This window comes from Castor canadensis, chromosome 3, assembly GCF_047511655.1.
Source record: "Castor canadensis chromosome 3, mCasCan1.hap1v2, whole genome shotgun sequence".
Lineage (NCBI taxonomy): Eukaryota > Metazoa > Chordata > Mammalia > Rodentia > Castoridae > Castor > Castor canadensis.
Genome location: NC_133388.1, coordinates 34,808,359 through 35,385,074, shown reverse-complemented (window position 1 = coordinate 35,385,074; position 576,716 = coordinate 34,808,359). Strand labels below are relative to the sequence as shown.

Below are 576,716 nucleotides of genomic sequence, written 5' to 3'. Positions count from 1 at the left end.
TGCTGAGAATAATGTGTTTCTGCATTGTTTGGATGAAATATTCTGTAGACATCTGTTAAGTCCAATTGATCTGTATTGTAGTTTCACTCTGATATTTCTTTGTTGATTTTTGTCTGCATGACCTATCAATAATTAACTACAGTGGGATATTGAAGTCACCCACATTATTGTGTTGTTGCCTATGTGTCCTTTTACGCCCAGTAGTGTTTGTCTTATGAAATTGGGTGCACTGATAATTGTGAATATGTATTTGCAATTGTGATATCTTCTTGATTGAGTGTTAATTTTATTAATATGTAGGGACCTTCTTTGTTTCTTCTGGCTAATTTTGGCTTGAAGTCTACTTTGCTGGATATGAATAGAGCTACTCCTGCTTAATATTTTAATTCATTTGCTTGTAATATACTTTTCCAGCCTTTCACTTTCAGTCTGTGTATATCATTGCCAGTGAAGTAAGTTTTTTACACATTGTAAATTATTGGGTCTTGATTTTTCAAAATCCAGATTCTTCTAATCAGAGGATTGGCTACTTTCGTTCAACATAATGATTTTTAAATCCATCTATGTTGTTGAATGTCATCAGGAGTTTGTTCTTTTTTATTGCTCAGCAGAATTCCAATGTATTAATATACCATACATTGTGTATCCATTCTCTTATTGGTAGACATTTGGATTATTTCCATTTATTGGCTATTAGAAATAAAGTATCTGCAAGCAGTCTTATACAAGTCTTCTTATAGACATATATTTTTATCTTAGATTGATTCCTGGGAGTAAAAGTGCTATAACTTCTATATGCTATAGCACAAACATAAAATAGGTATATATTAACCTTAATTAGAAATTACCGTATTATTTTCCAAACATTCTCTCCAGCAACGTACAAAAATTCCTATTGTTCTATATCCTTGCCAACACTTGACATTGTCAATCCTTTTCTATTTTAGCCATTCAGTGCAATGGCAGGGAGCCACTGCAGTTGTAGAATTGTTATAGAAATTCAATCTTTACCATAGCACATAAAAGGCAGTGTGGAAAAAGGGAGGAATGTGATGTGCTTGAAGGTTCACAGTTGTGTTTGTTCCTGATGCAGCCTGACTACAAGCTTTGTGAGGAGACTTGGGTAGGCAGTACTCTTGAAGTCTCTAATACAGCAGATAGATGGAGTTGACAGCCCTCAGTACAAATACCACGTCTCACAAACCACTAGACTTTGACAAGTCTCCTATGTCCTGTGTCTAGTTCTCTCAATGAAAAAGGAAGATGAGATGACAATAGTGCCTGCCTCACTACCCCAAGGCTTTAATAATAGGGTGCCTATGGGGCACTTGACACACTGGGGCTGGCCTTCAATCATATAGCTGGGGTTCTAGGGTTGCTAGAACTCTTGCTTCTTGAGGATGAGCAAGGGGCCAAACTTCCAAGTGGACTTGGGTTGGAGAAGCCTCTGTCAACCAGCCCAGTACTGCATCCTTGGAACACACTTCTCTTTCCTTGGCAGTGCTGGGGATTGAACTCAAGGCCTTGTGCTCACTCAGCACTCTACTATCTGGACTGTGCTACCAGCCCAGAGACAGACCATTTAGGTGAATCTTATAGAAGTTCAAGGGGTGAGGGCTTGTGGGCTGGAAGTTGACCCAACAACAAAAGTAGTATCTAGAGGTTCTGATACAAGCGAGGTTGTGAATGACATGGCCAATACAGGTCCCCATTTTAGTTAGGTTGGTGGCAGGACCACCTCTGTGGATTAAGAGGAATTATCCATGAAGGAAGTCCAGGACTCAAAGTGTGCGACAACAAACAATTCACTAGGGTGGTCTGGTAATGATAGTTAAGGGAACACCATTCTTTCTGAAGATATGGGAAGAATCTAGATGTTCAGCACCAGGAATTTGGTTGGGTAAATAAATGGTGTGTGGGGTGTCTCTCTGTGTGTGTGTGTGTGTGTGTGTGTGTGTGTGTGTGTGATACTTTGAAGACATAAAAATGACATTGAAGGTGAGTATATATTGGGAAAGATGGTCATCATATTTTGCTAAAGAACAATGTAGTTGCTAAGGTGTGAAGGTGAATGTATATTTATTGTTGCGACACAAATATAAATAGCTATGAAAGGCTGAAATCATGTATTCCAGGGCTCCAGGGGCTATGTCTGTGTAATAAGACAATAAGTGATTTTACTTTTTTCTTTCTTCATGATGATCTGTATTTTCTAAATCCTAACATACATTAACTTTGTAATTAGAAATTGGAACTAGTACCTCACACCATGGGACACTTAGACCTGAACTTGGCATTTGCTGAAAGTCTCTTTGCTGACTTTGGCATCAATTCCCGCACCAGATTTATCCTGAGCTTCTTAAAGCAGGTGCAGGGCAGTGAGGCTGAGGCCTTAGTGATAGGTTCCTCTGGGCATGTTTACATGATTTCCAGGCTGCTGCAAGACAGACCCAGGCTGCCGACCAGCTAAAGATGAAAATCTCTGAAAGTGGAATGAAGAGAACAAATCTAAGCCCACTTGAGAAGACCACCCAGGGCCTGAGCCCTAGTGACAAACCTGTCCCATGCGGACCCCAGCATTGAAAGAGAATCTGGAAACCTTGAAGGAGTCTCTTCCCCTGCCCTCCAGGGGGTAACTTGTGAGACTGGTGCCATTTAGAATATCCCACAGTTTCCATCTATCCTTGATCTTAGATATAGCCCTATCATAGAAGCCCTCATCATCCCTCCTAAAAGAAAGTAGACTGTTTTCAAAGGAGAAGGAAGATGCAGTGCAGTGCCTTTCCTGATAGACAAGCATGTTTGCTGCTGCTGAGCAAAATGGCACTCCCTACAGACTGCAAAGAACACTGGTGAATTATCTGGAAGGATCCCAGACACCTTCTTCACAGGATACTGTCAGGCTGACGCTGAGCAAGACTTTCACTAGCCACAGACAAGGACCTCAGGGCCCTATGTGTCCTCCTCCAAGGAATGGTGACATCTTTGGTGTTTCTTGTCTTCTGTTCATCTGAAGATTCTGTGACTGGCAGGATGGAGTCAGTTCTCATACAGGGCACAGGAGAAGCCTGGGAAGGCTCAAAGCAGAAGATGGTGAGCAGAACACCCTCCCACATACTCCTGTGATCAAAAGCAACTTAACAGAATTCCAGAGCTGAAAATTTGGGCAATGGCTTGGTTTTGTTTTCATTTTCAATGAAGGCAAGAGATTTTGTATTCTCTGCATGCAAAAAGGTTATTTTTGATGAATAAATAAGAACATTTTTGCTAGATTGCTATCTGAGAGATGAAGGGTCATGGAACATTTGCACTGACAGGAACCTAGGAGAGCATCAAATCCAACATTCCCATTTTACAGAGGAATAAATGGAGGCTCAGAAACAATAAAAGATTTCTTGTTTTTTTTCTGTCAGTACCAGAGTTTGAACTCAGGGCTACAAGCTTGCTAGGCAAGCACTCTACTGCTTCAGCCACACCTCTAACCCTAAGAGATTTCTTAAGGTCATCACTAGTTGGTATTAGATGAAGGGTAGAATCTAAGCTATGAATTCAGGTCTTTCATTCTTCTTGCTTCCCCACTATCAATAGGAAGTGTGAAATAAAAACTGTGTTAATAAGAAGAGTGAGGTTACTTCCTGATAGCCCACAGGTAGGATGGTGGCTATGAAGTACTGTAAAGGAAGTTCAGTGAGCACAACAGGGGCCCCAGGTTCTGTCTACCTCCTCACTGTGCTTTGGCTTCATCCTAAGACTGGTGCTCTGCATGACCACAGTCACATTCTCTGGCTTTCCTTTTGATCTAACAGCCTGGATGTAGGCTGTGTGCACAGCTGGGACGCAAACAGCCCCCATGGAAGGCAAAGTTCCAATGGGCACCCAGTTGGTTCAGACCAATCAGTCCCACCTATCGAGCTGGGGCTGTGTCTGCAAGGGTGTACACAGCTGAACAAAATTGGAGTTTCAATAAGAACAGAAGAAATAAAATTTTACTTGAAGTACGAACCAGTGGGTAGTCGCTCATTTGTGAAGTTGAACTGGTATTTCAACTAAAGCTGGCTCTGTGATCATTGTGAATGTCAAGGTGAAGAACAGCCACATGAAATGTCAAGGGAGGTCCTGACAGTCACACATCCGCCATCAGCCCCTGGGTCTATTTTTTTTTTTGTTTTTTATTACCATATTGTTGTATTATTGTTGTACTGGGGGTACATTGTAACATTTACAAGAGTGCTTACAATATGTCTTAGTTAAATTCTCCCCTTCCATCATTCTCCTTTATCTCCCCTCCCTCCATTTTTAGAATTCTTAGGTCTCCATTTTTATATGAGTACCTTTCCTCGGGTTTGGTCTTGCCAGGCAACTGTTGATGCCAACAGATGACTCGACCTACTCAACCTAGAAGTTAATAGCCCTCCTTGCTCCTTGTTCTGTGCAGTCGTGTCTTAACGTTCCACTTAAATCAAGGCATCCCAGGACCAGGGAGCTGAGGTCACTGCCTCTTGGCATCTGCACACTCAATAAATACAATGATGCGACTCCATTTTCCAGTGGGAAGTAACTTTCATTCACGCAAACCTCCTCTAACCCCAATAGGAATATTCATCCTGTTCTTTTCACTTCCCATTATTGATTTTCCTAGGATGTTAATCTTTTCAAGTCCAACATTTTAAATGTCTGATGATACTCCATTGAGACGTAATAGTTTTCTACTCTTACAAAAGCATTTTTCCATTGCTGAACATTTACTAAGGGTGTTTCCACATTTTCCTTTTTGAAATAAATGCTGTCATGGATATTCTGAAATATATGTTTACTATATTCCTGACTACATCATGGGGCTGTATCTATAGAAATGTCTTTCTAGTTCAAAGGGCACAAGCATTTTGGTAAACATTAAGTTTCTGTCCATATTTTGCGGGCCTTAAGGAAGAGAATATGCTATTACACCACACACTTGTGAACATTGTTTTTTGATCATTGACATTTTTGTGGGTCCCGAAAGGTACCTTTATAGTGAAAGCTTCTGGCTCACACTTTTGGTTTTGTTATTGCCAATGACACTCTCAGAGGCCCACTCCTTTTATTTTTCTAACACCCTTGCCATTTGTCCTGGAAATATGCCCATGTAAGCTGGAGATGTTTAGCCCCCTGGAAACCTGTGCTCAGAGATCAGCCCAACACAGTTCCAGGGATCTGGGTTTTCTGAGAACAACATTTCTAACTGGCCAAGATGCACAAATCGTACATCCTCTTCCTTGGCCAAAGGGAGGTGTGGTTATCCAGCCAAATTGGGCCACGTTCAAGGAGGCCAGGCACCAGCGACTTTACACACACTGGAGGCAGGTAGGTGCCACTGAGACAAGCTGAAACAGACCAAGTCATGTGGGGATCTGGGAGACGCTTAATTTAATCAGCTGATGACAGAGACCAGGAAATGGAAGGCCAAAGGCAGGAAGATGGACTTGAATTAAAACAAAATGTTGCCACTACTCAACATGTTGCCAAGAATGGTGATGGTGACGGTGATGGTGCAATAGCCATGATTTCTTGAGTTTACTATTTCATGGAATTTTATGTCCATTATTCTTTTTAAATTCTCACAACAATTCCAGGGCATTTATGCATTTATTTTACAACAAATGTGACCTGGAGAGGTGAAATAGTATTCCTGATGTCAACCAGTGAGAAAGGGGCAGGAATTTTGAATCTCAGAGTCCCCTAGTGGGGAACTTCCAGAGATGCAGGGCAGTCCTGGGAGAAGGTGGCAGCTGAGAAAATAGAGAAGAGTGAGGTAATGGCAGGCAGAAAAAGATGGCGGACAAGCCTGTCAGCTCATCCGTAGCCTGAGGAGGGTATGAGGAAAGCCACAGGCTTTCATGGCCCCATGCAAAGCACTAAGGGGCCTTTTGTCGAGGCACCAGCTTCCATGGTAGTCTGGATCCAAGGGGTCCCTCTGTGGTTCCCAGCTGGGAGTGGTGCCTATTTAAGTTGTCATCTAAGAGGCTGTTGGCTCCTAATTTGAACTGGAAAGGCATTCCCAAGGGATCCCTGAGAGTCCACAGTCTCTTCTTTCTACAGTCTCTGCCACCTGCAGGTTACCAGGCTGCCTCTGCACTGGAACGATATGTTCCCGGCACATGGTTCTCACTAGACTGACAGCGGGTACTGTTATCAGGACTAGTCCTTCAGCTGCCAGACTGAGTTTTTTGAGGGGTTCTTTTTATTAAAAGTTAAGTGAATCAGTCTGGAGCAGCGCTGTCCAATAGAACTTTCTGTGATGATGGAAATGTTCTGTAACCCACTCTGTTCAATGTAGATATCCAACCATAGATGGATCCATTGAGAGACTGAAATCTTAACTTTCAGCTAACTTAAACAGCCAGATGTGGCTACTGTAGTGGACAGTGTGGGGCTTGGGGACCTTGGGATGCAATGAAGAATCACACAACTGTCAACACAGGAACAGTTCTTGAGTTTTGTGTGGCATTTACAGGACTCTGGCCACACAGAGCTAGAAAACCTTAGGCAGTTTGAAAATGGGCATGGAAACAAGTATTCCCATTAACAGGTGTGCTAGTGTGTGAGCCCTGCCTTCAGTTATCAGGAACAAGGAGAATCAGTCAACCTGGGTGTGAAAAGTACAGAATGGAAAGAATTTGTTCACTCCTAGATCTCTAATGAAAGCTTGCAAGATGTTTAATTGTTTTTTTATCATTGCCTTAAAGGCAGCTAGGTTTTTTTCTTTGATCACAGACCCATCACGTTTCATCAATTCAATACTAAACAAAAACTCCCCTTTCCATGGGGATAATAATACTCTCCACTGAGTGCCTGTGTAACACCTCCTTAACCTATGTTATCTTTAAACTCACATCCACACCCAAATTGGGTACCTCTGAGGTCATTTGCATTTGAGGTGACTGAAGCTAATCCAGGTTCTTTTATGAGAGGTAGAGTTCCAAAGACATGTTCTTTATGTACTGAGCCCATCTTTTGGAGCACAAGAAAGTGACACCCAGATACCCAAGGGTATGAACAACAACTTTCTCAGGACTTTTCTTGGTAATCTCTGGATTGCTGGATTGTGAGTTCTCAGAGCTGGACACTGGGGAGAACTCTGAGCAAATTAGCTTCCAGGGAAGGGGCAGTAGCAATTTGTGGTGAATTTGCCATTGAGTGATTTCTAGAACAGAGCCACAGTCACCCAGTTGCCTGTGCATGCATCTAACTCAGTGATGAGGACAAGCGCTGCAGCTGCCCCACTGCTCTCTTCACATCCCTCAAGGAAACTCCATGCCCTCCGGTCCTCCCAACTCTGTTCCTATTCTCTTTCTCCTCATTCTATCGGAACTTTATCACATAGGTTGACACGCTTTCTCCATAGACTCTTCCCTGCCTCTTAATTTATTTCTCTTGATACATCACAAAACCCAAAACCACTTTGTCTGGGCAGCTTCTTTTTTTTGAAGGACTGGGAGGCAGGAGAAGGGGAGGGAAGGAAAATTCTGTTGGGCAAAGCTGGCTTCCTCTGAGCCACTCAGGATATGGACAGAGCCTGGAATAGTCACATGATTTCTTTAGGAAATCATTTCCTTCTCTGTAGGAAATGCAGGTGTGATGCATGCTGAGGGAAGAGCTGGAAGTTAGCTGCACTTGTCTGGGCTTGGCATCCATCCCTTCAGTCCTTCCCCTGCTAATAAAACCCTGATTTGTTGTGGGTGGCAAAGTGTCCAGGGTCAGGTGATGAAGCACAATTAGTGTAAGCCAGTTCTGAGCAACTTCCCCTTTCACCAGCTCATGGGTGTACCCATCTTCCTTGCAGCTGACAATGGCCAGAGGGTCTAGTTTGACCAGGACACCATGGTAGACAAAATAATAGCCTTTCCCAAATGCTTGCATCCTATTCTTCCCAACCTGAGAATATGTTAGGTGACTTGGCAAAGGTGGGGAGGATTGCATGGAATAAAGTTGCTAATAGGCAGACAGTAAATGAGGAAGACCATCCTGGATTGTCTGGGTAGACCCAATGTCATCGTAAGAGTCCTTTAAGTACAGCAGAAGGAGGCAGAAGAGTCAGTGTCACTGTGATGGGAGTGTGAGAAAGACTTGACCAGCCATTTCTCGCTTTGTTGGTGGCACAAGCCATGAACCAAAAAAGGTAGAAGCCTCTAGAACCTGGAAAAGGAAAGGAGATGGAATCTCTCCACAGCCTCCACAAAGGACACAGTCCCTGACACCTTGATTTTAGTGCCATGAAACTCATTTCAGACAGAAAATAATAAATTTGTGTTGTTTCAAACCACTGTAGCAATTTGTTATAGCAGCAGTGGGAAATTAATGAGGGAAACTCTACTGGGGGCTTTTTCAAAAGCCTTTGCTCTTCTGATAAAAGGAGAAAATACGTCTGGTCCCTGTCTTTTCTATACTTTTACTGCCTTGAAAACAGGCATGGTAGCAGGGGCTGTGGCAGCCCTATAGTAACTATTAGGCCACAGACATAAGAATAGAAAGCCACGCGCCAAGGAAAGTTGAAAGTAAATAAGAACCGGGGATCTTCATTACATTGTTGAGTTACTAAAATAATACTGTAACTGTGAGAACAATATGTCCTGTGTGTTCAAACCCTGTTAGTTGGATCTTGTGTTACATCCATAATCCATCAGAGTTCTTATTTTGCACAAAATGGGCATGACTCCCCCTCTGCCAAAAAAAAAAGGCAAGAAAGAAAAGAAGAAAAACCCTGTGACCTAACTGGAAGAGGATTTGGAGGAAGGGGATCTGAGGCCTTCGGAAAGCCAGCCTGACCCTGGCCCTCAGCCTTGGGGTCTAGAGAGAAAGTGAGGATTCCAGCAACTCTCACTTTGCGGGCAACCAGCCCTCCCTCAGAAGGCACTAATGTGTGGACTCTGCCACCAGACCCCAACTTGAGGTTGTAGACTGAGTTATGAGGGGCCCTTGGCCCTCAAAAGTTTAGATGAACAGGACTAGTTTTCCCTAGTGGCTCCAAAATCTAGAGGGTAATGGGGTGAAGTCTTCCTCCCTCCACATGGGCAGGGAACTGGGGTTCTGGGCAGAGCCAAGTGATGACTTGAAAGGCTCCTCCACAGTCTCTATCCCACCCCTTGGACAGGGCCCAGGGGAATGTTCACATCTAATCTCTGGAGAGGCAGACAACTTCATGTTGTGTGCAGCCCGCAGCAACAAATTCATAGCAAAGCCAGAATTGTCCCTTCAGCCATGTTGCTGGCCGAGGACAGTAATAGTAAGCAAATCCAGCCCCAATGTCCTTCTCTGCAGCGGGGGTGGCGGGTTGGGGGGAGAGGGGGAGGCAGAGATTCTGCAACAAAGTGGACACGGAAGTTCACGTGCATGGTGCACGTACAGAGGGCCTATCGTGTGCCAGAAATGAGGGTGACAAAGACCAATGGAAAAGTACTGCCGTGGGTGGCTACATAGTCTCATGGGAAGGCACAAAGGTGTTTTGGGGTGGCACGAGTAAATTCATCAGGGACCTATGGGATCCTAAGACCACTCAACTGAGGAGCACCAGAAGGCATCATGGTGGAGATGCTGGGGGAGGGGGCCACAGAAATCATCACACAGACAGGAACTGCCACAAGGAGGAGACACGTGAGGAAGGAGGCAACAAGAGTACAGAGACTGGGGGTGTAACTGGAACAGAGGAAGGTTTTGGGAAATGTAACCTGGCTAAAGGGATTGAGGGAGAGACGTGGGATCCGCTTCATGAGAAGGCTCCTCTTGCCATACTCCACGTAGGTAAGGGGTGGGTGGGTGCAAACGCAAGCCAGGTGGGAGGCAGAGTGGAAAATGGCTCTGATGCCCACTCTCAGGCCCCTACCTGCCCTGCCACAGATTCTCAGATCTGAATGAGCAAGTAGGCTAGGCAATTAGCCAAAATCAGTATAGGTAGGACAGAAGGGCCCTGGAAAACTCCATTACGCCCTCCCTGTGACCTTACAGGATAGAAAGAAGCAAAAGCAGATGGATCAGAATGAGGACACTGCAAGAACTAGTAGGAATTTCAAACCCCCTTGGCTTAAAGGGCAAAACCAATCAAAACAGCAGAACATTGTGGGCACAGCCAATCAGAATGCCGCTTTCTGTACACCTAATTAGCATAGAGATTGAGCAACACTCTAGGGTAAATGGATAAAAATCTTGGACCAAGTCACTTCACTGGCAACCCACTCAGGACACCTCCCTGTCTCACCAGTCCTTTCTCTTAATAAACTTCTTCCCTATATGCTCACCACCGATTGTCCGTGGACTGCATTCTTTGTGTTCATGAGACAAAGAATTCCACGTGAATTGGGAACCCTCTGCTGCTGAGTTGATAAAGCTGTGACCGGGCCAGCACAGCAGACCCCGATCTCACAAGAAGATTTCAGTTTCACAAACACAACCTGAAGAGCTCATTTTGCTCTGCAGAAATACACATCTTTGTTCATCACCGAGCAGCACTTTGATAAAGCAAACCTAACTTTAATTATCTTGAAAGTTAAATGCTAAAGCCACACATAATATAAGAATAAAACATTTTGTCATTTAAAAAAACATATTTTAAACAAACCTGGCTCAATCTTCACTAGGATTAGAACATTGGATACAGGGTGTCCCCACTGTCTTTTATGAGTTTCAGAGGTGCATCAGGCTCCATCTTCAGATGGACAGAGGAACCTGGGAATACTCTCCTCCAATACTCTTGTGATGATCTGGTTGTTCCTGAAACTGGAGTCTTGGACCCAAAGCCCAAACTCCTGAGATTCCATATGACAGGTCCAGCCACCCGCCCCTAAACGCCAAATAAAGGTGAAGAGGCATGGTGAAGGCAGAGAAAGGAGGTTTATTACATGGTTCAGTACATGCCATGGGAAGAGGCAGAATAAGCACTCAGCCATCTTCGGGGTACGAGAACTGGGGGCAGGGGACAAAGGTATGCATAGTAAAATAGTCCCAGTCATAGGTGTGTTCTGGTTGACCATTATCTCAGTCTAAGAGTTCTGAGAGGGGTTCTGGAGATGTTATCGCTTGAGGAGAGCAATCTGGTTCCCATGAGATGATCGTTTCTGCTCTAGGGTGCAGCCTCATCATTATAGTAATTGTCCTCATTTGGAGGGATGGTTTGTCTTGCAAGGCTCCCCTGTTCCTTGCAAGAAATTTCAGTCCCTTGTCATAATGATGTTATCAGTATTGACCTTTCTGGAATCCAAGGTGATCACAATGTGACTACAAAGAGAATGGCTTAGAGCAAAAACAGATACATAATAGAGGTAGGGATGCCAAATTTCTCGAGTTTTTAGTTAGTTTGTGGGCCCAAGTAAGGAGCCAGTGCTTTTCAACAAAAACAGTTTAAGCACCTCTTACATTTCCTCCAAAACTCATGTGAAAATCTCCAGAGTCATATGTAATACCTTTGGGAGGTAATTAGGATTCAGTGGAGATGGGGTCCTCCTGATGGCATTGGTGACTTTATAAGAAGAGGAAGAGAGACCTGAGCTAGTATACTTGGTCAATCTTGCCACGTGATGTCCTGTGCCACCTTAGGACACTACAGAATTCCTACCAGCAAGAAGCCTCTCACCAGATACAGGCCATCAACCTTGGTATTCAGTCATAGCAACGGAAAATGGACTAAGACAGACCTAATGAGAGGAGCAGTGGTCCAGGGAAAATCTGCAGCACTCAGTTAACATCTCCATCTTCAGGATATCTCCAGCAGATGGCTCTGGCAGACTAACATAGCCCTTGTATGAGCCCTTGGAGCCTTTGCAGCTGTCTCTTGTAGATACTGCAGCACAGAGCTTGATTCGGTCTCTTAGGGATTTTGCAGGGCTCTTTCTCTCTCCAAGTAGTAATAAGAACATTATCTTCTAGGACTTCTCATGAGTTTCCTTTTCTAGCATGAATCTTAAATGCCATAGCTGTTTGATTCTAGGCTTCATCTGGCTTCTTTTAAACCTCTACCAGGGGTTCTAGGTTACCCATAAAGACATAAGAAACATGGCTGGTTGAGAGGGCCAGGTCTCTGGTGTTGATTTGAGAAAGAACCACTACAGAGAAGTGAAGCTAAATCTCCCAGAATAAGGTCACCCCAGAGAAGCCAAACACGAATATTGCTGAATCATTCCATTTATATGAAGTTCAGAAACAGACAAATCTGTACTGTAAGAAGTCGGGCAGTGGTTATTACTCTTGGGGCGGGGGAGTTGAAAGGGGGTGAGGACAGAGTGGGAGAAAATATTTGCCAACTATACATCAGACAAAGGACTGATAACCAGAATATATAGGGAACTTAAAAAACTAAATTCTCCCAAAACTAATGAACCAATAAAGAAATGGGCAAGTGAACTAAACAGAACTTTCTCAAAAGAAGAAAATCAAATGGCCAGAAAACACATGAAAAAATGCTCACCATCTCTAGCAATAAAGGAAATGCAAATTAAAACCATGCTAAGATTCCACCTCACCCCTGTTAGAATAGCCATCATCAGCAACACCACCAACAACAGGTGTTGGCGAGGATGCGGGGAAAAAGGAACCCTCTTACACTGTTGGTAGGAATGTAGACTAGTACAACCACTCTGGAAAAAAATCTGGAGGCTACTTAAAAAGCTGGACATCGATCTACCATTTGATCCAGCAATACCACTCTTGGGGATATACCCAAAAGACTGTTACTCCAGAGGCACCTGCACACCCATGTTTATTGCGGCACTATTCACAATAGCCAAGTTATGGAAACAGCCAAGATGCCCCACCACTGACGAATGGATTAAGAAAATGTGGTATCTATACACAATGGAATTTTATGCAGCCATGAAGAAGAACGAAATGTTATCATTCGCTGGTAAATGGATGGAATTGGAGAACATCATTCTGAGTGAGGTTAGCCTGGCCCAAAAGACCAAAAATCGTATGTTCTCCCTCATATGTGGACATTAGATCAAGGGCAAACACAACAAGGGGATTGGACTATGAGCACATGATAAAAGCAAGAGCACACAAGGGAGGGGTGAGGATAGGTAAGACACCTAAAAAACTAGCTAGCATTTGTTGCCCTTAACACAGAGAAACTAAAGCAGATACCTTAAAAGCAACTGAGGCCAATAGGAAAAGGGGAACAGGTACTAGAGAAAAGGTTAGATCAAAAAGAATTAACCTAGAAGGTAACACCCACACACAGGAAATCAATGTGAGTCAATGCCCTGTGTAGCTATCCTTATCTCAACCAGCAAAACCCCTTGTTCCTTCCTATTATTGCTTATAGTCTCTCTACAACAAAATTAGAAATAAGGGCAAAATAGTTTCTGCTGGGTATCGAGGGGCGGGGGGAGAGGGAGGGGGTGGAGTGGGTGGTAAGGGAGGGGGTGGGGGCAGGGGGGAGAAATGAACCAAGCCTTGTATGCACATATGAATAATAAAAGAAAAATGGAAAAAAAAAAAAAGAAAGGGAGTGAGGAGAATGGGGTGTTTCAAGGATAATGACATTCTGCCTCTTGATTTGGGTGACATGGATGTGTTTATTTTGTGAAAGTTCAACCAGCTGTATACTTGATGATGCAGACTTTTTGGTGTGCAGAAATTTCTCCCCTCTCCTCAAAAGTTTCAGGCTGGAAGGGCAATAGGTTGTGAATGCTACAAGGCCTCATGAACCCTTTGTGAGCCTCTCAAAGCAGTCCTTCCTCCCAGGCTCCTGGTTTAGTTTGCTTCACGGTTCTTAGCCCCTTATGACTCAGGGCACATGGGGCAGAGCTTTGGGAACTGACCTGGGGGGGTTAGAGAATCCTGGCCAAGGAGAGTGTCTCTCCATCTCACCCTCCTGCAAGACTGACATGGTGGCCCCCAGGCCCAGGCTGGATCCAGCCTTTAGTGCAGGGCCTCAGGGAGCTTTAGTAAGGAATTTAGAAAAGAGACCTGCAGAACTCCACATGACTGTGGAACCTTCCAAAGACTGCCTGCAGTCTGAAGGACAGCCAGCAGGGATGCTTTAGGCCTGGGTAGGAAATGGGGCTCCCACTGTTGGGCCCATGAACTCAACAAGGGGTCAGATTCTTGTGGTGCCCCTAGTGGGGCTCCACCATGCAGTGCCACCTGTCTGAGCCCATGAGAGGTGGTTGTGGAGGGAGCTGCTAATGTCCACATGGGCCATCTTCTCTCAGAGCTGCTAGCTCTGTATCAGAGACAGGCAAGGTTGGGGTCCCTTGCTGCTAAGATCAGCTCCCTTCACCTGGAGCCAGTTGGGGTTGTGCACTCCAGACAGATGCTGGATTTTCTCTGCAGTGAGTGTGCAGTGGAGGGGGTCTTGAGTGAGTGGGGTGCTCAGGAAACAGCAGCTTTGAGAACCAGCTTCAGGTGCATCTCGAATCTTCACTCATCACCCCTCTGGGTACTGTGTCTTTACATCCTATTAGAACTCTGGATAAAGGAGGGCAGGTGCCAAGTCAGGGGATGTAAAATACAAATGGGGACAAAGATCCACGTGGAGCTCCAGCACATGGGGCATGAGGATCCCAGCTGCCACCCTCAATCATCAAAGGTAGCTTGCAGGGGTGCCAAAAGTACCTGGGTCAGAGTCCTTCTTCCTTCTGCCTCTCTGGGTGGCCTTAGGCCTCCCTGGAGCTCATTGCTCATCTGTAGAATGGAGAGGAAGAGCAACCTCCTTTGCTACTTTCTAATTTGTACCTTCCTCAATATTTAAATTGTTTAACTATGTGTTGCTTTTGAAAAAAAAAAAAAACCCACAGGGGATATCGGTGTAGAAATACAGCTCCATATCATAGCTCTGCAGGCCTCCAGGTCTAGCAAATTTCCAACTTTAAGAGGCTCCCACATGGAACAAGCACCTGGACTTTAAGGGCTCTTCTCTAAACTCAAGTAGAAAAAGAAAGTGCAGAAATGTCCTTACAATTGTCTCCTGATATCCAACTCTTATTTTGGACAAAAAACCCCCTGTGTTTGAGCTGCCTAGGTCTTCTGTAACAGGGTGCTACAAAATGGGGAGGGGGTGCTTAAAACAATAGGAACTCATTTCTTCTAAGTTGTGGAGGTTTAAAAGTGTGACATCCAGGTATCAGCAGGACCATATACTCTCTGAAGATCCTAGGAGAGTCTTTTCTTGCCTCTTTCTAGCTTCTAATGGCTTCTGGCAATCTTTGACATTCCTTGCCTTGTAGCTGTGTCCTTCCAGCCTCTGTCTCTGTCATCACATGGCCTTCAACACTGTGTGCCTCTATGTCTCCAAATCTCTTTTTCTCTCTCCTTATTAGGATACCAGTCCTGGGATTAGGGTCCACCCTATCTAGTATGATTTGACCTCAACTTGATTATGGCTGCGAAGACTCTATTCCCAAATAAGGTCACATTCACAGGTTCATGTAGAAAAGAATTTTGGGGGGCACTATTCAATTCAGTTATTAAACATGTCCATGTGTGTTAAACCAGGCTAAGGTACTGGTCTGCAAGGATAAATTCAGGGAAAAATTATACATGTTTGTGGACTTCCATTTTGTATTTTAGAAAATATTCTATTTAAAAAAATAAGAAATGAAGTATCTACAACTGCCTATGTACTGTGCTAACTCTCTATTAGTAGGAAGTTTAAATTTTTGGCTACCCAAAATTTTTAGAAATCACATAGCCATGGTGTATTGTGAAATCTGAATGCCATGCCGGGCCTGTGGGCAACTTCTGAGTTTTCTTCTCTGTATGACTTTATAAGTAATTTTACTATGAAATGTTAGTGTCATTAATATGAACTCATTGAAAAAAGAATCTTCTTCCATTGCAAATGAGGTAAGTAGCAGATTAAACATTCCTTAGTCTACTTCAAAACACATTTTTTGGTCAGGAGTTTATATAGTTATATAAAAAATAGTCTTAAGCATTCACTGAGGTAGAGATGAACAATAAACATATAAAAATGCTGGTTCACTGGTTATCAAGAAAGTATAACTAGTAAGGGTTTTTGCTCATTGGATTGGAAAAAAAATTGATGATATCTGGTATTGGTTAGTGCGTGAACAAAACATCTACAATATGCATTTACCAAGATGACAATTGAGGAGAAAAGTTGGAGGAACTCTCTGAACAGCCACAAGAAGGGAACATATTTGAATGGTTAAATTGTGCTACATGCATGCTTTAATAATTCAGAACACCAGGCAGCATTGAAACAAATGCAGGTACTGAGGCAAAGAAAGCTGTAGGACATATTGTTAAGTGAAAAATGTCAGTCTGTAGCATACAGAGATATCTTACCTCTGTCATTAATATGTATCTGATACATATTTGTATCCTTCAAAATTTCTGGAATTATACCCATGAAACTAAACAATCAATGATTATACTTGGAGAGAGGATTTGGGGAGGGAGAATAAAACAAAATATTCCTTTTTAATTTTAAAATGATTACAAAATATTTGAGGTATATAAATTAGATGAGGTCTTTTATGCATCTACTTGGTCTAGAGCAGAATAGCACAGTGATCCAGAGCTGGCCCTACAGTCAGGCTACCCAGGGTTTAAATTGGCCTCATGCCAGCTGTGGATCTGGGGAAAGTTGCTCACCTCTGTATGGCAATTTTTTCATCCACAAAATGGAGCTAGTAATAGTACCAGCTTTGTAAAATTGTTAGAATTAAATGAGTTAATAGACACAAATTGCTTAGTGTGGTGTCTGGCACATAGCGAGTACTCAGTAAATGCTGTAGATTATCATTGCTTGATTTCACTTTTCAAAGAGAATATATCCAGATATAGTTTGAGCAATTTCTTCTTCTCTTCCTCTTCCTCCTTTTCCTTCTTCTTTCCCCCTTATCTCAAAGAGCAAGCTGGGTGTGGTAGTATAAGTCTGTCAATCCAGCTACACAGGAGGCAGAGGTAGGAGGATTGCTTTCCAGGGCTGGTCTTGATGAGGCCCTATCTGAAAAATAACTAAAGTAAAAAGGGTTGCGAGCATGTCTCAAGTGTAGACTTGCCTAGCAAGTTCAAAGGAAAGAAGGGAGGGAGGGAGGGAGAAGGGATGAAGGAAGGGAGGGAGGAAGGAAGGAAGCAAGGAAGGAAGGAAGCAAGGAAGCAAGGAAGGAAGGAAGTTAAAGAAAGAAATTAAAGAAAAACAAAACAAACAACCCTGGCTGGCCCGGGCAGGCAAGAGTGATGGAGTGAGGAGGACCATGGCTACTGGAGAGACACAGGCTCCATCTAAAAGTGCAGGTTCTGCATCCAGGTGACAATGTAAGCCTCATGATGGCAAATCTAAGTTTTTCAAAAGAAGTCAGAAATTTGGAACTGAATGTGAACTTCTCCAAATTTTTAATGGTGGAAGCCGTTTCAGACAGCTTTCCCCAGGAAAGGAATGGCCCCAAGCTCTCAGAGTCTACAGCCCTGGAGATCTTTCTGCTGCTCTTGCTCTACTGACCTGCAGGCCAACAGCAGCTCTGCTCCTGGCTCAGGATGGCTGAAGTCTGCTCTCGTGACTTCTTTATTCTGGCACTGGGTCTGAAGAGGCAGCCTGAGCTGTTCTTGTAGCAGAAGCAAAGTAGCAAGGACTGAACCACATGCTTGGAACCATGGGTGTCTGTGATTCCTCTGCTCTGGGTTGGCCAGAGCACAGCACCTAGCTGAATCTGAAGCCAACAGCGGGGGGCGCGTGTGCCTCTCACAGGGTGGGGCACCAAATAATTGGGGATAGCATCACTTCCCACAGAAGCCAATACATTAAAAAAATACGATGATCAAAGACAATGTATCTGCTTCCATCAGCACTGCTGGTGTGGAAGGTAGGACTTGGGATCATTAAGAACTAATTCAGATTCCAGCTCTGTCACCTACTAGCTCTGTGGAGCAGCAAGTTCAAGAACTCTCCAAGTCCTGGTGTCTCCCTACTTGTGAAATGGGGATGAGGTTCCTGCCTCTTGGAGGATGGACACAGAGCACTGGGCACAGCACCCAAGCTGCGCTGTGTCACAACAAGAAAGCTCCTCTTTGTTGTACATGTGGGCCGGAAGGCTGGGCTGGCATCCTCAAGTTCACCCAATGCAAGGAGCAGAGCCATGTGGAAGACAGTGTGACAGTGCCGGAAAAGGTAAGCACAGAATTATCGTATGACCCAGCAATTCCACTTCTGGTTGGGTGCACAAACCCTGCTAGAAGAGATTCTTTTTTTTTTTTTTTTTTTTCATTTTTCTTTTATTATTCATATGTGCATACAAGGCTTGGTTCATTTCTCCCCCCTGCCCCCACCCCCTCCCTTACCACCCACTCCACCCCCTCCCGCTCCCCCCCTCAATACCCAGCAGAAACTATTTTGCCCTTATCTTTAATTTTGTTGTAGAGAGAGTATAAGCAATAATAGGAAGGAACAAGGGGTTTTGCTGGTTGAGATAAGGATAGCTATACAGGGCATTGACTCACATTGATTTCCTGTGTGTGGGTGTTACCTTCTAGGTTAATTCTTTTTGATCTAACCTTTTCTCTAGTTCCTGGTCCCCTTTTCCTATTGGCCTCAGTTGCTTTAAGGTATCTGCTTTAGTTTCTCTGCGTTAAGGGCAACAAATGCTAGCTAGTTTTTGCACACACATGTTCATAAGAGGGGGGACCGAGCACACACTCTTCTGTGGGCGAATGCATAAACCAAACGGGGTACATCCACATAGTGGAATATTCCTCAGTCTTTAAAAGGAAGGACATCCTGACTTGTGCCACAACATAGATGTTCCTTGGGGACAATCACGAACAAATTCTGTATGATTCCACTGATATGAGGTACCTAAAGTAGTCAAATTTATATAGAGGCTGAAATTAGAAAGGAAGATGCCAGGGATAAAGGGGAGGAGAAGGGGGAGTTTAATGGGTGTGGAGTTTTAGTTTGGGATGATGAGAAAATTCTGGATGGTGGGTGGTTGCACATGTGAATGTACTCAATGCTACAGAAAAATACACTTTAAAAAGGCTTAATTGGTCAGTTTTATACTAAATGTATTATTGCCACAATAAAAAGAAAGTGCGAGCTGGGCACCAGTGGCTCACACCTGTAATCCTAGCTAGTTAGGAGCAGAGATCAGGAGGATCACAGTTTGAGGCCAGCCCAGGGCAAAGAGTTCATGAGACCCTATCTCAACGGTACCCAACACACAAAAAGAGGGGCTGGTGGAGTGGCTCAAGTGGTGGAGTGCGTGCTTAGCAAGCATGAAGCCCTGAGTTCAAATTCCAGTTCTATCCCCCTGCCCAAAATAAATGTAGAGTTGCACTTTTCTGACACAGGCTGGTCTCCAGGCAGAGTCCATTCACAGTTGTTCGATGCCCCAAGGCTTTTGGGAGTTTGTGGCTACATCTCTCCTGTGGAACCCTACAGGAAACTGGTACTTCCAGTAAACGTGGAAAGCCAAAGTAGAGAGGAGAGTTATAAATACAAAACAAATTTGCTCGGGCTGCTGTGTTGCAATTTGGATACAGGCATTCATTTCTCACCTACTGCATCTCAGCCCTCCATTTCTTTCTTGAATTTCTCTTGCACTTGTCGGTTCATTCACTCAACAGATGCTTGCTGAAGGTCTACACCCAGTGCCAGCTCTGTTCTGGGTGCTGTACATCAGTGAGCATAGCAGAATGGAAAAAATTCCCTCCCTTCACTGAGCTTTACATTGTAGTGGGAGAGAGAAACAAGAAACACAAGAGAACACGTTTCTCAAAATGTAAATGGTATAGTTTATTGGAAGATGTTAAGTGTTGTGGGAAAAAAAATAGAGCTGCTCACAGGATGGGAGATGAGGAAACCAGGTTGAGAGGTTGGGGCGGCCTCCCAAGGTGACATTTTATTTGGTAACAGCTTTGTTAAGATAGAATTCACAAACATGATGGTTAAGTTTATATTCAATTTGATCAGGCCAAGGGATGCCCAGACAGTGGGCAAACTATTATTTCTGGGTGTGTCTGTGAGTTTCTCTGATAGAGATTAGCCTTTGAATCTAAGAGGCTGAGAAAAGAAAATTGCCCTCACCAATGTCAAGGGCATCACACAATCTGCTGAGGAACTGAACGAAACAAAAAGGTGGAGGAAGGAAGACATTTTTCCTGTCTGAGCTGGGACATCTGTCTTCCCCTGTCCTTGGACATCAGAGCCTCTGGCTCTCAGGTTTCTGGCGTCAGATGGGGACTTCCACTAATGGCCCCAGATTCGCAGGCCTTCAGATTTAGACTGAATTATAACCTGACTTTCTTGGGTCTCCAGCCTGCAGACGGCAGGTGATGGGACTCTCAGCCTTCATAATCAAGGGAGCCAATGCCTGTAAGTCTCCTCGGGTGCATCCTGTTGGCTCTATTTCTCTTGAGAACTCTGACTAACACAATGATACAAAACATTGTACTGTTCAACCACTTACAATGCACAACTAAAGTCTTTAGTTCAATCACGGATTTATGCAACTATTGCCTCATTATCAATTTTAAAACATTTTCATCACCCCAAAAAGGAACTCAGTACTTTAGCTGTCAATCCAGATTCTTCCCTCCCTCCAGCCCCAGGTAACCACCAATCTACTTCTAGTGTCTGCAGATTTGTCTGTTTTGAACAGTTCATACAAGCAGAATCAGACAACATGGGGTCCTTTGAGACTAGCTTCTTTCACATGACGTAATGGCTTTGAGGTTCATCTGGGTTGTGACATGTATCGGCACTTCATTCCTTTTTGTGGCCAAGTACAATTTCGTTGGATGAATATACCACATTTTGTTTATCCATTCACCTGTTGATAGATTAGTTGGGCTGCTTCCACCTTTTGGCTATTGTGAATAATGCTGTAATGAATACTCATGTATACGATTTTGTGTGGACAAAACCAAGCAGGATCATATACAAACGTATATATAGAACGTGTTTGTAGTAGTGGAACTCAGGGAAGGGGCGAAAGAAGAAGGAAATGATAGGAGCATCAACAATGTCATAATGCATAACATCTGTGAAGGTAGAGGACACAAGGATATGTATTGAAAGCTGTTGACAAATGGGAGGTGGGAGGTAAGGGGGAAGGAGAGCAATGGAAGGGGTTGAACCGACCAAAGTAAAGTACATTCAAAGCAGGGATACATCAGGAAACCCCTTTAAACATCGACTTAGAAATTAATAATGAAAGACATGACTGTAAAATAGGTACAGTGTCGGGGAGTAGCCTGTGCAAAGAGGGGAGCGTGAATGAAGGAGATAAAGGTGAGGGAATATGGTTGATGGACTATGGTTGGGGAATATGGTTCATATATTTACATAAAATAGAATAAAGAAACTCCTTGCTATTGCTTAAAGTGGGGCAGGAAGGGATTGAGGGGGAAAGCCAGTGGGATTGATCTAACCAATGTACAATATAGGCTTATTTGGAATTGTCACAATGAGTCCCCTCTGTACAATGAATATATCCTAATTAAAAAAAAAAAAAAGATCTTGTGTGGAGAGGTGACTTTCAAGCAAAGACATGAAGAAGTTGAGGGAATCAACCACACACAGGAGTTGAAGTCAGAGCCTGGGTGGTGTGTTTGAGGAAATGTGAGGAAGCCTCTGTGCTGAAGTCTTAGGGGTGAGGTGGAGAATAAGGAAGAGGACAGACAGAAATGAGCATCTGGGTCTTGTAAGGCCTTGGAAGCTATCATGAGGATTTGAGCTTTTCCTTGAGTAACTTGAGAGCCACTGGGGGGTTTGGAACAGGGATATGACATGTTTTGACTCATGCCAACTCTTCTATTTCACCTCAGAATGTTTTAAGAGATAACAAGAAAGAGAAGAAGATATTGCCAGGATGAAACAAGAGAGGAGAGAAAAGTGTGATGAGGAACTAAGAGGCCAAGAGAGGGTGAGTCTGAGGGGCTGTGATGCCTGGAACTGTGAGGTGCAGACAGTTTGTGCCAAGAGGTGAGGGCAGGGGTGAGCTGGCCAGCCTCCCACTCCTGTCCCCAGCCCATGGGCATGCACATGTTTATCCAGTACTCTCTTCTAAGAAGCAAACCCTCTGACATCCCGTGGAGCCAGAGGTGGGCAGGTGCTGCTGCAGGCGCAGAGTGCCACACGCTGTCATCTGCTCTTCCTCCTTCCACTCCCACCCCACCCTCAGCTCTTGGTAAATTGGCTTTCACCCCAGTAACTACTGAAACAGCTGTTTTGATTACCAGAGATCTTCTAAACTGCCTAACTGCCTCCTCTTCAGCCTACCGAATCTCCCTGTTTATAAACCCTCAGAGCTTTGCTATGGAAATATGGTCCAGGCACCAGCAGCTTCCGCCTGGGCCAGGAGCAGGTTAGGATGCAGAGTCACAGGTCCAGCCCCATGGGCTGCACCTTTCAAGATGCTGGGGTTTGAGAGGTTCAGTTGTAACCGCCCATCTTTAGGGGGACAGTGCCACCTCCACTTTGACAAATTAAATGAGCTAGAGATTCTGTCTCTTACGTGACTTTGTCTCCCAGGCCCCAATGACTACTGAGCAATGGGACAATTAGAGTCTCAACTCTGAGTTTTCCCTCTCTGGTCCTGGAACTGCCAAGACCAGGTCCTAATTGGTGAGGAAGTCAGGATGGGAGAAAAAACCCAACTCCTAGAAGGTGGAAGTGTGTCTCCAGGGCTGGCTCTTGGTCAGGATTTCTTGGGTGTAGGCAGCATAGTTAGGTCTAGCCAAGGAGAGTTTATTTGAGGGAGATCAGATTTTTAAAGAGTTGGTGGAGTTGGAGCCAGGTTGGAAACAGGTGGTCATGTGGAAGAATGAGAATGGTGTCAGGGTGACATTTACTCAGGCAGAATGCTGGAGATGCAGGAGCTCTGCCCTCTGTTTATTTCAGTCCCTTAAAGATTCAGGTTGCAGGAAGGGGTTGTAGATGGGATCTGTGTCTGTGTGCTCTTAGGAAGGGGATTATATAGCCACAGAGCAACAAATGTCACTTCAGCCAACATTGCTACTCCACACTGTTTGATGACTGGGCCAACAAATTCACTTTATTTTGGTTAATTTAGGCTGGTTTTCACTCCTTTCCAATTAGAGGTCTGACCAATACATTCACCCTCTTTCTGAAGCTCCTCCCTAGACATCAAGACTATGCCATTCTTTCTCTTCCTACTTTCTGGGCACAACTTCCCTGCCTTCTTCATCAATCCCTCTTTGTTTTCTTTGAACTTGAATTTGTGCGTTTCATTCATGTACTTGCTTTCAAGTCCTTTCTTAGTTTACACCCTCTCCTTTTAAGAGTCTCATGCTTTACTGACTGAGCTAGTCATGCACCTGTGCTCCCTCTCCTTTGAAATCTCAGTAATCTCTGTGACTGGGGGATGGTGGGTGAGGCTGTCTCCAGACTACTCTGATTTATGGCAGGCCTGAATTTCCAAATATTTAATGGATAGCGGCACACAGATGATCCAACCCATGCCTCAATTTCAAAATATTTAAACCTGAATTCATCATCTTTCCTCATAAACTTCCTCTGGTTTCCATGTTCCCAGTCTGGAGTAGGATATTTACTCTGTGTCACCACCTTCCCCATCATAAGCATAAAACTTAGTCTCTGTAGGCTTTTTTCCTCTACCCTAGTTCCTGTATTCAGCCAATCACCAGGTATTATTGATTCTATCTTCACAATTTTTTTCAACTCTATTACTCTGTAGTACTTCTGTACTGGTTAAGGTCCCTATTACTTCTTAATCGGGGTCTTTTTGTCTTGAGTTTCCCCATACTCATGGCCAGAGTAATCAGCCATATTGATAAATAAGCTCTTATAACCAGCCAATGGCTCCCCATTGCCTTCAGGTAAGGCCAAAATTTTTTTTTGCTGTGCATAAAGTCCTGTCCTTTCTGGTTTCCCATGCTTGCTTCTCATTTTAACTTCCACCCTACCAAATGTACCCCCATCAGATGCCACAGAATTCCCTGAGTCTGTGGATTCTACTTTCCACCTCTGGGCTTGTTATCCTACTGGGATCTTGACCTCATTCCCACCCATCATCTCTGATCTCCATCTCCTGAACTCAATGTCTGTGCTGAACCTGGTCCTTCAGGTCAGTAGGATCATCCCGTGTGTCCTGTACCCAATAACCCATGAAACCCGGCAAAAATGCAGGCCAGGGGTCCATGGGTCATCCCGGAATCTTTGACTACTCTAAGGTATTTGTGGGTGGATCCACTCTGGGTTCTACACTCAGTCCCTGGCAGTCGCTCCCCCAGGTGAGGGATTTACCTTGGTCCTATGGGCCTCTATTTGTTCCATCCCCTTGACACCCTGCTTCCTCCCATGATCTTAAATAGGAACTCTCTGCCCTGGTTTGGCCCAGACAGATCTGGCACAATAAATGACATCTCTCCAGGTCACTGCAGACCTGAAGAGAAGCCTTCCTTGAAGCCTTCCCAGGCTCCCTCTGTGGTAATTGATCTCTTCCTGAGTATTCACTTAGCCACTGGAACAGGCTCTGTTACAGCACTTACTGTGCATGGCCTCATCCATTGCAGCCTGAGATCTTCCTGGGCAGGGTCTTTGCTCCCAACATGACACGAAGGGCCCTGCAAGAGTAATAGTGTGGTCCTAGAATCTCTAGAGTAATCTGGCAGATTCATTGGAGTGGCTAACCTCATCCCCAGCAGCCCAGCTGTATTTCACAAGTTTCACCCTTCTACTTAGAGACTCACACACACACACACACACATACACAAACACACACACACACACACACACACACACACACATACTGTGAGGCTGAGGTGTCTCTTTCTGTCTCTCTGTCTCTGTCTGTCTGTCTGTCTTTCTCCTTTTTGTGGGTTTTTTTTTTTTTTTTTAGATAGGGTCTCACTTTATGCTCTGGCCTGCCTGGACAGCAATCCTCCTATTTGTGCTTCCCCATGTAGCTGGAATGACAGGCATGTGCCACTGTACCCAGCAGTCATACTTCAAATTGGTTGAAATGAGGTCTCTCAGACTTTTTGCCTGGACTGGCCTTGAATTCAGATTCTCCCAATCTCTGACTCCTGAGTAGCTAGGATTATTACAGGCTTAGCCACCATGCCCAGTCTTTATATAGTAATATTTAAATAAGCCCATTTTTAGGACAGTAGGGAAATTCCTCATTACATTATCTTGCCTGGTACCTTTGTAGAGCATTTCATTCAGAAAAAGAATTTACCCCTTACATTTAAACTATCTCAAAGTGCTTTCATGTATGTCAGATCACAACCACATTCAAAGGAGATGGAGCAAGCAAATCTTATTCTCAGATGAGAGATGCCACAACCAAGGTTCAGAGAGGGTGTAGTGATTTCCCAGACCACACAACTGTTCATGACAAAGATAGGACAGGAAACCAGATCTAACTTCTATTTTTCATTTGTCTGGAAATACTTATCCCACTTTACTTAGGAGTAATCTTTCTCCTTTGGGACTGGCTTTTGCCAGATCTACACTGGGAGCCCGGAATTCCAATGCTAACCCTTTAACACATCCCCAGTGAGAGATCCTGAGATAAATGCAGCCTTCACAGAGGTGAGGGTTTCCCATCCCAACTCCGTCCTCCTAGTAGAAGTTGGGCTTGACAAACCTCTCTTATCTGTAAATGCGTTCTTAGTAACCAAGTCTTTGTTTTCTCTACTTCTGAGTATCTGCAAGAATGTTAGGATTTGCATCCATAAACTCCAGATTACAGCCTGGCTCTGTGTTTGCCTAAATGCTGATGGAGTAAGTACTGCCACCTAGGGTGGGAGGATGCAGCCTGGATTACTGAGCAGTCAGACACTGAAATCAGAGCATCGTACCTTTAAGAAAGATGAAGGCACATTCCTGTGGGTGGAGCCTGCTCCCAAACTCCAGGGCCTTGGAAATTACTAGGGCCTGCCTTGGTTGCAACCAGGCCTTGCCTTTCTGGTTTGCGGATCTGGCACCTGCTTTCCTCCTTCCTGCTGCCACACGACTAAGCATTGGCACCTCAAGAACATGACGGGCTCCGATCCCTCCTTCCACCCACCCACACACCCACGCTGTTTCTCTGCATTCTCTCCAACCTGGTGTTGACAGCTGTCATTTCCAACTCTTCCTCAAACCTTTCTTCTGCCTTTCAGGCTCAAGCTCTTCTGTTCTCTGTTTTCCCTTTCCTACCTGTCAGACTGTGCCAGAGGGAGCAGCTGAAAGTAAGGAAGGCCTCATCTTCACCTTCTTGGGTAAAGATAAGGCCAGGATTCAAGTGCTTTGAATGTGTGTGTGGGTGTGTGTGTGTCCCCTCCCCCTCCCTGAAGGCAGAGACATGGCCTCCAATGTCTCCAACATCCATCTAGTATTCCGTTTACACACGTAAGTATTCGACAGCCGTCGAGGATTATGAATACCAAGAATGGAAGGCGAACTGGCCTGAGAAATTAAGACACTTTGATTCTATCCTCAACTGTACCATAGCTTGTTTCACAAATCCTTTGGCCTCACCAGGCATCCAAAAACAATTCCAACCTCCCCAACTTTAGCTACCGTAAGACCAATTAGATAATGGATTAGACATGTTTTTCCAGAGATCATACATTAGAATGAGGTAAGTGGAAGTCAAGGAAGCAAACTTCAGATCAATATGCAGAAGACATTCCTGCTAGCTACAGTCCATTCTGCAGTCTTCCTAATCAGGCAGAAAGCCTTCTGCTCTGGGAGCCATTCCAGACAGACTGGCCACTCAAGCCAGGCTGATCACCTGACATGTGGTCCTGCATAAGAGGTACTGGCCCTAGACCATAGGTAGAGGTCTAGTGGGCGCAGAAGGGCTTTGAGAAGAACCTTGCCAGGCCTAGGGACAAGAGATGCCTTCTGAGGTCTAGGGAAGAGAAAAGTGATTGCCTGCATTCTATAGTCATAGAATGGCCTTGTCACTTCCAACAGCACCTTGAATCAGGAGCTTCTATGGCTGCAAAGTGTACTGATGGGATGCACAGGCCTTTCCTGCTTGGGTCCAAGTAGGTGCACTCCAATGGGAACCACTTCTCAGAACCAGCAGAGTCCAGGGCTCCTTTGCTGAGTTCCAATGGGAGCAGGGCAATGGCTGCTCCCAAACTGCACACACTCAGGCAGGGAAGTCTAATGCTTCAACCCTGAAATCTATCAGTGGTGCCTCCTCCACACCTTCCCTGGGAGATGAGCCAGCCCTGCCTAGCTGGTGATTCTTAGCCATGGACTTCGATCAAAGGAAACATTTCCTTATACACCTTCAAAGCCTATCCATCAGCTTCATGAGCGAGACTGGAGCCTTTCCTTCCACCCATGATAGTACTACCATTGTTCAAGTTGTTGTTTTTTTTTTTTTTTCTGCAGTACTGAGGTTTGAACTCAGGTCCTCATGCATGCTAAGCAGGCTCTGTACCACTGGAGCCAAATTCTCCAGCCCTTTTTTGTGTAGGGTATTTTTGAGATAGGGTCTCACCAACCATTTGCCCAGGCTGGCTTTGAACTGAGATCCTCCTGATCTCTGCCTCCTGAGTAGCTAGGATTACAGGTGTGAGCCACTGGCGCCTGTCTTTATTTCAAGTTTTGGTAGGATTCTGTTCCATTCTATGAGAATTTACTGAATGTGGCTATGTATCTTTGGCCAGCAGTAGCTGCTGCCCAGCTTATTCAAGCCCCCTGCTGCCTTTCTCCCCACACTCCCAACAGCATTTGCCTGCCCGGCCCTGTGCACAGAAGCTTTTCTTCTATAACTTAGGGAGGAGGAGGGATTTTTGATAAAGACCAGAAGAGATGAAAAGGAAACCTGATCTCTTTTTTTTGAGGAACCTAGTCATATGAACTGGTTTAGAGTCCAGCTGAGGGATGATGCTAAGGAGGAAAGGCAAGAGCTGAAGGAGACCATTCAAGGAACCTGGACACAAGTATAGCTGCTTTGGGGCTCAGGAGAAGACTTGAGGCTCAGGGTGAGGAGGCCTTCCTCTACCTCCCTACTTGGAAGGCAGCTCCCCTGTGGTACCCTGAAGATTACATGTGTTGGGACCATCTGAGACAGCCTCCAGATGCTGATGTGTCCATGATGGACACCATTAAGGATGAGTGGGAGGGTCCAGGACAGAGAAGGGAGAACTGAGACATGGACATCCTGGTGAGTGCAAGTGACAGTCAGGAAATCAGACAAATAAATATAAGACATCTCCTTAGAGACTCGGAGAGATCTGATGACATAGGGAGGAGAGCTGAAATTATGATGATATATGTGGAATATTTCATCCAGGAAACAGCCGAGTTCCACAAAAATATTTATTCTGGACTTGTAATGTCATATCAGTTATGAAGACAATATCCCAGGCCTAGAGTACAAAGCATGCAACAATAGTTCACATTCCTTGGGCTAGGATGCTAGGGACATTCTGAGTCCTTCTACAGACATAACATTAAATTTGTTAATTTACACACTAAATTTGTTATACGTCTAGTCAGGGTTCTGCAGAGAAACAAAACTGATAAAATGTGCATAAAGAGAAAGAGATTTGTTATAAGGAACGTTCTCACATAATTGTGGAGACTGGCAAGTCCTAAGATCTGCTGGGTGATTGAAAAGCTGGAGACACCCAAGCACTGAAGGTGCACATCAGTTCCTGTCGAAGTTTAAGTCCTGAGAACCAGGATACCTGATGGTGTAGTTCCAGTTTGAAGGAACTTGAGGCCCAGAAACAGCCACGTTTCCATTCAAGTCCAAAGGCAAGGAGAAAAATATTCCAATTCTAAGGCTGTCAGGAAGGAGGAAGAATTCTTTTACTTGGAGGGAGGTCACATTTTTTTATTCTATTCAGGCTTTCTGGGTAGAATAACCTTTCTGGATGAGGCCTACTTTAATTTACTCAGTACATTCATTTAAGTGTTAATCTCACCCAGAAACACCCTCACAGAAATACCCAAAATAGTATTTGACCAAATAACTGGATACCCCATGACCTGCTCAAGTTGTCACATAAAATTAATCATCACAAATTAGGTCTGGGGCAACTTCAGAGTCCAGGCAAAGAGCAGGGAGTGGTATCTTTTAGCTCAGAAGTTGGAGAGAGGTAAATTAGCATACAGTATCAAGTTAAAATGTCATGAAGAAGGTGGCACTGGAGCTGAATGTTGAGGAACCAGAAATATTTAGAGAGATGGACGGAAATAGGAGGAGATGGTGTGAGCCAAGAAATCCAGGGAGGAAAGGATGGGGGGGAGGCTCCTCTCATGCGGGTGGATGGGTGATATGCATAGTGTTCCAGGCCGTGTTCCTGAGAAGCTGACTCTGGGGTGGAGAGTGTTGTGTTTGAATTATGTTGGGAGTGTTCCCCAGATCACTGCTCAGGGAAGGGAAGGGGCAGGGTTGGGCAGAAAAAGAAGCTGGGCTGGAATGTGATCTCAACAAAGGCCTCAGGGAGCCCTGGGAAGCTTTGGTGCTGCAATGGTGCTTTAGAGATGTCCTGAGTTGGGCAAGACACTCCAGACTTTACACTCCCACCATGAGAACCATCAGATGCAGGCTGTTGGGGAAGAGCTGAGGCTGGGCAAGGTGAAGTTGCAGCTGAGACAATTCCAAAATGGGCTGATAGCCCACAGTGGCCTGTAAGTAGCACACCCATCAACTGGGGAAGTCAGTGTGGAGAAAGGGTCTGAGTGGGGCATCCCAGCATGCACTACAGGGAGCATAAAGAATGAAGGCTGCAAGATGTTTCAAACACAAACTTCAAAAGACCTCCTGGGCTCCAACACTGGAGGTCCCTGTGGGCCAGCATCGGGGACAGTAGATTTTCCCCTGAGAGAGACAGGGAACCTCTGACAACTGTTGAACAAGGAGATAATAGCTTGGGACAGTCATAGCTTATGGGGTTACTCTGGAAGACACATGTGCCCTGGATATGCATGAGGAGGTGCAGGGGAAGGTACAATGAGAAGCTCCAGGACAGACCACCAGTATTTAAAGGATGGGGGATAAGAATCAGGGAAAGAGATGGAGAAATAGTAAACACAGACAGGGAAAATGAGGGCCAAGGAAAAGGTACCATCAACAAGCACTGACAAGAAGCCAAGTGGAATGAGAACTGAGGGGGCATACGTAACAGGTTATTAGAGCACTCTCATTGGACTTGCAGGAACAATTTCAGAAAAGTAACAGGGAGATAATAGGCAGCATTGGATTAGAATAACGAAGTCCACCAGGTATTCAGCTGCTCCTCTGGACAGGCACTGTGCTGGGTGCTGTGCATTCAGAATTCCTTACAAAGAGAGAGTATCATTTTCCTTATTTATGGCTGAATAAATTGAGGTTCAGAGGGATTAAATAATTTGGCCATGCTTACCCCACTAACAAGTCATAGAAAGAGATTTGGACTCAATGGGAGATAAGAAAGGGGAACAAAATGTGTAGCTGATACAAAGCTTTTCAGGTAAGAAAAGAGACTGACCACAGCAGAACATGTGTTTGGTTTAGTTTTTCTTTTTTCTTTCTTTTTTCAACGTGGAAGCGACATAAATGTGTCTATAGACTGAGGAGGAGTAGAAGTAGAACAGTTAGAGAGTGGTGATAATTAATGAGGCAAAGACAGGCACGGAGGAGAGAAGGCATGAGGATGTAGTGGGATTTTCCTTAGCAGGTGGAGGGTCAAAGGCAGGAAGGAGCCAGAGGTTCACCCAGTGGCCTTTATTCCACCCAGGAAATAAATCTAAGGAGAAGGTCAAGAAAGAAGGTCACTCTCCGCCCCCTTTGGGGGTAGGGGTTTTGAGGAAGGGGAAGACTTGAGGTGGCCGCTGGGAACTAGGCATTAGGTTGTGATGGTGCTGCTTGGCCAGTGTGAGCCTCAGTTAGCAAGAGGTAGAGGGGAAGTGGGGAGTCTGGACATTCACCTGCCCTGGGGGCTGGTCTGAAAACCCGAGAGGCCGGTTCTGGCTCTCTTCCCAGCCTAGTAATGATAGGCTGTTGGGCAAACCTGGACATGCTTGGGATTTCCTCTCTCTGGTTGGTAGGGCCAATAGAAACCCATTAGTTTGGTTTAGGAGGTAGAACAACGTGGCTAAAGACACACCATTGCTCGTGGGAAACGCAGAGTACATCACTAACGGCACTACCCACTGCTACAGAGAGCAGATATTCATGGCAAAGCCCATTCTCCCAATGTCAGCTGAATTGCCTCCTAGGGAGGCAGTGTCCAGAGGCAAATGATTCAGGTGTGGGGCTCAGTACACCAGTAGCCCAGTCCAACTCTTGCCTCTGAGGCTGAGGGGCTTTAGTCAGGTGATCACCCCAGTTTTTCTCTCTTGGTTAGTAACAAAAGGGACACTTTTTCTCAGGGGTGTATTTCAAGACAGTTCGGATAGAGGATGGATCCTCCTCATCTAGTGACGGAGTTGGGCTTTTCCAAATAGGAGAGAAGAGTCAAGAATGACATTCTTGAAGCCAGGTGTGGTGTTGCACACTTGTAATCCAAGCACTCATGAGACTGAGGCAAGAAAATCAAGAGTTTGAGGTCAGACTGGGCTACATAGCAAGACTCTGGGAGACCCAGTCTTTAAAAAGAAAAAAAACCCAAAAACCCAACACTACAAAAAAAGAATGAGGTTCTGGTCTTTTCTTCCCACCTAACCAATAAGCACAAAGATCTTACAGATTTTAGGAGAGGGATCTGTGTAACCTGCTCAGCCTAGTGCCCAAGGCTTGGCCTAAGACGCTGAGGTGCAAGTGTGCTCTGTGCCCACAGTACTTTCATCAGACACAGCCTTCCATCTTCTTGTGCTCCAGTCCCTGGGCAAGCCTGTGGCACTGCTGCTCCCGACCCTGCTGCCCAGCCAACTCCATCCACAGCTTGAGGGCTCATTGCAGGGCGCATGCTTCATCAGAGTGGCAGAACCCAGGACGGACTGGAGCAGCCCAGCTCACTGGCTGCAGGCAGCTTGTTCTCTGCCCTCCCAGGGGATCTGGGATTTATTTAGCTGGTTTCCGTGGCAGCACTGGTGGCAGCAGCAGCAGCATCTGTTTACCCACGAGGCTGAATGAGTCATGGCCACCCACGCTAACCCTTGGCACAGCACAACCCTGATGGGGACCACTGATAATAAGTCAATGGGAAGATGCCATTTGCTTTGTGCTCTTACAGCTCTCTGTCCTGGGGCAGGCCCTGTAGAGACAGTGCACTTGTCAGTGTCCTGGGGAGGGCTTACGTATTCAGAAAGCTGGCAGTGTCTCCCAAGAGAGCAGACCTCTGTAGCTGACTTCACAGTGGCTCCTCTTGGTTACTGTCAGCAGTCACAAGGCCTCTTGGGAGACAACTACAGATTTTTGGACTCTAAATCCCGTGCTTTTTTTCTTTTTTTTACCATCCAATCATCAGCATGCAAGTCTGACTCTCCATGGCTGCCTCTGTACCCATATCAATCCCAGGTTCCTTGTGGCTTCATTCCAGGGCCTCCTTTATGATGCCCATCAGTCCCTCCTCTCTGGGCAACAGCCCTCAAACTGGATTCTTTCTCAGACCTTCCTCTCCCTGAAACTTACCGTCATCCTCCACACCTGGGTAATCTGAAAAAATTAGTTTATCCAGTATCATTACTGGCTAATAGCAGGTTACAGGACCAATCTCAGAGGTATTGCATTTACTCTTGACTTTGAAAGGCAGAACATCAATCGTAGGCAGTGTTTCCTCAAAACGTAGTCCTAGACCACTAGTAGCAACATCAGCTCTGGAAAGCTTGTTAGAAACACACATTCTCTGGCCCATTGCCAAATGAACAACATCTGTTGTGACAATCTGTTTGAATGAGTCCTCCAGGTAAGTCAGATACATGGCAGAGTTTATGAACCCCTGATCCAAGGAAACAGATCTGTAGCAGGGCATGCCCAGTCCTGTGGGGAATGAGGCATGGGGTCCATGCTTCTGTCTGGACTCGCAGACCAGCTGCAGGTGTCTCTGTTTTGTGCAAGCCTGGCTAAAGGCCCTGCTTGCTCCAACTCTGGGGCCTAGAGTTCTACGTCATTTCTCTGGATGATTTGAGTCACATGGAATGAAACTGGTATGTTTCTTCCTGTGTGGAAAAAGGCAGCAATACCTCACCTGCTACAGAGAGTGCCTTGGGGGTAAAAGGAAACTCACCCTTTGGAACTGAATAATCTGGACATTGTGTTCCCTGAGAGTGGAGGAATTCTGGTAGAGGGAAAAGACTGATAATATTGATTTATCCATTTCTTTTCTTGACATTTACAGATTGCCCCACGCTAACCCTAATAAGCACAGCCCTCAAAGAACTTAGAAGGGTAAGAACATTAGTCAGAATAGGTTAGGCTGTGCCATTGTAGCAAACAACCCCAAAATGTGAAGTGAAGTTCTCTGGAGAAGCCACACCTGTGTTGAAGATCCTACAGACTGACAGACTGACAAGAACTTCATGATTGTAGAGAGGTGGAATGCTACAGATGAAAAGCCAAAATTATCTCAGGCTATCATTAGTCCTCCTTGATAGCCACTTACCATCAACCTCTGTATCTGACCTAATATCTTTGTGACGATTAGGTAGAACTTTGGGAATGGATTGTCAAATATAGCAGACCATGAGCTTTCACCAGCTTCCACCAGCCCTAAAGCTAAGAATGTTCTAAGATAATATCTGAATCCTAGAGATTTCCCTGCTCTGCTGTAACCTGCCTACCTGGTGCCCTCACCAATGTATTTGCTAAATGTATCATTTATGTATTTTTTGTTGTTGTTCCGTGATGATGAAAGTTCATATAATCTTTTCCGCAGTGGGTCATGTCATTCAGGGTAACCTGAATCCATGTTCCTGGGTCATTTTCACTCTTATTTGACTCAGAATAAACTATCTCTTATTCCCATTGGAGCAAAAGCTACATTTGACATGAACAAAAGTCTCAGTGGCTTAACATAACAAAGGCTTTGCCTTACAAATGCCTTCCTACCCTATGAAGGTCTGCTCTGCTCCACAAAGTCATTCAGTGACTCAGGATGATGGAGAATCCATTGTCTTGTAGCTGCCTTGGTCACTGTAGCACAGGAAGAAATAGCTGGAGGGGGTGAGGCACCCACCAATCTCACTGGACAGAATTAGTCTCAAGGTCCTCCTACCTCCAGGGGCCAGAAGGTGTATGCCAAAGGAAAGAATGGATAGAGTTTGGATTTTAAAAGACTTCCTGACCCTAAGACCACTCATGTATTCATTCATGTGGTTTTTTTTGCTGTTGTGTTGTTTTGAGTTTTTTGGTTTTTGGTTTTTTGTTTTTTTTTTTTTAGCAGTACTAAGTTTTGAACTCAGGGCTTCATGTTCTACCACTTAGGCCACACCCCATTGCTTTAGTTTGTGTTTCAGATAGGGCCTCACCCTTTCACCAGGTCTGGACTTGGACTTTGATCCTCACACCTCCACTCCCCAAGTAGCTGGGATTACAGGCATGCATCAGGCCTTCATTTACAAGTTCTTTACTAAATAGTTACAGAATGCTTACCATGAATCAGGCATGGGGCCAGACCCTGGGGGTATAATATCACCAGGGCAGCTGTCTTTGCCTCACTCCAGGGGGTGTCATCAACATTGTGTTCAATGTGAATAGTGCCCTCTAGAGTTGTGCAACACAGGAGCCCTGCTGTCTTACTTTTCTTGTTTGTTTTCATTAATTTCTTTCCCTCCAGAAAGCAAACACAGAGCAGGAACATTACCTGAGTTGCTTATTGCTTATTCCTGGAATTTAACACAGTGCCCTCAGTAAATATTTAAGTGAATAATTGAAAATGAGTAATTGTTGACTGTGTTCCCCACCAATCCCTGCCTTCATGGAGTTTATAATCTACTGAGTCAAAAGTTGAAGAAATAATTGAAAAACATCTCATGCAGGTCAAGTAAAAATCTGGGTCCTAGAGAAGCAAAGGATTATTTTCACCATGGATGGGGTCACAGAAGCAATTATTATTTTGTAAATGACAAAAGAAGGTCCAAAGAAGTCAGTGGGCCTGTCAGCACAAGATGAGTGGCAAATGTGGGAAGGATGCTGCCTTATCTGTGGGTCCAGTGTTTTGGGTTTTTTTCTTCCTCCCACAAAATAACTATATATTTGCAGCATTTTACAGTTTTCCAGCTGCTTTCATATGTAACTGCAAATTCTCTTTAAGGCTTACAAACCCCCTCCAAGCGCCCCCGCCACCCCCAGCACCCAGCCTCAGAATTTGGTTTGCTCTTGCTGTTCTCTATGGTGAGAGATGTGGGATGTGTTTTGTTGTGAAGGGGGAACATCCAGTTCTTCCCACCAGGCCCCCACCTCCCAGAACTTTCCTCATGCCTGCTCCCCACCTGCTCAGGGATGCCTCATGGACAGGTAGTATTTCAGAAGAGCATTTGCAGAGCCACAGTAGGGCTCCATCTTAGCAGTGTGAACAGAGAAAGGTGGAGGATACTCAACCAGAACCTTCCCCTGCAGGCAGGAGCAGTCCTCATTACTTTCACTTGAGCTTGCAAATGAAAACAATTACATAAGCCTCCCATCTGGCTTCCAGGACATTTTTTAAACAATTCCATCCCAAGTCCATTAGTTTTATGGGGCCTCCAAAGACAGGGCAAAGTTAGACTTATCACCTGGAATCTCCATCATTTAGGCTTTGGCACTTTGTCCGTGTCCTTTGTTCCTTCCTGCTGCCTCACTCCTGCCTCTCTGTCCTTCCCTCTCTCACCTACTTTTCTTTCCTCTCTGAGAATCTCCCCACAACCAGGGTCCAGCCAAGGCTCCACTCAGTCTAACAAACGTCTCCCGAGTGTTCACTCTGTACCAGGCACTTGGTGGTGCTGAGATCAAGGATGGGCAAGACCAAGCCTGGCCATCAAGTGGCTCACTATAGAACTGGTAAGGCCCAGTCAGGACACCTTCCTAACATGCCCACTTCATCCTTGTCCACCTCTGCTCTCACAAAACACAAACTTCCATAACACATGAAATCCTTGCCTTCCTGTCTCTTCTGTGTGTCAAGCTATGAGGCAAGGCTTTGCAGGAATTTTGTCATGTAGTTTTTCACATCTGGCACTATCATTCTATCATGATACCCATTGACTGGACAAGGAGATTATGGCTCAAGGGTTTATGTAATTTGTCCAAGGTCACACAACTGGGGAAGGGCCCAGCTGGGATTCCTCCAGGATTGTCTGCCTCTAACACCTGTCTTCCTTCTGTGCCACATTGTCTCCATCAAAGCACAGCAAGTTGACTGTCTACCCTCATAATAAATGAAGATGCATATAGAACTTTAGCACTACCAACATCATTCTTTCTTTTTGAAAGCCATCTTTTTGTAATTGACAAGTAAATATTGTATATATTTGTAGTGTATAGCCTGTTTTAACATATGTGTACATTGAGGAATGGGTAATTAGCATATGCATTGCACCATACACTTTTGTGATGAGAACACCTAAAAATCTATCTTCAGCAATTTTCAAGTACATAATAGATTGTTATTAACTACAAGAGTTAATATTTTAAAAAGCTGAGTGATTCTTCCTAAAGGCCAAGAACTAGTGCACCTTGGAGATCATTATCTCTTCATGTTCGGAGAGTTTCAAAAACTGCATGTTCTGATTATTTCTCTCTACCTCACCTGACACCAATTCTATAGTATGTGGTTAGATGGTTGAGTTGTGACCTCTGTCACAGAGCCAACTCGTGGACCCAGGGGACCACCCAGAGGCTGGGTAATCTTTTTCACATCCTTGGAGGAGATTCCAGTGGTCTAAGAAATGGTTCACATTATCTGTCTACTTCCAAGCTCCACTGTGGCCCTCTTTCCCCACCATGATCCCCTGTAGAGGCAAAGACCCCCCAGGGAGGATTCTGAAGTGTCACATCCAGAGAAACATAAAGCACTGGCAAGCATCTGTCAGTTTTTATGTGGCATGCATGTCATATGTGGTTGTCAGGCATCTCAGACCAGCCCAATATCCAAGACAGGATCCACAGGAAGGTCTTGTTATTCTGCCTTTGAAGCTGTCAAGTCTGATTTTTCTTATTCCACCTTACCTACCCACTCCAGTTAGCTCAAATTCCCTATGCCAAAAATAGGGAGACATGAAGGAGGCAGGAAAAGTGTCAGAACTCTAGATGGTCTTCTGGGGTCACCAGCTCCCCCAGGCAACTTTGGTGCCAACTGACTGCAAGAAGATGATTGCGTGTGTCTTGCCATTTCCTCCCTCCATCAAGCCTCTGCAAAGCCTTCCCCTGGAGCTGGCCTTGGAGGAGAGCTCGTGAGCTGCCAACATATCTCAGGTAACTACAGCACCAAGGGCAGAACAGAGTCCTGGAAAAGCAGGATGTCCTGTGGTTAGCATCAGGGAGTCTAAGCAAATAGGGAAACTGAGTCACAGACACAGGCTCGGGAGGAACCCCAGTCTCCGAGGAGTCCAGTTCTAGGAGGACTGAATTCATGGGTCAGTTACAAAAGTGGAGAGTCATATGGAGCTGGGTTAAGAACAATATTCAGTTTCAACACTCTGGGGGGTTGGGGATTTGTTGCCTCATCCATGGCTCACTGTTTTTTTTGAACTGGGCTTAATGTCTGAGTTGTAGAAGCAATAAGAATAGCTCAATGCTGAATAACAGAAAATTAAAGCTGATCTACAGACATTTCTTCAGCTAATGTCAAGCATACTAGACACCCCTCTCCCAGGACTAGCTCATCCCCTCATCTCCAGTTAGAACATGCTTTTCGGTTATCTCCCCTTACCCTACCCCCACTGCACACACACACAGGCGTGGCACTTGGCTCTTTTATATAGTATAACCCTTCCTCATGACCCCAGTCCATTGAGCCAAGGTGACTTTAATCAAAAATGGGCCAATTGGAGCCCATGCCAGAGAAGCTTTAAGTTAGGATCAACATCTTTGAGACAGCTTCTCCATGGTGACTATAGCAGACATCATCAACGTTCAATATATCCTCTCATCATTACACCCGAGCATGACACACCCATCTGTTCTGACCTAATAGGAACAATTGCCTTTAGTGAATAGTCTTACACAGTCCTTTGATCAGCAGGTTCTACAAATGAGTAAGGTGCCATTGATAATCCAATGTTTCTGTTTCCATTTATATCTCACAATGTTAAAAGCCAAAAGATCAAGAGCTGTTTAGTAATTTTCTTCATGGGGTTTCATGAAATTTCTTTTTCAAGTATGTTAAATATAAAATGATTTAATCATCATTAGTTAAGGTGTACTGTTATATATTATATTGATTTTGTGTTAAAACTTGATATTAATAAAATCCAGCAAAACCAGTGGGCATTTTTCTTTTGCATATAGCACACCCAACTGCTAAGAGCCCAGATTCCAAATATGTATCCTATATAAGGAAAATCTCCTGTATGCCTGTCAAAAATTGCTTAACCCTTTGATGGAACAGGGAGGGCTCTCTGGCTAAGCAGAGATGGAATCTTCCCAAGGAAGTAGAGGCCATAATTTGAATGGCCAGGGAGTGCTCATTTAGTCTGGCATGGGCCAGGTTCAGTTAGAAACAACTAATGAAAGAGCCCCGCTCACTTTCCCCATCCAGGGATCATGAAGACCTATTTGGTCGTCCTTGCCATGTGGCAAGTCTGCCAGAATGGGACTGGGGTCAGAGCAACCCTGGGAGCCATGGACAGAACCAAAAACTAGAGGAGCAGTGGAGGTCCCCAAAGCCTGAGACCCAGGAATACTCTAGCCTCCCTACTTCTTGCCATGCGCAGACCCCACCTGTGGCAGGCTAGGTCTCCAGTGAGAAGTTCTCACATGGCCATCAGATTTTCTGTGTGGTAAGGGAAGGCAGCCAATGCTCAGAGGCACACAAGGACCAGGGACCAGAAATTCCACTCCTGTGAGTCCAGACAAGAGACAGCAGGGCCCAGGACAGAAGACAATTGTGCTGGGCATTTGTTTGCACCTTGACTTTACTTCCAGGCTGATGAGCTGGGAGAACAGCAAATACATATCTAGATGGGCACATAGGATTCTGGGCGGTTCCCTGGGAGCACAGAGGTGGAGAGAAGTCATCTGTTCCCCATGGCCTCAAGTCTCCCCAACCACATTCTATATGAAAACAGTTCCCACTGCTGAAGGATGCCTACTGTTCTGCCCATGCGTCAATCCACTCCATCCTCTTCTGGTAACAGCACCCTATCTTTCCTCCAGGAGCCCACCCTTCTCCCAATACTTGGTACCTCACACTCTTGCTCTAGAAGTGGACCTCCAGTGGGTCCCATCTCCCTGGCCACAGCATAGATTTAAGGGCTAAGCATGTGACCCAAGCCCCACTGCTCAGCCGAGGGAGACTGGACTAGAGAAAAAGGGCACATTTCCCACGGGTGATTCCAGAGATGTGGGGTGGGGGACGGGGAAAGAGGAGCACTGTCTGGGGAGTTGGTGCAAGAGAATGAAGCCTACCTGGGGGGAAGTCAAAGGAGGCAGCACAAGGTCAAGAAATTCTCTATTCTTACACTAGATTGAGTTGGCTTCTTAACACTTGCAACCAAGTAGCCTCCAGATGCACTCAACAGCTAATGGTTCCCCCCAGTTAAAAAAGGGGAAAAAAGGAGGGACTAGCTCTGTGCCATTAAGTCATATTACCACAGAGCTGAATCTGAAGGGTTCCCTTCTGTTTCCTTTCCTTTCTCCCCTCTGACAGCATTTAACACACAGGCAACAATCCCTTAAGGGGCTGCCTGCAAATCCCAACAGCCACAGGGAAAGCGCTGGGCTTTCCTTTCCACCTTCCACCCCCTTGCTCATTGTGTCTGCTGCTAGAGAGGTGGGTTTTTTGTGAGCACACTTAAATACCTTCAGAGCCATTTTTAGACTTTTTGTTCTATAGACCAGAAAATTGCTGAAATTAGGAGACATTTGAATGCTCCTCCTCAAGCCCAGAAAAGATTTCTGCTGTTGCTATATTTAAAAGCCCAGCAGCAAGTTGTTTTGGCTTATGTCTTGCTGTTATGTAATAAACATGATGTTAAGTTTTGGAAGCCCTGAGCTGGTTGCAAGGATGAAAACGGTGGCCTCACAATGTATGCCTTGGGGACACTTTGTAGAGGGCGGGGAGAAGATAGCGCAGTGCTCTCTAGGAGCATTCAAGGAGTGATATATGCAAAGCAGATTTGAATGACTGTAAATTCCCAAAGGAAACAGTAGAGGAAGAACAGAAAAAGCAGAAAGAAAGGAGGCTAAGGCATTAATGCTAGGGAAAAATGTCATCAGCAACCAAATAAAAACTGGTTTTAGTAAGACAAAGAGACCCAGGAGGTGTGGAGCAATCTATTGTCGAAAGGAGATTTTATTAGCTTTCTACGTTATGTAACAAATTACCATAATCTTAGCTGCTTAAAATAACACATGCTTATTATCACACAGTTCTATAGGTCAGAAGTGCAGGCATGGGATGACAGCTTTCTCTGTGCAGAGTGTCAGAAGGCTGAAACCAAGGTGCCAGCAGGGCCAGGGTCTCATCTGAGGTCCTCTTCCAGGCTCACAGTTTTGCCACTGGTTGTAGGACTGAGGTTCCCACTTTCTTGCTGCCTGTCACCCTTCCTTACTATGTGGCCTTCTCACAACACAGCTGTTGGCTCCTTTAAGACCTCAGGAAAACACCTCCCATGTGTCCAATTTCTTTGATTTTTTTTTTTTTTGATCTCTGACCGCTAGACCTGCTTTTGAAGATCCTGTCTAATTAGGTCAGGCCCACCCACTTAAAGGGTAGGGATTACACGGGTTAAGTACATCAGGAGTTCGGAAAGCTTAAAAGCCATCTTAGAATTCTTCTACCAGAGTGAATAAACTTTTGTGCAAAATCAGAGACCCAAAACAAGTTTTTTTTTTTTTTTTCTGTAGTACTGGGGTTTGAACTCAGAGCCTTGTGGTTTGCTGGGCAGGCTCTCTACCACTTGAGCCATGCCTCCATCCAAAAAAACATGCAATTTTAATGCACTTCATTACAAAGTAAATGTTTGTGCCCTTTCCCATAAAATCCTTCTGTCGAAGCCCTAGCCAGCAATGTGATGGCATGTGAAAGTGAGGCCTTCAAGAGGTAATGAAATTTAGATGAGGCCTCCAGGATGAGATTAGTGCCCTTATAAGAAGAGGAAGAGAGATCAGAGCTTTCTCTCTGTCATGAGAGGACACAATTCAAAGGTTGCCATCTGCAAACCTAAGTGGACTGCCATCAGCATCAAATCTGCCAGCACCCTGATCCTAGACTTCCCTACCTCCAAAATTACAGAAATTAATATCTGTTGCTTAAACTACCTGCCAAGCAAGACAAATACAATACAAAGGTTCCATTAATCTACCTCCGAATGAGCCTTCCATGAAACAGGCTGTGAAGCTATCCTATATCTAGAGTTTTCCAGTGTGTCCCTTCCTGAACACTTCATTTGTTTATCCCTTATTCATTCAACCTATGAGCTCCTCTTATCTTTCAGCTGGGCTTGTCCTGATGGCCATGGGCCGGTGGAGGCCACTGGGGCCACTGGGGCAGGCAGTGCACAGAATGTCCTTACAACTCTGGAGTGACAGCCACCTGTCGTGAGCTGCCTGATGTCAGGCACAGAGGAAAAAGATGTTTTTAAAGTCATTTTTTTCCTCAAAGTACACACAGTTTAAGTGGTCAAAAACAGAGCACATCCCTGGTTTTTGGAACCCCAGTTGCCAACTTCACAAGAGCACAAAATGTTCCCTAAGAAGTGCAGTTAAATATAATTATAAACTTACTTGACACTGAATGATTTAAAGGTCTACAGTCATTAATAACACTATTAAAATAAACCTTGACATTAATATAAACTGGACGCTACATTTCAGGGAATCATAACTCTGACAACATCTTCACCACCTGTTGTTCCATCAAAATGCTTATGTAGTTTTCTCACGTTTGGTGGATTCTGTGACGTCCATGTGTCCTGGGCATAGCTTCATGCCACAAGGTAACTGCCTCTTGTCTGTCACCAGCATTCTCTCTTGACTTGCATCTTAGCACCCCAGCTGGACCACTTGTTGAAAAAATTCCATGAATCTCTCCCATTCCTGGGATGGGCTGAGCCACTCTCCAGAGCGCGCTTTGCAATCCCAGAGACCCTCCATAATGGCTTTTCTCTGGCTAACAAGCCCATGGTTCTGTTCTGAGTGTCCCTTGGGTCTTGTTGATCATTGATGCAAAGGTCAACTGAACCCCACCCCCACCCAGACCTAATGCCAAGCCGAGGAAAGGAAACCACCTAAGGCCTCTAGCTCAGATCTATGGGGCTCTTTTGGTGAGACCTGCTCCACCCACTGTTCTCAGCTCACCTGACTGAGTGGGGAAATGAGCCCCATGAGAAAACAGTCTTGGGACCGGAGGCCCTGTCATACCTGCCCTGTTCATGTTAAACTCTCTCAGTATCCAAGAACAGACTTAACTTAGATCTCCTAGAATATTTCTGGGTGCTGAGTGCTTAACCAGGAAGAATGTTAACAGAGCAATGAGCTGATGCAGATAGGTATAACCAATTCCTCAGCCTTCACTACAGAGGGGACTAGGGACCTCAAGGTCCCAATGGTTGCTGGTGCCTAGATCTGCATCTTCTGGAATTCTTTGCACAACAGAAGACCTATTGAGAAGCCTTTCCTCACCCACTCCCAAGCCTCCAGCAAGTGAGAGCTTTGCTGCCAGTACTAGAAGAAGGAAGGGTACAGATATGGAAGGAATGTTAACCATAGCTAACCTAAGTCAGATTTCCCATCTGTTTCAGGAACCACTGGGCTCTGCTTCACCCTCTGGGACAATGTAAACAAGAAGCTGGATCTTCGTGTCCTGTTCTGAAGGTTAATGTTCTGATTCAAGGCTTAGTCATTCCCCTTCTGTGCCTCACAGCCCTTTGTTTCACTCTGATGCCACTAGTTATTCACTCCTTTACATACACGAGGTGACAACACAGACAACAAAAGCAACTTGGATTGAGCCCCGAACAGGGAGCTGTTAGAACTTAAATATTAACTCACTACTCTTGACCTCGAGTTGGTCATCTGAAAAAGGGGAGGTAATTATACCTGGCTTGAAGGTTGTTTTTGTTTTGTTCTGTGAATTAGAAATGCTCAGAAACTCCTGCCCTCTTAAGAAAGGGTTAGTTCTGCTGTTACTGTCACCTGTGCCTCTGTGTATGTGACTCCTCTACTAGGCTGTGATCTGTGAGCAAGGACAGTCTCTATTGTTAATGGCAATCACAGTGCCTGGCAGAAAGGATGCGCTCACGTGTTGACTAGGTGAATTTGAGTGAGGTGCAGCAATCACCTGCCGTGTGTCCTGAGTCAGTGGTTCTTAAGTTCTTTGTGTTCAGGACACATCTGGAGGGAACTGGCATGTTCAGGAATCAGCAATAATTGTGAGTTAATTCCCGACAAGAACAATGTCCCTCATGGCTACAAAAGCTACCACTGAGGTCCCACCGCTTACAGGGATGCCCTTGAGCGCTGTGGTTGGATGGGTAGAGTGTTACTGCCCTGATCCTTCTCCCGTGAACACACACAAGTAGAAGTCTCACATGTCCAATTAATCAGGATATTTCTTGGTCACTGGCCTGAAACATACCTTCTCCCTCCTGGAGGGCAGGTCTCAGGCAGGAATTTCAACTTTGCCCTTGAAGTTCCAGGCTTTGGCAGTGTCTGTATGTCAATAATCCTAGATGTCCATCACATATAATAATCTGTAATTTTTCTAAGATGCCAGTTTTTAAAATTAGTTTGTAAGTTCATACAGATTACAAATACACATGTAATAGAGAAATTCACAGAGGAAAACCTATTACATCTTCCTTTATTTGTATCAGTCAGGGCAGGCCAGATTGTACTACGGTAACCAAGATCCCCAGATCTCAGCGGCTTTAAATAACACGTGTTTATTTCTTATTTCCACTACATATTTTTTTCACAAGTCCAGAAATGGCCTGGCTTTAACCATCTTCACTCCAGAGCAAAACTAACGAGGAAACCTAACCTCTTGAACTTTGCTGGTCTCACCTCAGAAGGACAAAGACAAGGCAATGACTCCCCGACTTCTAAAATTCTGCACCAAAGTGACCGAAATCACTCATTTGGCTAAAGCAAGTCATATGGCCATTCCTGAAGGCAACATTGTGAGGATACATTCTCGGAAGAGAGAGGCGCTGAGGGCAAGAAAGTGGAATATTTGGTGAACAGGCAGACAGTCTCCCTCCATCTCCTCCGACAACTACTTGTCTCCCAGAGATAACTGCTCTCAGCAGTTCAGGGTCTAGCCTTTCAGTGCCCCTTCCTCTGTACTCACCTCCCCCCATCCACACACAGAGTCATACACATAAATATGGGCTGTTGTCACTCGTTGTTGTACAGTGTGCTCCATCACTATGCTGCGGAGACCTTCCCACCTCAGTATGTGTGAGACTCCCTTACCCTTTGTAACAACTGCACGGTATTTCATACCGTAGTATATTTAAACTCGGGAAGCATGTCATGATATTCCATTAGTATGTACAGTTTTCATGTTTTATGCATCTGTTTGAAAAAGTAAATAATAAATAAATTCTAGATCTTTTCAACACATTTTGCAATTACAGGCAATGCCATGCTATTTATCCATGTTCATGTGTGTGTTTCTGAACGATAGGTTTCCAGAAATAAATGGTTAAAGTAGAACAAGTGTACATTACAGCTTTTTATAGATCCTGCAATTCACTTGAAAAATGTCTTCATCGACACACACAGCCACCAGCAATGTAAAAGAGTGTCATTTTCCAATCCTCGACAACTCCTAATAGTGCCAATCTTTTTTCTCTTCTGCCACTCTGATGGATTCTTTTAAAAGTAATTCATTGTTTTTGTATTGACTGCATTTTATTGCTTACAGCGATGTATTTTTTTGTCTTTATTGGCTAATTTTACAATTATTTTCTTCTGATTATTTCCTTCTTCACCTGTTTCCTAGCAATTATCTTAGCTTTCCTGTATTTTGTCTTTTTCTTACAGATTTGAATGGTTTTTATATATTTTTGTAATATTAATCCTTTGTATATGTGGTTTTGAATTCAAGCATCTCTCTATTGTGTCAGGAAGCCATTCCTAAAACTAGACACTGAGTGAAAATACTGGCCAGGAGCCCCCTGTCAGCCCATCACTACCAGTCAATTCCTTAAAGCACAGAAAAATGTCAGTAGATGTAGCAAACTAATTAGTATGTAAGATGCTAATTGCTTCCTGACCACCAGACAGTTAATGTGACTTTTAACAGGTATTTGCATGTGTGTAGCCTCTGAGTACCACAAGCTTGGTGTTGGTAGCTGCCAGTATGGGCCAGGGGTCTCCTCACCAGGCACTGTCCTCCAGCCATCTAGCAGGCTTCCTTCTGTTCTTCAGAGCACTTGCACCACTGGAAACGCCCCCTCTGTGCTCCTGCCAGGGTTTCTCAACCTCTTCCTTCAAAGCCACCCCTAGGAACTGGAAGCTAAGCACCTCACTCTGGAGGGGACAATGTCACTCTAGGCAAATGGACTATTTCCTTGCTTTCTCCAGCTTTTTCTTTAAACCCAAAACAGAGTTTGTGTTCCATATTGTGTATCGTGCTTGTTTTGATATAAAACTGTGTTTTCGATTTCATACCTAACTCTCTCTCCTCCCTTTTGGGTCCCAAGGAAAAATTCAATACTGCCTTGTGTTCCAGACACTCATTACAATGTCATTAACTCATGTTTGTTCAATGGCTTATTTCGTGACTTTCTCACTACGCTGTGAATGCCAGGGAATCAGCAGCCATGCCTGCTAGCCTCCGCTACAACTCCAATGCTCCACAAAGCTGTCCCCCAGCCATGGCTTTCAGTCTTGGTGTTTGGAACCCTCTTAGAAATAAGGCTGACATGGGAATTTCAGTCTTAGTGCAGATCACATGACTGAGCTCCCTTCCACAAGCAAAAGGGGCCCAGCCCAAGGCCTCACAATGGAGATATTGTTCATAAAGGTTCTGGTGGGAGGCTCAATCCATCATTGCTGGGACCCGGCCCTATCACAACTCCTGGCACCTTCCCAATGACAGCAAGACAGTGACATCACCCAGAATCTATACAAAGAACACCCTATTCTTCCAAGCCCTCTAAGGAGCATTACTTTTTTAGCTCATTCTCACTGTACTAGGTGTATAATATCATAACTTAAAGTTCAAGATTGAGTTCAAGGGCATACATGCTTTGGGGAGTATTTGATTTGTAGATGTTTCCTCAAGTCAAAGAAGAAATAGAAGCATGTTTTGCTGAGAGAAAGAAAACAACTCAATTTAGGAAAAGAACTGATTTCTCAGGTAAGTAATTGTAAGTTATAGTGACCTACCTTCCCCTTTGGGTTTTGTTTTCTCATTTCCACAGATTCTCAATGACAACCCTTATCCTTACACTGCTCCAAAGATTTATTGGCTACCAAAGTGCCTATTCCTCAAAACAGCAAAATATGGTCTCTGAGTTTCAGTTAAAGCAAACTTTAGTTAGAGCGTTTGAAGACAATGCTAGAGAAAATGGTAAGAAATCTGAATTGGGACTGATTATTATTATAATTACACTTATTGAGCATTTGCAAGATATTAGGCTGAATACCTCACATGGATTAGCTCATTTAATCCTCACAGCAAACATTTGAGGTGGACGGAATTATTACACAGTCTCTTCAGAACTGAGGACAGCCATATTTGGAGAGGTCTTTAACTTACTCAAAGTTGCATGCCTCGTGGGGACTGAGCTAGGGCTCTGAGGCTGATTTATACCATCCTGTGGTCCAGGCTTTTATCATGGACCGTGAACAAGCAATGGATATTTGTATTTGAGAAATCAATAAACTTTGCTTACTTCAAAGACAAGTGATGGTCAGCTTGTGTTACTTGATTTAGGCCTTCCAGACTTGTTTGAATTAACAAATTCATAAAAACCCTTTGTGAGAGCCTTCTTTGTTGTCTTTTTTTCAGGTGACTGAAAATGTGCTGTTGTCTTAAAAATGTCAGGTGTTTTTCCTCTTTCATCCAACCCAGTAGAATCTGCTGTGGTCTGAGTATTTTGTGTCCTCCCAAAATTTCTATGTTGACATTTTAACCCCTGAGGTAAGGGTAGTAGGATGTAATGGGACTTTGGGAGGCAAGTAAGTCATAAGGTCAGAGTCTATGTTGTTCATAGGGTTAGTGACCTCATGAAAGAGACTCACAGTCTCCTTACTGTGGGAGCAAACAGGGTGAGAGAACCCCCACCAGACATCATATGTGCTAGCACCTTGACTTTGGACTTCCCAACCTCCAAAACTGTGAGAAATTCTTAATGTTTATAAGCTAACCTAGATCATGGTATTTTTTTATAGCAGGCAGACTAAGGCAGAATCTAAGAAATAAAATTTTCAAACCATAATGGGTTTGGTTCATTTCTAGATTCTGTCATGATCCAAATGTTTATTTGACTAGGCATCAAACAAAAAGTTGTGACTAACAGTACTCTTGAGACTGGCATGCTGACATTCAGTCATAGTCCTATTCAGGTTCATCTGATTGCAGTGGAACCAAGGTTTCCCTCAGTCACTTAAGCTGGTCAGAATATTGTGGATATATCATACTACATTAATGGAAAGCCTGTCTTCCAGCAGAGACTCACCTGGTGTGACCTCCCCCTGAAACCACTGGCCTTCCTGGCCTGACCTGGCCCACCACTATCAACACTTTGCAATGCCTATTCAATTCCCTTTGGTTCATGGTAAGAGGGGTGGATGACATGCTGTCCAATTGTACTACCATCTAACGCTGTGCTGCTCCAAGAATGAGAAGGAGACTTTATAGTAATATTAAGAGTTTACATTAATTAACTCTTCAATCCAGGCACTGTGCTAGTGGTTCTGCTGCATTATCTCACTTCATTCTCGCAGTTACTTTTTTTCAGAGGAGGAAACTGAGGCACCCAATGGAAAGTTAACCTTCCCTGACTACACAGCTAGCACACTGAGATCAGAGTTGATTGCAGTCTGGTCGACTTCACAATCTGTGCTCTTCACCTATTCTGTAGTATCTTCAGTGAGTGCTGAGAGCTGGAGATAGGGCTGAAGTGTTACCGGAAGTTTCCACAGGAAGTGGAAATTAAGCTAGAGTCTGAGCATTGTATTGGGGAGGGGTGAGGAGCAGAAAAAACAACAGAGCAGGCACCCGTGTTTTTGTTTTCTCCCTAGTGCAGTAGAAAAGGTGAATTAGACCATTTGTGGGTGGCATTGCCAATAAATGTTAAATGCAACACCTGCCTTGCCATTTGAGCTTAATCTTATTATACAGGCTCTCTTCACATTTCCTTTGTTTGTGCAGATTTTACAGGCAGGGATTTAAAGTCAATTAAAATCTGTGCTAAGAGAAATTATTTTCATGTGCAGTGAAATAATTGGCCCAATCTTCTGAATTCCCTGAACCAATAAGCAAAACCTATCTAATTCCTGTTATAAGGATGCAGACTGATGGATGCCCTGTAGGAAGAAAAGCATCCATCTACCTGCCCTCTTTTATTTCCAACACCCAGTACTATGGCCAGGAAAATGAATTTATACTGTGTGAAGGGAGAGCTGAGATCAGCACATCTAGCTTAAACTTAGCACTGAGACAGTGTCTTGGCTTATGGCTTAATGCACGGGATAAATGTGCAAGGTATTTCAATAGCACAGAGGTAGCACCTTGAGAAACAAATTTGAACTTAAATATGTCACATACAACGTCAGGCTCTACCACTCTCTTTTTTTATTCTACTTTGTGCCATCTCACTATGAAAGTGCCTTTCATAAACTATCGTTTCTGAGCTATCTGAACTTTGTTTCTTAGTCATTTAATTTTCCTCAAGGTGTTGAACTTGTGTCCTTGTCTTTAAATCATTTACCTTATTCACAGTTCCAATCCTCTTATCTTTTTTTACAGAAAGTAATTTTCCAAAGACACATTTCAAACTGTGTAAAAGGGAAATTGCTTCGCTTTTCTTTGGTATCTCCAAAGAACTTTTTTAATTTCGGACAAAGCAGAGGTCAAGTGATTTTTCTGTCTGTACACTGGGGAGACCCATCATGTCCATCCCTACATAGAAATGAGCATCGTTGTTGGAGGTCATGTAGTTTATGTGGGACCAGGCTTAGCTTCCACTCTAGCCCTGACTGGTGAAGGCCACATTGGGTCATTCAGCCCTTGAGGGTCAAAAGAGCTGATTCAGGGATGAGCCAATCAGCACAAAGCTTTGAGCTGCTGCTGGTTGACTGTGGGAAACCTTTTTTGCTGTGTAGAACAAGGGAGCAAATAGGCCTGATTGTAGCTGGTCCTACAACCACCAAAAATAAGCCCTGGGAGGAGCATTGTTATAAAAAACAAAACAACAACAACAAAAAAAACAGAGGTGGAAAGAAATCAAGCCCTTACATAAATGTAGTTCACCGCACCTGTAGATTCCAAGTAATCCAATAAACTCCTTATTGATCAGTTTCAATTGGGTGTTCTGCTAGTTACAGCTAAAACATTTTGTCTAACGCACACAACTACTGGGAGGTTTAGCTAAGTACATGGTCATACACTTCTAAATTCAGCTTTTCAGTCTAAAAAGCATCTAACAATAGCAAATTGAGCAATAATTTCATCCACTGACAGGATACTAGCTACTCTTACAACAACGGAAATTTTCTTTTCATAAGCTTACTTTTGCATAATGGTCTGAAGTAAGTGGTCCTGGTCAGCAGATAGTGCTCTTCCATATGGCTCTATTTTCAGAACCCCATGCTTTGTCTATCTTTTGATTCCCTTGGCCCCTTTGTCATCATCTTCATTGAGCTGGCAGAGGGCAAGGTGAGTGAAGGAGCACCCCTCCTTCTAAAAAACCTTGGCTCAGAAATGGTACAAACTAAAATCTAAAACTCAGTCAGCTGGCCACATCTAAGTGAGAAGAGCCCAGGAAGAAAGACCCAGCTCACAGTCTTAGCCACAGGCAGTAGATTAATGAATTACATAGGAAAGTGCTAACAGAGCAGCATGCATAATAGCAGCCCAAGTGTTCTAAAGGCCCCATAACTTTATATTCATGAGTTCTATCTCCTTCTGTTTCAGCCCCATGGCACAACTTGTTCTTGCTCTTCTCCAGCCTCGTTCCAGTTCTGGCACACTCGTGACATTCCCAGCAAGCAAACACATTCCACCATGCACTAGTGAGCAATAAAAATTTTACTGATGATCTTGTGTGATCATAAGAATGTAATCAAATTCTTCCATGGACATCTGTTCTTTCCTCCAAAGCTCTCTTCTCTTGCCAGCAATCACACCTCACCTGTTACTCTTCTCTGGCCAAGTGCCTCCCTTCCACCGTCAACAGTCCTTCAAAATTTCATTGCCTGAGCAGTTGGGCCATTAGCCTTTTGCCCACTCTGCAAAACAAAAACCTGGTAGCAAACCAAAAACCAATGATAATAGTTCTTCTTCCAGCATACCACTCAGGGAACTTAGCAAAAAACTCACTTAGCAGCAAGGTATCTTCTTGGGGAAGGGTTTGGTGGGGAGTTGCTACTAAGAAAATTAATTTTTGTAGGAAAATTTGTTTGCATCAGAAAAAAGACTGGAAGGATATCCCAAAATATTAATCATATTTATCTCTAGGAAACTGAATTAAAATTCTTTTTTCCTCCTGTATTTTCTTATAATTTTGCTTAATTTTTTTCAGTATTTTCCAAATGTCTATAGAACATGATCCATTCTTTAAAAATCTAAAACATATGTAGTAAAGAAATTTATCTTTTGCTCACACATTTCCCTAATCATTAGGGAAATACAAATCAAAACCACAGTGAGATACCACTTCACACCCATTAGGATGGCTATAATTAAAAAAAAAAAAAACAGAAAATAACAAGTGTTAGTGGGTGTGTTAGTTGTCCATTTTCTGTTACTATAACATAAATAGCTGACGTTGTATATTTTATAAAGAAAAGAGGCTTGTTCAGCTCACAATTTTGGAGGTTGAAATCTAAGATCAGGTGGCCCCATCAATCGGGTCTCTGGAACATGATGGCAGGAGGCATTATGGGTAGAATGCATGCAGTGGGAAGATCATATACCAAGACAGGAAGCCAGAGAGTACCCTGCTCTTTAACTTCATGTCAATCTTGTCATGAGAACTAACCAGGGTCTCAAGAGAAATACCATAATCTCTTCTGTGGCAGTGCTCCCAATAACCTAATAAACTGCCACTCAGCTCTGCTTTCTAAAGGTTCTACCACCTCCAACATCACCACACTGAGAACCAAGCTTCCAACAAACAAATCCTTGAGAGACACACTCAAACCATATCCAAACCATAGAAGCGAGAATGTGGAGAAGCAGAGCACTTGTTCATTGCTGGTGCAACCACCATGGAAAATAGTAGAGGTTCTTGCAAAAAGTAAACACAGAATTACTGTATGATTCAGCAATTCTGCTTCTGAATATGCATCCAAAAGAATTTCAGTTATTCCAATAACTAAAAGATGGAAATGACCCAGTATCTGTTGACAGATGAATGCATAAACCAAATGTGGTATACATATATAAGGGGGTATTACTTAGCCTTAAACAGAAAGGAAGTTTTGACATGTGCTGTACCGTGGGTGGAGCTTAAAGACATTATATAAGTGAAATAAGCTAGTTACGAAAGGACAAATATTGATTCATTTCATTTATATGAGCTACCTGGAGGGATGAAATCCACAGAGACAGATGGAAATATGGAGGTTGTCAAAGAGTGGGGAAGGAAAAAATAGGGAGCTATTATTTAATGGGTACAGAGTTTCTGTTTGGGATGATGAAAAAGTTCTGGAGATGGATGGTTGTGATGGTCATACAACAATGTGAAATTACTGCTGCAGATTGTACATTGTGAATGTTTAAAATGGTATATTTTATGTTATGTATATTTTACCACAATATTTTAAAAAGTGTATACTTATCAGAATTTTTTATTTTAGACAGCTTCTCTTGGTCTCTCTCTCTCTCTCTCTCTTTGGGGGAGTTTGATCTCAAGGTCTACACCTTGAGCCACTCCACCAGCCCTTTTTTGTGAATTTTTTTTTTTTTTGCAAGATAGGGTCTCATGAACTATTTGCCTGGGGCTGGCTTCAAACCACGATCCTCCTGATCTCTGCCTCCTGAGTAGGTAGGATTACAGGTGTGAGCCTCCAGCACCTGGTGATAGCTTATCTCTTGAAAACCAAATCTTTCCCTAATTTAGGCTTTATCTATATATGATTTATTTTTAAGTTAATTTTTAAATGACAGAAGGAAAAATATTTGTTATGCCTTCGCTTATACAAGGCTTAGGAAATTTATAAATATGGCTTCTTTTCTTTGGGATTTGCTGTCTAACGAGTAAAGAAGACACATAAGCAACACATTATAACCTATAATGAAATGAAACAATGGAACAGGTGTAGAGGGACAAGCAGGGACTTCTGCTTGGGTTTTAAGGAGGATTACTAGACAAAGTGTGTTTGAGCTAAGCCTTGAATAACACTTTGGAGTTTATTAGTGGAGAAGCATGGGCAAACATGGAGGTACATTAGAAAGTGGGGTAAGCTGTGTGCTTGTAGCTCACGTCTGTAATCCTAGCTACTTGTGAGGCTGAGATTGGGAGGCCAGTTCAGGCAAGCAGTTTGTGAGATCCCATCTCCAAAAAATAACCAGAGCAAAATGGACTGGAGGTATGGCTCAAGTGGTAGAACACCTGCTTTGCAAGTACAAAGCCCTGAGTTCAAACCCCACTTCTATGAAAGAAAGAAAGAGAAAAAGAGTGACTGGTATGTGAGGAAGCCAATCAAGCCACAAGTCCTATCCCCTGAGACTTCCACCTAGTCATAGGGCCCCATAGGACATTGAACATGCCATTTAAGGCCATAACGTGGTAATGTTGTCTTTACTGGGAAAGTGACCCAGAAAGTAGGCTGAACTCAGAAAGTCAAGCCAAAGTCAACTATGCATCAGGGCCAGAATTGAGACTTTGGCTGGCTTGGTGGTGTGATTCTAGATAAATACAAAGCATGACAGAGCTTCCTGTGCAAACAGAGAACTGACCCCTGCATGTTGGTGCCTGATGTGTGCAGATGTTGGTTTTGCAGTCTGACAAGGAAAGGAAGAGAAGCTTTTTCCATTAAATCCAGAAGCTTATGTAATGTTTCTTGTCAGCATCTTTGACTTGGCCAATCTGCAACACATGTCCTACCCCAATGTCCTACCCCAATACCCTCATGTGTAGACAGCTGTACAACCATTCCTCTGGCCCAGGTAGGGAGAGAACAGAATGAGCTTGTGAACAGCCAACCGTGGGTGCTGTATCAGTCATTCCGTGTTGTGAGATGAGGGGAGATCAGCTTATGAAAAGGAGACAGAGCCTGGAAGAGCTCAAGGTCAACTCATTCAGCAGCTTATTGTCAGTCATTGTAGGTCATTCTTGAGATGTAGTTGTTTCTGCTCTTTGGAGCTTCTGCCATGTACTATTCTCCTAGCTTCTTTGGGGGCACTTCTGCTCCAGGTACTTGGGGCCCCTCTCCACATCCCTGGGACCCTTAAGTAGACCTGCAACCCAACCCAGAAGCCACAGCAGTGTCTAGGATCCACAAGCACTATGGTTACCCCTCATCTGCCCATGGCTGGGTCAGAAAGTATAGGGATTGTGCGTGCAAAGAACCCCACAAAACACCCTTTCTTGTTTTCCAAGTCCCCAGGATCCAACCCCTTCCTGTGGGTCAGGCCCTTACATGCTCTTACTCACAAGGCAGAAACTTCTACCCCTTCCCTTCCTGGAAGCTGCCTTAATTCTCTCAGGTGGGCTTGATTCACAAAGAGCTGGAAGTTCCCTGACTGGGGTCAGGACACCCAGGTCTGGGAACACAAAGTCCTGGCTGCCTTTTCTGAAAGGCAAAGAGGGAAATTATCTATCCTTTGTTTTTGCTGGTAGACAAAAAAGAGAACCTACAATTAATTTCTCAATATCTCACATTGTGACACATGGATAGTCTCACAGCCTGATGCCTAGAGACAAGGGTTGATGACTTCTATCTGACACTATAATGTCAGCGGAAGCTATTGGCCCTATCACTTCTGGTCTTCTCATGGGTCTTTCTTGGCTCCCTTAGGGAGCTTTTGAGTGGGGCATAGATTGCTGCTTAATTCCCTTACAATTTTATCCAATACACCTCCTGGGTGGCAGCTCCCACCTCATCTCACTATTTCCTGCCCACTCCTAGATATTCTCCTGAATCCCCAGGGACAAAGCTCCGATGAGTATGGCCTGATTTTAGGGTAGAGACATAGTGACCCAGCGTGGCCTAGCCCTAGCAAAACAATGCCTAAAGTTTAGAAATGGGAGGTATAAGCCCTCCTTCCTTTCATATTATTCCAAAACTACTTTTGAACTAGGCACCCTGGCATGTCAGACCCAAAGGAGCACTGCCAATTGTGAAGAAGCCATCTGTCCCCAGACTCAGGTCAAGATACCTAGGATCTATCTGGTAGACTGCACTCAGCTACAAAATGCAAGGCCCTTGTGCTGTGCAAGTTATCAAGTGGCTTGATCTCTATTCACTAAAGGAAGAGCCTGCCTGTCGCCTTTTTCAGAGTGTTCTTTAAGGAGACTTCCAATCTGATAGGTTCTGTATATTCTATTTTCCATCCTGATATGGTTCAGAGTAAAGCTGAAACCAACTTCTTTCTGATGTCCAAACTCAGGGATGAGGATGTCTTGGCCAAGTTCTTTACAGTAGAAGACTCACAAGACTGGGGCTTCCTTTCCCAGCCCCTTCCTTCAGTCTCTGAGGCTGATTCCCATTCAGTCTCCTGTCTGGGATGTCTGTTGAAGGCTTTAAGACCTCTTTTGCATGTCAGTTCCTGCCCTCCTCACCCACCTGTCCCCAGATTAGAAGCCCCTGGTTGTAGCCGCTGAAGGGTTGGAGGGCAGGCATTTTGCCATGCCTGCTGCAGCCTATGTGCATGAACAGATATAGCATCTGATGATCTGATTTATGTTTTCCAGATTTATCACAACACTCTCAAACCCAGGCCGGTTGATATTTTAGGCTCGTGAATCAGAGTGTCTGGCATGGCATCCTCTACAGCAGAGCTCCGGCTGCAGGCATAATGAAGTTGGGAGGGGGAAGAGTTCAACTGATCAGGGAAGAAATTTGTGTCAGTAACAAGTCTGCCTGGCAACAGTACCAGGAAAGAGTGATACCAAGCCCCAATATCAGAGTCAAAACCTGCACACTGAGAGAGCAACACTCTCCATACTGGGCTGACTACTCACCTGTTTTTTTAAAAAAGGAAAGTAAGTGTTTCATGTATGCCTGGTCCAAAGGATATCCTCTAACCTACCATCAAACAGGGAGCTGTGATAAGCAGCGATGTCACCAAGCTGTGGGTGTCCATGAATGTATTATGAATAAAAAATTAGCCTCTACAATGAAATGAGGCAGAAAGAGAAGCTGCAAGGGGCAGGGCTTGTTGACCTGCTATGCATCAGTATAGGGCTGTGCTTGTAGAATGGGCTCAGGGCTAGGGAGATAGGGAGATAGTCCAATACTTTTTCCCTGTCTCTAAGCATGCACTGCTGAAATATAGTTTCCTGTTTCTCAAGGAATCCATTCAGAATGAGTAATGACAAAGAACAAGGACTACTCTGAACATTCCAACCCTTGTGGCTACCTCAAGAGCAGTGGTGGTTTGTTCTTTTTACCTCTAGATCTCAATGCACTGGGCAGTGATAGACACAGAGCTGACCTTAGTACAGGTGTGCTGGACAGAACCTGGCCCCAGTTCTGTTTTCACTGTGAGTGCCCTGGAGTTGCATTTTTTTACCCTCTTGGGTAACCTTTTTACCAACTGGACAATGAATCCATGATCTTGTAGAGGTCTTCCTGGGGCTGACATTCTGGGATTCCAAAGTCAAAGCTAGTTTACAATCCTAAGAAAGAAGGGAATTTTAAAAAGTTCCATAAGTGTTTGTATCTCTAGTGCTTGCCTTTGGGCTCTGCTTTATCAATCACAGCGTGCATACAAGTCTTCAGGCTTAAATGTTCCCAAGAACACATCAGTTGATGGTATCTGGGATTCATTTACATTTTTAGCATTGGTGTAATTCTATTTGGTTTTATGCCACAGGAAGTTCAAGCCTGATTCAATTAAGGAGTTTTATAAAATGAGTTTTTAAAAAGGAAAGACAATGCGTTGCACATGTTATACCATTGTACTTTACATTGTTATCCAATCGGGCAGGTTGGGGGCGGCTTGTGCTCTAGTCCAAGAATCTGTTAGCAATCTACACAGTTGACTATTTTACTGTCTTATTTGTAAGCATGGAATTTGAGAGCTGAAGGGACCCTTGAAGTAGGCAGGCATCTCTACGACAAGGCCAAGGAAATTTTGATGCATTTTTGCATACCCCTCAACTCCTAATCGAGTCTAAATATTGTGGGCCTGAAAATTGAGCAGAAAAATACCTATATTGCTAAACCTACAGATGAGAAGGTGGTCAGCAGCATGAAACAGAGTGGTGTCCAGTCTGAGAGCGCTTTTCTTTCCATTAAGAACATCCAGAGTGGGATCTAAATTCCTATGTATCTGAAAAGGGTAGGGACAACTGTGAACTGTGCAGAGAACTCTGAGGAGGAGAAACTCTTCCCAAGTAACAGCTGCAGCTGACTTTTTCCATAAAATCCATACTGCAGTGAAGCAATCCTTCTTAGAAACATAGTTGAGAAAAGTCAGTACTTAAAAGAGGGTAACTTTGAGCCATTGGAGACAGAGAAACGAAGGAGTCTCAGCAATTTGCCAAAACTTCTGCTTGGAGTACACAGACGTGGTGGTAACACAGATGTGGTGGTAATAAAGCCCATAAGAAAAACTCAAACAGAAAGTATTTTAAAGGCAAAGACTCTAGACGACCCAAACTTGAGTCAAAGAGAAAGAACTGAGCTACAGAATGGGAGGGAAATCCTAGGGACATTTGCCAACACCATGTGAAGGGAATATAGTGATAGGGAGACCTTGAGTCTTAACCCATGGGAAGTCCAAGCTGTTCTGGAGAAGGCAGTGCCCAGATCAACCCAGAGGAAGGTAAATACCAGAGAATGGAGAAAGCCGGTGAAACCTGGGAGAAGTGAGGGTCAGCAGGGATCATGGCTGCAGAGTCAGAACAAAAATATACTGACTCTGCAATGTCTAGAATCCATTTTATATAATTTGTGGCCATGGCTGGGTGACAATGTGAAGTATATCATGATCTGGAAAAAACAACAGAATAAGGGGATCCAAACTGGCTAGGACAGAATTATTTCCTTTAAACAATGTTCTAGGATATTAGAAGTGAATACAAGAACTGCAATCTACACTGTACTTGTGGTTCAGTGAAAGACCCAGTAGAAGAGTTTGAGCCACAGGAACCTGAATATATTATCCAAATAGCATAGGTATATGTGTTATCTCATAAACAAGACATCAGATGAGATAAGGAAGACAGGATTATTTAAGTCATGGGCCCAATGCTGAGAACAAGCACCAGATTCTTCCATCCATCCTTCCTTATAGGATGGTTCTCCTCATGGCTTTTGTAATTTTAGTCAACAATGCAGACAATAATATTTAAGACAGGAAAAATAGAAAGCCTCTCACTTGTGTAACTTCTTAGGGAGTAAGGAACCCCTTCCCAGGAGCATTTCCTACAACTCCCCTCACAAGTCAGAATTGCATTATGCACTCTCATGCCTAAAGCAGTCTGTTGGGGAGGGCAATGAGATCTACAGACTGAAGGAAACTGATAAAGATTCTTTGGTGGAGCCCTGCCCGAAGCTCAGAGCCACTCAGATGCAGGTGAACATGACTGGGATACACCTCACAGAAAAGGAGCAAGGACCCAAATTACACATGGAATTGCTGTGGTTAATGGCTATGGGGAAAGAAGGAATTAGGGCATCCCTGACTAGTCAGCTCAACCTTTCCATTGGCTCAATTATTTGGGGGTAACTATAACAGAGAAGTAACTGAAGTTGAGAGAAGTGAGGCGACGCCCAAGGCTTGACAGCTCTCAATCCTTGCTACCCCCAGTGTAATGCCCTTTCTACCAAACCATAGTCTCCTTTCCTGGTGACATTTTAAGTCAAGTCAGTTAAGGCTCAATGCAGGGCAAACATTTCCTGACAAAATTTGGAGATGTAGCCAACATAATGATAAGTGACTGTAGTCGTTTTGGGGGAAACAGCAAGGGGTTCGGAATCAGACAAATATGGCTTGGTTTTTGACTCCATTCTCTAACTGTGAGACAATGGATAACTGCTTAATTTCTGTAGGGCTGTCTCTACCACCCTTCCCTTGGCATGTGAGTCCCTTCAAGACAGGTGATATTGTGAAGGATGCCAGGTCAATAAATGAAGCATTCTGTAAGTTCAAGAAAAATGATACTAGCCTAGGGTCAATGGACAAAGAAGAAATGTGGTAACAAATACCCCTATTTTCTCTCCTTCCATTCTCTATTCCCCCACCTTGGTGAAACCCAAAAGGAAGCCAAAGAAAAAGAGAAAGGTGGAGAATGGATGGGGGAGGAGCAGGATGTACGAAGAACTATAAGACCAGCTGTCATACGTGCCTGGTTTATGTTAGATGTGAGTACAAATGGATTTTTTTTTTTTTTTTTGCCAGAATCCTAAAGTCAAGTTCAGGAGAAAAGAAAAGCCAAACTCCCCATAGATAAGAAACAAGTTTGGCACAGTAGATGTTGTGTGAGGGAACATGGCTCCTCTCCTCTCTCATCTTTCTGCCAGTACAAATGCACTATGGGCCTCCTCTCAGACTGTCTCTACAGGCCCAACGAGTTCCTTTGCTCTAACCAAACTGACTGTCAGTGCAGCAAACAAGTCTGACAGCGACTGTGGTAGTGATAATGCAAAAGGCCATCTGTCTTCTGCCATGATGGCAGCATTGATTGAGTGCAGGTCTTGAGTCATTCTTTCCTTGAGTGATGGTGAGTCCAGCTGAGTGTTCAATACAGCCACCCTCTTTTTTCCCTGGATTCATCAATGACCACCGAGTAATGATATTCTAAACTCAAGAGCCAAACTGCTGCAGTCCATTCAAGCTTCCCCTAGCTCAGAGATGAGTCAACGTGGAATAAGAGTAAACAAATTGCCAATAGGATCTGAGAAGTAGGGACGTGTACATGCATGCCCTCTCCCACCTTTCATTCTCACTGCCACCTGTTCTCTCCATTCCCTCCTATTGCCTCAAATATTTGCTCTCCTTATCTTCTCCTCACCACAGGGCCACAAACTCAGAGGCCCCCGCCTGTGGACTCAGGTAGAATAAATCAGCACTGAACACCTGGTATCCCAGCCCCTGTGGGGAGGAGCACACTTATTCATCCCAGAAGATAAAGTCTGAGCAGGCCAGTGTTCCTTACTCCTAATTTGCCTTGAGACAGTAACTGAATATGGCATCTTGTTTTGATCAAGACATTGGGTGTTGGTTCCTGGTTACTTATTCCACTATTACCCTCTGGTGATTTGATTCATCTGAAGTAAGCCTGATATTGACCAGGTCTGAGGGAACTGTTTATAAATTTTGTCCCTCACTCTATTTTTGAATGGACCAGAGAGAAAGTATTTTAATTCTTTATTTGATAAGATTTCACATCTTTCCTTAAAACACACCAAGGACTTTCCTACTGCTCTCCCAATTTGTAGCAAAACAAGCAACCAGGAATAAAAAAGGATGTGAGAGGAAAAGGATGGGGAAGGGGACTGTGCTCTACACAATAAGAACTATCTCAGCAACTACAAGCTAATTTAGAAATTTCTAGATAATTCTGAAAAGGGGGAAGATTTAGTACAAATCATGTTTCTTCAAAAAGCAGCACTTGCTTTTATTTAATGGGTATGTGGTAGAACTTTTTGTCATCTATACCTGAAGTTATTTACTTCAATTATCTTAGTGGATTTCAATTTTGCCTCTTCTTCCCTTGAAAAAGAGAACATTGTTTATTAAAAAGGCAATCTGAGCTCTTCTAGTGTAGCAGGTACCTGTATTGTCATTTTAAAAAGTGTTTGTAAACAGCCTCCCCTGTAGGAGGGGTGTAGGATCCTTGCTCAAATAAGATTATTGGGCACTAGCATAATACCCGAAGAGGCCCAAGTTTAAGTATCACACCATTAAAGAAGTGGCTCTCAATCAATTTGCACATTAAAATCACCTGGGTGATTGTCTATGCCTTGGGCCCCAACTGGAGAATCAGACTCAATTGGTCTGAGGTACAGTCCAAGCACTGGTAGGTTTTTAAATCTCTCTAATGATTCTTATGTGCATCAAGGTGGAAAAGTACCGCCTGAGAAGGTAGAGAAGTTTGCCAATGTCTGGCCTTGTTGCCCTGTGAGCTAGGCAACTTTCTTCTGAAATTCAAAAGGAGATTCTACAAGCTGTTTAGCTGTCTGCAGCCAATGACACAGAGCTCTGAAGGGAAAAGAAATGTAACCCCCAAAGCCTGTAAGGGTCACCATTCTTAGAAGGGTAAGGTTCTAAACTAAACATTGGATGAATTAGAAGATGGCGGCTAGAGGTAGGAAGCAGAAAGCGAGCCTCCTATAGTGAAATCTTGGAGAGACGCTGGAGACACACTTTGCAGGCATAATCACCAAGAAAAGGCATAACTTTGACCCCTCCACATCTCCAGCCGGCGCAGAGAATCTCCACTTCACGTTAAACGGAGAACCGAGGAGGCCCCCGGGGCCGCCAGTGGCCGGCGCCCATACGGCTTGGGAAGACGCGGACCAGCTTACTGTCGATTAGTACACTAACACTCCCTGTTTATACCTTTGAAACTCTCTTGTCTGATACCTTGTTCTGCTTTCTCCCTCTTGTCTGTATATTTGTTTTCCCCTTTTCTTTAACTTCTTGCTTTCCATCTCAGCTCACTCTTCCATTCTCAATATTACCATTGTTATTATTACAAGCTAGAAAATACTTAATTACACACAGTACAGGGACAGTAACAACACCAAGGACAATGACAGGAAGACAGAAAAAACAAGGAAACCAGTTTCCCCACAGCAAAAAATTAGTACAGGAACCAGAGGGGAATGAAGAGAACAGAAACTCAGAGCCAGACTCCAACAAAATGAAGATAAACTATGCCAAAGGACCCAATGAAGCCTACAAGAATAATTTAAAAGAAGACATACTACAAGTACTCAATGAGAATTTTATAGAGATGATACTGGATAGGGTCAACCAAAATGTACAGGAGACACTCAAGAAATTCCAAGACAATAAAAATAGAGAATTTGAAAAAGCAAAAGAAGAAATAAAGGAAACCATAGAAGCACTGTATAAACACCAAAATGAAAGAGAGAACACAATGAATAAATGGATAAATGAACTCAGGACAAAAATAGACAACAATAAAGAAGAAAACAGCCAGGATATGGAAAACCTCAGAAAAAAGAACGAAACAGAACTGCAAAACAAAACGGAAGGCCAATCCGGCAGAATAGAACAAACAGAAGACAGAATCTCAGAACTTGAAGATGAAATGGTAATTAAAGGAAAAACTGAAGAACTACTAATTAAACAACTCAAGACCTGTGAAAAGAAAATGCAAGAACTCACCGACTCCATCAAAAGACCAAACTTGAGAATCAGGGGCATCGAAGAAGGAGAAGAGGTGCAAGTGAAGGGAATGCGTAATATATTCAACAAAATAATAACGGAAATTTCCCAAATCTAGAGAAAGATATTCCCATACAAATGCAAGAGGCCTCCAGGACACCAAACAGACCAGATCAAAATAGAACTACTCCACGACATATCATCATTAAAACAACAAGTTCAGAAACTAAGGAAAGAATATTGAAGGCTGCAAGAGAGAAAAAACAAGTAACATACAAAGGTAAACCCATCAAAATCACAGCAGACTTCTCAACAGAAACATTAAAAGCAAGAAGAGCGTGGGGTGAGATCTTCGGGCACTGAATGAAAATAACTTCAACCCCAGGATACTCTACCCAGCAAAGCTATCATTCAAAATAGATGGAGCAATAAAAGTCTTCCATGATAAGCAGAAACTAAAACAATATGTGACCACAAAGCCACCATTACAAAAGATTCTGCAAGGGATCCTGCACACAGAAAGTGACACCCAACTTAACCATGAAAAGGCAGGCAGCACCAAACCACAGGATAAGAAAAAGCAAGACAGTAGAGAGTAACATCAAGTTAGGTACACACAATCAAACCTTCAAACAACTAAGATAACTAAATGGCAGGAATCACCACATACCTATCAGTACTAACACTTAATGTTAATGGACTTAATTCACCCATCAAAAGACACCGTTTGACAAAATGGATTAAAAAAGAAGATCCAACAATTTGTTGCTTACAGGAGACTCATCTCACCGACAGAAATAAGCATATGCTTAGGATGAAAGGCTGGAAGAAGATTTACCAAGCCAATGGCCCCCGAAAACAAGCAGGAGTAGCAATACTTATCTCTGACAAAGTAGACTTCAAACCTACATTGATCAAACGAGATAAAGAAGGACATTCCATACTAATAAAAGGGGAAATAGACCAAAAGGAAATAATAATCATCAATCTGTACGCACCCAATGTCAATGCACCCAATTTCATCAAACATACCCTGAAAGACCTAAAAGCATATATAAACGCCAACACAGTGGTTGTGGGAGACTTTAACACTCCATTATCATCAATAGATAGGTCATCCAAACAAAAACTCAATAAAGAAATCCAAGATCTAAAATATGCAATAGATCAAGTGGACCTAGTAGATGTCTACAGAACATTTCATCCAACCTCTACACAATATACATTCTTCTCAGCAGCCCATGGAACCTTCTCCAAAATAGATCATATCCTAGGGCACAAAGCAAGCCTCAGCAAATATAAGAAAATAGAAATAATACCATGCATACTATCTGACCACAATGCAGTAAAAGTAGAACTCAACAACAAAAGTAAAGACAAAAAACATGCAAACAGCTGGAAACTAAATAACTCATTACTTAATGAAGAATGGATCATCGATGCAATAAAAGAGGAAATTAAAAAGTTCCTAGAAGTCAATGAAAATGAAAACACAACCTACCAGAACCTATGGGACACAGCTAAGGCAGTCTTGAGAGGAAAGTTTATAGCCATGAGTGCATATATTAAAAAGATTGAAAGATCCCAAAGCAATGACCTAATGATACATCTCAAACTCCTAGAAAAAAAAGAACAAGCAAATCCCAAAACAAATAGAAGGAGAGAAATAATAAAAATAAGAGCTGAAATCAATGAAATAGAAACCAAAAAAACCATACAAAGAATTAATGAAACAAAAAGTTGGTTCTTTGAAAAAATAAACAAGATCGATAGACCCCTGGCAAACCTGACTAAAATGAGGAGAGAAAAAACCCAAATTAGTAGAATCAGGAATGCAAAAGGGGAGAGAACAACAAACACCATGGAAGTCCAGGAAATCATCAGAGACTACTTTGAGAACCTATATTCAAATAAATTTGAAAATCTTAAAGAAATGGACAGATTTCTAGATACATATGATCATCCAAAACTGAACCAAGAGGAAATTAATCACCTGAATAGACCTATAACACAAAATGAAATTGAAGCAGCAATCAAGAGTCTCCCCAAAAAAAAAAGTCCAGGACCTGATGGATTCTCTGCTGAATTCTATCAGACCTTTAAAGAAGAACTGATACCAACCCTCCTTAAACTGTTCCATGAAATAGAAAGGGAAGGAAAACTGCCAAACACATTTTATGAAGCCAGTATTACACTTATCCCAAAACCAGGCAAAGACACCTCCAAAAAGGAGAACTATAGGCCAATCTCCTTAATGAACATTGATGCAAAAATCCTCAACAAAATAATGGCAAATCGAATTCAGCAACACATCAAAAAGATTATTCACCACGACCAGGTAGGCTTCATCCCAGGGATGCAGGGGTGGTTCAACATACGAAAATCAATAAACGTAATAAACCACATTAACAGAAGCAAAGACAAAAACCACTTGATCATCTCAATAGATGCAGAAAAAGCCTTTGATAAGATCCAACATCATTTCATGATAAAAGCTCTAAGAAAACTAGGAATAGAAGGAAAGTTCCTCAACATTATAAAAGCTATATATGACAAACCTACAGCCAGCATTATACTTAACGGAGAAAAATTAAAACCATTCCCTCTAAAATCAGGAACCAGACAAGGATGCCCACTATCTCCACTCCTATTCAACATAGTACTGGAATTCCTAGCCAGAGCAATTAGTCAAGAAGAAGGAATAAAAGGAATACAAATAGGTAAAGAAACTGTCAAAATATCCCTATTTGCAGACGACATGATCCTATACCTTAAAGACCCAAAAAACTCTACTCAGAAGCTTCTAGACATCATCAATAGCTATAGCAAGGTAGCAGGATATAAAATCAACATAGAAAAATCGTTAGCATTTCTATACACTAACCATGAGCAAACGGAAAAAGAATGTATGAAAACAATTCCATTTACAATAGCCTCAAAAAAAATCAAATACCTAGGTGTAAACCTAACAAAAGATGTGAAAGACCTCTACAAGGAAAACTATACACTTCTGAAGAAAGAGATTGAGGAAGACTATAGAAAGTGGAGAGATCTCCCATGCTCATGGATTGGTAGAATCAACATAGTAAAAATGTCGATACTCCCAAAAGTAATCTACATGTTTAATGCAATTCCCATCAAAATTCCAATGACATTCATCAAAGAGATTGAAAAATCTACTGTTAAATTTATATGGAAACACAAGAGGCCACGAATAGCCAAGGCAATACTCAGTCAAAAGAACAATGCAGGAGGTATCACAATACCTGACTTCAAACTATATTACAAAGCAATAATAATAAAAACAGCATGGTACTGGCACAAAAACAGACATGAAGACCAGTGGAACAGAATAGAGGATCCAGATATGAAGCCACACAACTATAAGCAACTTATCTTTGACAAAGGAGCTAAAAATATACGATGGAGAAATAGCAGCCTCTTCAACAAAAACTGCTGGGAAAACTGGTTAGCAGTCTGCAAAAAACTGAAACTAGATCCATGTATATCACCCTATACCAAGATTAACTCAAAATGGATCAAAGATCTTAATATCAGACCCCAAACTCTTAAGTTGATACAAGAAAGAGTAGGAAATACTCTGGAGTTAGTAGGTATAGGCAAGAACTTTCTCAATGAAATCCCAGCAGCACAGCAACTAAGAGATAGCATAGATAAATGGGACCTCATAAAACTAAAAAGCTTCTGTTCATCAAAAGAAATGGTCTCTAAACTGAAGAGAACACCCACAGAGTGGGAGAAAATATTTGCCAACTATACATCAGACAAAGGACTGATAACCAGAATATACAGGGAACTTAAAAAACTAAATTCTCCCAAAACTAATGAACCAATAAAGAAATGGGCAGGTGAACTAAACAGAACTTTCTCAAAAGAAGAAATTCAAATGGCCAGAAAACACATGAAAAAATGCTCACCATCTCTAGCAATAAAGGAAATGCAAATTAAAACCACACTAAGATTCCACCTCACCCCTGTTAGAATAGCCATCATCAGCAACACCACCAACAACAGGTGTTGGCGAGGATGCGGGGAAAAAGGAACCCTCTTACACTGTTGGTGGGAATGTAGACTAGTACAACCACTCTGGAAAAAAATCTGGAGGCTACTTAAAAAGCTGGACATCGATCTACCATTTGATCCAGCAATACCACTCTTGGGGATATACCCAAAAGACTGTTACTCCAGAGGCACCTGCACATCCATGTTTATTGCGGCACTATTCACAATAGCCGAGTTATGGAAACAGCCAAGATGCCCCAGCACTGACGAATGGATTAAGAAAATGTGGTATCTATACACAATGGAATTTTATGCAGCCATGAAGAAGAACGAAATGTTATCATTCGCTGGTAAATGGATGGAATTGGAGAACATCATTCTGAGTGAGGTTAGCCTGGCCCAAAAGACCAAAAATCGTATGTTCTCCCTCATATGTGGACATTAGATCAAGGGCAAACACAACAAGGGGATTGGACTATGAGCACATGATAAAAGCGAGAGCACACAAGGGAGGGGTGAGGATAGGTAAGACACCTAAAAAACTAGCTAGCATTTGTTGCCCTTAATGCAGAGAAACTAAAGCAGATACCTTAAAGCAACTGAGGCCAATAGGAAAAGGAGACCAGGAACTAGAGAAAAGGTTAGATTAAAAAGAATTAACCTAGAAGGTAACACCCACGCACAGGAAATCAATGTGAGTCAACTCCCCGTATAGCTATCCTTATCTCAACCAGCAAAACCCCTTATTCCTTCCTATTATTGCTTATACTCTCTCTACAACAAAATTAGAGATAAGGGCAAAATAGTTTCTGCTGGGTATTGAGGGGGGGAGCGGGAGGGGGTGGAGTGGGTGGTAAGGGAGGGGGTGGGGTCAGGGGGGAGAAATAAACCAAGCCTTGTATGCACATATGAATAATAAAAGAAAAATGAAAAAAAAAAATTGGATGAATTGTAATGATGCTTTCTTCCCACCCCTACGTGAACACCCACTAATACTTTGTTCTCTCTCTCTCTCTCTCTAGCTCTCCACACAAACTCCTGCCTCAGAAGCACTAAAGTACCCGGTCTATTTGTCAAAATGTTCTTCCTGCTCTTACTGGGCTTCAGCTGGCTCCAATTTAACACACACAGGTTGTGTGTTAGTTTCTCATCACTGTAATAAATACCTGAGAAAACAACTGAAAAGGAGGAAGAATTTATTTGTATCTAGAAATAAACCCAAAGTAATAGGCCTTGAGACTAGGAGAAAACATCAGAGCAACAGGCATGTGTGGCTGTTTATCTCTTGGAGGCCAGGGAGAAGAGAAACAGAGAAAAGAAGTAGCCAGGGATAAGACACGTCTTTCTAGTGCATTCCCCCCATGACCTACTTCTCCAAGTAGTCCCCACCTCCTACATATATCACCCTCAATGATGCCACAATATTATGAATCCACAAGGGATCAACCCATTGATGAAGGCAGAGCCCTCAGCATCCAATCACTTCCCCAAAGCCCCACTTCTCACCTGTTTGCATGAGGGACAAAGCTTTAATACACAAGCCCTTTGAGGGGACACTTCATATCCAAATCATGGCAAGTTTTATTCCATCTTAAGTCTTTTGCTTGGAATTCCAGCACATGTTCCCATAGAAATGGTGTGCTCATGGTGATAAAATGCTGAGGTCAGCATAGCCTATTAACACGTAATACCATGGAACGGAAATACAGAAATACTCTACAGCAATGACTGAATTTAGAGCACTCGCTACATTGGTCCATTCCACTGGATTCCTATGACACTTTGGTATTCCATGGATGAGTAATGGCAGAGGCAGGAAGAGTCATATGTTTGTGATGCTATCATGGGAGGCAACGATATAGGGAAAGGTACAGATCAAGGTCAAAGGTGAGAACTGAGGCTTTGGAGCACAAAAGCTGAGTTTTAACGTAGGGAATATCGTGGGGAACTGTGAGTGAGGTGGTGTGAAATGTGGGCTGCCTTTTAAGTGAATCATTGACATTCACAGAGGGATATTGGGAGATTATAACAAATTTCCAGCAATAAACAGGGAACTTTCTATGTGGGGTCCTGGTTTTCTTCCAAATCACATATGCCCATGAAAAATTTTCCCAGATTTTTGTGCAGATCTTGTATCCTTTGGCCATGTTTTTAGTTTCAACAGAAAATTTGACCCCCGTTGTCATTTTTCACAAAGAGATAAAGTGTTTATTTGAAGGAAATAGTGAAGACCGAAGTCAAATAGCAGCAAAGATTCCATCTTGAAAGAGAACCACTGCTCAACTCCAGCCAGAGTTTGCCAGGATGCATTGCATGCCCAGTTCTCAGAAATAAATATTTTAATATGAAGTATCCTGATTTATCCTGGGAGTTCTAGATAATGCAATAAGCCAAGAAAAGGAAGTATAATTATACAAACAAAAGAATCTTTGTTTGCAAATTACATACTTGTACAATAATCAACAGTAATACCTTCCTGGAACTAATGATTAGAATAAAGCTTCCAGATACAAAGTTACATTTTAAAAAATCAATTGTTTATATACCACAAGTAAACAATTGGAATTTGAAAATGAAAACATAATACTATTTACATTAGTACCAAAAAATTAAATACTTAGACATACAACTCAGTATATAAGTAAAACTATATATAAGAGCTATATGAAAAATTCTACAAAATTCAGATGAAAAACTAAAGCTCTAGTAAAAGAAGTGTTCAGTATTCATACATAGGAAGACAATATGTTAAGATGCTGGTTCCTCCTAACATGATCTGTAGATTCAACACAATCCTAATAAGAACCCCAGCAGGTTATGTCAGACTCATCCTAAAATTTATATGAACAGGCAAATACCCAGAGTCTAATATAGAAGAACAAGCTAGGGGACAAATGCTACTCAAGTCAAGACTTACCAGGGAGCTACACTAATCAAGATGGTAGGATATGTGAAAGAGGAGCTAAATAGATCCATACAAACATAATCAACTAATCCTTGACAAAGCAACAAAGGCAATTCAATGGAGAAAGAATAGTCTATTTAACAAATGGTGCTGGAACAACTTGACTTGTTCATGCAAAGAATACCAAAACTAGACACAGACCTTATGCCTTTTGGACCACAGAACTAAATTTAAAATGCAAAACTATTTCTAGTTTTTAGTAGGTAACACATGAGAAATTTCTAGTAAATACCATACAAGACATTCTAGATGACTTTGAGCTTGGTGATTACTTTTTAGATACTGTACAATACCAAAAGCATAAAGAAAAATTGACAAGTTGTTCTTTTAGCTCTGTGAAAGACACAGAGAATGAGAAGGCAAACCACAGACTGGAGGAAAATAGTTGCAAAATACATATCTGATAAGAGATTTATAAAATATCCAAAGAACTCTTAAAACTCAATAAGAAAATAAATTACCTGATTTTTATTTTTTAATGGGCTAAAGGTCTAAACAGACACCTCACCTAAGATGGCATATGGACAAATGCTCAGCATTGTATGCTGTAAGGGAATTGCAAATTAAAACAACAGTGAAATACCTCTGCATGATTATTACAATGGTAAGATTAAAAACACTGACATCAAATGCTGCTGAGGATGTGGAACAGCAGGAACTTCCATTCATTGCTGGTGGAAATGAAAAATGACACAGTCATTTTGGAAGACAGTTTGACACTTTCTTAAAAAGCTAGCTGTTGATTTCCCATATGATCCAGCAAACAAAACCTAGATATTTTCCAAAGTGAAATAAAAAATATATGTCTAAACCTACTATAATCCTCCACACAAATGCTTATAATAGATTTATTTAATTACTGAAAACTAGAAGCAATCAAGATGTCTTTCAGTGATAAACTGCTAGTCAATCCAATGGACTATTACTCAATATTAAAAATGAAATAAGCTACTCAGCCACAAAAACAGACATGGAGGAAGTTTAAGTGCATATTGCTAAGTGAAAGAAGCCAATCTAAAAAGCCTACATACTTTATGACTCCAACTATGTAACTTTCTGGAAAAGGTAAAATTAAAGGACAATAAAAATATTAGTGGTTTCCAGGGTCCTAAGAGAGGGAGGAAGAGGTGAATAGGCAGAGCACAGAAGATTCTTGGTGGGACTGGGGTTTGAACTTAGTGCTTTACATTTATGAGGCAGGCAACTCTACCACTGAGCCAGCCACACCTCCTGTGAGCACAGAAGGTTCAATGTAACTATTCTATATGATAGTCTAATGGTGAATTCATGATACTACACATTTTTCAAAACCCATAGAATATACAAGAGTGTGAACCTTAAGGAAAACTATGGACTTGAATTAATAAAAATGTGATAATCAGTGTATTTTTCTAACTATGATATAAGCCAATAGCAGGCCAAACAAACAAACATAAAGGCCAGTTACCTGCATATAAGACTAGGTTTTCACTTCTATGAAACCAAGATTGTAAAGAGGGTAGCAAGCAACAATGCTGTGTTGAGATGTGGTAGGTGGTCCTCTAGGCCTGTCATTCCTGTAGAGCAAGTGGCTCTTACAAATGCATGTCCCAGGAAGATTATGAATAAGAGTTATCAGCCTCCTAGGCCACTTCTAAAGGGTTAAACCCTGGGTAAGAGCAACCTGCTGTGTTGGTACTATAGGTGAAATGCATGTTTGAAGGTGAAATGGGGGATGACCTATCCATGGGGCCAAGATGTGATTCAGTGAAGAAAACCACTTCAGTAAGGTACAAATCAGTTCACTGCTGATTTAATAAGCTAACTTTTGTTCACCTATCATATTCAATAAATATCTTGTACATTGATCTGCATGTTTGGGTCCTGCTCCTGGAAACTGGGAGAGACAGAAAGGTGAATGACATTTGCATTTGAATAAGAGGAGTCAAATACACAAGTAACTACATTTGAAGATAAATGTCACAAAAGAGAATTCTCTATAGAGAGAATCAGGTATCCATTGGAGGAAATAGAAGTCTTGAAGGAAGAAGGGCATTTTGGAAGAGCCTTGAAGGATTAGTAGGATTTTTATAGAAAGAGAACAGACAAGGTAACAGTCCAGGTCAAGTGGGTCTTGTGAACTGTGATCTAGATCAGCACAGACAAATACTAAGTGATGCAATTTGGCTGGAGAGGGGCATACACAGAAGAATAACAGAGGGGGTGGCTGACCAGTGAGATTTGAACATTGCATGAGGAATTTGGTTTTTTTTTGTTTATTGTTGTGCTGGGTGGGGGTACATTGTAGCATTTACAAAGGTTCTTACCGTCTATCAAATATATCGTAATTGAATTCACCCCCTCCACTGCTCTCCTTTATCCCCTCTCCCCTGATTTCTGGAGACATTTCAACAGGTATCATTTTTGCATTTACATTAACATGTGTGTACATTTTTTGCACCATATTCATCATCCTAGCCCCTTTCCCTGCCACCTCTTCCTTCTCACTGGTGCTAACCCCCTGCCCCCTGCAGAATCTGTTCCACCATCCACTCTCCAATTTTGTAGAAGAAAAAAGACAAAATGAAAAACCTGACATTTTTGCTTGTTTGAGATAAATATAACTACACAGGGAGTTTCCTTGTGATATTTCCATGTATGATTACAACCCCAACTGGTTCATCTACTCTAATCCTCTTCATTCCACCCTAGTCCCCTTCCCATGCTGGCCCCAGTCAGTTTAAGATTTCTATATTCATTCCTTTACAGACAGCACATCAACCACATTCAAGTTCTTAGCTTCCTTCCCTTGCCCTTCCCTCCCATGCATGACTTCCCCATAGTGTAACCAGTGTCCCATAATATTACTGCATTTGTTTTAGGTTTGTATTCCACGTAAGAGAGAGAACATGTGGCTTTGGCCTTCTGAGCCTGGCTAACTTCACTTAAGATGATGTTCTCCAGTTCTACCCATTTACCTGCGAATGACAAAATGTCATTCTTCTTTATGGTTGAGTAAAATTCCATTGTATATAAATACCACATTTTTAAAATCTGGCTATAATATGACTTTTTAAAAAATTATTCATTTATTCACATGTGCATACATTGTTTGGGTCATTTCTCCCCCCTTCCCCCTCCCCTACCCTCTTACCCCCTCACACCCCCCCCACTCAGTTCCAGGTAGGTCCTGTTCTGCCTTTATCACTAATTTTGTTGAAGAAAAGACACAAGCCTAATAAGGAAGACAAAGTGTTTTTGCTAGTTGAGTTAAGGATAGCTATACAGAAATATTCCTAGCATTGCTTTTGTGTAAAATACCACATTTTCTTAATCCATTTGTCAGTACAGGGGCATCTTGGCTGTTTCCATAACTTAGCTATTATGAATAGTGCTCAATAAACATGGGTGTGCAGGTGCCTGTGTTGTAACCTGATTCACATTCCTTCGGGAATATCCCTAGGAGTGGTATTGCTGGATCATATGGCAAATCTATTTTGACTTTTTTGAGGAGCCTCCATACTGTTTTCCATAGTGGTTGTACTAATTTACATTCCCACCAGCAGTGTATGAGGGTTCCTTTCTCCCCGGCATCCTCACCAATATTTGTTGCTGTTTCTGTTCCTGATGATAGATAGTCTAATAGGAGTGAGGTAGAATCTTAATGTGGTTTTGATTTGCATTTCCTTTTTGGCCAGGAATGGTGAGCATTTTTTTCATTTTTTTTTTTTTTTGCTATTTGGACTTCTTCTTTGAAAAGACTTTGTTCAGTTCATTTACCTATTTCTTCACTGGGTCATTGATTTTTTGGGAGTTTAGTTTTTTGAGCTCCCTGTATATTCTGGTTATCAGTCCCTTGTATGATGTATAGCTGGCAAAGATTTTTTCCCATTCTGTGTGTGGCCTCTTCAATTTAGGAACCATTTCTTTGGTTGTGCAGAAGCTTTTAAATTTCATGTAGTCTATTTGTTGATCCTTTCTCTCAGTTGCTGAGCCAACTGAATTCTTCTGAGGAAGTCCTTGCCTATACCTGTTGTTTCCAGTATATTCCCTGCTCTTTCCTATAATAGCTTCAAGGTTTCAGGTCTTATATTAAGGTCCTTAATCCACTTTGAGTTGATACTTGTACAGGGTGACAGGCATGAATCTAGTGTCAGTTTTCTGCAGGCAGAAACATTTCCCAGCAACATTTGTTGAAGAGGCTGTCTATTCTCCATCATATGTTTTTGGCAACTTTGTCAAAAATTAGGTGGGTGTAGCTGCGTGAATTCACATCCAGGTCTTCTATTCTGTTCCACTGGTCTTCATATCTGTTTTTGTGCCAGTACCATGCTGTTTTTATTGCTATGGCAATAAAATACCTCCAGCTTTGCTCTTTTTGCTCAATATTGTCTTAGCTATTTATGATCTTTTGTGCTTCCCTATGATTTCTCAATCTCAGTGATGAATGTTGTTAGGATTTTTATGGAATTGCATTGAACATATAGATTGCTTTTGGTAGTATTGCCATTTTTACTATGTTGAGTCTAACAATACATGAGCATGGGATATCTTTCCATCTTCTGTAGTGTTCTTTGATTTCTTTCTTCAATGGTTTGCAGTTTTCCTTGTAGAGATCTTTCACATCCTTTGTTAAGTTTATCCCTAGGTATTTGATTTTTTTGAGGCCATGATAAATGGAATTATTTTCCTATATTCTTTCTCAATCTGTTCATAGCTGGTGTATAGAAAGGCTACTGATTTTTGTAAATTGATTTTGTATCCTGCTACTTTGCTGAAGCTTTTTAAAGTGTGTAGGAGTTTTTTTATGATATTTTAGGTATAAGATCATGTCATCTGTGAATAGGGATGGTTTGACTTCTTCCTTACCTATTTGTATTCCTTTTATTTCTTCATTCTGTCTTATTGCTATGGTTAGGAATTCCAAGACTATGTTGAATAGGAGTGGGGAGAGTGGGCACCCTTGTCTCGTTCCTGGCCTTAGGGAAATGGTTTCAGTTTTTCCCCATTAAGTATGATGCTGGCTATGGGTTTATCATAGATAGCCTTTATTATGTTGAGGTACATTCCTTCTAGTTCTAGTTTCATCAGAGCTTTTCTCATGAAAAGATGCTGAATTTTATCAAAGGCTTTTTCTGCATCTATCGAGATTAGCAAGTTGTTTTTGTCTTTGCTTCTGTTAATATGCTATATTACATTTAATGATTTGCATATGTTGAACCATCCCTGCATCCTGGGGATGAAGTCAACTCGGTTATGGTGTATGATCTTTCTGATATGCTGTTGAATTTGGTTTGCCATTATTTTATTGAGGATTTTTGCATCTTTATTCACTAAAGATATTAGCCTGTAATTCTCTTTTTTCGTTGTTGTTGTTGTGTCCTTGTTTCGCTTTGGGATGAGTGTAGTACTGGCTTCATGGAATGAGTTTGGCAGTGTTCCTTCCCTTTCTATTTTATGGAAAAGTTTAGCAAGTGATGCTATTAGTTCTTCTTTAAAGGTCTGGTAGAATTCAGTGGAGAATCCATCAGGTCTTGGACTTTCGTTTTTTGGGAGACTCTTTATTGCTGCTTCAATTTCATTACATGTTATAAATCTGTTTAGGTGGTTAATATCCTCTTGGTTCACTTTTGGATAGTCATATGTGTCTAGAAATTTGTCCATTTCTTCTAGATTTTCCAATTTATTTGAATATAGGTTTTTGTTGTTATCACCCCCTTTTTGTTTCTGATTTTATTAATTTGGGTCTTTTCCCTCCTCATTTTAGTTAATTGCCAGGGGGTTGTCAATCTTGTTTACTTTTTCAAAGAACCAGTCTTTTATTTAGTTGATTCTTTGTATTGTTTTTTTGGATCTCTATTTTGTTGGTTTTGGCCCTTATTTTTATTATTTTTCTCCTTCTGCTTATTTTGGGTTTAGCTTGTTCTTGTTTTTCTTGGAGTCTGAGATGCAACATCAGATCATTTAATTGAGATCTTTCTGTGTTTTTAATATATGCACTTATGGCTATAATCTTTCCCCTTAAGACTGTTTTTTTGTGTCCCACAAGTTCTGATAGGTTGTGTTTTCATTTTCATTAAATTCTAGGAACTTTTTGATTTCCTATCTTATTTCTTCTATGACCCACTGATCATTGAGGAACATGTTCAGCCTCTAATTGTTTGAGTAATTTCTGCTGCTTCTTTTGTTGTTGCATTCTAGTTTTATTGCTTTGTGGTCAGATAGTATGCAGGGGTTATTTCAGTTTTCTTGTATTTCTTGAGACTTGCTTTGTGCCCTAGGATGTGATCTATTTTGGAGAAAGTTCCATGGGATGTTGAGAAGAACATATATTGTGCTATTACAGGATGGAATATTCTGTAGACATGTCAGGTCCATTAGATCTATAGTGCCTTTCAATTCTAGAATTTTTTTGGTTTTTTTGTTTTTTTGTCTAAATGACTTATCTGTTGGTGATAAAGGAGTATTAAAGTCTCCTACTACCATTGTATTGGGGTCTATCTGTGATTTTAAGGACACATATAAGTTAATTGTTATTTCCTATTGTTTTATTGCTCCTTTTACTAGTATTAAGTGTCCTTCTTTGTCTCTTCTGACTAATTTAGGTTTGAGTCCACTTTATCTGTTATAAATATGGCGATTCCTGCTTGTTTTGGGGGACCATTAGCTTGGTAAATCTTCTTCCACCCTTTCACCCTAAGGCACTATTTGTTTCTGTCAATAAGGTGGGTTTCTTGTAAACAACAGATTATCAGGTCTTCCTTTTTAATCCAGTTTGCCATGTGGTATCTTTTGATGGGGGAGTTGAATCCATTAACATTCAGTGTTAATATTGAGAGGTATGTGGTGAATCCTGCCATTTGGTTGTTTTTGTTGTTTAAGAACTTGTGTGTGTGTGTATGTGTGCAGCCAATTCTATGATACTCTGAGTAATTGTCTGTTCTTCTCTTGAGGTTTAATATTTCCCATCCTTTCATCATAATGTTTGTTTTCATATTCCTTTTAGAATATTCTGTAGTGGTGGTTTTGTGTTCACATATTGTTTTAGTTTCTGTTTATCATGGAAAGCTTTTATTCCTCCATCAATTTTGAATGATAGGTTTGCTGGGTAGAGTATCCAAGGACTGAAATTTTTTTCTCTCAGGGCTCAAAATACCTCACTCCATGCCCCTTCTTAATTTAAGGTTTCTGTTGAGAAATCTGCTGCTATTTTGATGGATTTACCTTTATATGTTATTTGATTTTCTCTCTTACAGACTTCAATATTCTTTCCTTGTTCTCTGTGCTAGTTGTTTTAATGATAATTTGCTGTGGAGAGGTTCTATTTTGATCATGTTTGTTAGGTGTCCTGGAGGCTTCCTATACTTGAGTGGGCATCTCTTTATCAAGATTTGGGAAATTTTCTGTTATTATTTTGTTGAAATAATGGCTTGCACCTCTTCTCCTTCTACAATACTCATTGATTTGCAGGTTTGGTCTTTTAATGGAACCCCTGAGTTCTTACATATTCTTTTTGCAGCTCATGAGCCTTTTGTCTAAGGATTCTTCTGTTTTCTCTTTAATATTTATTTTGTCTTTGAGCCCTGAAATTCTGTTTTCCACTTTTTCTAGTCTGCTAGAGTGGTTTTCAACTGTATTTTTTACTTGATTTAAGGAACTTTTTATTTCCAGGATTTCTGTTTCTTTTTTCTGAACTTTTCCATATCTTTGTTAAACTCCTCTTTCATGGCTTGAACTGTCTTTATTTCATTTATCTCTTTTCTCATAATCTCCTTAGTTTCATTTTGGAGTTTGTTGAAGTCCTCTTTGAGTTCATTTAGTTGTTCCTATGTCTTCTCAAGTTTTGTATTTGTGTTGTCTTGATAGTCTTTGAGTTGTTTTTGTATGTTCTCTTTAAGTTTCTCTTGAAGATCCTCCATGAGTATTTCTAGGAGCTCGTTTTTGAGATCTTCTTTGAGCATCTCTTTTCAGACCTCATTGGCTCATTAGAAATACTTATCTTCATTCTACTTGGTCAGCAACTAGGCGTTCATTTTCCACTGAATCCTCTATTAAATTATTAGTCTTTTGAAGAGTTGTATTCCCTTCTTCTCCCCATGTTTCTATGATGTGCCTTGCTCCTATGTTACCGATTGGCTACTTGGAGGTTTTAATCACCTGTTATCTTTCCCTTGACTTATTTACTATGCTGTGACTGGCTTAGTCATTAGCTAGGTTGATGTGCTGTTTCTGTTCCCTGACTTGGAGGTACAAATTAGCAGTAACAAATTTACCAACTCAATGCCAGACCAGTTATTTACATAATATATAGAGAGCCCCTTGGTTATATTATCTACAAGCAGTGGTAATTGGGGGGATAGAAGTTGTTTGGCTAGAGATAGATATTTAGGTATCTAAAAAGATAGTGCTAGAGGGGTGAAGGGGGAAGGGGTGTGAGGCATGGGGATTATAGGGTATTAAGTTCTTAATGTGTGTTAAGGTATCATTCTGTTGTTTTTGAGGGTGCTATTGTCAGGGATTGAGGAGGGATAGGAAGGATGGGGCATCATAAAAAGTTGTTATAGACTATTCAGTGGGTGGTGTTGAGGAAGTTGGGGTAGTAGGGGGAAAGGGAAGGAGGGGAGAGGAAGGTAAGGAGAAGAAAGGAAGGGCAATAAGATGAAAAGAGGAAAAATGGGTGAGAGAAAGGAAAGTGGAGCAATAGAGGACTGAACAAATTGGTATCTGGACAGAATGGAAGAGGGAGGTGGGTAATAGTAAAATGGAAGAAAAATGAAGAAAGACAAAAGAAAAAAATATATATAATATCAGTTCAATGAATGTTCTGAACTCTTTCCTCTAATTTCAAATTCAGGTGCTGACACTTTTTACACCTCTCTTCTAGACAAGGAACCATGGCTATAGCCTAATGTAATTTCATTTTTCTTGACCCTACTTTTAAGGGGATTTTTCTGGTATGTTTCCAATATCCTAACCTAAATAAGCCACCAAATAAACAGCTTTCTGATCTTTGGCTCTTTAAAATCATCCCTAAATCATCAAGTTAACAGTTCCAACAAGAGATGAAAAAGCTTTTGTCACATTGTTGAAATGATACACAGTGCTGGTAAGATCTAGAGGATAATAGTTAAAACAAATCTAGGCATGAAATACACCAGCCTGCCTTAGGCACAGCCCTCTCCCCAAAGCAAACAATCTCTCAGAAGGTAGGTCATTATCCCTGTTTTATTTATTCTGTAAGCATTTGTTGAGCATCTACTGTATCAATTACTGGTAGATTTGGGGGATGAACCTATAAAAGACAGTGGCTCTATGTAGCTTGTACTTTGGGATGGGGGAAAAACATTACAATAGTGGGATAAATAACATGATGATGTTTAGAACTGTGTTTCTCAAATTTAATGTGTACACAAAATCACCTGGTGATCTTATTAATTGTCTACTCTCATCCAGTAGGCTAAGGGTTTGGTTGGGTCTGCACCCTAACTAGGGTACTCAGGTGTTGTCTACTCTGCTGGTGCTAGACTAAAAGACAAAGGTCAAGAAAAGTTGCAAGGGACATAGTCACAGGTGAGTTTCCTTTTTATTTATTTATTTATTTATTTATTTTTTGATGCATACTCTCACAAATAGAATTGTTTAGGAAGGAGATGAGTAATATGAACCAAATATCAGAGGGATGAGATAAGTCTTCCACTTATTCCTTACTCCAGCCAGGCAGGTCCCCTTCTCAGAAGCCACATTAACCAATCCCTTTTCTACCCTTCTACAGATAATTTTTTTTATATATACAAGCATATATATATACCTTTAAAAAAAAATCAGTAGACCCAGTCTTTGCTGATACATACCTTATCAGTTAAAATATATATTTAGTGATAACTTAGATACATGTACAGATTGAATATACCTTCTCTGAAATGCTAAGGACTGGAAGTGTCTCAGATTTCACATTTTTTTTCAGATTTTAGAACACTTGCCTGTATGTAATTAAAATATCATGGGGACGGGACCCAAATCTAAACATGAAATTCATTTTTGTTTCATATATACCTTCTATTTCATATACACTGAAGGTAATTTTATATGTTTAGTGAGCCTATATTCTGACTGTGGCCCATCAACATAAGGTCAGATGTGGAATCTTCTATTTGTGGCATCATGTCAGTACTCAAGAGTTTTGGATTTCAGAACATTTCAGATTTTTGGATTAGGGATACTCAACTTATATGAATGGAGCAATGTTTATATTAACTTTTAAAATAAATGTGAATAGAAATTCTAATATTTTCTTTCCTTATTTCAATATATTGTTTCACATACCCTACTCTGAAGACTACTGGCACATGCTGTTTTTGATGCTGCTTCTTTTACTTAGCAATATATTTTGAAGTTCATTCAATAGAAGGGTGTACAAAGCTACTCCAGCCACTTTGATGACTATATGACATCTCCTTGCGTAAATATACTCCAGCTTATTCTATCAGTCCATCATTGATAAGAATTTAGGTTGTTCTGCTATCATACTCCTGCAGTGAATATCCTTGTTTATACTTGAATTCAGAAGATCTCCCCATAAATGAAAAGCTTCAAACATCTACATGTAACAATAAGAAATATGAATTCTAATGAGTCTTCACTAAAGGATTATTAAATATATTTTAAGAAGACAAGGGAAACACAAAGAAGGCTGGTGATAGCCAAAGCAATATGGAGACTAGAAAATGACCCAGTAGATTGGTAAACTACTGGCAAGAAAATAATTAACAGTTTTTATGATTTAAAGATTAAACCTGAATTATCTAAGCAACAATGAGCTGGAGAGGATACGCCAAGTATGAGGTTCTTATTTACTTTGGGAGAATAAAAATAGACAATGTTTAGCTTGTTGGAAAATTTTATACTTAGATATGAAGGTTAAAAATAATTTGGAGGTTGGGGATGTAGCTCAGTGGTATAGCACTTGCCTAGCTTGTGTAAGGCCCTGAGTTTAATCATCAGCATTATAAAAGAAATTATGAATTATGGTAAAGTCTAAAAGAGCTCTGCTTTTGATGATTGCCAGCAAACTAAAAAATTATTTAGACTGAATTACTTATTAGAATAAAACTCAACACCCTTTAAAGGAAGACTTCATAATCTAGACTCCTACAATAAATCATTCACATTGTCCATAATAAAGAAACAGGAAAATGTCACCTATAGCCAAAGTACAATCAATGAATTCCAACAGTGAACCAAATGTTGTAATCAGTAGATAAGATGCCAAAAAAATGTGTTTGTTTTTTGAGTCAGGGCCTTGCTATGTAGCCCAGGCTAACCTTAATCTCATGATACTCCTGTCTTGGCCTTCTAAGTGCTGGGATTACAGGTATGCAAAATCACACCCAGCTTTAAAAAAAACGAATTGTATTTAGTAGTCTTTTTACAGTTGCTTCTGCATTTCCTGTCATTGTATACAAAGAACTTTCCCAGCCAATATTATTTTTTAATCTCCAATCTTTGTTTTACTGTGATTTATGGAGCAAAGCAGGGATCTAACTCCCTTCCCCTGCCACTCCAGTCCTGAAGAGGCCACCAAAGGTGCTCTTTTTAGGGTTCTTGTGGTCATGGCCACAGAAGAAGAGGGTTCTATAAAGAGTACTGGCTAGGCTGTAGGGAAAAATGAGGACATATTCTTTAAAAGGCCATACCAAAGATTAAAAATATGTAGGAGTTAACCAAATAAATAAGGCTTGGAAAATTCAAATAATTTGTCCAGCTAAAGATTAGAATTGGAGCTGGGCACTGGTAGTGAACATCTGTAATCCTAGCTACTCAGAGATCCTTCAGAGATCAGAAGGATCACAATTAAGCCAACCTGGGGAAATAGTTTGTGAGACTCTATCTCAAAAATACTCAATCCAAAAAATGGCTGGTGGAGTGGTTCAAGTGGCAGAGTATCTGCCTAGCAAGCATGAGGCCCTGAATTTAAACCCCAGTCCTGCCTCCCAGGAAAAAAAAAAAAAAGAAAGAAATTAGAGTTGGAGGGAGGGAATGGTGAGAGAGAAGTCTCAGAGATGATCAGGGTAGCCTGGGATGCCATGGTAGAAATTGGAACTTTATTTAAAAATGGAGAGCACCTTTAATGGGAGAGAAGGTAGCACGCTCAGGTTTGCATCTTAGAGTGATTTCTTTCTGGCTGCAATGTGAAAAGCAGATTGCAATGGGGCAAACCCAAAGTTAGAAAAGCCCTTGTAAGTGAAAGCTGGTTCCTGGTAAGGATCTCCTGCCCCAGTCCTGCCCAGTAACTGCTTATACTGAAATCAAGTATCCTTAATTATTTCTCCCTAACTTACACAAAATCAGCAGAGAATGTTCCAGGAAAAGCTAAAATCTGTCAATGCTTGGTTTTAAGTGTGACTACTTTAAAGCTCAAATCTAGTGTACTTGAACTGAACTAAGCTCATCCGAAACCTGAGCTCACAGCAATCTCTAAGTCAGTTCAGCTATAGGATCTCATAGTTGGAAGGAAGCCCAGAGGTACCTCTTCCACCCAGAACAGGAATCCCTTCCCAAACACACCCAACAGGTGGCCTCAGTACTCCTGTTTGTCACTCTCCACCTTCAAAGGGAGTTTCTAAACATAGAAAGTTCTCATGTTCAGCCAAATTCTTCCTTCCTGAGACTGAGCCATCAGTCATCAATGTCTTCTCCTGAGTCCTCTTTCCTCAAGAAGAAACCATTAGCCTTAGAGACAGTAGACATTAGGAAATGTTATCAGAGGGCCACCATAAAAGTTATAAGGTTTGAAACACCCCAACTATGTAGATGTACTTAAAATCACTGAACACATAAAAATAGCTATGCATTGTTTAACACAGTTAAAAGCTTTTTTAAAAGACTTTCAAAGTGTGCAAGAAATAATACATTGTTAAAATAACATAACATGATGCTTTCAACTTGAAATGTGTGTGGCTCTTAGACTGACACTGAATTTTAATGTAACCTTCTTCTAATGCTCATCACATTTTCGTAGTTTATTCTCTTCCTTTCTGTCTTTCAGTCAGGGTCTCTGTTTACTTAGAGACCCAGGTTTTCCTCTGTTTGGTTCCTTCTAAACCTTGAATAACTGGATCATTTGAACTTTTTTTTTTAAGTCTAAATTAAGATCATTAAATCAGTCATTTCAGGGCAAAAATCATGGTGCTTGGAACCCAATAATCCCATGTTACTCTATAGCATAGAGAAAAGATTTTAAAAGGGTTTTCATTCCACAATGTGAAAATCTTAATCTTTTCAGGAAAAACTTCATTTTTAAAAGAGAAACCTGAGAGAACACTCAGAACTAAGGGAATCAATGATAATTGTGTGCTTTTGAACTGTCGGCTTCCTGGTTGTAAGACTTTTAGGGCTGAGGATGCAGTTTCATGGTGGTGTGCTTGCTTAGCATGTGTGAGCCCCTAAACTCAACTTCCAACCCAATAAAAAATTAATCTGTATGAGATATTTGCTATAGAATTTTCTGGCCACAGAGTGAAGTTGAGCTTTTCTGTGGGAGCAAAATTAGTCATGACCTTTGCTCCTCAATCAGGGCAGGCCTTGCTATTCCTTCCAGCAGTTGGGACCTTGCATCTTTGGGATCACTTTGTGCCCAGCTACCCTCAGTTTTGCAAGCTCTGTGGCAGCTGTTTTAGCCACAGCCTCAGGACTGCTTGTTTGTCATTTATAGCCACAGATCACTTGAGTGAGATGGGATCAACACCTCACATTGCAACTGGTAAAGTGTTATTAAAATTTAAAACTGAATTACATTCAGAAATAGAGCAATCTTTTCAATGTTAAATGGAACACTTTAGAAAAAATGCTGATTTTTAAAATCTGGTGTAATGGTTTGCTTATTCCTTTTTCAAGTAGGTTTGTTTGAGCTACACTACCACTGAGCTATATCCCCAACCCAACTTTCAACTTTTGCTAATGGCAGAACAATATAGTTTGTACTAACCTTCTTAGAAATGGCAGTTATAAAACCTGGACAAAATGTGAAAACAAAGAACAATTTGAATATGCTGAAGAACTATCCAGAGCAAAGTGGAGAGAAGTTGGGTTTTGTTTGTTTGTTTGTTTGTTAGGCCAAATGCATGCATTGTGAGGTTTGTAAGTTTGCAACTTTTTATCTGAGTTCATTCAGGAATCCGTTGTCTTGGTTGAGAGGGGATCAGGCTGACAGATTAGGCAGAATTAAGGGGAAACATTCTAGAAAGGAATTAATGCAGTCTGTTTGAAACCCAAAATCTATCCAAATAATCCATTTATTTTTTATTTCATTTTATTTTATTTTTAGTGGTATTAGCATTTGAACTCAGGGCCTTGTACTTGCTAGGCAGATACTCTACCACCTAAGCCATACCCCTGGCCCTGTTTTGCTTTAGTTATTTTTTCAGATAGATGCTCACATTTTTGTCCCAGGCTAGCCTGAGCCTATGATCCTTCTGTATAGGCCTCCCAAACTGATGGGGGAATCATAGAAAAGAAATAGAAAGTATAGAAACAGAAACAAATGGAAACTGTAGAGCTGAAAAGCACAATAACTGAAATGAAAATTTTAATTGATGCTTTTAACGGAATTTTGGAGTCAGCTGAAGAAAAAGTGAATTTGGAAATAGCTCAATAGAGATCATTCTATCTTCAATATAATAGGCACAAGTCCCCTGAATTTGGAAGTAAATCAATACATTTATTTTTAAATGCACAATGTATTGCACAAGGGAAATCAGAAAACGTTTGAATGGAATGACAATGAAAATATAGATACTAAAGTTTGTGTGATATAATTATAATGAAAATACAAGACATCAAAGGAGTACTCAGAGGGAAACTTACATTGTTATATTAGAAGGGAAGTTTAGTGAAGTTGTGGGAAATAAAAAAATTAAAATAAAAAGAAAGAAAGGAAAACTTCAAATCAATCCATCAGCTGTGAAAACATACATAGAACATGGTATATCTGTATAATGGAATATTTTGGGCAATAGAAAGGAATGACATCTGCCAGATGCTACAACATGGATGAACCTTGAAGAGATTATGCTAAAGAAAAGAAGCCAGTCACAAAAGACAACATAGTGTGTGATTCTATTTATAAGAAATGTCCAGAACAAGTAAATTGGTAGAGATAATTAGATTCATGGTTGTTTACAGTCAGGACAAAAGAAGAGCAAAAGATGGAATAATGGGTAAAAATGGTGGGATTTCTTTTAAGTGATGAAAATGATGCAAAATTTATTTGACATTGCACAAACTTGTGAATACACTTAAAATCATCAATTTGTGGATTTTAAATGTATGGACTATATGCTATGTGAATTATATCTCCATAAATTACATCTCAAAAAATTGTATAATTTTTGGAATAAGGCATTAGACAAAGAGTGAGCAAATTAAACCCAAAGTAAGTAAAAATTAGGAAATAATAGGAACACAAGTCAATAACCTAGAAAATAGATGAGAAATAAGAGAAGATAACATAAAAGCTGGTTCTTTGGTTAATTAAAGTGGTAAACAGTTAGCAAGATGGATAAATAAAATACAAATTACCAACATCAGAACTGAAATAGAGGATATAAATTTAAATTCTACAGACATTATGGTGGTTGCATGGATGTGTGTGTGTGTGTGTGTGTGTGTGTACGTGAAAACTACAATGGGTGGGTTTTATTGTAAGCAAGTTACACCTCAATAAGGCTGTAAAAGAACCAATCAATGGAATCCACCTCATTAATAGAATAAAGAAGAAAAAGCTTGTGATTACATTAGTCGATGCCAATTCTCCAGGCTTCAAGGTGGAGAGATTTTAACTTAGTTTTTTCAGCCTTGTCTAAACATCTATCTTGATTGCCTACTGGTACGAGTGTCCCTATGTATCTCCAAGACGTGAGAAATTGTATCTTCCAAAGGCTATGTGTCTTGGTCCATTTTGTATTGCTGGGTACAGTAAGAGGCTTGGTACTTTATAAAGTAAAGAGGTTTATGCAGATCATAAACCTGTTTCAAAGGAACAAACAACATGGCACTGGCATCCTGGCAAGGGCTTCTTGGGTGTGTCACAACATGGCAGAAAAGCGAAAAAGAAACCAGTTGCATGCAGAAGGTATACATGTATGTGTAAGCAAGGAAATAAGAGACTGGGGAGGGGTTCTTTTTATAACAATCAGCTCTCATAGGAACTAATCTACTCCTACCAGACTAGACCCACTCCTGCAAGACAGCATTAATCCATTCATGGTGGTGGACCCCCATGACCTAATAAAAGGTCATGCCATAACCTTTTTTTGTTTTGTTTTTAGGTCTCATCTCTTACAGTTTCCATCACCTCAACAAAACCACACTGGACACCAAGGTTCCAGCACATGAACCTTTGGACAACAAACCATATCCAAATAGCACCATGTTATCATGTCACCCCATGATCTGTAATGACCATTGCAGCCCTGCCCTTACCCATTTTTCTTGTCATTTATAAAGGCTGAGGTGAAGAGGTTGAGGGTGTACCTCAGTGGTAGCATGTGCTAGGCCCCAGGTTCAATCCAGGCAACACCACTTCACTTACAAAAAAAAGAGCCAAGGCTGAACTTTTTTATGTGTGTTGTACAGGGGTTTGAACTCAGGGCCTCAAGTTTGCTAAGCAGGGCTCTACCACTTGAGCCATACCCCCAGCCCTGTTTTGCTTTAGTTGTTTTTCAGATAGGATCTTGCATTTTTGCCTTGGGCCTCAATCCTCCTGCCTATGCCTCCTGTGCAGCTGGGATCACAGATGTGTACTACCACCACGCTGGGCTTATTTGTTGAGGTGGGGGTCTCACTAACTTTTTGCCATGGCTGGCCTCTAACCGTGAACCTCCTGAATAGCAGTGTGACAGGCATGAGCCACCATACCAGGCCTTAGATCAAACACTTGTGCTGGCTCTTTCTAACTTAGTAGAACAGAGCTAACTCGTCAACCGCCAATAGCTACTACAGTTTGTTGGCCTTGTTACAATAAAACATTTGCTATGAGCAAAGGTCCTCCCATTCAGTAGTTGCTTTTCCCTCCTGCAGAAGTAATGTGTTCTAACAAAAGAAAGTTCAGTGCCCAATTGTGCAGCTGGGCACACATCCAAGGAAGATCAAATAGGCATAGACTGGGACCTGTGAAAATCTCACTGCAGGCCCATGACAAAGAACACAAAAAGCCTTGGATTTTCTTCAGAAAAGCAACAGAAAACATAGTCAGCTCCTACTTAGCAAAAGAAAGAAAGGTGAAACAACTTTCCTTTGCTCCTGTGCTATTCTCACTGCTGAAAACCATTAAAGAGAAGCCTTCTTTGTGATTCTTGAAGGTTATACTAGTGGACAATACTACTTAGTGTGCCCGACACTTATTCTGGAAAACACCGTTCTCTATCAAATTCTGGGGTTTGCAGTGTTAGGACTTCTAGGCAAAATCTTGAAGCATGCTAGAGAATTTGGTCCATGTTTCTCCATGAAGACTTACAACTCAGTAGGAGCACATTGTGAGGCCAGAAAGGACAGGTTTTGAGAGAATGGACTTGTCAGACAAGCCCAAGTTTTATTCCCGATTTTACCAATAATTAAGCCTATGGCCTTGGGCAAGCTATTTAATCTCTTCGAGCCTTAGTTTCTTCATCTCTAGGATGGGCGTAAGACTCCTTCATAGGGTAGCCAGGAGAACTACATGAAATAATGACCCCCCACATGTATATCAGGATCTGACAACAGTAAAAGAACTCATAGCACTGTTTATTTCTTCATGTTTACATGTGCTTCCTGCAAGGGAAATTGATACTCTGCTATGCTGCTGGTGGAAATATAAATCGGTACAGCCATTTTCAAGGGCAATTTTGATAGTCTCTCTTAATTTTTTTTAATTCCATGTGCTTTAACCCTCCACTCTACTTCTGTGTGTCTATATTAGAGAACTGTTTGTAATTCTAGCTACTCAGGAGGCTGAGGCAGCTAGGGCAACATAGTGAGGCCCTGATAAAAGAAAACAAGCATACATTTAACTCTGAAAAACTTGAATTTGGTATATTGATAAGGCCTATCAAACGTACCTGTAGACAACACTTCCTGCATCCTATACCATGTCAATCTGAACCTAAAGAGACCTAGCTCTATTAAAGAACCATTAACAAGTCCTCGGTCTTCCAAGAAAGTCAGTCATGGTTCCCAGCTATTTTAGAAATGGAAGTTTTATAAGCCTTAGAACTGCAGATTGTAGAATAAAAACTATCTTAGGAAAAGCCTGGTTTAACTCTCTCCTGCTATGGACGAGGACACGTTAGGCCCACTGAGGTAAGGTAACTCCCCCTGGTTTCTCAGCTAGGAGATGATAGAATAAGTTGGTGCTAATTATGAGTTTCCTTTCTCCAAACCCAGCTATCTTTTTTACATTGCTGCAAAATGCACTCTTCTTTGTTTTTAGTGAGGCGGACATACCTAGTTGTTTACCCTGTATCCATTCTCCATCTTTTTTTTTTTCCCCTTCCTAAGAGTTGGAAACATGAATCTGCCAGATTTGCAGCCAGACTTAGCTCTGGACAATGGCATGTAAATGGAGGTGTGATGAGTGACTCTTTTGGGAAAACCATTGTTTTCCTTATTTAAAAAGAGAGAGAGATGAGGCTGGAGGTGTGGCTCAAGTGGTAAAGCAACTGCCTAACAAGTGCAAGGCCCCGAGTTCAAATTCTAGCATTACCAAAATGAATAAATAAAAAATTTTAAAAAACTAAAAGAAGGAGGGATAGCTTGAATGTTATTTCTTTACCCTTTTCCATGTGTCCTTTGAAGGCATGGCCTCTGGAGTGTCACCAGATTGTCCCTGCTATGACAGCCACACACTAAGGCTGGCAGGGTAGGGCTATAGGAGTCTGGGGTACTGGTGAATTACAGAGCCCCTGTACCAGCCTTGGACTGACTACTTCTTGTCACTTTTTCATTAGGTCAGAAAAATAAGTGCCTTTTTTGTGATGTCACTGGGATCCTGTTTTCATTCTCCCTTATTTTCCCAAGGAGAATAGTGGCTGTAGGGTATAAATTCTGAAATACCTAAGTTCACGTTGCCTTAGTCATGCCTGTCCCCAGAGAGGAAGGGACCATCCTTTTTTCTCAAGTTAACCATCTCCTCTGTCACCTTCCATTTGCTTCTTCTGTCTCTTTTAACTCTATTTATTCGTAGCTCTAAAAACATCTTTGCTTCAATTTTTACTCTCTTACAAAATGCCGTTCTTTTCGCCTTGCTTCACATCTAAAAATCTTGGGAGAAGAGATTCCCAAAGCCTGCCCTTCCAACTGTTAAAATTACTTATGAATCCCCTAACCTGACAACCACTTCACTGCTCATTCTATCTGAGTTTTCGGAACCTTTGACATTGACCTGTCTTTCCCCTCTTGAAGTCTGAGCTCTCTCCACTCCATGATATCATTCTCCCTTGCCTCTCCAACCCAGGCTCTGACCCATGCTCCTTCTTTGAACTCCTCCTTATCTGCCTGGTGCTAAGGTCCCTCAGGTGGCCTTTTAGACTCTGTCTTCTCATTCCATGCCTCTGGAGGAGGGCCAGGGTGGGGGCGGGTAGGCTCTTTCACTCATGTGGTTTGAATTAACTTGTGGTTGTTAATTTTCTTCAAATCTACTTATGTATCTCCTAGTTGTGCCCCCTTTCTCCCCCACCTGAACTTCAGATCAATATTTTAAATCATAATTTTTAGATATTCTCTAACTTCTTCCTCTCTCCTCCCTGTACTGGGATTTGAACTCAGGGCCTTGTACTCGCTAGGCAGGTGCTTTACTGCTTGAGCTTTCCACCAGCCCTGATACTCTCTAACTTCTCCAGGAACTTGAAATCTAACATGTCCAAAATCAAAGCCACAATCTCCCATCCCCGGCCACATCTGCCACACTGCACACTCTTTCAGAAAATGTGTCATGTGAAGTTCAGGCATCCAAACCAGAAACATTGAAAGAACAATTGGTTCTACCATAATCAACACAGAATCCAGTGTGTTGTATAAAATTGATCAATAAAAAACACAGAGCTAGCTGGACATTGTGGTGCATGCCTGTAATCCTAGCACTTGGGAGACTGAGGCAAGAGGTTCTCAATTAAGGAGACCAGTCTGGGCTACACAGAAAGTTCCACACCAGCCGAGGTAACATAGTGAGACCCCCAACTGAAAAATAAAACACACAAGAAAAACAAAACAAAACACAGCACCACAGGGTTTATGGAGAAAGTGGGCACAATACTCAAAACCTCCATCAGTAACATTAAAAAAAAAAAAAGGAGGGAGGAAAAGGTAGGCACTGAATAAAAATGGTAGCATGGTCTTAACATATGTTGAATGGCTGAGAAATACAAAAATAATATGATAAATCTGGCACTTGGAAAAAACCTGAAGTTTACTTGCAGAAGTAGACATCAGAGGGCAGCAGTTTTTGGATTATTGTGAAGTGGCAGAAGGAAGATTATTGAATCAGACAGGAGGGTCACACCAGGTGTGGATGGGTGTGGCTCAGGGTAGTGAACTGGGGTAGCTGGTATATGTCTGAGAGGTGTGCATGCGCAAATGTGTGTTTCTGAATTCTAACCTGGGTTTAGTTTTCTACATTCACCTGCACTTCCTGAGAAACAAACATATTCATAAGACATCCTGAAATTTACATTATGTTCACATTTCTCCCTTATGTACCAATAGAATTGGAACGAATTTGAATTTTCAAAATAAGGATTACAGTTGAACTAACTATATTGACTGTTTCTTAGAAAACTATCTTTTTACCCACAATAGGTGCTTGGTCACAAAATCCCATGGCGTTTGCTCCTATTTAAATGATTCCTCTCCATTCCTGCACTGCTGCTCTAGTCCCAGTGCTTGTACCTCCCTCTGTACTACTGGAATGGTCACTTCGTGCTCCTCCCACTAACTGCTTATCTGACCCTACTGGACAGGGGATTGGGAATTGCCACACCCACAATTATATCCCTGGGTCAACACCAATCAGTGAGGACTTCTATTATTTGATCAAGCTATGATCGTGGTTCCAGAGCCACTTGTTCATTGTAAGATGGGCCATTGCAGCCTTCTAATAGAGTTGTGAGGATTAAAGGGGGGAATGTGTGGGTACCATCTGCATGACTTCTAGCACATAGCGGCTTTCAGTTGGTTTGGTTCTCCTTTCCTATTTTTCAACTTAAAAAAATATGATTTAAAAGCATTAAAAATATACATTCCCTTGTGAGTTGGATCCAGGATTGTTTTTCAGCCCCATATTCTTTATCCTAAAGTCCATTCCCCAAGCTTTCCCAACTCTTCCCTCCCTTCCTTCACTCAGGGGAAGGAAACCTTTGATGGTCCCTCTGAACTCCAACCATGCAACATCCATGCACCCACCTGTGATAGAGCATCTCCCCAGACCATGGATAGCCCCTCTGGGAAACTGGTATGGCTGCCTAGGACATCATCCCTGCATCAGTTAGCACTGCCAAGGCTGTACAGAAAGGTCATCCCTGAGCTGAATGGGAAGCTCGATGGCCTTCCATTATGTCAGTCAGTGACCAACCTTGCCTCTGGAAAAAGCTACCAGATATGAGGCCATCAAGGTGGTGAGGCAGGCATCAAAGAGCCCCATCCTAAAGAGTATCGTTAGCTACGCTGACCTGTTTGGTTCATAGTCTTACTGCCTTTCTCTCCTCTTCTAGCAGTTGAGGTCCATAAGAACAGGGATTTCATCTACTTTGACCATTCTTATCCTCCTCAATGCCCAGAACAGCAGCCTTGTTTGATAGTACTTCCTTTATAAGCACTTATTCAGCTTCTGAATCCTAGAAAGACTTGTGGAAGAATCTTGAAACAGCTCTGGTACATGGCTTCTTATTTTTAGTAACATTGCCTCTAGGTGATACATTTCCTTGTATTTTCTGGTAACATCTTTCTAGCATTGGTCATTCTGTACTGGGTTGTAGTTCCAGCGTTTAAATGCAAGGTTTGCAGAAGAGGTTTTTAGAAGAGGAAATGTAGGGTTTGGAGAGCTTGTAAAATCTGTCTGTGCTTGGTCACAGCTGAGGAAATGTAAAGGTATTTTAATACCAAAGGTCAAAGGCACGTTTCATTTATCTTCTTTCTGCAGAAGAAATTACTTTTAATTTAAAGAACATGCCCAGGTAATTTTTATCAGTAAACAAATGAAATTTGAAAGTGAATGTACAAACATACCTGTATTTGCTTAGCACAAGCCAATATAAAGAGAGTTCCCTTTGTTCTTTGTCATTTTACTTAAGGAAAGGATATTATCATGGGGCAGTGTAGCTTTCTGGGATCCCTGGCACTTGGAAATGACTCTATGAGATATAGAGTGAGCTTAGGCTGTGTATATGTGGCGGGAAAGGCAGTTCATGACTGAGAAAAGCAAAAGGAAAGGGAGACAAGCGGGGTGGAGAGGAAAGGAGGAGAGAGAATGAGGGAGCACTACCATTCCTAACATTGCGTCCTCATTAGGACAGACTTAGTCCCACTTCACATGACAACAGTGGCTGATAGGCTGCTTCGCTGGGCTGTCTCTACTCCACTTGGTCTTTGGTTCTGCTATGACTTACTGCTACTACTTGGAGCTCTTTAACCACCTCAGGGCTCCACTTTCTTATTATAAAATGAAGCCTTTGACCCTGTATAATCTGGTCACTACAGTATTTCTCAAACCTTCTAAGCCATTGCTAGACTCCCCCAAATTGTCCCCTCTGGTGGATCCAGTTCCCAAGATGATATCTAAGTTGCAAACGTTGCAAGTGCACAGGCGCTAGAGCTACATTGATTGGTTCTAACCCTGGCTCTGTAATACACTAGCTTTCTGACCTAGGGCAAATTATTCAATCTCTTTGCTTTAGTTCCTCACGTATAAAATGGGGGAAATGACTGACCCAGCTCCTCAATGAAGGCTTAAAACAGTGTCTGGCATGTAGTAAACATTTACTTGATGTGGCTAATATTATTAGCCTCTTGGGAATTAAGAAGCTTTTGGCTGCAAGTAACAGAAAATAGAGCCAGAAGTGGTTTAAATAAGTAGTTTCCAAATTTTTGTGATCAAAATCATGTAGCAAAAAGTATTTTTCAAACATACTCTCTAAGACAGTTTATTTTAAAATTATATCATCGGATTAGTTAATTTTACTAATACTCTATAAACCAAGAATCATAAATAAGATTAAAATAAAAGCAAAAACAGCTTTATTCAGATGCAGAATAGATTTGCAAATCAGGAAACACAAGTTCAGTGAGACTGAACAAGCATTCTGCCAAGGAAAAGTAGGCCTGGGCTTTTACCAAGTTCAGTAGTTGGAACCTGATACAAATTAAGGTGGCCATACATTTTGTAAGTCCATTGGAATGTCCATGTCAAGAAACAAAACTGGTCACTCTGGTATCTCTCAAACCTTACAAGATACTGTCAGATTCCAGAAAATTGTCCCCTCTGGGGGAGTCAGTTCTTAAGATGATGTCTGTGTGGCAAGCTTCCTCCTGTCAAGAAATCTCTAAGACACAACGAAACCTCTTGCAATTGTTTTAAGTGGGGCAGGGAGGGGGTCGAGGTGGGGAGATGCTGAGGACGATCTAACCAAAGTACAATATAAGCCTATTTGGAATTGTTGCAATGAATCCCTGCCCCCCTGTACAATGACTATATCCTAGTAAAACAGAAGAAAAAAAAAAGAAATCTCTATGGGCCAAGAAAGAATTTTTACTTTTTTTCCCCTGTAACCATTCTGCAAACAAACTGAAGATTTGGTTTTTCTAAACCAAATGACTGTACCAAAGTACAGTCATTTTTGACTTTTATTTTATCCATGTACATAAGTAATAAAAATTTCAAACTAGAAATACTTACAGGATGAGACAAAAATAATTTCAAAGAGAAGTTCTAATGCCCTCTTCCCACAACCAAATAGATCAATGCCTCATCTGTATACACTTCAGTCTGGGGACCAAAAGTTTAAATCTGTGGTCCTCAACCAGTTGATTGTATTACCACAAGGGACATTTGAAATCGCTGGAGACTTTTTAGGTTGTCCTATTGGAGTGGGGGATGCTACATGTAATGACTAGGGGTCGGGATACTGCTAAACATTTTACCATACACAAGACAGCCTCCCTAAAACAAAAAACTATCCAGCCCCAAATGTAAATAGCATGAAGGTGGAGAGATCCTGGCTAAATAATAAGAAAAAGGCTAATATCTCACATGAAAAATGGCCCTGAGATGAGGCCTCCCACAGTTGGTTAATTGAAAGGCTCACTGATCTGGCATTTTCTTCCTTTCTTCTCTACCATTCCATGCATTGATCTTGTCCTTGGCTTTTCTCCTTGTTCAGCAGCTTCAGACATGGTATCTGCCTGCTCACGACATCACCTGAAAGGTTTGGAGAAGTTCTTCCTGTGCAACTCTTGGTAAGAGCAAGAAAGCTGCCTTACTCCACCCAGTAAGCCTCCAGGTCTACCCCATACCAGTCAAGGCTGGCAGTGAGACCAATCATAGTTCACTACCTGGTAGAGGCCCTGTTCTGTAGAAGGAATGGGCTTTCAGGAACATGGACATGGTCAAAGCTCCAAGAGGAAAAAGAAAGTGAGATAATGAATTCTAGACTGCCCAAAGGGCTAGCCTCAGACCCCATCCCATTTAGAGATTTGTTCACTTCAAGAACAGAATATCTATTTGGAGGTGGCTGTGCTAGGCTCTGTGTAGACTGCCAGAGTTCAGATTCCAGCTCTGCTACTGATTACAGTGTGGCTTTGGGCAAATAACTTGGTATCTCTGTACCTTGGTTCCCTCATAAACCAAATGGGGATAATATTAAGCCCTAAGTTCTGAGTTGGTGTAAATGTTAAGAGTTAATACATGTACAGGTCTTATAATGGTGCCTAGCATAGAAGAAGTATTCTGGTAATGATGGTTGATGGACATGCAGAATGGGTCCTGGACTTCCAGATTCCCAGGATAGACGTGGGAGAGACAACAAGGTAAGAACAGATGGGTCAGTGTCCTGGAAGCCATTTGCATGGTTTTTGTTACAACTCCATGTGTCCCTGAGCAAATTTCTTACCAAGAAGATTTATCTGATGCCCATTGCCAACACTCCTGCTCAGAGGGTTGTCAGTATTGGAACAAATCAGGAAGAGTACCAAAAGAGATTGCCTGGCAGGTGCCGAGAATGACAAAGAAGCATGGCAGTGTGCATCTGCAGAGCCTTGCCCAGCACTGACTGTTCAGTCCCAGCCAAGTAGTATTGTCACACAGTGGTTTCAGGAGCTAGCAACACATGTCAGAGACAAATGACCACAGACTGCAGCTAGGATTTGTGCACTCTGCAGAGGTAAGAAAAGAAAAAATGTCATATCGCACCAATATCTGTTCTCTAACCATATGAAGACTTTACCTGGAATTGTGGCATTGAAAACTGTGTCTTTACTCATTGCACAGCATCTGGAAATGGGAATGAGGGGATAAAAAGACAAGAGGGAAAAAGCTAACAAGTGTCATGGGAGAATGCTATGTGTCTCATTCATAAAACAGCTGCCCTAGTTGCTATGAAATGGTAGGTGCTGGTCACAGAGTAGGGAGTAGAATGCAAGTCCCTCAGACCTTCAGGCATGCTCCACCTGGAGGGCATCATGAATCAGAGCCAAGGGGACTGAGTGACAGTGGATGGTGTTCAAGGAAGACTATATCTCTATGGAAGGACAGAAATGAACATGCTTGGCCTCCATCGCTCCCTGTAGCTGTTGACTTAAACCACCCTACTAAGGGCAAATAACGCAAAGAAGAGCACATAGAGGTGACTTGTGAAGCTATCTTGTTATTTACGTGGGGTAGAGACCTATATTTTAAATATCAGGGAACATAGATGCCTTAAAGATCCACAAACACATGAGAGGGAAAGAATACAGAACAAGAATCTAGAAAAGGAGGAGAGGAAGGGAATGATGAAATTGAGAGAGGGAAAGAAAGGAAGGGAAGGAGAGAGAGAGGAGAGAGACAGACAGACAGACTGACTGCCTCACAACTTGGAAAAACCAAGCCACGGGAACTCTAAAACCCAGATGTTTGTGTTCTGTGTAACACACTTGGATCATTAAATAGAGTGTTTTCAGTTACAGGAGAACAAGGATAGGGACTCAGTGACTTTGCTTGGGACAAGATGTATAATGATAGCAGATGGCAAATAAAGCAGAGCTACTGGGTCCTGCAGACTTCTGTATCCCTTGCAAAGAGGAAGCCTTTCAGCCCCAAAGTGGTGCTGCACAAAGTAGTGACTACATATGGAAGCCAGGGGGTAAGGTGAACAGCCAGTGCTGAGCCTCTCAGGTGGCTTCAAATCTCTCCGCCCAAGTTCAATAACCATCCTAGACAGCAGAAAGAACTTGTTACATATTAACTTGCTGTCTCATTCTCAGATCTTCAGCAGGGCATAAAGAGCTAGAATGTTCTTCTTAAGCAAAGCATAAAAGGTGGACTCTCAAAATAGGTAGATGGATAGTTTCTGAATGTTGGTTCTAAGAACTGTCCTGATAACCTTTTAAAAATGCAGTGTAGGACTGGAGGTATGGCTCAAGAGGTAGACCACCTGTTTTGCAAGTGTGAATCTCTGAGTTCAAACCCCAGTACTGCCATAAATAAATAAATACATAAATAAAAATACAGTGTGAATCTATATATGGAACTCAAATGCAAGAAATGGGCCAAAGATGTGGAAAGGCTAGTGACCCCTGCATTCAACCTCCCCCTGTTCCCCTAAGATGGGATCACTCTAAAACACTGTGTTGAACCCTAATGTGAAAACTACCTCTGCAGATCAGTTAGGTTGACATCTACTGAATGCATTCTTCATTAGTTCCTATAAAGGGAATCAGTGAACCCCAGAGACCAGCAAGCAAGAGTTCCCTAGTAGAGAGGAAGTCCAGACCAACCTCACTTCCTTTTCCTTATTCTATTGGTAAGATGTCACAGCAGGGTTTGTTTGGATTTCAGTAATATGCTTGACACTCTCTCATTGTAAGCTGACAAAGTATTCTGTAATGGTACAATTAGGTAGATGCGAAACAGTTGTTTAGGACCATTCCTTCCCAAAGGTTGTTAGTTATAGGGTTAATGCAAGCTTGGGGGAATTTCGCATGGCCTGCCAATGGGCTCTTTTATCGTCAGCGACTTTTTGGTATTATAATCAGTAATGCTAACAATAGTTACTTTGTATTAGGTACTTGATACATACTAGGCACAATGCTAGGTACTTCATATTCAGTCCTATAGAGTATGTATTTTTTAAAATCACTTCCTCCTAAATGACAAAACGGGGGCTCAAAGTGGACAGTTAGCTTATCCAACATCACATGAAGAAGGGCCAGACATAGTGGTGCATGCATGTAATCCAAGATACATGGAAGGCAAAGGTAGAAGGATCATGGTCCAAGGCCAGCCTGAGCAAAAAATTGATACCTTATCTGAAAAATAAGCAAAAAGTACTGGAGGCGTGGCTAAAGTGGTAGAGTGCTTGCTTAGCAAGTACAAGGCCCTGAGTTCAAATCCCAATACCACAAACAAAAATCACATAACTAGTAAGTAGGTAAGCAGTGACTTAAGTCTAGGCACTGTAGGCTACAAAAACATTGCTATTAGCTAGGTGAGCTCCTTTGTGATAGGCATGACATGAAGTTACCAGGGATAGCTAACATATCAGACACAATCACGATCCAAAAGATCAACCATCCAGAATGAAAAACCAAATTTAAAATAATGAATTTATTTATTTATTTATTTATTCATTTTTCTTTTATTATTCATATGTGCATACAAGGCTTGGTTCATTTCTCCCCCCTGCCCCACCCCCTCCCTTACCACCCACTCCGCCCCCTCCCTCTCCCCCCACCCCTCGATACCCAGCAGAAACTATTTTGCCCTTATCTCTAATTTTGTTGTAGAGAGAGTATAAGCAATAATAGGAAGGAACAAGGGTTTTTGCTGGTTGAGATAAGGATAGCTATACAGGGCATTGACTCACATTGATTTCCTGTGCGTGGGTGTTACCTTCTAGGTTAATTCTTTTTGATCTAACCTTTTCTCTAGTACCTGTTCCCCTTTTCCTATTGGCCTCAGTTGCTTTAAGGTATCTGCTTTAGTTTCTCTGCGTTAAGGGCAACAAATGCTAGCTAGTTTTTTAGGTGTCTTACCTATCCTCACCCCTCCCTTGTGTGCTCTCGCTTTTATCATGTGCTCATAGTCCAATCCCCTTGTTGTGTTTGCCCTTGATCTAATGTCCACATATGAGGGAGAACATACGATTTTTTGGTTTTTTGAGCCAGGCTACCCTCACTCAGAATGATGTTCTCCAATTCCATCCATTTACCAGCGAATGATAACATTTCATTCTTCTTCATGGCTGCATAGAATTCCATTGTGTATAGATACCACATTTTCTTAATCCATTCGTCAGTGCTGGGGCATCTTGGCTGTTTCCATAACTTGGCTATTGTGAATAGTGCCGCAATAAACATGGATGTGCAGGTGCCTCTGGAGTAACCTGTGTCACAGTCTTTTGGGTATATCCCCAAGAGTGGTATTGCTGGATCAAATGGTAGATCGATGTCCAGCTTTTTAAGTAGCCTCCAAATTTTTTTCCAGAGTGGTTGTACTAGTCTACATTCCCACCAACAGTGTAAGAGGGTTCCTTTTTCCTGCATCCTCGCCAACACCTGTTGTTGGTGGTGTTGCTGATGATGGCTATTCTAACAGGGGTGAGGTGGAATCTTAGCGTGGTTTTAATTTGCATTTCCTTTATTGCTAGAGATGGTGAGCATTTTTTCATGTGTTTTCTGGCCATTTGAATTTCTTCTTTTGAGAAAGTTCTGTTTAGTTCACTTGCCCATTTCTTTATTGGTTCATTAGTTTTGGGAGAATTTAGTTTTTTAAGTTCCCTGTATATTCTGGTTATCAGTCCTTTGTCTGATGTATAGTTGGCAAATATTTTCTCCCACTCTGTGGGTGTTCTCTTCAGTTTAGAGACCATTTCTTTTGATGAACAGAAGCTTTTTAGCTTTATGAGGTCCCATTTATCTATGCTATCTCTTAGTTGCTGTGCTGCTGGGGTTTCATTGAGAAAGTTCTTGCCTATACCTACTAACTCCAGAGTATTTCCTACTCTTTCTTGTATCAACTTAAGAGTTTGGGGTCTGATATTAAGATCCTTGATCCATTTTGAGTTAATCTTGGTATAGGGTGATATACATGGATCTAGTTTCAGTTTTTTGCAGACTGCTAACCAGTTTTCCCAGCAGTTTTTGTTGAAGAGGCTGCTATTTCTCCATCGTATATTTTTAGCTCCTTTGTCAAAGATAAGCTGCTTATAGTTGTGTGGCTTCATATCTGGGTCCTCTATTCTGTTCCACTGGTCTTCATGTCTGTTTTTGTGCCAGTACCATGCTGTTTTTATTGTTATTGCTTTGTAATATAGTTTGAAGTCAGGTATTGTGATACCTCCTGCATTGTTCTTTTGACTGAGTATTGCCTTGGCTATTTGTGGCCTCTTGTGTTTCCATATAAATTTAACAGTAGATTTTTCAATCTTTTTAATGAATGTCATTGGAATTTTGATGGGAATTGCATTAAACATGTAGATTACTTTGGGGAGTATCGACATTTTTACTATGTTGATTCTACCAATCCATGAGCATGGGAGATCGCTCCACTTTCTATAGTCTTCCTCAATCTCTTTCTTCAGAAGTGTATAGTTTTCCTTGTAGAGGTCTTTCACATCTTTTGTTAGGTTTACACCTAGGTATTTGATTTTTTTTTAGGCTATTGTAAATGGAATTGTTTTCATACATTCTTTTTCCGTTTGCTCATTGTTAGTGTATAGAAATGCTAATGATTTTTCTATGTTGATTTTATATCCTGCTACCTTGCTATAGCTATTGATGATGTCTAGAAGCTTCTGAGTAGAGTTTTTTGGGTCTTGAAGGTATAGGATCATGTCGTCTGCAAATAGGGATATTTTGACAGTTTCTTTACCTATTTGTATTCCTTTTATTCCTTCTTCTTGACTAATTGCTCTGGCTAGGAATTCCAGTACTATGTTGAATAGGAGTGGAGATAGTGGGCATCCTTGTCTGGTTCCTGATTTTAGAGGGAATGGTTTCAGTTTTTCTCCATTAAGTATAATGCTGGCTGTAGGTTTGTCATATATAGCTTTTATAATGTTGAGGAACTTTCCTTCTATTCCTAGTTTTCTTAGAGCTTTTATCATGAAATGATGTTGGATCTTATCAAAGGCTTTTTCTGCATCTATTGAGATGATCAAGTGGTTTTTGTCTTTGCTTCTGTTAATGTGGTTTATTACGTTTATTGATTTTCGTATGTTGAACCACCCCTGCATCCCTGGGATGAAGCCTACTTGGTCGTGGTGAATAATCTTTTTGATGTGTTGCTGAATTCAGTTTGCCATTATTTTGTTGAGGATTTTTGCATCAATGTTCATTAAGGAGATTGGCCTATAGTTTTCCTTTTTGGAGGTGTCTTTGCCTGGTTTTGGGATAAGTGTAATACTGGCTTCATAAAATGTGTTTGGCAGTTTTCCTTCCCTTTCTATTTCGTGGAACAGTTTAAGGAGGGTTGGTATTAGTTCTTCTTTAAAGGTCTGATAGAATTCAGCAGAGAATCCATCAGGTCCTGGACTTTTCTTTTTGGGGAGACTCTTGATTGCTGCTTCAATTTCATTTTGTGTTATAGGTCTATTCAGGTGATTAATTTCCTCTTGGTTCAGTTTTGGATGATCATATGTATCTAGAAATCTGTCCATTTCTTTTAGATTTTCAAATTTATTTGAATATAGGTTCTCAAAGTAGTCTCTGATGATTTCCTGGACTTCCATGGTGTTTGTTGTTATCTCCCCTTTTGCATTCCTAATTCTACTAATTTGGGTTTTTTCTCTCCTCATTTTAGTCAGATTTGCCAGGGGTCTATCGATCTTGTTTATTTTTTCAAAGTACCAACTTTTTGTTTCATTAATTCTTTGTATGGTTTTTTTGGTTTCTATTTCATTGATTTCAGCTCTTATTTTTATTATTTCTCTCCTTCTATTTGTTTTGGGATTTGCTTGTTCTTTTTTTTCTAGGAGTTTGAGATGTATCATTAGGTCATTGCTTTGGGATCTTTCAATCTTTTTAATATATGCACTCATGGCTATAAACTTTCCTCTCAAGACTGCCTTAGCTGTGTCCCATAGGTTCCGGTAGGTTGTGTTTTCATTTTCATTGACTTCCAGGAACTTTTTAATTTCCTCTTTTATTGCATCGATGATCCATTCTTCATTAAGTAATGAGTTATTTAGTTTCCAGCTGTTTGCATGTTTTTTGTCTTTACTTTTGTTGTTGAGTTCTACTTTTACTGCATTGTGGTCAGATATTATGCACGGTATTATTTCTATTTTCTTATATTTGCTGAGGCTTGCTTTGTGCCCTAGGATATGATCTATTTTGGAGAAGGTTCCATGGGCTGCTGAGAAAAATAATGAATTTAAATGGAACAAATAACTGAAGCATATAATGAATAAATAGTGAAATATGGCTGCCAAAAATATTAACAGAACTTGAACCATGTTAATAGTCTTAGCAGGTCCAAAGTAAAAGACTGAGGCCTGCTGGGCTCTTCTTTAATGAGATCCTATTTGCAGTGTTCTATAATGGGAATCACAATTTGAGAAGGTGGTGATAAAGAGAAACTCCATCAAGATGGAGAAAGTGTGGAAAGAATCCAGGATCACTTAGCTGGAAACAAGAAGACAGTGGAAGCAGGAAGGTTATTTTCAAATGTAAAAGGGTAATTTCTCAAGTTGCTACTTATAACCGGAATGTATTCTGCTCTAACAGAGAGAACCAAACAGCCTGTAGGGACACTCCGGCTTTGTGAGTCTTCAACTTTTATGACCAATAGGGGCCCAAGGACCTGGTCACCAAGTGGAGTTTCCAACATTAATTTTACAAATCCATCCTTGGAGGAGTTCAAGTAAAGAAGGCAAGAAGAACTGGTTCACAGATTAACATGCAAATAATAAAACCTGCCTCCTCCAAAACAAAAAAAAAAAACCCAATATTAAACAACAACAACAACGAAAACCACTTACTCAAACACACTTTCCTAGCATCAACCAAACAAGGAGAGAGACATGATTTCTTGCCAGAAAATTTGAAAAGGTTTAAGAACAAAATCCCATCATACAGGGAGTAAATGGTTAAACTGTAGTTGAAACAAAAACAAAACCAAAACTGTCTCAACACTCAATGCTAGAGAACAAGTTTACCATGTTCTGAGGAAAAGACCTAGGTTTTAGAACTGTGTCCAGATTAGCCCTTAGTAGGAAGGAAAAGGCAGATAGTCTCAAGCAATAATGTATTAAGGAAATACATTATTGGAATCTTACTCTTCTCATTCTTCTTGAAAAAATTGCTTGTTAATGAAGTTGAAATGTAGGCTACCAGAAGATGAATACAAATAAGTGTAAAAATGAATTGCCATTGAATCCTAAGGGATATATGCTGTGGAAGTGAATGTAAATGCTAAAACCTTAAGGTAAAGTTAATATGGTACAAATAGGGTGTGGTGGTACAATCCTTTTACCCCAGTACTCAAGAGGCTAAGGCAGGAGATCAAGAGTTTGAGGCCAGCCTGGGCTATCTAGTGAGACCCTATCTTTAAAAAACATCAAAATTGAATAGTATCAAGAGGAAGATAATATTGGGAGCAACTTATGAATATATACTAAGAAGTTAAAACATCTTGTCTAAAATTGAAACCATTGTTCAAAATCATTCCAACCTATTAAGTTTTTTTTTTATAAAAATAATCTTTTCCATTTAATTACAGGGGCTCTTTTAGGAATTTGTATCATTGGATGGTGAAGATATATTTATCTGAAGTTTGGCATTTTCCTTTTATCATTTCAACTTTCTTTTTGGGAATAGTATTAAATTTAGTAGTTTACTAAAAAAAGCACACATAGCATGGTAGGTATAATAGATTGAATTATTTAACCTCAACCTGTTGTGTCTGCCTGTTCTTCAGGGACTAGAATAGAAAAGTCTGTATTTCCAGATTCTCTTGAAGCTCGTGTTCCATAGGGACTGCCACCATTCAGATGCACTTGTGTGAGACTTGAGTTCAACCAGTTCAGCGGGGAGAAGTAAGTGAGTCACTTGTGTTAAAGTGCCAAGAACCCACAGTTTTGATGGAATTTCTTGACTTCTGGATCACAGCTTAGGCAACTACCACTAAAAGGGTTTCTTCCTTGTGCCCAGATCATACTGGGGTGGTGTACTGTGGGAGTTGAAACAAATGTTGATATATGTGGTGGCTTAAAATAGTAACAACTTATTCTCTTACTGTTCTGGAGACCAACAGTTTACCAGTGTTATCAATGAGCTGAAATCAAGGTGTCAGGACCAGCCTCCCCTCCAGAGGCTCTTTGCCTCCTCTTATCTTCAAACATTGCCGACTTTTCTTTGCTTGTGGCCACAACACCCTAACATCTGCTTCCATTTTCAATTACCATCTGTATTCCATCTCTCACAGTGATACATGTGGTTGTATTAGAATCCATTCTAACAATCCTATCTCAAAATTCTCAATTACATCTGCAAATTCCCTGTTTCTGCACAAGGAAGGTAAAATTCCCAGATTCCAGGCATTAAAATGTGAAAATCTTTTGGAGGGCTATTTACAGCCTGTCACAAGTGGTCTAATCCTGGAGCTTGAATGTGAAGCAATAGCTTTCTGGCTCTCCAGACTCCTGACTGTTCAGGGGTAGATACTGCCCACAGTACCAGTTCTGAAGTGTTGCTCTGGGAGTCAATCCTAAAAACCTAGCCTGAAGTCTTTGCCTTGGGCCTTTTCCATAATTGTATTTGTGTACAACTCCCTGTCTACTTAAATTTCAGGAGTGTTTCTGCTATGTACAACTGAATCCTGTATCCATCCTATCTATCACACATCAATCATAGGTTGACGTGTGATCATTTCTATAGTTGTATCTGAATATTTGTATAACTGAGCTACAAACTTATTATTCTGATACAAAGAAAACACACTTTTCCAAATTATTTTTAAAAATAAATGCTCTGATATTTCTTAGGCCACCTGGTAATGGTTGCCGTGATGGGTAGCATACAAGGAACGAGGGATTTAAATTTTACTTCAATCTGTTAAAGTTAATATAATGACATGGTTGAAGGAATTCATTCAGGTAAATCTCAGTCCCTTGGGTTTCCTCTCCTTGTTCCTATCCAAAGAGAAGTCTGACTTTATGAGGTAAAGTGGATTACATGAAATCATGATGGCTTCAGAAGAGGGGGTACAAAGTCCTTGAATATCTGCTCAACCCTGTTATCATTGATCTCTGCTGTGAATTGGTGGCTTTTGGTTGCTTCTTGGAGTGGTGGCTTCTGAGTCACTGGCGCTGGAGTTTATGGCTGGCCATTTGCCTCTGGTCTTGAAGTTCCACATTTTTAGGCTCTGTCTGTCCCTAGTCACTATTGGCACCTCTGCATTCCTGCCCTCAGACACGCAGGAAACTCTGGGTGCCTTGAAGGCACACACTAGTTGTGGGAGATGGGAATCCCTGCCTCAGGTTGGACTGTCTACCTACCTCCCACCCCCATCCTCCCAGGCAACTGCACCATTACCTTGTGCCATATTGGAGGTCAGGTTGTTGTACAGACTGATAACCACCTTGTAGTAGAGTTCTTCGACTCTCCTTAGCTACCTGAATGTTCTGTTTCCTTTTTCCGCACCCAAATTTGGTTCTAAGGGAGGTTATAAAAACCCAGAGCCTTGTGTCTGACTTCCTTAATCCCTGTCTGATCTTCATTTTCCCGTTATTTCTAGAGCCAGAATGGGGCAGGTTTGAGGTTTTTTTTATTTTGTCTATAGTGCATCCTTCTTCTGACATGCTCATCCTAGTACAGCCAGCTTCATGGTATGACCTCACCCAGGAGAGAGGTCTGTTCTATGCTAAAGAAGAAATTGTCATCAGAGCCTTCCAGATCTAGTCCTGATGTTAAAGTGGAAGCTAGCCATAGTTTGAGAACTGTTTACTCTCTTGGTCATATCTGGCTCTCGTGAGTATTTTCTAGTTTGAAATCTAGGGCTCAAAGAATTCAGCTGTGATCAATATTACCTATCTGCTCAGCACCTGTTCTTCTCCAAGAACAATAAGGCTTGTAACTCAGTAATTAGGCCCTAATAATAGAAGGCTGCTGGGGAATTAAGCAGAAATTAGTATGGATCAGTTAGATATTTTAACATATTATCTGTTAACCTTTAAGAGATGACTGGAATGATGTTAAACAAATTTTAATCGTAGTTATTTTGGATTCAGGCAAATTTAGGTGGATTACTTTATTCTCTGTACCTTTGGTTACTGCTTGAATTTTCAAAAAGTAAGCACTAGTCTAATAAAATGTCCTTAATAACTTGGTTTGAATTATTTCTTTCTGTAACTCCTTTTTTTCTTTCCTTCTATATCAAGAACTAACATCATGTAGACTTCCTGTAATTCCACATTCAGTAATTCAGTAATTTATTGGGCCTCTCCTGTGCTCTTGGTTATATGTTAGATATTAAGAATCCAGAAATGAATAAATGTCATATTTGCCTTTCAAAGAACCACAATTTAGTAGAGAATACTAAGCACACAACACTGGCACATTCTGATAAATGTAATTCCATGATTTTTTGACTTAACATAATGTATCTCAGTTTTACAATACACCTTTCTTTTCTTTTTTGGCAATTCTTGGGTTTCAGCTCAGGGCCTTGAGCTTGCTAGGCAGGTGCTCTGCCACTTGAGCCATGCTGGCAACCCTTTTTGCTTTAATTATTTTTTCAGAGGGGGTCTAGTGTTTTTTGCCCAGGCCAACCTGCACCTCAATCCTCCTATCTATATCTCCAACATAGCCGGAATTACAGACACGAACTGTGCCATGGGTGTCTATAACACACCTACCTTAGGCATCCACAAGAACCAGGCCCTAAACCAGATGACAAGGATAGAAACACATAATGTCCCCTGGGGAGTTTTTCTCTAGAAGGTTCTCAGGACTTTCAAGCCAGCAAGCCAAATCTCTCCCAAAGACTGCCAGGCTTTATTAAGCAGAACTCTCTTCACCTTCGCTCTGCACTCAGTTGGTCTACCTGAAGGAAGCAGGAGCTGTTCTGAGAAGTCAGAAGTAACCAGTCTGGGTTACAGATGAAACAAAACACAAGTGACAGGATGGGCAGCCGCATAAAGCATGGTGGAGGCTCTCCAGCCACCAGGGAGGAAGTGACTAAGACACAAAGTCTTTTTCTGCAGTTACAGGAAGGCTCTCTTTAAATCTGGTCTGCACTTCGATCTGACTCACTGACTTCCTCCTCCCACAGTGTCAGAGTTGCCTGTCTTGCGGCTGCACTCCTGAGCAAATGCAGAGACTGCTTGTTTCAAGGTAGACTGTTGAAAATGAGGTTTGTTTCTCATTTCTATTTCTAGCCATGTCACTGACTTGCTGAGTCATATTTGGCGAGCTCGGAGTCTCTCTTTTTCCCCTGTTGTTCCATCTGGAACAATATGGTTTATGAAAATCTCTAAGACATTTTATTTGGAAAAAAGTATAAGCATAACTATAAAAATAATATTTCTGTTTACCCAAAGGCTTTTTACCTGTACGTAGATCAATTAAAACATGCTTTTATTGCAATAAAAATATTTTGGTCTAACTTGTTCTTCACTAGAATGAAAAGCTTTTGGAAAACAGGGACTATTTGTTCACACATTTCTTTTCCTAACACTCAGCACGATATGTATGTTCTACCTGGTCCTTGAGCCCAGTGAGAAATCCATATATGTTGGCAAACAGCCTTGAAATGTCACGAGGTTTTATGTGTGTGTTTGGGCTTCTTTGAGGTGCAAGTCTATATTGCTAGTCTGATTTTTCAAAGGTGTAATCCAAAAAAGTGGCTGAAAACTATAAGGGGGTGTTTGACATACATTTATTGAAGGAGTAACTATCAATGCTCGTCACTCCTCAGAAGTACCAGAATTCTCTCTCAGTATCTACATGGGCCACATTAATACCACAGCCAAAGGGAAGAAATAAAAAGGAAAGGAGAAGTTGAACACTGATCATTTTGCTGACACAGAAGTGAGAGGCAAGACAGGAAGGCTCTTATTTAATAATTATGCTCTCAGCCTAGTCAAAGCAATTTGCCTAGGTTATTGATTTTTAATAACAATCAAACTATTGTAAGGCCCTCAATATGATATCTTGCAAGGAGCAGATGCTGAATAAATATTTGATGGTGCTAAGAAGGAAGCAGAATGAAATAAAAATAAGAAACTATAGAGATGTTACCCTAAATGTTTTGTTAGAATTTAATTTTGTCAAATATTTCAAGAAGAATTTTGGACTTGGGTTATAAATGTGACTTCTAAATTGATAATCTTATAAAAATATTTAAAAACCCAAATGTATTGAAGAGATAACTACATTTTATCAGTTTTTCTCATTTTATGTTGCTTTATTTATAGCATTAAAAAAAAAAAAACTCCTTTTCTGTGGTAAACCAAAATGGACTTGAGATTGGGTTCATGATTTGTTTTCTCTAACTTCCTACAGTAGAGAAAAGGCTTTTCTTTTATTGGTGCTTCAGAAATAGAGTTACTGATAAAGATGGAAGTGTTAAGAACAGTTTTCAGAAGTGTCTCTCATATGTGAGATTGTTTTCATCCCTCAGTGATTTATCTAATGTCTGTAATGGAATATATGATTGACCTATATCAAGTCCAGAACTAGAATCCAGACTGTGCATGTAATATTGTACCATACCTACTTCCTGGTTTTGGAGAATGAGGAAATCACTTAATTGAACTTTAAAAATTAAAGTCTAGGGCTGGGAGTGTAAAGAGCACTTTCAAAGCACTCATTAGACCCTGAGTTTGATTCCCAGCACTATAAGTAATGTTAATAATAATAATAGTAGTAGTAGTAGTGATGGTGGTGGCAGTAGTAAAGTTTATATTTGTTTAATCTTTCAGAATTTTTAATTTTAATTAATTTTTAACTAGATTAAAAAATACACAAAGAAATGTATAGCTATTATGAACTATTATATGGCTAATATTCTTACAACCAATACTAAAGTCAGAAAATAGTATTTGGCTGGTCACCCCAGAGTCCCTCCATGTATCCTGACTCCATTTCAGTTGCCTCCTCCCTCCTCACTCTCCCATCCCAATAAACTATTATCCTGCCTTTTTACAGCAATGGTTCTCAAGGTGTAGTCTCTAAACCAGAATTGATAGACATAAAAATTCTTTGGTCCCATCATAGCCCTACTAAGTCAGAAACTCTTGGGATAGAACCCAGCAATTCATATTTTAAGAAATCTTCCTGGAGATTCTCATGTATGTTTAAGGGTTGAGAATCATGGTTTATAATAATCACTTCCTTGTGATTTTTTTTGTTAATTCTTCACCAAAGTATATACCTCTAAACACTAAAGTTCTTGACCATTTTTAAAATTGGACATGTCTTGAAGTCTCCTTTAATAGACAGTATTCTCCTTCAGCAACTTCTTTTCTTAGTTGTCTGTTAAGGGACCCATGCTGTTTGACATGTACATGTTCCCACAGCCTGGACTTTGCTGATTGTTGACTTATGTGCAATTCTTTTGTCCTCTGTATTCCCTGCAAATTGGCAGCGGGATCCAGAAGCTTAATTAGGTTTTTGTTTGACCTCATTGGCAAGACTCTGGGCTATGTTCTGTTCTCTCATCAAGAGGCACATAATGTCTGTTCATCACTCTTTTGGGGAACTGAAAAGTATTTGATAAAGCATTATCAAATCCATTAATTTATTAGGAATTACAAAATGGTGATGTATATCCTATATTTCTTTTTCATTTATTAGCTAAAATGCTTTCACAAAGAGCTGTTTTCTCTCATCTACTAATCTAGTAGTGTAAATTTTATAGCAAAGACCACTAAGTGCTTGATTCTTTCCCAATTTCAAACAGTTTTCAAGATAATAAGTTAGTTGCTCATCATCCTCCAAAGGTGACCAATTATTTTTTATTTAATTATGTACTCAAAGATTTAAGCATATTTGATAGGGTTTAAATCCACTACAATTATTATCATTATCAAAGTTCAGATCATCCTCTTGTGAGCTATTGAGTGCCACTTTACAATGAGTCCTTTTGAGAGGACTATCTAGAATGGGAACAAGTTCCAGATTTTCTTTGCACATTTCCTACTCTAAATCACTCCTTTTAGAATGAAGTGATATTTCAAGACCACATTCTAAACTCTAGCAGAGCCCATTTTGACTGAGTGGATATTGTTTTTATACCTTTTCAATGGACACTGTGTGTGTGTGTGTTTAGTACTGTGTAACAAATTATCTCAAAGCATAGCTGTTTAAAACAACAATAAACTTTATTATGTCAAACAGTGTCTGTGTGTGAGGAATCTCAGTGTGGTTTACATGGGTGGTTTGATTTAGAGTCTCTTATGAGGTTGTAGTCAAGATGTCAGCCAGGCTGTAGGCATCTGAGGCTTCACTGGACTGGAAGATTCACTTCCAAGGTGACCCACCCTAAACCTGGCAAGTTGGTGCTGGGTGCTGGCAGGAGGCCTCACCACATGGATCTCCCCCATAGAGCTGCTTGAATGTCCTAATGACATGGCAGCTGGCTTTCCCCAGACAGAGTGAGTCCAAGAGAACATGGCAGAAGCCCTAGTGTTTTTTTATGATTTAGTCTTTGAAGTCACACGTCAACCCCATGGTATCCAATAGGATACAGAGATGAGGGAAGGAAAGGAGACTACAAAAGGGCATAGACACCTGGAGGAGAGGTCCCTGGGGCTATTCTGGAGGCTGGCTGGTTTTAAAGATAAAAAGCACATGAATTCATACTGATGCTTTCAGTTCATGTTCAGGATTCAGATTTTTACTTAGCTCATTCTATACTCTGTCTAAGCTCCTTTCTTTCACACTGAGCATGGTAGCAATTACAGTATCCCAAATATGTTGGTTGAACTCCGTGGTGGGATTAAGTATGCAAGAGATTTTAAAGGGAAGTACCTGGGAAATGTAAAGCAGAGGAAACGAGTAGCAGGGATCAGTAGATGAGGTAGGAGGATAGTGAGTTCCAGGCTAACCTGGATACTCAGCCTGACCGTGTCTCAAAAAAATAAAAAAAAAAAAAAAGGTTACAATGCAAGTCTAACACTGCAAGCCTAACACGGAGAAAGCTAGAGGGACGAGTAGGAAGAGTGCCCGACTACAGCTCAAGTCTAAGAACACTATGGCCTGGCAATGGGAAACTCCTTCAGCCAAGGTTACAAATCCTGTGAACAGCTGGACTTGGTCTGCATTAAAGTACCCTCCCGTGCTTATTCATTGGCTGGAGCAGCCCTGAAGGCGTGGCCACAGTGCTAACCCAGTCTGAGATAATGTGGACCCAGAAGGCAGAATCTGGAGTGGTTGCTCAAATATACTACCAGTAGCAGAGAATCTGACCTGTATGTTCCTGGATGCTACATCTTCATCTCACATTATACACAACAGATTTCAGAATATTAGTACCAATATTATCATCAGCAACATGATCACTGAAGAGTTAAGATGGTTTTGTAAATGCTGTCCCAATAAAACCCCTTCGATAATTACAGTATCAGAATATAGTAATTGTGCCAGGCGCTGGTGGCTCATGCCTGTAATCCTAGCTAGTCCGGAGACAGAGATCAGGAGGATCAAGGTTGGAAGCCATCCCTGGGCAAATAAATAGTTCATGAGACCCTATCTCGAAAAAAGCCACCACAAAAAGGATTGGTAGAGTGCCTGCCTAGCAAGCGTGAGACCCTGAGTTCAAACCCCAGTACCACCACAAATATATATATATATATATATATATATATATATATATAGTAAAATAAGTATATATGTATATATAACAAAACAAATATATATATATTATATATAGTAATTGCATACTGCCTTCTCCCCCCACCCCCATTTAAGATGTCTATATTTTTATGAATCCTTCTGTTAGGTTAAAATTATACACATTTACTCCTCTATTATTTCCTCTATCCTTACCATAATAAAACTTATTTCAATGTATCCTTTCATATTTGAAAGAGGATGTGAAATTTGGAAACACAATCTGGGGGGACATTTGGCCTCACATGTGACCCCAAAGCCCAATCTAGATGATGCAGAGTTGATTGACAGTTCAGTCATGGAAGATGTGCCTATCTTCTTATCTGGGGTAACTCACATCCTAAGGACCAAAGCAATGGTGCAAAAACAATGTGAAATTTTCAGGTAAAACAGAAGACTTTGAGGAAGATAAACCATGGCTCAGGCTGTTTGCATGACCCATAGCTATCAGGAGAGTGTGGCTGCCAGGGACAAAGTGCAGTTCAACCCTTTTGCTATTAGATACTTCTGCGGGAATGTTTGAGAAGTGTTAATCTATATATAACTCAGGTATTGGGAAATTTTCAGTTTTTTAAATATAATTTAAATAACAATAAGTGAAGATTCATAAAGAATCTGGTGCTGCTGCAGAGCAATTATCCCAGAAGCACAGGCTTTAGTCTGGGATTTGTGTCTTCCCTCCTCTTCCCTATTCATGGCCCCAGAGTTCTCACAATACAAAATGGCTCTGTGAATCAGTTAAGTATACAGACGCAGATCTAGGCAAACTCCATTCGTGAGAAGAATCCCATTAAGAGTCCCAAGATGAGGGCTCTCTGTGAGAGAGTGCCGCTGAACTTTTTGATAATTCACCCTTGGATGAATATATGGAAAATTTACAAAGGATTTCTTTGACTTTCTGCATGAGAGCCTCTGATTACCCTTTTCTCTCATTCCCTTGATCTTTACCGGAAAAAAAAAAAGAATGATGTTGGCTCTGCAGAAGCTGGTGGTCTGGTTCTGTGTGCTCAGCAAGGCAGCCATGGAGACCACTGTGGGGAATCTTGGTGGGCAAAGCAACTCTTCCCTGACACAGGGCAACAATTTCTCTTTGCAGAGAAATCCACATTCAAAGAACCATGTCCACTCAGTTTCAATCCCATCTTGTCCCTTTGAGTTAAGAAGGATAAAACGCAAGTGAGCTTCTGCCTTTGGCTCTTGAGTTCTCCTCTGGGTTATACTCTTCCCACTCAAACCAAACACCTCCCACCTGCCAAGAAAAAAAAATCTGGTGTTAAAATATAACCAGACTTGTAAAATAGAACATGGGGTGATCATTTTAATTACAAGATGAGATTTTTTTTTCATTTTCCAAGAGAAGCATTTGCCAATAGATTTCTTTAAATAACCAATTCCCTTGGTATGCTTAAAAGGAGATATGATTGACAATGGCATGACGCATGTGGAGCTTTTTTGGAAATACATCCCATACATGTCATTTGGGTGGCCTTGCTGGATAAGGACAGTGGTGATCCAAGTGACCAAGGTTGCATTAAAATAGCATTTCTAGAATCAAATTGGAGAGAAATCATCATTGAATATCCCGTGTCTGACTCGAGTGTTATGAAACCAGTCAGTGTCCTTGTCTTCTCCTTCTCAGCCAATGCTTGTTTAATTAGATTTGGTCTGTAGCTGCAGCCTAGCACAGGGCTAAGAATATAAGCCTTGGAAATTGATTGCCTAGACTTAAGTCCCAGTTATACCAATTACTAGTTCTGTGACCTTGGGGAAGTTATTTAACCTTATTGAACCTCTGTTTTCTCATCTGGAAAATGGACTGATATGAGCATCAAGTGTGATAGTATATTAAATTGTGATAATATATGTAATGCTCCGTCTGCCCACCTAAGTTATTAACTACTGTTAATAACTGTAAGATGAGCAGGATGCCATCTTGAAGGCCCAGGAAATAGGAGAACAGATGTCTTGTTCTATTCTAATTACAAGATCCATGAACCAGGAGAGGGCTCAATATGCAGCTTTTCTTGGTCTCTAATTAGCACTAAGAGAACAATTTTTATTAGACTAAATTCCAAGCTGCTATTTTCAGCTAATATAGTCTTAAATTTTAAATGGTTGGTCTTAAACAACTCATCCAGAATATCATTTTCTGCAGGGGATAAAGAGCAGTTAATTCTTTCAAGTGACTCCATGGAGATATTTGTTAATTAAAACCAGCAAATTTCATCTGGAGCTATGACTCAAGTGGTAGAATGCTTAGCAAGCACAAGTCCCTGAGTTCAAACCCCAGTACTGCCAAAAAAAAAAAAAAAAAAAAAGAAAAAAAAAAGGTCAGAAAAGCTTTAAGTGCTATATCAAGGGTTTTTTATGCTTAGAACAATTGGAAGCAATGCTTAAATCCTGTTTTTAATGATATCTTGGTTAAAACTACTTCTGCTGTAACCTGTAGCAGTGGTTCTGTTCTCAAAGTATGGACTCCAGATCAGCATCTTCACCTTCAACTGAGACCTTGTTAGAAATCCAAATTCTCAGGCCTCAACCCAGACTTAGTAGAATACAGCAATTTGTGGTTTAATAAGTCCATGGGAGTGATGCTGATCTATGACATGGATTGACAGAGATCCATGCTTCCCACTTCACACAACTCCCTCCATTCCTGATAGACATCATTAGTGAGCTAAGCGTCTGTCCCATTGAGTCTGGATGAGACTTCAGAACACTTTTCAACACAGTGACCAGAATCACTACAAATCAATCAGAATTAGCATGGCTGGTTTAGTATTCAAAGCATTCATTCAGTACTTTGAATTAGGACCCTGCCTAAAAAGGTTGAGACCTTCAGGACCATAAGATGGGTTCTTCTGAGCTTTCACATTATCTGACATATGCATGTCCAGTCACCCAAGCCCATGAAATTTCCCTCAGTGAGCAACACAGGCACAGTGTCTGCAGTGTAAGCTCTTGCCAGCAAGCTCAACCTTGATGTAATTTGCCATTCGAATGCTGTCAAACTATGTTAAACACCCACTTGAGAAATATGAAAGGCTCATTCTACCTACCTATTTATCTATTTCTAGTTAGTCTAATATGCTAATTTTGTAAAAAGAAAAAAACTAGATCCCCCAAAATTAACCTTCTATGATCTGATTAACTTCCCTCTTCTGGGCTCTTCTCTGTCTAAAAATAATGTATCTTTTGAAAAAAGGCTATGAGATGATTTTTCCGTAGGACATATATTCAAGAAGCCAATTAAAGAAGAAAACTGAAAATTTGCAGAATTACAGGGATGTACATATGCCAGGACTCTAAGATAATGTGATTATTGTGGTTAACTATTCTTCTTAGCTCTAAGCTATAAAGAATATGGTAGGCTAAGTAAATGATACTATCTGGGTTATAGAAAGTATTCCCACTGTTTCAGATGAGACTCTTCCCTGAAATACAGATACTAAAATTCATTTATGACTTTCTCATATCTGCTTCCCTTTTATCCAATAAGTATTCTAAATTTCTCTTTTTACTTCTTTGCTTGAAACCTTAGTCATAAATATTCACAGTAAATTGTCCATAGAACATGAGATCAACCCATATTCAGATTTGTTCTGTTTTATCCCATTATTGTGGTTCATTATTCAATGCATGAAAATTTCAAAAGTTTCTTATTGAAAAATGGAACTTCATTTACCTTTGGCCACATTGCCTAATGCATTGAAGTTATCTTTCTACATATCTTCATTGAGCAAGGTTTTCTTCCTTAGTAGCATTTCTGACAGATGGCCATTGCTGTTAATAACAGCAGTTGATTTCCTAGGAATTTAAATATTCAAAGCAATTCAAGAAGAATTTATTTAGTAATCTATTAGATGTCATAAATAGTGTGACTTGAGCGTCAATGCATGCTTGGAGTTCTCATATGGGAAGAGGACTTGAGCTGAAACCAGCCAGGACCATAACTCAATCCAGCCAAAGTTCCAAACTAAAAAGTTTAATCTGAAAAGTTAGAATGGGGCTTGACACACAGCTTCTGAGCAACGCAGAGTAGTTTTTAGGGATTACATCTGAGTCCAAAATCAAGGACATCTGTTCAGATTGCTGCAAGTTATAACTGGGAGTATTGTCCAGAGAAAGAGACTGGCAGAAATTAGGTGAATTCATAGCTTTTTTTCATGGCTGGATTTCAGTTCTAGTGAGAATCTAGTGGTAACAGAGACCTGCTGTTTGAGGGTAGGGAGAGCAGCTATACTGGGATGGATATTTTGCTTTCTAAAGACTAATTTCACCCCCAAGCAAATGAGATAATTGGGTATAGGGCTGCAGATAAGTTGCATGCTTCACTATGGCAGATACTATATAAGTCCCTCTAGCATCTAGCCCCAGGCAACGGATCATGAAAGGACTAAACTAGTCATAGCAGTCCTATTCCCTGACTTCTTAGTCTCCCTGGCTGCAGTTGGTGCCAGGTGACCACACTGTAACCAATGAGACAGAGGGAAAGTTTTCCGGACATGTTTTTGGGAAAGCTTTTGTTTTTCTGTTGAGAGCAGCAGAACCAGCATAGCCCTTCATCCTTTCTTTCTGACTTGCCTGCAAATCTGTAATCAGTGGGAAAAGGCCAAGTGAACCACAGAGAACCTAGCCCTACTATCAAGTCACTAAACTAATGCCAGAAGCCACGCATTATCCAGAGTGCTGCCATGTAAGAATTACAACCTCTTTTGTTCAATCTATTGATAGACACACCATTACTAATAATGGAAAGCATTCCTAGCTAATACCCCACTCACTATGGAAATGGGAATCCTAACCACTGTCACATTCAGAGACTGGGGCTGAGTGTATGTGTGGCAGAAGATGAAACAGACTTGGTGCATTGTAATGTTATTCAGGAGAGCCAGCTGAAGACATATTCTGATCAGATCCTATCTGAGATGTTTGCTGTCATTTAGAAGATCATGTTTCAAAATGGACATTATCTAAGATTAGTCTAGGATAGACATTAGAAAACTATCATTGAAGAAATGGTCAAAGCAAGAGAATCCTAGCACCTGGAATGTTGTTATATGATTGACATTCCTACATTGGGTGAAGGATTCTACATATTTCATCCTTCTTGTACTAGGCAGCAGTTTGGTGAGCTCAAGACTGAGTCACAGCTGGTGCTAATCTGCATCTAGCCCCCATTAGCTATATGGTCTTGACAGAGCTGCTAACTCTCACTACTTCTCAATTTCTTCACCTTTAAAGTGGGGATAATAATAGTGCTTACGGCATAGACATAGGTATGAAATAAATGAAATAATTAGTGTAATGAATTTAATGCAATATAAGATACACAGTAAATATTCAATCAAGTTATCCATTTTATTTTGCGAAATAGTTAACTATATGGACTCTAGAGTTAGAATACATGGGTTCAAATTTTGCATTCACTATTTATTGCCCATATAACCTTGGGTAAATCTGTTTCCTTATCTATAAAGTGGAGGTAATGATAACCCCATCCTCAAAGGATGGCTGTGAGAATTCAAATAGTGCACATAAAACACTTGGCACACTTAATTGCCAAATAAATATTGGCTATTGTCATTACTAGCCATACCCTGAGCAATGTAAAAGATGTTTTGAACTTACTGCTTATTCTCAAAATGCTTATTTAACTTCTGAAAATGAAGCCAGGTGCACTGGCTTGCACCTGTAGCCTCAGCTTCTTGAGAAGCTGAGGCAGGAGGATCACTTGAGCCCAGAAGTCTGAGACCAGCCTGTGCAACCTACAAGACCCCTTCTCAAAGAAAAACAAACAAACAAAAAATGAGTGAGAAAAATAAGGATGTATGTGGAAGGAATGGAAAGAGGCCAGGAGTTATCATTATATTCCATTTTCAGGAGATTGCTTTATACATACTATTTATTCTTTCTTCTCCTAGCATTGTTTTCCTGGAGTAAAGTGAATATTTTAATAATATTTAGGAATGTGGAATAGTTTAGCCCTTATTTCATAATTGCTTATCCAATGATATATAATGATATGCAATAGATAATTTATACAATGCACAGTTTGCTATATATATAGGCCAAAATATGTAAGAATGAAAATTAAAGTCTATAAGGACTGATACCAGGAACCACTTGACATCAATCTTGTATATAAATTACATTTTAACAATGACAACAGGATTCCTTTCTTTTTCTGTGAAATATAGGTTCTACTTTTGGAAAAAGAATCTATCAAGAATTCTTTGAAGTAAACAAAGAAATTTATGTTTCTAGAATGTAGAGTATTGACTTCAAAGACTCTAGTAGAAGATTCAAGGCTTTTCCTAACTTGGCCATCCCTACCTTTATCTCCCCAAATTCTGCAAACACCCACAGACACAGACACTGGCCCAGGCTTCTAGAGGTCTTCTGAATGTGTTCTGCATCCATACCAGGCTCATTACTAGTCAATGATGGCCATAGAGTTGATGCTGAAAACCATTAGCCAGAACCATATGCACTTCCTACATGTCCTGTGGCACCAGTCTGGAATTCTTGTTTTTGACATCTCTGTTTAGCCAAAGCTTACACACCCTACATGAGTCCTTTTCCCACCATGAGTTCTCACTGATCTCTCCCTTTTGTAAACCTCAGTTTTTGTCATTAGCATTACCACTGGGAACAACATATGCTTTCCAACTGTTAGGCTCTAGGCCACTTCTCTGGTCCCAATCACCCTCTCTTTTTCTCTTCCTTTCTAGTATCATCCAGGTATTTTAGGAAAGAAAGAGAGAGGAAGAGAAAGAAAGAAAGAGAGAGAGAGAGAGAGAGAGAGAAAGAAAGAAAGAGAGGACATGGCATTCTGGGAATGGCTTATAGATCAGTGATTTTGATGACCAGTGATTTCAATGACCATGACCCTTGGGAAAGCCCTAAAAAGCAGAATCTAAACCAATTTCTCAAGAGTTGAGACATTTATCATATTTTTGTTTTAGGAATACAGTTGTCTATTACAATATGACCATGTTATCTCAGACTCTTGCTAGGAATCTCAAATGTTAAACAGTTGTGACATATTAGTCTATTAAGCTAAGTGACTTTATGCCTAACAGCTTTGCTTCATGGCTAGGCAGCATCCTAGCTGGAAGGCTGGTGAATTATAAACATTATCTTCTCTTTTCTACCAAGAAAATGAAGCATGAGTGCTCTGCAGCCCTAACACTCTGTTACAAGGGTAAGTCTTCTCCAATTTGTGATTGACAAGTTTTCCAAGCATGATAACTGGCCTAAACACTTGCCTTATAAATGAGAGCTGAAGTCATTTGGAATTTATCCCACTATCACTAAGCTCTGACTACAACTTCCTCTTAGCACGCACAGGAGCTATTCCTCAAAGGAAGTTATCTCTTCCATTTATTTTCCCCTCTAACACTTCAAGCTTCAGCTCCACATCACAATTTAATTGCATGCCAGGTGTTGTTAGATAAACAGACATTTGAATTATGAGCCACTGAAGATTATTAGACAGTGGATTTTCTCTTTTTCTCTTTAAATTATCTTTCTAAAATTTATTCTAGTTTTTGCTGATGTTGCTTTGGGGGGAATTACTGAAAGGTTGTGAATAAGAACTATATACCACATTGACTTCTTCTCTAGACTGTGGACTTCTTAGTGGCAGGAAGTATGTTAACTTTCTCTGTATTCCCAGTGCCTCACTCTTGGCCTTGTCCTGACTCCATGCTCTATAAATGTTTGTTGAATAGGCTCTGTGGTGGGTTAAAGATGACCATATATTCTTTATTACATAGACAGGTGATGTTAGTGACCAATACAATATGGTAGAAGTGATACTGTACTAATTTCTGGGCCCAGGCATTAAGAGACTGACATCTGCTTCCTGTTCCTCAGAACACTTTCTCTGGAAGCCTTGCGTTGTAAGTCTGACTACCCCAAGACTTCTTTGCTGGAGAAGCTGGTGAACAATTCCAGCAGATTGGATGCATCCCTGGCAAGGTGGAGATGTGTGAATGAAGCCTCCAGACTACCAACAAGATACCCCCTTGGAATGGAAGAATGGCATGGTTGGGCACTGTCAGAATTCCCTTACCAATGAAATCATAAGATATAATCAATATCTGTTGTTTTAAGCCTCTATGTTTTAGAGTATTTGTTATCCAAGATAAATAATCAGAGCAACATCCTGGGGGGAGATGAGTTCCACATATACTAGTTGGCACCCCAGAGATCAGCTTGCTCACTCACAGCTATTGCTCACCTGACTAAAGGCGATGGTACGCATGTGAGCAGGTTCGGCTTCTACACTATAGCCAGTGATAGCCAAGAAGAGCTGGTTCTCATTCTGTGTACTTCTGGTGGGTGCAGACTAGAGAACCTGACCAATGTCAGGACTCAGAGATTTTAAATAGAATTGTATTTAGTACTTAGAACCCAAGAACACTACCCTTGTAATTCTTCTGGTTATTGGAAGAGTCAACCACTGAATATAGCTAACCTTTCTAGTAGAATAAGCTTAGGTATAAGATCCAAAGACTATTCATGGTGATAGAGTCAGAACCTCCAGATTAAATGAACACAGCAGAAGGCAGATGCATTTTCTCTTTCACTCTAATGGTAGATTCAGAGAAATATGTTTGTAGAAAAATAGAACTGTAGACAGGATGAAGAATAAGAGAAATCTGGGTAGAGATGGGAAGAGGGCTAATGAAAAGCCACTCATTCTGTGGGTTCTTAGAATTTCTGATTTAGGGATTTAGGAAATATTATTAGCATTAATTTTAAAACCATTTTAAGGGAACAACTCAAAAATAAAATAATGAGAAGACAGTGGTTTAATATGAAAATTCTTGGGCAGAGATTTTTCTGATATGAAGAAACTTTCAATATCAGCCCCAACACCTGGCAACTGATTTGACTTATTTTTAAACTGTTTTCTTGTTGTAAAATGATACCTCTCTGCTTCCTTCATGAAATTATGTGGGCTGAATTATAGAAGAGGAGATGGAAAAGTAGTTTAGAAAAATAATATGCAATTACTAAATAGTATCAACTTTTGAGAAATTTGAAATCAATCATCCTTTTCAAACACATAACCCCCTTTTTAAAATTAAACAAATCACTCTCACTATTATTCAAATGCTGATTATTAGGTTTATATAAAAATTAATTGTGGTTTTATAACGAAAGGCAAATAAATAAACCAGCAAGACATGTAAATAGCAACACCGTCTAAGACTTCAATATGTAGACTGATTCTGTTACTTCTTGGGCTGTGTGTAATCCCATTGAAAGACACAGGAGACTAGCTGGTGATCACATGACACTTCTGGAGGCTGGGGGCACAAAGGAGCCCCAAGAAGTAGTACTGAAGAATCAGTGGTCATAGTGGCACTGGCTGAGAGCAGCTCTGCTGGGCTATCGGAAGGGACTTCATTGTCTGGTGGTTAGCTACTCTCACCCAGCAAACACATACTCAAATGGAGAAGCCATTTCTTTTGCCTAATTAGTAGGCAGTGCCAGTGGAGATAACAGTGTTTCTCAAACTGTTCTCTGCAGATCCCCTGCTGTGCAGCTCCTCAGGGGCTTATTAAGATCCAAACTTGGATAGGGGTAGCCCAAACCAACTAAAACAGAATCTCTGCACTGGGGCCTAGGAATCCACATTTTAACAGGTACCCTGGAGACTTCTACTGTATATACCACAGCTTAAGGACTGCTGCACTCCCTTGCATGATATGACTGTCCACAAATAAGCCACACTCACTCCATGCTAAGTTCCTCTCTCCAGGAACACCCCCCTTCCTCTCCACATTATTTATGGCAGGGGTGAAGATGCACTGGCTTCTTGAAGGGGTCCCCAACTTCTTGATCTCTTCTATGAATGCTAATAATGCTACTTAATCCAGTCTTATTCTATTTTGTAGTTTTTTTCATGTGTGTAGTAAATCCCCTTTCATGGCTCAATTCCATTATTTCCTGCCCAAGGCAGAAAGACCCACTTTGATTGGTTTCCACCTCTGACAAGACCTATCTCCTAGCTGTTTTGTATTTTTAAAGTAAGTGCCTTTACTTCCTACCTTCCACAATGGAAGAAAAAGTGGGTCCTAGGACTTTGTAAGGGCAGGAAGTCCTGAGGAGCAGACTCTTGCAGAGAGCACTGTAGAGTCCTCACACAACCCCTACTTTTGCATGGGCTTCATTCTTTAGACCTCAAGAGGCGTAAGACTTTTATCCCTGTTGATTGTTTTGATTTTTTCCTATATTATCCCCCTCAGCATTAAAATTAACTTAAGCTAAAGACATTTCTGCCTTCCCCCCCAATTATATGATAATCTTACCGGCCAAAACCTCTTTTTGGGCTTCTTATGTAACTCCCCACCCTACACCTTTATTCTCATCTGCCCTCCTTGGGAACTGCCATCCCCACAGCCTTGTCATGGTTTTTCCAGGCCATTTTATGCAATATATCCCCAGATTTCTGGTCAGAGCTACTTGATATCCCAAGATTGGCACCCAATTTTAAAACTGGGTCAGTCAGGCCCTTTTCTTGCAAACTTGGGAGATGTTTGAGCTTGGACTGAATGCAGGAGGTATTTTCCCTGTGTGGACCAGAAAACTGGAGGCCACTGTTCTTCAGAAAGAAGTGTGCTTGAGAAGCAAATGCAGAGAGAGAGGCAAATGAGAGCTAGAGTGTGGTGGCACTGTATTCTATCATGGGTATATTTTGGAACCCTGAATAAAGTTAAGCACTTTAGTTTATAGATCATAGTCCTTGTTTTGTCTTAATCTAGTTATGGATGTCCCAATCTGGAAAGACAAAGAGGACAAAGGAAAAGGGGGTTGTAGGTGGCTTCTAGCTAGCCAATCCATAGGGTCTAAAATAACACTATCATCTCACTTATCATAAAAAATGTGTTTTTAAAAAGCAGTCATTATTATAAGTCCATCTGACTCCACTGCATGTTCCTGGGTGGGACACTGAGGAGTCTCTTCATTCTTTCTAAAGTACTGTGGTTTGAAACCAGGGCCTCCTGTGTTTTACTGCTTGAGCCAGATCCCCAGACCCCATGGGGTCCATTTATTCTTGTTCCCCTATTATAGCCACCTCCTCATCATGGAGCTGATCTCAGCTACTTGGCAGGGTCTGCGATTTGTGCTGCCCTCTAGAGGCAGTATAGAACAAGTAACGCAAAACTGCCCAGCAGCCCAGGGCCTTAGAAGTTGGCTATTTCTTAAGAAGTACTAAAGAGGGCTGCAGAATGCGGCAGGCCTCAGCGTCACACTGCCAACAAGAGCAGCTGGTATCGAGTGGACTGAGAACCACTTTAGCAATCACAGCCACCATGAGAGAGCAACAGAAGCGGTCTTCAGTCTTGTCCATCCTACCAACATGAGTTATGGGCACCCTTGGTATCTCAGATGGGGTTGTAGAATGGGGGTGATCGTGGGAGACGAGAGGTGAAGGGAAGGCAGAGATTATATTAAGAAGGTGGAAACAGATGAAAAGGTGCAGAGGTTCAGAAACTCTGAGCCAAAGTCTGGACCTCAGTCTCCTGACCCGGAGCAAACAGACCCCTAAGAAGGGTAACATCAGCATACACTTAGCTTGGAGGGATAGGCTTTTAGCTTTCTCTTCTTAAAAAAAAAAATTAAGTAATTCAGCTGGGTGCAGTGGCTCATGCCTATAATCTCAGCTCCAAAGGAGGCAGCAGTCAGGAGGATTGTGGTTTGAGACCAGCCCTGGCAAAAAATTTCTAGAGAACCAATAGCTGTGTGTGGTGGTGGGGTCTGACCTTTCAGCTATATGGGAAGCATAAATAGGAGGATCACAGTTCAGGCAGCCTGGTCAAATATGTGAGACACTATCTCAAAAATAATCAAAGTTTTAAGGGCTGGGGACATGGCTCAAGTGTTAGAGTGCCTGCCTAGCAAGTGTTAGGCCCTGAGTTGAATACCTAGTACTGCCAAAAAAAAAAAAAAAAAGAGAAAAGTAACAACTAAAATTACTCAGCTCATTAAAGAAGGAGTCTGAGTTAGAGCCCAGAATTCAGCCTACCTTGAGCTGATGAGATTTTCCTATATTCCACTGGGTGGTATTTTTCTTTGTAAAACAATAGGATAAATTAAAGCTTGCATGTAGTGGGGTGAGGGATGTATCTCAGTGGGAGAACTTGGGCTTAGCTTGTGTAAGGCTCTGGGTTCAATCCCCATCCAGCACTGAAAGAAAAAAAAGAAAAAGAAAGTACATGTAACAGCCTTGGCCATTTCTCATACTATCCCAAATGGAATGAACAAGTAAAATGAAGAGAGATTTTTAAGAACTTCACATTCAATCTGTGATTTCATAAAATTCAGGATGAGTGTTGAGCTATTGCAAGGTCCTAAATAGATTTGAACTAGCAGCATATTCATTCTTTCCCTTAAATACAGGCAGTGATGGCTTTGGTATTCCAGTTGAGTTCCTTGGCATGCCCACAAACAGAAGCCCGAGTTACACATGTTCGCTGCACTTGGGAACATGCAAAGTGTGATTTCTCCTGCAGAACCTCACAGAGCTCTCCCCGGATGCCACGGGCAGCTGCAACTCCTGCGCTCCTGCAGCTCCTGGGCTCTTGTGAATGTTGCCTCGGCTGGCTGGCCAGATGGTCCTGGGAGGCCTCAGCCCACCACTTCCAAATCATGAGCAAGTCTCTTTTCATTTCTAGGCATTTAAAAAAGACAAGGGAACAGAGAGAGGCCTTTCCCCCCACCTTTCTTCCTAACACCTTCTCTACCATGAAATATGATGAAAGGAATAAAGGAATAAGGGTTGACTGAAAGGGAATTCTCTCAGAGAAGAGAATATTCAAGTTATTTAAAACAGAGCAAAGAGCTCCCTGAAAGAAAATATTATAAGAGGGTTGAATAACAAGTTTTGAAATGGTTCAGAGAGAATTTCTTTAAGACATTATTACTGGAATAGCATGTACTGATGCCTACATAGAACAAGGTGGAAGAATTGGTGGCCCAGAAATTTTAATCCTTCTGGGATTTTTATTGAGTCCGTGTTTATAAGAAAATGATCTGAAAACTCAGGAACAGTATAAGTAACTGGATGGAAAAATTTTTAAAAGAAGATTCCTATGAGAAGGAAACAAAATTTGTGAGGGCGCTTTTAATTAAAATGTTATTTAGCCAGGCATCGGAAGCTCACGCCTATAATCCTAGCTACTTAGGAGGCAGAGATCAGGAGGATTGCGGTTTGAAGCCAGGCAGGGCAAATGGTTCCAGAGACCCTATCTCAAAAATAGCCATCACAAAAAGGGCTGGCTGAGTGGCTCAAGGTGAAGGCCCTGAGTTCAAGCCCCAGTACCACAAAAACAAAACAAAATGTTATCTAAATGCAAAATATTAGCGACCATAAGGCATTGCTTCCTATATTCCCAACTCTAATTCTGAGCTCTTCGCCACACATACATTTCTAAGTCTCATGCTTTTCCGTGTTCTGTAAATCATTCAATGATTCCCTGTTGCATACAGAGTAAAGCCCAAGGTCCTTAACATATAACATAAGATGCTGTGACTTGTCCTCATTTTCTCTAACTGACATTGGTGTCTAAGACATGGTTTGCTTCCCTACCCTCATCCCAGATCTTTGTGGTTTAACAAGCTCACAAAGGCTCCCTAAGAGCAAGGTGCTTTCTTCCCTTTCTGAGATCAGATAATACCAGGTAAGGGATTTTCCCACATCATCAGAGATGAGAAATCTGATTCTGCTTTGCTGTTAAAATTTCATTAATTCACTCCACAAGCACTTGTTCAGTACCTACTTTGAAATGGTTCAGAGAAGATTTCTTTAAAACATTATAACTGGATTAGCATGTGCTGATGCCTTGTGTCAGGGAGTATGTGAGGCTACAGGGATTTAAGAGTGAACAAGATACATGTCCTGGCAGGGCGTGGTGGTACACACCCATAAGCGCAGCACTCAGGAGGCTTAGGCAGGAGGATTGTGAGTTTTAGGCTAGACTGGGCTACATAGTGAGACCCTGTCTCAAAACACAAAAACAAAACCAAGGGCTGGTGATGTAGCTCAGTGGTAGAGTACTTGCCTAGCATACATAAGGACTTGGATTTGATTCCTACCATTGTGAGAGAAAGAGTTCATACACCCAAGTGAACTCTATCAGTTTCCTATTACTGCTAAAACAAATTACCACAAAGTTATTAGCTTAAACAACCCAAATTTATCATCTAACATTTCTGGAGGGCAGAATTCTGCATGGACTTCACTTGGCTAAAATAATGATGCAGGGTTGCATTCATTCTGATGTGTTTAGGAGAAAATCCTTTTCACCTGCCTTTCCAGTTCTTGGAGGCTGCCTACATTCCTTGGCTCATGGTCTCTTCCTCCATAGTTAGAACCAGCTGTGTAACATCTTCAAATCTGTCTCTGACTCTGTTTCTAATTCTGCTCCTCCTCCCTCTCCCTTATGAGAATTTTGTGATTACATTAGGTCCACTCAGATAGTGCAGGATAATATAACCATGTCAAGGTCCTTAATCATATCTTCAAAATTCCTTTTGTCATGTAAGGTAATATATTCACAGGTTCTGAGGATTAGGGTGTGGACATACTAGAAAGTGGGGCTATTCTGTTTACTGCACACAGGTAACCCTTTTACTTAGTTGTTAAAACACAAGAACCAGACACAGTGGTACACACCTGTATCTTCTTGGGACTTTGAGGCAGGGGGACCACTTGACCCCAGGAGTTTGAGGCCACTCTAGGCAACATAGCAAGACCCCCTCTTAAAAAAACAAAACCCAAAACAAAGCAAACAAATAAAAAATAGGGCTATTTATTTATTTGGCAAGCATGTATTAAGTGCCAACAACGTACCTGCTATTGTTCTAATTTAGTAAATAAAGGAGATGTACAGTTCTTGCCCTCAGGGATCTTAGATTCTATATGGGAGATAGATGATGATAAACCAATAAGCAAATAGTTTATCAGGAAGTGATAGGGCTATAAAGAAAAATTAAGTTAGGCGGGAGCCTGGGGAGCATATTGAGGCAATTGCAATTTCACAAGGATGATTGTATCTGAGGTGCTAAACTGTTTTTGCTGAAGAGCACCAACTCTTTACTTGAGCCCACATTTAACTAAAAGCATGGGAAAAGCATGGCCTCTCTCCTTCATTTTGTATCTATGTTTGCTCTAAGCCATTCTTTCTGCAGGTACTTTGTAATCACCTTGGATTCCAGGAAAGACAGAACTGATAACATCTTTATGACAAGGGACAGAAACTCCTAACAGGAGAGCCTCCTTGGGATGGACCACTGACCAGGCAATAATAACATGGATAACAACTCCAGAACCTCTCTCAGAACAACGACTGAGATAAGGACCAACCAGACTACACCTGTGACTGGGGCTGTTTAGTTATGCATACCTCTCTTCCTCTGCCCCATAGTTTTTTGTCTACTTAAACATATAGCTCATGTCTGTATCCTGGAGATAGCTGGAGATGGGCCGAATGCTTACTCTGCCTCTTCCCAGGGCATGTCTCAGGGCTGTGTAATAAATCTCCTTTCTCCACCTTCCCATGCCTCCTTATTGGCATACAGGGGCAAGTGGCTAGACCTGGCATGTGGAAGCCCAGGAGTTTGGGCCTGAGATCCAAAACTCCAATTTCATTTATAACAAAGTCCAGGTAGGGGGATGGAAGCTGGTCTTGGTCATTCAAAAGAAAGAAACTGTTACATACATGGTGGACGGGCTGAGAAGTTAACCAGGATAATGAGACAACCCAGAAGGTTTTTCAGTAGTCTATGGTTTTTTTTGTTTTTTTTTTTTTTGCAGTGCTGGGGATGGAACCAAGGGTCTTGCACATGCTAGGTAAGAACGCTACTATTGAGTAATACCACCAGCCTAACTTGGAGATTCTTAACACCAGCAAGCTACTACCCTGCTGAGGGTGTTACCCGAGCCTGGGAATGGTTCTTACCTATAGAACCTGAGGCAGTGGAGATGTGCCTGCTACTAAAATACTGCGGGGGTGGGTGAGAGGGTTGATTTTGAATTTTGACTTGCCCATTCCATCTGTCCGAATTCCTGTCATGATTCCCACTGGCTAAACCCAGATGGAAGCCTTTAAGAAAAGAGCCTGGAAAATATGGTCCATGGGAGTCAGGCCCCCCTGCAAGATACAGCAGAAGAGAGAGCACCAGAGGGCAAGCAGGCAAATGACCACACAGTTACCTCTGCACAGACTATCCAGAGGAGGGTTGGTGGAGTGGCTCAAGTGGTAGAGTGCCTGCCTAGCAAGCCTGAGGTCCTGAGTTCAATCCCCAGTACCATCAAAACAGTTCAGAGGAACTCGGAGAGTGAGTCATGCAGGTCTTGGGGACAGAGCTTTCCTGGAAGAGGGAGCAGCAAATGCAGGGTCTGGGGGCAGGAGAGCACCTGATGCGTTCATGGAACAGCAGGAATGCCACTGTGGCATGGGGGGAAGGACAAAGGACAAAGGAATCAGAGACTACATTACAGTTGACCTTCCAAGTCTTCAGATTCCACATTCATGGATTCATCCAATCATAGATCAAAACTATTTTTTAAAAGAAATTATGTCTTTATTAGGGCTGGGGATGTAGCTCAGTTGTGGAGCACTTGCCTGGCAAGTGCAAGGCCCTGGGTTGGATCCCCAGCACTGATAATAAGTATCTGCATTAAACAGGTATAGGTTTTGAGCTTTTTTATTTTTGTTTTTTATACTATTCCTAAACAATACGGCATAACACCCATGTATATAACATTTACATTGTATTAGGTATCATAAGTAATGTAAAAATGACAAAGTATACTGGAGGATGTGCATAGGTCATATGCAAATTCTGGGCCATTTTATGTAAGGGACTTTAACATTGGGAAGTTTGGTATCTGTGGCAAAGTCATGGAGGGGAGTGGTGAGGGAGGTGGGTGTGTGTTGGACCCAATCCCTCTTGGATACTGAGGAATATCTGTATATAGTTCTCTTGATCAGAATATGTATTTGGGCCTTTTCTCTGAGTGATATGAGAAGCCCTGGAAAGCTTTTGAGCAGTACAGGGCCATGATCTGACTTATGCTCCACACTTTGGATTCTATATGTAGAAAAAATTACTAGGGACAGAGGGCAGGTTAGGTAAACCACCTTCAGAGACTAACAGGGAGACTATTACGAAAATCAGGTGAGAAATAGCTTGAACCAGGGAGGCAGAGTTGCAACAAGTGGAAAGTGAGGGTCCTGAACATATTTTGAAGGAAGGGTCAACAATATTTGCTGATGGTTTGGATGGGAGATGTGAAAGAATAGGATGACTGTAAGATGTTTGCTCTGAACAAAAACCTCTGAAGTTTTGGGAGGCTGCCCTTAACTGAGATGAGGAAGACTGCTAGAGGGCACCAGTTTGGGGAAGTACTTGGAGCCTGTCAGTTTCAGACATGTGACATTCAGGATTACCAGTGCATAACCAACTGGAGATGTTAAGCAGGAGATGGATGTGCAATCTGGAGTTTGGGGGGATGACTGGACTGGAGGTGTAAATTTGGGAGTAATCAGTGTCTAGATCATATTTAAAACCATCAGTCACCAGGGAGTGAGGAGACCACAAAGAAAACAATCCAAGGATTGAGTCCTGGAGCCTCCTATGTCTACAGGTTAGAGACTGAAAGAGCTGAAAGGCAGAACTCTTCACCCAGAAGCCACAGAAAAGGAAGTGTCCTAAAAGTGAGTTTGCTCTGCCTTCCCCTGCTGCTGAGGGGGCCAGGCAGGTGAGAAGGGTGGTGAGCACTGGGCTCAGCAATGAGGCATCATCAGTGATTCTGAGAACAGCTGTTTCCATGGAGTGGTGGGGGTGAAAGGCCACTCAGAGAGGATGTGGGGAAAATGGAAGGGAACAAACTGAAGAGAGTTAAGTGTGGAAGAGCCTTCTGAAGACTCAAGATATAAAGTGAAGTAAGGGCAGATGGAGAATCCAGGAATTTTTTTTTTTTTTTTTTTTACCATTATAGCATGCTTACAACCTTTAGAGATGAGCCAATGGAGAAGGAAATTTTGCCCATGCAAGAAAGAGAGGGAATGTTTGCTGAATCAGTGTCCCTGAGTTAGAGGAGATGGAGATGGACTGGTGCACAGAGCAAGAGGTTAATCTTGGCTAAGAGCACTGAGAGTTCACTGTAAATGACAGGAAGTACAGAGAGTATACAAACAAATGCACGTAGGTTGGTAGGTACAGTGGTGAAGAGGAGAGTGTGTTCAAGTACTTTTCTAATTGTTCTGTTTTACCAATGAAAAGAAGCAGCAAGACAGAGCATTAGTGGTAATAAGCAGAGGTTTGATGAAGGAGGACAAAGTGTGAAATAGTCCTTTAAAGAGAAGAGAGTGGTCAGGAAAGTATAGGAACTTCCTGTAATGGTTTAAAATGGAAAGTTAATTGATTAGTCTTGTTTTAGACTTGTAATAAACACTATTATATAGATGGGAGAATGGGTATATACAAGAAATCTCTTATTTAGGAAGAATTAAACCACAGAGGGCTAATCCAATAAAACTCTAAAATTTAACCAACACAGGGTAACATTTAATCTTGGATGATTTTGAGGACATTTTTGGAGCTTTTTAATGGTTCAGAGATCTTCTCCTTATCAGTAGGAAGAGTTACAGACTATGAGTGACATGGAAGGGGTTGAGCAGAGATTAAGTAAAGGAGCCAAGAGAGGAAGTGGGTAGGGAGTATGTTGAGATCAAATCTGTGGTTGGCCAACTCTCTACCTCCTCTTCTGCTGCTGTCCATTGTCTGCTATTCTGAAACACCAGGAAAGGGAAAGAGGATGTAGTGGGAGTGCTTGACCCAGAGAAGGTACAGTTGGTCACTCAGCTTTGGTGAATTTCACTTTTTATTCCCTTCAGAAAAACTTAGGGAAGTTTGTCACCAGTGAGGGGTAAATAAGTAGCCCAAGGCCTGGAAACAGCAGTGGTTAGATTTCTACTGGGACAATTTCTACTGTTCTACCATGTCTAAAGTTTAGGGAAATTATTTTTGTAATTTGATGTTGTTGGGTTTTGGAATCCAACACCCATCTCTTGAGCCTTGTAAGAGGCATTGAGGAAAGTTAATAGAGTTGGTTAGCACTTGGGTCAATTGTTTCAAAAGGCTATGTGGGAGTCATAAAATGGGTGGCCTTGAAATTGTGCTGCATTGATGGATGCAGACTGGCAGTGATCTTTCAAGGGTAAAAGGATATTAAAAGTAAAATGAGCAACACTTGATTTATAACATTGAGCTATGTTATGAAGGATTGGGTCTTAAAACAGATCCACAGGATTAATGGTACTCTTCCACTGTGTGTGTGTGTGTGTGTGTGTGTGTGTGTGTGTGTGTGTTTTGTAAAAATGTGCTATTAAACACAGGCTCTTCTTTATCTTCTTCCTTCTTAGAGTCATCTTGGTGAGAGTGTGGATGTATTTTGTTTGGATCTTTGGTTTGGATTGGCAATTTTATTAAATAACAAGGAATTTGTTTTGAATTAATGTAAAAATTAATCATGAATAGTGGATTCCCTTTGAAATTACTGTAACATCATCAATATTTCTGTTGTCTTTGTAGTTGAGACAAGAGAAACTTTAAAATAAAATTGTCAACATGTAAAAAATTTGCCAACATAAATAAATTCAGTGAAAATGACCTACTATAAAAAGCAAGACACTAATTTGCTCTTTTTATTGTTTGATGTAAAAGGAAAGTATATGTCATTTATTAGAAGTTTTATAGGTGTGCTATACAATTTTAAAGCTGTAATAACATGTGGGCCACTCCCTAATTTTACAGATGAAGAATCAGAGAGATTAAATGACTTCTCAGGGAGACTCAATTATGAGCAGCACAAAACTCAAACCCTTGTTTCTTGACTATACCTACATTTTTTTTTTCCTTTTTTTAATCACTGTCCCACTTAAGCTTTTACTGCCATAGGACTTAAGTCTTAAACTGCCTAGTCTTCATGTGCTTAAGTTGCCATGTTAGGTTTCAAGTTCTATAGGAATGGTCTCCCTATCTTATACATTAATATAATAGGAATGGGTTCTATTTTTTAAGTTGAGATAGAATTCACATAGCATGTAATTTATTTTTACTTATCCATTTTGAAATCTAAAGTTTAAGCTTCTCTTAGTGGTATCCATTTTACTCAGTAAATACACAAAACTCCCCTACCCCCCCAAAAAAGTTCTTTTTTTTTAACTTTTTTTTCTTTTATTTATATGTGTATACAATGTTTGGGTCATTTCTCCCCCCTTCCCCCACCCCCTCCCTTCAGGGCCCTCCTCCCCCTTCTCTCTCACTACCAGGCAGAAACTATTTTGCCCTTATCTCTAATTTTGTTGAAGAGAGAGTATAAGCAATAATAGGAAGGACCAAGGGTTTTTGCTAGTTGAGATAAGGATAGCTATACAGGGAGTTGACTTGCATTGCTTTCCTGTGCATGTGTGTTATCTTCTAATTTAATTCTTCTCCAACTAACCTTTTCTCTAGTTCCTGGTTCCCTTCTATTGGCTTCTGTCGCTTTAAAGTATCTGCATTAGTTTCTCTGCATTAAGGGCAACAATTGTTATCTAGTTTTCCCCAAAAAGTTTTTACAATTAAAAGAAAAAATGAGAGAGATTTCATCTTCAACCTTTTTTTCCCCTACCCCAATGTCTCCCATTTTGCAATATAGAGTAGGCACAGGGTCTGTGCTGAGGTGTGTATAGAGTATGAGGTGTGTATGGGGTAGGTTTATTTTGTGTTCTCTTTCTATACAGTTACTGTTAAGAACACAGTAACTGTGGTAAGCATCATGAGGTCTCATCTTCAATCTTTTTCTTCTTCTTTTCTCTTCTCCTTCCCGCCTTCCTTCCTTTCTCTCTTTCTCTCTCTCCGCCCCCCCCCACCCCTTCCTCCCTCTCTCTCTTCTGGGGTTTGAACTCAGGGTCTCATGCCAGCTAGGCAGGCATTCTACCACTTGACCCACTCCACCAGCCTCATCTTCAATCTTAATAGCATTTTGGAATAGTATAAAGGCATCTGATGATGCGTAATGATTTTAAAAAAAATGCTTTGTTTCTCCCTGTCCTTCCTCACGGTGAGTAAATTTTTTTTTTTTTACTAGACAAAGATGGAGAAAGAAGGGATTACAACCATTGAAATAGACCTGGTGTGAACAGAAGTGGGAGGGGGAGTTTCAGGGAGTAAAAACTTGACTGTGGTGCAGAAGCTTACATACTAAGCTTAAGTACTCTTGGGACAGGACAAAGGAAAGTTCTGAGGACACATATGGACTGTTGCCTTCATTTTTAAAACACAGACAGTAAGTAAATACCTATAACGATGAATAAGCCATTCCCCAAGGAGCACAATCTCGTGGAAGGTGTGTGGGCACTGAGGAGGGAGGCTTGGAGATGAGATTTAGACTGCAAGGTTGATAAACTGACTTTCTGGGGGGAGGGAGGTGCTGGGGGTCGAACCCAAGACCTTGCTCATGGTAGACAAGCACTCTACCACTGAGCTACATACCCAGCCCCGATAAACTAAATATATGGTGCAAATTTGGAAGTAGAGATATGTGCAGGCTTTTATGGCCTCAGAACCTCTTTAAAAATTTGTCTCCTTTGCTCAATTTGGCCAGATAGCTTGGAATGAGCTTAACAAACCTCCCTGGGCTTCCAGCCTTCCCTTCCTCACCGCTAGGGCATCCGCAGTGGAGGGGGCAGGTGAAAACTGCACCCACTGCTTCTGCCTGGGCGCTCGGCAGGAGACAAGAATCCAGGGCTTTACCGTCGTCATGGCAACCAGGAGTTCCACTGTCCTCCACCCTCCTCCAACTCCTTCCAGTTCCCCCGCCCTCAGGGCCGAACTGTGGCTTCTCTCGCGAGATTTGGACGCAGCGCTGAGCAGCACCGCGGTGATCTCACTCGAGACTTGGCGGGGGGAGGGAGGGAGGAGAGAGTTAAGGAGGGGAAGGAATGGGGCGGGGAGGCTGGGAGGGGAGGAGAAGGGCGAGTGCAGAGCCGCCACCGCCGGCAACTTTGTGAACGAGTTCAGTGCGTGCGTGAGCGAGTGAGCGAAAAGTCAGTGCGGCGCCGAGTCCCCGGGAGGAGGGTCCCCAGGTCTGGGTCCCAGAGGCCGCCCCCCCGAGTCACTTCAACCTCTCCCGCCCCCTTGGCTCCCTCCCCATTTCCTCCTCCACCACGAGTCCTCCTGGGCCTTCCAGTCCCCGTCCGCAGTTAGTTACCTGTCCCCTCCCCCACTCGGCGCGCATGTCCTTGCCCCGCGCCCACCTCGGACCTCCGGACCCTGGACGCCCTCGGCGCTCCGCGTTCGCTTCCCGCGTGGGCCACCCCTTAGCTCTTTCTCCGGGGAGCAGGCGGGCGGGATGAGGGGCGCTGAGCCTCGGGGGCGGCGCGAGCCCGGGCCCGGGCGCCTAGACAATAGTTGATGCCCGGGGACGGGGCATCTCCGCCCCCTACACGTCCTGGAGCGCGGCCCCTGCAGGCTGGTCGCTGCCTGCGTTCCGGGTCCCCCCTTGGAGCCAGGCTCCGGAGTCGGGCAGATTCCGCCCCCGCCTCCTCCGCTAGGCACTCGGCGCCCGCGTTCTCTGCAGAGGCGGCGGCGAGTGAGCGCGCACCGACGGTCTGCACGGTTTCTCTTTCTCCCCAGGGACAGCGCGCGGCGAACGCGCCCCGGACGCGCGGCGGCATTCGGAGGCCGGGCGGAGTGGTAAGTGGCTCCCGTACCCGGGTCCGGGAGAGGAGTGTGTATGTGGTGGTGATGGTGGTGGTGGGGTGCAAGGCTGCTGATAGCCTTCTGCCCTGCCTGTGACTGGGACTCGGGTCCAGGGCCCGGAGCAGGACACCTGGAGGCCACTGAAAGTTTGATTTCCGATTTGGTGGCGCAGCCTGGCGCGGGCGAGTCCAAGCTCCACCGTGCCCGGCGCGCGCGCACGTATCTCGGACCAAATCTGCACAACTACCCGGCTGGCGCCTCTTCGAGAGGCCGGGAGACTCGCGTCCCCGTCGGGTGACTCCGCTCACCTTGCCGCTTGCCTCTCCACTGAGCGACCTTTCTCCTTCGGTCACCTGGGTGAGCGCTTTGCAGGTTGTGCTGGAGGGGACACGCCGAGAGGGTTAATCGTGGGAAAGGGAGAGGTTCAGCGCGGGGCCTGAGAATGTTCATTTTCCTCTTGGGGGAGTGAAATCCGGGGATGCTCTAACCTATCCTTGGAGGAAGTAAATCGCGAGAGGGCTGGAGAAGCGTGAGGTGCATAAAGAACTTTTCCTACTTCGCCCTGTTTTCAACTTCTCTCCTGATCTTAAAGACAATTTTCAAGGTTCTTAAATCGCTCCACGGCATTTCTCAGTGGACAAGTTACCGCATTGGGCAGGTTGAAATTCCATCGGGTTCACCGTTTGGAAAAGAGACACATGGGAAATAGCTCACTTCGAAGGGAAGCATTGGGATGGATGGCTCCTAGGCTACATTATAGACTCCTTACATATCCTGGAGTCCTTATAGATTTTATTTTTCATGATGTGTGGTTTAGAGGCAGCATTCACTGAAATTCATACTACCTGCTACACGATCATATTTCTAAATTGGAGCCAGTGATGCGATGAAGATTTCAGAGTGAAGGTGTCGACTTTCATCAGGTTCCAGGTCTATCTGGATGAACTGGGGTGGCGTTTCCTCTATAAAGCAAGCCTTTCATGTTGAAACTCTGACTCAGAGTCTTAAATCCATTGTTTTTATACTGGTACTCAGTGGGAGTTAAGTGTCAACTTTCTCCTGTTTTCTCACATGGAATGTCTACCAAAAGATTCAGAGAAAAGTACAAGATTAAGTCCTACTGAATTGCTCCTGCACCCAGTTTATTTTTCTATACAATCTTGATTTAATAACTTCCACTTTTCCCTTTTTCATCTTTTTTGAAAACTGTAGTTAAGTTACCTTTACCGGGATGGGGGGGAAAAAAAAAAGCTGATGGCATAATACAGAAGTAATAGCAGTCTCAGTTAAAAGGTTTACCTATAGCAGTTTATGGTCGTTGGTGTGTCCAGCTGAGATGACATCCCAGTTATTAAATAGAATGTTGTTATTAAAGCATTTTTTCCCATGGAATAAATTATTTATACTAAGGCATTAACAGTTAACAAGTGCATTTAAGATGACATGGGCAATGGTTTGCACAGAAATGGTTGGGGGAAAATAAGATATTTGAGGGGGAGGGGATGAGTGCTTTTATGTCCCTGACAACTTGTTCTCTTATCTCATTAAAAGACTCATGAAATTGACTGTCATTAGATTTCTTCAGTTGACTTAAAGAACAGGTTTATCAAGTGGCTGGAGACAGTCAGTAGGTGTAGCTGTTGTTAGCGTCTCTGCAGTTCCTGGTCCTGTTCTTGAGTTTGAAGTCAGTATTCTGGGGCAGTGGACTTTTTAGATTTGATGTGTCAGGCAATGATAAGTGTGATTTCATTGCAAGATTCTATGGCAAGGTTGACTTATACCCTTGGTAGTAATTTCAAAACACTTCTCTGAAACTGCATGTTGAGATTCATTTAACTCTTCTTTTGACTATCATTTATTTCAATGGTATTTCTGTCTTTTGTATTTATTTTGATTTGCTTTGAATTATGTGTGCAATTTTGATGTAGTCAACTCACCTTGATCTTTTTTAAAACAGCTTTAAAGAACTAGCAACTTTTTAAAGTTGCAGATTAAGGATTGCTTGAGACTAGTAGTTTGGTAGACTTTGGGGTTGGTTGACAGAAGAGATGTATTTACGTTCTCTCAATTAGAATTCTTTTTTTTTTGTGGTACTGGGCTTGAACTCAGGAGCTACACCTCCACCAGCCCTTTTTTGTGATGGGTTTTTTTCTAGATAGGGTCTTTCTAACTATTTGCTTAGGCTGACTTCGAAGTGAGATCTTCCTGATCTCTGCTTCCTGAGTAGCTAGAATTACAGGCTGAGCCATGGGCGCCCAGGTTTAATTTGAATTTTTTTTAATGGGTGATTTTTAAAAAGATCTCTTAGAGCTGTGAGACAGTAGCATTTTGAGAACTGAAATAGTGGAGAAGTTGAGATTTTGGGAATCTGTCCACTTTAGTGGGAAATTTGTTGTGATAAATGATAACATGATTTTCTGCCCCTTACCAGTCCTGTATTATCATTTGTATTGGCCCAGTCAGTGCACAGATACAGTCTGAGTATCGTTAAGGTTTTCAGGAGACAGCTCCGATTTGAACCCCTTGGTTTACTGACCAGATTAGACTTTTACTTAGGAAGAGAAATAGACTCAACCCATCATCAGGAGCTAGAGCTCTTATGGAGTGAGCTGCTTTCTTCCTTTTGGATCAACTTGCAGAGTCAAATCTCAAAATAAAATCAGAAAGTTTTTTTTCCCCCATAACACCTTTGAGATTTGTGGCAAGTTGAAGCAGTATTACTGAATGCTACCACCTGGGAGGTGTGCTGTTGTTTTCTTTGATTCCAGTGGTGAGCAAGAATGTCCTTGGCTTTGTGGAACTCTTGGTCCAGTGGGGCCAGCTGTAGTAAGTTTTTCTTGTTTCTTGTGATGATACTCTGGTGCTCCTGGAAAGGTTTGCATAGCAGGCAATTATTATTTTTAACTTACTTAAAAAGTTTGAAATAATGTAGTTCAGTGCTTATCTATAGAAAGTCTGGGTTTCAAATGTTTTGCTCTGCCATTTTCTGGCTGTGGTGACCTTAATAAGTAAGTAAACAAACCTTTTTCTGAAGATTGCTGTCTTTTGTGCTTGTTTTACAGGTTTGCTACAAAAATTAATGAGAGTATATGTATGAAACTACTTTTGTAAACCATAGTGTTCTTGCAGTTGAATTTTTTTTTGATGAGCAGATTCATGGGAACTAGAAGGGATATTAGACATAATTAATTTGGCCAACTTTCCCAGTTAACAGATTGGGAAACTGAGGCCCAGAAAGTTGAAGTGACTGGTTGAAGATTATAGAACTAGTTAGCAGGCAGTTTTCCAGAGTTAAATGTGTTCCTTTGTTTCCTGTTTCCCCTTCCTACCTTAGAGTCTGTTGTGTTGTTTGTTTACCACACTCACTTCAGTGTTCAGTACTTACTAAATAATTAAAATGAGGAGAAGCAAATCTTAAGGAAACAAACAAAATCTACAATAGGTTGAAAAGCTATGAAAATGACATGGTTATAATGTTTGGTATCTAAACTTTGGATTACAGAGTTATGGAAAAAGAAATTATGAGTTAAAGTTTCTACATGGTAAAGCCTGTAGGCATTAAAAACAAACAGACATATCTTTTCTCAGCATAATATATTTATTTGTATGCTCTTTAGAAAAGTCAAACTCAGTTTTTTCTAGTTCACCTTTTTCTTCCCTTTTAAACTCATTTCCATTTGCAAAAGAAAGTAGTTATACTTTCTTTCTGGAGTGATGGCAAATTTGGAAAGGTTTGAGAGGGAGTGAGAGACAGGTGAGAAGCACATGAAACAGGAATGTGTTGTAGGAGCTCCCTGTTGAAAACATGGCTGATTTATATAGCAGGACTCTACTTTTTGCCTGGAGTGAGAAGAGCCATCCCAGCAGTTGAGAGACTGCCCCTTAGGAGAGGGACTTTCCCTCTTCCTGGAGGACTAAGCATTACCAAGCAGAGGGGATGTGCCATGTGCTACATCGCTTGAGATGGACTTCTGTCCACTGTGCTTCTCTTTTTTGGTATTGGAAGTAAATTGGTCTCATTGTATTTCTGCATTTAGTTGTTTTATATGCCTAACTAATTAAAAAATACACCCTACACACTTATATGACAGTTTGTTTTATATATACACATACACACACATTATTTCTAGATGATAGCTCCTTTATTCTTTTGGGTGGCTTTTGATGAGCTTTGGAGGGAATCATAGAAACATAAGATTCCCTTCACTCTGGGTCTTTTTAATACAGGTGATTTAAGTGAGGGACAGAATAGCACAGTGTGATTTGATTTGCAATTAGGAGGGTAAGAAAAAGCATCCTGGGAGATCTTTTGAGGGTAGGAAAGCTTTTTCAGTTCTCATCCATTTTCTCCTTTTATTCTGGCCTGAGTAGAGCAAGGTAAGAATGTGTTTTTTTTAAAGATCTAGAGACAGGAAACCAAAATGACATGGATAGATGTCAGGGGCTTCTTTAGCAGACCTTTGTAAGTAGCAGTGTGTTGGCCGGTGTGCTACAAAGTAAGGCAAAGCTGTTACTCTTTGCTTCTGGAGGTCTGGGGTAAAACTTTCTAGTCTGTACATTTCAAATTTGTTACTTGTTATGTTGCACTAAATTCTCCCTGTAATTAGGACTGTAGAATGCCTAACTAAATTGTGGGAAACGGGCAATTACATAATGTTAGATTTTCTTTTTTCTGATTAACAAGAGGCAGGAGAATGTATGCTTGTTGGAAAAAGCTGGTTTGGAAAGGGGGTGTTGCTGGTTAGCACAAACACTGGGGTCAAAGGCAACAGGACATCCAGCCACAGCTGCCATTGGATTCTTTTCTCACTCTCCTTCCCCAGGGCAGGTCTAGGTTAAGTGAATTTCTCAGACCAGAAAGTGAATTTTGGCTATTCTTTCTTTCTGCCTTTTCTATAAAGCCTTTTACCAGACCTAAGAACAGGTATAGGCAGGCATTGATTTTTTTTTTTTTTTTTGTGGTTCAGTGTCTTCCTTTCTTCTGATTTACTTAGAAGAAAGCTATTGAGTAATAAAAAACAGAGGATTATGTGCTGAAATCATGTTCCTGCAGTTAAGATTTTACTATGATCAGTAATTTTCTTTTTTTTTTTTTCTGGTGCTGGAGATGGAACCCAGGGCTTAGTATAGGTTAGGCAGATGCCCTACTACTGAGCTCCACCTTATCAGTATCTTTTATTTTAGCCCCTATGGTATCTTTCTGTAATTTTATTTTCTAAATGACTTGTCTAGGTATGATTTTTGGTTACTGTATTGTGAGCACCTTGCATTTCCTTTGATAGGCTCTAGTTCCCAGAATTGGTTGACCATTTGTTTTTACCAGTTCCTTTTTGGTTTTTGATGCTCTCTGAGAAGCAGCTGAAAACTGAGCTGTGGAATCCCATTCCATCAAGAAGAGAGTCTGTTTATTAGGAGGTGCCTGTAAGAGATAGAACTATATATTGACAGGGAACATAGAAAGGAGTATTTTCTTATATTCTTACAAGAAGCCCAAGATTATAACTCTTCTGAGCCATTCTGCTTGTCTTTGGAAGCGTTTGCAAAGACACATGCTCCCTCTTGAAATGAGGGTTAGTGTGTAGTTGATTGATTATTCTCTCTTCCCCAGCCATGCTTCTGGCTCCCCCACTGAAGACCTTAGAAGATTTTGCCAGTGTAGTTTGCCAGATAACTTCTTAGTAGCTGGCAGTTTATGTGTAAAAGAGTGCTGTGTGTGTGGTGTGTGTGTAGTGGGTGTGTGGTGGGGTTTGTTTGGATTCCTAACTCAGTTGTGCTGTTGGGAACTTGTGCAGTGGTTGTATGTGGTTCCTAACTCTTGTCTCTTTTCCAGTTTGAGAAATACCCGTGAGTCTTTGGAGAGTTTCACTGTTTTTTTTTTTTTTTTAATTAAGATCTTAGTGCTAATCTTTTATAATGGGAAGTGAAGTATAATAATTGTATAACAAAATGTTTCAGTAGATAAGTGATGGTTATGCAGCGCTCTAGAAAGACTTATTAAAAGTCCAAGAAGCTCAGCCTAATAATTGCTTTTGGTGTGATTGTTTGGGAGGCTGTCTTCAAGGCAGTGATTTAAAGTAGCAGGCTTTGGTGGCTTGGGTAGGATGTGTGTTGGGGAGGCAGTGAGGGAGTGGGAGGAGTGGCGAGGTCTGGGGTAGCATGTTGGGTAACCAGGTGAATGGGTAGTTTGAAGAAAGCTCAGCAGGTGATTCTGTTTTGCTTCACCCTTGCCCAGGTGAAAAAGAAGCCAGAGTGGCTTCTGTATAATTTTTTTAGCTCTGTGTTTGATAATTGTGTATATAAGTAAATAGTAGGCTTAAACCAGGAAGCTGCTGACTGGGGTTTTTGAAACTTCATTTTGGATAGGTGAAAATGAGAGCTCCCAAATCCTCTACAGAGTTCTATTGACTCAGAAGGATAGCTGGGAAGAAATCTAGGAGTAAATGCTTATAGTAAAATGTCCAGCTTCTTAGGTTCTTGCAGTGGGAGAAGGACATAAAATCAATTTGGTAATTGGATGTTGACACTTTAAAAACTGGTAAAAACACAAAATTTGCCATCTTAAATATTTTTAAGTGTATAGTTCAGTAGTGTTAACTATATTCAGTGTTGTGAAACTCATCTTCAGAGTTCTGTTCATCTTGCAAATTTGAAACTGTACTTGTCAAACAACTCCTCATTTCTAACCTACCCCCCAACCAAATACTTCCTGTCTCTATGATTTTGACTCATAGAAAACCTCATGTAAGTAGAATCATGCAGTATTTGTCTTTTTGTGACTGGCTTATTTCACTGGGCATATTGTCCTCACGGATTGTCCGTGTTTAGCATGTATCAGAATTACCTTCTTTTTTAAGGCTTGATAGCATTTCATTGTACATATCTGCTATGTTTTGTTTATCCAGTCAGCCATGGATGGATGTGTGGGTTGTGTTCACCTCTTTTTGGCTGTTGGGAGTTTCGTTGTTATAAACATGGGTGTACAAATATCTCTTCTAGACCCTGCTTTCAATTCTTTTGGATAGTTACCTAGAAGTGGGATTGTTGACTCATATTGTCATTTTATGTTTACATTTTTGAGACCTCTACACTGTTTTCCGTAGTGGTTGCGACACCTATGCATTAGGTTTCATAATCCTATCAACATTTCACAAGGTTTCCAACATTCTCACCAACACTTGTTACTTCCTTTTTTTTTATTTTTTATAGTAACCATCATACCATCCATGAGGTGATGTCTTATGGTGGTTTTGATTGAGTTTCACTGATAATTAGTTATGTCAAATTTCCTTTTGCATTCTTGTTGGCCATTGGTATTCCATCTTTTGAGAAATGTCCAAGTACTTTGGACATTTGTTTGACTTTTTTTTTGGTTTTGAATTTTAGGAGTTACTTATATATTCTAGATATTGAACCTTTATCAGATATATAGTATGCAAATATTTTCTCTATTCTATAGGTTACCTTTTTGTTTTGTTGATTGTGTCTTTTGATGCACACAAGTTTTAAAGTTTGCTTTTGCTGCTTATGCTTTTGGTGTCATCTCCATGAAATCATCTCCATGTCCATTGTCATGAAGCCACTCTTCATGTTTTTTCCTAGGAGTTTTATAGTTGTTGGACTTAAATCCATTTTTAGTTAATTTTTGTGTATTGTGTAACATAAGGGTCCATCTTCATTCTTTTGCATGTTGACATTCTGTCTTCCCAGCACTCGTTATTGAAAAGACAGTGCATTCGTTATTGAGTGGTCTTGGCGCCGTTGTTGAAGATCATTTGACTGTATATGTGTAGCTTTGTTTCTGGGCTGGCTATTCTAGTCCATTGGTCTGTTGTCTTTGTTACTTTAGCTTTGCAATAGGTTTTAAAATCAGCAGGCGTAAGTGTCACTTTTAAGTTTTCCTGATACAGATGTCGAGTGATAGAGAAGTCACAGAAAGCATGTCAAATAATTTTTCTTTACTTTTTTGAGGGCACCATGCATATTTAGAGAATGAAATAAGGAAATGTAAATGGTAAGATGTATGTGAGGCTATCATTTGGCCAGCAGCATGGTAAGAGCTGGGGGATCTAGCACTACCTAGTTTGCAGAGTGCTTTCACAGACTGAGTCCGGTGTCTTAGGAAGCTTCAAAAAGGACCTTGAATTGATCTTAAGATTGCATGTGTATATTAATGCCCAACAACATCTGTATCACTTTTGTCACAATGATGTAAGGAGGTCTTTAATGAAAGCCTCTAGTAGTAGCTCAAGATTTTTAATTAGATCAGTTATAAGAGCTAATATTTTGTAATATTTGAAATATTTGTAATATTTTCTCTCTTAACACAGTATTGTCTTTCTCTTCCACTCCAGTCATTTCTGAACTCTTCTGTCTGCTTTTTCACATCTCAGTGTGTCACAAATGTAGGCAGAATACTCACTTACAGTAAGGTTTTCTTTTCTGTATGTGTAAACAACAGAAAATTAATCTGGGTGGGGTATATAGGGTGAGTTGAAGGAAAGACTGGAATCAGAATAGCAAGGGAAATGGCACTGTAGTCAGTAATTCAGGCTCTTTGGGACATACTTTCTTACTCTTTATTTGTCTTTTGGAGATCAGGTCTCATGTTGCCTATTCTGGCTTTGAATTCTGAGCTTAAATGATCCTGCCTCAGCCTCCTGAGTAGCTGGACTGTAGGCGCGTATGACCATGCTTGGACTTTTCACTTTCCTAGTGAAAGTATAGAGAATATTTTGGTTGGGCATATTAATTGAAGAATCATTTGGTATGATTTCTATGGAGGAAAAAAATGCAGTATGCTTTCATTTATTAGTCCTACCATAAAATTTTGTTTAATGGTGATGAGATGAATATTTGTCTGCAAGGGCAGATCTCCACTCACTTAATCCTGAAGTGTTTATTGATTCTACTATATGCTAGGGGTGATGGCTGCTTCTAGTGGACAGAGTACAAATAGATCCCACTCTCACGTAGCTGATACTTTTTCTAGTGACTGATATGTTCCTTTTCAATGTTCTGTTCCTTTCATTTGTTTGGACTTTTTTTTTTTCAAGTCAAAGGCTACCTGTTTCACTCCTGATGCAAAACAATTGCAATTGCTTAATGTGAAAATAGTCCTATATTAAATATTCTTTACATAGAGGAATATGTTATAGACAGTTTTGCTTCCTGGTTTCCAAGGAGATATGTCTTGGCAAAATTTACTTTATCAAATGCTTTTCTACGTAAGAGAACTGAAGAAAACTGCTATTAATGCATTTTGGCTAAGGTTTTCCTAAAGACCAGGAGAGTTTTCAAATCTTGGTTTTCTCTATTCCTTCATCCACTGCAAGAGAATCTAGAACCCTAGTTCTGGATAATCCTGTTGTTACTGTCAGATGTTGGAAGAGTCATGACCTTTCTGGATCTTCATTCACTCATGCATTTGTTCATCCAATTAACAAGCCTTCATTCGTCACCTATTACAGTCCAAGTAATTCATTGTAAAAAGGAGAAAGGGCTGAATTAAGTTTCCTTTAAGAGCTACTATTAAAATTCAAGAATTTAATGTGATTTAATGAGATTTAGGGAGTTTTGTAGATGGTAGAAATGTTTTTGAAAGAACTGACTTGAGAGAAATTTAAAGATTTGTTTTTAAGGCCTAAAACATTTTAATGAGAAAATTCTGTAATGATAAGTACTTTAGTGTTAGTTTCTTTCTGATCTGAACACAACAATTAAACTTGGCTTTCAGAACTTTTTTCTAGCCATTTTGGCAGTAGGCAATTCTGAGTGCAACTTTTCTTCCGATACTGGTATTACCCTGGAACCTCAACTCCTGTGTCAGCTAATTTGGTGTAGTGTTGGGGTGGGAACTTCAGAGAGTCTTATTATCCTATCTTCTAGGTACTTGGTTTTGAGTCTTCTGGAGCTCTGGCAACTGCAGTTGTAGTCTTCGGATATGGTGACACCCTAAGTGCAGATGAGTCACACTGAAGATCTGAGTGCCAGGCATGTTGTATTCAGAGCACTAGTGTGAGACTTCATGTCTCTATAAAGTGACATTTTCATTTTAGTTTGTTGTTAGAAATCCAACATAGTATTGATTATGCATTAAAATATTTAGTTATGCAAAGTAAAATTTAAGAATTTCCTCCCATGTGGATTGTTGGCTGCTGTAAATCTCATCTCAGTGTTGCCAAAGAACACTGGAAGATTTGTTCCAGGCTTAACTCTACTATGTACTAGCTGTATGATTTTGGCTGTTTTTCTTCATTTACTAATCAGCAATATTCGTGGAACACCTTCTATATGGCAGGGACTTTTTTCATCCTAGGGATATATCAGTGAGCAGCTTTAAGTGAGATGGGAAGCCACTGGAGGGATTTGAACAAAGGATTTCAACATGGCACACTTTTAAAAGACAAACTGCTTTATAGGGAATAGAATGAGGAGGAGGCAGAGGTGAAGACAGGGAGATGTTAGATGTTTCTGGCAGTAATCTAGGTGAGAGATGATAGCAACAGTGGATGCAGTAGGAAGTAGCTGGATTCTGGATATGTCTCAAGTGGAATTAACATTGACAGGTGAGATGGTGTGCAGTGAGAAAGAGTGCAGTTAGAGGTGACACCAGGGTTTTGGCCAGAGCAACTGGTGTAGTAGGGGTGCCATTTATTGAAATAGAGAGGACTGGAGGAGCAGGTTTGGGTGGGGAATTCAGGGTTGATTTGCACATGTTGGGTATGAGATGCAAGGTGACTTTTTTTTTTTTTTTTTCTGGTGGGTCTGGAGTTTCCGCTCAAGGTGCTCACAAAGCAGCCATTCTACCTCTTGTCACACCTCTGGTATGATTTCTAAGTGAGTAAGTCAGGTAGACAGTGAGGGTAGTTTGTCAATCTTCATAGGCTTCAGTTTTCTCATCTGTGAAAAGGGTGAAGTATCTGCTCTTCTCAGAATTTAAAGATCAAACTGGGGGTGCGGGCAGAGGTAGATCTTCTAAAGCCGTGTCCTGTAGTGGTGGTATTATTTCTTGGAGGAAGACTGATTACCAGATTAATGTATTATGTGGTCTCTTTTGAGCCATTTAGCTAACAGGCCTGAATGTGTTCTGGAAAGTTAACATTTACCTCTGAAGACTGGTGTCTTCCCTGGTTGGTGGGAACCTTTCTCTTTGATCCATCTTGTGATTTCTGGTATTTTGGTTCTCTCTAAGCTGTCAGAGATTCATTTTGTGCGGAGCCAGTGGGGCCACTGTGTGGGAGTGTGGCACCAAACCTGCCTCTCGGTAAACATAGCTTTGACCAAAGTAATTTTATTTAAGTGGGAGGTTGCTATAGGAGGAAAACTGATACTCAGATTCTTTAAGTGTCCCATAACATGGATAAGTAAACACTTAATGGGCTAATAGGCCAAATTTATTTGGGAGATCACTCTCCATGCTTCTCAGAGTAGAATACCTGTTTACGTATTGCTAGATTTTTTGATCACTTTAAAATTTTTCAGAGGTAGATGAAGTGTAAGATGTATTTGAACCTATTGACTTAAAATTTAAGATTTAGTAAAGATGTTGAAAGCATTGGTTTTATATTTTGATCAGCAATATTTTGAATTTATTAAATGTCTTTCCTTAGAGGCAGTAGTAAAAAGTTGTATCTTGGAAATGTGGGATTTGCTTATTATTGACACCTTCTCAATAGTTAGCTGCTTCTATCTCCATCTCTTTAGAAAACACGTTGGTGGTGGTTCTTGGTTCTTCTTATTGGTGGGCAGTTCTGATGCTGCTCTTCATTGCCCTCTGAGTTTGATCAGTGGTTGCCAAGATTCCATAAGGTGTCACTGTGTGTGTCCTTTGCAGGTCCTGCGATTTAGAAAGAGAAGGTAAAGCTTCCTTTGGCCTGGCACAGGAAGTGAACGTAACTGTTGAGTAGTTGTTGGAGTATTACCTAAGTAAGTATTCTGGGTACTCGGTGGAAAGAGAGTAGTAATGGCTTTAGTGATAGAGGAGAGCATGGGAGGCAGGAGCTGTTATTCAATAGGTATCATGGAGGCAGAAATTATTTTGGCTAGCTCTTTGGTATCTGCCAAGCAGGAGGGCCTCTCTTTATGTTAGGGTTTTGGTCAGATCCTCAAAATTTATAAGAAGGGTTTAACCTTACATAATCTTCCACTTTTCATGGAAAGGGCTTACTGTTCATTATTGTATTTGTGCTTCTAAGTAACTGCACCCTTAATGTTCAGTATATGCTACGACTCGACATACTCATTGAAAAGCCTCAAACCTTCCTTTCTTTTTGAAGTATATATTAGAAGATTTAGGTCAGTTTTAAGAAACAGTACTAAATGGACCTATATGTTTAAAATATTTGTTTTTTACATGATTTTTAACGCCTTCTAAAGAGCTGATATAGTCTTCTTAAAATACCTTTTAGGTTTTCCAAACCCTCTGCTAGCCTGTTACTTCACCTCTATGTGATAGTCATTTTTACTGGGGAGATGCTCTCTAAAACATCTGAAATCATGGTACTTATTTATGTACTCCTGAAATTTTTTTTTTTTTTTGGTGTGTGTGTGTAACAACTTTATTAAGTTATAATTTACCTATCATACAGTTCTCCCATTTAAAGTATGCCAGTCAATATTTTGTAGTATATTCATAGAATTGTGCAGCCATGCCCATAAACAATTGTAGAACACAAGGACCTCCAAACCCATTTGCAGTCACCCCCTATTTTTTTGCCAACTCCACTGCTATTCCTTTTCACCATCTGCAGGCGCTCACTAATCTACTTTCGCTATGGACTTGCCTATTCTAGGTGTTTCCTTATAAAAGAGTTCATACAATATGCAGTATTTTTGGTAAACAAATGAGACACTCATACTCTCTTTGCCAACTATTATGATTTCTTTGAACCTTTCTTTATTTTCAGTTTTAGTTCAATTCAAAAATATGTGTAATCCCATTCATGAGGTGCAGATAGGGAGGCCAGCCCAGGCAAAAAGTTCACGAGATCCCATTTCAACCAATGAGTGGGTGTGGTAGTGCACACTTGTCATCACAGCTATACAGAGAAACAAAAATGAGAGGATCATGATCCAACCTGGCCTGGCCATAACGTGAGACCCTATCTCAAAAATAACTGAAAGGGTTGGTGGAGTGGCTCAAGTGGTAGAGCACCTGCCTAGCAAGCATGAGGCTCTGAGTTCAACCAAAAAAAAAAAGTATGTTTACGTAATCCTCCAAGTTTCTCACCCATAGCTTAATCTCTCTTACCCCTTTCCTGAGCCTCATACCCCATGCTGCTTATCAATATCTTCTCTTTCTCTTACACTCTTTGATGCTATATGAGCTCCTGAACTCAAGGTTTTTAAAATGTTTTTTGAGATGCAGTCTTGCCATGTAGTCTGGCTGGCCTTGAGTTTGCAGTCTTCCTGCTTTAGCCTCCTGAATGCTGGGATTACGGGTATGCCCCATCACATCTGTATATTTCTAATTCTTCAAGACCCATCTCCATCACTGAAGTCTTTCTGATTACTGTAACTCACCCTGCTCCCTTCTGTGCAATTCATTTGTACTGTGCTGTATGCTTAAAGAACCTAGAATTTAATAATTAATATGTAATACCTCAAGGATGTCTAGCCTAAAGAAGACTCAGCAGGAATGTTATTCTTTAGTAAAATCCATCATACAAGAGGAGATTGTCTTTGTTTTCTCAGTTCTTGAGAGGTAGAATACAATGAGCAGATTAAATACAGATACTTGACTGAATATCAGAAGGGACTTTTCTAGTAGAGCTGCCTGCTGGTGTGATAAGTGTTCCCCATTATTGGAGGGGCTCCTGCATAACACTGGTCATTCCTGGACAGGATCACCATAAAGCTCATCTGGACAGTTTCTGGGTGCTCAGTGGTTCACAATCTGCATGGAGTACCAGAGTCAACTGGGGAGTGTTTTACGTATATACATTCTCAGTTTCTACCTTGGAAGTTCATATTGAGCATTCTATGAAGCCAGGCTTGGAAACTTTTGTATCAGATGATGCTTTTAATCCTAAGATCCTATGAGTGTCTCATTTGTTTACCAAATTTTTATTGAGTGCGTGTGTTGTATGGCAATGTAAAATTTTTGGTTTTGCCTTCATAGGACATAGAGTCTAGAGGGGAATGTAGAAGGGCAATGGAAAGCTGTGATTTCTCTTCAGATAGGTATAGATCCTTGAGGATATGGGCTGTTTCTCATTTTGCGTGTTTCTTTATTTGCACCACAGAAATGAGCACTTCGGCTTTCATTCTTGGCTGGTAAGCTGATTAACTTGTTCACTGATTTTGCGCATCTTACTTTGTCCAGTTATCATGCTTAATTTCTTGGTCTGAGAGGAGACGCCCATTCTTCCGTTTTTTCATGACAGGTTCAGTATTTTGACTTTGTTGCTTCTGTAATAAAATTATCATTGGCCACCATTTACTGAGAACCCAAGGGTGCCGGCCACTTCGTGTCCCATTACTGTTAATCTTTGCAACACCCCTGCAAGGTAGACATTCACACTCAGAGCCAGGCTGTTGAGGTTCTGTTACAGAATTTCTTGAATTAACAAACATTGCTGCAGCTATCTTGCCATCATCTCTTAATAGTAGAATAGTTCTGGTCATGTATTGACTGTGTAGTAGAGTGTATTTTATTGTTGGTAATGCCAGAAAGTCCGTGAACTTATAATAGGGTAGTTATGACCGCACCACCCTGTTGGCTAAACTGGTAATTTGTTTTAAACTCTATGTTATGCTGATGGTACCAGCTCTCCACCTGTTTCTCCAATGAAAGACTGGTCTTCCTGGTATAATTTTTAAGCTTGGTGTATAGTTCATCACTTGTCCATGTTGTGCCACAGTAGAGAGTCACGGATTGTTTCTTTGGATCTTCAGTGATGATCTGGATTTTCCAGAACTGTCATGTGACCCATTTGTTGGGTTCCAGTCTCATCCCATATCTGTTGTAGACTCTGGCCCACCAGGGTGACTTCTACAGTGCCTAATTAGTGTCTTTCTCTGACAATTCATCCTATGTTAATTTTTTTTTTTTTTTGTTTTGGTGGTGGTATTGGAGTTTTAACTCAGGGCCTTTGGCTTGCTGGGCAGGTGCTGTACTTTAGCCACATCTTTCCCCTGTGCCCCACTGCAGGCCTTTTTTTCTTTCTTTTTTTTTTTTTTTTTGCCCCGACCAGCCTGAACTGTGATCCTCCTCCTTACTTCTCCTGTATAACTGGGGGCATAGGCATGTACCACCATGCTCTGCTTATCTGTTGAGATGGGGTCTTGTTAACTTTTTGCTAGGGCTGGCTTGGAATTGTGAGCCTCCTGATCTCCACCTCTAGAATACCTGGGATTACAGGTGTGAGCCACTGGGCCTGTCCCCTATGTTAGATTCTTTACTTATGCCATCTCATTTTATCCTAATGAAATTCCTTTGACATAGTCATGGTGAACATTTAGCAGATGAGGAAATTAAAACTGAGAAAGGTTAGGTAACTTGCCTAGCTTGTAGATGCTCATGTTTGCGTTTTTCCAGGGGATGCAGATGTGGTTTTCTCTCACCTCCTATTGCTGACTCCACTCACAGAAATTAGAAGGTGGATGCATGAACTTTTAGAAGGTGAAGATGAGCAAGAATTTCAAGCTTGTAGAGGAAGCAGTGTATTTGAAGGTATCATTTGTCCTTGAATACTCTCTCCAGCCAACTGAGTTTGCTGGGATGTGGGGAGCAATCTTGCAATGGACTCACATTTACTAGAGAAATCTGAAGCCTAGGGCTGCAAAGTTTGAAGTATGAATAGCTAGATGAAATGTAAATATTTATAGTTGTGGTGAAACAAGTATAAATCTTCAGAGTTTGTAATAGTGATGACTTTTTTTTTCTAGTATGAATACTTTCACTTTACTTCCAGGCGAGACAGGAAAGTTGAAATATTTATTTTCTGCAGTGAAATACTTTGTTTTTCATCCTGCATTGTGGATTCTGATGTGAAGTTGTCATTCTATCATTGACTTCTGCCTGTTGCCCTAAAATTATCATGCTGTCATCTACTTAGCACCTGCTTTGTTTTGAAATAAGTGTCTTTTAAGAGCTTGGAGGTGTACACAGATTGTTACAGGGAGGCTAATGGAAGTAAAGTTAATTGAAAATGCAAAAATAGGTGTAAGCCCAGTCATGGCTTCTTCAAGTGCTTCTTCAAATAGAATTGAAACCACTAGTAAAAGTTAACTTTTGGTGAAAAGGAAGGACAGTTTTAATACCCTAACTCTTCTGTGGAGTTGTGGTATTTGCATCTGTGTTGATTATGGTATGCCTGTCTTTAGGTGGTCCATATAGGCCATTTTTCCAAGTCAAATGTTTGCACCTTCTCTTTCATATTAAACAGATCTTCAAGATTTCTGTGTTGGCTTATTAGATAAGGCCCTCTGGCAGCTAATAACAAGGCTGGGATGACTTTATCTTAATCCCTTAAGTAAGAATTAGTTTTACTTAATTTTGGGAACAAAGATGCATTTTGGAGAGTATTGTTAAACTTTGGTGGCCATATTGTGTCTGCTAAACAGCAGAGAGCCTCCATGTGATTTAATGAATTCAACTCCTGGTGCCTCACTCATAGCAAGATAATCCACCAGCCTGTTCTCATCTACTCTGCAGTGCTGTGTTCTTAAGTAGGTCACCTTGTGCTTGGGTTGCAGACTTTTCATATGCAACTTCTTAGACTGTTGAGAGCTACCTTTTTAATAATGCTGTCTAACTGCAGTAATCCAAGTCCGTTACGATCTTCCTGCTGTCACTACCAAGTTCATTTCCTAGTCTTACCTGAACGGCCAGTCACCTGACAAATACTGCTGACTGGTTTTGAGGCAGGCATAGGCTGTGAGTGAGGCCTGTGTTGAGTGGATAGACAGACTTGGGTCTGTCCTCAAGGTGCTCCCAGATGGGGGGAATTGTCCAGTAGGAATGGAGGAAACATTTAATTGCCTTCTTTCTTTCTCTTGCTTGTTTATGAATCCAGTAATAAAACTTTGTGGAAAATTTGGGAAGTGCATGAAAGTTTGAAGGAGAAAAACATCCTTCATCTTTCTACCACCCAAGGAGCACCACCACTTCATTTTCATGTTCCCTGTCTTTTGAAAATGACTTCTCAAAACAAGCAAAACACAGAGCTCTTCCAGTAAAAGGGGCTTTAAGGTGAAATTTGGTGGCGAGAAGGAAACAGGGCTCTGGGAAAACTGTGGTGTTTTGTGGGGGACTGTGAAGTGGAAAGCAGCAACCTGAAGGAGGTATGTCTCAGATTTCTCCAGAGATGGCATGGGGATATCCAGGAGCAGTGCTAACTGTAGGTCTCTGTGAAATCTCTTGGAGTTCCAAGTGTATCATAAAACTTTATATGTTGGCAGTTGGCATTCAGAATGTTTTTCTCAAACTTTAAGAAGTAAACCAGAGCCTTCCCTCTAGGACAGAATGTGAGAGATGACTTAGACAAATTTTAGTACGTCCATGATTTAAGATTGGGAGAATTTATAACCCGGAAAGCAAGAAAAGAAACCTTTTTATTTATTTTTTTAATGATCTTTTACATACTAGTGTTTTTTGGAATATATATAGGAAACCCTTTTTCTTTTTTGCGGTATGAGGGATTGAACTCAGGGCCTCCTGCTTGCTAGGCAGATGTTCTACCACTTGAGCCATGCCTGAAGTCCTTTTTAATTTTAGTTACTTTTTAGATACTATGTTTTTGCCCCAGGGCTGCTCTCAAACCTTGATCCTCCTACCTATGCCTCCTATATAGTTGAGATTACAGCTGCATACACCATATCTGACTTGTTATTTGAGGTGGGGGGTCTTACTAACTTTTGTCCAGGCTGGCTTTAAACTGGGAACCTCCTGATCTCTGTAGGCATGAGCCACCAGGCCTGGCCTGAAAAACCTTTGAAGAAGGATTTTCCCTGACTTATATGCTTTAGAATTAGGAAATGGATTTTGAGGCTAAGTTGCAAAGTATTTCATATTAAGGGGCAGTGGGACACACAGGTTTCGGAATCAGAGACCTGAGTTTCATCCTACCATTGACCTCAGACAGCTCCTTGACCTCTGTTTTCACTTTTGAAAAGGGGACAGTGATGATGGTTAACTCACAGGAGATGCTGTGTATAGCACCCTCCCCCTAGTTTGGATTTGGTATCAATTAAGCAGAGTTCTTATTCTGATGTCTCTTGTAAGGCACCAGGCACAGGGCGTGGCAAACACCACATGTCCAGTAAATGTTAGTTTCCCTTCCTTTTTTCACAAGTCTTCCCAGCTTCCTAATGTTCCTAGTCTCTTTCCCTTGGATTTATAAGGATCCTGATGGAAAGATGTATTTTGTATGGGTTATGATGGTAGATTTCTGGATTTGTAAAATTGGGTTATAATGGTGGATTCCTGGATTTGCAAAATAAATTTTATCAGCCTAGCTTAGGATTATTCCATCTCTTGAACATATCTTTCCAAACATTTCTTGTATCAGATGGGGAAAGGCAGAAAGTTGAGTGCTCAGGTTGAGAAGGGCAAGGGGAACAGAGGGAGGACTAGCTTGGATATTTTCCTAGCTTAATTTTGGCTGGGATTGATAACTGAGCAGAGGTTTAGAGGCAAGGTGTATATTCTGGGAGATACTTGGTTCTCCTTGCAGATTTATGGTCTTTTATTCACTTACTCAATCAATATACCATTATTGAAACTCTCCTGTGTATATGGCATTGTGCCAGTTCTTGGGATTTAGAGGGAATGTCTATGCCCATCGAATTAAGCAAAGTTGGAAAAGAAAAAGCACAATTCTGTTTTTAAGAGTTATTAGGATAAAGGAAATTAGGGAAATTTTGCCAAAATACATTTAAATTATTTTTCTGTGTTTGCTTCTCCTTTAGATTTTGAAATCTAGACCTGTGTCTTTTCCAACTATTTCTAGAGCCTAATTTTAAATGTACTCCTGAATAATATGTATAAATAAAAATCAGGCACAGTTTACAAGTGCTGTGTTTATACTATCAGTCCATTTGTGGAAATTTCAACCCTGTAAATTAAGATATCTGAGGACAAGTCCTTTACTTGCTGCTCTGATTCTGGTTTTAGAAGTAGAAGATGAATATTGGGCTAACTAATTCATGCTAAGAACTTGGGGTGAAAGTGGCAACTTTGATTTTTGGACTCAGTCATGAAGGAAGTTGTACAGTGGCCTGAGTTTTAATGGCCTACGTTTTTGAAAAGAGACCTCTTGATGCTCAGAGAAATGATAGTATGATTCTAAGGCCACCAGAGCTGTGGAAAAAAGTGTGGTTTTATTCTGGTGGAAGGGAAGCCCCAAGAAACAAAGTTGGGATTGGATGACTGCAGGTAATGCCTATAAGCAAAAGTAGGGGTGGCTTCTAAAGAAGTCAGCCTTGTGAAGAGGCCAGATTTAAAATAAAAATCGAATACATAATTCACATACCATATAATTAGCTGTTTTGAAGCATGTAATTTAGTTGCTTTTAGTGTTTTCACACCTGTGTGCAACCATCACCATAGTCAATTTTAGAATATTTTCATCATCTCAAAAATAAACTCTATGCCTGTTAATCACCATGTCCTTTCCTTATCTTTCTGCCCCCTCAACTCTGAGCAAGCACTAATCTACTTTCTGTCTACTTAAATTTGCCTATTCTGGATGTTCCATATAAATGGATTCTTAGTACCTGGCCTTTTGTGACTGGGTTTGTCATGTTTTCAAGATTCTTACATGTTGTAGCAAAAATTTTCTCCCATTCTGTGGGTGGTTGTTTTACTTTTTTTAGGAAAAAAGGCACATAATAAGCATTAAAACAAAAGATACCTTGAATACCTACAAATATTTAAGGAGTGTCATACCTAGTTTGGATCTTTTTTCTTTTCTTTTTGGTGCAAGAACGAACCAGGTTTGGATGTTAGATGTCCCCTGAGGCTTATGTGCTTGGTTGCCAGCTGTGACACTATTGGGAGGTGGTGGAACCTTTAGGAGGTGAGGCCAGTGGAAAGAAGGTGGGTTATAGAGGTTTGCTCTTGAAAGGGATACTGTGGCCCTGACCCCTTCCTCTCTTAGGCTTCCCAGTTGCCATGAGGTGAGCAGGCCCAAAGCGATGGGGGTCTAAACAGCTGTGCACTGGAACCTCTGAAACCATGAGCCAAAGTAAACCGTTTCTTGTTTAAGTTGATTATTTCAGACTTTTTGTCATAGTGATGGAAAGCTGACCAACATACCCATGATGACCTATGGCTTGCAAGGAAAAATTGGAAATTCCATAGTAATTTCAAAGATCTTCTATGTGTAGTATGCAAATATTTAAGATACAGCTCAGTAGATGTTCATAAAATGTATACATGTGTGTAATCACCATGTGTAATCAAGAAAGAACATTACTAGCCCCACTAGTCCTCCAGTGCATCTTCAGTCATTAGCCTTCCTTCTTCCCCAATGGTAATAGCTTGTTTTGATTTCTGTCATCACGGATTAGTGTTTCTATATTTTCGAAATGTGTGGAAAATGGGAACAAAATAGTGCATTTTCTCTTGCATACCATGTAAAATTTACCCGTGTATTACTGATAACTATGGTTCATTTCCATTGCTCTCCAGTTTCATTGTATGAATATCTTGATGGATATTTGACTTTTAAGAATCAATTTTTGGCTAGTATACCTTTTTTTTTTTTTTCTTGGCACTGTGGTTTGAACTCGGGGCCTCATGCTTGCTAAGGAGGTGCTCTTGCTGCTTGAGTCACTCTGCCAGCTCTCTTGTATGTGTCTTGAAGTGCACATGGCCATGCATTTCTGCTGGATATATGTCTAAGAGTGGACTTGCTGCATCATAAAGTATATTTACATTTAACTTCATTATTTTTTGGCAGTACTGGGGTTGAACTCGGGGCCTCTCGTCACTAGGCAGAAACACTATGGCTTGAGCCACTCCACCAGCCCTACATTCAACTTTGTTAAAGTGCATGCACATTCATTTCCGAATTCTAAAAGAAGATGAGGAATAAAAAAGAAACTGGCTCACTTTAATATTAACAAGAGGGAGTTCAGAGTAATTCACTCCTTTTTCCTACTATGTAACAAGGAAAGTGTTTTCAAACAGAGAAGGTTAGAATGAATACAAAAGAGGGTAAAGTGAGAAAACTCGTTCCCACTTAAAATAAGTAAGAATCTCCTGGCTAAAATGAATTGTTCCCCAGAAACTGAAAACTCTATGGTTACTTTTGAGGAAACCCAGTTGGGAAACTTGAAGAAATGAGAGGGTGAGAGAAACTTCTAAACTCTGAAGGTAAATCCATTTTTTTCCCTTCCCTAAAGAAAGGAAATGGATTGTTTCATGTGAGTTTCTGGCAGAATTGCAGGGTTGGTTTTACCAGGTGATTTGATAGCATTGAGAAAAAAGGTGGTGTTTGCTGTGAGCCAGCATAGGTTCAGTAATGCAAAGACATTTGCAGGGCTTCTGTTTCCTGTAAGTTCTTGGACTCCTGGGCTGGGGTATGGTTGTGAATGTCACGTTTCCAATTTAGGAGGTCAGCCTGTAACAAGTATCCTTAATGCATTTCCTTGCACATAATTTTTGAGTGGTTCAATAATGGGGGAAACAGGTAGATTAGCAAGTAATCCCCAAATGTATGCATAGTGCCTAAGAAGTTGGCTATGAAGTGCTCTTGTGACACTGGGTAGGAAGAGGGAGAATAAGAAGTCTTTGAAGACTTCTGAAACATGAATAGAAAGGAAAGTAGGATAGTGTGGGGAGGGCAGTAGGTGCTGAGGCTTGGGTAAAGAGCATTTTTATTAGACTGCTAGACAGGGGTAATGTGATTATGAAAAAACTTTCTAGAAGTGGTAGGGTTGACCTACTAACTGGACTACTGGCCTCATAATAAGACTCTTCATATCACCCAAAGGAATTGGGACTTTGATCTTAGAGTCCTGGAGGAGCCTTGGGAAGGTTTTTAAATACCTGGCAAGGAGAATGATAAGATTTACATTTTTAAAGTTTGTTAGTAATGTGTTCTTTTGCTTCTGACTTCTTTCATTCACCACTGTATTTGTGAGTCATCCGTGTTCTTACAAGGACTTGCAGCTTGTTCAGTTTTGCTGCTGTAGAGTATTACATTGTGTCATGGTACCACAATTCACTGTTAGCTGTCTTTGGCTAGTGAAAAGTGTGTCCATGAACATTCTTTCTTGTATGTGTCTTGTTAGTGAAGACATCTGTAGGGGATATAATTAGGAATGGAACTGCTAGGTCATAAGGTATGTGTACATTGACTTCAGCAGCTACTGAGAAAGTTTTCCCAATGGTTATGTCAATTTATACACCCTTTAGCAGTATATGAGAGCTGCATGTTCTTGTATAGTTAGGTGGTGCCTGCCATCTAACTTTGGTTATTCCGGTGGGTGTGTAGAGACACTCCATGATGGAAGATGAATATGTTTGAGCACCTTTTCATGTTTCTTGACCATTTTGCTACCACTTTTTATGGTGATGGAGGTGTTCTATAGCTTCATTGTGGTGGTCACTTCATGACCATATACATTTGTCAAAATTTCCCTGTATGCAAATTATACTTCAGTACATTTAACTATGATAAATGCCACTTACTGATTTATGGAGGTTTTTAAAAATACATTTTGAATGCGTCCTTGAATGATTGGATGTGTGCTTTTACAAATATCTTCTCCCACTTGTTGGTTATTAATATTGTGTTCTAAGAAAATTTTGCATACCCCAAGGTCACAAACATAAAGATAGAATTTGAGTAACTGTCTGAGGAAGTAAGGTCACAATAATGTAGGTGAGTGTATATGTGTGTGTGTGGGTGGGGGGTATTCATATTTTAGGGTGAGGAGAAGGCCCTGAGGCCAGATGCTTAGAAGGAAGCCACAAGGATCAGAAGTGAGCTCTAGAGGCATCAGAACAGCACATGGTCTCCTGTTGTGAGTGTTGCTAAGGGCTTAGGTTTCTCAAAACATGGAACTTCTAAAGGATTTTAGGCAGAGGTTGACATGACCTATCTGAGTTTTAATAGGATCATTACCCTGCTGTGTTGAGAATACAGGTAGGAAGTGAGGTGAAGAGGCTGTTGCTAGCTTAAGGGATTGCTGCTGAGGACTTAGACCCATGAGGTGGTTGACTGTTGATACATTTTGAATGTAAAGCTGACACGATGTGCTATTAGTCTGAAAGTGGGGTTTGAAAGGAGGGGTCAAGAATGGCACAGGTTTGATTGTTGTTATTGTTTATATGGGTGTCTGGAAAGAATGGAGTTGGAATGTTGGGGATGGGGAAGTTACAGAAGATCTGAAGCAGCGATACCCAGACATTTGAATTTCATGGATGTAACTTAAAAGTTTTCAACATGTTACAAAGAAAGGCCATTTGAATACCAACAGAATAGGAAGGATGCAGTCAAAATAAAGGGCAAGCCTTTAGATTGGATAAATTAAGCGTTATGTAATAGTGGCACATGTTCTTTTAATGTTTCTATGAATGCAGGTATTGTTTTGTGGACCAGCTTTGGGAATTACTGTAGTAGTATATATCTTTTCATTTTGATACTATTAATAAATGAGCACCATATCTGTAAACTTGCTAAGATTGAGATTAGAGTCTAAACATAAGGAACAAATGAACAAAAAAAATACAAAGTAGGCCAATGTGTCATTTCTAGTTTAGAAGCACTTCATTTCTTTAAAAAAGGGAGAGAGGGCCAGATGAATCCAAGGGACACATATGGTACACGTGAAATCATAGTAAAGCTTAGTACTCGTTTTAGTCAGTCCTTTGCTGACAGCCTCAATGAGATTGTTTCTAAAATTTTGTTTTGAAGTAGCCAAGTTCTGAGTTTTCCTTACAAAATTGAATTGCCTTGTCATGCAGAGGAAAATACAGTTTCTATTTTCACCTTTTGTGTTCTGGTTCTTGGGATCATCATTGGTAAAGCTAAGAGAGCTGTAGATGTTTGATAAAAGTGATTATGGGCAGTAGGAGTGGGGCACGTGGTCCTGTAGTAACAAATGCAGAGCTTGGAGTGCTTGTTGACCCAGAGCTTGGTTGGCAAGAACGCTAGTAGACTTGTCTTGAATAACTCTGTTGAGGCATGCTTCTGCTTTCCATTGAGTTAAACTCATACTTTCTATTTGGCAAAGGCTGGAGATGCTTTCTGCATGAGTATCAGTGTCATTGACTGGCTTCAGGACTGTAAGTGATCTCTTAGAAAGTTTTGCCTTTGAGTATTATGTGGAACATATTTTGTGCAGTTTGATACTACAGAGTAATTTGATTATTCAGAGACATCAAATGTCCCTTGTAAGAGTCTCTTGCCGTTTCAAAGAATAGCATTATCAATGGCTGATTATTTTTTCCATCTTTGCCAACTGATTTTATGGATCTGAATGCCTTTATACCAAGCAAAGAATTTTAACATGTACGATCAGTCTTCAGTGTTTTTAGTCTGCTTTGGTGTTAAGCAGTGGTGTCATATTTTAGTTACCTGATGTGTCAGTGGTTATAACTTGATTATCTTACCTCGAGGGATGGAGGAAATCAGTGAAAAGTTCACTGCTGCTTTGTGAGTTAAGTTATGCCTTGGCACAGAGTGCTGATCATTTTGGCATTCATGCACAGCATTAGATCACCTTGGTGGCAGTTTGGGAATGCTCTGAAAGTGCTACCTAACTCTGTAGGATTCTCCATAAACCTGAGCTGGTATAGAGAGTGATGTTTATTGTATCTTGTTCTCAAATGTCGTGCCAAGTTACTGTCATCAGACTCTTTATTGATAGAAAATTAGTTAGGCAAAAACCATTTTCTTCTCCTTGCATGGCAGAGGTGATGAAATTTATGAGAAGCTACATATAAGGAAAGGTTTGAAGTGTTGATTGTGAATATGAGCCCTAGCTTAAGACAGAACTCTTGGCTTATAGGGGAATGTTTTTTGTGTTATTTGTTTTTCAGTCTCAGTTCTTGATATGTGGAAATAATGAAAAGAGTATTTGCTATGTGTATTGGTCAAGGATTTTAGTTACAGATACCAAGATCTATTCAAGTTAGTGTAAGAAGAAAGTGATTTATTAAGGGTGATAGCTAGTTTAAAAAATCATCAGGAAAGGGCTGAGAGAGTCTGTAGGTTGAGTTTCTGGAACACCGTGGAAGTGGTCCACTGAGGAGCTGTCCTAAATTGGAAGCTGGACCCAGAAGCACCTCCTTCTTTCTTGCAGTACAATGTATGCTGTACACTCTGCCACCCTGCTTCTTTTCCATGTGACTCTGTTCTGAAGTCCCATATGTGTCTGGTTGGAGGCACCTAATGCACAGGTCTGCCTGTCCTATAGGATAAGGAAGGCAGGAAACATAATTTGTCTACTCCAATTTGTTTATTTGCTTCCACATTTAAATTCTATGTTGGGAAGGTGAGCTTTACACAGAGGTTGAAAATGAAACAAAAATGATTCTGGGCTCCATGAGTAACAGATATTCATTATAGCACTTACTTGAAATAATATAGTGATTGCACTAATGTAAGAAATATACTAGGAATCACATGACACTCTAAGCAACTTTTAAGAAAATGCACTTTTAGAGTGGGGTATGTTTAAAACCGCAGTGGTCTCATGCTTCTGTTACTTGAGAATTCTGTTAATCTAGTAAGAATATGTAGATAATAGAGCCAAAACCAAGAACAATGTTAGGTTCTTTTGTCTTAGGTGATATACCACTCAAGTGACTGATTCTTGAAAATTTGTTCTTTTAATCAGAGTTGAGACTTTTCATTGGGTCATTGTAATTCATTACAATGAAGAATAAATTCATTATAAGAAGAATAAAATGTATTCTGATTTTATGCTTTAGGAGGCCAAAGCTCAGGGAGTCAGGTGATTTGCTCAATGGCGTAGCTAGCTGGTTAGTGAAAAGGACTCCTGGCTTCATAGCCAGGTCTTTTTCCAGTCAGCCCTTGTTGGGAGCAGAGCTTTCTACTTGCTGGGAGAAAGCTTTTTGGTGGCTGCTGGACTCCTGCATGGAGTCCAGCATGGGTTTTTTGGTGGTACTGGGTTTGAACTCAGAGTTTTGTGCTTGCAGGGCAATGCTCTATTTCTGCCCTGTATGGAGATTTGAGTCCAGATATTGTTTGGATCTCTTAGTGGAGTTGCTGTTGGTTGGTATCATTGGTGATTTTTCTGTGTCAGACGAAGACTTGGATGTTTGTTTTTGAATTTGAATTGCAGAAGTAAGAATTTGTTCAGTGTAAAATACTGAACAAATACTCAGTGTAAAATGCACTGAGTATGTCTAATGTGTTTTCACTTGGTAAAATAAGCTGCAAAAATGAAGGGAGATACATACATCCCTCTTCAGTTTTTTTTTTCTTTTTCTTGCAGTAATGGGGCCTGAGCTCGGCCTACACCTTGAGTCACTCCACCAGCCCTTTTGTGTGAGTTTTTTTGAGATAGTATCTTGCAGAATTATTTGCTGAGGCTGGCTTTGAACGTGATTCTCCTGAGTAGCTAGGATTACAGGCGTGAGCCACTGGTACCTGGCCAGGTTTTTCTTCTGGGTTGTTTATAAATTTGCGCTGCCGTAATTCTTTAGCTAAGACATTTGCCATTCTATGCATAGTCACTACTAGTTAAAAGTTACTAGGAAACTTTATTCTGGTCCACTTCTCCATCTCCTTCATGTCTGTATTCAAACACTGCCTTTGCAGTGAGTCTTGTGCTAATCCCACCCCACTTACGTTGTAGTCCCTCCTCCCAATTCACCCCAGGAATCCCCTATTCCTGGCATCCTGTCCTTTTCCTTTTCAATGCGCATGACCCTTAACATTGTGTGTATCTCCCACATGTAATTTACTAATTTGACTGTTGTGTTTCTTTTCCATTAGAATACAAGCTCTGTGAAGGCAGAGACTTTTGTTAGTTTGCATATCCCCACAATGAAGTGCCCACTACATAGTAGGGAATAGATAAGGTGTTGAATGAGTGAACTTGGCAAAAGCACCTAGTTTTTAGGATTCCTGCTAGTAAAACAATGGTCCTAGTTATTGTTTTAACTATTGGCTTATGGGAATTGCAAAGTCATCAGTTTGTACATACAGAATATAAATTACATATGTGAATTGTGGCATGTGCAATTTTCTGGAACCTTCTTGTTTATTCAGTAGTAAACAAACTCAGATAAAAAAGGTTATTAACATCTAGAGTACGTGTGACAGATCATACAGCGATTCACCAATTTAAACATAGACAAGTAAATAGCTTTAAATATAACGTGTCTGAAAGGCTTTCATTGTCAACAAGTTGGTGAAAAGGTCAAGTTTCAGAGGGTCGGGGTACTGAGTTGATGGAAGAGGGATGAGAAAGGAAGAGTGTGGAGAGCTGGAGAAGTGGAGACCTGTTCCTCAGCAGAGATGGAAGATGCTTCAGCAGAATCATCCAGAATTGCTTATGCATCTATTAAGCTACCCCTCCTCAGAGAAGCTAAAACACAAGACAAGGAGTTACTACGCTGAATGAGGATGAAGTCTATAATATTCCAAACTTTTCATTTAGCTAAGCTGGTGGCTGTCCTGGCATGAGGTAGTTTATAAATGTTTATTTTTTATCATTTAAAGATAAGTTTGGCTTTGGGAATTTAAGGGAAATAAAGATGGTAATATCTTAGAACGATGTTAAGGAACCTAAAAAATATCTTAGAAAACAAATATGTTGACTTTTTATGAGCTCATGTTCAAAGTGTAAATGACTTGTCCACTATCTTACAGCTAGTTAATAGCAGAATTGGGATTCATTTTTGTCACAAATTTTCCTCAAAGTATCCTTAACAGGAAAGGAGCACACAAGCCTCTCTTTGGAGGTAACCCAGTGAGCAATTATAATTTGTTTTGAGATCTGTGTTTTATCTGAACAACTTCAAAAAGTCATGCATATATTTCCTCCTATTGTGAATTATTTTTCTCTTTTCATATGTGTGTTAGCGTATATGTTTTTATTAGTTCTTGTCATTTGGAAGTTGAGGAATAGAACAGAATGAAAGATCACTATAGGCTATTGTCTTAGAGGAAATGTTCAAAAATCAAAGTTTAAAGGAGACTCCTTGATCTGTTCTGAAGCTGATATTAGAGGAAATTTATTACTGTGCAGAAAAATATCTTGTTTAGGAAATATTCTAAATCTCAAGTTGAGAAGAAAGGACTGCGATTTTTGCCATTTCAGCATTCTGTGTAAGGGAAGAAAGACGTGTTTTGTATCTTTTTGCTGGATGTATTGGTCTTGGATGGCACCAATTTTTAAAGAGAGATGATTATATATGTAACTCATGAATACTATTTCCCAAGGATAAAATTAGACTAGTATGGAGAAAGACAGCCACCCTCATTGTACCTCCTCATCCAGCTGGGGATATTTTGAAGGCTTTTACTTCTTAATGTAAATTATTTTTTACTTTTGGTTAAGTGAGATATTTATCATGCAACTGAATTATAACTTGATTTTAATAGCTCCAAAATATAGTTTTCACAAATGATTAAAAAGCAGGTGTGACAATAGGAGTGCTGGGCTGGCAGTCAGCTGGTTTTGGCTTCATTTTGTCTGTAAAATTGAGGGTACGCTGTGGTAATGGGTATTGGAATCACTCTTTTAGCTCTAAAAGCTTATGATCTGGATTTGCCCATGATCTGCTTAGTTGTGCCATACAATTTATTTCTAAAATCCAAATGTTCAGATAGTATACATGTTTCACATTCCAGTGTTGTCAGATGAAATAGGTCCCTTGAGATGAGTATCCTGGGAGCTGGTGCCCCTCACTGTAGCCTTGACAGTGAGTTTGCCTGTGTGTCCACCAGTGAAGTTATCATGCAGGCACTTGCTGGGCAGTCACTGGTGGCTGGACTTCGCTCCTGCTAAGCAAGTTGCTATTGTGAGTCTCTTAGCAGTTTTGCAAAGAAGCCTCTGGAGACAATGAACAGTTTCCAGATTGGGCCTGGAATCTTTAGGAGTGAGGTTATCCACCTCCCCCACCCCCCAATTCGTTTGCCACTTGGAATCCTTATATCAATATTGGAAGCAGCTGTTTGAATTTCTGTCAAATATTTTCAGACTTTCCAGTGATTTAAGGATTTCAGATTTAGTTGGGTAGTAGCATGTGAACAGTTGTTTTACCATGCTAGTGTTCTTCCTGTTTCTGGGGTCTTTTTTCTCACTGAATGCATTTGTGGTGTGTTGTGTTGTCAGTTAAATCCAACTTCCACTAGCTACTTTTATCAGTTCTAAGTGGCTATGCAGAAACACCCTATAGGATCACTGGATTCTGTATTACTTATTTTTCTCATCTTTGTGATCATATACCTGACATAAACAACTTATAAGAGGAAGGATTTATTTTGGTTCATGGTTTCAGTGTTCAGTTCCAGGTTGCGTGGGCAGAACATCATGGTCGTGGGAACATAGTGGGGAGGAGAACTCCTGAGAGATTATCTCATGGAAGAGAGAAAGGACAGAACAGAGAGGGAGAGGAAAGAAGGAAGGGGCCAGGGACAAGAAACCCCCAAGGTCCCTCCCTGAGTGGCTTAATTCCTCCAGGTAAGTCCTAACCTCCCAAAGTTTTCAGATTCATATCCAGCAGTCATATGGTTGTTCAGAAGTTCAAATATGGTGTCTTTGGCCAGTCACATCTTGGCATACGGGAGTGCACTGTGAGTGGGGAAGAGGTGTAGCTGATTAAGGTACAGGGCTGGAATCCCCTGCCCCACTTGCACCTTGCTGTTCTAGCGTAGGACCTGAGGGAGCTCAGTTCATGTTTTAGAAGTCATAGCTGTAGAGCTGGAGATAGCTTTAAAGTTCTGGAATTATTTTGGGATTTAGCTCTTATTATTTTCCATATCTTCTGGATTTAAAGTTTTCACTAACTTGGTAGTTTATTCAAATATCGTTTAAAGAGAATACATGAAAGTTTTCCTGCTAGAGAATTAACTTTGAGGCTGAAGAGAACTCATTTGTCTAAGGTGGTATGGCAGTGTGAGGGCAGATAGAAGGCTAGAGTTTGAGCTGAAGCTGTGTAAAAACTTTGCCGGTCAATTGGCTGACTGAATGGTGAGCCAGGAAGAACCACCCACGTTTTCCATTTTGAATTTGAGTCACAGAAAACAGGTTTCCTGCCGAAACCATTTGGCTTTAGCAAGTGTTTGGAAATTTCATCATTGATTAAGTTGATTTTTTTTTTAAACCTTCATCATGCATATATTTTAAATTAATTAGTTCTTCCCTTCATTGCATAGGTGCAGTTTCTTATTTGAATCTCCTGTAGTACTGACTGTAACCTAATTTCCAAGATTTTTATAAAAGGTAGACTCAAAAGGATTATACTTTCAGGTAAGGATCTAATTTTACTTTTTCTTAGTGCTACTTTGCTACTTTGTCAAAAGTCTGGAAGTTCTTCAGGCATGTGGAATAGAAGTGTTAGTGAATTTTTAAAAAGGTGGTAAATAGAATTCTCCAGATAGATTTCTGTCTGTTTAGTTAAGAGGCGTCAGTGGGGTTGGCTACTTAAAACAATTAGAGAAATGATATACAATGGCAATACACACATTTAAAATGGCTCATAAAACTATGTAAGGGTTTTATGTTGTGTATGTGTGTATCTTCTTTGTAATATCTACACCTCCGCATGAGTCCTTGATCAGTCTGTTACCTATTTAGCTACCAGTCCATTCATCTTGTGTTTATTTAAAACATAAACACATGGATGGTTTGAAGAATAAGTTTTCTTCCTCTGTGTCATACCAAAGTGCTATAACAGTTTAGTCATGAAAGGATTATAGAAACAGATCTGTATTCAGAATACTTTAAAATTCATAGTGCTTATATTCAGAAATGAGTTTCCCCCTAGGTGGAAAGGAACTGTGTCAAACAGAACCAGAAACAAGCAGGTATCCTCTCCCACCAATCCAGAAAATGACATTGTAATTGAAAAAATTGTCCTGTCTATTGATATAAGTGAAAATGTATTTCAGAGACTATCAAGTTTTTTTTTTTTTTTTTTTGTGATACTGGGGTTTGAACTCAGGGCTTCAAGCTAGGCAGGTACTTAACTACTTGAGCCACTCCGCCAGCTGGTTTTTAAAATAACTACCTAATTTGTGTAATTGATCATGTGGTTTTTGAGTCATTTGTAGATTAATTTTTGTACCTCTTCAGGAGGACTAGTTTTTAAGTTCAAGATATGTAAGTCAATTTTATTGGCATTATTTGAAGAGGAACAGTAGTAATTGAGTGAATGTAAATAATAAAACAATCACCAGTAATTTTAGGTTGACTCATATCATTTTAGTTCCTCAGCTGTGTCACCAGTTGATGGGAATTAGTTAATATGTTAATAAAGAGACATCCCAGCAGAGAGAAGTCAACTTGGGATTTATAACAAACTATAAATGGACCGAATTTCTTTTCAGTCCATTCCAACCTTAATCAAACCATGCAGTTCTTTTTACCTGCCTACTCTTCCTGTTTCTCCCTGCTTAGAACATTTCAAAGCCTCCCCATACATACAGCAGTTGTTCTCAAACTTTCTGGTTTCAGAAACCTTTTATATCGTTAAAAATTTTTGAGGAGTCAAGAGACCATTTGTTTATGTTTGTATATACTTCACTATTTATTGTATTAGAACTAAAATGGAAAAAACATTTTCAGCATAAGAATATACCAGCGCTTATTGGTTAGCTAAAGAGTGATATTGGCTCAGTCTTTTAAAAAAATTTAAAAAATTTTTTCTTTTATTCATATGTGCATACAATGTTTGGGTCATTTCTCCCCTCTTCCCCCCTGTCCCCTCCCTTACCCCTGCCCCTTTCCTCTCCTCCCCTACCAGGCAGAATCTATTTTGCCCTTGTCTCTAATTTTGTTGAAGAGAGAGTATAAGCAATAATAGGAAGGACCAAGGGTTTTTGCTAGTTGAGATAAGGATAGCTATACAGGGAGTTGACTTGCATTGCTTTTCTGTACATGTGTGTTACCTTCTAAATTAATTCTTCTCGAACTAACCTTTTGTTTAGTTCCTGGTCCACTTTTCCTATTGGCCTCTGTTGCTTTAAAGTATCTGCATTAGTTTCTCTGCATTGTGAGGGCAACAAATGCTATCTAGTTTTTTGGCTCAGTCTTATAGCTTCTGAGAAACACTATATACTTAGAGTGAAATAGTAAATAATACTATTTTTAAATGTTAGATTTATTGAATTATAATTTAGATAAAGTGAATCTACCATTTTTGAATGTATAGTTTTATGTGGATTTTGATAAATGCACATTGTGTATGACCATAATAGAGATACAACATATGTCTGTCTCCCCGAAATGTTCCCCCATTCTAATCTGCTCTTACCTGTTTACTGTCCCTGTAGTTTTTCTGTTCCTGAAAGTTGTATAAATGGAGTCATACAGTATGTATGTATTTGAATCTGGCTTCTTTCATTCAACATAATGCATTTGAGTTTTAATTGTATTGTTTTGTGTATTACTATTTTAAGTCCTGTTCCAATGTATGAATATACTGCAGTTTGAACACTTAACTAGTTGAAGAACATTGGGTTGTTTACATTTTTGGTGGTTATGTGCTTTAGTATTGACCTTACAGACCGCTCAAAGGGTATCAGGGACCACTAGAGGTTCTGAGACTTCTGAGAACCTCTGGCCTATAGTATGTCATCTCCATGCTGTGTTCTAGCCATCTTAAATGACTGACCTGGGTGTGATGTGTCCTCTATTTATTTTTTTTATTCATTCATTCACATGTGCATATGTGTCCTCTGTTTAGAATGCCATGATCTAACTCAAGGGTCTCCTCTGCACAAGCCTTTCTAATCCTTCTTCCACTATCACCCACTTTCCCCCACCCACTTTCCAGCCCCGAGGTTGTGCCTTTTCTCACTATCCAGCAGTTATTTGAGGATATGGTAGCTTCTGACCTTCTTGGTGTTTGCAAATCAGGTGCTCTACTTCTTGAGCCACATCTCTAGTCCGTTTTGCTGTGATTATTCTGGAGATGGGGATGAACTGCAATTCTCCTGATCTCAGCCACTCAAATAGCTTGGATTCCAGGCATGTGCCTTCTCATTTGATCCTGACTGAGCACATGCCTGGGACGTGAAAGATTTAGAACATTTGAATGAATACATAATAATTACATTTTAACTTAAGACATTTTGTCATTTATAAGGGGCTTTGTATTCATCCTTCATTTCAACTCTGAAGTATATAGCACAAGTGTTGTTTAACATCTTTTATTTGTTTCTTACCAGACAAGATTATTAAGTCCTAAAGCTGTGGCCCCTACTGAAGCTGTACATTAGGATAACCTGGGAGCTTTTAATAAATGTCCTAATATGCCAGACCAATTAAATACTAATTTCTGAAGGTCAGGCTTGGAGATTAGTCTTTTTTAAAAGCATCAGCATAAAATCTGATATGCAGTCAGAGAATCACTGATGTAGAGTGATTGGCCATGGAGTCTTAGTGGTGGTATCCTAAAGATAAGAATCCAGGTCTTTAGGCTCCTACTGTAACTAATGCCTTTTCTTCCTCATGATGAGCTTTCATATGAATAGAAAGCACTGCACAGGTTTAGAGAACCTTGGTGTAGATGCAAGCTTCTGAGGAAGTACCACAGCGTAAACACAAAAACACTGATTTTTAGAGTCAGAAGACCATATTTCTGATTCAGCTCTGCATTTATTAACTGTGAATTAATAAATACTTGAGTCTGTTGTCACACTCAAAGAAAAGATAACTCCCTTAAATATTAGAAATTTATTGTGGGGATCAGATTAGCTAATGTGTTAAAGAACTTTGTAAACTTTTGCTTTCTAGAACTTAACTTTTACTTGTTTTTAGCCTACTACATTTATTGGCTAACTTTCTTTGGGATTCATAAATTACACAAGTACAGTATAAACAGTCTCACTAAAATAGCCAAATAACACAGAGCTATGGAGAGTTAAAACCTAGAGGTCACTGTTGGTTGCATACTTTCAATCCTTTGTGTATACATTTAAGTGAATAAATATGTATGTATGCAACATAAATTACTTTTCTGGTTGTCATACATGAATGCTTTTGTGCCTTTTAAAAAGTAAACTTACAGCATGTTTCAGATCATTCCATATTAGGTTATATAAACCTCCCTAGTTCTTTTAATAGCTGCATAATTTTTTCATATATTTCCATACTGATGGACAGTTAGTCTGTTTCTAATTTTTTAATTTTAATGCTAAAACATTCTTAGCATTTTGTTACTAAAACATTGGCACATTCTTATTAAAAGTTTTATTGTTTCCAAGATACTGAGGAGTAAAGTAATAAATGTGTTCTGTATGAAATGTTAGGCCGTGTGCATGCATAAGTGTGTGTACCTGTCTGTGTATGTGTGTGTGCGTGTGTGCATATGTGTGTTTTGCTTGAGATTGAACCCAGGGCCTTGTGTATGCTTCACCAACACTATTAGAGAGATACACCTCCCGCCCCTAAAATCTTAGTCCTTTCATGCTGAGATTAGAATAGAGCGTATAAAAATTGTGAAATGTACTATAACTTTTTTTTGAGAATTTTTTCATATGGTTTTTGTCCATTTCGTTTTGTGGTGTTCTTGCTGCATTATTTTGACAAACTTGTAAAGACTGATGTACATGTTGCTTAGAACAACTCCTTTAGTGTGGCGCTACACATGCCCTTCAGTAGTAATAGCCGCACCACAGCAGTGGCCAGTATTTGCTTATGGTAGGCCCCATGTCAGGAGTCATGTGATTTCATTTCATCCTCCACTTACCAAGTGAAACTGGTTGTAATTATCCAAGTTAAGCATTTAGAAATCGAGAATCAGAACAGTCAGGTCTCTTGTTCAAAGTCAGTTATGGATCTAGAGTTCAAAGGTCTTGTGTTCAATTGTGATGCTAAACAGTATTCCAGGATTTTGGTGAATAATAGGTGGTACCTTGTGTGTATGAATGACATCACAGTTCCTTTCTAAATTACTTATATTTGCGTATCTTTTTTCTTTGTGATACTGGGATTTGAAGTCAGGGCCTACACCTTGTGCCACTTTTTTGTGATGGGTTGTTTTGAGATAGGGTCTCATGAACTATTTGCCTGGGCTGGCTTCGAACCATGATCCTCCAGAGTAGGTAGGATTACAGGTGTGAGCCTCTGGTGCCTGGCTGTTACCTTACTTTTTTGTGTGAGTATCTGACTTTTTATTACCATCAATAATTTAACATACTCAGAAAGAATTCATGCTCAAGAGTATTCATTTTATAGAAAGCACTCATCATGAAAGCAGTGTAATAAATAACATGACGAAAGCAAAGACTACCTGCTGCATTTAATAATAAGAATGGAAGCTAAGAGTGAAAGGAACCACTACATGGTGAGCTGGGCTTGAATATTGTGTATTAGTTAACGGGTAACTTTTGATAAATAATGCTGTTTACTCACTGGTCAAATAGTGTTAGACTAAGGAGTTCACTTACTCATTTGTCATCCTGAGTAACATTACGGTGACAAGAAATACTTGTGAGAACATGGGTAATCCAGATGAATTACAAAATGGAATTCTAGCAGTGCTTCCCCTTATCTTGAGTAAGGAGGAAGGGGTTGTTTATTCATGACAAATGAAACATGAAAATGGATCCTCTCTATTGATGAAAGTAGCAGAAGGCATCCTTAGAGTTTTTAAAGCTCATTGAAATGTTTTTTAATGTTATATATAGGCATTATTTTGTATTTTCAGGTTTTGCTCAATAATGATCCCTTTAATTGGAGTTTTATCAAAGGTGTGGTCTCACTACATTCTTTGCTTATCATTCTTTGCTTTACATTCACTTGAATGTAAAGTGAAACAGTGGCATAGCTTGGAGCCCATGTGGTTTCAGCTTCCTAACTCGTTCTGGGTTTCCTTAATACATTTTAAGATTGAAATGTGGTGGCTGAATGGTTGAAATAAGTCTGCTGATGGACTCAGACTTACTGGCTGAACTTTTCATTTTGTGAAGGGGTTAGAAAACATGATAAATCATAGTTCAGATGTTATCACACTGTTTTATTCCTGGTTTAGTGTTTTAGAGGAAATATTTTTGGCTGATACGCATTTGATGGTTGACAGAAGAGGAGTGTGTTGGTTCACCTTCCTGTGTAGACTTGTTCAGTAAGAATTAGTCTGACACCATAAGGGAAGCAATTGGGTGATAGTAACTTTTTTAGTCACTATAGATATGCATAGATTCATATTATACCTAGGGCAATCTGCATTGGACAATACATTAAAAATTATCTTGTCTTTTTCTCATATTTCCAGATTTATGAAATTCCTTGGCTAGATCCAGAAACAGCATTGTTTTTTATTGCCACCTTCATGGACTGCTTTTTGAGATGACACCCTCTACCTTTTAGAGGAATTTACTTTTCCACATTCTACAATTCATTGTTTATTTATGCTGTGCATTTAAATTCTCAGCTTATAGAATATAAATGTTCCTCTACATTCTGCCATAATGACTAAGGAGCATTGTCTGAGAGGAAGAGCTTCCTCTTTCACTATATGTCCATCACATTCCTTGGCTTACTATTTGTTTTGCATCTGTATTTCAGTGTAATCCTAACAAGTTCATTCAAGCAGTGGTTGAACTGAGGTTAAGTGGTATTATGGTTGTTTAGCAGGATATGGTCATAAACACTTCTTTCTAAACACAGAATGGCCTGGGGTGACTATAATGTTCAATTGCATAATCAGAGATTACGCTTTAAACACAGGCATGACTACATGGGCCACATGCATCTTCAGTGAGAAATTGCCCCATCATGTGGAATCTACTTTAAAAACATCCGGAGAGTTCCCTTCTGGGTTTTCTTAGACAATTAGATATAAGGAATGGGTTAAAGTATTACCACTGTTTCAAAAATGTATTATATATTTTTCTTCAAATTTGTGTTGTATTTCCTTCTCCCTCCTTCCTTCCTTCCTTCCTGGTATTTTTTTGTGACTTGAAAGCTGTTTTGAAAAGATACCCTTAGAAGTAATTTACCCTCTAGACTAGGTAGAATGGAGTTCTGTGTGTAACGACTGGTAGTGTGTTCATTCAGGGAAACTCTGTTATGAATGTGAGGAACTGGTACTTGGAGCTCCTGAGTGGCATTTGAAATACTTCAGAGGACTGTGAATAGCTGAAGAACTGAGATCCTGTGCCTGTGATCATGGGTAGAAGGGCCTTTTGGACAATTGTTTTTTGTTTTGTTTTTTTTTTTTGAGATTGATTTGAATATTTTTGAAGAAAAATACTTGCTTTGTTGTCATTATGAGGAAATTGGATATATTGATATAGGACTCAGCGTGTGTGTGTGTGTGTGTGTGTATACACTGTACCTGCTTGGTAAGTGCTCTGCCACTGAGCTGTACTCCACACCCAGGACTCAGTGTTTCTAAATGTTTTTTACTGAATGTTTCATTGAATGACTCATCTTTCAATTTGTAAGTAGGAGTTTTAGCATTTTGTAATTGTATACATTTCTCATATGTCTTATTTGAGCTAATTTTGTCTGTAAACTTGTTAAGAAAAAACCAAACTTAAACAGAGGCCCAGTGTTGAACATTATTGATTTTTATTTGAAGTATTTATTATTTTTAATTTAATTTTTATTTTTAGCAAAGTAATTTTATGACAGGTTTAAATGCTAAGTAAAATAGAGATACAATGAAAAAAAAATCTCTGTGCTGTATCTTTCCTGCCTCTCTCCAGAGGCAGCCTTTTTTTTTTTGTTTTCTTTTGAGCTTGTGTTATCACTGAATATTACCTTTTGATTTCTTCCTGCAGAAGATGAGAATCTAGCTCCCTCACTTCTCATTTCCCATCTGCCAAATGATAATTCTATCAAATTTTTGGTTAAGTCATCACTCATTATCTTCAGCTCTTTCTCCTCAGATAGTGGTTACTTTGTTTTTAATTTCCTAGCTTTCTATTTATCAAGCACTAGTTTTGCTATGAATATTCTGATAGAGCCATAAAAATTCAAATGGTAAAACAGGAAGTACATGAGTTCTGGTTTTCTCTTAGTACTGTCTCTTAGGTATCTGTGTCCTGCTGGCTCTGGACTGCTTGCTTCCTGGCTTCCACAGAGCTGCCGGTTTGGGACTTTTCTTTACTATCATCTTGAGGATTGACTGATTTAGGATCTTTTGGTAGGTCTTCTATTCTCAGAAATAAATTATACACATGCACACACACATGTACATACATACATGTACATGCTCACCAGTGAGATTTAAAATAAAAGTTTATTTTCCAATTGTTCACCACTAGTATGTAATACATATTTTATATCAGTTTCAAATCCTGCAATCTTGCTAAATTCATTTATTAGTTGTAGTGGTTGTTCTGTATATTTTGTGGAGTTATCTATCGCTGGCAGGGATATTGGAATAAGGAGAATTCTCTGCTAGGAGAGGGAAATTCTCTACTTGATTTTCTAATCACTCACTGGAACCTGTCCTATCACAATTTCTGTTTCTCCATCTGTCTCTCCTGACCTGCCTGAGTCTCAGAGAGTTCAAGAACAACTGTTTCATACACCATGCACAGTTTTCTATTGAAGTCAAGACCCACCTACCAGGAATGATTGACATGAAAGTTGTGACAGAATTATAGCATATCTCAAGAATGACTTTGAAATGTGATTACCTATGACCACCTAAGGAAAAACCCACAGGGTTGGGGGATAACGTTTTAAAGTACAATAAGACTATAACGACATGGTAATAAGCAAAAGGCAGCTTTCCCTCAAAGTAGCTCATCTTTAACTGGATTAGACAGAGCTTTTCTTTACTTGCAACCAGGTACAGGGAACCATAAATAATGTACATGTATTCCAGAGCAAGGTTGCTCTTGAGGGGGATCTGGCTTTTTCCTTATCAGTTAGAAGGAGGAGGCCCTTTCCTTCAGGTATTTCATAGGATATGGACTCAGAAGCCTAGGTCTAGAAAAGTTCAGCTTACTGCATGTACACAAGCAGGCTATGGAGAGAGAGAATATGGTCCTCAGCACGTATGCACATTCTCCATTTTAGGTTCCCTTTGCATATCCCGACCACTCACATCTAACTGCTATTTTGGAGGCTCTTTTTCTTGTTTCTTAAGGTAGAACTTCTTTTCTGTTATTTAGCATTTAGACTGGTAAAATTCCCTTTATGTACTTGTTTTAGCTGTACCCTACAAGTTTTGAAATTTTGTTGGTGCTGGGGGTTGAACTGAGGGCCATGCTCATAGTAGCCAAGCATGTGGTGTGCTAGTGAACTACACCTCCAGCCCAATGTGTTTTCTTTTTGTTGCCATTTGGTTCAAAATATTTTCTGATTTCCTTTTTCACTATGAAGTCTTTAGAAGTGTATTGTTTAATTTCCATACATTTAGAAATATACTGTTGTTATCGACTTCTGTTTTAATTATGTTATGGTGAGGGAAGATACTTGGTGGGATTTCAGTTCTTTTACATTTATTGAGGCTTATTTATAACATACCATATGGTTTGGTAACTGTACCACATACAAAGGAAATATATATTCTTCAGTTATTAGATTTGCTCTATGACTTAGGTCTACATATTTTTTTTTTTTTTTTTTGGGTGGGGGGCAGTACTGTGGTTTGAACTCTGGGCTAGGCAACTGCTCTACCACTTGAGCCACTTCCCCAGCCCTGTAGTTGGTATTTTGTTCAGCTCGTCTAGATTTTTCTTGATTTTTTTTTTTTTTGGTCTAATTTATCAATTATTGAGGAGATGTTGAAATCTACTATGATTGTGTCATTATCCTTCTACCAGTTAGGTCTCTTTTTCCTGTATGCATTTTGAGGTGCTGATATATTCATAATTATTATCTTGATGGTGAATTTCTCCCTTACAGTTATGAGTTGTTGTTTTTCTCAGGTACAGTACTCTGTCTGAAAGTTGACTAGAAGCTCTGTATGTGTGGAGAGGCTTGTATTTCTCCTCTGAAAATCAGTGTGGACCCTAGCTTTTCCTTCTGTTTCCAGTCTCACCTCTTGCTTAGTGCAGTAGTTGCCTAGCTTCTGGAGTATTGCATCATGAATATGCTTGCTTTTTCCTAGTGACTTCCTCCCTGCAGTTTGGTTTCAGCTTTGTCTAGTTTGCTGAGTTAGTTTCCAGCTGTGCATTTTTATCCCCATCTTCCAGAATTTTGTTGACGTGTCTCCTATGCTATTGTCTTTTCTCCTGTTTTTTTTTTTTTTCCTCTTTGTTAACTGTTGTTTCTGGAGGGAATAGAGATGAATATCATCTGCTTTTATCCGAGAGGGAGTTTTTAGTTTATTTCCATTAAGCCTTTTACTTGCTAACCTAATTGTTAGGATATAAGACACTAATTCTGTGTTACCTTTCACTAAATAAGGAGAGGAGAAAATGTATGAGGAGGAGTCTATTATGTTTCTGTGATTTGAAAATTTTTTTTTTTTTTTTTTTTTTTTACTGTAGATTTCATTTACCTTAGAAAGTATTAGTGGTGTTTACCTTGTTTTTGGTTTGGTAGACATTGAGTAGTATTGTATACATTTTCCATTTTTCAGTTTCATACTATTGTCATTTTGTTATAGGGCTGACAATTGCAGAAAATGTTGCTATAAATAATTATTTTGTATTTGAGAACTTTGTTGCTATATTCTTTCAAGTCCTTTTTTTTTTTTAAAGTGAACACTTAGGCCTGTTATATGGAATAGAGATTTACTTCATTTAGGATTCAAAAATCACTGAGTTGCTATGTCATTTTAATCTGGATGACTCATTTAAATATGCTGTCCATTTCTTCACCTGGAAATGGGCAATGTAAACTTGACAGTTGTTAAGGGTATCTTACTTGTAAGATACCCTTTACAAGGTATTTACAAGGTAGCATACTCTTAGGTAGTAAGGAATTAAGCCATTGTGTTCATGCTCTTTGGTAATGTAATGCTTCTTGGAAGTAACTTTTAGTTGAATGTTCTTTGTGTTATATCTTTGTGATATAACACTTGTCCTATGTTTTGTAAAACAACACTTATTTCATAACTCCTTCATAGCCCAGATTTGGTCCTTCATGAAGGTAGAATAGACAGCTGCCTCAATGCCATTGCTTAGAGATGCTCAGGAACATATGGGCGTCTGAATTGCTTCATGTTCAACCTAGTACTTTGGGATGCTTTACAAAGCCTCCTTTTAAGTGCCTTTGTTATCACTGAAATGATATCTTGAGATATCTTTTTCTGGCATGCCAGCTTCATTTGGTGTATCTGGAGAACAGGACTTTAAGGAAATACAGTATAGGTTAGTTAAATGTTTTAGAAAGGAAGAGCAGGACAAATCTAAAATTTTTGCAATGTCAGGGAGGATGGGCCTTGATAGAGAACCATAGCTGTGAGCCTTGGTAGGCAAGAAAATGATCCTAAGTAGAGTAGGGGTAATAGGTTATTTTACAGTCCTTTGAGATTTGACCTTGTTTGATCCCTTAATCATCACAGTACTTAATATGGTTACTGTCATATTCAAGCATGAAATAGATGACACTTGAAGACCAAAGATGTAAGTGCTAGTAACTTAGCAACATTCATATACTGCTCATGGTCGCCTCTTAAAGTAAGTTTCAGAAGTGAGGAAAAATGGAAGTTTTCCCACCCTTGATTGGAAAAACTGGGGAAAAGAGTAATTGCTGTTATAGCATAGCACAGTTGGTATTTGGACTAAGTGTAAAACATTCATTAAAGAGTTTCGAATCCTTTCCCCTCTTCCCCCCCAGTATATTTAGAAGCAGCTAGATTATTGAGGAACGTAAGTTTATAGTGGGTTTGTTAATTTTTTTTTGTGAGACTGGGGTTTGAACTCAGGGCTTCATACTTGCAAAGTAGGGGCTCTACTACTTGAGCTACACTTCTAGTCCAGTTTTTTGCATACTCTTTGCCCAAGCTGGCCTCGAACTGCATTCTTCCAATCTCAGCCTCCAAAGTACCTGGGATTATAGGCATGAGTCACTGGCGCCTAGCTGGTTTTGTTAGTTTTGAGGTAATGATCAATACATTAGAAATAGTTAAAAAAAAAATAGAAAATAGAGCTGTGTTTTATAATTGCTGATATAAGATGTAAATAGCTTTAGTGCACAAAAACTCATGTGGATTTTGGTTTTAGGAACTATTGTAGCTAGGCATGGTGGCATTTGTAATCCCAGGAGGCTGAGTCAGGAGGATTTCGAGTTTGAGGCCAGCCGAGGCTACATAGCAAGTTCAAGCCAGCCTGGACTACTTAGTAAAACCCTGTCTCAAGTCCCCAAACTGGGGAATAGGGGGAAAGCTATTTCAAGTGCATTGCCTCTCCTTAGAGTTGTTTTGTTTCTAGAAATGTTCACACCAATCTTTGTCACTTTTCTGATACACTTTGTGCTGGTCATGTTGTTTATTGTTGGTTCCCTTAATTCTGTGAATGTATTTCTGGTGTGATTACTTTGTTTCCTTCCTGTGCCTAATTCCTTCCTTTGGAATCATGATATCCATTGTGATACTATGGGAAATAATTGCATATGCATATTTTAAAATCAGGGAAGTGCTATTTGAATTCTGTTCTAGCTTTTTTTTCTTTTCTTGTTCTTTGTTATTAACCTTGATTTTTTGAGGTTCTTTTAGAAAAGTCACCAATACTGCATAGTAATTGAAGACTGTCCTTGCTAGAGTTTGCTTGAATGTCAACTGTTTCTATTGAAAGAGGAAGCCAGTCCAGTTAACACTTTTTTCCTGCTAATTAAAGTTCAGGGTTTTAATCAAATAATCCTTTAGGTATGATTATGGTAATTGAGTAAGGCCAGTATTGGATATTAGTGCCGATTCTGGACCAGTTGCTTTCCAGTGGTTTTCACTATTGAGGGGGGCACCAAAATTAAGAATCTGGTGTAGCTGGGTGCTGTGGCTCATGCCTGTAATCCTAGCTACTCAGGAAACAGAGATCAGGAGGATGGCAGTTCAAAGCCAGCTTAGGCAAATAATTTGTGAGACCCTATCTCAAAAAAACTCGGCACACACAGGAAAACCAGGGTTGGTGGAGTGGCTCAAGCTGCCTATCTAGCAAGCTTGAGGACCTGAGTTCAAACTCCAGTACTTCCAAAAAAAAAAAAAAAGTAATCCTTTGTGGTTTGATACTGACAATGTTACTATGTAAGCCAAGTGTTCAGGGAGGTTCCATCTTGTACTTGTGTAGTGGAAAGTAGTAACCAGCCAGAATAGGCTTTAGTGTACAGATAAGCAATGAGAATGATACTGCTTGAAACTTTGTTCCACCTTTTGTAAACATGTAACAGAAGGGCAACAACAGCCTCAGCAAATTTGCATTAGAACTGCTTCAGAGAGTTGAGAGAGGAGAGGGTATATTTGCACAGCAGCAGTTGGAAAGGTAACAAGGTGATTCAGTTTTGGCAGTTGTCAGTTGCTTTCAGAACAAAGTCTTGTTCCTCCCTTTCTGTAGGAATCGTGAGCAGCTTGATGTAAAATTGTTCCATGGTTTCTTTCTGGGTACAGGTTTTTATTAGTAAGAATCACTTGGTAGATGTTACAGCACTTTAAAAGCTCTCGTCTGTTCTTGACTTAATTAAAGGTGAGAATATTTTAATTTGTTGAACAACAAATATTGCATGCCTGTGTGTGAAAAGTACTGTGTCAGTTCCCTATGGAAGGACCAAGAAGCGGTTCAGGATTTTAAAGCGCTGCAGTCTTGTTGGGGGAATACTGGTAATCAGGGACAAGTACCCCAAGAGAGTCAGTGAAATGCTCTGGGGAGTGAGGCTTCTTGTGGGAGGTGGTATGTAAGCAGTGATGCTGGGTAGGATTTGGACCTACAGAGAGTTCTTGAGATGGAGGTATGGGATAAGAACTTCAGATTTGCTATAGTATCTACCATGGAAAGGTAAATAGTGATAATAAAACTAACCGTTTCTTGAATGTTTACTTGTGCTAATTAGTGTTTTAAGTTCTTCTTGTATCATTATCTCTTAATAATATTAACTGTGATATAGTAAGTACTGTCATCCCTTGCCCCCAATCTTCAAGATGAAGAAATTAAGGCACAGGTAGATTTAGAAATGTATCTGGAGTTACATAGTGGGATTCTGCCCCAGATTGGTCCTGAAGAGTACCTTCCTACTTGATATGTTAGACTTGAGGAAGTGTCACTAAGTCATACTTATGTAGTGTCTTGAATGCCTGAATGAGTGATGTATTGGAAGACACTTTTCAAAGTGGTTTTTAAGTATATTCTGTCATTTCACTTAAATATCTCATGCTTTCCTGCCTTTGGAGTGCCTTTCCTACTTGTTGAATTTCTACTTGTTTTAAATTTCTTTGCTCTTCTATTACTTTTTCTTTTGGGCTATTTTGAATCACTCAGAAAGAAGAGCACTCCTAGGTTGGGGGTGTGAGGGTGTGGGTGCCCTGAGCCAGTACTGTGCCTTCAATACACTGCTCATAGGGCCATTATTTATTTAAAAATATTTTCCTCCCTGAGCTAGACTGCAAATTACTTGAAGTCAGATTGTGTGCCCTTTTTGTATCCTTGGTGTTAGTGATATATTATTGCTGAATAAAGGTCAGACCTCACCTGAATGAAAGGAAGGGTGATGGATTTTCAGACATCATACTGACTTGTTTCTCTGCTTTCTTTCTAAGATACAGGTGCTTGAACTACCTAAGAGGAGATAAAAAATTTCATACTATAATACTTTGGCTGATTAGGCTCGTGTAAGAGTGAAGGCAGGGAATTGTTCTGGCTGTGTGTGTGGCCTGGGCGTTGGGCTTGGATTTAATGGAGGTGTAACATTTGAGTTGGCAGAGGGCTGGGACACACCCAGCTGAGAGAGCAGCAGGAGCCATGGACAGTAAGCTGCACATGGGACGGGGCGACTCTGTTGTTCCTGAAAAAAAGGAGCCTCTGGGCTTGCCTGCTGCTCTCAATGCCTTTTCTGGCATAGAAAGTCTCTCCAGAGCCTCAATATCTTTGCAGTTTGCCAGAAAGAAACATAGGGCAACAAAACATTTGCCATGTGGTGGTTTGCCTGTAAGTCAAGTCCCTGGCATATGGAATATGACATTCAAATGTTCAGGATTCCTTTTTGGTGGTAAACGCCTGTTAAAAAATAGGCTCATTTGGTCTAAATTAAACTTACCCTGCAGAAATTCTTTAAAATCTTGAAGCCATAAGTAACCTCATATTTAACTGGCATGTTTTTTGTAGTCAGCCTGGCTCAAGTTTCCTTTGTCTCCTTCAAATCAGCAGGGACTTTCAGCTTTGATATAATGAACTCACATCCTTTAATCCAGGTTCTTGATCTTTATGAAGAAGTACTATAACTGATGTGGGGAATTAAGGTAACAGAGAGAGGCTAGGTTAATCACATGTGTGGAGAGGAAAGTGGTAAAGGATTCTCAGGATAAAGGAGGATGTTGGAATCCAGGAGAGGGTTTTTGTTAAGAAACATTTTCCAGCCATTGGAAAAATTTTAAAGTGCCTTTGAGGCCCAGTCCACAGTATGAAAAATGATGCCTTGAAACCACTGATGCCCCCAATTAAAGTTTCCTCCCACAGAAATTCAGATTAAAGTTGGTCCTGTTTCAGAAATGCTGGGCAGAGACGAGATACTCTTCTCCAGTTTGGTCAAGGTCATGACTCAAAATTACTAAAATTGATTCTGATTATTCTGGGGCCCATAGAAAGACTAAAGGGAAGGTAGGTGTGTATGGCCCCCATCCTAGACTCCCCTCTACACACAATGGCTGATTTTCAGATTTCCTTTGCTACTGATGACTAAAGGTTTTATGCTATAGATGTTGACACATAAGCTTCATAAGGTGTGGACTTGATCTTGTTTCCTGCTAAATCTCCAGAATCTAGAATAGCCCTATCCAGTAGAAATATGACATGAGCCTCTATTTAGTTAAAATTTTCTGTTAGTATATTTAAAAAAAAGTAAATGAAAGAAGTCAAATTAGTTTTAATGAATTTTTGGGACTGGGGCATGGCTCAAGTGGCAGAATGCCTGCCTATGAATAATAAGCCTCTGAGTTCAAACCCCAGTATCACCAAAAAGAAAAAAAAGACTATTTTTTTAAACCCATTATATCCAAAATATTATCCCAGCATGTAACCAGTATAAACATTAAACAGATATTTCACGTTCTTTTGTTCACATTATGCCTTCAAAACCTAATGTGTATTTTAAACTTACAGCATATCTTAGTTTGGACTAGTGCTGTTTCCAATGGTTAATAGTCAACCACATTGAGTGGTATAGATCTGTAACTATAGCTGGTTTATGTAAAGCACAGTAAATATCTGTTAAGTGAAGGGAGGAAGAAGAAAGGGAGAGAAAAAGGGAAGATCAAAAATGGTAAAACTTCAAAAATAAACAAAGGAAAACTGTTTTACTTGTTTTGGGGTGTCCTGGCAGTTGCTAACCAGAACAGTGGCTGAATGATGCTTTACATTTTTAGTTTAAAATGTGTCATCTCATTGATGGCTACTTCTAGTAACATTGGTTTAGGCAGATCAAGGTGTGCTGTCTTTAGTTTATAGATGCCATAGCTGAGGCTTAACTACATTGAGCATGGATCCAAACTTGAGTTTTTAAATTCTTAATCCAGTAGTTTGTTTTCACTACCATATACCTTCTCACTGATTTCAGTTAACTGTGGTCCTCTTCCCCACAGACAGAAATTGACTCTTAGATGTGGATAAATATTAAAAGATACACTGAGTAGATATTGTTAATACATAGTTATTTAAAGATAGTGAATGGTCAGATTTTTTTTCCCTTTGGTACTAGGGATTGAACTCAGAGCTTTGCACTTGCTAGACAAGTGTTCTACTGCTTGAGCTTTGCCCCCCAGTAAGATCTTAAAAGTTTGTCTTTAACTTAGTAATCAAAGACATGGGTACTTTAGCCAAGAAAGTTGCATTGCATAGCTTTTGTAGGTCCTGGAATCTTTGCAGTTAGAGAAGGCTCATGGATGTTTAGTGATAAAAAGACTGTTTATGAAAAGGTATGCATGCACGTGTTTCTGTACAACTGTTTCACCTCTGCAGAAGTTGCTCTCTAGTATATGGAACAATGGCTTGTCTCATATAGAGGAAAGTACCTAACCAGCATAATAACCCTTTGGTGTTTAAATTATTGGATTTTGATTTCTTGAGACAGTAAATGGTTGGTTTCATTGCATTTAACATTTAAATAAAAATTTTTGGTATTCAATTTGTTATTCAGTTGTTATAAAGATGAATCAGAGTTAATGCATAGGGTATCAGTGTGATAGGAAAACATTGCATTTCGGTATCCTTTGGATGGAAGCAAGACACCTTATCCTACAGAGCAAGGTGTGTAGTGAGATATTAGTGTATAGTACATACTTTATACACGGTGTTCATATGTTTGCCTTTATGAGAAATAACTCTAGTTTGCAGAAGATGGTATTTGTAGAGAAAAACATAGGCCTAAAATAAAATTCTAAGCTTTCCCTAAGTCAGTAAATATTGTAAAATATTTTTGCACTATTACTTATTTTGTGATAATGCACCACAAATTTGAAAATGTAATGCAAAAGTTATTCAGTAAGGAAACTATATATGCAGGTCTTTGTCATAGCAGAATCCACTGCTTAGGGTTTAATTGATCTAAGGTGTAAGCAAATAAGTTAATTCCAAATCTTGTATATTTGGGAGTCATTCACAAGGAATTATGAACATAAGCACGTGAATATTATCCACTGTATACACTAGGGTTTTAAGAGTAAGTAGCTTCTATACATACATACTTTGGTTTATTTTGAGGAATGCTATGAATTCACAAAAGTATAATTTAAAAGTAACTGGAACGTACCCTTTCCATGCCAAATTTCAGGTTCTAAGACACTTTGATGGCCTGCAAAGCCACACCTGCTTTGCTTTCCTAATAGAACAACTTAGAGTCTGTGTGGGTTGGGGGTGGCAGGGCTGGTGGTCCTGCCTTCAAAAAGCATGTGAAGCTCAAGCACACTCAGTTACATGAGGACAATTACGTGATGACAGTCTGAGAATCGGGTTAGTGGTTCTCAGCTCTGGCCAAAGTCACCTGTGGAGTTTTAGGACCTTAAAGTGATCCAAACCCATTTGTTTTAAAGTCTCCCAGTGCTACTTACAGTCCAGCCATTACTGAAATTTCTCATCAGAGTTTTCTGAGATTTCTTGATTGTATAATCAGTATGTCATATGTTTTCATTTTTAATTACCTTACTTGTTTGTTAGTAGTGATTTCTGATGAATCTCCAAATTCAGAAAGATTTGTTGGTTTTGGAGACAGGAAGTCTGTAAAGGGTGAAGTAGGACTGACTCCTTTGCAAGAAGTCCTGAGGGGAACAGACCCTAGCCCCAGGAATTGGTAGGTGATGGTAGCTGGAAGGAAGAGAGGTAGGCAGATTAAGGCTGAGGGCCTGTACAAGGAAAGTTGAATTATATAAGGAATCTGTCTGAGATTGCTCAGTGGGTTTTATGTTTAACTGTCTGGAAGCTGTGTATTTCTTCATAATTTATGTTTTACTTTTGCCATTCTCTTTCAATAAGGGAGATCCATGGTTGCTGACTATTGCTTAGAGAATCTGTTACTTCTGCTTGGACTGTTTTTAATCTGACATCCATTTAAAGTGTTAGTTTTTTTCCACCACTGTCCTGGATAGTCTTAGAATGGTACTTTAAACTCTTATTTCAGGTTTCTCTAGACTACAGTGGACAAGCGAGACGCTTCATGGTTGTGAATATTGAGTATATTTTCCTCCTTTTATTTGCTCTAATGGACAGTGTTTTGTGGCACGCTTGTTAATCAGTAGACCAAGGTTTTGTGATTCTGTAATGGGCATTTGTTTATGTTCTTGATGATAAGCAGAAATACATTGTCAAAACCTCTCCTTCAGTTTGATGCAGACTGGCAGTGACATGTAGTTGATATGTTGCATCATTGAAGAACCTAAAAAGGAACTCGTCCTCTTAACCAGTGCAGTCATTGATGTTAGCTTCTGATTTCCCTACCCCTTGTCAAAATGGAAATAAGGAGAACAGTGAGTAAACGTTTTTTTTTTCCCCAGGAGGGGTTAATTTGTAATGTTTCTTTAGTACTGAATTTTCTTAGCCAGAATTCCTACTTGTCTACAACATTCACATATAATATAACAGTGAAAAACAGCCTGGAAACTTGTGTGATAAAGCCAGAAGAGTTAGTTTTATCTTAAGTGAGTTTAAAAAATCCAGACTCCCATTTTATAAAGATCTTTATTATAGAAAATTTGGAAACTACAATAAAGAGTAAAGAAGAAAATGAGAACAGCAGTAATCCTACAACCCAGCTGTAACTACGATTAATATTTAAGCTATTTCCTTTTTGGGGGGGTGATTTGGGTATACTGTTTTCTATCCTGATTACTTTTTAATGTTATATGCACTTTCCTACATAAATAAATGTTCTTTAAAAACATGGTTTTCATGCCCCAATATTTGGTTTCATTACTAGGTGGAACGCCACCCAGGCATTTGCCTGGAAGCCCCTCCCTCATGATACTTGCCTCCTCAGAGGACGTTGTGAGACTTCAGCAGCCCCTTAGATTGTTAGTGTTATTATTGTGACAGTGAGCCTATATTACCTCATGTGATTTTTTTTTTCATGTACATGTCTAGTTTTTAAATCCTTCCTTTGGAACAGGTACTATACTAAGACTTCATAATACAATGAAAATGGAAAGGAAATTAAAAACAAAACAATAAAAAACTGCTTTGTGTCTGCATTCAGTATTCTTAGTCTGTGGTCTTGGGAGATGCAGACATTACTTAATTTCACAAACCAGTGTTAAATTATAGCTGTGATAAGAGATTCGATGGAGAGGTAAATGGTGCTTATGAGTGCAGTCCAAATGAACAGGGACCAGGTGTTCCATCTGACCACAGCTGCTGCAGGTCTTGAGTTTGTACAGAAGTCAGGGCAACCCAGAAATACCATGTTCCACTCAGAGAACCTAATGTGCCTGTGGTGGTCTGCTGTGGTTGGAGCTGACTAACTTGTACATTCCAAGGAGAGACTGCTGGAGAAAGTTTTAGAAGGAATTTTGAATGATACCTGGGTAGGAATGCCATAGCAGGTGATCTGAGAAGAAGATGGTCAAGGCATTTTGGTTATTGTTCAAAATGTAGCTATAGTTCAAGTGTACTGAAAGGATTCCCTGAAGATGGTGGGAAGTGAGCCTGTTCTATTGGTTCCCTATTTATTCTAAGGTTCCATGATTTTTTAAGATTACCTGAAACCATTCAGCACTGGATGAGTATCCAGAGGACCCCATGGGTTCTTTATAGCCTATGTGAATTTAGGTTTAGAGGAGAGTGTTGTCTCATTTTCCCAGCCCAGTGATCCCTTCTGGTCTCAACCTTCCACGTAAGAGGAAGTCAGAGAGGCTTGGGGATGTCAGGGAGTTTTGACTCCCAGTAAGTGCTTATCTCCTGAGAACAGACTCCCATATAGGCAGACCCTTAAGGAGTTCCTCATAACCTGCAGAGTGAAAGGCAAATTCTTTAATATGGCAGAATATTAATTTTTTTTTTATGGGACTGGAGTTTGAACTCAGGGCTTTGTGCTGGTAAAGCAAGTGTTCTACCACTTTAGCCACAGCTCCACCACAGAATGTCAACTGGATGTGGCTTCTGACTCCTCTCTTCTTGCTCCCTATCATTGAGCTTTGTTTGTTCCAGTGTGGAGATTCTTTGCATAATGTAACCACTGTTTCTTTTCCTTAAACGCTCATTTCTATTACTGAATAAATGCTTACAGCCTAAAAGTTATCTGTAAAGTCTTTTCTGGCTTCCTAGAATTAGTTACTTTACAACACATACATCTGTTACAGTACAATTGAAATTTTTTATTTAGTTTAACTTGTTTCTCTAGACCATCAAATCCTTGTAGAGAGGACTATGTATTCTATTTGACTTTTCAGTGCCTAAAAAGCAGTCAGTAGGTGGTATATCTTGGGCATTCAGTATTTTTTGAAGGAATGAATATAGTCATCATTTGCTTTACCATTATTTGCTTTGATACTTCATTGTGGCTTTGGTTTGGAACTTAACTTCCATGAGATACATAATTGAAATTTTTGATTGGTTGATTAAAATCTCTGAGAACTGTAGGAATACTGTTTTCTTGAATCTTGTATTAAAATTTCCATTTGTGAGGATGTCATTATATGGCAAGGTATTTCTAATTTTCACAAAACCACTTTGTGCTTTTTAATCACCTTCTTTTAAAACTACTTAAAAATGATCAGATGATTATAATCATATTTTTAAGAAGAAACACATTGTAATCAAGGCTCAAAAGAGGTGAAATGAGGCTAAGAGGGAAATAGAAAACCACCATTTTTTAGGTAATTGTGTCAAAGAAGTAACAGGCATTTACAGAAAGATTTGATAGTGAAAGAAACTCCAAGAAGTGTTCCAAATTAAATCAGGTGTAACACTGTGGTGATCATCATTTGTAAAAGCCATTCTATAAAATGTCTTCAGGTCACACTGCTGGCAGGACTTGATTTATGACTCTGTAGCTCAGCATTGCCATTCAGCTCATTATTCAGGGCCAGTCAGACCCTTGGCAAGTCTGATATGCTTAAAGAGAATTTTCTACTGGAAAGGTAATTGTTTACATGCAAGGCACAATATATCTCTAAGCAGACAAGTATTTGATAGTGTAACAGGCAAACCCTGTTCCCAGCCAGGTAGATTACTAGGCAGCATTGTTAACTTTGGAAAGCTTCCTGGTGTGATGTGGTGTCAAAGCTAGCCAGGGCTGAAGCTGATCAGATACTCCTATAGATAGAGCATAAGACTCGCTGCCATTCTTTGTCCCCTGCCAACATATCACTGTCCATCTCTTCAGGAACTTGTTCTGCTGGACACGTATCCTTTTTCTCATAGCTTCTGACTGATTCTAATCAAAAGACTCCCCTACCCAGTTCTTCCATTCACTAAATGACACAACATTTCTTTCCAAATTTTGATACTTCACTGGAATCCTCTGTTACTGTTGTTTTGTAGATACAGACTTTGTATGTTCTCAGAATAATACACCGGTTGGTCTCTTTCCATTGAAATACTATCAGGATTGAATGAATTTTGTTTAGAAGGAAGAGCTGCCTTGCTTGAGCAACTTCCTCTAGTGTGACTGTCTCCCTCTGTCTAGATGTCTTCTCCTATTCTCTGGTCTGTTGAGTTGTATACACTCTGTAAATGTTCATTTAAAATTAGCAGTGAATAAAATGACACTGCTCAAAAGCCAATAATTTAACTGCATAGTTCAGTTTAGTGATTTGTAAACTTATTTGAGTTAAGTGATGTGGATTTGTGTTACAAAAAAAACAGTTTAGCTGTTCCTGAAGTTTATTGTTAATAATGTGTTCAGAGCACTCTGTAAACATAAATTTAAGGTCACCTGCTATTGATTTCACCTGATGGATAAGCAATAAAGAGAATAACTAAGATAATTTGTGTGATTAATTTCAATATTGAAAGAGGAAACTAAATTAGAATTTGTCCCAAAAATTCTTTTTACTGTTTCAATTATGGATAAGAATCTTGGGGAGTTTTGTTATGTCTTCTAATTGGGCTGCATTATATATGATGCAGTAAGACAGAGAAAATATGTAAGGGTATAATTACAGCCAAATGTGTTGTTTTCTTGGTCTCTTAGAGTAGGGTCTGGAGAGGACTATTAGGAAATTTCTCTTTGAAGAAATTCCTTGATGATCCATAATTTCAATAGATTAATAAAATATACTTAAAATACTGTAGTTTTAATGTAACAGCAAAGAAAAATATGCATCACTTTGGCAAGTGTAAAACTGTCAAGCATACAGCATGTGCTGGTTGTTTTGCTTTGTTTCATTGGATAGCAGGGTTCATCTCCTTGTCGAGTTCACATAGGCTCATACTCTTATGTTGGCTCCAACATATTATGATGAGCTGGTCCTACTGTGGACTACTCTAGGGTTCCTGTCACTGAGATACCTTCTGTGAACTTTACCTTTAAGACCAAGATTGTATCAGCATTGGGCTGTTTCCCTTGTCTCAGTCCATGGAGGGATTGTGTGTATTAAGTGCTAAGTAATGTGCCGGGTACTAGCTAGATACCCTTTATATATAATTTTAGTGAAAGCTTTGCATAACTGCAAGTTTAAGGAATGAGTTTGCACATTTCAGTCATGGGGCACTCAGTCACTTGTCCAGGAACACAGTAAGTCTCCGCATTGAGGTCTGACTATGGAGCCCATGCATTCTCCTTTCTACTGTGATACCTGCTTCTTAGAGAAGGGAGCACAGTGGCTTGGAGAACCGTTCTTGCTTGCTTTCTTTCTTTAGTGTACATGGGTCAGACCTCATTATTAAAAAAAATGTACTTATTAATCAGCCCTCTAGCCATCTATTTGTCCATACATTTTAATTTTTTTTGGCAGTACTGGAGATTAAACTAATGGCTATACCACTTGAGCCCTGCTCCCAGTCCTTGCCCATGCATCTTGAGCATTTGTGTGTGCTGTTCTAGACCCCGGATATACTGATTACCAAGACCTTTCTGCCTTCATGAAGTTTATACCCAACTATCCAAAGACTCATTATGCAGTGACTATGGGATGGGGAAGAGTATCTAAGAGGGGCAGAGTGTCTGAGAGTTGGAACTAGTTCCACTTGGGTCTCCTTATCCTAGTACCAGATTCATAGGAGATCCTCAGTGTCTTTTGCTTTGCTCTTTTTTACCTAATTTCTGTGTGTCTGGGCAACAGAAATTTTGTATGAACCTCATTGGTTCATTTCAAGTTGTACTTTAAATTGTTGTCTTGGGTTTATGTTTTTATCAGTTCAAGATTAGTCTGTTAATCTTCAGAAGCTAGAGTGTTTTGCAAAGAAATTTGGTCTAACTAGTCAGTTACTCCAGTTTTCAATATAAAGAAGGTGCTGTGGAAAGGTGGTGTAATTTTTTTTTTTTTTGCTAAAATACTATCTTCTTAGCTCTTGTATTTAGTACTAACTCTTAATTACATTGTGAATGTGTAATTCTGTATTATTTTTGAGTAGCATTATTAGTAATTTCCCACATACTATGTTCCAGGTGTCACTGAAAAAAACTTATCTGTCTTTTAAAAATGTGGTATTAGTTAATGCTAAAACTCAATAATAAGTGCTAGAATTAGATTTTATTATAGCATTCTTTGAGTGAATGCTATTCTATATGTAGAGTCCTGACTTAGTCCCATTTGTGGAATGTCTCTCCTATAGATTATCTTTTGATAAATTTAAAACATTTACTGCTAGATTTTTAAGGTACACTAAATTGACAAGCTTCAAAATGTCCATTTAGAGCTGAGTCTCTTTCTAGGATTGGTCTTGTGTGACTGGTGGATGGTTTGTGAGTGTATGGAAGAGGACCATTAATAACTCCAAAGGTTAGTTAAATGTAACCCTTGAGAGAAATACTCTTGTTGAGAGTAGTGTGATCATTCATTTTAAGGTGGTGCAGTTTCTGACCTGGACAACAGTACTGCAGTCTTTTCTAATCTGCATGCTTGCTACATTGTCTCTGTCATCACATCTGTTTTCATTGTGTCACCATCTATATTATCTCTACGTCTTTCCTTTCTTTAGCCCTACTAGCCTAGTTCAGGCTGCAGTCATCTCTCACCTGGGAAACTGCAACAGCCTTGTTCTTGTTGCTTGTCTTTCCTCAAGAGGCCCCGTTTCACTGTAGTTTTGGGGGAGGGGAATAAAATATATGTATGTCTGTGTGCACACACACAGTTCAGATTGTCAATCCCTAATAAACCTTTGGGTAATTCTTCATTGCCTAGCAGGTGGTTTAAAAATTTCACTTAAAACTTAGTTTAAAAACCAGGCAGTTTGACTGTTACTTGTGCTTTGTTGATACTGTTTGCCAAGTAGAGTATTAGACTTTCTTTTGTCCAGGTAGCCTTTTAGTCACAAAAGCCACTATTTCATCTTCTTGGTTTTTTTTTTTTTCTTAATATCTCTTTGTGGCGGCACTGGGTTTGGAACTTGGTCTTGTGCTTGCCAAGCAGGTGCTCACCAGCCCTTGTTTGTATATCTTACACAAGTACATGACAAAGCATTTCCAGCATCTGCTTTTAAAAAGCAGTTCTGCTTTTTAAAAAATCCTACTTTACTTAAAAAAAATGTATGTATTGGTGAGACTAGGGTTTGAACTCAGGGTCTCATGCTTGCTAAGCAGGTGCTTTTCTGTTTGAGCCTCTCCACCAACCCTTTTTAGTGTTGGGTATTTTCAAGATAGTCTCTCCAACTATTTGCCTAGGCTGGCTTTGAACCTCGATCCTCTTGATCACTGCCTTCTGAGTAGCTAGGCTTATAGGTGTTGTCCATCGGCACCTGGCTCTGAACTATTTATATATATAAAATTAGTTTTCTTTTCATGAGGCAGGTCTCACTATTTATGCCATTTGGCCTCAGACTCATTCTGTAGCCAAGGTTATCCACTTTAGCCTGAGTATTTGGATTACAGGTGTGCTGTATCATACCCTACTTTCAAGTTTTCAAATTCCATTGTTAAGAATTTTAGCATTTCCTTTTCTTTCTTCTTTTGGTGGTGCTGGGGATTGAATCAGGGCCTTATATGTGCTGGGTCAGGCATAGTGATGGAGAGCAAGGCCAAAGCAGAACTTTGGTCCCTCCTTCACCAGTTTCTCTCTTGGGAGTCTCAACAGAAAATTTCCATGCTACCTTTTGTGTTTTAATGTTTCTTTATATGGTTTGTTACTTAAAATGTGTTGCCGTGGTTAGTATTCTTTATTTACTCAAATTACACGTACACTGCAGTCTTTTCTGTCTTTATTGTCTGTGTTCCTCCAAATCGCTGTTCCTCTATTCTTGCTTCATCAACTGGAAATTTATTCTGCCTTGATCACATTGATTTCATCTTTTAACCTTTATGTTATGTGTTTCTTGAAATTGTACTGCCTTTCATTTGCATTTTTGTGTGTTTTTACTTACCATTCCCCATGAGTTGCATAGTTTTTCAAAGGGTTGTCAGTGTTCATGTGATCTATGGATATCCACATTTCTTTGCTCAGTTTTAGATTCAGTAGATGTTTAAGAGATGTCTGAATTAAAGTAAATATTTGTTCTTAAATAAAGTAATTGAACCTCAATTAGGATCTACCGTGTCTGGTCAGGATGCAGATGGATCTCAGTCTTAATTGAGGCGTGGCAAGGACCACTCCCTGAGAATAAGGAAACAGTGCTCAGGTGTTTCTTGTCACTTAGGTCTGTGCTTCTTGGTGCTCACGGTGTGTTCTTTGATGCATATTCAAGTCCTGCTTTCAGCTGTGAACTTCTGCTTTTCTAGTTTTTGTTTTGTCATTAACTGTGTGTTTTTAAAATTCTAGGGAAAGGGAAGAGAGGCAGTTGATTTTCTGGTTGCATTATCCACCCCATCTGTTTCCTGTATATGCCAGCAATTTCTATGTAGTGCCTTTTGCCCATGTAGCCAGAAGCAACATACAAACATGGGTTCTGGTTCTTTCAGCGTGAAGAGCCTTAAAATCTCACTTTTTAAAAGTCAGTTTACTTTTTCAGGTCATGAGCTTGCTATAAATACGTCCTTTTGCTGCCTTAATACCCAAAATGACTCTTCTAGCATGAAGGGTAGGTGGCACACTTTGTATGTGTCTGGAGAGCCTGTACTCTTTCCCTGCGGGGTGAGGACTGTGGAAGTGTATCATTTTAAGAGCTACTTTATTTAGCAGTGGTTCAAGGCATACATACAAAGTATCTCACATGAATTCTAACTATTTTGGCATTATCACATGTAGAGTTTAAATTTTGAAAAATCTACTAATGTGGTGGTTTGTATGAATTCATGTTAGTGGTGGCTTCCCTGGGTGATCAGATGTCCATTGTTGCAGAATATGCTAGAAGGATGCTGGGCTCTGTGTGTGTGTTTTAGTGAATGCAAGTGTGCTTAGAGGAATGAGTATTGTATTAAGCATTATTTCTGTTTTTAATTTGTAAATATTTCAAACAGGAATAATGTAATACCTTCCCATTTAATTGAATCTTAATGTTTTTGCTCTGTTTGCTTCAGATCATAAAACATTTAGGAAAAAGTTAAAAGTGCCCCTTTCTCCCTCTGGAACAGGTTAGAGGAATATGGATTTTGAAAGGTAAATTTGATTGAATGTGGGCATTCACATTCTGGTTACTTACTCTGCACCTGCAACATTTCAGAGCTCATCAATTGTTTGTTCAGGTGACTGTTAATCTGCTCAAATGCCCGAACAACCACTAATTTGACTTTCTGTGTGTGTGAAGGCTTTGTACTGTACTTTCCAAGGGTGTTTTTTTCAATTGGCATATACTTGGTTAGTTTTGGTATTTTCTTCTCAGTATTTCCTTCAAGTTCTGGAATTCTAAATACCTTTCTCTTCTTGCTTCTTTTTTTTTTTAGGGGTGGGTAAGTAAATATAAAAAGGAAAAGACTATTTATTTTTCCTAGTGTTACCTATTGTTTGTATGATTTAATTATGCATCATAATTTTCTTGTTCAACTAAAGTTATATTAAACTTGTATTATGTTTTACAATCAAAATTCAGTTTTGATAGGTTCTAGAAAACAATTAGAAAAGTATCTATTTGTACTAAAATTTAGTTTTTTTTGTGTGTGTGCTTCTAAACATTTTTCTAAATATTATTTTCCTCAGTGTGCTCATTTGGCCTAGTATTCCTAACATAAGTTACATTTAATTAAGACAATTATATGCAACTAATATAAAACCTTAAGCAAATGCTAAAAAAGTTAACTTTTTGGTAAGTTATATATCATAGTTAAAAAGTAGAGAAATAGAAATAAAAAATTTACCAGCAATCCTGTGATTCATAAATACCACAAATTTTTAACTGCATATCTTTCCAGGTTTTTTTATGGAAAAAAAGTTTATAAAATACATATTTTAACAAAGCTTGTTATTAATAATATGCCTTTTCATGAAGCATTAGTAATTTATAAGTAATACCTGAGTTGTAGTTCTTCTAAATATCCTAAGATGGAGGCTGTCTGATAGCCTGGTAGAAACATAGACTTAGTATCAGACAGACTTGGAAGCAGATACCTGTGTATCCTATCATGAAGTGAGCTGTGTTCTTAACTATTTTGAGTCTGTTTCCCCAGAAGAGAAAGAAATATGGCTAATAATCATCTTGCAGGGGAGGTATAGGGGTTCAGTAAAATAATGAGCAGGCTTATTCATTCATGCTGTGCTGGGAAGACACTGAGTACTGGCTGTTATTATTGAGAGGCCAAACAGCATTGAGCATGAGTGTAAGAGAGCGAGGAATTCCAGTGCCATCACTTCTTAATTTATCTTGGGCAGTATTTACAACTTTACTGATTTTTTGTTTTACTCATACCCCTTTGTAAAACGGAGATATTAATTCTAAGAGTCTCCTCAGATTGTTACATTGATTATTTGAGGTAGAGAATATAATGTGTCTGACATGATGCAGACACTCAAAGAATACAGGTTTAGAAACTAGGCTATTTGAAGTGATATCAAGGTGGAAGCTTCTAGATGTCTTAGATTTTATTTTAACTTAGTATCACAGAATACTACCTGTGGCTAAAGAGAACTGTGTGAATAGTTTCGGTAACTCTGATTCCCCCACCCCACCATTGGAATAACATATGAAAAGGCATATTTTTTGAGATCTTCAGCTGTGTAAGGAAAAGCCCCTGAATATAATTATATGTGGGAATATATGTTCTGTATTCCCACATTGAGATTATCTGCATCTGTCCTTCTTAAACCGAGTGTTTGCTTAGCAGTTGTAGACTTCTTGTGTGCTTTTTCTCTTGATTTCATATACTCTTTTTCATCTTTGTTTTTGGAAGCACTAATCCTTATCAACCTTCCTTTTTGCTGGCATGGTGTACCTCCTATTAAGTATCCATACATGTGTACATTTACTTTAAAAGTGTTATATAAAAGATATCTTAATTATATTTTCTTTCATGTTGTACTTCTCAGTGAATGTTGTATATTATTTAGACTTCATTGTCATGTTAAGTCATGGAAGCATTTCCCTTTTAAACTAAAAGCTGAGTAATTGTGCTATGAGGTGATAGAGAAGTGTTGGTGAGCTCCAGCCAGCTGCTTGTGCACTCTGAGCTTGCAGTGTAGTTGCTGGTTTTTTGCTCACACTGCAGGCTGGGCACTGTATTTCTTCCGTTGGCTGGTTGACCCTATGATTCCGAAATGGATAACTGGTCGGCCTCTGTGACCCATGGAGAAACAGCCCTTAGGCTCTGCAATGAGGCAGGGCTCCCTGCGGAGAGACCACAGGTTGACCACCCCATGATGAAGCCACTTGGTCAGCAAGAGGCTGAATGCTGAGGGACAACTGGTCAGTGTTGACCCTCAGGCTGCTCTTTTTATCCCAGCTAACACTTATTTCTCTTGTTTACACACATTATCTCACCACCCCCCCACCCCGACGTTGCAGAGAAGAACTCATTTTTGACTAGTTGAAGTCAGTAAGGACACAAAATTAATGAGTTCATCAGAGTCAAGGCTAAGAATTCCTGTTTTGGAGATTGGCATTCAGGAGTGTAACTGTAGTCTTTTGAATGACTCTCTTAAAAAGTGTAACCAAAAAGCATTCCTCTCATAATCTAAGTTCAGCAGCAGTAAAAGCAATTTTCTTTTTAACTAAAAAAATTTTAAAGCATGTCCAAGGAATTGAAAGGATAAAAACTGTTTATTAAAGAACAAAATGTCTTCTAATTTCATCCTAAATTACAATGTTTTTGTGAGTTTCCTTAGCAGGGCCAGCCTTAGAGCAGGGACTTCTTGCTGGTCAATAGTTACCTTATGGCAATTAACTGTTCGCTTGTTGTAGATTTTAAGTTATATTCATTGTAAGGGCTGCTATTTAAATTCTGTCATTCAGGAAAGAGAGATTTCTTCACTTTACAGAGGACTTGGGTACCAATAAATGATGACCCTGGAGATTGTATTTGGAATTTCTAGTTCCTTATTACTTGCTTTTTGTGCAGGGCCATACATTCTTCTTTCCTGTACTGACTTGTAAATATTTTTATTCTTGGTATTGTAACAGTTGTTCATTTATTGAACAGAGTTTTATTGAAGATGCACTTTTAAGCTCCAGGAATTTAGGAATGAATAAAAAGACAAGTTTCTACTGTTCAGGAGAAAGTCACTGTGATGGTTCATCTTGATTGTCAACTTGGTTGGATGGAGAGACGAGTAGGAGATTAGTAAAGCACAGTTCAGGGTGCGTCTGTGAGGGTTTTTCCAGACAGTTGGTGTGTAGGACAGCAACTGGGGTGGGGTGGGGTGGGGGACTTGCTTTGAATGAGGGTGGCACCATCTAGTCAGCTGAGGGCGTGGATGCAACAAAAGTGGAAGGAGGAGGAAGCCCACTAGTGCATGTTTGCTTCTAGCTGTCATGAAGCTAGCAGCTTCCTCCTTCATAGGCCCTTGCCTCCCTGATATTCTACCTCACCTCAGGCTCAGAAGCAACGGACCCAACCAACCTTGGAATGAAACCTCTGAAATCATGAGCCAAAATAAGTCTTCCTTTTAAGTTGATTTTTTTCCCCTTAGGAATTTTGTCATAGTGACAAATAAGTGACTAACACAGACACTAAACAGCAAAACAACTAGGTAAGCGACTATTGTGCCTATAATAATAATGATTATTCATAGTGGCTTCTCACTAAACATTTATACATTTATTGCATAAATGGTAAACAGGAAATGAACAAGTGAGGGAAGGATCCTCTATAGATAGACTAGGGAAAGTCTTTCTGAGGAAGTGACCTCTAAGCTAGGCAAAGAGTATTTCAGACAAAAGGAATGGCACAACCAAAGGCCCTGCAGCAAGGAAGAACTTGGCTTATTGAAGATCTGAATGATGGCCAGTGGAGCTAGAGCACAGTAAGCTTAGGGGACAAGTTCCAGATGTAATTGAAGAGAAAGAGCCAATCGTGTAGGGCCTTAGAACAGAAGAAATTTTTTCTCCATTCAAAATTAGCATACATTAATAGTACAAGGGGGTTTCATCGTGATAGTTCCCTTGACGTGTGTACATATACTTTGAACAAATTTACCTCTCTATTATTACATACCAAGGTGCATAATGGCTATGAACTGGACTTCCCTTGTCACTACTTCAGTTTTTCAGTGATTTCATTTGCTTGACTATCTTTGTCTATGTAGAAATAATATGCTTAGGATTTGCAGTGAAAGAAAGAATTTTTTTTTTAACAACTTGGGATCAAAGAATCATCGGTATATTTTTTTCTAGGAAGAATATTTTCCTCACCTTCCCTCCCCTCCCTTCCTCTCCTGGTTCTCACACATACTATGTTCTACCACTGAACTGTACTCCCAGCCTGAGCAGAATGGTTTTTTTGAGTTTCTGTAAGTTGTGAAATCTATTAAAGTTAAGAAATAAAATCTTGCAGTTCTTTGATAAATAGGTTGTCTCAATAACAGTAAATTAGAGTCACTTGGGTGAATTTATTTTTCAGAGCCATATTGATTTTTATGCAATATTCATTATCTAGGTGTTTATAAAGAAACTTAATATGTTTCAGGGTTTCTCTTTTTTGAAGTTAAAGTAATAAATTTTCCTTTTTTTTCCTCTAGATTTTAAATTTGTTTTTAAGAAGGGCTAGTCTCTCTTAATTTTCAAGGATAATTACTGGTAGTATTGTGAGTACTTAAGCTTAATGCTGTAGGATGAAAGAAACAAGTGTGGTTTAATTTATTCAGTTTGTCATCTTTATATAAACATTCCTTAGGATAGTTCCCTGTCTAATCCCAGATGCTGATTTATTTCATTAATACCTGACCAGTTTTTATCTAAGAAAACTAAAGAATTTAGGAAAAAATTAAAAAATCCTGTCTTGTATGGTTGTCGTTAAATACTTTTTTTTAAATTTAGTGATGTTTATTTTTCTTTGTAGTGAGTTTCCCATATGTTTATAATTAGAGAATGATTTTATGTTTCTTAGCTTGATATATTCTAGATAAGTTTAGGATGCAACATGAGATTTGTATGAATTTTGACTTATTTTTGCACTATCTTCCACACATGTTCTTTTATTTCTTTTGTTCTGTAGTATTTCCATTGTTGTGTGTCCACATCCAGATGTTTCTGTTTTGGATGAGAAAAGTTGATAGGAGAAGGAAGATGGAGTTTAACAGATTTTTTTTTTCCCTTCTGGGTAGGAGGATGTGAGGCTTCCAATTATTTCTTACTGAATTTATGCTCCACAAACAATGGAAAAATCAACAATGGACAAACTTAATTCTGTCTTAAGACAATCTTAGAAAGGATTAACTAAGGTCACAAAATCGTTGGTGTTCGTGATGAGATTTTTCCAGGTGATTTGAGTTAGTATGAATGACTAGTAAGGACTCTGAAGATAATTTTTAGAAAAAAGTTTTAAAACACCCCTAAGTAGCAGAATGATACTTAAGCTTCCTAAGATGCCTAGTCTTTGCTTTAGAGAAGTATTGTTCTACCTTAATACTCCATTGTGTGAATTCTTTAAAAGGGCTCAAAATTTTGTCACCAGTTTCATGTTTCATGCTGTGGACTAAATGATTTGTAGTCTTAAAATACTTAGGCTATGTTTGCAATTTCATGAATTGGTTGCTGGTCTTCTCTCCCTTGTCTTTAATGTTAAAACAAACAAAGACAGCTAGTAATAAGATTTTACCAGGGCCCTCTGAGAGGAAATTTTTTTGGTGATTGGCTTAGAATGTGATAGAAACTTTGCATAAAGGATGGTGCACATCATTGCTTTTGCAGGTGAAATGACAAACGTGGCCCACATTTTTGTGCCTTTGCCCCCTTTGCCTACTTTCAAGGAAGTTTTTTTTTTTTCTCTTCTTTTCTTCTAGTTGTAGACAGACTTATCCATACCCTAAAAACTCTTCTGACATGTCTCAGAAGCTCAGAAGGGATCTCACCTCAAAAGCTACTAGATGGTTCATAATCATGGCCACATTTCTCCTGCCTATCTTCTTTCTTCTCTGTGTTGAGGATAGTAGAGGGCACACCAGAAAGATGGCTGGAGTTAGACAGATATGGGTTTGCATCTGAACTGTTACTTATTAATTGTGTCATCTTGGGTAACATGCTTAAATTTTTCAGGCCTTAGATCTTAGATGTAAAACTGAGATTCTGCTAATTTTTCCTTATGATTTGGAAAGGCTCAAATCTTTCATGTTTTGGAAATTGTGCTTAGCATTTGTAAGTTTTTTTTTTTTTTTTTTTTCCCCCTGAAGAACTAGAATGAGACTAGTGCTTTAAAGCTACTGTATGTTCCTGTATGATGCCATGCACCTGTTTCCTTCTGGAGATGACCTCTGTTCTGAAAAAAAAAATCCTTTGGGTTTTTTTTTTTGTTGTCTTTAAATGAGCATATCTGTATTGAATGTGTTTTTAGCTTTGCTTATTTAGGATCTGTAAAATGCTATTATATTATATACAGTCTATAAATAAGAGAGCCTCATCACAGTTAGGTGGGTGTAGATCCTGGCTGTCGACTTGCTCTTTGATGGGAGGTAGGTGTGAGTGTGGGCTTCTGGTTTTTTTCCGTAGTGTGTTCTGTGATATGCCAGGAGTGCTGTGGTTTTTGTCTAAAATTTTTTTGTTTTGCTAGGCTGTCCCTTTTACTGGTCCTTTAGCTAGGGAAAATAGGGTTTTTTATTTACTGGCTTTCAGGTAAGGATGACACTAGGTGACAAATGATGGAGGAGATGAATCCTATAAATATATCAAGGTTAATGGGAGTCAGAGTTACTTTTCTTATAGGGAAAAGGAAGGTGAAAACTAGGTGCAAACCCTGTGATGTAGGATTAGAATTCATGCTGTCTATATTCTCTAATACATACACAGAAGAAAGCAAAATATTTGGAAATAAATGTGTGCACATACATGTATTTAATTCTCTTTGCTTTGAAGGTATGGAGAAATAAACCAGTTGTGATAAACACGGTTAACATACAGATCTTGGTTTCTAAATACCAAACTATCAATCGATACTCAGTACTGAATGAAAGATTTTTGAGAAATAACATTTGCATAGTCCTAAAGTATCACTCCACAAAAATACTAATTACAAAAGGGGCAATAGTAACTTAACAGTGGATATTCTGGTGATACTGCCTAATTGAATAGTATAAATTAACATGACTAGACCATGGGAAAAATGAAAAACAGCATACCAACTGCTAATATAGTGAGGGGAATTCTTCTGGGATATTCCTGCCGAAAATTCACATCTTGAATCCAATCATAAGGAAGTACCAAAGAGCACAAATTATGGAAACATCACATAAAACTGGCTTGAAATTTTCAAAATTCTTGAGATGAGGAGAGTCAAGGAGAGTGTTAGAATTTCGTCCAGGGTGAAGTAGGATTAATGAGGCATAAAAACTTACTACAGCATGAGATCTTAGTTTAGATTTTTTTTTATCAAACTGGACATTATTGAGGTAATTGAAGAAAGACAAAATGGTCTATGAAGTAGATGATGTATCTGTCAGTGTTAATTTCTGACTTTTGATGTCATAATTATTGTAATTTTGTAGGAGTATGTCCTTATTTAAGGGAAATTACTCGGAAGCAGATAGCCTCATGTTGGCTTCTTACAGTCAAGTGGTTAAAGGAAAAAATTATTTCCATGGTTCTTGCATCTTTCTTGTTTTGGTCTGAGGTTAGTGAGTAAAACAAAAAAGTAGAAAAACCCTCCTGTTAGTTGAGCAGCTCAGAGTTGTTAGTTTATCAAACACATCACCCTTCTGTGTAGCTTCCTGTCACCTCTTGGTTTGTCTTTTGGTATGCTGGTTTATTAATTCACTGACATCTCATTAATATTCTCTCCGTGCCCATTATTTCCTTCACCTTTGTTAAAATTGCTTCTTTGAATAACTGTGGTTTATCAAAATCCAATACTTCATGTGTCCCAATGCATGCAATGACCATACTATGTTTAATTTTATGTCATGCATGCTGTTTCTGTGGTACTGGAGATTCAACTCAGGGCCTTGCACTTGCTGAGCAAACACTCTGCCACTTGAGCCATGTCCCCAGTCCTGTGCTATTCTTTTCTCCTCAGCTTGCAAGTGAGATGTTCAAATGGCTTTTTTTTTTTTTCCACCACACTGCATCTACCTCAATATGGAGCATGTGTCAGTAGGATTTGAGTTTACTATTTTAAAGTGTTAGGTTGGCTGGTTGCCTATCTGAATTTAGAGTTTCTAGAAAGTACCAGCAAAAAGGAGTGGTGGATGTGATGATACACCTGATGCATAATGTAGCAGCTCATGTGTTGAATGGGTAGTCCCCAGAAGTTTAGTAGTGAACATATTAGGAAGGACCATACTGGCCCTAGTCCAGACATGTGTGGAAATTAGGTGGAATAGGTAGTGATGGGGAGAAGGTTCATGGTCAGAACAGGCTTCATTCTGTGAGAACTTTACATTCAGTTGCCCAGTAGAATCTGCCCTTTCTCCAGGGTGCAGAAAATTGGGGGTTAAAGACATTAAATTGTCCCTCATACCTTTCTCTGGCAGGACTAAAATCTACCATAGGTCTTGTTTTCCTTAGGTTGGAGGACAGATTTCTCTTTAGCAGTTATATTAATTTTCATATTTCTCAGAATGATCAAGGAAAAGAGCTTTAAAAAAATCTCAGAGTGGTAGTTACATTGCACTTATTATACACCCACATGCACAGGCTTTTCTTTAGCATTTTTTTTTTCTTTCTACTTTTATAGTGTAGGTGGCTTTCTCCCGATTGCTTTTGACAGGAAATTGAACAACTTTTCTTTTTTTGAACAGAATATATTTTAGTGCTGAGAGAAGGGAAAAAAATGAAGTGTTTATGTTTTGAAATTTTATTATGAGTTTTGTTTTAGAGACCAATTTAAATTTAGGTAAACGGGTTAAATTTTTTTAAATTGCTCTTCTGGACCTTTGTAGTAATTTTTGGGCCTTCTTTTCTTTGTAGCATTGCTTTCTTTTCTCATCCATTAATGGATATGAGGAATTGAACCAGTCATCATTTTTCTTGGTTTTGACTGAGGCCACCAATCTCACTTGTCTACATTTAGTGGAGAAGGTATGGTGGGCTCTACACTGATATTACAGGCACCTTATGTCTAGGATGTATATTACCCTTATCCACCTCATCCCTTAGGATATGTACAGCATCCAGTAACCCTTCCCACATAGTTGGCTGGCCCAGATGTTCAAAGACCTGGGTGGGAGCTCCTGCCGCAGGTTCTATCTGGATGGCCAAACTTTCTGGTGTTGTAAGATGCAAGCACCAGTATCTGACCCTCTGTCTACTGTGGCTCACTACTTAGTGGGTTTATGGTGGTTGAGTCTGATTTGGAAAGTTCCTGTAGAACACTAAAGATTCAGGAGAAGAAATCAGTTTTTAATCAGAGTAAGTCCAGTTGCTATGTTTAGAAATCTTGTTCAGTTGAAATGGAGTAATTCTGATGAGATCTAAGTACATTCATAAATCATATCCTTTTGCTTGAGTTTAAAAAATCATGCAAGTTTTATTATCTGGGATATATGACTCAGAATGTCCTCTATAGGTTCTTTGTGTCACAGTTTGCTTCTAATGTTTGTACCTTTTGGCAAAAGACATGTAGGAAAGACCTGTTACATGGTCTTTCCCAGCTCTGTTCTGCTGTATTATATAATATCATAGTGCAAAGACTAATAAGCCCTGGGTAAAGAGCTGTTTTGAATGTAAAATCGAATTAAGTTTTGAAGTGCTTTTCCATTTGGCTGAATAAAACATGGGAGTCTTGCTATCCAGGTGTAAGAGTCAGGAAAGAGGAGTTTCCTGTCTTGTCTCATCAGGAATTGGGAATATCTGTGGTGGAAATTGAGTTTTAGTCATTCCTACTCTTCTTAGCTTCCATTTTATGTGATTGGGAACTGGGTTTGACAATTAATACAGTTTAAATTGTTGTTTAACCTTAAGAAAACTTCTAAAAATTCATTTCTTGGGAAGCTCTTATGGGCATACATAGCCTAATTTATTTTAATATTTTTGGAAGTGGATAATTTACTACAAATTACTTTTATCAAGCATGCATGTATACTCTTTTAATAAGAGTATTCACAGAAAATATTTTATGACTGTGGTGGGAGCTTATTGTCTATCTGGAATGAGCAGTGAGGAAATTAGAGAATTTCTAAATAACCAGACTGGTTGTTTTGGAACAGGGTTTCTCAGTCTCACCATTAGGGCTGGATAATGCTGTGTGTGTGGGGGGGGCTGTCCTCTGCATTGCATATGCTTAGCACCATCCATGCCTTCTACCCATTAGATGACAGCAGAACATCTACTTCCCCAGTTGTGACAACCAGAAATGCCTTCAGATGTTCTAAGATGTTCCCTGGGATATAGAATTGCCCCTGCTGAGAACCTCTGCCTTAGAAGATGGTTCCTGTGGGCAGGGGCATGGATTGACACCTTCAGCATCACCTGTACAGGTGACTCTTACAGGTTCAGGTTCCTGGGTTTTTCCCCAGACTTCTGGAACAGATTGTCTGGGGAGGCCCTGAAACAGCAGTCTCCCTAGATAATGAAGGTCAGTTTTAAGAACTTGTTGTGTGAGAGTGGCTGTTTAGCTTAAGTGTAAGTGTGTTGAACTTGTATATGAAGAGATTACAAATTAAAGAGGGTTTTTGATTAGGATTTGATTTGTAGTGGTGTTTTTTCCTCTTTTACTTACTGTGGGGTCAGTTGCATGTTTTTTCAGATTTTGAAAATAACCATTATACTAAAGTTCACAATTATTTTAATTTAGGTTTTGAAAGATTACTTCAAGTTGGACTCAAAAGCAAGATTTACTTCACATTTTAAGACAACAAGGTGAGTTGGTGGATTCGTCATCAAATCATGTTGGGAGAAGGGAATGTCATTCTAACTCTTGTTCTTAGTACTTAGAGCAGAATTTTGACTTTTCAAAAGTGAATGCTATTCCCCCCCCAACCCCCTGCTAGCTATTTTCTTGCTGACAGGAGGAAATGGAAAAGAAGATATGAAGTGCTTATGTAGTTTTAGTCATTGATTTCTGAATTCAACGTTGTCATGTTTACAGATAAATTATTCAGATATTTTTCTGGCTACTCGATGAAGTTTTCTGTTATATAGTTATTTTTGTACTCCTTTGTAAATGCATTAAAAATCTCTATGTCTTTAAAAATTTGTGAGTTTAAACTTCTGCCCATGTTCTAAATAAGAATCTTGCTAAACTTGATGCTGTGTTTTATCATTTGGAATGCTGAGCTTTTCCTGAGCGATTGTTTGGATGCCCTCTCCCCTTTGACACTTACTAATATCTGTACTGACTTTGTCTTTTGGAGAAGTTGCAGTTGGTTACTCCTATGTTGAAACCCATTTCTAGACAAGGCTTATTCTAGTATTTTAGTGGACATTTCTCAAACATTTTAATCAATTGTGAAGGATGATCTTTCATTGAGAAAAATAACAGCTTTATTCAGATAAAAATAGACATTTTTCTACAGGTCAAAATATGCTATAATATGTTAAGTTCTTAAATTCAGATAAAACAAGTGACTTGGGGTTGTGCAGGTTTCTTTGGTTTTGTTACTTTATACTTAACCTTGATCTCAGCCAGGTGCTGAAACACAGACCTTGGGATTTTTCTTATCTGCTGCTTTGTCATAAGAAAAGTGCCTAAGCAGTCAGCTCTTCTGCAGTAACTGCATCCTATAAAAGGATGGTCAGTCACCTCCACAAACCTTTGTATGGAGCTTATGCTGACTTTTGAAGCCTGCTGGGTAATTGGAGCACTGCTTTCAAAGTAGCTTTCTATTTCTGACCTCCTTGAATTTCAGTAAGAGAAATCAGGGAATGATTATCTCTGAAAATGTTTTAAAAGTACATTAGGACACTTTCTGGGATGCAGTTATTTGACCATTCGTAACATCATTCTTCTTTAAGAGGTGGATTTTGAGATTGCTGCAGTGCTTAGCTGTTTGAAAAACTAAGTTTTAAAATTGTTATTATTAGCAACACAACTAGAAAACTATGTGAAAATGCACCATCTTTGGAACATCATAAATTGCTTAGTGGCGAAGCAAGCAGCCTGCAGGAATGCTCCAGAAAGATAGCTGTTGCTTTGGTACTGAGAGAAGAAAGAAAAATGAGTACAGTCCGCTCCGCACGTCTGTGGGCTCTGCATCCACCCCATGGTTTATGAAAACATTTGTAAAATAATTGCAACTTTAGAACATGTACAGACTTTTCTTGTATTCTCTAATATTTGTGTAACCACTGTTTACATAGCATTTACATTGTATTAGGTATTGTGAGGACACTAGAGATGATTTCAAGTATATGGGAGGGTATGTGTAGTTACATGCAAATGGTACGCCATGTTATATAAGGGACTTGAGCATCTGTGGATTGTGTTATCTGTCAGGATTCTGGCACCAACACTTCCACAGATACAAGGGACAGTTGCATGTATTATTGAGCATCCTTTGTTCCTCACTTCTATCCTGGAAGCTGTTTTTTAAAATTTACTTTTTTTCTCCTAAGTAACCATATGCCATAGAAGTGTGCCTCTTCAGTGCAGTTCCTCATGTCTTCTAAACATTCTTAAATAAGGACAGCTCCTGGCTAGTAAACGTAAATATGACAGTTTTAACAGGAGTCTTGGTTCTTGGTAACACTGGAGGCCAAGGCCTTGTCGAGCTTTTGCACCGTAGCAGCTACGCCTTGTCAACTGAACTGAGTTGCTTGGTTTCATAATGGGAACTCCTGGGCAGATAAACCACTTGTTTTAATAACAGTGATAACTGATGATGTTGGTATAGAGGAGAGTCCTGTGCATCCATCCTCGCTCAGGTCTCCTCAGACAGCAGAGGAGGAAGTCCATCATTGAAGAGTGTTCAGTCCTGCTAATGGCCTGACTCTTTCTGTCCTCCCACATGTATTCTTCATTACTGAGTGTGCTGTATCTCCTTAAGTGATATCTAAAATGGTGCCCTTCTTTCAAAAGAAGGCAAAAATCCAAGTAGACCAAACAAAATTTACAAAACTATGTCTTTTATATAGTTTTAGGTAAGTCATTTGCTTATTTTTGAGTATTTTTTGAGTAGCATTGTTCTAGAATATAAACATTGAATTGAGAAGCACAGTTTATTTCTTTTCCTTTAGAAATGTCTTTAATTGTGGCTGGGGGTGTGGCTCAAGTGGTACAGTGCCTTGCCTGTCAAGTGCAAAATCCTGAGTTCAAACTTCAGTACTATCAAAAGGAAAAAAAAAAACACAACAAAAAAGAAAAGCCTTTAATTGATGTATTCTGAGTAGTCAGATGTTACTGATAATGACTGAACTAAATTATGTGCTTTACACATTAAAACATTCCATATTTCTCCTAAGTATTATATCCTTGCTTTGGATTTTCTCCTCTTTCTTTCTCTCCCTCCTTTACTTCTTTCCTTCCTTCTACTATAAGTTGAATGCAGGGCCTCTCACTTGCTAGGCAAAGCACTTTACCATATGAGCCACATCCCCAGCCCTTTTTGTGTTGGTTATTTTTGGGATAGGGTCTTGCTTTATGTCTAGTCTGGCCTGTTTGTGCTTCCCCATGTAGCTAGGATGTTAGATGCAGGTCATCACACCTAGCTTTTACTAGGTGAGATGGGGATCTTGTAAACTTTTTACCTGGGCTGTCCTGGGACTATGATCTTCCCAGTCTCCACAGTCTTGAGTAACTGGTATTACAATGGCCTGCATTTTCTTTTTCTTACATAGATAATATTCACTTGTAGGTAAGTGAGGTATTCTTTAAGTGTTCCTGTTTAGTCATTTGTTTCCCAGACTTCTGCTTTTAAATGGAAGAGCAATTTGGTAAATTAAAAGAGCTTTCCACTTATATTTGCATTAGAGTAATAGTTTGCTGGTAATGACACATGAAAGTAAAGACAAACTTTTTTTTTTTTTTCTGTTTTATGGGAAATCTCAACCCCTTAACAGTTGTAAGAATAGGGGGGAAAAATGCAAGATGGCACTTTCTCCTAGCCATTTATTGGTGTTAGGTGTGGTGGTACCAGAAAACCAAACATGTAATGACAATGCTTTGCACTGACCAGTGTCTGGGATAGCAGAGCGACTGTAGCAACTCAGAGGTCAGTTAAAAAGTGGAAGACTGGCAAACATTTCCTCCTGGCTGTCCAGCCTATGGACTTGTGATCTGACCCCTCCTGTCCTCTGATGCATCCTGCTTCTTTTCTCCTCACTGTTTTAATAACATGTGTGTTTCTTAGTGCATAAAATGCAGCTATTTGCATCTAATAGACATTTCTCTTAAGTGTCCAGTGACAAAGACAATGGGGTTAGTAAGAATAAGGCTTTAAATATTTTAATCCCCAAAGGAAAATAACTCACACATGTACCCTGAGAAGATATGTTGGAATTCTTTTAGTAAGACTAAATTGAAGTTTCACAGTATACTGAGGGTACAAAATGGAGCAGCTTAAAGATAAATACAGGTGTATAATGTACAAATATTCAGCAGGGATAGTAGCAAAGCAATGGCTATAGTGGCTTTCTTTTTATCTTTGGCTGTGACTTATTTGAGTTGAGTTTGGCATACTCTGAGGTCACTCCAGGATTACTTCATTTTGCTTATTTTTAATTTAAAGGCCTCTCCTTTATTCTTACAAAATAAAATGATAAGAAATCATTTGGCTTAGTGAACATTCTTACCAGTGGGTAGAACTGTGATATGACCCCTTCACATTCACTAATGCTATTGTTGGAATTAATAACCTCCAGTGGTGAAAACAGACACAGAAGAGACAGAAAATCTTGACCAGGAAATTTTCTCTTGATCAAGAGGGTAGAAGCATGTGCTCACTTCCATTAAGCAAACACGCAAGCACAAGATGGCTGACAGTGGCTCCTCCTTATATCCCTGACACAGTCGTACTTGCCCCTCACCTGGGATTTGTCCAGGTCAAAGGTTTACAGTCTCCCTCAATTGGCTAAAAGGCTTGGGGGATGGGTTAGGGCATACAGTTGGCAAGCAATGGAGTTGTACAGGAATCCGGAAGAAGAAGCAAGGATCCTTTAAACATGCAAGTCACCTAAGATGGCGACCCGAGGAATTTTTAAGTAATCTAAGACATTAACAAATACTTTGATAGAAAAGATCATTTTTCTTACACTGTTACACTCTTTTTCTCTTCATTAGGAACAACTTATTCTCAATAAATTCTTAGCTTTATGTTCTGTAGAACATAAGAAAAGAGAACCACTTTCCAGTCAAGTAGAGCGTTGCCTCTTTTAAACTTACTCTACTAACAAAGGGTGCACATGGTAATGGAAATTTGAAGTAAGTTGTTTTATTTCTTAATACCTGGTAGTTTTTGGGAGGGCCTGGATTTGTATGAATATGACCCTCTATAATAGTATTATTTATAGTTTCAAAATGTTAGTCATGTTACCTACTTTCTTGATTATCTACTGAATGTAAAATTTACCAATAGGAATAGATTGGAACAAGTTTAAAGTTAAAGGAATCAGGAAACAGAAGAAAGCATGAATTGTGTGGATAAGTACACTAGATCAGGGTGGGAATTGTGCATAACTCAGCCCCATCCCCTCTTCTACCTTCCTTAAAAAGATGGGTGGGCAAAAGTGTTTATAAAGACCTGGCTTCTGGGAAGAACAGGTTAAGGGTGTGACCAGAGATGAAGCTTGGGGAAGCTTGATTTTGTTAGTTCTTCACAACATACCAGTATTTCTTAAAGGGCTTGAAAAACTCTTATAGTGATAGTGGTTGTATTAAAAATCTGGGCTTTATTTTAATGTTTGTCAATGCTTTAATATATTTCTAAAGATCGTTGCTCATATTTAAGTGCCTTTCATCTTAACCATGTATGCAAAATTAAAGTCATATGATGGGTTGAAGTCTTACATGTGGGAAAATCCAGGATGCCACATTACAGAAGTTTTGGTGCTCCTGTGAGGAGAGTTTTATTGTGTCTTTTTGGAGGAGATTTTTTTAAAGCAAGAGATACGGAGATGAAAAAATATTCTGCTCACATCTGCCCCAAATGTGTTAAGGACTCTTAAGTGAGTAGGTGTAAAGAACACAGGAGTAATATGGGTGAGCAGCCCTTCCACATGTCAGCCTCTTAGCCCCTGATGGACTCTGTGCTCTGCCCATAGTAACTTTCTTAGTAACAGTGGGCCGATTGGTACACTAGATGAATCACTGGTATGCTAGATAATGAATGGTTGCTGAAGAATTAATGGTCTTACGATTTTTTTCAGGAGTCATTTTTTTTTAAAGTTGATAACTTAATTCAGCAATTGACTGTTTACTGTTACTGATTTTTTTTCCCAGTCAGCTGGAAAATAAATGGTTTGAGAAATTAACTAGATAACATTTAATGGGTTTCTAAAATTTACAGAGGGTTTGTGGATAGGTTGAAAGTGAAGTCATCAGCTTCAAGACGTTTCTTTGTCAGGAGAATTTTGAGTACTGATCCAACTTCCTTGCTACTTATTGATCTATATAGAGTTTCTTTTTCATCATGATTTAATCTTAGTAAATGTCTGTGTTCGTAGGAATTTGTCCATTTTACCTAGGTAATCCTATTTGTTGGAATACAATCCTTTTTATTTTTGTAGAATTGGTCGTTACATCCCTATTACTCTCATTTCAGATTTTAGTAATTTGAGTCTTCCCTCTTATTTTCATTGTATATCTAGCTAAACATTTGTCACTTTTGTTGATCTTTCTGAAGAAAGAACTTTTGAATTGATTTTTCTCTACCATTTTATTTTGTTTATCTCTGCATTAGTCTTTGTAATTTCCTTCCTTCTGCTACTTACAGGTTTTAGTTCTTCTTTTTCTGTTTCTATAAGTTATCATTTGTAATTTTTGAAATCTTGTTTTGTAATGTAAGCAGTTATTGCTATAAATTTCCCTGTTAGCACCATCTCTGCAGCATCCCACATGTTGTATTTTCATTTTCATTTCTCTCTTAATCTAATTTCCTCTGTGATTTCTTGTTTGTTCCACTGGTTATATAAGAATATGTTGTTCCATTTCCACAATTTTGGGAATTTTTCAGTTTTACTTTGTTATTGATTTCTAATAGCATCCTATTGTAGTCAGCAAAGATATTTTGCATGATATCTATATTTTAAAATTAATGAGACTTAGTTCATGGTCTAATTATGGTTTATTCTGGAAAATACGTATACTTGAGAAGAATGTTCATGTCTTGTTGTTAGGTGTAGTGTTAGATCTAGTTAGTTTCTTGTGTCTACTTTCTTATTCAGTCCAGTTTTTCTATCCATTATTAAGAGAGGACTATTAAAAGTCTCTCATTTTTGTGAAACTATTTTTCTCCCTTGTTTTTTTTTTTTGTTTCATATATTTCAGTGGTCTGTCATTAGGTACATGAAATGTGCTATATGGAACCTCTTACTATTATGATGTCCTTTTTTGCCTCATGCAGACACTGACTGAAAGCCTGTTTTGACTAGTATTAGTATAATTACCTCTATTTTATTTTTCTATCATTTCACTTTCAATTTATTTGTATCTTTGGATGTAAAGTGAGTCTCTTATAGATAGCATATAGTTGGATCATGTTTTTTTATCCATTCTGCTATTCTTTGCCTGTGAACTGGAGAGTTTAATACATTTCCATTTAAAGAAATTACTGATGAGGGGAGACTTCTCTACACCTTGTAGCTTTTTTTGGCCCTTGAATTACTGCCTTTTTTTTGTGTCTAGTTGATTTTTTGGTAAATTCCTTTATCATTGATTTTTTGATAAATTCCTTTATCATTTCTTCTTGTATATGTTCCATAACTATTTTCTTTGTGGTTACCATGGAAATTGTATGTAACACCCTAAAGTTATAGCACTCTAATTTGAATTTATACCAGCCTAACTGCAGTAATGTAGAAAAATTCTCCTGAAGGTTCTGTTCCCACCTCTTTCAGTGTAGCTATCATATCATTACCTCTATATGCACTGTGCACACCAAAATAAAATTCACAATGAACTAACTAGAGACTCGTACTTTGGTCTCTTAAGTCATGTAGAAGACAAAATGTGGAGTTAAAAACATAATGTAGCTTTTACACTAATTTTTGAAAAATGTATTAATCTCTTAAATCATGTAAAAAGCAAAAAGTGCATTCATACACTGTTGTTACGATAATGCTAGCTCTTATGATTGCCATATATTTACCTTTATTATGATCTTTCTTTCTTCATGTAGCTTCAAATTACTGTCTTATGCAGAGCAGATATAATGGAAGCAGATTTCCTCTACTTCTGTTTATCTGGGAATGTCTTAATATCTCTCTTGATTTTGAAGGGCAGTTTTGTTGGATATAAGATTCTTAGTTGACAGGCATTTTTTTTTTCTCTTTTAGTCCTTTGGTTACATCTGCTGAATGAATAGCTTCCACATTTCCCATAAGTTTGCTGATAATCTTTCTGAAGTTCCCTTGTATGTGCTGAGTTTCTTCTCTCTTGTTGCTTTCAAGATTCTTTGTCTTCAGAAAGTGATTAGTAACACATTTCAGTGTGGCTTTCTTTGAGTTCATGTTACTTGGAATTTGAGTTTTGTGCATATTTGTATATATATCTTTCACTAAATTTGGGGAACTTTCAGATTTTATTTCTTCAAATATTCTCTGCTCTTGTCTTTTTCGTCTCCTTGTAAAACTCCCATGATGTGTATGTTGGTTCATTGGATAGTGTCCCATAGATTCCTGAGGCTCTGTTCACTTTTCTTTAGTCTTTTTTTTTTCTTTGTCTCTCAGACTTGATAATTTCCATTTTTCTTTCTTTGTTGAGTCCTTTGCCTCCTCAAAACTGTCTTTGAGAACACCTCTGGTGCCATTGCTATTATTTTCAGCACCAGAATTTCTTTATGGTATTTTTTTTAGGGTGTCTATCACTTTATTGATATTCCTATTTTGTTCATACATCTTTTCTTGACTTTCTCCATATCTTCTTTTACTAAAATGAGCATCTTTAAGATGACAGTTTTATAGTTTTTGTCTAGAAGATCCACCATCAAGTTTTCTTAAGGGAGAGTTTTTATTGTTTATTCTTTTTTTTTTTAAACTGTAGGCCATACTTTCTTGTTTCTTTGTATCTCATGATTGAATTTAATAACATGGTAACTCTCAAAATCAGACTTTCCTTCCTCCTTAGGATTTGCTGGTTTTTGTTGCTGGTTTTGTTTTTGATTGTTGTAAGCTGTCTCTATGCCAAGAATCAGCTGAGCTGTAAACTCAGATCTTTTGTGCCTTTCCCTAGGTATGTATTGTTACTTTCTAATTTTCCCTATATCTGTAGATGTTACTGTGTGTGTGTGTGTGTGTGTGTGTGTGTGTGTGTGTGTGTGTGTGTTGCTGGGATTGAATTTAAGAACTTTGTGAATGTTAGGCGAGACTTCTACCACTGAGCTGCCCTCTGATCCAAATCTCCTATTATTTATTGCCTGACTCTCAAAAGGGGAAAACAGAAAAATGAGAGGGGGTTGTGTGTTGGCTTTTAAAATTCTCTAAACTCACTATAGTTGAGGGAAGAAGGTCTTGCAGTATTGGAGATAGCTACAACAAAATGACCTGTGATTGCACCTGTTTTATCAGAAGTAGCAAGCAGGGATCCAAGTACAAATCACAACTCAGATCTTGGATATGTGGAGGATGGGTCCTTTCTACACATCTTGGTTCCTACAAGCTATGTGCACAGTTGCCTGCCACAGGGCTGAGTGTGGAGGATGGGAAGCTGCCACAGTGGCATGAGGTGATATTGACCAAAATTAGCCTCAGTTTACTGTCGAAGGTTTCCTTGGAAATTGAAAACTTTTGATAGATTCCAAAGCTCCAAAATAGTTGGACCAGGTAGATTTTGCCAGTGCAGTTGTTGTGTGCATGGGGAAGTTCTCCTGCTTTCTCTCCAGATGTAAATAGTTTGTTGATTTGGCATTTTTATTTTTCATTTATATTACAGAAGCATTTTATTTTTGTGTTTTAAAAAACCTAACATAATTAGGATTGTATTTAATATTCATATTTTTCTTTCACTAACCTTCTTTGGAGATCTAGGTTAATATAAACCTAGTTCATCTTTTAAACTGTTGGCTAGCATTATGTAGAGTGCCATAATTTTCCTACTGCTGAACTTCTAGGTCAAGTTTCCAATTTCCTTTTGCAAAGGCAGCAGACTACATATTTGCCATTGGCTGTGCTCATGTGCAGTTGTTAGGTCATGGCTATTGTAATAGATATTTTCTAATTGTTTTACCAGAGTTACTGCCACCAACAGAGGATGGGCTCTTTAATCCCAAATGTTTATGTAGAGGAATGGTCCATGGTCAGAACTAAATTTGAAGAAACGAGTGCTTGCTTACAAATAAGTAGATCTCATTAACTTACATTTGGCTTAGAATTTTTTAAAGACTAGTTTTATTGTACTGTACCTTGCTACTAGGTGTGAGTTGACTTAGTATAGAGAATTCTGCAAATAAATACTTATTAGTAAACTATAATAATGATCACTGAGCTTTTGATTTGTTGCCATTGTTATGGAAGTAGTACCTCCTTACAGAATCTGTAGTTTGGGTGTGAGGGTTCTTGGAAGTGCTTCTGAGGTTTGAGAGTTCTCTTCCACTAAAGGCTAATTTCCATTCTGATGGCTGAGGAATGTGCTGTGTGCCCAGCACAACACCTGCCTCATGGACTCCACAGGCAGAGGGAATGCATCATTAAGAGAGGCTCCTGCCACGGCTGGGAAAGCATAGCACCTCTTTCCATTTCCCTTGAAGGATTTTTGGTCTCAAAATAAAGAACTGTATTTCTTCTTTCTTTTCCCTTTTAAATGGTATGGTGGGAAATACATCTTGTTTCTTTTGACCTTTTAAGGTAATACGAAATGTAATACTCATTTTATTGATATGTTCCTTTCAGAAGCTCTGATTTTTGAAATCGTCAGTCTTTGCCACTTCTTTCTACATGCTAGATGTCTTGTTATTTTTTATTTCTAAAACCCTCTAATTGGAAACCTTAGGAGTTTTCTGAGTATCTCTCTATTCATCTGTCAAAACGGGCCAAGGAGCCAGAAGCCCTTGTAGGTGGTAGGAGCATTAGGTGCACAGTGGAGTGTCTCATAGGAAGCAAGCCGTCAGCCAAGCAGGACCAGAGGAACCATCTAGCACAACCTTCCCTGAAACAGTGGAGAGGACAGAGGCTTGGCGTGTGGCACAACCTATAGTCTTTTCCCTTCTGTTTGCCTGAGTGAGCAGTCTTCCTCACACATCAGAGGGCCCGAGACTGTGCTCCTTGGGCAACTGCAGTGCAGCTTCTGCCCAGGTCATTTCCTTGTCTGCATTCTCCCTCTCCTCCGCCACCTGTCAGTTCCCTTTCTGTTCTTTGAAACATGTTCAAGTTCATGTTCTGAAGAAGGCATTTTTGGGGTCTTCTTTACAGATGGATACCTTTAATTGTAGAAATTTGAACTAACTTGTGTGTTTCCTATAAAACTCTTCTTAATCCTCATATTATTTACAAAGGACCTGTGTCACAAAATACTGGATAGTTAGGGAAAAATACTTCAGAACAAAGCCTTATTTGTTCACAGCCCAATGTTATTTGTGTTTTGGAAGGGAAAGTTTGAATTGACAGAGATTAAATTCATAGTATGTTTTTAGCCTATTAACTTTTTTTTTTCATCTATACATTTTATTTGGAAAAGTTTATACAGGTAGAATGAAACTAAACTTTAGAGACAATGTATGTCATCATTTCAGGTATCATGAGTTTATTATAAAAAGGGTGACACATGGAAATTATTTACACGATGAAAGATTTCAGAACGTCAGCGGAATGGGCAGCTCATGTGAAGCATGACTTATTTCAGTCTCCGTACTTTCCAAGAACGTCACCATCTCTAAATAAGAAATAATCCTTGTCATCTAGAACTACTTTGGTGCTTCATTTTCTGGTAGAAGAACTCTATCTCCTACTTGTATGCTAACAACTCTCCAACCTTTGGAGCCTGATCCCGCAGCCACTATTGTTGCTTGTCACACTCTTCCTTTAGATTTTTCTGAAAACATAATGCCACCTTTGATTACCATTTTGGTTGCATTTCTTTTTACCAATACTCAGTCAAGCAGTAGAGGAAACTTTCTAAATGCTTTTCCTGCCGTGACTCATGCCGCTGCGGCTAGGACTCTGCTCTCGCACCACCCCCACAAGAGTGACCCCACCTATTAACTCTTATTCATAAATCTCTAGTCCACTTTTCAGGTAGTCACTTTGCAAGTGAGTATTCCAGAGCTAAGGGCTATGTTAAATAAGTTAGAAGAAACCTGTCCTCTGGTAACTCATTTGTCTTTGCATATGGATGAGTGTTCTTATCTTTCTTCCACTCTGTACAATGTGGGATACAGAAAAAAGACATCAAGTGGTAGTATATACTCAAAAAGGTAACTCACAGAAGACATGACATGTGACCTAGCCACTGTGTAAAAGATCACGTGGAAGCCAAGGTAGAAGCTTTCATCACCCTGAATGTATGAGTTTGTTGTCACTGAACAACATAAACATTTTATTTTAACGTCAATATGTTGTTGAACAAATCCCTTTTCCTCTCATTCAAGAACTGTTTGTATAATGCCATCAATAATCAAATATTATTTTTCTTTTTTGTATGTGGTCGCTGTGGAAATAGGAAATAAATGTGGCAGACAGCTCTTCCTCCAGCACCAACAATGTATGTGTTTCTATGAAAGAATTGTGTGGTCTCATTTTTGGGCTTGGGAGGAAAAGAGGTACTTTAGAATTTTAGACCTTGAAGAAACCATAGTTGTTACTTTGTGCATTTTACAAATGAAAAAAATGGATCCATAGAGAGCAAGTAGTTTGCTAAGTTCATCCTGTGTGGGAGCTGAGGCCCTGAGTTCTGAGTTCGTGGGGATGCAGAACTCTTGATGCTTTGGGGAGAAACTCAGTAGTATATCATTACCCAGGCATGGAACTTAAGAGTGTTTCTGAAATGTTCGTCCTCCTTTTGTATTTTAGATACTTAGAACATTAGGTTATTGATGGAATTTGAAGCTAGAATCTTTTATCTAGACATCTTAAAGCATGCCCATGAGTATTTTTCTGAGGTGACTTCATAAGAACACAGAACTTTGAAAGCTGGAATTTTATCCTGCTCTTCTCTTGCAGAATAAGTGCTTTTTATGAAAAGCGTTTTTTATAACCTCTATAGAAAACATTCTTGAAAATCTGTGGGTTCATAGTTTTCAACGGGTGAAACTCTTTCACTTTTCAAGTGAAGACTTTCAATTAATTTTGCCCAAACTCTGTGAGGAGTATATTTTACCTTTTTGTTATATTCCTTATAGCTTCTAGCATAGAGCAAAAGGTTAGCAAGTCAGGGTAGTCATCTAAAGTACCTGTTTCCTCGCGTACATCCTCAGGGAGAATTACTTCACTCTTCCTTCTCTGTCCTTTGCTGCTTTTCTCCTCCATGTTGTTGTGACTAAGGATCAAAGGGAACACCTACACAGGAATTTTTTGGCATTTTGAACACAAAATTTCTTATTCATCAAGAATCGAGTCCCTGGGCTAGAATGTATTAATTCTGTTTTTCATTTGTTGAACTCCTAAACGTGGCAGCTGTTCTCCAGAGTCTTTGGGTGCAGCAATAAGTTTGACACCATCCTTTCTTTTAAGGACCTGTAACCTAGTAGGTGAGGAAGACGCATATTTAGGTATAATGAGAAAAGAATTTTAAAAGTGATGAGGTACAACACAGACTCTTGATATTTCTCATTAGCCATGTGCAGAAGGATATGAGTACTGTGAATGAAGTCAATTTAATCACAAAGTAATTTAAAAAATATTTTTGTTTTAAGATAGTAACCCGTGTCCATAGAATAAAATTCCAAATATTATGCTGTGAAACTAAGCTATATAGATGTTTTTTAGGATTTTACCAGTTCTTCTAATATCCTCTTTAGGATTCATTCCCCAAATGCCACGTTTTGCTTTTACACAGATGGTAGCACCCTGTCCGGTCCCTTCTTTCTGTTCGATTCCAGTTTAAGGTTGGCGTTTGTTGTTCACAGATTCTCTTACAATGGGCTTTAAGTTTCTGGTCTTTTGATAACATAAGCAATGCTTCAGCACCTGCTCTGTTCGGATATGGAAGGTCAATGTGCTTGATCCCCAGTGTGGTGGTTCTGGATGAACATTTTAGAGGTGGGGCCTAGTGTAAGGCAGTTAGGTCATGGGACACTACCTCAGAAGTGACTGATGCTGGTCTTGTAGGGTGAGTGAGTTGTCATGAGAGTAAGCTGTTCCATGAACAAGACTGGGCCCTGAATCTTTTTCTTCTTGCCTCACCATGTGATCGTTCTTTCCTTGTTGAGTGTCTTCCCCATGTGATGCCTCTGCCATGTCACGATGTAGCCAAAAGGCCCTTACCAGAGGCTGAACTGTTGGACTGCCCAACCTTGGACTTTGAGCCTCCAAAACTTTCTTTTCTCTATGTAATTCTCAGTCTCAGGCATTTCGTTATAGCAATAGAAAATAGACTAAGATAGTCACTATCCTTGAACTTGCAAGTATGCAGTTTATATAGGGGAATTTCTAGTTTAAATATTGGTAGACTTTCAGGTGTTGACTTCTTTTTTGGTAAATTTTACAAGTTTATGCTCTCATCAGTAGTATATTCCTTTTTCTTCCTTCTTGCTAGTAGTGTGTGATTTAATGTTTGTTTTCTTTGAGTCAAAATACCTAGGCTGGCCTTGAACTCCTGGGCTCAAGTAATCCCACCTGCCTTAACTTCCTGAGTAGTTGGGACCACAGACGTATACCACATTGCTCAGTTTGACTTAACTTTTGATCTTTGCCAATTTTATTGGTGAAAAGCGGAATCTTGCTGTCATTTTCTTGTGCATTTGTCTTGCTATAGAGACTGAACATAATGGCATGTCCTTCAGACTACTGTCCCATTTTGTGAATTCATTCTTGTGGTTCTTTGCCCACTTACATAGTTACACATGCAGTTAAATTAAAAAGAAATTAGTACTTTGTGATTTCTACTGGGTTTGTAGTTTGTTGTTTAAACTAACTTTTGTTGTATATAATTTTTTTTTCAAATTTATTTATCTTTTATTTTAAGGTTTGTGGATTTTATGTCCTACTCAGAAATGTTGGGAGTTCTCCAAGACTATGCATAATATCTACTGCTCTTTTTTAATACTGTTTTGATTTCTGTTTTAAATATTACGATCAGTTGATTTTTGTTTTGCTGTGAGCTGGGATCCCATTCTGTTTTCCACTTGGCTACATGGTTGTGCCATCACCACTTGTTGAATAATTTATCTTTTCTACACTGATTTTAAATGTCATATTTTATCTTATATTGAATTCCTTGATGTATTTTAAACTATTTGGTATATCCATTGGTTTGATGGCCTATTCATGAACCAGTTTCACACCTTTTTAATTAATATAGATTTATAACGCTTTTACTATCTGGCAGGCATTAAGGCTAGTCCCCCTCATCAGTCTTCTTTTTCATAATTATCCTAATTATACTTGCTCATTTATTTTCCTATATGAACTTTAGAGTTAGCTTCTGAATTTCCAAAAGAATATCCTGTTAATATTATAGGGGTTGTGGTAAATATCTGTATTAATTTTATTTTTTTAAAGAATCATTCTCTAGGCAATTATTTCTTATAGCTCAAATACTTCTCATTTCAGCTTCTTAAAAAAAGTTTAATAAGATTCATTACTGACAGTAGAGAGGGCAGTTACGCATAGCTCACCTTCTCATTGTAACAAACATTATTGTTTTCATATATTTCTTTCTACTTCTCATATTTTTGGTGATGCTGAATCATATTTTAGGATCTCTTATTAGCAAAGCACCATGCATGCAGCAGATAAAAGTTTAAAGTTTTTGTCCATATTGTTGTAGGACCCTCAATAGAAGGCAATTCAAGAATATATCTATTAAAATGTATGATGTACATATACATACATTATAACCCTAAATCTGCATTACTCAGTATCTGCCCTAAACATGTACATCTTATTAATGAGGCATAGACTCCATGGGCAGTGAGAAATACTGCGTTTTGTATTATCCCCTGTAACCCTCATTGTCTGCTTTTCTTTTAGCCATTAAATGTGTTAGAGGAGATATGAAATCTTGAGAACTGGTTCATAGCTCATGTCGGGCACTTTGAATTTGATCATCTACTTTTTTAGTTTGAAAAAAGAAATCTCTTGGATATAGTAATTGTTCAGTTGAATGTGTTGGATCAGCTCTTTTTTTTTTTTTTTCCTTTTCAAACTTCTTAAATCATTACTCACATCTCCCTTAATTCTGATAACTCCCTTTCCTGTGGAAAGTTGCCATAATGAGCCATGGGTCCTGATTGCAGTGTCCTTAAAGAGTGGGTTGGGAACAGAAGTGCTCCTGGTCCCTCACTGTTCTCTTGTTCTTGGTCCCCTCTAGACTAGCCAATATAAGGAATCCTCTTCTTCACAAGATAAGATTGCGTCCACCTTCTTTAGCACCGTTCATCTGCTCTTCACTCCTTTGGGTAGTACAACCTCTTCAACTCTATTCCTTGATCTCAGACTCTTCCCACCAGATCTTTGCAATCTTACTTTTTATTTTGGAGGATACCCTCACTCAGTAAATATTTATGTACTGTGTGATGAAGGACATGGTTGCTTTTGTACTAAATAGACTTGAACCAAAATCATATGAGAAGACAAAAACTTGTTTTGTGCAGAGTCCTCAAAATGAATCTGCTTCTTTGTCTCAACATTAGGCTGAAAGAGAGAAAGGAGACAAGTATCTGGTAATCTGGGAATCAAGAAGCCAGGAGGCAGAGTTGGAATGTGTAAGTCACTAAGTATCAGGTTGGTGCTGCAGCTCTTGTGCCTCCCTCTTGGACAAGCTGGAGAGCTGTGGGCTGGTTACTATGGGAATTGATGGGTGCTTCTGGCAGAGGGAGAAGGAAAGTTCTTGGAATTGGCCCAGAAACCCTCAGTGAGCAGTGCTTTTTTCCGCCTCTGGCTTCCCTGCCTGCTGTTCTGGGATTTGATTAGCTAACTTGATGTTAGCTTGGGGACTGTCTTTCCATGAGCTCCCTGGGATCCTAGGGAGGGTTTGGCTGTCCTCACCATGAGGACTAGAGCAGCACAAAGGGTGTGTAGTGTGACCCCTGAATTTCTGTGTTAGCATTTGGCGTCTCAGGCTTCAGCGGACTCAAGTAAACCCAGACTTCTGTTTCTCTTTATACCGTTAAGGAATGAGCAGCAGACTGAGTGGGTGGTGGCAGGGCGGGGGTTGGGGGGGGTTGGGGTATCAGTGTTTAATTCCAGAGTTGTGACCTTTTCCCTTCTTCACCACCACCCCACACAAAGTAAGGATATGTAGAGCATTCAGTTATTACTCTGAGAGGTCAGAGATGGAAAACAGGAATTTTAATGAGGCAATTCTGGTATTAGACAGAAGTGAGGTAAAAATTTATGTCAGTTTTCATTAATTTTATTAATCTGATCAGTAACTTAAAACCCTGTGCCCTAGTGCATGCTAGGTTATTTGTATAATTAATCATAAGTGTGGAATGTAGAACATTGTTTTTTCTTTCTGAGAAAAAGTATTTGGCTGAGGGAGGAAAGAATAGTAAAGAGTTATGGACATCCAAAAACCTGATAGGACAGAATGAGACGCTTACTCTCTTCATTTTTAGTTTTAGTCACTGTTTTCTGTTGTTTCTGATTATCTTACCTTTAATGAAAATGTTTTTTTCAAGTAACTTTTCTTCTTTTGACTTTGAGAGATCTTGTTGAATTCCATCTGCCCTAGATGTGAGAAAACTGACTGGATCTATTCAAACCTTGATTTTGGGGTCTTAGAGGTGATGAATCACTTGGCAGAGGCACCATAAGATTTTGAATTACCTTGTGATTTGGATGATTTATTTATTTTTAGAAGCTTAATACTCCCTTTTAATTCATCTTATTTCTGTTCTGTGGAGGGGAGGGCAGAGGAAGGGTTGGAAAGAAAGGCCAGTTGCACATAGGTCATGTTCCCTTAGAACCTCTGATGTTGTAACAGAAGTAAGATGATGAGTTGAGTTAGATGAATTGATGAAGTTTGATGACGTGTTAAGGGGGGGGGGGCATTAGGTCAGGTGACCTCCCTAGGGGAGCTATAGAAGCTGACCTAGAGGAAGCAACAATCACAGAGAAGGTAGCAGTCCAGTGCTTGGGGTGCCTATTCCCACCTGGAATAGGCATTTGCTAACTCAAGCCATTATTACTAATATTTAAACTGAATCTTAAAGAGTAAGCAGCAGTTCAGTGTTTTTTTCCTCAGCCTCAAAATCTCTTTAACTTGAGAGTTTTTATTTGTGTGCTTCAGAACTTTTTTTCAAGAGTGCTTTAATCAAGGAGTGTGTGGAATCCTTGCACTTGGACTGTATAGGTGCCATCAGGAACTTCTGATGGAGGAAACCAGTGATAATGTGAGTGAGGGAAGCAGGGGGTGTAAAGAAATCTGGAGAAAGGAAGGACAGGGGTTGTGGGGGTGTGGAGGCATAGGGCATGGGAATCCATTAGCACTAACTTGATTATTCCACTATGAAATAGATGTAGCTCCTCTGAGTTGACTGAATGATAACTGAGGTTCATGGTGTTTCAGTTCTTGTAAAAGGACTGAACTTTTTTAGCATTAAGATTTGAGCCCAACATATTGAATGTTGCTTGCATCTCCCAAATCTTGAAAAGTAATTATCGTGGTCCTTACGTTGTTCGGCTTGAGGTCAGTGAGAGCAAGTACGATGCTCAAAGCCTGACTAACACTGCAGAGCTGAAATTTGAATGTTTATTTCCAAAGCTTATGAACTATCCACATGCAGAACCCAACTATGGGAATTCAGCAGAGGGGCATGGGGAACGCTCAGAGAAGTAGCTCTTGAATTGGGCAGATTAGGAGAGGTGAATTTGGAGTTCGAGTGGTGTTGATGGATTTAGTGCAGGCAGAGAATGCAAAAGGAAAGGCATAGAGAAGACCAGTGTGTAGAGCATACTCCGGTGGAAAGAATGGTTCAACTTGCCTGCAGTCATGATTGTGAAGGGGTGAAGAGGAAATGCACTTGAAAAGTTAGGTTGGAGTTGACCTATATTGCCCAGTTAAAGAATTTGGTCCCTTTTTATGTAGTGTTGAGAAATCATTGCTGGTTTGGGGCAAGTAAAGGTGACTGATAAGATTTATTTTTTCATACTGAACTTGAATTTTGTCTTATCTGTGTATTTGCATGAAACTTGTGTTTAAATTCTTTCAAAGCTATGGCTAAGGAAAGTTAAGATTTAGTATTAAAAAAAAACAAACAAGAAAGCCCCAGGTTTACCATCTAGGAAAGAGCATTAAATCTATTTGTTTTTATGGCTACAATTCTATAAGTTTTCAGAATCTTCTCAGTCTGAGTTCATGGCTATGAAATGACTAGAAACAGTGATGTTATAAATCTGTTTACTTTATTTACACAGATGAAAGTTGTTTGAGTCTGTTTTAGATCCAAAGTCTTGCATAGGGAGTCTTTCCCATGGTCCTATGACTGGCCAGAACATTTCGATGGGACCCCATTTTTCCCTAGGTTTGGCTTCCTTAGTCCCAGAAAAGAGCCAGCTCTGGCTAGACTTCCTGGTGACCTCTGTCCTTGTGTTATTGCCCACAAGTTCTCAAAGGGTCCTGGCTGAACCTTTAGTCATCTAGATTATTTAAGAAACCCAGGCATCAGATTGCTATTTGGAGAAAATTACACTTTTATGCTTCTTAATAAAATTTCTCATTAGCATCAGTATGAGGAAAAAATTTGTTCAAAACTAGTTTGGACTCATTTGAAGCACATTTTCTAGTTCAGTTTAGAGGTGGTAGTATGGAAGGCCACAGGCTATAAAATTACTGTAATCTCTCGTTCATCATCATCTCTCCATGGCTGAGTATAGTGCTTGGGACTCAGTGTCAAATAATTGCTTGTTGAGTGAACATTGGATGTACCTCTGGGCAATTGTTCCTATGGAGTAGCTATTGTAATTGATGGAAAAATTGGTTAAGTTTTGAATGAAGACTCCTCTTTCCCTGTCAGATAGGTTTTAGTTAGTGATGAAGATTTTTAAATGCCTTTATATGTTGCTTCAAAATGTTAATGATATTTTACTGTTCTTTTTAGATAAAATGAATAGAACAGAAGTAACTAAAAATGCAAAATCTCCTGGGCTCATTTAAAAAATTCTAAGCATGTAGTATTAACATTCTCTTCTCTTTGCTTTAGAAAGGGTCAGGATCCTAAATTAACATAACTCCTTTCTAGCCAAGATTTCATTTACTTGACTCAAAGCCCAGAGCATAGATGGAAGTACAAGAAGGTTTGCCAAACCATGGAACAGTAATGAGATTTTTCCCCCCCACTGGCAACTTGGAATTTTTCTAATTCTAGTAATTAATCATGAAAAAATTGTTATTTTGTTAACATTTAATAAAGAGACAGTTGAAACAAACGGATAAATTTTGTATAAATATTACATATTTTTCCCCTAATAGTTGAATGGGAAAATTTGAGGAAAAGTAATTATTTAAAGATTTTATCATCCCAGTAGAGCCAGTGTTTCTGTGATTCCTCACAGACCTTTGAAGTTAATGCTGCATGGCATGGTGTGTTGCATATCCAGGTGATTGTTGGATTATCTTAGAACCTTCTGGACATCACTCAGGTTAGAGCCAAGTTGTGTGTGTATGTGTGGGGTGGGAGGTATAAATTTTGTGCTTGCAGCTCTTTAGTTCAGAAAGTCTTGAGATCCAGTTTTTATGCTGTAAGAAAGTTCAGTGTCATTGTGTCTCTGAAAATATTTAGCCTTTTACAGTTCCATTTTATAATTCCATAGGCTAGTACCTAGTGGGAAGGAGGTAAGCGATGCATTGTACACCTGATCTTGCTGGTATTCTTAGTTTGTTATTATTTATTTTTTAAACTTTTTTATAAGGAAATAATTTTTCAAGGCTAATCAGTACATAAACTTTGAAAATTGGTAAGATTTAATCATTGTAAAGCATTGTTCCTTTATATGCTTGTTTTTAGTTCCTTGTAATTCTTCTGATGAGCATTTGAATGAATGTAAAATGGTTTCCAGATGGGGAAGCTGCCTGTCAAGTTGATGTAGAAGATGTTGCTGAATTTAATGTATTTGTGATGACTTGTGCAGTACATCCTTTGGAAAAGCAGTACATACGCTTGCAGGAACCTTTCCCTTGACACTCTCTGTCATGACTGAAGAGTTTTTCTTGATGGGTATGAGAGTGTTGTACTAAGGTTATCAGGATTTCTACTATGTAGAATTTACACTTCTAAGACTCAGCTGATCTTAAAATATTCAACAGTGATATACATGTGTGTATGTGTATACACCTATATACATGCATATGAATGTAGCCATAATTATAAAAGTCCTTTTCTGAGGAAGAAAGTCAACAGGGACAAATCCATAATGGAGGTATCACATTCTCCCATTGGAGACTCGGCCTTTTCCTGTGTTGCCAAAAATAATTTGCTGAGGGATTTTCCCCTCCAGAGATCTATGGAGTACATCCCTTGGCACCTGCAGAGGTAGGAGGGAGAAGAATGCAGAATTATGCACACTATCTCTTGGGTTCACAGGAGATAAATCACATGAGAAATATAGATCATCTTTGACAAGGTTTTCTTTAGTATCAGTTTCTGTCCAAGGAACACTTTAGTACAGTCATTAAGACAAAGCAGAATGAGACATTTGTGAAGGGTAGATGCATGTTCAGTGTTGTATGTTTAGACACTCTGAACTCTGAGGTCTTATTTCTTCATGTACTTAGTACATTAGACAGAGACGGGCAGGTCATGTACCTGAAAGTGATACCCATTGCCACCTCTTAGGCACTCAATGCCTTTACAAATTGTGTGAACCTACTGCCCTTCCCAGCTCTTTATGGACTTCCTTTACTTCAATGGGACCAGATAAAGTTCGCCTCAAATTGGCATTCATTCTGAAAAAGTAACATTCAGTCCTTTCCCTTGGAATTACAGAGGACATTTTGAAACCAGAGAAATTTCAAAAGCTGATTCTTAGTTCTTAGAATAGGGAATGAATATCTATCCGATCTTTTAGTACCTATTTCCCAGCCACGGTTTGCAGGTTGTATTTCTTCTGCTCAGCCTGGAAGGTTGGATGTGATTTTCTTTTCTTTCCTTTTTTTTTTTTTTTTTTGTTTTTGCAATAATGCATATTTTTTAACATGACTGTGAGAAATAGAACTGTTCTCTTTTTTGTTGGTTTTGAGAAAAACCAAATTGACCGTAAGCATCTTTGAGCCAGAACCTAGAGGAGTACCCTGCTTACTGTCTTGTTCTCACCGAAGAGACCATAGTTGAACTTTTTAGATTTTACTGACACATGTTGTTGAGTTGCAGTGTTTGTATCATGTGAGGGATTCATGGATGATACTTGTCGTTTTGGGAGGTGATAAAGAAGTTGGTGATATGGTCCTGGTCACTAAAGTCTGGAGTGGGGAACTATTCTTGTTATGTGCCCATGAAAGCCAGTTCCCACACACAGGTTCTCTATGCTAGGACCCAGAGTTAGAAGGCTGAGCTAAAGTTTACAGATGCTAAGTTCATCTATAAAATATTTGTGGACATATATTTTATTTGGGGAGAGAAAACAATGTTTACATGAAACAATTGCAATGAATGGAAGAGAACATACAATTGAATTTCTTCATTGAGAGTTTTTATTTATCGTGAGGTTAGAAAGAAAGTCATTTTAGGAAACTGAAAATCTGAGAAGAAATTTGTAGCTTCTGATTTCAGTGGGGGAGAAAAGGGAAGGGACAACAACTATTCAACATTGTAACCTCCATATTCCTTGGTATGTACAGATTCTCAGTTGTATGAGGCATTGGTGAGAGTCTAGGATTAGAAACAAGAAGAAGAAGTTGTTGCTGTCTACTCCATATATTAAGGAAGATAAGCAGTTTTTTCCTGTCTCTTCTAATCTTGAGAAGTTATTAACTAGAGCTGAAATTTAATCCTGTTTACCCATACTGCTCACTGATTGTTCCTTAGGAACAATATTTTGGAACAAAGTCTGATTTTAGCTTGGCAGTGTACATGTGTTTACTCAGATGTCATTGAGGAAAGATTGGACCATCTCTTAGATGGCTGGTTATACTAGTGGTTAACTATCTAAATGCCTATGTACTATATGGAGAACAGCCTTTTGTGTTAATTCTGTTCAACATAATTATTTCTTCTTTAATCATAAAACTCTCTGACTAGTGTAAAACTGTTAACTTTTTAAAAAAATGATTAGTTGACAAATACTTCTTACCTGAAATGCTATTGCAAAATACACATTCTCTTCTGGTTATTGTGGTCATTGTATCAAAGTAAACAATACAGACAATGAAGTAACTTAACAGAATCGCCAATTAAAACCAACTCCTTTTGTTTATTTTTAAAGGATTCCTTTTTATGGACTAGGTAAGTAATAGAAGCTAATTTTATATAATTTGGGAACTAGGAACAAAAACGATACCATCATATTTCTAATGTTATTATTACTTTTATGCTTTTTCTTTGCATGTTTGTATTTTCTAATAGCAAAATTGGAACCATATCGTATATATATTTTGTATTCTGCTTGTTAGATTTAGCACACTTTACAAATATTCCATCTCATTTAGAAATACCATTTCCAATTGCTCCATGTTACATCTTGTGAAGTGTTAATTTGTCTAATCATGTATTACAAATAAAAGTTTAAGGGGATTTTTTCTATGTGTACTTCTATAGAAATGCTTGATTATTTTCTTAGGATAATTATCTAAAGAAATACTTGGTCAGAATACTGGGGTGACTTTTGCTTCCTCAGATCCTCCTTTTGACTCATTAAGGGATAAAATTACTGCCTTTTCCTCCTTGAGAAACTATATTTGAAAATACACTAACAGTTAATGAGTAAAGTAGACCTTACAGATGAAGACAGATGGCTTCTACTCAGAAAATCACAGGACAGGAATTTGTGGTCTGTGATCTTACAACACTAACTGGAAGATTAAAATAGTTCCAGAAGTATTTGTGTGTATATGTTTGAAGTTGTAAAGCCTGAATTAGAAAGCTTACCTTCTGTTAACTACTATATTAGAATTTTGGTAAAAGGAAGCTTCCTAGGACTGATTAAAAAAATAAATCTTGAATGTCACTTTATTCAAATATTCAAAGGCTAAGTAAAAGGCAATTTGGTTTGCTCTGGTGCCCCAAGCTAGCCTGTGGTGCCAATGATGTACTTGGGTTTCTCAGCTCACTTCAGGCTGTGATGAAAAACTGGTGACAAATGCTTTGCTCAAAGCTTCAATAAATTCTACCAGAGTAGGAAAGAGTCCAGGTATGACATTTGGTGTCACTATAGAGTGGTTAATTTACCATCCTTGCACTTTTTTTTAAAACTACCTTGGCATTTTAACAAAGCATATTATATTTCATTTGTTATTGTGGCATCCAGAATATTAATTTAATATACACAGTTATTTGACTTCAGGCTCATTGTTGAGAGTTCATTGTTTTCCAGGGTTTGTGGGACCCTCTGGTCAGTGACAGGGTATCACATTAGTTTAATGTTCTATGGGTAAAGACACTCTCTCCTGGCTTTCAGAACAGCCCTGTGAGGAAGGTGGTGGAGCAGGTGGGCTTCATCCCCATTTTGTAGATGAAGAGACCAGGGAATGTGTCTAATGTCTTTTAGCAAATACAGTATCTGCCATTCTTCTCTTAGTGCTCCTCCTTTATTTCATACTTTTTCTCTACACCTTTATTCTCTTTCCAGTGGTAATGACATCAATCACACTAGTGGTCAATAGTAATAATCTGACTTTTACCCATTGATTGTCACATACCTTACCCTTTTCTAAGATCTTTAGACATATTTGCCTTCACCTCAATCCTGTGGAATAGGCAGTATAGTAGACCCTTTGGGATCCAGGGTTAGATGGTTCTAAGGAAACTGCCATTAGGGAAACTGTGAATGCATAGAGTTCAGTACTTTAAAATTACTCAGATTTACCTATACCATGCACTCAATATATCTGAGTATGGAATAGGCTACATGACTGTCACAGAAATTACTGTTGTACACATTAATATTGCTCACCAAAAACTAGATCTTACTTTGTGCTCTTTTTCTAGAATACTGTGGATGCTTGCTTGATTCATTTTCCCATAATGGTGCTCAACTTCCACTAAGACATGCTGCCTTTCAGTGAATCTAAAACTTCCACTTTAGCACTTCAGTTAAGCACATTATGTGCTTTCTTTGGCTTGGGAGGATTACCATAATTTTTTACCTTGTTTTTTGGGCACCATTTGCTTTTTGGGAGGCAGAATTTTACAAAATTAAGGGCAGGGAAATACTCAGCAGGTCACACAATGATTTGAACACAGAGATGATAATGCGGGACTCAGAGCTTTTCTGCATCAACTGAGCTGCGTAACACAGGAATTAAAAATTTTTGTTTTTGTTTATTTTTGACTGTGCTTGGTCAAAACCACACGCAATAAATCTGTGAAGAAGGTAGACTTATTCTTACTGTATTCTCTTTTTAGAGTTGAAGAAACAGAGGCCCAGTGAAGATGAGTAATTTGCCCAAGGTTTGTGACACGTAATAGGGTAATTGAGACTCTTTAATGAAATGATAATGTAAAATTCCAAGCGTATGTGGTGATGATGACAGCATATATCTGCTTACAGTTTCTGCTTACGTATTATCAACACTGCTAACCAGTGAGCGGGTTGAGGGAAATGGCTATGCTTGTTGGTCACCAAAGCCCTAGGACTTGGTGTGGTAATCAGCGCTGTGCTGCTGTTACTGTTGGGTAGATCTGTTGAATTATGTGTAACTGTATTGTGGCTTTGGGATTTGAAATAAGTTATACTCTCCGGTGGTTAGTCACCTCGCTCACCAAGTCATCATGCCTTACCTGTATAGAGTGGTTATTTTCTGTACTCATAGGGGCCTCACTCTGTGTTCAGGGCCACCTACCTTCTGTTCTGATGGAAGTCGCCATCATGCTTAGGAATGTTGTTCTCTAAGGCACTGACACACTTCAAATAGCCTGTGGTAACTCTAGCCCTAGAATTCCTATTCTGAGACCCTCAGACCTTTAGAACAAGCATAATACAAACTTCCCAGAGTTGGGATTTCAGTCTGAATTCGGCTGAAAGAAGTGGGAATTTGGGCAAGTCGAAGGTGTTTTTGCATTAGGATGTTCTATTCCTTTGAATTGTAGCTGAAACACCCTTCCTAATTACGTTTTTCTTTTTCTTTTTGTGCTGCTGGGGTTTGAACTCAGACCTGCACCTTGAGCCACTCCACCAGCACTTTTTTTGATGGATTTTTTTGAGATAGAGGTTCGTGAACAATTTTCCCGGTCTGGCTTTGAACCATGATCCTCCTGCTCTCTGCTTCATTAGTAGCTAGGATTATAGGCATAAGCTACCAGCACCTGCCCCAAGTTTTTCTTTTAGTCAATTAAGTGTGAATACCAAGATTTATTAAACATTGTTGATGAAAAATTACATAGATTTCATTGCACACTTTCCACCATTGATAAGCATACTTAGCAGGGAGTCTGTTTAGAGATAATGTACAGTAATTTATGACTATATCTAATACTACATCCAACAATTCAGCCATAAGTCTTCATTGTGAAATATTTGAAAATTAATAGAGAAATGTGAATCAAAACCACAATGAAGTCACATGGTGGTGAGAATGTGGAGTGAAGGGAACCCTTACACATTACAATGTAATAATAGTACAGTCATGAAAACTATAAGGAGGAGTCTCAAAAAATTGAAAATAGAATCACTGTATGATCCAGCAGCCCCACTACTGAGGAGGAAATGCATTTTACAGTAAATTGTAGACATTACTGGCAATTTTATGAACAAGAATCACTGTTCTAAATATTTATGTAGTTTTTTCTTATATGAAATATACAGATACCTTGAGATTTTTCCTTGTAAGTTACAAAAAAAAAAAAAAAAAAATGAAGCTATATAGAAAAGCACACAGCTCTAAAATTGCTGTTTTTGGTGAAATCTCACAAACTTAACACACATGTGTAACCATCACTTACTAAAATAATAGCACCATTACAGAACCACCCCCCACCCGCCTCTCTCATTTCACCCTCTACTATCAGAAGTAACACTGTCCTGACCTTTGTCACCATAGATTAGTTTTCTGTGATTTTGAACTTTATTAGAATTACATGGCATATACTCTGTGGTCTGACTTCTTTTGTTCATTATATTGTTCGAGAAATCATATTTTTGTGTATAGGAAGGTTGGGTATTTTTGTGTGTAGTCATAATATGAATATACCACAATTTATTTCTCTAATTTTGAACATCTGTTTTTTTCTTTCCTTTGCCTCCCTTCTTCCCTTCCTCCCTCCCTCCTCTCCCCTCCTCTCCCCTCCTCTCCCCTCCTCTCCCCTCCCCTCCTCTCTTCTTTTCTTTTCTTTCTTGGCTTTCAGCCATTACAACTAATGCTGTTGTAATACTTGTTTTGGGGGCACATATGTGCCTTTCTATTGGGTGTTGATTCCCAGGAGTGGGAATATTAGTCATAGGCTGGCTGTGCAGATTTAGGGATTGCTGCAGGCAAAGTCTTTTATTAAAGTAATTTACCATATCACTGTTACCTCTGGTGTGTGAGTCCCCTGGCTCCACATCTCCATCACCACTTTGTATCTTTACTCTTCAGATACAGTCATACTGAGGGTATGACTCAGTGGTAGACTGAGTGATAGCTGTTGTATAGAGTGTATCTCCCTGATCACTAGTGAAAATTAGCACTTTTTCCTTCTGGGGAAATCTCATGTTATTAAATCTTAGGATTTTTGGCTGATCTTTGCTAGTTTTACTTTATTTTAGTATTTGCAGAAACAAATATTTTTCTTTGGCAGTAAGTTCAAGACTCCAGATCCAGCATTGATTCTTCCACATCTTTTAAAGTGGAGTAGCCACTGGTGGACATAGGTTGTTATGCTTCTAAATTTTGATACTTGGGTGATCCAGTTTTGTATGACTTTATTTCATGTTTAGCAAATGTTTGAAATAGTGAGATATTTCAAGTTACTTATCCATTTACATTGGGACTGATGTAAGAAATCAGAAGCAAACTCTTTCTGGCTTTAGTGCAGTAATTAATTGTCCTTCTACCAATATGCCAAGAATGAATCATCTCTGTTTTATGCAGATTCAGAGAATCTGTAGAGTAGAAAATTACACTGTAAGTAAATTTAATGCTAGTAGAATATGCATTTGAGACTTAAGTCTGATAGCCGTGTGGAATATTTGCAGGAGGATTGTAATATAAGAAGCTAGAAACTGGAGTCCAGTTTCTAGCTTCTGATATTAAGCTTTTTGAAAATGAAATGAAGCTAAGAGATCTGGAATTAATTATGAATCTTAGAAGAGAAAGGCTTCATAATGAAACTTGAGTCTGCCACCTTGAAATAACACAGAAACTGAGCAAGCACCATGTTTCTAGGCATGGTGACAGCATTGCTATGCTTGGTATTTCATTTAATCCTCAAGTGTACTGTGAGGTAGTTGTAGTCATTTTATAGATGAGGAAATTGAGATTAAAACGGGTTAAAGGAGGCTCAAGGCGAGGCTCAAGTGGTACAGTGTTGCTTTGCAAGTACCAAGCCCCCAGTCCTACCAAAAAAAAAAAAATGGAAAGAAAAGGTTAAAGGTGGTCACATAAAGAGTAGATACATCTTCCTTAACTGAGTTTTGATTACACTGATAGAAAATTATAGGGTTTAAAACCTTTCTTTTAATTTAAATAACTCTGTCAACTCTTTAGATATCCCGGGCACCTGTCATATATAAAAACGGAGTGTTAGTTGCTGAATCTCAGATGAAGGACAGATAGGGAATTGTATGGACAAAGTTGTTCTGGATTCAAAAATTGTCAAATTAAGAAAACAAGAAAATTATTTTTAGAACTTCTTTTAAATAACTCTCAACTCTTTAAAAGTCCTGGATACCTGTCACATACAAAAATGGAGTGCTAGTTGCTGAATCTCACATAAAGGGCAGATATTTTGCTATAATAGAAGGACCAAGAGTTTAAAACTGATTTTATTCCCTTTTTAAAATTGTTGTGCTGGGTGGGGGTACACCGTGGCATTAACAAAAGTTCTTACAATATATCAAACTTATCATACTTGAATTCACCTCCTCCATCATTCTCTTTTATCTCCCCTTTCCTCCATTCCTGGAATAGTTTCAACAGATATCATTTTTCCATTTACATACAAGTGTACACAATATTTGCACCATATTCACTCTTCCACTGCCTTTCTCCACCTCCTTCCCCTCCTTCCACTGGTAACAACTCCTCCCAACCCCCTAGACAGAACCCGTTCCATCCTCCTGTTCTCTGATATTTGTAAATGAAAAAAAAAAAAAGGAAAATGATTGTTTGTATGGACAAAGTTGTCATGAATTTGTAAATTCTTAAATTAGGAAAACATTTTCAAGCAAGCATCCTGATTAAAGATACATGTATTAGTAAATGTAATGTCAATAGTAGCTAATGAAATTAGAAAAACTTATGGTCTAATTTCAGTATTGAAAAAAAGGAGAAAAGCCTGCATGCATTAGTGTCTGTCTGGAACCATGCGGCTCCTACATAAGCCTGTTCTCAGGCTCCTAAGTGTTAAGGAGATAAGATGTGTAGGAGGATGACCTTAAAACAAAGTAGAGAGGGCAGCTGACATGAGACATGTGCAAGCCAAGTGCTACAGGAGCTCATCAAGAAAAAGATGATTTCAGCCTACTGAGAAATACTTGCTGAAGAAAGTGGCCTTAGGACTGACCTTGAAGATGGATAAAATGTAGACACTTAGAAATTGCTATCTGTTTGGGGGCAAAGATAGTATAGAGTTTATCTTTTTGTAATTGAATATATATGCTGATCACACAAATGAGTACAGTACTGCAGGTAAAACTCAAGGAGAAACTTATCATCAACAATAAGATGGTGCCAGGCACTGGTGGCTCATGCCTATAATCTTAGCTACTCCGGAGGTAGATATCAGGAGGATCACAGTTCAAAGCCAGCCTGGACAAAACAGTTTGTGAGACTCTATCTCAAAAAAAAAAAATCACCAAAAAGGGTTGGTAGAGTGATTCAAGGTATAGGCCCTGAGTTCAAACCCTAGTACAGTCCCCCGCCGTCCCCCACCTCGCAATATTGTGGTGTGTGTTATAAAAACATAATTTTCAGGATAAAGATCAGACAAAGCACACATCAGACAGGTCCTTTTAGCTTTGACCCTGTCTACCGGTGTCACCCTAGTCACTCCCTTTTCCTATGGAGGTTCAGAATTGTGCTGTGAAATAGGACATGCTGTGTCACATCCTTTTCACACTTTCATGGATGCTCTTATCCTTGCAGAGATGGCTTTAGTTGCCATATCAGTATTTGGTAGGGCCTGTCACAGGCACAACTTGTCAGATCCTTCATGACTGTGCAGAGAATGAGGTAGAATGCCATTTTTGTTTTTAAATTAAGTACATTTTTTTTTTTTTTAATCACAAACAGGTACTTGTTGAGATAGTTGCAGCCTGCTCCAGGAAATCACTGTAGTGCAAACTGCAAGTTGGTTTGCGGATAAAAGAAACTGTGTGCAGTTTTATGTTTACTTAGAAATCATTTAGTTTTACCTTTTGCTATGATGGGTTGTGTGCCATTGTTTGATCAAGTGAATAATTGACAGTATAGTTGACTCCAGGTGATTGCTTTTTTTCTTTCTCATTCCTTTCCTTAAGTGATTTGGATAGGAAAAAGGAAAATGGCCTATCCCTACTGCTTGTATTGCTTACTTAAAACTTAAAATGCTGTTGATTTCTGAATGCTGTTGGTGACCATGAAATATAGTTCCTAAATTAGAAATCTTTAATTAATGATTTTTATTAAATTTGGTTCTCATGGGTTACAGATTTTTAACAATAGTAATTGTTACTGTTATTGAATATTTAATTTGTGCCCTGATTTTACTAAACACTTCTGCACTTGTTATCACATTTATGTCTATAAAATGATGGGTACTCTTATGTCGTTGACAAGCCTGATGGTTTCTAAGGCCACACAGCTTGTAAGTCGCTGAGCTGGGATTTGAATTCACATGTTTGCTCTCAGTGCTCAAACACCCACTATGTTAAATTGTTCTTTCCAAGTATTTATGATGCCTCTCCCCTCGTACAGTAGTAGGATGCATTCTGGTTTTAGCTTAAAATAACAGACATTTTTGTCCTTCCTCTCTGTATCAGTACTTCTTGGTTTATTATCTACTCTGATCAAATTCTTTTATTTATTGTTATGTGAATGGTATTTAGAAATCCTGTGTTACTTTTTTCTTTTCTTTTTACTGGTAATGGGAAGAAATTTACTTTATTTCACATGTGGTAGAATATTCTAAGTGGCAGTTCAGTCTGAACAGAATCCAATAGTCCTCTGAGACAGGACCCCAGAGTTGAGGTACTTACTGTATTAATCTACGCAAAACAGTATTTCAAGCTTTTTGTATGGTTTGACTAAAAGGGCTTAGTATGCCGATAGCAAAAAGGAATCCTTTTACACTCTGGTCAAAAAGCTGTGAGAAGGACAAATTAGATAAGAAAGTAGATCCACATTGATGTCATTTGAAAAACTTAAAAATAAATGTAAAATAGTTGAGGACTGGAGGTGCAACTCAGTGTTATGAGTGTCTGCCTAGCATGCATGAGACCCTGCATTCGCTATCCAAAAATAATAATCAAAACTGAAAAATTCTTACTTTTAAAAATAGTTGACATCTCTATATTAAAAATACACTCCTATCAGTTTTCTGTCCTCAAATACGAGAGAGTGGATAGCTGCTTATTATATCTGGTCTGTCAGCACTTGTGGGGTAGGATGGCGTGCTTCATGAATCCATCTGAATAGCATGTCTAGACAGAACCAAATGTATAATTATATACAATCACAGCTAAAGAATTCTGGCTGAATAACTTTAATAATTATTGGCAACTGTATGCAATTTTATATTACTTTGTATCCTTATAAAGTTAGCCTATTATTGTAGAAGTTAGTTTATTTTTAGACTAAACAGAGAATGTCTAAGATGTGATATATGAACCCAGTTTTTAAAGTAAGATATATTTTCCGTCCAAACAACCTTATATTTCTTGGTCTGGAGTATTGAGTAAATTTGGGCAGAAACTCTGTTGAAACCAGCTTTTAAGACAGGGTCTTGATAGTACAGGCTGACCTTGAAGTCTCCATTTTCCTCTGCTCCAGCTACCCAAGTACTGGTATTATAGGAAAGCACCATCATGCCTGGCTAAAATGCCATCCTAAATCCAAGTTTCTTTTCAGTGGAGACTTACTGGCGCTTTGTTTATTATATTTTTAAATTTTGTTTCCTGCATTACTCTTCAAGTAGTCTTCTAGGCAATCCAGTGTCCTCCTCCAGCTCCCAGCATCTCGATCCTCTGTCATTCTGCTCTTCCACACATGCTATTACAAATTAGCAGCAGTGAGCATTTCATCACTGAGTTGTAGAAGTTCCTTTTGTATCCTAGGTACTCATTCTTCTTGTTGAGATTTATGTTTTGCATCTATTTCCCCCCAGTTTGTAGCTTGCATAAGAGTCTTTTTAAAAAAAGTGTCATATAATGCTACAAAGTTTTTAATATGATGAAATATAATAAACCATTTTTTCTTTTGTTTATTACTGTTTTATTATTTTTTGTGCCTTAGGAAGCCCTCAAAATATTCTGTTTTTCACAGTTTAGGCTTTTATATTGATGATCCATCTTGAATTAGTTTTTTCCACATGCTTCGTTATGATACTCAAGTCTTTTAAAAGAGGTGTTACTTGTATTTTATAAATGAAGATTTTGGACACTTGAGAATTTAGCAATGTAGACATTCCATTTAGAAATTTAAATTCTTTTGAGGGATGACCAGGGGGAAGTTCTGTGTTAGGTGATAATCTACATGTAATGTTTTAGGTAAAACATAACAATATTAATGTTGTTATTGACAAATGAGTTTACTTTTAGTAAATGGGTCCATCTTCTTAATGCCTCCAGTGATAGAAGGACTACAACCTTCATGTTACCAGGTGGAGACACTGTATTTATGTGTAAGTGTTTTATGTAGCTGACCTGTAGGAGTTAAGATGCCTAATCATATTACAATAAGTGAATTGGGTTGCTCCCACTGTTTAACCGGACCTACCTCATCGTCTCCACTAGCACATTATTGTCAGTTTTTAGTTCTACCAGAGGTGTCCCTTATTCCTGTTATGTGGGGTCTCCTCTGGTGATGCAGTAAACTAGGTGCAGATGCTGTTGTGTTGATGGTGTGTATTTTGAGTGGTTAGTATGTAGCAGTCATGCTGAAAGTGTTGTATTTCTCACAACATCCCCATTTTACAGGTGAGATGAGGAGCCTTCAGTCACCTACTTGGGGATGCTATGTGGGAAGCATATCACACTTCTCTAATCAGTGTACTGAGTGGTGGCTTCTTATGAGTCCTTACAGTGTTGAGTTGAAACAGGTGACACCCCAATGCTGAAGTACCTTGGGGAGATGGACGGGCTCCAGGTGTTGAATGTGTGGATGACCAAGGCACTGTACTACTGGGGTATTGGAAGATGAAAAGGATAGAAGCTAGGGCTGCCACCAGAGAAAACTTCATTTTGTCACTGCACTGCCACCTACTCACATTTACGACAAACCTTGCTATTTGCTCATGGCAGAGGTGGCCCTTTATTTTCCTTTGAGCAAATGAGTGTGGTGCAGGTAACTGGGAGACCCCCTGAGAGTGCTGATGCTGTCATGGAGCTGATGTTGCCCATGCTGCCACACTGAACAGTACCTGTGGGAACAGCCAGGGACACTGGCCAGCTTGTAGTACCCTCTGCAGTGGAGTTCTCTCTCAGGAAACATTAGCTTCAGTTGATAACTCTCAAAGAAACTAGGACAGTTCCCAGGCTGCTAGATAAACAACAGGCATTAATAGAACCATGCAGAAAGCAGTGTAATAAAATTCACTGTGTTCTAATTGTGTCCTTTTAGCAGAGTTATATTACATTTTTAACCCCAAAATAGTGCCTATTGTAGAGATTTGAATATACTGTCAACCACATTAAGTGCCTTTTCTAAGTAGTATTTGTTTTGCTTAGTGTTTATCATTATTTCTGATTAAAATGGATATTTATAGTCTCAAGCACGTTGAGAAGATGGTTTTTAATGAACTATTGAATATTACCCACAAGAATCAAATTTAATTGGCCTTATTTTTGGTTTAATACATATAAATCTGTGTTTGTATATGTATACACACAATTTTTTTAGTATATTCACACACATATATACCATATAAACAGTGTATTTAGTACACACACACACACACACACACACACACGCATACACCACACTCTGCTATGCTGGGGATTGAACCTAGGACTTTGCACATGCTAGTCAAGCACTCTGCCACTGTGCTACATTCCTAGCCCCTGTATTTTGATAACTATTTTCTCTTTTGTAGTAGCTGTCTCCATTTTAATGAATTAACCATGCTATGTGAGAAGTTTTGATCTGTAAACCAGTTTTTGATACATGAATTAAAATATAAATTTAATGATTTTAGGGGTTTCAGACAACCTAGGTTTGTCTCCTTACACATAGATAGGGTTTCAGAACCTATCTGCAGAAACATTTTCTTGCCTGCTTAGAATGACAATTTTTAATTGTCATGTGAAACTAGAAGTTTCCTTCATTGCAATTTCAGTGTCCAGACTTATGTCAGTTTTAATGACTTTTGCTGAAGAATTGTTTGATCCAACTTCATATACCTGTGGGTATTTATAAAATGCACTATTGAAAACTGCCATGTCCAAGTGAGTATTGACTACTTTTTTACAGATACCAGATTATTTGAATCAAGTAGTGTTTGCTTAGCTATTTATATATTAATATGTTCAAAAAGAAATTTCTTGAAGAGCAGCATTAATCATTTACTATTTGAGATGATGGCACTGACATTTTTGTTATGTAATCACAAAATAGCTAATTTTGTCTTGTTTAATGCCAAGAGCAGATGCACTTCCTGGGTAAAAACAGCATGCAACACTCAAATCTAAATGCATTATTTAGAAGCATATTAAAATCTTGTATTTTTTTGTGATTTAGACAAGTAATTGTGGTTTACTTTGTATCATATTTTCATAAAAGTATGTAATTGCTCCTACAGCTTAAAAACTGAAGCAGCTATTTTTGGCCCTTATGTTTTCAAATATAATGGGTTATTTTGAGAGGCAAATGATGCATAAGGTTTAGTGCATAACTCTGGCACTTGACTCTCTGAATTCAAATATTGTCTCTATCACTTACCACTTTGTGACCTTGGGCAAGTTGCCTCAGTGTCCTCCTTTGCAAAATGGTACTAATAGTGACAGTAGTGTATGCACCTCATAGTGTTGTTATGAGAGTTATGGAAGTTAATATACACAAAGTGTTGAGAGCAGTGCTGAACACCTAGTGAGGGACAAATGAGTAAAACTGAATGTCAGTGTGTGTGTGTTACAGGGGCTTCTCCTGTAATTAGTTTTGGTTCTTTCCTGCTGCATCAGTGACATTTGTAGTGTGATTTCATTATTGTTCTAGGCTTTCGTATTCTACATTATCTAGGGATGCAAAAGAAACAAAAAGCATGGTTCCTACTCTGGAAGCATGAACTGTATTTAAATAGAGATAAATACAAATAAAAGTGTTGTAACAGTGTAAAGAGATCTGAATCTTTCACAGTGAAAACAGAAGATAACAAAGTATAAAAGATGAATGTTGATCTTGGAGGACAAGAGCTGTACTAACTCCATCATGGAAAGTCTCAGCTTTGTGTCTATGAGCATCACTTGTCTTTCTAAAAGGAAGCTTATCTTAGATGAGCTGCACACCCGGTGTTAGTTAACCACCTCCCTTGTTTTTTCATCTGTTGCTCTTGTTATTCCACACTAGAAACTAAATGCTCCATTCCAGAGTTTTCTGACTCTCCAGGTCAGTTTCCATTTTCAAGCCTTGTGGCACGTGCTGTTCTGGAATGCTCTGGACAGCTCTGCCCTTCACCTCAGCCTCTCAGACCTCAGCCCATCCCTCAAGGTCACTCGAGTCACCTCCAAGATATCTTCCCCAGTCCCCTAAACTGAACCTGTCTTCCTCAGCATGATTCTAATGCTGAATTATTACTGTGGGGGGTGGAGGGGGCACTAATTCTACATGAAAATGCTTTGCAAACTGTGAAGTGCAGTGCAGATGTGAGTGGACAACACTCTCTTACCTTTTATTTTTTTTTTTTCTGCTACATGTTTATCTTGTCCATCCTTCTCATCCCTCTCATTTCCCAGAGGGCTCTTAGAAAAGACAAAAGCTTTATGTCTCAGGCAGGCAGAGTGGTACACGCTTATAATGCCAGCAGTTGGGTGACTAAGGCAGCAAGAAATTGAGTTCGAGGCCAGCATGGGCTAGATAGCAATGCCCTTTCTCAAAAACAAAACAAAATGAAACAAAATCAACAGCAATAACAAAAGAAAGCTTTGTTTCTTTTTGGTTTTGAAATTAAGTCTTGGTTTGTAGTCCAGGCTGGCTTTAAACTTGGTGATCCCTTGCCTCAGCCTCCCAAGCAGTTGAGATTATAGGTTTGCACCACTGCACCCTGCCTGGCTAATTGCTTTATGTTTCTTAACTCGCTCCTATGTCCCCCTTTCTACCACCCAGACAAAACCAACCAAGGTAGTGTAGAGCTGCAGTGAATGAATGCATGAGCTGAATGAGGCTTTCTCTGGTCATTGTGTAGAGGGGTGCAATGTGTCCATGGTGCAGCTCTCACAAGAGGCTATGTCATCAGTGTATTGTGACATTGGTCCCCATTCCATCTACATTGTCATGTGAAGAATTAGGAAGATGATGTTGCTGTATATGTCATGAGGTGGGGTGATTGAGGAGTTAATAGAGTTATATTTGTGGAAAAACTGTTCTGTTAATTTTTAAGTGCATAGTTGTTGTATCTCATGAAATAAGCTTTTGGCAGGACTTCTGATCAGGCATGGAGAATTCACAAGTCATACTCAGGTCCAGTCAGGTGAGTAGGGATGGGTACTAACGTGGAGTAGGATGGGTAAACTGGCTTCAGCTAACCTGGTCCTGAGCTGGTGATGCTTAGAATACCTCTTGCAGTGTTTTAGCGGGGCTGATGGAAGTGAAAGTAGGAGCTGTGTGAACATCAGGGCATTCAGATTGGGGCAGGGTGTATCCAGCTGCTATGGCGTACACTAATGTAGCTATAACTACTAGGGTAGGAAGATCGGTTGAGCTCAGAGTGTTGAGACCAGTTTGGGTGATATCAAACCATATCAAAACGAAACAGCAAAATAAAATTGAGACACAAACATGATTAAATCATGTACATTTCCTCACACTAGTGGTAAGTTTACTTTTGGGACCTTTCTTGGTATGGTCTTATGTTACAGTATCTTATGTACCTTTGAGAAATAATTATGGAACCAAAAGACAATTACCAAGTTACAGATAACTAGCTGTTCTTTTTTGGCAGTTCTGGGGTTTGAACTCAGGGCCTTGTACTTGCTAGGCAGGTGCATTACCAATTGAGCCACACCCAAGCCCCTGGAAATTTATAGTAGATACAGTTAAGAATGAGTTTGTAGAGGAAGGAAGCAAAGTTAGCAGCAACCACTTCCTCCAGTGACCTTGGGATTTGAATCAGGCAACTTGACTTTCAGTTTGTGACTGTTGTGACTTACTGTCTGGTACTTCCGTTTCCAGTCTCCAAACCTGTCCTAGGCTTTTCAGCTCACTGTGTAACTTACGGGAACATTGCAAGAGACTTTTTGCTGCATGTTTTGTTACATTCTCCAAAAGATAAAAATATGCATCATTCAACTTCATTCAATTCAGTTTTCTAGCTGCCTTCAAGAATTGTGTTGTATATAACAAAAAGAGTGGCGACTCAGTGGGTGACCATCCGACAGGGATGCTTGTATTGTGTTGAGTATTTGCATTATGATCTCTGAGTTCTCATGATCTTGGGTAAATCATGTTAACTTTCTGGACCTTAGGGATCACACTTGTAAAATAAGGGTGCTGAGGCAGTAAGTAGTCTGTGGTCACCCCACAATGTTAAGTATTGTGTAGTCTAAAAGGGGTTAGAAAATTATTTCCCAGTCTCCTAATTATATATGGGAAACTTCACAGAGAAATCTGAAACATTTAAGACTTCTTTTCACTCAGCAGTGAATAAACATCTTACTATTTGCCAGAGACTGCTTTGGAGACCGAGGATGGAGACTAGATAGAGCTGTGAACAAGGTAGGAAGGGTCTCTGTCCTCTGGAGCTCATTTGTTAAGGCAAGGAGACAGAGGTGGAGTTAGGAATAGGAAAAGTAAAGACAATTTAATCATTTCACCAAATGGCCATGTAGATTGTGGTTACTGGTCTGGCAAACAGAGCAGGCTGGGGGTCTGGGGAATCCATGATCTGTTAAGTTTGATGTGCATGGAAAAGATGTTAGAGTTTTAAATTTGAGAATCTTCACTATAGGGAAAGTATTGAAGCTTTGAGCCTGGATAAGATTTGTTGTTAGTTGAATGTAGTAAAAGGGAGGGCTGAGTTCCAACGTTTGGAGGTTGGATAGAGGTGAGAATAGGAGAGAGATCTTGGTTGGTTGGTGTTGGCTCCCATTCAGCAAGTCTGGGTGAACACTAACATTAACATGTGCCCTGTCCTTCTTTAAGTTTAAGTTTATACTGTATCTACACCTAAAGGTTAATAAATAAATGCTAATGTCAGTGCAAGGTGCTCAGCCATGGAGCTCGCTCCAGTGATTTCCTGAGAAGCACTATACATCCATGTCACTTTCAATGCCCAGAGTTAGACAGATACCATCTAGACTCCCTTGACCTTCTGAATCAGCTGGTTGAGCTGAATGTTTAGTAAGAGTCAGTTTTATTTGCTAACAGAGCCTGTCTTTGTCAGCAGTACTTGTTATTGTAATTAAAATTTTACGTAATCTGATTAAATACGAGTATATTTTTCTACTAAAATAGGCTAAATATTTTGGAAAGCCTCCAAAGGCAAGCCTCCAAAACAAAATGCCATTAAGTTGTGTATGGTCATGCCAAGTATAAAAGATTGGGGAGAAATAATTAAACTTCTTTAAGCATTCTCAGATTGCTCCTTGAGAGTCTGAATTTGTTTGCCATGCTAATAAAAAAGGAAAACCAGAAGCTGTGGTGGTGTACTTGGAGATGTGGCTTGTGTAAGAATGACTAGCCTAACAGTCTGAAGACTGATTATTTTAGAAAAAGCCTAACCTTGGTAAATGAATGTATAGCATAGCAATTTCAAAAGTTAAGGTGTATATATGTGTGTGTGAGTGCATGTGTGAGAGAAGAGAGAGTGCATCTGTGTGTGTGTGTGAGTGCTTTTGGTCTTTGCTTAAACAAGCCTTTTCAAATTTCAAATGAATTATCATCCTGTATTAAATTTTACTAAATAAACTTTGTAAAAACAATTTTAGAGAGTGTTCTGAGACCCTTCAAAATAGTATGCCTTGTTATACTACTTCTAGGACTTCATCGTAAGGAGTATTTCTTTTTTAAAAGTTCATAAAACTTTATGTTCAAGGATATTTATCACTTTAACATTTATAACTTAAAAATTGGGTGCAACCTGTGTGCAGAATGGTTGAATTGTCACATGTAGTAAGCATTGGATTTTTGAAGAACACTAAATGATGTAGACAAGTGTGCACAGTAGAATGACAAGTAACAAATTATACAAAAGATTTTACATAAAGTGATCTCAATTTTTAAAGACCGTAGCACAATATCAAGTTTGTTTCTGAATGGTAAGATTACAGGTGGCCTTGAGATTATTATATTTTATATTTATTTTAAAGGTTCTAATTTTCCACTTTGAGTAGATGTAATAAAGATGTGATAAAATTAGAAAAATAGCATAAATTGATGACTGAGAACTTTAATAAGAGATCTTTTGAATTGGGTTGCTGTTCAAGGTTGATACTTCATTGAATGAGTTATTAAAGGAACACATGAAAATAATACAAATTGCTTTTTAGCAGTTATAAATAATCATTAATTTTTTTGTAATTAAGCATATAAAGTAAGTTACCTTTGCTTAATTAAATGTACATATAAAAATAAGCCTTTCATCTGTATTATAAGGATGAAATTTGTTAGCATTTATCAATATATAAATAAAATTACTTTTAAATTATTATTAACCATTTATAATGGTTAGTAGTACTTAAAAGAGAGAGTAGAGCAGAGTAGAATTTTTCTCATTTTAGAAATAAACAGTTTCAAAAAGGCTTGTACCTCCTACTTAATCCCCAAGTTACACAGCTGATAATGGCAAAATTTCACCCCAGAGTTTTTGACTCTAAGTTTTTTTTTTTTTTTCTTTCAGGTAGCCTCACCACACTGTTTAATCTTTGTCAGTCTGCTTGACAAGAAAGTACCTAATTTTTTCCCTTCCTCATGTCTTCCCATTCATAATACAGATCAGGCACAGGCCTGGGTTGAGGTGTAATGGGATAGGTTTACACATGCAGTGTAAGAACACAGCCTGTGGTGAGCATCAGGAGGCAGTGGTTCTAAGTTTATAGGCCTTTCTGTTTCTGATATCACTCTCTGGTCTTTTCTTTAGAAATGTCAGATATGGAAAGAAGGGGTCTGAGGAACTGCTTGTGGTAGAAGAAAGAAGGATAAGGTGCAAGCCTGTCATTGAAACAGGAAGACAATCTAGGCTTGCTGGCTTTTGTAAGGGTACTTTAACATGTCTATGGGTTATGTGGCAAAATAATGGGGGAAAATGTAACTTGAGAACAGAACACAGGAGCCTAGAGCTGTGTTTTTCAAATGACTGCAAGAAGGAAATATTAGAGCTGTCATTAAGCTGTTCTAAGAAGTAAGCTAAAATTTACTAAAATGGATGCTCCGAGGCTTCCAGGAGGTTGCATACTGATAAACTCACAGTTTGTTCAAAATATGCCTGACATACCTGTCAGGCTCACACAATGCACTGTAAACTATCTTATCCCCATGATGGTGTGGCTGGCCAAGAGTCGAAGCTTACCAGTGCTGCCTTGCATAAAAGAGTATTGTAGTGATTATCACGAGTTCAGAATGAGATCAAAATTGAAAGTGCAGTTTCTACTGAATTCAAATCACTTTTGCACCATTATAAGTCAAAGTCTCTTAAGTCAGGGATGGTTTGTGTTTGATAGGGATTTGAAGCTGAGATTACTCAGATCCTCTGTCAGTAGACAAAGGTTTCATTTGGAACCCAGCCATCCTGGGGACTGTGTGGGTACCTCACTGTCCTGTTGGCTTTCAGCCTATTGTGACATGCCACCCATGAAGCTACTCAGACATGCTCCTTAGTCAACTTGCAGATTACATTAACCAATTTTAATTAAAGCAGCAGCTACAAAATTGACACTTGGCTTTGAAAGATTCCTGTAGAGGACCATGGGTTGAAGGTAATGTTGATAATGCAAACACAAATGAGCTGTAAAAATTTGGCAGACCTAAGACTTGCAGGACAAGCTGTTATGAAGCTGTATGAAGTTAACTGGGAAGTGAATTCTGCCTAAAAGAATTCAGTTCTGCTCTGTGGAATTACTACAGCACAGGAAGAAAGTACCCAAAGTAGAGGAGATTATGCTGGTGGCCAGACCAAGAGTATGTGAGCGCTTCAGTGGACTAGTGGACTTGGAGTTACCATCCTTTCATGTAGCTCACTTTCTGTTTTTTTTCCAGTTTATCCAGCAGCAGTTTATCGAACCTCAATATCTCTCAGGTTCAGGTAGCATGGCAGAGTGGTGAAGAACAGTCTGTGAGGAGCATGTCTGTCCTACAAAGATCTCAGTCCTTTGCCCCAGTTCTATAATGAGAATTGTTAGTTGTGAGGAACCCGGAAGTAATCTCAGCTTGGCCTGTCTGCCATGCCTTGCCCTGCTCATCAGTCCCCACTTGCAGTACCTGGGAGCCACCTGAGCCCCTCCCCTGTCCTGGGATTTCCAGGCTCAAATGATAACCCAGCCTTTTTTTCTTTCTTCATTTGGCTACTTATGGATACATGTATGGTCCTCATTTTGTAAGTTGCGGTTTTGCCAGGAGACATTGCAAATGTATTTCATCCTGAAACAAGGGTAAATTTCAAGATCTAAGTCCTGTAAAATGAATGAGTTTTCTTAAGAAAATAGTGTGCATGAGGGTGTGGAGTGTGTGACATTCTGTGTATTGATTTTATTTTGAATGCATTATGTCTTTGCTGACCACTAGGACTAGCCATGGATAGGAAGCTCGGCGGTGGTGTCTCCTCCTGACGTGAGGTCTCCCTTCACCTTAGACACCTAACAGAAAGCAGCCTGCCCCAAGTGTGCTGTGGTTAGGCTCAGTCATGTGCTGTCAGGAGATTGTGTCAAGTACAAGTCTAGAAGGACCCGAGAAGCCCCTGCGCTCTGCTCTCCAACAAGTTAAACACATCAGGAAGCTGCCACTCCCATTAAAAATAAACAGCCCTTCTTGTGTTCATGAGTGAATTATTTGATACTATTAATTGGTGAGAAAATTGTTACCCAAAAGCTTCGTGTATTTTGCCTCTCCTGTGCCCTTTTTGGTGGTATTGTGGGGAACTAGATATTGTCTTCAAAAAGTAGTACTAAAAATGAACACAGTAGTCAGTCATAATTGATGACAAATGGTGGAAACCTATGGAAAACAGAAAAAGAGAAAAAATGACATCCATCTGTAGCTACTCCATTGAAATAAAAATTCATTAAAAATTCTTTTCTAAGTAGCACCTCTAATTGTTTTCTGCATCTGAACGGCTAGTGCTACATATTAGGACACTCTTGAATGAGGACTCAGTGGACACAACCGAGGACAGTATCCATATTACCCCTTCAGTGGTGTTACTGTTTTTGCTTGAAGAAAGCAGAAATGGCTTTGTAAAAAATGCTTTAAGAGAGAGGGAGGCTAATAATCTGACAGTGCAGATGTGTCTCAGCAAACAGATTTATCCCACCATTTGGAACCTGGGTGGGATCACTTGTGTGAGCCTCAGAGTTACGGTTTGTCCTGGCTTTTGCCCACTGGGTTGGGGAGAATATATGCCAGTCCTACTGTGAGGCCTGCAGAATGTGGGCAGTGCCTGGCTCAGTGTGGGGGCCTCGAGGTTGTAGGGCAGTGAGGGGGTGTGCAGACACCCAGTGAGCTGGTCTCCTTGCCCTTTGCCTTTCAAGTTTTAAAATGCATAGTTTGTGCACGCATGCTTCTTGCTGAGGAAATGCAGGGTGTGTGATCCCTCCCGTGGGGAGAGGGATAGGACCAGTTTGGGTGACTCTGTGCCTGCCTGTTTCCATGATGGAGGATCGCCCGTCAAGGCCAGCTATGGCAATATTCATACAGCGTCTGCAAGAGTTATAAAAATGGTACTGTAAACTCAAGGTTTTTGATGTTGGTTTTTCTTTTAAAAAAAAAATTAACATGAAGAATTGTACAAGCTGGCCTGAAATCCCTGAGTTCAAGTGGTACCACTGTCTCTGTGTCCCAGGTAGCTGGTTCTACAGTCAGGTACCATAGCGCTTTTGTTTTTTGCTCATGCTTTCAGGCAGGCACTCTAGCACTTGAGCCATGTTTCCAGCCCTTTCTGCTTTAGTTATTTTTCACATGGTATCCAAGGGCTGGCTGTGGACTATGATGCTTCTACTTTTGCCTTCCACATAGCTGAGATTACAGGGGTGTACCAACAAAAATAACCTTTTTGTTGAGATGGGGTCTCATGAACTTTTTGCCTGAGCTGTCCTTGAATCTTGATCCTCCTGATTTCTGCCTTGTTAGTAGCTGGGATTACAAGTGTGTGCTACTAACTTTCAAACCATTTTCCAGAGCGGCCATGTCACTTTGCACTCACAAAGTGTAAGAATTGTGTGCTTAGCATTCTTAACAGAAGAAGGTACATCAGAGTGTTGCCAGTATTTTGTATTTTAACCATTCTAGTCATGGATAGTGCTACCTTAATGTGGCTTTAATCTGCATTTACCTAATGACTCATGCATTCTTTAACGTGCCTGCTTAACAGTTAAATTTCCTTTTTAGTGAAAGGTATGTTCAGATTTTTTGCCCATTTTTCATTGGGTTATTTCATTTCTAGGTTGAATTTTCAGAGGGTTTTTTTTTTTTTTATTAAAATGTATATCCTGGATACAAATCTTCTGTGGCATGTGTGATTTGCCAATACTTTTCCTACTCTGTAACTTATTTTTTTCATTCTGTTAATATTGTCTTTCTCAGAGCAAGAATTTTTAATTTTGAAGAAGTATGATTATCTGTTCTGTTTTTCTAAATGGCTCATTCCTTGAGGATAATGTCCAAGAACTCCTTGACTTATTCCAGGTGATAAAGTTTTTTTTTTTTTTTAATGTTTTCTTCAAAAAGTTTCATAGCTTTCCATTTTATATTTAGGTAAATCTGATTTCTTTTGAATCAATGTCTATATGAGACCGGAGGTTTTAGGTCAAGACTCCTTTTTTATATACGAATGTCCACTTGTTCTATGACCATGTGTTGAAAAGATGATTTTGATTGTCTTTGTACCTTTATCAAAAGTTAATTGATTATGTTTGTGTGGGTTGATTTCTCTAGTGTTTTCTGGAGTTCCCCCATGTCTGTCCTCCAGCCACTGAGATGGGGCTTTAGAATGGGCAGTGCACTTACTGTGACTGCTCATGCTTGGGCCAAGAGGAGGACAGACGAAAAAGCAATAGATGCACACCCTAGTGTTTTGGCATGGCAGCTCCACACGTTCTGATGGGAGAGGAAGGCTCCTTTTCCTCGGAGCTATAGATGACTTGCTTCCCATTGCTTGTCACTGCTTTGGGGTTGGTTTAGGCTGGGAAGCAAGAAGATAGAGAAAAAGAAAAATGAGCATTTTCCCCACCCTCTTCAGATTTAGGGATTACCAGCTATTCTAGTTACAACTCAAAGGATTTGTTTCTTCTGTCCCACTGTTGCTGGGTGTCAGGCTGCCTTGAGTCCAGGCTGTGGAATTTTATTAGGAAAAAAGTGGGAAGGCTCTGTGCCGGTGTTACTTGGAGTTTCAGTCTCCTTCCTTAGTCTGCCTGCAGAACCCTTAGACTGCTGCTTGATGAATTCTGGCCAGGTGTTCTGGCTGCCTGGGTGCAGAGACTGGATGGAGTATGCTGCTTTCAGCCCATCATAGAACCAGAACCCCGCTGTTTGTAAATACGAAATTTGAGTAGTGTTTTGGGAAGATGCAAAAATCTTGACACAGTAGACATTATACGAACATTTATTTTTCTTAGACTTAAAAAATGTCATGTAATTGGCTGAATTCATTTGTAGTGATAAAATGTGAACAAAGTAGGAAAGTAAGTTTTTTTGAAATCCTGTGTTAAGATTACAATGGGCTCTTCTCATTCTCCCTATCAAAGAAAAAAAATGAACAATTAAAGGTAAGCATTTTAATACCACATGCAAATTTACACTTGCTTTCAGGTGCAGAAATGTATGAGGGGATGCCTTTTGTCATTCACTTTTCTGTTCACATTATGATTCTCATCTTTTAGCACATTAAGAATTGTTTGATTTTTAGCCTTTGATGTCTTCTGAGATAAGAGTTGATTCATCTTCATTCTGAACCCAAGCATAAGTGTGAGTAAAATTAAGCTGGTGGAGCAGCTCAAGTAGTTGAGTGCCTGCCTACCAACTGTGAGGCCCTGAGTTCAAACCCCAGTAACCACCAGAAAAAAACAAAACAAAACAAAACACGTTCACTGAATGTAGTTATTCCAACAGCTGCTGAAAAGCAAATAAAGTTCAGCGGGCTCATAGTGGAAACAACTACATGGTCTAGAAGTTAACTAACTTATTTTAGGTTATTGTTTATCAGCACAAAACCATTAAAATTAGTGAGCAGGGAATTTTCTGTAGGTGATCATAAGTCTCCTGAAATCTACCTTAGGAGGTCATGTTAATGCAGTTGCAGCAGGATACAGGAATAGACATTAGGAAGGCCAAGTGTAATGTAATTAAGAATAACTCACTTGGCATTTAAATTATAAAATATGCTGGTGATCTTTTTATAGATACAGAACACAAGCTGGTGTTTGCTGTGCTATTGTTATTTAAGACTGGCAACAGTTAGGACCATTTGTGGAGCAAGTTTGTGTGTGTTTCCCCCTGCCTTGTCCTCTGACATCCTCACAAGAACCCCAGGAGACTGCCCTGATGGACAAGGAAGCACAAAGGAGGTGAGTTCTTAGACTAGAATTCCCATGGCCTGACCCCACATACTTCTGTTCAGCTATGAAATCCCCCATTTGAGGGCTGGAGGCACAGCTTAGCGGTACAGTGAGTACCAGGCCTTGGGGTTAATCCCTAGCACTGGAGGGGTGTGTGTGGGGGAATGACAAAAAACTGCCAGTTGAATTGGGTGAAATTCTGGGAGACAAGGAATTGAGAAGACCAAATTAAGTGTTAAAATTAATTACACATTTTTATAAAATTGAAGGAGATTTTGACCAGGTGTATAGAAGCTTCAAGATCCAAATGCTGAATTTAGTATTACCCAGTTTAAACCAAAGACAATGGGAACAGCTTTATTGATTTTATTATCTTCTGCCAGTTTCTCTGATGTCAACTTGATATAAGTAACCTTTTTTCTTTGTGGTACTGGGGTTTGAACTGCCTCATGTTTGCGAGGCAGTCCTGCTCTATTGCTTGAGCCAGTTGCCAGTTCTTTTTTGCTTTGGTTATTTTTTGAATAAGTTCTCACCTTTGTGGGTCTGGACCTCTGTCCTCCTATTTATGTTTCCCATTTAGCTGGGATGGCAGGTGTGTGCCACCATGCCAAGCTTTTTATTGGTTGAGATGATGTCTCACTAATTGTTTGCCAGGGCTGGCCTCCAATTAACGTCTTCCCGATTTCTGTCTCCTGAGTAGTTAGGATTACAGGTGTGAGCCACTATGCTTGGCAGTATCCATTTTTTATCTCTATGTGTCCCCCAAGAATATCTCACTTAGAAGCATTGTTGCTTGTTGAGCTTTATTAATCCAGTGTCAGAGAACCAAATGTAAAGGACGAATTAGTTAGGATTAGGTTCAAGAGGAATTTGAACCTAATTTGGACTTTTTTTCTGTACTTTTTTCATAGGGACAACTTAGGATCTTGATGTGTTCAACCACTTATGCTTTCCAAATGCTTTAGGGAGAGAAGATTCCTTGTTTGTGTTCAGAAGAGATGGCTCCTTCTCTCTATCTTTTTCCCATCTCACCCAATGAAAGCAGTTGGTAGATTTTGTAATTTGAAAAGAGAATAGGACCCTTAAGGGATTGAGGAATGGTGTTAACATCCTGTGCAGATGATGTTTGGGTCTAGATGCTAATGTTTATACACATTTTTCTTTGTGAACGTACAGTCAGCGGCCAACACAGAGTTGTCAGACAACTTGTGTGGTATTCTTCTGGTTTATGAACAATTTCAGCTGTTAGCCAAGCACAGATAAGATCCTTTTAGGATGTTCATACAGCACAATGACTTTATAGTTGTAGGCCAATGACATACCAAAACTTTGGGGGTAAAAGTCTTAAAAGTAGTCAAAATTTGAGAGCTATTAAAACTTCATTCTTTTCCTAAGTTGAAGTACTTGTTTTAGATAGTAGTTTATGCTCATCACACAAACAAGTAATAAATATTTTGGATTCAGTTTTTCTTCATGTCAATAAGAGTTGATTATAAGCAGAAGCATTGGAATGTGAGGAACACGCTCTGTAGTATTTCAGCATGAAATTGCAGATTGTTCTTTGTGAAAATACCTCCCAGTTCAGCATTCATTTGCAATGCTGTGTACACATTATGTACATAGAAGTTACGACCAGACCATTTAATGCTATTCTTCTAAAGCCATTAATAATTATTTGGAAATTATGTATGTACAAAACTTGTACAGAAATCAAGAAGATCTAGCATAATTATAATTCCTTACAAAACTTTGTAATAGCTAGAGTGAGCGTAACATGTGAGTTCTATTTCTGTAGCTTTATTCTTGCTTTCAGACTACTGGTTACCATCCAGTACCCAGTTCATTTTCCACATCGCTACCAGATTGTCTATGCCAAAAACATTTCCAAGACTTCTCACAGCCTGAGGGAGAAAGTCCAGGATTATCTGTGGCCTTCAAGCCCTGGGATGGAAACCTTGCCATTCTGGGCAACCACATTATAGTTCACTCTCTTCTTTTTTTCTCTAGACTGCTGATACATTCCACTCTCATCTCAGAGAGTGCTGTTCCCTTTCATTCACCTACCTTTCCATCTCCTTGTTGTATAAGATTATGCTGAGGAGGTTCCTTCCCCCTGACACTGGAATGTATGGTCCACTCCTGCACTCTTTTTACCTCTCTTTTTGCCCACTGCTGTACTGAATTCTTCTGCTCATGCGAGAGAGCTATGGATTCCTTGAGAGTAGAGGATCATGTCTTCATCATCTAGGCACCCTTGTGCCTTATGCAGAAACCGACACATAGTATGCAGTACCCTCTGTGTGTTTCAACAAAGCACTGAATGTGAACTTTGCTTTTGTGGTAGTCATTTGCCATCACCATAGGTGTTTCAGGCAGAACTGAGAGGGCTCAATACTCAGAAATTGTTCATCCTCAGGCTGGGGGTCTGGCTCAAACTTTGGAGCACCTGCTTAGCAAGGAAGAGGCTCTGAATTCAACCCTTAGTACCACCAATAAATAAGCCAGTCAATAAATGAAAAAGAAATTGCTAAATCTCATTTTGGTTTTTTTTTTGATGCTTTTAATGTGATTGTCTTTTACTTTATCTTTGACACTCAAGTAATGTAGTTCCTCAAATATTTAAAAGCTTTTTAGTAATTAGCATTGTATTGGCAACTAAATGCTCACTGTGTGTCAAAACTTTTGTTCAGGTCTTTATATACATTAGCACTAATTTTTCCAACAATGCTAGAAGGGGAATGATAGAACTATTTTAGTATTAGGAACTGAGGTCAGAGAGCAGTGAATTAGCCTGCTCAAAGTTTTACCTATAGTTGGTAATTATTCTAACCAGGATGGAAATCCAGGCCTATGTATTGGTATTAACGTACATTTCCAGTATCCCACTTTACTTTAAAGAAAACACATGTTCCTGTAATGATGTACCTAAGGAGGAATTCCGTAGCTGTTAGGAAGTAACAACTTGATGGAGGCTTGTTTGTTTTGCAACAATATTTGAAATAGGTAATTATTTGTAAAAAAGTGAGCACACTAAAAGCAGAAATAGAATTGTTTATGTTCAGTATCTCCATTTGGTTTTTGTTGCTAGCTTTGAATAAAACCTGTGTATTGAGTTAATTTAAAGTGGAGAAGATGATTCTGACTTCTTTTCTGCGGTCATTGTCTCACTCTGTCCAAAGACTGGAGTCGCCTTCTCTTACCCATCCCATCTTACATAGGAGTTGCTATGTTTGTTAAGCATAATTCACTGCCCCTGATCCTTTAGTGATGGGTGGATAAGAGGTACATGGCATTTCCACAGAAACCAAGTGAAATAATGTATTTCATCTGTATTAGGTGAGTGGCTATAAAGCAGCCATATCTTTTAAAAATGAAATGACAGATAGCTAGTGGAAAAAGAGTGCTACTGTATTTAAATTCCTGTGATACTGTGATAGTGAGCAGTGTAAACCAGAGATTTGGGGAGATTCCCTAAATTAATTCTTAATTAACAGTTCACCTGGTTTGTAAAACAAGAAGTTTTCCGTAAACAGATTATGTTTCTTGTGTTATTGATGCGTAACTGCTCAGGTCCACTGTGCATTGCCCACAGGGCTGCTCTCCAGGGATCTTTCTGCCAACCACGTCACTCTCCCTAGTTCAGTGCCCAGAGCAGATCAACTGTTTCAAGATGTAGGTATTTTCATACCCACAGAAAACATTTATTTTGATTTCAAAGGATGTTTAGTGATCCTAAGATGAATGTGTGGTTTACACAGATAAGGTAGTGAATCACAAAGTATGCTTTAATGTTAATGTGTTTGAAACCACTTTTTGTGAAATCTTACCCCATGTACTCTAAATATTCTCTAGCATGTGCAGTGAACAGTATGAACAGATACCTTGTTACACAGGGTTTGCTTTGCACAGAGGTCTGTTGGGAAATCATTTGGGGTGTGGGTTCTACCAAGTCTTGGGGAGCTACTGAGGCACCTTGTGGCTGTCAGTGTCCCTTGTATGAGGCCTTTGTCCTTGAGACCACAGGGCACCATTGGAGCTCCAGCCAGGATGTCTATAAGAGGAGGGAAAGAAAAGGGACAGAAGGGATTTTTTGGAATCTCCACCCATTGACTTCTGCTTTAAACTCTTGGCTTCTGCTTGTCTTCTGGAGAGACTTAAATGGGCACATGCCAGCCCAAATAAGATCTTCTATTACTAGGGAAGATTGGAAATAAAATTTGAAAAGTTGACTCTCTGCCATCAAATACAAAATTTATTCTGTAAGTCATGAATCTGCCTAGCCATCATTCCAAGACTTAGCGGGAAGTATGTTATTTACGGATATTTTAAAGAAATATTTCAGCTTTGGGCAAAATTTTTTTCCCAGTTCATTTCTGAGCTTTTGTAAAATTCTTAATGCACTTTCATTACTGTAATAAATAATCTTTAAAAACTCTAAGTGTTAATAATCTAGACTTAAAATAGAGTATGAAAGATATTATGTGTTACAGATTAAGAAATTCTTTCATGCATTTCCCAAAGGTATATGTTTTAGAAACATTTACGGAAAACCATCTGTGTTTCTCATGGAGCCGCTCCTTTATACAGACCCTTGAACGCTTTACCATCAGCTGCTGATAACTGCTCTGTGCAGCTATACTCAGTGGTCCAGTGCCATGGTCTGATCTTTCTTGCCTTTGGATTTCTCTGCCTGGTAGTTTCTCTATGTGACACATTTGCCGATCCCCTTCATCCTGGAGAATTGTGTTGATCCTTCTTCAGGTTTCATTTCCTCTGATTCACCTTTCAGATTGTCCAGCAGTCTTCTCTCCTGCCCTATCACCCCCTGACTGACTTTGTGCCTTGTAACATGCTTTCATGAAGTAGTCTTTGGGCTCTGCTTACTGTATCTCTGGAGGAAGTGTAGAGCAGTGATGGGGAGTGAGTGAGATAGTACATGTGAAAGAAACTCTCCAAACTCTGTCTGCCTCCGTATAGGAAGCGTGCTTTGTGTCTCCATCATTTTTTCACATTGCACTCTGATTACATCAGTGTTTTTCTGCATGATGAATTCTTTGAGGGCAGTAGCTATGGTTTGTTTGTTGTAATGATTTTTGGCATCTCTGCATAGTGTGCATTGTACTCAGTAAATGTGTAGTGAACAAGTGTGAATGGTGAGCAGGAGGAGGAGAAAGGAAGACTAGAATTTTCTAGTGTCCACTTTTATCCTGCTTACCTCTTAGGAACATGGAGCAATGAGGTATGGAATCTGGATTTATGGAGCCAGGCAGCTTGACAATGAGCAGCAGTTTCCCACTATGCTTTGTGACATGCAATGAGCTGTACCTCATACACCCACGAGGGCACACTTGAGAACTGTGGAATTACCTGTTTTTGGAAGACTTTTAATTTAGGAGCTCAGTATTCATTTGCTTCAAGTTGTTCACTTAACACTTGAGTATCTGATGAATGCTCACTTTTAGAACTGCAAAAATAAAGAATAGTAATCTTTGCCTTTAAAATTTTCCAGGATGGGAGGTGGGAACAGATGCATGCATATGTACCTAGTGTTTAGTGCGTAAGTGCCTAAGTGAGAGATTATGAGTTTCAACAGAGAAAGGGCACATGATTCTTATGCTTTGTTTCTTCCTTAAGAACATTTAGTTCTCTTTATGGAAGGTAAGTGTGGACCCTCAATTCCTTAAGCTCTGTTCTTTCAGAGATTTTTATAAACTTATATTCATAGATTGGAGACACCAGACTGTTGCCAGTAACAATGAGGCAAAAACAGCATGAGAGGTAATTGTATAGTCTCTACAGGGCCAGAATCTTTGACCTATAATTCCCTGGATGTGACAACATTAAAGGAATACTGCTTAGACTTTTCCCTTGAAGCATCCTTTCTGTTGCTTAATTTTCTCAAAAAATGTTCTTGTTTCTGATTAGCCAGATCTTTGTCCTGCGGATTCACCTAGCTGCAAGGGAAGCACTGAAAGGTAGTTTTAAAGCTAGGTGTCATTTTCCTGTAGATAAGTTGGCATTTCACTTAGGAACTACAGGAGAGTAGATACTGGGCAGCAATAACAGCTCAGATACACTGATCTGTAAGTGCTGTGAATGACTGAGTGAGTGGGCAACTGAGCATGCTGGAGTCAAGACTTTTCATGCAAATGTTGTTCCTTCACCTTTTCATGGTCTGTAGTGTTTGACTCATCCTTACACATATGGACTGGGCCAGAATTATAGACTGATGAGAGAGGGCAGAGAGCGGGCAGACTTTGTTTTTGACATATTCATATGGGCATACCTGGTATTTTTACCTTTCCTGCTGATAATTAATAGCTTATTTAAACAGGTTTTACTGAATCACTGTTATTTTGGCTTATAGAAATAGGTATGTAACTGATATACTTCTATATTTATGTATGTCTTTCCAGAGATGTATTTGTTTTTGTTTTTCACCTTTGTCCTGGTGGTGATTTTCCTAATGTGGATATTAAAATTGATAGGCTATAATTTCCTAGGTGGTACTTACTAGTAGCATAGTGCCAAGAGTCTACCATCGTAGCACCCTTGCAAAAACAATTTTTTTAAAACCAAAAGCCAGGTGAGGTCATGCTTATTATCCAAGCACTTGGGAGGCTGAGAAAGAAGGACCATGAGTTTGAGGCCAGCCTGGGCTACATAGGAAGACCCTGTCTCCAGGGGGTAATGGTGGGGGAAAAGTGTAAAAGTTCTCAGGGCTTTGAGTCTTCCTCAAAACAGAGAATGATAAAAATTTCTAAAATTATCCTCAGTTCATGCCATAATTATTCAACAGATGTTATAATGGGAAATTTGTGGCTTTCTTTTTATCTCCTCTGTTCTGAACACAAAGTTCAAAAGAAAACTCTTCATTATCACTGATACTCTTTTGGTCATGGTGGCCCTGTGAACTTGTGCTTTCTGAAGACCAGGGTACTATGAGGAAGTTCAACTAGGTTTTTGTTGGCATCTTCTTTGGGATGGTATCCATGTGCTCTACATGCCCTTGAAAATACTACTTCATTCTGTTGTGCTGAGCAATTGGAAATTGGTTTTCCCAAACTATCTTTATGTGAAGAATGGCCTGTTTGTATCAGCTGTGTGAAGAAAGTCCCAGGGCCCCTCAGCTGCATGATGGCTCTTTCTTCCCAGCTGCTGCCTTTTGCCTGGTATAGGGCTCCAGTTGCTAAGAGAAGGCTTTGTCTGTCATATATAAAATGAACTTTGGACCTTCTTAAGCAACTTAAACTGCTAAGAGTCCAGCTGGACATTCCTCACCACATGACAGTTTAAATGCAGGTCAAGTTTAGAAGCCATCTTATATTAGCTTAAAAATAGACATTGGCTTTAGAAAAGTGACCTCTGGCACATTTGGGGGCTTGGGGTCTGATAGGCTAACTCTTTTAATTCACATAGCTCTGATTTAGACTCTCGAAGGCAGTGTACTTATAATTTGGTACTCAGTCTTTGGTTTCTTCATTCCATGGTTTCTCATAAAATTGTGTTCAGATTACTGTGCCAAATTGCTAAACAAATTTCTTCTCATTACTGACAGTAAATTTGTTACAGAATTTAATATGATTTCTATAAAGTAATTTTATTGGATGTTTACCATTATGACAAGGAAAGATTAGAGAACATAGAAGGAAAATCTGACAAGCCAATTTTAAGGTGATAAGACCATCATATTAATATATTTTTCACTTTAGTTAGATGAGTCAGGAACTTTCCTTTCATTAACCCCAACCTGGAAGATGAACAAATAAGACTAGTGGTAGCTCTCACGCCCTACCCCAGTTTTACTGGACTGGTGAAAGTTAGTTCATTACAACATATAATTTAATGTTACTCACTCATGCAAGTGAATAGTTATCAAAGTGTGCAGTGATTCATTCAAGCCCCATTCATCACACCCAAGTCTAATTTTTATGTCTGTCTTTCTCCCTCCCCTCTCTACCCCTTCCTCTCCTTTCTTATTTTCTCCTTGCCATTGAACCCAGGGCCACATACTCTATCATTTGAGCCACACCCCCAGCTCTTTTTTGCTTTAGTTTATTTTGTAGATGGGGTCTATTGCTTTTGTCAGGGGCCCAGCCTTGTACCATTATCCTACTCCTTCCACCTCCTGCATAGCTGAGATTATAAGCACATACCGCCACACCTGGCTTCTAGGGTTTCTATAGGATGTGTTGAACAGAAATGTTAATAGGATAGGTTAGGATTGGGGAGAAGATTACTGCTAAGTTTTTAATTACCAGAGAATGAAATATATATTGAGCTTGCATCAATGTATTTGAATTATCACCTGACTTTTTTTTTCTAAAATTGAAACTAAATGGTAAACTTAACATAAATACTTGAATTACTTTGATTTCATTGATACAAACCCAAAAGGGCAGTCATGATTTAAAAATATAAAAATAAGCATTCATTTTTTTGCGTGGGAAAATCTGTATTTCGGGATACCATTTTTCTTAATGACTGTCATCTTCACCAACACCTTTGTACAGTAGTTTGCTTGAGGCTGATATCTTTTAATGATGTTAGTGTTAAACTTTGTTTTTTTGGCAACACAAAATCATTATATTGTGTGACCCCACTGTGTAATGTCTTTTTTTTTTTTTTAACAACAAAGCAAGCATCTTTTCAAAAGAAAAAATATGGAGCTTTTTGCATGCATGTTAAGAGGATATATTGTCCATGTTACTATAATAATTGATGTATTTCTGACAGAAGGCTATTGTGAATACTTTTGAATTGCACAAGTAATCATTGGGGTATCTCTAAGATTATCAATAGAAATATCATACAGCAACATTGTTTGAAACATTTATACAGGCATTTATAGTTTTCTTCTTATTTGTTGTATATCTAGTTAGATGAAAGCAGAGTTTTTACTTGGAATACTCATTTTTTTCATTATATAAATGCTGAATCTATTAAAAGTAGAATTTCTTTTGAAAACATGGCCCTAAGTATGAGCTACCTAATAATGTACTTGTACTGTAGAGAACGTTTTCAGTTACTGGTTAAGCAGGAGTGAAGGTACTTGTTACTGATACTGAGAAATTTGCTTGTTTGACTTAGTAAAGATGATGTTTATTTATAATATGCCAAGTTTTAGTAGTGCTCTGTAGATTACTGAGTCCTTAAGTAGCTGACACCCTTTTTGATCCTCAGAGTCTTCCCTTCAAATGGATTAGGACGACCACATTTAAAAATAAAGGATATTATATTATTTCTAACTCATTAGAAGGGAGTGTCAACTACTAGCTGTTTTTCAGCAGTCTCTTAGTTAGTGTTGGTTTTGTTTTTCCAGTGAAGCCTTCAGTACAACAGAATACTCAGCTCTTGGAAAACTGAGCTTTGATTGCTGCTCTCAGAAATTTAAGTTCTAGGCATGATTCTCTTTCATTGTTTTTTTTTTTTTTTTCCTCCTCAAGCCCCTCCTATGTGTCAGGCATCATCTTAGGTTCTGGGGACTTATTTCTCCAAACTGACACCATGGATGTCTTCATGGAACTTATGGTGTAGTGGAAGAGACATGAAAAAATAGTATGGTCACACAAATAAATACATGCATATAAACTGTAATAAGTGCCATGGAAAGAGCAGAATCATGTTTTTCCAATAGTATTATGAAGCAGGTGATTGATTGGTTTTTGTGGTATAGGGACTGATCCCAGAGCCTCACATATGGTAAGCATGTGCTCTACTATTGAGCTGTAGTCCCAGTCCTTGATGTTTTATTAAACACCAACCAACCAACCAAAGAAGGAAGAATAGTTAGTGTCATGATTTGTGGGGTACATTTTCAGAAAACCGTACATGAAAGCCAATTATTTGGAACTATGAGAAATTACCTGATATCTTCATTTAGTTCAGCATGTGTCTGGGGTATGGGCCTTAAAGATTTGCTGGATCATCATACAGGGGCTGTAAGACCTTGTCAAAGAATTTAAATTTTATGCTGAGTATAATGAGAAGCCTTGAATGGCTTTAGGTAAGGATATATTACAAAGATACAAGGAGATAGATTATGTTCTCTTTTACTGATGTTACTTTGGGCATAAAGGTCTGTGCCCTCATTAGAACTGGAGTTTTTTTGACTCTCCATTTTGGTGAGCTTCAGTTCTGTTCCCCAAGAAGAACACAGGTTCCTGGAGGGCCAGTACTTTTGTCTCACTCACTGTTGTATGCCCATAACCTTGAGCAGAGCCTGACATAGAAGAAGTGCACAGTCAGTATTTCTGGGGGTGTAGGTCAGTGGTAGAGCTTGTGTGAGGACCTGGGTTCCACCCCCAGCAGGGAGAAGAAAAATCTGAATGGAATGGCTGATGTTCTGAGGAAATCATTCTTAAATTTCCTGCTAGTCCACATCTGTCAGTATGTTCTGCCCTCTGTTACTCAGTGGTCTGATTGTATTTAAACCTGACTGATGGTGAAGGGACCAAGGCAGCCAGCATAGGCATGGCCTTTTGTCCTTGACAACAAGGTGTTTGTTTGACTACTACCAGGGCTGAAGAGCAAGGAAGTGGTATAATAGCTTAATTTTTGTGCTAGCAGCCTGATGGCACACCTACAAAAAGAACTTGGTAGCAGGGAGCAAGCATGGATTGCTTGAAATTTCAAGGGCTTGTATGGCAGGAGGGAATTTAGGAACATAGTATTGGTTTTGTTAGTTCAGAGTTTTAAATTTCAGTGTAATTATGTTTTCTAATAGTTTGTTTTATCTTTTTTAGTTGTTAGGAAATTATGATTTATTAAGATTAAATACCTAATTAGTTTCTGAACTCTGAAATTCATAGTAATGGAAGTCGACCATATCCCTATCCATAGCCATTACAAAGTAAAAAAGAAAAAGTTACATTTGTATCAAGTGTATTCAATGTCAGATCATTTATATCTGTTTACTGGGAACTGTTTTATAAGTCAGGGAGTATTAGTCTTGTTTTAGTTTGAAGAGACTATGATACAGAGATGCAATTTCACCAGATTCATGGAAGTAAATTATATTGTGAATATTCTCTGCTATTTCTAATGTGTTTTCCAATATTTTAAACTTGGATGTTTTATTAGAAGAAGAAATAAGAAGTAAGATTTGCCAGTCACATCTTCAGTGTTCCTTTTCTTTGAAAGAGCTTGACAGATTGAGCCATTTAGTATTGTGGGTATCTATTGATGAGGTAGCCATTTTCTTCTTGGATCTGGATCATGTTCATATAAACTCTAGGTATAAAACATCTTTCAGACTTGAAGATTGTGTGACAATATCAGGTTTGAGCATTAGGTATTTTGATGGTCTAGATTTTGGGATATAGAAGCCAGTCTTCTGAGGGAATGAACCAGTGCAGTGTTGGTCCTCATGATGAGTGATGAGCTGTGCCTTTCCGCTGCCTTTGGTTACTAAGCTTCACCAAAATGGTTGCATAACTCCATAAGTAGACCTGGAAGTGCCTTTCACTGTACTTGTGAAGCCTGAGATAAGTTGCTTCATTTTCTCTTTAAGGAAGTAAATGTTATTTTCATACATGTGGTTTTGTTGTCCTAGAAGGCAGGGTCTGTCATCTTGTCTACTTCTGTACTGTTCTCTAGTTTCCAACTCAGTTCCTGTAAAGGAGCACGTCTGCGATGCTGGTCCCTTTAATCTTTCCTCAAAAAAACAGTTACTGAACAACAAGTACTTGGGGAGATGCCTGGTATTGTTTTCATTTGTGAACAATGCAGTTACATTTTTTGGGTTATGTGACTCCTCAGGACTGGTGAAAGTGATTGACCAGCATAACTGAGACCTTCATTATGTCTCTCCAAGGACATAGTATTAAACCCTCTCCCCAAATGTGTTTTGACAGAGTGTCTCCATGAAAATAGCTCTCACCAGAAAATATAGCTCAAGCTGAAAACTTGGATTATTATTTCCTGCGACAGTGGAACAAGGTTACATGTATTCTGTCAAGAGTAAAGCTGAAATAACAAAGTCTACATAATTTTATTAAAATCAATTAACATAAAATTTAAATCAATACATTTAATTGAGCAAATATTTTCTTCCATTCGTCTTTGAAGTTCTTAAGTTTATTAATATTACGCAAGAATTTGGTACTTCTGATCACTGAATGACAAGCCAGATGGAAGGAAACCCATGTACAAGGAGCACATCAGCTCTTGTTTTAAATAAAAGTTTGCTGATTGGATAGTTTGTGGGTGGTTACTGAAAATACAGAAAATTGAGGCTTTGAAATGGCTCTTAATTTTTATATCTTCCTTTCCAGCTTTGGATGCTTATAGTTTTATTTTGTTTTGCTTTTTGCTATATTGTATTAACTACACTTTCCAGTAGAATGTTCAATAAAATGTTGACAGTGGATATTGTCTTGTTCCTGATGTTGGTGGGAAGTTTTCAGTCTTTTACCATTGAGTAGGTTTTAGAAATTCCGTTTATCAAATTGAAGAAGTTCCCTTTGGTTCCTATTTCCTGGGAGTTTTTTTTTTTTTTTTTTTAAATTAGTGGCATTGAATTTTCTGAAGTATTTTCCTGCATATTTTGATATGATCATGTGGCCTTTTGTCCTGTATTCTAACATAGTGCATTAAATTAGTTGATTTTCATATCTTGTATTATAATTGATTTTTAAATGTTAAACTAGACTTGCATGCCTGGGATAAATCCCATTTGGTCATAGTATGGGAACTACTAATCTTTTATATGTTACTGTATTTGCTTTACTAATTGGAGCTTTTTAACTGAGAATTTTTAGATGTATATTCCTTAAAAGTTGTGGGGGGAGGAGGTATTTGTCTGTTGTTCTCTTTGTGATGTGATATATGTGAAATCTTTGTCTTGGTTTGTTATTGGGGTGATATTAAATTCATAGAATGCCTTGGAAGGATTCACTCTACTGTTTTCTGGAAGACTTTGTGAAGTATTGCATTATTTCTTTTTAACCATGTGGTAGAATTACACAGTAAAACCATCTGGGTTCATGATTTTCTTGAATTGTTAGTTGAATTCTTTTTATAGGTCTGTTCAAATTTTCTGTTTCTTCTTGAGCTAGTATTGGTTATTTATATCTTTCTTCTAGCAATTTGTTGATTTCATCTAACTTGGCTAATTTGGTTACTGCTACAGTTTGACTATGACTTTTCCCCTTTGAAACTGAAATTAGAGTTTAAACCCCACTGTGAAGTATTCAGAGGGTAGAAACTTTATCTGACTATGCTGTTCAGAGGTTGGGCTTTTGGAGGTGATTAGGATTAGATAAAATCTTCAGAATCAAACCCCCATGATTGGACCCCTGATGGATTTATAGAAGAGGGAGAGACAAAGATAAGTCACAAATATAGTTACACTTTACCTGCCTCTGCCATGTCATGTCCAGTGTCATTTCAGGACTCTTTCAGCAAGAGGCCATTATCAGAATCAGCCCCTCAGCCTTGGACAAGAGTAAACCTGTTTTATTTATAATGTATGCAGCCTTTGGTATTGTTATTAGTAACAGGAAATGGACTAAAACAGTGGGATACAATTTTTCATCTTTCTTTACACCCTTTTTCTGTAGGGTCAGTGGTTGATATTCCCTTTTATTCCTGACTTTGGTAAATGGGGATTTTTTTGGGTAATTTTCTTTATTTTCTTGGTCAGTCTAAATAAAGGTTTGTCAATTTTACTGACTTTTTCAAAGAACCAACTTCATTGTACTGATTTTTCTCTACTGCTTTTGTTTTTAATTTCATTGGTTTTTATTCTAAACTTTTAATATCCTTTTGCTTGCTTTAGGTTTAGTTTACTCTTTAAAGTAGAAACAAGTTGGGATCATTTGTATTTCCTAACATAGGCTTAAGTTTAAAACTATAAAATTCTCTCTAATCACTGTTTTAGTTGCATCCTGTAAATTTCGACATGTCTTACTTTTGCTTTCAGTTAGGTTCAAACTATTTCTAAATTTTGCTTGAGAATTTTTTCTTTGACCCATGGGTTGTTTAGAAGTATTTTTTTTGTTGTTTTTGTTTTTTGCAGTACTAAGATTGCAACTCGGCCCCATGAGTGCGAGGCAGACACTCTACCACTTGAGCCACTCCATCAGCCTTTTTTTGTTTTGGTTATTTTCGAGACAGGGTCTTGCACACTATTTGCTCAGGCTGGCTTTGAACTGCCATCCTCCTGCTCTCTGCCTCCTGAGTAGCTAGAATTATAGGCGTGAGCCAGCAGTGCCTGGCTAGAAGTCATTGTTTAAATTCCAAGTATTTGGAGATTTTCTCCAAATTTGCTTGGTGTAGTCAGCAAACATATTTCATACTACAGTGTTCCTAAATTTACTGAGACTTGCATTATGACATTGCAAATGGTTTATCTTGGATCTTAAAAAAATACATTTTTTGCTGTTTATGGATGAAGTGTCCTATAGATAGACATCAGGTCACTATGGTTGATACTGTTTGTACCCTTTCTGACTTTTTTTGTCTGGTTGCCGTATTATTTAGAGTGGGTGTTGAGGTCTTCAACTGATGAATTGTCATTCTTCTTTCAATTCTGTCCACTTTGTTTCATGGCTCTGTTATTAGATTACATCTGTATTTATATTTTTCCTGTTGGAATTGACCTGTTTAATCATCATAAATTGTCTTTCTTTTTCTATACTCTATTGTCTTAGTCTATTTTGCCTAATAATATGGCCGCTCTAGCTTGCACGTTTTTGCATGTGTGTGTGTGTGTGTGTGTGTGTGTGTTTGCATTCACGTTCTAAGCAGACATGTTACCCCAATCCCCAGCTCTCTTAGGATTACTATATATGGTGTATGCTTTCCCATTTTTGAAGGCTATTAATGTCAGTCAGTATAGTCCTTAATATCTTTTCAAGTCTGCCACATTTTAATAGCTTTTTAATTACACGCACAATGATAGTGAGTTCAAGGAAAAAGAGAACACTCTTGGAATTACTATATGGTTTTAAATATCATACTGTACAGTTCTGTGCAAATTCTTGTAACTTCTGCTAAAGTAAGGAGTCAGAAGAGCTCCATAACTCTAAAATCTGTTCCTCACACTGTTTATAGTTACCTCTCCTCTGACCCATAGTCCCTGGCAACCACTGAGCTCTTTTCCATTCCCATGGTTTTTTCCTTTTTGAGATTGTCATTTAACGAATTAGAATGCCATAAATGAAGTCATCCAGTGTGTAATCTTCTGAGACTGGCTTCTTCCTCTTAGATTGCGTTTCTTCATCCAAGTTGATTAGGGATATCAGTAGTTCGTTCCTTTTTATTGCTGGACTACTCCCTTGGGTAGATGTACCAATTTGTTTATACAGTTACCGTTGAAGGATATTTGAATTGCTTCCAGTTTGGGGTGACTATGAATAAACCTGCTACAAAAATTTGTGTTTTCTTTTCTTTTTCTTTTACTTGCAGTGCTGGAGATCAAACTCAGAACCTCACCCATATTAGGCAAGCACTTTACCAGTGAGCTATGTCTCCAACTATAAGTTTTCATATGAAGATGTGTGATTATTTATTTATTTAATTAGTGAAGTTCAAGCCACTTTCAAGAGCAGCTGTGTCGATTTGCATTCCCACCTGCAAAGGTTGAGAGCTCTAGTTGCTCTCCGTTCTTTCCATTTCTTGATTTTTTAAAAAAATTTAAGCCATTCTAGTATATATGAAGCAGTATCTTTTCATGGCTTCAGCATGCATTTTGCTAATGGCTTATGACTTTAGACATCTCTCATGTATTTTTTATTGTTCTGCTTTCTTTGGTGAAGTGTTTTCATTAAGTTTTCCATGATAACTGTTTTCTGAAAAAAAAATCATTCTAAGTACATGGAATATAATCTTTTTTGATAACAAAGGTCATTGTATGAGTTATAATCGTTATATGGGGTTAGAATTACAGAGACTCTTTCAGGGACTGGAGGGTGGTGTGTGGCTGGTAAGTGTGACTTTCCTGCTGTTGGTGTGCCTGATCCTGGCAGTAGTCCCTTTTCTCTGTCCCTTACTGGTTTACTGCTTTTATGAAATAATCACGGGGAGGCCTGTTAGAACAGTTTGAAAAGGAATAGTGAAGTGCCTCTCAGTAAATGCCCCATGAGCTCTTTTCCAAGTAAAATACTTAAACTTCACAACATCTGTTTTAGTGCTTTTCAAACAGGGCCATGAAATGGCATGAGATGTCTGTGTTGGGAATCTGTAGCTGCCCCAGGCTTTGTCTGTAGGCTGAGTAAACAATATGCCTTGCTGGATGGACTCAGTATTTTTCAGAAGTGTGTGGGTGCTGTTGAGCAACTCTGTGTTTCAGTGGTTTTTTTTCTTTATGTAATTTGTTTGCCATCTCTTTTGCTGCTTTCCTTTTCCTTGGCCATGACATGGTGAGGAGAATTTGCAGGTGTCTTTTCCTGGTAAGTGAGATATGGAGTGGATAAAGGAGGTTTTTAAGCTTGTGCTCTTTAACCATTGGCCACCAGATGTTCTCTGTAAGGCCTTTTATTAATTTTTGATGATGTAGTGTGGCATATTTTTGTTGAAAAGCCTTGTGAAAGTTTGAATATTTGCAAGCTCTTCATAGTCTTCAAATGAGAGGGCCTACATGAGTTATTATTAGCATTTGTTAAAAAGTGACAAAGGAATTGAATTGTCATGTCATTGCATATAAAAAAATGTTTAAAATGTGGGTTGCAGGGTTGATTGTTTCCCACACTCATCATGCCAGTTTGATACATTTATTACAGATAAAACTTGTTTAGTGACTTGCTGATTTAATAAAAGATGATAAAAATAGAAGAGGAAACTGTTTCTGTGCATGTAATTTATATAAGCACAGCTTGTCTTGCTCTTATTCACCAGTTTCACGCTAGTCTTCTGAGTACTTTGCTTCTTTGCCTGCTTCACACTGTCAAGCAAGTTCTTGTTTAAAAATATGTAATTATTTATTAATATGGTAATTTGTTATGCAAATGCCATATCTTAAAATTATCAATCTAACAGCTTTATTTTCCTGAATTATTTTTGGTTCTCATTTCAGGGTGTGAAGTAGGAGAGCAGTTCTTCACATAAGTAGAAAGTAAGCAAAGAGTAGTTACTGATACATTAAATTATCAGTATCCTAATTTTAGTTGTGAGATATTAGGGCCATAATTTATTTAGGGGTGTTTGTTCATCACATTTCCTTAGATTCCCATGGCCCCATTTTAAGTGGCCATTGTTTGAATGAAAGTAAAAGTTTGAAATGTAACTGATGGGAATGGTAGTCATTAATATGCGATGCATCATGAGAAACCAGGGATCTGCTTTCTGATTTTCTCACACTAAAATACCTCCTAAAATTTTTTTTTTTCTGAATCATTACTATACTAAATTTGTTGGGAATTAAAGCACTTGTGTAGGGACTGCAGGTGTAGTTCACTGTAGAGCACAATTTTAGCATGCTCCAAGGCCCTAGGCTCCAAAACCACAAAAAACTTTGTATAAACTTGTTTAAAGTGATCAACTTTCTATTATAAAAATGCTAGTTTTAAATTCCTAGAAGTGTTTTTTTTTTTTTTTTTCTTTTTGGTGCTGGGAATTGAATCCAGGGCCCGACTCGGGCTAGGTAGACACTCTACCACTGAGCTATAACCCCAGCCCTAAATGTTCCTCTTTTTTACACTAGGGAATAGTATTTGAATTTCATTTAGATTATATAAAAGAAGAAATTTTAAATGGAACTGGATTAAAATTTCTAAAGTTTCTTCATCAAGAAACATAGTGAAGAGAACTAAAAGCAGCCACTGTTGGAGGAGACCTCTGAAGTATACATGCATCCAACAGAGGATTCATAGCTACAATATGCAAAGAACAGCCCTTCAGCCCAAGCCAGAGGTAGACTTGAATAAGCACTTCACAAAGGAGATGCTTATTTGGCTAAAAGGTGTTTAAAATATTCCTAAAATCTTTTTCTTCTTAGAGAAGTACAAATTAAAGCCATGATGATGTAACATTATATTCTCAACAGGATAACAAATGAATTGACTAATTATTCCATATGTAAAGCAACCAACTGGAGCTCAATTCTCAGTGCTCATTGGAGTATAAATTGGATCAATCTTTGACCTAGCAGTTCTCCTTCCCAGTGTACAAATTCAACAGAAAGGCACGCGTATATACTGTAAAGAGTATGTCAAAAAGTTCTCAGCAGCAGCATTTGTGCTAGTTGCAAACTAGAAAAAAACAGTTTTACTAATACACTGGAATTTTGCTTTCTGTAACGTAGATGATGTTCAGTGTTGAGTGAAAGAAGACAAAAATGTGCATACTTTTATGATCCCATGTAAATAAATTTCTTTCCATACTGTAGAATGACCAGTTCAAAGAACCAATCTGTGTACTAAATGCCATAATGGTCACTACTTTGGGTGTCAATCAAGGATCTGTGAGGTAGCAGCTGAGGTGTTGGTAATGTTTACTTTGTTACTTAAGTAGTAGTTACATAAGTGGATTCAATTTGTGAAAATTCTTAAATGTATACACTTAGGATTTGTGTTCTTCTATATGTTTTTAAAAATTTTTATGAATGTTTAATTTTTTAAAAATATTGACTTAACTTTTTTCATATTGTATTCTGGCATGCTAATAAGTAATTAGAATTTTTCAGTGTTGGCTACAATTCTTCTTAAAAACCTTTTAATCTTAGTGGATTGATGCTTTTATTTTTGAAAATTTTTAAAGATACAGAAAAAAAGCCTTGGCTATTAGTTTGGAAATAAACTATAGTGGGTTTATTAAACATGAGAATCTGTCAATGTTTAAAAATATTACAAAGAATGAAAGTAAAGGCTGAAGAAGGTCTATCACTAGTAATCCTTTTAGTCCAGAGAGATTTTTCACTTACAACAGTGCAAATGTAGTTATGTTTTAATATACTTCTTGGTTTGTAACATGGTTTTATCATCCTTGGGTTCTCATAAGATCTCCTAGCTCTTACTACATTCTGCACATGTTAAAGTTCTTTATATTTCATTTCCCAGTATATTCAAGTTTTCTTGAGGGCAGAAACTGTATTATTATTTCTCCTAGCATAATACATGGTTTATATCACATAGTAGAAAATGTTGATTGCCTCTGAATTTTATAGAAGACTTAGTGGTAAAATCCCAGAAGTTTTGAGTTCTGTTGCTTGCTTCTTTTTTTTAGATAGGAGGAAGTTTCAGTTTATTGCAAGATGTCCCATCTATCCTGATGGGTATTCTTGAAATTTTGTAGTCAGTGTGTCTCTGACTTCCTCAGGAAAGGAAAAACCTTAATTTATCTCATCACAATGAACTTCATCTAAGTTGAGCCTCAGATAATGTGCATGATATTATTCAAAAACTGAATGATTTGAACTTAATCACATGTGATCGTGTGGCTCATTTTTTTCTAAGAACAGTGCATGAAAGTAAATTACCAAGTTATACCACTGGAAGGCCAGTGATAGAATTTTCTACCATATTACTTAGTTTGGCTTTGATGCTGGACCCATGTGTACATTCAGAGTCACTTTTAAATGTTTTATGAGTAAGTCACCAGCCCACTCTTGTAAGTTAATTGTACTGATAGTAGTATAGGTAGGGGTATCATAAATTTATTGGTTGACATTGAATTTCTGTATTTGTAAAAGGTAAGTTTTTATAGTGCATGCCAGTTTGGAGTGGCTAATTGTAATAATAGTAATTGCCAGTGGTGCTTGATACTGTACAAGTTTTAAGTGTTTTTCTTTAATATTTTCAGACAACTCATTTGTTGAGCTCAAAACACCAATGTGGTGTTAAATAAAATATTTGTATATTTTATTTATTTATTTATTTTCGGAGACAAAGTCTCACTATGCAGCCCAGGATGACCTTCAGCCTGCAGTCCTCCTGCCTCAGCCTCCTAAGATATGCCCCACTACACCTGGCTATATAGTTTAGTAAACTCTTTATTTTGGAATAATTTCAAGTTTACAGAATTTGCAAAGATACTGATATGTATTTCAAATTGTCCAAAGTGATAGTTACTTAATTAGTAACTTATGATTTGAGGAGATTTTCTTCTTGCCGGATTGTGCCCAATATTTTTTCTTTGCTTTTATTTGAAAATACATTTAACATGTAAGATAAAACCTAAGTAATTTATATGTCATATGATAGTTCTGGTCATTGAAAAATTACTTTTAAGGACTTGGTATATCATTTATGTTGACAGTAATTAAGAGACACATCTTTCTGTATTAACCTTAACTAATCTTTGTGTCATGGGTAGTGTAGACTTGGATTTTGTTGCTATTAAACACATGACTTTACAATAGATTGTGACCTGTTTCTGTGGCACTAGTTACACAATGGATTTTTGAATGAATTTTTGTCATAACATATGTATCGACAATTTATTTTGAAGTCTTTCTTGTGTATCCCACTCATTCAGCTAGCTTCCTTGTAACTGGAGTTGTAAGTCAGATGCCTAATAACAGGGATAACTCAGGTTTAGCCACTCTCCTGAACAGGCCAAATAAAGTGACAAGTGCTTGGCGCTGGTGGCTCATGTCTATAATCCTAGCTGCTTGGGAGACACAGCTCAGAAAGATCATGGTTTGAAGCCTGCCCAGGCAAATAGTGTGCAAGACCCTATCTCAAAAAATACCTAACACAAAACAGGGCTGGCAGAGTGGCTCAAGTGGTAGAATACCTGCCTAACAATCTTGAGGCCCTGAGTTCAAGCTCCAGTACCACCAAATGAATGAATAAATAAATAAATGAATAAAAGAGAGAGACAGACAAGTAATGGTGAAGGGATAGACTTATTTTGTGGCATGACCACGCCATGGGAAGAGGCAATGTAAGCATTTCAGCCCTTCTTTAAGGTATAGACTTGAGTATCATGTTTAAGTAGAAGAAGAATTGGAGCAGGGGTGAAAGGTATGCATAATTATCAAGCAGTCCTGGTCACAGATGTGATCCAGTGGTCAGAGTCATGGTCCAGTGGATCATCATTTCAGGATTCATCAGTTGGGGTCCTGGTCACTATGAGAAAGTTACTGGTGGGTGGACATAGTTTTAACTCTTGTCACATGGTGTTACTCATCAGTCCTGTCCTTCCTAGAACCCAAGGTGGCTACACAGTGAACACAGAGCGAAGACAGATACAAGATAGAGGCTGGAATGACAAACTTTTATTCTTCTGTTAGCTACCATTGGACATTGGCAGGGCCTTTTTTTTTTTTTTTTAGCAAAAGCAATTTCTAAGTCCCTGTTGTACTTTCACTTACTGTTACCTTTCACTTTCTTTTACTGACTTCATGGATATTGCCTGAAGTTCATCCATAGTTACCACCTCTTTTTATATGTTCTTTTTGGTGAGCTCGGTCTTTCTCCATTTTAAATTGTATCAGATCTTCTTTAGGCCACAACTTAAGCTCTCTTCAGCTGTCACACTCTGTACTTCCATCTCCTTTTTGGACTCAGTCTACAGCAGATTCATAAACTCAAGTGCTTACAGGGACCTTGTCGACACTGTCCTTGACTAAAAGCAGGTCTCTGAGTAAGAAAGAATATTTTTCTACCGTAAGAAAACAACAGGGTAAGTGGGGTGGTAAACTGTAGCTGACATAGACTAAAGATCACAAGGATATTACTGGGACAGTAGAGAGTGGGAGGGTACAAACCTTATGTGGGTTATGGGTTCTCTACTATTGCTGTTTGGGAATGTAGAAGTTGTAAATCTGATTGCATGTTAAATGCCTAATTTTTATTTAAAAGTTGGGTTCAATTTTTGTAAAGCACTTTGAGTCAAAAGAAAATATTGCTGTGGACCAAATTTGATATAAGAACCCTCAGTTTGCATCCTCTCTTCAGCACTTCACGTACAGGATGTTGTTCACGTTTTCCCCTTTCTCAGTACTCTTTGCTGCTTTCTTTCTGTTCCATATTCCTTCGTATAATAGGAAACCGTCAACAGGTATTTTAACTAGGAACTTCAAATCATTATTGACACCCCCTTATCTGATTATTCTTTATTTTAGAAAGGAATTTTCATCAAGGGAGAGGCTTTTTACAACTTCAAGGAATTTTGTGCATGTGTATAGATAGAAGAAGCCAAAGATGGAGCATGGCCTGTCCACTGGGAATGAGATGAGGATGTAGACCAGCTGCAGACTTTCATGCTTTGATGTTGATCCACTTCACAATTCTCTTTTGTTATGAATGTCATCTTTCTTTGAATTTTTTTTTTTTTGAGGAAGTTCATTATGCTTTTAAAAACACGAGCTTTGTTATCTCATATTTAGGTGTTCTTGAATTCAGTACTTCTTACGTTTTTGCTGATTTTCTTGGAATGGTAGCTATTACTTAACATAGAGTTGTTTTTTTGTTTTTGTTTTTGTTTTTGTTTTTAAATAGTACATGGTAGAACTAAAAAGTTGACTTCAGCTTTGTATAGAGATTCTATTTGTCTGGTAGCACAAGTGGGCTCTGATTATAGATGACTTGGCTGTTAGGCAAACTAGATTATAGGTGGATTTTCCCATAAGAGATGGGGTTTCTTGCTTTCTAAGTGCAGGTGCACTCCTAAATTATCTGTAACATTGTCTGGTTTTTCTAACTAGTCCCAAGGATCACCATGACCTTCATCAGGGCTAGTGCCATAGGAGCCTCCCAGAGAGAGGGTGACTAATACAGGTATTGTGCTCTTTAATTACCTGCTTCATCATTCAAGGCCTGCTGTTTTTTTCCAGAATCTGCTGACATAGAGTTTTAGCTTTTTGTGGTTTCTGCTAGGAAAATTTATTTGAAGGCCTGTCCCCTTACTTGGAAGGGGTTATGGATCGTTCAGCCCTATTGGGTTTTCTCTTCAGTCTGTTTCCATAATACTGAGAAATATCTCAGAATTTTCTAACATAAGATCTTCTAAGAGATTTCTACTCAGAGCAGTGATAAGTGTCTTTTTATGTGTTAATGAGGTAGTTAAGGGCTGTAAGATCTTATATAACTTCAAGGTGGGGGCTGGTTGCTGGAGGAATCAATCATATGATTAGAGGTTTGGAATTTCTGAAGCTTGAATTGTTAATCAGCTATGATTAAATCAATACATGAGGCCTACAAGAGGAAGCCTTCTTGCTCCATAAAAATCCAGGTGCCAGTGGCTCACACCTGTAATCCTAGCTACTTGAGAGGATTGAGATTTGAGGCCAGCCAGGACAAGTAGTTCAAGAGAACCACCCCCCATCTCCAAAATAACCAGAGCAAAATGGACTGAGGTTTGGCTCAAGTGGTAGAGTGCCTGCTTTGCAAGTGGAAGCCTTGAGTTGAAACCCTCAATCCTTTCCTTCCAAAAAATCCCTCCAAGAGAGGGCTCTAGACAGTGAACCCTACCAGATGCTGAGAGGCCATGTCCCTGAAGAGAACATCCCCTCTCCCATATATTGACTATGCCTCTCCATATGCTTCCGTTTTGCTTTTTCATAGTTTTGAATATAAATAATTGCTCTCGTGTTCTATGAGTCATTCCAAGAAATTATCAAATCTAAGGAGGGGGTGCTCATAGGACCTCCAATTTATGTAGCTTATCCATAAGAAGTACAGAGGCCTGGATTTGCAGTTAGAATCTGGAGGGAGTCTTGTGGGAGGAGCCATGCCCTTCACTTGTGGGAGTTAAGCTAACTCCAGGTAATCAATGTGATCCTCAAATTGAAATGTAGTATGGGTGTCCAATGGGAGTCTGACAAGAATCGGAGAATTGGTTGGTGCAGGGACCCCTCCCCTTCATTTGATGTTAGAATTCCTTGGTGGTGTGTAGAAAAACAGTGCTTGTTTTTACCTGGTGTATCTGTCAATAGGTGTGTGTGTGTGTGTGTGTGTGTGTGTGTGTGTGTGTGTGTGTAAATACATACATATATTAAGAGAGATTGAGATTAATTTATCAGTTTTAGGAAAAGAATTGGCTCAGGCATCTGGGGCTGGCCGGCAAGTCAAAAATCTGGAGGGCAGGATGGAAAAAGATAGTTGAGGCAGAATTCCTTCTTTGGGAACCCTTAACTCTTTTTTTTTTTTTTTTTCTTTTATCATTCCTATGTGCATACAAGGCTTGGGTCATTTCTCCCCCCTGCCCCCACCCCCTCCCTTACCACCCACTCCGCCCCCTCCCTCTCCCCCCCCTCAATACCCAGCAGAAACTATTTTGCTCTTATTTCTAATTTTGTTGTAGAGAGAGTATAAGCAATAATAGGAAGGGACAAGGGTTTTTGCTGGTTGAGATAAGGATAGCTATACAGGGCATTGACTCACATTGATTTCCTGTGCGTGGGTGTTACCTTCTAGGTTAATTCTTTTTGATCTAACCTTTTCTCTAGTTCCTGGTCCCCTTCTCCTATTGGCCTCTGTTGCTTTTAAGGTATCTGCTTTAGTTTCTCTGCGTTAAGGGCAACAAATGCTAACTAATTTTTTAGGTGTCTTACCTATCCTCACCCCTCCCTTGTGTGCTCTCGCTTTTATGTGCTCAAAGTCCAATCCCATTGTTGTGTTTGCCCTTGATCTAATGTCCACATATGAGGGAGAACATACGATTTTTGGTCTTTTGGGCCAGGCTAACCTCACTCAGCATGATGTTCTCCAATTCCATCCATTTACCAGCGAATGATAACATTTCGTTCTTCTTCATGGCTGCATAAAATTCCATTGTGTATAGATACCACATTTTCTTAATCCATTCGTCAGTGGTGGGGCATCTTGGCTGTTTCTGTAACTTGGCTATTGTGAATAGTGCTGCAATAAACATGGGTGTGCAGGTGCCTCTGGAGTAACCTGTGTCACAGTCTTTTGGGTATATCCCCAAGAGTGGTATTGCTGGATCATATGGTAGATCAATGTTTAGCTTTTTAAGTAGCCTCCAAATTTTTTTCCAGAGTGGTTGTACTACATTCCCACCAACAGTATAGGACGGGGGAACCCTTAACTCTTAAGGCCTTTCAGCTGACTGGATGAGGCCCACTCATATTTGGTGAGGATAATCTCCCTTCCTTACTGTCAGCTGATTGTATGTGTGGTGTGAGCCTCATCTACAAAATACCTTCACAGCAACGCCTTGATTAGTAGGTTTTTCTTTTGTTTGCTGTGCTGGGGATTGAACCCAGGACCTCATACATGCTAATCAGACCTCGGGCTACATCCTAGCCCTAGATAAATGTTTGATTAAGTAACAGTACTATAGCCTCACCAAGTTAACATATAAAACTAACAGTCATAACTAGTATAGCCCTCACCAAGGTGGAATGACATGATGTGGTTCGGTAAATGTATCAGTAGATTTTAGACCAGAGATGCTAATGTCAGACATCTAAGTGGATGTTCATGCTCCAGTTCTTAAAAACAATTCTGTTTTGGTGACAGTAGAGCATGTGCAGTTGTGGTGAGGTCCCTATGTGTTTATCCAGCTTTCTGGAGAAGGCTGTCCTCCCCCATTTTGAGTAGTTAAATAGGACAGTTACGATTTGAGCTCATTTCCTTCATGCTTATTTTTAGTGAAAAGATCTGTATATTGGCTGCATTTCAAAAATTTTATAAAGAACCTGATTATTTGGAATTCAGGCCAAATGCACAGTTGTTACTGGGGAGAGGAAAGCAAACATCGCCTTCAGATTTATTCGGTGTACTCTGAAGAAAAGAATGGAGAATTTGCGTGGAAAAATTATGGCTTAATAAATTCAGTGACTGTAGGGCTGATACACTTAGTACATACCCTTGAGAATGAAAACTAATGGTTTGCCAAAACATCTCTCTAGTGTATTCTATAACAGCTCATTTCTTCTGTTAACCTATGAAATTGCTTCTTATATAAGTAAAAATGTCACCTGTGCTTCAAATGAAGGTCTCTTCTGTGGGCTATGGAATTGCTCCTTTTGAAATAGTGCTGCTAGAAAGCAAACAAAATGAGTAAGTGCTGAATTGGCCAGAACTGTCACTTAATGTCTCTATGTGACTTACCATCTGTTTTAAAGATTTTGTACATAACTGTCACCCATGTAAAAGATGGTCCACAATAGTCTAAATTCTGAACAGATACCATTATATAACATTTAAACCCAAGAAAACATAGTATCTTTGACGCCAAATTGAAATACGTGGTTTATTTATTTATTTTTTTACACGCCATTAAAATCTCTTACCTGCTCTGAAGAACCTTTATCTGCAGCTGGTGACTCAGCTTTCAAGTGCTTCTCCATCTCACCAATGCCCGAACAGCTTCGCAAGTGGTGACCCAGTGCTGTGCCCATGCAGTCACTTGCCCCATGGCGACGGTGCTGAGCATTCTGCTCACACAAGGTAGTTGGTTTGTTTGAAAAGTTAAATATTTTGGTTGGAGGTTCAGCTGTTCTAGTAGATGTAGCATATTAGAATGAATTGGTAGAATCTGACCTGTCCCTGTAGCTGACTAACAGATTTTTTTTTTTTTACCTTTTCTTAAATACATACTTTTTCCAACCTCTCCTTTTATAAAACCACAATGTGGATGATGCCTTCACAAAGGTTTTGGGAATTTAAGCACCTTTTATATAAATTACAAAGGAGATACACAGTTTTGTTTTGTTTTATTTAGTCTAGTACTTATTCTGGGTTTAATATTGTATCCAAAGCTGTGGGAAATCGTGTTATCTCCTGACAGTGCACACCACATCTAAGAAAAGACTTATCTAGGGTAAGACTAAGGATGCTTTTGATGACTAATTAAGTGACGTTCACCAGCCTTCATTGAGCTTATAATCTAATTTTAAATTTTCATGTGTTCAGTTTGTTTTAGTTTACAAATTATTTATTTCTGAAACGATATTCAGGGACATTGACTCCTTAAATTCTTCCACTTGATACATTTAGCTTAATAGTTCACTGACTTTATAAACCAAACTCATTTTGTTTGCTGATTCTGCTGTTGGAATTTGGGTTGTTTGTAGTTTTTTGTGATACCTCTCTCCTGGTAAACAGATTTTGGGATGGAATTGCTGAATGGTTGGACGTGCCTATGCTTGGCAGTTTTCCAGAGCAATTTTGCATTGTACAATGTTCTCTCTGAATGTCTACATTGTGCCAAATCTTTACCATCAACATTATCTGAGCTTTTCAGTTCAGTCAAGCTAATAGGTGCTTTTTATTTAGACTTCTCTGATTCCTAAAAGAATCCAGCATCATTTAATATATTTTAGGACCTTCAGTGTTTTCTTTTTTTTCTCTTGGATTGTCTTTCTTACACATTTATAAGAGCTATACATTCTAGGTACTCATTTTTTTAGGTGATACACTTTTTAATTTGTTGCTTATTCTTTTCTTTATGGTGTCATTTAATAAAGCAGAAATTCTTTACTGTGATGTACAATGGATTTATTATTGGTCTTTATGGTTTCCCTACTTTAAATTGTTAACATTTTATGAGGCCATAAAATATAGTTTTATTGTCTACTAAAAGTTTTATTTTATAATTTTGCTTTTTACATGCAAAAATATTCAGTTAGGTTAGAATTTACTTTTATATAGAAAGCACAGTGGGAACTCAGTTTAATTTTTGCCCCACATAAGTAAAAACATGTACAAGTGCCATTATTAGACAAGACAGTCTTTCTGCACTGATCTGCAGTTCTTGCTGTGCTATAATCAATAGTCAGTGGGCAAGTTCCCTTTCTACTGTCTTGTGTTGAATTGTGATGCTTCTTGGGCTTTTCATTTTTCGTGCAAACTTTTTACATAATCATCTTGTTGAAGTCCTTAAAAAAATCCTGTGGCTATATATTAAATGTATATATGTGTTTGTAAGCATACATGTATGTACATTACTATTGTCCATCCACTGAGCATGCCTGAAAGCGGCACCCCAATATCAATGAGTAGATTTAGCACCTGGATTTTGATTTATAAATACCATTCCCTACTAAAAAGGAGCTAAGTGTCCTTGGAGCAATGATTGGCTCTAGGGAAAGAAAGTACAACATGAGATTGTGAAACATTTAGTATCAGAAAGTAAGGAAATGACTTTAGATGATTGGCTTATGTTAAAGTGACCTATAAGCCATCTTGAAAGGGTTTCCATTCGCCAGATCTGGGAAGGTTGGGCTACCAAATAAAGAATGGTAAAAATTGATTACAGTGAAAAATGATGGTAATAGATTATAACCCACTGACTAAATGAATAAATAAAAGAATGAGTGGTTGGCTTAGTTAAAAGCTTGATGAGGAACACAATATTTACAAAGCTCCAAAGTACCTCCCTGTGAAATGCTTATTAATAGTGAAGGGGAAAAGAGTCAGTGTACAGTGGAGAAGCCTGGCATATACCCCTTAATCAGTTCAGCATACCACCTGGTAGGGTGCACTGAGAAGCGCACAGTGCTTCCTTATTTTAAATTGTAAACATTTTCTGTGATACCCTTGCTTGGTCTTCACTCTTTACTTGTCCTGTTTTAAAATAAATGTTTGGAGGTATTGCATACATACAGGAAGCTACATAGGTCATATGTGGACAGGTCAATGAATTTGAAAAATTGGACTCATCTATGAAACCAGCCTCCAGATCAGAAATCAAACACCATCACTCTAGAAGCCCCTGATCTGACTCCTTCTAGTTCCTGCAGTGATAACTTTTGCCTGGTTTGCGCTTTCTATAAATGGAATTACATAGTATATATATCTGCAAATGACTTTTTCTCTCAGTGGTATATTTGTGGTATGAATTAATGTTGTTTCAGGTAGCAATGTGCTGTTTCTTTTATTGCTTCAATATTCTATTGTATGGAATTTTTCAATTATTTTTTTCTTTTGGCTACAGACACACATTGCAGTTGTTTCAAGTTTTTGGCTATTAGAAATTATACTGCTGAGGCTCTTCTAAGAAAAGACATATAAACAAGAGAAAAGCATATAAATGTATTTCAGAAATGAAGACTCAGTGAAACCAGAGAGATTGTATTTTTAAGCTGAATATGATGAGTGAAGAGTCCCGCAGAAGTGTGATTAGGTAAAGGGGTATGATGCAATAGTATTAAACTGGGGATCTGTATGGTTTGTTTGTTCAGATTCTTCTCTGTTCTTGCGTCTTCAGAGACATTGGGGATTATACAGCACACACCTCTGGAATGAGAGTTTTAAGGCCTGCTTCAGAGGAAGGCCAGAGAATTTTTTTTTAAACTATCTCCTTTAGGGGAGAAGGGCAAGAGATGGTCAGAGAGACTTTCTTGCTTCTGCAGTTTTCTAAAATGCTAAGGTGCCATATTTTAGGGTAGGTTATCCCCTGTAAAATTAGTATCTGTTGATGGTAAGCTCTTTGTTCTATTTGCCTGAAAACATTGGTTATTCTCCAAGGATTTTACTCCTAACTATAGAACCCCATCAATGTTTTTCACCACACATATATGTCTGTAAATGTGGTAATATATCTCAAAGTAAAATTCCTGAACACATAAATGTGTTCAGCTTCAATAGGTGTTGCTGAACAGTTGTTCAAAGGGGCTGTGTATCAGTTAATTTTTATAAAAGTGTTGAGTCCCGCTGGCTCTGCATTCTTGCTGACATCATTGAAAATTTTAGCCATTCTGTGTATCAGGGAATGGTACCACATTGTGATTTTATTTGTATATTTCTGATGAATGGTGAGGTTGAACAGCTTTCATTTGTTTGTTAGTCATTTATTTGGTTGTCATCTTTTGTGTGGTGTCACCATTATTCTCGCCTTCCAATTCTTCCATCTGGGATCATTTTCCTCCTGCACAAAGGTTATCTGTATAATTAGTGTCTGTTGATGGTAAGCTCTTGGTTTTGTTTGCCTGAAAATGTGATTGTTCGCTAAGGAATTCACTCCTAACTATAGAATTCAGGATTGATACTTAACCTCTTTTAATTCATTGATACTTAACCTCTTTTAATTCACTGAAGATAGTAGTTCTCTTTCTTTTGGCTTCTGTAGATGCTGTTGAAAAATCAGCCATTACTTTAATTGTTGGTATTCATTCATTCATTTACTTTGGTGGTAATTCTTTTCTCTCACTGCTGTTTTTTTTTTTTTTCCTCCCTGTGGTGCTGGGGATGAACCCAGGGCCTCACCACTGGAGACAAGTGCTCTACCATTGAACTATGCCACCAACCCCTCTTTTGCTTTAAAGATTGCTTTTATTTGGTGATCTGCAGTTTCACTCTGATATATCTTGGTGTTGATTTTCCCTTTTTATTTGTTGGCCTTTTTGGATTCAAAAAGTGGAGACACCAGTGAGTCTCTCCACTTCTTCTAGTATCCCTTTTTAGGTGGATGTTAAGTCTATTCACGGTATCCTCCGTGCCTCTTCATCTCATTCATAGTTGCATTTATTTATTTGTGAGGCATCCTGAATACTATTTTTAGATCTGTCTTCCTGTTCACTGTTCTACTTTTTTTGAGATGGGATTTCTATGTAGCCTAGGCTGGCCTGGAACTTGTTATCCTTCTGTATTTCTTCATGAGTGCTGCAGTTATGGGTGTGCACCGCCACACCTAGCTTACTGGTCTAGTCTTAATCTGGGTCCAATATTTATCCACTTAATGATGTTTTGAAATTTCAGTTTTATTTTAAGTTTCTTAAAGTCTAATTTATTAACTTTTCATATTTTCATTTACCATATATGCCTGTCTTTTTAGATAAAAATCTTTTACTAGTTGTAATCTTTGTTACAGGGGGAAAAAAAAGAACCAAATCCAGGTTTTGGATTAAGAAATGTGGCTCCCATATCTATGTTTCTATTTTTTTAACTTTCCATTTTGAAGTAATCTCATATTTTTTCAAAAGTTGCAAAAATAAGTCAAACAATTTTCTTATACCCTTTGCCCTCTTTCCCAAATATTAATTACAGTAAAATTATCAAAATCAGGAAATTATCATTGATAGAATATTGTTGACTAATGTCCATACTCTATTTATATTTTGTAAATGGTGCAATAATGCCTTTTGTTTTTGGACCGTGATGATCTAGGATCAAATACTACATTTAGTTGTTATGTCCCTTTTGCGTCTTAATCTGTCAAATGGTGGCTTTTCTGTTTCCATCATTTTTTTCTACAACTGAAGTTCTCTTGTTAGAAGACCTTGTCTTCTCTTTCATTTATTGATTCATTCAGTTATTTCTTTTTTATTAGTATGGTCTAATGAAGTTACTAATGTAATTTGTAGTTTTATTATTTAAGTCAAATTTGACCCCTTTTGACCTTTAGGTTTCAGTGTCCTTTGAATGAGTCCCTCTCTTTTTCAAGTGTGCTTCCTTACTTTAGGCATCTCGAGATGTTACAGACTCATCTGATACAGTTCCTGACCCAGTTTTATGGGCAGACATTACTCTAAGTAGACCTGGTTCTTTTTATTGGATGATGATGTTTAGAAACCAACATCTGGGTGGTTAGGGCACTCATTGCTACTGGTATATCATTGTTCCTAGGCTCTCTAAGAGGAAAGAACTAGGAAATACATGTATGTACACATATTTACATTAGTATCTCTGTCCATCTATCTGTCAAAACACATATTAAAACCCATGAGTTCATAGTGAAGCCTTTGCATCAAGTCTGATACCACAGACTCATTCTAATGAGTTCATTTTGATCTTTTCTTTGTTTTGTCCCTAGTCTCAGTGTTTACAGTTAAGATACAGGTTTCTAAAGTGCTTAGTTCTTCTGTATTTCCTTCAGATATGTTTGTAATACAGTTTGTTAGTTTGTGTTCCTTTTTGGGTTCTTTCCACATACTCATCTTAATTATTTACATGTCTTAATTTTATTATTTTAAAAACCAGCCTGTTGCCCAGGATGGTCTTGAACTCTGGGCTTGTTTGATCTTCCTGTCTAAGCCTCCTGAGTGCTGGAACCATAGGCATGTACTGCCACGTCCAGTCATTTTTTTAAAAGAATTTTTGGAGATGTTACCATAGGTTGGTATACCATGGTAAAAACTATACAAAAAGATATATGTCATGTCCCCTCTACTCCTTATATTCCATTTTCATTCCTCTAGTACCAGTCTCAAGGGTGCCACAGTACTTGTAAGATAAAATTCAAACATTTGTATGATTGACAAGTCCCTCCATCATCTCATTTGTAACTTATCCTCATGCACCATATTCTCTGTCTTAGTTTTGTTACTCCTCAGTCTAGCCTCCTGACCTTTGCATATTGTCTCCCTCTGCCTGCCACAACACTTCATCTTTACCTCGCTCATCTGTCATCATTCAAAACCCTTCTCTCCCTCTGTGGGGAGACTTCCTTTCTTCTTCCCACTTGGATTTCATTCCTTTTACATTTAATAATGCTCTCCTGTTAATTCACAGCTCCCATAGCACTTGTGCATGTTTTGTAACTTTTATGACATTAAATTATGGCTACAAGGCTTGCCGGCTTCTCCATAGCGCGTTTCCAGCTCCTTTGTATAGTCCAGTCTCTTATGCGGTATAGTGAACAGATTTCAATTCCTCTCACGTATTTCTTTCTTTACTCCTCTTTTCATTTCACTCTGATAAAGGCCCATCATAATAGTATGTAAATCCCTATAATGTGATGCCTGTGATCTTGTTGTCCCTGGCTTTTGCATAATCTCTACCTCTCCTAATGTATTTGCCCATCATCCTGGAAACTTAATGACTTCCTATGACCCTGGAAGTTCTAGCATCTAATTAAAATTTAATCACAGTTAAAGTTAGTTTACCACATTAAGTGATAAGATGGAATCAAGGTATTGAAATTGTTGAAAGCTTGTACACCTAGAAAATTAAGACTTTATTGTCTACCAGGTTTGTGTCTTTATTTGAAAAGCCGAAAGTTCTTGTCCATTTAATCTGTTAGGTTGGAAGAAATTGTAGTACTGGAAATAAATCTCTTCAACTATCTTTTTAAGAGCCTTAGTGAGCTTTAAAATTGTCATTATTTTTGTTCAAAAGGAAGATCAGTGACCTTTCAAATTATGTTTCTAAGCCGCTTATGTTACTTTCTATCCTGTATAGATTATTGAGAAGATTATGTTAAAATGCAGGACCTTATTTCCAGTGATCTTCATCCACCCATCTGTTACTTTCCTATCTCCCTCTGTGCTACAGTCACCTCCTGTTACTCCTGAGTGTTCTTTCTGATCACAGGTCATTCTCAGAGTTGTTCCAGTGCTGCAGAGTTATGTTGTCATGCAGACATCACAGTGTAAATGAAGGTGGGGGCTTCTGGAACCTGCTGTGGGGGCACAGGGCTGTCTTCCATACTTTTACCCATTTCTGAACCTTACAGAATGGAATCATGTAGTATTTTCTCTCACATGTCTGTATGTCTGGCTTCCTTTTCTCAACATTATGTTTGTGGGACAGAATATTCACCAGTGTTACACTGCTATGGTTCATTTATTTTCTTTGCTGTATTACAGGTAAACCTACCTGTTTACAGCCTTTGAAAATTTTTTTTAAATAAAAAAAAGTTTTTATTGGAACAGCCAAGCTCCTGTTGTAGTTGGCTACTTCTGTACAAAGGCAAGGTCAAGTAGATATGATGGGACAGAAATCTTATGGCCCACAGACTCTAAAATACTTACTATGTAGCCCTTTACAGACAGGTTACTGATTCCTATTGTATATTATTCCATTGTATGAATATTCCAGTTTATTTGTTACAGGGTTTTGGCTATTACCACTAATGCTTCTTCAAATATTATTGTGTCTTAGGGTCTTATGTGTGTGCATTAACTGGGAGGTGTTTACTCAGGGTTCCAGGATGTGTTTATTGTCTACTTTATTAGTCAGTCTTTCAATTTGTATTCTCTCCAGCAGTATATGAGAATCCTAAGTCTTGATGTTGTGAGGTTTTTACATTTGACCATTTAAGTCAATGTAATTTTATGTCATTGGAGTTTTAATTTGTATTTCGATAGTGATAAATGAGGCTGAGTTTGTTTCCATATGCTTATTGGCCATTTTGATATCCTGTTCTGGTGACCTTTTTGTTTGTTTAATTTGTTTTGTGGCAGTTTTAAATGTATTCTGAATGAGTTCTTTAGTGGACATATGTATTGCAATTTATTTATTTATTTATTTAGGCTGGGGTTTGAATTCACCCTTGCTAGGTAGGCACTCTACCACTTGAGCCACTCCACCAGCCCTATTTTCTTCTATTCTGAGCCTTCCACCTTTACTCTTTTAATGGCTATTAAGATTTTTTTTTTAATGCACCATAGCTAATGCAACAACATGGTTGAATTTCACATACATTGAAGAAAGTAAAATTAGACAGTTTTGTAGCTAACCAGGCAGCTATCCTCAGCCTTGTCAAGATATAACCAGGAAACACCACTGTTTTGAAGCTTAAATTTTTGTTTTTCCATCTCTTCTAATTGAGAATGTGGTGTGGTTTGCTTTTTTAAAAAAGTGTTTATTAAGAGACCAGGTTCAATATGTTGTCCAGGCTGACCTCAAACTTGAGGGCTCAGTCCTCCTGTCTAAGCTCCTGTGTGGCTGTGGCTATAGGCACACCACCACAAATCCCTACCCTTGTATGTTGTTGTTCGTTCTGGGGTCTGGACAAGCTCAAAGTTCTTATCTTCTATTTGTGAAACAGTAAAAGTATTTCCAGAGTCTTATGAGTCTTCAGTTGTGGGTATGCACGCTCTGCATTCTGTGTTATATGGAATATTCAAATATTTTATGAAGTAAAATGATCCAGTGTCAAATACTTGAATCAGATGTGCATTTTTTTCCGAAAACTATTTCCTTACATTCTTGAGTTTAGAAATTTAGAAAAGAAGCTGATTTATCTAGCTTTAAGTTGCATTAGATTGAATAGGTTCATTGTTTTTTGTGAAGGATAGACTACATGTCTTTTTTTTTTTCTATTTGTGTTTAAAAAGTTCCCATGATTTTTGAGATCCATTTATAATTCTGTGTCTCCCTTTTTGTTTTAGTTTTATAAATAACAGCCCAGGGCAGAATTACTAAATAGATGTGGTCCTGGGGACTGAACTCAGTTATCTTGTTGTCTGATAGATCTACAATCGATGCAGGTGCTCATAACTTAAAAAGTACTTGTGATGCGATCATCTTCCTAATGTCTAGTTTAAGTGAAGTAACGTCCTTCAGGAAGGCTGGTTTGCCTCTTTCAGAACAAAGATAAGACTTGGGTCAAAGTTACGCAGCCACTATATCTTAGTGACTTTTCTCATGTTCTTTGACAATTCTCACTCTCCCCTCACCCTCTTTTTCCTAGGTTGTTCATCATTAGTGTGGCTGCTGCTGTCTAAGTTTCTGTAGCCATGGCATGGGAACATAGTAAGTACTTAGCATACTCACAAAGTGTTGACTCTGTTTAAATTTACTCCCTCCCTCCTTCCCTTCTTCCCTTTCTTTTCTTCTCAGATTCAGGGTCTCATGTATACCAATGGGTGACAGACTCCTGCCTGTGTGTTTAAATTTTCTGATTGGAGAGATGGAAATATAGAAAGAAAACATTTTTTAAAATCTCCTTTTTTGCAGAGAGATACATTCATTTGATCATCTGTGTTTTGAGTTTTGAGTTTATATACCATGATAGTGATTTATTTCTTGTTCTGAAGGCCACATTATTGCTCAGGCTGTTCCCTGTAAGTGCTAACATAGTAGGGTTTGATCCATATCATGTTGGATATGTATTCCCCATATTATGAGTTTGAGGAACTAAATGCAGCTTCAGGGTGGGCCTGATAAGGGGCAGTCCCATCCTGCCTTCTCCACAACTGACTCACCACCTCTGTCTGGCTACTTTAGCAGTGTGGGGTGTCATCTGGAGCTTCTGGCAGAAGTCTTCTCTTGCTTAAGACAGAGCTACAGGAAGCTGCTGCCTCTTCCTTCTGGGTGTTTGTGCTGGTGTGAGGTCTGGTGTGGCTGCAGCCTGCTGGCTCTCAGCCTGAGTAAGAAGCCACACAAAGTGAAGTATAGGGTCCTGAAGCCTGCCCTTCTCTGGACATCCAGTATTTGAGCCAATACATTTCCTTTTTGTTTAAGCCAGTTTAAGTTGGGAGCCAAAACATCCAAAGTGATTCACTTACTTTCCATTTTATTTTTAGTAATCCATTAGTTTCTCTCTGGGGAATGTGGAAGTAATGGCAAAGCAAGGCAAAATAATACCATTAAATTAAACTGGCACAGTGTGTTGGTGTTGACTGACATCCTCTTCACTCTTAACAATTAGCAGGTAGTGATTTAGTATTCAAAAAACAGGAGAATAAAATGTACTGCTTTCAGATTCTCTTTTTCCTCAGAAGGTTTTGTCTCTTACCTCAGTTGGACCATGAATGTCAAACAGGGTCTTGGGCCACAGGCGTTAAACCGTCTCTTTGAACATTGCATACTGGGGAGTGCAGACCTGTTGTACTTTTCTAGAACAACCTATACCCATACTTCTAAGTCCTTGTTTTTGTTCTTCAAAAATTAACATGAATAGTTAAAATTCGAAAATTGTATGAGGAAGAGTATACCAAATAACCATTTGTACCTTCCTCCAACAGAGAAATTGAAAGTCTACCAATTCCACCAAACTGTTAAAAACCCAGGATCATCCTCCCTATAGCATTTCCTTTCTCTACTGCAGGGAACCGCTGTTCTGGTTTTAGTCTTTGTTATCCCCATGCATTTGTTTGTGCGTTCGTCACATCTGTGTTACATGATTTTGTATGCTTTTCAACTTCAGGTACATGTGGATGCTCTGTGCATTTGTCGTTTAAACTCACAAGGGAGTTTGTAAGTTGTGTCCCTGAGAGATGCTATAAAGTAGTTGTTAGGTATTTGTCATCGATCTGTTACTAAGTATCCCAGTGATCAGTAGTAAAATGTTTCAGATTTTAATTGGTGATAGGTTTTAGAATCAACATGCTGGCAGTTTTTTTTATCTTACTTGATGATAAAAAGCATGTCCCCTTGGCTACTTGGTCTGCTACTCAATTTACTTTCTGTTTCTGCATTTCTGTGCAGGATACTTTTAAACCAAAGGTGCCATTGCTGAACTATTCAGAGTGTGCTGATTGCTCTTTCCTTTACATACCTTTCTTCATCCTGTGTTTAGGTTTGCTTTTGGCAAACATGGTAAATTAACACATTTTTCTGTCTTGCACCTAGCCACCAGACTTACAAAACTTACTTCTGGGCTTTCTAAATTTGCCGGTTTATCACTGCATTATTTGTACTGGTAGCTGTGGTTATAGAAGAGATGTCCACTCTTCTGAACTGTGAAATTGTACCTCGAAACCATATCTCAGTCACTGATGAGTCTCCTGGGAAATCTTCACTGTACTTTTATTTCCTCTGTGACCCAGCTCTGAGTCTTAGAGATCATATTGTATCATTCTTGTCAGAAATGTATCTTCAGTCATTTTAACTTTACATTCAGAAAACCCACTCTTTTACTGTTGAAAGATTTCTATTCCCCTTTGTTCTTGCTTGGAATGTTGCCTCCAGGAAACTGAATAGTCAAGTGCCATTCAAAAATCATTAATCCTTTCATCTTGGGAACCTGATAACTGATGGTGTCTGAGAAAGACTTAGACATTCAAAAGAGGATTTCATTTATTTTGTGGTGTAAGTTTTATTTAAATGTTTAACATTTGAGAAAAAAATCAAACTCAAAAGTTTTTATTTTCTCCTTTGTTCATATGTATTATATGCATGTCACAGGCAGGAAAATAATATCTTTTGTTGAAATCAAATTTTAAGTATTTGTGTTTTGTGCATGCATTGTTACTGTTGTTAAAAGAATGGGTTCTTTAATTTTTTAATTTAAATGTAACTATTTAGCTTTTCTCCCCTAGTATAGACCCAGGATCTTTAAAATAAAATGTTGCCCTTTATCCAGGTGTGGTAGCACATGCCTAAAATCCCAGAACTGGGGAGGCTGAGGCAGGTGGAGCATACTGAATTGTTAGTTTTGGGAGAGACATACTATATTCAAGGTAACATGGCATTTTGAATATCAGAGCAAATAAACAAGCTATAATCCTATAATATGCTTTATATCCATTTTTCTATTGAAGCAATTTTAATGTTATGTTTGGTTTTTAAGGGGAAAAAGCCTATTGAAAAATTTCTTAGAAAAATCAACTCAATTCACTGATACTACTCTCTTTTGTATTCTGTGGAAGGATGTCTTCTTTATTTCTTTTTAATCTATAAAGGGACTTGCAGAGTTAGGCTGTTTTCATACCTCAGAATGAAGCAGGGCCTTTGTGCAGATGGCCCAGTGAGCTGAGGAAGCTTCTAGACAGTGACTCAGATCTGTAATTAGGTCTTATTCTCTGTACCCTTGTTACTTGACTCGAAAGCACTGACCATAGACCATTTAGTCTGGGAAAGCAATACATGAATCATCTAAATTGGCACAAATTATCTAGAATGTTTTCTACCCTATTCTGTGATTGAAGGAATTAGAAAAGGAGCCTTATTCTTGAGTTTGAAAGTATTACAGAAGGCAAACATACATTGGTGAAAGTACATTCTTCCCCCATAGAATGAAAAGCAATAGAATATTTGACATTTACAGCAGTTCTCAGTTCTGTGTCCATTTCAGAAGATAGCTCCTTGCTTTATACCCTTTCCTTCCTAGGAATTGTCCTATTCAGCAACCCCCTCCTGCTTTTCAGGAAGGGAAATGCAGGGGCTGCCTTGCTGCCCACAGCTGGGCCTGGCTATAGCAGCCCAAGTTAGGCAATAGGAAATCCCAGACATACTTACATGTGTCTGATTTTCTTCTAACTTGTCCTGCTCCTCAATAGCTCTCATATTTAGCATGAAAATTTAATATATTTTTCTTTCTTTTCTCAAAGTGATGGGTCAACAGACTTATTGAGACCTGTTTGGTACCTGGAAGTAAAGTGGATAAATGTTACTTTTTGTAATCAATAAATAATGAGTTGACAGTATTTTAATTTATATATTAAAAAGGTAAAAAGTAATTCTTGTTTAAACTTATAGCAAAACTTTAATCTGATTCTAAAGTTGGAGACATTTATAAGTCAGTCACTTGATGGTGAAGATAAAATGAACACTCTTCCTAGATAGAGCCTAAGCCTTTTAATTAGTTCTTTTCTTCTATTTTTTTTATTCCTGAGGGTGAATTAAGAGTCTTTCCCAGCACTTATCTGTCTTTCTGTGCCTGCTTTGAAGAGAAAAGGACAAGTAAATTTATCCATTCAGTAGCAAAAAGATCAGATTTTCAATTTGTAATGTGAGTTGACTTTTTAATTTGTAGATAAACCTTTATTTTCATGCTGGAATATATGTGGGTGGGCATCTTTAGGAGTGTATTTTTTTGGCAGGAAGAAGAAAGCCATAGTTTGCTGTGTAATTGTGTGTTTTGTAAACATAAGCACTGTTTTGTGTTTGGGTTTGTGTGCACATGTGTGAGTTAGGTTGTCTTTGTTGTTAGACTAGACCATTGGTGTTTGTTGGACTTTGTTCCATTCATTATAGAGTTGTTGAAAATCAGGAGTTCAGATTACAAAATCATTGCTAACATATGTGCTGAATTCAACAGATTTTAAAGTGAGTTTCTAAGAAACTGATTGGTAAAATATTTTGTCAGTGAATACCCACAGTAAAATTCCTTATTAGATGGGCAGTTAAGATCTGTTCCCTAATAGGAATCACAAAGACCTTCAGATTAGGACTTAGACTGTGTAATGAAGAGTGCCTGTTCACCAGAGACCCTATTTGTAATTAGGAGCCAAGGGACCATGCTTCAGTACTAAAGCAAATCACCTAGCCTCACTACCCTTAGTTTGCATATTGTATAAATAATGGGTCATTAGCCAGTGCCTAAGCAGGGGGGTGCTTGCAAGGTTCACCTGTAGTAGGAATGTAACATAACTTTATGATTTCTAGAATATGTGCGTAAATTATTTCTTCTCTAACGGTGAGTATCTCTTGTTAGTGAGTGCAGTGAGTGTAAGACTTCACTTGTACATTCCAAAGTTCTTAATGGGTAGAAAAGTATCTAAGGGAGTGTTATGCTTGATTATATCTTATCCCCTCAAGTAACAGACGCCTCCTCAATTTTTTGAATGAGTGCTAATCCCTGAGCAAAGCTTCCTACTCTGTCTGTCTCTCTCTTTTTCATTTCTATCTTGAACCAATTACATAGAATTAGTTTGGTCTATGGAGTCAGGGGTTCCCCCTCTGTAATCTGGAAAGCCCTACTAAACAGAATGTGAGCAGATAGACCATCTGTCTCCTATTGTGCCTGAATATTTGGCTCTATCCCTAAAATTTAATGTTATCCCCATTTTATTACTACTATGCAGTGTATGCCTATCTACTCTACATGTATACGGAGTCTGTTGACTATAAAGGTTCAGACATGCTCCAGCATTTATTGTTATAATTTGATTTTTAATTGTATTTTGATAATCATTTGGAATAATATCTTTTCAGTTGTATTTCTTCAAAATATCAAGAAAATCTCAGTTTACTCTAAACTCAGCAAATTTTAGAATAAGTTTTACAAATATGCTGTATACTTGTGAAAAATGTAGGAACAATAACCATAAAAAGGAAAACGATTTATAATTTTACCACCCAGAAGTGGCTATTAACATTAATTAAGAATGTGTACTCATAGAACACAGAGCACACCAATGAAGTGTAGGTGGGGCACACCAGTAATTAATAAGAGGCCAACTGGATGCAATGGCAGAGACTCTTTAATACCCATATGTGGTTATGTGTGAAACTTAGTGTCTTCAAAATGGCACTGGTTGTGACTTTTTTTTAAAATCATAGGATGAAAGAGAGTGCCTCCTGAAGAACAAGCTGGGCTCTGGCCTGTTCTTGTTAGCTTTTGTTTTCACTGATGTTTATGAACAAGTATTCTTGTGCAAGGTACATTTTTCAATGTAAACTGTGAATTTTAGTTGATGTGGACTTTTTTGTTTTTTAAGTGAAAGGGTCTTGTAAAGTAAGCTACCACATAGAAAGAGAAGAATAACATACTTTGAAAAGAAATGTCCGTTGCTACCGTGATAGGAAAAGTCAAGTCACCCAAGGCTGCCTCCAGTAATTGTCAAGGATAATTGATGTCAGAGTCTTTCCTGGAGTTTAAATTTTATTTCTAATGTTGCATAACTGCCCCATGCTCCATTCTGTGTGATGTGCCTTTTCTCTGTGCTGCCAACCCCTGTGTTATAGTTGCTTCAAGTAACCCAAGAGTGTTGTGTTGCAAAACTTAGATAATTCTGACTAACTCCATTTTGATTATCACACTGTCATTCTGTCACACTTCTGTGTACCACAATTTGGGTCATTGTCTGGTTTTTCAAATCATCACACTACAAACATTCACCAAAGAAACAGACATCTCCCTTGATCTGAAAGTATTTGTGCTTTGTGGTGTTTTGATAGTTTTTGAGCATTTGTTTGCTGACCTCTTTCTCTGATGCTGAAAATAGCTTAGTGTGTTGCAGCCCTCTTCACTTCCAGTGGGCTGCTTTTAAGTGTCTGAGCCTGACAGGCATTCTCCCTGAGCAGTGATGCACTTCAGCCAATTGGCCAGTAATCACCCGGTTGGTTTCTTGTCCTGAAGCCATTGTGGTGTAAACAAAACAAATGATGAGAGCTTTGTACTTTGCCCTCTCTTCCAAGTAAAGAGGGCAAAAGTTACTTTGAAGGAAGTCTGTGTTTTGTGGTGTCACTCTGTCCTGGAGCAGGAATCCCTTTAGATTTATGCCTGGAATTCTTTGGGAAACTCCACCCTTGGAAGAAAAGTTGTCAAAAGCACGTGTTTCAACAACTGTTACTGTTAGTAGGAATGTAGCATTGTCTGAAGATTCTTTGGTTATGTCTGACCAGGTTGCTGGACTTCATTTTACCATTGAAATCTCTTCCACTGAGCTGTCATTTAAATTGTATTAGGCACATATCACCAAGTTTTTAGTTATTTTATAGCATATTGTTAGAAAATAGACTCTTTGGTGGTTATAGTATAGTTTAATTTTTAGGCATCATTGAGATTTTAGCATTTAAATGGATGAAGAAAGCAAATTATTGTTTTCAAAATGTTATCATTAATATACAGTAATTAAATCATACCTGCTTGGTTTTCCTCATGGGTAAAATCTCCAAGGGACATAGAAACTTTGTTTGATCATGTTCAGTAAGTCTGAACTCTTTTTATCTATATATTGATTGGTTTTTTTGAACAGCACTCACTAGATTTATTTCAGATAACTATTCTCATCCTTAAAGACAGTGACATAAGTAAAGGACCCTCTCCATCTGTTTGTTACATGGACTCTTAAAACATAACAATCTCTGATTCAGTGGGTGACCAACAATCTCTTCTTTTACTGATTGTCTTAAGTTTACTACTCGAGTAGCTAGACACACTGGTAGAATTTTGCTTTAGGTGGATTCCAGTGTAGTCCCTCTTCAGAGACTGTCTTTAAGTGGTCTGTCTCTCCATCCTCATTCTCATTCCTTCAATGTGGGCTACTTTCCTTTCTGTCTCCATTTCCTTCTCCTTGCTTGATGAGAGACATTTGACATTCTTCTAAGTATAGGATGGGAAGTAAAACCAAGTTCAGGCAAAGAATGAAGTGGTGCTTGGGAGAAAACTAGAGAAGAGTTCAGATGAAGAATTTGTAGTGTAAAGCATAAAACCTGCAGTTGCTCCTTTAACCTGCACTTGCTTTTGTGTTGACCTGAGTTACACAGGTAACTTTCATTTTCTAGCCAAAGTTAAGATGGTTTTTGAACAGTGGATAACTTGTCAGTGTTGGACTTTTTTTTTTCATAGTAGATTTTCAGTCAATAGAAAGTTTGACTGGATTGCTGAATTGTTAGAAATGAATCTCTTTTAAAAATAGCCTAATTTCCTATCAGATGAATTCTTCCTTCATTAATCCTGTGAGGAATTTATGAAATTAGTAGAACTTTAAAAAATATATAGAATCCTCTTCCCTAGTTTTATACACCAGGATCTCTCTTTTTCTCTAGAGAAGTGAGAAATTATTTCCTCTGTTTATGTTTGAAGACAAGAGTTGAGAACTTGGGAGGTGGAAATTGAGAGGATTGCAGTAGAAAAGTTAAAACCACCTTATCTCAACAAACAAGCCAGGTGTGGAGGTTCACACCTGCAATCCCAGCTATGTGGGAAGCATAGATAGGAGGATCATGGTCCAAGGCCTGTGCTAGGCAAAAAGCACCCATGAATGAGACCCTGTCTAAAAAGTATCTAAAGCAAAAAGGATTGGGGTATGGCTCAAGTAATAAAGTGCTTGCCTACTGAGTGTAAGGCCCTATGCTCAAACCCAATAAAGGGGCGGGTGGGGAACAGGCACTGGGATGGGGGGGTAGTTGGAAGGTTATCCAGATGCCAGCGGGATGATTTATAGCTATTACTTTTTTCCTCCCCTGGTCCTTCATAAGTTGGTTGAATTAAAATTTTGTTCTAAAAATTTGCCAGATTTTTGGAATATTCTAGAAATACTGAAATGAAAATACTATGAAAGGCTCTGATAAAAGTATTTCAGATAATTTGTTTTCAGTAATTTTTTGTTTTCAGTACGTTGTAGGGCTAAGGACATAGCCTAGTAGCATAGCAACTTGCCTAGAATGCATGAGGCACTGAGTTTGATCCCCAGCACTATAAAAATAATCCATTCACCTGCTACACAGGGACACAGGCTTCTGCTAGGAAGGCAGCCAGCCCTGTGAAGTCTGGAGGGTCTGGGCTCCTGGGTCTCTTCTGTCTTCTCTAGTTTGCTGCTTGAGGTCTCTGTCCTGACTTCCAGGCCCCCAGCTTCCTCATAAGGCTCTTTCTTCTGGTATTACCAAGCAGACAGGCCACTGTGCTTTGATGAGGAGGGCGCAATGTGGTTTCTGGTATCTGAACCCATCACTGAGTTTCAACGCCTTACAAACGAGGGGGCAAGGGAAAAAGGGAGTGAGAGAATATGAGATACCATATGGCAATAGTCATGAAGTACTGTGTTCTTTCAGTACTTACTGTCTTTATGTTTCAGGCCCTTTCACTGGTAACTGCAGTCTTGCTGTGTTGCTTTCAAGCCTGGGAGAACACAGCAGTCTACAAAATCGCCTCTTAGCTACAGTTTCTCATCTTTTTCAGCATAAGATGGAATCATTTTGATTTTGTTAGTTGTTTTCTGCAAGAGCAGAGGGCCTAGTTGTCTTTCCTGTCACCTTTGGAAGGCCATGTGGTCTGTTTGGGAGGACATTCCTGCACAGCTTGCTCAGAGGCTCTCTCTGCAGTACTTCCTGTTTCTTGGCCCATTTTTCCCAAACAAGATAAGGAATACAAAAATGGCCTCTAGTAAACCATAAAGTGTCATAATGGGAGAGGGTACTGTCTGTTTTTAACTATTCTTCTCTGCCTGAGTAGCCCAGCATGTATATTCTCTGTTTAGTTCATGAACTCCCCTGAGAACTGGCTGCTTTTGACAATACTGTTTCCAGGAACCTGGTATTTCTTTGCTAGGACAGCTCTTACCTTCTTTGGCCTTCTGTGAGAGAAAACTATTTGATATTGGACAAATGTGTCATGGCATTACATAAAAATGAGTTGTTGGCATTTGTAATATTTATAAACAGGAGAGTCACTGCCCTTTTTATATAGCCGTAGGATTTCTGTTGGCAATAGTCATGAAGTTCACACTTATAAGAATAACAACTGGCTTTTGTAAGGACTGTTTTTGAGCGTCTCAGTCTACCTTCTCACTCTAAGATGGACTTACAGCCTTTGGTGAGCTTCTGTGTAGAATGCTGCTTTTTTGTCTTATGACTTAGCTCTTGTCCTCAGGCTTTCCTATTGATGTAAGAGACTGCACATGGAGAGATACATGACCTGGACCACAGAAAATAGAATCTGCAGGAGAATTAAGGGGTGTGTGTGTGTGTGTGTGTGTGTGAGTGTAGACATTTCCTTCCCCTCTCCCACAGTAACCAAGTAATTAAATATATGATGGGACTGGAAAGCACAACTGTGGTGGTCTGTGTGAATTCAGAAACACTTGTGGGTGAAGAGAAGTAGCACTACTGCAAGATACAGTATGAGTGTATGCCTTGCTCAGAGCATAGGATGGTGCCATCTCATGTTTGAAAGCTGGCCTGGAGAAGTTTCCACCTTGGCAGCAGCTTCTCATCAGAAATGGCTTTCTTGCATTTCATAGTAAACCTGTGTTGACGCTAATGGGGAGCTCTTAAAAATACAGTAACATCTGACTTACCTTGTGATTGGCTAGTCATTCACATTGCAAGAAAGGCTTTGGAATTGTTTCAGAACACTAATTGCTTGCTGTCAGCAGTTCTGCTGAGGGGAAGAGATGGACTGGTTACTGTGAGCACTGTAAGGCTATCTGATTGGGGGCATTTCTGATCTCATGTAAGTTGCTCTTTCCCTGCCAGTATATTTTGAAATCAAAATACTACAAAAGGCTCTGATTAAACTACTTCAGAAAATTTGTTTTCAGAAATTTTTTTTAAAATACGTTGTAGGCATAAAGGCACAGGGAGTGGTATAGCACATTGTTACTTGCCTAGAATGCGTGAGGCACTGGGTTTGATTCCCAGTACTGCAAAAAAATTAAAAAGTGAAAACAATTCACCTGGGAAGTGATGTCTTTACTGAATGAGAAAAAGAAATATACAGTAGTAGGGGAAATATATATCCTGTTGGAATGGAGGTCTCTTCTTTCAAAAATGGCTTTTTTTAGGCATTAAATTATTTGAAATTAGGGTGAAATCGTGTAGCATTCAAAAAGAGTTCAAATTGCAACTTAGGGAGTATAAGTTGTAACACACCAAACTTCATACTACATGGAGAATAATTTTTTGTCTCCACATCATGGAGAATGATGTGTTACTCCATAGAAGGTGAATTAGCTCCTTTCTTGGAGTAATTAACCCACAGAACATGTTTCATACTTAGAAAGTCCATAAGAATTCTCATGTTTATTAAATGTAGGACGTTTTAAAGATAAGTATATAAAGGGCCCATTATTCAGGCATTTTTTAAAAGAGGCAAAAGAAGACATTTAAAGAAACAGATGGACCAGTGCATATTTCTTTCTATTGAAGTTAGCCTATGTTGTCACAATGCATCGGTCATTCAGAAGAGAGTCTAGTTTTTGTCTAGGTGCTCTTTGTATTTAGGCAAGTGTAGCTGATACCTAATAATAACTCAAGGTTCCCCAATACTTCTTCCTGTCAATGGCTAAAGTAATTAACAAACACTTGATCAGGAGTAATTGACTGACAACAGGTTTAAGGAAGAGGAAGAAAGCAAAGGCAACTTTATGGCAGGGAACCTCATGGGTACAACCTGCCTGAGAATAAACCCACTCCCTCCCCAGGACCTCAAGTCCTTCATTTCCTTTATTCTCCAAGCCCCCCCACCACAGCCATTTTTTTTTTTCAGTGCTTGAATTAAGACTAGAATCATGCAGGCTAGACAGATGCTCTTCCACTGAACTATGTCTCCAGCCCCTTCTATTCTCTATTCTTAACTCCATACTTTATGAGTCTGCCTCACCTTCTTGGGAATATGAACTCTATAGTCATGTTATTTCCTTCCCTCCTTTTATCTTCGTGCTTTTATGTCACCTGTAAGTGTCCTCTGGTTCTCCCTTCTTCTCTCCAGCACATACTCTCCCCACCACCTCTCAGATCTTTCCTATTCTTTCTCTTGCTTCCAATGTGCAGGGGAAAAAAGCAGGAGAGGAGGAGGATTACCCCATCACTCTTTTATATCTTTACTCTTTCTTAGAGTTGTTTGGTGTCCAGGACTGTAACTCAGTAGTAGGCTTCATGCTTAGTGTGTACAAGGCCCTGAACTAAATCCTTGCCCAAAAGAAAAAGTTAAAAAAATTGTATATGCAATAAAATGCATAGATCTTAAATGTTCTTAAGGTTTTGATTGTTTCTAGTTATTGGCTGTTATGAGTAAGAGTACTATAAACATTGCTGTGTGAGTCATTTTGTGAATATATATTTTCATTTCTCTTGAGTAATGCATATGGACAGAATTGTTAAATCATAGAGTGAGTCTATGTTTATTATGTAAAAAAGCACCTTACCTTTCCCACATGTCTGTGCTATTTTGTAGTTGCTCCACCAGTTCATGAGGGTTTCAGTTCCACATTTCATATGGTCATTTGGTGTTGTCAGTTTTTCGCAAAAGGTTTTAGCCTTTCTGCTGGGTATTAAATAGTACCTCCTTGTGATTGTAACTTGCTTTGGGCTAAGAACTAATACTTTTGAGCATCTTTTTATATGTTCTGTTTGTCATTTATGTGGACATTCTTTTTCTGTAGAGTATCTTTTCCAAATCTTGGCTATTTTTGTAACTTGTTACTGCCTTTTGATTATTGACTTACAAGACTACATTCAGATTTTATATATGTATATGTAGCATGAATATTTTTCGTGGTCTGTAGCTTTTCTATTTTCTTAATGATGTCTATTGAAGAACAGAAAGTTTAATTCTAAGAAATCTTTGCATATCCAATATTAAGAAGATATTTTCCAATATTTACTTCAAAAACTTTAGTGTTTTATCCTCTATATCTAGTTGATAACCCATCTCTAATTTTGTATACATATGATATGAGGCAACTGGTAAGGTTTATTTTTTTCATATGTATATCAAATACCAATTATTGAAAAGACTTTTCCCATTAAACTTAGTTGGTAATTAGCTTGAAAATCGATTGGTCATGTCTAAGTGCCTCATTGGTCTTATTTGTTCCTATGCCAACTATATGTTGTACTGAGTACTTCAGCATTATACAATCAGATAAATAAGTCTTGTTTCTTAATAGCTTTGGATATTACAGATGCTTTGGAATTTCATATAATTTTTAAAATCAGGTTGTTGTGTGTGTGTGTGTGTGTCTTAGTAATGTGTGTTTTATAAAAGCCTACTAGATTTTGACTGAGATTTCATTCAAATCTATTTTTTTAACTTGCAGAGAATAGATATCTTAATAATGAGTCTTCCCATCCATGAATCGCACACTTAATTTTCTTAGCAATGTTTTGTAGTTGTCAGTATAGAGACTTTGTACATCTTTTGTTAGTTTTATTATGTTCCTGTAAATACTATTTTTCAAATTTCATTTTATTATTCACTTGCTACTATGCAGATACACAGTTGCTACTTCTATATTGACCTGAAATCCTGCAAACCTTCTAAACTTAATTGCTAATTCTAATATTATGTGTCTGCTTGGATTTTATGAGGCTATTAGAATACTTGATGATCCATGTCTGTGAATAATGACAGTTTTACTGTTTTCTCTGTCATCTTTATACCTTTAAGTTTTGTTTTTCTAGCCTTATGGAACTAGCTAGAACTTTGAGTACATTGCTAACCACAAGTGGTGAGGAGGGACATCCTTGCCTTGTTCCCGATTTTCACTGCCTCACTATTACACTGTTCTTCTGCTGTGAAGGCCCTATAATTTGAGGATCTAATTTCCAGGTCTACAGTGCTCAGTCTGTATATTCCTGAACTTCCCTTTGCTTTGTAGCATTATTGCATTTTTCCTTCCCACTTTCCTCTGTTTTCTGCAGCATTTCCCAAGGAGTGATCCCCACTCCCTACCTTGGGTTTCCTACCCCCATGAAAATAACTATTTATTTATTTTTAGGGTCTTGCCATGTAGCCCAGGCACTCTCCTGCGTCAGCTTCCTTAGTTCTGAGTGCCACCTTGCCCAGCATAACTTCTGTTCTTTTTTTTTGGTACTGGGGCTTGAACTCAGGACCTATACTTTGAGCCACTCCACCAGCCCTTTTTTTGTGAAGGGTTTTTCAATGTAGGGTCTCGCAAATTATTTGTCTGGGTGGGCTTCAAACCGTGATCCTCCTGATCACTGCCTCCCTGGTAGCTAGGTTACAGACATGAGCCACCAGTGCCCGGCAACTTCTGTTCTGCTAGTTTCTCTTCTTATTCCTTTATTCTTAGTCATCAAATACATATTTAGCAGGTATTATCGGTCTAACTTTTTTGGTGTCTGAAACTATACATGATGACAATACTCAAACCCTGTTCCAAAGAGCTCACTTATTTAGCATGAAAAGTGCTTTGAAGGAATGGGTAGTTTCTTTGAATTCCCTGGAAGGGATGGACATCTCACCGAGTCTGGTGCAGTGAGAGGAAAGACCTGTCTCTGCTCCCTCCTCTTTCTTCTTGCTTTGTGTAGTTGCCCAAGAAGGGAGTGACTCTCCTTTTTCCACCATGTGATTCTATCTATTCTTAGTTGTTTCCAGTTCATTTCTTTGGGCACAGTTTCCAAATCCAGCCCACGCTTAGGTGTCAGAATTGTACTGTGGTTCTTACTGCTTCGTGGCCTATGTGATTTTCTTGTAAAGAGCTCCCCAATAGCTCTTTAGCTCTCCATGGCAGTAACCTGTTTATCTTTAGAAATCTTACAGAATTTTATGTGTTTGAAACTCATAAAATGTTTTTGAATGAATGAACTCATGGAAAACTTTTATTTTTTGTTCATACATGTATTGTTTTACTGGATGGTGATAATGAAAAATCATGAAAACAACTTTGGAATGTATTAATTTTCCAGAATAACTTTTTTGTCAAAACATTTTTTGGGGTGGAGGGTTTCAAGATGCTGGTCAGTAGAACAGCTCTGATTTTTGTTCATTTTAATTTCTTTATCTAAAAATGTCTGTTGCTCTGTCTTTGTCATATTGTCTCTGTTATTAGATAGCACTGCCTTTGGGGGAGGGGGGAGGTGGTAGTGATACTAGGGATTGAACTCAGTGTCCCACGCTAGTTAGTCAGGCAGTTGACTACTTGAGCTCCCCACCCCTTTTTGCTTTAGTTTATTTTTCACATACGATTTTGTGCTTTTGCCTAGGCTAAGCTTGGATTGTGATCCTCCTAATTACAACTCCAGAGTACCTGGCACTACAGATGTGTGCCACCATGCCCCAGCCCCAGCTCTGCTTATTTTTGTAAAGCCATAATGATATCACAAAACACATTTTTAAAGGAGGTACCAACAAAGTATTACTTTTTAGATTATTAAATAATAAGACTATGGACAATGTGTTGCAAGTGTAGTAAATAGATCTCTGAGGCCTTTGGTGATTTCATTGGAATGAAGGTGAAGTTATAAAGGTATTTTAACAATATACAGATTAAATTATGCACTTTTGTAATGCATACTACTTAGTATTTATTAAATGTGTCCATGTAGCTAAATTGGGCTTAAGAAAAGCCTATAATTCTGGGATAGGGGTGTGGTTCAGTGGTAGAGCACAACATTCTGGGCTCACTCCCCAACACTGCCGATTTTTCTTTTCTTTGTTTTTTTTTTTTTTAAATAAATTCAATTTTGTAATGAAAATTATGCTATTAATATTTATTTGCTAAATTTTTATCATCTTTAAAATCTGAAATAACTTTGAAAGATAAAGAAAATGTCATTTAGAATGTTTTTTTTTTTACTTTTACTTTTACTTTTAATTTTTTTTTATTCATATGTGCATACAGTGTTTGGGTCATTTCTCCCCCTCCCTCTCCCCCATGCCCCTTCCCTCTGCCCCCCACACCCTCAATACCCGGCAGAAACTATTTTGCCCTTATCTCTAATTTTGTTGTAGAGAGAGTATAAGCAATAATAGGAAGGAACAAGGGGTTTTGCTGGTTGAGATAAGGATAGCTATACAGGGCATTGACTCACATTGATTTCCTGTGCGTGGGTGTTACCTTCTAGGTTAATTCTTTTTGATCTAACCTTTTCTCTAGTTCCTGGTCCCCTTCTCCTATTGGCCTCAGTTGCTTTAAGGTATCTGCTTTAGTTTCTCTGTGTTGAGGGCAACAAATGCTATCTAGTTTTTTAGGTGTCTTACCTATCCTCATACCTCCCTTGTGTGCTCTCGCTTTATCATGTGATCAGAGTCCAATCCTCTTGTTGTGTTTGCCCTTGATCTAATGTCCACATATGAGGGAGAGCATATGATTTTTGGTCTTTTGGGCCAGGCTAACCTCACTCAGAATGATGTTCTCCAATTTCATCCATTTACCAGTGAATGATAACCTTTCATTCTTCTTCATGGCTGCATAAAATTCCATTGTGTATAAATACCACATTTTCTTAATCCATTCATCAGTAGTGGGGCATCTTGGCTGTTTCCATAACTTGGCTATTGTGAATAATGCTGCAATAAACATGAGTGTGCATGGGTGTTACTCTGGAGTAACCTGTGTCACATTCTTTTGGGTATATCCCCAAAAGTGGTATTGCTGGATCAATGTTTAGCTTTTTAAGTAGCCTCCAAATTTTTTTCCAGAGTGGTTGTACTAGTTTACATTCCCACCAGCAGTGTAAGAGGGTTCCTTTTTCCCTGCATCCTCGCCAACACCTGTTGTTAGTCGTGTTGCTAATGATGGCTATTCTAACAGGGGTGAGGTGGAATCTTAGTGTGGTTTTAATTTGCATTTCCTTTATTACTAGAGATGGTGAGCATTTTTTCATGTGTTTTTTTGCCATTTGAATTTCTTTTGAGAAAGTTCTGTTTGGTTCACTTGCCCATTTCTTTATTGGTTGATTAGTTTGGGGAGAATTTAATTTTTTAAGTTCCCTATATATTCTGGTTATCAGTCCTTTGTCTGATGTGTAGCTGGCAAATATTTTCTCCCACTCTGTGGGTGTTCTCTTCAGTTTAGAGACCATTTCTTTTGTTGAACAGAAGCTTTTTAGTTTTCTGAAGTCCCATTTATCTATGCTATCTCTTAGTTGCTGTGCTGCTGGGGTTCTAGAATGGGTTTTTAAATTGATATTCTTATGGTGAGAAATACAGTGATTAAAGAAGTTATTTACATATCATATATAATCTGTATATATGAATATGTTTCATGTTCCTTAAAAATGCAGTTCTCTGCATTCAGTCATTAGGAAAGTCATTGTTTTAAGTATAATTTACATAGAAATGTTTACATCTGGTATTCTTAATTAGAAATAAAGTTGGTACTTGGTATAAAAATGAATGACATTCTATAATGATGTATTGCTAAAAATTTACTCAACTATGAGCCATTGAACCTTATCCTTCAGAGGTTATTGTTATTGTTTCTAATTTGAAACCTTAAGTCTGCCCTTTTCTGTTTTCCTTCCCTTACATATGATTAATATTGCTTTAGTTTTATTAAACTTAAGAAGTCAGAGTGATTTAACATTTGAGTGTTTTCAAGTGCAGGAAAAAAATCAAAGTACCATTGGCATATTGTTTTCTAGGAAGAACTTTTTCTTGTCCCCTCCCCTTCTGTCCTCTCCTCCCCTGCTTTCTCTTCCTCTCTAACCAGGATGGTTTCCCCATAGAGAAAGCTATTCTACATAATGTCCCAGATAATCTGCTGATAGCTGATCCAAGCCTCAGGACCTCTTTGGATCATTTCTGTTGTTGTATTTGTATCCAAATTTACTGGACAGAGTTATATTTTAAGGACGGCTATAAATATTTGGTAGTTTCAATCACAAGTTGACCATTTGGGATGTTTTATTTAATTACTTGAAGTAGGTGACCAGACACATTATATTGGTCCCATAGTTTAAATGGCTCATCTGTTGAGTCACTCTGGTAATTGTTCCTTTTTGTAGTATCAGTGTACCACAGTTAAATTGCAGCCAAGGATGTTGAGGATCTTTTCAAAGAGCCTAATGGGCTGAATAGCCAGCCTCTGTCAACTGAAACTTGCCCTGGACAGTTTTGTCCCTTCCTATCATTATGTGTTTCCTCTTTCTCAATTGTGAAAGTTGGTGTTCCAGTTGTGCAAGTTGAGAGTCATGCTTGCTGAAGATAATTAGATAAATGGGGAAGTAGGTTGGGAATAGGAAAATTGAGACCGAACATTTGACTGTAGCAAATGGGATTTCTTTTCACTGAAGCTTTGGGAAAGACCAAGAGAAACAATGAACAGTAAAGTTGATTAAGGTAACTGGGCTGCTCTGTGGCTCTTAGGAGAGCAGCTCAGGAAGAGTCTGACTGAGGGTGTCAGAGCTCAAGGTCTTAGCAAAGTAGCTTATGTAAGCTTAATTGGAACATCTGAAATTTGCGTTTTACCTTGTGTTTCTGATTTTCTAGTGAGATCTGAAAAGTCAAAACCAGGAGTCTTAGGTATAAAGGGCTGTGGCTTCGTGGCGAACCAGACAGAAGCAATGTCTTTAAGTACTTAATGTATGAAACAGAGGAATATCAACTCTGTTCTGGGCCTCATCTTCCTTTCTTGAGGTAGTATCATCTAGCTCCATGACATTAGATACCATGTGTGCCTCTATGGTTCCTCATTCTGTATCGTTCTCTCAGGATTTCTTCATATTAGTACTTCCAGCTGTCTTCCTGGGATCTCTACATTGATGTCCTGCAGACCTTGCTTGGGGTCAGCATATACTCTTGTTGGTTAACACTGAAGTCCCACATTCTAGAAAACCCCTCATTCTTAGCTGCTTAACTGAACCCACTTCTCTCCCACTCAAACTTACTTGAGAGAATCATTTACCCATTTGGATTAAATGAAGCTGACTATTCAGGAGTTGTCCTTGATTCATCTCTTTTAATTCCAGCAGTAGGTCATGTTTCTTAACTTCTTCTACTCTATCAGCATGCCTTGTTGTCTGTACCTCCCAAAAGACCAAACTGTGCCCACTTCTCCCTGTCTACCCTGATACTACCTTAACACAAGCCATTTTCATTTCTCCCTGGGTAACCTGATGACACAAGGCTATAGAACCTTGGAGCCACTTCACAGTGCTCTTATTTCTAAGTTTGATTTATTCTGATATAGGGTCTTGCTTTGTTGTTCAGGCTGGCCTTGAACTCCTGGACTCAGGGAATTCTTCTGCGTTAACTTCCCAGGAACTGGGACTAAAGGCACGTGCCACTGCTCTGGGCTTCTTTTCTTTTTTCCCCCACTTTGCTTCACTTCTCTTCTCTCTTTTTCCTTTTCTTTCTCCTTCCTACCCCCCCTCCCTCCCTTCTTCCTTTCCTTTCCTCCCTCTCTCTCTCTTCTTTCCTTCTTTCCTCCTTCTCTCCCTCTGTTGTTGTCATTTTTTGGTGCTAGAGATCCAACCCGGGCCTTAAAACTGAGTTACACCCCCAGCCCATGTTGTTCTTAAAACCCAACCCTGTTACCAGGACCTCCAAGCTTTCTCATAGTCTGACACCCATCTGTCTCTCTTAACCCATGTCATCATCTCCCCCTCCCCTTCTAGCTGCTCTTTACCTTGGATATGCTAATTAGTTCACACTTCAAGTTTTTCTACTTCTTCTTCTCTCTGACCCAAATGTCTTCTTTTTGTATAATGATTCTTCCCTGACATTTAGGTTATTTTATTTTGAATAATTGTCACAGAGGCCTTTCTTGACCAGTCAGTAGAAAGTAGCCCACCAGCTACACTTGGCCATATTATCTCATATACATATATATATATATATATATATATGTGTGTGTGTGTATATGTATCTACATATACAATACAATATATATTGTATACACACACATATACATATATTGGTGCTACTGGGGTTTGAACTCAGGGCCTTGGGTTTGTTAGGCAGACAGTCTACCACTTGAGCCGCTCTTCCAGAATATTGCCGTATTTTAATTTTCTGATTGGCATTTGGACACTGCCCGATTTCATACTATTTAGTGATTTGCTTACTCTTGCTCTCTGCTCGTAGAAAGTAAGCCCCTCAGGAGGTCAGTGGTGACTGAAGTGTCACCATCCTTTCTCAGGCTGTAAGGCAAGCCACAGAACAGGTATCCAGGAAATATTATGAATGGAAGTAAAGAATAAGTGTAATTGCCCCAAGGCATCTTAATTAAAACTCTGCGGAGAAGGAAATCTTGAGAGAGTTTTAGCAAGCAAGGATCAGTAAGTGGAAATTAGTTATACCATACTTATAATCACAACTACAACTGTATAGAATATCATTGGTGTTATCTTTACTTAATAGGTTATCATCCTTATGTTAGCCAGAATTTCTAGAGAAACTATTGCAAGTTTAGTCACATTTTCTCATCTCTGTATTTTTTTAAGTTCCTTAAGTTTTTTAATGGTGGTTTCTGCTATTGCAGTGACTTTTTTGAGCCTGTATCTTGAGCGTGAAGGTAGAACCATTGTGTATATTGTCTGAGGAAAGAATGCAGAGCCCAACTACCTTCCTTCCTTGCTTCCACTTATGGGACTGTTGTTTCATAACTTCGGTGATGACAAAGCTTTGCATTAGAAGTTATAGCCAGGTGATGTATCATGACATTCTGGTCAAGGGCAGACCTCATATATGATGGTGTATACCACCTAGCCTAGGTATGTAGTAGGTTATACCATCTAGGTATGATGTTCACACAACAAAATTGCCTAATGGTGCATTTCTCAAAGTGGATCCTGTCAGTAAATGACATGTGACTTAACATATAAACCAGGGCTTCTGGGCTCCAAGTGTACTCGGTGGTAGAGAATGCTTGTCTGGCATGTGTGAGGGTCAGGGTTTTATCCTCAGCGCTGCGGATAAAAGAAAGTTAAAACAGGTCTCACCGTCAGGATTCTGGCATTTAGAGCCACATAATTCCTTCTTGTGGAGGCTGTTGAATGATACTGTGTTTTGCAGCATCCCTGGCCTCTGCTTACTAACCATAAGTAGTGTGCGCTTGGTTGTGACCACAGCTGTCTACAGACACTGCCGAATGTCCTCTGGGAGGGAAAATCTCCCCCATTGAAATCTGCTCTTCTACACATTGCTTTCTTGTATTTTCTTTGTATTGCAAAATTATAATTAAAAAACGAAGTAGAAATCTGGTTTGTTTATGGCATTTTGGCAGCGGAATATAGCAGATTTTTTGAAGCTATTATATTTTCCACTATTACTAAGTTAGAAAAATGTATTTGATTTCAACTTGTATGTTTCTGTAATTTCCACATTAAGGTTTGTGTTAGAAACCCTAAAATATTCTGAGGGGATTTGTTCTTTCAGTGTTTCTATATTTTTCATCTGTTCCCATCACCATGGAGCTAAACACTTTGAGAGACATGTTAGGTTAAAAACAGTAATGACTGAAGAGAAAAAAGCCATCTTTTTCTCAATGTTCTTTTGCTCTGTCTTCTGTTCCTCCTTAACCTCTAGTCAACCAAATGGGATATCTGAGTGGTGGTAAAGTAGGCATCAGGGTAGGAAAGGCATGCTTTCCAGAGCTTTGCTTTTTCTGGAAAATACTGACAGTATAATTTGAACAGATATAAGGTAAGGGAAAATGTATCAAAATGTGCAGGAAGGGGACATTTTCCTTGGCCTATACTCTTCTTGTAGATCTCTGTGCTTCAAAGTTCATACTGTATCACTTAGGTGTTCCCTATATCATACTGATTTTTTTATTTTTTACAGCTAGGAAGCAAGCAAATAGCAAAATATATGCAAGCTAATCTCTTAGTGTAGATGTGTTGTTGCTTTGAATGAATATAGTTCTTACTATCCTGCCCCTTAGGTTCTGGGAATCAAACCCAGGGCCACTTGTATGCTAGGTGAGCACTTTACTACTGAGCTGCACTCCAGCCCTGAACCATAGGCTTCTAGGAGACAGTATGAAACTGCACATGTGGAAAGCATCAAGTTTCTCAAAGGGTAGCTTTGAAGGTAGTTTTAGTTAACAGTCCCAATGGGGTCTAGGGGTGTAGCTCAGCCATAGAGCATTTGCCTAGCATGCACAAGGCTCTGGTTTCAGTCCCCAGCACCACAAAGCAAACAAATAAGCCTCAGCTACACACTCTCTATGCTGTCTGTAATCAGAAGTGGCATGGAATACTGTGACTGATGTGATACTGTTGTGCACATGCATAGGTAATTTGTTGATGAAGAATTTGATTTGTGAATATGAATAACCCAGTCTCCACTCTTTAATTTTTTGATGCATTTAGAATGCATGCAAACTAACTGCAAGTGTGAACATTAATTGCAACTTTATTCTTCATAGAGGAAGGCATAGCAAGTTTTTCTTAATATACACTGCTCATATAGGTTTTTTTTTTTAATTCTTCCAATGGCATTGTCCCAATGCTAACATTGTAGCAAAACAATATCAAGGACTTATGAGTTTATCATTCAGGGCAGTAATAATCTTACAGAGATGTCCTTATGAAATACTGTTGACCTTTAATTTTCCCAATAAATAAGCATCGAGTAATAGCATTTTTTAAAGACCAAGACTTAGTTCTTGATTATTCCATCATTTTTTTCTTCATTCTACTTAATAAACCCATTTATTAAACTTCTCTGACCCTTTTGTTTTCTCTTGCATCATCGTCATTGTCATCCTCATCATTATTATTTCATTATTTTAGTGTACAATTTTTTGGGGTACCATATGATAATTCAATTAATTATATGCTGTATAATCAAATTAGGGTTGCATTCTGCCAGTATATCAAACAATACTTTTATTTATTTATTGTCTGTATGTTATGTCATGGTATTGCAGAAATCTCAAGCTGAGATACGGGATACCAAGGCAGTTCAGCAGGAAGCAACGTTTTATTTTGGTGGCAAAGACTCAGCAGACTCATGTCCAAAGGCTGATCCCCAAGAACAAAGGGTCTTACCTTATATACCCTTGCAAGCACGTTACAAAGCAAAAAGCAAGGTCTAATCCATGTATGTTTATATTTAATTTTATTGGCTACTTTACCCTAGTGCTTTGTGACTTTTGCCCTCCCCAGTGCTACATGACCATCTCCTCATGTTTTCTCTGTCTGCAATGCCATCCCTACCTCCCTGCTACTTTATCAGAACTCAGGCTAGTCTGTTTTCTTCTGATCCTCCTCCCTGCTACAATTGAAGTTAGGGACTTTTGTCACTCACCATTCAATTTTATAGCCTGGGCACTAAGAGCTATACTTGGCATAGGGTAGACACACAATGAATCTTTTCAAGTTGTTGACAGTACAATTAGTGTCAGTTGATTTCTCCTTTTATGTCTTTAGCTTTTGTCTTGGTCCCATTTTGTTACACAAAATGTCATGTTTTAGTACAAAATTTTCTTTTAAACTTGACACCCAATAATACTGCCTTCTCTGTCTGGTTTTCATACTTAACATTACTTAAAGTCATTTTTTAAAGCTATGAATCCTTAAGAATTATAGTCAGTGCCTTTTGATATATTGATCATGATCTCTTTCCTTTTATATCTGTATGTGGTTTGGAATGTGATCTCTGAACGAAACAATTTCTCATGACCTATTTATATCATTGTGTCTGTATTCTTAATCTCATTATCATTTGGTGTTACCTCAGCACAGTGTATGTTGATTCATTTCCCCCTGCTGTTCCACATGTTCTTTCCTTTTCACGTCCCAGCTGTACCTTACTTTACCTTTATTTTCTCTGGGAAGCATTTCTTGCCTCCAACAATTTTAGATGCTTATTCTTTGTATCCTTACTGTACTAGGTATATGTTTCTTTTCATTTTCTTCTTAATGCATCCTGCTTTTCACACTCCCTGACACACAGTAAGCATACAATAAATACTAGCTATCTATAACTTTTTAGTCTCTTCATTCTTAATACTATTTCTTTTTTCCTGATGCGGGAGATGGAACCCAGGGTCTGGTGCATGCTAGGCAAGCATTCTCTGCCACTACATTTCCAGTCCACTATTTGCTTTTGTAGCTTAGAAGGTTGTTGTTGAGGGTATAGGTCAGTGGTAGAGCATTTGCCTATCATGTGCTAGGCCCTGGGTTCCATCAATAACAAAAACAAAATCAAACCTAACCAAACCAAAAAATAAGCCAGAAGTTTCATATTTTAGTTCACTGTACTCCAGACCCACTTTTTTTTTTTTTTTTGGTCCTGGGGTTTGAACCTAGGACTCTATGCTTGCTAGGAGGTAGGCACTCTATCACTTGAGCCACTCTGCTAGCCCCAGACCCACTCTTCTGTAGTCTAATGTAAATAAATGAGTTTTTATAAGCCTTCCTTTTGTCTTTCATTTTTCAAACATATGGAGACCTGCTTTTGTTCCAGAAATCTGAGCAGTCCTCTTCTTCTTGATGCTGTCATGAGTTCTTGTCCTTGGCATTTTCTTTCCTCTTCCTCTCCTTTTCTCCACTCACTCTGCGAATTTACTGATTCTCTGGTAGAGGCCAGTTTACTTTAACAGGTTTTTGTTCTTCCCACACTTGAATGCATCAAGTAAAGCTATCTTCTTTTGTCTTTCCCTTTCATTCTCTGAGTCGTGCTTTCTGTTTCTCTCCCTAGAAAGAGTACTTGGGTTTCACATCATTGCACTTGAAAGAACTGCATGCTGTTGGTGAGAAATGGGCTCTCTTTCGAAGAACATTGGTTCCTATGATACTTTTTTTTGGAGTTTCTGTTTAGCAATGTTCATTTTTATCCTAGTAGCTTTCATTTTTATATTAATATCTTGCATCTATTTTCTCTCTTCATAACATTGCTGATTTTTTGTCTTATATCACGTCGTCTTTTCAATTTGGGCTGGGTGTTCTGTTTGTTTCCTTATCTCTCTAGGCTTTGGAGATCTAGCCTCATAGGAGAATTTTTCAAAGTCATTTCCTGTGTAAGTTCTTACTACAGATGTCCTGAGTTTGTTTTGGGAAAGGGATGGTTTGGACTACCAGGTTATTTTACTGAAGGTTCTGTCTTTCATTAATTTTATAATCAAGCCAAAATCCATAGCATTTCTAAAATGTTTTTCAAAGTGCAGCCCATCTCTTTCCTGCTAAAGTCATGCCATAGGACATATAATAATCCAATCTATAATGGAGTCCATTCCATTTGCTTCAGAGAAAATGATAGACTGTATGGAGTAGAGTTATTTTGTTTGCTGGCTGATAAATCCATTAGCATTGCATAAATACCCACATGTGTTGATTGACCCTTTCTTTAAATATTCTAGCATGTTTTCTTGACTTTCTTTCTGGATTGTCATTACTTTTAATAAAAATTGTGGAGTGTATGTAATTTTCTGCATACTACTTCCAGAGTAATTATATTTTTTGGAAACCCACTTTATAGTAAATATTTATGAAGAAGGAAATTATTTCTTCCCCAAAATCAGCTTTTTACTTCCCCATATTCCTCTGAATTTATTTGCCATGTTTTTCTTTATATGTGTTTAAGCAAATGAATGTTTACAGAGAATATATCTATTTTAAAATTTAGCCTTTATCTTTTTTTTCCATTAGGATCTATTGCTTGTACAGGAGGGAGGATTCATTGTGACAATTCCAAATAGGCTTATATTATACATTGGTTAGATCACTCTCACCATTTCTCCCCCACTACCTCTGCCCTTTGATCCTCTTCCCACCTCATTAAAGCAATTGCAAGAGGTTTTTTGTTTTATTTCATATAAGTATATGAAGTCCATCAACCATATTCCCTCACCTTAATCTACTTCATTCACCCTTCCCTCTCCCACAGATATCACCGTCCCCCCCACATATACATTGTACCTATTTTACAGTCCTGTCTTTCTTAACATTTATCTTAAGTCTTGTAACTACTAGGCAATTCAGCAAAGCAACAAAAGGGAAAAGTATTACTTTGAAAGTATTACCACTAGAAAAATTAAGGTGAATCATTAAACTTTTAACTCAAAAAAATTCAGTGAAAGTACTATATTATGAAGTAAAGTTGAAAAAAATCAGTAGCTTTATAGTACACTAGCAACACAGCATATTACAAAATGTGATTGCAGAAACAGTTCCAGTCATAATAGTAAGGTGTTGTAAGGTACCTTATAATAAATTTAACAAAAGATTGAGTAGCTTTATGTATTAAAACATCTTAAAGCCAGCTGAAGAAATAGTAGTTGCATACATTTACTGAATGGGAACACTCAATATTAAAGAGAATACAAGGTCCCTAGAATAGTTTATAAACTGGATGCAATTCAAAAATGAAACAAGACAACAAAACCAAGAGCATTTGCCATGAAACTTGACAGAATGATTCTAAAATTAATTGCGGAAGTAAGATGAGGTCAGCAGGATTGCTGCAAGGCTGTGTTATTTGTATTGGTGTGGCATTGGCACAAAGAGAAATAGACCTCCCCTTGCATGAGAACTTGTTTTTTTCACATTGTATTCATTACAAGTTAGTAATTAAAAAGTTCTGGTAACTATTCAAGAAATAGTTGTGGGAAAGTATGATAAAAATAAAATTACAGTCTTATAAATAAATTTTGTATGAATTAAAGACTTGTATTTTAGTGGCTTTTTAGCTTCAGAAGAAAATATAGGAATAACGTGTATGATACTAGAAATAGGGAGAACTTTTTGAACAAAATACAAAATCCCAGACTACAAATTTGATCATGAATTTAGACACACATATCTGATGAGGGATTAATATCTATAGTATATAAAGATATTCTACAATTCATAACAAAAAAAGACACCTAGTAGAAACGTGGAACATAAGTTGATAATGTCAACAAATTAAAATTCTCTAATTAGCAGGGAAATGCCAGTGAGAGCAACAAGATGACATTTTACATCTTCACAATGATAGTGATTTAATGGTAAAGTTGTGGTAGCTTGTGATGTTCTATACATTATTGATGGATTGTAAGTGTTATATCTACTTTGGAGAGCAATTTGAATTTTTTTCTTTTTAGGGAAGGGGAGTGGGTTTGCTGGGGAGAAAACTGTGAGCATCACACATGCAAGGTGAGTATTGTACACTGAGCTACACTTCCAGCCTTAGTTTGACAACTTCTAATGATAGTGAAAGATGCTCCAATTTAGGTTTCCATTGTAGAGTCCCCTACAGAAACTTTCCTCATGTTTCCAAAGAAGATGTGAAAGGCATATTCATTCATATGAAAGTCTGGACTTCAGTCAGCAAGTTCGTATATGTGTGAACATATATATATATATATATGTATACACACACACATATATATGGAAAGAGTGGAAAAGCATACAGAAATTGTTGTAAGGATCTGTATCTTTTTTATAGCAACATGAGTAAATCTCAAACCATTTCACATGAAAAGAGAAAATTGGAAAAGAAAATGTCTGAGTGATACCATCTCTGTCAATCTCATGCATAGACTGCTGTTATGGGTGCATACCTGTTTGATAAATGGATAAAGGGGCATAGCATCCTTAGGATAGAGAAGATTTTCTAAGGAGGCCTGGAGAAGTTGATACATTAGCTGCATTTGTACCATTTTATTCCACATAAGCTGCATCACATTGGACAGAATAATAGCATTTATTAAATCTGGAGGGTGGGTATCTATATGTCTGAATGTTTAAAATATTTCATAATTGAGGGCTGGTGAAATGGCTCAAGTGGAAAGAGCACCTGCCTAGCAAGCATGAAGCTCTGAGTTAAAACCCCAGTGCCACCAAAAAAAAAAAAAAAAAAAAAGTTTCCCAGAATTGAAAGATTTCAGCTTACATTAATAGCATTGCAGTCTTTAGTTAAACAAATCAGATTGATCTCATGCAGTTAGTTGCTTTCCCTCTTCAAGTACTTTGATAGGGATATCCAAAGAATATAAAAAGATACAAATGTTTGAAGACAAATTAGAGGGAAAAATAGGAAATCTGAGTTATCACCACAGTTTTGGTGAGCAGAGACAAGAGGGTTATAACTAACTTTATGATATGCAAAGAGCTGAATCTGAATGGATTTAGAGATTTCAGAAAGTTTTGACAACATACAATTCTGGGATTGCAGGCCCCCAGTCACTGGGAAGATTGGACTGAGGCAGGATTGGTTGCAGGTGGATGCTTGGGTCCCTTCCCTACCCTATATAATCATGAAGTGTCTGGATACAGGGGAATATTATTTGAAATGTTTTTGGCTGAGCATGGTTCCTAGAATGCTGGCAGCTAGATAGAAAATGAAGTTATTCTCTAAAGAGAAGTATATCCCAGAAATGGCCTATGGATACTGGCATTTGTATGTCCCCTACTATGGAAAGGGAGAACCTTGTTCTCATTGAAATAAGGAAGGAATTTATGGGAGCAATATTTAGTGACTTACAGATTCACTGGGAAGGCTGCAAGACTAAAGTTGGGAAGTAAATAAGAACAAGGGAGGCAAGGCAGCCATAAAAAATCATGCAGAAAGTCACTTTGGTACTGACACTCAGCACTGGATGTCCACCTTGACACTGCCACCATCAGTGCTTTACTGGAACATGCCACTAAGCATCATTACCAAAGCTGCTGACACCAAGCTCCATGTAAATGGATTTACTTCTTGTTTCTGTCAGATACAGCTTTTCAATTTAGAGTCCAGGATGGGTACATCTTATCAGGTTGCATGTCCACGCCTTCTTTGTAAGGATGGCTGAGTTAAGTGACCATGTGGCATTTTTTAGCTTCTATCATGGAAGGCACACTTTGTATAAGCAAAGGAATGTCCTGGTTATAGGTAAGAATTCAGAAAATAAGCAGATACTAGATGTCATGATTCCCCCTTCCCATGTCCATTTTCCCCAAGTAAAACAATTGTCCCCACCCTGGCCCCACACAGAACTTTAGTTTGCTATTTTAATACTACAGTCTAAAATATGAGAGGCTAACCAGTGACAGTAGACTTGTGAGCAAGACAGTGATAAAAAGAAAACAGAAGAAGAGTAAATTTGCCTGTAGCCTTTGGTGATGTGGAGGCAGGAGAATCTGCAGTTTAAGGGTACATAGTGAGACCCTCTCTGAAAAATCTTGAGAGAGAGAGAGAGAAAATAAAAGTAAATTTGAAGAACTGGCGGGGAGGAGGAGTATAGAAGGGTCATGGTTCAAGCACCAAAAAAAAAAAAAAAAAAAAAATGTTAGGGAGACTGCGTCTCTCAGGTGTGTACCTGTCATCCCAACTATGTGGGAGGTATAGGTAGGAAGTCTCTGTCTGATACTGACCCTGGCAAAAACACAAGACCCTAGCTGAAAAATAACCTGTAAAAGCAAAATGGCTGGATATGTGTGGCTCACGTGACAATGTGCTTGCCTAGCAATCACAAAGCCTTGAATTTCCAACCTCAGTATTGCTAGAAAAAAAAAAGAAAGAAAATTCTATCAGTAAACATTTCACTACCTGTAATTCTGTACACAAACAGCTATCAGTAAGGCTAGACATGCCAAGGCTTAAAACTTTTACAGCCCATGTACCCACCCCTTCTCAGGCAGTTGCTTGAGAAGTTTACTTCTGCCCCAAATGAAGAAGTAAACTAAGAAGAAGAAATGACATCTTGGAGACAAGGGCGGCTTCATCTGGGGAGTAGCGAAAGAACTTTAAGGTAGTAATTGATAGGCTATTCCTGGAAATTCCTGGGCAGACTTGGAGATCAGAGGGATGGATTGGGCATTGAGGAGAGAGATCTCCAGGAAAGAGAAATGAAAATGATGGGGAACCCATTGATTTTGACCACAGGGGAAACAATAATGAGAAGGACCTTTTGCTTTTTGTATTGACTATAGGAAGAAACTAAGCAAATGAAAAAGGAAAGAAGCAATCAAAGCTCAGGAAAAATAAAGTAAGCAACTGAGCAAACATAGCAATAATATGAATCCTGCTAGGTGTTCTGCTAGGTGTGGTGGTGCATTCCTATAAACATAACACTTGGGAGGCTGAGGCAGGAGATTCTCCAGTTTGAGGCCAGCCTGGGTCATATAGCTATACACTGTCTCAAAGCAAATATATATAAAATATATATACATATATAATATGTGTGTGTCAACATGAGCTGTTATTTAGGAATGTGGAAATACTGCAGGAAACAGTGCCATCAATTAAAGATGGTTACTCCTGGGAATGAAGAAAATGAAGTAAAGCAGTACCTGTTTTTTTCCTCCTTATATCCCTTTGGCACTATTGCCTTTAGTAAAAACATTACTTTGATAAAAAAAATTTAAAAATTAAACAAATATCACTGCAATAAGCATGTTTATACAACAGGCTTTCCTTCTTATATGCTAGGAAATCACTTCTCAGGGTTTGTGGTACTACTTATTTTCATATTCAGATGTTGACATTTGTGATTGTGCCTACATTAAGGACTAAGTATCCTAAGGTGTGATCCCTGGCTTGAAGTACTTACAGTTCCATGGTGACACATCAGAAGACCTTGAAAAATCAAGATGTGCAGTACATGATTGTCTTTTGAAAGTCAGCCACACAAGGAAAATGATGGCAGACAGCTCCTAAGCTCTGCCCAAGGAAGGAGGATACCCAAGGGCAGGTGCAGAAGAAAGTCCCCTCTGCTTGGGGACATCCATATATTTTCATATGTTCAGAAGAAGATACAGAGGTCAACAGTATGAAGGTTTTCTGGTTTACCCACCAATATTTTTCCTAAAATGGTACTACTGATTTTCATTGATTCTAGCAATAATAAGAATGCCTTTTTGAAAGTGCATCACCATTAACACTGGGCACTGGCATTCTGGGAACTTTTCCTAATAGGTATAAAATGGTGCAGTTTTGATTTGTATCTCCTTGATACTCATAGCCCTGACTGCTGTAACACTAGATAGGCCTTTCCTTGCACTTGTGTTCTGTTAGAGAATTTTTCTTACTCTGGCATATTCTCTTTTACACTTGTTTTAACTACACTTTTGCCAGAAAACTTCAAAAAAGCGGTTCCTTGCTTTTTCTTGGCAGCAGACCTGGTGTTAGAAGGTAATTACACATGATTTCTTTAAAATAAAAATTTAGGTGTCTTACGTAATAATCTTGAGTTTTGATCATCATAAGTTCCTCATAGTCCTCCCAAGGAAGAACAAAAGGTAGCAACACATGGGGTAGTGAGGGTAGGAGGTGAAAGACTTTCTGAAAGAGAATATGCCCAAGGGCAGGCTTGAAGTAAGAGTAAGACAGAAGGAAAAAGGGATTGATCCAAGACAAGAGAAGGAAAGAATATAATTTTACAGGGTGTGGCCAGCAGAAGTCACCTCATGTTTTTTTGTTAAAGTCTCCTCTAAGAACCTGCTTCATGGAACTGCAAAAGTTCCCTTTCCCTTATACTGTACTCAAGGTTGTGGGAAGGTCATGGGAAGCGGGGAGAGACTGGCTGTTAACCAGGGAGATGTATTCTGCACTTGTAAAAGTCAGATTTGCCCTGAAAGCAGAGGAAAGTTACTGTGAGCTTCCATCAGGAGAGTAGTAGTGTCCTGCTTACACATAATTAACGTACAGTACCTGTGAATAGGCAAAAGTGATCGATTTTAAAGGGAGCGCAGTTGCAAGCACACAAGACTACTTTTTTTTTTAAATCTACAAACTAGTACATTTACTTAGATAATTTTTAGTTCTACCTATATTACATTTTTTTCCACACATTTTAATTAATTTTACAAGACTACTTTTAAAAAAAAAATTGGTGCTGGGGATTGATCCATTTTAAGCACATGCTCTACTTTTTAGCTTACCTCCAGACTGCATTTTAGGATCAAACTTACCATTCTAGTTAGGAGATTAATTTCATTTTGCCAAAAAATGAAAAGGGTGACCAAGAAACAAGACTTTCTACCATAGGTTTTATCTTCTCATACTTGGTTAGTTTGCGTTTTGCTTCACTTATTTTTCTAGTTGTCAATGAAAGTTTAAGTGATCAAGTTAATTTGTAAGGAAAATCTCATTCAAAAAGCAAGAGTTTTTAAGATTTAGAGACTAGACAAAAAATTTTATTTGAAGGTTATGTATGGGGCTTATGTATATTTGTATAAAATAAACATGATTAGTTTTAAAAGAAACCTGGAGGAATGTGATTTCATTTGCTCCTAATTTTTGTGACAGGTTGCCAGAATCATTTGTATAGAACTCCGTTTTTCAGAATCAGGATATACACAAAGGACTCAGAAGTGTCGGATGTGAAGTGCTTCATCAAGTATCTGTGCCTGCTTTGGGTGGGGAGGTCCTCTGCCTCTTCTCGGTGGTGATTCTCCTCTTTGATTCTTCATGAGCCTCCCTCTTGCCTCTCTTTTCTGATGCTATAAGTGTATGAGTCTTTTCAGATGTGAGCTGTTCTTACCACTCATGTCTGTCTTACTACTTGTGAGCCCAACTTGCACACTATGTCTAGAAGAATACGCAAACTAATCTGGATGGCTACCATGGGGATTGAAATTGGCATGTCTTCAAGAAAATACATACTTTTTTACTTTTAAAATTTTTTCATGATTGAATTTGGAAAATGAGGACAGCAAAGGGGAGACTTTCGTTTGGGACAAAAATCATTTGAGGGTAAAAGGTGAAAATTAAGGTGATATCATTGATTTGATGGTAATTTGGTTTTAGTTTCTGGTTTTTGCTGTCTTTCCATCTGTGCTGTATTAAGCACTCCACCTCTGTTTAATGAATGTGTCACCTCTGTCCTTTGTGAATGTGTTTATTGACTTTGTAGGATCTTTAATACATGAACTATTGTGCATTAGTTTACTTTTTAGTTATTCCTCTGTGACAGTGGCTTAGTCTGTTGTGTAAGCACTAAAATCTGTATGAAATTATGGTGATGTAACCTTGTTGTCATGTCTCCTGAACACAGATATAACTTATGAGATAACCATAATTACATTTTTATCATAACACATTTTGTCATTGATTTTCTTTTCCATTTTACCTGAGGTCCAGTGACTTTTATTTCTACTACTAGCATTTCGAGGGGACTGAGCTTAGGTGCTTTGGGGCTATGGATTGGACAGATATCCATCCTCAAAAACCCAAAGTCAAAAGGGGAGAAGAGACCCAAATATGTAGAGTTAATTGTGGAATTTCAATAAGTAGTAGAAGGCAAGGCATTTCAATAATGAAGGGTGCCCTGGTGCAAGGAACATAGCCTAGGGATCAGACCCTCTAGCCACCAGTGACCCCATCTCCTCTGAGCTATAGAATCTTCCTGGGCAGACCACCAGGAATGACTGGGACAGTGCACCATGCCTTGTGCACAGCTGTATGGCAGCACATTACTGAAAAAGTATGCTCTAGAAGGCTGGCAGGATATGAGAGGCTGGGTAAGAGTTAGGGAATGAGCAAATCTAGCTTCATATATGGGCTCTGCCCTGGCTATTTAACCTTCTGTGAACTTTTAGTTTTGAACCCTGAGAGACTTGTATGTGGGAAATGATGGGTTTGGGTAAAGCCTTCACAGAAAGTCACAGTTTTGAATTCTGAATGGCAGTTTCTCAATTCAGACCAAATTGGTTGGTAGAGCTTTGTGAAACTGTGCCATGGTTTGCCTGGGTCAGACCTAATTACCTTCTGTCCAGGTAAGAAGGAAGCAGTGTGGAGGCAGGCTCCAGTTAGCCTTGGATCCCAGACCTAGTCAGACCATCATGGTGGAAGGTGAACATTTTTAAGAAGTTAATTATGCTAATATTTTCTTCTCCCACTGGATGTATTTCCAGATCTGTGCCTGAGTTGACTTTAGATGTGATACTCAAGCTGTAAAGGGAGGCCCTTCCTGTTTTATGATGTATTTTCAAAGTAGTTTTCTGCCACAAATTCATTAATTAATTGCCAGCCTAGTTTCATTGAGAGGAAGCTCTCTACACAGTAAGCAAGTTGTGTCATCCATGGCCTATTTATCCTTATAACTTTGGGCATAGTAGTTACCTTTCTAAACTGTTTCTTCATTCATTAAATAGAGATGCTGACCTCACAGGGTGCTTGTGAGGAGTGAAGAACTGAGCCTAAACCTGGGAATGAAGTAGATGTCAGAGTCCTGGTCTGTTGAGCCCTGCTTAGAAATAAGGAAACAATGTAACACACACACATACCAACTGACTGCAATCTGCCTTTAAGGCAAAGGGAAGTGATTTTATGTTAATAATTTTTGTCTTTTAAGTTCTTGGTCCTTGACTAGTGTTTTAAAACCTGCTAAATGTATGGTTAGTGATACTATCTATCATGGTTGGTGATGATTTGGGTTTTAGAGCTGTATGGAACTGTGTGTTCACCTACTGTTCTTACTGATGTTCCTTTCTACTCATTCCCCAAGGTAAATGTAATATGCTTTTTCAAGTGCTTTTTCTTAAATTCTGTTTGGAACATATATATTCAAAGGAGAAAACCATGACATTCTTGTCAAAGCCATTTGTGACATTCCTTCTTACTGAGCCCTCTGGTTTCCTAAGTGCCTCTCTTCTTTGATGACTGGGACATGAAGGTGGAAATGTGCCTTCGCTGTGGTCAAGGGTGACTAGCTCAAACAGCCCGCGTTGACGGCCTGAAAACGCCCTCTTACTGAGGCTGATTCTCCACTGTGGGTTTTTATAGTTTATTGAATGTGAGGCATTGGCACTTTTAATGGCTTAGCTAATGTACATCTGAGTTTGCATATTTCAGACCATCTCCTTCCCTTCTGTCCTCAGAGAGGAAAGTCTGTTCTGCCAGACTCTTCCTCCCCAGCCTGTGTATGAGCTTTCACTTCCTTCGAACTTCTCAGCAGTGACCTTCAGACTGAGTCTAAAGTTACGCAGAAGGAAGATCATGGAAAGGGCAGAACATACATGGGAAAGTCATTGTATACCAGGAAAGGGGGACAGTGGTGGCAACCTGTGCTTTGATTATATAACCTCACATAATTTTCCTAGGTCACTGCAGCCTTGAGAGGGGACACCATTAGGTATGACGGAACTTTTACATCAGTATTAAATACAAAGAAAGCATATGTCAGTGAGGAAAGATAAACAGTTGTTAATCAATATGAAGTATTAATCAAATTTCATAAATACTGCTAATCTTACATCTTTAATATGCTATACTTTATACAGCCTTTTTTGACGTTATTTTAATTGGAAGATTTAGCACAAGAACATCTCAGTGGAAGTACCTGGTTTCTGTTAAGCTTTTACTTTCTTGGTGATTAATGCAGTATTTTGTTATTGTTACTGCATTTTTAGCAACAAAATAATGTTTTTCTGTTTTGTTTCTGATTATGAAGGTGACATGATTTTTAGAAAATAAGACAAATATATGTTAAAACTCATAAATTGCTTATCATCCAACTATCTAAGCAGAAATATTGTAAATCCTTTGGTGAACTTCCTTTGCCTTTTTTTTTAATATCTATTTCTAAATTTATAATGTGTCTATAATTTGGCTTTTATCCTGCATTCTTCTAAAACATGGGCATACTTATCCATATTCATGGGATGCATGGTATAAAGATGGTCTAATTTATTGTGAGTCCAGGGTCAAATTAGTTAAGAAATTTCTTCCTTTAATAAAGTCAGCAGTGGAGGTTGTGTTCCATCTGTACGTTTCATGGAGGATTCAATATACTACTGTATTACGATATTCTAAGAATTGTGATATTTATTTTGTCTCTGCCTTATGAGTTATGGAACCCTTTTGTGGGTAAGTCACTTGAAGAAATTTGAATACAATTTGGGAAGATTAGACAAACATTTCCCCTGTGTGCTTTTCCTGTTATTGACTGTTTGTCCCCCTAGTGGCATTTCTTAATGTCCCATTTTCTAGATTACATTTTGTAATAAGCTGTTAAATACTAAATCATATCTAACCATCAGCTGTTCAGTACTAGATGACAGTTTGTAGTATTGGTGAGTAAGTTTTTGAAATGTCTTTACATGAATGTTTATAAAGTATTAGTTAGTACATTTAAAACACTCATTTGCTTCCTAGTCTGGTCTGGTCTCTCCATAATCCAGTGCAAGGAGTGGAAACTCTCATGCCACTGGGGACATGGTTAGCCCCTCCCCCCTTTTTCCTATAAAGTGTTAATTTATTGATCCTCCATCACTTACTATTTTCCTCTAATAATTCTGATTCACATTTAACTTTCCACATATTGCCTTTTATTCCTTCTCTTTGCTTTCCTGCTTTAAGCTCCTCAAATCTAGCTTTTTGTTGTTTTAGTAATTGCTTATTGCATAAGTTGAGGCAGATTTAAGTGTAAGAAGTATTCATATGCCTTTCTGTTCTTTATTTTTCTAGCTGTTGTGTCATTTTACCACTCATTAATAAGCCCACATATCATTTGCTCTGTGCCTCCTTTATCCTGGTATCCCTCTTCTACCATCAAGCTTTCTGCCAAGTTTTCACATTCACCCTCAGCTATGCCTTGTATATTCAAGCTGTCTTAAGCTTCTGACCTGGGCATTTCTTCATTGAACTCTTTCAGTCAGCTGGCAGATTGGTCTTTTCCTCTGGCCAAACAGGCAGAGGAAATTTCTTCTTTATCTCCAAATTCAAATGTAATTGAATCCAGTAGTATGTTTTGTACCTTAACTCCTTTATTCAATTTGTAAACTGTTTGTAAGCTGTTTGAATCTACTTTGTCTTCATCATGTTTTTTTCAGTGTGAGCTCTTGGACAGTAGGAAGTAGATTTATCAACTCTGGTTTTCACAATCTTTTCTGCTTTTGTTGAAGGGAGGAAATAGAAAGGAAAGGAGGGAAATTCCAGTCTAAAAAGTTATGTATTGATTCATAAATCTTAAGTTATCCATAACATTGGAATGAGTTATTTGTATATGTTTCAGGCTAACTTGAAAGAAGGAGAAGTCCCTTCTGTCTGACATGTTACTTTTATGGAATGTGAGTGAAATTCAGGAAAGCCAAAAAGGAATGTGAAGTAAAGAGCTTGCCTTTTTGGATTATCTAGCTCATTTAAGATTCAAGCATTGTGAAGTTATGTTTGTGTTTTAAACTAAAGTGTCCTTTTACATTCTGAGGTAAGATACTTGCAGGCAGTCTAAATCTATGTACACAACTTCAAAAACTATTTACAAGGAGAGCTGGGCACAGTGGCTATACCTGTAAACCAACTACTTGGAAGGTGAAGATCAGGTGGATTGTGGTTCAGGGCCAGCCCTGGGATTGAGGGGAGAGTTAGCGAGACTGCATTTCGGATGAACAGGCTGGGCATGGTGGTGCCTGTCTGTGATCCCAGCTATGCAGGAAGCCATAGATAGGTGGATTGTAGTCTAGGCCAGTCTGGGCAAAAATGCAAGACCCTATGTCAAAAATAACCAGCACAAAAAAGATTGGCGTGGTGCCTCAATTGCTAGTGCCTGTTGAGCAAGCTTGAGGCTCAGAATTGAAACCCCAGTTCTGGCGCAAAAACAACTTACATGGACATTTTTCATAAATATTTTAATGGTATCTATCTCTGCTGTAGTATGGCATTTAAATAGTTTATTCACCAGCAAAGTTCCTTATAATGCTGTGAAATTCTGAGAACTGGTCCTGTATTTGAGGCTGTGTCAGTTGAGAACCCCATAGCATCCTCTTTTGGACTGTGGAAATACAGTATTTGGTGCTCATTGTGATTGTTGCAGGACAGGAACTGTAGTGACCCCTCACCTCCTTCCGTATCTTCTCCTGTAACCTGCAAATTGCTCTCTATGCCCTTGGCACAAAGAAAGTTTCTTGTGTTGTTCCTTTTTCATTTGGTTCCTTGAATTATTTATTGTTCCCACTTCCTCACCACTCATTCATTTCTTTAGAAAAGTTATTTTTCCATCTTTTTTTTCCCTGGTAGCTAATTCATTGTAGGAAGTAGATAAATATGAAATATAGCAAGTAAGCCCTTGCATGTATCTTAGCTGAAGTTTAGGGAAGAGGGTCATGACCAGAGATACTTAAAGCTGCAGGTCAACCAGGTAGCATATCTGGCATGACATTGTCAGAGCACTGGTCACCATGCAGGTGCTCCCCACCCAGCAGTTTCATTCAGCTCAGGAGCACTTGTGATCCAAACAAGTCAACACCTGCTTTCCACAGTAATGTTTTTATTCCTTATGTCCACACCTGCTGTTTCACCCTAATGCATGCAGTGTTCATGTGCGTCTTAATAATAATACCCTTTGCATCCCCTTCCCAAACAGGAATGATACTGACTAGTGGTCAGAGAGGGGGCAAAAATACACAGTTATCACAGAGGTCAAGAGAAGAGAGTTTCAGGGATAAGGGAGGGGTCAAAGTGCAAACACCTCTCCGAGTCAGGGACTCGGAGACTGTTTTTAGCCTTGACTGATCTCTGTAGTTCCCACTTTCAGCACTACTGGGTACTTCATATCTGAATGGCTGACTTGCTCTGGTCAAGTAAGCCTTACCAGGAGATAACAATTATTAAAGATCTTACAGTCAGAATGGAAAGAGGCATGACCTGTGTACTTCTTTGTCATGACCTTTCTGCCTGAACTTCCCTTGATGAAGGGGCTGCTTCTTTAACTATTCTAAGCACCAGGTGTGTGGTCCATGCCCAGAAGAGAATGTGGAAATGTTGGAAATGATTAGAAGAGAAGGGGAACACTTCTGGAAGAATGGCATTAGAAAAAGGTGACAGGTTTGGCTGTATAGACCTTAAGTAATGAAAAGACTTTAACTAGTGGAACTGACCTCAGTGAACTAACTGTGATACCTGTAGGTGGGATTAGTATTCTAGCTAAGTGGATTCACTGTGGACTTAAATAGTATTGAGAGCTGGAAAATTACACATGTAAAAAGGAGGTTTTATATAGCCTCCTCCAACAGATGGAAGTAACATGCTGTAAGTTAATATTGCTCTTCTGTTTAATTCTACTATGTTTTTTTCTTTTACCATATTTAAAGATGCTTAGGCAGGAGAATTACTGATAATTGTTACTGTGTGTTTGCTTTAAGAAATAGGTTATAGGGTGTTAATGATCAGCCATAAGATGATATGCATGGATGGGCATCCTAATTTTCAGCTGGTGGTTTAATAATGCTAAGCATGTATATTTCTGTATTTGCTTATCAGTGCCCAAAGTTTATCTTGTACCTCCAGTGGGTTTGATGCTGTAAATAACAAACAATGGAAGGACAGAAAAAGAAATAGGAAAGAAGCTCCTCAGAACTGAAAAAAATGCATTACTTAGTTGCCCCACTCAACCTCATTCAGCTTTTATAGGTCATTAAACTATGGTGTTTCTCCCCCAGTGCTCATCTGTATTTTAAAATGAAAACATTGAGTTGTTATAATCAAGATTTAGCAGTACTCTCAATATATATTTAAAGTTGCTAGGAAATTTTTGTATTTAAAATAAGGTTTTAAATAAATACTTGTTAAGATACAGGAAATGAATGAGATGGCTTGGGAAAGAAAATACTGATGGTGAAGATTGATCATTTCCAACATAGTTTTGTTTGTTGTATTGTAGGCCAGCTTTTAGTTTTCTTCTGCAATGGACACTTCGGAAAGATGGGTCTGCAGTAAACTGTTTTCTAAGGCAGATGAAAAGTGGCAAGAATGAGGTTTTTTTTTTTTTTTTTTTTTTTTTTATGGTGAGGTTGGTGTGTTGGCTCTTTAGGGTAGGAATGATCTGGGAATGGAAGATCACTTGCTTGGGTTTCTGTGAGTGTGAGAAATATTAAGATTTATTTAGAATTATTCTTTATACTAGTTCATTATTTCTTTGAAGGTATCTTACTGAAATAGCAGCTTTTATTGGGATGGACAGGTGCTTGTGTTTTGGTGGAGTTGATTGACTTTCCTTCCATTTTATGAAGAGCACCTTTTGAACCTTAGCCTAGGCCACGCTCACTGTCCCTGGTGCTGCTGCAAGCAACAGTTGGTATAGTATTTCACTCAAAGGCTTGCAGTTGAAAGAGGAGTGCAGACAGTTGTAGAATGGAAGGGAAATCTTAACAGTCTGACCATGGACTATCCAGAAAGCTCAAAAGCCAGGTTTAATTAGGTAGCAGTGCAAAACCATTATCTTTTTCATAAATACAGAATAGAGGAGTGCGAGTGAAGACAATGGGCATTTGTCTGGCCTGCTGGCCAGACTTAGCCTACAGTAGCCCTGCATTCTGCAGGCAGCTCGTGTTTTTTAAACACTCCTTAATGTTCCAGCTTTAAATAGCAACTAGTCTTCTAAAAGGATGCTGGGTGCTGCGGGAGAAAGGAAAGTGGCTGCCTTGGAGGCAAGAAGCTGACAGGCGAGATGCTTAATTATCGTGGAAGTAAGTGCTTGTTACTGTGGAGTACAGCATGCAGTGAGCGGGTCCTCCTTGGTGTCAGAGTGGGATTTGTAGACAATGCCGCCTTGTCAGCTCAGTGCTGGGTCAGCAGCATCTTTCCAAACAAGGATCTGGCAAGAATTTAAAGGCCACCTCTTGTGTAATTTACGGAGTCTTGGAAAAGGATCTGCTGCCTTTCTTTTCAAGATGTACGCAACCATGCAGGATTTCGTAGTCCGAATCTATCCCTGCTGTCTTCTGCCTGACGTGCTCATGAGGAAGTTCGTTTTCCTGATCGTCACCTGGAAAGATGCTAACAGTTGTCTGTAATCTTTGGGGAGACATGGAGAGGGCTGCTCAGAGCAGCGTTTTGTTTCTGCCGTCATCATAAATTAATGTTGATGGGATGGAGGAGATGGCACTGCTTAAGGAAATACAGGCATTTTGTGAAGTAGTAAAGGACTTGCATCTTTAAGAGTAGGTGAAACTAGGGAGAGCTTGAGAAGAGGTGACAGTGAATGTTGGATTCACTCTGCAATATTCCTTGGCTGGGTGAGTAGAAGAAAATTCAGAAGAGTGCTAATGAGTGTAATGGCTCTGGAGAAAACCTGTTTATTTTCTCTCTGCTGTATTTGCTTTTGCAAACTATGTTAAGCCTTTGTAAGGAAAATAATACTGATTTGAGATATGGAAGGAATTAAAAAGTATTGCAGCATATTCAATAAAATCACCTTTCGGTTTTTAGTTTTGTCAAAAAAAGAAGACTTATTACTGCTCTGATCACCTGATTCAGTTGGTTTTGTCTCAAACTTCTGGTCAGCACATTGGCTTATGATGTCCTAACTGTTAAAGGTCCCAGGAGCAAAAGTCTGTACCTGTGGTAGGAGAGTTGGTGTTACCCCTCCCAGTTTTATGAAACACTTCAATTAAACCGAGCTATTAATTGCCCTTTCTTCAGTGTAAATGATGGATTTTATTACATGATTTCACTTTCTTTTTTCTTTTAAACCTACTTTATTTAAAAATACAGCTCGCGGAACTGTAAATCACAGTCCAGAATTGAATCTTTTATTTTCCTGTGTCTGATTTTGGCATTTGCACATTTATTTTTAGATGTATTTGTCAAATGCTAATTCAAATTATCCTTCTCTCTTTTAGAGAAAGCATGGGATTATGGCATTCACAGAGTCCCAGTAAGACAAGTTCCATTCAGTTTTTTCTGAAAGACAGCCATCTATTAAAGTGAAGCAAAGGAACTCTTGTGGATTACAATGTTTTGAAGATCTGGATTTTCAGTGATTTGAAAATAAGGCATCATTTAACCTTGTAAATGAAAAAGCTTAAGACCTCATACAACTGCTGTATTTTCTGGAAACTGTTCTCCAAAACGGAAGTACACATTTGAAATATAGATATGATGGTCCCTTCTGCAGGGATTTAATTCTAATTACTTTTACATCATGACCAGTTTGAAACGGTCACAGACAGAAAGGCCTATTGCCACTGACAGGGCTTCTGTTGTTGGTACAGATGGCCCCCCCAAAGTCCACACTGATGACTTCTACATGCGTCGCTTCCGGTCCCAGAATGGCAGCTTAGGATCATCAGTTATGACTCCTGTAGGGCCCCCTCGAAGTGAAGGTTCTCACCATATAACCTCGACTCCTGGAGTCCCCAAGATGGGGGTTAGGGCAAGGATTGCAGATTGGCCTCCAAGAAAGGAAAACATAAAAGAATCGAGCCGTTCAAGCCAGGAAATAGAAACCTCAAATTGCCTTGAGAGCATGTCCTCCAAAAGCAGTCCTGTGAGTCAGGGAAGTTCTGTTAGCCTAAATTCCAATGACTCAGCCATGCTGAAGAGCATACAGAGCACACTGAAGAGCAAGACCAGACCATCGGAGAACATGGACTCCCGATTCCTCATGCCTGAAGCCTATCCCAGCTCCCCCAGGAAAGCCCTTCGCAGAATAAGGCAGCGGAGCAACAGTGACATCACCATAAGTGAACTTGACGTGGATAGCTTTGATGAGTGTGTCTCACCCACATACAAGACTGGGCCGTCACTGCACAGGGAATATGGTAGCACATCTTCCATTGACAAGCAGGGAACATCTGGGGAAAGCTTTTTTGATTTGTTAAAGGGCTACAAAGATGACAAATCTGATCGAGGTCCAACTCCAACCAAGCTCAGTGACTTTCTCATCACCGGTGGGGGCAAGGGTTCTGGCTTCTCTTTGGATGTTATTGATGGGCCAATTTCACAAAGAGAGAACCTCAGGCTTTTTAAGGAAAGGGAAAAACCACTCAAGCGGCGTTCCAAGTCTGAAACTGGAGATTCATCCATTTTTCGTAAATTACGCAATGCCAAAGGTGAAGAACTTGGGAAATCGTCGGACCTTGAAGACAACCGATCAGAAGATACTGTCAGGCCTTGGACATGTCCAAAGTGCTTTGCCCACTATGATGTCCAGAGCATATTGTTTGATTTGAATGAGGCGATTATGAACAGGCACAATGTTATTAAAAGGAGAAACACTACCACAGGAGCTTCAGCAGCTGCCGTGGCATCCTTGGTCTCTGGACCTTTATCCCATTCAGCCAGTTTCAGCTCACCAATGGGCAGTACAGAGGACCTGAATTCCAAAGGAAGCCTTGGCATGGACCAGGGAGACGATAAAAGCAATGAACTTGTAATGAGCTGTCCATATTTTCGGAATGAGATAGGTGGAGAAGGTGAAAGGAAAATCAGCCTATCCAAGTCGAATTCTGGCTCGTTTAGTGGGTGTGAAAGTGCCTCCTTTGAGTCTACCCTCAGCTCCCATTGCACAAACGCTGGAGTGGCAGTACTTGAAGTGCCCAAGGAAAACTTGGTGTTACATCTAGATAGAGTGAAAAGATACATCGTGGAACATGTAGACCTCGGTGCCTACTATTATAGGAAATTTTTCTACCAGAAGGGTGAGTAGAGATTGTTTATTTTTAAAATTTTTTCTTTGGCTTTACTCTCTGAAAAATAAAAAAAGTTTTGTATATTAACTTTTTTAGTAGTGTGACATAAGATTTGTGTGAATTCCTTATCTTTCTCGATGGTAAAATATTTAAATATCTCTGCGGTAACATTTCTTTTTACATATTTTTAGTCATTTTCCTCTTTTGGGTATATAAATGTTTTGTAAATTAAATATCATGTTTTTTTTTATTAAAATCTATTTGATCTGGTGAATTTAATTACAGTCTATGTAATGTCAATTTGCTATGTCACCTTTAAGGATAGATGTGTTAAGTTGAAAGTATTTTAAATATGGCTTGCTTTAAGATTACAAAAATAATTTTGATGCTACCTTTCATTTTTTGGCACTTTTGCAGCTAGTGCAGGATCATTTCTTTGCCACAATGTTCTTATTAATAATTGGGAATTATAATATGTTCCTATCCATTTCACAGAAACTTTTGTGAAAATCAATTACATTATTTGACGAAAGTCAGAGCCAGTAAGTCCAGGTCTTTGATTTGAGTAGAAAAGACACCAAAGAGAGAAGTAGCCTTAATATGCTGGTGACTTCCTTTCTAGTCTTTTATGGAAGGGTGGGTTTAAATATATATATTAGTCATAGGTACATGTATGTACATATGTACATACATATATAATCTTATTTAGCTATTATATATAAATGTATGTATTTATTTGAGAGAGCTGAGATTATACTTTATCATCGTATCTCCTTTTAAGAAAGGCAATGTGATTTATTGAAAAATAGTATAAATGAACTTTCTATAGTGTTTCTTGAGCAGCATTAAAATTGAGGGATAAGTTTCAGCCATCTAGGTACCCAAGGTAGAAATAGAATGATCACAAGGAAAGGCATACTCATGTGGCCCACTCGGTAGATGAGCAATCGCTGCAGCCAGGCAAAGAGGCCTGTAGAGAGAGGTTTCTTGCTACAAACTACTCCAGCAGTGTTTTGATTTCCTACCTATTGTTTTAGGGTTTTAAATGTTATTTAGATTTGTTTTTCTGTATGAAGTTTAGTTTCAAATCCCGTACTCATTATAGTTTTATGACAGTACTGTTCACTTTAGATTTTAATATCTTAAGATTGTTACTACATAATGGACCCCATTGAAGTGGTTTGTCAATGGAAAGAACCTTGTTTCATTGCTGAATATCTGTGTCTTTTCTCATTACTAAGTATCTATGCCATTGGTTCTGGAATCAATATAATGAAAATCCCAGTTTCAATTTAAAGTATATTTTCTTGAGTAATTTTCTGCAATTCAGATTTCAGAGTTTGTTTCTTAAACTCACCAACTTCACATTTGGGGGCTGATGGTTCTTTGTGTGGTAGAGGCTGTCCTCTGAATTGTAGGATCCCTGACTCATACACCCTTAAAGCCAGTAGGGTTCCCTCTCCCTAGTTGTAACAGCCTAAAATATACCTGGAATTGTTAAATGTCCCTTAGGAGGTAAAATGCTCCTCACTGAGAACTCTGCTTTACTGTACCAGGAAACATTTTTAAACATTTTTAAAGCATTTCTGAACTGCCTCCACCTATAAGTATCACTGACTTTGAGTTGAACATAAGAGAGAGCATACTAGTTTTATCTCAGTTTTATTGTCATTGGTGTTTTTTTGGTATCAGGAAATATTATGATACTAATAATGAGCCTTTTTGAGTACTATGTGCCAGGCGCTGTGCTTGGCACGTAGTATGCCTTTTGATATGGCATACTTTTTTTTCATTTCAACTTCTTGAGACCTGTGATGTAGGCATTGTTGTTTATCCTGTTTTCCAGATGAGAAAACTGGTTCTTAAGTGATAGGGTGTCACTTAAGTGTGGGAGCCAGGATTCCACCTTTGTCATGTTCCTCTCAGCATAGTCATGTTCTTTTTATTCCTTGATTTCTATTATGTGAGGTGAAGAGGAAGGGGTTGTCTTGTTAACATACTTTATTTTTCAAAAGTATAGAATAAAAATTTGAATACCTATACTCCAGAGCCATCCTGCTTAATACCTTTAATACCTCATAAATTTAAAAGCCACAAATGCAATAGTTGCTAATGGAGCATGGAAAATACCTTTTTCACCTAATATAAGTTCAGTTGAAAACATCAGTTAAAACAGGGAATTATTGAAAAGTATAAATATCTGAAATGTTTCATTTTCATTAAGACACGAAAATATATTTGCCAAACTCCTGTTAGTCCAAGAACTTTTCTGTAATAGTGATTTTATTTTTAAATTCTACATTTTATTACTAATATAAATCACAAGAGCAAAAATGTAGAACTAGCAAAGAATCTGTCTTATCGTTATTTTTTTTTCTTTTTCGTAGCTGTCATGCCCACATCTGATCCAGCTGCTTTCTTCTTAATGATTTGCCTTTAGTAAATCTTCCCAAAATCTTCAACTCGGTTTTCAGAGAAACTATATTTATCTTTTGTACTCATATTTCATCAGTTTTTGTAGTAATTGTTTCATAATAAAAACAAGTTATTGGTATCAGCAGGTCTGGGAAGATGCAGCAGACTTGGCCAGCACCATGTCCAGCTGGTGGGAGCAGAAAGTGCCTGTGGCACTGGTCATTATTGTGTCAGGAACAGTGAGCAGCGGTCAATCCAGGAGGCTGCTCCTGGGGAGAGTCACAATGCATGCCTGCTCTAATAGCTCTGCCTGGGTTACACAGCTTAGGATTTTCTAGTCATCTGTCATGATGTAATATTCTACAAATTAGAGCTCCATGGAACACCTTATAAAGCAGAAATTAAAGCCCTTAAAGTATAATTGTATATTTAAAAGCTTAAATGTTATCTATGCTATGTATGACAGTATAAAATATAGTTAAATAATTCTTACAATTTTTACTTTACAACTTTGACTCACTGAAATTAGTGGCCCAATTCACTTTTCTTGGTCAGAACAGAAAGCACATCCTCTTGTTGAAGGAGTATAGAAGTGTCAGGTGAAATTTGCCCTCCAGCACCAAGGAGCAACTCGTATGACTTGGCTGTCACCTCTCCCGCTTCATCACTAGTTTCCATGTGTTCTTGACTTTGTTGTGGTTAAGTCTTGGGGATTTCATTTACTGAAGTGGGTGCTGTAGTCAGCATTGTATAAATTTAATCATGTTCAGTTGCTGAGGCTGTGGCCATTTTAATATTATTTTGTATTTGTAAAGATCCTTCTTTTGCAAACTTAAACCTTAAAGGATATTTGACTCCAACAACACAAGCCAAGTCCATTCCTGGAAAAATGTTCAACCAATGGAGGAATTCCATTGCTTGATAAGATAAGCAGTACACCATTGATCCTCCTTTTTCCTGCTGCTTCTCTTTGCCATTTTGCTAAACTGAAACTAACCCAAGATACAATGACAGTTATAACATAGCTAGCATTTGTTGTGTTGCTGCTTTGTGCTGTATGTAGACCTCTTCACTTAATGCTTGTCAGATATGGAAGTGAATGTCACGGTGATCAGAATTCAGGTGATGTGACTGTAGATGAGGTAGTAGGATAGCATTCACATTAACTTGGTCGACATTTTCCTTTGAGTACATGCTTATTTGTGATTAACTTTTACTTAATTTCCATGATCAAAGTACCAAGTTAAAGAATAATTAAATGTTGCCTGTAGTCCCCATGGCTTCTTGAGGAGGGGACTCCCAGTTATTACTCACCTCATTCTCTGTGGCCCTACACTGTTCTCTGCTTTTCATTGAGTATACAGTTACCTATGAGGTATGTTCTTGAATTCCATTCAAAGGGATGTATTAATGGAAGCTAGAGGAGCCCATGGATTACCTTGGCAGTAACATTTGGATTATTGATTAACAGTGTTAATTAGCTTATCTCTATGTCAAGTGGGTATCACTCACAAAGTAAACTTATTGAAGCTGCTGTCATAGTGAAGGGCCTCCCCCAATTGTTCAATGGCCAGGAGAAACTGCAATCACAGCTCACCTGAGAATATTTTCCCAGCCCTAAAAGGAGGGAAAACTAATGTTCATGTGTCTAATTATTCTGATTTTGATTCTAAACCACCAGATTTTATTGTTCCTACCATTCATCTTCCTCCTCTTTTCACACATGCACACAGTTTAACAATATGCAAGGATTATCAGTTTAAGGAGACAAGTTGGATTTCAGTTACTACCGTGAAGAAGTCCAGTTTTCTTTTTTACCTCTCACTCTTTTGTAATCAGCCATTTTTAACAGCCTTTTTTTTTTTAGAATATCGCACATAACCTCATTTATACTAAAACGATAGCTTTAGCACTCTGATGTAATCTCAATTTTGCTATCGAGAGTGGCTTTTTAGGTTCCACTCTGTTAAATATTCATCATTATATAGCTCTTGTAAGTTTTAGTGGATTATTTCATAGTATATACTTAGCATCAGAAAATAGGACCAAAAAGAAAAGTGATCTACATTGAGACGCACAGAGCCACACCAACTTTACAACTCCCAGTTGTACACAATAAGAATAGATTGATAGCTAAAACCACCCTACTCTAGAATAATTTTTACTAAGATATACATTATTCCCCTAGAAGGTAAACTTTTTCCTCAAGAGTTCTTGTGTGCATAAACGACAATTTATGAATGAGGCTGGAACATCTGTACATCTCATCCACTGGATAATTAATTGGCCGTGCAATGGCTGCAGCTGTGCTCTACCAGGTAGCTTTGCATTTATGTTAACTAATGAGTGGCTTGAGTTTAGTTCTTCATGTGGAGTTAGTCCTTTTGTTTTCAGTAAAGAAACAAATGAAGAAACCTCACAGGAGTTGCTAAGGCATAGTTCCTGAGCTCTGGTGTGACTAGCATGTCTTTTTGGTTACAACCCTTGCCTAAAGTAGGCAGACCTGACACACTGCTCTCCCAGCAGTCCCTGGGAGTTAAGTGTAAGCAGCCAGCAACGAGTCCCGTTTAACAGATTGAGAAACCCAGTATTTGAGTAGTGAAGTCACTAGTCCAACATTTAAAAACTTAAGAAGTCTTATTTCCATTTTAGATAGAATAAACAGCTGAGAGAAATTAAACTTGATGAGGAGAGGGGTTATTGTCTTATATTATGGGAGAAAAGAAAAAGAAAAGGACATATTCAGAGAATACTGTATAGCTAAATATATTTCTGAAAATATGTACACATTTTGTTCTCTTAAGAAAATCCTGTAGGAGGGTGAATATCGTGCAAATACCATGTACATGTATTTGTAAATGGAAGAATGAGACCTGCTGAAACTATCCCAGGAATGGGGGAAGGGATAGAGGGATAAAGGAGAATGATGGAGGGAGTGAATTCAACTATGATATATTGTAAGAACTTAGTAAATGTCACAATTTACTAAGCACAACAACAATTTACAAGAAAAAAAAAAATCCTTCCAGGACGGTGGGTAGGGCTCAAATAGTAGAGTTCCTGTCTAACAAGTGCAAGGCCCTGAGTCCAGAACATGTTTTTTTTTTTTTTTTTTTTGGCAGTACTGGGGTTTGAACTCAAGGCCTCATGCTTGCTAGGCAGGTGCTCTACCTCTTGAGGCATTCCACCAGCAAAGCCCTGAGTTCAAAGTCCAATATTCACCCACCCCCAAAAAAATGCTTCTATTAATATAGAAACACTAGATTTGAGCAAAGTACTTCAGAGCGCCTTACAGGTAGAATTCCTTAAGGATGCTTGTTTCGTGTTTGGTTTTCTGACATGAATAGATTTATCTTCAGGTACCTGAGGGCCAGTTAGCAAGTCTGCCCTCCTGAGTCATGGTGTCTTCTATGCTCTTGAGCTTAACAGTTAACTCTGTCAAAATTAGTGTGAAAAGTTTTATACATGCTTCATCATTTATTGTCTTAATGTCCTTGCTTTTTGTTTTTATTAAAGTTATGCAATCTGTGTTTCCTTCATTCAAATATGGTCCTCTATTTATTCCTTCATAGGTAGATTTGGGGCACTAATATGTTCCTGGGAAACTTTCTTAGGAATGTGTTTTGCTGCCACTTTTTACTTGAAACAGGGTTTCATTTACTGCCAGACTGCCTTGAACTCTGCCTGAGCCTCCCAAGTGGCTAAGAATAAAGCTTGTGCCACTACATCCAGCTTGCTGCCGTCTTTTTCCTGCTAAGAGCATCCATGCTATTCCGTATTAAGGTCCTGCACGCTTGCTTCTTTGAAAACATTCTGTCCTTTCAGGCTGCGAGCTCCAAATCCCAATACTACTGCACTTCCCTCTTGTCCATACGGCATTTGGGCTTTCACAGTGCCTGATCTCTCTCAGTTCAGAGGCTGTGACAGTGCTCAAAAGGCATGTGCTTCACCTGCGCTCTATATGCTTTATTTCATAGTCAAGTTGGACCATCAGAAGGTCCCACCAGCTCAGACGTGAGACTTTATTTGAAGCCATCTTGTTTAGATCCAGTCACATAAAAAGTTTGTTTTGCAGTGAAACTGTTGATGAAGACATTGCCCTGGTAGAAAGTTCCATATGAAAAATGTATTTTAGAATTTGATGCCAGAATTTTTTTGTTCTGGCAGTAACCAAACACTTGTTGTTCTGATAGATATGTTTTTTCGTGTGCTTTGTTTCCTGTATCTACTGTTTTATCTTGGCCTCCAGGATCAAATTTGATGTTGAATGACACAGCTGTTACAGTAACACATTTGCTTCCACATTCATCTTTTATTTTTCTATTTTGCTTTATTAGCTTGATTTACATATCTTCTTTGTAACTAATGGTGTCCAAAGTATCTCTATTCCCAGTCTTTCCCCTCAGTTCTCACCACATTCTCACAAGCTGTTACCTGCCTCCACCTGGAAGGCAGTGAGGTTGGCATCTCTAACACATGTGCAGAAGTTTGGAATGCTCCATTTTGTTTGCCTTCATCATTGCTCTCTGTCTGTAAATGCCACTATTATTAGCAACTTGTATTTGAAGTTCTTCTCTAACACCTTCATTATTCTCAACCTTCAGTCATTTGGAAAGGCCTCTTGAGTCTGCTGTGAAGTGCAGATAACTTGTATTCTTTATATTCCATTTCCAAATCTATATATAACTTCAGGTCCTTATTGCCTCTTGCCCAAATTCTAGCAGTAGGTTTTTAAGTCTGTCTGTAGTCTTCACCACTCAAAATCCAGCCTTTGCCAGACATTTTTTTCTTTATTTAATCACATATTAGTTGGGTCATCTGAAAAGCAGATATAGAGAGCAGTATAGATAGGTTGGGGCTTGTTCACAACCCCTGTGAAGCATAAAAAGCAAAGAAAGTAAATTTAGAAGGGAAAGCCTTTAGCCCATGTTGTAGATCTGGCACTGTAAGAGCAAAGGGGAAAGGCTGCAGGATTGTTCAGGGAGAGCCCCAGACCAGGATGCATACTGACCAGAATCTTAGCCCACGTAATGGAGCAAAGATGAACAAAGAAAAATCCCTTGTTAGATAGTGATGGCCGGGCCTATCACCACTGTCCTGGATGCTCAGTGTGACTCAGCTTCAACACTGCAGTAGATAAAGCCAAAGGTATTGCAGCCAGAGGCTTTTAGCTTTGCATTTCTTGTGACTGAACAGGTCCTAAGTTCTTCCTGAAAGGGAGTTGAGTGTGGCATTTCAGGGTTATCATTCAGGGATGCCTGTTACAGCGTGTCTGCATAGTTCTGGGCACTGGTTACAAAACAGATGACCCCATGGAGCTTGCATTATAGTGGAGGGAAACACACAAATCAGACAAAAGCATAAATGGACTTGTTATAATAAAAATAATACAGACATATAGAACAGAAACCCTCTTTTAGTCCCATTAATTTTACTTGTATCCTTCTATGTCTTTTCTTACACACACATAAATTTGTTACCTTAATTTTCTATTAACAAGTAACCTGAAAATTTTTGCAGTACCTTTAAAAAATTAAAATAATGGCAATTTATATATTTGCGTAGCCAGCCATTAAAATAATGTTTAGTATCTATTTTGTGCCAGTTTCGGTGCCTGGAGGCAAACAAAAGTCAGCACACCTCTGCCTTTGTGGTATTTACAATATGCAGTTAGTCTTCCTAGGACAAATGAGAAGCTCTTGAGCACTAACTTTTTTTCTGGCTTAAAAAATATTTTTACTCATAATCTCTGCTTCCTCTGCCTGGAACTTAATTTGAAAAGATGGTGGAATTCCTGGATTAACCTCTGTTTTATCATTTATTGTAATTTCAATTTTTTGTAATTTTTCTTTCCTTACTAATCAGTTTTATCTTCTGAGCAGTATAACTCTGTATAGTCTATTATTGATTCTTTTCCCTGGGTTTTATTTTTAGCAGTAATATTTTAATTCTCCAAAACATCATTATTTTTGTTTTCCTGTAGTTATTATTACTATTGTTATTTTTGGTGGTAGTTGGGTTTGGATTTAGGGCTTTGCACTTGCTAGGCTGGTGCCCTACTGCTTGAGCCATGCCTCCAACCCTTTTTGCTCTGTTTATTTTGGAGACAGGGTCTCACTTTTTTCTCAGGCCTACCTATATTGCAGTTCTCTAAACCCAGGGTTTGTCCAAGTCAGGAAGGCTTCATCAATTGCACTCCTGCATGGTGCTGTGTTTCCTTCCCTGCCACAGGCAGCCCTGGAATGGGTTATTCTTCTTTGTGTCTTGCCCACAGGACGAGCTCCTGCCTCTCCTCTAGGATCATGAAGCCCCCTTCTTAAAGGAGCAGGTGTTCTCTCATCACTGATCCCAAGAAACCCTGGTGCCCTTCTTTTGCAGGGTGCTATTGAGGATGCTTTGTTTGGGTCTTAGAAAGCTAAGCACATCTCTAGGGCCAGGGTCTCAGAGTAGGAGGCTCAGCAAATGTTTTACAAATGAAGGAACATTTGGTACTGTTGTGAAGTATCAACTTTATTGAGCTGAGTAGCCAGTGTATCTTGTATTTATAGCATCAAGTGGGAATGGCCTTGTGTTACATATACTCCAGATACCCAACAGTATATGCAGTTCCTTTTCCTCTCTTTTCAGGAAATGGGACCACAAACAAGTCAGTGTGTGGTTGTGGTGGTTTTGTAGAAATTAGTAAAGACCGCCAGTTGATTCCCCATAGGCCAAATGCCATCACTGAAACTGACTTTCACTGTTGTGAACTTGAGTAGACTTACTAACAGTATGTTTAAGATTGTGGAATCTGTCATTCTCTTGAATATTTACACATTTAAAAAAAAAAAGATTGTTGTAGGTCAAAAAGATACTTAATTTCTTTCATCATTAGTGAGGTTGAATTTTTATTTTATTTTGTAAATTTATTTTGTGATACTGCGGATTGAACCCAGGGCCTTGTGCATGCTAGGCAAACACTCAACTACTGAGCTACATCCTCAACCGGAGGTTGAACTTTTAAAACGATAATTATTGGCCATTTGTCATAGGTAGATGGTGGTCAATAAAATACTCTCAAGGCTCTGTTAATCCTTATGTTCCCTTTATTTAATAAGATTTTCTTTCAATTTTTGCTGTAACCATTTTCATGCAATTTATTAAGGTCAGTATAACTTCATAATACACCATGTCTTTTCTTGGCAAGTTAGGAGCCTATTTGGGACTGCATAGGCAAGTGCTGTTTTAAACCCCAGGATTTGTTTGTTTGAAACAGTTTCACTGTGTACCGCAGGCTGACCTGGAATAAGTAATCCTCCTGCCTCAGCTTCCTGAGTGCTGGAGTTACAGGTGTGCACCACCATACCCAGCTTCCATGTAGTCTTTGAGTTACCTGTTTGTAAAGAAGTCTTGGAACCCAAGGGTTCTGAGCACTTCCTAAATATGGGCAATGACTCTTAGGCAACAGTAATTATAAACTTTATGCAGTACTTTGCAAACTAATTCGGGCACGGAGCCAGTCCTGTGCAAATGTCCCCACCCATTACTCTGACCTGTTTTTGATTATGATGCAAAACCTTAGGCTGTTTTGTTCCTGTGGAGCTGTCGCCCTTATAATTAGGATGAGCCCTTGGGGACTAGAGACTGAGAATTTCTGAGTAATGTGCTTCCAGAAAGAGAATCATTTAAAAGGTTAGCCAGGCTCTGGTGGCTCATGTTTAAAATCCTAGCTAGTTAGGAGCCTGAGAGCTGGAGGTTGAGATTGGGAGGATCACTGTTCAAGGCCAGCCCAGGCAAATAGTTCATGAGAACCCATCTCCAAATCAAATAGAGCAAAACAGAGTGAAGCTGTGACCCAAGTAGTAAAGTTCCTGCTTTGCAAGGAGGTTTCCCTAAGTTCAAACTCCAGTCCCACAAAACAACAAACTAGTTGGCCTTTTCTTACCTCCACTGTGGCAAACCTAGGTGCTTACTTTATTTTGTTGTCATTTATTTAATTCTTCTAACTTGAAGTTTTATCCTCTTTCTAACAAAAGTTAATAATCACAATAAGATGCAATGAATTGCACAAAAACAAAACATCTGAATAGTTTCTAGAAAGTCGTGGCGAGTGGTCTTCCTAGCTTTGTCCAAATTCTGTGTTTAATGAAAATAATTAGTCAAACTTCATGTCTGTTACTTGTTATTGACAGTGAGATACTTGTGACCCACCAGTAGTCTGCTTTAACAAAAGATAGCTTAAAACATTGTAAATATGATGAAATAGTTTTCATGCAAGCTAGTAATGTTGTCACTCTTCCATTCTTTGTTTGGCTGTAGATAACGAAACTGAGGTCTTCTGCTTATCACTTACATCTTTAACATGCCTTTTCTAAATGACTTACGTCTTTTCTAGAGAAAATGGAAGAATTTTTATTTTTCCTTCTGCATAGTCAATTAGGTAATTCTAAGATTAGAATGTGAGTATTTTTGTGGCTTTTACATATATTGCCATATTGCTTTCTAAAATAGTTAGCACCATTCCTCAGTGCCGCCAGCAGTGTGTGCATGTATTACAGCTCTTCCAAGGGATGATTTGTCATTGGTTTTTTTGTTTTTCTTTAACATTTCAGGAATGTTGTTTCCAATTGTGTGCAGCATGAGATAGTAGCTAAGTTTTGTGTGCTTTGTTCTTCTTTGATAGATGTTTATGATTTTATTTTCCCTACTTAAAATTTTAAGTTAACAATTGTAAAGAAATATTTTAATATTTATAATTTACAAGTTACTTATTAGAAAGTTAAATACTCTTCATAATTATATTTAGTCTAGATTATGCTGTTGTCTCTAAGGAACGGTACAATGGGACTGTTAACACATAGTCTACAGAGATCATGAAAACCAGTATGAGTAACCCAGAAACTGCTGGTGGATGCCTGTAACTCTTGTGACTATTTTTCTTTTCTCCTTTACAACTAAAATGCCAGGCTTGCATTTTTTTCCTGTGTACATGTGAGTGTGCATAGCTTATAAACAGGTGATTTGATTGTATGTGACCTACTTATGTGGAGCTTTAAACCATTCACTATTTATTCTTTAACAATGTGAAATTTTTATTATTATGAACTAATAAGAAAACTTCAGGTGGAGGTGGCGGAGGAATCCACATATATGAATTAACATTAGTACCTATCCCTCTCAGTATAGAAAACCATTGGCCAGATAGTACATCCAATAATAAAGCATTAAATGTGATCTGACTAGACAAATTGCTTGTCCCTTGAAGCACCAAATTTTATTTAACTATTTCTTATTCTTAACAAAGCTTCAGTAACTTCTGGGAACATAGTATCATTTATAATTGCTAATAAAATAATCTCTGACCTCAGTAGCAAAAATAACGTGTTCGAATTTTGGGATTGTAGTGTAGTACTTGTGATCTACCCTCTGTAAATCATAGTTGCCACATTTATTTTTAAAAAAAAGGAATGAAATAGCTATGTTGGCATTATTGGCAAAGTGTTTACTTTACTTTACTGAAATATATCATTGTAATGCAGTGAGTGCAGTGTTGGTTTTTGGCATTCCAAAAACCAGTGTGCTGCCTCTAAAGTATTGTCTATTTGGTGGTTTAATACCTGTAGTTCAGTTTATCTCTCAGCAACTTTATCCACCCTGTAAGTCTTCAATCTTTATTCCCTTCTCCTTTCTTCCTGTCATTTTCTTCTCCCTGAATTCCCCATTAATTGTCTTTGCCTTTTTCACTCTCCTCCTCTGTAACTCCCCATCTTTGTTCCCCTTCCTTTTTCACTTTCTACCTCCAAAGAGAGACAAAGCTGACTGTAGACCTGGTTGGAAGAGCTCCCTATCTCCACCAGCCAAGAATGGAGGTAGATGGCTGGTAGGGGGAAAAATACACTGTATCAAGGAGACGTATAAAATTACCCCCAAGAGGTCAGGGTGTTGAGAGAAATGCACTGCATTCCAGTGAAGTTGAAGGACAGACAGAGCCAAGAGACCCCAGAAGGACCACGCTGAGGCTGTAAATTACCAAGTCTAAAAACTCCAAAATTCAACTTAAGGTGACTTGCTGAACTAAACTCTTCACTACCTGAGGGTTACACATTGCATTATGATTTTGAATTGAGTAAACTTACATTCATATAGAAAGAGGTTTCTCTCTTTCCTATCTATGTAATCCTCAGAAGCAGGAAGAAATGGATAATGGACCAAAACACAGCTTTCATTGTAAGCTGTGTAAAAGTTACTCAGGGTGAGAAACTTTTTGAACAAGCAGAGTTCAATCACAGTAGTAATGAGTTTCACAATGGAAACCCGGCCAGAATCTCCATCTGTACCAATGGAACTGGTGTAGATGGAGAACGACTAGAGATGCTGTTTTGGAAATAATAGCTGCAACTCTTTTTTTCAGTTAAAAAAATTGATGTGTCTGCACAAACAGGCACATAAGTTCAAACAGATCTTACCAGTGTTATCAAACCAAAGATGGGTTTGTTTAAAGATAGAGTCTGAAGAATGTGTTTGAAGTTAGTTTACAATCATCTCATTACCCTTCCCCAAACTCAGAAATATACTACTTTAATAGCTGAGAAAAATTGTGCAAAAATATGGTCAGGTTTTGATGATAACACCCACCAAAAGTTTAAATAATCATTAATTATACAATAGTCTCCATTTTAGTCTTTAATTGATTATAATTTATTTTATATAGGGTTTAGCTTATTTTTAAATAACACTTCATTTTACCTGCCAATTAATTCTAAAATGACTGTTTAATAGTTATATTTTCATAATGTTATATTTTTGTAATGTTTATAAATTTTTGCATTGAAGAATATTAATACTTGGTATCACTAATCTGTTATGAATTCTTCACACCTAATTAGAAATAATATAATTAGTATTTGTGCAAAGTAAACACTTCCATTTTACTCCAGATTTCAGTCACTCTTTTAGATGTCTAAGGGCACTTCGGATAAGAGTTGAAAGATGAGAGGATTTAGTCAAAAGAACATTCTTCTAGGCAGAGTATTCTGGATGCAGAAGAACATAGTGAGTTTGCACAAGAAGTTTAATATAGTTAGTTGCCAGGACTTGGAAGGATGAAAGAAAGGTCTGCGATGAGGATTACATGATAGGCTGGTGACAGATGATAAAGACCTTTGGGAAGCCATGAAAAGTATCCAGGACCTTTGGGAATCCATAGAATTTTAAGCTAAAGGGTGGTCAGTCAGATTGTATTTTAGAAAGTTTTCTAGCTGTTACACAAACAAGTTGGATAAAAGCAATCCAGTTACTACAAACTTACAGGCATATAATAACCAGGGTATGCCAGAGGCACCAGGATGGAGAGAAAATAGCGTTGAGAAATATTCAGGAACTAGTATTCACGGGTATGACAGTGGGCCTGAGTGTGGGTGGCCGTGGCCGCAGTTTCTGAGGAGGTACTGCAGGGAGGGCTATGTGGGCCATGTGTGATGGTGGTAAGTTCACTTTTGCAGCTGTCCATGGGACAAACAGATTTCTGTTAGATAGATAGATGTAAAGTTCTGGGCTTAGCGAGGACTGCAGTGGACGTGTGGACTTCTGAGCATTGTCCACACTGGAAAGACAGTTGACGCTCTGAGAATGGATGCCATCTTCAAGATGGAAGTGTGAAAGAAGTCTAAGCAAGATTAGCCAGAGTGGTGGTAGAAAAATCAGAAGAGGATGATGTCATAGAAACCAGAAAAAGATGAATGATCATCTGTGCTAGATGTTACAGAGAGTTCAAGCAGGAAAAGGAACAAAAGTATTTTTTATTTTAACTTTAAAGCAGTCTTGGTGATCCTGAGTGCCAGAAGCTTACACCTGTAATCCTAGCTGGTCAGGAGGCAGAGATCAGGAGGATCATGGTTCGAAGCCAGTCCAGGCAAATAGTTCACAGACCCTATCTCAGAAAACCCATCACAAAAAAAGGGCTGGCAGAATGGCTCAAGGTGTAGGCTCGGAGTTCACACCCCAGTATCTTTAAAAAAAAAAAAAAAAAAGACAGTCATTTATTGATCCATGCAATGGAAGTCAGATTACAGTAATTCTAACGTGAAGAATTTAGCAGCTCTTTCAGAAGTTTCCAATGGAAGAAAGAAAAAAGAGACAAATGTTTAATTTCGAAGGATGATACAGAGTTGAGTTGTATATTAAAAGGTGGAGAAAAGGGAATGAGCAAGTAGAGGAATAAGCTGCAGATAAAGAATGCTTTGGGAAAAATAAAAAAAGAAATTAAAAAAAAAAAAAAGAATGCTTTGGCATTCTTGGGGGCAGATCGAGCAGAGGCCAGGATGTAGAGCAGATTGGGTTTTGATTATAGGGAAAAGGAAGCCAGAGTCTGACTACAGGTAAACTTCTGTGCTTGGCTTCTGAAGAGGCTTCTTCGTCTACTTTATGAAGTAGACAGCATAGTAATTTGCTGAGATTGAAGATGGGTAGGAGATTGAAGGAGAAAAGAGGACATTTGAAACAATAGCTCTGCAGAAGCAGAGAGCTGACCAGTAAAAACTTGAAGAGGACAATTTATGGTTATCGAAGATGAATTGATGGCAGCTCTGTGCCTTTATGAATTTCTCCAGCAGCCTAGAACAGCAATCCTTCCTGCCCTTCCTAAAATATGTGGGCTGTATCTGAACAAGAGTGGGGTTTCACACCTGAGTCCCTGAGGTGCAAGGAAGGGAATACAATGAATGTGACTCACGTCTTTGAGCCTCCACTTTTGTTCTGTGCTGTAATATTAAAATCTCCTCCAAAGTTATTAAATTGTATTAATTGAAACTGCTCCTTCAGTAAATGGCCCCAGACTGCTTGTTTTCCTTTAAGTTCTTGTCCGCTTTTTTATACTATTTCTGTCTCCTGCCTTTCTGTTTTCTTCCTTGTTGTCAGTTGTTCTATCACATTGCTGTCTGCATGCAAGTCTGTATCAGCCCTACACCCTGGACTTTGTCAACATCGGGAATTATCACACCTCTGAAATAAAGCTGTGGGCTTGAAGACCAGACAACCAAGCTTGTTAGAATTGTGTGCAAAGTAAGAGTAAATCACCTCTGAGTGTGATTCTTATGTGCTGTGCTTTGAGGGTGTACATGAGTGTTTGTACATAGATTTTGTGACACATATTGGATTGTTTATCAGTTGTCCATATATGAAATGTTCATTGCCTGTATTCTCATTGTGCTTTTCTTGTTTTGAATTTCCATGGATTATAATATTCTTAGAGAACCTTTACTATTTGATTATATTTTTGTAATGATGCTTTAGTACTTACACAGTATTTTCATATGCACTTCCTAAATTTTAAAACCACACAATTAAACATGTTACTGTATTTTTTCTTATTATTCTCATGGATTTTCAAATATGTATTTTGTATGGCAATAACCTGCAGTTTCAAATATTTATGCATTTTGTATGCAAGTAATATGCCATGTCACCAGTTGGTTATTTAGCCATGTCACATGTAAATGAAATGGAACAATGTGAAGCAAATATTTTGGAGGATTTGAAAAATCAGTTATATACTCTTGCTTGTCAGTTATTTTCATTTGTATGGATTTCCTCATCTGTGAACATTCCATGTACATAGCAACAATTTAAATTGTTTAAAGATGTATATTCTTGGGTGCTCAGTCTAATATCAGTTTAATACTTTGTATAAATTAATTTTTTTTCAGTGCTGGGAATTGAACCAGGACCCATACTTTCTAAGTTTGAACTACACCCTCAGTCCCAATTATCTTAATTTTGATCTATACATTTCTTCTTGTCAGGAAGAAGGTAAATTCCACACCAGTCATTAGGAGACTTTGTTCTAGTTCCCTAAGATGGTGCTGAAGGTTGGGACCCTGGAAAGTTGATAACATTGAGAGTCCATCACCTGGCCACACTGGTTGCTTAGGAGACATCTGTTCTCCAGGCCTGCAGTGCTCTCCAGGTTTGGTGGCCTTCCTGGACACTTTTTGCACCTACCACTTAAGAACCAGTGGTAAAGCCCAGAGTCCTGGGTCCAGGGTGCTACCTCCCCAGCCACTCTGAAGCTCTTTTCTCTGAGCTTCTCCATCTGGTGTGGGCTATCTGGGGCTGCCCAGTCACTCCATGAGATACCTCACTCCTCTCTCCAGTCCACCAACATCCATTTCATCTGGGGGAAATCCCTCACTCCTTATACTCTATTCTCATTAGTTTTGTTTTTTTTTTTTTAAAGAACAAAAACTTAAAATCCCTGTCCCAAATCTTCCCTTAGGCAAAGAAGCATATATAATGTAGCCTATTAAAATGGTGGGACATAGGGAAGGAACACAAATTTAAGAATTTATGGTAGAGTAGTAAACAACCCAACAGACCATCTCTGCTCAGTGTTATCTCCTCTGAAACAAAACCCATGTATAGCCTTGTTTTTATAACTCATTGAAGGATATTAGTATTTAAGTGTATTCATATTTTATTGATAGAATTTCTGAGAAGTGATCTTAAATGCCAAGTAGAAGCTAACATTTTCCAGGTTGAGGTGAATTTTCTAATTTAATTTTGTCTTATTTTACCAAGAACACTGGAACTATTTTGGGGCTGATGAGAATCTTGGTCCGGTGGCTGTGAGCATCCGAAGGGAAAAACCAGAAGAAATGAAAGAAAATGGATCTCCATACAACTACAGAATAATTTTTAGAACTAGTGAGGTAAGTTGCAAGTGAGAGAGACTTGAGGCTTAGTTGATGTGGGGAAAAATGGGATCGAAGCAGTAGCAGAGTGATTAGATTTAATAGCACAAGGTCACAGATGTCCTTAGAATAAAGAAGGCTCCTCTCTTCATTCTGGTAGTGATGCAGGTACATAAGACAGTTTATTTCAGTCCATTTCTAAGTAGAGTCCGTAAATAATAAGAGTTGTGATTCAGAGAAAAACAGGTCAGGAAACTGCAGCCCTCAGTATCTCAAATAGGCTATCACATAGATTCCTGAGGACCCCCAGAAAGTTCTTAGCCAGCTGGAGGAGCCAGAGTGCTCAAGGATAAGAGAGGGTTGCCTAAGGCTTAACTCAGTCTTCCAAGCTAGCGCTGCAGGCTTCTTTCTTCTGGCTGTAAGTTGTGTGTTTTCTCTAAGGTCTAGAACACAGATTACTCAAATTAGAAAGTTATCTAATTGTGGGTAAAACAGGTTCTGGGAGTTCTTAGGAGTCTAAGTACACATAATATATGAGTTTTTAGGTTTAAAATGAAGCTCAGGCCAAAAAGAAAAGGAAATATTTAAAGAAAAACAAATAACAACAAAGCATTAAAAAAACAAAAAAACTTGTGAGCCAGTTTGAGACTGTAAGTCCTTTTTTTGTTTTGTTTTGTTTTCTTCCTAAACATTTGTATAATTGCTCCAGTTATCAGTTATTGCCTCTCAGCTCCTAATTTACTTTAGGATTGTTCTCATGCATTAATGTCTAATACTCCCTGAGGTATCAAGAAAATAGTGGTTTTGAATCTAGTTTAAACAGGGCATTTGGCTTCATTTCTCCTAATAAGTGCAAGACAAGTTTCAGGGCTTGGCTTCACTTAGTAAATTGTTCCTAAGGTTGAAGTCTGGGGAAATTAAAAATAGGATTTTAAAAACAAGGCTATAGTATCTAATATGTGTTTATAGTGGCCAAGTAGAAGTGAAGAGCCCATGTGCTCTCCTGTGCTTTCCCCTGTGTCAGAGCTGATACCCTTAAGAAGTGCATATTCTCGAGCTTGAGCCACACAGAGCATGTCCTGTGGGGAGGGGCACATGTCGGCAGCTGCTGCTTACCAGCTTCTCAGATGCACCAAATTTCCATGAACTGCCCTGTCTTATTTCTAAGTGCTTCTGTCCTTTCTGTTCTTTTCTCTTCCCAGTGCCATTCCGATCCAAGCCCCAGCACAGTCCTCTTCTGTCTTGTGTCCTCAGTCTCCAGAGCTGACTTCTGTTACGTGCTCTATGAACTGCACTGGCTTTGGCCTTTCTATTGTGCTCTTTTACCTTGCTGCACCTGCACAAAGTGCTGTACTTGCATCTCCCTCTGGTTCTCTGGTCATAGGTTTGCCCTTTCCCTGCTGGCTCCCTCAAGTGATTCTATCCTTTGGGTCCTTTCCCTTAGCCTTTGGGTAAAGGTCCAAGTCAAATGTTGTTCAGAAAGCCATTCTTCTTGTTATTTAGGTTCAAATTAATAATGAATCAGTTCATGACTATTCTGGGATAAGACCTTGAGACCATATTTCATTACTGTCTTCTCCTCCCTCCTGCCCCCAAATCTAGTCTGTCAACAATACTTGTCGATCTTGCCTTCAAAATGTTGTATGCTGTATGTTGGGAACTCATCCACTTTAATGGCCCTTGGCACCCATAGCATAGACCTGGTCTTGCTCTGAGAACTAGTCTCCCTGCCTGTACCCTGAATCCCTGCATCCTTCTAACCCAGCAAGGATCTCTGTGAAATGTAACCCAGGTCTCTTCATTCCTCACTCAAAGTCCTTTAAGGGTTTTCCATGTCCTTCTGAGTAAAAGCCTACTCAACCATGCACATCTGCTTCCAGTTATGTCTCCTACTTCATCTCCAGTGACTTCCCTAGGCTCAGTCTTTTCCAGCCACTCTGGCCTCCTTCCCCTCTGTTGCACCTCCGGGCTTTGGTGCTCTCTTCTCCTTCTTGAGGCATCCCCAGGGGTCCAACATGCTCCTTCTCCCCTGACCTTTTCTCCTGTATCATAGGGGCCTTCCTTGGCCACTAGAGCTAAGATTTCTACCTTCTCCATTTCATACCCAATTCCACTTAACACTATCTTACATATTGTGCTTACTTATTTTGCTTGCTTTCTGTTTCTCTCACTAGAACGTAAGACCCATGAGGTTGGAGACTTTTATCTGAGTTGTTCATTACTACATGCTGAATGCCTAATGCCTAAAACAGTCCCTTTGAAGGGATGGAGCAGCAGTTTGGGGGTAGTGCAGTAGAGCGTTTGCCTGAGTTTTTCTTTCCAACCAAAACAATTCCTAAATGTAGCTTAATTATACTATCTTTATAAGACTTTTCATAGAAGTAAAGTAACAAACGTCCTTTGACAGAAATACTTTAAAATGTTGCTCCCTGCCCGTAACTCCTAGACTTCTTCTGACAGTGCTTTACTTGTTTCATTGAAGCAAGCTCACCAGACAGATAATGAAATAACATTTAATTTGTCCTAGGGGTTTCTCATGTTACTAATTTCTCATGTCAATAAATGCATTGAGAAAAAAGAAAACATGATCATCACGGTGGCTTCCGTAAATAACATCAAGGTAACAGAAATACAAGCAAATTTCTTTCATTTCAGTGGAAGTTGTCATTGCCAAACATAAGCCAAAAATACCTTGCACACAGTTTGTAGGCATGGTGGTTTCTTTATGAACAAACTTACGGTATATGAGTATTTTTAAATATAGAAGTACAAGGATTTACAAGTACTCTCTCCTTGTTTCTGGAAGTCATTAACAAAAATGCCAGTATGTAATAATGCTAGTGACCAGAATGTAAAAATGAGTCATTTTTTTTTTCCCATGTGCTTTGTCTTTAAAGTTAGCTGTTGTCTTTCTGTGGTACAGGATGCAGTGATTTGCATTTCTGGTCTTGGCTTCTAAATTGAAAATACTCCCAAGCTTTTGTGGTCTTTTACTTGAGGTCTGTGTTATTTCATGAAAGGAAAAACCAGGTAGTTACTAAGTAACCCAGTTGTTTCCCATGATTTAAAACAAAGCAGAACAAAACCATTTTCTGTCAAATTAGATATTAAGTAATAGGAAAATGATGATTTTTTACACTTATTTAAAAAGAAATGACTTATAAATGAGAAAGGATACTCACCAAATGATTAGATTTCAAATACCTTATATCCTTTTTTTTATTATTATTAAAAGTAAGATGCTAATAAATTTGGCTTTTCCTACCTCTCCCCCACCCCCACATCTGTCTTGACTCCATTAGTTGCAAATCTTACAATTTTTTTTTCTTGGCAGTTCTTCCTCTGGTGTTCATGTTCCCTGCTAATTATACTTCATACCTTCTTTTCCTGTTCTTTTTTTCTTTCTTTCGTTTGTTTTTTCGGTCCTTGCACATGCATATGTGTATACGTTACTGGGGACTGAACTAAAGGCCTTGAACGTGCGAGGTAAGCACTCTAGAACTTAAGCCCAGCCTTTTTTGTATTTTGTTATTAAGATAGGATCTCACTAATTTAGGGCTAGCGTCCAACTTCCAGTCTTCCTGCCTTTACCTCCAAGGTGTTGGGATTGCAGGTGTGCACTGTCATACTGGCTTTCCTTTCCTGTTACCTGAAGACTGTTTTAGCCCACAGATTATATTCTCGGTTTCCAGTTTCTTCTGCTTGCATTTTGTCTTATTTGCCAACTTAATTTCTGGAGGTGTGCACCCTCATTCACATATGAGACTGCCCATCAGCTGTGGGGCCTTCTGCCCTGGCTCCTGTGCTCTCCCCAGCAACACAGCTTCACCATACTCCCCCTGTCCTTTCTTAGGTCCAGCTACAGCAGTCGCTCTTTCCCACTCACAGTCTGGTTCTTTCCCTTTTCCCTTGCTCACATTGTCTTGTTGTAGAATAAGAAAGTGTTCCTTTATTTTATAGCTCTTTCTAATGCCACCCCTTCCACCATGGCCTGTCCTGCCTTTGGACTATCTTGAGACCTCCACTTGCTGGACTTTGATTAGTAAATGTATCCTTGCTAGATTGCATTCGTGTACTTCATGTCTCTCACCCTCTTATACACCATGTGCTTCCCTCAAAATGTGTTTCTCTATATGCTTTTGTAGTTTTCCTATTGCAGAATCCTTTATAACCTATGTATTTAATGGAAATTTGTTCAGTTTGATTTTTTTAAATCAAAACCAGTATTTAAATTATGTTAACAATTTGGCCACACAAAAATTTTTAGAAATCAAGACTACTTCAGGCTTTGTGCCTGTTTAATTTTTCTCTAACAAATCATTATGACATAGAGAAATGTCTTTGCTTAAGTTTATATTTCATAATGGAAAGTATTTTAAGAAACAAAGGAAAGTATAAAGTAATTTCCAATGTTGTACTACAGTCGTTGTCCTATTATGGCAGCATTTGGGGATATGATAGCTTATGCTTGTCAGCTATGCATTATGAAATTTAAAACTTCATCCCCTCTCTTAGCTTTTGTAATTCAAAAAGATACTCACTTTCTAAGTGTTTATTCTTCAGATGTCTCCCTGGGATATATCCTTCTTAATTTCTTGGTTAGTCTGCTTAGTGGCATTTTATAGCCCCAGAGAGACCTTGATCTTACTTATATCTTTAAGGGAATGTTATGTTTGACACATGAGAAAATACCCTTGGAATATTTATACCACAAGTTCCTTTGAACTTGCATGGGTGTTCTGGAAAGTATTGGACTCGTTTTTCATATATAAAATATCCTTCATCGTATATAGAATGTCGTGTGGGCAGCTTAACCACCTTCTCACTCCCCAGCTCTGTACAGAGCTGTCATCTGGGCCTTCAGTGCATGTGACACATTCAGCAATCACATGCCCCAGAGAGGCTCACCACACACCTTTCTCTCTTGCAGCTCATGACAATGAGAGGCTCTGTCCTGGAAGATGCCATTCCCTCCACGGCAAAGCACTCAACAGCCAGAGGGCTGCCTCTGAAAGAGGTGTTGGAGCACGTGATCCCCGAGCTCAATGTCCAGTGCCTGCGACTGGCCTTCAACACTCCCAAAGTCACAGAGCAGCTCATGAAGCTGGATGAGCAAGGGGTGAGTGCAGCTGTCAGAGGAGCACATTCTTGCTGCTCAGGTTTCCTGCTAGGCTTCCTGAACCCAAACTCTAACATTTCTTTTTCGCTGGGGGAAAACCGTTGCCATTTATTGTAGAGGTTATTCTCTTTGTGATTATTCATTTTCTTTTTTCTAACTCAGAACATTTCTCACCTGATGAAATGCTCTGTCAGAATTGATAGGTGGAGAAAATAAACTATGTTCAGCTCTTTCAGTAGTCTTCCTTGCATGCAGCGAACTTTTTGAGCATCTTGGAATAAGTTGTAGTAGTAATATTAATAAGTATAATAATGTTATTACATTACTAATAAGTAATAGAATAGTAATGGCTAACACTAATGAGAATACTCACTGGGCTGTGTTCTAGGTGTCTGAAATATGTTATCTCACTTAATCTTCCAACCCTAAGAGAATGGTACTGTTACTGTCCCAATTTTAGAGAGAAGGAATCTGGGACATAGAGAGGGTACACAGTAAATGCAGTTTCACAGTTAATAAGTTGTGGAACCAGGGTTCAAACACAGTCATCTGCCTCAAAAACTGTCCTGTTACCCACTACACCATTCCAGTCTTAAAAGCTTAGACTTTAAAAGTCTATTTGTACCACCTAAGGTGCATTTTAGCTGAGATTTGTAAGAATAAAAATTTAAAATTTGTGTCTGAGTTGGTAACAAATCTAAAATGCTCAAGACTTGCTGCTTCTATACTTCTTATCCTTAAATATGTGGGTCCTTTGATCAAGATGCAAATGTGTGATAGGATAATCCATCCAGAGGTTGCAAAAGGGGAGTAAAAAAGCTATAATCTGATATTGTCCCTGCCCAGACAGTGTTATCCACATTCTGCTTGAAGAAATTTGAACATACGGCCCAATCATGTAGATACAGTGGACCCTTGCTATCCATAGGTAGGTGAGAACACTGCCAGGAGAAACTGAATGTTCAAAATGCATAGAATTCAACAGTGTTCTGTAGGCTGTTCAGGATGCATAGAGTTCAGTAGTGTACTATGGACACTTGATTCATTTTTCTTCTAACATTGCCCACTGAAGGCAATCTTTCAACAAATCCAAAATTTTCACTTTATCTCTTAAATTAACCACATTAACTTTTACTTTGCTTCTGGGGAGGCATATTTTCACAAAACTAAGGACAGGGAAACAGCAGATCACAGAATTTAAATACAACTAATAACAATGTAGGACTGGGAGCATCTGTGATCAGCTGAGCTGCATAGTGTATACACAGGAATTAAAAGTTTTTGTTTAAATTTATTACTTTGTTACCATGCTTGATCAAACCCATCTGTAATAAATGTGCAAATAAGGCGGGCTTTCTGTATTGCATTTATATAATCTTACTTTAATTCCCTTGAGCATTTCAGCCATCTTGTACCCTAGCAGTGAGTAGAAGTAGTTTTAACATTGTATTGAGAAAAAAAAAAAAAAACTCCTTGAAAAGTAAAACTGGTCCAGGTATTGAATGTCATTTTGTGAACCAATTTTGATGGCATTTCTTTAATCAAAAATTCCAATTCTATTACAAAAGTTGAGAGTACAAAAAAAAAAAGCTATTTCAAGGTATTTTCATTCTTTCAGTTCAGCCAATGAGAAGAAAAAGTGAATGAGCAGTTGGATGTAACTTTCCTAATCCGTGCTGTTTCTCTCTCCATTTTGTTGTTCACAATGCATAGCTAATGTCTGTTCCACATGTATATATAAAGAATGCCACAGCACCCATGCTTAGAACATGTGGATTTGAAGCACTTTGAAGGATGCAGAAGACAACTAATTCATAAACTTAACGATTTTGAGGTCTGTGTCCCAGACCATATTCTGGACATTTATTCCAGTGAAGAAGGCGCAGAGAAATGATTAGGTTCAATTTTATTGATTCAGTCATTTCAATTATTATGTTATTAAGGAGAATAAACACATTTAGGCACTGGTAATATAGCCATATACTTAACATTCTAAATTTATATTTGAATGATATCTTATATAAGGAAGGCATTTGTTATCATTTTCCCTTGCTTTAAACATTAAATAAAATGGATTCTCTAATTGTGGACATTTTAGGATTTCTGACACACTCTGTTAGTGATGCAAAATGTTGGACTGCTGATGGTGCTGGTCTATGATGAATGTTTTATGGTCCCTTCAACACAGGAAAGATAGGAACACTATAATGAGTTTAACACAAAGTTAAATTTATTTTATTCAGAAAATTGGCCATTATTTTGTAATTATGGCCTTCCTATTCTTAGAGATATTAAAGTAGCTCTTCCCTTCATAAATTATTAATGATAATATATGGTAATTGTTTTCTCTAAGCATTAAAATTTGGCGCTCAATGAGCCTATCCAATTTTATTTTGGAAAGAAATGCCTAAAATGTTATCCCATGAAATGCGATTTTACTAATAGGCAGTAGTTTTACCAGGCAATAGAAGCTTAAAGCATGCTGCTCTAATGAGTGGTCGCACGTTATTATTAGTTGTATTTAAATTGTGTGATTTTGCTGAATATTTCCCTGCTCTTAAGGGTACAACCACTTGGCCTCTGTCTTTTCTTTTCTGTCTGCATGCATAGCATTCAAACCCAGGATTGTACTGGTACAACAGATGACATGCGTACTTTAGCAGGGGAGTCATATTTTTTGGCAGGAAATCTCATTAATGTCTTGGAACCATTTTTAGAAAATGATTATTTGGATGTTTTTGGAAATACATATTTTAAAAAGAAATGCATCTGAATGCAGTGAATTATTCATATGAATCATTGCAAAGCATTTTTATTTTCCATCTGTGTTGTCCTTTTTTGAAATTTCAAGCTTTCTCTGTCCTTGTATTTAAAGTGATTCATAGTGTGATAATGGGAACCCAGATTCGCTAAAGGGAACTTCTAAATCTCCCCTTAAGTTTTTTCAAATGAGTCCTTTAATATATTTTCTACTCTTATTAAATGACTTATATAATTATGTTTGGAAAAAGAAAACATAATTTGTTCACTATATTATGGGATTTTGCCTTTCAAATCCTAGATGTTTTATTTTCTCATTTTGCCACTATAAAAGCTAAAATGAGCAGAAGGAAAAATTAAAATTTTATCTATGAAGTGTACAAGAAAGCATTGCATGATGATCTAAACAATTATATGTGGTAGTGGAAGTAGGTTTTTTGGTTCCTGAAGAAATTCATCTTGGGAATTGACACAAGCTTTGTGACTTATCCAGGCTTTACCTTTCCGGGCCTTTCAGTATTTATTCATGTCTATTTCCATTGTTACTTAAAATGATGGTGAAAAGATAAAACTCACTTAGCAGTGTTTTCACACTGGCTGAGATTTAGAATACTTCAGACCTTAGAATATTTGGATCAATGCTGGGTTTAATTTAACTATGGTATTCTTAGGTCTTCATTTATTAGACAATTGAGAGCATTTCCATAATAGAAACAAATTAGATTAAGTGTACATTGCATTGTGACCATGTTATCACTTAACTGTTTCATTGGGTTTAACCTTACAGCAGTCCTGAGCCACATGTGCCAGTTGTTGGCCAGTTGAGAGGATTGAGGCTTGCAGAAGGTCTGAGGCCGTCTTTCTTCCCTATCATTCCTTAGTGATCTCTAACACTGAATACAAATTGTATAGTACTACCTTTCATTTTTAAGATTTGCAAACTATCTTTACTTTTTCATGTCTTTAAATATTTTTATCCCTCAAACGACACTGTGAAGTATTAGGAATTTCGTTATCTATTCTGGTGAACTTTTTAATTATATGGACAATTTAGTTAACTTTTAAATTCACTATTTTAGAGCCATTTTTCCTCAATACCCACTTTAAAAAAAAACCTACCAAATGGTCCAAACATTGTATGCACATATGAATAAAATAAAAATTAAAAAAAAAAAAACCTACCTCTCATTTGCTTTGCAAGGGGAATGAAAGACTGTCATGCCAAGCCCAGTTTTGAGGAGCTGTTACACACATATAGTATACTCGCTTAGTGCTAGACACATAGTAAACATTCAAGGAATATTTGCTATTGTTGTTAATTATAAAATATTAGCTTGTTCCCCTTTACATGCATTATCTCACTTAATCTTCATAAACATTCTGTGAAAGAGCTCTTATTGCAATATGTAACATTATGCTTTTATCAGTGACCATGACCATTTCAAATCTAGTAAGTGCTTTTTGAGTCTACACCTTCCAGATTATTAAATACTGTCGTGAATAAATAGGCTACTAAGACACATGAAGAAGACTAAGGCCATAAATTACTGTATCAGACCCCAAGTTAATATAATGAATTAATTATAATGAGTATAATTAATATAACCAGACACTTGTGAAGAAAGAGCAATGGAGGTGCAAACCAGTGGGGTTAAGTCATGATTGGTTCACAGAATCACAATGAGATGTGCCTGGGAGGCAAAGAGTATTACATCAGGCCAGAGAAAAAGCAGTAGGATGGTCCAGACTTAGCTCATAAGAACAAAGTACAGAGTGTATTCATGGGGCGGCAAGCAGTTTAGCTGAGTGAGAGTAAGAAAAATAGATAATTTTGGTTGACCATCGACTAAGCCTGGTATGGTACAAAGCAGTTTACATGAATTATTTTAATTAATCCTTAGAGTCCTTTAAGGTTGGTACTATTGTCTTTCCTGTTTTACAAGTAGGTACACTAAGGCACAGTGAGGATCTGCTGAGGCCAGTCTTAAATCCAGGCACCCAAGCTTCAGAGCCCTCATTCTTTTTTTTCCTCTTTATTTGTTTATTCATATGTGCATACATTGTTTGAGCCATTTCTACTCCCTGTCCCTTGTCCCCTCCCTCTCCTCCCCACCCCACTCTCTTCCAGGCAGAACCTGTTCTGCCCTTTTCTTCAATTTTGTTGAAGAGTAGACATAAGCAATAATAAGAAAGACATAGTGTTTTTGCTAATTGAGATAAGGATAGCTATACAGAGAGATTCCTAGCATTGCTTCCATGCACAAGTGTATTACAACCTGAATTGATTCATCTCCACCTGACCTCTTCACTACTTCCCGGTCACCTTGCCATATTGACCTCTGTCATTTTAAGGTTACTGTATTAGCTCCTCTGCAGTAGGCACATCAAACACAAGTTTTAGGTTTCCTACCTTTCACTATTCCTCCTGTATGTGTCCTCTCCTTAGCGTGTGACCCAAGTCTAATAATATTACTGCATTTGTTTTCGATCTAAAGGCTGCATATGAGGGAAACATAAAATTTTTGTTTTTCTGAGCCTAACTTCACTTAAGATAATGGTCTCCAGTTCCATCCATTTACTTGTGAATGGTAAGATTTTATTCTTCTTCATGACTGAGTAAAATTCCATTGTGTATAAATACCACATTTTCTTGATCCATTTGTCAGTAGTGGGCATCTTGGTTGTTTCCATAACTTGGCTATTGTGAATAGTGCCGCAATAAACATGGCTGTGCAGGTGCCTCTGGAGTAACCTGTGTCACATTCCTTTGGGTATATCCCTAGGAGTGGGATTGCTGGATCATATGGGAGATCTATGTGTAGTTTTTAAGAAGCCTTCATATTGTTTTCCAGAGTAGTTGCACTAGCTTGCATTCCTACCAGCATTATATGAGGGTTCCTTTTCCCTCACATCCTTGCCAAAATTTGTTGTTGGTGGTGGTTTTGATGACAGCTGTTCTAACAGGGATGAGGTGGACTCTTACTGTGGTTTTGATTTGCATTTCCTTTATGGCCAGGCATGGTGAGCATTTTTTCATGTGCTTTTTGGCCATTTGACTTTCTTCTTTTGAAAAAGTTCTGTTTAGTTCAGTTGCCCATTTCCTTATTGGTTTATTGATTTTGGGGGGAGTTTAGTTTTTTGAGCTCCCTGTATATTCTGGTTATCAGTCCTTTGTCTGATGTATAGCTGGCAAATATTTTCTCCCACTCTGTGGGTGGTCTCTTCAGTTTAGAGACCATTTCTTTTGTTGTGCAGAAGCTTTTTAGTTTCACATAGCCCCATTTGTCCATCCTTACTTTTAGTTGCTGGGCTGCTGGAGTTGTACTGAGGAAGTCTTTGCCTATACCTATTGCTTCTAGGGTATTCCCTCTTTTTCCTGTACTAACTTCAGAGTTTCAGGTCTGATATTAAGGTCCTTGATCCACTTTGAGTTGATACTAGTATAGGGTGACAGGCATGGATCTAGTTTCAGTTTTCTGCAGGCAGATAACCACTTTTCCCAGCAACATTTGTTGAAGAGGCTGTCTTTTCTCCATCATATGTTTTTGGTGCCTTTGTCAAAAATAAGGTGGGCATAGCTGTGTGGATTCATATCCAGGTCCTCTATTCTGTTCCACTGGTCTTCATGTCTGTTTTTGTGCCAGTACCATGCTGTTTTTGTTGCTATTGCTTTGTAATATAGTTTAAAGTTGGGTATTATGATACCTCCAGCATTGCTCTTTTTGCTGAGTATTGCCTTGGCTATTCATGGTCTCCTGTGTTTCCAAATGAACTTTAGGGTAGATTTTTCAATCTCTGTGATAAATGTCATTGGGATTTTGATGGGAATTGCATTAAACATGTAGATTGCTTTTGGTAGTATGGCCATTTTTACTATGTTGATTCTACCAATCCATGAGCATGGGAGATCTTTCCACCTTCTGTAGTCTTCCTCTGTCTCTTTCTTCAGGGGTTTGTAGTTCTCCTTGTAGAGGTCATTCACATCCTCTGTTAAGTTTACTCCTAGGTATTTGATTTTTTTTTTTTTTTTTTGAGTAGAGCCCTCATTCTTAACCAATATGCTGGACACCACATCCTCCTTTCATTCCCCATGAGCGGAGAAGAAAATGGAATGATGGCTGCAAGTCTTACTCCTGCAGGCTTCAGTGCCCAGTATTAAGTGTCAATGTTAAAACCAAGTAAAATTGGAGTAGGGCTGGCTTATAAATATTTAAAGCACAATTGCCAGTTTGCACTTGAGAAAATTGGTAGTCTTGTTTTCATTAGGAAATGTCAGGTTTCATGTACACAGTAGTGATTTTGCCTAAATGAGCATCTACATGGCTTTTCTAGATGCTTATTAAAAGTGCATAAAGATGAAAATATTTTCTGGTTTCTTGATTTTTAAAAAAGTGGCCCTTTGGGTTATTGAAGTTAGATTAAGAGGAAAAGTAGTCATATTTAATATTGGCCTGCAGTGTGTATATTAAGAGTAGATGTAGGGAAAAGCAACATTTATTCAGTAATGAATAGGACTAATGCTTTGATTAAGGACATGAATGAAACTCTCTGCAAACCTAGCCTGTTCATTGCCATGTTGCATTGTTGTATTGTGAGGATAAATGAGATTGACCAGCCACTTTCTTCTTTGATTCAGGCAGCTGTTTTTGAAAAATGATCCATTGAGGAAACATTTGTTCCAAAGCCAATTTTCTGTGAATGACACTTTGGCAGAACAATGTCAGTCCTAGAATTTAAATCTTCTTTTAGATTTAATAGTAGCTGATGCATGTTTAAAGTTGGCATGACTGCCAAGGTGATTCCATCAACTGCTGGATCTGAATGTGCATTCAGAGGAAGGAAGTACGTGTGGCAACCATTGAATCTGGGAAGAAGGCAGGGCCAGTGTTGTGTTGGCCCATCCATGTTTTGTCTTACTGAGGCTGAATGGGATGACAGGATGGAACCCTGTCCAGTGAGAAGACCCTGTGGTTAACATGACGATGGCATTAGTTTTGGGGAACATGTGCTATGGTAAGACCACAGTTTGCAGGACAGGACACAGCAAGACCAAGAGCAGCATGCAGTGAGAATTGTTTGGTTAACAATCAAAAAGGCAGAATGAGTGATGGCAGACTGTTCAGTCCTCTTAATTTTAAATTATGGTTTGTGTTTTAAATTCAGCTTTAAAATAGTTAAATTGGTTTCTTTCCTGTACAATTTGAATAGGTAATATCTTCAAATGGTCTAAAAATTAAAGTAATATAATTATGTGTACATTGAGGCATCTCAGTTCTACTTTCTTCCTGTTACCTCCTGTCCACTCATTCAGTTATCACTTACTGGTTTCATATGGGCAGTATTACTATTTCTTTATCCAGATACTATTGCAATTGCATGTTTATTTTATTTCCCCTGTTTCTAATTATAAAACACAGCATGCTGTAGACACTTCCTTTTTTACTTAGTAATATATTTTGGAGACCTTTCTATATCATTACATAGAAAGGCTTCTCATTATCTTTACTACTGCATAGTAGTCCATTGTATTGCTGTACCATAGTTGATTGCATCAGTTTCCCTATGGATGGACATTTGGGGTTGATTCAGTTCTTTTTCTGTTACAACCCATGTTGCAGGGAAGATCTTTCCCTACATAATTAAAATTCTTTTCAGTGGTAAGTCAGGTATGTTTATTAACAGCTTAGTACCCCAGATGAAGCTTTTTATTTTTGTGAGAAAATTTTCACAACACATTATTAAAATAAGATTATATGTGTATAGAATGTTTTCTGTACATTATGTCAAAGATAAAAATAGATAAGAATTTATCAGTGCCAGTATACATAAATAATTATGAAAATATCTGTTAAATAAAAACTAAAAACTTTCCATATGTTATTTTTTAAAGCAATTAGATTTTGTTGGTAATTCCCAATGAGGATAAAAATTCGAACTATCTCAATACTGATTTTTTTTTAAATTCTCTTTGTCATTTTCTTCTGAAGACAACATAGACTTACTTATTTGCAGGGAGTAGTTAAAAGGGTTATGTTTATGAAGACCAGACCAAGGTGAATGCTATCAGTGTGAACCAGGAGGATTTATAAAACACATGACCAAAGTCTCTACTTTCAGCCATGGCAGAGTACCTTGTTGCAGACAAGCTGCCTACATAAAATAGTTCATTGTCCAGGAGACCTGAACAAAATACTACTTTTTTAAGCTATGTTGAAACTTCAGCTTCTGAAAAAATTGAATAAATGTCCCACCCTGCTTTTCTTCCTATTAAGTATAGCCCAATATCATGAACATTATGTTTAAAAAAAAAACATAGAGAGAATGGAATATAGACAGAAAGCAGACTTGCTAAGGATGTTGGTATCTGAGGAATGGCACAGTGTGAGGTCCCTTGGTTTTCTTTTTTATTCATGTATCCCAGTTTGGATCTGAAGAAACCACTAACCTGGAAATCCCAGTAAGCACAAACCAAAACAACAACAACAACAAAATACCCTCAAAGCCTGTTCTCTTTAGCCAAAAGGACCAAAACAACAACAAAAATCATGACCACCATAGAAATAAACTTCAAACAATGATCTCATTATTCCACTGTGTATCACAAAACAAATAACAAAGGGCTGCAGCCATCTCTCCTCCCTGACCCTTGGGTGAAGAAGGATAAGTGGAGAGCAGGAACTTCCCTCTCTATGGAGTGGTAGTGAGCAGCCCACCTGCCCCCTCCCCCGACACATACACTTAAAGGGCATCAGAGAAGGCCTGGTGAAGAATCAGGAGAGGTCCCCTCAAGACCTTGTTACAGTGTCTATGAAGCCACATGGAGGGCAGGAACAATGCACCCTACCCTTCTGGCCACACTGGTATCAACAGAGGTTTAATAGTGAAGTTTGATGCTTCTTCTTCTACCTCACAATAAAGACACCAAGAAGGGAAATCTGACTTTCAACCCCGCCTGGCTGTGTTCCCTTCCCATACATGAGTGATAATGAAGACATAGGAAGATCCAAGTCTTACAATATCAGAAATGTCCAGATCTGAATTGAAAATCACCAGCCATGCCTATAATAAAGAAAATGCCAGTTGGAAAGAGAAAAGGTAATACATGCCAATACTGAGACAATACATGTTAGAATTGTCTAACAATGATTTTTCAACAGCCATCTTAAAAATTCCTCAGTGAGCAATTATGATCATGACTTCAGGAAATAAAGTTTTAGCAAAGAAACAGAAGATATAATAAGAAATAGAAATTAAGAACTGAAAAATAACACTAATCAAAAATTAAAAAAAAAATTCTCAATAGATAGGCCTAAGAGCAAAATGGGAGTGATAGAGAAAAGAATGTATGAATAGAAGTCACAAATGGAGCCTTAGGATTTGTGGGACCAAAACAAAATACTTAACAGTTGTGTCGTTAGAGTTTTGGAAGGAGAGGAGAAAGAAAGCAGGCTTTGAAAAAGTATTCCAAGAAGTAATACCTAAAACTTCCCCAAATTTGGTAAAAGACTTCCTAACTCTTTAGATTTAAGAATCTGAGCAAAACCCAAACAGGATATATCCAAAGAAGTCCACAGCAAGACTTATCATATTCAAATTTTGAACACTAAGGACAAAGTGTTGAAAGAAGCAAAAGAAAAATAACTTACCTATTTGGGGAAAATAGGTACCTACCTATTCTAAAAATGTGGCTGAAATAAGTTCTCTAATGTCATAATGAAACCCATATTTTATATAATTAATATATGCTGATAAAAAGGACATAAATCCTAAATGTTTATGAACCAAAGAGATGTAACATATATGAAGTAAAAGCTGATAAAACTGAAAGAAGAAATAGATGAATCCACAAGTACAGTTGATTATAACACCCCTCCCAAGAATTGATAGAACAAGTAAAGAGAAAATCAGCAACACTGATTACTAATGAGATATAGTTGACATGAAACACTACACTCTCGCCAGCAGAATACATATTCTTTTCAAGCATATATTGGAGCAAATGTCAAGGGAAACTGTATTCTGGGCCATAAAGTGAGTGTCAGAAAAATTTTAAGGTAAAATCATAAAAAGTAGATTGAAATTTGAAGTAGAGCTATAAATTCTAACTTACAGAAACATAACAGAAAAATCTCTAGAAAAAAAGTGTTGCAGTTTATTTAAAAATTTACAGGAAACTAAATTACAGTGTAACATCAGAATTTTGGGGATGCAGCTAAAGCAAGCTGAGAAAGGAAATTTATACTATTAAATGCTACATTAGAAGAGATGAAATGTCTCAAATTAATAATCTAAGGTCACACCTAATACACCTAGAAAAGAAAAGCAAAATAAAATAAGGCAGCAGAAGGAAGTTGTAAGGACAGAAATCAGTGAAATTGAAAAGAGAAAAACAGAAGATTAATGGAACAAAAACTAGCTCTTTAAAAATAACAATAAAGTCAGTTTGCAAGCAAGTCTGTCAAAGAAAAATCATGAGACACATCCATCAGGAATGAAATAGGATAGCTTTCCTATTGCTACCAACATCAACAAGGGTTACTGTGTATAACTAACTATACATACATAATGTTGACAAATTAGGTGAAATACACTAACTCCTCAAACATTGTCACAAAACCAAAAAGAAACAAAAAGTAAGGAAAGAGCCAGGAGCAGTGGCTCTTTTCTATAATCCCAATGAGGTGGAAATCAGCAGAACTGCAGTTCAAGGCCAGCCCTGGCAAAAAGGTTAGTGAGACCCCATCTCAACAAATAAGCCAGGCCATAAATTAGGAGAGTGACAGTCTGAGGCCAGCCTCAGGCAAAAGAGTGAGACATTACAAGGACTATAACTAAAGCACAAAGGGCTAAATTTGTGAGTCAAGTGGTAGAATACCTCCCTTACCAATTCCAACCCCTAGTACCACCTAAAAATGAGAAAATACTATCATGATTCATCCAATAGAAATAAAATATTTTAATAGCTTGCAACTTTTGAAGAAATTTTGCTGGTAATTTTAAAACTCCAGAAATGAAAGCTACAGAGCCAGATTATTACGTTGGAGGATCCTACCCAATATTTAAAGAAAAATCATCACCAGTTTTATTTAAGACAGAAGATAAGAAACACTTCTGAGTTCACTTTGTGAAGCCCTGATACTTAGGCCAGACAAAATAAGAAAACCACAGACCATATCCTTTGTGAATATACATGCAAGATTCCTTGACAAAACATTAGCAAATATATGTATGTGTGTATCTATCTGTCTGTCTATCTTATCTGTCACCATACTTGATGGTTTTATTCCAGAGATGCAAAGCTGGTTCAGTATTCAAAATAATGAGACATGTCATAACTAGTATGTAGACTCATATACTAACAGGCTAAAAAAGGCAGATCATGCATTTGGTAACATTTAGATCTATTCATGATTAAAAAAAACAGGAAGGAACTTCCTCTTGATAAAGCACATCTACCAAAAGCCTACAATGTATATCCTATAATAGTAAAAAAAAAAAAATTGAACAGTAACCAGGGGAGGATGTATTCTGTCACCACTGTTAATCATCATAGTACTGGAAGTTCTAGTCATTGCAATCACGTAAGAAAAGGAAGTAAAAGACATGAAAATACAGGAAAGGAAAGAAGCAAACAGCAAACTGTTTCAGATAATAGTCTGTATAATACCTCAAAGAACTGTGAAACTTCTTAGAACTGCAAAATGCGTTCAGCTAGGATGTATGATTCAATGTCAACTTAAATAGTTAATTATATTTTTTCAAAGAATATGTGGAAACTGGTATTAAAATATAGTATCACAGTCTTTTTAAGAAAAAGGAAGAATACTTGGGCATATAACCAACTAAACAGTTATAGGACTTCTATGCATAAAACTATAAAATGTGATAAAAAAAAATTAAAGAAGACCTAAGTAAGTGGATAGATATCCTATATTCATCATTGAAAGGTTCAGTAAATGTAAATATTGACATTTGTTTTTCCCAAATTTATATCTAGCTTAACATAATTCATATCAAAATCTAAGGAAGATTTTTCTGTAGTTACTGACAAGCTTATTCTAAAATTTATATGAAAAGACCAAGAAACTAGAATAGCTAAAACAATTTTGAAAAGAAATAAGTATTCTACTTTACTCTAGCTATATAATACATCTTGAAATAATCAAGACTGCATGGTATTGTTGAAAGATAAACACATGGGTCAGTGGAACAGAATACAAAAACTAGAAATAGCCACACACAAATATATCCAACTGATTTTTGGCAAAACTATAAAGCAATTCAAAGGAAGAAGGAAAAGCTTTTTTTAAATTTGCTGGGGACAATTGGATATCCATAAACAAAATAATAAACCTGGACCTAAATGTCTTACCTTCTACAGAAGTTAATTCAAATGGATCATAGATTGAAATATAAAACTAAAGAAGTTTTAATTTAAGAAAAAGTTTAGAGAATATCTCTGGGACTTTGTGCTTGGGGAAGAGTTCATGGATCTGACACCAAAGATATGATCTAGAAAAGAAATAATTGAGAAATTGGAGTTCTCCAAATTTTAAAATACCTTGCAGTGATTTTTTTCCCCATGGATATTGGTGATATGTAAGACACATGGGGTGGAAGCCAGGATAGTGCAGCAGAAGAAGGTTGGCAGACAGATGAGAGTCTGCAGAGATAGAAATGGAGTTCTAGACTCACCAGACAGGGCAAGCCTATAAAACAAGTTGAAATTCTAGAACTGAAAAAGTAACCAAAAGTTAAACTCATCTGGAAGTAGAATGAGTTCTTACCTGTCTAAAAGCAGACAATGTTAAGAACATAGTAGACACAGCAGAAGAGAAAATTGATGAAGCCAAGTTACCAAAAAATTTCAACTGAAGAATGAAGACAGGAAACGATAGAAAATACAGAAATGTGTCTAAAAGGTGTATGAGCCACAGTGAAATACATATGTGTAATCGGATTTCCAGAAGAGGACACATTTATTTATGTATTAATTGGGAGTAGAAGCAATGTGTGAAGAAATACTGGTAGAGAAATTTCTAAAACTGATGCAAAGACATGCATTAACACACAATCTAGGAGCTCTGTCCACACTGAGCAAGTCAGTAGAAAGTCAGAAGTAGAACCATCATAATAATAGTTGCTGAAATTAAAAAAAAAAAAAGAAAAATGTTCAAACTGTCCTGTTGCAAATTGGCCAATACACATTTCAAGGTGCAATGTAGATTGTACCTTTAGAGAAGAACAGTAAGAACTGGCTGTCAAATTAACCACTGACCCAGCTGTAGAGCATAAAGAAAAGCCAGAAGACATTTGTAGAGTACCAAAAGAGAGTAACTCTCAAAGAATTTTACCCAATAAAAAATATTTTCCAAAAATGTAGGCAAAAGTAATTTATAGTGGAAAAATTCAAGTGTTTATTGCTTGAGGCAATGCAAGAATGAATGGAAATATTGGGGTGATGGGAATATTCTGAGTTTTAATTAGAGTTGTGCTGTGTTAGAACTTATTAAATTGTGTGCTTCAAGTATATGCAATTTACTTTTCAAAAATTGTATATCAGTATAGTTGATTTAAAATTGGAGAGGCTGGTGGAGTGGCTCAAGTGGTCAAATGCCTGCTTAGCAAGCATGAGGTCTGAGTTCAAACCCCAGGACTGCCAAAAAACTGGGGACAACTTCTGCTTCTAGATAAGATTGAGGGACTAGATTTACTCACCCTTCTGAATATTTAAAAATTAGACAAGTGAAAGAATATTTTTTTAAATGACATTTGACTTTAGGCACCAAAGGGCAATGAAATGAGGAAGCTGGGAAAGAATGGAAGTGAACCCTAAGATGTCCCAGCTTCCTGCCTGAAGAATTTCTATGGGGCAGCATGTGGTGGCAGCATACAGGTGAAGCCCAGAGACCTGCCTCCTTTAAACTAGATGTGAGTCCAGGGAGGCTGTGGGGCTAGGGTTCACAGGAAGAGAGATCTGTAGATGGTCTCTTTCCTGTGGGAATAGTTTCTGTTCCTATCAAGTAGACTGGAAAATCTCAGATTTCATCTGTCACTGGGTAATGTCTCAGAATATTTTTTCCTCAGTAGTGGGTAAAATTACCTCATATTAAACTCTGCTCAAGTACAACCACCAAAGTTTTTTTTAAAAATCAGACTATTTCCAAATAATTTGAATATGTTACAGAACAAAGCTCAAGAGTACCTAAAGGAAGGGAATTATATTTAAATGCCCCCAAGAATAGTTACAGGAATAAAGCAACAGCACCAAAAAAAGATAATATTTGCAATGTCTGACAGTCAATCAATTAAAAATTGCAAACAAGAAATTATGACTTGTAGTAAGGTTGGGTCCTATCAAAACCAATTATAAAAGACACCAGTTTCTTTTCATATATTCAGAAAGTAGAGGAAACATTAAACATATTAAATCAACTGGTCAAGTTCCACATTGACCTGTGAAAATCATTTTAAGTAGTCGGGGAGGGGAATGAGGGAGAATGATGAAAGGAGGACAGGATAAAGCACAATGGATGATAGCGTCTCTCACTTTGTTTTGTTTTTCCTTTCTCTTTTTTTTTTGTTTGTAAACATTTTAGTCTTGGAATTCCATGACCCTCTTAAAGTTATCCAAGAATCCTAAAGATCTTTTGCTTATGTGACTTTTTGGTTTCTACTTATTTATTGTATTAGAATCTAAATAGAAAATTAAAAAGACTTGAGTTATCCATTTTTAAATAGCAATAATAAGGCTGTTACATAGTAACATAATTTTTTATGTAACTAAAGCAACGAAAAAGTGTACCCTTGAACATCTTTGTAGATCCCTTTAGCATCCGGTTTACTAGAAGGCAGTTGGACTCTGGATCACCTTCTACTGACTATGCAGTCTGTTGTTTTGGTTGGTGTGGATACAGATAATTTGGCCTCCCACAGTATGTGGACTTAGAAAAAGAAGGAATTTTTTTTTTAACCTTTTCAGATAATTATGGCTATTTTTCTTTGCTACAACACCAAAACTCAACAAATGGTAGTTTCTTAAAGATTAATAGCAATGTTAAATCTGAAACCATGAGTGTACTGTTAAATTACAAACTCCTTGGTTTTTGTGTACTTTGAATTAATCTTCTACCCATACATGGTTTTATAACTTCATGTGTCTATCACTTGCCAAATAATAGTCCTCTTATGCAGACTTTGTAAGTGTTCTCTCCATTTGCAATAATTAAAATGTCCTGTTAGAAACATTGATCTTTTTAGAAAAGTCTTGTGTTAGGAAGGCCTCAAGCTCATGATGATAGATACACGTTTTCCACAACTTAAATTTTATATAAAATTTCAATTTCATAACAGGCAAGAAATGTTGTCAGTTGTTTTCCCTGAAGTAATAGGCTCTCCTTTTTGTTTTCAGCAGTGTCTAACAAATTCACAAATATAAATAACCGTAGTCTGTTGGTAGTTCTTTCAAGTAAAATTAATGTTTTAATTAGTTTTTTATTGCTGCTGTAACAGATTACCCCAACTCAGTGCTCTGGAAGTGAATCTGTACCCTTTCCCCAGCTTCTCTTGGTTGCTCATGCTCTCTTTCCTCCCTCTCCCTCTCCCTCCCCTTCCCTCCCCCTCCTTCCCTCTCTCTCTCTCTCTCTCTCTCTTTTCTCTGCAGTACTGGGGTTTGAACTCAAGGCCTTGAACCTGCTTGACAGGCACTCTACCATTGAGCCATCCTCCCCAACCATTTTTTCTTTCATTGTTTTTCAAATTGTGTCTTTCCCAGGCTGACCTGGACTGTGATCCTCCTATTTATGTTTCCCACCTATAAATGGGATGACAGTCGTGCAAGATTGGCCTTGCAATGATTTCTCCTCCCACCCCCAATCTTTGCCTCCTGAGTAGCTGGGATTATAGACATGAGCCACCATGCCTGGCTTGTTGTCACATCTCATTTCTGACAGTCATCTTCTCCTCCCTCTTCCACCTTTAAGGACGTTTTTGTCATTGAGCCCACCTGGATATCCAGGGTCACTTACCTATGATAAGTGATCTTGAATATATCTATAACCTTAGTTCTCCTTTTCCATGTCGGAGGATTCAGGAGTTTGGATGTAGATATATTTGGGGAAGAGGGGATCATTCTGCCTACCACATTCGTCTGTGAATAAAGCAACTAGTTCAGCTTATAGCTCATTCAACACGTGATTCTCCTTGAGGAATCTATTGTATCTCACTGGACAATAGATACTTTATGCACATACTCCATTTTATCACAGAATATTAAATGCGTATGCATGTGCCTGGATTTAATAAAAATCAATGTTTTGTCCTTCATCAAGGACATTCTTGCATGGAGTTTCTGGAGGTGGTAGTGAATATGCAGAAGAAAGGAAGCAGGCAGTGAGTTCTGATATAGTTCGGTGCCCCAGTGTCATTTATGAGGGGATGCTGGCAGTGTGGCTCACATTAGTGCAAACTTTAGGCAAAAGGCACACCACCCCTTGACATTACTGTGTGAACTTAGTTTTGACATTGTGGGCCTCCCCCTCAAACAGCCTCGGAGACACTCAGGAGTTCATGTTATATGCTCTGAGAACTGTTGCACACTGAAAGACCTCTAGTATTTGACATAAATTTCTAGATTCAGTATTAAATACTAAATGTTTTATGAAAATTGTGTTCTCATGGTTTGTGTCACCACCTTAGTATTCTTCCCTGTGGTCATTACACCAGGAAAGATGGAGTAAACATGCAGGACTTCTTGAGGTCTTTAAGAACTTAGTTATTTAAATCCATTTCTACAGGTAAAGAGCTCTGACTTTATCAGCCAGCTTTCCAGGAATTTAGAACTGTGTAAGTCAGATTGCAGTGCAGGTTGACTGCCTCTTAACCAGTGGCTTGGGACCAGAAGTGTTGCAGATTTCAGGGGTGTTTGCATTTGGGAGTATTAACATAGACTTTACTGATTGAGAATCCCTAATCCAAAATTTAAAATTTAAGGATGTTCAGCCTGGGTCTGTTCTTTGATTCTTGTTGAAGTGTCTACTTATGATAAGAAGAGATTTGTACCGTAGGTTCCTAACATTTGGAGCCTATATCACTTTTGGTAGGTGTTAAAAGATATTTCACTTTGTTGAGATTCAAGACTTTTATCTCCAGTTCATTCTTTGTCCTATTGGACTGACCATCTTCACTTTTTATGACACAAACACTCCCATCAGTGCTACAGAGGAGTGGCTCATCTGCAAGGATGGAACCTTAGTCACTTTATAAAATGACCCAGAGATTACCCAAAGCACAATCCTATACTAGATAAACCCTGCCCCTTCCCAGGATGTTTCTGGTGTCCTCATTATTGTTTTGAGCATTTCATTTAAGAATTGTGTAATCATATACATAGATCCGGAAAAAAAGAAATACTATCTCATGTAACTTCATAACAATCTCAAATCTCCAAGCCATTGATACTGACTTTGATGTCCCTTGACATTTGCTCCTTCTCTAGGAATGTGTCTTACTGCAGTTACATAACTTCTCCCTTACAGCTTCTCATATTCTAGCAGGGAGCATGATTTCTAAACTAAGGATTCGAGGAGCCTGAGTTCGGAGAATTCCACTTACATTTGATTTAATTGGAGTAGAATTCAAAGATGCAGTCATATTGTCACCTTAGGAGGATAGAGCAGGCAGTGTTTGCACAATTTCAAACTGGAGGAAACGCGACATTGTAGTGAATTTCCTAATCCTTTTAAAGGAGTATTCCTAAATGCTCACCATCTCTAGCAATAAAGGAAATGCAAATTAAAACCACGCTAAGATTCCACCTCACCCCTGTTAGAATAGCCATCATCAGCAACACCACCAACAACAGGTGTTGGGGAGGATGCAGGGAAAAAGGAACCCTCTTACACTGTTGGTGGGAATGTAGACTAGTACAACCACTCTGGAAAAAAATTTGGAGGCTACTTAAAAAGCTAGACATCGATCTACCATTTGATCCAGCAATACCACCCTTGGGGATATACCCAAAAGACTGTGACACAGGTTACTCCAGAGGCACCTGCACGTCCATGTTTATTGCGGCACTATTCACAATAGCTAAGTTATGGAAACAGCCAAGATGCCCCACCACTGACGAATGGATTACGAAAATGTGGTATCTATACACAATGGAATTTTATGCAGCCATGAAGAAGAACGAAATGTTATCATTCGCTGGTAAATGGATGGAATTGGAGAACATCATTCTGAGTGAGGTTAGCCTGGCCCAAAAGACCAAAAATCGTATGTTCTCCCTCATATGTGGACATTACATCAAGGGCAAACACAACAATGGGATTGGACTTTGAGCACATGATAAAAGCGAGAGCACACAAGGGAGGGGTGAGGATAGGTAAGACACCTAAAAAATTAGCTAGCCCTTAATGCAGAGAAACTAAAGCAGATACCTTAAAGCAACTGAGGCCAATAGGAAAAGGGGAACAGGATCTAGAGAAAAGGTTAGATCAAAAAGAATTAACCTAGAAGGTAACACCCACGCACAGGAAATCAATGTGAGTCAACTCCCTGTATAGCTATCCTTATCTCAACCAGCAAAACCCTTGTTCCTTCCTATTATTGCTTATACTCCCTGTACAACAAAATTAGAAATAAGGGCAAAATAGTTTCTGCTGGGTATTGAGGGGGAGGGGGCGGAGTGGGTGGTAAGGGAGGGGGAGGGGGGAGAAATGACCCAAGCCTTGTATGCACATATGAATAATAAAAGGAAAAAAAAAAGAAACAGAGTTAGAAAATCAAAAAAAAAAAAAAAGGAGTATTCCTTTCAAACTAAGGAAACCTGTTCTCCTGTCTGCAGATGGAGCTCACCAGGGTATGAGAAACAGGTGATAAAGGGCACATTGTCTTCTTGTCCTTGGAGTCTGGTTTGTCCTAACTTATCTTCTTACCACAGTAAACTCTCTCTTTCTTTTGAATTTGCACAGTGAAATCTCAGGCCTTAATCTAAGATGTTTTAAAAGGCATCCACAAATCCTACTGTATTGTTTTCCATTGAGCAGGGTGACTTTTGTTTCACATTGTTACATGTGAGGCTGAGCTTGGAGGCACAGCTAGACTACATGTAACTCAAAGCTCCCTTCCTTCTCCAGATTGCTTTGTCTCTTTGATAGTTCTTCCTGCAGGGAGAGAGTCAGATGACTCTCAGTCCTGGGATCTTTCAGCATTGAGAACTTCCTTTGTCATAGACACAAAATCTTACCACTCCCTCTTTATTTGCCAAGACCTAATAGGGTACTCAGCTCCATTCTTAAGCCAAGATGAAACCTTTACCTCTAGGAGTTCCCTCCTAATGTTAGCCAGCTGAAAAAGGGGTTGTGTCAGTGATGTGTAGCAGGTTTACTTTGATTGTTTGTTTTGTTTTGTTTTTCTAACTGCGGTGCTCCAAAAAGTCCAAAACGTGTTCCACTTAATAATTAAAGTGAAGTAACTTTTGTCAACTTGTATGCTATTTTTAAATAATCCAAGATCAATATGTACAGCTATTTACAAATTTCTGACCTGGAACTTTATTCTCTGTCCAAATGTGTAGATTGAGTTCAGCAGATTGAGTTCTGTGCAATTGTGGAACTCCCAGGGAGTGTGCATGTCTGTGAAGACCTTTGGGATTCCTTGTCAATTATGCAGGGTACAGTGGAGTAGAGAAAGCAGACAAAGGAGTCCTTTTTTCTTCCCCCTGACATTTCTGGTGTTATGGATAGTTTAAAGCCACCTGATTTAGAAAGTTGGAAAGGGCAGTTCAGGTCCATGGTCCCTCACTATAAAATGGTAGGAGCTAGATGTGTTTTAGAATCCAGAAAGCTTCAGGTTCTAGAAGGGAAATAAAAGTGCATGTCCCATATATTAATATTCCCTGTGGGATCTGGGACAACACCCACAGTCAAACACATTAATATTTATGTAGAGGGAAATATAGATATTTACACAAAGAATAAATTAAAAGTTCTAATGTCAGTCCCTTGTCAAATTTTGGTGCCAAGTGTGTTTGCTTAAATTTGGCTTTTACCTTTCAACTTCAGAATTGCAAATACGGGGTTGTGGACCTATGTGTACATTGATAGAAATAGCAGGACAAGTCTGCAAGGCTGGTTAAGACCCAGCAGTATTTAATGGGTCCATATTACAGGGCTGCAGTTTGTGGTCTTGTGTCTCTCTCTCCTGGGCAAGTTACTTTCTCTTCAATTTTCTGACAATCCCTTGTTTATCTGTCAAGCAGTAAGATCTGTATCAAATTATTAAAATTTCATCTCTCCAGGCATGGTGTCATGTACCTGTAGCCACAGTTACTCAGAAGGCCAAGGCAGGAGGAATGTTTGAACTCGAGAGTTTAAGGTCAGCTTTAGCAGCATAGCCAGAATCTGCCTCTTAATTTTTTTTTTTTTCCTAAAATTTCGTCTGTTCCTTCCCCCGCATCTCTCTTTCCTCTACCCTCAAGTGCTGGGGATCGAGCCCAGGGCCTCATGAATGCCAGGCAAGAGTTCTACCACTGAGCTACATCCTCAGTCTCCCTCCCCCACTTTCTTTTTTTTATTGGATGAAAATTTACTGATGCAGTGGCTGCAGTGCCATCCTAGAAATGGGACTGAAGTGCTAAGTATTGTCCTAATGACACAGGAGTGTTTACTTTGCAAACTCAGTCATCAGTGTCTTCTTAAACTTTGTTTGCAGAATGACTGGTCTTTTCAAAGGTGGATAATTGGATTTTTTTTTTAGCAGTTTAGTTACTTTCTTTTTTATTTTAGTTCCATCAAAATATCATCTAGCAGTGGAGACAGACATAAGGTAATTGACTGAAAAGCCATGAAATGGGTACTCATCATTTGTTCATATTAAGTGAATACCTACTACCTTTTTTAGTGATAAATTATTTTTGAATAATTGTTTTGATTAATGTTGTATCATATTTAAATCTCTTCAGTGATTCTTTTTAACAGTAGTTAGGTAAGGAATATTTGCTACCAGCTGACTTGACATTTTAAAGGTTCTCTCCAGGTACTCACCTTTGAGAAAACTATTTGAAAGAGAAGTTTTCTCTAAGTACATTGTTGATGATGCTAGTGCTCTAACAAAGATATAACTAAGTTTAAAATTTAATATATTAGACACATGGTGCTGGGTGACAAGTCTTCTCTCGTTCAAAAAAGGGGGGATATTAATAGACTTTTCAGTGTAAAACAATTTATTTTAAAGTATTTTCTTGTAAAGCCGACCTCTGCTTTTAAATTTGTAAAGGGGGGGGGAGATCATTGTGATGCTGTTTCTTAAAGCCTCCTTTTGTGCTTTGTAACACATGAAAAGAAACTTCCTAAAATACCAGCATCTGTTCTAATGATGTATGATTATAGCATACAGGAATTTTTCATTTACTGTTCCTTAATTCATGAGGAATATAAATGTCTTCTTCAATGTAGATTTTGGGTCAGAGACAGAATTAAAACAGAAGGACCTCAAGGAAGGATGTTAGCAATTTGCCAGGCATGTGCCCTTCAGGACTTACTAGCACTGATGTGGGACAGAGCGTATCTGCTAATATTTACATGCATTGTATTGCCTGCTCCACAGCTGAACTATCAGCAGAAGGTAGGCATCATGTACTGCCGAGCTGGCCAGAGCACTGAAGAAGAGATGTACAACAATGAATCAGCGGGCCCTGCCTTTGAAGAGTTTCTTCAGCTCTTGGGAGAACGAGTTCGCCTAAAAGGATTTGAGAAGTATCGTGCACAGCTTGACACCAAAAGTAAGGAATGCTTGTGTCTTCCTCCTATGCTTGTCTTCCTCCTGCTGTGTCATGTGCATCTGCTAAGTCATCTATAAAACAACAGTGACATTTATTGTAGAAAACTAGTGATGGGGACAATACAGCCAGCAAAAGAGGGTGCAGCATCCAAACAGTTGAGAAACATAATCAGAGTAGCTAGAACTGAACTATAAGAAAACAGTGTCCTCAGAGGTGTGAATGGAATAGGGCATTGGACACACATAATGCTGAATTGGTCCTTGGTGAAGTCAAGTGTAAATTGTATTACATTTAGCTGAATGTTAGGGTGATGACAATCTACAGAAATGTTCAAACTAATCATAAGCTCTGGAATATTTTACTGTTACTAATTCATTTCATAATCCTCATCCTTGTGTCTGTACTCAGCCTAGGGTTTTCTTTTTTCTTTTTATATTCTTTTAATACCTAGGAGGTTTTGTATTGCTTGTTTCTATTACAGTTCCAGAGTCTTTCTTAATCTCGAGGAAAATAGGCTTTTTAGCTTTGATATTAATTTGGTTCATAAAGTGTGTTTATTAAAGGTACAGTAATGAAACAGTCTGTTTAATTATGGTACATAAACTTACAAGGGTGTCCACTCCAGTTCCCCAGGTTGCTAATAAAATAGTTAAGTTCTCAATATCTATTTGGTTCGAGCATGTTGACTATTGCTGCATATCTACATGGAGGCAGTTTTAAATTTTATCTCAAAATCCATCCAGAGACACCTGTGACCTGTTTTTCTTTGAGAGGGTCTTTGGATTAGCACATCTTATTGCAGTCTATAGTAATCTCTGATTTTTTGGACAGGAAATTAAATAAGGAGTTGAGTCATGAAAACAGAAAAGCATTCATAAACTCCACTGCAGGGAAGAATTTCCTGTTGCCATGGTTTTGCTGTTGCCAACTTGGAAACGACATGCAAGAAAGTCTATTAAAACCCATAAATAGCCTAGCCTCTTACATATTATTATAATGTTCTGTACCCTGCTTGCAACTGCATAAGATGTTAAATCTTTATGTCCCTTGAACTCTTTTTATCCAAATATTCTGATATTCACCCTATATAATTCATTCATATTGTCCCAGTTTGTCATGTTGTATAAATCATCACCACAGAGAACTATTAAAAGGATCTGGCTGGCATGACAGCTCAAGCCTATAATCCTAGCTACTCAGGAAGTAGAGATCCATAGGATTGTGGTTTGAAGCCAACCCTGAACAAAAAGTTAGCAAGACCCATCTCAACCAATAAGCCAGATGTGGTACTTGCTTGTCATCTCAGCTGTGTGGGAGATACAGGTTGGAAGACTGTAGTCTGAGGCCAGCCTGGGCAAAAACACAAGAACCTACTTGAAAAATAACTGAAGTAAAATGGGCTAGGGCAGGGCTCAAAGTAGGTAGTAGAGCACCTGCTTAGAAGGTACGAAGTCATGAGTTCAAACCTCAGTACTGCCAAAAAAAATAAATAAATATACCAAGAAAGAACTATTGAATTGACCTGAGAAGAAAGTGTATAAGGAGTGCTGTAATTCTATAGATGAGTGATCAGGTTAGGAGTTAATAAGGTTATATATTGTTTGTGTGTTTATACATTCCAGCTATCTCTTCATGATGAAGGGAGACATGATAAATGTATAGCTGGGATTTAGTTAAACAGTGTGGCATCTAGAAAGGCAGTGGAATAAGCAAAGTTGCACTTTGTGCACATTTTAGCCCAATATCCCAACAACTTTGAAGACTAGAGGGAGATGAGCCTCGATTGGCCAACGGTTCTCTTAACTACACAGTTTTAGAATAATACAATACTCTCAGCAAGGAAGTGTTATTTTTCCTTGAACTGGCTTTGAAAAGTACTTCAATCTTTTGAGGTATACCACCTCCTGAGGAGAATTCAATTTCCTTTTGTGTCCTTTCTGATTGTATCTTAGCCTGTTTTCCTTTGCTATTCAAATACCTGAGGCTGGATAATTTGTAAAGAAAATAGATTTATTTAGCTCTTTGGTTTAGAGGTCCAAGAGCATGACTCTGGCTTTTGCTTGGCTCTAGTGAGGGCTTCATGGTGGATGGCAACCCAGTGGTGAGGGCACATACGGGAGAGAGATGAGAGAGGAAAGACAGTGAGATCAGAGAGGACAGTCTTAAATTTTTTTTTTTTATCACAACCCCTTCTTATGGGAACTAACTCACTCTGCAAGACCAGTACTAATTCCTTATGAGGACAGTGCCCCCAAATGATCTAACCACTTTCTACTAGGTCCTACCTTTTCAGGTCCTACCATCGCCTAATGCTACTACATTGAGGACCAAGCCTCCAGCACATACAACCTTCAGGGACACCTTCAAACCATTTCCAAACCATAGCAGAGTATCAGCTTTCCTAAAGTGAATGAAAAGAAGGAAAGTGCCAGGCACCAATGGCTCACTCCTGTCACCCTGGCTACTTGGGAGGCTCATCTCAGAAAGATGGTGATTTGAGGCCAACCCCTGTCTTATACTTGATAGGCAGAAGCTTTAACCAATTGAGCCACATCCTCAGCACCATGCTTTAGCGTGGAAATTCCTGTTAGTGTATCGTCAAGCCCATTGTGTTCTTCCTTCCTTTCACAGTTAGTGTCTTAATTCTTATTAATTCTATCTGATGAGATTGCCATTAAGATATTGTTATTATCAGGGCCACATTTTTATAGTAGTTACTTCAAAGTTTTCATTTGCTAATCCTATCACTTTTCTCATTTGGGCTTCCTTCTTTGGATTTTCTCCTATTTGGGGTTAGATTTTGCTACTTCACGTCTGGTTGTTTTTGATTAGATACTGGATGTTGTGAATGTTTCATCATTGAGTGTCTGGATTTTTTATCTTTAAGGAATGTTGAGTTCCATGTGGACAGTCAGTTAACTCATTAAACAGCTCGATCTTCATGAGTCTTGCTTTTAAGCTTTCTTGAAGTACATTTAGAGTACCCTTTACTCTCTGGCTAATGTGGCCCTACTACTAAGGCGTTCCTTTTTTTGTATCTGACTGTCTACCTATTCAATGACGTGCCTCTACTGTGGCTATTTATGACTGGATTGTTTTCCAGTTCTGTGAACTATGTGAATTCTTTGGTTTACAGTTAGCTGGTAGTTCTATCCCTAATAGTTTTTCTTTGCTTGGTTTTGGAATTTAACTACGTGCATATGCATTTTACTATTCAGCCCAAGACTCAAGGGAACCTTACTCAAATTTGTGAGCCTCTTTCACTCCATGGTTTCTTCTTATTGGGTACTCTGCCTAGCAGATATTGAGTACTGCTGACTTCCTGAACTCCAGTCTGTTGTGGTTTTGCCCTTCCAAGTCTTGTTCTGTACCATTGCCCTAAAAGTACCCCTACCTAGAAAACAGGGCCTCACAGACCTCATCAGTTTGTCAGTGTTTTTTTCTCGGGACCACTATCAAATTCTCCCTCTTGCCCAATGTTTGTAAACAGTTGGCTCAGATATTTTGCCAATATTTCTAATTTACAATGGGAGTGTGAGTCCTGTATCAAGAACCCTGTTATGGCTGAAAGCAGAAATCCCAGATATTGTGTGTGTGTGTGTGTGTGTGTGTGTGTGTGTGTGAATTGGCTGCTTTAGATTAATCAACATGCCCATGGTTAGATAGCTGGTAAGCATTAGAGAAATAGAACAGGATCCTAGTGGTACAGTTAATGAAGTGTTCAGAGAAAGTAATACAGTGAATCCCTATGCCTGGCCTTCTGGCTCTGTCTTTCCCTCTCCCAAGCCATTGGACCAATGATAGTTGGTGGTCTCATGAGACAGCTCTGCTTGCCATGTGTTGTTATTATATTCAGGTTTTATATGTCTGTGGACCAGTGAGAAACTCAGGAGGGGAAGAATTGATTGAATTATTGAATCATTTCTTCTTTTTCATAATTATCTGTATAGAGTTCATTTCTTCATCTCAGAAATAAGGACTTATAGTGAACACATAAGCTACAAATAAATATGTCATATGCTAGAACCAGTTCTACTTATGAAGAAATTTTCAGTAATGGCTTTTTTTAACCCTCCTTTTTTGTTTCCTTATTTGGATGACATAGCCTCTAATTAGTTATCATTGCCTCAACTACAATAAATAGAAAAGCAAACTTCCTACCAAGCAGCTTATTATATTAAAGCAGCAGACCACCCTTATTTTAATCTATGCACATGGATTATTAGTTGGGAAATGATTTCCTGACTGAGTCTTGTTTGTCAAGTCAGCACATGGGAGACTTAAAAGCACTTTGCAAAGCATTTCTTCAAAACCCTGCCCTCATTAATTTGCGTCAATATTGGTGTTTGTTGCCGCCTCCAGTTTTGAGCAATGCTGTGAAAGCAGTTGAGATTGACAGTTTTAGAAGAGACTTGAACTTTTCATAAAGAAAATTAATTCTTCATTAGGAATACATAAACTTTGACAGGGAAAAGAGAAACTACTACTTAAATCCTTGCACATGCAAAGAGCTTTTTATCCAACTGAATAAAATTTAAAATTTTAAACAATGCATTTATTAAGCATCTTTTATAGGCTTGCACTTTCATATACTTTATTTTACATAATTCTTCCACCAGTGAGAATAGTGAGGAACAGAGCAGTGAAGTGAAGTGTTCCTACTCATTTAGCAAATGATACCATTGGCATTCCAGTTCAGGTCTTCTTCCTTCCAAGTTGTGAATCCATGTCATTACAGGTACCTTATAACATGCGCAGCAGTAGAAAATAGTAGTTGCTGACTCTTAGGTGCCAGCCTCACACTATCTCTGTCCTTGTCTCTCAATATGTTTACAATTTTGAGAAGCCATAACTCCCATGAACTTTCTTTGGATTAACTCACTCAATTTGAATTTGATGGTCATAGTAAAAGAATATACTATAAACTCTTCTTCATTCCATCTTCACTGAAGTAAAGTAACCTATCTCCTGTCCATGGCTAGAGATACTTTTTTTAAAATTAGAAAATACAGTAGATGCCAGAGCAGGTGGAATTCTTGACTTTCCCAGCTACTTCACTGATGAGTGAAATACTGCTGTCTCAGTTTCTGAAGCATGACCTCATCTCAAATACATGCCAGTGTTCCAAAAGTTCACACCAAGCTCCTGCTGTGCTTCCGTACCACCCTCACCCCCCAGATTCTGAAGCACAGTTGCATACACTTGAGATCTGGGAATGTAAGTGAATAGGGGACTTAAATGAATGGTCCCTAATATCCAGCTGACTATTACAGCATTTCAGACCCAAAACCTGTCTATGATTTTGTCTTGCATTTGTTATGTTACTTTTCTCCTTTTGTTCATAGACATTTTTTTAGTTGGGGTGCTAGGGATAGAATTCAGGATTTTACAAATGCCAGGCAAGTTCTCTTCTACTGAGCTATACCTCCAGCCTCCATAGATATTTAAAGCTAGGAACTTTCCAGAAATTTAGTAGCATCTAATTTTTTTGTAAGCCTATCCTTTAGTTCTAAGAAAAGGTTATATGGAAGGTTTTCTGATTCAGATTCACATACATGCACCTTCATCATACATGTATTTGACTACTTAAAATTAACACAGTTGTGATGAAAAAAAAAGTCAAGGTTGAGTTTTGACATTGGCTGCACTTTGAAACTGCTTCTGCAGACTTACTAATTTGTTCATACAGCTTCAAGTGAAGTGCTTACTGTAGGATACTGTCACTTTTCTATGCCATTCCAAAGCAGCTGAGTGTAGTCTTACCATTTCTCAACTGTTCAGTGTCTTCTTATCTACTTTGAATATTGAAGTTTAACTTTCTTATTTAATTTATTTATTTAGGTTCTTTTGACATAGGGTTTCACCTGTGAAGCCAGGTTAGCTTCAAACTCATGATCCTCCTTCCTCAGCTTCATAAATGTTGGGATTATAGGCATACACCACCACACCTGACTGGAAGTTTTACTTTCCGTGACTTAACAGTAAAGTATGCACTACATTAGAGGTTATATGGCAGTTATTGGAGTCATTGGTGGTGTGAGTTGGAGGTGGGTCATGTAATTGTCAAGGTGATCCATAGAATGGCTGAATTTCCTGTTTCAATATTGAAGCTTCATCCAGATACGAGGTAGCATTATTTTTCTGTCCCTTTACGAGCATCTTCTCTTTAGAGACTGACTGCTCAATATATTCTTCATTATCAAGATTAAAAGCATATTTTTCCTTTTTCTGGTTGTAATTATATTACAACTTGCATATTTCATGGTTTCGTGATCACTAAAAATACAAGAGTAAAAACATTGAAGAATTTTCCATTCTCCCTGGTAAAGTTTAGCAGCTCTATTATATACATAGCAATTTCAGGATTTTGGCAATTCTTTCTTCTCAGAAAGGAAATTTTCATTATTTTGACCTTTGTCTCATCTCTACAACTTTTGAAACTATTTCCAAACTGTTGAAAATATCAATAAAACTCTGGGATTTCTAAAGATTGCCCAGAAAAAGACTGGTCAAGTAGCATACACTGTGTAAAATGAAGCATATAAGATGAGAGAAAGGGCTGGGCATAGAAAAACGAATTATCTTCAGGCTTATCTTCTGTATCAGTTTTCCTCTCTGCCAGTAATCCTTATAGCATCAGATAGACCTAAAGAAAACTGTAATAAATAAATACTGGTGACAGTCTTCTTTCTAGTTCATTAATTTTGCTTAAAATTGACTTGAAACACATGTAAGTACATGTCAAAGCTGATACATTCACCTTAAAGTTTTAAAATGTACTAAGCAAGTCTGCAGATTATTTGTTCTTTGTACTTAAGGCTGATCCTAAATAGTTCATATTGCTTTATTATAGTAATTTACAGTCTTTTTTGGTGGTGATCATTAACATTTATATTTTTCTTTGGTAGTTGTATGTAGCTGTATATTTTTGCAAAGTCATCTTTGTTCTATTTTTAGCTTATTTTTAAACCTTTGCATTTTACATCAGCTTCAAAATGCAGATCCTCCACTAAGCTCAAGCTTGAAATTTAGGGCTCTAAAACATTTTTCTAAAGCTGTCAGCAAGTCATAGTTGTAGTCTATGCTTGGAGGAATACCCAAGGGCACTGAAGCTACTTCATTAGAGTTACATGGACTGCTTACTAACACTAGATTCCTCGTTTGAGGCCCCACACCCATTGTACAGCATTCTAGTGTGAGGCCTGGGAGTCTGCCTTTTAAACTAGCTCCCCCGGCTGATGGTTTGCATACTGCATTTTGAGGGCTACTGCCTTTTGGGATATGACAGAGCCTTGTTTTACAGCATCGTTCTCTAAAGTGCAACACTATTTTGGTCCTCAAATATGGTTGATGGAGGCTTGAGTTTACCCAGAATGAATGCACTTCTGTTGCTTTTGGAGCCTGTAAGTCCAGGTACTCTGGTACTAAACAGATAGCACCTTTCAGCTAGGCAATTTGTTAATTCTCTTCTCAGGTTTCCAGGCATTCGTGGGCATGTTGATGCTGAAACGGTTTTTCATTTAGGTGATAGAGATAGTTTTTCCTCAAGGAAGGTGAGAACACAATATACACTTAAGTCTTAAGAAAATTTTTAGACATTGCTCTAATACCTTTGTTCTTCCATGTTACAAGCTTGTTAAATTATCATCTCTTTGTTATAAACAAAATAGTTCTCTCGCTTAAATTAGAAGTATTACAAAAGAGATTCTTGATGTCTGTGAGCGTGGATGGGAAATTATCTTTATTTTCACTGTTCCTAGATTGAAATTTACTGTTTCCTTCAATTAAGAACATAGATAATTAACTGTAGTAGTATAAGCTATGTCTGTGATTTTATTTCCTGTAGAAAGTAGATATTTTTGTACTTATTGTTGCAGATATCTCAATATATTGCCTGTCTCATTATATAAATCTTGTGTGTAGCATATCTTTAAATTCGTATCTTCTGAATTAATTGATTTTTTGAGATCATAGCTGTTTTATTTTTTGCATTCACAAATATTTTGAGAAGGGATCCAATCTATAAGCTTCATTAGATTGCAAGAGAGGATCGGGTATTAAAAAAGGGTTGAAATACCTATAATCGGTCTTTTCTAGAATCTTCTTTCTATACCATTTTTGAGATATTTCTCTTAAATTTTGTTTTTCTAGTTCTTATAGTCATCTCATTATTATGCATTTTTTAACTGTAGCTGACTCCACTGGAACCCATTCTCTGTACACAACATACAAAGACTATGAAATTATGTTCCATGTTTCTACCATGCTCCCGTACACACCTAACAACAAGCAACAGGTAAGAGATTCTCATGTTATCCGTGTTTTCCCCCTCAATTCATTTCCCCAAAAGCCTAAGTAGCAAGTTTGTAAAATTTGAAACCAGAATTTAGTGTTGCACCTGTCGCAGCAGCAGGAAGCTTTGTGCTTTGTGCAAGTAAGGAATAGCAAATGAGCTGAAAATAATGAAGAGACACAAATTTTAGGTGAACAGCCAGCTGGATGGCTTTGTGAATTAATCATTTGCTTTTTCACCCACGGGGATTGAAGTTTTCATGAAATCTGAAGAGAACAAGTTGAAATGATGGTGATTAGATGACTCTGCAGGGTTGCAAAGAGCATACACAAGTGGGTGAAGCGTCATCTCAAGAGCCCGATGCAAAAAGCAGAAAAGTAATGTTTCATTTAGATTTCAAAGGAAATTTAGTATATCAACATGGAGAAAAGTCAAAATAAGTGTTGATGGGATCTCAAAATAATGTTTTTAACAGTTCATCGGGAGCTAGCAAGGAAGTTAAATAACAATTGTGTCTGTGTACATCATACCTGAGCGTCTGCCTGAAGAAGATCTCAAAGTACAATGCCTAATTACTAAAATGTAACTGAGACAGTAAAATGTAGAAACTAAGACATGACAGAGTCTTGTGGAGGAAAATGGAAACTGGCAGCACTGTTGTAGAGAATATATGGAATTGGTTTTTTTTTTTTTTAAAGTTTGAAATAAATGATAAACTGAAATTTAGATTTGTTAGCTCTCTAGTTAGCAGACTTCTTTTCATAGTTATTATAAACATACATGTGCAATCCAGACTTACTTCTGACCTTAAAGTGGGTATTGATTTTTGTTATTGTCAGTTGTTGTACTAACATAACACAGGCCACCTGCAGAATGAATCACATCCTCTTTCATAGAATTTAACACTGATCAAATCTAATGCTTCATCCACTTTAGGTTTGATTAAATCACAAATCTAGGTAACAAAATTTGGCCTTTCCTGATTATCAGAGTAATCAAAAATAGGAAACAAAGCAATGATTCAGCTATAAATCTGAAATAAACCTATTTTAAGATTAAGCTCCCTAATCTAGACTTTCTTTGCAGTTTCCTTTATACAGACTCCAAGTTCTAGATTTCTCTGAGAGAAAAATACCATGCTGAGAAAGATATGCAAGATTTCTTATTCTGACCAATGTGTAGAGAAAAAGCTTAAGAACATGAACAAATGATCTTTCAAGGGGAGTTAAAGGCTGATTCTATCTGATTACTCAGAAGAAAAAGATGAGATTTGTCAGGGTAACAAGAGTTGATTGTTCCTAAGTTAATTGAAGTACTAGGCAGAATGGGTTTTCATTTAAGTGGACAACTATCTAAATTATTAAATTTTGGGATTCAATCAAATCAAAAATTTTATGGTTGTAAATCAGAATGAGAGAGTAATTCTACATATTATGACATTTTCATTCCCTAGCTGATGAATTTATTTTTTTCTCACTCTCTTTCTCTCTCTCTCTCCATATATAACTTTGTTTGGAAAAATGTAAAGAATGTATCTTTTTAAATCTTTTTGCATGCATTTTAATTAAATTATGTATAGCAAGCATAAGATTGATCAGTGGATTTGTTTCTATTTGGGCCTTTATTAAGATTTTTATTTCACATGTCAAGATGTATGTTGAAAGAGTGAAATTGTATGAAAAGATACTGACATCATCTGTGCAGGAATGATGAGCATATAGATAAGTAGCACGTTTGTGTCTAAGATCCTGAGTATGTTAATAATCTTTATTTGTTGGTATATTTTGAGTAGCATTTCATTCAGTCCAGCTCTGATTTTCATAACACCTGATTATATATCATGTCTAAAAATGAAGTAAAATGATAAAATGCCTGATTGGAAGATCATTTGGGGTGCCTTCAAGTTCCTAAGGTTAAAAGTACATTTCCGAACCATCCTAAATCCTAATTCTCAGTCCGAATCTAAAAGGCTGTTATTTCTCCTGGCTGACAGTCAATACTGGATCATTGATTTTACTGATAATTTGTGTGTCTCAGTGTCACTAGATCATTTTATTTAATTTGATTTATTTATTTAAGCAAGCAGTACTGGTGTTTGAACTCAGGGCCTTGTGTTTGCTAGGCAAGTACTTCCACTTGAGTCAGGCCTCCCAACCTGCATCACTAATGAATTTTAAAACAAGTTTTATAAGTACAAGCTTATGTCTAATAGATAGTTTATAGATGTCACATTTAGTTTTTTTCTCTTAAGAACTCCCATAAGTATGACAAATACAAGTTTTGTTTAATTTTTCTTTATAGTACTGAATTAAATTGTAAGTCCTCCCAAAGAGACACTGGTGTAGAATGATTTGGTGTGCCTGGATTTGAAAACCACCTATATTAAGCACCAATTAACATAAGTTTGGTCTAACGTAACTTTCTCTGTAACTCAGCAAGCTGTTGAAAACTAAAATGTAATCTGCCTTTAAATTGTTGCCACATTTGAAATATTATTAATTTTTATATTCCCAGATAGTGACAAAAAAAGTCTATTAGAAAAAAACTTAGCCAACATTTTCTTTAAACAACGCCAATTAAACCAGAACAGAAATTGCGTTGTAATTACTTCAGTGGTTCTCATCTCTAAATATCTTCCCCCGTGGCAAATTTCTTTCCTATATGAAAGTGAAACAAAACTGCTGTTATAGAAACTGAAGGTTTGGAGATCCGGGACTTGGCATAAGAGGCCAGAGATGAGTTGGATCTCATCTCTGAATGGCTGTGTCTTTCATACAACTTTCAGAATATTCATTTCCATAGTCTTCCTTGGAGGGAATAATAAGACAGGCTAAGAGACTGACAATAACTGTGTTGATTACCTACACTGATGTGTACTGATTAGTAATGAATGTGTTAAATATAGTTACATAAGGGAATTGGGGAGGGTGGAAATTGGAGCATTGTCATTTATGTTGGTTGCTTATTTTTTCTTGTAGCTCCTACGGAAGCGGCACATTGGCAATGACATTGTAACAATCGTTTTCCAAGAGCCCGGAGCACAGCCATTTAGCCCAAAAAACATTCGGTCTCACTTTCAGCATGTTTTCGTCATTGTCAGGGCTCACAGCCCCTGTACTGACAGTGTCTGCTACAGGTATGTGTCAGTGCTACAAGAGTGGCTAGGTGGTCATTGGCTAGTTGTTATGTAGAGGCACCATCCTGCTCTGCTTTCTAAGTGGCAAGGGGGAGTCCATTACTGTTACTCACTTTGTCTTCACATTGTGTATGTAGTTGGCTAAATTTGCATGATGACATAACCTGCTGATGTTGGCATTCCCCAGACTTGTTGGTTAGATACCTGCTGTTTCCATTTGCACCTCCTCCTTAGGTAGGGTCCTTCATCCATACCATCTGGTCATCAACTAGCTAATTACTCATACTGCTAATTATATATTTTTTTGGTGTGACAGGAACAGAGAAGAATGATCATAATAATCAGGAGAGAGAAGTTCATTTTTTAAACATTATTGGGATTTAAAAAGCCCAAACCCTTGCTTAGGACTCTAAGATAATTTCTTCGTATAATCTCAGAGGCATTTCTATGCTGTATTGGGCATCTTGGTATTGTTTCAAATACCCTGAGCATTTGAATATTCCATCTTCCGGATTCATGCAGAGGATTGCATAGGGAGAAGCTAAACCACTTTTGAATGGGCACTAGGGAGTTTGGGGAATGGAAAGCCACATGATTTCTTTTGTCTTTTCAAGCCTTTGTCTAAATCAGTTCTGTCCAATAGAAATATAATGTAAGGCACATCCTAATTTATATTTTCTAATAGGCAGATTTTTAAAAAGTAGTAAGAAATAGGTAGAATTAATTTTAACACTGTTTTTGACCCAGCATTGTTTTATTTACCAGATATATCTAAGTATTAATATTCCAACCAGAATTAACACATAATTTAAAATTTTTTAAATTGTTGCAACACTTAACATTTTTTGGACTGTTTGCATTCTAGGATACATTTTAGAATTAAAGTATGTCTCAGGACAGACTTGACCTGTTTCAGGAGTTCATAAAATTTACAATTGAAAAATTAGAATTGAGTAGATCCACTCCAAGCATACTTTTTAAAAGCTTTGGACCAACTTAAATATCACACTGTAAAATGTATATTAATTAAAATTTAATATAATTTAATATTTCTTGGTCACAATAGCCACATTTCTGGTGCTCAGTAGCCACTTGGGGCCAGTGGCCACCATAGTGAGTAGCATAAGTCTAATCAAATTGCTAAGGTCACCAGATGCTTCCTTCACTGTTTAGCTCTTGTATTTTTATCACACACACATGCTCACACACACTCCAAAAATGATGATTTTTGTTCTCTCTTATTTTGAATCTTTGTAACCCCACCATGTGGGGATGGGGGTGTCCTAGCACCCCTACTCATGACATGTAAGTATGTCTGGAATTCCCTTGTTGTCAAGCTTGTCTGAGGCCCCAACACATTGTTTTTTCATCTGTGAGTTTAAGACATTTGTAAATCCAAGATAACTTATCCTTTTGTAGCTTCACTGAGATAAATCACAAAAAATTATAAAATAGTGACTTTTTCCTACTGTAAACTTAAGATATCAAATTTATCACTGATCTTCTTAAATGAGGTGTGTTTCTTGGGGTGTGTGGGATGTCAGGAGATATCTGAAGGCCCAGAATAAACAGAGTTCCTCTCTTGCAGACTTTAATGCTAAAGTTAGGGGAGAAGAAAGGGCTTATTTTTTTCATTAAAATAAATATATTATGAAGTAGAGTAGGAAATTTGTATCAATTTTAACATGATCCATGGGTCCTCAAAGAATTTTTTAACTGAGTTTTCCCCAGACCTCAGACACTCTCCACACTACTAGGGATATGAATTAAAAAACCTCTTTCAGTAACTCTACTATAGTAGAAAAGTTTAGAGATGTATTGATTTATTCTAATTTTATTTAAATCTGATTTAACTTTCACCCTAAGTAATCTAGTTAGAGTAAATCAAATGTTTTTTATCATTTAAAACTTTAATTCTTGGCCCTACCTTTTTCCAGTAGGAACATTCATAGACTTTTCTACTGGTACCTGAAGTGTAGAACATGGGACCATCATTTTCTCCAGGAGCCGTCTTACTGTAACAATATAGGGAAGCTGAAGTTTCAAGGAAATTTAAGAAAGTGGGATTCATTATGTGTGTTTTGAAGAACAGACAGATGGAATTCAATGAGAACAAGAGGAATAAGTTCAGGAGTGCTGAGTGGTGTGTGCTGAGCATGGAGACAGAAGGAGAGTGGAAAACACAGGAGGCTCCTAATATAGAGAAGAAAACTAGGCAGTAGAGGTCTTTTGAATGCTGGGCCAACAAAGTAACCCTGTATAAATAGAATTTTAGGAAATTTTACCCTGTATCACCATGCAAAGCAGTTTATATACAAAAAGATAAATTTGGAAGTTGTCTATTTATCTTTTACTATTTCTTTTATTCAGTATTTATCATGTAAGTACTATCTTGACCCTGGGATATAACAGAAGAACAAAAGAAAATTTCCACAGTGGATCCAGAGATAAGGTCCTGAAATAATGTGGTGGTATACCTCCCTAAGGGCTGGAAAGTTTAGCCAGTTAACCTTGAATAGTCTTGACATAGCCAAGAGCTCAGAAATCAGCCACTGAGTCTGTGTACTAAAGCTCGCCCTGTAATTAACTAGAGAGTCCTCCAGTCTCTGTTATTTTATTTGTATCATTACAGTAAGCTTAATTGCCTGGTCCCAGCTGATAGAGCAGATTAAAAACAGCAAATAAAAAAGATAAAGGAACCATTAAGGACAAAACATACCAATGCCATCAATATGTGATTATTGTTAGAAGAGATGCAGAAAAACTAGTCATATCAAAGATACAAAGTCAGTAAGCATAGCAGTATGGGTTCATTTGATTTGAGGGCAACAACCAAAAGTATACTTCACATACCCTGAAAGCTTCACAAAAACACAGTGTAGAATATCACCATTTTCCAGCAACTAGTGAGTTCATGGATTTAGCATTGATCATTAAAAGTTGCACACATCATAAAAAAAGACTAATATGTGTCCCATAATGGAAAAATACAGCCTCACCTATGAATTAGTCTTGTTCTCTCTCCCCCCAAATTAAATCTGAATCTGATCAAACTTCTAGATAAACCAATATATGGGAAATGCAAAACTCAGACAAACATGGTTACAGTTGACAAAATTTAGATTTTGGATAACTCTAGATGACAAAACAGTCCAATTTCCCGATAAATTGTAAGTGATGAAAGAGTAAGAGAAATGGACTGGAATTTATAGAATAAAATTTTTTTAAAAGGAAAACTAATTATAAGGATTGGGGTGTAACTCAGTGGTAGAATACTTGCCTAGCATAAGTGAGGACCTGGGTTCTACCCCACACTGGGGAGACAAAAGATTTAACTAATTGGTATGTGTGGACCTTACTTGGGTCCTAATTTAGAAAAAAAAAGACTATAATGAAAATCTTAAGATACCTTAAGTAATTGGAAATTGGATAACTGATTCCCATTTGATGACATTAAGCAAAAATTCATTTACAACCTGGATAATAAATAATTATAAAAATGACCCTTAGTCATCAAAACAAATGTTCATTGTAACCAGTAGCTAAATTTCGGAAGGTAGAAATACATGTTATTTCCTCTCAAAAAGGTTTCCATTTTCAGTGGTTAAAATGTAATAAATATTGAAGTCGGTACAATATAATGCAAAAAGCACTTGGAATTAGACCAGATTGTGCAACTTCTTAGATCTTGAATTTCCCTTTCTGTGCTGTGAAAGGTTGCCTATGATAGCTACTTAAAGTCCAGTAAATACTGAGCATAGACAAGGGAGTATAGTTTGTGCCATTAAATGTCCTGTCTGCCCTTTTTAATTTTTTCTGCTACAAAAAGAGTGAATCTATTTGCAAGGTTCATCTAAGAAGAGAAAGGCAAAATGTCTCAAGTGGGGGAAATTTCTTTCAGAAGATCCACCCATAATTAATCAGCATCATTGTGGTCTAATGCAGTGGAGTTTTCTAAGACAAAAATCTAAATATGTCACTCTTTGTGCTTAAAATACTTAGGAAGTAGTTCAGACACACTAACACAGCCTGCTGCTTGGGGTTATTCAGATCTGATCTCTCCTGTCTCAGTCTCTCCTGGCTCCTCTGCAAAGCCCTCTCCCCACACCTGTGTCACTCTGTGCAACTACTTAATCTTTCAGGAACTGCGAGATGTACCCTACACCAACTGTTCTCTGGCCAGTTCTTTTCTTCACACACATTTGCCCCTCTTTCTTCTCATGAGCCCCTGCTTTGTTTTCCTCTGGGAGGGCTCCTGTGACTTTTCAGGACTGTGGTACCTTTACTAAGTGTTGCCATACAGCCCTACACTTCCCAGTAGAGAACTCTAACTATTGGAAGTAGTCCCCACCAGACTTCAAGTTTTGCCTTTGATCCCCAAGAGTAGCCCAGAGTGTCCAATGTGGCACAAGTGGTAGAGCACCTGCCTAGCAAGTATAAGGTCTTGGGTTCGAATCCCAGTACTGCAAATAAAGAGTAGTACAGAGCCTGTGTGTAGGAGGAGCTCAGTGACTGCTGTTGAAGGACAATCCAGTGCTACCCAGAAAGAATGAGCAACAAGTGTATGTTATGCCCCTGTTCTTTCTTGTCTTTTCTCTAGATCTGCCTTCTTAGAAAGCTCCCCAAGCTGCAGTTTGACCCAGGCCCCAAGAAGGGAGCCTCCCTCGACCATGGGAATATTTCCTGTGTCACCTTCCTTTTAAATGGAGGGGGAGAAGGCTAATTCTGGTTTGTTGTTGTTTCCATTGTGCTTCCAAAGTTCACGTGTCTTTTTCTCACTTTTCCATTAAGACTTCTATTCACGTGTCTCACAGCATTCCTGTGTATCAACTTGAAATTGGCTTTGGGTTTCAAGACCCATTGCTTCATCCAAGATGTTTGATGCCAGCAAATGTTACATGGTCTAAATCAGCTAGACAAAGCCTTGTGGTGACCTCATGATCTCTTGGACCATGAGACCCATGTGTATGTTCCTTTTCAGCAAGTATCTCAGGGTGGGAAGAAGTTTGAAACCTTTCTTCAGAGGGACTAATGAGGTCTTGTCCTTGAGCTCTCTTTTGGCTGCTGAGAGCTTGACTTCAGTCCCAGCTCTCTCTGGCAAGATTTGTACTCCCTTTGCACACGGAGGTAACCACAGGGCACCTTTCAGGTCCTTCTGCCATTCTCAAGGATTTTGGAGACCATACTTTCAGGTTAAAATGGACATAGCTATTCCTTGGTAGAATGTAAGACTAAGGTGGATTTTAAGATGAAGCTCAAGATTTTATTTGAAGAGTTTGAGGACCAGCAGCTTCTCCAAGTTTCCTTCCAGTGCTGACTTTCCCTGACTGCTGCCTCTGAGCACTGTCTGTCTGTCCTATAACCAAGCCTCCTGGGCTGGACATCCCAGTCTTAACACTGCTGGGTAAATAAGGCGTGTCTGTAATTGCAAAGAATGTATTATTTCCAAGATACAGTATTGCAAACCAGGCTAACACAAGTTTGGCCAAGCAGAGGCCCTTTGAAATCTGCCTTTGAAAATAGCAAGAACCATTTGCAGTTAATATCTCTTAAGTGTCTGTATAGAGCAAATGGTATGTTTTATCAAGGCAAAATACTCTAATTTAAAACAGGCCTTATTATCAAGAGTTCGGCACATGTGGCATCTAAGTTAATGAGCTCTTAACCTTGTAGAAATGTTGGAAGTTAGACTTATTCAAAACAAAACTATTTGAAAAGAGCATTTGAGGGTATCATCTTCCTCATCTTGTTCTTCTGTGAAGATTCTATTTGTAATAATGCAAAGCTGATTTTAGTGTCTGTATCATTTACCTCCCCACCATGGTGAGTCATGGATAATTACATGTTAAAGATTCATTTCTCTCCCTCAGAGTTCAATCTAGAAGCTCCTAATTATTGGTGGGTTTTCAGCATATGTTTGTCTAAAGTTCTATCACTTAATAAATAGCTCTATCAAGAGCCAGTGGGTTTAGGGGGAGGGGCAAGTAGATGGATTGTGCTCATACTCCCTGCTAAGCATGTTCTTCTCCTTAGTTAAAATAAACCCACAGCTGTTTCCTGAGAAAGAATAATTATTTAAGTGAAATTAGCAAGAGAAGAAATTGCCAGTTTTAAAATGAAAGATACTAAATGTTTCTGGACCCTTACAAGATTCCTTTTAGAAAATTTAGCAAATCTGGATTTTGCTTGACTTCAAAAGAAAAAAACAACAACAGGATCAAATTAAAATTATATAGCTGTCAGGATTCAAGCCAGACAGTGCACAACAGACAAGATAAATTGCCTTTCTAATACTGGTATAATTAGGCCATAATGCATGCAGACCGAGGTGTCCATGAATTCTCTTCTCCAGTAAAGAAAAGCATTTCTTTACATCTTTGTCATAAGTAAACCAGGTAGTCTTAAAAAAAAAAAAAAAACTTGTAACAACCAACAAATAGGCAAATCTGTGCTATCTTCTGATGGTGTAGCTTTTCGTTTCATGATAACATTATTTCTGTCATAAGACTGCTGATTTTATTTATCCTGTTTTCATAGATAATTTTTCTTAACGTGAGGCTGAGTATCTTAGAGCATACCCTTCAAAATAAAACCTGACACAGCTCTTCAATTTAATTTGAAAGGCACACACTTTGATTAGCCTTCTATTCTGGGAATTCAGATGAAACAGATTTTTATATTGCTTCCTTAACACTTAGTACAATTGCGTAATTGACTCACTTTTAAATAATTTGGGAAAAGGAATGTTTGATCTATTAGGATCATCATTTCCAGCCATCCCACTCAAATCTTGGCTGAGGGTGTCACATGTAACCTCAGAACATGATACAGAACACACAGCCTCTCTGTTTCCATTTAATTCCTTTTGTTGTTTTTAGGACAAATTAAATGTTTTTCCTTTTGAGATTTAAGTTAATAAGCCATTACACATGTCCATATGATCGTTTTTTTAGATCCATTTTTGCAATGTACATGCAGAAGGAATGATGAGAACAGGCTTTCTTATGTCAGTATTGCTTAAAGAAATGGAAAGAAGAGGCTGGGCATGGATGCTCACACCTGTAATCCTAACTACTTGGGAGATGGAGATTGGGAGAATTGTAGTTTTGGAACCAGCCTAGACAAAGAAGTCTGAGAGACCCCATCTCAATTAATAGAGCTGGGCATAGTATTACACACCTGTCATCCCAGCTCCATGGGAAGTGTAAATAGGATCGTGATTTTAATGTGCTGTTGGTGTTACATAAAGTTGGCAATCATTCTGTTACTCAATGTTTTTATTTTTAAATTATGTTTTTAATCTGATTTCATAATGTCTCAGATATGGGCCAACAATTTTACTAGAAATTTAATTCATTCCTTATATGCCATTTGCAGTATATGCTGTGTGCTTGTAGACATCCTTTCTAAGATGAAGGACACATTTGTACTCTGACAGAGTCTGTGCTTGTCCTGAAAGTTTACGTGATTATGGTAATCCCTTTCCCTTGCACGAGACAGTATTCAGAATGTCTTATGTACAGTATTGTGGTAAAAATCTTTGTTTCATAGAGTTGTAATTAGTCCCCTATCTGTTCAAGAGATGAAAGTTTTAACTTTAAGCATTTAGGAGTTTTTTCATAGAAAAAATATTATATTCTCTGAAGCCTAAATGAGGTTGAATGAAAAAGTGTGCTCATATTTAACAGAAATGTATGTTGTTCCTTATAGGGGAATAAGTAGTTACTGTGATTTTGAGTTATTTCTTTGTCTTTTTCCCCCACCCTCGGGATTGAACCCAGTGCCCTGCACATGTTATATAAGAGCTCTGCCACTTAGCTATACCCCCATCCTGTCTTTGTGAAAATATAGTTTATTCTCATGTTGTAAGACTGAGAAATATTGACACACCTCTTCCCTTTGTCAGTGTGGCCGTCACCAGGTCAAGAGATGTGCCTTCCTTTGGACCACCCATCCCTAAAGGGGTCACTTTCCCCAAGTCAAATGTGTTCAGGGACTTCCTTTTGGCCAAAGTGATAAATGCAGAAAATGCTGCTCATAAATCAGAAAAGTTCCGGGCCATGGCAACTCGGACCCGCCAGGAATACCTGAAAGATCTGGCAGAAAAGAATGTCACCAACACGCCTATTGACCCTTCTGGCAAGTTTCCATTCATCTCTCTGGCCTCAAAGAAGAAGGAAAAGTCGAAGCCATATCCAGGAGCTGAGCTCAGTAGCATGGGGGCCATTGTGTGGTCAGTCCGGGCCAAAGACTACAACAAGGCTATGGAAATAGACTGCCTTCTTGCGATCTCCAATGAGTTCATCATCCTCATTGAACAGGAAACAAAGAGCGTGGTTTTCAATTGTTCCTGCAGAGATGTGATAGGGTGGACTTCAACTGACACCAGCCTCAAAATCTTCTATGAGCGAGGAGAGTGTGTGTCAGTGGAGAGCTTCCTTAGCAATGAGGATATCAAAGAGATTGTCAAAAGACTACAGGTGAGTCTTTTCCTTCCTTCCCTCACTCACATTTAAGTTACCTGTTTTAATACCAAGTTCATAAAGCTTGTCCTGTTTTATTAGCTACATGGGAAACCTGATGGTAGGACACAGGAATTCATCTCAGACTTGTGTTTTCCATCATTTATTGAGAAAAGTCGCAGAAAGAGTGGGAGGAGGATGCTTGACTGTGTGTTGGAAACTCACTGGCATGTAACTTGATACCTTTGTCTTGCCCACTGATGTTGCAGCCCAGCCAATCTGGTGTAGATGTTGAACAGAGTTGTTTTATTTAGTGTGTGCTGTTCTGATTTTTTTTTTTAAGGGAATTGAGTAGCAGAACACAGTTTCTCTTTGCTACCTATAGGTCTCTGTTAACTTGTTTCCTTATAACTTCAGGGAAGCCTTGAACTCATTGGATGCAATGAGTATGTTCCTTTTGGCCTAATGAATAGAAACTGGACATAACCAGCCTATCTCTTCAGCTGGCAGTAGTGTGTTCAGGAATAATCCTGCTTTCAGTGTTTGACCAGTCCATGTCCACGACTTTGATATCTTATCCACTAAGCCCCATACCTTTGATTTTCTTTTCTAGTTTGTTTCAAAAGGTTGTGAATCTGTGGAAATGACTCTGCGCAGGAATGGGCTAGGACAGCTTGGCTTCCATGTGAACTACGAGGGCATCGTGGCAGATGTGGAACCCTATGGCTATGCCTGGCAGGCAGGGCTGAGGCAGGGCAGTCGCCTGGTGGAGATCTGCAAGGTGGCAGTGGCCACCCTGAGCCATGAACAGATGATTGATCTCCTGAGAACATCCGTCACGGTGAAAGTTGTCATCATTCCCCCCCATGATGACTGTACCCCACGGAGGTAGGTCTAAGATGGCAGCTGTACCCCACAGAGGTAGGTCTAAGCAGGACATCTCCTGGAAGGTAGGGAAGCAGGGTATCGTGCAGAGAAGTAGATCCCATATGATGCTGGTTCCTCCCATGGAAAGTCTGACTCAAGACATAGCTCCCTCTCAGCACATGGCAACAGCAGCTAGAAAGAATGACTAACTGGGTCCAGTTCCAGGATTTACATTTCTAGATTTGTAAAGTTTTTGGTCCAGATACAGAAGTCTGCTAATATCCCTCTTAAAGAGCATCTTGTGCCAGTAGCCAAGAAGCATTGAACACTTAACATTAAAAGACACTCAGTATCTCACATTGTTAAGGTTTTTTTTGCAGGGGCGGGGGTGGGTGGTTGTTCCATGATGCCCATATCCTCCTTGCTCTCCCATTTGTACCCAATTGCTATCCAAAACTCAAAGTGTTGTTTTGAACCCTGCTGTCTGACGTGGACAGCTGAATGTGACTTGCAGGCTTTTTCCTGCCTGCATCAGCTTGTGCTGGGACTTTGCTTTAGATGATGTGTCCTGCCTGAGATACTTCAGCAGTTTGGGCTCCAGCCTTCTCCCAAGGGAAAACACAAGAGCTCCCACCCGCCCAACTCCTGCTAAGCTAGCAGTACTCTCAAATTTAATTTCTCTGCCTCTAGAGAGGTTTCTTGATGAAACAAATTTAATCAACTGTTTTTCTACTTTGGGCTTACACAGGCTATTTTTGCTGTTTTTTAAAAATCTGTTATTTATTTTTAGCCATTATTTTCTGAGCATTTCTCTTTAGCTTTGGCAATTAATTCTTAAGCCTTCTAATGCCAAGACCAAGTTCTTCATCCCGTTTTCCCAGTCCTGAGCCTGAGAGCGCATGGATTTATGGTTATCAGATGGTAGAATACAAAAAGTTACAAAGGATTATTTGGGTAAATTAAGCAACAACAACAACCTAAATATTCCTAGTTATAACCAGACTTTGCTCAAAATAATACTTCCCAATACTGCTTATCTCATAGATGGCTCAGGGATTATTATATGCCTATATTAATATATAGTGCAGTCCCTTAGTCTGAAAGCTTTAAGAAATGCTATCTTTTGGATCACTGGATTTCTCAAGAAACCAAAAGTATATGCAGAACTTTTTATTTCAGCTGTTTTTGGTATGGGGCATATTCTGAAGCTGCCCCACATGCATGAATTGTCTTGGTTACAGGTCTCATGAACCCTAGTAGCCTTTCTGATTTCCTTAAGTACAGTATCTTAATGTCAAGCATTCTGCTGAACTGGGACTCAAAACACCTCACAGTGGCTGTCCAAGTGCCTTGCATTCCTCCTCTTATTGCCTGTCTGCTGGCTCTTGGGATCTCTCTAAACAGAGAATTGTCAAAACTTTTTTTGTTGTTTTTTGGTGGTACTAGGGATTGAACCCAGGGCCTCAAATTTGCAAGTGCTCTACCACTTGAACCACATCCTCAGGTCTTTTGGGTTTTGATTTTGTTTGTTTTTGAGACAGGGCTGGATCCTCCTGCCTCCATCTCCTGAGTAAACTGGGATTACAGGCATGCCCAGCTTCTGAATTGTCAATCTTAAATACACACAATTAAGAGTTATAGACACTAGCCTAAGGACTGTCTTCTCAAAAATGAAACCCATAGACCTTGTGATGCTATCTTGTCTGTTCAGAGGTCTTTCTGTTATTTCTAGGCTTCCCAATTTATATGGGGGAATAGAGAGGGAAATGGATTGATGTGAGGGTAACATTAGGAGCAGACTTACTGACACTGAAAATGTGAATAGTTGTTTCTAGGAACATGGGTCAGAAGACCAGGCCCTGAGTAGACAGACCTGTGAAGAGAGGGTTTTCACCGCAGTGTACTAGACTAGATTTATCACTTTTGTGTTTTGGTAAGACGCACATTTGCTGAGTATTTCACTTTAATGTGCCATATGCTGGAAAAAGCACTATTGTATGGATTAATTCAGTTATATCTTACAACAATCCTGTGAGGTAATAGTATTACTACTCTTCCTGTTTTAAAGGAAACCAAGGGTAGTAACTTCCTAAACTCATCTGGCAGTGTCAGGTCTAATTTGAGCTCCACATTTGTAACTGTTACTCTTTATGCTGGCGCAGACCCTTGCCGTATACGCTGGAGGAAGCAGTGTGGATATACTGTCAGCTGGTTTTCTGTTGGGAGGAAGACCTTGGCTTATAGTATTGCTGACTCCCATGGAACCAGTACTCCCACTGTGGCCGATTTCAAGCCACTACCATTACATTTCTAAAGGGGGAGGGGATAAGATGGGACAAGCTGCTCCTGCAAGCCAGTATAGTTGGCTCCAACACACCACAGAGCCAGTGAGCTGCACGGTCTTCCTCTCTCAGCACCACTCCTGACCCGCCCAGCACCACTGCATTTTGGCAGGCTGGAACAGAGGCTGGGTGAACGGTCAGTGAGCCCTCCCTTTACCCCTTTCACTGAGACTCCCATTAAAAAACCAGACCTTTTTGGGCAGGTGGGAAATGGTGCAGGGATGCCTTTGGAGGACTGAAGCCTGCTTCCCCTTCCTTTAGAAATGACTTCAAAGGGAACAGTTGAAGCATTAACACCTTGTTACAGTTTTAAGTAAAATAGGATAATGCTCTTCTGTCATTTTTTCTTCTCCTCCGCACTTCACACTCCCACTGCTGTTTTCCTAGCAACTAATTACTCTGTTCTTTGACTAGTCACTCTCCTCCTTTTTGTCAGCCTTTCCTTCAGGCAGCTCCAGTGTAAGGCAGAACAGGCCACTTAGACTCTCTGCCATTGCCACAGCCCCATGGTTCTCAGTGTCAACTGGACCCTGAGGAGGTGGGACTGTATATACAAGCCCCTGAGTTTGTATGTTTTCATGGGAGAGTCATTAATTTTGAAAAGCCAGCTTAAAAAAAAAAAAAGCCAGTTTAACAGCAACAAAAAGGTGCTTAAATAACAAATGTAAAATAGGGCTTGTGTCCCTGTTTTAGGAAAAGAAGTTCCTTCTATGGGTTGCTTCCAAAATGGAAGGGGCTTTTTTAAGAGAAAGAATAAGGAGAAAAGCCAAGTTTCTGAGGCCCTGCTATAAACTGGGCATTTTTACCCCCTTTAAATCTTCATGGCAGCTTTATTCTCATTATAATGATGAGAAGTAGGAGGCTTGGAGAATGCAGTAACTGCCCAGAGAGTGAACAGGAGCAGCTGGAAGGACAGAAAGATGAAAGCAGCAATGGTGGACCTGCCAGAAGATCGTGCATGTGCTCCCTCACCTCTGAGGCCCCCCACTTCCATCACCACCTCCAGAGTCTGTGACCTTTGAGTCTTGGAAGTCATCCTCTTGACAAGAAGAAAAATACCTAGCTACAGATTAGATTGAGATGTTCTCAATGGAACTGCAGGGGAGTGGATAACTTCATTCTGTGAGGGACACTAGCCTGTAGTTTTTAAGGAAAGTAATCAAGGGCCATTCAAGAGCTAAAAACAAACAGTTACATAAAAAGACCAAATTACTTCCTTCTTTCTTTTTCTTTTTTGGCTGGGGATTTGAGAATCAAATTACCTTCTAAATAAGAACAGGTCACAAAGTGTTTTATTCCTCTGAAAGTGGGAAAGCATGTTGTTTTAGAGCTAGAAGGGCTATTAGAACTCATGTGGCTCAAATCTTATTTTTCAGATGAAGAATGTTCATTGGAAGAAGTTGCATGTTTTTTTCTGATACCAAAGTCACATGGCTTTGAAGAACCAAGCTGTCCCCAAAACATAAGGCTCTTCTGACTCAAGAGCCCAGTGTTGAACTATTCTGTTCAATATAATGCTCATCCATTTCTCTGTATTTCATAGTGTCATAGGAAGATGGAAAGAGTAATGAAAAATAAAAGAGAAGGAACAAAAAGACTGAAAAATAAAGAAATGGAGTGGTTTTCCAATAATTTTTGGTTTCAGTGGGTCACCAGTTGTCATTTTTAGCAAGGAAATTATAATTGCCACTTGCCACAGCTCTTCAATTGGATTTGTAAAAGTTGTTGAGTTCCCTTTTTGTCATAGTCTGTACCTTAAGTAAGATTTGATAGTCACCTTAGGTGAAAGATGTCTAGGGAGTTAACATGTTAAGCACTTAAATGAGACTAACCTGTAGGTAGAGTAATTCTGAGGGTTCAAACCCCAGCTCTGCCACTTCCTGGCTGTGTAAACTGGGATCATCTCATCTTTTGAGGCCCCTACTTCTTCATCTGTGAGGGGCATAAGAATAGTGTCCCCTTCCTAGAGTTTCTGTAATGTGGCTAGATTAGTACTTGGCCATTGCAAGCTAACTGCATTCAGTGCAGTTGCCATTCTTCACTGCTAAATTTTACTTCAGGTTATCTAATGAAAAGCCTTTCATGAACATTTATACATGGCATTAAAACCAGCCTTTATCTTTGTTCTTCATTCTGCTGTTCACTTCTTGATTCCATATATCGTTCCTATGTTTTGCAGAGATAACTAAGAGACCAGGCCCAGTGAGTTGCTGCCTTGCCATGAAAGACAATCGGAAATGGCAGGTGGCTGAGATTTAGCTCAATGTGAAGTGCACAGCAGATTTAGAAGAACATAAAATAGCTTGATAATCTTAACATTGATAACATGTTAAAATGATAACATTTTGGATATATTGGGTTAAATAAAATGTATTATTAATTTCACCAATTTTACTTTCTAATGTGACTACTAGTAATTTAAAAATCACATTTGTGGCTCATACGTGTAGTTCATATTCTACTTGTCTTGGACAGCAAAGTTTTGGATTCTTGCCCTACATTATCTCTGAAGTGCTTCATGAAGGACTGTTTCACAGTTGCTGTCACCCCCTCCTTTCCAAATCTTCCCACCTATTTCCAAATCCTTGCAGTTCCTATAAGAAAGGAAATCATTTTTTCACTTAGTGATGAAATTCAAATGCACAGTTTGAGTGAATACTTTAGTGGGAACAGAATTTATCAGTTAATAACTGATAATACCTCCCCTCATTGTTCAGGTATAAAGAATGGAAAGTGGGTTCCAGATTTCCTGGGGTTAGGGTTTCAGATGGTGGCACAAAATGGGGCTAAACAACAGTATGTTACCTGCCATTAATTTCACTCAGGCTTCTGCCTGTGGATAGTCCTGCTCTGGGAGATTTCTTTCTTTGAAAAAAATAAAGTCTGATTTCAGATTATGCATTATTCCCTAGGAATTTAATAATTGTAGTGTTTGTATAATTGGGTTTTCCCCTTCTAAGCTAAATTTAGCTCTCAGTTTGCATTTCAGGATTCCTCCTGACTTAATTTCTTGACTCTTGGGATTCCAACACATTTTGAATTGTACCCCCTTACAGGCCCCTAATTGTAATACTCAGCAAAAGGTGTGCCATGCAATTGCTTGTTTCCTCTAAGGCTGCATGCTCAGGGTCTGCTCCCCTAGTCAATTGCCTTTCCCTCCTCAGGTCACCTTGGACTCGTCCCCTTCCCAGGGTGACTTTGGGTCCTGTGGTTTTTTTAGAGTCTCAGACTCAACAGTTGGGATTGAGTAAAGGAAAATACTAGTGTAATACTTCCTGGGGTTCTGGTTTTTGAAAGGAAAATAATTACAGGGCCCAGAGATTAAAAGAGGGTTAGAAGTAGAGGATGAAGTTTTGGATTCATTTTAAGTGTTAATGAGAATCAGCATGGTTCCACCAACAAGAAAAAGCAGTATTAATCGTTTTTCTCCCTGTTCCTTCTCCCAATAGGAGTTGCTCAGAAACCTACCGCATGCCAGTGATGGAGTACAAAATGAACGAAGGTGTTTCATATGAGTTCAAGTTTCCCTTCCGAAATAATAACAAGTGGCAGCGGAATGCCAACAAAGGGTCTCATTCACCTCAAGTCGCATCCCAGGTGCAGAGTCCCATGACCTCCCGGCTGAGTGCTGGGAAAGGAGACGGGAAGATGCCTCCTCCAGAAAGAGCTGCCAACATTCCTCGAAGCATCTCCAGTGATGGGCGCCCACTGGAGAGACGGTGAGCACACTTTCAAAGACTCGCTCAAAATTCTGTCCTAAGTTGAAATGACACCAGACTCGTGAGCACTAGCTTTAGGCCTTCCCGTGTTTATTAGAGCTGGGATGCATTGCATGAATGGCTTTCAAAGCATGGTAGCATTCCAGAGCCATCAGGGTAAGCAAGGACATATTCTAGCAGCACATTCAGCCCTGCACATGGTATGTATTTGTGCTTTGCTCTTTCGTTTCCATGGTATTATCAACAGAAATCAGCACTGAGCATTTAGGGGCCGTATGGATGAGAACTTGGCAGACTCTTCAAGGTGACAGTAACTATATTATCATCTTTGACAGTCTTCATTGTTTTGGGGCAAGCAAAAAGATAGAAGCAAGAAGATAGATAGGTTTTTGGCCAAATACCTGGGTTTCTGTCACTTTATTTAAAAAAAAAAGAATTCTGAGAAAGGAAAACTGGAATAGCACAGCATATTTTCCACTGCTGTGAAAAACAGTGGGGAGATGTCATATCAGGATAGATTAGAACCCTCAACCTTGAGTAAATTAAGCAAAAGGGAGCGGGATGGAGGAATACTGGAATGTGAGGAGCCATGTTTGTTGTGTAATTGAAAGTCACAGTAAAATTCCTCACAAAAGGTAACTGGGGCTTTACAAAGGCAATACTGCCTATAAGCATGTCCTAATACTTTTGTCTGGAAATAAGCAAGATGCAGCACCTTGAACTAGAGTGTAGGCGTACAATTAAACTAGATTAAGTGTCTTCAAAATGTGAATAATAATTGGCTATAATGTTTTAAATAGTTTCTCTGTAAACTTAAGTTTCTTCAAATTATGAATGCTAATGAAGGAAGCCATTTAAAACAATCTGCTAGTCACCTATTAGAAGCAGACAGCTTCTGCTTTGTGTCTATCCATTGTCCTTTCCCTGTCATTACTGCTTGTCTTGATCTCATCTCAGATGTTTTTATGGAAACCCTTAGAATTGGGGAGAAGTCTGTGTTCCCTGAACTGTGTTGGTTAGAAGACAGTCTTTATGGAAGCCAAAAAATGATCCTTGTTAATTTGAGCAACAGAACCAGGTTCAGCAAGAATATGGCACTAAGGAAAATGTCCCCAGATGTACATAGCCATTGATCTACTGCAAAAGCAGAAAACGGAAACCACACCATGAAGTCTTTTACCCTAGACTAACTTTTGAGCTATTGCATGAAACATTATCACTTACCATTTCAGAATACTAGGGTGCCAGGAAAAAAATAACTTACAAAGCACACACACAGATAAAAGTTGTCTTTCTGAAATTCTTCGTTTTGTTTCTGGAGATTTATTTACAGAGCCTTGCTGTTTATCTCCATAAAGACTCTGTGCCCAAAGTAGTCCCATTCCCATTTGGACTCCTCTTGCTTTCATTAGTTTTGAGGAGGAAAAGTATCCAGTAGATCTCTGAATAAATTTTTTGTTCTACACATTCCAAACTTGGCTCTTCTGAGGTGTATGTTAATTGTAACTCATGATTTTGCCCACATTCCAAAAGATGAACCAAGGAAGATCATTTTTCTCCCTGCCAATGCTGTTTTCTTCCTCTGCAGAACAATCTGGAGGTTTTCACAAGTAAAATCAATTGAGTTATTTGCTTTCACAATATTATATATAATTAAATAATGGAATGTATTTCGATTTTGAGTTGAGTTTAATTTCTACAACAGAAGCTAAAGCTGTTGCTGAATAAAAGTTCAGCAAAGTGACCTCCAGAAGTGAGAATATTTCTTGTGACTGGTCTTACGATGTGAGCAGTTTTCAGTGCTAGGGACCACATACTCCTTTTTTTTTTTCAGACGGGCTCCTGGGGCTCTAGAGGAGCTACCTGCATGTGCTTGTGCTGCTGTCCATCTTAACTCCACCCAGGGGAAAGGCCATCCCAGTGAGTGCTCATCTGAAGACCACAAGAGGAGCTCTGTGCCTTTCTGAACTGTAGAGATGGAAGAGGGAGCAGTGAGGCTGCCATTGGTTTGGGGGATATTTAACACTACTATCTGGCTCCTCAGACTTATTAGTTTGGGGAAATCTTTGTGTACCCTAGACTAGGATTTCATATCTTAGAATGGAGGTTTACAGTTGGCCTTCAAGTCTGAGTCCTGCGTTTTCAGACCGTTGGGGTCATTAGGCTCATCTTCATGCTGAAGTGTATGGTAACTAGATGGATAGTCGTCTTTTGTGAAAATTCAGTTCAATTTCCTATCCCATCATTTCCAATTTTTAGTAAAATGGTACTTCCTTTAAGTTTAACTTGAAGGTATAAGGAGAAGGTACCAATTTGAGGAAAATTGGTTTTACTGTGATTGAAATATTGAATATTTGGGCATAGAGTAGACTCCTGACATTCACTAGGAATATTCCCTGCATCCTTCATGAATCCCCAGGTGAATAAAGTTATCCTAGAATATAATTTCCTCCCTGAAATGTGGTAAATATAGCTGAAAAGTTTAGTCATTCCTTTATAAAGTTCCTGATACAAAATACTTCACCTGAGATGTGGAATTGAAGTCTCCAGTAGGGGCAGTCTGGTCCATTTGAGGCTTCCCTATATAGCAGCCCTGCCCTGGGTGAAGAAAAAGATGGATCTTCTGAATGAATCATAAATAGTCAAAACAAATGCCAAGCGTCTGCCATTCTTTGAATCTTGCCTCACAGTTGTTTGAGTCCATTCACTTTTTCTACCCTGCAAGTTGTGTTTCCTGTAGAGGGACCAGCTATATTTAAGCTTAAGCTAGCAGCCAGCTCAAGTCTCCCTGCCCACTTTGTTCACCGTGTTTGTGTCCAGCACAGTCCATTTTCAGTGAAAATGTTTATTTACTGCTTATACAAACCTAGTTTTTCTCTTGTTGTATGCAAAATCTCAGATCTAAAGGTCAACAGGAACTTTTTTTTTTTTAAATCTGTGGATGAGGTTATTTTGTTTAATACCAACCAAGGTCATTATTTTTATGACATAATAAGATATGATGAAGATTTAAGTTTCCAGCAAGAATTCTTCAGCTACATGGGGCCATCTGTACACTGTTCAGACACATCAGAACCAAAGGCCATTTGCCATGTAAAGTCTAATTCTGTTGGGTTTGGTTTTATCATTCCCAGGTGCTCTTCTGATTACAGAATTTTATAATATTTTTGGGAGTAGTTTTTATTAACATAGTTAATATTTACTTAACAGAGATAGGTAAAGTTATACAATTACTATTTTGGCCTCAAGTTTATCCAGAGTTTCAGGTAGGACTGGAATAAAAATAACTGACTGTAGCACACTGAACTTGAGACTTTACTGTGTTTAAATATAACATGGGATCAGTAATAAAACCTTGATCTAGCTTAATATACTTGAAAAAGTCTAGTCATTTTAAGGTCTTTGGATAAACAGCAGGCATATAAAAGAAGTTTACTATTTCCTTTTTAAAATGTTATCACCAACCTTCATTTTAATATTTGATGTTAGATTTTATTGACTCATTGACATACCAGATGTCCACATGGTTCACAGTTACATGACTGGTCATGAGGATCTTTAAGTCATGGAACTTGAGAGCTTTCCTGGGATTGCTCCACATTGATTTCCATATTTTCAAATGCACAGGATGTTGTTTATTCTATAGCTATTTCTACCATTCACCGGTTCTTCTTTCTTCGAACTGTTTCCTTATTGCTATGGTTTGTATGAGTGTCCCTCTGGTCCCCAGATGTCTCTGTTGGGAGGTGCCATGGACCTTTAAGAGGTAGGGCTTAATGGGACGTTCTTAGATCTTTGAGGGGCATGTTCTGAAAAGGGATTTTAGGACCCTTCCTGTCTCTTCTTTCTTTCTTTCTTTTTTTTTTTTTTTTGTGACAATGGTGAAGTTTGAATTCAGGGCTTCATGCTTGCTAGGCAAGTGCTCTATTGCTTGAGCCACTCATCCAGCCCTTTTGGCTCTGGTTATTTGGAGCTAAATTCTTGCTTTTTGCTCATGCTGGCCTGAACAGTGATCCTCCTGTTTTATACTCCTCACCATAGCTGGAATGACAGGTGTGTACCACCACACCCAGATTTTCTCTGTTGAGATGGGGTCTCACCAACTTCTTTTGCCCAAGCTGGCCTCAAACTACAACCCTCCTAATCTCAGCCTTCCAAGTAGCTAGGATTATGGGTGTAGGCTACAGGCATGTAGCTTGTCCTTCCTTTCTCTCTGGTTCCTGGCTCAAGATGCAAGCACTCACCTTCCTATCATGATATGTAGCTCTCACCAAAGGCTCAAAGCAATGGAGCTGTTTGCTCTTTGACTTGAACTTCTAGAACTGTGAGCTGAGCAACCTTCTTTTCTTTACAAGTAGCCTATCTCAAGTATTTCGTTGTAACATGAAGCTCAGGAATCCACTTGTCTTCCTAAACTTTGTTTTTTTTGCATCCTCAGCCCTTTATTCCTATCTCATTTTTTGAAATTTTGTGTTCCCCATGATTTTTCCCTTTTTCTTCTTCGAATCCCACACTGTGTAATAGCTGGATGGTTATATAAGTAGCCTCAGTCATCATAAGTATACTAGAAGATCTTTAATTACGTTGTTTTTTTTTTTTTTTTTTTTTTTTTGAGACAGTGTCTTGCAGTGTAGCCCTGGTTGGCCTTGAGCTCATGATCCTCCTATCTCAGCCTCATAGAGTACTGGGATTATAGACATGAATCCCATCTGTTTTGTCTGGGCTGCTTTTTTACTTCTGACCTTCATATGCCTGACTATCTACTGAACATCTGCAGTTGAATGTCACACAACGTCTCATACTCACAAATCCAAACTGAATTAAACTTCACCTCACTCCTTCTTCTATGTCTACCTTCTTGTGTGTTACCCACCTTAATGAATAGCTTCTTAATGATTGGCCTTACCATCTTACAGTATCCAGAGTAGATTGAGGATTTACACTCAACTTTCCTATACTCTCCACACCAGTAATCTACCCAATCCTCAGCTTCTGTTGAGTTCTCAATTTTTAAACTACTTCTTTGTTGCCTCAGGAGCTCTTGTTTTGCACTGAGATTTTTTTTTCTTACCTAAATTGTTGCCCAAAGCCTCCAAATCTGTTTATCAGTCTCCTGGTCTCCTGGTAGAACAGTAATCTAATAGAAATGGGGTGCTCCTCAGGCTAGGTCTTTTGTTACAACCCTCTTGTGGTTCTTGAACCTTCAGGGTCAAGACCAACTTCCCAGCATGGTTGGTGACATCTCTGTGAGTTTGGTGGCTTGGCTTTGCCTTTCCCTGTTCCCCTTTTGTTGTCACAATCCCACAGACATCCCCAGTCTTTGGCATCTAAATGACTTTGTTTTCTGAACGTGCCGTGTTCTTAATGCTGTGTGTGTGTCTGGTCCATTTACCTTCCACTCCATCTCTCCACAGCTTAACTCTGAGTGCTTCTTTGGAGATGTTGCCTTTGATCTCTCCAAAATTCTCCTCCCATCTCCGCCTTAATTGCCCATCTGGGGATGTTGACATCATTAAATACCTTCTTCGTTCACAGAATACATTGCATTGCATTTTAATCTTATTGTCCATTTTTCCAACTTAGGCTGTCTTATTCGTCTTTGTATTCTAAGAAACAACCACAGACTGTGGCCTTTAGTCATCTCCCAATGAATAACTGGGAAGAGGGAAGGGACAAAAGTTAATCAATTGAGGAGAAAAAAATCAGTTTCTTTTTATAAATAAATGACCAGTAAAGCAAAATGCTTTTTAGTGTGATGTAACTATAGCATTAAAGCTAAATTTAAGTAGAACTTGTTTGTCTTGATTAAGTTCAGCATACTCTTATTTTAAAAGTGTATTCTGATAAAACTTGTCTCCAAGTGAAATGCAAGTTCATTTTTTTTTTTTTGTACAGGGGTTTGAACTCAGGACTTCTTGAACCACACTTCTAGCTCTCTTTACTTTAGAGTTTTTTGTTTTTTTAAGTTAAGGTCTCATGATCTTCCCAGTCACCACCTCCCAAGTAGCTGGGATTACAGGCAGGAGCCACCATGCCTGGCTAAATGCAAGTTCTTGGTTGAATCTCCTATGTAAGATTTTAGTTGAAACTGAATTTCAGTATTATATTTGTCATCAAGATAAAGTAAAAAAGTAAAGGGTCATGCTTGACTTGAAATCACTGGGCTTCTAGCTTGGTTTCTCCCTCTTCGTGGGATCTCTCCATTGAGATGGAAGTTGATATGATTTGTAGGTTCCCATTATTAGGTGATATTACAACAATGGTGGTTATTTAGATATTCAGGAAATGGGCAAAGCATTGTGAGCTTGACATGCATCCTAGTTCCCCTTCATATATCCATACCACAGTGACCCAGGGAATGACAGAATGAAACAACATGGTATCCAGCTCAGGCTTCTGAGTTGCATTACTAATCATTCCTTGAGCCAACTGATTACACTTAGCCTAGGGAAGCCTTCCCACAGGGGCCTCTTACCTGCAAAGCCACCTGTGTTGTCCTGCGCCCTACCTGGAAATTCTAGAAGTACCAGGAATATAGGCTGTGCAAATGGGGCATTGTAGGAATACAGCTAAATCTTTGTGTGCTAGACTGATGAGTCCATGCTCAGCCTTACCTTGGTGAGCATTGGTGGGCCAGTATGTTTCTACATGCAGGTTGTGTTGTCTTCAGCAACAGTGGTGTGGTTACCTTTGGTGAGACAGAGAATGAATTCAGGATGCCTGCTACCCTGAATGCAACCATGGTGACTGCACTGGCAGAAGTCATATAAGATGGTTTCTGCAAAAACCATCAATGCCATTTAGACTTCAGAGATGATCTTGTAAAAGGCAGTTATGTTCTAGAAAGAACAGTATGATGGTACATGATAGGTTATATGCATGTCACTAAGGACTTCTATCCTATGTATACCCAGTACCTGGGTGTTACCCTCCTGTGCAACTCAAGGGAAGGTTCTGCATTAGGACCCTGTCTGAGAGGCCCAGCCTGATCTCATCATGGGAAGGCCTATGAGGCCCACAATGGTTTCAGGCTTCCCTAAATCCTACTCTTCTACACACATACCAGACAAGTGAAGACCTTCCCAGAAGGTATATTTGACATATGTCCTGCTGTAACCTTCCTGGACAATGAATGATCCAACATCTGTCATGAAAAACACTTGAATGATGACAGTGGCAATTTGGGATCTGCCTGTCCTAAATTGCTGAAAAAAGTGGCTTTAATTTTCTTTTGACCTAAAGAAATAATTGCTGTGAATAATGAGATGGGCAGATGTCTTTAGATTAGCCGGCAGAGGTGAAGTGCTCTTTTTACCTGAGTGTTCAGGCTCTGATGCTGGTCTCTCAACTAATAGCTAATGTACAAGAGGGCATAAGAATAAGGTACAGCTTCACGTACATAAATACGGCCCTGGGTCATCTGCTCTGTACTTGCCCTTTTAAGATGTGCAGGCTGATTTAAGGAGCAGAACACAAGTACACAAGGAGGGGAGGGGACAGTGAAGGGAGTTGATTCATACACCTGTGGTCCTGCTTGGAAGTATGTTGATACTGGTCCCTGTTCCCCAACAGAATCAAAATGCAGCCTAACAGCCTTCCAAGCTGTTGCTGTTTGTTTGGCTCTTACAGTTTTCCATTATATTTAACACAATGATTATATACACTAAATGGCACAAAACAAGAGTAGGGATGTAGAGTGGAAGGTACTAGGGAGTCCTGAACTATGGTTAACAATATATGATCATTAATTACTAAATTGAACTCATTTATGAATGGTTCACCTTTATTGTAGAACTCAAAATTGCCAAAATCTAGGAGTATTCCTTCTGGTGGAATTCTCTATAGGAAAGAAGGCAGGTTGTATGGTGGTATTTTCTGATTTCCTTAGTGTAGTGCCTACTTAGATGCGTTGTAAGGAAGGACTGGGGCTCCTGGCAGACACTCTGAGCAGAGGCCAGCTTGGTATGCTGGATTTCAGCTTCTAGTACCACCATTTCTGTTTATGTATTTGGGATAAGGAAATGAATTCATTTTGGTTTGTTTGTTCCAGTATTTAAAACCCTACCATGCCTAAAGGAAAAAGAAACACTTGCTTTTCATACTGAGGTTACGTTGTGATTACTTGTTATGATATATTTGTGAATATGGTGAAGGGCAGGACTAATTGAAGAGGTTAATATTGTAGTAAACTAATTGATTCTTACCTTTATTTGATTATTTCTATTATGCTTATCAGCCCCTGGGCTACAGGATCAGCTTTGACCATTCCACTGCTTTGCCTTAGAACTTGCTATGCTTCTCTGTTGCCTTGTAGATGAAGTTTGTACTTCCTCAGCTTACTGGACAAGGACTTACCCCCTCATCTTTCTAGTCATGATTCCCATCAGTCTCCACCCCTGCAGCCAGTGTTCGAGCCTAATATGCCATTGTGGATGGTGATGTACACCCCTCACATTCTTACACTCAGAATTTTGTGAGCATCCCTGGCTTCCAACAAGCTCCATCTCAAGTGCATTTCCTTCATAAAGCTTCCTTCCCTCTAATTTTCCCAAGTAAATCTGACTGCTAACCTGCCTGAGGTCCTCTGCAGTATTGGCATTTCTCTTGTGAATGTTACATTTTACTTATATAGAATCTATTATTGGGTTCCTATTCTATGCCATACTCTGTTCAGTCCTTTGTGCTAGTTTTCTTAGGTAATCCTCCCAACAGCCCAGTCAGCTGGTTCTTGTTTATTCCCTTTATGGGTAAGGATGCCCAGTGATTGAGAGATGAAATAATTTGTGCAAGGTCATAGCTAGTTAGTGATGGAGCTGAGATTAGTATTAGGCCATCAGAATCCAGAGCCCTCATCTCAGTCAACAAGCTCCATCAGTAAAACCCACCACCATACACAAACAGAGCTCAATAAATATTAGTACAAACACATGCATGTGTGGATGCTGAGGGTGGTACGTCCCATTCACTGCTGTCAGGGCCAGCTTCATGGACCTGCCACCTGAGAACATGCTAAGCACGGTCTCAAACTTAGTAGGGACCAAACTTAGCATAATGCTCTGCTGTCGTCTTGAAACTTGGCATGCTGTATGAACAAGGGGACCCACATTTCCATTATGTACTGAGTCCTACAAATTAAGTACGTGGTCCTACCTGCAATCATTTTTATTTCTGTCAATAAAATTGACTCTTGCAGTGTGCCAGGCTGTGAACTCTCACAGCCTGCCTGCCAGTAGCTGTGAAGTGTGATGATCCCTTTATCTCAGTGTGGTAAACACTGTATTGTCCCAGCTGTACAAGAGAGTTCTTCGTTATAAATTGGTCTTGCAGCTGGAAGCTTATCAGAACAGGATTTCCAGAGCCTGACTGAACAGCTGATAAAGATTGTGAAGTCAGAGACTACTAGTAGCTCTGTTCTCAGAACACATAGTAGAAAGGCGTGAAAAACAGAGGAATGAGCTATTTGAACATAACTTGTACAAACTCTGTTCTGGATAGAGCACTCATGTTACATGACTGAGTCATTTCAGACAATTTTTTTTACATAATTCTGGAAGAATCCTGGTTGATACAGACTTATGGAAGCAGAGTACTTTAACTTGGTCCTGTTCTCTGCATGGATAGCATTTTAATTGCTAAGTTGTGGTAAAATGCTGTGCTTAATTATGCAATCAAGTATCTAATTTGTCAGTCATGGCTGCTGTTTGAAACCCTCAGGATTGTTTTTGCCATCATTCTACTGTTTGTACTTGGGTTACAGAGGGCCTTATCTCCTTGGACACATCAAAGCAGTATTGTCACTTTGGAGTAAAAAGTAGGGAGTAGAAGTGTAATTAATCCTAAATACTCAGGAAGCCATTTTACCATTAACTATGAGGACACTAAGAATTCCTTATCCATAGATCACTAAGTTGTAATCAGACACACTCTGGAGAGATCAGCTTTAATAAGAGTCTGCTACTGTGAACACTCTCTCTGTTATCCTGTGGGTTGTTTCATGGGAGGCATGGAGGACAGAGGTTATTTTATCAGAAATCTGTGATGTTTTTGTCAGTTCTCTTTAATCCTGGTTTGAGAATACTTCTGGAAAATGAGGAACTGATATTGATCTTGGAGCATCCTTCTTAAATGTCCAGCCTCTTTGACTCTTTTTCCTATTGCACTAAGATGCATTGAATATAAATGAAAGTTGGCAGTAAGTGCAGTCCTGCAGACTATGGCTGTATTGTCTGTTGGTACTTATCATCATTTGGTTTCTAATTGCTGCATTCTTGGTACAGTCAGAAAGACTTGATGTAATACAGAATACCAGAGAATGGATAGTATTAGTTATTCTAAATTTGCCCATTTCTTAACTTAGATATAAGGAAGAAAATCTTCTGAAATTAATGCTAAAAACTGTAGAAAATTCCTTTCTGGCAGGCACCAGAGTGCTTTTTAAAAAAAGATTGTTATTTATTCCACAGTTGAAAGATCTCACAGTAATTGAAAGAGGTACTAGCCTTCATTCTCTAAGCCTTCTTGGTCATTAACATCAGACATTTAGGGCTCTTTAAGGAAAAGGGATCTGGATTTATCTCAGAAGAAAAGACTCTTGTAAGCTTGCTCAAAGTCACTGGACACAGTAACTCTTAGATCACACTTGGGAGGTAGGGCCAAGGCAGACAGGTTGAGGAGGTCAGACTTCCCAGTTTTCTCAGAGCACCTCTTCAGAGTGGCAGTGCAGCATGCAGATCCATTTCCAGTAATGACGAGCCTCAGACCCTGTAGAAGTAGACTGCCAACACCTAGGCAGTGGTGCCTCCTGCTCCCTGAATAGGTCTGTTTTTGAATAGTTGTGTGATGGCACCACCTTCAGAATACTTGGACAGAATAGCAAAGTCATAAGTTACAAGAATAAGGGCTAATTCTGAATTTTCTTTGCCCTCCACACATGTGTCTAGAGCCATAAAAATGTTTGGGCGGTGTTGCATCAGTTGCTGTATGTGTGTTCTATGTGTGTGAACAGTCATAAAACAAAGCCACTATTGAGTTAGATAAATGCAAAAGAAGGGTGGGAATGAATACTTGCCTTCTGGAAATGCTATTTTTTTTTTTCACTTTGGGATATCTCCAGTAACCAAATAGAATTTTCTGATACGTTTGCCAAATAAAAGAACTGAGGTTGAGAGTTAGCATGAGATGTTTTAGCTTCATGTACATTTCAGAGACCTGGCTAAGAAACGGCAAAGATGAAAATTACATTTTAACTTTCCCAAGGAATCAGGCATCTTACCAAGCACCAACAATATAATTCACTGAATGTCTCCTTTACCTGGGAGAAACTCAAAAAATCACCAGGCTCTTAGATATGGCATTGGCCCAACTGTCTTCACATTCTACTGCCATCCCCTTTCCCCCTATTTTCCTGTAACACCACTTTCTCTTTGCAGTGAGAAGATCAAAGCAGCTATAATATGAAACTATATCTGAAGTTTCTCTATATTAAGTGCATGGAGAAGCTAAACTCTTAAGGCAGAGGGAGAGTAGTGGTATCATGTTCCATTTGGATTTATGTGTTCTTAACCCTTAGTTTTCTTTTTCTTTTTTTTTTTTTTGTAACTTACTCCTCCCATCGTCCTCTCTTCCAGTTCCATTCTAATTTCTTTAGAATAACTTGTGAAAATTTGGCATATTTCTTAGTGGAAAATAGTATAGAGACATCCATTATATGGTACCTGGATAAATGTCTTGGTCTTTCTCCTGTCCAAACCCGTTGCCTCAAAGTAGGGATAAGCCAGTGTTCCACTAATCTCTGCCCCACCCAGGGCCTAACCAGGACCTGTGATCCTCATTCAAGTCTGTGTGGCAGACGCAGTGTTTCTCTCTGTGTGGCAATATTAGGATGGGTGATGGTGATAGAAGCAGATACAGTGTGGGAGCAGCTCTTACTCCAAGTAGTGGTGGAACAAAAAAGCAAATAATTCATGGACATCTGTGAAAATCAGTGCTTTCACACTGCATCTATGACATGAAAAAGAGCCATGTAATAAATTAAACATTAGCTACAGAGAAGAAGATTGGTAATGATGATAGAAGGAGATTAAAAACTCTTCCTCTTTCCAGGCTTCCCATCCCATTCCCCAAACACTAGTATCCCAGGGTCATCTTCTTTGTCCTGTTTCACACTACTTGGAGCAGGCACTGTCAGTAAGTTGTCTCACCACTATTTGTTAAGATCAATGACTTTGTGACATCTTACCACCTGTAACCCCCGTTGCTGTTTCTTACCGCTAACTTTGTTACAGTTAACGTTAAGAAAGCATATTAACTTTTTGGTAACTTAAGCACTTTATTATTAGTGACCAACAATTTTTCACCTGGTCCATACCCACCATGGTTAATTATCCCTGTAGTGGGGCATGAGCCCTTGTCCCCTTCTCCTCATTTTATTCACTGCTGGTTGGGCTTCTCCTTCATTCAGAAAATCTGAATTAAGCACCTAGAAATGAAAAAATAATTAAGGTTCAGTCCTGTGCCTTCAGGATGAATCTGGTGGGGAGAGAGATAAACACAAAACTAACCATTCTATACAATGTGTTAGGATGGTGCAAAGAACAAACTTGTGGGATTTGGGACTTGAGGAACTTCTGCTCCATGAATTCATAGATACGAGATTAGAATTGGGCCTTGGAAAGAAAGGATTTTGCGTGAGTACGCCAGGGAGAAGACCAGGCAGAGGGCAAGATGGGTGAAAATGTGAATGTGATGGCAGAATCTGAACTCTGGGACAGAGCCAGTCTGGCATGTTGAGTGCATAGGGAGATGGGGCAGGGTCGGTTCAGATGGCTCAGGACCTTGAAACCAATGCCAGTGATATTAATCCTCTGTCTCATAGGCAAAGGCAAGCTTTGGAGTTAGATGACGTGTTGGGAGAGGAATGTTAGGATGTTAGGGGGTGTTGGAAGGTTAGAGTAGAATGAGCTTGGAAGTTCAGAGATCAAAGACTTACACTGATCTAGGCCGGAGAGTACAGAACTCAGGACTATCAGAGTGTTTCCAGGACCAGTACTCATCGCACCTAGGACACAGTCATGAGCAATAAACAGAAGTTGAATGTAATCAGGCAGATTGACTCTGGCAGTTGAGGAAAGCACAAGGGAAAAAAAATGGCATCAAGAGGTTTCACTTGAAATAATAGAGGAGGGGCAGGTTTAGGGTATTGGAGGATGGCGGGGAAAACCTGTTGTTTTTTTAATTGTTGGTGAGGGTTTTGAGAAAAGATGTCTTAAGAGACAGCTGGAGGGAACTCAGGGCCCCCAACTCAGGTCTGCCGCATGGCCATAGATGAACGTGGGAGCTATACTTCTTAGAAGCGCCTTCTCTAACAAACAGCAGAAATGCAACAGAGAAAGCAGTGGACTTTGTCAAGAAGCCTGGCATATCGCAACCTGGAATGAGTGACTTAGATCTTACTTCCTCAGCCGTCACATAGAACTGACCTGCCCTGCTGTAAGAGTCAGGAGGCTTATGCCAGCATTTGCTTTTGGAACAAAATAGCCTTGCTATTAAGGTTTTGTTTATACTTGGTCACAATTGCTAGAGACATTTAATGACATCCCTGTGGCCACCCAGTTGCCTACTAAAGTAAGTAAGGTTGAGGGAGCTCCAGTGTCTGCTTTGATAGCCAGTTGGCAGGGTGAAGAGTCTGTGACTTTAGAAAGAGTATAAGGGGTCAGTGTGTAACATATCTCTACTGTGAAATAATGTAAGTTTAGTAATTCTAATTAAATTCAACAACTGCAATTCTAGGCATTTTTTCACACAGGTTCTTCTGTATATTGAGGCTGCTAGCCAGTAAAAATACAAATATTAAATAGAAGGTCTGAATATTCATCCTAGATTTTGAGCAATAAAATTGGAAAACAAAGAAGCATACAAAGCATGTGGCAGTCTCACGATGGTCATATACTCTGGGAGGACCAGTGTGAGACATTGGAATTAATTGCTGTGTTAATGTCACTTGGGCTCATTTATCCTCTTGTTCTGCCTTACTAGGAGACTGCATAAGTAATTCAACTGAATTCTGGCAGCTTTTGGGAGCATACATGTTTTCTTGTTCTCTTCCCTCCTGTTCTTTTTGACACACCCCACCCACTTTGAGACAGTTTTCTAGTTGTTCCCCTGGGTAGTGGTTTTATGGGGAAGTTTCTTTTGTAGGCTTCCAGCTAGCTTCATTTTCACTCTCTTTTTGAAGTCACTGCCTTTGTCACATTTCTATGATATTATCCATCATGAGTTACCTTGGGATTTTTACCTTTGAATTGACTTCATATTTTTGGTTCATACATGCAGGCTGTCTCCTGGTTCGGACATCTATGTGACAGTCTCATCCATGGCTTTAGCAAGATCCCAATGTCGTAACTCCCCTAGCAACCTGTCTTCATCCAGCGAGACTGGCTCTGCGGGGGGCACCTACAGACAAAAATCCATGCCTGAAGGGTAGGTATATTGTTCCTCCTGTCGCATATGGTCTCAGTCTTTGTGGCTGTCTTTTGTCTATAAAAATGATACTCATTCAGCCAGACCTGGTCAACTTAAAAACAGTAGGGAAAATGTAGTTAATATCCCAGATAGAAAAAAATGGTTCAAACCACTTCTAGGAAGTTTATCCCTCTTTAGTCTCTACAGTGACCTCAATGGCAAGAGAAATCAAATCTCATCAGGTCTCTGTTACATATAGCAATCAATATCACAGGAAGGACCACTTCTAGGATTTCCCTCTAAGTGAACTCAGAAGAATAACACTTCCACTGGAGTTGATACTGCTGTCAGTGTAGGGAAGATGATAATCACATCTGAAGCTTAAAATTATTTGTCTCACACTTTAAGACTTCTGTGTTTTTGCTTTTGTTTTTAATCCTCATTGAAAATGTTAAATGCCCGGAAGTAACAATATGCTACCAACAAAAGTTACAAAGTGGGCTTGGTGTGTAGCTCAGTGGTAGCATGCTTGCTGAGCATGTGTAAGGCCCTGGGCTCAATCTCTAGCACCATGTTCTCCACTGCCCTGTAAAAACCAAATAAACAAAAACCTTACAAAGTAAAAAGAGAAATCAAAATGTATATGATTTTAAAGGAATTTTAAAGGAGAAAAAAATTGTTATGTCTGAAGCTGGGAAGTAATTAGTAAGAATGCACTATATGGCCCACAAAAGTCACCTTTGTCTAGAGGAGGACTAAAAGAACCATGAAAACTTCCTGCTGGAGCTTCTCCCTGGGGAACCTGAGAAAGACCTTGAACCACTTGAAAATCAACTGTTAGGTGTTTATAAAAACTGATGTTTCTTTCCTACATTTTCTCCAAATATATTTTTAACAAATGGACACATGATTTGGTGACTTTCACAAATCATCTCACAAAATAAGCATGTTTATTAATAATAACCTTATAATGGTTATTTCTTATGTATAATATCTTGTTGGTTTCTACAGTCATTAAGTATGCTTTTGTTGCTAAATGTTTATATTAGCAGAAAGTAGGTAATAAAACCACTATAAAATATATTTTCCCCACTCTACCATCTCCCCTAGGACTCCCTCAGTAGCCTGCACATTTCTTACTTTAATTGCTTCAGTGACAACTAGAAAATAATTTTAGCTTTTATTCAAGACTCCTTGCAAAAGGTTTATGAATTACATATTATTTTACTGCACCACAAGCCTAACTAATTATTTCTTGTTTTAATTAGATTTTGAACGGCCTGGTTTGCCTTCAAATCTACAAAGTCACCACAACTTCACCATTAGTATAGCACTAAAACATAAATGAGCTAACAAAAAAAAAAAGAAAAAAGTTTTCTTCTGTCTGTGATAGAGTTTAAATGATACCCGAAAACCAAGTTGAAACATTGATATTTGGGTGAATACTGATGTTAAAAGCATAGTTCCGATGCCTGTGCTACTCAACTTTTGTTAATGAGGTGGTAATTATTCAGTTGGATGTCTAATAGCTCAGCCTCCGCCCTAGATGGTGTTGAGGATTTTCTCTTTATTGGGGAATTTACCATCAGCTGTTGACCATGAGGCATAATGTCTTTTTCAGGTGGGATAATCTTTTACAAGAAAATAATACAGCGTTTCCCACTAGACCCCAGGCAGTCTTTGTCAACATCAGGGAGCTAAAAGACAGTGCCAATCCACATGTGTTGCCCCTGAATCAGGTTCGAACCTCAAGATACCCTTATGTAACGTCTCCTGTACAGCTTACCCCAGTAAAGGTGGATAAACACAAGTTGATACTGAGACTGGAAGTGTGCGCACTCTGCCACACACTCACCAGTGTTAAGCTTGCGTGGAGCCAGAACCATAGGTCAGTAACATAACATGCTACACTGGTGTTCTCCTACCTGATGCAGATGTGTATGGCATGTGCCAGCCCATTCCCTGGTTTGAGGTTGTTGAGTATCCAAATTAGCTGAGAGGTGAAATTTAATAGGGAAATTAATAATATCTATTTGAATGGGGAAAAAAACACACCTGTACAAGCCTCACATGGGAATGAGAGCCCGTTCTTAGGAAGGTCCTTCAGACATCAGCCTGCCTTGGAGAGGAGTGGACAGTCTCATGAGGCCAAGCACCTGGTTACCGAAGTTGTCTCATAAGTCAGCCAAATGACTGCTTTACAACTCCTGTAGATTTGACCTGTGCACAACTCCTGAACTATCAAGTGCTCTCCAAACAGAGGCACACTTAAGATCTTCAAAATAAGGTACAATGTGAAATTTAGAACAGGTTTTGTCCTGAGCTCCTCAAGCCAAAATGCTTGCATCCCTAATACCCTGGCACACACTTGGGGATGGGGAAGGGCAGTGAGAGAGAACTGAAAGTAAACATTCACTGGATGGTAATGGGTTTCAAGGCAAAGTTGAAACATAGTCTCATTTATTTAAAAGCAGATAGCTAGAAAAACATTCCACTTTAAATTCAAGGATTTAAAAAGTTATCTTTAGTTTCTATTGCTACAAAAAAGTAAAAGCAAGATTAGAATCTATATCTAACTTTTTCAAAAAGTCTTCATTTAGTACAGATTGACAATAGGATCATAGGGCCAGTTTGAGAATAGTCACTCTTCTGAACTAAACAAGAGCCCTATTTAGGAGGAGGCAGCAAAAAACATGGTGGGAATCCCTTTTCTCCCTAAACATTTTCCTCAAAGTATCTGTAAATCACAGTTTTCATTTGCAGTGATAGCTACCTTCATATGTAAGGTAACTTTGCATAGTGGCCTTGGGAATGGGCATGTAAATGAACAGTACCTGCCAAGGCAACTGGAAAGATAATATAATAAATCTTTTACTAAAGTAGATAGTTCTGTGCCCTTCTCTACTTTACAAATCCTTTGTATAGATTTTCTGAGACAAAAATTCTTTTTGTCTAGTCACATTGGGTGGTGGAGTTGGAACATGGCTTCAAGTCTTCTTACTCCTAATCTCCCACTCTTTCCAATATACCACTTGCTGGTCCTGCTCATGGAATTACTACTGATCACAGCAAGTAAGATACCCATCATGTGTGTCATTGACACGGGCCCTAGTTTGTCCTTTATTGTATTGTACTTAGAAGCTCATTAGTAACCACACAGAGATTAGGAAATCTCCACGTGAATATTTGAATACTCTGTCCCTTTTTCTGAGCTCAGTATTCATTTTGCTGATATTGCTGACTGAGGCAGATGCTTTAATTAAACATTCATTATTATTATTTCACCTAGGGAAAAATAAAATTGGCTCACTAAATAGCTACTTTTCTTTCCAGAAATAGACATTTGCCCTTATGAATGCCAGCTTACCTACTTCCAAACTGCCATTCCCAAAGGAAGGAAGTTAAATATTACATGCTGTGAAAGTGGTTTCCACATAACGTAAATGATAGCAATCTGTTTTTCAGACCACAGAGCAAATGCTCAGAAAACACTTTTAGTCAGTTACTGATTTAACAAAATAAACCCCCAAAATGTACCATTTGAAAGATACATATGAGATATTAGATTGCCCTTTGGCTGTGAATGACAGTCTGAGCTTGGCCTTTCAAGGGCTAGAAGATTTTTGGTTTCTTACTCTACATGTCTCGGAGTAGTTCAGTCCTAATGTTAACAGTTGATATAAAAACATGCATACCTTTCTGAGCAGTGATCTATATTAGCCACAATATATACATTTCCACACCCATGCATAAGGATGTATCTACATGTACAGACATGTAAGCAGAAACTGGTAGTACCTGTTACTAGAGTCAAGTCTATTACACACAGAACTCTTCTCTTTGGAGAGGTCCCTGATGCTGTCTTTGCCTTTGTTTGGGGAATTACCACAGGTTTGGAGTGAGTCGCAGATCTCCAGCCTCCATCGACAGGCAGAACACCCAGTCAGACATTGGTGGCAGTGGAAAATCCACACCCAGCTGGCAAAGAAGTGAGGATAGCATTGCTGACCAAATGGGTAAGTAATTAATTTCTATGAAAAGCAAGTGCTTTTATGACAAGATGACTTTAACCACTTCTTGATGATATTATCAAAGTATTGTGTTATAAAACAGTGTTAAGTGCACTAGAATTAAAGTCTGTGCTAGACTATATATACTCAAAAGCAACAAACAAGATCTGAGAGAAAAGTCAAGCATTCTAAGTGACAGCAGAAAGGACATAAGAATTATATTGAGCACCAAGATTAAGAGATCAGCCTAACAAACCACTAGTACCCAAAATACCTTCCTCCTCCCTTGTTTATTTTTGTTCAGTGCCTTGAGAGATTCCTCGGTATTCTTAATGTCAAGTTAAAAAAAAAAACTGTGTACGAACTGGGAAGAGATGGAATTACTGTTTAGTCACATCTGTAGCTTGGTTAGAAGCTCTTTCCTTCCTTATGTGCAGCTCGCTTTATTCTTTCCACTCCACTATTAAGCTGTCAGCTAAGGAAATGTCTTAGCAGTACAAAACAGCTGGGTGGAAAAATTCAAATTAGTGAGCCCTCACTTGAATTTCTGGTGCATAGCCCTCTCTACATGTGTGTGGTGTGGTTCACAATGACACCATAATACTACTTGGTACAATAAATTTTACCATGAAGCAAGGTTAAGTTTCAACACAGCAACATCATGTATTAGGTATCAATACATTGATATTTTAAGGACTTGAATCTAGACTATAAAATTGGCTTTTTTTTGTCCTCTCCTTTATCTTATGTCCAGAAGCATTAGCATCAACATGGGATAAAAAGGTATAAGTTTCAGGACTGAAAAAACTAACTTTTAAGGCAAAGACCCATCTTTTTATCTTCTCTGCAGATTCCTGGTTTTGTTTTATTTTAATCACTGTGCCCAGGTAAATGTACTAACCATGAACCTAGAAGGGAGTGAAGGAGCATTCAGCTAGGGTAGAAGTTAAGGAAGAGCAATGAAATTCTTAGGTTCTGAAGAAATGCTTTGTTCCAATAACTTCAGTGAGATGTGCCTTGTTATTGAAGCCATCTGTCACTCCCCATTCCCCCACCCAGCCCACCCCCAACGTAGAAAACCTGAGCATATTCTGATCAGCTCCTCTACTCTTGACAGAATGTTTTTAATCCCATATGTTTTGGTACTGTTGAGATGGCAACGACACATGTGAAAATGGTCCCTTCTCCAGCATGACTTTAGCGGCTTTCTCTGGCTCCCAGTGCAGGCTTTGGGCAAGGCTGCCAGCAAGCCCTTTGTGCAGCACACAGTGTCATACTTCATCCTAGACCTGTATTCATTCTCTCACACAAACCTCCCTCTAGTCTTTTTTTCCTTGCATCTACTTTAGTGGAGGGGCATCCCACTCTTAATAGCTAAGATTCTAATATGAATATGGATGAATGACTCTCCTTAACACATTTGTTCATCCTTTAAGTAAGGTATACTCTTTTTTTTTTTTTTTGATAAGATTCCCTTAGAGCCTACCAGAGGAGCCTTTTTCACCATAGTGGGAGGTCTAAGTAGCAGTTTTTCTTTACTGAAAATCTAAAGCTCAGCTATTATGTTAAAATACATTTTTTTAACTTCTGATATCCCAGCATTCCAGGAGAATAGCACAGCCTTTACTACTTGGCACATCAAAAAGAATCCAGAGCTTGGTTGGTGTAGGCCATCCTAAGAAGAATTCAAGAAAAGTAAACTTAAGTATTTTCATTTCTTGGTACATGGTACTGATTGTGTAAAGGGCTGGCCTTTCTACACTCAATTCATAGGAACAGATTTCTCGAATCACTGCTGGAAAGTGTTAGAGTTTCCTATCTGTTAGGCAAGGCCACCTGTCTTTGCACATCAGTGAGCTATAAGCTGGTTTCCTACTGAACTGATAGTGCACACAGGAATTTAGCTTTAGCATAAGTAGCTGGCTCATCTCCATAGATGTTTGTTTTTCTGACCCTCTGCTCTTGGAAGTGGCTGAGGGTCAGACTCAAGGAGGAGGCTGTCTGGTCCTCTGCATGTTATGCAGGGTGTTGCAGAAGTCCATAATTCTTGCTAGTAGTTGTTAGAGAATAAATCACTTATCTCTCACTTTTGGAACCCCATCTTGAACACCAGCTTGAAGTCCAAAAGGAAACAATTATTTTAAGTAAAGTAGTTGCTGTGTGTCTTCTCTGTTGTGCTTAGCTTACAGTTATAGAGGACTTCAGGATTTCAATTCTTTTGTCCTCGAGCAGCATGAATATACAGGTAAAATATTTCCAAAGTGTCATGGTAAGTAACATGTGATTGCACCCATGCCTGTCTAGGGGATGTAGACTGAGCTAGGTGAGCCACACTTTGCAATGAATGAATTTCATAAATTTAGTCCGTATATTCTAAACTTTCCCCAAACCAAAAGTTGGTTCCGAATTTTGCTGCATTGTTCATGGCCTTTGGTTTGGTGGTCCTTGGCTATGCTAATGTGTATGATGTGACATGTTGTCACCAGCTGCAAGCTTTACCCATCAGCCACCTAGTTTCTGACATGCTGTCTATTGTGTGGACTCTTACCAAGCTTACTGCTGAAACTCAGAGTTGGCTGGTCAGTGAACTGAAAGATGCAATGGCAACCGTCTCCATTTGTCAATATGTGCTTGTGTCTGTTTAGTACCTGCACCATAATGTCCTATGCTGTATTCCAGAGCCTACATGCCATCTCCCAGCAGTATCAAAGGTACTGCCAGCTTTCCGAGAGAGCCCCAGTGGGAGATTAATGCGGCAGGATCCTGTGGTCCATTTGTCTCCAAACAAACAAGGGCATGTAAGTTAACTATAGTGGATTCTTAGCAATGTACCTTCCTGCAATGTGAAAGTGGGACAAGTCTGTTCTACTCTCTGCTCTGTGTGGTCAAAGAGGAAATCATCATAACACAGGGTGGGGTGGGAGGGGGGTTGTGGAGTTTGCTGCCATGGCCCTAATGTTGCTTTGGAGTAAATTGTAATTGTGTCAGTATACCCCTGCACCCCATAGGTCTGAATGGGAAGTTGACTGGTTCAATCACAGACAGTCCTGAAATGTTGGGGCTAGAAATGTGCTAGAAGAAGAGAAAGGCACTTAGTTGTAGGGACAGATAGCTTCCCTTCAACTGCCCCCCAGCTTCTCTTGTCTTCCATATTTGCACAGTGTACTTTCACCAAAGTTATATTCTCTCTTCCTCTTTCAACGTGCTTGATTTCCTTCATCTCTCTCTTTGGGGAATGTGTATTTATTTTCATGCCGTTTGGTAGAATGGGAAATACTCCATTTCATATCACCAATTTATAAGATGTACAGAGAACTTTAATGAGAAGGCTCATATATTGAATATTGAAGTTAAAAACAAGAGTGTGCACCCTACACTTTGCTCTGTGGAGATTTACCAAGAAAGTATGATACTGTCACAGTTCTGTGTGTAAATGGTAGATCATCCCAATTGGTCTGTGGATTTTCCTTCCCTTTATGTTAATTACATAGTAAAGTAATATTTTGCCTGTTTCTTTTTGCTTTTTGGCTGCTAGATGGTTTTTTTGAGGCAGGGTCTGGCTATGTAGCTCAGGCTGAGCTTGAACTTACAATCTTCCTGCCTCTACCTCCCATGAGCTGGGGTTACAGGCCTGCACTATCATGCCTGGCTGGCTATTAGAAAATATTAATTACAATTGTGGTTCACAGTGTGTCTCTAAAAATCTTCACATTACACTCTCAGTATGCCTCAAGTGAGACCCACGGCTTGGTCTCCAAATCAGCAGTACAATTGCAAAGGTAAAAAAGTTCTGTAAGTAAATGAAGGTGTCTTGGTACCACCCCAGAAATTGTTACCGAGAAAAATTAGTTACACCAAAAAAAGGAATTGAGTTAATTTTTTTTTTAAGAGGAAATGGTGTTTCATGTTGAGGTGAATCTGGGGTGTCCCCCTCCTGCTCCCGGCCTGGCCCAGTAAAGACCATGCTCCTTTCTTCACCAACAGATGCACACACATGTTCCTTCTGTCCTCTGTGTCTCTAGCAGGTATCTGAGCTTCCTGCCTTCTTATTTAAACCATCATCTCGTTCAGGTATCTTTTAAAAGCTTATTTGTTTGGTAAACTCTATGAAGTGTTTTGCCAGCATCTGAGCTGCATAGAAAGTGTTCTGTGAATACTTTTTATGTACGTATACTTCACATACCATGACACACACCTGTTCAAAGTACACCAATTGGCCTGGTGGCTTGTGCCTGTAATCCTAGCTACTTGGGAGAGGATTGCAGTTTCAGGCCAGTCTAGGCAAATAGTTCATGAGACCCCCATCTCCGAAATGACCATCACGGCAAAATGGATTAGAGGCATGGCTCAAGCGGCAGAGCACCTGCTTTGAAAGCATGAAACCCTGAGTTCAAACCCATTCCCACCAAAAAAAAAAAAAAAAAAAAAGAACACTGGTTAGTGGTTTTTAATATATTCTCAGTTGTACATCAGCACTATGATCTAATTCCAGAACATTTTCATCACCCATTAAAAAACCCTATGTCATTTAGCAGTCTCCTCTGACTCTGCATCTCCTCCAGTACCTAGACAATCACTAATCTTTTTGTCTCTGTGGATATGCCTATTCTGAACACTTTACATGAATGAAATCATATAACATGTGACCTTTTGTTTCTTGCTTCTTTCATTGAACATGTCCTTAATTTTCACTCATGTTGTAGCATGCATCTGTATTTCATTCCTTTTCATGGCCGAATAATGTTCCATAGTATGGCTAAATCCTATTTTGTAACCTGTTCTGATGGTCATTTGGGTTGTTTCTACTTTTTGGTTAATATGAATAATACTGTTACAAATACTCATATGCAAGTTTTTGTGTAAACATATGTTTTTATTTCTCTTGGGTGTACACCAAGAATGGAATTGCAACTGTGTCCCACATTTCACTTTCCCAACAAATATTGCCCCATTTTGTGTTTGTAACCATTCTAGTATGTATTTGCGTAAGGTTATTTCTCATTGTCCTTTCCCTAATTACAGTGATACTGAGTGTTTTTTCACATGCTTGTTGGATAGTTGTGTATCTTCTTTGAAGAAATATCTATTCACATCTTTGGCCTTTTTTAAATTGGGTTACTTGAAGCACTAATGTTTTTAATTTGATAAAGTCCAGTTTATCTGAGTTTGTTTTTCCCTTTTGTTTCTTCTGCTTTGGTGTTATACCTAAGAAACCATTTTATTACCCAAGAAAGGACACCAAGACTTAAACTTACATTTTCTTCTACTTTCATAGTTTGAGCTCTTAGATTTAGATCTCTGGGTCTTTTTGAGTTTATTTTTCTATATAGTAAGGGTCCAACTTCATTCTTTTTTGCATGTAAATATCCAGTTGTCTCAGTACAATTTGTTGGTCATTTCTCCCATTGAATTATCTTACACCTCTGTGTAAATCTTACCTATAACACTTTTTAGAAAGCTGTCTCCTGAGTAGATGCTAATTGGGGAAGGAACAGGAGAGTCTTCAGACTTAATGTGCCTTACATTCAGCCTTCTCTCTGCTCTGAGGATGGCTTTTAGAATCAAGCATACTTTCTTATTCTAAGCTCTTTAGAAATGTCATTTCCTTTCTATTTTAAGATATTAAAACTTCAATGTCTGTGTAGATTTTTTTCTGATTAAAATTATCTCATACTATTGTATTGATACTTTAGTATAAGTCAAATAATGAAAAAAGAATTCTTAAAGATAAAAAATTCTGCTCTGTCCATAGATGTTTTCCCAGGTACCTCTTACTTTTTGTGCCTCTGGAACTTTGTAACTAAATTGTATGTCAAACTGTTGTTCCCTCTTGTTCTTTTTGGGTGTTCAGAAGCAAAACTTTGAGCTTAAGAAAATTCATGTTTCCCTTGCAGTCTGATAGCCACTACTCAAGCCACTCCAGTAGCAATACCCTTTCCAGCAATGCATCGAGTGCCCACAGCGACGAGAAGTGGTATGATGGGGACCGTCCAGAATCCGAACTCAACAGCTATAACTATCTGCAGGGCACCTCTGCTGACAGTGGTATCGACACCACCTCCTATGGCCCCAGCCACGGTAGCACAGCCTCCCTGGGGGCAGCCACCTCGTCGCCCCACTCGGGGCCAGGCAAGGAGAAAGTGGCTCCCCTGTGGCATAGCTCCAGTGAAGTGCTCTCCATGGCAGATCGGACTTTAGAGACAGAGAGCCACAGCACGGACCGGAAAACAGAGTCCTCCCTGAGCCTGGACATCCACAGCAAGGGCCAAGGTGGCTCGAGCCCTCTGACAAGGGAAAACAGCACTTTCAGTATAAACGATGCTGCTTCCCACACCAGGTAACTACCCTCCACACTGCTGTCCCAGCTGAGTCCCTTTCCCCGCCCCAGCTGAGTCCCTTTCCCCGCCTTACCCCACTTACTACACGGTGAATATGGGATGATGTGATGTTCACAACAGGCACTGGTACTGAAGCTGAGAAAAACTGAATCTTTGTAAAGTTGGACTTTATTTTTTAATTTTCCTAACTGTGCTCCAGAATAGTTTTGTAATTTGGGTTTTAAGCTAGCGATGAATGTATAGCCTGGAACAATCTTTTGAGGATTTTTTTAAAATCTTGAACATATTTTCATAAGAAAGAGGTCTTTCCTGAGACTAAACATTTTTTACAATGCCAAGCACATCCTTTCCACATCCCCACTATCTAAAAACATCAATCACCCCATGTTTGCATGGTAATTTTTCTCAGTAATTGGCTCCTGAGAGTGATGTGTTGAGGGTAGAGGTGTCCAACAGAAAAGTCTAGCTCAAGTTAGACATATCCCATCTACTTTCAAAACAGAGAAGTATGCATTCTCTTGCATCCTTGGCAATCATTCCACTAAACAAAGTAAATACTACTTTTCATTTCCTCTGAAACCCAAGTCTGGGGAGGAAGTATCTCATTGCCATCACTTGGTTTCTGAATCTCTGGTGGTTTACTGCTCACTGTTGTGGGTCGCTCATCAACTCGAGTGATCTTGCTGTCAGCTGGTTTTCTTTTATTATTATGCCCTTATTCCCCTCCCCCCAAAAATAGTAGAGAAGCTTAACTTTAGCTTTTTATTTTTCAAATGGGAAGCTAGGAACATGATCTTTCTGTAAGCCTCAGATAATCTTAATGAAAGAAAGAAGACATCCTGTACTTAATTTAGATTTAACTTGATCAGTTCAACACTCAGTTTTCTCATTGTGTCTGTATTCTTACTGATAAGCTTCCCTTTTTTTCAAATTGAAGGCCTTATGGTATGAAGCATTTCAAGAGTTGTTTTTCTTTTTGCCACTCCCACATTACTGATTTTAAAATGATTGTGATTGATCTTAAAAACTCCATGGTCCTCAAGCAAAAATTAACTTGAGGAAGTGGTCTCAGTATCTTGAGTGTCCCTCATCCCCTCCACAGTTCAGGAAATAGTGTTTGATTCAAATGGGGTAAGGGATGTGTTTAAGAACAGCAGAACAGTATGTTGAACATCAAATCTCGTAGTAGTATAGACATAGGATCACATGGCATGGGCTTATGACACATTCTGGCTGTTTTGGTACATCATGAGGCTTAGTAACTATAGACTGTACACTGGCTTAGACATTTTTGAGATCAGAGTTGTTTCTCTGTAGTTTCTAGGTTTAGCTTATCTCCTATGTCTTTGTTTTTCAGTTCCTCATTTTGAAAGGGGGGTATCTTTTCCTAAGAATATTATTCCAGCTAAAGAGAGATCTCTGGTCTAATGTTATGTCAGCAGAAAGTGGGTTATAGGGGGCTTGTCCAGAATGCCATCACTGAGGTGGAAGGAGCTGGGTCCCTGTGCCAAAGCACAAAACCTAGGGCCATGCCATTATCTGACAAATCCAGGGATCTACAAAGCCTGTCAAAAAGTAGGCAGCTGGGTTTGCATTGTCTAAATGTGCTGACTGGGCTGCCTGAAGGCCTCAAAGGATTATCTAAATTTTCTGCCTCAAATGGTCCCTGCAGGATCACTGAAATCCTCACTTGGAAATAACTTTTCTCTTGAAAGTCAGACTTACTAGAAAAGAGAAGAATGTGGCCTTTCAGGGAGTGTGGCAGGGCTTCCCACCCACTGGAGGGCTGAGTCACATTCGTTTCTAGACTCTGGTAAACAGGGATGCTTTGTAACTTCAGTCTGTTGATCTTGGCAGACTGAGTTGGATAATCAGGGCTTTAACAGCCTCCCTGTGCTGGAGGAAAAGGGGATTTAGCCACCAAATGCACATTGCTAGAGAAGCTAAAATCACAGCAAATTAGAGTGTTTGTGTCCTCAGAAGACAGGAACAGCAATTAATGTGGAGATCTCTTGACAGTACATAAAAGAGCTTGTACCTGGGACTCGGTGACAAAAATCTCAATTATAGTGATTAAGTTCTGCTGCATATTTCTGGCTGGGCTGTTCCTGTCCCCCTCTGTCCTCCAGTCTTCTATTGATGACTGTGCAGGTTTTGTTTTTTGGGGTTTATTTATTTATTTATTTATTTGTTTTGTGGCACCCAATGAGAACTATGTTAATGCAGGCTGGTAATTAGTTAGGGTTGTTATATTTGAATGTCATTAAGAGAAGCAGTACTCATAACATACTGCAACTTAAAACATTGGTTAAATGATCTAAAGTGTTGCTTGTTAGAATATTTTCTATGAAGCTTGGAAATCTGGGGAGAGATTACAGTTTTTATTTATTTTTTTATGGTGGCTGTTTTATTTTCAGATCTTAAAATGAACCACTCAAAAAAAAATTGTGGTGAGCATAGGATAAGTGAAGACAATTCTAATTTTAATACATTCTTAACATTTTCTTTTCTTAGAATTTGTGGCAACTAAGGACTTTCTCAGTATAAAGTGCTCTATTCCTGCTGACCGGTGGCATGTCTGATGCTGGAACTAGATTTAAAGCTAAAAATCCCACCTTGTACAAGTATGTGTGTATATTTATACAGACACATCTGTGTTCATTACACTTTTGTCCACTGTGACAATAACCTGGCAGGCAGTGGCGTACAGATTTATTTAGGCTCATGGTTTCAGAGGTTTCGGTCCAGGGTTGGCTAGCCAATCTGGATTTGATTTGGGCCTGAAATGAGGCAGAACATCATGGCAGTGGAGCATGTAGCAGAAGAGGCTGCTTGTCTCATGGCAGCCAGGAAGCAGAGAGAGACACGGAGAGGGCTTGAGATAAGGTACTGCCCCCAAAGACATGACTCCAGTGACCTGCTTCCTTCAACCAAGCCCCATCTAGAAAGGTTTCCATTAAATTATGAGTCTCCTCAGTAGAGTAATCCATTAATTAGGTTACAACCCTAATGTTCCAGTTACCTCTCAGTAACTGGATCTAAGTCTGGGGACTAAGTCTTCAACACATCAGCCTTTTTGGGGACACTTCATGTCCAAACTATACCAACATTTTTTTGCAACATACTGATCTGACTTGTTTGGGTGTCCAGATCTCTTTGCCCACCATTAGCCAGCCATTCTTTTTTTTTTTTTTTCATTTTTCTTTTATTATTCATATGTGCATACAAGGCTTGGTTCATTTCTCCCCCTGCCCCCACCCCCTCCCTTACCACCCACTCCACCCCCCTCCCTCTCCCCCCGCCAATACCCAGCAGAAACTATTTTGTCCTTATTTCTAATTTTGTTGTAGAGAGAGTATAAGCAATAATAGGAAGGAACAAGGGGTTTTGCTGGTTGAGATAAGGATAGCTATACAGGGCATTGACTCACATTGATTTCCTGTGCGTGGGTGTTACCTTCTAGGTTAATTCTTTTTGATCTAACCTTTTCTCTAGTTCCTGGTCCCCTTTTCCTATTGGCCTCAGTTGCTTTTAAGGTATCTGCTTTGGTTTCTCTGCATTAAGGGCAACAAATGCTAGCTAGTTTTTTAGGTGTCTTACCTATCCTCACCCCTCCCTTGTGTGCTCTCGCTTTTATCATGTGTTCATAGTCCAATCCCCTTGTTGTGTTTGCCCTTGATCTAATGTCCACATATGAGGGAGAACATGGGATTTTTGGTCTTTTGGGCCAGGCTAACCTCACTCAGAATGATGTTCTCCAGTTCCATCCATTTACCAGCGAATGATAACATTTCGTTCTTCTTCATGGCTGCATAAAATTCCATTGTGTATAGATACCACATTTTCTTAATCCATTCGTCAGTGCTGGGACATCTTGGCTGTTTCCATAACTTTAGTCAGCCATTCTGCTTGTCTCAAAACTCTCTTTTGCTCCCCAAAGGCCCCCTCAGAGCCTGTAGCCTTAGGACTCACTTATGCAATCACATACACATTTTTTACTGCCATTCGGTACAGGAGGCTTCCCTGGCAACACTCATCACATACGCCACATAGACGTATGGTCAGGTGTTCAGTATGTGCTGATGAACAAACAGGAAGGACTTCTTTCTTAATGTTCCCGCTGTTTACTTGATAACTCAAGGCCTCTACTCAGAAGTCAATTCAAAAATCATGTAAGTCCTCAACTCCTGCCTCTTCTAGAAAACCATGGCTACATTTCAAAGCTTATTGTAAGGACATGTTAATACTTGCATAAAGCTGTGGTGCTCTTATGTGTGGGTTTTGGTGTTAAAGAATATTTAAATCTTTGTATAGCATGAACTTTTAGTAAACTCATTTCTACATAAACATTTTGGAAATCTGCAAAATATAACAGGAAAGAACTTGGTTAACACCTTATGCAAATGTCAGAGGGGAACTGCATACATGTTGGTCAGTGTCTGATGTTCACTAATGGAACTGGTTAAACACCAAAAGAAATGCCTGCTCTAGTTGTCAGTACAGTTCAGTTTCATGAATGGCCTTTTTCTGGTTGACCTGATAAGTTAGCTGTTCATGCCAGAAAATCTGTATGCTTCTTGAGAGTGGAGAAAAGAAGGGCTTCTTGTGTGCAGCTCACGTGGAACACTATGAAATTCCTCGGACTGCTATAATGTCATTAGTTATCTGTGTGTGCCCATGTGTGTTAGAACTGCTGTTTAAATACCTTTTTTGGCATCTTGTGTATCTAAAGAACTGTCTTCCTTCCTCGTATAGAAATTATTCAGTTGCCTTTACCTGTAACATTTCTCTCTCTAATCTTTTCTGCCTGGAATTTTTAAAAAATTATCAATAATTAATTGCCTCTCATACATTTTTTCTGAAGATGAAAATACTACTTCTCTAAGTATAATGGACTAATTCAGAATTTAGAAGTTCAGTGTCTAAAATTTCAACCTATAACTTCTCTTAAAAGATTTGGCTCTTGGACTGGAAATGTGGTTCAAGTGGTAGAGCACCTGCTTTGCAAGTGTGAAGCCCTGAGTTCAAACCCCAATCCCACCACAAAAAAAAAAAAAAAAGAAAAAGGGTGGCTCTCTATTTGCCTCAGTCTAGTAGTTGATAATTTTTTGCTTTGTGACCTTGCATACAATGAATATTCCATAATATTTTGCTAGCTTTTATATAGCAGAACTCCAGGTGATCTCACTTAAGCTATCTTGTTGAATTTCCTCCAGTTTATGGGGATGGGTGGTTATTTTACTGGAACATTGGTTACTTTTAATAACCATGGTTGAAATTTGAAGTGAACACTGAGACATGAACCTTTGATCAAGCCACAACTGTTTTATGCAAAGCTCACCAATGCTTTGTTCTATGAAGCAATGAATCCCTTCATTCAACTGAGATGGTAAGTACAAACTTTCCAAATGCCATTAAATCATAAGGCCAAAAAAACCTGAGAAAGTGCAGAAAGTCATGCTTTGTCATATGTAAAGCTTTCTATCAGGGTGGATATTCATGCACCTGCTTCATTAAAAAGAGAAAGACCGGAGAGGAGAGGTTCTGTAAGCTCTGCATGGTTCCAGTGTGTAATAGTCCTCTCCTGTTCAATATTTTGTCCTGTTCCTCTAGGTGCAGCTGAAACAGTTAAGAGAGAATAAATAGTTTTTGGAAGCCAAGTCTTTTTTAACTGTGAAGATAATTTTTGGCCTCTAAGGTTATGAGAAGATATGGTTGGCTTTGTTTTCCTAAACCCATTTATTGGATCATTGACTGAGAAAAGCAATAAATTTTGTCTAATCCTTTCATCTCCAGGCAATGTAGAGAGACTCTAGGGTAACACATTTGGTGCCTGATACCAGGTTTATATCTCAGTTCTATCATTGACCAGCTCTGTGGCCTTTGGCCAGCCATATCTTTAAACCAAGCTGGTCCCTTACCTACAATCTGATGACACCTGGCACACCTACTGAATGGCTACTGTTCTGTGTTTCTGGAGCAAAAAAAGGTTGTCAAATGTATTGCAAACTATAAATGTCCTTTTAAGATAAAATGGGTTCTGTCATTTACTTTTGTAGCTCTTCATCACCTACCTTAAGCAGTTATCCACATCTTCTACAAGCATGAATCTCTCATAGCTCCTACAACTGCTTCATGTGTTTCATCCTACAACCCTTTTTTCTCTTCTCAAGCTTCCTGTTTTGTTTCCTTTATCCTTTTTAGAGTCGAGTCTTGGACAAGACTCTTGTCTCAGCTATGCCTGATAAAATGATAATGTTTACAGACATCTTGATAGCTCTTGGTTTTAAATACCTTAGTATTGTAGACTTACTCATCACAATTGTGGTCCATAATGGTCCCTGAAACCTCTTCTGCTGCGTTCACACCTAGCCACTTGTTTCCCTGGGCTGTATGGATTAATATGCCTTTCTACTTCCTCTTATAGATGGATGTTTTCTTTATACTGTCATCACTTGGATATCCCCTTGCCATCTTAAATCATCCCACCTTTCATTGTTTGTTTTCTCTTGAAGCCCTCCTAAATTGTGGAACCAGTATTAGAGATAGTCCAGAGTTGGCTAGTGTTGAACACAGGAGGAGGAGTCCTGCTTAATCATTATTCTCCACATTAGCTGTCACCCAAAGGCTTGTTATTTGTACAAGCAGTTGCAGGAAACCTGCTCAGCTCCCTCCCCTTGGTATTAAGCCAGCATTCAGCCTTTGCCCAGATTTTGCCTCAGCCATTTGACAGGTGACTAATTGCTGCTTTCCCCATCCTTAGTAGGCTGGCCTAAAACCCATCCCCTCATGCCATGCTTGAATAGAAGATGACTCCAAGAGTTCTCTTCAACAGCTTTCAGTAGCACAAACAGTAGCCGGCAGATGTTTTCCATGGAAAGGGTGGGCTCAGTGATGATGCAGAAGGTCATAGCACTTTCCCTGGCCCTCCCAAGTTTGACACATGGAGCTTTGATTGATGACATTCAGGCTCCCCACCCCAGGAGTTCATCCCTTTGCAAAGTCAGCAAGCAGTGTCCACTTTTTTTGCAGATTGGTCATTCCCTCCTGTAAAGTTTCACCACAGCAAGGAATATAAAACAGCCACGTTGTAGCACATTTGGTTCATGGTTTCCTTTGAGCATCAGGTCAGGATGAGAAGTCTGGGAAGATTCAGACAGTCCCAGATTTCTTGGTTGCCCTTTCTCCTCTTTGTATGTAGTGTTATATCATTTCTTCTTTTTCAAAATTCATGATTCAGAAGGGCTAAATAGAATCCAGAGTTGTTCAATTCTAGGAAAGAGGAAGTACTCTATACTTTATACAAAAAATTGAAATCATGCCTCTTCGTGTAGATCTAGGGACACCCTGACTAAATTCTCAGTTCTCTATTTTGGCCATAATAACATTTAAATTAACTTTTCTTGCATTTGCAGATACTGTAACTGTATGAAAAATAATTCACAGATACTGCAGTTGTCACTTCTAGTATATCTACTGCTGTTTTGTTTTTGTTCCATATGATTGGCTCATTACCTTCATACACAGTTCATATGAAGAAATTTAAGTCACCATGGCTGATTTAATCGCAACATACTGAATTAACATGAAATCTCAAGGATATGAAACAGCTCATCCATACAGTTCCCCTTAAAAAGCATAAAGCTGTCAACCTTGTATTAGTTGTAGTGTCATTAGCCCACTTCAGAGATTCCTAGATGAATCACATCTAGGAGGATGTGACTGCACATCCTCACGGTGGTCTGAGGCCAACAGGGTGATCAGCTTCAGGGAACCCCACCCATAGCTAGCAAAGGATGAACCACAGACAAGGAGGAGACAGGCTCATTTTTGAATGTGTGAGAAGTTTACAAACTAATGTAATTTTTAAACTCCAGGAAACAGAAGACTCCTTCTGAAAGGTTTTTAAATACAGTTTTCTGCGGGTTTTGAAAATCTGATACGATCCCAGGATTCTGCATTGACTTCAGCCTGTAGGGAACACAGTTCATAGCTTTGGAAAATGCTCCCATGGCTTTGCTGTCTGGATCAGGACAAATATGAAGTTGGATTTTGATGAAATCATAATAACAGGATTTGAGCAGGGGTTCTCAAGTGGAGTGCACACTTTGGGGGCAGATTTTTCCAAGTCTCTAAGCACCTCCCAGCTCTCTACATTAACATCTCTTGAGTTAGGACTGTAATGCATGTTTTAAAAGAGTTCCCACTGAATACTCGACTTACGCTGAGTTTTATACGTTAAACAAGGAAGATAATGCCAATGACTTGTTGGTTTATTTTTGATTCTACCTTTGTTCCCAAATCTAATCAATTGTTAAATAGGGTTGTCTGATTATAACCATTAGTGAACAAAAGTGTGCTGGCATTTCAAACCTGGGAGCTAGTATCTGCCATCATGGTCACAGATAAAACCAATAATCAGGTTGGGTGGCTTTATTTAAGCAATTACCCTTGTGAAGACACAGTTGTAAACAGAAATCTCATTTGTAGATATAATTATTTGTTAAAATAAAAATAATTAACACCTCATTTTGAATCCAGTATGAGTAAAATACACTATTGGTATGCATAATTCTTCCTTAGATTTAAAAATAAATTGCCAATTTACCATTTATTTGGTAGTTTCTTTCATCTATTAAATGCCTATACTTGCCAAGGACTTTCAAGGCATGGGGAATGCAGTAGTGAACAAGATTGAACTCTCAGTCTTCATAGAGCTTATATGTAAACAGGGAAGACAGACTACAAAAGATAAAGAAATTAAATGTATAGTGTACTACATGGTGATGAATTATTTTGGTGGGAGTCTACTGTGTTCCTGGGATTGTTAGATACACAAAGACAGATCACTGTCTTCAAAGAGTTTGTAATCTAGTACAAATACTTGTTGAATACCAGTTAGGAACATGGTAATAATTCATACAAAACAGAAAGAACTTCAAAATACTGTGTTAAAGTATGCCAACGGCTGTGTGCCTATATCACAGGAGCATTTCTCTGTCATGTTCCAGCTATTAATGCATGCTGCTGTTGATGTGGGCCCATAGAGCTTTTCAGCCTGTATGTGTCTTCCTCACTTCCTTTTTTCTTTTGGTTCACCTTTCCCTTTTAATTTCCTTTCCATAACAGAGTTTTAGTATTGTTTTGTTCTTACTGACTTAATGTACTGCATTTATGGAAGAGTTTTGCATTCCCTTTTCTTAATTTTAAAAGCAAGCCAACAAGATGTTGATAATCAACAGAAAAAGATTGCATTAGTTTTCAATTTATGTTGTCCTTTGAGGTTTTGTGAGGGTTTTTTCCACTCTAACTGGAAAAAATATTTGGGAAAAAGTTAGAGGTACTAGAGTGAGACTAGTCATTTATTATTATATATTGCAAAGTTTGAGCCCAATTCTTACTTCTTAGTTATAAATATAAAGCAGATGGTTCTATTTGGTCTGATACAATAAGACCAAATTAATATGGAAAGCCCTCCAGATAGGCATTGCTCTGTAACCCATTTCTACACACACACATACACATTTTGTTCCACTCTGTTGACTGAGCCTCATGGACTGATAGTGCCTCCTCCTTTCAGATTATGGATTTGTTTTGGTCGGTATGTTGGCATGAAAAGGTAATATTCATATAGAAAAAGGCCAGGCTATAAGTGTACATCCCCACATGATCACTACCTACATCAAAAAAACAAGAACATTACCGACATCTACCTGCCATACCTTGCCCCCATTCCTTCCCCAGTCACTCACACCTTCTCCTCTAGGTAAACACAATCCTGATTCAGAAACTCAGAACCATTTTGCCTATTTTTGGACTTTATACAAGTGGAGTTGTACCATCTGTGTTACTTTTTCAGGTGTCTTTTTAAGTCAAGACTACATTGGTGAGATTGATCCATGTCTCACAAGTAGCGTTAGTTTCCTTCCTTTCCTGTTTTTAATTACATGGTGAGGGCATTTATGCAATCTACTATTGAACATCTGGATTGTTTCCAATTTAGGGATATTATAAATACTTCTACATGTCCTTTGTGTGAATTCACATGTGTGACTTTTTTCAGATTGGTAAGAGAATAATTGCTGTCATAAGATCTACATATATTGAGCTGTAGTAGAGGCCATTTCGCCAAAATGTCTCTAACAATTAACATTTCACTCAGCAGTATATGGCAGTTCTAGTTCTTCTCGTTCTTTCTGGCACTTGATTTTAGAACTGTTTAATTTTACCATTCTAGTAGGCATGTAGTCGTTCCTCATAGTTGTAACTTCTATTTCCCTGATAACTGATGGTGTTGAACACAGATGTTTATATGTCTTTTAGATAATCCTCTTTTAAAGTTATTTTTCAAATTGTTGCCCATTTTTCTTCTAGGGGAGTCTAAAGTTGTATATCTTTTCCATATATTATGCTATTCTGTGCCTTTTGATGACTAGCTGTTAATTTTAATAGAGTTCAGTCCTTTCCTTTATGGTCCTATTAAAAACCCCTCTGCTTCTATTATAAAGATGTTCTCTGATGTTATAGTCTAGAATTTTTAGATGTACATTTAAGTATACAATTCAGTTGGAATTGATTTTATATGTAGGTTTGAGGTAGGATGTCAAGATTCATTTTCATATGTATATAATATATATAATTCATATAAATAATCTCAGGACAATTAGAATCTGGGTTTTTTAGCAATAAACTTTTAAATATTCAAATAGTTTCAGATTATAGAAAAGTTGCAAAGATATACTTCCCACTCAGTTTCCCCCTCTTGTCATCTCACATTACTGTAGTCCATTTTTCATAGCTAAGCAATCAATATATTAGCTAAATATATGCAGGTCAGGGGCATTAATTTTTGACAAATGGAAGTGCCAATGAGAAATGCTTTGAGGTCACTGTTATACCTCAAATAACTAAAAGTCCATCATAGTCCTTGGACTCCTAAGCAGGATAACTTAGCGGGCTCAAAAGGTGTGACCTCGGGTCACACTCTGAAAAGGAAATGTGGAAATCTTCCAGTGAAAGGTCTCCGTGTTTGTATTCATGCACTCATCCCGAGTTTTGAAGACTCTGCCTTTGTCGGTTTTAAAATTATTCTTCTGAACAGTTTTTTTAGTCAGTTTTAAAGTAAGATGCCGTGAAGGAGAACTCAGTGTACCCCTTGGCCTTGTGAGTGCAGAGCTGTATCCCTGACTCATTCTCCCTTCCCTTCTTACTCTAGCCCTGGAGAATGTCTCTATCCCTGGTTCTGAGGAAAGCAAGGCAGCCACTGAGACTAACATCTCTTTTACTATTTTCTCTCATGTCTCTTGTCCCTTCTACAGTATGACAAATTTCAGTGATGCCAGTGTGGGGAAAAAAAGAGTGTCTGTGGCTGTCTTATCTATTTTTACTTTTTAACTTAAAGTACAGACCAAGCCTCAATGACCATTTGTCACTTTGAGAGCAGACATTTGAGCTATAGTGAAAAAGCAAGGAATACCAGCCAGTCACCTTCATTAATATTTTATGAAAAACCCATTGTTCTTTAACCCAGCCATCAATCCCTACCCTGGACATCACTTGTAGCTGACATGGTGACTTTGGCGTGCATACTTGAGTTGTTTTGTCTTTGTCCTGCCTCTCCTCAGTACCATGAGCTCCCGTCACTCTGCCAGCCCAGTCGTTTTCTCCAGTGCTAGAAGTTCACCTAAAGAAGAGCTTCATCCTGCCACCTCCTCGCAGCTCGCACCTTCCTTCTCCTCTTCCTCCTCCTCCTCCTCTGGTCCTAGGACTTTCTACCCTCGTCAAGGAGCTACTAGCAAGTACCTGATTGGATGGAAAAAACCTGAAGGAACTATTAACTCCGTGGGATTTATGGACACAAGAAAGTAAGAGTTCTTTTCCTTCTCTTGTTTTCAAGATGACAGAGAACAGAAAGGGTTAGAGCTATTTCATACAGCAGAGGAGGCCAGGTGGGGTTTGTTTGCTGAAAGGATTATTTTTTTTTCTATAAAATTTTTCTTAAATTATTTCTCTGCTTCATTCCCTGAATAAGATTTATATTTGGGGCTATGAGTCTTAACTCTTCTAGGAAATAGTGTTATCTGAAGGACGCATGGCAATCTTAGCCTCTGATACAAAGACTACTTTTTTGTTTTAAGACAGGGTCTCACTATATAACCCAGGATAGCCTACAACTCACTCTGTAGCCTAGGCTGGCCTAAAACTCTCAAATTTCTGCCTCAGGCTTCTAAGTGCTGGAATTAGAGTCAGTTATCACCACACCCAGCTTTTAACTGGGCCAGTAGGGCCAGGGGCGTATGAGAAAGTGAATAAGTACACCTGAGAATAAATGACCTTTTGACACAGTAGTACACCCAAAAATTAAATGATTCTTTATGTCATTTTGTTTTGTTTGTGTAAATGTGCATTTAGGATTCATACCCTGTGGTCTTTCAGTAAATCTGTTGTTAATTTTGACATAGGAGAACTAATAGTTTCCCACAGAATGGTTTATTTATCAAACTTTCTTTTTTTCTTTCTTTCTTTCCCATGTCTCCCAGTTCACAATACAGACCAGGTACAGAGCCTGGACTGAGGTATATATGGAGTAGGTTTACTTTGCCTCCTCTTTCTGTACAGTCAGTGTAAGAAAACAGCCTGTGGTAAACACCAGGAGGCCAGTTTTATTTCTTTAACAAGCATTTATCTGAGTAGATTCTGATTTAAACAGGAGTAACTCTTTTTCTCTCCTTTTACATTTCTCCATTGACTACCATCCTTTACAGACCATCAAATCCTCAAATCAGCCTTACTGATCTGGTTTCCACCATGTCTTCTGTTTCTTTGTAGGCGTCATCAGAGTGATGGAAATGAGATATCCCACACCAGGCTGCGTGCCTCAACGAGGGACCTCCGGGCATCTCCCAAGCCAATCTCCAAGTCCACCATTGAGGAGGATCTAAAGAAACTCATTGACCTTGAAAGCCCAACTCCTGAATCACAGAAGAACTTTAAGGTACAGGACAGGATTGAGCATAAAGAGCAGTTAGAGAGAAGCCAGGTGTGACGAGGCTTTGTACCACAGTTACACCTTTCAGAGGGCCTGGGTTACTGTCTGCTCTTCACTGGATCTCTCTTCTTGTCCTCACCCAGTTTTCTCAGTGACTCTCACAGTGCTCTATTCTCACAGCCACATCTTTTTAGTCTCAGTTCCTATTAAGCTGTCCCTCCCCCGCAGCTGTTCTTCCTCTAACATATTTTACTCAAGGTATGTAAGTCCTTGATCCTCACTTACACAGCATCATTTCACAGAACTCTGCAGATGCCTATGGCTTCAGAAAGTTTGCCACAAGCCTTCAGTGCTTTCTGTCCATGGAGTCCTCCTCCTCTCACAGATGCTCCCAGCACACCTGCTGGCCTCTTTGTCCACAGCACTGTGCTGAACGAACACACACACACACACACACGGAAATAGACAGCTGCCTCTTCAGTCCTGCAAACTCAGTCTACATCCTTCCCTTCAGAACATTCCAGATCTCTGTACTTCATAAAGCCTTCTCTTTTTCCCTCCCAATTCTAGACTATCCATGTTTTCCCTAAAGCCTAGCTTTGCGCTCCACCAATTCCAAATGCTTGTCCAGCGTTTGTGTTTATGTGTCAGTGGTCAGACATGTGTAAGACCACACAGCAAGGTGCTCTGCTTCCCTGTGCTCTGCAGTGTGTCTCACACTCCAAGCATCAGAGTTTTGTCTGTTCAACTGGGCCCGAGGAATTTTTTCTTTACATGTGTAAGGTGTCTCTGTCCAGGATATATTGGGCAACCCTAGGAGAAGGGAATCCATCCCAGGAATGTCATTGCAGTAAATTTTGAAGGTTCCCTGTTCTTGAGTTTCTCAGTTCAATGATTTACATCTTGTTTGAAGTGACTAGAAAGCTTTAATTTAGAACTTGGAGAATGGATGAAAAATATTTTTCCTCACCTACTCACTCACTTCTCACTGAGATCAGAGTGGAAGAGGTGAACCAGGCAGGAAGCACCATGTGCTCTTGTCACCTCTGGACTTTCCTGGCACCACTTTCATGTGTGTGGCACATGCACACACACATGCATTTCCCCCAGATAGGTCAGATGGACCTCCCAAACTCAAAAAGCAGCATTTACAGGAACTCAGTATGCTCCCAGGACCACTCTAGAGTTTTGATGAAAAATAAATGATTTATTAACATTAGTTATTATGTTACTGAATCATTTTATTGATGCAGCCATTTTTTACTTCTGTCATTTCTGTTTTAGAAGCCAGCACTTAGCAGTTCTGACTCATCATCCAGGGTACAAATGGTTTCCTTAGCAACCTTGCAAAAGATAGTCCTTGAAACTTCTCTCTTTATCCATCAAAAACACAAGGAGGTGTATTAAAATTTTTTAAGTACTAGTTTCAAAATAAAAATCATTTCAGACTTTTTCTCTGAGTTCAGAGGAAAATAAAACCTGCCCTGAAAGGAATCGTTCCTCTAATTCCTACTTTAACATTTTTGGCGAGGAGCATACCCAGAGCCCTAATTCCTCTGATACACTCAGACAGTGGAAATAATTGAAGGCAAATGTGTTTTGCCCTTGTTCCAGGACTTGGCTTTTATTTCAAAAATGAATTACTTTAACATCCCTATTTGAATCAGGGGTGCACTTTCCTTATGTTGTGACTATATTAGCATGAGACCCTCTGCCAGGAAGGGTCCCTCTGTCTGCTTTCTCTACCCCATTGTTGGGGGCAGACTGGGAGCAGGAGCTGGGAATATGCTGTTCTCTTTGGTTTCATCCTTTTTCATCCTTTTTGAGCTGATTTGATTTCAAATCAGTTCAGCTAAGTAGCTCCATGTGTCTTCAGAGAGTCATCATCTGAATGACTATGCTCTCCTGTATCAGGGAAGCCAGTGTGTCCTTGAGAAGTCTTTCAGGCCAAACCCTGGCTTGCGGCTCCGAGCCACCACATCAGGCTTCAGGGTACTATGAGAGGCCAGCTTTGGGCTGTGAGACTTAGAATCCACTCACACAGCACAATGGCTTTCTGGGATGGCTAGAGCTATCTGTGAGCTAGCACTTCCAGGCTCATTTGCCAGCAGAGCGGCATGCTTGTAGCAGAACACGACAGCATTCTGCTGAGCAGGCTGTAGCCAGGAGTTAGGAGCCCCTAACCTCCTGCCTCGAGAAAAGTGGCAGAGCCATCGCATCTACCACGGGCAAGTGAACAAGACACAGTGCAGACCTCAGCTCTGCTTTCCAGCCAGTGCTCTGGGTGTAGAGCAGAGGAAGAGGTTTCTCGTGGTATCAGTGTTTAGGAAAAACTTATCAGCTTATGGTGAAACCAGGTAAGATATGTCACTGACAGCCAGGGAGCTGGAGAGGTTGAGAGAAGAGGTGACTGACAGAAAGAAAGCAAGAAGCCGGCTCCCCGGGCCCTGTATGTTAGTTATGGAATAGAGGTACAGATTTGGGATCATTGATCTCCAAATGGATTTAGAGCTCAGGAGTTCTTGGTTGGTTGTTTTGTTTTAAGCAAAATCACACATGAAAGCCCAATATGTAGAACTATGCTTCTCTGGTAGAAGAGATGGCCTGGGTTCCTGGGTCCCTGGATCCCACAAAAACCTCTTTCCCTAGCAGTGGTGTTGTAAGAATTCCATCAGGGTCCTTGGAGCAAGTTTGGAAATTTCTCTTAATCAGCCTGAATGCTCTCTGAAATCCTTTCTGGATCTGTCACTGGACTCAGCTGTGATTCTTTGCCAAGGGCTGTGGGCACCTGGCAGTGGCCCTGGGCAATCCCAGATACCATCTGTAAAGCAGTCAGGGTATCTTAGGGAACAAGGACAAGTTGCACATCTTTAAGACCATGAGTTGAAGAAGTATGAGGCAAGGGGCCATGACAACATTTTTGGACAAAACCAGCTGCTGCTGCATTTTAAAAACCAAAGAGCATGTAGGCAGCTGCTTCCTCCACTCTTTCCCTGCCTTTCTGCAGTACAGGACACAGTAATCTCTAATAAAGCACACCTCCTAGAGGATATTGAAGTCTGTTAGTGTTTCCCAAAGAGGCTGAAACTAGAATTGTTAGAGAACTTGCCTCCTGTACAACCCTCAGGGCAGAGACTAGAAATGGAAATGCCTTTCCTCAAAACCAGAAGTGCTAAAAAACGATTTAGCAGCACTTTTGGAATACAGAGATGGAAGATCCGGCCTGGAGAGCAGGAGCCTTATATGATAGCCCTGGAATCTTGAAGACAGAGGAAAGTGAGCTATTTTTTAAAAGAACAAAAGCATAACTACAGTTTGCAAACTATTTAACCTCTCTAATACCCATTCTTCCTCATAAAGTGAAAAAGGAATTGTCATCTCCACACCACAGTCTCACTTGCAAAGCCTTCATCACAGCAACTGAATTTTCTAGGCACACTTGTATGTACCTTGGATGCAACTTCATGAATTTTTAAAGTGAACATGACTTTTTCCCAGTTGGCTATACCTTGGGTTTGTCTCTTGAATAATTTGTGCAGGCATCTGTGCCCCCGCACCTCAGGTAGCTTTTACTTGATTGTTGTACAGAAACATGCCAGGACCCAGGGCACATGAATGAACCTGAGTGTCAGCTCCATGTGGGAGCTGGGCTTATAATATCAGCCACCTAAAGGAGCTATTGCTAAATCACTCTCTCTTTACCCTCTCAGATTGTGGTGGGAAGTCCCACGGTGGCGTTTTGCCAACATTGACTCCTCCTTGCATCTTCACTCCCGTGTTATTCCACCACCAGGGTCAAATAAGGAGTTCCTATGAAGAACTGAGAATGACTTGGTTGTTAATGGCCCAGATACACCTTTGACTTCTAGGTTGCTGGATATTGAAGTTTTGTGTATCTGTTTCTCAGTGAAAAGGATTCTTAGAAGCTTTACTATCTGTAGAAAATTTCTCAAACCAAATTTGGTCACAAAAGGCAAAACATACCCACAAGAGATAAATCTATCCAGAAGTATTTGTCATTCATGTATAAATTTTAGAAAGCTGATTTCCCTATTTCATGAATAGAAATGCATCTTTAAGCCAGGCCTATGGCATACACCTGTAATCCTAACACTCAGAGAGCTGAAGCAGGAGGACCAAGAGTTTGAGGCCAGTCTGGGCTATTTGGCAAAACTACATCTTCAAAAAAATAATCTCCAAAACTCATGAAATCCATGAGAAGTTCTGTTAATGTAACTTAGTAATTAATGTTTATTACCAGCCACCTATTATTTGAGTTAATATGTTTTGATGATCAAATGCCCTTGTCACCCAGGAAACATATTGTCACTTGACAAGATTTTGAGGCTGCCCTGCCTGTTCTGTGGCTTTGTCCCCTTGAGACCATGACATCGTTTTGCAGCACCACTGATAAGCACCATTGTGATTGCCAGCTTTTCGCTTAAAACTTAGAGTAATTCTGACAGGTGTTGTGCCCCCCATTTCATAGACAAGGCATCAGGTCTCAGAAGATGACATGATTTGGTCAAAGACACAGAATCCAAATAAAACTCACATTTATCTGATCCTAAAGTCTTATCCTTAACCATCTCGTGATGTTGATAAATCCACTAAATGTCAAGTCTGAGTTACAGATAGCACTGCTATGCGCAGCCAGCATTCAGTGCTATGAGAAGGAGTAACTGGAAACCCCTTTTACCTCCTGGAGGATGTAGAAATAGAAGGGGACTCCAGGATTGGAAGAGACTTCCCCAGAGCAGTGACCTCATTACCCCGTCCACCCTGACCTTGGTCTAGGGTATCTCAGCCAGAACACTGATTCCTGTTTGTCTTGATTGTTTTCCAGTTCCACGCGCTATCCTCTCCTCAGTCTCCTTTCCCCCCGACCCCCACCTCACGGCGAGCCTTGCACAGGACGCTGTCAGATGAGAGCATTTACAGTGGTCAGAGGGAGCACTTCTTCACCTCAAGGGCTTCGCTTCTGGACCAAGCCCTGCCCAACGACGTCCTTTTCAGCAGCACATACCCATCTCTCCCCAAATCCCTCCCGCTGCGGAGACCATCTTACACTTTAGGAATGAAGTCGTTGCATGGTAAGTGTACCTGCAGTTGCAGGTGAGCAGCCCTGTGGAATAGCCAGTCCTGCTTCATTCTCAGATGATCTCCACATACCAGCCCCCTCCCTCCTGGAACCCTTCTTTTCCTACAAGAGTCACCTGAGATGCTTGTTAAAAATAGATTCCTAGACCTTACCCAAGACCTGCTGAATTTGAATCCCCAAAGGAACAGTCTGAGAATTGGTATTGTTATCAGACATCCCATCTGCTATTGGGGTTGGGCAAATGTGGCCAATACTCGATTTTTTCTCCAGTTCTATCCCCAGTTTCCCATAGGCACTCTAGTAACCCAGACCTACCACTACCCTCTCTTTCCCAGACTGTGACAATATTGCCTGTGGTGTCAGTCACCCATTTGGCCACTCCATCCATCCATCTATCCATCTAGCAAGCAAGCATTATTTAAGGAAAAGGCTAACTGATAATGGGCACCTTTGTGTTCTGGCTTCTTGGTTCATATATGCCATGTTTGCTCTGTGACCTAATCAGGTCCCAGTTTTATCATGAGCCATATTCTGGGACTTTGGACTTAAATTGGTCTTTTCCTTTCTCCTGTCTGTCCACATCTGCTCCAGGGTTCTGTATCTTCCCTGGCAGCCATGGCTCAGCCCAGCAGATACCTGTCAAAGGATCTTAGGTGCCTGATCATTTATCACACATGGCTGTGACCCCACTGCCCATCTGCCCTTTTTCCTTCTGCAAATTCTCCTGCAGCCTTTACATCTCTTCTGTGCATTCTGACCCACTTTCTTCTCCTCCTCTGAAGCCATATTTTCTAAGCCTGCTGCTTGCCCTGCACCATTCTCAAATTCTCACCTACACTCAGTTCTCTGTATATCTTCATCCTCAGTCACCTGGTCCCACTCTCTCACCATGACATACCCCACTCAAGGATGGTGCTGTCTTCCCCCCACTCCTTCCTCCACCCACCTGCAACTTAAGTCTAGTTTTGCTCTGCTACAGGAAGTCACTTCTAATGATCACTCCCTGCTATCAGACCCTAGAATAAACTTTTTGGTAGTAACTTAACATGCCCCTCACCCTTTTCTCTCCTTTTCTCAACCTGCTGGAGGCACTCTGCTGAATTCCATTACTCCTACAATTTCCTGCTTGAATGTTTCTCTTATTTCTCTGCATTTGTTTTAACCATTGCAAATAAAATGAGTCCTCTGTGCATCCTGTCTGCATGTGTATGTCAAAGTGAGCCTTGCCTCCTAGAGGCTCACATTCCAATAAAGAAGCCTGGAAATGCTCTTACTCATATGAGGTCACTGAGGCAGCCTTAGGTAAAGCATGTGTAAGCCCACAGAGCACTTGTGGAAAAGGAAGGGAAGTAACAGGCCACCTCTTAGAGTATCTTCCTGTCTTGCTTTCCTCTAAGCCAGGTGGCAGCTGTGGTGACGTCATGTACCAAATTGAGCAGTCCTTGTGGGACTGATTCCTCAGCTTGTGCCTCCCGTGGTGACTACTACTCGGGAATGAAGAAGGGTTTTTTGTCTTCTCCCTATGTAGAAATTTGGGTCCTAGAGATAAAAGGGCAGAACGGTTGCAAGTGACACACAAAAATTATCTGTTTCACCTTTTTTGTTCCATCCTTGGTGGGATCAAGTTTAAGTAGAAATGAACATTTAATATCTTGCAGTATTTGTTAAAATCCATTTACTCATAATTTTGCTAAATTTAAGCACATTAATAACTAGCAGCTGCACTTTGGAGCAGTTCTTTACGTAATTTGAAAGGGAAAACAAGCACTAAATATACTCTGGCATACCAGCGTGGCATAATAGATGAAAACTTTTTAACCCTTTGTAAACAGGCATTTCTAGAGTCATAGATTGTGAGACTTTTATTTTGAGCTCTGAGTCCTCATGGACATTAATGTCACATTCTGAGGAAGTCCTCCTGGAAATACAGTCTGTCAATTTTCCACCCCAGCTTCTGCCTCTTGAGGACATTTATGTTTCAGAAGCTATGCCTTCCCAGCCAGCACAGCCCTTCCTTTCTGTTGTCTGCCTCTGTGAATGTGAGCAGTGGCAGCCCTCAAATGGCACAGAGTAGCTCCCAGTGCCTATTCCTCCCTGCCCAGGCAAAACAAGGTTATTTGTTGTGATGGCAATTGTTAACAATGGTTTAATACCCATATTAAACAACCTGTTAACTTAGGGAGAGATGGGCATTGGATTGCTGTAACCAAAACTGATCCAAGGATTTGCTCCTACCATGCCCTTGGGTCCTGGGGAAGAATAATAATGCTGGTACCAAACCCAAAGTTCCTTTCCTTGGTTTGCTTTTATGATGACCTAGCACTCTCACGTGATCTGATTTGCTTCTCGTGCCACCTGTGTGTATCTGGCCATGGGAGCCAGTGGGCCATCCCTGGGGTGCAGGGAATATGTGGCCCAGGGATGCATCTGTCCCTCACCAGTCCCACGGGTGTAGTCTGTAAAGGTTGGGGATCCCAGTCCGGATAAAATAAGTCCCATTGTCCCCTCTAGCAGGAATAAACATCCTTGAGCTGGGTCTCTCTTGGAATAGGCTTCTTTCCAGCCTGAATCCCTTGACTTCATGAGGGAGAGCTGAACATTAGAGCCACTCTGGCTCCCACTGAGGACAGACAGCTCCTCCAAAGTAGAACTATTGCCCCAGTGCAAAACTAACTTCCCCATGACTCACTTCTGGAGATATGGTGGGAGGAGATTTTAGAAATAAGGAGAGACTGGAGGAAGCCAGTTCTTATTTCAGATCAGCTTTAGAATGGCCATCATTGGGCTGCTAGACTAAAATTTATTCCAGCAACAAATATCTTACACATCTATTGTGGTGACAGGAAATAAGTTCTTGAGTGATTCTCCTATGGACACAAGCATTTTCTTTCATCCCCTTCTACAGGAGAGTTCTCTGCCTCAGACAGCTCCCTCACTGACATCCAGGAGACCCGAAGGCAGCCCATGCCTGACCCTGGCCTGATGCCCCTGCCTGACACTGCCGCAGATTTGGATTGGTCCAACTTGGTAGATGCTGCCAAAGCATATGAGGGTGAGTCAGTCTACTAGTAATCCAAAAGGGTGGCCCAGGATCCTGCTGAGCTATGCTGTGGTGTGTCGTGGGGTAGGTGTGATCAGGTCCGTCCGTTCTGCCCCTCTGCACATACTGACAACATATGTACTTCACCTGCACAGCTGGAGCCCAGGCAAGTAACAGTTATTGAGCACTGAGAAGGGGCAAGACTCTGGGCTTAGCATGTGTTCTACTTAATCAGATGAAACCTAGTATTTTCTCTACACAGGAACCTATAACATGACTGCCCGACCTCCCCCATATGTGGGCAGAGCAAAAGGTAGAGAAATCTGAGCTGTCACTTGACTAAAAAACACATGTATTCCGAGAGGGTCTTTCATCGTGTTATAAAGATATCATTGCAATGCACAGTTGGATGTCCGGATGCTTGTCCTGCTTGGCCATGCTCGATCTGGACATGTGTGGGCTCTTCCTTTGCCCTTCCCATTCACTTCTCCATGTGCAGCAGCACATTTTCTGTCTCTGTTGTTCCCATGTCAGTCTATTGGCTGTGTGCTTGCTTTTGGCTAATGCTTCATTCTTAAATACAGGGCTGTAGACTCAGACTGGTCTGATGAGCTGAAATAAGAAAACTAAAAGCAGTGCAGAGCATGTTGACATAGGTTGTCAACTGTCCTTTCTTGAGTAAAGACTGACTTTTTTCCAAGCTTATCATCCTCAAATGTTTGATGCTAAAATGTTCTTTATAAAATTATGATAGCAAATGATCAGGGAGGTTTTTTTGTTGTTATTGCTCTTATTTGGGAGAACTGAAAGTTGCTAAGGGCTGGCAGAGTGGCTCAAGTGGTAAAGCACCTGCCTAGCAAATGTGAGGCTGAGTTCAAACCCTAATATTGCCAGAAAAAAAAAAAAAAAGAAGATTTGGGAGGCGGATAAAGGAGAATGGTGGAGGGGATGAATTCAAGTGTGATATATTTGATATATTGTAAGAATTTTTGTAAATGCCACAATGTACCCCCACCCGGCACAACAATAAAAAAAAAGAAGTTGCTATTCTGTCGGGTTGCAATTTGGGGAGGCCATAGAGACCAGAAGACCAGTGACTATGGGGTAGTCCACAGTGAGTCCCCATGCCCATATCTGTGTTAATTTAGCTAATGAAAATTATTCCCCAGTACTAACTTGATTTTCAGTTTGCTGGTTAATCTCCTTCATATGAATTTTAAATTGGGATATTTTGAAGCACAGGTAGTGTTGACTTATGGTAAAGCCCACCAGAGTGGCCAGGCATCTTATAGAAAACATACTTCAAGAAGTTTCAAGGCCTAGAGGTGTGGCTCAACTTGTAGAGTAAACTGCCTAGCAAGCATGAGGTTTCTAACACCTGAGCTGTCACTTGACTGAAAAAACTTGTATTCTGAGAGGGTCTTTCATCATATCATAAAGATGTCATTGCAGTGCACATTTGGATGTACTGCCACAAAAAAAAATTCAGGAAGCCTAATTCTAGGTCTTTAATGCATTGATATCACTACTAAGTGGAAAGGCTTCTTTATAGTGAAATATTTAATAGAATGCTACTTTGATAAACAGGGAAAGAGGGGGACTAGAAATTGATTCATAAAAACTATTTTTTAAAAGCAGTCACAGAATTAACTGTCCTTTATAACTAAAAGAGTAATAGCTTCCCCATGAGGATTAGGAAATGGACTTCATTCCATGTAGACCACTTGTTGACTTTAGGTAGTAGGATGCAGGGATATGGTTCCAAAATATTCAGTTGTTTTCTCATCTTCCTTTAGTCCAGAGAGCCTCATTTTTTGCTGCTAGTGATGAAAACCATCGGCCCCTGAGTGCAGCATCCAACAGTGATCAGCTTGAGGAACAGGCTCTGGTCCAGATGAAGTCATACAGCAGGTTGGTCACCCAGTGGTGAGGGCACCACTCCGCAGAATGTATCATCCCCAATAGTGACAGATGCGACGTAGAGGAGACAGAAGGCACATGGATTAGCTGAATGAAGCTCATCACAACTCTGCCACTTTCCTTTTCACTTAGAACACTTTATAACTAAGTACTGGAAACACAATTAAAAAGTATTCTTGATGATTTAAGGTAAAAATTATGAATACCCACTATTATTATTTAATGCTGTAATACATTTATGCCCCAGGTCTTACTATATATATAAAGTAAGAGAAATCAACTGTATGTCCCTGGGCACTGTGTGATTTACTCCTGGATTCTGCGTTTTTAGCGTCTTTCCCAGCTACCCTGATAGCCATGTTGTTAATGTGCTCACATCTTAGCATCTACAAGTGCACTCCTCATATCTCCTATGTTAGAAAACATGATCTCCCAGATGGTTAAGAAAATTGTAAAATATGGAGGGAATAAGCAGTAATCAAGAGTTTATTCTGAGTTAAGAGCATGGACTTTATGCTGCTATTTAACTCAGCAGAGGCTGAGTTTTTTTTTTTCTTAGTTTCAGATGGTGAGGTTGTAGGCTAGAAAAATCCAGGTTGCTGTGGGCTGTACACACACATACACATACACACATATGGTGTAGTGTGGGACTCATGCTTGAGGAACCCTCTGAACAAGCCTACAGGATTGTGCTCTTAGAGAAAAGTATGAGTGGTTTCTCGTTCATGTGAATGTAACAGAAATGCCATACTTACTTTTACCATTGGGACAGCTGGGGTGAGTGAGCAGCAGTTTTACTACTGAGAACTTTAAAAAATAATCATCACCATCACAGACCCCAAAGTTTGTCGTCTTAGGATAAGATCTCCAACAAGGAGAAGTCTGAGTCAGACCGTCAGATTGTTTTCTGGGAAGGGTCATTATTGTAGACCCTTGCCATGATTCAATACAGACTGACAAATACAGATGTAGTTAAATATGTTTTAAAATGTCAGCAGTGCACTCAGACATAGAATTCGTATTTGAAGAACCTTTGGAAGTCAAGGTAGGCTCCTGAGAGTTTCATCAGTCCTAACAGCTGGTAGTGACTTTGTGAAGGACGTGTTACTCCCCACGCGCTGGCCTCCTGGTCTCTGTTTAGCACTACCCCAGTTCTACCACACCTCTGGCCTTCAACTCATCCCAAACTGATCAGTCTGTTGGGCACATTGTGAATTGCAGCTGACCACTTCCCTTTTAAAAATCCAGTCATTGTTAGCTCTTGGTTGTCCTATCTGAGAAGTTTGGAGGTCATTATCCTTCATTCAGTAACCTTGTTACATTCCATGCCACTGTGAACTTTGCCTTTGGAGCCTGTTACAGACTTAGAATTAACAGAAGACATCAGCACGGTTCACTTTAGGTCAGGAATTCTAACTTGAACTTCAATTTTTAAAGTAAAGAGTATCTTTTAAAAGAATACCTTTTATCACATGATTGAGACAATTCGGGGTCACCACCTCTTCCCTTTGGCTTGGGAAAGGGGCAGGTGCACATTTTCCCAGTGGAAGACTTCAGTTCTCCTTTGTGGGATTCTGAGGTCACACAACATGACTAGAATTCACCTAGGAAACTGTTGGCAACTCAAATTCAGGTAGAGGAGGGGGAGAGAAAAAGAATTGACAGAAGTCCTCATCTCTGTGCCCTGAGAGTGGGGTACCCCCAGTTATGTGGGCTGACCACATAATGGCCTTCCATCCTATAATACTCCCTCCCCTTGTTACTAGCAGGGCATTATTAGCACTTAAAGTTTAAGAAAACTGATGATTGTAATGGCACAGAATTTAAGACATTAAGCTTAGACTGACGAGCTTTTAAATCAGATAGTCTTATTTTGAAATATTTGAAGGTATTTAGACTAGTGTTTAAGACATAAGCACAATATGTAGTGGCTACAGACCATTGTCTTGGCAACTAGAGACCTGTCCTGTCTTGGTGTCCCCAAGGCAGGTCCTGCATCAGCTCCCCAGTACACACAAACCACCACATGCAGTCGCTCTGTGACTACTGCAGCTTCCAGAAAGTACCTCTTGTGCTGCCAAAGAGACCTTTTTCACTCACTGTCACTTACTGTTAAAGAGGTAGCATCTTTAACAAAGGAAGCTATTGATTGGCTGTCCTTCAAACCTGTATTACCTTTTGTTAAGATCACCATCTTCTCTTTTAAAAGTAAAAGTGCATACCAGGTTGCTGTACTGAGTAAAATGACATTGAAAGCCATTTTACAAATACAGCCTCCTCAAATTAAAAAAAAAAAACAAACCAAAAACACCCTAGCCATGGAGGCTCTTGCAAACATGGCCTTCTTGTTTCTTGTTCCCAGCAGTAAGGATTCCTCTCCCACTCTGGCTTCTAAAGTGGATCAGTTGGAAGGTATGCTGAAGATGCTTCGTGAAGATTTAAAGAAGGTAAACATATTCTCAGCAAATTGCCCCATCTGTGGAAGCAAATCACCATGAACTGCGAGAGTTGTAGTGTTAGTAGAATGAGGCGTGGGTGTTTTCCCAGTGCAATTTTTCTGTGTGTATGGAATGGAGCTCAATTCCCACTGATACACACAATGTGGGAAGGCCTCCATTGTCACACATACAGAAGAATTGTTCACTTTTTTGGGAAAGCCTTTCTGGACCCTCTCCCACCTTCCCAGTACTTCATGTAATATGTCATAGCCCAGAATCTCATGAGGTCCTTATTTTTCAGGCTTTTGAACCAGGAGAACTGAAAGTTGTTTTGTTTATTGGGTAGCTTTGACTTTGTCAACACAGCAGCCACCGAAATGGTCTAAAATTCAAGATAGTACTTCTTAACAAAGACTTGAAAATACACATTAATGTGGTCACATACTAAGCTAATCCTGTAGTATTAAATCTGGAAGCCCTGGGCTTAGGGTAGCTATGCCTCCAAGACTAGGCCATGTCCACAGGTGGTTAGTGGAATGAAGAATGAAAATGGGCTGACCAAAAGGGATCCGTGGCTACTTCTGCTGAGCTGAGCAAGGTGACACTACCCCTCCTAGTTTGTTTCTACTTTGCTTTCCTCCCAGGAGAAGGAAGACAAGGCTCACCTTCAGGCCGAAGTCCAGCACTTGCGTGAGGACAACTTGAGGTTGCAGGAGGAGTCACAGAACGCCTCAGACAAGCTGAAGAAGTTCACAGAGTGGGTGTTCAACACCATAGATATGAGCTAGGGACAGCTGAGGGGAGAGGAGAAGGGCACGCCGTGTTCTCTAGTAAGCCCCTGAAGCCCCTCATTCATGCCTTGGAAAGCATTCTCAGAGCAGCTTCCTCAGCTTCCCACTTGGCCCCCTTTTGGGGAGTGCACAACACAATTGCAGATCAACAATCATTATCTGCCTTTTGTAGAAAAGCAAAACAAAAAAGTAAATAAAAAATTTTAAAAAGTAAAATAAAAGTCTAACTGCTAAAATGTGAATGTCTTTATTTTTTTGCACAATATCTTTATCTGTTAGGTATTTAAAAAGAAACTGGGCCTAGGACCAGGGTCCCCCTGGCCCATCTGCCTCTATTTCCAGCAGCTTTCTGATCTATTTCAGGTAACCCAAGCTTTCCCTGTTATCCTGACAAATGTCATTTTTCCTAGGAAAAAAAAAGTTCATTTGTTTTTTTAACTCACTTATTTGGGGAGTGAGGAAGGGGATTCCTTACCTTCTTTCCTCAAATGCATAGAGAGAGAGCAGCTGTGAGGAAGACCTGCCTCCCTTGAACAGTTTGTGTATGAGCTGGTGCTGTTTGTACCTATCTTTCAGAGACCAGCAGGATCAGGGTCATTTCACAACGGAAGTTAGTAAACCAGAGAGGCATTGACAGTCACAGGCCTCCAGGCCACACCTTCTGATCCTGCATTGTGATACCACTTCCTACCCCTTCTTTCCCCAGGGAGATGGTCCCAGGTGTGCTCCTCAGAGCTGGAGCATTTTTTGTTTGGCTTAAGTGAGTCCCACTAAATTGGAATCAAACCCTCTACAGCTTCCTGGCTCCAAACATTAACTGATTCCAAATTCCCCAAACTAAAACCTTATCTGTATGCATTTTGAATGCATTTTAGTCAAGTCTATATAGTTTTTGTTTAAGATTTTAAGAGCTAAAGATGTAGCAAGATTGTTTTAAGCTTGCTCAAAATAACTAAATAAATTAATAAATCTTTTTCACCAAAGCAAGACTTCACCTTTGTTTGTAATTACGAAAAGCTAACAGTGAATGTTAAATCGTGAATTTTAATCTTTGCTTGTTAGGAGCAATGACTGTAATAGATTGGGCTTTTGAAATCTGCATGCTCCAGTGTGAAATTTAAGCACGGCATTTTCTGCATCCTTTTGTGGCCAAAGGATTTTGCTGCAGAAATTATTAATGTGCTATTTTTCCTGTCTAGTGATTCAGGCTGCTCTGGAACCCAGGGCCTTGCTGCTGCAAAGCAGAGAGAGACAGTGTTGACCGAACTGAGGAGACCCTTGTTTCTTGTCTTCATAATTGTCACTAAACTGGCCCCTCTGTCCCTTCAGTGGCAACTCTGATCTAAGGGACCTAGTAGCAAGTGCTCAGAAGTTCTCTGTCCTAAGTGATCTCAGCTGGTTCTTTACTCCATTCCTGAAGGAAACACTAGGGGTCCCCCTCCCCACCCCCACCGTCCACCACATTTTTATGCTACAGTTTCATTCATGATTATGATTTCTCCATGGGATTTATTTTCCTGTTGGCATTTCTGTCATGGAAATAGGAAGATTTCGGAGTGCTTTGTTTGTAAAGATTTCAACTGTCTGTCTCTCTGACTTGTATGAAGGAGATTGTACATTTCCTGGTATCTCTTTGTAAATGAGAAATACTGTTAACATCCAAGCATTCTGAAGTCTTGCTTGTCCTTCTGAGTTTCATTTTCATTTTATTTTCCATTTTCTTTGGGGACTTGGGGCAAGCTATTTATTAGAGTTTTGCAACAGAGTTCTTGTTTGGAGCCTCAAAAGACTACTTGTAAAATTCAAACAATAAAATTCATTTTAAACACTCTTTTAAAATGCTTTGGTGTTATTGCTGGATGTTTTCTTATTTGAAAGACCACCCTGTAACTCACTGACCTCCTTGCATCCTCATTTTTTTATTAAGCTCCATTAACACCAAAGATGATTCTTGAAACATTTTCATAATTTTAATAAGCTTTCTCGTTCTCTGTTCACATGTCCATGGAGAATTCCTATTTTGCCTTCTCTGCTATGATTTAGTATTTGCAGAGCACTTTATAATTAGCGGCCTCTTCATTATCCACTTGTGGATTTTCCACAACAGTATTGTCATTCCCTGAGACGGACACATTTTTGGACTGCCTACTACCCCCAACCCCCAATTCTCAGCATTAGATGTTGTGCTCAGGGAATACAAATGCCTGTTAATATCAGAGTGTGCAAAATATAATTAGAAAAGTTGATCTACTGAAAAAAATCAATGCATTCTAAAGTCAGTGATTTCTTTTTAATCCAGCACATCACTGTTACCCTCCAGTAGTGCAGCTAATTGAGAGCTGGCAGTAGTTTCTTCTATTTGGTTCAACACTTCTGCAGATTCTAGAATTGCAAGACTAGGATGAGAGCAGATGTCACAAAATATTCTGATTGACAAGCCCAAAAGTTCTGTTTAGACCATGACTCTTTACATGGTTTGGGATGCTTGGGGGAAGGTGCCACTGGCTTGTATTGACGGAGGATCTGTGAGCAGATTACAGGTGCCAATTGGCTCAAAATCTGCAGGTGATAACCTAGGTGAGGAGGTTACTAACTTCATAGATGTGGATAAAAATGATACTACAAGGGCAAAGAAAACAGGCAGGACAAGTTTCAGCAGTCTTTACCTAAAGGAAGAACAATGACCCGAAGTCGGATTCCTATCTCTTAGTGCAATATTGTAGCAACACTCAGGTACTGCTTCTCCAGAATGAACAAAATTGAGATTTAAGTGCAAAATGGCATATCTTGTCAGAAACACAGCCAGTAAAGACTTGAACATTATTAACGTGAGGTATGTAATCAGAAAATAATGATGCCACCTAATCTTGGATACATTTCCAGTAAAATAATTTTGCCACTAATGGCCTGTCCATGGGAATCATAGTTGATGAAAGACATTTGACTTAGACTGGGGCTCAAACCCCATCTGTTAGAATTAGTGTCCTTAGGTAAACTACCTGTTTTCTGTGAATGTGGTTTCCTCATTTAGTAAAATAGTAACATGTAAAGTCAGTAACTGCCAGACCACACACACATCTCCATTATGATAAGGCTTTTCTTGCTTTCCAGGAGGGTGTCCTGCCATGTTATCCAAGTGGGCTGGAAGAATCAGGATGAGCTGGTCCACGGTGCTGAGTATCCATCAGGTGCTTTTAACCCTTGGCTGTATATTTTAGAACAGTGACTCTCAGACTTGGGCTTGCCCCATAATCACCTGAGCAGTTTGTTAAACATAAGTCACTTGGAACTGTGACTTAACAGATATGGAGTAGATCCCTAATATTAAAATATTCTACTCTTTCCCAAGTGATCTTGGGATCACGTTAGAGGCAGCACTGGCATTGAAATAAGTAGGTGCACAGGCACTCACCCCTGTGCATTCCTGAGCATTGCTGGCAGGGCCACTGACCACAGCACCTTGCAGAGGTGCTTAAACTGTCGGTAGAGAGTTTTGTTAGATAAAAGAGAACTCTTCTTTTTACTGCAAAGGTAATTTGGAGCTTTTGTGTGGAAGTTTTGGCATTTGATGTTTTGAAAGTCCTGTGTTCCTAAGATGAGGCTAGAAACCCATTCACCACCAACAATTACCTGAGTCCAGGTGTCAGGTAAGCAAGCGGTGACCCCAGTGGCTTTGGGGTGACAGTCTATGGCAGTGTTGCTGAGAAAGCCAGAACGTGGGGTGGCAGTTGAAGAGCCCCTTCGCCAGGCCGTCAGCAGGTGACCAGGAGACTGGGAGACTTGGTTCCAGACTGCGAATGTTGAATTCAAGTCACCAACTTCCAAATTCAGCCTACTTACCTAAATCTCCAAGAAACTATCAAACCTCAATAGTAGCAAGAAAATTTCCAAGCTGCCCTATACCTGGCCCACAGGAAGAAATGCACCTAAATGCACAGTAGTGATTTTCTCTGCTGCTTACCAGAGAGGACAGGAGAGGCAGGAACGGTTGTTTGTCCTCTGTATCCTTTGTATAAACTGTAGCTCAAAGACTTGAGGGCACCAGCTGTCTTTTTCTGAGATGATAATTATAGCCTCAGCCCCTTATTGCTGTCCTCTGCGCTGTGTTCCCTTGATTTCTTGTCGGATTATGGCCTTCCAGTCTCATCCTTTCAAATTGAGTATCTTCTGCCTTGCTGTGCATCTATCTGAGTCATCACACCTGAGACCCAAGAGGGCTTTCCACTTTCCCCTTCTCTCGTTACGCCTCTCACTATGCCCCATCATCCGCATTTGCCTTCATCCTGTGAACACGGACCTCTGAAATTCCTTCCATCACTTAACTCTAAATGAGTGCATCTCATTATGCCTCCTAACCAGCCACTCCGCCACGCACAGCCCCACCTTTCAATATAGGCGGTTCATTTTATCCTTCAGTTTTTTACCTCTCGTGACCCATTTTCCACTAAATGACCTCCCTAAGCTCGGGTCACCTTACTCAGAATCTTTAGATAATGAATTCCTTCAGCATCTCGCCACATGTTCTGTTAATGCTCTATAATTCCTTTTCCATAACCAAAGTGCTGGCTTCTTTTCAATGGGCCGATCATCTCATACATCTTTTAGATCTTGTCACCATTCCCCCGAGTCTCTAATGCACTCACCTAGTCACACCTCTTAGGCATTTCATAATTGAGCATTTAAGAAAAGCATCACAAAATGGATATCTGCCAATAACCTAGATCCCTTTGCAAAATAAGTGGTTTGGGAGGGTATGGGTTCCCTGGATCAGCACCCACACATCCAGTGCCTGCCCATTACCGTAAGCACTTCCTCTCACTGCACATTCAGGGAGATTCTGTTACCCAAACCAAGGAAGCCATTTCCTTCCTCAAACCACTATCACATCACACACAGGTATACACACACTCCTGTTCCCTATGTTCCAGGACGGGGCAAAAGCTCTGAGGAAATACAGTTAAGAAACAAACTACATGTTACTAATAGTTGCCTGGAGGTGTCCTGTAGTCACTTGACTTAGGAGATAGGGTGGATTTGTAACCGACCTTGTAATTTTTCTAAAGAGCTCAAGGGTATTTGAAAACAGTTCCTTCTCCTGAGAAGCTTAAGCATTGCTCTTCAAGCTTAGACCATGAAAATGCTCAGCAATCTCTTTTCTTTCGTTGGTACAAAGATCAACTCAACCCAGTGGAGGTACATTTCAAACTTAGGAGGCTATGCCTATTAAAACACACAAATGCCATAACGCAAATACCACATGAAAGATGCCAGCTGCAGTAGGAGCGGGGACTTCATTGACAGGCACTTCATGGATGAGTAATTTCAGGCAGTGGAGGGCAAGGGGCTTGTAATTACTGTTTGCCAACTGTAATTGTCGAACCATGTTGTGAAGGAGAAGCCAGCCTTGATCTTTGTGGTCCTGGAGGCAAAACTGTGATCTGTAGATGCAAAATGTGTGGAAGAGATTTTGTTTTTGAGGTAGTGGTGACTGGGTGGTCTCTGGGCTGGAAGTTAGGAACATTGAGGAGCCATTTTGTAAGCATGTAAGGGTCACTTTCTTTAGTGACCCTTGCTCTCTCGAAATAGTTCATGATAGGGAATCATGAATCACAGAATTAGGACTGAAACAGACCTTTGAAGTCCCACAGTTCTGCCTCCCAGGCTGATTCTATATCCTTACTGTCCTTCCCATATCCAGCCTGTGCTTGAGCATATCCAGTGCAGAGGAGCCCACCTCCCCCAAGGCCTGTTGACCTTTCTCCCCTTCCTTCTGTTCAGGGAAAATTTGCATCCCTTCCATATTTGAAACTACTTCCAGTCCTCTTACTTCAAATTATGCAAACAAATCTAAATTTGTCTTCCCAGGTAACATGCTGGAAAAAAAAAAAAGTCAGGTCTCGCCAATGTCATTGCTCCCTAGGATAAAAATCCTTTGTTCTCTCAACTTTTGCCCATGTCTCATTGTTTCTGGCCCCTTCCCCATCATAATCACATAAAGTGCATTAACACAATTGCTTTATGTGCATTACCCCATTAAATTCTCACAATAGTCCTGTGGAGTGGGTTCTATAAATTTCTCCATTTTACAGAAGCTGAAGTCTAGAGAAGTCAAATAATCTGTTTGCAGCAAAATAATTGGTGAATGGTAGAACTGAGATTCAAACCCAGACCTCTGATACCAGAACTTGTATCAGTCCCCTGCCTAACCTGGTTGCATGGGGCCTTGCCCAAGGAACCTAGTCAGCAAGTATCATTGGCCCTGGGTGACAAGTAGGGTGGGCATGAAGGGACAGAGAAGACAACTGAAGGTGTACCCACAGCCAGGAGGAAATCACCCTGCAGATGCCCTTAGAGGAGAGAGAGCCTCTGCATTTTGGAATATAATACAGATGATCTCCCTATGAATTTCAGTTTAAGGGAACATCTTCCTGTCCAATTCCAGGCCAAATGTAGAGATCAAAAAAGGCTTTGAGAAGCCTGAGTCAGGTCCTCAGACTTAAGAATCCATCACCTAGAGAGATTGTTTATGTTCTTATTTCTGGACTCCAGGCTCAGAGATTCAGTATTAATAGGCCCAGGCTGAAGCAATAGAGCATTTTAATAAGCACTGTAGTGTTTAAGATATGGGCAATTCCTGAACCCTCTGAGAAAGTCTGCCCTTGGCCAGCTCGTCTGAACAAAGGGAAGCACGCTAAAGCAAGGTATAATAGTGGAGGTGTTGTCAGACTTGAGATACCCTGATAATCTGATCAACGGGTGGAGAGTGGCTACCAGAAACCATTAGTGTGAGAGTTGCACAGAGGGACCTTTGAGCAGCTATTTATCAGGTGGCTTATTCCCAGCCTCAAACTATTTAAAGCAAATAAACAAAAAAAAAAACCATGAAGCTTTGCTTAGAGGAAGCCAATTAAAATCTTTGTTTCAAAACCAACTTCTAAATATTGTGTATAACAGACTCGTTTCCTTCTTTAGGACAAACTGCAAAAATGCTGCTTTTATGCTCTGGTCTAATCAGATCTCATTGTCTATGTTGCCATAATATCCTGCTACTAGTGATGCATCCTTATCAGTGGGCAGGTAGGAGCCCCAGATTTCAAAGTTGGGTCCCCATTTCTATCAGTTTAAAGACAAGGAAGCGATTTCCAGTTTGCACTTCAAGTCCCATCTGTTAGAAAACCGTGTCCAAGGTCCTTGCAGTCTGCTTGCTAAAGCAACAGACTAAGAGGAAGAAAAGCCCAGCTCCTAAGTGTAAACCCCAGCATGTGCCCAAATGCTGCCCACCTGTCTGCCAAGAATCCACAGAAGGGCATCTGGGAACCATGGCCACCCGTTGGGACCTCTTCCTCCAGCCAGTGGTCTGGGTATCTAGGACCACAGAAACTACCTCAAAATTAGTTATTTAGAACAGGCACCATTTGATTACATACCATTTCACAGGCCAGGGGTTTGGGGAGGGCTCTGCTGGGTTAATTCTTCTGCTCTGTGTGGCCCGACGTGGTGTCACTTAGAGGTGTGCAGCTGAGCTGATTTGGAGACTCCTAGATGGCTTCACTCCATCTAGGTGTGTCTTCATTCTCGGCACTTTGGTGGGGTCAGTGGAAGACTACGTTTAGTTGGGCCTCTTTTCTCCTCCATCACAGTCTCGAAATTTCTCCATGTGCTCTTTCCAGCAGAGAAATTGAACTTTCAACATGGTGCTCCAGGGCTCCAACAGACCAAAGTGGAAGGCGCCAGCCTTCTTGAATCAGAGTACCATTATCCCAAACCTTGTCAAGCCCAGAGTAAGGAAAGGGGGAAATAAAAGCCATCCTTCAGAGTGAGGCACTGAATCAGCACCACCTTTAATTTACCAAAGCCAGCCTTTCTCTTCAGGTGTCCACTGGGGTCAGACCCATTCTCTTCTCACTGACTTCTAAGTCCTTAATCAGGATGAGAATACCAGAAGTTTCAGCAGCAGCTATAAAATGAACACCCAAATACTGATTCCACCTGAGGACAGTTAACCCACCCTCATGCCATCACGGCGACAAGAACCAGACCTTTAAAGAAGAGGACGGTGAGGCCTCTCCTCCTCCCTACATTCCCAGAGAACCATGGTCCACGGTCTGTGACTCCACTCCTGCTTCTCACCATCTTGGTCTGAGGTGCTGGGATTTACCCTCAAAAGATGCTGGCAGAGGGAGAGGATAGCCACCTTCGCCCCAACCCTCCTTCCTATTAAGATGAGGATCTCAACCCAGAAACCCCATGGCAAAGGCTGACAATTGTTGCAGCCACATGCTGTGTGACCTCCAGTCCTGTCTGGGCCAGCCAAGGCTAGGGACTGAGAGAGCGCCAGTTCTATCTGACGTCACTCCTAAGAACACAAGCTTTTCTCTGTATATCTGGAGAGTCCTTAGGACCTTCAGGAGACCATCTAAGGATTAGTAGGAGGGCAGGATGTCAAGGAAAGAAAGGAAGTAGCTGGGGGACCTGGTCCTGGGGCACTGCAGCCAACATAGTGTGGGGAAGTAAGGAGTCAGCAGCCAAAGCTGTAAAGGAATGTTCTGGAATCCCCTCCTCTGCAACACCAATGACAGCCCCACTTCTGTTGCCAGGGAAGTGATGCACCAGATTGCAGGGTCATGACGTCCTCTGCCTGCTGCCTGGAGGTACTGGGAGGCAGCCAGGCTGCCCTGCCTTCCCTGCTCAGGGTGACATCCATCAGTTCCGTCACCTGTACAGTCCCTCCCAGAGCTCTGGGCTCAGCTGCCCACCCACCAGCTGGCCCCAATCCTTAGCTTGCCAGAGAACTGAGCAGGAGGAGGTGGAATAAAGAAAAGCCCTCAGCTGTGGGGAAAAAAACGGACCATGGAGCTGTGGTGAGCATCTCCTAGAGTCATTGTGATAATGCATGTGTGCATGCCTCCACTTCCCAGCCTCTCCCTGGGTGACATAACCACCATCTCCGGTTAGGGACAGCCTCCCCATGTCAGCTGTGTCTCCACTCCCTGTTGGCTGCCTTGCAATAAGATGGCGAGAAGGAAGTTGCATCTGCTAGGAACCAAGCCCACTTCTCCTTTCCTGGAAGGCAGGAAGAGCTTAATCCTTGAACTCTCCCTGGGGATAAAGGGAAATGCCGGCAGTTGATCTAGCAAGGGAGTTCCTTACCTCTCAGCATCACAACACCTCCTTGTTTGCAACCTGCCCCAACTACACTCTGTTGAAGGGTAGCTCCAAGTGCAAGAGAGTTCTACCTCCCTCTAACTTCCACCTCAGAGTAACAGGGGTGCCCTTTGGTAAGTGCTCCTGGCACTTGGCTAAGACTTCATGTGTGTTGTCTTACCATGGGGTGCCCACAGCCAGAAATCCCTCTTTCCTCAGGCAGCCCTTCAACTCTTTGGAAGAGGCTGTCTTATCTTCTCTATATCTCAGTCCTCCTGTCTCCTGCCCCCAAACCTGCACCAAGCACCCTTGGGCTTCTCTGCCGCTTTCCTGCCCAGCCTTTGTCTCCTCAGCACCCTGACCACATTTGTCTGGGTTTCTTTCAAAGGGCTACAGGCAGAAATGTACACAGTGCTCTAGCCTGGTAATCTCAGTTCCAGTTCTGGTCCTGTGCCCCTGGTGACACAGCCTAATGTTGCCATATTGTTTTAGCCTGAGCTCAGAGGCACCCAATACCTAAGATGTTTCTCCTTGTGGTGTTTAGGATTTTCCTTTCCATTCAAAATAGGGGGTTGGAATAAGACGACATTTGCCTCAGGTAGATGTCATTGACTGTTTCCTACTGTTGAGTAGTTTTGACAACATGGATTTGGTCACTTAGCACAATAGCTGTCCCTCAATGTGTGCTGTACAAATGTGACTCCCATGCCTCAGTGAGGACACTGCTCAATGCTGACTGACTGGGGCTGAGGACTGACCACCAAACTCGACTACCCAGGTGTGCTCCTAATCCAGTGTTTCCAAACAGAGCCCCAGCCTGGGGATGTGGCTCAAGTGATAGAGTACCTGCCTAACAAGCACAAGGCCCAGTGCTACCAAAACCAAAATCCAAACAGAGCTCCCTGGGAAGCATCAGCCAGTTCTGAAGCCAACACCCAAGCCAACACCCTCTACTCCTACTCCTTCAGCCCAGAGTTCCTGTTGTATGGGGGCAGGTAGACAGACTTGGGGCTGCCTTGATAAACACCAGCAGGCAGGGCCAGGACCCTCCACCCTCACACCATTAGGCTGTGTAGGGTTTTTTGAGGCGTCTCCTGGCATCCAGGAGAGAGTTGTGGACTGAGACTGCCTGATGTCATGGAGCAAGTGAGTGTGTGGAGTTTCCAGAGAAACGTAAACAGGCAACCCCAGTGAAGGATACAAGATAGGGGAAGGCAGTGCTTTGGCAAGTCCCAAGTGAGGGACCATTAGTGCCAATCTTGAGACTCCCAGCACCTGCCCAGAAAGCTGTGGAGACACAAGTGGGAGGTGCAAAGAATTCCATTCCCAAGCAGGACAGAGCAAGAAAGGCTGACCTGGCTCCCCACAGCCTCGCGGTGGAGCTGGGGCCCATCTCTGCCCCATTTTTCCCTTCACATTTTCCAAGCTGCATTTCATCCCAGGTTTTGGTGCATTTCTGATTGTGCTCAGCCTGTCTTTGGACACAATATTACTGCAGCAAAAGCACAGGAGGAGCCTCACTTTAAGAATTTTTTTTAAAAAAAAATCAGATACCAAATGGTGTGGTAGTTCAGGTCTCTAATCCCAGCACTTGGGAGGTGGAAGCAGGAGGATCATGAGTTTGGAGCCATCCTGGGCTACATAGGAGATCTTGCCTCAAAAACAACAACCAAACCAAATCAGGTATCTTCAACTAGATGGCTAAGGAGTTGATGAGCTTAGAAGGTGCATCTTAGAGATGATTCCTTCTGGGCTTTCAGAAAGAATCGCTCTCACACTTTCCTGCACATCACAGATGAACTATACAAAGGAGGCCAGGAGGGAAGAGGCAAAGAGTTGAGTTTCAGCAGGGGGCGAAGTCTGTCCACAGCAGAAGAAAGAAAAGAAGTTAAATTCTCTCTGACATCATGCTGTAAGTTTCCTAAAAGAAAAACCAGGCTTTGATGAACAAAAGCGGGATTCCCAGTTGCTCACTAGGACCACAGCAACTGACGTGTGGAAGCGACACAGGTCGTGGCTTTGGAAGAAGATCGCAGTGGGGACCGGGAGGCAGGGTCCCTTGGGAAGCATCGTTCACTGAACTATCCCGCAGCCCAGCCTCAGGTGGAGAGGAGCCAAGGAACCCTGGCGCGGCTCCTGCGCTCCAACCGCAGGCTGCGGGCGCCCTCTGCTGGCTGCGGCCGGACTTGCTCCAAGCGAGGAGCCGGTTTCCGCGGATTTGTAAAGGGCTCAGGCGTGGCCTTCCCCAGGACTGCCATGGCCTGTATTTTGATTTCAGCAGCACAGGACCGTAGGCCTGGCGCTAACAAGTGGGGCTGGACCAGGTGACCCCCAGAGCACAGTTTCTTTCAAGGACGCTTCTGGATACCTGGGATGAGAGGTCATGGGGGAGTTTCTGGAGGCAAAGAGCTCAGAGGACATAGCAAATGAAGGCTTTGCTGCCACTTGGAGGGCAGCTGGAGGAGAACGTGTGGGCGGGAGGCATTGTTTTGTAGCCAGAATCCCCGTTTTCCTCTCCTCAAGCTGATGCCTCCCCTGTACCTCAAAATGCCCTGAAGAAGCTACTGCTGAGACTGAGGCTGGGGTGGGGACCAGGGGCGTGGGCTCCACTAGGAATTCTCCAGAGAGTGATCTGGGAGGGGTGGCCCACAGGTGCAGACACAGCATTTCCCCCCAAAAGTGAGGTCCAGAAGCATCCAGGGTGTCTGACGCTCACCCTTCCCCACACCAGTGGATGAGAGACTAGGGGATGAATCGGTAGATTCTGTTTTGGGTAAACAAAATGGGTGTAAGAAATGTCACATTTCTTTTCTTACTTCCTGCTTCAAATTAAATCTAATCTGGCTAGGGCGAAAGGCTACTCGGTTTGGGTAGCTTTTGAGACTGTCTCTTGCCCTCCCACTGTCCTACAAAAGTCCTGGGCTCCTGGTAGGAGAGGCTCCTCGCCTGGTCCCCTGGTCTGATTTGTATTCCTCTTTCTTTCTGTCCCAAGTTTACCTGCTGAGCAGGGCACAGAGCCCACTGCCCAGGCTGGGTCCCAGCCTCTCCAGCAGGCTTCAGTCCATTGAACGTTTAGTCCTGCAGTCCCTGGGCCATTGCTCAGAACCTGACCGGCCTGTCCCCCTTCTGAGCCTGGAGGAGCTCTCAAGCCTTACTCTAGTCTTCTTGCTGTCCAACCCGGCACAGCACAGACAGGCTCATCCCAGAAAACAGGTTTGGTCCTCATGGAGAGCCAACCATACCTAGGCAGGAGGGTATAGCACTGTGTGAGAGGACACCTCTGTGCCTCCCACGCACAGACGTGGACCCTGTGTCTGCACCTGTAACCCCAAGCAGAGCTCCCTCCACTAACCCTCATCAGGTCTCAGAGAAATGTCATCCATTATCGGTTGCTCTCTGTCTTCCTGACAAAAGGGGGCTGTGACAGTTTGGCTTCGCAATTTATGGGTTGTGGTGTAGCTGCCCGTGTCAGAGACAGACCACCTCTGAGTGTAGGAAGAATTTGACATCAAGAGTGCCAGGTCCGAGAAAGGACAGATTAACGTTCAACTTCCGCTGAGCATCAAAGCAAGAGTTCTGTGCACAACAAAATGTTACCGTGAGCCTTCAACTCACAGCTTTAATTTTCTGCTATCTGGGGCAGGTGCAGGTGCAGGTGCAGGTGCGTGTGGTGGCAGAGGGACATTGTGTAATGTTAATTCACATGCAGGATTCCCAGCCCAGCATGCTGGCAGAGCTCTGTTTATAGATGTGTCACACCGTGGACCTAGAGACCAATCTCAATCTCTCAGCATCCCGCCACTGTAAGATTAAAGTTAAATGTGCCTGTGACACATGAAGGTGTGTACGCAAAGGCCTTGAGGTAACTTTTTGTTGTTGTCTTGCTGGGATTAGGGTTTGAATTTAGAGCTTTTCGCCTGCAAAGTAGGTGTTCTACTGCTTGAGCCACAGCTCCGTCCCCCTACAGGTCACATGTGAAGTAAGCTATTGACTCTTTCTATTGGCAACTACACAGACAATGACTCTAGAATTCAAATTGGTCTATATTTTATTAAAATGTTTAATAAGATTTAGTGTAAATTTCAAAACTTTAAATAAAGATGTCCACTTTTTAAAAATAGTTTAAATTTACATCTTGTTATTAAATTTACATTTTGTCTTTTAATTTTAAGACATATTAGTGACTATTTCAGAGAAAAATAGTAATTTTGAAAACAGCTCTTTTAATATTGTAATTATTACATATGGTCATTTATATTGTGGTAAGTATGGAAGAAAAGGTATGTACTTGGAATATAATCGGTTTTTTTAGATTCTTGAAAATATGAGAAAAAATCAAGATGATAAAAATAGAACATGCCAGTGGAATTCTCAAAAGAAAAAAGGCTGAGAAAAGAAGAAAGAAGAGAGAAAAATCTTGGGAGAAGTGGACTGCATGAATTTTTGTCAACTGGACACACTAGAAGTGAAGTGAGCAAGCTGGCATGTCAAAAGCAGTCATGCACTATGAACAGCGAGGAAGAGGACTGGTGAACAGCCAATGTCAAGGTATCCAACAAAGACAAGGAAACAGGAGGTCTGACATAATATTCATGTCTATTTAGCCTGGAAAAATATTGCTGTTGATGGTAATAATAGGACAGTATTTATTAAAACAATGGATAACTTTAAGATTTACTAGAAATTACTTTGAAATTTGATGCTACAATGGCCTAAATGCTGAATCCGGATAAAAATTAAAGAACTAATCTCTCTTAGGATGGACAAATCAAAATAAGATTGTTAGTTTATGAGTAAGTGAGAAAATTAATAATACATATATCCACATGTACTGGATTACAGAATGGACAAAAGTCACACTGAATATGTAATACTTATCATATATACACCCTTGAGCTACCAGAAGAAAATGAGTTGAAAAGAGGCAGTTTTTAATTGATTTTACACATATTATAAGCAATAATATTTGTTTTAAATGAAGAACTAAAAAAATTCTCAATTTTAGGCATTGCTTCAAAGCAGAGTTTTTCGTTTTATTTTGGTGATCCTAGGGGGCTGAATGCAGGGCTAAGGCAGGTGCTCTGTCACTTGATCCACTCCCCCAACCCTTTTTACTTTAGGTTTTTGGGGGATGGGCTCTCATTTTTTTGCCCAGAGCCAGCCTGGACCTTGGATCCTCCTGTTTATCTTCTCCCAAAGCTGGGATGACAGCGCAGCTTACGGAAAGAACCACATAGGAAATAGTTTAGTCTTTACAGGCCAGACTGTGCCTCCAACCCTACTAGCGATTTCAGGCATAATGGAGAAGTCCCAGACAGAAAACCTTAGGAAAGGCTGAAAGACATCACAGGACCCCCCAGCCCAGGATGCTGGCAGGGTTCCTATTTACAAATGTTCTGTGCTAAGGGGCCTCTGTGAACCTAGAGATCCCAGTCTCAATTTCTGAACATCCTGCTTCTGGAAGATTAAAATTAGACATGTCTGTGACACATGATGATATTTAAGCATCTCTTATGGGTGTTGTATATTTTCTTTGTGAATATTTTATGACTTCTATCACTTAATTGGATTCCCATATCTTTTAAGAGATTTAGGCAATCTGCTCAACTAAGTCAATTCTTCACAATTGTAGAAGAATTTTCTGTACTTTTAGGTTTCTGTCTGTGGTTGAACCCATCACCTTCATCTTTCTGGAAGAAGGACCATAAAAAGGCTAAGAAAACAGCCTTCCTGACTTCACACAGTTCCCATGATAGCACATGCCGGTGCACTGAAGAAGCCAGATAGCAGGAAAAGTTAACAGGTGGAGACTTTATTTTATTATATATTCAAAACACTTTTGCTATTTCTTTAGTAACACATGCAAAGCCTGCTTTGAAGTTATAGCGTTAGGGTAGGTTTTCCTTTTTTTTAATTTTTCTTTCCTAAATGTACAGATGGACTGGGCTGGGCTGGGCTTGGATAAGAACTTCAGAAAGAAAACACAGAAACCACCATCTCTTGAAGTTTGCCTTCTGTCTCCTTGCAGGTGCTTTCTAGTTACAGACACAATTGAGCTGTGTCAGCATGACAGAGGGCACACATTCTCGCTGGATAAAAGTGTTCTCTTTAATTAATATCAACATTGCATTTAAGCAGGCACAAGGAAAACAGAAAGTTTCTGAGCAAGCTTGTCAGTTACCGTACCTGCTGTGGTGACCAGAGAGGCACACGTGCATGGATGACATGCTGATGGCTCTCAGGAGCCTCTCTGTGCCCCACTCAGGCTGCATCAATGAGGAAAGTGGCTGATAAGGCCTTGGGGACCAGTGCTGGGAGGAGGAAGAGGCAGTGGTGTCCAATGTGAGGCTGACCCCGAGAGCCAGCACCCACTCCATTCAGCACAGGGGCCTCTCCTGCCTCTCCTTGCACTGTGAGAGAAGACATGTCCCACCTAAGGTGGCAGCTGCTCCCTGGGTGTTCGTATGAAACTGTGAAGCCAGTTACCAGGTCATTGGTTCCTAAATATACCACAGAAGTTTATTTTTACTTGGTAAACTGAAATCTCTCAGTTAAAAAACATTTTTTTACTAACTTTTTCACTATTTGAGAGTCAAAACTTGAACTACAACTCTTTGCTTAAATACTTCTTAAGTGGTCTTTGGCTCAATCCTTTCTTGTACCACTTCCAAAGCCACACATCTCCCCTTCATGCATGGAGTAGAGCTGGAGTGTTGGGGACATCGAGGTTTCCCATTCCACTACTGGCAATGAACACTGTCCCTCTAGGCACAAGGAGGTGCCTGCCAAATGCTGTCCTCGACTAGGCCACAAAGAGCTGCCTGAGGGGGTTGCAAAACCTTGATGACCAGGGTTTACCGCCAATATTCATAGAAGTGAAGAGTCTGATGCCCCTGGGGAGACTGTCGGAGGTCATGGAAGGCTGAGACTGGGTAAATGACGAAGGTCCTTTTTTCTCCTTATGATTTGTTTGGACTGTTTTCTGATGACCTGCGTTCCAGTTGCTGCCATTGACCCCACTCATGGAGTTCATTTCTCAATCTCTCTTTTATTTATTTATTTTTTTTAGCAATTGTAGTTTTCAGTTCTAGAATGCACATTTGATTCTTTTTATAGATTCTGTTCCAAATACCTGGTGACTTTCTATTCTTTCATATCTTTGTCCATCGTTTCCTCTTCCTTTTTGAGTATATTAATCGGAGTTAAAAGTTCTTATCTGTTAACTCTAATATTTGTACCTCTGTGAGTCTATTTTGTCTAAATTTTAAGCATCATGACAGGACCTGTCACATGTTTAGCAATTTTTTATCGTGTGCCAGACGTTTTTGCGTGGAGGATCCCTTTCTTCCTATAGACACAGGATAGTCTGATCATCAGAAATTCAGTTGAATCAGGGCATTGATGTGATCCTGATAAGACTTTTGGTTAGACTCAGTCTACCTCCAGTTTATGTCTGTTCCTAGACCATGACCCATCCTTCAGGGTTTCCAATGGAGAACCTGGCAGGTATTTCTTTCCTTAGCCCTGAATGACTGTAAGAGGATCTATTCTGCCTTTGGGGTGTTCAGCTTAGGTTTTTAGCCTCTCCCTTTACAAAGATTCCAAATTCGACTATTTCTATAGAGAGAGAGCCTGGCCATCTCTCTGAGGCCCCTTGAGTCTCCACTTGCCTCACCTCAGTCTCTTAAATACCATAATCTCTTTGGCTTCAGCAGCAGGTGTAGAGCAATACTGGATTCATTGGCTGTGGCAGCACCCAGAATGACTCAGGTGGAAAGGGTCGCAAAGGTCCTGGTGCCAACATACTTGCGCTAAGTCTTTTTGTTTTCAGTTCACCTCCACATGGCCATTTTCATCTTTTAAGCTCCTCCAGAGGTAGGATATTGTACTCTGCCTTTTAAAATACCTCCTGCCTTTTTAGTTCTCAGAATTCAGAAAATGTTTTATGGGTAGAAACCAGCCATGGGTTTGAGATTCCTGAAGTCTGTGCTCTGGGGACACTCACGGTTAGGCTGGCTTTGCCTCTTCTTCTCGAACATGTTAGAATGTCTCCCACACCTGGTCTTCATCTCTCTTCTGGCTCTGGAGCTCATGGTGGCCATTCACAGTCCTGTCTACACGGGGCAAGCATCTTCCCTGCACAGCCAGTTCTCTCATGGACTCCCAAAGTGTGCAGTTTCTGAGGCCCACCTAAGAGAAATGTGAAAGGGATTATTTTGGTGCTATGGTCTAAACATTTGTGTCTCTTCCACATTAATATGTTGAAACTTAATTCCCAATGTGGGGCCTTGGGCAGGTGATAGGGTCATGATGGCGGAGCCCTGAGCACTGAGAGGTCAGTGCTCTCATAAAAGAGGCTCCAGGGAAACCTCTTGCCCTTCTACCAGGTGAGCACATGCAGAGGTGCATCTAAATGAGTGGGCCCTTACCAGATGCCACATCTGCTGAAGTCTTGAAGCTGGACTTTCCAGCCTCCAGAACTGTAAGCAACAAACTCCTGTTGTTTCTAAGTTGCCCAGTGTGAGGCCTTGTTTTATAGCTGCCTGAACAGACCAAGACAAGGGGGATTAGAGTGAAGTGCATTACCTTTCAGCCCCAATAAGACACAGCTCGAAAGTTATACCTTCTCCAAAGCCTTTCTCATCCCTTCCAAGGAGAAACTTCTTTCTCTTCCTGGTTCCAAAGTACTTCACTATTGCACACCTTATTATTTTATATTGTGTGGTAATCCTTTCATAATCTAGAAGTCTCACCCAGCAGGCCAGGCTCTGGAGTACAAGTGCCACCTCTGATTTGCTCCTCACATCAGCTGGCACATACATCAGCAGCACACCCTTCGTGTGCAGTCCTTGCTTTAGGCAGAGGCTCTGGAATTTCACTGAATATCACTAGGTAAGAATCACTGGGGTGAGAAAAAAAAAAGTCTGTTCTGCAGCCACTTTCTATGTCACATCCACCTTTATTAACTTAGAGGAACTAAGAATGGCTGTTAACTTTCACATGACAGTATTTTCTTCTCGAAGTGTTAATATTTTTTAAAATTACCCTTCTGAATGAAAAACCTGCATACATATGTAAGCACATAACTTTATTATGTATAAATTGTGCTTTGAAGGTTATTATTTCATTGTATGGATTTGTGTTTGTGTGTGCTTGTGTTGCTGAGGATGGAACCCAGGTTCTCATGCATAGAAGGCAAGCAGACTGAGTTGTAACCCCAACCCCAATAAAATTTTATAGAGAAATTTATCTGCTATTTGAAATAAAATATGTTGAGCATAGTATAATCTTTTCAAATTTCAGGACCATGACTTAGGACAGGAGTTCTATTTCTACAGAACATTCAACCCCCAGATGGCTATTCAGATAGAAGTGGCTTTGTCCCTGCATTAAGTGACTTCTATGGTTCAAGTTCAGGGTTTTCTATCTTCTCCCTTTCTGCTATCTGAATGTCACTGTGTCTCAGGGGAGCTCGCCACCAACAACCAGTTAGCTACTTCTACCCTCATGTTAGCTAGGAAACCAGGCTGCTAGCACAGTCATGACTGAAACCAGAGTAAAAACATGCCAAGTGGAACGGTCTCTTGAAGAGTTCAGTGACAGCTTTAGGTACAGATATCACGTTAACCACACGATGGGCCACTCTGCTGGGTGTCCGTGTCTGTCTCCCCCATACCTGGGCCCTCACGGGAGCTGAGAGCTGGGGGCAGGCCTGAGAAATGACCAGGAGAGGTTGTGAGATCATGCCGCTGGAGGAGGTCTGATTTTGTAGAAAGCTAACAGGTAAGGGAGGGAGGAGAGGGAGGGGAGAGACAGCTGTTAAACTACATAAAGGAGAAAAATCTGACTTGTTGTGTCTTATTTGTTAATAAGCCCACACTTTGTAGTGACCCTGAATTAATTTACTTTAAACATCTTAAATACAGCACAATATAGCTTCGCACTCTGAGCTGAGCAATCAGCCTTCCTAGGTTGAGGCTTGCCTGTGTAAGGCTGCTTTAGGTGTTGAAATAGAGTCTCTGGGGAGTTTAACACACAAGAAATTTGGCTTATTTTGAAAAGCAACACAGTTTTTAATAGACTTCTTACTAATTACAAGGGAAATGAATTATCAGCTTTGGAATCACTTAGGTAGTTTTGGCCAGCATTAAATACATACAGATGTTGACTCTATTCTCAAATTGGATTATATGTGCTTTGGGAAAGGTCTATGAAACCAGTTCTTATTTATCAGCAGTATTATACACAGAGCAGAAAAAGTAAGGAGATAATGTATAAGAATTTTTTTCTATCTTGTATTCACATTTTAAAAGTTTTTGTTTCATATACAATTGTTTTAGTTCTCTCTGGATTGTTCTTCACAATTTGTTGACAAGTATAGCTTGGTATGTTTTTTCTTAATTGGGAGAAGAGATGTTGTTTTTCCTGTGGGAGAAGATATGTGAGTTTCTCTTAATTATGTAAATATAAAGAAAATTGGTCACGTTAGTGTAGAATTAGTGATAATAAGATTGTAGAGTTTTTCAAGATATCTTCTTTTCTAAAAGCTACTTTACCCATAGTATATGGAGTTCATTTCTGGGGAGGAGATGAACTGATGCACCAATCTCAGTATTTGTCTCCTTCCTTCCTTCCTTCTTTCCTCTCTCTTTCTTAAACAACTTAATTATGATACCACGACGTACCATACAATTCACCCATTTAAAATGTATAATCAGTGGATTTTAGTATATTCAGCAATCTGTGTAACCATCACCACTTTGGAACATCAACTTTTAGAACATTTTGCCACCTCATAACTTAGCCCCATTTCCCTTAGCTATTGTCGCCTAACCCCCAACCTTAAGCAAGCACTAATCAGCTTTCCGTCGCTAAGGATTTGCCTATTGTGAGTGTTTCACATGGATAGAATCATAAAGTAGGTGGTTATTAGCAATGTGATAGATTGTACTGAGTCAGGGTCTCTCATGAGATTGTAGCCACAGTGTTGGCGGGGATACAGCTATCTGAAGCCTTGATTGGGGCTGGGGGAGTCACTTCCAAGATGGTTCATTCACATGATTGTTGGCAGAGCCTGGGTCCTCACCACGGGTAACTCCCCAAAGGCTTCTGAGTGTCCTCACGATATGGTAGAGCGCTCCCCACCCTCCCAGAGTGACATGAGAGAGTAAGAGTAAACTGTAATCCATTTATGACTTGGTTTCAAAAGTCACATATTGCTTCTTTCACTGTATATTATTTATTAGAAGTGAGTCACTAAGGCCCACACTTGAGGGGAGGAAGAGGCTCTGTGGCTTGAAGGAAAGAAGATCAGAGGATGTGTGGACATGTTTTCAAACACCACAGCAATATCTGGATTGAAGATCAATTAGAAATCAGCAATAATACAATATAATATAATTTTATATCAGCAAAGTTAACTAGAAAATATAGCAATAACAACACACTGTTTACCATAGCATCACAAAGTAAAATGGAGAGCTGGGGGTGTAACTCAGCGGTAGAGCACTTGCTTAGCATGCATGAGGCTCTGGATTTGATTCCAAGCATTGAAAAAAAAATCTAATAATTATCTTAACTAAGAACACTAAATGCTCTATAAAAATGTGAACGAAGACCTGACACGTGGAAATTCAATGTTCTAGCATGGGGCACATAATATTATAAATATGTCATTTCTCCCCCTTCCAATTATCTAATCATTCAATATTCTCACAATGAAAATGCTATTTGAACTTTCTGAGGATTTTGTTAAGATTTATGTTAAAATATTGATGGAAGCATTCAAGGTCTATAACCAGCTATTTAATAAATAAGCATAAAGCAGGGTACTTGCCATATCACATAAAGTATATCATAGAGTTGTAATAAAAACATAACAAAAACAGTGACATTGGCATAAGAACAGTAAAATGGGCTGATGAAATGGAAGACAAAGCTCAGAAAGAAAGATCCAAATGTATATGAGAACTTACAGGCTGGCAGCATGGCTCAAGTGGTTCAACGCCTACACAGTAAATGCAAGGTCCTGAGTTCAAACTCCAGCACTGAAAGAGAGAGGAGTGGGGGAGCTTACTATAACTGTTGTGTCCTGAATTAATGAGACCTGACTGGCTTGTCTGATAAATGCGTTAGGGAAAGAGACCACTATGGGGTGAAAAATATAAGTGGAAGCCTAACTAATACCACATAAAAAGATACTCAAGATGGATAAAGAACTACCTGTAAAAGATTAAGCCATACTGCTAATATTAGGAAAAAATGTAGGAAAGAATGTTGTTTTGAACTAAGAGTGAAAGAAATAATATTTGTTTAAATCAAACTTAATTTTTTCAATAAAACTAATCATGGGTATCTTTTGATACAATTGAGAGAAGATATTTGCAATGCTTAAAATGGAGAAGGGATTGATATCTAGGTCAGTCAGTAGTAATTCCTTGGGAATCTTGTTACACTGCAGGTTCTGACTACTCGGGAAGTATGGAATGGAGCCCTGGATTCTGCATGCCTAACAAGCTCCCAGCTGAATGGTAAGGATTTAGAATGTGTAACAAATTCCCTGAATCATTAAAAAAAATGGCAGAAACCCCAATAGAAAATGCACACAGGTCACTGAAACTCAAAAGATTATCAAACATATGGAAGCATCCTTCATATGCTTAATAATAAACTTAAACTCATTGATCATCAGAAAAATGCAAATTTCAACAATAACAAGGTATCATTTCACATATACCAGAGTGTCAGATATTACAATGCTTAATGATACCAATTATTGGTATAGATTCTGGGAATATAGAACCACCAGTAGGAGGGTAGACTGACATAACCACTTTTCAGAGCAATCCAGCACTATTTGGTTAAATTAAATATACTTACATGATAAGTATAGCCATTCTAGTCCTGGTTATATTTTGCAAAAGATTTCTCACATGGTCTATCAGGAGATAAAATTATTTATGAGGGTGTTTATTAAAGTATAATTTATGATAAAGGAAGTTGGAGACTCTCTGGAAATCTATAGCGAAGAAAGTGGACTAGACAGACAGGCACCATGTTCATGGATCAGATGACTTCCTGTTGTTAAAATGACAATACTCATCTTATCTCTAGATATAACATCATTCCTATCAAAATCTCTGTTGCCTTTTCTGAGGAAATTGACAAGCTGATCCTAACATTCTTATGGTCATGCAAAGCACCGAAGATAGCCAATTATGCTGGGTATGGGACTTTTGGCATGGTGGTGTGAGGAGCTTGGCAAATCCAACAACTGGTGCCATACTCACCAATGAAGCACTGAACATGTGCAGCAAAGTAAGGATGTCTATCTTATCACTTCCATTCAACATCGTACCAGAGGTTCTCTTCAGGACAATTAAGTCACAAAAAGAAACAAAAGACACCCAGATTGGAAAGAACAAAATAAAACTATCTCTGTTTTCAAATGAAATAGTTTTTTTTTATTTAGAAAACCCTAAAGAATTGACATTAAAAAAGTAGAATAAACAAATTCTACAAGGTTGCAGGATTCAAAACCAACATACAAAAATCAATTATATGCTTGTACACTTGTATTGAGCACTCCAAAAATAATATGAAGAATATAGTTACATTTACAATAGCATCAAAAATAATGAAATACTTAGGAATAAATTTTACAAAAGAAGTGTAAAACTTATACTAAAACCCACAAAGCATTGTGGAATAAAATTAAAAAGAGACCTAAATTAATAGACAGCTATCCCATGTTCTTGGATAAGAATATTTAATATTAAGATTGGAATACTCCTCAAGTTGATCTATATATTCAGTGTGATCCCTATTAAAGTCCCAGCTGGTTTCTTTGCAGAAATTGATAATCTGAGCCTAAAGTTTGTATGGAAACTCAAGGGACCCAAAATATAGCCAAACAAGCTTGAACAGTAAGAGCAAAATTGGATAGATTTTTATTTTAACATTTACACAAAGCTACAGTAATCAAGACTGGTAAAGATAGAAGAGATAGATGGCAACAGAATAAAATTGAGAGATAAACTGTTACCTTTAGAATCAGTTGATTTTTGATAAGGATACCAAGAAAATTCTTTTCAACCAGGTCTTTTCAACCAGGTATGGTGGTACATGCCTCTAATCCCAGGACAAGTTCAAGTCTGGGTTACATAGTCAGACCCTGTCTCAAAAATCAATACAAACTGGATAACTGAATATTTACATGTAAACAATGAGTTATGATCTTTGTCTCATGCCATATACAAAAGCTAAATCTATATGGAACAAGATCTGAATGGAAAAGCTAAAACTGTAAAATTCATGGAAGAAAAAATATGCATAAATCTTTGAGACCATGCATTAGGTGATCATTGTTTAAATATGACACCGAAGGCACAAATAACAAATGAAAAAATACATTGGACATCATCAAAATTAAAAGCTTCTGCATATCAAAGGACACCATCCAGAAAGTGAGAAGACAGCCTGCAGAATAAGAAGAAAGTTGGAAATCGTTTGTCAGATAAGAGACTTGTATCCAGAATGTAGAAAGAATTCTTACATCAATAGTAACCCAATTTAAAGATGGGCAAAAGATATTAATAAGCAGTTCTTCAAAGAAGACATACAAATGGCAGGTAAGCACACATGCAGGTGATTAATATCATTAACAGCTAATGCAAATCAGGCAAATGTAAATCAAAACCACAATGAGGGGTCAGACAACAAGTGTTGACAATGATGGGAAGAAATTAGACCACTACCACATTGCTACTAGGAATGGAAAGGGGGAAAGGATGGAAAGTGGTACAGCCACTTTGGAAAACAATTTGGCAACTTCTTAAAAAACTAAACATAAACTGACCATATGGCCCATCAATTCTACTCCCAGGTATTTACACAAGAGAAATGAAGCCTTATGCCATACAGAAACTCGTTAGGCAAATTTGTGGAGACAGGAAGCAGATCAGTGTGTTTGCCTGTGGCTTGAGGCAAGAGTGGGTGTTAATTATAAGTAGAGCTAGTATATGTTTCATGGTGTTGAAAAATGTGTTTAAGTGGATTCTGTGATTGTGATGGTTAAGCTTGATTATCAACTTGAGTGGATTAAGAAATACCTAAGCGATGAATAAAGCACACTGCTGACTGTTCTGTGAGAGCATTTCCAGAGACAATTAGATCATGAGGGCTCTAACCTAATGAATGGTTTAATCCATTGGTAAATTGAAAATCTGAGTAGATTGTGGGTAGGTGGTGGAACTGTGGAAGGTGGGCCCTGGTTAGAAGAAGTAGGTCACAGGGGGACCGTGTTCCTGTGAGCTATATCTTGCCCTGGCTCCTTCCTGTTATGGTTCTCTCTATACACTCCTGTCACCATGATGTTCTGCCCAAGTGATGGGGTCAAGCGACCATGGACTGGACCCTCTGAGATTGTGAGCCAAAATAAATCTTTCCTCTTTTAAATTATTTATGTTGTATATCCTGTCACAGAGATGCAAAAACTGACTAATTCAGTAGTGGTTACATAGATGTATAAATATCCTGGAGGCATTGATCTACCCTGGATGAATTTCATTATATGTAAATTATATCTTAATAAAATTGTTTTTTTTTTAAAACCTAGCAAGAAGAAAAGGGTGTGACATTATGGATAAATGAAGATTGGAAATACAGTTGTCCCTCATTAAACTCAGAGATTGGTCCTAGGACTCCCTTGGATCCCAAAATTGGTGACTGCTCAAGTTCCTTATATAAAATGGTGCAGTATTTGCATATAACCTGCCTACATTCTCTTGTATGTATATTTAAATCATCTTAGGTTACTTATAATACCTACGGCAAAGGAAATGCTATGTAAATAGTCATTATACTGTATTGGTTAGGGAATAATGACAAAAAATATATAAATGTTCAGTACACAGGCAAGTACTTTGTCTTTTCTGAATATTTTTGATCCATAATTAGTTGAATCTGTAGCTATGGAGGGCTGGCTGCATGTTGATCATTGTGGCAGCTCAGTGATTGGTAATTGGGACCCATTATACTATCCCTTTTACTTTTGTGTATTTAATAATTTTCATAATACAAAATTTAAAAAAAACAGTAATATTCTAGGAAAAGTTTGTAGCCAAGATGTGGTAAAAAGACTGCTTAAAGTGGTTGGAAGATCATTTGAAGGTAAGAATATACAGAAAGGAATTGCACATTCAGGCTAATTGTACACATCTCTATTTGCAAATTCAGACCAAGTATTTGAGTTATCATTAGTTAACCATTTATTTTTTAAAAAGATAACTTTTAAAAATCTTTATCATAAAAGCCATAGGTCTGTGTCCCAGTCCCCAAACATACAATTTTTCTAGTACCTAGCATCCCCCTCCTACAGAAAAGCAAACAAGATTGTCCACTGGATGACCCCAGACACTCTCTGCAGGTTGCTTGGCAACCAGTCATCTGGGACCAGTGGCTCTCCTTCCTTCAGTGAGGACTGTGCATGGTTGTGACTCCCACAAGATCTCCAGATGCTACCAGCACTGGCTTGCTATCCCCTTGGACAGCCAGAGCTTATATTCAGCCACTTTTCTCCTATACAAACCCAGAGAAGAGAGGAGAAGTTTCCAGATGGATCTGGAAAAGGTGTATCCAGCCATGCCAATTCCTGACCTTACCTTAGATTGATGAGAGCTTTGGGATTCCCATCTGTCTCACATTGACTCTCTGCTTATAAGTTTTTCCCCAAAGTCAGCTTTCTATCCACACCATGAATGTGGGTGTCCCTTCACCCACATTCCACAGGGGATGCCAACCTGGAACACATACAGCTTGTTCTGATTGTTGCCCTTTGGAAACAGAGTGGTCAGTTAGGTCATTCTGGGAGTTGTGTGGGGCACACAGCTCTTGGGGGCAGTAGCAGACCACCCATCTGCCTTGGGATTGTCAGTTGTGAGAGTTACGCGTGTGGGCTGCAGGATCTATAGAGCAGTAGTTTCAGTCTAAGAGTGAGGTTATGGAATACAAGGCTGCCCAGAATACTGCTTCTTTGTTTCTCTAAAAGTTCTTTCGAACTCTAAGGAAGAGACAAAAGAAGCCTTTCTCAGGCCACCATCAGAGTGGCTGAGTCATTCTCACCATTTAGACACAATTCTATTAACATGTAATGTGGAGAATCAACAACAGGTAGAAGGTGAGTTGAGCTCTGTCATTGTTACCAACAGTGAGGACTGTTGAGAAGTGTGTTTGTTTGTAGGACATTAAAGGACTGAATTAGGGACCTTAAGTGAAGATGTTACTGACAGGCTGACAGGGTTTTCTCTTTTCTTCTGTTCAGATGGAATCCTGGGTAGGGAAAGGGAAGCTCCCTCAGTATTAGCAACTCTGAGCTCTGAGTGCCAGCAGCCCTCGCTTTTAGTGTTATAGCTCAGGGCTTTGACTTCCAGTGACCCAGCATCCAGCAGCTAGTGCCAACAGCTCTTTCAGCTGTTCTTGGTGATGTTCAACTGTCAGTGACTCTTCAGGGCTCCTCCAGTTGCCAGGGCCAGTCATCTCTGTAACTCCTGTAGTCCTGCCATAGCAGCACTTTGTCTTCTGCCATCCCTAAGTCTCTCTGCTCCATAGTCCCTTGTCTTCTGCAGTCTCTCAGCTCTGTAGTTTCTTATTTTCCAGTCTCTTGACTCTCTTTAGCTCTGGCTTTCCCAGCACTTCTTCAATCTTTTACAGTCTCAGTTCTCCAGGCTACTCTGTGGAACTCTTCAGCCACCTTCTAAATTGTTGGATGTGCTGGGGGCCAACAGCCCCAGGAGTGTCTGTTCTTATTGACAGCTAAGCTCCCTTCTATCCATGATAAAGGATGGCAAGTATGCAGTAAAACCACTTAGATGAGGCTTTATGGGGCCTAGGCTGCAGCATTGGGTTGGTAGGGGGTGGATAGTACACAGGAGGGAGGTTTCCCAGACTGACTTGCTGACAGTGAGAGGGGCTGCTGATAGAGACAGCCTCCTATCTGCGAACCAAAGACCTTTTGCTTAAGCATACCAGTCTGTCAAGGCATACTGGGCCTCCCTGCCCTGTCATGGGTGGGGGTGGTGCTCCTCCCCAACCTGATTAAGGACATCTGCAGAGTGGTTGTGGCCATCCAGAGCATGGTCATCTGGAGCTGTTGAGGCCAAAGCAATGTCTCCCATAGCCATTGCAGGGTGTCTGGAGTGACTGTGGCTAAGACAGAGTCTCCTGAAACAGCAGCTATTGAAATGGGGACCTTTGGAACTGAAGTCACAGCTGGAACCAAGTCTCCTCAATAGTGGTGGGGCTGCTCTTCAGATCATGGAGAAGTGACTGGTTGATCAACTGCTCTGTAGTTTCTGTAGGAGTGGAGGGGCTGAAGTTGTGGTTGCTGCCTTTCCAATGGACCTTCAGAAGTGACAGCAGTGTCACTTACAGCCCCTCTGGATTTAGGAACTATGGAAACAAGATTTGTTCGTAATCTGGTCTCCAATACTGCCTGACCTGGAGTAGTCACCCAGTTCTAATCTAGGCAGCCATGACTGGTAGTGGAGGGGAAGGGTCCTACAACTGTCAATCAAGCAACTGAAATGTTCACTCCTGATAGCTTCTGACATTTAAAAGGGGGGAAAAGCATTAAAGAGTGCTTGCAACAGTGATCTAACATGAAATTAATGGTCTTTACAAACTTTCTCTAATAATCCTTGACCCCTAGTCAAATACCCTGGAAGAATGGGTGTTCCTAATCTGTCTCAAAACCAGAGACAAGTGATGGTGGGAAGTTAATGCAAGATCTGCTGCTGCTAAATGGGTGGTCTGGAACCTATGCAGTTCTCCAGTTGGTGCCAGGATGATCTTATCCACATACGCACACAAAGGAGGCCTCTCTGAGATCTTGAGTGTGATGTGGAATCTTGCTGATGTTGTGGTCATTTGAGACAAATTGACATCTTATTATTGTTATATGATAATCCTGAGCATTGTGAGAGACTCCCAGAAATATCCTCTTGACTTGGAATCTGCAGAATGAGTTAACAGAGACTTCCAAGTAGAGTGCATTGCGGATCTTGATCCATGTGTGGATGAGGGTTGGGTGGGAAAATATTGTGAGAGATGGATAATGATTTTTTTGGTACATACTATGACTCAAGGTAAAAGATGGAGATAAGAGCCAAATAAGGGTTAACATGTTTGGCAGGGACAGAAAGAGAGGCAAGAGGGGCAGGCTGGGGTTGAGCAAAGAGGGGGTGAGCAAAGACCAGACTTCTATAAAACAATATGGCTGTTGCTCCAAGGAATTGTTACTGAGAGGCAGAAAAACTTTCCACTCAATCCTACTTTTTGAAAAAAAATGGGTGGGGGAGGGAAGAGAGAGAGAGAGAGAGAGAGAGAGAGAGAGAGAGAGAGATTGAGATTTGTGAGTTTGGGTTGCTGTGGGTTCTGGGCTCCCCCTTCCTTCCTGCCTAAGCCTGGGTCAGGGGCTTAGTGGGTTCCTGAGGGGATGTTTCAGTCTTGGCATTGGCCATTCTTGGACCCTACCTACAAGCTAAAGCTGAAACACTATCTTGGGACCAAAAGAGAAAGGCCAAGTGCACAGAAGAGACATTATTTCTAATATTCCACAGCATCTCAGCTAATGTTGGCATGTGAACTTACTGTGTGAAATAAAGAAACCTAGGCGTTTAGGCCACTACTGGTGCTTCCCACTCTAGGGATGATATACCTGGTCTAGGAAAGAATCTATGCTGTCATCCCCATCCATGGGACCAGAACCTTGATCAGTGGATCCCAAGATGCAAATCCATCCCAACTACAACTGCCCTGCCATTGCTGACAGAAGGGGAAAAAAATGTCTGAGCTACGAAAACTCAAAAAGCACAGAATGGACTGATGAGATTGAAATTTTATTATTTTAGTAAGGAAGAGAGACCTGATTCCTAGGAAAAAATGATCTCAATTATATTAGAACAAAAGAGAGAAAGTATAGAGGAATAAACTTAAGAGATTTTCAAATTCCCCCGAGGAACACATAAAAGATGTGAACAAATGTTTCCATGTAAGGAATTTCAAATGCTGAGGATGCAAGTTTTACCCAAGGTAACTTATACCATGATCTTGGCTAATAAAAAATTATTAATAGGATTTTATTAGGAAATGGGCATGCTGGTGTTAAACTCCCCATGGAGGAGGAAATGGGCAATGCTCCTAGTCCTGCACCAGAAAGCTTCCCTTAAGGATTCTGCAAGTGACTCATGTCCTCTGTGCTTTGCTCACTTAGCAAGAACTAGTGGAGATGGAGCTGCTGTTCCTGGGAGTGTAGTGCTCTCTAAATGGCAATATGAAAGGGTATCCACACTTTACTTATTTCTTACAGTGACTGACAAGAGGCTTATTACCATTCCTAGTTTAGAGACTAGTCTGAGCCTTGGGAGGGTAACTTTCCCAAATTCACAGAGAGTAATTGTCAGAGCTTAAGAATCAAACTGGATTTGTCTCACAGAAATGAACCGGAGCCTGAGCTCTTTACTTTTCTTTTTTCCCACTGGAGAAAAACTTTTATTAATATGCCACAAGCTGCACAGAATGCTTGTGACATTAAGCACCTTCTTCCTGGTCCCATGAATGCTTTCTTCTCCATAGTTTGGAAGTGGCCATGGCCAAACTTAGAGATGGTGTCAGTGAACTTAAAGTTGATCTTCTCCAGAGCCTGCTGTTTGGGATATACCAGTGAGGACTTGTGAAGGGTGACCACATGCCTTTCACCATGACAAAGTCGTTGGTCGCTTCACCATAATGAACAAAGCCACTCAGCAGATCGATGCCCTTGGCAGGCAACCTTGCATAACTCTTGAGTCTTGAGGGGTAGCTTCTTGGCGTGCTAGGAACAGGAAACCCCTTTTTGCCTTTGCTCTTGGTTATTCCAATGACATCGAACAGCTCATCTTGCCCAAACACCTGGCTCACAGGGAGCTGCTGCTCCAGCTTTTCCTGGGCCCAGTCTAGCTTCTCAGCCGTAGGGTCCCTGTTTGCCTGAATCTCCATGAGGTGGGCCTTCTGATGGAGAGGAAACAGGTACTGGGTATGGGGGATAGTACTGATAACCTGGCAGTACTTCTTCACGCTACTGAAGTCCTTCTCCAGCTGCTTCTTGTCCACATCATCCTGCCATTTCCTGCAGAATTTGATGAAGGCCTTCTTAGATTTGTGACAGATCTTAAAGAAATGCCTTTTGTACTCATCACTGATGGCTGAGTAAAGATGGTCTTGAAAGTCCTGAGATCTCGAGAAGTTTCCAGATAGCCCATAATGCCTACAATCATCATGGGTGGTGTCTCCAAAATGGTCACAGCCTCCACAACTTCCTTCTTGTTCACCTTGGATCTTGGCCTATCCACCTCCCATACAATGTGAGTCATGCCAACCTTGTAGCCCAGAAAGGCTGCGAGATGGACAGGCTTTAAAGGGTCATGCTTGGGGAAGTTCTTCACCTTCCTCTGATGTCTACTGCTGCGATTCCATGGCAAGAAGCCCAGGACCCATACCTGAGAGCAGAGAACTTCCTATGAGACATCACACCGTCTCATCCCTCCAGTGGAGCCTGAGCTTTTTTCTTCATAGCAGATTAAGTTTTGGAGCTAGAAGGAAACTTTGAGACAATCTAGTAGCAGCCTTGACTGTAAAATCATGCAGCTGCTCTAAGCAACCCACTAGGAGTATTTATTCACTGTATACAGTGGGTGGGCCGTATTTATTCAGTGTATACAGTGGGTGGGCCAATCCTCCTACAGCTAGCACACTGAAGTCCCAGGCCCAGGTCCCATGGCAGAGTTGGAATGAGACCCCCCTGTCAAGTTACTGCTCCGTCTATGCCACACTGCCATGATTCCCTTCTCTCTTCCATATGAACTCATTCCTATTAATCAAACCTCTCTTCTTAGTGGATCCATATTTCATTCTTCACCAGGAGAGTTAAACATTCTTTATGGGCAGGTACCACAGCTTTCTATGGAGCAATAACCTCACAGAAAGAATCTACCTTCTCGTCTTAATGCTTCCCCCCACTTTACGAAGCATGAATGGCTACACTTCTCTCTTGCTGCCTCCAGTTCTGGAGAAAAACATAGTTCTTTCAGACTTTCCTCCCTCCCAAATTCAGTTTGGGAATTGCCCTCCACCAAATCTCCTCACACATGGGACTGCTTCTCTCCAAATCTTTAAATTCTCCTTCCCTGACACTCATCTGAGGCCAGATCCGCCTTTGGACTAATTCCTAGAGCCTTCTCCCGAACAGAACAGTTAACCCTTACTATCCCTGGGCAGGCATGGGGAAACCTCCCATTGACCCAACTCTCCCCAGATGTCTGTCTTGAGTCACATTTCCTGCTCCAGTCCACAAGGATCAGGCTGTCTTTTCCCCACACTGTTTACTGACCTAAAGTAAATCTCATCCAACTTGCAGTGTTAGGTGAACACACACACACACACACACACACACACACAGATACACGCTATTACTGTTTTTATTCAGGGCTTATTCTAACTGCAATTAAAGAGAGATGCATGCATCTATAACACCCAAAGAACTGGAGAGTTCATCCAGCTCTGAGAAATCCAGAGCTGCCCTTGGAGCTGCCTTCCCTTTGGCCTGTTGTGAATGGTTCTGCTATCAGGAGGGAAAAATTTGATATCAGTTATTTAGATGCATAAACCAAACAAAATCAAAACCAAACCATTGGTAACCTGGAGCACTGGAGAACACTAATGAAAATTTCTTTAAAGAGAATTTTGAAGGCAGTGGTTATCTTGCTAGAGAATTTCTCTATAAGTTGTCCTTCAGAGTAGGAAAATTTTTTGTCTAAATAGGCCAAGTCCTTTACATTTCGTTTAGATGAAAACAATGTCATAAAAGATAAATGAGTAAAAATGGCTCCTCCAACTCATATTTATTCAACACAGGGAATTATAGCTGTGTTACAACTAATTTTATGTGATGTCTTGAGCATACACAGTTGGACATTTGGTTATGTAATTACCAGCGTTTACCTGCAGTCACTTTTGTGTGTTGAAACCTTTTGTCAGAGAAAATAACATGAATGCAAAGAATTAGACATGGTTAAGCCATTAAGGATTCTTTATAGGTCAACAACAGATACTACAACTATTATTACCCCTTAGGGTCACACCTTTAAGCTAAGTCTTTGAGGTCAAATAGTGAGGCTCAAGCTCCATTCAAGACACCAGCTCTCTTTCTACCTAAGGAAAAGTTGGAGACCACATAGTATCCTTTTAGTCAAATTGAATATCCTTGAATTTCTTCCTGTTCACATCTTAAGCCTCTGATTGTTTCTCCTCCAGGAGGGAAGGAAAAGTCAGCTGTTCCCCTGGAAAGGAAGTGAGAGTGTGGTCTTTACCCCAGGTTAGCTGCCAGGGAGGAGCTCCCAGAGAAAGAAGGGGTGCCAGCCAAGAGGGTAAGGAGGAGAGTGAGAGGCTGGCATGGGGCCTGTGCTTTCCCCACACCCCAACTCTCTAGGAGTTGTTTAGATCTACAGGGGGATAGGGGAGATGTGTCTCACTATCCATCTGGTGTTCTGAGGTCCTCACAGATGTGTGGGTGGAGGTAGGCAAGGCTGAGAAGGTGGCAGGGCAGGGAGGGCTAATGCTGACCAGACCTGAGTCCTTGTTGGTCCACATACTGTAGACTTGTGCAGTCTCTGATCAGAAGATTTCCAAATTCTTTGTGTCCACATGGAAGCAGCCAGGCAGGCCACATGGGTGTAGTAAGGGAAGTAATGGAGTTTATTAAAGATTAAGGAAAGGAGATAAAGCCCAAAGTAAAGTGAGAATCATTTTCTTTTCAGGTGCTTTTAAAAATTGCACTAACCTACGGGAAGGGAAGGACCTGGTGATTCCTAACCACAAATAATGATGTGTGGGAAGGGGCATGGGTGGTCCCTAGGCTGAGGTGGGGTGGTTTGATCTGTCCCTGGACTAGGATGTGAATAACCTATACATCTGCAATTGAAAAGAAGGCTCAGAGAACGAGAAGAATGTTCAACCTGAAATACAATATTAAGTTGTATATGTTTTAAGACTCCTGACCTTTTCCTATCTCAGCCTGCCTCACACAGGGACGAGGGCAGGTAGTTGAACCCACCCTGTGCACCTGAGAGGGCTTGAAGTGAGCTTTCCAGTGTGAGACAGCTAGCCCCAGCGATGGGAGTGGTAAAATGCCTCATGCTGTTCATCTGTGGAGGAAACAGTGTGGAGGACAAACGATGGTTTTCAACCCACTTCTCCTGGAATCAGGAATTCCCTTAAGTTTATTTGTTCATCAGTTTCCTATTTTAGTCATTTATTCCTTGCTCTTACATTCAGCACTTACTATATTTCTACAGTTTAACTAATTTTTGTGGCTGAACCAACACTTTCTAGCTTTAAGGGATGTCCCTAGGAAGTGAGAATTAGGTCTAAGGTGCTCTGTCCCCTCTCTCCCCTTCCTCTTCCTCTTCCTCTCTCTCTCTCTCTCTCTCTCTCTCTCTCTCTCTGTAGTGCCAGGGATTGACCCCCAGAATCTCACACATGCTAGGCAAGCTCTTGAACACTGAACTTCTTTGAATACTCTGGTCAGACTCACTTTCACTTGGAAAGATAAAGTTTTTAGAAATTTAAACCATGGAACAGGAAGAACATTTGTGTGGACATTGTGAAGAGAGGAGAATCACATTTTGTCACTCTTCAGAGTTTTCTACTTGCTGTGGAATTGCTTGGAAAGATGCAAAGGACCACAGGATTTTCAGAAGTCCCAAGTCATTCACTCTCTTACCTGTTGGGCAAGTGGACATTTAACTTCTTTGTGGGTTTCAAGGTCAGAAGGGCTGAGAGAAAAGTCCCGACTTTGTTTTACAAGTCCCTGGACTTAGTATTACTCTTGGTTCTGAGCTTCTTATGCACAGAGGTGGTGACTCTGTTTCAAGTGTGGCTAAGAAATAAAGACTCCACATGTGGAAATTTGTAAGTGAGCCTTCAAAACTTCAGCCATCTAGGAACAAAAGAGGAAGGATTCCCTGAGGCTGTCAAGAGTTGCTCTCTTCAAGCTGTTTTTATTCTCAGACTTCTCAGGGGGCAAGATGGGTGATGAAAGATTTATAGACCATACCTTGAGTAAATAATCAACCCTGACATTCTGACATTCCAGAAGAATCTATGAACATAGGAGACATCCCTGCCTCCTGCAGGTAGAACACAGTACACAGTACAAGGTGATTTCCTATACATTTCCAAGTGGATAGTTTTCAATAATGATTTTCCAGCTGTAAAAGAGAGAGTGAGAGTGAGAGAGAGAGAGAGAGAGAGAGAGAGAGAGAGAGAGAGAGAGAGAGAGAGAAAGATGACTGAGGTATTCTGCTCAGGAAGGTGCATGAATGTCTGGACTGATCATTGGCGTGATTGGGGCCATAGTAGTGAAGTCAAGGATTTAGTCCACTTGTTAGCTTTAATGTCTGCCCATAACTTATCCTCCTAATGTGACTTGTAAAGGACAACACTGGTCATGAGAAGCGGCTGAACAGTACAGATGGCTCAGGGAAGATCTGTCACTCCCAGTGGGGGAGCAATGCCAAATGCATGCTGATAGCTCTTTCTAGGCAGCAACAAATGGCTTCCTTTCTGATCATGTTGAAAGCAGAAGGATTTTCTTATTATAAAAAGATGCTATTTAAATTATTGTTTGCTTTTGCTCTGATGTGAAAAGAGAGAAAAAAAAAAGTGTGGCTAGCAAAGCCCCTTTCCTGTGGAGATGAAGCAGGAGTTTGGGTCACATGCTGAGAGGGCATCTGTGGTTTTAGTCTGGCTGCAGCTCCCAGGGTAGCAGAAAGACACCTTCATTCCATTAGGATGGCAAGAAAGAAAGCACAGAGCCTCTAAGGTTACAGGATTTTTCTGAGAGGGGAAAAAAAAAACACAACAAAACCTAATGAAGGAAACCACAAAGAGATGGCAAGGGGACCCAGGCAGGAGTGAGTCTCTGAATAATGATTTTCCATTGGCCTTTATTATGTGTGAGACAATTAGGTGACATCCAACACTGAGTTCTTCAAGGACAAGTGTTTGTGGTAGGTCCATAGATTAACTGGGCCTTTGTCTTATTTGCAACTCAGCTGGTGAATGATGTCTCTGTCCTTCAGAAATCATTTGACTGTCTGCTCTCTGGGCTTTGAGGAATCCGGGAAGATAATAGGTAAGGTAAAGAGTGCTATTCAGAAAATCGTGGGTGTCAGCTGAGGCAAGACCTCTTTTGGGAAGTCAGGAGGACTCAAGTTCCAGCCCAAGGAAGTCCATACATTTGATTTTGGTTTGTGAGTTCAGGAGCAAGACAGCCCAAGGGACTGACTCACACTAACCAAATGCACAAATGGGAGTTAAAAATTCATTAATTTGCATCAAAACACGTAACAGCCTTTTGTTGGCTAGTCAGCATGATGGATCTTGGGAGGAATGGATTTCTCCAATTCTGTGAAGCCAGGCAGACAGAGAAATGCATTGGCCAGGTGTGAAGTGAAGACACAACCCCCCAACTCTCTTTTAAAAATACCCAGTCTGCATGATGGTCACCTACTTGTTGCTTTTTCAGGGCTTGAAAAACCAGAGCTCCTGATTTTTCAGAAGCTGGAGATTCATTTTTATATGAGAAACACCCTGGTTTCTAAAAGCAGTCACATGCTGCATAATACTTTAGTCAACAACGTCAGACTATGTCACCTTGTGATGTCACAGCCACTCTAGTTTGTGTAAGCATGCTATGATGTCCACACAATGATGCAATCAGCCACCAGCTCATTTCCCAGAATGTGTCCTGCCACTAAGTGACACGTGACTCTATTAGCAACCAGTTTTTTAAGTTTAAAAAACCATGATGTGAGTCAAATCTGCCACACGCTTTTCATTTGCAGCTTCCAATTAAGATACAACCCGAGGCTGCTTTGAGAGCCAATTTCAGCACAAAGGAGCTGGCTACCTGGTTGACCTCAATGACTCATGGAACTGTGACAGCCCAATTGTCTGTCTGCCTCCCATACTGCAGACACATCTGGCAGGAAGCTGGAGGCCTCTGTCACCACTGCCTCCCAGTGCCTCACCTCATCTAAACCAGCCATCCCTTTCCTTGTCAGCATTCTCCCTCCATCCGTGCCGTGGTGTTTGCTGATTAGCGCTCCACCTTCCCATGTAGCTTCTGGAACTGTATTCTCAGCACCCAGCTAGATTTTGCAAATCTTTCACATTTCCCCCGAGGACTCTAGAGCATTTTGTCCAAGCAGATCCACAATCTTCTCTATTAGGAACTGATTTTCCTATTGTTTAATGTTCCAAAAGTAAAAACATTCATGAAATTTACTCATCCAACAGTGTTTACTGAGCTGCTACCTTGACACCAACCTGGATGCTGGGGAGGCATTAAAATAAAAGCAGAACTCGAGGAATTTATATTGTAGGCAACATTCCTGGGTCTGCGCAAAACATTTTATGTCATTATTTCATTTTGTCTCCAGGCTAACTCTGCAAAGTCAATATGGTTAGGAAAACTGTGGCTAATCAAGATCAAATGCCTCCCCCACCATAGCCATGTGTCCCCATCAGTGAACCTTAGCATCTCACTAAGTACTGATGACTCAGAATGGACTTAGTGGAGGACAAGTGACTTTTGTTTTTATTTTGCGTTTATTGGCTTATTATACAAAGTATGACAAAGAGCACAGATGAAAAGATGCCTAGGGCAAGGAATGGAGAAAAGATACAAAGCTTCCATGTCCTTTCCAGGTCTCCTACCCTTCAGCAACTCCCATGTTCAGTTATTCAGAAGCTTTCCAAATTCTGTCCTTTCGACTTTTTTAAATTTAAAATTTTATAATATGTATTGATAGTATGAGGGGATTTTATTGTGATAGTTCTGTAGGAGTGTACAGTGTACTTGGAACAAGGTCACGCCCTCCATTATATTCTGTATACATATGTATATATGTACACACATGTATTTAACATACATACTTTGATCATCTTCACCTCCCAGTACTCTTTCCTTTCCCCCCTCTCTCTGTTTCCCCAGACAGTCCTTCTTGTACATTCATGTCTCATTACTGTCATTATCATCATCACTTTAGGTCTAGTTCCACAAATGAGCAGAACATGTGATCTTTGACCTTTTGACCTTGGTTTATCTTGCTCAACATGATGGTATCCAGTTCAATCTATTTTCTTGTAAATGATATAATTTCATTTTTTCTTTATGACTGAATAATACTCCATAACATAGATCTATATCTATGTCATCTACATCTATCTATCTAGATAGATATAGATATATATCACATTTTCTTTATCCATCCATTGGCTGTAGGTCACCTCAGCTGATTCCACAGTTCGGCTATTGTGAATAGAGCTGCAATAAACATGGGTGTGCAGGTATCTCTCTTATATGTTGATTTACACTTCTTCAGATATATGCCCAAGAATGGTATGGTGGGATCATAAGGTAGGTCCTATTTTTTAGTTTTTTTTGAAGACCCTTCATACTGATTTCCATAGTGGTTGTACTAATTTACTTTTCTACCAGCAGTGTGTAAGGATTCTTTTCCCCCCATATACTCACCAGCATTTGTTGTTTGTTTTCTTGATGATTGCCATTCTGAATGGGGTGAGATTTTTTTTCTTGATGGAAATTATACATATGTGTTGAAGGCCTTTTGAGTTTAAGAGGTGTTAATAGTAATTATTAAGAGATTTCATTTATTGAGTGTTTACTTTGGGAGAGGCCCCATGCTAAGTATTTTATATACATTATCAAAGTTATCATAGGAAGTACGTATTATTACTCCTTTTAGAAGAGACTGGAGCTTAAAGAAGTCAATAATTTTCCAGGGTTACACAGAAAATCACTGCCATCCACAGGGGCACTGATCTTGCAGCACATGGAGTTAGGCAGTGCCCGATCCTTTTGGTTGGTCACAGATGGTACCACACATGGTGGCACTGAGAACTGACCAAGAGCAAAATTACTGTGATTGGAACACAAGTGAGGGGACTGGTGATGGGGAAGAATACTGTCAAGGACAGATCTGAGAGATACCCAAAGAAGTGGAAGACACTGCCAGCATGTGGGCACCACCCCTCCAACATCATGATTTTGCCTGTGTCAACCCTACCCATCAGAAGAACTGGCTCAGATAAAAACTGGCTCAAAAGACAAGTGGCTGGTTGCTTCACCTGTAAGGTCATCAGTCTTGTTTAATCATTCAATGCATTCAAGTTTTTGATCTAACTGACTGATCTGGGAATGGACTGGACTGTCTCAACCAGGTACTCTGACATTGTGTGGACATCTCTTGAACTCCATAGGATTAGGATGAGTCAGAATGTTTTGTAGATCACAAGGCTTTCTCTGTTTATGACATATCCTGTTATACTAGCTGCATTTGGGGAAGGAAGCATTTTCTTAAAGCTTAAAAATAAACAAGTAGGATGCTATCAAAAGCCATCAGCTAAAAGAGTCCCTGGAGAACAGCCAAACCGGACTCTTATCAAGGTGGGTCAGCCTTCCTGAGCAACCTGTCAAATCAGCAATATGTCAAAACAGATGGCAAACCGAACAAGCAGTCTTGAAATTCTAGAATTTTAGGTCTAGAAGGGGCTTTGAGTACCAGCAAGGCCACCTCCTTTAAAACAAGGAACACTTTAAGGTTTAGTGAGATAGAGTGACTTATTCAAGGTCACAGAGCTAATAAGGGAGGGTCAGGAGGAAGTCTCCCCTTTCTCTACAGCACAGTAGCAGTTTTGCTGTCCTCAGAGTTATTGTGCACTAACTGGTATTTTAAAATAGTTGATTTATTAATATTACAAATTCAAAAACCTAGATTTTTCTAAACTTTTTTTCAATTTATGTCTTATATTGTTATTTATCAAGCAGTCATATTTAACAATGTCAATAAAATTATTTTAAGTCTTTTAAGCATCATTTGTAAAGTTAATATGGCCCTTCTCATTTTGAAAGGTTTTAAAAAAAATCTAAAAAAGTGTTTAGGAACATTCCCAAGTTCCTAAGCTGCAGACAAATCTGCAAGATCAAATAGGATTAACAGTGACTTAAATTTTAAGTGTCTCAGTAAAACAGTAAAATTCTCTTAATACCTATGCATTCAAAATTCTATTCATTTTTCAGTACTGGGTACTAGGGTTCGAACCCAAGTCCTCAGGTATGGTAGGCAAGTGCTGTGCCTCTGAGCTACTTTCAGTCCCACAATCTAAATTTAACTACTCAATCTTACTTTAAAAATTAGAACCACATGGTAACGTGGTATTCTCCAACACACATGCTAGTACTTTTCAGTATTTTAGACATTTTAAGTATAAAATATATACAGATTGTCCCAGTGTTTGTGAATTTCTTCTTAGTAGGAAGGTATTCATTCCATTAGTGTAGATGCTTGTCATTGTCTCTTCACATGACTCTAAAGTGGGTTGAATGCAGCCATTAGTTATACCATCCCAGACCGAAGCTGTGATCACAGTGCCCTCAGGTGGCTAATGGAGAACCAGGAGGAAAGACTGGGCTGTGGTGAGCAGTCTAAGACCGTGGACCCCAAGGGGAGTTTACCCATGATGCTCACTACACCTTTAAGCCTCTCAGAATCCTTGCCCCAACAGGGTGGCATTGCAGTCCAGTTTCTCTAGTTCTAGATTCACTCCTTTGACTTACATTTTCTTCCCTTCCTTACTCTGCTAAGTGTGTTTTGCAACTTGATTGGGTTCTGCTCAACTATTCCCTGACTTCTTGTCTTCTGAAATTTTCATTCTGGTTCCTGTTGCCAGGCCACAATTCTGAGAGATATGTAAATGACATCTGTTTGGATTCTGCCTGGGTATCTCAGCTTTGTCTGGATCTATGGTCATTTAATTCAGTGACACCCCAGAGGTCTTTCAATCATACAGGTTTTTTCTTTGGCATGATGGTCAGCCTCTAGCAGTTTTGGAGAGTAGCTGGTGATGGCAACCATCTCTTCCAGAAAAATACCCCCAAAAGCTGCCTTGTGGGCCTCTAAGGCGATGCCCAGCTGCCCTAGGCAACTAGCCCCCAAGTGGACTATGATCAGCCTTATGATGGCACTGTTACTACATGGAAGAAACTTTAATAAAAAACTTTTTAAGACAATGAAGTTTCTGGTGTTTTTTAACACTTCATGTGGGTACAAAGTTTGGAGTATGTATCTGGGTGGTCTTAAATTTTTCCTTTTTTTTTTTTGGTGAGATAAGGGTTTGAATTCAGGGCTTCATGTTTGCAAAGGAGATGATCTACTGTTAATTAAGCCACACCTCCAGTCCATTTTGCTCTGGTCATTTTGGAGATAAGGTCTCATGAACTATTTCCCAGGGCTGACCTTGAGCCACAATCCTCTTGAACTCAGCCTCCCAAATAGCTAGGATTATAGGTGTGAGCCACTGGTGCCTAGCCCAAATTTTGCTCTTTGGGGACCAATTTTAGTTTTGAGGTCCTCAGACCTCAAAGAGATTGGGAATCATTCTTCAGAGAAGCAGAAACTCAGAGCAGGAAGTCCAAGTGACTTCTGGTCAGGGTAACCTACTACAGTCTATGGTATCGAGATGCTGTGAACAGAGAAACCAAGCAATGGATTCAAATAAGAATCCCAATCCAAGCTCACCTTGAATTACAGGTGTCATTTGAGCAGCTTCTCTCATGCACATGTTCCTAGGTGTGAGGCATCTAGGATGACTGAGACAGGTTTAGTGAGTCTCTGGCACAATATTGGGGTATCCTGAATTTATCTTATGATACATGTGTATATATGATACATGTGTACATAGGTATAGATACATATGTATCTCTATATATACATGTATATATGTGTGTGTGCATATATATGTTTTATATATTTAAAACATATATGTGTTTTAAATTAAAAGAGAATTAAACATATGTCCCTATAGCTGCTGTATTTGTTTACACAAATATTCAGCTGAGCTTCATAAAATTTCAGAGTGTGGGTAGCAGACAAGGCAAACTTGTGCTACTCTGTGGAAACCAGCCTGTGGAGGGATTGCTTAGCATATCAGCTTGGGCCCATGCACTGTTCAAAACAAAAAAAAGAACCAATGTTGAGGGGCAGCTTGGAAGTAATACACATTTGGATCTCTTGACAATAAAAATAAATGGAAATAGCAGGCCACGCAGGCCCGTGTGCCCACATGGTGACAGTGAAGGTGCTGGGTGGCAGCTGTCCCCACTAGGTGGGGCTTGTGAGTCCTTCACGTTCTGCATTATTCTGTAGCTTTTACCTGGCATCAGGTGTCACCCTTACTTGGCGTTACTTAGCATTAAGAGGACATAGTATAATTCTATCAGAAGTATAAAAAGACCAAAGGGACTGTGTGCTTCAAGACATAAGAGAGAACATATTTCTATGTGAAAATAAAGGCACTTTTTTTTTTTGCAGTGCTGAGGATCAAACCCAGAGCCCTGTACATGCTACAGGTCTCTACCTGTGTGGCCCTACCACTGAGCTACACTCCCAGCCCTTGGTTTTTTGAGATAGGGTCTGCTGTGTATTCCAGACTGGCCTTGAACTCAGGATCTCCCTGTGTCACCCTCTTGAGTGCTGGGATTACAGACAGGAGCCACCACCCCTGGCTATTTCCTATGTTTTTGTGTGCAAAGTTTTCTGAGATCCAGCTAGCTTTCTGCATAGACTTGGGTTCTGGGGCTCCTTCTCAAGCAAATATGGATCCCCCGGGGAAACTTTGCTTGGATTTTTGACCAGTTCCTTACCTTTGGTTTTCCAACAATAACAATGACCAACTTGCTGTGACCTTCTGCCATACTTGTAGCATGGAAGGTGGGTGAACTTCATAAACTCCAGCACCCTCAAGTGAAGTTTCCATTCTGTGGACTTCCTAGAGTAAGCTCTTCTTTTTCACAAAACTTTCAAGCCAGTGGCACTAACGCCACTTCACACAAGCATAACTGTTTTGCTTGTAGCTTTTCCTTTTCCAATCTCCCTTGAAATAATTGAGTTACTGCATTAGAAGTGTTCTTGGTGATGGGAGACTTAAAAGCTAATAGAGATATGAACACAGAAGACTCAGTGTTCCCTTAGGAAATTACCAGGGAATACAGTTGAAAGGGGAAGATATTAAACCAAGATAATGCTGAATGTGATTGAAAAGGAAACACTGTAATTGGGGAAGAATAAAAGAAAATAGTTGCAGGGATTTCTTGATTAGATCAAGGGTAATCACAACAAGGGGATTGGACTATGAGCACATGATAAAAGCGAGAGCACACAAGGGAGGGGTGAGGATAGGTAAGACACCTAAAAAACTAGCTAGCATTTGTTGCCCTTAATGCAGAGAAACTAAAGCAGATACCTTAAAAGCAACTGAGGCCAATAGGAAAAGGGGACCAGGAACTAGAGAAAAGGTTAGATCAAAAAGAATTAACCTAGAAGGTAACACCCACGCACAGGAAATCAATGTGAGTCAATGCCCTGTATAGCTATCCTTATCTCAACCAGCAAAAACCCTTGTTCCTTCCTATTATTGCTTATACTCTCTCTACAACAAGATTAGAAATAAGGGCAAAATAGTTTCTGCTGGGTATTGAGGGGGGGAGCGGGAGGGGGCGGAGTGGGTGGTAAGGGAGGGGGTGGGGGCAGGGGGGAGAAATGAACCAAGCCTTGTATGCACATATGAATAATAAAAGAAAAAGGAAAAAAAATAAAAAAATAAAAAAATAAAACTCATTCTATTAAAGGGATATTGTTAGAAAAAGCACTACTCTTAGCTTTTTGCTAAAAGGTCGGAAGAAAGGAATAGTTCAGATTTCAGTATGGCCAGATCTACCATTATGGATCATTTTTTAAAATTTTTTTTTGAGATAGGTCTCACTATGAAATTCAGGCTGGCATTGAACTTGTGATCATTCTGTCTCAGTCTCCCAAGTGCTGGGATTATAGGTGTGCACCACCATGCCCAGTTGGATCTCCCATTTTCAAGGGACAAGAAAAGTAAATGTTTCCTTGCAAGGGTGGAAATAGTGTCTTTCAGGCAATAAATCTGACCAACCTAAATTCAGGGCCTGGGAAGCATGAAAACATAAAGCTCTGGAGAGTCATTGTATTAGTCCATTTTTCATTTCTATAATGAAATACCTAAGGCAGGCTAACTTTTTAAAGAAGAAGAGGTTTATGTAGTTCACAGTTCTGGAGATCCAAATGTATGACACTGATGTCAGCTCATCTCTAGTGAGGACCTCATGGAAGACAGCAGGAGCTCATGAGAGCTAAACAGGAAGCCAGAGAGACTGGGGTCCCATAATCCTTTATGAGAACACTCCCCCAGTTATCTATAGGCCTCCTTCTAGGCCACACCTCTTAAAGGTCCCCTACCTCTCAGCACGATCACACTAGGAACCAAGCTTCCAATACAAGAACCTTTGAGGGATATTTTTAAACCATTTCCCAACCACGGCAGCCACTATGATTATGCCCATTGTACAGGACTGGTTTATAGAGTGGAAACTTACATGGTCAATACAATGAAGGAGAGGAATTGACTTGGAAGATGCAGCCCACAGCAGCCATACTGGTGACCTCACCCCCGAGTCCTGAGTCACATTTGCTCTAGGCAGCTACTTTTCCTGACCACAGATTTTCTTGATCACTCTCAGGTAAGGAAAATGCTGGTCGTATTAGGTTACAAAACCAGTCACAGCTCAGTAATTAGGATGTTCGCTGTCACAAAACGATCAAAACTCCAGCTATCTTTAGAGGTAGAGGGTCTTTCCTGCCTTAGGTCAGGTCTACTCCAAGAAAAGAAGGCCCATGATGACTAATTTTATGTGTCAATTTGGATGGGCTCAGGGATGCCCAAAGAGCTGATAAAATATGTCTCGGTGTGTCCGTGAGGGTGTTTCTGTAAGAGATTAGCATTTGAATCAGTAAACACTGAAGAGCATCCTTACTGCCAACACTAGTAGGCATTGTTCCAATCCTTGGGGCCCAAACAGGACACAAAGGTGGAGAGGGGTATATTTGCTCTCTCTTCTTCAGCTGGGATATTCCTCTTCTGTCCTTGGACACGGGAGCTCCTGGTTCTTGGGTCTTTGGACGTTGGCTGTGCTGGTTCTCAGGACTTGGACTAGAACTGCATCATTAGCTTTCCCTGGGCCTCCAGCTTGCAGATTGCAGACTGTCGGGTTTCTCAGCCTATATAATTACCAATCTTTGATAAGATTGTAGTGGGAGTGGCTTATGTCATTATGGAGCTGAGCAGTCCCAATTGAAAGAATTAAAATTAATACAAAAATCCATGATGAACAAAATTACAGGTGTGATGGCTCACACCTGTAATCTTAACTACTCAGGGGGCAGAGATTGGGTGGATTGTGATTCAGGTCCAGGCAAAAAGTTAGCAAAACCCCACCTCAACCAATATCTGAACGTGGTGGGTGGAGTGTGCCTGTCATCCCAGCTACGCAGAAAGCATAAATAGGATGGTTGAAGTTTAGCCCAGCCCAGGCAAAAATGCAATATATCATTTGTCTTGATTGTTGAGATTTTTACATATCTCCTAAACTTTGTGCCTCCCTGAAGTGGCTCAGTCTACTTGCCAACTCCATCCCTGGCTGGAGTGATTGATGGCGGGCAAGGCAGGTGTTCAAGGCTGACTTTCATCTTTTCAGAAGGTGCATCTACTTTGTCTCTACACAGTCACAACTTCTCCTTCAGTCTTTGGTGATCTGTGATGGAACATCTGCCTCTCTTTGCAGTTACCAGGCAGAGTGTAAATACTCTTGAATGACTCTCACAGAGCCACAGTCCTTTCCAGGAAAGCCGGGCCGTAGACCTGTTGTTGGTGGAGTGTCGTAGCCTCTCTGGTTGCTGCCAGTCACTTGACTTCTAGCTTTTTCATGTGTATGTCACCATACACCCCAGGGAGTCACATCAAGCTTCTGAAGTGGCCTCCTTGAAGCCTCTATCACTGAAGTTGGCGGTATGGAGTGGCGGCACCCCCTTCCCCACAGGGAAAGTTCTCGCCTCTGATCTCTCCATTGAAAGTCTCCAACATTTGCTTTACTTGGCCCCTCCAAATTCTTTTTTTTCTTTTACAGTGCTGAGGGTTGAATCCAGGGTCTTGTAAGTACTAGGCAAGCACTTTACAACTGAGCTACGACCCCACCCCTCTCCAAATTCTTGTAGACAGCAAGGTTTATAAGGTTAGTCCACTAAGGATTACAACACTTTAAAAGTATTATAATCCACTCATTTAAACTGTACAATTCAATGATTTGTAGTGAATTCTTAGGGCTGTACATCAATTATCCTGATCAGCCCAAGACAAATCCTGTTCATATTAGCTGTCACTCACCTCCCATTCCTAGACAAGTACAAACCTGCTTTTCTATCTTGAAGGATCTCCCCATTCTGGACATTTCATATGAATAGAACCTTCTAATATCAGGTCTTTTGTGACTGGCTTCTTTTATTTTTTTCTGGCCAAGAGATTCTTTATTGTCGGTTGGGAGAGGGAGAGAGCCGAGACAGAGAGAGACAGAGAGAGACAGAGAGAGAGAGAGAGAGAGAGAGAGAGAGAGAGAGAGAGCTGGCTTCTTTTACTTAGCATAATATTTTCAAGGTTCACCCAGGTTGTAGCATGAATCTGCACTTCATTCTTTTTACTGACAAATAATATTTCACCATATTCAGAAGTGTCTATTCATATTCTTTAACCATATTTCATGAGGCTACTTCTCTATTTACAATTTTTTTTGTTGGTACTAGGGTTTGAACTCAGGGCCTCACGCTTGCTAAGCAGGTGCTCTACCCCTTGAGCCACTCCGCCAGCCCTGTTATTGTGTTTTAAGAATCCTTTATTTGGTCTAGATAAAAGTTTTGATCAGATAGATTATTTGTGAAAAAAACTCCCATTTTATGGGCTGACTTTTCATTATTTTTGATAATTTCCTTTGATTTACAAAAGTTTTAAATTTGGGTGATATCCAGTTTGTCTATTCTTTTGCCACTTATATGTTTGGTGTTGTTTCTCAGAAACCTATGCCTAATCTGAGGCCATAAAGATTTACTTCTATCATTTCTTCTAAGAATGATATAGTTTTGGCTTTTGATTTAGGCCTTTAATTAATTTTGAATTAATTTTTATATATAGTGTAAGGAAGGAGTTCAACTTCATTTTTTTGCATGTGGATATACAGATGTCACTTATTTACCAACATATAATTCATATACCATCATGCCTATCTTTTTAAAGAATTACAATTTGAAGACAGGTGTGGTGATGCACACCTGCAATCCCAGTTATTAGGAAGCAGAGGCTGAAGGACTGTGAGTTTGAGGCCACCCTGGGCGAACGTAGCACTAAGACCCTGTCTCACCAGGTGCTGGTGGCTCACATCTGTAATCCTAGCTACTCAGGAGGCAGAAATCAGGAGGATCATGGTTTGAAGCCAGCTAGGGCAAATAGTTCGTGAGACCCTAACTTGAAAAAACCCATCAGAAAAAAGGGCTGTTGGAGTGGCTCAAGGTGTAGGCCCTGAGTTCAAGCCTCAGTGCCACAAAATAAATTAAAAAAAAAAAAAAAAGGTCTGGGGACCCAGTTCAAGTGGTAGAACACTTGCCTAGCATGAACAAGGCCCTGGGTTCAATCCTCAGTATCACAAAAAGAAGTGTACAATTCACAGCTTTTATATTACTCACATAGTTGTACAACCATTCACCATCTAATTCCAGAAGATTTTTGTCATGCCATGAAGAAATCCCACGCTTGTTAGCAGTCATTCTCTACTGCCCTGTCCCCTTCTCATCTACTTTCTGTCTCTCTGGCTCTGTCAACTCTGGACGTTTCATACATATTCCACAGAATGTGGCCTCTTGGTTCCTTTCACTTGGCATAATGTCTGTGAGTTTCATCCATGGTAGCATGTGTCAGTGCTGTATTTATAGGGCTGAGTGGTACTCCGTTTTATGGCTACACTGTATTTTACTTACCTACTGAGCAGTGGGCAGATTGAGCTGGATGCTTTCACTTTTTGGCTTTTAGTCTTACTGCATACATTTTGCATGGTATCCACCTAGGAGTGGAACTGCTGAGAATCCTGTAGAGGAGTTTCCACAGCTGCTCGGTTTGACATTTCTGCTGGAGGTAGAGAAGGGTTCTAGTTTATTCACATATTGTCCAATAATTTTAAATATTTGTTGTTGTTTTGGTGGTTCTGGGGTTTGATCTCAGGACCTCAAGCTTGCTGGGCAAGCCCTCTACAACTTGAGCCATGCCTTCAGCCCCCTTTTTTTTTTTTTTCTGTGGTTCTGGGGTTTGAACTCAGGGCCTTCACCTTGAGCTACTCCACCAGCCCTTTTTTGTGTTGGGTTTTTTCGAGATAGGGGCTCATGAACTATTTGCCTGGGCTGGCTTCAAACTGCAATCCTCCTGAACGCTGCCTCCTGAGAAGCTAGGATTACAGGTGTGAGCCACCAGCGCCTAGCTTCTTCAGTCTTTTTTGCTTTTAGTTATTTTTCAAAGTAGATCTTGTGTTTTTGCTCAGGGTTGACTTGTACTGTGACCCTCCTACCCATACCTCCCTAATAGGCGGGACCATAAGCACACACCACCACATTCAGCTTACTTTTGAGATGGGAAATCACTAACTTTTTTGACTGAGCTGGACTTGAAACATGATCTTTCTGATCTCCACTTTCTGAGTAGCTGGGATTACAGACATGCTCTACAGTAACTGGCCTAATCTGGCTTTTGATTTTAGCCATCCTAGTAGGTGTGAGGTGGTTTTTGATTTTGGTTTTGATTTTCAATTCCCTGATGGCTAATGATGTCAAACATCTTTTCATATGTTTGTTGTGCATTTGTACATCTTCCTGGAAGATATTTTGTTGATCTTTTGGCCATTTAAAAATTGAGCAATTGAGAGTTCTTGATATATTCTGGATACAAGCCCCTTATGAGACATCAGAGTTCTAAGAATTTTCTCCCATTTCTTCAGGTTGTCATTTTCCTTCCTTGATGGTGTCTTTTTATGAACAAAGGCTTTTAACTTTGATGGTGTCTAATATATTTATTCTTTCTTTTGTTTCTCATGTCTTTAATGTCATATCTAAGAAGCTATTGCCTAATCAAAATGTAATACAGTTCAATTTTGTTGATTTAAATATCTAATTTTATACCAATATTTCATTCTCTTGATTATTATAGCTTTGTAGTAAGTTTTAAAATCAGGAACAGTCCAATTTTGATCTTTTTCAAGATTGTTTGTCTATTTTAGGTTTATTGAATTTTAGGACCGGCCTTTTAATTCCCACAAAGAAGGCAGCTGGGATTTTGACAGGGATTGCATTTAATCTGTAAATCACTTTTTAGAATATTGCCACGCCTATATTAACAGCACAAAATCTTTTTATCCATGAGCATGGAATGCATTTCCAGCTATTTAGATATTTAATTTCTTTCCACAATGCTTTATAGTTTTTAGAGTACAGATTTTGTACCACTTCTGTGAAATTTATCCCTAAATATTCTACTTTGATGCATTTATAGATGGAATTATAGTCTTAATTTATTTAGGAATGTTCGATATGCTTAGGAATATTATTGATTTTTGTAGGTTGATCTTGTATTAACAATTTTTCTGAGCTCACTTGTTAATTCTAACCATTCTTTAGTGGATTCTTTAGGGTTCTCTATATCTATAGAATATAGAATATCTCTGCAAATAGAGACAGTTTCCTTTTATCTTTCCAGTTTAGACACCTTTTATTTCTTTTCCTTGGCTAATTTCCCTGGGCAGAATTCATACTACAATGTCGGCTAGGAATGGCAAGGCAGGATATCAAAAGTGTCTGTCTTTCAACTGTAGCAAGATATTAGCGGTTGGTTTTTATATACGCCACTTTTGAGGTGAGGAAGATTCTTTCTAGTTCTAGTTTGTTGAGTGAGTTTATCATGAAAGGGTTTGAATATTTTCAAATTTTTATTCTCATCTATTGGGATGATCATATGGGTTTTGTCCTTATTCTATTGACATTCTCTTTTAATTAATTGATTTTGAGATGTTAAACCAACCTGGCATTCCCAGAATAAATCCTACTTGGTCACAGTTTGTAGTTCCTTTTCTATGCAGATGGGTGGGTTCGGCAGTGTTTTATTGAAAATTGCTGTGTCCATATTTGTGAGCGATTGGTCTGTGGTTTTCTTGTGTTACGCTTTTTCTGATATGTGGACAGTACTGGCTAATGGGGTGACTCAGGAAGTAGATGCCCCTTTTCTATGTTTTGGAAGAGTTTAAGAAGGGCTGATATTAATTCATCTTTAATGTTTGATACAATTCAGTGTTGAAGGCATGTGCTTTTCTTTGTTCGTAGTTTTTTGGATTGCTAACTCAATCTTCTTACTTGTTATAGGCTTATTCGGATTTTCTATTTGTTTTTGAGTCACTTTTGGTAGTTTGTGTCTTTCTATGAATTTTTAAATTTTATCTACATTATCTGATTTGTTGTCATGTGTTGTTTACAGTTTGTGTGTTTGCATGGGCATAATGCGTGTGTGTTCACAGGGCCTTATGCTAGGTAAGTGCTCTACCACTGACCTCTTCATCCCTAGACCTTGGGTTAGGGTCTCACCCTAACCCAGGCTGAGCCTCAAGCTGAAGAGCTTCCTGCCTTAGTCTCCCCAATTGCTAGGATTACAGGCACCACCACTCTGTTGTACATAGTGATCTCTTATAATTTTCTTTATTTCTGTAAGGTTGTAATGTAGTCTCTCTTCATTCCTGATTTTAGTTATAAAGTCTATGCTCTTTTTTTCTTTTCCAGTCAAGTTAAAAGTTTGCAATTTTATTGATCTTTTCAAAGAACCAACTTTTGGGTTCATTGATTTTCTCCATTGCTCTGTTCTTTGTTTCATTTACTTCTGTTCTTATTGCTAGTATTTCCTTCCTACTGCTTGTTTTGCATTTTAATTTGCTCTTCTTCTTCCATTGTGTTAAGATGGAAGGTTAGATTATTGGTTGAAGTTTTTAAAAAAAATTTTATATTTAGAACTGTTTTAGATTTACATAAATTACCATACTTTAAAAAAAATCAATCAACTTCATTTTTTAGAACAGGTTTAGATTTACAGAAAAATTAACAAGATAGTATAGAAAAATCCCCAAATAAACATCACTTTAATTTTCTCTATTATTAACATCTTACACTAGCAGGATTTGTTTATCATAATTAATGATTCATTGTTATTGACTGAAGTCCACAGTGTCCAGATTGTCTTAGTTTGTATTTAACATCCCTTTTATGTTCCAAGATCCCATCTAGGATACAACATTGCAGTTACTTGTTGTGTCTTGTTAGATTACTCTTGGCTGTGACAGCTTCTCAGACTTTCCTTGTTTTTGACAATCTCAACAGTTTTTTTTTGTATATAAAGTAGGATTTATTAGAGAGAAAGGAGAGGCTACAGCTAGAGAAGCTCAGTGGAGCCTGGAAGCCGGTAGCTCCCGATCTCAACAGTTTTGAGGAGTACTGAGGAGGTATGTTATTGGATGTCCCTCTATTGAAACTTGACTGATGTTTTTCCCATGATTATAGGGGGCTGTTGGGTTTTAGGAGAAAGTTACAGAAGTGTCATTTTTATCACTTCATCACATTAAGGGTATGCACTGTCAACATGATTTATGACTGTTAATGTTGATCGTGGTCACTAGATAAGGTGGTATTTGTCATGTTTCTACACTGTAATGTTACTCTTTAAAAAAATCCCCTTCCCATCATGTACTCTTTGGAAGTCATTGTGTGTAGCCATGCTTAAGAAGTGGGGGTTATGCTCTCTACCTCCTTTACTGCATAATTTATTTATAATTTTCCTGCAGAGGAAAATTGTAATTTATTAAATAATTTACTTACCTCAGATACACTTATCCATGCTTATTTTATTGTTGCTTCTTCTTCTTCTTCTTTTTTTTTCTTTTTGCAGTACTAGGGTTTGAATTCAGGGCCTCAAACTTATAGGCAGACACCCTGCCACTTGAGCCATACACACCAACCCTTTTTGTTTTAGTTATTTTTCAGGTAGTCTTGTACTTTTTGCTCAGGGTTGGCATGGACAACAATCCTCCTATGTGTGCCTCTCATATAGTGGGAATTACAGGTGTGAGCCACCATGCCTGGCTTATTGTTGAGATGGGATCTTGCTAATTTTTTTGCCATGGTTGGCCTGTGATCCTTCCAATCTCCATGTTCTGAGTAGCTGGGATTACAGGTGTGTGCCATCACATCCAGCCCTCTTTTTTCTTTTTAAATGTGTTTATATCTATGAAAGTCCCCTTAAGCATTGCTTAACTCATTCTGTAAGTGCAAAACTGGTTTTAACTCCTGAGCAGTCCATTGAAGTGAGCATTTGCTAACTATGTTTGGGGTCTGACCCAAAACTTAGACAAGTAACATTTTAACATCTGTGCCTTATAACAAGACTCTTTGCCATTTTGTCACAAACTCTTCTTTTATGAGGTCCAAACTAGTGTTTCATTTATTTCCTACTTGCATGATACTAAGTTAAGTCTGGGGTAAGATGTGTTTTTGGCTGGAGACTGACACAGCAGGAGGCTGGCTTCACAGTGGCTACTTCTAGTTTAATTAAGGTGTATTCTTGCAAGTTAAATAACTCAGAAAGATTAGCAGAGTGATCAGATGTGTCTTGCCTTAGTCTGTTTTCTGCTGCTATCACATGACAGAAGGGCAAGCGAGCACACATGGGACAGAGAAAGGAGTTGGGTTGAACTCATCCTTTCATCAGGAGTCCACATCTGCAGAGACTGAGCAATTTCTGCAATAATGACCTCAATCTATACATGAGGAAAGAGCCCTCATGACTTCATCACCTCTCAAAGGTCCCAACTCGTAAGACTGTTAGAAAAACAATAAAATTCAATGTGAGTTTGGGAGGGGACTGTTAAGTCACACACATCTCTTCTCCATGACCTCATGAACTTAGACAACCAGGTGTGTAAGTATGTGAAGAAGGGTGGAGAGAGGGGATGGGGGTGGAGAGATGGAGACTGTAAATGTTTAGAATAGTTGACACCTGGCTCATGATCCACAAAGGAACCAAGACAACAGCCAAAGGATAAATCTCTCAGTAAGTCAGGAATATGACAGCTGGACAATTCTTAATAGTATTAAACAACAACAAAAGGCCTATTTGAAACAGAATGTGTCCTGGCCCACTTGTTTCTTGGCTCTAAAGTAAATGGAAGTTGAGCCTCAGCTCCTGGAAGACTGACTGCCCAGCAAGGACTCTTGGGACATTCATATCCACTGGGAGAAGACAGCACCTTACCAGCTTCCTGGGCTGTTAAACTGCTACACCAGCTTTGGACCTTCCACCAACTTCCTATGTGACTTTTGACCAGCCCTTGATCTATCTGAGTCTTACCTTCCTTATTTGGAAAATGAGACTGGAAAGGATTGAGAAACAACCTGTAGAGTCCCGCCCAGTTCCAGCCTTCTGTGTCAGGTTTCCTGACTGGTTTCTAGGTCATCTTCCATTATAAAATAACTCCAAGAGAAATGTAGAGAACCGGGCGGATATTTTCCTCCTCGTGTTTCTTTCTCTTCTCATCCTGGCCTGAGCAATTCTTCCCTGTGTTTCTTCATCTTCCTTTGACATTCACCTGGGCTGGCACTGAGGCAGACATGAGGCTTCCCATATGCCTTTCATAAAGTAGAAGACTGTTTTAATTAGTGAGGGAAGACATGAAAAGCCAGTGCAAGGCTCACCCTTCCTGAGGGCATGCCTACATTATTTTTGCATCTGGGGCAATTTCAGTTAACAAAACAGTTACGATGAGGCAAGGAAAATAGGAAGGAAAAGTAGGAAGCAAGGGAAAGTAAAAGCAAGGAAAACCCAACTGTGCCATTTGTATTCTCTTCACAAGGTGATGTGTAATTCTGGAAGCAAGGGAAAAAAGTGACAGCAAAGAACATTGGTGGTAAACAATTCTCACTATGTGAAAGGTTTGGGGAAATGGCCACATATTAGGAGTTTGCCAGAGTGTTGTTTGGGAAAAGCTCCCGAGTTCATGTGTGTTCCACCTGCAATATCTTTTCTGCTACATTTCAGAGAATGCTTTGGAGATAGAGAGCAGTGGGAAAGGGAAAGAAAAGGAAATAATGTCAGGGATGGGTCCAATGATCTAATTTACACCTGGAAAAGTTGTGTGTTGCATCTTTCTCAAGAAACATAGTACAAAGCCAGGTATGGTGGTGCATGTCTATTATTCCAAAAATTGGGAGGCTGAGGCAGGAGGATCATGAATCTGAGGCCAATCTAGGCTGCATTGCAAGACCCAGCTCAACCAAACCAAACCAAACCAGACCAGACCAAGCCAAGCCAAGCCAAGCCAAACAAGCCAAGCCAAGCCAAGGACTCACAGTAGAGGATAACGAGAAGGGCACTTGATCTGGGTTCTCATCCTGACTCCATCCATGGAGCTTCAGTGCCTTCAATTGTACATAGAACTATCAGTAATATTTATATCAAAAAAGGTTTGTAGAGGTGTTTCAATAACAGCAGCAACTTACACTGGCCACTGTCTTGAAGAGGCATGCTTCTTGAACAAGTACATTTCAAACAAGCAGGATGTTAGGTGGGGATGTACCTGGGGATGGTAAGGACTGTAGGATTTGTCCCCCGTCCTTTACACAGATGTCTCTGCCTGTAGTGACCACTTTGTAACCAGTAAAGCAGAGCCCCATTAGGAATTTCCTTAAGGGGACCCAGGCTGAGGAGTCTTCTGAAGGCCTTGTGATGCACTTGGGAAGGGGTAGGGTAGCATTAGGGAATGACCACAACCTAGCTGCTGATGGTCCACTCAGCCGGAACACAGTGCAATCAAGTATACATTTGAGCCTACCTTCTCTGAAGGTTTGAATGAACATCCCAAAGAACTGCCATCAGAGGCCTGGGAGTTGCTCTTCCCTTCAGTGAACTTGGGATTCTTCCTTAGGTTTCCAGAATGCCTAACTCCCCCACTTTCTTCCCTTCCTTTGGCTTCCCCTTCTTCCTCATCCCAGTCTTTCCTCTGGCCATCCTGAGATCTCCATCCTTTCTTCCCTTCCTACATAATAAAGAAGTTCTAAGCTCATAGTCCATGTCTTGCAAACTCTGGCTCCTTGGTTCTCAACAGGATAGTGGTGGAAGTTTTCTTTTGCTAGTTCTCAATGGTTTGTTGTCATTGGGGACAGCAGAGGGGTCCCTGGCTATGGAAGGAGACATGCTGTGGCTTATGATGTAGATGCCTAATCAGTTCTATTCTGGTGCTCTGCTAGCCCAAATTGGGCAAATGTCCTCTTAAATTCATCTTCAGGGAAGGTGTTTCTGGGTAAATAGCAATATGGAATTTTGCCAGGTGTTGGTGGCTCATACCTGTAATCCTAGCTACTCAGGAAGGAGAGATCAGAAGGAACAAGGTTCAAAGCCAGCCTGGGCAAATAGTTCCATGAGACCCTATCTCAAAAACCCATCTCAAAAAAGGGCTGGTGGAGTACACAAGGTGAAGACTGAGTTCAAGCCCAAGTACCATAAAAAAAATGGAATTTTTTGGGTTTGTGTATGTTGTGGGGGGAGAGAAAAGAAGAGAAGAGGGAAATGGAGGGACAGGGCAGGATCTTAATGTCATTCTATTTTTAAATACTTTTAATTTTTACTCTTTAGTTTTTGTGGTACTGGGGTCTGAAGCCAGGACTTCACACTTGTTAGGCAAGTGTTCTACTGCTTGAACTATGCCCCTAGCCCTCATTCTATTTTTAAGCATAATAATTTTAAATTTTTATCTGGTAGTATAGGTAGATGGCTGAAGACCATTTAAGGTGTAAACTTTAATGTCCACATGGCACTGAGGAACATTCAGAGAAACCAAAGAGCAGGATAATTCCAGCAGACCTGGTGCTGTCTTGAGGCTTCATCATGAGCGTCACAATGAGTGGTAAAGGCAGCACTACCAAATTCATAGCCAGTGTCTGAGTGAACATTTCTTTCACTCCACCAAAAGGAATTTGCTAATCAACACATTTTCACCCACACATCATTTACAATGTAACAAAATAAGCATAGTAAAATATCAAACTCATTAAAGACAGTAGTCAGTCAGAAGATGAAAATGGGGTTGACTTTAGTCTCTCCTTCCCAGCTCAAGGATCTTTTGAACATGGAAAGAGGCATCATTGCAGAGCCACAGCCCAGGGCTCGACCAAGGATGAAACTCTGACAAGATTCATAAACAACATTTGAATGGGGCCTCAGCAATGTTTACTTGCGTTTCACTGAATTATTTCTCTTTTAAGCATCATAACTTGTCAGTCATAAAGATTTGTAAGTCTTCACACTTTGCATAACTGATTTGCAAATGTCACTGCAGTAACCACTGTTCAATGATCAGTTGCGTCACACAAGACTTAAAATGTTTAGGCTCATTTGTATCTCCACCATAATAAGGATCAGGCTTAGTAAGCATCTAAGTTCATCCTACACTTTTTAACTTTCTCAGAGTTCTTGCTACTAATTCATTTGTTATGGTTTTGGATGAACTGGCGTATTTTTTTTCTTTTTGTTAGATGATACCTAAGAGGTATTGAGCACGCATTCCTGAGTAAGTGCTCGGGACAGGCAACTCACACTAAAGCCATTGCCATGGCCACATCCAGTAGATCACCTTTCCTCAGAGGATCTGAGGGTTGAGCTCAGTAAGCATCAGTGTTCTAAGTTTGCTCACTGGTAAAAAATAACACAGAACCCATGTCAACCGGTGGTTTGGGGTAGGGAGTGGAACACAAGTGGTAGAGAGCTTGCCTAGCAAGCTTGAGGCCCTGGGTTCACTCTCCAGTGCTAAAAATAATGCACATAAACACAAAACAACAAAGCAAGCAAGCAAACAAAACCCAACAAAACAAACAAAACCAAACCCCAGTGGTTTGAAAACTGACCTTTTCAGAGAAGACTAAAAGTCTGGGCTAGCTCTTGTTTCTAAACTATCTTGGCTGGGAAAAGGCATTCATTAAAATTTTCAGGCAAAGAATGAAAATGTTGTTGAGAAAACTTCAAACCGCATGGCAAAGATAAAGGCACCCGTGGATGAATGATTTCATTGTGGACCTTGGTAAAAAGTGACTCACTGTGCTGCCTTTCTCAATACAACCTTCTTTTCAAAGACTGAATATTCTCATAAAACATAAAGGCAGAAGTAAATATTTTTAATCACATTTGATGTGATTACAAGTAGAAAAGAAGTTTGAGTTGGATAAAGGCAGTTGATGGGGGGGCTATGAATCATTTCAGAGTCTCTTTATCTGTATCCAAATTTGCAGCAGTAATGGTAAAATAAAGGGCAGTATTGCTAGTCATCTTTTATCTGGAAAAACCACTTCACGAATGTTCTCTGAGATGTTACAAGAGCCTCCGAAGCCTCCTATCCAATTATGTGGCAGGGACTACTTGACCTCCTGACAAAGACACATTTGTTGAGTCCGTGGGGACTGTGGCTCAGTAGCTTGAAAACTTGTTGCTGCGGTACCTCTTAGGGACCCTTCTGGCTGCTCCCCTAAGTATCCACTGTGACATTTGTTAGGCTGCATTTATACATATTGTGACACAAAGAGAAAAGAAATTGTGTCCATAGTGTCTGTGTACCTTTTGTCCCCTTCATGCCCAGCAGAGCCACAGCTCTCTGTCTACATGAAGCAGCACATGGTGCCCACTCTCAACTCCTTTTTCCCTATCGTTTCCTGTTTTTCTCAAACTTGGTGAGCAAGTCCCATGAGGACCACTTCCACCTGCCAAATAGATAAGGGAGTTCCTACTGACGCGCATGGGTTCTCTGTAAAGTGCTTTTCAAGTCTGTTCCCCGTTTGAGTGGCTTTGAACGTTCCCTGGTGGACACCCTGTGTTGTGGGCTGTTGGGCTCTCGTGCCAATTTTTCAAAGTATTCTTTTCATTGTGGCCCTCTCTTTGACTTTGCTGGTTTTGAGTGCCTGGTATTTTTGGTCTTTGGCACATTCTTTTTCCTGGGTTTCCAATAAGTGGCCATTTAGATTGTCTCTAGGCTTCCTGTGTTTTTTTTCTCTTTTTGAAAAACTTTGTAACTCTTCCTTCACATTTTTTTCTAACTAGTGTCAAATTTCCCTTCTGTAGCATGAATATTGATGCAATGGATATCCTTGCTTTTCCCTCTCCCTATGGACAGTTGGGTAGGGGCAGGAAGAAGGTTGAGTATAAAGAATATTATATATGCATCCTAGACTTTATATGTGATTGTATTTAATCCTCACAGATGGTATGTCCAAGATTATAGTAATCGACTCAGTGATTTTTCCATGCTATCTCACTTGAGGCTTGCAACTCAATGAGGCAGATTATATTATCTCTTCAATTAATTTGTGCTGGAGACTGAACCCAGAGCCCGTGAATTCTGAGCATATACTGTTCCACTGAGCTATACCCCTAGCCGTATCTCTCCATTTTAAGGGTTAGGAAACTGAGGTTCAGAGAGGCCAAGTGACTTGCCCAAAGTCATGGCTTTCTACTCAGTCCAACGTTCTGGCAGCTATGCACTTGAGCACACTGTCGAAAAGTGCTTCACTTCTAGACATCATCAATAGCTATAGCAAGGTAGCAGGATATAAAATCAACATAGAAAAATTATTAGCATTTCTATACACTAACAATGAGCAAACGGAAAAAGAATGTATGAAAACAATTCCATTTACAATAGCCTCAAACAAAATCAAATACCTAGGTGTAAACCTAACAAAAGATGTGAAAGACCTCTACAAGGAAAACTATACACTTCTGAAGAAAGAGATTGAGGAAGACTATAGAAAGTGGAGAGATCTCCCATGCTCATGGATTGGTAGAATCAACATAGTAAAAATGTCGATACTCCCCAAAGTAATCTACATGTTTAATGCAATTCCCATCAAAATTCCAATGACATTCATTAAAGAGATTGAAAAATCTACTGTTAAATTTATATGGAAACACAAGAGGCCACGAATAGCCAAGGCAATACTCAGTCAAAAGAACAATGCAGGAGGTATCACAATACCTGACTTCAAACTATATTACAAAGCAATAACAATAAAAACAGCATGGTACTGGCACAAAAACAGACATGAAGACCAGTGGAACAGAATAGAAGATCCAGATATGAAGCCACACAACTATGAGCAACTTATCTTTGACAAAGGAGCTAAAAATATACGATGGAGAAATAGCAGCCTCTTCAACAAAACCTGCTGGGAAAACTGGTTAGCAGTCTGCAAAAAACTGAAACTAGATCCATGTATATCACCCTATACCAAGATTAACTCAAAATGGATCAAGGATCTTAATATCAGACCCCAAACTCTTAAGTTGATACAAGAAAGAGTAGGAAATACTCTGGAGTTAGTAGGTATAGGTAAGAACTTTCTAAATGAAACCCCAGCAGCACAGCAACTAAGAGATAGCATAGATAAATGGGACCTCATAAAACTAAAAAGCTTCTGTTCATCAAAAGAAATGGTCTCTAAACTGAAAAGAACACCCACAGAGTGGGAGAAAATATTTGCCAACTATACATCAGACAAAGGACTGATAACCAGAATATACAGGGAACTTAAAAAACTAAATTCTCCCAAAACTAATGAACCAATAAAGAAATGGGCATGTGAACTAAATAGAACTTTCTCAAAAGAAGAAATTCAAATGGCCAGAAAACACATGAAAAAATGCTCACCATCTCTAGCAATAAAGGAAATGCAAATTCAAACCACGCTAAGATTCCACCTCACCCCTGTTAGAATAGCCATCATCAGCAACACCACCAACAACAGGTGTTGGTGAGGATGCAGGGAAAAAGGAACCCTCTTACACTGTTGGTGGGAATGTAGACTAGTACAACCACTCTGGAAAAAAATCTGGAGGCTACTTAAAAAGCTGGACATCGATCTACCATTTGATCCAGCAATACCACTCTTGGGGATATACCCAAAAGACTGTTACTCCAGAGGCACCTGCACACCCATGTTTATTGCGGCACTATTCACAATAGCCAAGTTATGGAAACAGCCAAGATGTCCCACCACTGACGAATGGATTAAGAAAATGTGGTATCTATACACAATGGAATTTTATGCAGCCATGAAGAAGAACGAAATGTTATCATTCGCTGCTAAATGGATGGAATTGGAGAACATCATTCTGAGTGAGGTTAGCCTGGCTCAAAAAACCAAAAATCGTATGTTCTCCCTCATATGTGGACATTAGATCAAGGGCAAACACAACAAGGGGATTGGACTATGAGCACATGATAAAAGCGAGAGCACACAAGGGAGGGGTGAGGATAGGTAAGACACCTAAAAAACTAGCTAGCATTTGTTGCCCTTAATGCAGAGAAACTAAAGCAGATACCTTAAAGCAACTGAGGCCAATAGGAAAAGGGGACCAGGAACTAGAGAAAAGGTTAGATCAAAAAGAATTAACCTAGAAGGTAACACCCACGCACAGGAAATCAATGTGAGTCAATGCCCTGTATAGCTATCCTTATCTCAACCAGCAAAACCCCTTGCTCCTTCCTATTATTGCTTATACTCTCTCTACAACAAAATTAGAAATAAGGGCAAAATAGTTTCTGCTGGGTATTGAGGGGGGGGAGGGGGAGGGGGCGGAGTGGGTGGTAAGGGAGGGGGTGGGGGCAGTGGGGAGAAATGAACCAATCCTTGTATGCATAATAATAAAAGAAAAATGAAAAAAAAAGAAAAGTGCTTCAGCATGGGCCAAGCCAAGCCTGCCTGACTAATGCCCAGGCTGCTTTTACCTCCTTCTCCTTTTACCTCACCCCTGACTCCCTCACCTTTGCAAGCTATTAATCTCCAGGTGTGTCATTTAATAGTCTTGTGGTTGGTGGCCCATGTTGAAAAGATAATATTCCTACATTGCCACTAAAGAGGTTTAAAGTCACATGACTGAACAACTGCAGGCAAAACTGAGTATTCAGAGAGACAAACATCTGGTTTATGATGAAGTTTGAATACTTTACATCAGGTTGGATGATATTGAGTGGTTATTTCCATACTGGATGCAAGACTCATCAGCACTGTTTCAGCCTCTTGACCAGATTCCTATAGGGTCACATGAGCCATGATTTTGAAATAGAGAAATTGAGGATATAAATGACTCCAATTCATTAATTCACCTATGCATGCTATAAATTTTATATTTATGAAGTTCTAACAATGTACCAGCACTATTGTAGGCTATAAATTGAACAAGACAAATGAAACATCTATTTTCTTGGACTATAGTTCAAGTTTTAGGCAGGGACGCGTGAACTAGTTTCATGTATGTTTTGCAAGGTTCACTCTGGTTGCTAGAAGGCAACAGAACAAAAGTGGAAGGAGGTAGACTAGTGGGAGAATTTTGCAGTGGTCTAGGCCAGAAATAATGGCAGCTTGGGTCCTGAAGTGTAATGGAGGCAGAAGGGATGAGAGAAAGCTGAATTCAGGGTACATTTTGAAGATGTAGCCAATGGAGTTTTGCAAAGAGATGGTTGTGGCAGTGAAAGAAAGAGTTGAAGTTGGTTTCCAGTTTTTTAGCTTGAGCAGTTGGATGAAAAGAAATGCCACTGTGTAGAAGCCTGTGGGAGCAACAGGTGCAGGAGGGGTGAGGATCGAGGTTCAGTTTTGGGTATTTTATGTCAAGATTTCTATTCTGGCTGCCATGTCAGAGAGGTGGAAGACGTTTGGGTCGACAGCTCAGAAAAGGTCAGGTGCTCCCTCTTCTTGACTTTCCCTCCACAACCACTTCATCTCATCTCACTCATAGGTAGATTAGCTGGAACCAGAGTTATTTTCTGGTTTCTTCCATTTAGTACAGACCTGGAGGAAACATATGTGGTTTCCCTGGTGTGTGCTACTGACAGGTTCCCAACTCCTGGGTGTTCCTCACATTTCCATAAGAGAAATTCCCAGGGTAGAGAACATAGCTTCCAGAACTCTGGAAGGTAGCCTCAAGGACAGCTGGAAGAAGTATAAAACCACTGGCAGCCTGTTAGGTTACTTAACATCCTCGCCTCCACTCCCCACTGCTACATCTGTAGCTCATAATCACAGCAGTCCCTATCTTGCATTTTTTGGGGTGCTGGGGATTGAACCCAGCGCTCTGTGAATGCTGAGCACTTTCTTTACTACTGAGTTATGGCCTCTGACCCTTGGCCTAAACAGTTTTTTGGCTTTATGATGATGAGAAAGCAATGTGTATTCAGGAAACACTGTAATTTGGATTTAGACCTTTTCCCAAGGTAGTGATCCCAGATTACAAGGGGAAACCACCAATGCTCTCCAGTGTGCCATGTTGCTAAGTTATGATGTTTGGGAGGATGGGTGTGTTAAGGGCATGCTCATGTCACTTTACGATGGTTTATTGGGGGGAGTATAACTCCTTTGTACATCAAGGAGTAAAGACTCTACAATGCTTACATGATCTAGACACTCTTCTAAGCATGTTACTGTATTTCCTTGTGCACACTGGCAACAGTCCTCTGTCGAAGGCACTCTGTGTGCCCCCTTTTACAGAGAGCATGCTGAAGTCCAGAGTGGGTACAGAACCTGGGGCCACTAGGCTGGCCTGCCCTGCCCTCTGTCCTGCTGTTCCTGGTGGAGTTCCTCCTCTCTGCCCCTGCTGCTCAGCCTAGGCCCCCTTTGCTTCCCTGTTGAAACCTGGTACAGGTAGTGGGATTCCTGGCATGTTGGGGCTCAACTCTTTGTCAACTTTCTCTCTTTTTCCTATACAGAACAGGCCCATTTTGATTCTTCTGTTTTTTTCTGGGTTAGTTTTATTAAGTTATGTTTTGCTAGAAAATTTTTATTCACACTAATATGTTGTAATTCTCTTACTTTCTTCTGTATGGTTACTGACCATACACTTTCTTACTCTCTGCATGTGCACTTTTATCTTTTATCTTTTCTTGCCAGGCTAGTTAGTGGTTGGTTGCAGGCTGGAAACTTTTCTTTCTTTTCCCAAATCAACTGTAACAATTTCTAAAGTCCATATAATGCTATTCTCCATCTTTTTATCCCATGCTGTGTACACATTACCTAATGCACAATAGATTCTTAATAAATACTTGTAAAATTAAAAATGTGGTGAAGAAACTTTTTGTTTTTTGATCATTTTTAATTTTATTGCCTTTGAATAGAAAATGTTGCCTGTACTATTACTACAGTTTGGACTTTGTTGGGGTCTTCTTTGTGGACTTAATATATGGCTAGCTTTTGTGAAAATCTCATAGGTCCTTGAAAAGAGGGCATATTTTCTAATTTTTAGGATATACAGTTTAACATTAAACTGTATAGCACCTTACATGCACCTCGTTAATTATTTAAGTATGCTATATCTTATTTATTCCCTGTTCCATTTAATGCTTTCTGGCCTCAATTCTAGCTGACCTTGTATTTAAGCTGATGACCTCTGCTTTTTTTGGTTTGCATCTGTCTAGTACACCTTAGCACAACTTCCATTCCAACTTTGCTCTATAACTTTGAATTTTCTCAGTTGTGCATTTTGTTTGCTGCTTAAAGGTAAATTTTACTGTATGAGCTTTATTTTAATAAGTAAATTAAGGTATTTATATTGATATGATATGTTTGGCTTCAGTTCTGACATTTTAATTTATGTTATGTTTTCTACATTTAGAAAAGTCTTTTTACTGTATGGTCTTTTTATTTGCATTGGCTCTGTGTAGTACTTTCTGATTTTTGTAAAAAATCTGAAAGTAATTTATAATTCTAATCTAATTTAATGCCCTTACTCCTTTATTTCTTTAGAAAATACTTATTAATTCTTTAACATGAGAATGATAAAATTGACATATTCCTTTACCCTTCTCCATCACTTGATTTTTGTCAGTGTTATTTTTCTTAACATTTCTTTGAACTGTTATGTATGCTTGTACTTCTATTACTTGTTGATTTAAGTTTTAAATGATATATTTGGCTCCCTGTTTTATAGATAAGGGCATTTTTAACTTAATCTACCCCCTAACTTCTTTCTGCTTTCTCTCTCATTTTTTTTCTATTTATTTACTTTTTATGTTTTGAGACAGGATCTCACTATGTTGCCCAGGTGGTTTAGAACTTGTGGGCTCAAGTGATCCTCCTGCCTCAGCCCCCAGCGTAGCTGGGACAAAAGACATGTATACTGTGTCGGGTGTTGTCATTATTTACTGTAAAATTGTTACATTGTCAGGAACAATTACACTCAGCATTCCTTCCTGCAACATCTTCTCTGACACAAGGTGTGCCATTTCAATTCAGAAGTTAAAGGTTCAGGAACAATCTCTTAAATTTTACGTTTAAATGTTCTTCTAGTAAAAACTATTCAGGGTTTCTTTCCTCTGTTCTCTATGTCTATCGCTGTTTTATCTAACCTTTTTTATTTCTTAGTTCCTGTTTCATTTCCATTCTTGGTGGCCTTTATGTATTCCTGAAATGCATATGCTTCCTGTGTTCCTTCTAATTTTCCTTTTTTTCAGATTTTATCTCCTCTTGAAGCCTTGGCATGTTTTCCTTGATTTTATATTTTGTTGTAGTACTTTGTGGATTTTCCTTTATAGAAGCAATTACTTCACTAGGTATTTTAAGTCTTAGCAAAATTTTAGTCATGATTTCCATCTATTTGACCATAACATTTTTCTGATAGTGATTTTACCTGTTAGTAAGTTTTATTGAACTTTTTCATCTTTTTTTCCTTATAGGATCTTTATATCAATAGTATGTCCATACCTTTGTTAATATTCACCTTTGATTGAGATGCAGTTTTGTGGAAGTTCTTTGCAGGAGATTCCTTCAGGGCAGATCAACAACGAACTTTGGGTTTAATATCCAATGGCTTTCTATGACTTGCTGCTTCTGAGGCAGACTGCTTTCTGCAAACATGGCCATCTGGGGGATCCATGTGGAGTCCTCTGCACTGTATTTCTGACCCAAGCCAGACCCAGGAGGTCATTTTTCACCAGCACTGCTCATCCCTAATTCCATGCCTGTATGGTAAGAGATAGAGTTTGCAGTTTGGGGAGCAGTTCACTTTCTGGAAGGATATTTTATGGGACTTTCTTAAATCTGACCTCTGGATTCCCTTGCAAATCTCTCTATTTATTTTTTGCCCTAAGTTAACTGCTTTGGGAGCATCTTTTTAGCATATTTTGGAATCTGCGAATTATATTTGTCTCCTAGTATAGCTAAAATTGAGTTTGTGTTTTTTTCTCCACTCTTTATTGCATCTGTATAACATCCTAGAGAAAGGACAAGACTGATTTGCATAACTGTTTATATCAGAAGTTCTGAAGGCTGACCTTAAAATAAAAACCAGATGCCATTTCCAGCTTAAAAATCCTCTAGAGTCTTTGTACTTCATATAGAATAAAATCCAAATTCTCTTTTTAATGTGAATATGTCTCGTATGACGACTAGTCTCTGTTTATCTGTCCCATCTCACTTTAACTCTCTCTCATGTACTCCAAGCTTCAGGTACATTGACATTCTCGGGGCTCTTAGGATTTGCCAGTCTCTTGTTTAGCCTTTGTCCATGAAACACTTCCTTTGTCCTCCCCTTCCTCCTCAGCATTCTTTACACTATTAGCTTAAATAACAGGGTTTTAGAGCTGCTGTCCTGACCACCTCAGCCAAGCCTCTTGATTGTTCCTTTCATAGACTTAACATGCATGTTCAATTCTCTTTGCTTCATTCCCTTCCTCCCTCTTTTCTTCTTTCTCTCTTCCTTTCATCCTCTCTGTCCCTTCCTCCCTTCTCTTCCCTCCCCACATCTCCCTTCCCCTCCTCTTCTCTCTCTCTCTCTCTCTCTCACTCTCTTTAGGCATACAGTGCAGGAACTGTGATTTTCTTGTTCTTCATTTTTACACCTTACACGAAGTCTGTCAATAACATGTACTCAATAGGCATTTGCTAAAAGAATGAATATATTAATGAACGAACGAAGACTGTTTTCACATATGAGTGTCATACTGTCACCAGTTAAACACCCTCTCAAAGCCCAAGAAAAACAATTCCTCTTGCTAACCAGTATTCTGTTTTAACAAGATGTCAGTCTAACCTGGTGGACCCCAGCCTCTACCGTGAAACAGGATGCCAGATGGAACTAGGCGAAATGGATTTCAGTCCTAAAGCACATCATGTCGCCCCACTATTCAACCCCAGACTCATTACTGCCCACTGTAATGCATTACCCTTGTAAAATCCCTGCCTACCTGTACCATCTTGGCTCTGCCTGGCCCACTGCTGACCCAGACTGGAACTGGCCCATATGAAGATTACAGGGAGGGGCCTCTGTCTCCAGGATGGACCCAACTCCTTCTCGGGGGAGGGGAACACTATGAGTTATTGAAGTCATTGTCCAAATCCCTCTCTTTTCTCCCCTTACTCTTAAAAGAACCTTATCTTTTGTTCTGGTTGAGAAGCTGATTTGTGACACTTTTTTCTCTCTGCCTCTGTTCTTGGCCAAGAATAAAACTCTTTTCACCGCAGTGTACTTGGTCCCACCTCTCTAAGAAGGAAAAAGGACCCATTTTTTTTGGGATCAGAATTATAACAATATTTCAACAAGGCGGCTCTGGTTATTTTGTTTGCATTTGAGAACATGTTGGAAGGTCAGAAGACCATTTCTTTTCCTTTTATTTTATTGTTTTTACATTTACTCACATGTATATACATTGTTTGGGTCACCTTCTCCCCCGCCCCACACACAGGAGACCATTTCTTAGAAGGGTCCATTATAGGAGCAAGGAATATTTCATTGTGGAGAAAGCAGAGTTTAAAGATAGATGTTTTCAAATGAAGGAAGTTTAATCTGGTAGAGAAGTGTTTTCACCTTGAGAATCACCTAGGGAGCTTGTTAAAAATATGGAATCCCAGGCTTTCCTGAATATTTGACTTGTAGGGTATGGAGTGGAACTGGAGAATTTTTATTTTGTTTTGTTCTTTAATGAGCACCCTAGGTAGTTGTTTTTATTAGAAAGTGATGGGAAATACCATTTAATAAGAGGTAGTGGTATTACTGTGAGAAAAACTGGGATTTCTAGGCTGAAAGGCAGAGGAACCCATGCAAGGAAGTTGTCTCAAAGTAGAAAGGCCTCAAAGCAGATGGGACTGTGGATCCCTGAAGACTACAACAATCCCCAGGGGCTGATCTCGTGCGGGGAATAAGATTCATGCTTTAAGTAGCTGAAATCTTGAGTTTAAGGAAATGAAAGTCTTTTAAGTGCTTTGGGCAGGCAGTTTTTGTCTTGCCTCTGTCTGTCTCTTCTCCCTTTTTTCTCTCTTTCTCACTCTATGGCAGCATACAACCATAACAAATAAACACAAATGCCAAATCAAAACAGTTCCCCACCCCAAACCAAGGGAACTTTAGGGGGAAAAAGAAAGCAAAACCATGGATATAATTGTCCTCAAAGGTCTTGAAGACCAAAGGGAGCCTGGAATGTTCAACGTGCATGTAAGTACAGTCACAAAACAAACAAGATTGGTGAAATGAACCATCATCTCAGTTGCTAACTAGATTAATTTAATGCACAGGGGCTCAGCAATTAAAATGCAGAACCAGCTTGTCTTTGCAAGTAAAAAATGATGAAGAAACAGACCATTGAAGCAGCAGGCTCAGGGCTGCTGGGAGGCTGGCTGGCCTCAGGATGTCCATCTGTGGGCAGTAATTCCCCAGGCAGCCCCAGAGGAAGAAAACCTGGGGCCACTGTGACCTCCAGGCCACAAGTCAGAGCAAAAGATTTGGGTTTGTTTCTGGATTCTGGTGGAGGTTGCTATAGAAACAGAAGCTGGTTCTGGAAACTCACTCTAGAGTGGCCTGAGGGAGGCTCAGAAAGAGTGACCACAATTATTGTTTTTCAATATTTATTAAAGTCACTCACAAAGGTATTTAATGCTCACAAAATTCCTGAAAGATAGTTTTTCTCATCTCTCTGAGAGACTGTATAACTTGCCCAAAGGAAATTGCTGTATTCCCTTAACCAGTGCTTATTATCTCCTGAGGGGTAATAAGTGAAAGAGTTCAAATTTGAACCCCTATCTAAAGTACACACTGTCTTTCCTTTATTAACTTTAGTAATAATAAAGTGCCATCACAAACCTGTGAGAAAAATTCAAATAATCCAAAGGAGAGATTGGCAAAGGGCATGAGCAGGCAGCTCACCAAAAAACTAATACGATGGCATTTAAAGGGCACAAGTGGGTTGTAAAATTTTTATGGGCATCACAATAAAAGGAATGAATTCAGGGCCGGAGCAGGGGCAGACTCACGGGGGGGAGAATGTGTGTGTAAACTGGTATACACCTTTTTCAAGGACAGCTCAGCAGTATCAATGAGGACTTTCAGTGCAAGCTGTCCCATCCAGAGATTCTACTCTAGGTTCTGTCTCTCATATGTACCCACACAAGCAACCATGCGTCTCTGAAGATACTTCAGTGTTATTTGTCAGACCGAGAGACTAGAAGCAATACAAAAAACCTTTGATTAATGACACATTAGATAAGTCATGGTAAAATGTAAAATGAAAAGAAATATACAAAACCCTCACTCAATTACTGAGTGATTCTATCCCTCAATAATTATGGGGTGAGTCAGGAGTAACCATTGTACCTTATAGAGAGATATAAAGCTTTGAACCATGTATCGATCATTTGCAAATGGACTAAATCAACACTGTGAGCAGGCAGGGCAGGGTTAGCCCATTCCCCAGACAGACAAGGAAGCAGAGCCTCTGTGAGGCCAAGTGAGCCGTACAATATAATTATAAAAAATGACAAAGGCTGGGATGACTGCTTTTTAGACTCTGCCAAGTGCTCTTCATGACACCCAATATTTGGAAAGCCAGCATCAGTGGAAGGAGGACCTTCCTCTGGAGAGGAACAAGGTTGGGGAGTTATTTTTTTATGTTGATGTGGAGAGGGCCCCTGGCTGTACAGTGGTTTGCTTGACTAGCAGAACGGTTTCTCTGGCTCCAGGTGAACCCTCTTTCCCCTCCTACCTAAGGGAGCTGGAAGCTTGGACAAAGACACTAGATACTCTCTCCATCATTACAGGATACCCAAATAAAGGCAGTTTTTTGGACAGGTATCTGACTGGCACTTTGCCCTTTGGATATTTCTTGTGGCTTTCTCATGACTTTTCCATCTTAAGAGCAGCTAGAAGGAGCCAAGGGGAGAAAAACTAAACCAGCCTTGAGGCTGAGGAAGCCATGTAGCTCATCCTGTGGTTTTAGGCCTCATAGCAACAGAGTCTCTTTCCATTGACTTCTATAGAGGGCTTCCAGTCCTGGCTGCCCATTGGACTCATCTGTGGGAAGTGATGTTTTGGAGCTGGTTCACACTAGCTCTTCAAAAACATTTCTGAAATGTTCAGACAGTTTGTGAATCAGTGATTGAACATATTGGCTATTAAAATTGATTATATAAATGCATAATTAAATTATTTTGAAAACCAAAGTGATCAATACTCAAAACTCATTATTTCCTAACTATTTTGCTCTTATTTGAGGTGATTAAAACCTCAAAAGTATAGATGAGAGTTTTTTATACTTTCATCTACTTAATATATATGTATGTATTCAGCATATATACTGAAAATATTATATAATGGTAAGGAACTATTCCTTTTTTTGCAGTTTCTGTGTTTAATGAATTCATACTAGTAGACTAAAATTGACTATGGTAGAAATATGTACGTCATGGAAATTGGCAAATGTGACTATTAAGGCTTCATTAATTGTCTTGTTCATCTAGACTTAAGATTAAGAGTGTATCTTGTCTGGACCATTGCATTGTAAATAGTACAATAAGTTGAGGAAATTGTCTTTCAGTATTCAAAATTATCTGATCTACAGAGAGTTACTCCTATGATAAGAATTTATGTGATTATTGATAATCCAAGTTTTGTTTGCTTTCATTTTATTCATTAGCACAAATGAAAATATTGACCAACAGTCACATCTAAACTATAATTGCAGCCGCATGTTAGCGACAGATACAAGAATTCAGTAAAAGTCAATGGAAACATTTAGCAACCAATTGGATAACTGGAACTAATAGTAAAGAATATTATATTTTATGTAAATTATGTGTCACAATCCTTTATATCATTAATATTTATAATAAACCTATGTGTATATGATCATTCAGTTTTTTTTTCTATTGGAGGTTTTGTTGGTAAACATTTCTACCCTACCACTATTGCTTGGGAGCTTTAAAAATCACAAACACGTGTATACTACCCATAAACCCTGATTAATAATACACTAGCCTCTTGCACAGCCAAGGTGAGACCTGGTATGCCAGAGATTTTCAAAACTGAATTCCCAATGTATGCACATATGAATTAAGTGAATTAAAAAAAACAAAAACAAAAACAAAATGAATTACAGAAAGTCTAGTTTGAGTCATTGGACCAAGATTGGCTTTGTAGGAGATGTGGCTCCTTCTAGGCACAGATGGCTATGGGAAGATTCACCCTCAGCTCATCTTTGAGCAAGGACATGCAAATCACCTGCCTTCAGAAAGAAAGATTGCAGCTCAGGTAGGGAGGGAAGGTTGGCATAAATGAAGTGTGATGAATAACATCGGGTTTACAAAACTAAGCTGCTGATTGTGGGAAAAGGAGGACAGTGTGAAGACAGATTTGCCAAAGGCAACTAGTTAAGGACAAATTGACAATAGTCATCTCATTGAAGAAAGCCAGATCTAGTCCAGAGTCTAACTTAAACAGGTTAAAATTCTAAAAGCTAATGTATGTCATACTGTCTACAAACTGAATCATTTGTAATTTTCTTGAAGGAATGTATGTGTATTGGAGAGAAAAAAGAAGGAAAGAAGTGAGAGAAACATATATACTTCAAGTGAATACCAGGGACAGAAACAAATCTTTTGGGGGTAATGTCAGCCTAAATCAGAGGTTAGTCTTTTTCACAAGCTTTTATTTTCCCCTTTGGCTTAAAATTCCTCTTCTTTTATTAAGTCCTTTATCTGATCTTCTTATTGGTCTCCTACTCATTGAAAAAATCAGAATAATTTCCATGTTCTTCCCAAGTCTCCTCATAGCCAGCAGAATGCCAAAAAGCTTGCCAATTATCCAGGGTTGAAGTTCCCAAAAAGGTAGAAAACAACAGCTAGAGTCTGTAAGGGCCAGTCTGTCCCATGGTCTTTGTCATCCCTCAGGTGAAGTCCAAGAATCTATTGGTAGAGTGAAGCTAGAAGGGGAAAATAGTCCTAGTCTAATCTACAAAGCTCAGCTACCCTGAAACAACTTGCAGGGTACTGCAGGGGACTAGTGGGAAATGCAGACCAGCCTCATTATTCTACAATGACCTCTATCTTCAGTTCTAGACACACTTTGGATTTTTGGTGTGGTGTCAAAGAGTTTTGTATTCATTAGGTAAGGGCTCTCCCACCATTGTACATTTCTAGCTCTTGGATAATTTTCACAGGTGAGGATTAGAGCAAGAAAGAACTACAACTAGAAGTTTATGACAGAGACTGCTACTTATCTCCCGTGTATCAAAATGCTTCTCTTCCATATTAATGCCCATTTCTTAAACTGGGCAAGTAATTAGTTGGAATAATGCCTTCTCTGAAGTTTGTTGAGGCCTTCTATCTGATAAGATAGAAGTGGGAGGGTTATGTGAGATTTCTAGGAAGTGTTCTTAAGTGAAAGGGATGTCTTATCTCTCCTTGTTGGATGAAATATAGACATAAAAACTGGAGTGTTGGCAATTATTTTGGACAACTGAGGATGGAGAAGAGCAACGTGAAAGAAGCCAGTTTCTGGTTTCAGGTAAGATGGAGAAGATGCCCCGTACCCTGTTTCTCCCACTGAATGCAGTTATGAAATCTGGACAGAATACTTGAAACTGATGTACAAGGACTCTGAAAAGTAAATTAAATAATAGGCAAATTGGGAAAGAGGACCAGATTCAAAGTATCACCAAATAAGTGATGAGTCCTCTCCTCTTTTCTCCATCTGTCATCCACTAGCCTGGACTATTCCAGGCAATCAGAACCAGAAAGTGGGCACCCAGGCATAGACACAGCTCCAGGGAAATGAAAACCATTCAAGGTATTTCAAATGGAGAGAATTTAATATAGGACATTCGCTACAAAATTGTTAGAGGAGCTGGAAGAGAAAAAAAGGAGCTTAGCATTTGTAAAGAGCAATTAGCATTCTCCTCCTCAGAGAAAAGCTGAAATGATGCAGAGTCCAGGATCCCTGCACAACTGAGAGGTCTGCAATCTACTGCTGTTCTGAGAACGTGCTTGAGTCACAATCCCGAACAATGACAGATACTGTGGCAGCACAGCAGCCTGAAGTCATCCACCTCTGCTGCTGTGTTCTAGAGCCGGAGCTTAGAAGAATTGAGGCTTCTGATGCATCCATTGTTGCTGCTGGAGCTGGACCTCTGAGAATTGTCCATTTAGGCAGCGAGAGGGCAAATACCTCCGTCCTCATTGGAACCTTGCTGTCACAGCAGGAAGCCAGGAACCCACATGGAGTACTGTGGCTAGTGTTGTACTTTCTATTGGGAACAGAATGGGTTGAAGGGAGGGCTTCTTTCTTCCTTCTGCCTTACAGTCTCAGGATATAATCTGAAACTAATTGACACAGGAAGATGTGAAATGTGCTCTGTAGGATTTAAGTTTGTTTGAAAGAAGGTCGTGCTCAGAATGCCTGGAATGAAGCAAGAATAGAACTTAAATGAACAACTTAAAATGCCATTTTAATCTTCTATACCTTTATTGATTTTTTTGTTCTGCTTGTTTTATCAATTATTGAGATAGTGAGTTGATATATTTATCTTATAGTTCTATTAATATTTTCCTTAAATATTTTGAGGCTATATTATTGGATGCATATAAATATAGTATTTTTAGAGCTTCCTGATAAAATTGAGCCTTTTAAAAATTATGTAGTATTCCTCTTTATCTGAAGGAAACATTTTTGCATTGAAGTCCATTAGTGGCTATTAAAGCTTGCCTTAGGTTGGGTTTCCTACAAGGAGGGCAGAGATAGTCTGACTCACAGGATGCATCGGGGCAAGCTTGTGGGAGAGAGCATGTGAAAGAAGCAGGACAGGACAGGTAAAGGAGCAAATAGCTAAGCTGGAGAAAAATTGGGAAAGTTCTGGAGAACAAATGGCAATAGAGTTGATGTCGCCTGGGAGGGGGTTGGAATGCATGATCCATCAAGCAAAGAAGTCACTGTTGGCCAAAGGTAAAGGTGGCAGTTGCTAGGTTAGCAGGTCCTCTACTAAGAACTGAGCAAGACCTGAGTGGAGCACCAGCAACATAGTTACATCACTTGTTTTGTGTTTGTTAGAATTTGTCTGACATTTTTTCCCAATCTGTTACTTTCACCCTGTTAGAATTTTAATTTTAGATGTATCTTTTGGAATCACCATATAACTTGACCTTTTCTTGCTTTTTTCAAATTGTTTTTCTTTGTCTTTTAAACAAAAACTTTTGTTGTTTTAAAATTACATACTTGATTTATACAAATCTTATGTGAATTTTGAGAGATACATACATCTGTGTAACCAATACCACAATAAAGATAGAATATTTCTTTATCAATAAGGAAGTTTCCATTCATTTAAGCATCCCTTCTCATTCTGTGGGGAAACCACTGATTTTCAGTATTATAGATTAGTATTGCTTATTCTCAGCTTATTATTAATTGAATCATAAATTATGCAGTCATTTGTGTGACTTTTTATTCAGTATAATATTTTTGAAATTTATCCATGTGTTTGCATGCACCAGTGGTACTTACTTTTAATTTTCAGGTAGTGTTCCATTTAAAAATATTCTACAATTTTTAACCCATCCACCTGTTTATGAATATTTATGTGGTACCATTTTTAGCTGTTATGAATGAAGTTGCTATAAAAATTCTTGTTTAAGGCTTTGGTAGGCATGCTTTTATTTGAGTACCTATCTAGAATAAGAATTGCTGGGACTTGGGGTAGGGGGCATGGCTCAAGTGGTAGAGTGCCTGTCTGGTAAGCACAAGGCCCTGAGTTCAAACTCCAGTACCAACAAAAAAAAAAAATTGTTGAGTTATAATGAAAGTGTACATTTAACTTTACAAGAAATGGCAAATTATTTTCCAGAGTGGTTATAACATTTCAAAACCCACAAAAAAAATGCATGAAACTTCTAGTTGCTTCACATCTTTGTCAACATTTGCTATTGTCAGTCTTCTAAATTTTAGCCATTATAACTGGCATGCAGTTAGTGGTAACTAACAGTGATTTTAATTTGTGTTTCCTTAGTGATTAGTGATGTGATGCATATTTTTCATGTGCTTATTAGCTATTTGCTTATCTTCTTTTGTGAAGCATTCAAGTCTTTGTTTTTTTAAATTATTGAGCTGAAAGTATTCATCAGCTATACGTTTTATAAACATTTTCATCCAGTCTGTGACTTGCCATTTCACTTTTAAAATTTTGTTACTTAATGTGCAGAAGCTTTAACTTTTGATGACAGCTAATATATCTATTTTTTTCCTTTATGACTTGTGTCCTTTTTGTGTTTGCCTTAAGAGATCTCAGTCCTTCCCAAGGACATGGACTATGCTCTTATGTTTTATTTTAGAGGTTTAATAATTTTCAGCTTTTATGTGTAAGCCTATGGTTTTGCTAAAAAGCTAATTACAGACATAGTTGGATTTTTATCAGTCATTCCAATCATTGTCCTTGTACTGTTGCACTATCTAACCCAGGATCTCACATTACATTTAGTTATCATGTAGTCTTAGTCTCCTCCAGTCTTTGTCTTTCATGACCTTGACATTTTGGAAGCACTGTAACAGCCACCTCAATCTTGGCCTTATTTTCTCTCATGGTTGCACTGAGGTCAGGTATTCTAACAGGAATGCCATAGAAGTGATGTACCTTCTCAGTGCATCACCCATCCCATTGGGAGTGAGTTTTGGTGAATGGCGTGAGCTCATAGTTGAGGTTTACTGTTCCCAGGCTTTCCCAGTTGTTTCAGAACTAATTATTGAAAAGGTAACTTCATGACCTTGCCATTTGTGTCTGTTGTGATCTATGTCTCTCCTTGTACCAGTATCGCACTGTCCTGATTACCACCACTCGTACTAAGTCTAGAAATCAGGTAACGTAAGTCTTTCAACTTTGCTCTTTTTCAAAATTGTGTTAACCATTGAAGATACTTTGAATTTCCATATTAATGTTAGAATCAGCTTCTCAGGTTCTACATAAAAAGGTCCTTGGTGATTTTTGATAAAGCTTGTTTGCATCTATAGATCAATTTAGACATCTTAACCATATTGAGCTTTCAAATCTATAAGCATGCTGTATACTTATTTGTTTCTTTCTCTTAGCAATTTTTCATAGTTTTCATTGTCCAATTGTTCATCATTAATAAAAGTACATATGATTTTTGTATGTTGATTTGAATACTATAGATTTTCCAATCTTCCTAAATTTGCTGACTTATTCTAGGTGTTTTAAAGGTTGATTAAAGGCATGATTACAGGCTCATGCCTGTAATCCTAGCTACTCAGGAGGCAGAAATCAAGAGGATCATGGATCAAAGCCAGCCCCAGCAAATAGTTTGTGAGACCCTATTTCCAAAAGCCCTTCACAAAAATAGAGCTGGTGGAGTGGCTCAAGGTGAAGGCCCTGAGTTTAAGCCTCAGTACCACTGAAAAAAAAAAAAAGAAGTAATTCCTTAGGATTTAATCCATAAACTATTACATTGTCTTCAAAGAGAAACAGCTTTCTTCTTTCTTTACATTCCCTTGAAAATAAAAAATTCAAATTGTGGTAAAATATACATAATATAAAATTTAATGTCTAAATCATTTTTAAGTGCACAGATCAATAGTGCTAAGAATATTCACATTGTTGTGAAGCAATACTCTAGAATTTTCTCATTTGCAAAACTGAAACCCTGTTAAATGACAACTCTCCACTCCACAATCCAACCTGCAGTCCCTGATAGCTCCATTCTCCTTTCTGTGTCTATGAATCTGACTGTTCTAGATACTTCATGTAAGTGAAATTTTATAATATTTGTCTTTTTGTGACTTTCTTATTCCATTGAGAATAATGCCCTCAAGATATGTCATGTTATAACATTGTCAGCATTTTCTTCCTTTTTACAGCCAAATAATATTCCATTGTCATATGTATTACATTTTGTTCATCCACTCATCTGTCAGTGGACAACTTGGTTGTCTCTATCTTTTGACTATTGTGAATAAAGATGTTATGAGTACAGGTGGATGTATCTCTTTGAGACCCTGCTTTCATTCTTTTGGCAGTATATGCAAGAGTGGAATTTTATTTTTCTTTTGTTTTCTTGTTGTTTTATGGTCCTGGCAAGGACTTGTAGTGTATTGCTGAACAGAAGTGGTAAGAGTAGATGTTGTTGCCTTTTTCAGAATCTTGAGAGTATGTTTGATATTTCTCTGTGAAGTATTACATTGCTATAGGTTTTCTCCTTTCTTTTTTCTAAAAATTGTGGTAAAATGTATATAACATAAACTTCACCATTTTAACCATATTTAAATATACAGTTTAGTACACCAAATCCATTCATATCATTGTACAAACACAGTTGTTACAGATGTTCTGTGGACACTCTCTATAAAGACAGAGCTCCTCATTTCCCCAGTTTGCTAAGAGTTATTATTACAAATGTATGTTGAATTTTGTCAAATACTTTTTTCTGCATCTATAAAATGATAATCAGGGCTGGAAGTGTGGCTCAAGTGGAAGAGTACCTGCCTTGCAAGGGCAAAGCCTTGAGTTCAAACCCCAGTGCTGCAAAAAAACAAAAAAAGAAAAAAGAAAGTAAGCAATGACAGTCATCTGCATCTGTTCATTTAGTGAAGCATGATGGTTTGTTTTATTCAGTCAAACTACTCGGGTTAAAACCCACTGGGGTACATCAGTCACAATTTTGTAAATGGTTGGATTTATTTTGTGTTTTGTTAAGGGTTTTGAGTCTTTGTTCATGAGTGGTATTGGTTTTAATTTCTCTTTCTTTTAATATCTTTACCAGCTTTGGTCTCACAGCTGGTCTCATAAAACAAGGGGAAATTCTTCTCCATTTTTTGAAAGAGTTTTTGTAGGAATGGTATTATTTCTTCCTTAAATCATTTGATAGAATTCATTAGTGAACTTCTCTGGGCCTGGGGTTTTCTTTGTGGAAGGGCCTTTAAATACCAACTCAGCTTCTTTTACTGATTTTCTATTTCTTCTTGTATTTTTGGTAAATTGTGTTATTGGGATAAAATTGTTCCTAATATTCATTTATTATCAGCTTAATGTATGTAGCATTTGTAGTTACTCCCTTCTTTTATTTTTGTGTTTTCTCTCTTTTTTTTAATCAATATTGCTAGTGTTTATCAATTTCATTATTTTTCTATAAAAACATCTTCTGTTTTTCATTGTTATTTTTCTATTTTCCATTTTACAATTACTATTCTATTACTCTGATTATTGATTGTATTAATCATTCCCTTCCTGTTACCTATTTGAGGGTTAGCTTGTTCTTTCTTTTCTAGATTCAGAACCTTACATCTTTACTTTAAGCCTTTCTTAGCTGAGAGTGAAGGTGTGTATCTGTCATCCCAGAACTTAGGAGGCTGAGGCCAGAGGATTGCAAGTTCGAAGCCAGCCTGGGCTACATAGCAAGACCTTCCTTTTTTTTTCACATCTACATTTATAATGATGAAATTTCCTTTAAGCATTGCTTCAGTTGTATCTCACAAATTGTCAGATTTTTCCATACCATCCAGCTTTAAAATACTTTCCAGTTTTATAGTTTTGACTCATGGCTTATAAAAATATGCTATTTAATTTTTTTAAATGTGGGGATTTTATAGATGTGTTACTGATTTTTCTTTCTTTTTTTTTTTGTGGTATGGGATTTGAACGCAGGGCTTCATGCTTGCCAGATAGGCGCTCCATGGCTTGAGTCACTCTGCCAGCATATTACTGATTTATAATGTAACTCATTGCAGCTGGAAGATACATTCTGTGTGATTTTAAAGTGGCACTGCCTATCTTCTATTTTGGAGGCTGATTCGTGTGTACCTGGAGGACAACCTGACATTTTTATGTTGCATTTGATAAATGTCAGTTGGGGTTGAGTTGGTTGATAGTATTCATCACTTCTGTATTCTCAGAGTTTTAAAACCCACTTTCTCTATCATTGAAAGAGGAGTGTTAGAATTTGCAACTACGATTACAAATTTGTCTCTTTTTTTAGCTCTGTCAAATTTGTTTCCCGCATTTTAAAATTCTATTATGATGCTCGAATTAACAGAATTGTTATGTCTTAATGAGCTGACCCTTTACCTTTATGAAGCATCTTTCTTTATCTCTGGTCATACTCTTTGTGATTTTTTTTTTTCTCCTCTCTATTTAGTATCAAGGTCAAGACAGCTGATTTTCCTAATGGTCTCCTGATTGTTAGGGGCAGGATGTTGTTGTTTGGGGTTCTGGCTCTACGAAAGCTACTTGTCTTTTTTCAAGTGGAGCTCATTTCTCAAGCCTTTTCTAAACGACAAGCAAATCCCAAATACTTTGCACGTACTAGCAGATTTAATGCTGTACCAGACACATGAAAAGTGGCATTATTCTCTTTTGTGGATTCTCATTCACTGAGACTGAGAGAGATTAAATCACCTGCAGAGCTAATAGAGAGGCCAACTGTGAGCCCAGGTGGGCTTATAGAGTTTATGGCGACATGGTGAGGTCGAGTCAATATGGCACTCTAAATCTGCAGCACTCACCTGGTCACAATTCTTAACTACTCAGATCCTTTCACTAGCTCATCATGGCTCTTAGGGGAAGATCAAAATTCTTTACCTGTCCAAAAAACAAGATCTAACTCCTGCACGTCTCCCTCCTTTCTCCCTTGGTGACTTTTTTCAGTTTCAACTACTGCTTCTTCTAAGGCTTCTGGCTCTGATGCCTTGTCCTTGTGGCTGTTTGAGCCCCAAGTGCTCAGGGTGACCTCCAGTGCTTACTACACTTGGAACTGCTTGTTGGGCTTGTGCCTCCTCTTCTAGGCTAAACTTCTTAAGGCCAGCGATGGCTGGCCATGGTCTTATTCACAGCTGGGTCCCTATCACCAAGGGCTTGGCACATAACAGCCCTGTGAAATACATATTTTAACAGTTCAAGTCCTAGAAGCAAAACTTGTATCTGAGACATACCCATTCTCAGTCTAGGATTTGAACTCAGAGCCTCATCCTTGCCAGCTAAGTGCTCTACCAATTGAACCACACCCCTCGCCCTTTAAGCTTTTAGTTATTTTTTAGATAGGGTTTTTCACTTTTGCCCGGGGCTGGCCTCAGATCTTGATCCTTCTACCTAACGCCTCACACATAGATAGGATTACAGAACACTCCACTACCCTGGCTTGTTCTTTGAGATAGGGTCTCACTAACTTTTCTGCCTGGGTTGGCCTCAAACTGTGACCCTCCTGTCTTCGCTTCCCAAGTAGCTGGGATTACACTGTGTGCCAACATTGCAGCATACAGGCTTATGGCCTCTGAGATTTTGGCCTCTTATAAACAAATACTTTAGCTTCTTTATAAGACTCATACCCAGGACTTAATTCACTATCTGAAAATTAGGTTAGTATTCTCCTAGGACCAAATCTGAGGAGATGAGATTTATGGGGAATTTTTGCTTCATAAAAACTAGAGAAGCATTTCTTCTTGTGCTTTTACTTTACAGATTCCAGTTCCATTTGGAGCTGAAAAATTCAAAGTCATGTATATTTATAAGGAAAAAGGGTGGCCGAAGCTTTTAAATAATCCTTTCCCAGATTGCATAGAAATTTGCTTTAGCCAATGGGAAGTGAGCACAGGGAATATTATTTAAACATGGGCTGTTTACAACATGAAATGGATCCCTGCAGGTCCCCTAGGCTCCAGAGTATTTCCTTGATAGTGCCTAAAATTTTGCAGGTGACATTTCTTTACTTTGGATAAAAGAATCTGACTCTTAAAATGCAAGTAGCACTTGGGGCTGGGGGTCAGTACTAAAAGAGGGAATAATGAAGTACTTGTCAATATTCATTTGCTTGTTTGTTTTAATTTTGTGTGAATTAGTAAATCATTGTCTATCTACAGTGACAATAACAGGTTCCATGAGGAGGAAAAGAGACAACAGCCAGTGCCAAGCTAGCTGCTCCTTACTGGGTGAATACCAGGTAAGCAGGAAACGCCACAGAATGCCAGGACAGCTGGGTCCTAGGTAAGCAGGGACAGCATCATAAAGAAATTGCATCCTAGGGCTGGGGGTCTAGCTCAGAGGGACAGTGCTTGCCTAGTGCGAAGGTTAATCTTCATTGTCACCTTGATTAATTGAGAAGTGCCTAGGAGGTTAGTAAAGCATATCTCTGGTGTATCTGTGAGGGCGTTTCCAGAGGCCATTAGATCGTGAGGGCTCTGACATAATGGATGGTGTATTCCCTTGATGGATTTAGAATTTGAATAGACTATTGGGAGGTGGTAGAACTGTGGAAGTCTAGTTGGTGGAAGTGGGTCACTGGGCATGTCTTTGAAGGACCCTGACCCCTTCCTGTTGTTGTTCTGCTTCCTGTCTACATTGGTTGAACAGCTTTGATCTACATTGCCCTTCTCTCCATGTTGTACTGAGACTTCTGAAACTGTGAGCTAAATCTTTACTCCCTTAAGTTGTTCTCTCAGGAATTTGGTCTCAGGGATAGAAAAGTCTGATCAACACACTAGCATGTGTAAGGCCCTGGGTTCCATCCTGCTGAAGACACAGACTATCTTTTTCATTCAGTTTTGCTAAATGACCTGGATCTTACCCTTACTCAAAATGAATTGTATGGTGACATTCCTGGCCAGTTTTAACATGCATTTCTCTAATGACCAGTTATGTAGAGCTTCTTTCATGTGCTCATTTGTCTTCTGTATACTGGCTTTGGTGATGTGTCTATACAAATCCTTTGCCCATTTTAAGTAAACTGAGCTGTCTTCTTAGTTTTGAGTTTTAAGAGTTCTTTGTTTACCCTAGATGTGAGTTCTGTATCAAATGTTTTGCAAATATTTCCCCCAGCCTTTCAGTAGTTTTTGTTTTGTTCTTAATAATGTCTTTTAAAGAGCAGAAGTTTTGTTTTGTTTTTTAACTTTGATAAAGTACAGATTATCAACTTAACTTGTGGACATCTGTTATCTTAACAATTTTTATTCATTTAATCCATAATAAAGGCATATATTCCTTCATTTAGGTCTTATTTTTATACTCAGCTATTTTTGTAGCTTTCCATATACATGTTTAAACATTTCTTTTTCATTTTATCTTATCATTTTTACTTTTACTTATGTGTGTATACATTATTTGGGCCACCTTCTCCTCACCCCACCCCACTTTTCTGCCCTCTTGTTCTCTAATTTTGTTGAAGAGAAAACATAAGAGACAATAAGAAAGACGTAGCTTTTTTGCTAGTTTGAGATAAAGATAGCTATGCAGAGAGATTTTGTTACCATGCACATGTGTATTACAACTCATATTAGTTCATCTCTACCAGGCTTTTTCACTACTTCCTAGTCCCCTTCCCATAGTGGCCTCTGCCAGTTTAATATTATTTTATTCGCTATTGTATAGTAAGCACATCAACCACTTTCAAGTTTTAGCTTTCCTTCCCTTTCCCTATTCCTCCTGTGCATGTTCTCCCCTTAGTGTGTGACCCATGTCCAGTAACATTACTGCATTTGTTTTGGGTCTATAATCTGCATATGAGGGAGAACATGAATTTTTGGCCTTCTGAACCTGGCTAACTTTGTTTAAGATGATGTTCTCCAGTTCCATCCATTTACTTGTGAATGAAAAAATTTCATTCTTCTTTGTGGCTGAGTAAAATTCCATTGTTTATAAATACCGAATTTCTTGATCCATTCATCAGTGGTGGGGCATCTTGGCTGTTTCCATAACTTGGCTATTGTGAATAGTGCTGCAATAAACATGGGTGTACAGGTGCCTTTGGAATAACCTGTGTCACATTCTTTAGGGCATATTCCTAGGAGTGGTATTGCTGGATCATATGGCAGATCTATGTTTAGTGTTTAAACATTTTTTAGTCAGATGTATTCCTAGGCATTTCATATGTCCAAAACTATTATAAATAGTAATTTAAAAATGTTAAGTTTTTGACTGTTCATTGCTAGTAAATAGGAGTATTACTCATTTTAAATATTGTGTTATATATGACACTCTTTCTAAATCCAGTTATTAATACTAATAATTTTTTATAGGTTCCAGATTTTTTACATAGGTAATCATACCATGTATTGTCTACAAATAAAGATAATTTTACTTCTTTTTTTCCAATTTGGATGCCTTTTATTTCTTATTCTTTTCCTACTGCACTGACAAGATCCTTCAATGCAATATTTAATAGGAGTGGTGCGAATAACCTTGTCTTGTTCCAGATCTTAGGGAAAATATTCAATCTTTCCCCATTAAGTTTGATGTTTGCAAGAGTTTTTTAAGTGAGTGTGGGATATGTGTGTCTTCCTAAGAATACTGTTGAAATTAGCATTGCAAAATAAATTACTTGGAAACAGCTTGATCCTTGCAGGTTTTGCCCTTGAGATTCTTTAGGTGGGACCAAAGGTCCCAATAGCCCATGGATTTTAATCTCCAGGGTTCTCGCTGTGTGCAGCTTTCTCCTTCTAGGACTCAGCTGGATTCTGTGTTCCCTTCCATGCATCATGGCTTGGAAACCCTCCGCACAGTGAGCTGGGGAAGTCGTAGAGATCTCAGCCTCTTGGGGGCCGCTGGGTTTCATTTTCTGATGTTCAATGCCTTGAATATCATTATATCATATATTTTGTCTTTTTTGGTTGTTTCAAGCTGGAAGATGAATCCATTCCTGTTACTTATCTTGTCTGCTCAGAGATTCTTTTTTAAATTATAAAAATATGTAATCATACTTGCACCCACTGTGTATCCCTAGAGGATAGACGGGTTATAGTCAAATTTGTTCATAAAGAGACATCTACCTAAGATTACAAACCTTGGATTTCTGATTAACATTTAGAGCCACCAAACAAAAGTCTCCACACAGGTAGGGAAATCCTCTGTCCAAAAGGGGATTTTTGAGACTAGAGGTCAGTGTATTCTCCAAATTAAAAAATAGGCTTAATTATTTTTTCACCAAAATCCCTTCAATGATGACAGTCAATGTGACTGAAGAATTTCTTAAATGCATACCCCAGTTCTTTCTTCTGTAAGATTCAAATGCTCTTAATAGAGCAACGAACATGCAAACTGGGGTCACAATCAAGGTTTTCTTCCTTATACCATTCCTCACCCAGCTTTGGGCCTATTGTTTCTCTGTCAGGCTATTCTCTGTCATGCACTTATTATTCTCTTTTCTACCATTCCCTGTGTTTACACTCTCTTTCTCGCTTGTGCATTCTTTCAATTTCTCTCTATACTGGATAATTCACTTCAACACCTTCTGATTTTAACAGAATGATAAAAGGGTTAAACTGATTACCACCTTTCTCCCTATCTTCCAGGAATCTTGGTGCTAGGAAATGAAAGTTTTTATAACAAAAAGCTAAAAGAAATTTGAACTTCAATATATTTCCAGTCTTGATTATCATGCAAAGCTCCAGCTCCCAATTAACTCTTCCAGGAGCAGAGTTGACAGGAACAGGTTTCCTGTTAACAGTTTCCACTGGCCATGTTGACGCAGCCCAGGCCCACCTCAGTATTCCTCCTGTGCTGCTGCCCTGCTGGCCTTATGACTTTGTGTGCCCAAGGTTAGACATTGTGCCATGTCAGAGTCCTGGTTATGAACTCCCTCCAGTGAAAGATTCATAGGGAAAGATCAGTCTCTTGATTTTAGATAATGTTTAATGCATGAATGTCTCTTCTATTCCAAAATAGAAGATTCTTAATGCTTTCAAAAAGGCACCGTGGGAATGTAGAGAAATACAAGAGACATGAAAGTCCCTGCCTTTGAGGTTCATTTGTGGGAACAAGGATTCACGAAATGCACCCCCTTCAAGCTGATGTCCCAATCCTCCTTTGATTTGTACCCTTCTGATTTCTTCAGTTCTCTGCTTGTGGACATGTTCTGGGATGTACTTCTGAAATCCCATCCTTTCTCTTTTTATTTAACTTTAGGTTTCATGGGTGTGAAGCTTGTAAAATATTTGAAAACAGAATGACTATTTGAGATGGAGCAGGGAGTAATACAGAGCTGAGTGCAGGTCCTGGAGAGTGCTGACTCAGTTGGCAAGGTATGCCCTGGTCTGCTAGCCCCAGGGAACTGTGAGATGTGATACATTTGACTGGTTTGCTGTTATCTGAAAAAGTCAGCAGTAATGTAACTGAAATGAGAAACAACACTATCTATTTCATTCAGCAGAAGCCTTGAGTGTTGACATTTCGCCCACAAGATTACAGAGTCATTTCTGTAATTCCAGGTCAGGATAGAAATTGTAACACCAAAGCTGCTAGCAAGAGGCTGGAGAAGTAGTAATATCTTTTTAAGATCAGAAAAGGGGAATAGATCCATTTTCTTTTTTTCATTTTTATTTGCATATACAATGGAGTTACATTGTGATATTTCCATTTATGTATGCAGTGTACCCCCCAATAAAATTCAACCCCTTGCCCACTCTCCCTCATCGCCCTGTCTCCCATCTTAAAATAATTTCAATAGGTTTCATTGATCTATTTTCATAAATGTGTATTAAGTACTTCAACCATGTTCACCACTCCACACACATCCTCCTTTCTTGAAAGTGAGTTTTATGCTACAGATGTAAGAAGTTTGGTTCAATTTTCAAACACCAATCAATGTAATCTACTTAACAACTTAAGAAGAAAAACTATATGATTGTACCAATTAGTGCAGGAAAAGCTTTTGTTTTATTTTTCTTTTTTGGTGGTACTAGGGTTTGAACTCAGGGCCTCACACTTGCTAGGCAGGCACTCTACCACTTGAGTCACTCCACCAGCCCTCAGGAAAAGCTTTTGACAATATTCAGCATGCAAATATCATACAAATTTTCAGTGAAGTAGGAATAGATGTTGACATTCTAAACCTTTTGATAAAAAGCATGTACAACAAATGTATAACTAATGCCATATTTAGTGGTGAAAGAATGAATGTTCTACTAATATTAGGACCAAGACTGGGATGTCTCTTCTCCTCACTCCTACTGAAAATCACAATGAAAATTCTAGCAAGTATAATAAAGCAAGAAAAGCAAAGGTACACATATTGGAAAAAAAATAAAATGGTCTATCCTCAGGGGATATGATTAAGAAAATCCCAAAGAATCTACCCAAATCAAAAAACCTAGATTCAAACTCAGTGATATAGCAGTGTGGAAGGTTGGTTCACAATACAAGACATTTTTATATTAACAATAAGCAATTAAAACCTGAAATTTAATATTTTTGAAAAGAAAGCAGACATATCATTTGCATGGATTGGAAGTCTTAACAACAAAAATATTAATTCTCTCCAAAATAAATCTATATAACTCCAATAAAAAAGTCTCGGAAGAACTTTTATAGATGAACAAGCTCATCCCAAAACAAATGTAACCAACTGCTTTTTTTGTTGTTGTTTTGAAATAGTCTCACTATTTACCTAAGGTTGGTCTCAAACTCATGATCTTCCTGTTGAGTGCTGGAATTGCAGGGGTCCACCAACATACATAGCCATGACCAATTGGTTTTGCACAGAGGTATCTTTTCAACAAATGCCATTGAAATAATTGTATACCCATCGGTGAGGAGAGGGTAAGAAATAACCTAAACTTCACATCTGTACAAAAATTAACTCAAATGGGTCATATATCTATAATTCCAGCTACTCAGGATACAGAGATCAGGAGAATCACAGTCCAAGGCTGGCATGGGTGAAAAGCATAAGACTCTACCTGAAAAATAACTAAAGCAGCAGAAAAAGGAGTAGAGGTGTGGCTTAAGTGGTAGAGCTCCTGCCTAGCAAGCACAAGGCCTTGAGTTCAAACCCCAGTATCACAAATACATAAACAGATCATATATGTAAATATAAAACACAAATCTGTAAAACTTTTAAAGGAAAAAATAGAAAATCTCCCTGAGCTAGGGTTAGGCAAAAAGCTCTTAGATATGACACCAAAAATGTGATTGACAATAGAAAATATTGCTACTGTAAAATTCATCAAAGTTAAATACTTTTGCTCTGATAAAGATACTGGTTGAAGAAAATGAAAATACATGCTGTATATTGGGGGAGAATATTTTTAAATTAAATATGCATGAAGAGTGTATAAAGAACTCTTGATACTTAACAGGAAGAACCAAATCATGCAGTTAAAATGGGCAAATAACTCAAATAAATAGTTCAATAAATAGGATGTATGGAAGGAAAATAGACACATGAAAAAATGTGTGACATCATCAGCCAGTAGGAAAATACAAATTAAAACTATGGTGTGATCCACTCACTATACACTTATTAGAAAGATTAAAATAAAAATACAATATAAAGTGTTGGCAAAGATTGGAGCAACTGGAACTTCTCATATGTTGTTGTTGGATATGTAAAAGGTACAACCACTCTAGAAAGCGATTTGGTCGTTTCTTGTAAAGTTAGAAATACAGCCCATGATCTAGCAATCCCCTCCTAGGAAGTTACCTAGAGAAACAAAACCTTCTGTCCATAGCAGCTGTATTAAAAAAATCTCCCCCAAACAGAAACAATACAAATGTCTCTCAAAATGAGTAAGTAACAGACTGTGGTACATTCATATAATGGGATTTTTCTCGATGTAGAAAAGACTGAGCTACTAATACTTGCCCCAAACTGGATGGTTCTTCCAAGCACAGGCTAAATGACAGAAGCCATTCTAAAGAGGTTATAAATTGTATTCCATTTATATGATATTCTTGAAAGAATGAAAGTGTGGTGGTGGAGAACAGTGGGGTAAGTTGTAGGTGTGATGAACAAGATGATAGGAGGTAGGTTTTTGAAAGATGGAATTGTTCTGTATCTTGACTGGTAGAAGTTATACATATTTTAAAATTCATGGAAATGTATACTATATGTAGATTTAAATAAGAAAAAAAATTGAGTCTTACAAATATTTACTTTCCTGAAATAATTTCTGCAAACCCTTAAGTATCAGAGATTTGACAAAATGATGTCTCAAGATTCTTTTAGTTCCATGTCTCTGATTTTTATTAAGTAGTTACTTTGGAAAGCAGAGATTCATGTAAATTTAACCGATTGCTTACAATACTGAAATTTTGGGTAACAAAATACTAGAAAGATTATAGGATGATAGAAAAGCAACAAGTGGGTATCTTATTTATCATTGAAACAAGTCATTTTCTTTAATGTGAGGGGCAAGAAGATGGAAGGAAAAAGAGTGAGGAGTCATTCTAGCCTTATAAAAATACAGTTGCATTTCAGTTGGGAACTATTTTGAAAACAGAGTGCTAACCCTCTAATCTTCTATCCTTAGTATGCAGCCTGCAGCCTGAAAGTCAATTCATGGTTCATAGATAAATGGGCTGTGACCATTATATCTTCTTCCTAGGCATCACAAAAGACATAGAGGATTTGCAAAAGGGTGCTGCTTACTATGCACTTCCTTAAGAATCCTCTTAGAGAATCCATAAGAACTTCCTCTCACTAGCCAGACCTTAGTCACATGGTTGTATCACTTTGCAAGGATGGACCCAGTGTACAATCAGGATTTTGTTAGGAAGGAGGAGAAATGGATGTTGGGTATTCACTTAGCGGTCTCCACTACAGTGTGACCATAGGTTTTCCCATGGGAGAGAGTATTAATTTGATTTTATGAGGAAGGATGGCAGAGAAGCAGTTTTTAACAACCCAGAGGAGAATTTGTTTTGCAGGGGGATTACGTTATTGAACAAGCTGTGGAGAGTGATTGAGCTTAGTTATAATCCCCTTACTAGAGCACTTAGGGGAATCACAAGTTCGAGGCCTCCCTGAGCTACATGGTAAACCCGTCTCAAAACAAACAAAAATAGCAACAATAATATCTGCTTACTCAGAGAATTGTCAGTCTGACCAGGTGAAGTCATTTTTCAACTTGCCAATATTTTAGAATAAAAAGTATTTTCTGTACTTGTAAGATTTTAGGGTAGTGAAAATACTGTATGATACTATAATAGTGGTCAGGTGTCATTAAACATTTGTCCAAATTACAGAAGGTACAACACTAAGAATGAACCCTTATGTAAACTCTGGACTCTGGATTACTACATGTGTTAATGCTGGCTGATCAGTTGTAACACCTGTGCTCACTCTGTTGGGGTATTTTGACAATGGGGGTGACTTTTCAGGGACAAGAGCAGAAGGTATGGGAAATTCTGTACCTCCCTCAATTTTGTAAACCTGAAACTGCTCTAAGTAAATAATGGCTTTAAAAAAGTCCTTCTATTGTTAGAAGATTTCAGGAAGAATCACAAGTTATAACTCCATATTGAGTAGGGTTTGCTGGAGTCAAAGACTGATATGGTAACTATCATCCCAGCAGATGAGGTAGAATTAGTCAATGACTGGGAGGTTATGAGGGGTTTGTACTAACCGGGGTTACCACAGGTGTCTAAGACCTTTCCCATTGACCCACTTCTGGGAGCCTGGAGTGTCTCTCTCACTGTCTCCCCAGTGCAGAAATGTAGCTGGCCTTAGTCAGGGTGGGACATATGCAAAGTTTGTCCTCTGAGTTCTCATTTCAGTACCCCTCTTTGTTTCCTCTGAGGACTCCCTCCTTACCTGTCCCTTACTGCTATTTCTTGGAGAACAAATGCTACTCACTGTCTTGATCTTTCTTCCCACCTTCTCTCCTCTTTCCAGTTGTCTTTAGTTGCAATCTTTTCTTCCTATTATATTGCTGTGGTGGCCTGTATTTGGTTATAAAATAAAAGATGAAAACATATCTGCACTTATCTGGCATTTGAGCACAGCACTGAGAGTTAATGAGCAGCCAGAAAGCTCTGAATTTGAGGTTCTCCAACATAGGCAAATATAGTGGTAATAATAACAGTTTGATCTGCAAAGTTTCAGCCACTCTGCAAACTTTACCAGCCCGATTCTGCAATAGTGGCTGGGAGTTTCTTTCCTTTGTCCTGTTCTTATATCACTTCAGCATGTGCCACCAGACTTTCCATCATTTGTTTGCCTGGGGACCCTCTTCTGCTGCTGATGCCCACTTTACGACCCACTGTCAGAGAATTAATGCTTCCTAGGAGCAGCCCTCAGCCAATGACTTCTGGGAATCACTACATAAACACCTCCACCAAACTGCTTCCTTGGAGGGAACTCTTAGGCATGTATTCAACACTGCGTGCCAGAGACTCCCCAGCTGGTTACTCTCCAGACATACTCTGTGTTAGCTGCCTTGACCACAGAGCCTCACCTTCCTACTGGAGTCCCTTGACCCACAAACAGACTATTCACCATGAGTCTTCCTTCTGAAGGAACAACCCAGATCCCAACTGAGAACATTAGGTAAAATGGCACACATAAGTAGACAAGAGGAACATAACCAATGTCATAGTTTTTTTTTCTTTTTTGGAGAAGAGCTCCTGAGTCTCACACCAATGACTTAGCTATTATTGCTTCATACCAGTTCTTAAAAAATTGGATACCTATTATCTGAACCTAGAACAGGGTAGAAGTAAAAAAAAAAAACTAGAAATGTTAAAAGGGGAAATGTCTTAGACCAGTTAAATTTAGTAGGGTTTACTTAAGCAAAGCAAAACAAAAATGACTTAGGCTTCAAGTACCTCCCTAAGCCAGGTCTGAGAACGCCAACCACCAATGGGATCTGACAGCATTTCTAGAAAAGCAGAAGTAAGGTGTAGAAAACAACTCAATTGGCTACAGCTTAGTCAATCAACCAGTCAACTGGGTACAGTTAACTCATGAGTTGGTTACAGCTTAATCAGTTAACTGGCTATCTGGTCTTCTGTAACCATCCAAAGCTCAGTTACTACTAAAGTCTCTATTGGTTTGGTCTGTTAGGTACAGTTGGACACCCAGTCCAAATCCATGGCCTCTTACAAAATTATTTAACAGAAAGGAATGGTTTTATGTTACGGGAAGATATAGAAAGTGCTAAAAAATGAGCACCAGGAAAGGCTAAAAACATGATTTAAAAATAAAACGTTATTGATATCTACAAGCAATTGAAGGGCCATTTGGTTTATGGCAAATAACTCAACACATTTCAGGTGCTCCCAGTGGATCAGTGTTTATCAAATTATAGATGAAGTGAGTTGCAATTTCTAAGTCCTTGCTCATGACCTGACACAATCCTCCATTGCCCCCTGCTGTTGTCTAGGTATGGCTGTTCTCATTCTTGCTAGGGTCATTGCAATAGCCTTGTTTCTGGTCTCTCTGACTTCAGGTCCTTCCTTCCTGAATTCATTCCCACTGTTGTTGCCAGATGATCGTTTTAAAATGCAAACCAAATTTTTGTCAAATCTTTCAGTAAAGTAGTTCCCAGACAATGTCCCAATGTTCCAGAGAGTTCCTGCCTCCAAGTTTCTTTGTTCCATTTTCTGTTTTAGTTTATTTTTCTGAGTTTGAAATCTGAATATTGGAATTGCTTAAATATTTCCTCCTTGTTAGAGGAAAAGCTTCGGATTCCTTCAGGGAGGGTATGCACCATGGGAAATGAGATCACAGAGGTTGCTGTCTTGGAGCCCCATTTGGCTAGGACATCAGGGGCCCCTGAAATGCATGGTGGGAGTCTTAGCTGTTATGCTATCTTAAGTTATTCTTACTTTTGATCACATATTTTAAAATTTATATCCAGAATGGATTAATGTTTAAAGATAGGACAATTTAAGATTCTAACATTGAAATGCAACAAGCTAATGAAAAACATAAGAAGGGCTGGTGGAGTGGTTCAAGCTGTAAGAGCACCTGCCTAGCAAGCATGAGGCCCTGAGTTCAAATCCCAGTGCTGCCAAAAAAAAAACCACATAAGAACATTCTCTAAATTCTCTTGAAGATGATTCCATCAGATCTAGAATTGCAGTTATATAGTTACACTTCTTATACATGCCTCAGTTACTTCAAAGAATAATGGCTGTGTGTCTGCTTTATTCAGTATAAAGACCATGAATGCCTGTAACATTCTTGCTGGGAAAGAGGAGCCTGAAACCCTTTTCTAAATCCATCACTTAGAAATAAACATGAATGTTTCAAAAATAAACCAGTTGGTGATTTTTTTTCATGATAAAGGGAATCATTCCAACATTAGGTCAGGAAAATAGTTTTAATCTATTTTTGCTACTGTAAAGTGTAGTCAAAATCATTCTATATTAGGTGTGTACAATCTCAAAACACATCCACAATACAAGATGTTAATGTTGAATTCACTGGTCAAAAAACCATCCTTTCCTTACATGATTAAGGTAACTTAAGGAGCATATGTGGCTTATTAAAGGGTACCCAAATTGTATTTTAAAATGAATATTAGCATACATATATACTAATATAAAATGTATAGTAGAATAAATATATCAACAAGTAATAAGTATTATTGAAGATTGTATTACAAAGTGAAACTTGCAATATACTAATCAAAAAATTAAACTCTTACCACATATAAATGATATTAGATATTTTAAATCCCCAAAGAATGGCACAGGCTTATCTACTACCTCTCTGTGAAAGGACTTGGGAGTCATATTCAGACCCATTAGTGTGACACACCAGTGCCTCTGAGACTTGATTTATAATCCTGCCATTCCTTGGTGTACACTCCCATTTGGCTGTGCCATACTGATGGAAGTTTCCTAAGTGTGTTCTCAACAAATGGGGATTTTACAGGCACTTCTCTTGTCCTTGATTGGTCTTCCAGAAGTTCATTTTTCAATTAAGGCATTTTTAACTTAATCTTTGACATTGATTTCTTGCTGAGGATTTCCCTTCTGACAGATTAAGATGTTACTTTCTGTGCTCCCAAACCATCCTTTTCACAATTTATTTAGTTATCAGGGCACTCTGGAACTAGTTGATTGGGTCTCTGTTTCTTCCACCAGGCTGTGAATCCTTTGCTATGGGTTTTTTTCCCTCTTATTCATATTTGTATCTTAGCATAGTCCCTGGAACAAAAAAAAATTGGCTTTCAATAAATGTAAATAAATGATCATTCTGTAAGATGATCCCCTGTCAAGAAAAGGCTTAATTATACTCAATATATTCCACTTAAGATGCCAGAAAGTGTGACATATATTTTGGAAAAGATTACAATCTCAAGTAACTAAAACAAAAGTCTTGATTCTTACAAGGGTGCCCTGTCCGATTACAGCAGCACCAATTTCCTGCAGAACTGGTCCCTAAGGGAACCTGGATAGATAGACTGGCTGCACTCAGAATTGTTCACGTGTTCCCAAGCTCAGCTACACCTTGATGGATGGGACTCAGGAGGGTCCTTTTAGCCTCAGTAATGACTTCTAGTTATCTTTGGAGAGGGCCTTATTGCTAGAGTTAACGAAACTAAGGCAGAAAAGGACAAAGGAGTCAGGCTATTTACTTTAAGGTGCACTCAGCCAGAGGCTGCCTCTTCTAGCCTCCCCTGTAGCTGGAGGGTCTCAGAGTTGATTTTGACCTTGACAGAAGGGTTATGTGGTCCCTTGCAAGGAAAGAGACCATTGGAAATTGAATCTGTGCACATTAGCACAGGAGTTAGGCATATTTTAGCTTCTGAAAAAAGTTGAGGGAAAGCAGCAGTCTATTCTCTCTTTCTGGCCTGGGAACAAAAGGCCTGACTCCTGAAAACCTGCTCCTTCTAATAACTCAGAGCTGGGTGGTTCTACCAGCCATCCTCTTTGTACTTCTGAGGAATGTGAGAACATTTCTATTGAACATTCTGAAGACATGCACCAAACATTTTGGAACTCTGCTTATGCAAAACCCAAAGCGTGAGGAAATAAAGAAGGTAGGTCTTAAATAGTTCCCTCTTCTGATCGAAAGAGCAGTAGTGCATTCTACCAACTTAACACTAACACTTCTGTAAAGAGAATGATTCAAGATGGGTCACCTTAAATGCCTTTCAAGAGAATCAAATTATTCAACTCAACTCCAGGTGATTGGGCTGAAAGCAATTGGAGCAAATGTAAGTTGGCCAATAAGATGATGCTGCTCAAAAATGAATGCTTCTCAGTCATTGATTTTTTCATTTGCTAATCATTTTTGCAGACTGTCAGGGAGGTCTTGCAACCCTTAATGTATTTTTTGGGCAACTTTTGTCTCCCCTGCTTTTTAAAAATGCAGTGAGTGTTCTTCCTTATTTTTATATTTTGAATGTGAAATTAATTTTCAAAAAATTATTCCAGCTCTACACCATGCATGACAATTAAAAATTGGAAATGTCCTAAATGCTTAGCAAGAGAAATAACTCCATGTCCAACAATAAGCAAGCTGCTTAAATGAATTACAGTGTCAAAGAAACACGAAAATCCTCAGCTATCTCCCCCAAATCAGCTAGTTTATCTTTTTCCTTTATTGTTTTGTTTTTGAGACAGGATCTCACTGTGTTGCCCCAGCTGGCCTCAAACTCATGATCTTCCTGCCTCAGCCTTGCAAGTGCTGAGATTACAGGGATGTACCACCATGCTTAGCTCCCAAATCAGCTGTTTATTAAGACTTAGACCTAAAGGTTATAGATGGCTTATCTATTCTTTTAGAATAGGTAAAAAATCTATGCATTTAAATGATTCTTTCTGATGGGCAGGCCTATAGGACTTCTTTATGGTTGCCTTGGTCTACTTTTTCCTTTCTTAACAAATACCTATTGCTTTTTAAAAATGAAAAATAATTTGAGAAACTTCTGTAGTACCATGCACTAGGAGAGGGAATGATCTGGAACTCTCACACTTTCTGGATGTGATGGAAACTTTTAGTTGCCTATCTCACCGTTGTGTGTTTCAAGGTGACAGTGCACTCAGCCAGAGGCTGCCTCTTCCAGTCTCCCCTGCAGCTGGGGGGCCTCAGAGTTGATTGGACCTTGATAGAAGGGTTATGTGGTCCTTCAAAACGTCTCCTGAGAAGGGTGGCATGGTCCTTTCTACCTTCATTCCTACTGCTTCCATCTTGGGTGTGATGGTTAGTAGTCTAGCAGTGAAGGCCTGGGACAATGGCTGGAAATGAACTAAATGGTGAAGGAACATGCACAAAACTTCACTGAAACATAAAGACATTCAGAAGAGCAGACAGAAATTCAGAGGCTGCAAAACTACCCCCGAAGGCACAAGGATTGCTAATAGTTGAAAAAAAATAGTAGATGTTTGAGATATTGCTGTGACAAGATGGAGAGAGGTGCCAAGTGGGAGCTTTTCTTGTACTGATGGGAACTAATAACTGTACCACTCAAAACAAACCCACTAGTTTCCCACATGGTAAGTGCAGAGAATGGCCAGTTGCCAGGAACAGCAATATCCATAAAACAGTGCTGAGAGGTAGCACTTCAGCAGGTCTCATACACCACCAATGCCAACACCCAGTGCCCTCCAGCTCCATCCTACCTCCCACTCCATCTCCCAACCCATCTCCCACGCAGTAGAGGACTGGAAGTGAAGGGAATGAAAAAGTGGCTATGTATCTATCACCTTGTTCTCCCTGGAGTGAGAAGCACCAGGCAAGTGGACAGGATGGCCTGTACAGTTGGGAATGTTTTCAAGAAGGGAGGCTGACAACTTGTTCTTGGGGCTCAAGAAAGATGATGAAGAGTGATGATGGTCCCTTTCTATTTTCCATTTTTAGAGATACAGAAAATTCTACTTATGCCCGCAGATTCCAGGATTCTGGGTCTTCTAGGTTTGATGAAGTGGGGGTGGTTATGGGTTCACTGGGGACCACCACCAAAGAGCAAAGATTGGAGTCCTCCAAGGAATACAGATGAAGCTGCCCTTGTGGGGTAGTCATCTGGAAGGCGCTATTGCTCCTTCCCAGGGGCTCCAGAAATGCCTTGGAATCAGGTTTTTTGTTGTTGTTGCTGTTCATTTGATGAATTTATTTATTTTTTTATAAATTTTTATTAGGATATATTCATTATACAGGGGAGGCTTCATAGTGACAATTGTGATTAGACTTACATTGTACATTAGTTACATTGTCCCCATTGTCTCTCCTCCTCACTCCCCGCCTCTGGAGCCAGTTTAAAAGTCCCACATCCGTGAGGCCTGTTGAGACCACCACCTATCCATATCCAGACCATAGAAATCAGAAAAGCAGTTAAAACCAACCAAAGAAAGGACCAGTTGTCCACTAGACCTTTAGAGAGTCACTCGCATTTTTTTGTTCTTTCCTTCCAGGCCAACAACTGCCCCACAGAAGAGGACAGGAAGGAAGGAGATGACCATGGCTCCATTACACTTCCGAATAGCCTGAGCTGAGGGGGCAGGCAGGCTGGGGAACTTCACATTGAATTTGAAATTGAAAGACTCAAATGAACAGGAGTGAACTTTAAGGACTAAAATGAGATGAACTTGATAACTGCAAGCGATTGCAGAGCTATGGGCTTAGGCTGAAGAGTCATTAAGGAAGTTAATGTCTCTTTAAGAAGGAAGGAGTAATTAACAGAGCCTGATAGAGAGAAGGTACTAGAATATCAGAATCCTTTCAGGTTTACACACTTATGTGGGAGTTCTCTTTGTTGAACCAGTTACATGCCTTTTAAAAATTGTCCAGACCAAAGATAAGCTCTCCAGAAGGCTTGACTAGATCTTGCAATGAGGTGGTCACATAGACAGGTATGGAAGAAAGTGCTAGAAAATCAGTTTGTGGTGTGTTGTGGTATTAGACATGTTTCCCGAGCCATTCAGATTCTCTCTATCTCACCTGTCCCTAGAATCTTAAACCCCTTGATATACTCTAGCAAACATTCTCTCAAAGACTCCATCCAACTTGAGAAGGGCACAATTTCTCAGCCATTTGACTTCTTGCCCTAATGCACTCCCTCTACCCCCGTTCTGAGACCATTCTGCTGACAGGAACCCACAACTTTGCTGTGAGAATTCTGTGGTGCCTCGCACAACCCAAAAGTGTGAGGGTTCATGCTCTGTGGGGTGCACCTGCCACCAGTGAGAGGAGAAACCTGCATGTGTGCTTCCGTTCCTCTGGGGATACACTGCTTTGAGATGCTGTCTCCAGTGCCCCTCAGAAGGGGAGCCTTTGAGACTGAGCAGTGAGCCATGCTTGACAGCAGGACTCCCTGTTTCTCTGCCTCTCTCCTCTTTTCCTGCATTTCTACTTCCCTGGGAATGTACTTCTTAATAAGGAGTAGCACATAAGCCTTTGCCTCCGGCTGTGCTTCTGGGAGCTCAGGCTGGGACAGGTAAGAAAACCTGCCTTGCATTTTCAAAGTATTAAATTGTAGGTTCTGCACCAGATTTGCCTTTAAAATCAGCTTGAATGTTGTGAGTGTTAGCTCTGAAGATCCCAGCAGCTAGAGACGACAAGTGGCTTTCTTATCTGTGTTATGTCTACAAGTTCCCACTTACATGCTAGATAAAGGAGAGTTAGAGATTCTCAAAGACCCCTAACACCGCTGTGGCCCTCAGGTCTGTGATTCCAGGGGGTTTTCCTGGGTAGAGGAGGGGATCTTGACACTGAGAATAATGCTGGAATGATTCTAATTGGGGAATCAAAATTACTCACAAGACGTTGTTGCTATAGTCACTGTGGAGACTAAAATGGAGCCTAACAAGCTTTCCCAACAAAGGAAGATGGCTTATCTTTCAATGGACTGAATTAAAAGTAAAATACCTTTCTTGAAAGACAGAAACCTATTCTAGCTAGAGAATGCCTGTCACTGAAATTAGGCAACACCTGTGATTAAACCCCCAAACTTCTTGATAGGCTCATCAAAACTTGACACAGGATAGTTGCTGTGATTAGAATGCTTGTCCTAGAACATCATTCTGAGTGAGGTTAGCCTGGCCCAAAAGACCAAAAATCGTATGTTCTCCCTCATATGTGGACATTACATCAAGGGCAAACACAACAAGGGGATTGGACTTTGAGCACATGATAAAAGCGAGAGCACACAAGGGAGGGGTGAGGATAGTTAAGACACCTAAAAAACTAGATAGCATTTGTTGCCCTCAATGCAGAGAAACTAAAGCAGATACCTTAAAAGCAACTGAGGCCAATAGGAAAAGGGGACCAGGAACTAGAGAAAAGGTTAGTTCAAGAAGAATTAACCTAGAAGGTAACACCCACGCACAGGAAATCAATGTGAGTCAACTCCCTGTATAGCTATCCTTATCTCAATCAGGAACACTTGTTCCTTCCTATTATGGCTTATACTCTCTCTACAACAAAATTAGAAATAAGGGGAAAATAGTTTCTGCCGGGTATTGAGGGGGTAGGGGGGAGAGGGAGGGGGCGGAGTGGGTGGTAAGGGAGGGGGTGGGGGCAGGGGGGAGAAATGACCCAAGCCTTGTATGCACATATGAATAATTAAAAAAAAAACAAAAAAAAAACCCAATAAACTAAAAAAAAAAAAAAAGAAAGAAAGAAAAAAAGAATGCTTGTCCTATCTAGAACTCAAGTGAAATTTAATTGTTATGGTAACAGTATTAAGTGGGACCTTATGGGTAGGATTGGGGCTATTAAAAAAAGAGAGAGTTCAGACCTTTCTTGCTGTCTCCTCCTCTTGCTCTTCTCTTTTTCCTTCTGCCATACCCTGGCCTGATGTCGGGACTTCCCAATCTTCAGAACTATGGACAAATACATTTCTGTTTAGTATAAATTACCCACTGTCATAGCAACACAAAATGGCCTAAGGCAATAGTTGACTGAAAGAATAAGCTGCTAAACTCCAGGCTGACATCTCCTGGGTGTCACCCAATCAATTCCTTTTGCAATCACACAGTGACCAATCCTGAAAGACCAAAAACCTTCTGTATTCCCAGGGCTTGGTCTTCAGCTCTTCGCTCTGATTGAGTTTTTTCTTTTGGGAACTAATTCCCAAGAGTCCCTCTCCCCAGACACCATCTTTGTGGATTCCTCTAGGTCCATCTCCATTCTTGCCTATGAATTTCTCTGCGTGGCTGCTCCTGTTAGGTCTGCACCATCAGCAAGCTCAGAACCTTGATGCCTCCATGGGCACATCAGCATGGAAATTGAGTTCAGGCGACTTTCTTCTTTTGTGCCATTTCCATATCTATCACCCTGACTGAGCTCTTTGTTTTGCACAGCTATTACAGAATACCACAGATTAGGTAATTTATTTACCATGGACATTTATTTGTCTTATGGTTCTACAGGCTGGTAAGTGAAGACCTTACTGCATCGTAACGTGGCAGAAAGTATCACATGTTTGGTGGTAAGGGGAGGTCAAAAAGATTGAACTCAAGCCTTTCATAATTGGCATGAGTCCATTTAGGAGTGTGGAGGCCCCATCTTCCAACACTGTTGAACTGAGGGCTGATATTCAACACCTGCTATTGGGGTGGGGGGGTCATTCCAACCACAGCAGCCTCCTTCATGTCACTCCAAAGTTGCTGCCTCCGGGGATCTAGCTGATACATTCTTTTCCTCTCCAGCTCATTCTGCTTCTTACTCTTGGACCAATCTTGCTTGAGCATCTTTCACTGTGTCCTGTCACCCACTCACATCCAAACCTCTAACATCTATTTCCTGGCACACCTAATTGGAGCTCCACCTGCCTGGGGGCTGGCGGAGGTGGGAAAAATTAGAGGGGAGGTGAGAGAGGAGCAAGGCAGGTCTCCCCTCCTTGACAGCTTCCCCATGAACAGGCTGTGGGCAGTTATCTAATAGGGCTTGGGCTCTGGTTTATACCGAGGTTTATTTGGTTCTAATTACAAGTGAACACAATGCCACCCCCACTTCTTAGCCACTAACTCCTGTTACTCTCACTAAGAGAAGCTGAAAAATGAGCAGTTTCCCACACTTCCACCCACAAGATGGGATAAAAGAAGAATTGATTCAGTGACTCAGGGCTTCCTTCTCCTGCTGACAGGCCCACCCTCTTGCCCGGGGTGCACACTTCCTGGGATGTAGTTTGCCCAGTCCATGTGCCCATGGCACAGCTGTGATCATGATGGAGAGGGAAAGGCTCAATGAGCCACTTTCTTTTCTCCCCTTGGAACCCACTGTGCGGCTTGTGGGGTGTTCACAAGCTGCTGGGGATATCGGGCTCTCTAACCACTCTGTGCGTGTAGAAGCTTCAGGCCTTTCTTGTCTTAAAGGGAGTTTTAAATCTAATGCTAGAATTGGATAGAACCATGCAAAGTTGAAGACAGAATATGTGTAAATATAGAAAATATATTCCCGAACATAATATAAATGAATTTTTAGAAAATTCTGCAGTCTGCATTATCCTTGCTATGACCTTCCCACCACAGCCCCTACAACTTACCCCCAGCCACTTTTTTTGATGTTTTGAGACAGAGTCTTGCTATGTAGCTCAGGCTGGCCTCAAACTTGCAACCTTTCACCTTAGTCTCAAGGTCTAAGATTACAGATCTATGCCACCATGCCAGGCCACAGCTCCCTTTCTGTTGGGGATGCTCATATAGAGATCCTTCGTCAAAGGCTACTTTTGTTTCTGGTTTCCTGCCATTTACCCAGACATATTGGGCATAGTCATTTGTTCTTCTGGATGTCCTCCACTGTTCAGCCAACTCTTTTTCTTGTTACACAGAGGCTCCTTGTCTGGGTTCTCAGTCCTGCAGCACACTGAGCCCAAGGTTGCTGAGGAAGTAGGGACAACTCAGTAGGCCTGGACCTGCTAGGCAGGAAGAACTCACAGGGAAAAAACTTGGTATAGATTTATGGAGAAGGTTCTTTTCCTTTGCCACTTTGAAAGCACAGAATGAAAGCGCTTGAAGATTGAAGAGGTTATTCTGAAATCAGCTTTATTCAGAAATGACAGATTTGTCTGGCAGGAAGAGGAAGCGGCTTAGAGGAATGGTTATGAGTATAGGCTTTGAACAAAGAAATGGCTCTGCTGTGAAGTTTGAAGGAATTGGCTTCACTTCTCTGAACTTCTATATTCTATCTATAAGATAAACAGAATAATTCCTCACAGCATTGTGAAGATTAAATGACAGGGACTTATCTCTGAGTCTGACACAAAGTAGCTGGCAAAAATCACAAATGCTCAGAAGCAAAAGTGGGTCTGACAACTGGACCCCTTCCTTCGTTCCTTCCTTCCTTCATTCCTTCCTTCCTTCCTTCTTCCCTTCCTTTCTCCATCCCTTCCTTCACTTTTACATATTAAATAAATATAACATAAAGCCTATCATTTTAATCACTTCTAAGACACCATTCAATGTCATTAAGCACATTCATTTTGTTGTGCCATCACCACCATTCATCCCCAGGACTCTTGTCATCAGAAAAAAAATGAAACTCTGTCCCTGTTAAACTCCCTGCTCCCCCTTCTACTTCTCAGCTTGACTTTTCTGATGATTTTTCAATGAAGTGCTGGATGCTGTTTCATTTAACTGATCCACCCTGCACCATCATCATTAGGGATGACCTAATTTTCTAGGGACGTGAAACTTTGTTCGATTTTCAATTTTTGATTCCATCAGTTATTTTATAATCTGTCAAGGAAGAGGGTAGTGTGTAGAACACTGATAGCATTTCCAATGATTCTGTCCAATAGCAATGCAAATGATTGGTGCCTAGGAGAAAAGAAAGTTAACTGAAGATTATAGTGAATGCCCTGTGAGGTATTTTAACAGCTTTAGCAGAGTCAGTGAAAGAAAGAGCACACATATATATTTTGAATAAGGATTTTTTTCTTCTGGAATCATTGTGCTCAGCTTCCCAATGACTTCACTACCATATTTGTTTTGTGGACTTGCTTATCACTTCATCTACCAGGTATTTTCCCTAAATTGCCCTTCCTTAGGTCAAGGTTGATCCTGGGCAAAGAGCAAGCAGCCCTTGTTAGGGTGCTAATGACACATTCCAGAGCTTCTTCCAGTGCTGAGCCTTTACTTATCTAGTGCCAAGTGTGAGTCCACGTCTTCTCTTTCTGGGATTTCCCTTGACTCAGGTAGGCTCCAATAAAGGAATTTCAGGCTTGGTAAGTCATTGTTGTAACTCATCAATATTTACTAAACATGTGTAATGTCACTTTTGTCTTTGCTTTAAATGCTGTCTTGATACAGTTTTGAGGCTCAGTTAGGGGACCATTAGTTTCCCTTTTTTGAGCAACTAATAAAGTCCACACTATCAACTCTTCCTTTGTTCACTCTCAGACCCCAGACTATGTGCAGTGACCCTACTCCCCATGGGGGCCAGGTAGCTGACAATCGGGGACAGCTTCTGTGCTTTGGAGCCTACCAAATTATTCATATTAGCCAATACATAGGGATCCATGAGCCCTGGCTGATCCCATGGTGACTGCCATATGTAAGCTGCCTCTACAGATCCAGTCAGATGTTAGCTTTTCCTTGGGCACAACCCGCTATGTGGTCCTTACCAACCAGAGTTATACCTTTCATTTGCCCCTTTTACCAACCTTATCTCTTCTGTGTCAGGCACCCTACTGTGTCCTGATGGAAGGCGGGCAAAGGAGAGATGGCCTCTGCCCTTGAGGAGGTGAGAGGTCTGAGGTGAAACACAAACCCTTCCACTGAGAGGGCAGAGGAAAACAAGAAGTGCCAGAAACCTCAGAACTTGTGGATGGGGTCCAAGGAAGGAGTGGGAGCTCCACCTGGGACCAACTACTGAGCAGTTGGTTGGAGACCTTTTCTAGTCTCCTGCTCAGCTTTTTGATCAAGACCTTGACTCCTTGATTGAATTCCTAATTCTTGTGGAGAATTCTCTTTCCTTTTTAACATTTAGACCTTCCCAACTGTAGTTTATTCTATGGTTTATACCTGGTTATCATTATCATTATTACTGCAGTGCTGGGGATGGAAACCAGGGCCTTAAGCCTGCTAGGCAGTGCTCTACCACTGAGCTACACCTCCAGCCCTTCTGTTGGTTATTTTAGTTTGGTAGTAGACATGGTATGGAACAAAAGAAGAGGGTGAGCAAGCAAGAGAGGGGCTAGTGGAACAGGCTGGGTTTTTATAGCCGACACTTCTTGCCAAGAGAAAATAGCCCCATCTCTGCTAAGCTTAGAAACACTTTGTTCTTCACAGCCAGGTGAAGGCGGTGTCTTCCTTGAGTGGTAACTCTGTCCACTCTTCACATATCCTATTTTCTGCCTTTGCACAACCATTTATCACGACTAAGAGAACTGATGTCTGGACTAACTCAGTTTCCCAGGAACTGGAGCACAGTGAGTGAGGTCCTTGCTCCCCATGTGTCACAAGCGCAGGGTTGGCACCTGGGAGCTTGTTGCCTCTCTTGCCTCATCGTAATCCTGCCCCACTATCCTTATCCTGCAGAAACAGCACTGCTGATGTAGAAGCCTTCTCTCCAGTACAAGGGCTCTTCCTCAATGCTGCCCTTATCTGGGCTCAGATAGCTTCCACCCGTCCCTCCCTTACTCCCCTGAACCCCACCCCTTCTTCTAACCCAACTAGTGAAAGACAAGAGTATCTAAATTATAAACAAATTGTTGCTTAACCAACCCTAAAACAAAAGGCAAACAAAAACCAAACATTTCTACTCCAGTAGCATAATCTAATTTCTTTTTTCCCCTCCTTCAAAGAATTGCTAAGCTAGTTCAGAATAAAAAGACATGTGATATTAATTTCTAGAGTGCCTGCGCTAGGCATTATTATAGCCACCTTTGGATTTTAGAAATTGAGAGTATTAGGCACCTTTGTTCTGATAGGAGCCGAATCTAAAGGGGGCGGCTTCCTCTGCTTTGGGAGCTCCAGTGTTGGAGAGAGGGCAGAGCTCATCAGGAATATCTTGGTGGATCTCCCAGGATTTTGTGAGGGCTCAGCTTCACAATCACATCAAAGACTCCCAAGGAGATTTGAAAAATAACAGCGATTGAGGTAGTGAGAACATTTGAAACATAAACAAGGAGCTGAAAATTAATACTCCAGTACATTCTGTTGAACATAAAAGAGTTGGAAGGCTGTTCTCATGGGATATTAAACAATTGTTTCTAGTGCTGTCTACTCTGAGAGGAGACCCTGCCCATTAGCCTCCTCTTTAACCCATGGAGCGTTTCCCTTTACTCATACAAAAGGAAGGCTGTTTAATAGTAGGATATAATTGCTTCTTCCTTTCCTCCCTTCCTTTCTTTATTTTCTTTAGAAAGGCACATGATCCTAAATCTAAACAAGGGAAATTGACAACATCATCCCTTGCCAGTCATTACAGAACAATGATTTCTCAGAACTTGGGCAGTTCATATTGAAGTGATTAAGGTTTATGTCATGTTGATATGGTGATAGTGAGTTATGCTTAAATGTTGCCTTCTGGAAAAACTCCATCTCTGATCACACTTACTGTTATCTGAAACTGTTACATTTCTGTTTAGGAGTTGGTTGTCTTTATCTCCCACTAGAAGATAGAAACTATTTGAGGGAAGTGGCTTTGTCTTATTCATGGCAACATCTTCAGTTAATACCTCTGTGTGTGTCACATAGTAGGCAACCAATTGATATTGGTTGAATGAACAAATGTATAAGTGATTTGCATTCCTCTAGTGAGTAATTCAAGTAAGCAAATAATAGCGTGTTTTAGTTCTTTCATTTAGTAGTCTTTCTACCCAAGATATATTTGGACACATGTGCCAGACAGTGTGCTAGACACTGCAGATAAGGTATGAGCAAGATCAACTGCTTCCTGTGCCCACGGAGCATCGAGAAAGAAATGTAAGCAACACACAAGTAATTTAAGTAAGTGTACTTAAACACAAGTTCAAAGGCAGATCTTTAATTTTGTTCATTTGTTTTGGAGGAAAGGTAAGTTAGGTATAACTTGAAGGTTGTTGGGTTTATCTTGACAGTTTTTTTTTTTAAGGAAACCAGGGTTTTTGGAGGGGCCTATTAGTTAGAGACCATTTTTTTCCTACAAATATTAGACTCCTAGGTGCGGGAATGTCACCACATTGGAATTTACTTTTTCTTCCATAACAAGCAGGCCAGTGAGGCATTCTTAGGCTGGTGCAGGAAGCACCATGAAGTCAGTGTTTCAGGGGCTTCCTAACCCCTTGCTTTGCCATTCTAGGTATCATGGCTCACTGCAGGTCTCCACATTTTCTTCCCATTCATGAAAGAAGAAGTAATAAGAAAGGAAATCAAAATCTTCCAGGAAGTCACTGTGAGACGCCTTCCAAAACTGTGTTGTGTGTTCACTCTCAGGTGTAAAAAGGCCGGGAACAAAAAGCTTTTTTTCTTCTTTTTGTGTCTTCAGCTATACTTGTGTATGTGTGTGTATGTGTGTTAATGGCAAATGCTACCCCGTTATAAAATCAGGTTTCCATTTTTTTTATTGTTTTATTATTCATATGTGCATACAAGGCTTGGGTCATTTCTCCCCCCTGCCCCCACCCCCTCCCTTACCACCCACCCCGCCCCCTCCCTCTCTCCCCACCCCCTCGATACCCAGCAGAAACTATTTTGCCCTTATCTCTAATTTTGTTGAAGAGAGAGTATAAGCAATAATAGGAAGGAACAAGGGTTTTTGCTGGTTGAGATAAGGTTGGCTATACAGGGAGTTGACTCACATTAATTTCCTGTGCATGTGTGTTACCTGCTAGGTTAATTCTTTTTGATCTAACCTTTTCTCTAGTTCCTGGTCCCCTTTTCCTATTGGCCTCAGTTGCTTTTAAGGTATCTGCTTTAGTTTCTCTGTGTTAAGGGCAACAAATGCTAGCTAGTTTTTTAGGTGTCTTACCTATCCTCACCCCTCCCTTGTGTGCTCTCGCTTTTATCATGTGCTCAAAGTCCAATCCCCTTGTTGTGTTTGCCCTTGATGTAATGTCCACATATGAGGGAGAACATATGATTTTTGGTCTTTTGGGCCAGGCTAACCTCACTCAGAATGATGTTCTCCAATTCCATCCATTTACCAGCGAATGATAACATTTCGTTCTTCTTCATGGCTGCATAAAATTCCATTATGTATAGATACCACATTTTCTTAATCCATTCATCAGTGGTGGGGCATCTTGGCTGTTTCTGTAACTTGGCTATTGTGAATAGTGCCGCAATAAACATGGATGTGCAGGTGCCTCTGGAGTAATCAGGTTTCCATTTGTAAGTAAAGGTGGGGAGTGACCATTGAGTATACAACTAGCAACTAGCAATCTCCCCTAGAGGACTTACTTCCTCTTAAACCGGTCCAGGCAGGCTGAGTTGGCCTGACTTCAGCTTAGTGACTGGAAGAACTTTGTGAGTCACCTGGGAGGTCTTCAGAAGACTGGTATTTCAGCAGGCAGTGACAAAGGACTCTCATTCAGCAAAAGAAGTGACATGGCCCAACAAGGGGATCTGCCATTTTGGTGACAAGAGGGTTCCAGAGCAACAGATGGGTAAATGTTATTTTAAACAGGGGACAGATTATGCTGCTATAATAAAAGAGTTCCCCAGATAAAGCAGCTTGAGCAGGAAGAAAATGATTTTTTTTCCCATGGAACATTGCAGAGGTAAGGTGTCTAGGGCTAGTTAAGAAGCTCTGTCATTCTCAACTTAGAGCAACCATCTCAGAACAAGGAAGCTGCTCCAATTTTTCTCTACTCCTCAGTCAAAGGTGAGGAAAAAAAGGCCAGAGTTATAGGTGCTGATTCTTTTAAAAGTAAGGGCAGGAAGTGTCCCATACATCACTTCTGCTCATACTCTATTGGCCAGAATTTAGTCATGATACCTAGACACAAGGGATGCTGGGAAATGTAGTCTAACCAGTCAGTCATGTGCTCCATTAAAACTATATTGCTATGTAAGAAAGGGAGAATGGATCTAGCAGTCAACAGCAATTTCATATACTTGTCATGAAGCCCACTAATGTCAAATGGTTGTCCTAATTCCATTGGCAATGCAGGAATGTCCAGGTCTGACTCTTTGTACATTAATATGACTTTTTTGAGGACGTTTCCAGAAAAAGGCAGACTTTCTATGAGGTAGACAGATGAGTAATATGTTTAAGCATCTTAGAGATATTACTGGAAAGCTGTTATTTGTACCCTATTCTGTGAAGTGCTACTCCAGGTCTCAATAACAAAATGTAATAATTAATAAAGGGAACTATGTTAAATACAGTTTGAGGCAAGGATTGAGCTGCTAATCCTTTTGAGGTACAAGCTCAAAGCAGAGAGAGAGAGAGAGAGAGAGAGAGAGAGACAAACAAAGCAAAGAAGGTGGGATGAGATGTAATGTATGCTACTTTGGTCACTGTTCCATAATGAACTACAAAAAGACAAGGTATACTGTGGGCATGTTCATTCAGAATACAGGACTTCTCCCAGAAGGGTTACAAAGAGAAACCACAATCTGGAATAGCTATAAGTAAGAGGTAAAAAAGAAGAGGGAGAATTTATCTGTCTGTCTGCTTTTGATTTCCTGTTCTCCCAATCAATGTTCACCTCACCAGAAGCAAACTCTTCCCATCTTCCAGATTGTGTTAGATAGCCCCTCAGAAGCCCCTCAGCTTGGGAGGTCTCATGCTCTTCAATGGAATGTTTAATCAAAATCCATAAGTGGAGTTGTCACTTGACATTGGTAGGACGTCATTCAGAGAGAGGAAGTTGCGGTCAAGGGAATTTGGGAAAGTACACAGATTTCTGGCCTCAGAAGCCATAAAGGCTCAAGAGAACCTATCAGAATTTACTTGAGATGCTTTAATATATCTTCTTCATTTGGCAGCGGAGAGTTTTATATATATATATATATATATATATCCTTAGACTTATTCTTAAGAGTTATTGCATCGTTGAAAACCCACCACAACAAAACATTTAATGTGTTAGCTTCCTGGGAAGAGAACTAAGTCAAGATTTTTTGATGTAGATCATCCTTTGACTGCAACATTATTGTCATCTAATACAAGCTGAGGATTGAGCATGACTCATCAGAAACGTGGAAGATAGACAATATTATCATGACCCTACACAGAGAAAGAAAAATGTAAACCCATGGACACCATTACAATACAGTATATGCTAACAGTCACATGAGTGGCTGAGGATTCAGAGGACGCTGATTCACTGGGCTTCAGGGAAGAGGAAAACACTTTATGGAAATGGTTAGATTTGATCTGAGCTTTAAACTAAAGGTAGACTTGGATATATTTGAAATTGGACGAGGGACATTCTCAGTTGGGTCAAGGCACAAAGATGTGTTTGCATAGTAATTGAGAACAACAGAGGAAGAAACAACGAATGCTTGCCTTTATCTAGAGAAGGAGACAGTGAAAAATGTTATTGTAAAGAAAGGTTTGACTTGCTGAGAAAGAAATCAAGAACACAATCCCATTCCCAATAGTTACAAAAATAACAAAATATCAGGGAATAAATTTAACCAAGGAAGAGCTCTACAATGAAAATTACAAAACATGGATGAAAGAAATAAAAGAGGACACTAAAAATGGAAATAACTCTTATAATGTAGGAATTATAAGTATTAATGTTGTTAAAATGTCCATATCATCCAATGTAGTTTATAGATTCAATGCAATCCCCCTCGAAACATCAATGGCATTCCTCACAGAAATTGAAAAAACATCCTTAAATTCATATGGAACTAAAAATGACCCCAAATAGTCAAAGCAAGCTTAACTAAAAAGAACAAAACATGAAACATCATATACTTAATCTTAGAATACATTATAAAATTGTTAACTGAAACAACATAGTACTGTCATAAAACAGATGTACAGACCAATGGAACAGAATAAAGGATCCAGGAAATAAGACCAAGCTCTATAGCCACCCGATTTCAAAAAAGGTGCAAAAATTGTACTTTGGAGAAAGGATAGTCTCTTCAATAAATGTTGCTTAGAACTGTTACTCCAGAGGCACCTGCACATCCATGTTTATTGCGGCACTATTCACAATAGCCAAGTTATGGAAACAGCCAAGATGTCCCAGCACTGACGAATGGATTAAGAAAATGTGGTATCTATACACAATGGAATTTTATGCAGCCATGAAGAAGAACGAAATGTTATCATTCGCTGGTAAATGGATGGAATTGGAGAACATCATTCTGAGTGAGGTTAGCCTGGCTCAAAAGACCAAAAATCGTATGTTCTCCCTCATATGTGGACATTAGATCAAGGGCAAACACAACAAGGGGATTGGACTATGAGCACATGATAAAAGCGAGAGCACACAAGGGAGGGGTGAGGATAGGTAAGACACCTAAAAAACTAGCTAGCATTTGTTGCCCTTAACGCAGAGAAACTAAAGCAGATACCTTAAAGCAACTGAGGCCAATAGGAAAAGGGGACCAGGAACTAGAGAAAAGGTTAGATCAAAAAGAATTAACCTAGAAGGTAACACCCACACACAGGAAATCAATGTGAGTCAATGCCCTGTATAGCTATCCTTATCTCAACCAGCAAAACCCCTTGTTCCTTCCTATTATTGCTTCTACTCTCTCTACAACAAAATTAGAGATAAGGGCAAAATAGTTTCTGCTGGGTATTGAGGGGGGGAGCGGGAGGGGGCGGAGTGGGTGGTAAGGGAGGGGGTGGGGGCAGGGGGGAGAAATGAACCAAGCCTTGTATGCACACATGAATAATAAAAGAAAAATGAAAAAAAAAAATAAATAAATAAATAAATAGAATACTAAAACTTAAAAAAAAAAAAAAATAAATAAATGTTGCTTAGAAAACTGAATATCCAGATGCAGAAGAATGAAACTAAACCCCTATCCTTACCCTATACAAATATCACTCAAACTGGGGCATAGACCTAACTGTAAGACCTAAAACATGAAACTACTGAAAGAAACAAGGGAATCACTTCAAAGACATTAGTATAGGCAATGATTTTTTGGATAGGAACCCAAAACACAGACAACAAAAGCAAAAATGAAGGCAACAGTCAACAAAGTGAAGACAACCTATGGAATGGGAAAATATTTGCAAATTATTCATCCAAAGAGCTTAGTGCTAAAAAAAAAAAAGGAAACAACAGCAAAACAAATAAAAACAAGCAAACCAACAGCAACCAATAACCTGGTTAAAATATGGGCAAATAATCTGAATAGACATTTCTGAAAAGAAGACTTAAAAATGGCCAACAGGATATGAAAAATGCTCAGCATTACTAACCATCAGGGAAATGCAAATCAAAGCCACAAGGAGAAACCTGTTAGAATAGCTATAATCAAAAACAAAACTATAAATGCAGGTGAGGATACGCAGAAAGGGGGAACTCACACATTGTCGGTAGGAATGCAAATCAGTACAGCTGTTATGGAGAACAATATGAAGTTTCCTTAGAAAATCTAAAAACAGAACTACCACACAATCCATCAATTCCATTAATGGGTATATATCCAAAGGAAATGAAATCAGAGAGATACCTGCACTCCTAATGTTTATTGCAGCACTATTTACAATAGCTAAGATCTGGAATCAACATAGGTATTTCTCAAGGGATGCATGGGTTTAGAAAATGTGGGTGCAAATGCAAATAAGCAATACATTATTATTCAGCCACAACAAAGAATAAATTACGGTCATTTCCAGCAACATGATGGAATGGGAGGACATTATATGAAATGAAATAAGTCAGATACAGAAAAGCAACTATTACCTGTTCTCACTTGTATATTGAAGCTAAAAAAGTTGATCTTATAGAACTACTGAGTACAATAGTGATTGTGAGGGTGGTGGGGGTGGGAAGGGAGGTTGGATAAAACTGTACCAAAATACAGTTAAATTGGAGGAATAAATTCTAATGTTTTATAGCACAGTAGCTTGGCTGTAATCCAAAACTATTCATGATATATTTCATAAATAACTGGAAGAGCAGAGTTTGAATGTTTCCAATACAAAACTGATCAACAATCAATGTATACGAGATGGTAATTACCCTGATTTGATCATTATACATTATATCCAAATATCACACTGTACTCCATAAACATGTACAATTATTTTGTGCTAACAAAAAAATGAAAGAAGACAGATATTAAATTGTGGATATTCTTAAAAACCAGGATAAGGAATCTGGACTTTCTCCTGAAAGGCCATGGAGTGTCAGTGGAATAGGCAACTGGAGGGCGGGGAAGGGGAGTTGGAAAATGTCCTATTACAGAAACCATCCATTAAAAAGGACACCCACCTGTGTGGACCTACCTATCTGGGTCTGAGAGGGAAATAGTGAAGCCGGATGGAATCTTGGGTAGAACACCTCCTGGAATGTAAGGTGCAGGAAGGAAGAGAAGGAAGGAAATGGAACTTTGCCAAGATTCTGTTCTAAGCAGAAGTTTGGTCAGCCCGATTCATGGTTGGTCATAGGCTGATCTAGAATTCCCTATCCCTCAGCTTTCCCTCTAACACTTCATTACTCTATGGTGCCTGCATTCCTGTCAGGTCAAGTGTCAGATATTTTTGATGGACATAGACTTTTGTTCTAATCCACTCTTTTAAAAAAGCCTATTTTCAAACACATTTCATTTCTAATCTTGCACCCCCTGCTTATCCTCAGCCCTCTTAATTCTAGGGCTGCCTGCAGGTTGTGCCATGGATGTTGTATAACTGTTTCAAGGTATTTTTCAAAATCACTGGGGCTGTTTTCCCCGTAGTAACTTACCTTTCTAGAATGTCTTTAGTTGCTACCCACACACTCCATGAGTCACAACAGAATTTGATTCAGAGCTAGTGAAACCCTTAAGAGTAAAACTATTATTAGTGAGAAAGATTTAGCTCAGGAGCAATTAAGGAGGATTCAATTCAGCTTGGAATTAAAAACTGCAAAATTTTTTTTACATAAATTTTTTTCTTTATATCTCAAATCCATATGATTTGCGAAAATATTTTCAGGATCAATGGGGCTCCTGATAAAATAAGAAGTGAGAAAATGGGCTCCACAGTTACGTGGTTACTTGGTTCAGCTTATTTGAATAACTGGTAGGGGACAGAGCACTTCCCTAGCTTTGGAAAGAAAAGAAGATCCCTCAGTTGTTAAGCTCGTTTGTCAGAATCTGCCAATAAGTTCACAGCCCTATATTTTTAAAGCTTGTTTAATGGAGTTCATAGAGTATTAAGGTATGTAAAATTCTGACCCAGATCTCTTGTAGGGGTCCTTCTTCTTGGAACCATTGACATAGACAAATTACCCCAGAGCTGGAAATCCAGGAAGGGCAGTGCTGAGTAGTTCTTACTAGGCATCTCTCCAATCTTTACAGTCAGCTGTCTACTGGGGCTATAGGCATCTGAATGTCCAATTGACTGGACATGAAGGTGGCTTAATCCATGACTGGCAGCTGATGCCAGGGCAGGTAGTTAGAAACTGCTTTTGCTCTTCATTTGAGCCTACCAGTGTCCACAGGGTGGTACCTAAAAGCTGGACAGGAACTCAACATATCTGCCTCTGTTTTGCATCTTTCTCTTTTGCTCTGAGCCAATCTCTCCTGCAATCACCTTGGATGCCAGGAACAGTAGGACTGATCAGTAAACTTTTTTGTCACACATCCTATTTCCCACCTAGGCACCAATGACTTTCTGATATTCACAAGGCCCTGCCTGACCAAGTCTGAGATGATGTGTAGCCCAACTACACCTTTGACCAGACTGCTTAATTATACATATCTTTCACCCTCTGCCCGAAGTCTTCCTCTATTTAAAACAAAAGCTTGTGTCAGTACCCTGAAGATGGGCTGAAATGCTTGCTCTCCCTCTTCTTGTATATGGCTAGCATGTTAATAAATCTTCTATCTCTGACCTTTTCCACTATTTCTCTCTTTAATTGGTGTATTGGAGTGAGTGTGTGGGGCTGAGCCTGACATGCTGGAACCCTTGAGTCAGGCCTTGGACTCCAATAAAATGTTGCTGGTGACCAGGAGCTCAGCTGGGGCAACTAACAAGAGTACCTATACCTCATCCCCAAGCAGGGTGGTCTTAGAGCCCTAAGATGACTTATATGGCAACTGGCTTTCCCCTGGGTCAACATCCCAATAAAGCCAGGTGGAAGCATATGTTCTCTTCCAGGCCAGCTTCAGAAGTGATACAAGGACAATGATGGTGTTGGTTTATGCAGTCACAGGCCCACACACAGTCAAGGGAGGAGGCAGAGACCCCATACTGGATGGAGGAGTATTAGATAATTTGCAGCTATTTAAAACAAACCCAAACTGATACAGTCCTAGATAGGAGGCCTTAAGGTTTCCCTAGATACATTTCTGGGAATGTTTCATCAAGTTCATGTCTAATTCAGCTCACACCTGGATATCCAATTGGTGACTATCTTCTCCAGCTTTTTTCCCAGCACCTCCTTTTCTCTCTATTTATTTGGACAAATCACTGTAGGTTTCTCTTCACACTTTTCAAACACTTTCTAGCTGATTTTGTTCAAATCAGCTAATAGGTTCCTAACTTGCATGTAGAATATCTATCATAAAATTTTATTTTTGTAATTCTTACAAAGTACAGGTTTTTATATAATGACTTTTCTTTGAATATCTTTCACATTGCACATGAATCTTATAATAACCATCATTTCAGGGAAGAACTTCTATAGTTTTCATCTTCACAGGTATGTAATTGCTCTTCCCTTTTCCAAACAATACAATGAAATTCCTTCCCAACTAAACACCATGGTCAGCCCTTTGGAAACAATTGTAGTGGAATAGATTCACATTATAAAGGAAATCAACTGGGCGCTTGTTCAATGCCTAAAAATTGCATTCTGTCTAATATTTTCACACTACAGGCTACCAACAGGTAGGCCTCATGAAAATGCATTCTTGTTTTAGAAATTTCATAATTACTTATACTCTTCAGCCAGATGGATACAGCCTTCCTATAACCACCTTAAATTTGCCTTTCCAGGCTTCCTAGGTCAGCTTAAGAGTTATGCTCATATGAATTGCTTAATGAGTGACCCAAGATTGACAGAATGGATTCCACACCTTCCCCTCCCATTTGAGTCAAGATGCCAGAGTGTTTTCTTCCTCTGTGTGAGATAGTTTGGAAGATGGGTCTTGCCAAGGGAGAAAAAAATGTCCCAGTATCATCTAAACATTGGACACTAAGCAGTTAGGGGTAGGTGGGCTGTGATTTGCAAATAATTTAAATTATTGTCCCAGCAAAAGAAAATGGTAAATCTAGAAGGATTAACATGCCATTGAGATGACAATAGGAATATAGAGTTCAATAAATTGTAAATTCCAAGCCAGGTGTGGCCTGTAACCCAGCCCTCAGGAGATGGAGGCAGGAGGATCACAAGTTCAACATCAGCCTGGGCTAGTAACCAAGAACTAAGGATGTAGCTCAGTGGTAGGGCACTTGCCAAGCATGTGCTAGACCCTGTGTTCAATCCCCAGCACTGCAAAAATAAATAAGTAAATAAAATATTATAAATTCTTTCTTAGAAATTAACTGTAGCTTATTTAAAACATTGTATTATTAGAGATTAGCAAATGTAAAATGGTTTCTATAATACAATGGTATTCTATGGTGACTTTATATTAATGTTTTATATTGTATTTTTGTCTTACAGGAATAGTATAACAAGACAATAATAATGTACTCTATACACAGATGAACAAGAAATTGGAGTCAGCCTCATGGGATGGTTGTATGTTACCTAAGGTTATTTACTGTATTGTCTGTAATTTACTCTACAAATACTTCCATGTAGACATCGTAAAATCAGTATTAGTTAGTTGTTTTTTATCTATACTTTAGAGCAGTTGGTTAATATTTTAAATACTCTAGTCAGAAATTACACATCAAAGGGATAGTTAGTTAGTGTTTAAGAGTTCTAAGTGAAGAATACTCCATGGACAGTTACGACGAAGGGACTCCAGCATTCCTTCCTCTTGTCTACACTAGAGGGTTTTATTAATGTAGGGTGTGTTTAGGTAGAATTTTGTCACTGATGAAATGAAGGCTTTCAAATGTGTGGATTTTAGGGCTGGGGTGTGGCTCAAGCAGTAGAGTGTCTGCCTAGCAAGCATGAGGTCCTGAGTTCAAATGTGTGGATTTTCTAGAAGTATTGTTTGGGTGCTCAGTTTCATAACAACAGGGTATCTGAGGAGAGAGAGACCCCACTCTCCCTCCTCCCTTCCACTCTTTCACAAAATCCAGAAGTTCAAGTCTCATATAAAATGATGTACTTACATACAATGTACACAATCCTCCCATCTACTTCAAGTCATCTGTAGATTGCATATAACACCTAATACAGTGTAAATGCTATGACGATAGGTATCACATTGTATTGTTTAGGAAACAATGAGAAGAAAAAGCCTGTACATGTTCATTACAGACAAGGCTTTATTGGGAATATTTTAAATTCATAATTGATTGAATTCATTCATGGATATAGAACCTGTGTATGTAGAGGACTGAGTACAAAAGGATCCAGCAAGACCAATACCTTTATTTATTTATTGGTGGTACTGAAGTTTGAATTTAGGGCCTAATGCTTGCAAGGCAGACACTCTACCACTTGAACAATTCCACCAGTCCTGTTTTGTAATGGTTTTTTTTGAAATAGGGTCTCATGAACTATTTGCCTGGACTGCCTTCAAAGTGTGATCCTCCTGATCTCTGCCTCCAGAGTAGCTAGGATTACAGGTGTGAGCCACCAGTACCCAACAAATAACTTCTTTTTAAGATTGTGATTCCAGTTGGACATCTGTGACACATGCCTGTCGTCCCAAGCTACATGGGAGGCTGAGATTGGGAAGATCACAGTTCCAGGCCGGCCCAGCAAAAAAGTTTGTGAGACCCCATCTTAATGAAGAAAGCTGGGTGTAGTGGTACAACATCTGTCATCTCAGCCACGGTGGGAAGCACAAATAGGAGGATAACAGTCCAGGCCTGCCTGGGCATAAAGTGAAACTCTATCTCCAACTTAACCAGAGCACACACAAAAAGAAGAGCTGGGGGTATCACTCAGGTGGTAGAGTGACTGCCTCACTGAGTTCCAACCTCAGAAAAAACAAAAATGCAAAAAAAAAAAAAAAAAGATTTTTATTCTCAATCTCGACTTGCCCTGGATGCTGACCCAGCTTTGGTTTAGCACTTGAATCTTGTTGCTACAAGATTACCTCATTTGGTTTGAGTGAGCTTTTTGTGAAAGATTCTGTCATAGTACCCAAAAGGACTTTATTGAGTTTACAGAATAGAATGTATGACTCTTATTGTGTTATATCATTGAAGCAACTTCACAAATTAAGCCCCCACATATATCAAGGTGTTTTTCAAACCTGCTCTCAGAGAACAGGTTTACTTAAAAATTCCTTAGGAAAAAGAAAGGGTAGTTAGATAAATCACTATCACACTGTATTTTTCAGATAAAGACCAATGGACAACCTGATTGACAGGTCAAAGGTGATAAGCAGCTGGCAAGGTTGACAGTCAGCTGGTGGATGTGAGTCAGTGGGTAATGTGAAGACAATTGAAAGAGGAGACTTAGCAGACTGTTAGCAGACTGTGGAGGAGTTTGGGTACTGTAAGGGGTAGTGCACTTCTCAGGACTAGCCACAGGGGGAGCAATTCCTTCTCCTAGGCCTGAAGGTGTACAGGAAGCAGGTATGTGGACTCAAAGAAGGGAGCTTCATGGAAGGTGCTGTCTGCAGGTGCCCAGGCCCACAGGGGAAGGGTGTAGCCAATTGCATCATCTGTGCTGAGAAAGCCGGGGAATGTGGCTTGTGCCCTCAGCCTCCTGCTTGATGACTCTCACTGGCCAAACCCACCACAAGCTGGAAGGCCAGGGAACCCATGACTGCAGCCCACACAGAGGGTGGAGATGGGGGACTGTGGAACTGGGGGCACTAGCAGAAGATGGACACAGGAAATTTCCTGTGGGCTCATTGAAGTCTTTCACAAAATAGCTTATGAAATTTATCAGGAATGGTAATTACCTCTTGAAGGGAGCAGTGAGTCACATTATACCATAAAGTTCTGCCTTGGCCAGGGACGATTTTCTTTCTTAGAATGTGTAGCAGAAATGGGTTTGATCTTTTTTTTTTTTTTTTTTTTGGTAATCCTGGAGTTTGAACTCAGCGCTTCACACTTGTGAGGCCATTTGAGCCACACCCCTGTCCTTTTTAAAAGTTCTTGTTATTTTTGAAGATAGAGTCTTGCTTTGTGCCCAGGCTGGCCTGAACCATGATGCTCCTATTTAAGCTTCCAGTCATCACTGGGATAACAGGAATACACCAACACCCAGCTGTTGGTTGAGATGGGAGCTTGTGAACTCCCTGCCCAGGTTGGCCTCAAGCCATGATCCTCCCAATCTCACCCTCCTAAGTAGCTAGGATTACAGGTGTGAGCCACTGGTGCTCTGCTTGATTGTGCTTACATTATAAATCACCACCTGGCGGGATGCTCAGTGCTTCATCTATCTCTTTGTCATGGAGGCTACCAGGAAGAGGTTATTTTCTCAAAATTTCATACCTGTGAAGGGTTAGATTGGGGTAAGTAAGCTTGCTACCAACTCTATACTCAGTAGTCTGTCTTCTTTTGTTTCACTTATTGATGTCCATAGTTATATATTTGGAAGTTTATTGTCTTCAGGTCATCCTACCCAGTGACCAACATCCATGAGACTCCAGGAATGTATCTCTCTACACTGTCTAGCATGAAGTTGCACACATAGTAGATACCCAATAATTGTTTGTTGAATGAAATGAAATGAAATGAATAATGAATACTCTGGCTGTCTGCCAGCAAAGCAGTATTAGGGCAGTAGAGCTTCTGGGATAAGAAAGAATTAAGTTTGAATAATGGTTCTACTTAGAGGACATGCAGCCTTAGTACATTGCATCATCTCTCAGTGCTTTAATTTACTCCCCATAAGATGTGGATTATAAAACTTACTCATTGACTTGTTAAAGCTTAAATGAGATACACTGTCAAGTGCCTAACAGGGTTGTGAACATGAAGAAAGATAGCTGGGAAACAATGGCACCTGCTGCTGGTCCCACTCACCTATTGCTAGGTTACATAAAAGAATATAGCAAGGGGAGGGGGAACTCCTTTCAAATGAATAATGCTCATTCAAAAAATTCTCAAAGGGACAACTTGGGCTTGGCATATGTTATGGTTTGAATATGAAATGCCGCTCCAAAGGCTCTTGTGTTAAAGACTTGGTCCCCAGATGCTGGCATTATTTTGGATGGTTCTGCAAGTTTTAAGAGGTGGGGCCTAGCTGGAGGAAGTAGATCACTAGAGATGGGTCCTTGTGGGTTGAGATTATCAGAGTCCCCTCCCTTTCCCTCTTTTTGCTTCCTGGTTGCTAAAGGTAAGCAGCTTTGCTCCATCACACTCTTCTACCATAACATTCTGCCTCACCACAGGCCCAGAAACCATGAAGCCAGCTGACCATGGACTGAAACCCCTGAACCATGAGTCAAAATGAGTCTTTCCTCCTTTAAACTCTTTCTCTTAGGTATTTTTCAGTGATGAAAAGTCTAACACAGCATACAATATAAGATTTTAATTTCTAAGGAGTTCATTTTTTCACTGAACAAGTTTCTTTTCCTCCTCTTTTTTCTTTCTGTTTGGGATACATTGGGAAATATATAAGTCAAACTAATTAACATCCATCATCTCAGGTACTTATTTTTTGTGATGAGAGTATTTAACACCTATTCTCTCAGCAATTTTCAATGTATTAATTTTCAATATATTATTATTAACTATAATCTGCACACTGTTAATATGCAGCTACATTCCCATGACCAATGTCTCCCATTCCTTCCTCCTCCCCCTGTAGTAACTACTATCTTACTCTTTTTGAGGGCTTATTGAAATTATTCTTTTAAATGGACATTGCTTGCTGGTATTTAGTGAAATCTAGTGAACATATATTCAGCCTAGTCCAAAGTGTTTAGCACCTACAAAGCAAGGTGTCTTATGGAATTAGCATGGGGCTATAGGTGATAGAGGTGTTCCTAAACTATGTAGGTACATTTTTATAAGTTAGGACATATTATAAATACATTAGAAGCATTTATCCCATATTATTTTTTAAATCCAATTTCCTGTAAGTACTGCTGGTGTGGGAAGCCCATATGCTGGTGTTTCTTGTGGCTGCCTTTCTAAGGCCTCTCAATAATACACCCCCATTCACCACTCCTGACTTTTTAAAGTGACCTTTAAGATTACTTACAGAAAAAAATAAGAAATAGAGATAAGCAAAAAGAATTGAAAAAATGTAAAACTGTGAGGAGATTCCAAGATGGTGGCCAGAGAGAGGAAGCAGAAAGCGTGCCTCCTAAAGTAAAATCCTGGAGAGATGCTGGAGATAAATCTTACAGGAAAAACCACCAAGAACAGGCAAAACTTTGACTCTTCCACACCCCCAGCCCGCGTGTAACATTCTCACTTCACATTAAACGGAGAAACAGGAGGGCTCCTGCGCTGCCAGACACCAGCGCCCAGACGGCTTGGGAAGACATGGACAACAAAGTGAGCTAAGCCACATACGGTACTTCCACAGACAACCCTGGGCCAGATCAGCATAGCCTTCTGGACAGACCGACCCCCACCCAGGGAAAAAAGAGAAAAAAAAACTGAATAATAAGCAGTAACAACAAAAAAGACATGTAGCAAAGAGAGCGGGGTGCCCTGAGCACCTTAAAGGGGGGAGGGGAAATCCCTCACAACAAGCTGGCTGGAGAAGGCAGGAGTGATGGCACATGCCCAGCAATCAGGAGCAGGAAAGCTTGTAAAAGTGGTGGTGGGAGGAAAACTCCACAGGAGAGGGGGGAAGGGCCACTTTCCACGTGAACTGTAAATAAACACGCCAGCATGAGAAAGCTGGTGCAGTGTCACCTCCTCCAGTGTGCTCGGAAAGGGGAAATCTTGTAGCAGTGGCAGTTGCGCCCAGGAGAACTCTAAGTAAACAAAGCCTGAGGGGCTAGGTGAGTGTTAAGCTCACTCCTGAGATCTGCATAAATAACGCCTCCAGCAACAGCAGGCTGACAGCAGCAGGCAGGTGAGCCACAGCCTCAGATAGCCATTCACAGACCTGTCTCCAGACTCTTTTTCTTTTTCTCCCTAACTTTGATGAGACAAAACCGAACTACACCTGCATGCTGAAAAACTTAATGAAACTGCATTGCATTTGAACTTGGGACACATTGTGGGTTTTTTTTTGTTTTGTGTTTTTTTTTTTTTTTTTAGTTTTTTTCCCCTTTGATGAGACAATGACAGAACTACTTCTGAGACACCATCTCCAGGACTGGAGGCTCAGAAACGAACACCAAAATTATTAAGACTGAAACTTTATTGCATTTGAACTTGGAGATTTTTTTATTTTTATTTTTTAATTTATTTTAATTTATTTTATTTTTTATTTTCAATCCTCTCTCTGTCACTCTAATGCCTGTTCAGCTTACTGTTGATTAGTACCCTAACTCTCCCTGTTCATATCTTTGAAACTTTTTTTGTTGTTTGTTTGTTTTGTTTTTTCTACTTGTTTGTTTATTTGTTTTTCCCTTTTTCTTTAACTTCTTTGCTTTCATCTCCTCTCACCCTTCCATTCTAAATATCACCATTCTTATTATTATAAGCTAGAAAATACTTAATTGCACACAGTACAGGGACAATAACAACACCAAGGGCAATGAAGGGAAGACAGAAAAAACAGGGAAACCAGTTTCTCCACAGCAAAAAATTAGTACAGGAACCAGAGGGAAATGAAGAAAACATATACTCAGACCCAGACTCCAACAAAATGAAGATAAACTATGCCAAAAAACCCAATGAAGCCCACAAGAACAATCTAAATGAAGAAATACTACAGGTAATCAATGAGAATTTTATACAAATGATACTGGATATGGTCAACCAAAATGTACTGGAGACACTCAAGAATGATGACAAAAATAGAGAATTTGAAAAAGCACAAGAAGAAATAAAAGAAACCATAGAAACACTGTATAAACACCAAAGTGAAACAAAGAACATGATTAATAAAGAGATAAATGAACTCAGGACAAAAATAGACAACATTAAAGAGGAAGAAACTCAGGATAAGGAAAACTCACAAAAAAGAAAGAAACAGAATTGCAAAACAAAATGGAAGGCCAATACAGCAGAATAGAACAAACAGAAGACAGAATCTCAGAACTCAAAGATGTAATTAAAGGAAAAACTGAAGAACTATGAATTATACAACTCAAGACCTGTGAAAAGAAAATGCAAGAACTCACCGACTCCATCAAAAGACCAAACCTGAGAATCATGGGCATTGAAGAAGGAGAAGAGGTGCAAGCAAAGGGAATGCATAATATATTCAACAAAAATTTCCCAAATCTAGAGAAATCTATTCCCATACAGATGCAAGAGGCCTCCAGAACGCCAAACAGACCAGATCAAAACAGAACTACCCCACAGCATATTATCATTAAAACAACAAGTACAGAAACTAGAGAAAGAATATTGAAGGCTGTAAGAGAGAAAAATAATATACAAAGGTAAACCCATCAAAATCACAGCAGACTTCTCAACAGAAACATTAAAAGCAAGAAGAGCATGGGGTGAGATCTTCCAGGCATGGAATGAAAATAACTTTAACCCCAGGATACTCTACCCAGCAAAACTATCATTCAAAATAGTTGGAGCAATAAAAGTCTTCCAGATAAGCAGAAACTAAAACAATATGTGACCACAAAGCCACCACTATAAAAGATTCTTCAAGGGATTCTGCACACAGAAAGTGAAACCCAACATAACCATGAAAGGACAGGCAGCACCAAACTACAGGAAAAGAAAAAGCAAGAAAGTAGAGAGTAACCTCAACTTAGGTACACACAATCAAACCTTCAAACAATTAAGACAACTAAATGACAGGAATCACCACATACCTATCAGTACTAATATTTAATGTTAATGGACTTAATTCCCCCATCAAAAGGCACCGTTTGATGAAATGGATTAAAAAGGAAGACCCAACAATTTGTTGCTTACAGGAACCCATCTCACTGACAGAAATAAACATAGGCTTAGGATGAAAGGCTGGAAGAAGATTTACCAAGCCAATGGCCCCCGAAAACAGGCAGGAGTAGCCATACTTATCTCTAACAAAGTAGACTTCAATCCTACATTGATCAAACGAGATAAAGAAGGACATTCCATACTAATAAAAGGGGAAATAGACCAAAAGGAAATAACAGTTATCAACCTATATGCACCCAATGTCAACACACCCAATTTCATCAAACATACCCTGAAAGACCTAAAAGCATATATTAACACCAACATAGTGGTTGTGGGAGACTTTAACACCCCATTATCATCAATAGATAGGTCATCCAAACAAAAAATCAATAAAGAAATCCAAGATCTAAAATATACAATAGATCAAATGAACCTACTTGATGTCTACAGAACATTTCATCCAACCTCTATACAATATACATTCTTCTCAGCAGCCCATGGAACCTTCTCCAAAATAGATCATATCCTAGGGCACAAAGCAAGCCTCAGCAAATATAAGAAAATAGAAATTATACCATGCATACTATCTGATCACCATGCAATAAAACTAGAACTCAACAACAAAAGTAAAGACAAAAAACATGCAAACAGCTGGAAACTAAATAACTCATTACTTAATGAACAATGGTCATTGATGAAATAAAAGAGGAAATTAAAAAGTTCCTGGAAGTCAATGAAAATGAAAACACAACCTACCAGAACCTATGGGACACAGCTAAGGCAGTCTTGAGAGGAAAGTTTATAGCCATGAGTGCATATATTAAAAAGATTGAAAGATCCCAAAGCAATGACCTAATGATACATCTCAAACTCCTAGAAAAACAAGAATAAGCAAATCCCAAAACAAATAGAAGGAGAGAAATAATAAAAATAAGAGCTGAAATCAATGAAATAGAAACCAAAAAAACCATACAAAGAATTAATGAAACAAAAAGTTGGTTCTTTGAAAAAATAAACAAGATCGATAGACCCCTGACAAACCTGACTAAAATGAGGAGAGAAAAAACCCAAATTAGTAGAATTAGGAATGCAAAAGGGGAGATAACAACAAACACCATGGAAGTCCAGGAAATCATCAGAGACTACTTTGAGAACCTATATTCAAATAAATTTGAAAATCTTAAAGAAATGGACAGATTTCTAGATACATATGATCATCCAAAACTGAACCAAGAGGAAATTAATCACCTGAATAGACCTATAACACAAAATGAAATTGAAGCAGCAATCAAGAGTCTCCCCAAAAAGAAAAGTCCAGGACCTGATGGATTCTCTGCTGAATTCTATCAGACCTTTAAAGAACTGATACCAACCCTCCTTAAACTGTTCCACAAAATAGAAAGGGAAGGAAAACTGCCAAACACATTTTAGGAAGCCAGTATTACACTTATCCCAAAACCAGGCAAAGACACCTCCAAAAAGGAGAACTATAGGCCAATCTCCTTAATGAACATTGATGCAAAAATCCTCAAAAAAGTAATGGCAAACCGAATTCAGCAACACATCAAAAAGATTATTCACCACGACCAAGTAGGCTTCATCCCAGGGATGCAGGGGTGGTTCAACATATGAAAATCAATAAACGTAATAAACCACATTAACAGAAGCAAAGACAAAAACCACTTGATCATCTCAATAGATGCAGAAAAAGCCTTTGATAAGATCAAACACCATTTCATGATAAAAGCTCTAAGAAAACTAGGAATAGAAGGAAAGTACTTCAACATTACAAAAGCTATATATGACAAACCTACAGCCAGCATTATACTTAACAGAAAAACTGAAACCATTCCCTCTAAAATCAGGAACAAGACAAGGATGCCCACTATCTCCACTCCTATTCAACATAGTACTGGAATTCCTAGCCAGAGCAATTAGGCAAGAAGAAGGAATAAAAGGAATACAAATAGGTAAAGAAACTGTCAAAATATCCCTATTTGCAGATGACATGATCCTATACCTTAAAGACCCAAAAAACTCTACTCAGAAGCTTCTAGACATCATCAATAGCTATAGCAAGGTAGCAGGATATAAAATCAACATAGAAAAATCTGTAGCATTTCTATACACTAATAATGAAAAAACTGAGAAAGAATATTTGAAAACAATTCCATTTACAATAGCCTCAAAAAAAATCAAATACCTAGGTGTAAACCTAACAAAAGATGTGAAAGACCTCTACAAGGAAAACTATACACTTCTGAAGAAAGAGATTGAGGAAGACTATAGAAAGTGGAGAGATCTCCCATGCTCATGGATTGGTAGAATCAACATAGTAAAAATGTCGATACGCCCAAAAGTAATCTACATGTTTAATGCAATTCCCATAAAAAAATCCAATGACATTCATTAAAGAGATTGAAAAATCTACTGTGAAATTTATATGGAAACACAAGAGGCCACAAATAGCCAAGGCAATACTTGTCAAAAGAGCAATGTCAAAAATGTCTAATTGTCAAAAGAACAATGCAGGAGGTATCACAATACCTGACTTCAAACTATATTACAAAGCAATAACAATAAAAACAGCATGGTACTGGCACAAAAACAGACATGAAGACCAGTGGAACAGAATAGAGGACCCAGATATGAAGCCACACAACTATAACCAACTTGTCTTTGACAAAGGTGGTAAAAATATACAATGGAGAAAAGACAGCCTCTTCAACCAAAACTGCTGGGAAAACTGGTTAGCAGTCTGCAAAAAACTGAAAATAGATCCATGTATATCACCCTATACCAAGATTAACTCAAAATAGATCAAGGATCTTAATATCAGACCCTGAACTCTAAAGTTGGTACAGGAAAGAGTAGGAAATACTCTGGAATTAGTAGGTATAGGCAAGAACTTTCTCAATGGAACCCCAGCAGCACAGCAACTAAGAGATAGCATAGATAAATGGGACCTCATAAAACTAAAAAGCTTCTGTTCATCAAAAGAAATGGTCTCTAAACTGAAAAGAACACCCACAGAGTGGGAGAAAATATTTGCCAACTATACATCAGACAAAGGACTGATAACCAGAATATATAGGGAACTCAAAAAACTAAATTCTCCCAAAACTAATGAACCAATAAAGAAATGGGCAAGTGAACTAAACAGAACTTTCTCAAAAGAAGAAATTCAAATGGCCAGAAAACACATGAAAAAATGCTCACCATCTCTAGCAATAAAGGAAATGCAAATTAAAACCAAGCTAAGATTCCACCTCACCCCTGTTAGAATAGCCATCATTAGCAACACCATGAACAACAGGTGCTGGTGAATTTGCGGCGGAAAAAGGAACCCTCTTACACGACTGGTGGGAATGTAGACTAGTACAACCACTCTGGAAAAAAAATTGGAAGCTACTTAAAAATCTAAACATTGATCTACCATTTGATCCAGCAATACCACTCTTGGGGATATACCCAAAAGACTGTGACACAGGTTACTCCAGAGGCACCTGCACACCCATGTTTATTGCAGCACTATTCACAATAGCCAAGTTATGGAAACAGCCAAGATGCCCCACCATTGATGAATGGATTAAGATAATGTGGTATCTATATACAATGGAATGTTATGCAACCATGAAGAAGAACAAAATGTTATCATTCTCCGGTAAATGGATGGAATTGGAGAACATCATTCTGAGTGAGGTTAGCCTGGCCCAAAAGACCAAAAATCGTGTGTTCTCCCTCATATGCGGATATTAGATCAAGGGCAAACACAACAAGGGGATTGGACTTTGATCACATGATAAAGCAAGAGCACAAAAGGGAGGTATGAAGATAGGTAAGACACCTAAAAAACTAGATAGCATTTGTTGCCCTCAACGCAGAGAAACTAAAGCAGATACCTTAAAAGCAACTGAGGCCAATAGGAAAAGGGGACCAGGAACTAGAGAAAAGGTTAGTTCAAGAAGAATTAACTTAGAAGGTAACACACATGCACAGGAAATCAATGCGAGTCAACTCCCTGTATAGCTATCCTTGTCTCAACTAGCACAAACCCTTGGTTCTTCCTATTATTGCTTATACTCTCTCTTCAACAAAATTAGAGATAAGGGCAAAATAGTTTCTGCCGGGTATTGAGGGAGTGGGGGAAGAGGAAGGGGGTGGGAGGTGGGGTAAGGGAGGGGGTGGGGGAATGGGGGAGAAATGACCCAAACATTGTATGCACATATGAATAAAATAAAAGTTTTTTTAAAAATGTAAAACCTTCCCATAATGCAACTGTTCAAAAATTAATATGTATTTGTCTCTTGCTGAATAGGTTTTGCCAAGAAAATTCTTCATCAGAGCTTCCTTTTTCTTCCCTGGAGTATTATCATGATTTCATCAATTTCAGTGACTATTTCTGTAAAATTTACCTTTTGCAATTTCCCCACACATTTCCACCGTATGAAAACACTACGTTGGATGTGGTTGTCTTGCCAGCACTGATTTTTATACCATCACAATGAATAAAAACTACAGGCAACCCTCCATTTCTGTGGGTTTGCATTTGAGGAATCAAGTACTTGTGGATTGAAAATATTTGGAAAGAAGTGCTCTATATTGAGCAATGTGCAGATTGTTTTCCTTGTCATTATTACCTAAGCAATTGCAGCATAATGACTGTTTATAAAGCATTTATATATTTACATAGCACTTACATAGCATCATGTTAGGTATTATAATTAATCTAAAGATGATTAAAAGTGTATGGAAGGGTATGTGTAGATTATATGTGAATATTATGCCACCTTATATAAAAGAGCAGAGAATTGTGGATTTTGGTATCCGTAGAGGTCCTGGAAGCCAATTCCCTGTGAATACTCAGGGACCATTACACTTCTTGACTTCGTGTTGCATGTAACACTTCTGGCCATTCCCTCTGGACACAGCTTCTCCTCTGGACTCCTGTAATACAATATTCCATCCTGGTACTCCACACAAATCTCCTACTCTCCTTTCCTATTCATTGTCCTTCCCCTGGTCCTTGATTACCTAAGTCCATTTGATTCTTCTTGGGCACCTTCAACTGTCCCCACTCCCTCAGAGATCTGAGCTTTTAGGTGGTTCAAGATGCACAATGCATCTTTCTCAAAGTGAGTAAATCTGAAAAAGATGATTTAATTCAGACTCTTGGTTCATGTTTCTAAACCCGTGGCTTCCCCCAATCAATTTAAGGTCATCTACCTATATCCAGAATATGGACCACAGAGTCAGATTTCCTTGAATTAAAGACTGGGCTCTGCCACAAACCAGTGGTATAAATATTGCCATTTACTTGGATCTATCTCTGGGATCTGTAAATCCCAAGAAACATTTGGTACAATGATGGCATATGGTAAGCTCATGATAAGTGTCTAGCATGATTATTAATGTTATTTCCAATATATGTTTTATAGTTAATCTGATCAATAAATCTGTGCTCAATGGCAGTGGACCATCGTCTACCTGTTGACCTTTGTTTTTCCTAATTAATATGTGCTTTTTCACTAAGAACTTTTTAGAGACAACATAGTTCAGATACCAAAGGAATGGCTCTAGTGGTAGAAATCAGAGACTAGTCATGAAGTGAAAGTCAAAGCTGCTTCCCTTGGTTAATATGAGTTCCTATTCCTACCTGCATGGTCTTTGGTTGATGTTGGTTATTGAAACTGTTGATTTCCCACCCAACTATTTATATTCCTCCTTGCTAAGAGAAACCTAATTTTTGTATAGTTATTGGTCACCTGTGTGCTATAGAGGGTTGGATCTCAATTAATCTCAATTTCCATGCCAGTTACTGATTTGAAAATGTGTGTGTGATACATTTCTGCCCAATGAAATAGAGGAAAGTCCTTTGCAGCCTCCTGGAAAAGAGAACTTTTCTCCTATGAGGCAAAAAAAGATGGAACATTCTGTCTTCCAGCCTTTGGGTGTTGATATAGGAAGTTATGATAGTTGACAGTAGGTAGCTGTCTTCCTACCACAAAGTGTCAAGGCTGAGTTGAGGGTTGATGTTCTCAGGAGCAACAAACCTGGGGAAAGAACCTGGTTCTTGATGAAATTGTAGAAAAACTGCTTCAGGACTTCTTGCTTTGCTGTTGCTTCTTACTCTTCTTCAAACTTCTTTATTAAGTCACTAGAGGTGACTTCTTGGTTATTTACATTAAGAAAACAACCAAGTGATTCAACTATCAGACATAGCAAGTTCATTCTGAATGTAAAAAATTCTAAATATTCTTTTGGTAAATCACTTTTTTTTAATAGTCATTTGAGTGACATCAAGTCTTATTTGGCTTAAAGAAAAAGCACATCCTTTTGTTCTTGTTAGATGTGGAGACTTAGATACCTCAAAGAGGCCCTTGAGTGTTCTGGGACATTTTGTTTCATCAGTGTAAGTTTTGAAGGTCTGAATGCTGACATATAGTAGTTTTCTTTTGAGGTGTGTTTCTCAAAGAGGTGAAAACCTGGAAGCATAAGATTCAGAGAAAATTTCCCTTCTTTGGGACAGTCAGAAAAACTCTCAGAAGCACTTCAGTCACTTTTGATACAGTTAGAGAAACAGAAAAGGAACAATGCAGTGTCTGGGCCATATTTATGACAAATGAAATACACCAAATGTATTAACCTCTTTGACTTTTGAAAGTAAAAGATTATGTGGTATTTCTTTAAAGGCATATCAATCCATTCCTCTTCTGGACTAAATGAGAAAGAGTTGAACTGAAATCTTAACAAAGCATAAAATTGGGCATTAGCAATTTTGCCTGCAATTGTTATGGTGGGCAAATAATGTAGCTGGGTAGGTGATAAATCTGATTTCTAATCTGAGAACCAAATCTTTGTTCCTTAGTTTTGGTTGACAGGCCAATTTCCTGACTCACTGGATAAGCTAGGTATCTTTCCAGCTCCAGTGTTTCTACCTACAGAAGACATGATGACATTGATCTTAGCACTGGGCTAGTCTTTGGCATTCAAACTATGTTGTCTCTAAAAAGTTCTTAGTGCAATAGCATGTATTAATTGGGAGAAAGAAAAGCCAATATGTAGCCCATGTCCACTGGCATTGGGCAAGGGTCTATTGATCAGATTGATAAAAGATATATTGGAAATAACAATTGTGCTAGATCCTCATCACATACTTACCATGTACCAACATTATATAAAATGCTTTAAGGGATTTACAGATCACAGGGATGAAAACTGAGAATAAGAGAAACAAAATAACTGCCAATATTTATACACCTGGTTTGTGGCAGAGTCAAGTCTTGAATTCAAGGGAATCTGACTCTAAAGTCCACATAGTTGATACGAGTAGCTGATTCCTAAATTGATTGGGGGAGACCCAGTATTACGTTGAAAGGAACTCCAGGGACCTGGGATGCAAGAGGACCTGGCCCTGTCTGTCTAACAGTAGTGCTGCCTTTGAAACTGTAGAAGGGGAATGCCTTTTGAAGCTACTAATGTGTTATTCTCATCCTCCTCTCTCTACACAGAAGCCATCTTGAAAAAGTCACATAACTTCTTTTCCAGTCAGGTTGAGATCCTTGGGGCAAGGAGCCCTCTTTATGAATCTCCTAATCTCCCTCTTCCTGGCATGTTACAGTGGGGTTTTTCTCTAGTTTCCAACCAAAATTTGGTAACTCGTTTTCTATTTTGTACTTATTTGCAAATACTGATAATTTTGGTCTTGTCTGATGTTTGAATGATATTCAATTTTCTAATAAGCAGAATATGTATTAGATTTATACTCTCCTGATGTTTATCTTTTATCCTGAGACTTCTAATAATGGTAATGCATACTAAACTCCTTCTTTATCAAGTTTTTTTTTCTATTGTGATTTCTAGCTGTCCATTTTAATTACTTTTGTTGTTGCTGTACCAAAATAACTGAGAGAAAGGAAAGATTTATTTTGGTTGGCTGGCTCCATTGTTTCTGGGCCTGTGGTGAGGCAGAACATCGTGGAGGAAGGGTATGGTGGAGCAGAGCTGCTCACCTCATAGTGGCCAGGAATCAGAGAGGAGGACAAGGAAGGGGCCTAGAAGAAGATACAGCCCTCAAGGACATGTCCCCAGTGACCTATTCCTCCAACAAGGCCCCACCTCCTAATTTCCAATACCTTCCAATAATGCCATCAAAGGAATAATCCATTGTTTACATGAGAGCCCTCAGGATATGATCACTTGCCAAAAGCTCATCAGCTGGCAACCAAATCCCCCACACTCATGTCCCTTTGGGGAGACAGCTCAGATTCACATTATTACATTATCCTATTGTCTTTCCTCAGACTTCTTTGGAATCACATGAAATGCCATCAGTAATGCAGATAACTGGGCATGTGCCATGGAAGTTGCATCCCCAAGCGGTTCTGTGCTGCATTAAAATTTGAAGATCAGACCAGAATTCTAGCACTAGGACCTCATCCATGATTGCTTTCGGCTGTTCCCACAAAGGACTTCAGTGACTCTGCCCTTGACTGGTTTCTTTTTCCGTTCGTGGATAGAAAATGAATGAGAAACAATAGAGCTACCCAAATTCTCACTGCACGTGACCTGGCACTTCCCCATTCCTTCACTTAGCAAGGAAAAATCTCCTGGATGAACCACTTCAAACTCAGCTCTTTGCCCTCTGGAAATGTGAACATATGTTTCCTAAGTTCAGTGACTTGTAGTTTTCTATATGTTTTAAGGCTGCAATTTTTGAAAAGGCTATAGAATTATTAAAGCCCAGTCCAAATCAGAAATTAAAAATATATACTTAAATAGAATATCAGGAGATATTTGAATGTTTTCCTTTTTCTCCCTCCTCCTACAAGAAGCAGGAATGGTTTGATACTGCCTGTTCTCTTTTCTATAAGGCGAGCTCATTTATATTCTGGGTTTGTATGGCAGCATAATATCGGGGTCTTTAAGCAAAGGTTTCACCAAAGGGATTGTTGATGGTTGTGATATATGAGGCTGAAGGAAAAGTTACGGGTAAGCATGGAAGCCAACTTTGAGCTGTAAGCCTTTCCCGTGACCCGTGACCCTAAAATAAGTGGCTCCCTGCTAAAGCCTTGATCTGACTCTACCCACAAATGTCTGGCATGTGGAAAGTAGCCCAACTGTCACAAAACTGGGAATAAAGAAATTTCCCAGTGTTTATGGACTTCTTTTGGACCCGTGTGTCCTCCCAGTAATCCTGGTTTTAAAACACTTGATAAAATGGAAGAATGTGCCCATAATAGCTCATCCAGCCTGGGCTGGATTTGCCAAGCACTAGACAGTGTAGGTTGTTCATCTAGAAAAGGTGGGTGGGTGCTGGCTGCACAGGTTCACCTCTTCCCCCAACCAAAGGACTGGTCTACGGGGTGTGGGAAGACTGTTGAGGGAGGGCTTCTCAGTGTTTGTATTGCCTTTCCTTAACCTTCTGTATTGAAGGTCTTGCTGCTTGTCTCTAACGGACCTTCCATCTTTGTATTTCTTTTTTCTTTCTTTTTAAAGTGGTACTGGGGTTTGAACTCAGAGCTTCGTGCTTTCGAGGAAAGTGCTCTATTACTTGAGTCACACCTCCAGCCTTTTTTACTCTGGCTGTTTTGGAGATGGGGGTCACACTTTTTGCATCTCTGGACCTGGAT

General features: G+C 39.5%; 1 protein-coding gene, 1 non-coding gene and 4 pseudogenes across 23 annotated transcripts; 1 reads left to right on the top strand and 5 right to left on the bottom strand.

The window, feature by feature from the left end:
• Positions 1-130,369: 130,369 nt before the first annotated feature.
• Positions 130,370-130,522, bottom strand: LOC141421799 (small nucleolar RNA SNORA51; annotated as a pseudogene).
• A 1,130-nt stretch (positions 130,523-131,652) lies between these two features.
• Sipa1l1 (signal induced proliferation associated 1 like 1) lies at positions 131,653-448,613 on the top strand. Of its 22 annotated transcripts, none has more exons than XM_074067640.1 (25): positions 131,653-131,784; positions 132,374-132,433; positions 200,474-200,538; positions 281,473-281,534; positions 322,338-324,137; positions 341,097-341,227; positions 346,140-346,328; positions 368,697-368,871; positions 377,064-377,167; positions 380,143-380,300; positions 388,207-388,780; positions 389,376-389,650; positions 395,421-395,690; positions 410,022-410,168; positions 414,042-414,166; positions 416,343-416,405; positions 416,840-416,958; positions 420,055-420,497; positions 432,123-432,362; positions 433,327-433,492; positions 438,333-438,579; positions 441,493-441,639; positions 443,424-443,538; positions 445,910-445,994; positions 446,630-448,613. In XM_074067640.1, exons 5-25 carry the CDS (start codon positions 322,640-322,642, stop codon positions 446,771-446,773), a joined length of 5,415 nt encoding a protein of 1,804 aa, XP_073923741.1. In that variant the 5' UTR covers positions 131,653-131,784; positions 132,374-132,433; positions 200,474-200,538; positions 281,473-281,534; positions 322,338-322,639; the 3' UTR covers positions 446,774-448,613. The 22 variants fall into 22 exon arrangements, with proteins under 22 accessions (XP_073923741.1, XP_073923749.1, XP_073923758.1 ...); XM_074067639.1 differs by lacking the exons at positions 131,653-131,784; positions 132,374-132,433 and adding exons at positions 192,991-198,759; positions 199,991-200,156; XM_074067644.1 differs by lacking the exons at positions 131,653-131,784; positions 132,374-132,433; positions 281,473-281,534 and adding exons at positions 192,991-198,759; positions 199,991-200,156; positions 216,555-216,626.
• On the bottom strand, positions 211,603-214,158 carry LOC109687180 (10 kDa heat shock protein, mitochondrial pseudogene; annotated as a pseudogene).
• LOC141421797 (small nucleolar RNA SNORA51) lies at positions 240,468-240,571 on the bottom strand (annotated as a pseudogene).
• Positions 433,025-433,156, bottom strand: LOC141422267 (small nucleolar RNA SNORA51). The gene has a single exon (XR_012446861.1). It is a non-coding gene; the product is annotated as a small nucleolar RNA SNORA51 (small nucleolar RNA).
• Positions 448,614-476,506: 27,893 nt separating the features above from the next.
• On the bottom strand, positions 476,507-477,482 carry LOC109687179 (large ribosomal subunit protein uL3-like; annotated as a pseudogene).
• Positions 477,483-576,716: the final 99,234 nt, after the last annotated feature.

Excerpts from the sequence above, each read along its gene's own strand:
- Sipa1l1 (XM_074067651.1), top strand. The coding sequence starts at position 322,640 with ATGACCAGTTTGAAACGGTCACAGACAGAAAGGCCTATTGCCACTGAC. Across the intron at positions 368,872-377,063 it reads TGCACAGCTTGACACCAAAA|CTGACTCCACTGGAACCCAT; the intron begins GTAAGGAATGCT and ends TTTTAACTGTAG. Across the intron at positions 414,167-416,342 it reads TAGCATTGCTGACCAAATGG|CTTACAGTTATAGAGGACTT; the intron begins GTAAGTAATTAA and ends TGTTGTGCTTAG.